General features: G+C 37.1%; 1 protein-coding gene and 1 non-coding gene across 6 annotated transcripts; both read right to left on the bottom strand.

The window, feature by feature from the left end:
• Positions 1-48,169: 48,169 nt before the first annotated feature.
• Positions 48,170-393,112, bottom strand: Slit2 (slit guidance ligand 2). Of its 5 annotated transcripts, XM_057771564.1 has the most exons (38): positions 391,050-393,112; positions 388,326-388,397; positions 387,130-387,201; positions 375,596-375,667; positions 181,354-181,425; positions 168,857-168,928; positions 164,365-164,436; positions 161,400-161,563; positions 158,794-158,932; positions 143,022-143,093; positions 142,507-142,578; positions 135,701-135,772; positions 132,120-132,263; positions 131,845-132,008; positions 130,918-130,941; positions 127,408-127,558; positions 121,613-121,687; positions 120,113-120,256; positions 116,250-116,393; positions 114,360-114,526; positions 113,275-113,407; positions 110,324-110,392; positions 108,974-109,045; positions 108,052-108,123; positions 106,513-106,584; positions 103,915-104,078; positions 95,846-95,970; positions 95,622-95,719; positions 93,991-94,130; positions 89,846-89,872; positions 78,919-79,012; positions 72,515-72,652; positions 72,183-72,423; positions 70,804-70,934; positions 57,967-58,121; positions 51,562-51,850; positions 51,134-51,345; positions 48,170-50,064 (listed from the first exon to the last, which is right to left on the bottom strand). In XM_057771564.1, the coding sequence occupies exons 1-38, from the start codon at positions 391,226-391,228 to the stop codon at positions 49,823-49,825; spliced, it is 4,617 nt and encodes a 1,538-aa protein (XP_057627547.1). In that variant the 5' UTR covers positions 391,229-393,112; the 3' UTR covers positions 48,170-49,822. The 5 variants fall into 5 exon arrangements, with proteins under 5 accessions (XP_057627547.1, XP_057627551.1, XP_057627549.1 ...); XM_057771568.1 differs by lacking the exon at positions 387,130-387,201; XM_057771566.1 differs by lacking the exon at positions 89,846-89,872 and having other exon boundaries at positions 391,050-393,111.
• Positions 357,358-357,461, bottom strand: LOC130876676 (U6 spliceosomal RNA). Its single transcript, XR_009057328.1, has one exon. It is a non-coding gene; the product is annotated as a U6 spliceosomal RNA (small nuclear RNA).
• Positions 393,113-535,509: the final 142,397 nt, after the last annotated feature.

Below are 535,509 nucleotides of genomic sequence, written 5' to 3'. Positions count from 1 at the left end.
AATTCAATTGCTAACAAAATGATTGTCTTTATTGTTATATATTTGTACAGTTAAAAGCACGAAATAGGATCAGCACAGAAACACATAGAAAAATGCGGTAAGGCTAAATGCAGTAGGCACTAGCTGGGAATGTTTATCTTGACCAAAGAGCGAGTGCAGGCAAATAAGTAGAATATAAAATGTCTGCTGAGATGCTTTGAGAGATCCTTTTAACTCCGTATAATAGACTGCTTTTTGTTATATCATACCTGGGCTCATGAATAGCAGTGGGGCTTAGATTCCAGGGAAAATGCTTTATGCCTTAGAATTTTAGCTGAAGGTAAAGAGAGTCGGTTCCACTAAGAGCATTTGCTTGAAGGAACAGGACTTAAATTTGATCACAAGTTGGCACTTTGGGCAACATTAAATATTAGACTTTCCTTGTACACTCAGTTTCTGCTTATGTTCTTTCAGTGGTGGTCAGATTGCGAGCTAGAGTTACCCTAGCGATCACCCGGGCCGTGTTTTTAAAAAGCAGTCTATTGTTTTGAAAAGTTTAGAAGCGGGATTCCAAATCTTGGGTAAATGGAGAAGAATATTTCTTTTTTTTAAAAAAAAATCCAATGAACAGTGTAGGCCTTGTCTTCTAAAAACCTAGAGAGAAGAATATGAAAGCCCACAAATGTAGACTGAGATACACATAGGCATTACAAACTTGTTCAAACCAAAGAGAGAGATACTAGTGTTCAATCAAGTACTTCTCCAAAGGGAAAATGCTAAATAGCTATCCAGATTTAAAACATCTAAACATAGAATTTATCTATGCTTTTGCAGATAGGCTACAAAAAGCCATTAGCCAACAAAGTCAGCAAAACGACCCTGGCTCAAGCAGCCTCAATTCCTTCATTTGAAGCCTCACTGAGCATTGACAGTACAGGAGTCCGCACTCAGGCTTTCGAAGAAGCCAATGTTTAGAAGTGGATTTTTTATTACTGATTTTTATTGAGATCTACATTTTTCTCTGCTCTAGAATTGTTTTGAGCAATATCATCCTCAGTTAGCACAGTCCTCCCTCTTTTTGGAAATTAAACCCAGATCCTCACACAGATCAGTATGGGCTGCAGGAGCTACCGTCTCCAGGACCTGTTTTTATTTTTACATAAATACCCTCCAGACTGATGTGAGAGTCTCTTCTGTATGCTGTGATTACCATTAATGAATAAAGAAACTGCCTTGGCACAGCTTAGGTGTGCAGGGAGGATGGACTGAATGCTGGGAGAAGAAAGGGTGAAGTTAGGAGACGCTATGGAGCCACTGCCAGAGTCAGACATACTGGGACGTTGCTGGTAGGCCATGACCTCATGGTGATACACAGATTAATAGAAATGGGTTAAGTTAAGATGTAAGAGTTAGCCAATTAGAAGATAGAGCTAATGGGTCAAGCAGTGATTTAATTAATACAGTTTCTGTGTGATTATTTCAGTTCTGGGTGGCTGGGATGAACAAACAGCTCTCTCCCCCAACATCAGACTCCTTTCCCTTCGGAGTGATGGCCTGCTGTATCCTCTGTGAGGTGACTATGGAGGGAAAGTTCACGTGGTGGCTGCTACTCTCCAGAACCATTCTCCCCCAGGGAGTAATTAGGAAGGAGACTTATAGGACATTTAGCAGTGGCTCCCAGGGAGTCTGAAAGGGTTAATTTCCCTCTTTAGACAATTACTCTCAGAGCCACTGAGGAAATCTACTTTATTCTGATCATGAAGCGATGAAGCTGGGGACTGTCGCCAAGAGGTGAAGGGAGATGTGCACTGCTAATGCCTTTAAAAGCAGAAAAGAATAAGATTCCAAGGGCCCCAATAAATCAAAGAAAAGACCTTTTAAAAATAGTGATACGTGCCAGATGGCATGGAGAGGAATCGATATTCTGAGTCCGTTAGGGAAACTCCTTTTGAAGCTTGTGGAGCAACTGATACAAAGATCTGTGCATAGTTGGCATCTCTTTATTGTTTATTGAACTGCCGTGAGTTGGTCACACACACACACACACATTCATAGTCAGATACACACATCCTGAGACCATTTCTCCTTCTCCAGTCTTATCAGATGTCAGTTATTGTTGCTCCATTTCTAGGCCAGTTTTGTTCACCTCTGACCTCAAGGGTTTAAACTTGAGTATGGATTCGATAAGACAATAAATACGTTTATTGATGATGATTCTATAAGGAACATAACAAGCTATCTCTGCCTCAAAGGAGATTACTGCATGATGGACAGTTTTTCTAAAAGTATAGTCACTCTCACCAAATTGACCAAGACATTCCCTGAAGTTGGGCAGACTCATGAAGAACAGCAGGTTTTCTGTGCTTGTTTTAAAACTCCTCTTCTAAGTTCGAACTCACCGTTCACCAATGTATTTTGTGACACCCCATCGCAGGCGATGCTTTTCCTAACAAACTGACTTTAGGGGGCACAAGAAGGGGATCAAAAAGCTGTTGGCATGATGCAAGGAGTTATATCTCATGCTTACTTTTCAATTTCTAGTGATGTAAAGCCAGTTAAGCATCTGCTTAACAGTGAAATGGCTTTCTTCATTCTTTTGGAAGAAGCAGTATTTCATCCCCCAAATACATGTCCTGTCAGCCACCCACTACAGATTCCTGAGCTCATTCAGTCCAGTAGGGGCTAACAATACTCAGCAGTCCCATGGCTTCGGAGGTTTAGCTCCCAGCTTGCATAACACGTAACATAGGTTTCTAGATTCTAATGATCCACTCTGCTTTCTTTGTTCCCATGGCCAGAGGAAGCAGCAGCTTCCTGCACTTTCGATTTTAGCTTTCCTTTCATTTCAGTAATCTGTATAGTTCTCACATATCTTGCTAATCCATTTCTGTCCTAAACTCCTGTTTATGAGATGGACTAGTCTCTTTTCTTGCTTTTGGTTTTGTCCAGCAGACACTTATACCTTCCTCATTCCTGTCCCTGTTCCTTACAACACTGCATCACCACACATTTCGAGAGCAGATACACTAAAACCCTATTTTTCTGTTGGCCCCCATTCACCATTTGAGCTGCAATTCCATGGGAGAGACATTTGTGTTTGCTTCCTTTCTTTCAAATCTTCAGCCCTTGGAGCATCCCATTATGTCCCCGCTACCTGTTGGATGCTGAAAACAGAGAACAAATAGATGAATGAAAGGGTTGGTGGCTGTTTAAAACAGGCAGTTTCAGTAAGCAATATGGGATATTACTGGGATTTCTCTCCAGTTCTCTACTACCCTGAACCTTTCCCTGCAGCTCTTTACCCTCAACAACCTAAATTCAGCATTAGCAGTTTAGGTTAGTGGATTGTAATTATCTTCCCCAAGGGGCATCTGGCAACTCCTGAAACTCTATGGTTATCTGGACTGAAAGATCAAGTTACTTCTTTTGTCCATGGAATAGAGGCCAGGGATGCCATTGAGCATCCAACAACTTGGGCAGTCATCTCACTTCCCCAATGAAGAATTGTGTGTTCTAACCCTATCCCTGTGACTAATGTTACTGCTCTTGAGAAATCCTGGTTTAGAAACTAACTGAGTTAGAATGAAGTCCTTGCTTAGGTAGTATATTAAAACACCCTTTGGTGCTGTTATTTATATCTTTGCCTACACAAGGTCAAATATTCACAATGGGAAAAGGGACACATTGCTTGATCCCAGCCAGAGACTCAGCTGTTTCTTTAAAAAAAAAAAATACACTTGGATTTGTGCAGACAGAATATCGGATGGCTAACTATTAATTTGACTCCATGGCTAGATTCTTTTGAGAGTTATTATTAATGGAGCCAATGATTAAAAGTGGCGTAGTACTTAAGTATCCAAAGGGGCACAAAGGGTGGGTGGGAGGGTGGGCAGTGGGCTGCACATGAAGCTACAGAGGAAATCTTTCAAAGAACAGAGTCTTCTATTTTATTGATCCAAATCCCATAATAATAATTATAAGGCCCAGCTGTTCTCCCTCCCAAATAACCCAGAGAATAGTCATTAACTGGAGATACAGAGTTTTAAAATGACATAAATCACTTGGCTATTTGAAATTTGAAGGGCCTTTTGGATGAACCAGGTGGTTTCCTCCTGGACTTTTATTATCAAAATTCATTTCCTTGAAAAAAAAAAAAGGAAAGAAGAAGAATTGAGCCACTTGGGTAACTGCTATTCTGATGAACCCCAACCCCTAGCTTCCTTTTCTACTCCTACATTTCCTTGAACAAGTTCACTCCATTGTCTTCCCTACCAAAATATCCACAAGGCATATTTTTCTTCTTGTATGGCAGTAATCCCATCTAACATATCAAATAGAATACAAAGTACTGTGTGTCTGTTGTAAATTTTCCCGGCACAATTCCCAGAATCATTACTTAGTGTCATCCTCTTTCCCAGCGCTACTCACTAACTTTTTAGCAAAGACATTCGAGCCTTGGTTCTTACTCATCATCCTTTAAGTTATGACTTCTCTAATCAAATCCTTAAAGACAATCATTAGAAGGACATTTAGTCGGTTTCACATACTTGCTGATGAAATTGCAGTTGTTTAGAGCCATTAAATATTGTACGTCCCAGAGGGTTCCTATGAAATTGGCCAGATAAAACAAGGATGTCAAGCTAAATGTAAATATCAGAGTTACATAAGCACTTCCTCCTCCTCCTCGATGTAAGTATTTCTCCTGCAATAAGTGAGACAAACTTGTAAGATAAAAACTTGCTGCTTCTCTGAAATTCAAGTTTAATCAGGTGACCTGTATTTGTATTTGCAAAATTCCACAGTCCTACACGTCTGTTTACTAAGTTTTGTGACTTTATTAGCTCCTTTAGTAACAAAGTCTTTTAAAATGACTCTTCTAATGAAGCGATGCTTGTGGAAAAATTCAGATCCACTGGGATGCTTGCCTCGATGAACATCATGCAGATGTTGAACTCTGGCTTGAATATGTGGACGCCAGCTTTTCTGTGTGAATCATTTGCCAGACACAGACTTGCTTTTCCCTTTACACACTGACCGTGGCTACCCCTCGGCTCTCTTCTTCAGAATTGCAGCTCCCCAAGGGAAGCCTACCCATTCCCCCTCTGCCTGATGGTCGATGGAAATGGCTTGTGAAGAAACAACTTCTTAACCATGTCACAAGTGCTCAATGAACCAGAATGCGACTCAGCTGATCTGATCACCTGAGTTCTCTCTTGATTAATTCGGAATGACAGAGAGAAATCAATCACAAGGGCAGCCAAAATAATCAGCAAGTCAGTTGATATAGTTACATAAACTTGACCTTTCTCTCCTCTCTCAGTCTTTGCTTTTTGTTAGGAGATTTCAACAAATAGGAGGGAAAAACCATTATGACCGTAAGTTCCTACTTAGAACTGGCTTCCTTAAAACTGAGTGTACTAAATTCTACCCTTAGGAACACTTTACATTGCTACCTTCATCCTTACTTAGTTTTTCCACTAAAATAGACAGCAGGTTATAAAAATTAATCAAATGAAATATCTACTCTGCGCTGAGCGTCAACCGCCAAAAACACTCCACACATGGTAGTTATATCTCAAAACCCTTCAGAAATATTCTAACACATACCAGTGATTTGTTTAGTAAATGTGTTTTTCAATATACTATTGAAAATAAAATTACTTACTTTGACTCTTCGTAACTTAGGGCAGAAAGTGGTAGAAATTTCTCTTCTAGGTAAAAAGCCAAAGTTGTACCAATGTAAACATCTTTCTGAAAATGTGAAGAGTTCTTAATTAGTACCGATTTGTTAATTCATAGGCAAGTGAATGGAAACTCTGTAGGTTATGGATATTGTTACTGGATGGGTTGCAAACACTGAACTGGAGAGCAGTACACGCAGGAGGAGAAGATGTACAAAGCAATAAAAGGCATAATGGCCTACTACGGATGCTAAAAGAAGGACTCAGATTGATTCGATCAGTTTTATCTAAAAGATCTGTTGGGGTTACCATATGAGTCTGTCACTGGAGTCAACACAGAAATGGCATTCTCAGCACAGAAAATCACAAATGGAGAGCACTGGATGTGTTCTAGAGGCACTGGATGTGTTCTAGAGGCACTAGATGTGTTCTAGAGGCATGGATGTGTTCTAGAGGCACTGGTTGTGTTCTAGAGGCACTGGATGTGGTCTAGAGGCACTGGATGTGTTCTAGAGGCACTGGATGTGTTATAGAGGCATGGATGCGTTCTAGAGGCACTGGATATGTTCTAGAGGCATGGTTGTGTTATAGAGGCATGGATGTGTTATAGAGGCATGGATGTGTTCTAGAGGCATGGATGCGTTCTAGAGGCACTGGATGTGTTCTAGAGGCATGGTTGTGTTATAGAGGCATGGATGTGTTATAGAGGCATGGTTGTGTTATAGAAGCATGGATGTGTTATAGAGGCATGAAGTCTAGGCACTGGAGGAGGCTTGAGCACCAGGGGTGAAGCGAGAAGAAAAATGAGGACAGAGAAGTAAGGTAGACATTGATAGTTCGCCATGAAGTACTGACAAATCATTTACGATCATCTAGGGGCAGATCCTGAAGTGCTATGTAGGCTGCTCAAGTAATGCTCTCCAATTCTTTCCAAATAGGGAGATACTGGGCATTGTTTACAGAAAAACAATGAAAAAGTTCCTCCGGGGGTGTCAGGAATAGCAAAGGAAAAAACAGGTTTGCTTTGGAATGTGGGAAACGCATAACATTCACTCAAACATGTATTATGTCTGGTGCTGGGTCCTCTGAAGGTGCTCCAGGAGGAAGATACTACAATATTTCAACTTCTATAATAAGCTTCCTTATGCTATTTAACAAATTGCAATAAAAGTAAAGACTGAAAACAAAACACAGTTACTGGATCATAATTTTCTAACAGGCCTCAGAAAACAAGCAACTGAGGAAGACAGCTCAGCATTGATCTGCAGGCATATACTCTACATTCATACCAATGTAATACCTGTTTTCACACACACGTGAACACGTACCACACTCACACACACTCCCTAGCACCTATTGAAGGATTAAATTCCTTGCCAGAGATGTAGGAAATCATTGCGTTCCCATTTATTTCCACCTTACAGAGGGGCACCTGCTTTCCCTGGCTTCTACATCTGAGCAAACTTTGGAGGTACACGCGGCCAGTTAGGTCTTCCTCAGACCACAAGTGTTATAGCATATTTGCAGGTGGCAGGAATGAAAACGTCATTGAAGGCATTTCTGAAAGAGCAAAATAGTTTTGATTGTTTTTGTTTGTTTGTCTGTCATTTTTTGCCATGCCTGGATTGATGACTAAAGGCCTAAGATGGAAAGTGGACAGAGGACCTCATCTCTAACCAAGAAGTTATCTCTAATTGACATCCATTTGCAATGGAAAAGAATTATTTTTTTTCCAATGGAGTCTCATAGAGTATGCTACCCAGACTTAAGGGCAGGTATCATGTTCAGCAGTAGATGGCCAAAACAGAAGGAACTCAATGACATGTCTGTAGACTTTTTGGTCTCATGTGACTTTCCTTGGTCAGTTTTTTTCTTACTAGCTTTTTGCTTATATTTTGTTTCCCAATTTCATGTTTTTATTTTGTTTGGTGTGTGTATGTGTTTTCTGTGCTTTTTCTTTGTTTTTACAAAATTTCTGCTTTTTTTGTTTATTTCTTTGTGTTTGTTTTCTAGGGTTAGAGTTGGGGAAGTGGGTGGAGAGATGGGAAGGGTGTGGGAAGAGTGTGCCGAGAGAAAACCATGATCATAATATATTGCATGAAAAATTATTTTCAGTAAAATATATATAAATGTGTGTGATATATAAACATCACACGGCATTTTCTAGTACCTAACCCCTAAAAGAACACACTGCCTTGAGGACCCACAGAATCTTTGAAACATAGGCTTAAGAAGAAGATAATTGTCTATCAAGTGCTCTGTGCACAGGGATGAATGTGAAGCATGTAAACATCAAGACAGAATGGCTTAAATCTGAGCACCAATATTAATAGATTTTTTTGGAACAGAGAAGAGGGCCTTCCATTATGTGTTGCTTATGCCTACTGGATACAAAACAGTCTAGACAAAGTACAGGAGGAAAGGCATTGTGAACAGTCAGAATAGAAGACCAAGAAAGTTTAAGATCTTTTCTAAGTGGAGTAAGCAGTCCGCTCTCAGTGGACCAGGCTTTCCTGTTGTCAGGCTGAGGAGCTGTGGTGGAAGGCTGTTTATCTTTAAGAAAACGTATCTATATCTTTTTACTTGACAACTACAATATAATCTGTCTGGGAGTTGTTTATCATTTAAGAAAGGGTGAAAAAAAAAGTCCTCTCCCATAAAGCGTTCAAATCCGTGAGCAGAAATGATGATAACATCACGAGAGGCATCATAATTTATCTGGAGCATGTAAATCACCAAAGGCCTCCTCTGAGGATGCCTGCTAAGATGATGAATAGCTCTGCAGGTTGGAAGAGCAACCCCGAGGAATTCACCAGCCAGACTTTGACAGCAGAACTGCCTCCCAGTCTCTTCAAGCTGGGGAGAGGGGAAGACTTAACAGATTTGAAAATCCAGTTTTGAAACCATGTGGTAAAACATTCCTCTCAAGACTTCATCTGCATGATACGATAAAGGTTGGAACAGACCAAGACAGTTGCTGGTATGGGTTGTGCTGGCTTACCAAACTGTATTTTCACCTGATTTTTTCTGCTATTTCTCAGCTTTCTCTCTTTGCCATAGTCATATGTTTAGGGTCAAACAACCCAGCATTTTCCAAGACAAAAGATTTCTAACGTGTCCTTTGCTAGCTCTTGTGTACTGTAAAAGTCAACTGTTGGAAAATAGGAAGTCTTCTATTACCTACTTCATTCTAGAAAACTCAACATTTGTAGAAAAAGATAGATAGGCATCAGTTTACTGTGGTTTTCATGTATCATTCAGTACAAGTTTGCATCAGAAAATTCTATTTAGTTGAAGCAACTGTTGTGTATCAAATATTTGTGCCTTTTAAAATGTGTCTGCTGACTCAACCCTTGAATAAATGTGAAGGGACTCAACCCTTCAACATGATGGGGCATACCTTTGTGGGTAGTTATGATGAGATTCTGAGGGTAAGTTTTGGTGGTGGGATTAGTATGTATATGAGAACACAGCATCTATGAAGTCCTTCTTGGGCACACATAGAGACAGGCTAGACAGACTTCAGTGAGAGAAAGGCCATGTACAACCAAAAGCAAAGTTGTTACCAGTAACTATACAAACCATGGCCTCGGTCTTGCCCAACTCTGCTCTAAGAATTAAAGGTCTGTTGTTTAGACTACCCAGTATATGGTATTTGGCCATAAGTACAATGTAAAAAAAGTGATTATTGGGTAGGAAATATTATATTGTGCACACCCACATTACAAAACTCTAAGGATTAAGAGAAATTAGCATATTATAATTAAAAATGAGCAACTGAAAGAGAAATGAATTGAATGTTTTGTTTTGGGTCAGATGTTACGCTAGACAAACACATTGTGTATTTTATATCACTTGATTCTCACAGAAGTTGTTTATGGTAACAAATCTCATTACCTATCCATATTTGAAAAGGAATTAAAATTTTGTTGTTTTTCTGATTCACTCTGTAGCCAAAGCTAGCCTGGAACACTACATAGCCCAGGGGAGCTTCCAACTCACAGTGGTCGTCATGTCCCAAATCTGAGTGCTGGGATTACAGGAATATAGCATCTCAGCCAGCTGGAATGAATAAAAAAATTATCTGGATGTACATTGATCATGACATTGATATGATCTAAGCTGTGTCTGAGTAAAGAGAAATTTGTTCTTTGCCAGTCTGTTTCTTGTGGTTATTCTACCAAGTTACCACAAACCAAACATATTAACATAAAAGAACTCTGCTCTGTCAGATTTTTAGATGCTAAGATCCTGGTGCTGGTGTGCAGTGAGGGCCATGTACATTCTGAGCACTCCTTTGGGGCAAATATTGGTTGATATTTAATGGTTCCAAGCAATTTTTGGTACTTCGAGTTGTAGAATATAATTCCAATCTCTATGCCATCTTCACATGGCCTTCTTCCCTGAATCCTGTCTTTTCTGGTAAGGAGTCCATCCGTTTGTGCTGGTACCTCGTTGAGGCCCAGATGAACTTAACCATTTGAGTGTGTAAAGACGCTAGCCTCAAGTAAGACTACCATCCGAGTCTCATAGCTTTGTATTTGAGGAGACACTAAGGGCACTCATCTTTCCTGCTCATCTTGATTCACTCCTAAATGACCAGAATGAGTTATTCTCACAAAACTGATATGTTAAAGGAGATGAAGTCATTTTTTATTTTATTTATTTATTTATTTATTTATTTTGTTTTTTCGAGACAGGGTTTCTCTGTGGTTTTGGAGCCTGTCCTGGAACTAGCTCTGTAGACCAGGCTGGTCTCGAACTCACAGAGATCCGCCTGCCTCTGCCTCCCAAGTGCTGGAATTAAAGGCGTGCACCACCACCGCCCGGCCAAGGAGATGAAATTATGAAGGAGAGCCTTTGAGGTTTAATTATGATAGTGAGGGACCTAGACTCTCAAAATAGAAGCTGTGAGAAAGAACTCATTATTCCACCACGGGAGAACACATCAAGTTGAAATCTATGAACCAGAAGGTTATATTCTACATGATACCACATTGGTCTTGCCTCTTGCATTTCCTAACACCTAAAACCACTCATATATAAATATGTTATATTTGAGGCTCTACATTCTTCAAATTTGCTAAAGTCACTCAAACACCCTAAGACTCCTGTCCATGTAAGGATTTTCTTCTATGGGAAGGTCTGTCCCTTATTCTTTCTTACCCACTACACCTATTTCTCCCACTAGTCCTCACATTCCCTATTATCTCTGATACTAGCTCCTGATTGTCCTTACAGATACATCGTTAATCAGCTGTAGTAAACTTTGTTATGGAATGCTTTATTTTTTGTCCACATCAGTAACTTGATACAAAACCAAAAGGTATGTCTAGGAATTCATGCTTATGATAGTTCACTACTATTTACAGTTTCAAGTCCCAACCATAGACTTATCTGCTATTTAGAATCTGAATCTCTTTCTGTCCACCCTGTCTGCATTAGTTAGGATTTCTATTGCTGTAATGACCAAAAGCAAGTTGGGAAGGAAAGGGTTTATTTAGCTTACACTTCCACATTGCTGTTCATCATTTAAGGAAGTCAAGACAGGAACTCAAAGAGGGCAAGATCCTGGAGGAAGGAGCTGATGCAGAAGCCATAGATGGGTGCTGCTTACTGGTTTGCTTCCCATGGGTTGCTCAGTCGGCTTTCTTATAGAACTCAGGACCATTAGCCCAGGGATGGTGCCACCCACCGTGGACTGGGCCTTCTCATATCAATCACTAATTAAGAAAATGCATTACAGCTGGATCTTTCAGAGGCATTATTTTTTCAATTAAGGTTTCTTCCTCTCAGATAATTCTAGTTTGTGTGTCAAGACTAGACGGCACACTAAACAAAGTGTTCCAGAGCCCAGAAGAGAATACATGCAATGTATTAAGTAGAAGAAAGTGGAAAGGTTAGAAATGATCTCATTGCCTGTGGTGTCTCATCTTTACCATTATGAGGCAGAATCCATGAAACTATATGTAGACTATGTTGTACTCAAGCCAGTGTCTAGCAACTAGCCGCCACATCATAAAACTCTCACACAATTGCTCCCCTTCACTGTCTACAGAGGTAATTTATGAAGCCTTTCTGGACAGCAGATCCTCTCTTACCATCATTTCTTCCTTCTCTACTTTTTGGTAACCTGGAACCTTTGAGAGAACTGCTTGTCTGGCAGATTCTTGTCTCCCTTATCAGATTGGCGTGATGAGACAATGAGTTTCCCAGGCTCCCTTTTGTCTTAGTTCCAAAGTCTGGCCCTCCACTTTGTGACCTTCTCTTGATGCTTACTGGAAGTAAGAAGGAAAAAAAAAGCAGAGAGAAAGCTGTGGTCTTTGCCTTCCAGTAACATAATGGAGTCTGTTTCCTTGGGGTTTGGCAGAAAGAGGAGCTGGTGGCAGCCTGACACGGTCATGCCTGCCTGCTCATGGTTGCTCTTCCATTCGATGCTCCCTCTAAGCACAGACAGAGGCCATGGGGAGCCCACAATACAACCTGTCACCAGGCAGCCCTGGGAAACACAAATCTTGTTTTAGAATAAAACAAACAAACACCAGTCTTTGAATGCTCTCACGCCCAAGGTCACTTGTGTCACCCACGTGTCCCCGTGAGACTCCAGAGAAACATAAAACCAGCGAGAGGCCCTTTGATCTTGCACCTTCTTGGGAACATTTTAATCAATTAACCATGAAGTCCCTCCACTTTGCTTATGCAGGCCTATATATAAAATGACTTTGGTCTGGCTGACACTTCACTGCATCCAAGATCAAAGATGGAAACAAATGCCAAGCTAGGATGATTCTGAGGCTTTTGCTCTGCTTCCCCCCCCCCCCCCCCCCCGTTTTTTAGGAACGCTTCTCTTGCAAGGCCAAAGTGGACAGATCTTAGGGATTGATAGGAATTCACACACCAAAGCAATTACAGAGACACACACCACACACATTTACTCACGCATGCACACACTTCTGAGCATAGAAGGAGTCCTTCAATTAGAGAGGCAACGAGAAACTAGCCAAGGAGACAGGAGTGTGCAATGTAAAAAAAAAAGTTTGCTTTAAAAGTTAATCATGTGTTTTCTAGAAAAATAACTAAGACATTTTCTTTGTGGAGTAATTATTAAGAATGTCTGTTCGGGAAATTGGCAAAGGATGTGGCATTAACAAGACTGTGGAAGCAGGCACTGGATGCTCTTGACTCTGGACTGCTGTCTAAACTAAACATCACACATAGGGCTCCAATAGCCTCTTTAATAAGACTCCCTCCCTTGTCTGTTTGGTCTCATTGAAGGGCATAAAGGAGTTAGGAAGACTAAAGATGTATTTCTATCATTTTCCTGTAAAGAGAATCAGTGTTCACTTGTGAAGACCCTACAGTCCTTTGGACCAGTGCTAACATTTTAGAAATTAGTTCACATTTTTCATCATAATTATAAAGAGACGGAATTTGCTATGCCCATCCCCCAGGTGGCAAGCCCAGATCTCAGCAGTTCAAAGGCTCACTCCAAGTGGGCAGTGACTTATAAACTCCTGCTTTCTAATGGTGCCCACTTGTCCTCACTCTATTGTGTCATCTTTCACCTATGAGCTTCACTGGGTGAAAGATTTGCTTTGCTGCAAACCTTGAAGACTTTATTTCTTGATTTTTAAAGCACTGACAGCTCTAATGGCTGATCACAGCTCTTGGTCAGCATGAGCTAACCGATGTCAGGACCCTACGCTCATAAATTCCTAGTCAAAAGGAAAGGCAGTGCAGACCTACTGCAGGAAAACACAACCCATCTTCTTGAAAGATAAAAAAGAATCATAGTTCATTATTTACCAAGCTGTCCATGCCAGACACGGCTCTGCTCACCTTGCTCGTGTTCCTATTAATCTTTCATACAGTCTTGTGGTATAGGTGCTATTTCTTTTTCAGACAGGAACTCACATTGTAGCCCACATTAGACTTGAATTTTAAATCTTCCTGCATTAGCTTTTCAAAGGCAACATTATAATTGTAGCACCGTACTTACCAGGATACAAACATTTTAATCCCCAGTTTATAAATCTGGAACTCAGGATGGGTACAGCGGGTGGGGGGAATCTCCACAGGTGATAATCTCCACTCAGATAGGATCTGGGACTTGGGTGTTGGGTCCTTCTCAAGCAGCTCTTCATTATGCTAATTAATCATGTTGTTACAATAATGGGGTTTCAGAATCCAAACTAGGATTGCTTTGGTGTCTATGTTCCACACTCAATGGTGACAAAGAAATTGTGTTCTTAACCAATTCTAGCATTTCTAACAGTTTGGGAGTTTTCACAAGTCACTGTGGTTCAACTCTTGACCTGCTCTTGAATACCCAATATGTCCAAAATGCCTGCACCAAAAGAGTTGATGAGTCATTGAATTTAATTCTTACTGCATATTGAAATGATTTCCTGATGCTAGCTTCAATGGAAAAAGACAAGGGCTTGTTCAGAAGATCATTAAAACAACTAGCTTTAGATGATATCAAATTGAGCAAAAGAAAAATTCAAAAATAAGAAACTGAAATAAGTTCTCAGTTCAATCCCTGGAAGAGGTGAGAACCTGGAAATAGATCCAGACTTTCACAGGGATGTCACTCCCTGAAGCAAGTGGGGAGCAGGGGAGTGAGGTTTAGAAGGGAAGACAGCATGGCTCTGTGGCTTCCAGACCTTGGCATGTAGATGACCTCTTTGTGATGCCATTCTTCTGATTGAAGCGGTTGAGACTAGAATTAGAGGCACTGGGGAAACTAGAGGCAGCAGATGTCTCTGTGGTCACAGAGCAGCCCAGCTGGCCAGGAATTCGGGAATGTAGGGTGCAGTTTAGGTTAATGACTCAGTAGAAACCCAGCAAAGGGAGATGTTTCCAATAAAGGAAGGAATAGGAGAGTCTCATCAAGGACATTCAGCTGCTCTTACATGTTCCTGTTGGGTTTGGGATTTCATTTCAGCAGAGGCAGCAGCCTCAAAAATAATTCAATATAAACACTACACATAGGAATGGGAGGTCACTGGTAATATTAACTAATACTTAGTGATGGCTTATTATGCTTTTATTCTAAATGGTAAACACCACATGTGGATAAGAAAATGGAGCACTAAGGGTCAACTGACCTAACCAGGATGGCAAAGTGATGTGTGCTAAAAATGCAGTTTCACAATTCGCCATTTGTCAAGAGAGGGAGCTTACTGCATTGCCGCATTGCTGGAGCTCCCGTGATGTGTAAGAAGAGCAGAGCATTTGCAGAGTTTGAATTTCTTACACGTTTCTTCCAGTAGGTTAGAGAATTTCACACCATGTGAGGGAGGGTTCTAGCTATCCCTTTATCATAATGCTTACTTTTTCCCCGAGAGGAATTCTTTCATCTAAAATATACAAATTAAGTATCTGAACCCAGTTTCAGTAGAATGATGGTTCCATCATTTGAAGGAACTCACTCCAGTCCAATTTCAGCCTTCCAAAGCTCTTAGGAAAGAAGCAATTTTTTTCTTTCCAAATGAATAAGCTGAAACCTTGTCTGCGCGAAAGATGGTAAAGCCTTAGACTGATGTATGCTCTTAAGCAGCTGCTATATAAAGGGAAGCAGACAAGGGTGACATCATCATTTTACATATCAGGAAGCAGGACTATGACTCTATTCATCATTGATGATACTGTAACATAAGTCACTGAATATGGGTGATTTGTCCATTTAAATGCTTTCAAAATATATATATATTTAACTAGAGGGTTGGATTTTGTGTTTGCATACTTATATCCCCATATCTTCCTAGCCTGAAACAAAAGGATCAGAAGGGCAAAACCAGGTATGCTACCCAGTGAGATATTGTTATAGAACAAGAAATGGGAAAGAAAAGCTTGCAAGCTTGACCAAAGCACATTGTCTAAATAATATGGCTCTCTGTGGTTCTATCAGAAACTCAACCATGAGAAAAGATAAATTCAGTCTTCATAGGTTTCTTCGTGTATTGGTTCACCCAGTCAGAAATGTCTAAATTGTGGTGAACTACACACAAATTCACCATGGTAACCAACTTTAACTGTGTAGTTCAGTAGCATTAAGTGTTCACACTGGAGGGCAAACATCAGTTTTATCTGTTTCCAGAACCGAAGTCATGTCCCCACTAAAACTAGGGTCGAAATCCATTAAACAGTTTCCTAATGCCTTCTCCTCCCAGACCTTGGTAATATCAATCCTGATTTATTTATTGATTCTTGATTTATCTATCATCTATTTATTTATTTTGACTGTATCAGTTTGACTATTCTAGTTATTTCATATAAAACTTGGTCTTGCTTTGCCTGACTTATTTACTTTCCATTATTTCTTCAAGGTTCAACCACATGGAAATATGGATCAAAAATCCCATTCCTTTTGAAGAGTAATAATGTTCCACTATTCACATAAACAAAATGTTGTCCATTTACCTGTTGATGAATTGTAAGGTTGTAGCTTGCTTTGTCATCTATTGCTCTCCTGCTATGACAGAATGTCATGATCGAAAGCAGCTTAGGGAGGAAAGGGGTTTATCTTATCTTATGGTTTCTGTGAAGGAAAGTCAGGACAGGAGCACAAGGCAGGAACCTGGGGACAGAACTAATGCAGAGGCCATGCACCCCTCTTGTATTGTTCAGTTTGCTTTCTTATATTCCAAGATCACCTGGCCAGGGTCGGCCTTGCCTAAAATGGGATGGCCCCTCCTCCACATCAATCATCAAACACAAAAATGCCAGGCAAGTCTAATGTAGAAATTTTCTTAACTGAGGTTCCACATCCCACACGATTTTAGCTTGTTGACAACCACTACCACAACAAAATAAAAACACTTACTAGGAAAACTGGTCCTTTGCCAACTTGACATACTAACATATTAACCATAAACTGTAATCTTCCTCTTGTTGTTATCTCCAAGATCTCGTGTTACTATCATAATAGAAAACATAAATAACTTTAAAAGTTCCAAAGTCTTAAAAATTTAAACTCTTTAAAAAACTCTGGGCATTTCAGAATACCCACTATCTATTTAAATACCCAAAGCCTCTTTAAAAGTTCAGTCTCTCTAAAATATCCAAGGTCTGAGGGTTCCTGTAATAATAATAAAAAAAAATTCAAGTTTAATCTGAGCTCCATGCCTTGTGGCTGAAGTGGGCAAGACTCAATCAAGTGCCACCTGGGGTTTCTAGTCCTGGGTCTCAGAGAGGACAACAGCAACAGAGCAACAGCAAGAGCTCCATGCCAACCAGGAGCCTGCCTGAGTGGTTGGGCCCCATCCTGGTGAATAAGTTGAGAGGTGGGAAAGTAAAACAGAAAGAGGTGGAGTGCTTCATGGGCTAGGGTGAGAGGGAGACCTAAAGAGATGAGGATGGTGAGGAACAGGCTGACATGAGTTTCATGCTTGTCATCACAGTCCAAGGTGATAGCCAGGCCTAGGTTATTGCCAAGGGCCAAGTCTTGATCCAAGGCCCTGAAGCAGCCAAGGGGAACCGAGTGGATGTCTGTGTCTCTTGTCTCTGCTGAGGGCCATGCAAAAGTCTGTAGTCTGGGCCACCAACTGGGACCATGATGGTGTCCGAGGGTCATGTTGTTGTGGGGTCTGTGACAATCTGAGGCAGTCTGAGTAGCCTGCCCTGCCACCTGGGGCCATGGTAATATTTGGACCAAAGAACCATGTCTGTTCCATGGACCAATCACACTCAGAATCTGTGTTAGTTTCCACAGCTCCTGATACCACTGAAGGCCATGCTGATGCCATGGGTCTGAGCCACCATCTGGTGCCATGTTGGTATCTGAGGGCCATGCTCTCTTGAGGGTCATGCCAACCTGGGTGGCCTGCACTGCTATCTTGGTGCTATACTGTTACCTGGGTCCATGGTGTCACCTGGACCGAAGCTACTATGGAGCCATGTCTGTGGCCCTGCAGCGGTCAGGGTCTGGGGTGATATCCATGGCTTCTGTTACTACTGAGGGCTCTTGGGATGCCTAGGGTCTGGTCAGTGACCTGACCATGTTGGTGTCCACAGCCATACATCTACCAGGGCCAAGCTGATCTGAGTAGCCTATGATGTTACTCAGGCCATGGTGATATCTAGGCCTGAGCTGCTGCCAAGAGCCACGTCTAGGCCCATGTTCCTGTTGCAGCTGGGGGCTGTGACCCTGTTACAGAAACTGTCATAGAAACTGTGAGTATTGAAATCCAAGGGCTCAGCTGAGCTGGCCACATCCCTCATTGGCCCTAGGATAGCAGGCCCTGCCCCTGCTGGGTACTGCAGTAGGAGAACTGACCCCTGCACTTGGGTAGATAAGCCAGCCCTTGCCATAGGCATGCATTTCTCCTGGACAGTACACTAGAGCTGACCTTGCAGTGCATGGAGGAGTAGGCCCTGCACGTAGAGCTGACCCTGTTGACAGTGGAATAGGTGTACTAGTCCAGAAGGCATGAAGGAAGGAGATCCGACCCTGCCTCTCCCCCTCAACTGCAAGGGGCATGGGTGAGGAAACGATGTCTCCCACGCCTCTTGCTACCTCTGGCAGGTGAGAGAGCTGGCCCTGGGGTCATGAGAGTGGGATAATTAGCCCTGTACCTCACCAACTTTTCAGCACACAGGAAAGCGAGCCTGACACCCTGCCTGGGCAGCACACTAGGGCTAACCCTGTGGTTAGGAGTACAGGTAAGCCAGCCCTAATGGGTGTTAGAGCAGAAGAGACCCCACGACCCTGGTGTTCTTCCTACAGCAGTCGGGAAAGAGGGCCCTAAACCTCATCTACGCAAGACAGTGGACCTGGACTTGGTAGTGTGAGTGTGGGTAAGCCAGCCCCCAAGGACCTGAGAGGAGGAGAACTGGCTCTGCCTTTTACTGCAGGCTGCAAGGGGTGGACTCGCTGAGGCAATGTCGAAGAGCTTGCCTAGATGGTAATGATGGCAGAAAACTGGCAGACTGTCCAGGCCAGCTACCACCTAGGCCCAGATCAGGGCTATGGTCATGTTGTCCCATCCCGACATCCACCTCTTCTATGAAACTGTTGGAGGATGAGAAGGAGACAAACCTACAGATCCAAACTGCATGATCTTCATAATACAGGGAAGCAATAGGATATCCAAGAGGAGCCCCAGTGAGAGCCCATTACATGTGGTGTATCTGAGACCAAAGACCAGAGGTCTTGAATTACACCAATGACTAATGGCAATGAACACTTGCAAGTGAAGCTGAAATGCCAAAAGAATGAGCTGTGTGACTCACTAGGCCACGGCACAGCTCCCACGAGATTCTTTTCCTTTTCTCTTCCTCTGTTTTATCTTGTTTGTTAGTTTTGCTTAGCTTTGGAATTTTCTTTTAAATTTTGTTTCATTTTGAGGGAGGTTGCAAGGGTTGAGAACAAATGCACAGTGCTGGGGAGATTGGTAGGATTGACATTCCTGTTGTGAAATCTGCAAAGAATCAATACAAGCTAAAAAAAAAAAAAAAAAGTTAAATACTTTCTACTTAAAGAGGAAATAATCGGGGTATAGTTACAATCAAATCAGAAACCAAATTCAACAGTGTTAAAATGTTCAGTACTGAACACCTGGGGCCCACCCATGATTCTCTGGGCTCCAGCCTAGATAGCTCCACTTTTCTGGCCCTGACATCTGCAGCATGTCCTGGAGGTTCAAGATGGCTACTTCATACAACTGCCACTGTCCTTGGTGGTTGTCTCACAATCTTGGCATCTCCAAAATGCTGATTTCACATTTACCAATAGCCACTTAGTCTTTCTTCAGGAACTCTGACCATGTCTAACTGTACCAAACTTCCGTCTCCTTTCACAGCCTTTTCAATCCTGCGTTTCCATTGTACCCGAGGCTGCATCTCACAGTGCCAAGCTGCTCTCAGCATTATCTCCCATGTTCCCACCATAGCTTATTAACCTCTAAACACACAATATCTTTTCATGCCTCAAATTCTAAACTCCTTTCACAATATCTCTAGAAACAAAATGGGCAGGTCTATCACAGTCATCTCCCATGAACCTGGTACTGATGGTTTTTCTGTCTTAGTTTGTCTTCTGTGGCTGTGGCAGAACACTGTGATCTAAAGCACCTAGTGGAGGAAAGACTTTGTCTTCCCTTACAGCTTCAGTCCGATATGGAGAGACATCCAGACTGGAATCTGAAAGCAGAAACTGAGGTGTAATCCATGGAGCCACACTGCATACTGGCTTCTGCTCCTGGCTTGCTCAATTTGCATTCTTATACACTTAAAGCACCTGCCCATTGGTGGCACCACCCTCATCGGGTTGGGCCTTTCCACATCAATCATTAATCAAGAAAATGCCTTTCAAAATTGTCTACAGGAAAAGCAATGGAAGCAGTTTTCAATTGAGATTCCTCTTCCCAGAGAGCTTTGAACTTGTGTAAGATGACGAAAAAAAAAAAAAAACCTCACTATGAAAGGTTGCTTTTATTATTTGGCTATTATTCCAAGGTGTTTTGATCTCCCACATCAGATAAAAAATTCATAGCATCTGCTCTCTTTCTGTCCCTCTTATGAAGAGTAACTGTTGCCTCTCTCTCCCCCTCCCTCCCCATCTCTCTCTCTGTCTGCCTCTCTCTCTTCTCTCCCCCTCTTCCTTTCCTTTCCCCTCCATAACCCACTAAATCAACTTCATACCCCCCAAAATTTATAGCATCTTGCCCAATATGAATATATTTAATTATTCCTATTTTTAGACAAAGCTTTCCTAAATGTTCTATATAGTCCTAACTGAAATATTTAGTTGGAATTGTCAGTTTGACAGGACTTACTTAGGAGATGGTATGCATAAAAAGGATTTTTTTATGTTAATTCAGGTGGGAGGACTTCCCACTGTGAGCCCTGCCACTCCTCTCCCGAGGTCCTGGGCTATATTAAGGAGAAAGGAGGTAGAGCAGGAATGTGCTTTCATTGTTTTCTGCTCTCTGATTGTGGATCCGCTCTTTCTGGCTCCTGCTTTAGTAAATAACTTACTTTGGAAGTCTGCACCCTTGAACTCAGAATCACACTTTTCTCCCTTAGGATACCTTTGTAAATATACTTTACAACAGCAAGGAGTATGGAAAAAAAATTTCAAAAATGACCTCGGATTTACAGTCTCCCAAATTCTAAATTTACAGGCATATGTAAATTTATGCTATTTTATTATTTTGTCAGCTTAATACAAACCCATCTTGGAAGAGACGAATTGAGAATTCAGACAATGCTTTTACATATTGACCTGTAAGCAAATCTACAGTGATATTGTCTTGATAAATGGTTGATATGAGACAGCCTTGCTCACTTTGGGCAGTGCCACCCCTGGACAGGTAGTTGCAGATTGTATAAGAAAATAGGCAGAGTAAACCATAAAGAGCAATCTAATAAGTAACACTCCTCTCTGGCTTCTGCTTCAGTTTCTGGCTCCAGGTTCCTTCCTGTGTTCCTGCCCTGCCTTCCTCAGTGATTAGAGAATTGTCAAATAAAAATCAGCCCTTTCTTCCCCAAGTTGCTTTTGGACATGGATTTTATTTTAGCAATAGAAACCCTAAGAAAACCACTATGTTTGACTTTTATTTTTTTTTAACTGGATAATATACATATAAAATGCATACACTATAAAATAAACATAGATTCAAATGTATGGGATGAAAATAAATACAGTTGAAAGTTGAAATCTTTTCTTTCCTTTCTTCCTGTATTATCTTGCACATACCCGGCCCCTGAGCATCTGCACCCTCATTCCTGTGGATCCTTGAATGTTGTCCCTGGGTCAAGTTAAAAGCCAGAAAGATGCTTGTTTCTACTTTGTTTTGTTGTAGGTTTTTTTTTTTTTTCTGAGTTTGGTTTTGGTAGTAGGTCTTTTTGGGAAATTATGACAGATGCTTCTAGAAAATGTGCTAATGATTTGAGGGTTGGCTTTTATATGTGACCTACTTCTTAAACCATTCTCCCTCTTGAAAATTTCTCCCAAGCTTCCATGTCAGTCGATTCTGGTTTCTCTGCACGACTGATCCATTTCCTTATTCATTGTTTTGTTTTATTAATTAATTTTTTATTTATTAAAGATTTCTGCCTCCTCCCCATCACCACCTACCGTTTCCCTTCCCCTCCCCCAATCAAGTCCCCCTCCTTCGTCAGCCCAAAGAGCAATCAGGGTTCCCTGCCCTGTGGGAAGTCCAAGGACCACCCACCTCCATCCAGGTCTAGTAAGGTGGGTATCCAAACTGCCTAGGCTCCCACAAAGCCAGTACGTGCAGTAGGATCAATAACCCATTGCCATTGTTCTTGAGTTCTCAGTAGTCCTCATTGTCCGCTATGTTCAGCGAGTCCGGTTTTATCCCATGCTTTTTCAGACCCAGGCCAGCTGGCCTTGGTGAGTTCCCGATAGAACATCCCCATTGTCTCAGTGTGTGGGTGCACCCCTCGCGGTCCTGAGTTTCTTGCTCGTGCTCTCTCTCCTTCGGCTTCTGATTTGGACCTTGAGATTTCAGTCCGGTGCTCCAATGTGGGTCTCTGTCTCTGTCTCCTTTCATCGCCTAATGAAGTTTAATATTCAGGAGGATGCCTATATGTTTTTCTTTGGGTTCACCTTCTTATTTAGCTTCTCTAGGATCACGAATTATAAGCTCAATGTCCTTTATTTATGGCTAGAAACCAAATATGAGTGAGTACATCCCCTGTTCCTCTTTTTGGGTCTGGCTTACCTCACTCAGGATAGTGTTTTCTATTTCTGTCCACTTGCATGCAAAATTCAAGAAGTCATTGTTTTTTACTGCTGAGTAGTACTCTAATATGTATATATTCCATACTTTCTTCATCCATTCTTCCATTGAAGGGCATCTAGGTTGTTTCAATGCAATCCCCATCAAAATCCCCTCAAAATTCTTCACAGATCTTGAGAAGACAATAATCAACTTTATATGGAAAAACAAAAAACCCAGGATAGCCAAAACAATCTTATAAAATAAAGGATCGTCTGGAGGCATTACCATCCCTGACTTCAAACTCTATTACAGAGCTACAGTATTAAAAACAGCTTGGTATTGGCATAAAAACAGAGAAGTCGACCAATGGAATCCAATAGAAGACCCGGACTTTAACCCACAAACCTATGAACTCCTTATTCATTGTTGTTGGATGGGCTCTGTGAACATTTTTCCACTTCTGTGGTCACTAGACTGTTTAGAACATTGTATCAGTCTCTTTGGCATTCATAAGATATTCAAACACCAAGTTATTAAATACTCTAAGATATTAAATATTAGCTTTGACTAAACTCTATTTTTCTCTTTATCTTGCTATGGAAATCATATCAAATAGCAACATTTTATTGAGGTTACAGCTCGGGGCTTGCAGATCTCAGGGAACTTTACACATCTTACTTCTTTCTAGCAACAGCATAGCAGATTATAGTAATTCCTCTCTATATGTCCCCCATCCATCAGACCATGCAACTATCTCAAGTCAAAATTCATCTCACACAGCTTCCCTATTGGGCATCCTAGCTTAACAGCACATCCCATTTTTGAACAGTCATTGTTCCATTTTACAGTCCTGTGGCTTATTGTGATCTGCTAGTATTTTTCTGCCAAGCATCCTTAAAGAGTACCACATAAGTAACATAGTCAGAGAAAATGACAGAAGCCCAAAATTCAAAGTGTGGCCTCTATTTGCTATATATTGAACGTGAATCAAAGGCCACTGGTACTATCTTCTATCTGTAGACGGCATGAAAATTTGTATTGTCTTTCTGTTTGTACTTGTAGATCTCATTTGATAACTTGCTTCCATTCTACAGTCATTTTAGAAATCAAAGCTTAAATATTTCTAAATTATTTTCAATTTTAAGAGTATGTGTGTATACAAGTGTGCATGTGCACGTGCATGCATATATGTATGTTAATGTTGTTGTGTGTGGAGCCTAGAAACACAGAATAGTCCTGTGATTGTAATTATAGGCAGTTGTGGGATATAACTTGGATTCTTTCCAAGAGCAGTATAGATGCACTTAACCCTGAGTCACCAGGACAATTGTCTGATATAGATGAAACAAGCTCCCAATTTCCCCAACTAATTTCTTCCTAATCCTATAAAATAGCTACTCTTCCTTTTAAAATCTCCCTTCCAGGTATTGTGGCTATTTCACGAGTCCTTGATAATAGACTGCCTCTCCCCTTTCCTGGACCATTTCTTTTGCTCGTACTCCTGGCACTAGTGAGATGCAGTCTACTACTAAAGTCTTATTGAGGAGAAGAGGTCAGAGTGTGAGAGAAGAGCAGTTTTCAGTGCCCTAGTGGAGAAGTCTAGTGGGAAACACCCCTTTCTATATTTATTTTTTACATAAAAGAGATATTAACTTCTATTTTGAAAACTCCATGGGATGTGGATATAGTTATCAGTGTAGATTGTTTTCTTTTCTACAATCCTGTGGGTGGAGACTACTCATTCCTTTCCCCTGCCAATCAGAAGTGAATAATTACACAAAACTATATTAATTACCCACACTGTTTGGCCAGAAGCTTATGAATATTTCTAGCTAACTCTTACATCTTGTATTAACCAGTTTCTTCTAATCTGTGAATTGCCACAAGGCTGTGGCATACCGGTAAGGTTCTGGCTGGTGGCTGGCATCTTCCTCCTTTGGCAGCTACATGGTATTTTATTGACTCCACTTACTTTCTCTTTGTATCTCTGTATGGATTTCCTACCTGGCTCTGCTCTGCTAAACCACTGGCCAAAACAACTTCTTTAATAACTAACCAATGATAATAAAACATATTCATAGCATACAAAAGGGAATCCCACATTACAATTCCACTAAGTTATTATGAAGACTAAATGTAACAACACATAGAAATGCATATAAATATTGATCCTAGATTAATATTGCCAGTATAATATATTTAAGTCACCACAGCACTGGAGATTTGATGCTAATCTCAATGATTGCATCATTTCAGTCTGTATTGAATAGACAGAAGTGATAATAATCATTCTTCTGGCTTTTTTTTAGACAGATTACTCATATTCATATATAAGGCTTCTAGAAAGGAGAATAAATTATAAAAAGGGTTGCCTTCACTATATATGGCATGTTGGGATGAGATACTCTTTGGATCAATCTGCTCAATGTTTTTGATAAAATAAATACAAACCAGATGCAAAATTTGCCTCTGACACTTATCTTCTGGAAAGTGTGATGCTGCTGCCTACAAACAATACTGGGAGTACAGTAAGACTGAGGCTTCTGAGAAGTTTCAGATTATTTTTATACTTCCCTTACAGGAATTTGGATACCTAAGAATGGAAAATGGAAGCTGAGTATATCTAAGTCTGTCTCTAGGTCTCTGGGTTTCTGTGCATTTTTATCCAGGTAAGTATGGCCTCTTAAATGTAATCATAATAAATAGAGTATACTTAAGAGGATTTTCTCAGTTGCCAGGAACTATTCTAAGCACTTAAGGTGTCTCAATCAATAATCTCACATTGATTTTGGAGGTAACTGACATACCTCTTTTTGGTTTGCAAACGTGAAAATGAGCTTGAGAAAGTTAGTTCATTTTGTCGTCTTATAAAAGGAGATTGGGATCCAAACCCTGGCTCATCTATGGTCCTTTTTCTTTTCAAAGTACTGATACTCTGACTAAATTTCCATTTTAAAGAAAGTATTTAGGGAAGTTTGCAAACCTTTTGTGGTAGGTAGAACAATCCCTTCAACTGGGTCTTTCACTGAGGAAGAGAGTTTGAATTCATCATGGCAAAGAAGAAAACTCACAGTAGAGAATCAGGATGTGGGTGATGGGTGGACATTTACTCTGAGCTATCATCAAGAGAAGGAGGATTCAAGTAAATTAACCTAAGCAAATCTTTGCTGAAGACATGATGTGGGTTTGGCATTGGTTAAAGAATGTGATGGAATACAGATGCAGGTCAGATATGGAGGGTCCAGGGTTCTTAGTTGGAGTCTGTACTATTAAGAAATTTCCAAGGAAATACTCAAAAAAGAACTAGGAGTATCCGTAGCCTGCCCTATGTTTAATAAAGCAAAGACAATATTGAAAAATGTGTTATGAACATCTACATTGTGACAGGCATTAAGCACATCATTTAAGAAGATACTTGACCCTCTCAGAGCTTGGGTTAAGGGTCAGGAAAAGGACAAATCAACATTCAGTTATCAACTGAATACAGTATGACAGGTACTTAAAATTGATAACTGGAAAGCTTGAGCAATTATTAATTTTACTGCTCTAGTGATTTGCATGATGCATTCACATGCAATATTCCTTTTATCGATCACACATAAAACGGCAATAAGGCAGGGATTAAATGCATTAATGTCCCTGTATGATATGTAGAAAGGTTTTGAAAGATTCAGGTTTAAAAAGAAAGAAAACTACTTAGAAAATGAGTCAAAGAAAGGTACCAGGTATAGAAGAAAATGTCATTTACCAGACAGAAGGAAAATGGCTTTGTCTTCAGGGGAAGCTACAAAAGAGGGACAAAAGCAAATAGGGTGAGGGAAGAGAGATAGAATGGAAGATGTTTTAGGAAGAAATGCAGAGAGACCATTTAAAGACCACTATATAATGTAACCAGGTCCTTTAGTAGCAAAAACACATGAATATTTTGAACCCTATTGCTAGGGCTGGAAAAAAATTTGCACTGAGTATATCTCAACAACAGTTAGAAGGAATCCATTCAAAAATTACAATGACGGCCAAGACTTTGTAATTAAGGAGAGGGCTTGAGCTTGATTCTAGATACAACCAGGAATAATAAAAAAATTAATTTTTTTAAAAAAAGCAGAAACTTATAGCCATTGGGCACGGTTAGGAAGTGGAATGCAATAAACTAAAGAACTGTTGTCTGGTATTAAAATAGAGGCAAGAGGCTTCTTGGCTAGAGATCAATGGTAAGGAAAAAGTTTGATAGTCTACGGAAGATGAGAATGTTCTCCATGCACTACCTTAGCATAGTAGGCATGAAAATTGGTCACAGTACATGTATAATCAGATATAGTGGAGAAGACATCTGAAAGGAGACAGACTAAAATTCAATCAAGTAAGGAAGGAATTCTTTTCATGGCCACTATGGGGAAATTGTTTATGACAGGGTCTTATGTGTTCCTGGGACACTCCTTTGTATTTTCCAAATGAAACTTCAACTTTTCCCTTTGTTTTTCGAAGCTAAGAAATTTCTAGCCTGGAAGGGTTGCTGCCTTTGATTGCCATTCCATTTCTTCTGGACCCAGTCTAAGAAAGGGAGAAGAGCATTGGAGGACAGGTTGAGGAATATGGATGGTTGGTGGTGACATGCTCAGAGTGAAAATGACCTCCCCATGGGGCCTAAAATTATTGTTTTACTTTGGGAAAACACAGGCTATTTTTACATGTCAGGGAATTTATTACACGGAGTTGGAAGCTGGCTTTCTATCTCTTTAGTTATTATTTAACAAAAAAGAGAGTCTGGAAAATGATCTTGCAGAAGCTTTCTCTGAATAAAGTGTTTATCAAGTTTGCATGCATACTTATGTAAAGCCATCAGCATGGAGAGAAAGTTACTATTGTCTAGGAGACCTAAAAATGCTGTCTGTGTGGGTGATGGTAAAATCTGTATCCTGGTCTCACATGGGGATCATTAGAGGAGCCTTAGCATTCAAGATATATCACTTTCCCAGAAAAGACAGCCTAAGCACAGACACGAAGTCTCTGGGTGATTAATGATTGGAATCCCTTAAGAGTGAGCTGTGGAGGAGCCAGACAGAGTGGAATTAAAATGTTGCATGTTACTTAACATTTCTTCAGAGGACTCCCTGCACCTTTTTCATTCATTGTGTCCTGTTAAAAGTTGCCTACATTTCCAAGTGTCTGGGAGTTTAATGCGAAAGATGATGGGGGTTTCTTTGCTTTCATTCATTCTAAATGATGATTGCCTTTAAGATTGATGCTTCAGCTTTTCATGAATACGTTTCAAAAGTAAAACATAGGTTCAAATACTAATGTCATAATAACTCTGTAAGACTGCATCAAATAGTGTAGATGAATCCTTTAGTATAGAGGCTCATATAAAGTGTCCCAAGCCAAGGTCAACACTATTGTTACATTAAATAGATGCTTAGTTTTCTGTATCTTCAGGATTAAGTTCTTGTCATTTTATAGAAATATATCTAATTATATTTGGGATTCTAAGATAATCCTTAGAACATTAGAACTAATGAAGCACCAATAGCAACAATGGTGAATTACTGTCAAATTTTTATCAGATAACAAACACTTTTTAGTGCTTCATGCAGGTAGTCATTCTCACCATCTAACAGCCACTCATGGAGTATACTGGGAGTGAAAGCAAAGACCAGAAAGAATGAAAATTACAATGTGTAGGACCAGAACATGCAGATCTCTCCTGTGACAGCCCTGATGCTAGGATCGAGGATTGCTAGGTCATCACGGCTCCATGTGGACAATAGGAGGAGACCCAGGTTGTGCTATGTGGGTTTTCCAGTGAACCTGATTTATGAGACTGTACTGTGTTTGTGTTTTAGCCATCCAGATTGGAATACCAAGTGTCAGAAAGAGAGAGAGAGAGAGAGAGAGAGAGAGAGAGAGAGAGAGAGAGAGAAAGAAAGAAAGAACAAACATTTTATTTCCAAGTTCTAGACGCCCATAGCACTTGCAGTGTATCCCATTGGCAAGACCATGATGATATGACAGGTCAGACCTCAGGAGAGTTTAAAAATAAAGCAGTAAATCAAGGTACTAGTTCTCTTTTATGAATAGGAAAAGATATTAGTTTTACTAGGCATCACAAGTTGCATGGGGAGAGGGAAAATAAATAATACAAGTCGGTAATCTTTCACTAAAGTTTATAGGATGCAAAAATAGACTTGAAGAGCTTGTCTCACTATGAGGAATATATCAGGGCTGCATCTACAGACTTAATCTTACCATTTACTGGATCTGTCTGTTCCTCAATGTTTTTTACTGAGAGGAGGTCCAGTCATGGAAAATAAATAGTATTAATGGTGCTAGGGCTTATAATATTAATGACACCATAGTCAGAATTAAACTTCATTAAACTTCACTAAGAATTGGTAAGTAAATATTATTAACCCACCTTGATACAGTTCTGAGAAAAGTTCTGCAGTGTCAGATGGACCCAGATGGGAATAAGCCCTGATTTCCCACAGTCGGAGACTTATTGTTAATATAACTTTGTTTCGGTTAGTTTTTCTCTACTTAACTTAAACTAACATAACTTGCAAACAGAATACACCCACACATACATCTATTAGATTGGCCTGTGTTCATGCCTGTGGGATATTTTCTTAATTGACAGATGATATAGGAAGGCCTAGTCCATTGTGGTTGATGTCATCCCTTTGCAGGTGAGCCTGGGCTATATAAGAAAAGTAGTTCAGCAAGTCATAGGAGACAAACCATTAAACAACATTCTTTGGTGTCTGCTTCAGATACTCCTTCTAGGTTCCTTCTTGAGCTCTTGCATTTACTTTCATTGATGATGGACTGTAAAAGTTAAGCCAAATAAACTTTTTTCTCTCAAGTTATTTCAGCGAGCATTTATGCCAACAAAAGAAAAGCAAACTAACAGAATCTTTCATTTTATTTTTTCAATCCTCTATCTCTTTTCCCTGATCCATCTCGTGCCTTTGGGGATTAGTCCTTAAATAAAGTGCATACATCTGGACCTCTGTCACAAGTTTAGCAAGTGGGCATTGACACTAGCAAAGCTATACCATCAGTAAACGAGATGGTACAGCCTGCCCTTGGATGGCTGCATCCTAATCAGTGTTCTTCACCATCCCCAAAAATGTCCTTCAGTCACTAAGAGTAAATTTAATGTCACCTGCCTGATCTATTGATGCACAGAAGAAGAGAATCAGGGACAGACTGTCAGCTCTGCATGCAGACTTTCTATGGAACAGGTACTGTGTACTAACTAGTGTACATGTCTTTGTCAATTTGATCCTTCCTGATTGATCTCTGGATATGGCTTATTTCATTTTAGTGTCTCCAGAATTCATCACGATAATGAGCAGAGTTCATGCTCAGCAAATAAGCATGAATAACTAAATTCAATGTGTTAATAATTCCTCTGAAGCAAACACAATTATTTTATCCTTTTATTTGATTGAGGGATTTAACTTTAGACTAATCAATAGCATTTGATAATAACAGTTAAAAAGATCATGTGGCTCCACAGGGGAGGGGCAGAAGCATGAGTGGCAGCAGTGACTTCCAGAAACAAGAGTGAGAAGTTCCTCTAGGAAAGAGTACCTGTGTGCCAGCCAGACCCCAGCGCCATTCTCTGTTTGTGATATGTAGTGGCATTTCAATTGTATTGTAATAAATAAAGCTTGTTTGAAGATCTGAGAGTAAAATAGCCTTACTGGTCAGCCTTACAGACCAAGTAATGGTAACACATCTTTAATTCCAGTAGCCACAATAGTTGCTATAGAAACAGGGTGGTACATGACTTTAATCCCAGTGATACATGATGCTAATCCCAGTCCCAGAGAAGATTATAAAACAAGAGGAACAGTTCTCGGATACAGTCTCATCCTTAGATTCCTGGAGGCAGGCTCACCATTTCATTCTGAGGTAGAAGTAAGAGTCAATGGCTTGATGGAGGAAGGTCATTGGCTAATAAAAAACTGCCTTGGCCCATTTGATTGGCCAGCCTTTAGGTGGGTGGAGTAAACAGAATAGAATGCTGGGAGGAAGAGGAAGTGAGCTGAGATGCCATGCTTCTGCTCTCCAGGGCAGACACGATGAAGATCCCACCCAGGATGGACATAGGCTAGAATCTTCCCGGTAAGCATACCTTGGTGCTACACACATTAATAGAAATGTGCCAGACAGTGTTTAAATGAATACAGTTTGTGTGTTGTTATTTTGGGGCATAAGCTAGCCAGGCGGCCAGGAGCTGGGTGGCAGGAATACAGCCCGCAGCTCCTACAACAATGGCTGGCCTCTTTCCTTTTCAGACATTCAGGTTGAACCCCAATTTCTGTCTCTGAGTTTTATTAATTGTGCTTCAGTGATAATCAGCTGCATCAGTAACCTATGGAGCCTCAGAAATGTCTGTACTTGCAGGAGTGACCATTTGAGCCTTAGGCCCCCTGCAGCTAGAAGAGTGATTCCCGGAGGCTATTCTAAGTCTGCACTTAGAAGAGTGATCAATAGAGCCATACTTGCCAACTACACCAATTGGAGAAAGAGAGAAGATACCTCTGAAGAGCAGTATCTGTACCAATTGGAAGAAGAAATGAATAAACAACAGTGTGAGAATATATGCAACATCAATAGCAATACAGTACCTTCAGAAACTCCCAGAATAGATAATCCCACAGCAACAAATCTCAAGGAAGGGAAACACATACACAATACACATAGTACCACCACCACCAACAAAAACAAAAATAACAATAACTTGCAATTGCCAATCATTAATATCGCTTAATGTCATTGGACTCAATTCACTTATAAAAAGGCAAAGACTAACACAATAGATAAAAAAACAGAATCCATCCTTCTGCTGTATACAAGAAACACACCTCAACTTCAAAGACAGATATTACTTTAGAGTAAAGGGTTGGAAAAATATTTTCCAGTCAAATGGATCTAAAAAACAAGTTGGTATAGCTATCTTAATATCTAACAAAATAGTTTTTATGCTAAACTGAAACAAAAGAGATAAAGAAAGGACATTTCACATTTGTCACAGGAAAAATTCAACAAAATGAAATTTCAATTCTGAACAACTATGCCCCAAATACGAGGGCACCACATTTGTAAGAAGAAACATTACAAAAGTTTAAATCACACACTAATAGTGGGAGACTTCAACACCCTACTCTCACCAATGGACAGGTCTACCAAATAAATCTTAACAGAAAAATAAAGGAACTAACAAATGCCATGACCCATAGAGACTTAACCGACATCTATAGAACATTTCACCAAAAACCAAAAGAATATACCTTCTTCTTAGCACCTCATGGAACCATCTCTAAAACTGAACACTTCCTCAGTAACAAAACAAACCTCAATATATACAAAAAGGTTGGGATAACCCCCGTGTATCTTATCAGATCATCATGGCTTAAAGTTAGAATTCAACAACAACATTAATTGTAGAAAACCCACAAACTCATGGAAATTGAACAATGCTCACCTGACTCACCAATGGGTCAAGACAGAAATAAAGAAATTGAAGCTTCCTAAAATTCAATGAAAATAATAGCACAAGATATCCAAATTTATGGGATACAATGAAAATAGTACTAAGAGGAAATTTATAGCACTAAGTGCCTACATAAAGAAGTTGGAGAAATTCCAAACTAACATAGCAAATGAAAGCCCTAGAACAAAAAGAAGAAAACTCACTCAGGAGGAGTAGATGGCTGGAAATAATCAAATTGAGGACTGAAATCAATAAAATAGAAACAAAGAAAAAAATCTAAAGAATCAATGAGACAAAGAGTTGGTTCTTCAGAAAAAAAATCAAGATAGACAAAACTTTATGCAAACTAATTAAAAGGCATAGAGAGAATATCCAAATTAAGAAAATCAGAAATGAGAAGGGAGACAGAACAACAGACACTGAGGAAATCCAGAGAATCATCAGGTCTTACTATAGGTGTAGTTCACTAAACTGAAAGATTTAAAGGAAATGGACAATTTCATTGATAAGTATCATATACCAAAATTAAATCAAGGCCAGATAGATAAATTGCACAGACCTATATCCCCTAAGGAAATAGAAAAGACAGACACCTAACAAAAACAACAACAAAAACTAAAGAAACCAAAAAAACAGGACCAGAGACCAGAGACCAGATGGTTTCAGTTAAGAATTCTGATGTTGTATTTCCTTCTGTGTGTGTTGCTTTTATTGGTTGATGAATAAAGCATTTTTGGCCCATGACTTCACAGAGTAAAGTCAGGTGGGAAATTCAAACAGAGATATGAAGAGAGAGTAGACAGAGTCAAGCCACCTAAGAAGCAAGAGGTAACAAACTACGAGCCTTGTGATAAAATATAAAATAATAGAAATGGGTTAATTTAAGATGTAAAAGCTAGCTAGGAATACACCTGAGAACCTGTCAATATAGGTAAAACTGTCTTTGAAATTTACTGCTTCATGGAAAAGTCTGTCGCATACTATGGGCCTGTCAGCTGAAGATAGATGCCCCAATTTTACAGAGGAACTTTGGGTGGCTGCTCAGGCAGCGAGATGTCTCTGTCAATTCTAGAGTTTTAGAAGTTGCCTACAATGTATTTCCTGTTTACTTAGTTAATATATCCTTCTGGAGTCTTTAATGGAGTTGAAGACTAGATAGATAGTTACAGTCATAGTTTTCCTTAGTTACGATAAAAGATAAATTAGATATAAATATTGTAACTGTAGTTCTTGCTTGATACCTGTTTTGTTATATGTAGTTTTGCTATGTTAAAATTAAAGCCTTCCTTTTTGTTTCAACAGAAATGGTTTAGGGGGTCCTTCTGTCTATGTGTTGCTTTTATGGGTTAATGAATAAAGAAAACTGCTTTGGTCTGATAAGGTAGAACTTAGGTAGGTGGAAAAGACTAAACTGAATTCTGGGATAAAGAAGGGCAGAATCAGAGAGATGTCATGGAGCCGCTAGAGACAGACATGCTGACTCTTTGCCAGTAAGCCACTGCCACATGATGATATATAGATTAATAGAAATGGGTTAAATTAATATGTAAGAGTTAGCCAATAAGAAGCTAGAGCTAATGGGCCAATTGGTGATTTAATTAATACAGTTTCTGTGTGATTATTGCAGGTGTAAGCTAATCAGGTAGTCAGAAAGAACAAGCAGCCCCCTTGATGTGGGAGTCTTTTGTTTTGTGTTGATTTCATTGGTTAAATAAAGAAACTGCCTTGGCCCTTTAATAGGACAGAAAATTAGGTAGGTGGAGTAAACAGAACAGAATGCTGGGAGTAAGAAAGCCGAGTCAGGCAGTCGCCATGATTCTCCCACCCAACACAGACACAGGTTAAGATATTCCTGGTAAGCCACACCTTGTGGGGCTACACAGATTTTTAAAAATGGGTTAATTGAGATGTTAGAGTTAGCCAATAAGAGGCTGGAACTAATGGGCCAGGCAGTGTTCAAAAGAATACAGTTTCCATGTAATTATTTTGGGACATAAGCTAGCCGGTGGCCGGGAGCTGGAAGGCGGGAAGAAGCCTACCGCCCCTCATACTACATCCCCCTCTCTCCCTGAAACAGTAGCCCTCCTATAAACAAATGAAAATGTGATGAGAAAGAATTTAGAGAAACATCATCCTTCACAATAGCCACAAACAACATAAAATACCTAGGGTAACTCTAATCGAACAAGTGGAAGACCTGCATGACAATAACTTTAAGTCTTCGATGAAAGAAATTGAATGTCAGAAAATAGAAAGATCTCCCAAACTCTTGAAAGGTAGGATTAACACCTACCTTTGGCAAGTTTACCAAATGTAATCTACAGATTTAAAACAATCCCCATCAAAATCCCAACACCATTCTTCATAGACATCAAAATAACAATACTCAACTTCCTATGTAAACCAAAAAACCCCAGGAGAGCCAAAGCAATTCTATACATCACCATCCCAGACTTTAAGCTCTATTGTAGAGCTACAGTAATGAAAACAGTCTGGTATTTTCGTAAAATTGACATGTGGATCAATGGAATCGAATCGAAGACTCTGATATTAATTCTCATACCTATTAGCACCTAATTTTTGACAAAGAAGGTAAAAATATAAAATGGAGAAATGAAAGCAACTTCAACAAATGGTGCTGGTATAACAGTAGGCTGACAAATAAAAGAATGCAAATAGACCCCTATCTATCACCATGCACAAAACTCAAGTCCAAATGGATCAAAGACCTCAATATAGAGCCAGCCACACTGAACCTTATAGAAGAGAAAGTGGGAAGTAGCCTTGAACATATCAGCATAGAGGATCACTTCCTAAATATAACACCAATAGCATAGACACTGAGAGCAAAAATTAATAAGTGGGACCTCCTGAAACTGAGAGGCTTCTCTAATGCAAAGGATATATTCAACAAGACAAAAAGTCAGCCTACAGAATGGAAAAAGATCTTCACCAACCCCACATATTCCAAAATATACAAAGAACACCAGAAACTAGACACCAAAATACCAAATAATCCAATTAAAAACTGGTATACTGATCTAAACAGAGAAATCTCAAGAAAAGAAACTCAATTGGCTGACATACAGTTAAAGAATTGCTCAATATCATTAGCCATCAGGGAAATTCAAATCAAAATAACTTTGAGATACCATCGTGCACTTGTCAGAATGGCTAGGATCAAAAACACTGATGATAGCTTATGCTGGGGAGAATATGGAGAAAGAGACCATTCCTCCATCACTGGTGAGAGTGAAAACTTGTACAGTTGCTTTGGAAATCAGTATAATGATTTCTCAAAAAATAGGGAATCAATCCACCTCAAGACCTAAAAATAATACTTTTAGGCATATACCCAAAGGAAACACACTTATACCACAAGGACATTTGCTCAGTTGTGCTCATATATTCATAATAGCCAGAATCTGGAAACAATCTAGATGCCCGCCAACCAAGGAATGGATAAAGAAAATGTGTTACATTTACACAAGGGAATACTACTCAGTGGTTAAATTTTTTTTTTTTAAATTTTCAGGCAAATGGACGGAAGTGGAAAACCATCCTGAGTGAGGTAACTCAGACTCAGAAAGACAAATATTGTATGTAATCACTCATAAGTGGATATTAGACATAAAATAAAGGGTGATCAGCCTATAGTCTACAATGGCAGTGAAGCTAGGTAACACAGAGGACCCTAAGAGAAACATGGATCCGCCTAGGAAGGGGAAATATACATGATCTCTTGAAACCTTCATCCAGTAACAAATGGAAGCAGATGCAGAGATGCAGATGCAGAGTGATTAGTTGTGGAACTAATCACTATGCACAGTTCCCAGAGTCTTGTCAAAGACAGGGAGGAGCAATAATATGAGCAAAGTGGTCAATACCATGAAGGGGAAACCCACAGAAACAGCTGGCTCAAACCAATGGGAGCACATTGACTCTGGACAGACAACCACGGAATCTGCATAGGGCTGATCTAGGCCCCCTGAAAGGAAGTGACAGTGGGTGGTTTTGGAAGTTTATGGGCTACAGGTAATGGGACCAGGAATTATCCATAAATAATTACCTGGCTTTTTGGAGCCCATTTCCTAGGAAGAGAAACCTTGCTCAGTTAGATACGAGGGTGAGGGTCTTGGTCCTGTCTCAATGTGAAGATGAGACAGAATTCGTTGACTACCCAAGGTCTTAACCTCTCTGAGGATCAGAGAGGGTTGGGGTGAGGCAAAGGTGGGGGTAGTGAGAAGAGGGGAAGGAGGGAGAACTGGAATTAGTACATCTAAAAAACAACACGTGGAGATATTAAATGTGCTGATTATTAAAGACAGATATATTTATCTTTAATTTCTATATGTTTTCTATTATAATCTAATAGCTAATAATAGCAGACATTAAAGACTCCTAATTACTTGGCACACACTGTGTTAAGTATATAATATATAATATATATAATACACTCTACTCTTGTTACAACCCCATTACATAGATACTATAATTATGCTCATGTTTCTGCTCCGCTAAGACTCTGTTTTCCATTATTGGCAAAATATGTGAGAAGATCAACAACTTACAGGGGAAAGAGTTAGTTATTTTAGGCCCATTCTTTCAGGACTTGGCTCATGGTTGCTTGACTCCTGTTATGGTTACATGTAACATGGCCCCCAAGGGCTCATGTATTTGAACACTTGGTCCCCAGCTGGTGATACTGTTATAGAGACTGTGGAATCTGTAGGAGGTGGGGCCTATCTAAAGGAAGTCGTCCACTATGGGCAGATCCTTGGGTGTATATAATTCTTGGGTCCCTGCTGTCATCTCTTTGCTTCCCACACTCTGGAGATAGGAACAAAAAGCTTAATACTCTGGTCACCATACATCTTTGAGCTTTTCCCACAATCGGGCTTTCTACTGTGATGAATTTGCACCATTAGTCAAAATAAACCATTAGTCAAAATAAATCCTTTCTCTTGTAGGTTCTTGCTTATCATTTATTTTATCACAGAAATGAGTAAAGAGACGAACATAGATGGCCAGTAGCAGTAGCTATGTTATCCATGGGATTGGATTGTTTAGAATTGGGTTGTGGGAGGAAAGTGCAAAGATTTGCAGCTTTATGACAGAGAAGTTCTAGAATCCTGTAAACAGAGTTTAATAAGACATTCTGGTGAGAGTTCAAAACATAAGTATGCTGATAGAAATGTAGACAATAAAGACCACAGTCACGAGGTTTCAGATGTGGAATAAAACTCAATCAGGAAATGGGCTAGAGGCCATCTAGTTTACATCTGCACATCATCTGGCTACATTTTGCTGCTATCCTGAAAATGGGAGTTAGGCTCAATTAAAGAGTAATGGGCATGGTTATTTGGTGGAGGAAATTACAAGTAAGCATATCATGTAGGCTGTCAGGAGGACCCTCTCACAATTCTTAGCCAGGATTACAGGGAGAGGGAAGAGAATGTAGCAGAGAGATGTGGAAAACACACAGCGTGGTGAGGAAAGTAAAGGGAACCCAGACAGCTAACATGCAAACAAAGGAGATACATTTTTTTGCAATAAAAATTTTGGTTATAAAATATGTCATTCCTCCATTCCCTTTCCTCACTCTAAACTCTCTCATATATCTCTCTCTGCTCACCTTATAATTGATGGTCTTGTATTTTACTAATTGTTGTGGCATGCATATTTGTATGTACATATACAGACACATTCTTAAATATAACCTGCTCCATCTAGATAATGCTACTTGTATGCAAGTTTTTGGAGCTGAACATTTGCCTCTGGAAAACTAATTGATGTACTCTTCCTTGGGAAGAACACTTCTGTTCCCAGCTATGCTCAATTACTTGTAGTTCATTGTGAATATTGAGGCCTCTTGGGCATTTCCTGTCTAGTTTGGCATGTTCATTGGGATCATTTTTGTTCAACATATGTTTGGAAGTTTCAGCACTCATATCATTGGGACTTTATGGGTGTTGATTTTGATATTACTAGAAGAGAATATCTCACAGCAAACTCCTTTATCCTCCAGCTCTCACAGTCTCTACTTCTCTTCTTCAATATCTTCAGTGTTTTAGGTGCAGGAGTGTTTGGTAAGTATGTCCAACGGGACTAGTTTCTACAACTCTGCATTTTGATTTGTTTTGACTTTCTGTGGTGGTTGTCCTGAGACAGTAAGAAAGATTCCCAGAGAGCAAGACTTTAGCCATCAATGAGTTCACCTATTAAGACAGAAAAAATCATTTGAAAAATTTATGTCTGAATGGAGAAAGCCTAAAAGGACACTATCAACCATCACAAATCAGCACCTGCTATTACTAGTGTCCCACATGTCCATTTGTATTTACTGAGTCCTTAGCGAGGGTCCTTGAGATATTGTTTTATTAACACTAACCAGATTTTGTAATATTCCAGTATGATATACAATGTAGTAACTGTAAGGTGACATTCATTTAGACAGGATTCTTTTTCTAATGTTCCTGACTCCTTGACAATGTTGCCCTTATGGTACTTCCACCATTTGGTCCTATTTCTAGGTCTCTGACATGATTGTTAGTTAATTCTGAATAAAGGACAACAGCTGTTTTTTTTATTCTCTATATCAATTGTCTTCCCCTGTGCCAGCAAACAAAGGCTAGAGCAGAGTTGCCTTTTCTGTACTGTATTAGATAAAAATGATTTTTTTTACATTTTTAAATATTTGAAACAAATCAAATGAAGATTTTATCATAGAAAAAGGAAATTACTTGAAATATGAATGTCAATGTCCACAATTGAAAGTTTATTGAATTGTAACTCTTCACTCACTAATGTGCTGTCTCTGGCTACTGAGGCATAATTGAGCAGCTCCAAAAGAAACCAAATGTTCACAAGTCTGAGAATATTTATTATCTTATCATTTAATAATAATTCAGACTCCTGTTTTAGCACAGGAAACTTTTGAAAAAATTATGTGGGGTAGCAGCTCCAGAATCAGATAAAGTTTGGGTTAGAAGAAAGGGAGAAGATGTCACTGTGGGGACCTATGAACCATGTGTGGGTTCATATATATGGGTCTCTACAGGTGACCAGGAAACACTGTGCTACAGGGTCTAGCTCATTTTTAATTACTAAAAATAAAGAACGGTTTCATTCTGTCATCATTTTGAAATCATTCCAGAAATAAAGTCAGACTACAATGTGATCACAGAATAATCATTGCCAGTAGGTAGAGATAGGGGTTTACTGGATTGAGGGGGGTATCTGTGGGATTATTGGTAGGAAGGAAGTATAAAGAGCATGGTAGGAACTTCCCAGAGGGAGAAGTTAAGGAAGAGCAAGTTCCTTTGAAAATATGAATACTAGTAGGGCAAAGTATGTTTTTAGTTAATATTCAGGAGCATTCAATAAATTCTTTTTTTCCCAATTGCAATTGTTTGGCCAATGGCTCAGGCATATTACCGACTAGCTCTCACAATTAAATTAATCCATTACTAATAAACTGTATTGCCACAAGGCTGAGGCTTATCGGTGTTGCTCTGTCATGTTATTTCTTCAGTGGCTCCATGGCATCTCCAAAAACATTCTTAGATTTTGAAAATAATTCAAATCTTTTCCCTAATTGAATTTTTCTGATGTGATCTCTGCTTCCCTCTGTTTTCCTAACTAAGCTGCAATGTCACCATGGACTTTCTGTTGATCACAGAGATTTTTCTCAACACTGGGATCTTTAGGGTGATTCTCCTACCTGGGGTGTTTTTTGTTTGTTTTTTTGTTTGTTTTTTTGTTTGTTTGTTTGTTTGACCTAACTGTCCTCTATCTCATTTCACTAGCTCAGACCTCACCTCTGCACTGAGTCCTTTTCCCTAAGTAGTTTCTTCCATGTTATTATTGTGACTTCTACTACAGTAGTCCTCAAAGACCTTATCATAGGTTACCTATTTATTTCTGGTTTTATTTGACTTTTTGTCAAATCCTGTGATGTGATAAGCTTCACAAAGATTTAAATCAGCATTTTTGTTCAGTATTTTCTGTTCTGTATTGAAATCATTAATGTCAAGATTTACTAAATGACTATATATTTTGGAGTGTTTCTAATATTGAAGATGAAAGTATTAGATATTATGTGGTAATAGTATGTTGTGAAAAAAAATACTTGAATAGTTAAAAACAGCTCAAGGATTCAGTATAAGTAGTAATGGCAAGGAGCTTTGTCAAATAGAGAGATACCAGGCACATTCTACTTTGATTTGGTCTTGGATAAGTTCTGTTCTTCCTTTGTCATTTCTTATGCAATTGTTGGTACTATTCTTAGCGTTTATGGGGTTCAAGCTTTAAGTTGGCTCCAGTAACTCTCACCTTCAAAGGAGGTCCAGTCTCCTTTGAAGATGAATCAAAATTGAATCTGCACCTTATGGAATATCTCAAGTGTAATGGCAATGGCTTTCAAGGATAAGCCGTGACAGTTATATTCCCATGGAATGGCTTGCATTGCTTTATTTGGAAGAGGACAGAAGCCATGTCCTGGGATGCTCAAATAGCTTTGAAAGAGGTCCACATGGAGAAGCAGTGAAGCTCAAACCCTGTTCAGACCAGAAAAAACTCAGAAATGAGACTTGCCCAAAATTACCACCAAAAGAAACTGAAATATCAAAAAGTCCCTTGATTCTTTAAGTGGTTATATTCTGGAATACACCAGTCACTAATGCACCCATCTTTTCTGTGATCATCTGACTCATTGATGTAAATATCAGAGAGCTACTTCTCTGTTTCCTTATTTCTTGCTTTTCTTAACACAAACTATTGTAGTTATGCCAGATAGAACTTGACTTTAGTTTTGGTTCTGATGAGAGCTGTTAGGTTGTAGATTGCATGTTTAAGCTTTCCTCAAATTCATGTGATGAAACCCCAACCCTTGTGTGAAGAAACAATGGCAGTAGTCATATATATAGTGAAGGGTTTAGAATATTTATTAGAATATATTAGGTTACCAAGAAGGGCCCTATGTGAGTGTTTAGCAGCCCCACAGGAAAGAAAAACTGGTGTGTCATTCTCTAAGTGCAAGTACTGAGTGGGTTAGTTAGTTTGATTCACACTAGCAAAGTGTAGTAAACAGAAGTTCATTTATCAGTTTTAAAGATGAAAGTCTTTCTGTTTCTGTCTGTTTGTCTCTTTCTCTCTCTCTCTCTCTCTCTCTCTCTCTCTCTCTCTCTCTCTGTGTGTGTGTTTGAGAGACAGATACAGACACACGTGCACATGAGCAAACAAGAGAGAGAGAGAGACAGAGACACACACAGAGAGAATCAGAATGTGGGAGAGCACCTCCAGGTCTGATTCTAAGGGACTGGCTGAGTCTTTTGCTTATTTGTACACTGAACCTCTATCTATTGTTCTGAGTTGTGAGGGGTGTGGAGATAGAAATACCTCGCCTAAAACCTTGTGTTCTCAGACTGTCTAGTCTATGAAGTAAGCCTGTATTTATAATCTAAAATATGAACACATTTAAAATAAGACATAAAAGGAAAACAAGGCTAAATGAAAAAAACACAGAAGGGTTTTCACTTCATTTTCTGAGTGTTTAAATCACCATGACTTTTTCTTTGCCAAATGATAAGAGATTTATTTCCTAATCAAACACTAATGTGCCTGCCATTCAGGAACATGTTCTTATTGATTTCAAAGCTCCAAAAAGGGGTTTACAAGCAGAAATAAAAAACTGTAGCTAACCTCAAATAACAGGAAGGAAAAAAAAATCATGTGAAGATGTAAGTTAAAGCAAGAACTTTAACTTAGATGTGGAAGAGATCCAGTGATAGTACACCCATTGAGTACCTGCAAGGCTGGACACTCAGATGTAATCTGTCTCTTTCCTGTGATAAAACAGGCCTCTAAGATTCATGAGATGTCTGTGCTCATATAAACTGAGTGTTGTCTGTGTGTTTTGTTTTATATTATTTTTCTTTACAAAGATCAGCTTGTAGCCATGAATGAATTCTAGGATGTGAGAATACATGTGTTGTTTTTAGAAGGAGCAGCGGGCTGCATTCCCACCCAGTTCCTGCATGGCTAGCTTTATGCCTGAAATAACAACACACAAATTGTATTCTTTTAAACACTGCTTGGGCCATTAGCTCTAGCCTCTTACGGGCTAACTCTCACATCTTGATTAACCCATTTCTATTAGTCTGTGTAGCACCACGAGGTGGTGGATTACCAAGAAGATTCTTAACATGCTTCCGATTCAGAGAGGAGACGCATGGCATCTGCTTGACTCAGCTTTCTTTCTCCCAGAATTCTGTTCTCTCTTCCTGGCCTACCTATGCTCTGACCTATCAGGGCAAACAGTTTTCTTTATTAGTTAACCAATGAAAGAAACAGATAGATAGAAGACCCACCTACATCAGTTGTTTGATCTGTGACTATCTTAGGCAACAGCACAGCCTGTGGAGGTATAAAGCTAATGACACAATTAGATAAAAAAAATCCCCCTACTTCAGTTTCTGATATAGGGAGGAAATTTCATAAAATAATTATCTTTTCTTCCCAAATGATCAGTAATAAGAATGTTTTAATGTATCTCTACTGAGTTTATTCATTGGCATTATAAAAAAGTCTTTTGGGAAATATTTAGCCATCTCCCAACATCTCACTAGACAATTATACAATTATACTATCTATCAGTTCTAGCAAAATCAATAATGTATTATGGTTAGAGTCAGAAGATCTGGACTGTGTAACCTTGGGCAAATCATTTAATATCTCTGCCATCATCCATGCAGACAAAAAAGGATATTTAAGCTATTTCTCCAAGGCAGAATAGGATTAATGACAGCAAGTCTCATAGACAAATTGTCTCTGTGGCTCTTTCGCCAGTCTCCATTTTTATGTGTGTGAGTGTTAATGCTTATTTTCTTTGAATCCAAATTTAACCATTTACACACTGATGCAAAGACAAAGCGAGTGTGGAACTATTAAATGTATAATTTGTAGACATAAAGACTTGATTGCTTTCCAGTTTAATGAAAGCTTAGATGTCCCTGCGAACCCACAATCTCCACCAGCAGAGCTGGTGTTGTTCTGAAGAGTGCAGACTGATTCAAACACAAGGCATCTATGAGGGGAGTCCTCCCTCTTCAGAGCACCTGTGAGGGGAGTCCTCCCTCTTCAAGGCATCTGTGTGAGGGGGGTCCTCCCCCTTACAAGAAGGCTGTCTGTTGGGGGTTACAAGCAAGGTGGTAAAGTTAAGCTAAGTATTATAGTCATTTAAATCTGGATAAGTTGTAACCATTTTCCCCATCACTTTGACACACTGTCTTATTCTGCTGCCACAATGCAAGCATAGTTTGTTATTTTTGTTACTGCCTTTTTTGAGAGATTATGTATCTATAGCTACCTGTCTAGATCTGCATCTGTGTGCCTATGTATATATTATACACACACACACAGGCACTCACCACTGGCACTCCTTTCCTTGTGGAGTGGGGTGTGGGGGGGTAATAATGTTTTCTCCAGTTCAACAGGAGTGCTTGACCCAAGTCAGTCATATTTATAATATGGCTTTGTTTAAAATTAAATTTGGGCACGGAAAGCACACAGGGACATTAGGTTGTTTCAAAGGTCAGAATTCAGAGTACCATTTCGATCTGGAGGCTTTTAGCTATGAGTCCAGGTATAAATTAGCCATAAACCGTCAGCAACCCACAGTAGAATTTAGTAAACTGTTAAGAAATCTGGGTAAAAGGCTGCCTTCAATTCGAAGCTTTGTTTTCTATGTTTCGTTTGTTTCTTGTTTCCTTTATTATTATTATTATTATTATTATAATTATTATTGCTGTTGTTACTCTTTAATCATAAGTACTTTTAAATAAAGCCCAGGTCCTTGGTTCACAAAAAAAAAAAAATGTAGTTGGGCATGGTTTCTACTCAGATTTGATCTTCCTGGACAGTGGTCTTTTCTCCCTTGGTTGTAGAAAGAGAAAGTCTCCAGAGAAGTCCTTCTAGGTAAGAGTTACTATGCCTAAGTAATTCCACACTTTTCCTGGAATTTCTTGATTTCTTGTTCTCTGGCATCTTGTTTCATCATTCCAGATTTAACCTGTCTGGTCAAACCTAGCCAGTGTGATGGATAATCAAGTTCCATTGTGCATTTTCATTATAGTCTGAAGGTGTAAATCACAAACAATCCCATACCAGTTTGGAATTATGATAAATAGGATGGTTATTTATTTAAGGGGGGAAAACTTACAGATCACCATCCCAGACAACAGCCCTCTGTGCAATCAGGAAGGGAGCCTAGTCGCAGGAAGCAGAGCCAGAGAGAGAAAGCGTGGAGGAAAGTGGCTGCTTTTTTAAAGAGAGAGAGACCACGCCCCAATGGGCTGTCATTTCAGCAGCTATTGGCTGAAGGAGCAGAAGGAGCTCCTGCAACAGTAGTCTGTAACATGAGGGCCTGCTTTTGGGGTATATATAAATTGAAAGGGAGAGTGAGTTGTGAGTTTCACAGCACAGATTGGTCAGCAGTTGTTTCAATTTAGCTTCATCAGCCTTTCAGCCTGTGAACACTCCTGTGAGATTTGGGAAACAATATTATTGTAAGATTTTGATGCTATTATCCGATATCATTTTTTTCAGAGGCATTTCTTTTGGAAGTTGCAAGGAACTGAATTAAGTGTAGCTCAGAAGCCATTATTTTGAAATGCAAATCTCTTTGGTTTGTTATTTGGAAAAACCCATTGCAAATAGGCATACAATAGAAGAAAGCACACAATAAATAGACACTATTGCATTGCACACATAGAACTGATGCTTGTCACATGTAAGACCCACTAGATTCTTTAGTTCCCATTATAGCGCAAAGTTTTCTTCCTCTGTAGTTTTATGGACTAGCTACTTTCCCGGGACAAGCTAACCCATTATGTCTGCACACAATCTTCCTTCCTACGTTCTACTGTATCCTTTCTGACACAGCTGAAAGCCATTTTCTCACGGAACCATTCCACCTCCTGTTATATACTTATGTGATCTAAAGTTTCTGCTGTATTTTTTAATGTAGGCAGAGATGACCTTGAACTTCTGATCATCCTGCCTCGCACAATGGAGAGCTGCTATAGCACCAACACAGCACCACCAACACTGGTTTTATCACATGACAAAAATGCTCATTTGAAAATTGTCAACTTGATACAAGTGAGAGTCATCTGGCAAGAGAAAATTCAACTGTGAAAATACTTCCACCAGACTGGCCTGTAAGAAAGTCTGTAAGTCATTTTGCTTAGTGATTGATTTGTGAAGGTCCAACCCAGTGTGGGCTGCAGGACTCCCGAGCAAGTGGTCCTTGTATAACAATATGCAAGCAGCTGAGGGGGTCATGCAGTGTTTTGTGGTTCTGCTTCATTTCCTGCTTGACCCACCGAATGGCAAATGTATGATCCCATCATATTTTTGTTGCCCCCCGATCATCTTCTATTGTCCCTAAAATATGACTAACTAGTCATGCCTGCTTGCGCTAGAATTACCCCTTTTTATCTACATTCTGGAATCAGATTATTCGTTTGAAAATGTAAGCAATATTCAAAGTCAGATGTTACTCCTCTGGTTCATTCTGACGTGTTTCTGAACTGGTTCACCCATTTCCTTGGCTTCAACTACCATCTGAACTGGGAACAACTGTTGCTCCTCCATCGCCCATATTTCAGAGCTCATGAATTGCTTTTAAATATTCCCTATTGTCATTTGTCAACATAAGAATAACTACAGAGGGATGACAATAATACCTTCTTGTTAAGAATCTAGCATACCAGAATAAAAGTTTGGGTGTTGCTTTCTATATAGTGGGAATTAAATATATATTATATAATTGTTCTGGTTTTACATTCCTGCTTCATCCCTCCATTGATAGACTGGAAGCTGTAAGAAGGAATAAATTCTTTCCACGTATTGCTTTTATTGTGGTGCTTATCACAGTAATCAAAAAACAAGCTAGATCAAGGGGCTCAAACCCATGGTATTGTATATGCTAAGCAAGTACTATATCAACTGAGCAACATCCATATTCTGGCTGTACTTTTTCTAGCATACCACTATATCTTTAAAGGTACATCACATTCTGATGTTATGTGTCTTCAGTTAGCTTTCTATTGCTGTGATCAAACACCAGAACCAAATGTAACTGGGGAAAAGAAGATTTATGTAGCTCAAACTTCCAAATCTTTCAGTTCATCATCAGAGGAAGACAGGGCAGGAATTCGAGGCAGGTACCCGGAGGCAGGGACTGAAGTGGAAGCTCCAGAGGAGTGCTGCTTTCTTCTTTGTTCCCTAAGGATTATTCATCCTCCTTTCTTACAGCACTCAGGGCTACCTTCCCATAGGTGGTACTGTCCATTGTGATCTGGGCCCTCCCGTCAATCAAAAATCGAGAACATGTACTACAAGTTTGTCCACAGGTCAATATTGTGTTTTTTTTTCTCAACTGAGATTCTTTTTTCTTAAATGACTTCAACTTGTGTTAAGTTGACATAAAACTAGCCAGAACAGTTTCCTAGTCTAGCTTCAGCCCATATGCGTGAAGCATAAGCTCTAGTATGGCAGACCTTGTCTGCTTTATCTGAAACTACATGAAATGTCAGCCATCTTTTCTAGGAATTGATAGGAGACAGAAAACAGAAATCATCTGTTAAATGACTGTGAGTACCCAAAGAGGGTTAAGAAAGAAAATAGCTTCTACACTTTTATAGCTTCCTCTCCTTTATGTAATATCTCACATAAAACTTCATATATATTTTTATAGCTTATATGCTTTTACAGACATCACTTCAGAAATAGTGGTCAGTACATGAGGCAGATGATGCCATAAAGTTCAAGATCCTTATGTCCTGAATTCATTTCAAGTCTTTTAATCATTTCTCCAGATGAAAATGTTCCTGACAAAGAATATCATCCATTAAAAAAAAAATGCCCAGAGTAACTTTAAAGCAAGAGATGTTCTTTTACTGTTTAGAAGCAATTTTAGTCTATGGTCAGAAAAAATTTTCAAGATTGAGGGGGTTATTATTCCTGATCACATTTTTAAATTGGTTGCATTCCAGTTCCTTGATGGTGTTTCACTCATGCTAGGAATATTTAAGAACTTTATGTATTAAATTACAAATGAGCATTATTGTATCTGACCATTTTAATTTTGTATTTTTAAAAACTGAATTCTATCACAGAAGTTGGAGGATAGTATTTTTTATTAAAAATGAGTGTTGTGGTTATCGGCTTATAAATCAGGAGCACTTTTTAATATGAATAATTGTCCTTGATTTGTGTGATTTGCAAATAATTTTCCGGCTGCGGGATTTTCTCCCTTTCATGCTCATGATTGGAAGGCAATTAAAATATGACCCCTGTGAAGCTAACACTGCTCAACTCACACAGAAATGGAACTTTATTTTGTGACCTTATAATCAGGAAGGATAAAAATGTCACGTGAAAACCATTATGATGTCTCTTTTTTCTTTTAAAAAGGAGCAAAATGTCAAAACCCTAGTTAATATTTTTAAACATATATGATGAATAGTCCTGAAAATAAGGCTTCAAGACTTTGCAGTCCTCAGGTAGAGGCAATCTGTGACTGAACGGTGTCTGTATCATCAGTAAATACCTCAGTATTAACTGTCCAGCATTGGGTCCTGTTTCTTTGTTTTTCAGCCTTATATACAGCTATAAACTAGGGAACACAGGGATTCAAATCACTTGTATAGATGAGGGAGATTTTACATATAAAACTCTTAGCATAGGTTCTGCTTTACAATAAGCAATCTGCAAACACTAGTCATTAGGATGCTGTTTATCTAGTGTATCAAGTGGAAATCTTGTTATATTTGTAGATGACTCCTTGCATAAAGAATGATTCAATACATCTGAAGAAGGAAACAACTCATAGGAACCCATGAATATTTTACAATGGTTATTTAATATTCATATAATACAACTAAAGTAATTATAAATATGTGCAGAAATACGATTGGATGGTCACACCCGGAATAGTGTATGTGTGTGTGTGTGTGTGTGTGTGTGCGCGCGCGCGCGTTCACACACACACACGAGTGTTTTAAAAAGAGACGAATCCCTCATACAGTAGAGATCAAGTATTAATATTCTGCCCAGACAATGACATTTCCTTGATCTGAATTGTTGCTAGTTCTGGATAGCTGGCTCTAGTAAAGGCAGTGAGACCCAAAGAAGACCCATTGTATGAGCTCTGTTGCATCTCATAATTCCTTTTGGTAGGGGGATTTAATTGAATATTCATTTTCCCTAGCAAAGAGTATGTTATTTTATTTATCTCTTTTCTGCAGCCTCCCGATGTGACAGTATGTTAATTTCAAAGCAATTTTTTTTTTTTGTTAACATAAAGGTATAAGTTGCCTTTCTGGTTCATTTCATGCCATTGTATCAAGTTCATAATGAAACACCTGCAAAGTGAGGTAGTTTCTAAGAAAACAGCCAAGCTGTTAATGAAGTAGATATCTTTTAATTTACAAACATCAGTAGTGCAACCGATATTAGTCTGGAGAAGGACAAAGCATAATTCTCATTGTTAAAAAGGGTTTTTCTTTTAAAGAAACATCTGCATCTTCACAGGGCACCCTGGAATGTTCATGAAGGAAGAGCACAGTCTACTATAAAACATTATCAACTCTACATTGTAATTTAGAAGCAAACTTGTTAACATGGGAGCAGTAAGGTAATCAAGGAGCTTTATTATTGGAGAAAAATTACAGTTTTTGACATAACAGTCTTTCTTCTTCCCCCTCCCCCAAAGCATGGCAGGGAAATATCTATTAATTGATTTGTAAACCATCTACTTCCTATTGTCTGTTGCTACAGATAATTTCCTTCTTCCTGTGAGGACACGTGGTAGATGGGTGCACTTGCTGTCTCTACTCACAGCCTTTGCAAACCCTCTGTAAGTGTCTAGAAAGAGACCACAGGTCAGTGACATCAGTCTTTAGATGTCAAGGTCAGCCAAAAGAACAACATATACCTATCCCAAGATAACAAAATAACCTCCTATGTTAGTTCTATTGCCAAAAAATCCTGATTTTCTTTAAGTTTGAAAATGTACAAAAATATCAGGATAATTATAAATTAATATATATTAAAGCATCGAGAAACAGTCCAAAGTGATGACCTAAATCATTAAGTACAATGTACTTTAATACAATAAATATTCCTCGTTGAAAACGAATACTGTATAGGGCTATTTAGAACTCATAGAAACAAAAATTCATATTATTACTAATTTTTTATTTATCAATAATCTATTGGTTCTTTATCATCTGCTTTATCATTTATATTACAAAAATTTAATACTGGAAAGTGGTAGATAAACACCTTCATGTGCTGTTTCTGCTGATATGCTATCATTGCCAAAGACAATAAAATACATCTCAACACTCCACACCCATTTCTTTCCTGAATGAAACCCAGATGTCAGGACACTCTCTATCTTGCACAAAATATTTCTCATCCCTTGGCTCTATCTACAGATTCTGGATTTCCATTCCCCTGCCTCAGAGTCTCATTGAGATGCTTGTGCTTGAAGTGTTCTTGTGAACTGCACTGATGGGAAGGGGGAGCATGGGGTTTATGCCCTGGGCAATCACCTGTGAGTGTACAGTCCCGTTTTAGGCCCTTGTATATGTGCTTCTGCTAGTATTAGCATGTTCCAGGGATGGCTCCGTGTTGCAGTGGTCCCCACCGCTGCACTAATGCCTCCAAGTGTGGCTTTTCTTCACACTTCTCCAGTGTAGGGGAAGCTTTAGTACGAGCGTGTCTTTTATTATTATTTTTCCAAATGCAGACAAGTCTTTATTATCATAATAAAAATAAGTCTGTTCTGTATTTTACAATATATTTCAAATATTTCCATTATGAAGCATGAATTAGTCCAACATGGTCAAGAAGTGTACAACCTTCGCCCAAGATGGAGGCTGCCAGAAAGGCAATTAGGAGGCACACCGTGCGCAGCCGCACTTCACCACCTTCTCTACCTCGTCCACAAATGAGGATCCATCTGTGCATTCAAAGGAGTATTTCCGCCTCTTGCTCCTCAGAGGTCCACAGCACTGCCCACCAGTACACCCGCCTTTACATTCCAAGCGAGATACTTTCTTTGTTGTCTGACAGGCAGCGTAACCCTGCTGCTTCTGGTAATAATCTCTTACCCGTTCCCCTCGACAAGAAATTTCTAGAAAACAAAGAGATAAGAGCACTTTTAAAGACAGACACTGTAGGTTTGGTAGAGTGATGGAAAGAAAGTCAAGATCTCCATTTTGTCACTGGCCTTCCTTCCACTTAGTGACTGCCATTTTTAGTGTGATGCTTGAGGTCCATTTATGGACTGATGGCATGATCTAGTCTAACTTGAAAATGTATCTTTTAGGCCTCTATTTCCAGCAAAGCATATACTATATATGTAGACAATAAATATAACATGTTTGTTCTGACAAGAAAATTGGATTCCTAAATCCTTTCCTTTATTGCAAAAAAAAAAAAAAAAAAAAAAAGGAAAAAAAATACACATCTTCTGTTTCTATAGGGCTAACAGCTGGTTTTGTTTACCACAGGGAGCAGTTTCATAGAGAATGCAATTTAATTTATTAGGCCCAGAATTTAATATTATCCAATATGTTACTTAATACAAGTAACATTCCACTAACTTCATAAATTACGCTAGTATGAAGTAGTTCAAAAAAGAGCCATCTGCTAAAGGCTCCCGCAGGCACGTTCATCGTATTGTCTGATGCACCGAAATCGGTGCCAGCTGGAGGCCAGGCAAGTTCGGATCTTGGGAACAAAGCAGGGAGAGGTGGCCTGAAAACTCAGCCGGCTTCCATCCCTCTCACCTGCATAATTTACTGTGATAAATCAGTCGAATCTAAGGTCAAAGTTGATTCTGTACTGAAACCAGAGCAGAGTCACCACCTCAGTGTTCTCTGTGTCTGAGGCTGCATTAGTAATACGTGTGGGTAAGGGGGTCGGGTGGTGGCTGAAGGTGAGTTGGGCAGCTGTGCTCTGAAGAAGGGAAAAGGAGACTTTCCCTAGCGATAAGATGTCTGATGGCCATGGAAGGACATTACGGTGGGTGTTTAACGCTTTTCACAGTCAGTAACTGCATCATACCACGTGAGAACCAATCAACAACAGTAGGCACAAGTCACGCCCAGCCCAAGTGTTTCCTGGCTGCACTCTGTCCCCTTCACCAGGGATGAAGTTGACATCACTCGTCACTCCTCGCGCGCGCGCGCGTAGCTCACCTCTGTCACAGCTGTCCCCGGTGTATCCGCTGTTGCACTCACAGTAGGGCTGCCCGAGGCCAGAGAGCCTGCACTTTCCATGGGTGCACTTGATCATCTGGCAGGGGTTAAACAGGTCTTCTTCTTCGTCACAAAGGACACCGCCATGGCCCTCCAGGCACTTACAGCTGTAGGAGAAGGCATTGATGGGCAAGCAGGTGCCATGTACGCATCTACAGTGAAGGAGAAACAGAGCAACGAAAATCAGGTTGATAAACGCTTTCAGAAGGTATGGTGGTTAGGAAAAAAATGTCTGAATACAGAGGACAGAATTCTGATGTACTGATTTCTCTAAGACCCCTGCCCATGCCCTACCAACCTCCTGCCTTCTCTTAGATTTGTTTTGAGAATTTAACATATGCACTGAGTACCAAGCCTCTGGAACTTACTTGTTTCCCAGGCAGGGGTCATTGGTTCGCTGGTCACAGAGAGGCCCCATCCACCCTTCCTCACATTCACAGGTGAAGCCTGATTGGCTGCTGGGCTGGCACGTGCCGTGGGCACACACTTTCTTGTGGCATGGCTCACAGCCAGGCAGAATTCCGGTTTGCATGGGCACTTTCCGGAAGTCCTGCAGCTCACTGTTGATGTAAAGGTTCCGAATACAGCCATGGAAGCTGGTGCCGTTCTGCCCCGGGGCCTGGCGCAGTGATGCCACGTTGTTCTTCCCAGGCATGCCTAGGAAGAAACAGCATGCCAGTTTAGAATCTTTACAGGCTCCTTGGTCATTCGCTAGGGAGAAATATTGAAGTTCATCAGTCCATTTCTATTAAATTGGAATATGTGTGCTCCCATGAGGAGGGAGAGAAAAGCTGGACATCTTGTTTTGCATTTTGGTAATCTGTAGGAAGTTATTCTAACTTTTAACTAAAATAAACCTATTTTATAGTGTTAAATTTTTAACTGGTAAATTTGTTTCAAACAAATTAGTAATATAAATGAAATTATATATATATATATATATATATATATATATATATATATATGGCTGATTGCCTAATCTTCTTAATCCTGGATCCCAGGTTCAGTCTACAAAGACACTGGGAGTGAAAACAGGGGCTCAAGAACCCACCTCAAACTTGTGAAATTCTAACTTAGCAACTAACTCAGCACCTCAGGAACAGTGTCCCTGCTAACTTGAGCATGTCTCTGCCTGAAGAGTTCATTGTTGCTTTAATCAGAGTAACACCTCATTCATACCATGAAATTTTTATGTCAATTAATAATAATAATAGAGAATACATTGCATCACAAACAGCATTTGTAATCTTGGAGCATATACCCCAGAAGTGACAGTCATCTGGTAACTGCCATTTTGGCAAAGTTGAAGAATCTTTCCATGGCCCGATCCAGACCCTGAAATAGTTCCTCGACAGTACTTTCCACAGACGAGCTTCTAGGACAATAGATGAGGTGAGGGGTGGAATTTGGAAGCCTCTGCGCTAATGACTTTCCTCTCAGTGCTCATGATTCAACTGTGCAGGGAGTTTGATCTGAACTACTGATTGGGATTATAAACTGGGTTCCACTCTCCAGGGGACTATTACACTCTGGGGTTCTCGTTCTGTGCTATCATTACCTTTCCTAGACAAAAGGTCTCGTTTGAGTCCTAACAGGCACCAAAATCAGTCTTCTAGGTATACAAAGCCACTAGTCTAGAGGTCGAGTCTCTATCCTGGTTAAGTGGTTAATCTTCATTAACAAGTTATCATGATTTGTAATCACTGTGTATCTGAGTTTCTTTTCTTGATACTGTTGTAAAATTCCCCGACAAAAGCAACCCAAGGAAGAAGGACTTATTTCAACTTTCAGTTCAAGAGTACAGTCCATCACGGCAACAAAGTCTATACATCACAGCAGAGATGGAGGCAAGCCAGAACTCAGCTCACTTTATACATGTTAAGAGTCCTGAATCCCCACCCAGGGAATGGTGACGCTCTTACTAAGATGGGTCGTTACACTTCAATTTTCTTAATCCTCACATCTGTGCTCAAAGGCTAAATAATCCTTCACTGGGAAATACAACTCAGGATATATGCAGAAAGGTTTAACACAACAAGGAGACAGATGGTGAACGTGGCTGTTAAAGAATCAGGGGCTTACATCTAAGGCTCAATACAAAGAAGAAACACCATTGAATGTTCGCATTCACCTCACTGCTACCTGACTGTGTCAATGTGACCAGCTGCTTCATACTTCATGACTTCCCTACTAAGATGCACTGTACTCTCAGATTCTAAAACAGAATAAATCCTCTCTTCTTGAAATTTACTTATTTACTGACACTACAAGGAGAAAAATTACTTAGGGAGTATACCCTGGCTAGTTATTTTCCTGTTCTGGGACTCAGTTGCCTCACTGAAGAAGCTAGCCAAGAGCAGTCATTCGTTAGCTTCACACAAGTGTTTGTTCAAAGAGCATCTTTCTGTCCCCCCCATCCTGAGATGCTGATCTTAGGTGGAAGAGGACAAGCACAAAATTCTAAATGCCAATATGCAACACAGGTGATTCTGATGCGGGGGCACACGGCCACACTAGACCAGGTCCTGGGTTCTTTGTCTTTAATTTAAAGATCTATGTCTGGCCATGGGGAGTGTACTACCACACCAAGCTGGAGGCAGGCAGTTGACCATTTCCAGAAGTGTACCACTGCCAGGAAATACTTTCCTGTGGGGAAAGTCTTTCTAAATTGTGTTTACCCATCACAAACATGACCCTCGTGTTGGGTCATTTCTTAAAACAGTTAAAAATGAACCTCTTCCACGGCTATTTTTAATGCCCATTTTGATGGAGATACAACGTTTATTTGTGCACGTATCCAGATTAAACTGAGATTGGCAAAGTTCCTCAGCAGGGAGAAGCAATGAATGAACTTGTTTCATTTTGTCCCAAAACTTACAACCGCAGATGGTGTAGTTTTGATGGTAAAAAAAGAAAATCTATAAAACAACACAGCTACACACCATATACAGACTCAGCTTTCAATAGCATATAAAATCAAGACCTTTTCTCAATTATTTTTGGACCTGAGGATTGGAGCCATACACCTTCCACTAACATACTAACCACATGTTCTACCTTGAATTACCCCTGTAACCAAGAACTATTCTAGGCAGAACTTTCAAATGCAGAGTTAGAGCACTGGTTTTTAGCTGATAAACAGAAGCAGATCTTTATTTATTGAAGCTGTAATTTACAACACAGCAGAAGATGGCTTGGAACCATAAATACCATTGCTTCAGTCAAACCTGGTAATTCAAGATTTTGCTTCTTAAGACATTTTTGCATTTTGTGGACTTATAGTTGGAAATAAATCAGTCCATCAATCAATCAGTAAATAACTTAGTAAATGGATTTTTTTAAAGCACCTTTGCAACCTTTTTCTGTTTTAAAATGACTCTAAGGGGAAGAGTATCATTATTGAAAACTTCTGTCCAAAGGTAACACTATTTTGGTAATATATGTCTAGACACCTATATCTTCGTCTTACCCACTCTCCTGACAGTTATAATAAGTGTTCTAGTTCAATTATTAGATGGAAAACATTAACATTCTTCTGGTTTATGTTACATAAAGACAATATCACAGATAATCAGTAATGTAGGAGCATGCTTAGCTGCATTACCAGTTTGCATTTTTCCCAGAGAATGCTTCTGTAAAGGACCAATGTTTAGGATATATGAGGGTACTCTCCTCAGGCACAGCTCTGGCTTTAACTAGACTTAACCTTGTTTTCATTTTGTTGACTCAGTTCTTCTGCCTCTGCCATGTGACAGACAGACTGTGGTATTCTGGGTTCCTTGCATTTTACAGTCAGAACCACCACTGAGACCACAATCTGGGGAAGAAGTAGATGGGCTGAGTGTGTTCTTGGGCAGTAAGGCTAACACCAAGGTGTTGTCCCTTAGGCCTGAATACTCAGAGGTGCTTCTGGATTCTTCTGAGACCTCCAGTCTGGGAGAATTAGCACTTTTCAATTGGGAGTTTAATTTTCCCCCATTTAAAAAAATGTTCTGTCTCAAACAATTTTATCTGTTTTTTTTTTTTTTTAAAAAAAAAAAAAACTAAAGACCATATTCTAGAAGCATTAGAGCATCAGCTCTTAAAACATTCATTGAAATATTTTTGAATAAAAAAACCATAAATTCAAGTCAAGGACAAATTCAGAAGGAAAGGCAAAACCGTATTACTTAAGCCATTTTGTTTGCTGATTTTTGTGAAAAAGTAAGTGGCAACGCAGGCTGCATTGGGGTCAGAAAGGCCTGGATGTAAATAATTGTCTACCATAATTTAGCTTTGTAAATTTGGAAAAGCTTTATAAAATTCTTGAAGCTGTCCCCCTGGGACTGTGCAAAAGAGAAAATAGTGTTTACCTTCTGGTTTTACTTCAATTTCCTCTGAAAATGAAAGGTTGCACCACTAAAACCAGTGGCACATAAATAAAAAACATTATTTAAAAGAGAAGCAAACACTATGTTGGTTACAGCAAATGCTTAAAATACATAACTCATCCCTTTTACATCGTGGTTGACCCTCAAGGCTGACTTTTCACACTGCAAGGCAACTCTGTTCCCTGCAGGATAGGTGAAAATAGAAATTTAAGCCAGAGGCAATCTCAGAATGGAGAGGGGAGGTGACACAAAGTCCCACCCATATCCTAGGAGCTGTTGACGATAATTTGTACTGGAAGAGGGAAGTCTTATTGAAGTGATACTCCAGGTTAGTTGAGCAAACTCCAGTAGATGTTGTCACACACTGAACAACTGTGGGCAGCTCAAACTGTACTGTGTTTTGCTTTTGTTGCTTAAAGAAAAAAAAAGACACAGATGTGTGTGGCTAGCAAAAGCATGATAGATTTATAAGGAAAAGAGGGAGGGAGGGATACAACCAAAACTCATCATTTCAAATAACTAATTTTTAAAAAAGTATCTCATAATACTCATAGTTCTGTGTCCTATATACTGGTGAGGTCAGTTAGTTTGCCGAGTATAGTCAGTCTTCAAGATGTCAATTGTAATGTCACATCAGTGACTCAGAAATGTGTCTGTATGCTTCATGATGCTGGGACCAGAAGTGACATTTATTTTTCAATTTTGTGACACATCATCCATTAACGTGGTTCTCAGGATATAGTAGATACCCTATCAGCATTGATAGAATTGAATGAAAGGTGCAGAATTTTTCCTAACCTTTTATAGCAGCATCAATATTCTATGATTTTTTAATTATTGAAATTATTGAAAATGGAAATATTCTGAATTTAAGTCACAATTACAAAAAATAGTTTCATAGAAGATTTGGAAGGATTAAAACATAAAACAAAGAAAATCAGCCTACAAACCACAATCTCAGAGAACGTAGACTACAATGAGGACCCTAAAAGAGACTTACATAGATCTAATTTACATGGGAAGTAGAAAAACACAGGATCTCCGGAGTAAATTGGGACCATGGGGACTTTGGGAGAGGGTTGAAGGGAGGGGAGCAGAGAAAGATGTAGAGCTCAATAAAAATCAATAAAAACAAGATAATTGAAGAGCACCTTGAAGTTAGTCTTTTGTAGAGACTGAGAACATCATAAAAACACTTATCCTGAGGTATGTTGATTTGTTTAGAGGCTTTAGTTACCTGTTAAATAAGTTAATTTTATGACATTATGATTTAATTTATTGTATTTCAATTCAATATCACATGCCTTATTGTTTTTTTTTCGTGAATTTTGCAATTCTGCCTCTAATTCATACTTTTTCTTCCAGACACAGACAATGGTAGGTTTATTCTTTATAGGTTTTTCTCCCCTGGACTTCTTTATCTCTCCTTCTTTCTTTGCCTCTGTCTCTCTTCCCTAACTGTATTCTTATTGCTTAGTGTAACACTGTCCCCCATTCCTAGCATCGGTCCACCTTGCCAAGGTCTTCTCTTTTTCCTTCACTGTGAAAGCCTATCTAAGCAAATATACTTCCTACTAGTCTGATAAACTCTTTCAATGTGAGCTGCTGATTATTTCATTGACTTTCAATGACAATTGATCTACCAGTTGAACTTTGATGAACTTCCAGAAATATCAGTATGGCAACATTGGGTTGAGCTGATATTATCTGCATCATTAAGGGAGCTGGACTGGAGATTCCTCCTTCCTACTTTGTACTGAACTTGTTTAATCATGTGTGTGTGTGTGTTCAGGTACATGAACACATGTGTATGTACATGTGTGTGTGTGGAGGCTAGAAAACAACTTCTGGTATCCTTTCTCGGGATCTCTCTTTCTTTTGAAATAGGTTCTTCCATTCCCCTGGATCTCACGGAGTTGGATAGGTAGGCAAACAGATCTACTATGCCCTAAGGATCTGCTTGTCAAACTCTTCAGCACTGAAATTGTAAACAAACCACAATGCCTGGCATTTTACATGGGTTCTGGGTATTTAACTCAGGTTCTTGAGAACTTCATACACTGAGGTGGCTCCCCAGTCTTATTTTATAATTTTCTAACTTAATCACTAACCAATTTTCTGTTTCTGTCTGCAGACAGTAATAAAATTAAATGACAGTATATATAAATTACCTAGCTAGCATGACATAGATGAAGAACTAATGTCCTTCTCTGACCGATGACATACTGAGTTAGACCCAGAACCAGGATGACTGAATGGTCCCTTAAGAGACACTTCCATCTCATCCAATTACAATGACTGATCAGTGTCAATGATCATGGCACCAGGCACCAGTAACTTCAGATTTGATCTATAATGAGAAGCACAGATTTGGAAGACCACTGGATTTGGAAGGAAGTTCACCTCCTACGTAAAGTGGGGAGTCAAAATTCAGAGTAGATTGTTTTGACAAGTTGGTGATGACTTTGGGGCTTCCTCCATCCACGGAGAGGGACAGACTCGAATCCAGGGTCAGTAGCTCCACAATGTGGAAGTTTCCATCATTGATTGTCTCCACACTGCAATGGAAAAAAATAAATATAACTTGAAACATAGTTCAAATGCAAACTTCAATAAACCCAGCTTCAGAAGAGGCATGCAGAGTAGACATTAAAGATATTGCCTTTTAAAGGCTATTCTGAAGGAGATAAAATTAATTTTGATTTCTTAGGATCTGGACACAATAAATCTGTCCTCTCACAGAGAGAACTGGAAAAAGAGTATGTTCTTTACGCAACCACATCACTACATTTGTTTGTCTTACTTTCAAAGGACATAAAAGTTCCATTTACCAAGAGACAGTCTGTGACTCCAAACGGTATTAAAAAGAAGCCTAAACTTCCTCTACAGGATCTACAGGATTGCTGGCTTTTGCAGTGTGACACCGTACATTAGCACCTATCAGAGTTAAGATGCTGAAGAATACAAGAACCAACATGATAGGATCTCTGCACTTTTTTCACATTTGATAAATTGAAAATATACTTTCCTTTCTTAGAGGGATGCTCCCTGAGCTGTATTACTGTGAAGAAATCATTGTTCAATTGAGAGCTGGGATTAATACGTTAAATAAGCTTAACATAGTCAATATGACAGTTTTATTTATTTATTTTTTGCTGTGGGGTAATACCATTGTGCTGTGGGAAGCTGTATAGCTAGCAACTACCCACCTACTGGAGCGTGACCTCATAGTCTATTTACCTGGATGCAGAAGCGCGTCTGGCCCCCCTTTTCCTCTCTGCTTCCCCTTGGGTCCTGTTTGCTGTTTGGTTTGCTTTAGATCTGATCTACATCCATCGTTCAAGCAGAGAATCCTGACTTTGTAAGTTTTACCTTTTAATAAACATTGGTCTATTTTTCTTAGCTAGTGTGGGATTTTTATATATATGTATGTATATATATATATATATACACACACACATATATATAAGTGTCCAATCTCTCTGCATTCACTATTCTACACTGTAAAGATTTGTCACTTATATTGGTTTAATAAAATGCTGACTGGCCAGTAACCAGGCAGGAAGAATAGGCAGGACAGCCAGACTAGGAGAATTCTGGGAAGAGGAAAGGCAGAGAGAGTCACCAGCCAGATGCAGAGAAAGCAAGATGAGAATGCCTCACTGAGAAAAGGTAGCAAGCCACATGGCTAAACATAGACAAGAATTATAGGTTAATTTAAGTTTTAAGAGCTAGTTAAAAATAAGCCTGAGCTAATAAACAAAAAAGTTTGTAATTAATATAAGCCTCTCTTTGTTTCTTTGGCACTGAATGGTTGTGGGACCAGGCAGGACAGAAATTTCCATTTACACGTTTTCTTTTTAAAATGATTTTGAAAATGTAACATAATTGTATCATTTTCCCCCTACCTTTCTGTCCTCCAACCTTTATTATGTACACTGATTTGCTGTTTTAATTTGACTCTCTTTTCTTTATTTGTTGTCACACCTACACCCACACAACAGACCCACACTCACACCCACACAACAGACCCACACTCACACCCACACAACAGACCCACACTCACACCCACACAACAGACCCACACTCACACCCACAACCACTATCACTTTTTCCTTCTAAAAACCTTTGAGATAATTTATACAAATTCATGACATGCATAGAAGTAGAAATACTAAGGAATGGATGCTAACAGACAATGAAGATTAAGACATAAGATTAAGTTTGATTCAAATTTTTAATAGATACTATATGGGTTTTTAACTGTGTTAAACTATACATAACTTTGGTTTTAAACTGGCCTAAAATCTTAGCAGGGTAAATGCTCACTGCCATGTTAGGAACACTTCCACAATTCAACACATAGGCAAAAGATGTCATAAAAGAAGCTGGGTTAAACCAATAAATACTGAACATTAAAGACCTAATATACTGTAATACTGTCTAAAATGGCTGAGGAAAGGTTCAAACATGTGTGGGGTGTGATAGAGACACAATTTGTGAATGTGAATGCATAACACTGGCTGCAAAAATGATTGCTTCATTTTTTGGCACTAATATTTAAATTTTCAAAAGTTCAAGCATAGAAACTAACAGAAAAATGCACCAATATTTCTGCATGTTTTCACCAACAGAATCTAATCATACCCCACTGTTTGTTGACCAAAACTAAAATGGTTTTATCTGAGGGAAGTTTAAAATACTGTTCAGAAATGTGAGGATGTTTGAAATATTTGGTAGAGCAGTGACAACTTCCCTTAACTGTGGCTTTGGAGGTGGTTCAATGAGCAAACCCATTGTATAAGTGTAAAGACACAAATTCACATCCACCGTGTCCACTTAAGAGCTAGGGGGTACAATGTATGTCTGTAACCCCAATACTGAAGGAGTGGACACAGCTGGATCCTTAAGTCACTTTGGCTAAAATGCTTAGATAAATCCATGAGCTACGTACATACATACAGTTCAGTGAAAGAGGCAGAGTGTCATGGAGGAATTAATCTTTTGCGTCCATAAGCAAAGATGCACACACATGAGCATACACTTGCAAATAGCACACCTCTCCCCCCTCTCTCTCACACACACAAATCATTCAAAAAGAGTTCACATTGGCAGGGGGTTTTGATACATTGTCTCACATATCACTTAAAAAATAAAGCATGTCTAACCTACATGGGAAGTAGACAAGATCTCCTAAACAAACTGGGACCATGGGGACCATGGGAGAGGGTTAACGGGGAGGGGAGAGGAAGGGAGGAGAGCAGAGAAAAATGTATAGCTCAAAAAAAAAATCAATAGAAAATAAATAAATATGTGGGTTAAGGGATGGAATAATACATCATCAAAAGTATTTGTTGCCAAAGCCTGATGACCTGAATTTTATTCCCAGAAACTGGGAACTGACTCCTGAATGTTTCCCTCTGACTTCCTGCTATGACATACATGTGCATGCACGCATGCCTGAGTGGGGACCCACATAGACACACAGAGTAAATAAAGTAAAAATAAGGGCATGACGATATTTTTACTTCGACACCTTTAATTATCTCATCGTTCAACAATATTAAAATCAGCAAAGGAGGTAATTTATTGCCTAAATAAAGTTTGCAGTATAAAATATGAGCTTCTTCCTTCATGCGTTTTGGACACAGGACCTAGAAAATCTAATGTCTATGAACTGTAGCAACAGCCAGCATGATTGAAACAGTGGCACATGTGTATCTTCGTGGTATCTTCAACAGCTCTCTAATTGAACTTGAGGTCCCCCAAACGAGAGGGAAATGATGCCCGGTATTGGAAATCTAGCAAACTACCCAGGTCCTGTGACATCTTAGACCCAACAGGAGAATTTACAACTACCACTTTCCTGTACCAGCACAATCCCTAACTACATTCTAAATACTTATTCTTACACACACAGATAAATGTAACTTCCACCTCTTACCACATACTTTTCTCTCGGCAACCGATAGGCTATTATAAAAACTACAACTCGTCCAAATGCAAAGAAGTGTTGCCGCAGTACCCAGAAAACCGATCCATCTACAACACTATACCTAAGACTTGGGAGCATTGCAGAGGAGGAACAGAAAGATTATAAACCAGAGGAACAGCACTGTGTCTCCTACAAATGATAGGACTATACAAATAGACATGCTAATTAGAAGAAGAAAACCTTACAGGGCCATAGCCTTGTATAAAGAACTGTAGGCAACTAAAGAATGCTGAGAGCAGGAGCAATAACCTTCCCTAGCAAAGACCTTTGCAATTGGTTATTCCATACCACTTTGTTATTCTGAAATCATGTACATACAAGAAATGTACCTACATTTTACACACTGTGCATGTTGTACTTACATATTTAGGAGTGAAAAATGTATCAACTATAAAGAAATAGAGAAAACAGGAGTTTGAAAGAGAGAAAGAAATACTACATGGGAGGGGTTGGAGACAGGAAAAGAAAGGAAGCAAATGATGTCATTTTATTCTTCTACACCCCGTTAAAGATTTATTATTTTATGTATATGCTTGTTTTTCCTATGTGTAAATCTGTGCACACATCTTCTTAATATATGCAAAGGTCAGAAGAAGGCATTGAATTCCCTAGAACTGGAGCTTTTGATAATTATATTTTAATTTCAAATGATAAAAAGTAATTAAGAAAATGACCCTCTTCCAAAGAGATTTATTGAGTTTTACTGTAAACACTTGGTTAAACTGAGATACATTTGGATTGGAGTTCTGCTTTTGTTTTATTAAATGTTTGAGTAGTTATTTTATTAAATCTTTCATAAATTATTTTATGGCAACACACTTCAGTTCTCTCTGGCTAATGCTATAAATATTTCCCCATTTCACAGTTAGTTTTGCTTCAAGAAGAAGTCATTTTAAAAGCAGGCACCGCATAACAAGTTAAATGTCAGTTATTAGTTTCAATACGTTCATCAGCAACATCATACAATATATTCTCAACTTCTAAGCAAAAGTTTGATTTAGTTCATTTTCATATATCACTTGCAAGAAAATGCCAAAAATCAACAAAAACGTAACCTCTTTGAGGTATATCTCATCCAGGGTTCCAAAAGTTACAAATTGAAGTACTAAAGTATAGATAAACATAACAAAGTTCGTAGATACACAGAGTGAAGGTCATATCCATCCAATGGATGCTCCCCCTGAGAGCATATGCAACTTGAAGTGGTTTTATATGGATCTTCTATAAACATTGGCCTTAATTAGATTATAAATATTAATACAGAGTCACCTTTTTTCCCTCTTTAAAATTAAGAAGAAAAGGCTTACATCTACTGAGGAATGAGCTCTTGCTCACATATTGATTTTAGACAATCAATCCAGACATGTCATTGTTAATGAAGGTGTTTGGTGCAGTAAAATTGAGTGGCTCAAGACCTTTAACATTTTCTGCTCCTTAATGCAGCGTTCCAGCTGGGAAGCAAGAGGTAGGTCATTTCATCAGGAACTCAATTTACTTACCAATCATTTTATTGTTTGTTCTATGTTTCATTTGTTTTCAAGTTATACATCTTTAATGCAAGCTAAATTGTAAGGTACTTTAAAGTAAGGGTCATATGTTATTTGTTTCTATATATTTTCAAGTATTCACGTGAATATATGATAAATTTTAGACACTCAATAAACAAGCTATATAAATAAAAGGGAGACATATTAAAGGTATCAGGAATTGCTATTAGTTACATTATTAGGCAATAGTTATAACCAATAGGCTTCTGACATATTTAGAGATGGCTTTTCATAGATGTATTTTAATAAGAAGCGTTAGTATTACTAAGGATAATGCTGAGAGTTATAGGTTGCTTAGCTTGTCCTACTTCTAATGGAACGAGTGTCCTTGGGAAGTTGGGATCATTTCTCCTTCAGTGGAGAAATGTAAATAATAAGGGTAAAAATTATTTGGCACTATGAGTGAAGTACCATTTACAAACATTACACACACTTACAATAGTTCTCTGAAGCCTCATAAGAGCTGAACACCATGTCACCAAAGATGACACAACTAGCTGGTGGCTGAACAGATCTGAAACCAGGATGCCTGCTTTGTGTGTCTGTGCTTTTAATTATCATGCGACGTCTTTTTAAGTGAAAATTACTTTACCCATAACAAGCTTGTAATATTTGTTAACCTGCTATTCCAAGACCTTCCAAATAACTCAGGATTGTTACATTTTAAGTAAATTTATATGAGGATTGTGCAACTTGGTACATCTAATAAAAATCACTGAACTGGAAAAAGATTAAGATTGAGCAATCTCACGATGAGGGCCTGAAGATTATACAAATGCATATCAAGCATACTTGCACAGTGAGTCTGGATCCTATTTTGCAAATATGAGTAAGATTCACGGTAAGATTTTCCTCTCACACACCAGTATAACTGTCTAAACTGATGAAAGCCTGATAACAATAACTATTGAAGAGAATTCTATTTTTACAATTCTAAAAAGAAGTGAGGGCTGATCTTGACCTTTTAAAAGGTTTATAAAACTAATGACTTCAGTGTCTTTGTTTGTTGAAAGAATATGGTACCACAGGACCTCAAACGATTATGTCTGACTGAAAAATATTCCAAACTTAAATTGGTGCTTCATGCTATCTTGTCTAGTAAGGGTGGCACTGGGCTATTTAAGAACGCTTTCCTTGTATGTTCTTTTAAAGAAAAAGCATTATAGGCACTCCAACACTTCCACGATAAGACTGACTGAGATGCCATTGATTTTACAGTCCATCACAGTCACCTCCCTCCAGGTCCCACTAAGGCGCATGGTGCCCTCTGGGGTTATGATAATATTGATAAACTTCCTTTCTCCACTCCCTGAGGGTATGATACATATTCGAGGACCCACAAAAAGTAGCCACTGAACCACTTAACCATGCCCCATCCAACTGGGTGCATAAATTTTATTTAGTACCATTAATATGTAATTCAGGTCACATCTATTACCCTAGATTTTGTTTATTTGAACTTTTGCACTGAAAATGGTTATAAGAAAACCATGCAATTTTCCAACCGTGTGGTTTACTATGTAAAAGTAGCTTAAAAATTTGGAACTTAAAAGAAAACTGAAACTCTAAAATGCTCACCCTTCTCTTTCATTTTTTTACACAGAAGAACTTATTAACAATGGGGTTTTATATCTGTGCAAACTACTAGTTTGTAAGTATTTCAATAATTTAATAAGGATGAAAATTCTAAAATCCTTTTCCTTCCTTTCCTTCCTTCCTTCCTCTTTTCTCTCCTTTTTTTGTTCTTCTTCTTCTTTCTTTCTTTCTTTCTTTCTTTCTTTCTTTCTTTCTTTCTTTCTTTCTTTCTTTCTTTCTTATTTTTGTGACAGTGGACTCTAGTTGATTTGCCTTAAAAGCTTTAAATATCTGTTAACAAAATCCACACAATGAAACAGGACTCTAGGAGCAGGAAAGAAGAGTTGTCATCTCATGTTAATATCCTTATGCTGGACATGACTCATCCATATAGAGTATATGATAATCATATCTATTAGGAAAACATTTCTGCCTATGTTTTTAAATTAAAGGAAGTGGGAAGCCAAGTGAGTGTAAAGATATTTATATCTACTCCATGCATTAGAGTTTTTCAGAAGAAAATTTTCTAGTTTTTGAAATAATGTATTTTTTTAATCAGTATTTATATATAAGTGGATTCGATAAATACAATCTACTGAAATGGACAGAAGGGAATTACAGTCTGTGAAACGGGGGGGGGGGGCTCTCAGTAGCATTTCTATCCACCATTGTCCAGAGACGAGGACAATCCACAGACCACCAACAGTATGAGGTACTGGGGGCCTCCCAGATGTCCCATCCAGCATTGTGGCATATGTATGCACCCTTTCAACATTTCCCAACAGCATATGGTTCTAACCCTTGAGATGAAATGGAAGATGTCCAGAGAGATGGCATAAGTTGTTTAACATTACATTGCTCATGGTGATTCCGTCCCAGAGAACATGTGAGAATGGCTGAATCTTAAAAAGACTGATGTAAAGATCCTGTCTGTCTACTTGTAAATCAGACCACCTTTGCTGTTCTACCTGTGCTGAAGTTCTTCTCTGCCTTCTTCTCTCACCTCTATTTGTCCACCTTCTCTCTCTTCCCCTTTCCCTCTTCCACAGTAGTCATAATAGTCTCCTACATGAGTACTTCTGTATACCGGCATAGTAGACATTTCTCATTTCCTAATTTACTCAGTGTTTCCAATGATGCTCTCTCATTTGGTATATAATATTAATTTTAATTTTAATAAAGGAGTATATATTCTTTAAGTATTTTGAAAGAGAAATTTAAAAATTTATGTTAATCTCAGTTACACAAAGTTGCTTTGATTAGCAGCAAGTTATCACTATGTTTGAGAATTATAATACATTTTTAGTCTCTGTGTAGTGCTGAAGATAGCGCTATGCTGATGCATCCATCCAGTCAGTCACTCATTTGGTCATGGCATTAATATCGAGTCCCTCTGAGTGCCACTATCCAAACTCACAAAGCAGACATGTCGCCAGAACCTGATTCCATCATTTGTTACACCGCTCACTTCGGGTTTGTTTGCTGTAGATCAGATCCCTGTAGTTTGTAAGACAAAGCAACCAGCCTCTGGGGGAGAGAAAGTCTGTATGCATAGCGTTTGATGACTCCTGCAATAGAAATGTCATGGACATGGCTGATATCAAGACAGCACCAACCTGAGATCACACATTTTAGATGTGGGAAGGGAGGTATGTCAGGAGCTCTCAAAAACACAGCTTAAGTTATTCTACTCACACAAGTTGTTATTAAAGTCTACTCAGTAGAAGACAGCATTGCCTGGGAGTTCATAAGACATAAAACAGTTCACACCCTGGAGACCCCAGAATCAGAAAGGCATGGGGGGACCCCAGCATTTTCCCCTTTCCCCTTACTGCCTGTATTTCTGGTGCTGGAAATCTATACATTTCTTAAAAAGGCCACAGTCTTCTGTGATGATATAAGAAGTAAGTTCATAAGACAAGCTACTTTATTAGTACCGAAAAAGCAAAATAAATAAATAAATAAAATATTACATCTTCTGTTTCATCAACATCCATAGGTATGTTAGCTACTCTCTCAATTTTCTAAAACTTTATATTTTACTTTTTACAAATTATGAGTATATGTCTGCGTGTGGGTGTTTGCTAGTGAGAGTAGGTATCTGCAAAGGTCAGAGGCACTAAAGGCCTGGAGCTGGAGGCTCAGTGACTCTGTTTCCCTACTGTGGATGCTGGCAATCCTCTGGAGAGGCAGCCAGTGCGCCTATCTGCTGAACTATTTGAAGCCCTTCTAATTTATAAATAGCAGCTGATGGCGTTTACAATGCTGTTATTTTCTTAGAAAAAAATGACCTTTGTTTAATCAAAGAAAAAGTCATGTTTTATTAAAAACAATGTTCTCTCTATCTAGATGAGAAAAAATTCCTTCGAAGTAAAATATATCAATGTATATCTGACCCTATGAAACCATTATCGTTCTGCTAATTTATTTGAAACAATAACTGACATCACTAAGAATAATCCTATAGGAAAAATAACCAGATATGTAATTTTCTCTAATATCCCAAAATAAACTTCACTTTAATCAAAGTTGAGAAGGGATCAATCAAATGATAAAGTGTACTTAATGTAAAAAAGTTAATTTCCATATGCAATTTCCTCAAGAGCACTAAGCAATGCATAATGTAGAAAAAATATGTTGCTCAGCAAAGGGAAATTTACATACCCTAAATCACAAGCAAGGAAACCAAACACAAACAAAACAGTTATCCAAAATAAGAACACTTAATTACGTCCTTTAATGCAATATAAATTTATATACTTTTAATAATGTTCTAGAGAGTTGACAAGGAATATGATTTGAACATTTAATTTAACTGAATACTAAGTAACCCACACGAGCTGGCTGGCTGCGCTGGTGCTATTGATGGGTTTTTACTAAAGCAAAATGGAAGTGGAGCCTTTCTCTCACGACTTCTAGAAAAGGGGGAACAAGCACAAAGGCTGTACCATTTTGTGACTCTTGGAGAGAAGCCAGAAAATCAGAGCAGTATTTAACTGCACAGTGTACACAGAATGAAAGAGAGGATTAGACACAAACAATCCCACCCCAGATGCCACAGAGCTAGCCTGTGAATAAAGAATGTGATGGACACTTGACTTTGTACTGAAGAAACTTAAAACAAACTTAAAACAAAATGTAATTTTGAAGAATTTTAAATTACTGATGTCATTATTATTTATTAATTTATATTGTCTGGCTAGTTTGCTTAATTTTCTTTCCCACATAATCCCACAGGAAAGCACTATTATTTATTATCTGCATACTTAGGTGAAGACTAGATGGTGATGGTATGTTTAATCCACAGTCCCTGGGCATAGTTCTTTCTCTATTATTTCATGATTTTGTTTGAGTGCTGATGACATTCAATTGGTCCAAAACTCAAAATAATGTGTGGCGGCATCGATGCAGAAATCACGCTTCTACACCCTCTCTTTTTATGTCCATCTTTACTTGATGTAAACACGTGGAATATGAGTGCTTGCACTCCTTTAATCTCCTCTGGCACCGTTCGCACTTCTTATTTTAAATTTTTTCATACAAGGTGTCTCTATTATTATATAGTTCTGGCCATCCTGGAAATCCCTAGGTAGACCAGGCTGGCCTTGAACTCACAGGGATTCACCTGTCTCTGCTTCCCAAGTTCTGGGATTTAAAGGTGCATGCCACTACAGACTACTTCCAGTTTTTATTTTAAATTGAGTATTATACATTGATAATCTCAATTTCTTGCCACTATTTCTCCATACTTTTCTTTCCTCCCTGACTTTTTACCTTTTCATCCTAAGAATATTATTAATTTTCTTAACTTTTAAATTAATATAAACCTGAACTGTAGGCAATTGTTGCTTGCCTTTTTAAACTATAAAATGAAGTAACTGCCTTCTCAAATTGTGTGTTTTAATTTGCGAAACAGAAATTAAATATAACTGGTGTGGCAATACTTGATAATACATGTTCTTATTATATAATTTTAAAAACAGAAACCTGAGCTTTTAGTTTTAAATGAAGAGTGGAGAGCAGCATAGTATTCTTTTCATAACTGCCACAGGACACAAGTTATCTTTAATTGAGGCAAAAATGGCAATGAACATAGAATCAAACAAACACAAAATGCCCTTTCCAGTAAGTTTTGATCTTGGTAAAATCACTTGGGTTCCTCCAACTTATCTAGAAATATTTTGGTATATTTTATGTGGAAACTAGCTTTAGTATGCCAACACAAAAATCTTTACTATGGTTTGGAAGAGCTCTATACTGCTTCATTGTCATGAAAGAGCAAATAAATAAAATAAAATGAACCACATTATGAAATCTTTTTATGGACTGAAACACCATATAATTTAAAGTTTCAAGATATATAAAATGTTGGCAGTAATTCATCAACATTTGGGGGCAAAATAGCCATTGTATTCCACTTGAAAACCAATAATTATGTATCTATTTCCATGCTCTAAATAAAATAGTCCCAAGTGGGCTAGCTCACCACCAACAGAACTGATCAAATTCCACTCATGGCTTCAATTAGTATCTACTCTCCCAGGATTGTTTATAAAGGAGCCAATAAGCTTATGGAGGCTTTTGAAGCACATTTGTATATGCACAGATAACACCAATAAGATTGAAACAACTTACTACATGTTATGCCAGAAGAAACAGCCAATCACTTGCAGTCAAGTGTTTTTGACCTACAGATGTGTTTTGCTCATAAATATGGTGCCATAAATATGAATCAATTTAGGCATGGTGACACAGGCTTTTAATCCCAGCACTCAGGAGGTAGAGACAGGTAGATCTCTTAGTTAGAGTCCAGTCTTATCCACAGAGAGAACTCCAGGACAAACAGGACTAAATAGAGAAACCCTGTCTTGAAACAACAACGACAACAACATGAATCAACATTTAAAGGAAAGAAAAAAACCATAGTGAGAAAATAAATGAACAACAGACTTGGAACCATATTTTACATGACAGCATCCAAAGAGAACTAAGTAGAAGAGATATTTGATTTTATTTCCTTATCATCACAATCACTTATATTACACTGCCTACCTCAGAGCTCTTTGTCTGATATACTCACAAAGCCAGACTTTTAAAAAATGTAAGCATGAGAGCTTAGTCTTTTCCTACGATTGACTTGCTTAATTCATTTCAGTTACCTTCCTGGAAAAACTATGCTTTAGATTATGAAGCCTGATCTAAAGGTGATTTCTATTGTTATTTTTACATGTGAAGTAATGTCTGATGCATGGTCAAGGATTATTAGATACTTTTTTTATGATCTAACAAATAAAGCTTTCCTGAAGATCAGAGCACAAAGTTAGCCACGCTAGTCAGCCACTTAGGCAAGGCAGTGGTGGCACACACCTTTAATACCAGCAGCCACACTAGTTAGCCATAGGGTCTGGGCAGCGGTAGTGCACATCTTTATTACCAGCACAAGAGAGGAATATAAGGCCAGATGAGACAGGAACACACTCTCTTTTCAGTCTGAAGATTTAGTAGAATTAAGCACTCTCTTGTGGTTGTTTGCTTTGCTTCTCTGATCTTTCAGCTTGAACCTCAATATCTATCTCTGAGTTTTTATTATTTATGCTACACAATAGCTTGAGTATATCATTACACCCATGCATAAAATATCTAAACTTCAATGCAACAGTGTTGAAGGGTAGGGAAACTATGAAGTAACTACTACGAGGTAATTAGGTCATAAGGGCTCTACCCTCCCTTGGGTAAAGCCTGAAGCTTCAGGGAGAGGGTTAGTTAGCTTGAGTGGGTCCCTGAGGAAGGCAAAGATCAGCCCTCTTCCCTCCCCCATTTTTGGCATTTTTTTTTTTTGTTGCCATTTTGCATTCTACGAGAAGACGATGCTGCCTAAAGGCTCTTCTTTACAAGATGTGGTTATCCTTATCCTGGATTTTCTAGTTTGTAAATTATAAAAAAAAAAATCCCAATATTTTTGTTATTCAATCTCCAGTATCTTGCTATAGAAGTTCATAAAGAACTAAGCCACCTGCTATCACCAAAATATTCCCATCCCTTCTCATTATAGGATTGTAGAAGAGAAGCAATTCTTTATTGAATAAGCTTTTTCACCTTTACCAGTAATTGAGAGATCTTCACCTGTAAATGGCCGAAGCCGGGTGAGAGCCGGTGTCATAGCTGGCTCGAACTCGCCCTCGATAGAGTTCCACAGCAATGTGGTCTTTGTCACCTTTATACAGGAGGATGCCGCTGTCTTCATCTGTGGCAATCTAGTAGGAGGTAGCCCTGATGTTAGGATGCACAGTCAACCAAATGTACTCATCCAAAGAAACAGGCAAATAAGCAAGTGAGGGCTTTTCACTATGGTTTGTCTGGTGGCTATGAGAAAAGAGTGCTTGTTGAAATTACTGCTTAAAGGTAACTTGTCTGTGAATTGTTCTGTTGTAAATAAATCCCCCCCCCCAAAAATAAGAAAAACAGTAACAACTATTTAAGGAAACTTGTTAGATGTCATGTGAAAATTGTCTTTATTGGGCATTTTTATGTATCTGTAGTTTTATTTTGTTTTGTTTTGCACCTACTCCAAGCTTTATGATTGGCATATACTAAATGTGACTATATTAAGCAAAATGGATTCTCGAAAACCATACCAAGTTATTTATACTCATGTCATCTAGAGAGGAATAGGCTACATCTACTATTACACTATCTTTTTTAATTCTTTTGGGGGCTTTTGAATTATTAAGTGTAAGTTAGAAATTAAAAATACCAACTCCAGTGAACTTGACATAATTATTCAACGTGGCAAGCACTAGAAGTTGGGGTGTGAAGAATCCTGCCTCCCACCCAGGGTTCTTGCCTCATAATTTCAGAAGCTCTGCCCCTATTATCAGTGTCATGTCAAATAAATAAATAAATAAATAAATAAATAAATAAATAAATAAATGGAGGGGAAAGTGTGCTGGAAGTTGGTTAAAGTCATTTAAATTTAAAATATACTAAATAATTTCATATTGTTTATATGAAATAATTTCATAATAATTCTAAAGCGAGAAAGTAGCCCAATTTGTCCAAAACACTGTACATATATTATCCCTAATCTAGTACAATTCACACATTAGGGTTATGAGAGATTTGCTTAATGATAATTGTCTTGGTAGCAAGACATAAAAATGTTTGTTAATTTCATGCCTTTTCCTCAAGGCTCTGGGTGGAGAGTTACAGGTGATGTTCAAGTCAAGATGCTGTGTCTCAGCTGTGTGCTTCTCAACGACAAGTTTCCCATGTGCAGAGATTAAGGGCAGATAAAAATTAATGGGCACAACTTCACTTAAAGTATAAAATACAGTGGCAATTTTGATGACCCCCTCCCCACTCCTCACCTTTTAGTGAATTAACATACTGCCTCCTGAAAGGAAAAATTCTGAAGCTTTTCACAGGGGGAAGGTTTTCTCCCCTGCATCAGTCGAGTAAATGTGACCCCCAATCAGTTGAGCTCCTTGGAGGGGACCACTCACCTGAAGTGTAATGTTCGTCTGAGGCCGGACCTTGGCGGAAGGAATCTGGAGATAGGACTCTTTGTTTACAAAATTCACACTGACCAATTTTTCACACTTCTCCCCCAGGTAGCCAGGCAAGCACTGGCATATTGGCTCATTGAGCCTGATGATGCACTGAGCTCCGTTCTGACAATCAAAATTATCACAGGGGCTGGTGCGAGGGAGGACCATGGGTGGAGAAAACTCACAGAACAAGCCACTGGGAAACAGAAAGGCAAATTCGATTAGGTTAGATCTGTTAGAGCCCTAGCAATGTCCCTCTAAATATAAACGTGCCATCACGTCCTCACCTGTAGCCTTCAGGACAGACGCACGTGTAACCATTTACTGCGTCCGTGCAGTGAGCACCGTTTTTACACTTGTTATCTTGGCAGTCATCAAAGTCAATGTCGCAGTGCTCCCCAATGTACCCTGGAGTGCAGTCACACCTATTTCGGCAAGGAGATAAAGTTTCAAACTTTTGATTTATTCAAAAGATCACAGAAAACAGTGGCATTTCATCTGGATAAAATGGTGCCAACTTAACATAAAAATGTAATTAATAGATATCTACAAAACAGTACAGGCCAGACTGTGAAGCTTGGGTTTCTTACTATCTGTCAGAGGAACAGCCATTAATTCCTTGATGATTGGGGCAATGTAAATCAAAACACAAAGAAGCTCATTGTACCAGGGTATTTATTTCTTCCCTTTCTCTTTCTCGCCCCATATTGCCTGACGTGCCCTTCATTTCTTTTCTTCTTAATTTCATTATCCATTTTGATAGTGAAAGTTTCATAGGTTGATTTATAAAGGAGATTTATAAACTTGCTGCAATTGTCCTGCCTCTGACTCCTGAGTTCTGCAGTTACAGTCAAATGGGACCATGACTGGCCCATTTACAAAGGATATGAACTATGTTTTAAAAGCAGTAACAGTTTTGTCACAGACTAGACAACTAGAACAAAACATGATTTAAGAAAATGAAACTAATGATATTGGACAACCTAATTTAAATTTATTAATTATGAAAAAATTGGGTTGAAATGATAGGTTGGGATACTGGATGAAATACAAAATTTCTGAGGTCAATTCAATTCAAAATTGATCCTAGAAATTTTGTATTTGATCCAAGATATATTACTTTCAGGCTACAGTTTCCCCTTCCTCCTCTCTTCCCAGTCACTCCCCTCTACCCCCCTGTTCCCATCCCAATATACGCCTTCTCTCTTTCTGTTTAGGAAAGGACAGGTCTCCTATGAGCATCAACAAAGCATGGCATATGAAGCTATAGTAAGACTAAGCACCTCCCCATGTATGAAGGCTGGCCCAGGCGACTCAGTATGGGGAGTAGCGTCCCAAAAGTTCTGGGGTCTATTCTATGTGTGTTTCATTAGATTCTTCACTCAGATTGTGTCGAGGCAGAAAAGGTGTCAATTGTATTGATGATAAAAGACTGGAAGAATGCAGATTATACCACTGGGCATCTCCTCAGTCCAGTACACATTTGAAGACTATGGGTTCGGTGAACCCATTCTAGCATTCTACAGCTCTGTGACATTAGATGCCATTATGCACTCTGTACAGGTATACAGAGAAAAAGCTCAAGCCCATATCCACTGATAAGTACTTGTAAGTGCTTCATGTGGGATCTAGAGAATTTGACCAGAGCCTGGACCCTGAGCTAGTGTACCTCACTGATGGATAACCAGTTCCTCAAGGTTTCCTTTCAAAACTGTCCTCTGGTGCTGATCATTGCAAATTCCAGCTCTGGCATTAAGAAGCCAGGACTTCATGATCCTCTAGGGAATCATATAGACTGCAAATACAATGGTTTACTGAGTGTAGCCCTCACTTTATCATGGTTACAGCTATCCATGGTGTAAATTAGTCAGAGAGTTCAGATACAAACAACAATAAACACATCTTTTAGAGTAGCATCAGATCCTGTACTGTCTGCTGTGTCCACTCCTCAAGATTTATCATCCACGTATGCATGCGCATATCTCCTACCTTCTTAATAAAAATGAAATAAAGCCTTTGTAATCACATCCACTTCTACTGTACTGAAATATGATGTGTTAAGAAGACCCTTAGGTAGTAATCACACTCAATGTCACTATGCCTGTTGCTCAAATCTTGTAGGCACTGCATCATCTCACATATCATAAGAAAGATGAGCAGAGTTTAGTGCAATGCTTAAGAGCAAGGGAATACCTTTACTTAATTTTTATTATGGTATCTTGTTAAAAGTTTTGTTATTTCTTACTATTCATCTCTTATTGTACCTACTTTGCCAGCTGAATTTATCTTTCAAAAGTATAGGAAAATGATTCTATATAGGGATCTGTAGTGTCTAGGATTTTAGGCATTTTATGGATAAGGGTCATACTCCCATAAGTGTTGTGAAGCTACAGGGACATTGGAACTTAAACAGGTCTGGTCATAGATGGGGATAACTCTTGTGATAGTCCTCTTCATCCTCCACTCTTTCCTCATAACATTTCCTCTTGTGATTTGATCAATTTAAATAATGGGGTTTCCATGAGTGTGTTTCCTTTCAGTTTAAAGGAGGATTCATTTCTATGCTATGTACACACACACACACACACACACACACACACACACACGACAGAAAACCATGTTTTCCCCCACAGAATTTGGGCTTTGTAGTTATACACAACTCACATTCCATTCTGGCTTCACGGTTAAGTGTGTAACATTTTATCTAACAAATCAACATTTATATTTTCTTGCTTAATGAAACTGTGTCTTTCAACATTCACCACAGGATATTTTAATATATGTACACATTGGGCAGTGATACCCATAATCAAAGTAATTAAATATCCATCACTTTACTGTGGTGGTTAGCACTGTCTGCTTGACAGGGGTCACGTCGGAGACAGACCTCTGGGCATGCTTATGAGAATGATCCAGAGCACAGAGGTGAAACAAGAAGACCAGTCCTGGTGGGTGGTGCCATTTCCTGCCTGGGATCCCGGACTTTACAGGCAGAGAGAGAGAGTTGAACAGATGTCTATATTTACCTTTCTGTCTGCTTTCTCATTGCTGATGGGATCTGTCCAGCTGTGTCCTGCTCCCGTCACCCTAACCACCTGGCCATGAAGGACCGTACATTGAGTTGGGAGCCAGGGAGCAAATGCCTTCTCCTCCAAGTTGTTTTTGCCAGGCTGTTTTGTGACATCAACAGAATAAACTAACACTCCCCCTCCCGTTACCTTTAACTTTTTATTTTACTTTAATCTTATCTCTTTGGAAATGTAGGATGCAGCTTACTCTAGTCTCTATTTCTACATTAGTTAGGTCTCAGAACCCACTCATCTCCTCCCTATATAATCTTAATATTGGGAACTAACATCTGTCCATTTCCATTACACTGAAATCATGGCAATTACCACTACACCCTGATTCTAAGAGTTTAACTGTTAAAATTCCAAATAGAAGCAACATCTTGCATCATATCTGTCTTCCTATATCAGACTTATTTTACATGCTGCAAAACAGCATTTTTGTAAAACTAAGGCATGTAGTCTAAATATCCCTTTCTTATTTATATCATGGCATTATAATTCCTACTCTACAAGCATGTTAAATATTAAGTAATATTTAATGCCATGTATAAAGTCATTAGCATATTGTTAAGATATCCTCATGTTCAAAAAGCAATTATCGTATTTTTAACTATGAGTCTTGATAATTCTAGAAAAGTCTTTATATGTATTCTATACAAATAGCACAGTATTCTATAAAAAAAACTCAGTGTTTAAGTGAATAAAGATAGTTTAAAAATATTCCTGATTGAATGTGGCATTACAAAGTGCCAAGGATATTGCCTAAAGATGCAAACTCAGGTGCTTGACTGGAGAGTGGATGCATTAAAACAAATGAGAGAACAGTTCTTCTTAGAGAGCCATTCAGATGGCATGTGTGCCTTTGGAACAAAATGAGCTCACTGCATAAGCGTGCTTGCACCTAAACTGGTTGGCTTTAACACTACATCACCATAAAGTGAAGCAAAGAGCAAGTCTGACACTAAATGGACCCTAAGTGGTCATACACATTTTCAAATAGATGGACGGGGCCCTGGAAGGGAACTTCCATCAATGTTAATGTGGGCAGCACCACTGAAGTGCTGAGCATTAAAAAAAAAAGAAGACACACTTTGAAATGCTCTGAATTATTTATCTGAGAAAAGAAATCAAAGTAAAAGATAAGAGAACCATACATTTAACACAGTAGCTGTCTAGGAGATATTTTATACCCTCTTTTCCCCCAAACACTATCTTTTAAGCCCTTCGGAACTAGCAGCTATATCATGACTGATTATTCTGTCTTTCCCTTGTTTTAAAGAGGGAAGAAACATTTAAATAAGAATTCCCTAAATCTTCTATTACGAACAAAGTCCCTCACATCTCTTCAATTCTATTATATGAGGAGGAGTGAGGGAGGATATATAGAATATAAACTATACTGTTTATGACTATAAATGCTAACTAAGAAAGACGTATTCTTCAAAATATTGCTCATGGCATATCATGCTCTAAAAATATCTCCAAGCAATTCAGGAGATTTATGAAATGTATAATAAAGGATGAAAAGTAAAACCAGCTCCGTTAGCTTAGTAATAAGAAAATGAAATTGAAGTAACATTACAACTTGTGCAAACAATTCTCAGTAAACATTTTCTCTACTGGTTTCCCCTTGTTCAGTTTGCACGACCATTTTCTTTCTGCAACGATACTTCCCACAGTGTGCAATTATTTATAAGGTGGGAGTAATAGCACACACTCCACCTTAACCTGTTTTCAGCTCAACTACATACAGCTATAAAATGAGCTCGTGAATTACTGACCGCTGAAAGCCGTGGGCTTTCAAATCCGTCCTTCCAGACTCCAGCAAGGCAAACTCTTGAGAGTATGCAACCTAATTGCTAGTAATCGAAAATGCTTAATTAAGACCCAGTCCTTTGCTTAAGACAAGCTCTCCTCGTTTAAGATTGTTTCCATTAAGTCTCACTAATAACTACGTAGAACTACACAAAGTCCCGTGAAATCTGTTTATCAGATGCACTGTCCCAGGAAACCATCCTTGTTAACTCTCTGCAAAGTGGTGGGCCTTGATCCACATAAGAGATGTAGTTTTGACCTGCTGACCTTAATTGTGGGCAGATCAAAGCCATTGGGAATTAAAGCAGTTTACCTCCAGAGTTTTGTAGAATAAAATGCAATATAGCATTGTGCAAAAAATAAAAAAAAAATTAGCAAGACTTTTAGTTTTGGTCTAAAGTTGTAAATTGAAACAATGAAACATGTACTGAGATCTACAGCCTTTTCTTTTTAGTAGTGAATATAATCTGTATATGCCTAAACTATATGTATTCTAAAAATTTTGATTTTAAATCAAACTGACTGATAATATTGTCAAGAGGAAACTCTAAAATTAGTTAATTCAGTTTAACCTTTGACAATAGATACTGCATCAACACTGGCTGATGGAGTAGAAGCCATCTTTGCCACTTGTCTTATGCAAGCATGGCATAACTCCTGAATATAGGTGTGTCATACCCCAAATCCAGTCTATCCTGATTCCAAGACAACTGCTGCATTAATAAACCAGAAAACCTGTTAGTAGGAATATGGTTTCCACAAGTCACATATCTGCAAATTATCAAGTCTCAGTTTTACCAGTAAGCTAGCATGTGGTCTTTGCACAGCTACCTGACTTCTCTGGTCTAATATCTCCGTATGTTTAAAACAAAGAATTTATATTTTTGGTTGTGAGCCATCTCCTCAGTCTTACCGCAACTTGATATGCCATGGCTGGCTGATATACATGTGAGGCCTGCCCTTTTCTTGAAGAGAAAGGAGGGGGATTGGGTGGGATGTTGTTGGGCAGGACTGGGAGGAGAGAAGGGGGGTATGTGATCAGGCTGGGTAAAATTAATTAATTAACTAATTAAAAATACTTCAAAAATGAAGAATTTAGTCTGGATGATGTTTAAGTTACTGCCAACTCTAAAATTCCTGATAGCTCCTTAATATATTTTAAGGTTGCAGCAAAAGTATCATCTGATTTGGTACCATGCATATTTCAGAAATATTGCTAGTGGGGGAAATAATTTTGATAAATTTTTTAGCTCACTTGAGAGAGCTCTCTATGAAGTGGGAATGGGAAGCCTTAGATCTCAAAAACAAGGTTAATAATTTCAGAACGAGAACAGAGACAGGCTAGGAATGTCCGGAGTAACCTGGCCACCGTGTCACAGTGTTTTTCTCAGCCTAGATAGTCAGTTGACTGTTTTAGACCATAGACTTCTCAGGTACTTCAGAATCAGTCTCTCAATTTTAAAATAAGTTCACCTGGTGGATGTTAGAAACTTAATTAGACTGGCCTTTACATAAGTGTAATGAAACTGATTTAATGATTGTTTCACTTCATAAAGGGCTTCCTAGACATTGTGCGGAACCAAAAATTTCCCTGTTTTTTTTTTTTTTTTCCCACAGAGTGCTAATAAAGGTCCATGATGCACAGGAATATTTGCGGGCCTGTCACAAGCATCACCCATTTTTAATCTTCAGCAAAAGTATGCAGCTGAGGATGGTGGAGGAGACAGGTTCCTCAATGACCCCCCCCCCCCCGCCCCATGCAACCTCCACCTCACCGTGAGCCCCTAGTGTGGCCTCAGACTTACTTGAATCCCTTTGGTGTCAGGATGCACTTGGAGTCATGCTGGCAGGGGTTCAGGTCCTGGGCACAGAAGTCCAGTTTTTCCTCACACAGTTCGCCTGCAATAGGGGAGTAGTGTTAGTTCTCCAAGGAAGGTGGGCAGACTTCAAGGCAGCAGGCTGCATCACAGCTCAAGGTTGAAAACAAAAGAAAAGAGTGGACCCCCACAAGATATGGGGCCAGAAGATCACATGTCTAAGTTAAACACTGGCTCTGCTGCTGAACGGCTCCAGGCAATGCAGATAAAGTGTGTGAAACCCTTTAGATATTACTGGATTAAGGTAAGGTAATTTGAGTGCTTTTCATTCGTCGTTCCTTAATTTTTACATTTACTCATACATTGTTTTTTAATTTATGACTTAATTATACATTGAAGTATAAAATATACACACAAAACAAATGAACATTAAAACACTATTCATAACTAACCCATTCAAAGTGACCAGGTTCTATAACCTGAAACATATTCACCCTGTCCCTGTAGTCGCTCTCCCTCAGCACCCTTCTGCTTAGTACCAGAAGTATACCCAATGTGACTACTATTTTGATAAGATAATAGAATAGTTGTTTAAATTTTTAACTTAATGTAAACAGGGTATTTTTAAATGGAAAAAAATTGGTTTAGGCTTCTTTTAGTTTGGTTTATTCTGTAGTTTTATGTTTGAAAATGTAATTTTCATATTATCTAAGGTCTTCTCAATTTAGAAAAGAAAACATTTTGGTTATCAATGAAGTACATATTAACCAACCACTCTATGTGATATAAAGAAAAAGAAAGTAAAAGCAAATATGACAGAGAGAGAGAGATCTCTTTCTCCAGGACTATCAAAAGGGTTAAGAAGTGTAGCTTTTATCAATGAATGAAGAGTGAGAATATAATAATTGAATAAACTATGAGCATAATCATGTAGATAGTAGGAATTCTATATATGACTGTACTTTGCATAGTCTATGAACATAATCATGTAGATAGTAGGAATTCTATATATGACTGTACTTTCGATAGTCTATGAGCATAATCATGTAGATAGTAGGAATTCTATATATGACTGTACTTTCCATAGTCTATGAACATAATCATGTAGATAGTAGGTATTCTATATATGACTGTACTTTCGATAGTCTATGAGCATAATCATGTAGATAGTAGGTATTCTGTATATGACTGTACTTTCCATAGTCTATGAGCATAATCATGTAGATAGTAGGTATTCTATAGATGACTGTACTTTCCATAGTCTATGAAGAAACTTCTTCCAATGATTTATGCAGTTACTATTTCAAATACATTGACTTCAGTCTAATTTTCATCAAAAAGATCCTATAATCGTGGTGTGGAATTCAAAAGTCAATAGTCTGAAAGTTCTTTTTATCAGCTTTTATTTTAATTATAAATTAGCTTTTCAATTATATTAGTTCAGTAAATGAACAAATTACTTGACATACAGAAACAAGTGCTTACTTCCCCCAAGAATGTAATTGTGTTCATATATGACTTTAGGACACGCAAGGCACTCTTCCTGTTGCAAGCCTGTCCTGTGACACAGCATACTACTTGTTGACATAAATGTGTGTCAATTAAATGAGGGCCATTTATTTAGACACCAAAGAACATTTTTTAGGATGCAAGTATATAAATGCACTCATCTATTGTTATCTCAGTCTAAGAATGGATACGGAAAATGTGGCACATTTACACAATGGAGTACTACACAGCAGAAAAAAACATATTGAATTTTGCAGGAAAATGGATGGAACTAAAAAACATCATATTGAATGAGGTAACCCAGACCCAGAAAGACAAGTATCACCTGTACTTACTCATAAATGATTTTCAAATGCAAAGCAAAGAAAACCAGCCCACAAATCACAATCCCATTAGATTAAATCTATGTAAGTCTCTCTTGGTGTTCTCTGAAGAACAGGTTTTGCTTTATTTCCACAGGAAGTGAGAAGCTGTGGATTAATCCTGGATTAAGAAAAATAAGATTTGATCAAGGAAGACTCCCTGAGAAATCTCCAATAAGAGCAGATGGCCCAGATGTCTGAGTTCTACATCTAGAACAGCCTTAAAACTGCTGGCTGAGATGATGAAGCCTCACAGAATTTTCCAGTCAGAATTTTACCATAACCTTAAATTTTATTTAGGTTCCCATAAGATTATCAGAACTCACCAATCAGCAGGAAGTAGCCTAGAAAACTACACCCACATTCCCAAAAAATGGATTATGGATGTTTTTCTTTGTTTAGAGTGTTGGTTACAAGTTGTTATGAATAATGGTCAGAAAGAAAGCTAAACAAGGGAGATTAGAGTCAGAGTTCTTGCTTTGAAAAAAAGGGGGGGGGGAATGGGACAATGGCCTTATACTTTGTAAAGTTTTGTCACTTGTATTTTAATAAAACACTGATTGGCCAGTAGCCAGGAAAAAAGTATAGGTGGGGTGACAAGAACAGGAGAATTCTGAGAAGAGGAAAGACTCTTTCTGCAGTTGACACAGAGGAAGCCAGGCACAGAAGAAGCAAGATGAGAATGCCTTGCTGATAAAAGGTACCAAGCCACGTGGCTAACATAGTCAAGAATAATGGGCTAATTTAAAATGCTAGAATTAGTTAATAAGAAGCCTGACCTAATAGGTCACCCAGTTTATAATTAATGTAGACCTCTGTGTATTTCTTTGGGACTGAATGGCTGCAGGATCAGGCAGGCTAGAAACCTCTGGCATCACCATTTAGAACAGGGACTAATGAATATATATATTGTATGTAGTCATCAGATAGTTTACAAATAACATCTCTCCATGCCAGAACATCGCAAAGGCAACACACCACATATTACATGCTCTAAATATAGGTATTATTAATTTTTGTGACAAATTCATGCCTAGTTCTTAGGTTGATCAACTTCTTTGAGTATGTCTGACTGTTAAAAATTTAAGTTAGAAATGAACACAGTCTATACCATACGGCATGAGCTATGAATGAGCATGGGAAAAATGGTACCCATGTACCTGAGAAAGTACAATTCTACCAAGTACCACCCTTGAGAAACAGCTGTAAATCATTGGTTACTCAGCATCCATGAAAATATTTTCCTGTATATTTTGATACAGTGATAATGTGACCATTTATCCTGACTTGCTCACAACACTCCTCCTTTACACCTGTTATTTCAGGATACTTGCTGACTGCTATTCCAGTACACCTTCATTTGGATAAAAAATGTGATGGTCACTTCCTAGGTGGAACAGTAAAAACTGGATCATCATAACTTATATTGCTTGATTTGGAGTGAAGTATGATCCAGCAGAAGGAGATCCTGAAAAAAAACTATTCTCCATTTTTTTTGGTTACTTTTTGACATAGTCTTCTGCAACTATATACAACGTAAAAGAATTGTCTGTTTGAAATGAATTAGTTTAATTATACTGGGCCTCTGCTTTTCATTGAAAAAAGAGGTTTTAGAATTCAAAATGTAAAGTTTAACTCTGTCTAGAAAATTGCCTTTTTATGAATTCATCTAAAGAGATGAATAATGCAGATAGGAAAGTAACAGAGAGCATTACACTCAGCAAGATAATATAATATTATTTTGTTCTGCGAGAAAAAGAAATGTCAGCATGAGCCCAGAGCCCCTGCAGTACAAATAAAGCAAAGAGACAGAAGCCCCAATACACACTGAAGGCTCTTCTGGGAAACAGTACCTGGAGCGGGCCTTAATTCCTGCTTTATTTCAGATACATGTGATAAACTGATAGTACTATTCCTTTTAAAAAACACGATGGGCCTCTTCTGTTTATCATCTCTCTTAATTCCCTTCTCATATCAAATCTATTTTTTCAAATTTCTTACTACAATTTATTGGAGTGGTCCTTAATATTTTTTGTGCCTGTTTTCATTGTGATAATTCCTAACAAATGTGAAATTTAACACAACCCCATTTATTAAAGGAGGTTTAATTTAATTAAAGTAATATTTGACTTAATGACTTTAATCTTTATAGGATTTATAATATTACTATCAAGTCAGCAAGGATTTCTTACCAGATTTGCCCTTTGCACAGTAAGTTAGTCTATATAGTTGTTATCTGTATGTTTGTTTTCAAAATTTAACATTGGTACTGGATAACCAAGTGGTATGCTTTTTCTTGGGGAAGATCATTTCACCTACTCTCAGCATTCCTTTGTTTATTTCCTCTAGTATGCTGAAGTTGAGGTCTTCTACGTTTTTCCTCATTCACTTTGGCATGTATATAGTGCCCTTGTCTTTGCTCTTCTCATGTTTAGGCAGTCACGTTGGTGAGACTTAATGAGTTTAACTTTTGTCATTAGTAGCAGACACGGTCTCACCTCAAATTCCTTGATACTTGGCTCTTATAATCTTTCTACCCTCTCTTCTACAATGTTCCCCGAGCCTTAAGTATGGGTGTGTCTTGTAAATGTACACACTGGGATTGGATTCCACAACTTTGCATTATGATTGGTTGTGGTTTCCTGTAATTGTCTCCATCTGTTCAAAAGAGAAGTTTGCTTGATGAAGGGTAAGGACTACACTCATCTGTGTCACTCCATATTTTTTTATGTCAACTATGTATCAGACCCTACGAACATTTTGGGGGTATAATGGTGATGACAATGGAAAGCTCCTCCTATTTTTTGTGGAAGTTGTCCATGAGGCAGAGGAGAAAGAGAAATATTAATCCCTAATAACACAACCACGTTGAACAATGCTTCTGACTTGAATCTAAGCAAGAAAATTTCCTGGTGCTCTCAAATTAGGATGCTGTGGGGAAGAACAGATTGGGTTTTCTGGATGAGAGAGACTTAGAGATGTGATAGAGAGGATATAGGAGCCTACTTGAAGAAAGGTAGAGAGTAAAGCTATGAGAGGCCAGGAATGAGCTAGGAACAGCAATGGTTCCAGTGGAGGCCATAGAGTCAGCAGTGACCACAGTCTTTTCTAATTTAGTTACCTTACAGAAGTAAAACAAACAGAAGAAACATTAACAAAGGTATGGGGAAGACAATGGACTGCTTTCTATCCAGAAAATAATGTGGTCATTTTTGTACCAGGATCAGTATTTCTGGAATTTTCTAACTCCAATTCACTGTTTAAACCATTGATGTAATTTTTCACAAAATGGAGCAATAGGAAGGGTACTTGATTAGTAAATGAGTGAGACCCTATCCAATTTTTCCAGTACTCCAAACTTTGAATTCCAGCTAGAAATGTCTACAACAAAAGGGAATGAAGAGACTATTACACCATGTTGATGGATACTAAACTGAAAGTTTCTACTGTTGTTAACTTCTGCAAATAAAACTAGATCCAATTCTCCCTCTGCTTAAAGACATACAGTCTGAGAATCCATTCTGAGGGCTGTGGATGCATGAATGCTTGGGAGCAGATGAGAGGATGACAATGCAGGCTATTCTGAAATCCGATCAAAGTAGATTTTTTTTTGACTGTATGAGGGAGTATCATTAATATTGATTGAGGGAGAGGGGACCCAGGGCAGCGATATGAATAACTGAATCAGAATTCTAGTGTTGAACTTAATCGGTTATGACATTTTTAAATACAATTGTAACAAGAGAGGAAGTCTGGTTGAATTCCTGACAGAATTCCCAGGACACATACTTCTACAAAGTAAAACACATCACTCTTCAAAAGTTTATGCTTTCAGTTTGGGGTAAGAAAAGCCTGGAGAGATGGTACTAATTTTTATCATATCTGCATTTGATCTGCAAGTGAAGGTGTTGAAATAAGCAGCCCACCAGATACAGCACAAGGAATTTTATTCTTTAAAATAAGCTATGTGTGGGCAAGGGACTCCTTTATGTACAGTTTTGGAAATATCCAGTCCCATCAATCATGTACTCAGCAGAAAAAAACACAATGTGAAAGGTTAGGACTGGCTTACATGCTTCGTATGGGAAAACATTTTTTAAATGTTACAAAAGGCATAGAAGGCACAGGTGACCTAAAGAACAACAGTGTAAAACAGCTGGAGACTGTTCTGAGGCACACATGCCTTGACCATTATCCTAGGTCCGCCATCTGCTGCCTCTTAAAGAATTTTACAATTTCCTTTGCAGAACAGTGATTATGACTGTAGAAAATCACGGAGATGAATCCAGGAACAGAGAGACTGTGCTTATTACCCCACAAATGGTGTTTCTGAGAATGGTAAAGATGAGCAGATCTCAGTGTTTCTCTTTGCTGAATAATAAAACTAAAAACACAATCTCATAGAAGCTGTAGGTGTCCAAATTGTTCTTGCTTGGGGAAAGTACAGTCAGCCTTGAGATCTCTGGGGAATTGTTTGAACAGTCATTGCTTATACTCAACCCCTTATGCATAATGGACTAGGATTTGATTAAACTTAGGCATAATCTATATAGGTTTATTTTATTATTTTTAAATTGTGTGTGTGTGTGTGTGCGTGTGCATGTACTTCAGCTCATCTGTATGGTTTGTGGATGTGCCCAGTAGTTCAGAAGAGGGCACTGGAGAGTGGGATGTAGATCAGTCTTAGAGCAGTTGCCTACTAAGCATAAGGCCCTCTTGGTTTGGTCTTAATCCAAAAAAGAAAAAAAAAAGAAATAGGAGGGAGGGCACTGGATACTTTATTTCTTGGAGCTCCAGCTGGAATTCAGCTGGTTGATAGCCATATGATGTGAGAGATGGAAACTAAACCCAGGTCTCTGGAAGTGCAGCCAATGCTTTTAATCACTGGGTCATATCTCTAGCTCCTTGTCTCATACACTTTTAAACCAGCTCTGGATTATGCAATATGCCTAACACAATATAAAAGCAAATGGTTGTTATGCTATAGGGGATATGAACAAGAACAGAGTATATCCGTATTTAGTTCAGAGATCATTTCCCTGATAAATTCCTGATTGGTGGTGTGTTGAATGTACAGATGAGCAATCTGTAGACATGAAGGAGGGACTACATTTATATTTTAGTCTTACTCATTGATCTAAGTCAGCTCTATGTTACATACTGTATTGAAAATTTCAGGTTTAGGCACCAGAGCATTTTAGCAAAGTCAAATCAATGTCAAATGTCCTGTGTAAATATTTAGCATGCTTATTAGTGATGACAACAATGACGGCCCTAACTTGTGTCAGTAAGTGAGGGTAGATTCCTGAGTATTCTCTTCAACAGTCTACTGCTTTTTGTAGCGTGTCATTCTGAAACTTGTTTTCTCAATTAGAAATAAATAGTTGACCTTCAACATATGACTATGAACTATCAAGACGGTCCTCATTTTCTAAGAACAAGGAAGTTCAATCATTAGTATATTAGGGGGAGTAGTATAGAGGGCTGTGACATCTTGAAGATGCATGAGCTAATGGCAGCTGTTCTCTGTCTTAAATGCACACCAAAATGTGGTTTGCTCATGATGGGGGTTGTGTTACAGGTAACCTGCAGAAGTTAAAGTGAATCACAATTCAGCATAAAATAGCTCAAGAGAATGTGCTACACAGGCAGGCTCCTCGATGCTTCATAGGATGCGAGACACATTTTTATCGTGTGGGTGAATTTATGTTTTCCAAATGAAAGTATCAATAGTTGTTCAATCATGCTTGATTCCCACAGAGTGTAATCAGTGTCGACAGTGGCAAAGTCTGTCTCTAGCAACATCCCTACATTTAGTTGTGAATGTACCTGAGATATGAGAAGCGATGGCTTTGCAGCAGCAATGCCCATGACCTAATTTGAACCTGTAGCAGAGAACCACAGCTAGGATTGGCTGGTGACCATCGAAGTGCTTGGTGGGTTTTGTATCACTTTCGATATTTAGCACAGTGTCCTACTTTAGATATTTTCTCAGCAAACATTTTATGCACTTTTAAATGGAAAGCCTTACTTCTCCAAATAAACAAATATGAAAAGGGTGTGTTTTTTAATACTTCTCCCCATAGAGCTCTAGGACTGAAGAACTGAGCCAATTTCAACAACTACTAGCAGTCCAAAAAATATTAGACTCTCTTTTCAAAGTAAATAAATCCAAATTAGAAGGACTAAGACGGGTTAAGTTAAACTGTTGCTCCAGATTTACTGGGCACTGCCCGTGAACTAATGAGAGCAAACATTTCTCCTAAAAATGTTTTCTGCGATTCAAATGCATTTAAGAGCTCTGAAAGGTTGGAAGATGAATAAAAACCACATGACCTTGCAAGACTGCCAAAGTACTTTCTCAGTTAAAGTGGATAAAGGAGACTACATCACTAACTTTCTTAACTGGAAGACCTCAGCTATGTCCATAGAAATAGTGACCTTGAAATGCAGACTGCATGTTTTGATGCAGAAGAAACAAAGGTAGTTCCCTCTTATGAAGAGATTACAAATACTGAAATGATTCATAAAGCCTAAAAACACTGTCAAGAGCTCTTCAGCTTTCAAAATGTCCTTGTCCAACACATTTCGTAGATATGTTCTTGTATAAGTGCCAGTATGCCAAGGGCTAAGATAAATGACTACCTAGCCCTAAATACAGTGTTTGTATTTACAATGAACAGAAAAGTAAAAACTTAAAAACAAAGTAAATGTAATGAAAAAATAGGGAAAGATCTATTTTATGTGCACATCTCTCAGGTAGAGCTATCTATCAAATTCCCATTCTTCCACGTGAAAGAACAATACCAGACAGTCTAAATAATGCAAAACCTGTCAAAGCAGGTGGATCCCCAACATTCCAGAAGTAGAAAAATTTCCCATCTCTATGCTTTCCTGTAGATGGTTTACTTGGTTTTCATTCTCAAACATCTACATGGAGGAGGACAGAAGCTATCATTCCTGTGTGACAGAAGAAAATAACTAAACAAGAGAGGCCCTAGATTTTATAGATATTGGTTCCATGATAGAAGTCTAAAGACTAAATCTTTCCAGTCCCCTATACCAACTATCAATTATCTTGGGGTCAAAGTGTAATTTCATTCTCAGAATTATTGTTAAGACACTGATTAAGTCCTTTCTCTAAATGGCATCTAATAAAATAAATTGCCTTCATGCATTTGAGTTTTGGGAACATAATTAATTGTTTCAAAGGTCCACAAGGATGACTGTGTCTAGCAATCAGAGGAAACAGCAAGAAAAACTCATTTTGCATAAATAATTAGCAATGTTGTATGATGTGAAAAGTAGCTTCAAGTGGGATAGGTTCTAGCAAAAGATGTCTCAGTTACAGTGGATGCTGTAGGTTCAGGTAGACACTATACTTACATGGTGTCTATTCTCAAGTAAGTACACACTGTATCGTAAAGTGTCATTTATTTATAATGCTGTTCTTCATCATTTTATTGTTTTTCTTTATAGACATAAAAATTACTGCCATTAGAAGCAACCATAAAGGTTTTCCTTTAAAAGAGAATTAAATCAACTACAAAATCTTTGCAAAAACAGATTTTTACGAATATAAGTGGAAAATACAGTCAATACATGAAACCACATAGTGATTTAAAGCAATCGTGCACTGACAAACTTGTTTTTGAGAATGTGATCACATTACTAATCGAGTATATATATTCCTGGGACCGAATGGTTTATGGTGTGATTTGGAGATAGAGTTGGCCTCGGGCAGATAGATCATCAATAGTTTTTGTACTTATAAAATGGAAAGATGATATTAAACCAAGGAAGTACTGGATACATTAGCAGATGTATAGCAGTCCTATATTTAGTCTAACAGATGAAATCGGTTTTTATGTTTTCCAACTTCACTGTGCACACAATATGACTAAGTGAGCAAACACAGTAATCACCTGAACACAGTAACAGAAAAGGAAGTCCTCAACAACAAATGAAGAGATAATCTGTATTTCTTCATCGTTCTATAATCCTGCAAGTGCTTCCTTTATATCAGGACCCATTAATTCTAGCATACACTGTTGTTTCCTGCACTTGAGACCTGGAGTCATTTAGAAACATGAACAACTAAGAAACAGTGCCATTAGTAAGAACGCTTAGTCTAAAATCTTCATATGTCCATGAAGATTCTGCTTTCAGCGTGGCTAGTGATCTACCAACTGTATGTCCCCTTCTTTGTTCTGGGTATGTTTGGGAGCCCAGTAACTACACTGAGGTTAGTGACTATGCACCAACTCTTCTAATGCCTTAAGAAAACTGCTTAGAACTCACTGAATTCAGCAATATCAACCTGACAGTTTCATCATATAAATCAATCACTTGGGCTTTGTCATATTTATTTTGTAGGACGCTTCATATATAATACATTTTTTATGTATTCACATGTATAGGAAGCACATATTATCACTACATTACTCACATGTATATTAACTTATATATATATAATATATATACATATTTTATTTTTACATTTACTTTTTTTGTAGTTCTGGGGTTGGAACCAGGGTCCTCAACATGCTAGGCAAACCCCTTATCATTGAGACACAATCCCATTCATATTATAGAAAATGTTTCAATCCACATTTTCAGATATTTTTCACAGTACATAATAGTAAAGCTATGAAATTAAACTTATAAATCTTCACTACCTTAAATGTTTTACTAAGTATAGTAAATACACTGCACTAAAGGATCTATTTTCTCATTATATAAATAACATATTCTTATGATTATCTTTAAAAGTTAGGAAATAAAAAATAAGACTTAACTTTTAGATAATTTTTCCCACTCAGGGTGAGAAAACTAGAAATCACGTGCATTTCAATGAAGCATTTTATAGTGTTTCATGCAGCTATACATATACCAAGGATCTATAGGAATGATTGGACATAACACTTTCTGACTTGATCTCTTGTCAAAATCTTTACCCAGAACATCCAGTAAAATCTAGTAGCTTTAAAACACAGAGGAGAACTAAAGTGAAAACCATAATAGACTTAAAAAGAGCAACTAACCTTTTTCCACCTCATTCAGATTAGCAGCTGGCAGCGACAAAGACAGAAGAGACAAAAGACATTTTACATTGCAATGCAACAGTAGCACACACAAAGCCACGCGCAGCATTAACAACAGAGAAGCGAGGGTGGGAGAGCAAACTGCAGCCAGGCTTAGACGTCTTACCTACACCTGGCCGAACACACAAACATGGAGAAGAATAGGACCAAAGTAAAAGCCACTATAACGAGCTAGAGATTGGCATCTAAATTGTGTGATTGACACCTGCAGCTTTATTGGAATAGATGGAAAGTAAACATTTGTAGGGACCCAGAGACAAAATGGGAAAGTTAAAGAGTTATATTTTCCATAAGACAGACTCTGAGAATAAACACGTCCAGTTAATATGGACACAGACATTGTGCTTAGGAATTCTATTTAATAGAAAATCTTGAAATATTATCTAGTAGTACATATGGCCCTGTGAGAGTAGACACATATTCCTGACAAAACAGATCCCGAATTAAGACAGCTGGAAAACACCGTCAGTCCAATATTTACTATTGAAAACTTATTTTTTGGTCCCATATCATCTCCAGATCTAATTCCATCTAAGAAACCTTTTCCAGCGTTTCAATACTGTAGTCATACCACATTCCTAATCTTCAGTTTACATATTATGAGTTAATTTAACTTCGGGAATTCCTTGAAAACTTTCCCATAAGAAATGTGTTGTTTACTGAAAGTATACAATAATAATTAAGGAAAAAACTAAACAAATTAAGTCCCCAAATCTCCAAAGCTAAATGAAAAAATACAGAATTATTTTTAAGCAATTTAATATCTTCAAATTTTTCCCCATACCGATTTTAATATAAATCACAGGGACTAAACTTTTAAAAATTAAACTTTCCTGAATAACACTAGCAATGAGGTTTCTTCCAGCTAGGAGAGTAGAGGGGGCCCTAGTGTGTAGAGAATGATGCATGATCAGTAATGTGGGGAGAATCCAGTAAAATGTAGATAACAGAAAAACACCATTGACCCAGACATTTTATGTTCTCAATCTTTTCAGCAGAGGCGGGAGGGAATAATTCATAAACTACATGCTGTGATGTTTGCTTACTCTGGGTTTATCTGTGCCTTTATACACGGATGAATGTTGGGAGATCTTATTCAACTAATTGAAGCTCAGATTTATAGGCTACTTGTCGTTTCCTCATTTGATTGTCAGATTCTTTTCAGGTCTCTGCCTTTTCTCCATGGACAAGTGGTTCATTTTGACATAGATGTTAAATGCAAACATTGTCACCATGATGATTTACAAGCTTTCATGGTGAAGCTTTATTTGCTGCTATTACATGGAATTCATGTTTTCATTGTATGCCTTTGAGATACAGGGTAAAAAAAAATCAAAAGGCAAAAGAAACTTTCAGCTTAGATGATTTTTGAAAACAATGGCAGTATTATTATATTCTGTGAGTAAAGAAGAGTTTTTGTTCTCAGAACTCATATTCATTAACCAAATTCCATCCTAAATGTAAAACAATAAAAACATATTATGAGGAAATCCCTCTGTAATGCAGTGGATTAGACAGGATACAAAATTCTAGATTCGGACATAAGCGTCACTATCATTGAAGGTCACCTGTATGCCACCAATCTCAAAATCTGAAGATGGGTGTTTGACATTTTATAAATGCTCTCATTTCAGATGTGCACAAAACTCTACCGTTATGAGATGAATTATATGTTCATCTCATTTAGATATCTTCTCAATTGCCAAGCTGTCAAACCCTTCATGACCCAGGGACTCAGGCCAACATAATAAAGGTAGGATCTCTGCTCTATGTCCTGCACAGTCTCTAGTTCAATATTTGTCTTGATCTTTTGCCCAAATGAAGGCAAAACATTATTTGTAATAACTGCAAGTGAAACGAGTAAGGCTGTCTAGGTTCCTTTTCAGAGTCAAACGCTTTTGAAAGATCGACACAGTGGGGGTCATTCCTGGCTTCTTTTATGAATGTCACATTTTGGCAAACAATTGGTTGGGCTAAGCTTTGAATTATTGTTATATAGTGCAAAGATGAAATCTGACATGGTTGGAGAAGGAAGACAGCATCTTTGTCTCAGAGGAGGGCACACAGAAATGAATTGTTAGGAAGGCACAGCAGTGTTTGGGAACTGGACCAGAGCAGGTAAGAGAAACACTGAAGAATTGCTGTGACTCATCAGAGTTAGAATTAGGAAACGGCACAGCAGTGCAGCGGGGCCTACTCCAAACTAACTTGGATGTATTCATACCTTATGCAAATCATCATAGAAAGGTATACAAGGACCTTTGCACACATGTTATCTCAAGATATAAATTCCTGGTTTCTGTGTTTAGAACAGCATACAGAGCTTTAATCATTTTATAAAGTTTGATTTTCTGGTGGAATCAAATATAATGGGTTCATAGAAGTCAAAAATATGTGGGTTTATAAGCCTTTTCTATGAGCTCAACAGTGATGGAGAAAGAAAGCAGTTTTATCCATGGTATGACTAATAAACAGATTCTTGTTTAACAATGAACTTCCTAAACACATATAAATAGCTAATCCAATAGATCTCATAAGCTCAGCCTATGTACAAGGGAGTTAAATCTATGGTCACAAGCTAAAGGAAGATATCTGACAAGTGATATAGTGGTAGAGAAGGGTGAGAAAGACTGTATAATACCAAAAATCTGTCTGCCATACACTTGCTATACTTTGTTAATGCAAAACAGTAAAGAATGATCAAATTCAGACTTCTAGCATGATAGCTATATATGTGTGTATCTATATAATTATCTAATTTTAATCTCTATCATCTGTCTATCTATCTATCTATCTATCTATCTATCTATCTATCTATCTATCTATCTACCATCTATCTATTATCTATCTATCTATCTATCTATCTATCTTCTATCTTTCTATCTATCTATCTATCTATCTATCTATCTATCTATCTATCTATCATCTATCTATCTATCATCTATCTATCCGTCTGCCTACATCCAGTGTTTTACTGGTGTGACAACATGGAAAGGGCAATATTAGATCTAAGAACATCTAGTTTGTTAAAAATGAGCCTCATTATTATATTTTCCAATTTCCTATTATGAAAATTACTTTCCTGTCAAGAAAGACATTTAGAACAACACAAATTTTTGTATTTTCCATAACAAGAAATTTCAAAGATTATTCCTTCTGAACTTTGGAAAAGTTAATTGCATAGCTATGGTGGTATTTGATGCTTAGAATTATTAATCTTAGCTACCTAGATAATTATTTTACTATTTGAAATTAACTATGACCATTATATGAAAATAAATACGACCAATGAAAACACTGAGTAAAATGAAAATAGCAGCTCCTGAAACAGTGATAGAATCTACTTCTGTGTTTATCTTTAGAAATAACACTGGTACCGTCATCCTTCTCCATCACCTCTGGATGCTTTGTTAAAGGAAATACTGACTATGGCATTTCTTATACACAGTCTCACAAACAAAGAAAAGCTATTCTTTCAAAATAAACAAGGCAGAAATTTGGTGCTGACTTTATAGAAATCTGTTCTAAATTGAAAAGAAAGTGTAGCAATTTGAATAGTCTGATCAGGTTTATCAACCAGAAACAAAGTGTTGGTAAAAAAAAAAGTAATAGTTTTCTAAGACATTCAAAAAGCTCATTTTCCTGAAGGAGCACAAATTGAAGGGCAGAGCTTACTGGAGGTAAGCCTTCTCTACTGAAGATGTAGTATGGACATTATTAATGTCAAATGCTGCATCATGTTTTAGCTACGTAAAGAAATGCACAAACATATATATGAACAAAATAGTACAATGAAAATAGTTTGAAAGAAAATGTCATTGAATTATGGGGACCAAAAGTTTCAGCATGACAGCATCCTTTTTTGTTCTTCTAGAGATCATGACCTTAAAGAAAGTGTGCATGGGTTGAACTGAGCTTGCTGCATCTTTAAATTGGTAGGGTGAAACGCTCCTTATGTATTTCTGTTATTACAATTAAATTTCCCAGTTATTTAATAAAATGGCTTTGTAAATAAATATAACAGTGTGATGATGCTTTTAAATTGTTTCACTGATTGATGACATGACATTTTCTATTCTTCATACCTGTGTACTCTGGCGGGCAAAGGCATGTGTAGTTGTTAACTCCATCAACACATGTAGAATTATTTTCACAGTCATTATCTTCACAATCATCAATATTGACTTCACAGTTTTCTCCTTCAAAGCCATCAGCACAAGCACACCTAGACATCAGGGGGTAAAGCCAAGACATTTTTTGGGTGCATTTTAAAACTATGTGGTCAAAATATTTTTTAAAAGCATAAATATACATGCCAGTTACAAAGCTTTTAACTACACAAAATTGATTTTTCAAATGCTTTGAAATTATAAGGGACTAGCTAACAACCCAGAAATGATTTAAAAAGGAAAATTTATGGAGCTTAATGATGGCAAATGGATCCGTCATCTTCAAAGTCAATAAATCACAATACAGTTTCAAGTACAAAGGACAAACGCCATTTCCTACACAGTCCTAGATCCTGCTTATTCTCAAGCTGGGAACAACTCACGGTCTTTGCTTATAAATAAAGAAGTACTGGTTCTGATATTTTAACTACTTTTTATTATTTGTGAATTTTATACATGAATATAACATTCTTTGATTGTGTTCGCCCATTTTTGTCCCTCACTTAGTTAATCCCTTAGCACCTCATCACATTTCCTGCCCAATGTCATGTGTTTTCTCTTACATTGTAACCCATTGAATTCACTTGGTGCCAGCTATATGTGCATTGGTGCAGACACTTCTACTGAAACATGGGTAGCCTTTCAAGGGCTACACCCTTGAAGGAAACTGACTCTCATTCGACCAGCAGCGCTCAGTCGCCAATTGTGCCTCAGCTATGGGTGGACTTTGTTGGGAACTGTGAACCCCCAGATCCCGAATTTCTGGTAAACAACTTGTAATGCTTGCAGCTGCTCTGAGCATGAGACCCTCAGGAGTTCCTGATGGCAGGGGAGTGGTTTCTGGTGGGTTTGGCTGGCGCGTGGCTATCCCTATATAAGCTGCCCCTGGACACAATAAAGAGGGCATTCTTGGAGCATTCTGGCATCAAGGATGACCCGTGTCTCTGTCTGTGTGTCTTTGTGTATTTCAATCTCCAGCCCCTTGCCCGGTTCAAGAATTGTATGGCAGCACATAGAACACAGACAGGCGTGATGGGCCGCGGGACTTTATGAGCTACTTCCCGTTTGTTCTGGGATTTTGTTTGTTCTCACAGATGTTGTGTTCAGTGGCTCAGAGCACATATTGCTCACCTTCATCGGGTAGTTATAGGTAATCACCTATAACTCCGACTGTGAGAAAACAGACACTTCTGCCTCTTTGAGGCAACTGCACTTAGATGCGCACGCTGGCGCACACACACACACACACACAAACACACACACACAGATATACATATTCACCTGATTAAAATTAAGTGTGAATCTGATTTTTAAAATAGCATTATCTGCAATTCTTTGTGTAATGTCCTTGATGGTTTCCAACAATAAATAAATGTTACATTTCCTTTTTGTAACTATAAAGTATGAAAATTTACCAAATTAATATATGTGATCTGTACACAAACATTCTTTTTGAAACAATGGCTTCTTATTTGAGAAGAATCGTGCACATTTGTTTAGTTAGTTACTGTATGTCAGACAAAGAAGGTAACAGCCAGGCTACTTACCAGAATCCATCATTCTCTCCTTCTTTTAAATGGCAAGTTCCTCCATGTTTACATGGGTTACTGATACAGGCGTGGATTGGAATATCACAGTCCTGCCCCTGGAGAAGAAATGCATGTGTTAAGTACAAATAAAACAAGCCAGCTCTTAGAACACAAGAAAAAAAAAACATTAGAAAGAAAACATACAATAGAAGTGTTATCTCCCAGTTGGGGTTTGGACTTACCTTGAAACCGTATGGGCAGGTGCATCGATAAAAATCGACTGGGTCATTGTTACAGGTGCCATCGTTTTTACATGGATTGGATAAACAGGGGTTACATTTGGCTTGAATAGTAACATCCACGGGACCTACAAATGAATATACAAACGTGAGAAAGGGATGCGTTCTCTTTTGTCATCACCTAAGTTCATTTATATGCCTTAGTAGAACGGTGAGATTTGGGTAAAGTTATTTGTCACTCAGTTTTACACGATTCTCTTCTAGGATGGTACCAGAAATCAGTATCATTGCATCATGTCCAGGAATGCCGAAGGAGGCCTTCGAACTGTGGGCAATATGAGACTTCTGAGTAACAACGGGACTCTGGCTTCCCAGCTTAGATCATTAGAAGCTGAAATTAATGACACCACTGTCATGATATGAATTCCTTTTAAGTTTCTGAAAACTATACATGGCCGTGACCTATATCTCAACCTCAGTCGGCTTAATAAAAGTTCCAGTGCTATTTTATGTATATGACAGTATCTAGGAAATGTCGTGTCTTTTATGTACTCCTTTGTATTCTTTTGAGTCATTTTGTTCATTAGTACACGATGTGGCAGGTGATATTTCCAGTTTATCTTCTCTAGCAACAAGATTCCGCTGAAATGAACCTATCAGTCTCACATTTTGTAACACACTTTATAGAAACCTGGTAATCTGTGAAAAGTCTGATTAACACAGATCAGCCCCAGAAAGTTTCTGCTCTTCGCACTATATGATCTGTGACCCAAAATGTGAAAATTGAACTGTTCTCTGTAAAGTCATGTTCCTTTAATGCTAATATCTATATGGTTTGTGAAAGACCCTTAGTTTCCCTTTTTGCAACTTCACTAGACTGGCAGAACGGCAAATGCACATCTTTACATAGAAGGTAAAAATACTTTGAAAAATGAATGTCCATCATATTTTGCCAGTAGCAATCTCTACAGGGGTCCATATGTCACTGAAACAAGTAGTAGTCAATTCGATCCCACATTTCATTGCACACAATTCCTAGCACAATAGCAAGGATATTTGCTTTGGGGACACTTGTATAGCACCCCCAAATCATTATTAACCTATCAGTTTGGTAACTCCTTAGGTTAACTTCATTCAACATATCTCCCATCTTTTCCTTTTTCATGTCTCCCCTCCTCCATAGAAGTGTCTCACAGCAAATGTTCTGGTCCTCCAGCTCTCATGAGACTTAAATGTGTGCAGTGTGCTTATTTTGACTAGTTGTGACTTCCGGTCATGCTCTCCAATCTCCTGTAGAGGGAAGCTTCTGTGATGAGTGGTGAGAGCTACCCTCATATATGGATATGAGAATAAGTACTTAGAATGCAATTAGAAATTATACTTGTTTAGGTAAGTGGCAATAGTAAGTTCTCCTCTAGATCTCATGACATCACCAAAACCGAGACAGCTGAATTTACAGTGCAAGGCAAGAACTTTCCCATTTTGAGTGGCCTTAAATTCAGTAAGGTAGCTATTGGTAATCTCCAGAATATAGGTACCACTGTTGCATCCTTTGGAACATCTTTTATTGCTAGGCATTGTTTGGTTCCTTGGCATGCTTTTCTTCACTGACAGCTTTCATAGTCCTTCTTACATCTCCCTGATTGCACCAACTTTGCTTCTCTCTATATTCCAATCCTTTAGAATCATTTCCTTGGCACCTTGATGGATTCTGTTCATTTTCCTACTTTTTTTTTTTTTTTAATTTTCCGCTTCCTCCCTGCCTCCCATTTCCCTCCCCTTCCTCCTGCACCTCTCCCCCTCCCCCCACTCCTCTTCTCCTCCCTCTCCAGTCCCCAAAGCAGTCAGGGTTCCCTGCCCTGTGGAAAGTCCAAGGTCCTCCCCCCTCCATCCAGGTCTAGGAAGGTGAACATCCAAACTGTCTAGGCTCCCACAAAGCCAGAACATGAAGTAGGATCAAAACCCGGTGCCATTGTCCTTGGCCTCTCATCAGCTCTCATTGTCCGCCATGTTCAGAGAGTCCGGTTTTATCCCATGCTTTTTCAGTCACAGTCCAGCTGGCCTTGGTGAGCACCCAATAGATTGGCCCCACTGTCTCAGTGGGTGGGTGCACCCCTCGTGGTCCTGACTTCCTTGTTCATGTTCTCCCTCCTTCTGCTCCTCAAGAAGGAGAAGAAGCGCAGCATTTTCCTACTTATATTTCAGTATTTTAAGTCATATCATCGGTCTTTTACTTGACTCCAATCTGCAATTCATTTTCTGTGCAGCATATTCTCTCCGTGTCTTCTCCTGATGCCCTCTAATGGTCTAATAATAGTCAGCTAATGACTTCATGTTGTAGAAACACAAGTTTGATTTGTGAATCTGTTGTGAACCATGAATAATAGAAATAATACAGCAATGGCAAGAAGCTGTGAGCTCTCTCTCTCTCTCTCTCTCTCTCTCTCTCTCTCTCTCTCTCCCTTAATTTGAAGCTAATTGTTTCCAAGGGATATTTCCTGCCAACAAAGTAGCCAGATGTGCACCACCAAGAAAGTCATCTCCCCTTACGGAGACGGCTATTTGAAAGTGTCAGTGAAATGAAGGAGGTGAGTGTATGCTAACCTGTTTGATTTAGATCAAGCTTAGCTTAAGAAACCACTGCAGTATTGGCTATATGAGTGTGTTTAGCTTACTTAATATTTCACAGTGAAAATGAGAAGACAGTTTTGTTAGCACTCTGTCTCCGTAACCTGCTTTAATAGAGAGACTGCTGAATTTCAATCCACTGAAGTCTGAGGGTAGACCTGCTTACAAGACTCCCACCGTGAGCTATGCACCTTACCCTAGTGTAGCCACTGCTGAGAATTCTATCTCACTTTGATTTATTACCAAAAGCTCCAGACAAAAAAATTCTAACTATAATCCAAGAACCTGCCTTTATTCTCTGAACCTTTGGAAACACTAGTCCAATAACAAACTCCTGTCCAAAGGACATGAAAGAAAACTCCACATAGGGGACTTTTGATACCAGGCAATTGGACTGAAAGGAGACCTTGTTTAAAAGTACGGCTGCATGTTATACTTGCTATTACAGAATTTCTTAAGCAATATTATCAAAGGCAGATTTAGCATTCAGCAAATATTAATGGGCATCTACTTTGTGTAAGATGCCAGGCTTCAGAGGATCAAATCCAAATGAAATGCCTGAGTTTCCTCAAAACCTTACAGTTCAGCAGTAGAGATCTGCATGTGCCAATTAGTGTGAAAAAATCAGGGCAATGATAGTACATGTGATGAAATGCACATTTTAAATTTGTGTACGCTGTTATGTCAGAAGATTTATGAAAGAAATTGAAATAGGATCGTGGATTCCAGGAGGAACTTCATGGCCCGTTATTTGCTGCCATCAATGCAAATGTATTCAGCATTTAATACGACTAAGAATTGAACTGCATGAACAGCTGAGAAAAAAATCCATTACCAGAAAAATACATTCGGAAAGACGCAAAGAAAATGTAAAAGAAGAAACAGTGGCTACCTCTAATGTAGACGAGAAGAGCTAATGAGGGTAATTAAAATTATGTTGCTGGATTCAACAGGACAGATGTCATTGCTCTTTTCATACGCCCAGCATAGAAAGGAAAAAGGCAACTGATGATGGGTGATTAAATAGTCCTCTGAGCCCACTGGATTTGTTTTCTGGCTGTATATATGTGCCTTTGGTCAGGAAAGAACTTCCTGAGCCAGGATGGATTAGGATAAACAGTAAATGTTCTGGGTAATTAGTGTTATCATGGAGAATATGGTTACAAAATATTCAAGGATGGACTATTAACAAAAATTTATAAACTCCCTCTTATTTTTATGAGTGATGCCTTTTGCAGATAACTATTTATATATCCACATTTTCTTCTTCTGATGAACATATTTAAAAAATCCTCCAAACTAAAGTTATTTCAAAGATAAAGTTATAAGCTAGTGGCATGAGATATGAAAATGTAAAATGTTTAGACTGGGTTTGAATAATGCTTCCAAGCTGGTCTAACCAGTAAATTTTTCATCACCTGTAGTTTAAGCTAAATTATTTAACTTTCCTTACCTTGGTTCATAACTAAGGCTAATTTTATGTAACAATTTTGTGGCTCAAAGCCAGAGGCTTCAACTCAAGCTGTTCAAAATTTCTCTCCCAAAGGAAAATGTGAATCTCTTTAAGGAAACCACTACTATTTCAATGCCATTATAGAGAGATATGTATATTCCCTTACAATTCTAGAATGGACAGGATTACCTATATGTAAAATTAGGTGAAGAAATGCAGTAAAGCAGAATATGGTGTAATGCTAATATTTTAGGATTTAAGAAGTTCCTAGGATTACTTGTTGTTTGAGCTTTTCTACAAAAATAATAAAGAAGTGATGAAGATGATCCTCCTCCTACTCCTCTTCCACTTTGCCTTCTGCTTCCTTTCCCTTCTCTTCTTCCTCTCTCTCCCCGTGCTCCTCATACTCCTGTTTACTGGGCATTGAAACTAGGACTTCAAGCATCCTAGGCAATCCACACACCCATCCTCAGTTCTGTTTTTACAGTTTTTTTTTTTCTTGTGGAAGGGAATCACTATTTGTCTAAGTGCTCTATAGCTCAGGCAGGGTTGAGCTCTCCTTGCCCCAGCATTCTGAGTAAATGGGATTATACATATGTACCACTAAGTCCCAATGAAGTTTTGTAGTCCCCCTGTCTGGTTTGGACTTCCAGCTGTGAAAAACATCTATCTCAGTCCTTGTCCTTTCCACTATGCCCTACTCTCACGTTCCCTGGCCACATGTATAAACTTCCTGATGTCATTAAAATTCTGGCTATCATTAAAATCCATAATTGTTCGATCTAATTAGATATATTTAAATATTTCCATCTTATGTATATTTCTGTCACTTAGATTTTCTATTATTTTACAATTAACCGTGTAAAAACATAAGCCTCATGCAAATATGAGTGTAATTATCATTTACTGGATTCTTAACATGTTGGAATATTGCTTTATAATTGGTAGGAGCTCCAACAATATTTGTTAAATGGATAAAAAAAGATATCTTATATTTCCAGTAGAATTCTCACTGTTTCTTTCATTTGAGCTGCTAATGAATGTCTGTTAAATGAAAGAAGTGGATAATTTAGCTGAGTGCATAGTTAAATCTTACTAAACCAGGAGCTTTAAGGGGTATTTGAAATCAACAATGACAATAAACCACAGTGGCTTTCTCAGTGAAAAACTAGAAATAGAAAAGGCAAAAACTCTTTTTATGATTGAAGACTACTTGATCATGCCAGTGCTAATGAGAAGAGGGCAAACATGCGGCTACAAAGACAGCTTATGATCATTACCATCTTTGTTCTCGCTTGCTAACTAAATATGTTGTGACCTTTTATTTCATCTAATTCCTTTATTTTTTTTATATCATAAAATGTGATTTGCCATATAGGAAACATAATAGAAATAAAGAATACATACTTTAATGAAAATCATTAACACAAAATAATAGCACAGATACTTACTTGTAGAAAAATTACATCTACATTTGACAATGCAATTGTGTCTTTAAATAAAAAGTATTTTGTTTTCCTGTTGTAATTTGATTGCATATTGATAAGTCTTAAAAAAAGAGGTTGTATTTAGCCGACTCTCATGAATAAAGAAAAAACATTTTACACTGCCATAAATAATGGGGGAGTTAATTTAAATATGAAAATATAAAATTATAAAATATTTAAGGCCACATCATTTTACTGCTTTCAAGATCATAAAGCACAAATGCTCACAAGACAGGACTCATGAGATTTTCCTGAGTGGATTGTTCCAATAGTAGATTAGAATGCATTCCCTTCAGCCAAACAAATCATCACTGGCAGAGAGTTCTCAATTTTGATTTCCTTGGTATACCAGTACAGCAATGCTGTATGCCTATTACTATCAGTGGTTTATGTACAAAACCTTTCTATTGAAACTCCTAAGTAAAGCAGTAGTGAGTTCTGATGGCAGATTTTCATTCTTCAAATTGTAGCCCCTTTACTTGGAATCATTATAACTACATTAATTATTATAACTACAGTTTTGGTATGTCAAGTGGGAAGTGCACAGTTGTTACATAGGAATCATGGGAAGATAAAGCACTCCAGATAGAGAAAAATAACCCCAATCCAGAGGAAAGTCATTGTTATTGTTACTATTAAAGAATAAGCAGCATACTAAGTGGAATCATGCTTTTATTTCTCATAAAATTAGCTCATCTCTCTAGATTCTTCTTCAATATTACCCCAATTTGGGGTGTTGTCTGATGGTATGTTGTTGGTGTCTTGGAATGTTAGAGCAATGCCCTTAACTGCATAGCTATATTGGGTGTTTTCTCTGTTTAAGGCAGTGTGATTTGTACATTCCCAATCATTTCATTTTTGTACAATGTGTGTGTGTGTGCGCATATAATTGAGAACTGTAGAAACGTGTTGTGTGAGTATGCAAGTAGATAAAGGCCAGAATATAACTGCAGTTGTTGTTCCTCAAGCACTGTCCACCTTCTTTTGTGTGTGTATGACTGTGCGTTTACTCAAATACTATGAATCCAAACACTGGTTCTTATGTTTATACAGCAATCATTTATCAAGGAGATGCTATAGAATTTAGTGACTGGGATATTTCTCCAGTCCTTCCCCTCTTTTCTTATCTCAGTAGCCTGAAATTAGTCAAGATATTAGGCTAGATGACTACTGAACATTAGAGCTCCATCTCAACCATCCTAGGGATTTAAATCAAGTACTGCTCTGTCTGTTTGGTTTTTTGTTTGTTTGCTTGTTTTATTTTGTCACATGTGTTCTAGAGAGTGAACAAGTCTTTATTCTTGCAAGGCAAACACTTGACAAACTAAGCTACTTCTTCAGCCTTGTCCACTTGTTTAATCTTAAAATTAGTTCATGCTAGTACTAGCATGTCTATTCACACATGTGGAAACAGAGACACAGTTTCGTTATGTCATGAAATTAGGTTTTCCTAAGGTACTGGATTTAACCAGGTAGACTGGGGTTCACAGTGCATGTAGTGAGCCGTTACACTGTGTTGTTCCCTTAAATAAGTTTTTCTTTATGGGTATGTAAGGCAGTTTTTAAAAACACAAGTTTTAGAAGCTTAGTTTTTTAGAAACGAATGAAAATGTAGGATGGATTAATCACACCACAAACTGCTCCGTATTCCATAATATCAAGGCTTTATGTTTTCTTACTTTACATCTAGAACTTTCAATATTCTTTTCTTCTCTAGTAATGCTGAGTAGGTTTTTAGAAGTATTAACAAGTTAAGAAGAATGACAAAAATTATCAACTAAATCCACATATTTGATTTCTGTGAATAGAATGATGTATGAAATAATTCTAACAGTGATTATGTATACATACTGTGACCAATACTTAGTTTTATTTCTTTTTGCAAAAAATATTTACTAATGTTTTTATTTCTCCACTTAGATTCTCCCTTTATACTATGAATGTTTACATTTACTATTCTCCAAATGAGAGAAGATAGTATTTAGAATTTGCACAAGTGCATCAGCAAAGGGGCAAGGAAGGGAAGAGGGAGGAGTAGAAGCAAGCAAGAGGGAGTATTCACACAGGAATCTCAGCACAGGGGCAGAGGTGAGTAGGGAGGCCTGGGTGGAACACTGGGAGGCTTGGCTTGGATCTGCTTACCTGGGATGAGAAAGCCACAAGGCCCTGGCAAAGCTAAAAGCAGGGGAGCGGGGGCATATTCAGATAAAGCAAAAGCAAAACATTTTATTGATTAGAAACAAAGAAAGCCATTTTCAATTTGTGCATTTCTACCTGCATTTTCAAGAACATCTATCCATTCCAGTGGATCTAAGATGGATTTGAAGAGCACTGTGCTTTAATTAGGAGTCACAGGAAATGGCCTCCCTTGTTCAAGTAGATGGGCAGAGATCATAAACTCTTTTCAACTAGACCTTTGAAGTTTACTCAGGAGAGACTGCCATTTCTGTGGTAATTAATGCAGAGAGCTTTTCAAAAGAATTGCAAATCCTTAAAAGCCATACCTTGACATGTAAATTTTTTGGAGGGAGTTGTGAGTAACAATTTATCTGCCATTTCTCCAGGACCAGCACAGCGAGCAATTCCAGGTTCCTTATATTCCGACTTCACCCAGTCGGATAACCACTGCATGTTACAATCACAGTAAAGAGGGTTGGCTCCAATCGCTCTGGAAAAAGAACACCACAAAAGCACACATACACACACACACAAGTATGGAAGTATTGTTATTTCCTAACGGAATAGGTTCACAGTGATGCTCAGTAGAAAAATTCCTATGGTTTTGTTGATGCCAACAATTTAGAAGAAAATGGCGAAACTGCAGATTAGCACTTTCCTTATTTTGGTGAAGCTGGGATAAATTATGATAACAGTTTCTTGGGCTTTACAAGGTATCTTCATATGTGAAGAGACACATTTACCTTGGATGTAAGTACATTCCAAGCGCACGTTAGCATTCCTTGCATTCTCCAATTATTTACTGAGAACACGGTTACCATGCAAGATTCTGAGGACTCTAGTATAAACAGGAACTCATTCTTGACTGCCCCACCCAAAGAACTCTCATTTCTAGGGAGACCGAAATATGGACAAACACAAGTTATCCTCAGTAGTAGCTACACAGCAGCAAAATTTAGAAGGCGTCTGTAATGTGCAGGTTGACCTCTCTGGGAGGGGACAGTGGATATGAAATGTCTACACTATATGGGAATATTGATTAGATGGAAAAGGCTAGGGATGTTGCTTCAGTTAAAGGACCATCATCAAGACAAATGAAGCCCATTCTCCAGAGCTTATTTACACTTTCTCTGGTCTGCCATTTTCTGGTCTTTCTTTAGAACCCTGCATTTAGTTATACAAATAATAATAGTAATGGAGGAGACAAGAGATAGCAGCTAGCATGTGTGACATCATTACAGCCTGCAGGAGCTGGGATAACCCGCTTATGTAAACAATTACCTAATTTTATTTAAAATAGCTATATGTGAGGGCAATATTAATAACAAGTTATTATCATTAATGAGTGGATTAATTAGCGGGTTCAGAAACTCACCATGCTTGGACACAGAAGTTATGGTATGTAAGGCAGTTTTTAAAAACACAATTAATACCTACTGATTAGTAACAGAGGTTTATAGTTTAATCATAATCTATCTCATTCATCTTTAGGAAGCCCTCTAAAATATATTTGTAAAATCATAACACCTTATATTGCAAGAATAAATGACCAATTTGAATCAAGCGTCACAATGAAGTAATTGTTTCTTTTGCCCGACACAGTTCAAATCAAAACATGAGCAGAATGGTGTTTGACTAATTTGTTCTCATGTCTATTGACATTTCCAAATGCTCTCCTGAATCAGAGGAGAGAGAAGTGGGTGAGAAGAGTTATTAATGGCCTCAGCGTGAAAGAAAAATGTATAACTGAGAAGCAAGGCTGATCAGGGACAAGACAAATACATTTGAACTGGATCACTGTTGTGGTGAGAGTCATCTAAGGAACTCTTTTCTCAGGTCAAGTGGGATACCCATCTTTCATGCTGTGTGACCTTTTCTGCTCCAGGACCCTAAATTCATTTCCTCCTTTCTTTAGCATTCTCTTAGACAGTGGCAACCACAACCCCAAAATAACTATTTACTCATAATGAATCTCAGGAACAAAACATCTGAGGAGTGTGCAAATTCAGGCAAAACATGATTAACTACAGGATATCATTCTTTCACTGTCTGTCTGAATTTTCTAAATATCTAATATTTTTTTTAAAATTTGTGAATTTTACTGAGGTCATAGTCTCTTTGACACTCAGGAAGAACCAGATAAATATGACTGCTGGATTCAAGTGTAGCATCGCATGGGGAAGCTTCATAGTCTTGGACAGACCTCTTCCCTTCTAGGATTGATATCTTAATATTACATTTAGTAACAGGACATTCAACAGCGCTAACTTTTGGTGCCTGAATTTTACATATATATTTTTCTTTATATACATACACACATTCATGTATACATATATATGGCCATATATATGAACCATTTCTACCTCTATATTTATTTCAAGTATAATATTCATTGCAAGTATAAATATGGAGATTAGAAGTGGATTGCGGAGAGAACACAAACAAAGAAACATGTCATAAAGCACTATCTGACTATAAAATACTGAGTAGTGCCAATGTCAGTATTGTACAGCATTATTGTCAATGTGAAGTAATATTTGTGGTCTATGAATCTAGGTTGACTGAACCGGTGTATGATTCATAGAGGAAGTGGTATGTAGGACACAGCTTTGGGAAGTGGAGTTGGGTAAGAATCAGAGAACAACGAGGGAAAAACGGACAGTGCCGCTGGGAATCTATGTTCATAGAAAAGGCACCTTTAGCTTAGCAGAAACCACCCAATTAATGGAGACTTCCAGTCAAAAGGAGAAATTTAAATTTCCTTGTAGGTGATAAGATATCCAATTTGTAACTCTCTGCATTTTCTTTAAAGATGAAATCAAGTATGGCTTATATTCCAGCAAAGGGGAGATAGAGAACACTGCCGAACGTGCTCAGCAGAGAGCATCTGATTCCAGCACTGCAACCATGAGCCAGGTACTCACAAGTGTGATAAGGCTGAAAGGTCACTGAAGGCACCTTCCGGCACAACGGAAACATCATTTCCATGTAGAGACCTGAAGGTGAGAAAGAAAGTTCAGAAGAATATCCCTACATGTTCCAGGACTCCATTTTTAGTAAACACTTAAGTCGATGGAAGAAGGTGATCTATTCTGGAAGCTAGGTTTGAACAGCAGATATCTATTAAGAAAAAAAAATTCTCAGCCCATACATCATAAGTTCTGATTATAAATTCCAGATTGAAGAATTAAATATAAAGTTAACATTAGCAATTCTTTAAAGTAAAATACACTATTTGTATAGTCATAGGGTGGGGAAAACTTCCAAAAGGACAATATAAATCTCAGAAACTGTAAAGAAGTGTACTAAATATTTTTATCAAATAAAATCTGTTAAAGGGCTGGCTATGTGCAAGAAAGTGGAGGAAATGTATCAGAACCCTGAAAGAGAAAACATTTGATTCTTTAATTAACAGATGTAAAACCAATAGTAACGGAACAGATGTCTGTGTTCATAATGAAGATTATCTAACAGGTCATGGGTAATGAAGCCATCAGGCTCCCCTAGAACACGTACCACAAATGTTCATTAAATATACAAGTAAAATGCCATAGTCATTAGAAATGCTAACTGAACAGCGAGGAAACATAATTTCCAGTGTGCCAGAGAAAAGGAAAAGGATTCTTGAAACAATAGTATGGAAAGTTTACAAATATGCTTTGAAAAGAGCACTCTATGAAACTGTGGGTGGAAAAGAGAATCTGTTAATTAATTGACAAAGTATTGTCTGGGGACAAGTTGACAGTTCTGGAATTATCCTAACGTCATGAACAGAACTGCCCTTCTAAACCATGTTTTCACGTTAGAGCATTTGTAGCAAAATGAAAGTATAGATGGCTTGTTTGAGTGTTATGAGAAATAATAATAACTTGCCATTCATCTGAATGATAGTGAGGATAGAGACAGCTAATAAAGCTGTTTTCTACAATCTATGGAATACCCTGTACCTGTTAAACAGTTGAGAAACAACTACACACATTAGAAGAGGAACACACTAAAGTGTTCAATAAAAGTAGCTAATGAAAGACCAAAAAAGGATCCTACTCATGTCTATTAAGAGTTCCATAGCTGTGGGGTTCCAGATATTAGGATATAAGGATATAATCAAAGAACAAAGCCTGAAAGAATACATCAAACACATACATTTCAGGGAAAAAGTGATCAAGTACAACGTGATATCTAAAGAAAGGCTGTTCTGTTATTTTTATAATAGTTAACTGGAGATAAATGAAATGTATGCTTTAGTCTTACAGATTATCAGTAAATAACTACCACAGCAACGAGTTTTACCAAAGAGGAATTATCCTGTATTAATCAAAAGACAACTGTCCCAATATCAAATTTACAGCAAAACGTAGCACATACATGACGAAATAACCGAGAAAAACAAAGTGATGACATCACTCAAAAGATAGCTCATAACTCAGATTACCCATAAAGGTGATTATACACCAGATACTTACAGTAACCGAAGAGACTTCAATCCATCAAAGGTTCGTGGAGGAACACATCTCAGACGGTTGTAACTGAGAATTCTGCAATCGGAAACATGTCAATTCATTTAACTTGGGAATCTAATAACGTACAAACGTTATTTTAAAACAAAGCCATTCAGAGACTGGCTATTTAAGCAATTTAGAAAATGAATATATTTATACATCATTTACATTGCTCACCTATGTGTTCTAATCTTAATATTATACATTTCCTAAATGTAACTTGGAAACTTTCCTCACTGTGTACACATGCCTCACTTATTCTCTGGCTCAGATATCAGGCCCTGTCGGGTGGTTTGAATGATAATGGATCCATAGGCCTAGAGATCTGAATAGTTGGTCACTGGGAATGACAGTATTTGAAAGGGTTAGGAGGTGACCTTGTTGGGAGAAGTGTCACAGGCTTCGAGGCTGCAAAAAGCCCTTTCCCAGCCCAAATCCTCTCTCTTCCCCCTGCCTGAAGATGCAGACGTGGAACTCTCCGATACTTCTCCAGAACCATGTCTGCCTGCATGCTACCATGCTTCCTGCCATGAGGCCAACGGACTAAACTTCTGAAACTCTAAGCAAGCCCCACTTAAAGGCTTTCATTTATGAGTTGCCGTAATCATGGTGTCTCTTCACACCAATAGGACAATGACCAAGATGCCTGGAAAGCTTAATGAAAGGACTTATAATAACAGTCATGAACTTAAATATTTTGTGTTTTATACCAAACCAACATTCTGAGTAACTTTTCTCTTTGTGGTTTATGGAAGCTTTGTCTGTTTCTCTAGATGGTCTTTACACTCCATAAGATCAGACTCTCTCTTCTTCAGCAGGACCCATCTAGTAAACCCTTCCTGCCTCACGAAGAAGTGAATATTCCGTTCCACACTTTCACACTCACAAGGTCAGAAGCTGGGTCATGTTGCTGAAGCTTTGATTGGAAAGGGTGCTTATTCGGTTGTTACTTAAGTCTCTAAAAGAGAAAAGAGACGACATGGTGTTTGCTATTAACTAGAATAACAAAGCATTCATTCTTAGGGTGAGGATAAACCACCAGTTGTTACAGTCCATTAACTCTTCATTCTTTACCACAACTGACATAAATGTTCACTAATACACACAATCAAACAGTCTGCAAGTTCATTACTATTAAATTGTCATCATAAAAACACCCTGCTTTGGCCTTTGTCTAAACCACTGACTGAGAAGGTCCTCAATAAATATTTATTTAGTGAATATGTAAAGACATTGAATATTGCTAACTGGATTTTTCAGAATGCATTGTGTAATTTCTACTTGTAAAATATATTACATGGCTATTATTATATTCTCTGTATGATCACATCATTCATTCATATACCTATTTGCTAGCATACATATATGTGTGTATATATAAACATTATAGGTAGCTATTATTTTTCATGGATCAAAATCCAACACATGAATAAATGGAAGATCAGTAATAGGTAAGGGTCATCTATTCTTGTATTTACTTTCCAAAATACAAGCAAAAAGTACAAACATAATTGTGAAAATGATAGGAGCTTTATAATCCATATTTTGGATGTTGAAATTCTATTCCAAATTAAAAAATAGTTATATGTTGTTATAAAAGATATTTTTATAATGGGTCAAACTGTCACCATAAAATCATTTAATTCACAGAAAAAGAAACAAGTTATTTTTTCAAAAATAGAAATCTCAAATGAATACATAATTAGTATTTTCAAATTTATACTCAGAATATCAGGATCATTGTTTCACTGTATTAGATAGAGTTTAAATCCACATGCCTGTATAAATTGAAATTTCATATTTATAGTCACTAAATTATTTTAACATGTCTCATATTAGAAAGTCAAGCAAAACATGTATTTTCCGTAAAGTTTTGACCGTATTTTATTTACTATATAAAATGAAATATTCCCCACTCTTTTCTTGACTTCTAACAAGTATCTATATCTTATCAATAAATCATCCAGTTTTACTGTTTGGAAGCATTTTCTTTTCCTCTGAAACGTTATTGGATTGCTGCTTCTTTGAGTAGAGATGTTTTCCCTAAGACACCGCATCACAAGATCATTATTCCACAGAGATGGAGCTAGCGATCCTGACCCACAGTGATCCAGGATCCGGTCGAGTCACTGCCAGTGATTTATATTACACAAAAGGCTCTCTAAATCTTCTGCCACTTGACATTCCCCTTTTAATGAAATAAGATAAGTTAAAGGTGGGAAAATATTCTACTCACATAAGTGTTAAATGTTTGTAGTTGGAGAGCTCCTTGGGGACCAGGGTAAACTGATTCCCATCCAGATACCTAAAAACAAGGACATAACAAGGTCGCCTTACAAAGTGGCAGTGGGAAATCACAAAGCAAATGAACAATATTTACTTTGAACAGAGATGAGGCACAACTTGGCAGAATTCTCCTTGAGAGATCATATTCCAAGCTGAGATCATTATTCAAGACAAGTAGAGGGCACATCACACGGGGGTTCAATCTAGAACTCTTTGTGGCTCACTTAGGCTGATGCAGAAACCTAAGGGCAGAATGGTGAGTCCAGTTCTTTGTGGTTTAGCCAGGAAAGTAAGCCAAACATCTAGCCATTTTTTTGTACCAGTAAAAAGGTCCATCCAGTGACTTACGTTTTTTTTTTTTTTTCTTTTTCTTTTTTTTCAGTGACTTACGTTTTTATGTGGTCTCCAGTTTATTTGTGTTTATGTAGAGACAGCACCATGAAGTTGAGCAATTATTAGCTAAACCTAGTTATTGAGTCTGAGTACTCTCTTCATTGTATATACACAGATCTTGACATAATCATTAAATAACAATGGACAGTTTTAAGGAGATATTTGAGAGCAATTAGACGTAATCTCAAAGTAGATTTAGTGTCACTGTCTCCTTGGTGAGAGAGGTCTAAAGAGCTTTCACAGAATAACATAAAACTTTTTCAGTACAAAAAAGAAACATGAGAAAGCAAAAGTATTTTTCAATTAAAAGTACACCTTTGTCCTTGTATTGGGGTCATAACACAGCCTAGTCACAAAGAAATCAGCTAACTGACAGGACACAAAATAAAATGGAGGTTGGGAGTTATATCCATGATGTCACAAGAAGAAGAAAAAAATCTTTTTTCAAAGCTTTCCTTTCCCAGACAACAGACTCTAGCTTAAGAGCCTGCAGCACTCGGGTTATCTGCCAGCGAGGGAACTGGTAACAACTCTGGCCCTTTAGAGATGCGGCTTATCCTGCTCCAGTGCAGTGACCAATCTTGAAGTTAAAGTTAGAATTGTCATGTTGATAGGAAAATCCAAGAAGTTAACTGAGGTATAATATTTCAAAATATAGGTAGGTCTATAAAATGCACAGGCTATACACACGTGTGGTCAATGTGAGATTACAAGTCGTATTATGACTTCTGATTGAATCCTCAAATTTCTGGTACATATTTATGCATTGCTTTGCCTTCTTTCCTTAAGTTTTCTAGCTGTTTTGTTTTGTTTCGTTTTGGTTTTGCTACCACTAGAGGGAAGCAGCGTTCCATGAATTTCAACCTTTGCCTTTTATCCCAGAAATGTAGCAGCAAGACAAAAAAGACCCGGAACAATCGCATGTCTAAATGGGGGGAGATACATGGCAATGATTAAAACTAATGGATACCACTTGCTTATACTTGTACACCAATACATTGTAATTTTGCGACATTCTTAATAATTTAGTGCAATACACGCAGGCACATTTTCTAATATAAGAATATATGTGACTGGCAAGAAGGATCTTGCTGACTTGGTAAGATTCTAAGAATAATCTTTCTAGGAGGTAAAACTTGGATCTCAAGAGATGAATTAGTATTCTCCTGATCTATATAGAACAAATTTTATTTATAGAAAAGAAACTTAAACTATTTAAAAATGAGCTTTAGTGTGATGTAGACTGAAGACTCAACTTCAGCGAAGAAATACATATATAGCACAGATATGGTGAAACAAGAAATGGAGCTCAATGCACCCATGAAAGAATATTTAATGTTTTTTGAATAAGACGAAGACAAAAGGTGAGCTAAAATGAAAGAAAAAATATTTAATATCAACGAGGGTGTGAATGTCATAATCCTCACTGGGTTATTTATAGAGTTTCACTTTGCATATAGAATGCAGGCTTATAGCAATGGGGAGTGGGGAAGTGTTACGGGCCCATATCATCTTCTGAAAAATATTGAAACAACAGTTGTGTAATTAAACACACAAAACACAGTGGTTACAGCCAATTAACTCTAGTGTTTGTTAGAAAGAGAAAGAAACTGAACATTTAACAGCATTTTGAATCTAAGGAACACATTTTCCCCATATGTTACGACTGTGTCTTCTTCTCCGAGTGTTCTACTTAGGACCAAAATAGGATCCATGAACTGAACATGACTTGAAAAATGAGACCCTGGCAAACTGAAGAGACATGCTTTTCACTTGATCTTAGCCAAAAGCCTTGAAGGCAATAAGCAAAAACATTCTTGAATTTCACTAGCCATGTTGCACACTGCACAGATGTTGATGATAGCTGATTATGTGGTGTCTTTGCATGTATTTCCGTGAATGATAGGCACATATCAGCAGAAGCCACATGTGGATTTAAGACATTGATCTATAATTCTATATAAACAAAAATTAACAAGTATTATGTGACTCTCTTTGATTTAGATAAAACATTTTTCCATCAAATTCTAGTTTAGTTGTAGAGGAATGGAATGAGTCGGGTACAGTTGACTTTATTCTTGCATGATTTTCTGCTGTATTACATTCTGAATACATGGTATGAATTCAGCCATAGGTCTTTGAGCTGAAGGACTGGTGTCTGCAGGTCTACTTAGATGGATATTGGCCATGCACTTTATATTTAGATAGCAGTTATGCAAGCACGAAAAATAGTTGGCCACATGCCTTTTGTATCTAAAGGACACTGACAAGTCCAAAGAGACAATGTCGCCTTTAAAAGACAAAGGTTATGTCAATTTCTTTTATCCCCAAATAATTATTGTCCCATATGGTTAAGTATTGTGCTAGGAGTCAAGTATAGCGCACACTTGACATTGCAAATAAATTAACTATTAACACTTCCCAAACTGCAATTTATGGAGCAGTGGTTGTGTCACAGACTTCAATCCCAGGAACAGAGAGAAAAGAAGGCCAACAAACTCTACTTACAGTTCTGTGACATCTCTTGGGATACCTTTAGGCAAGAACTTCAAGCCCTTGTTGCTACATCGGACTACTGTATCCAAGCAAGTACATTCCGAAGGACAGCGAGAGAGTGGCGAGCAACTATTGTCATCGTTTCCTAGATCACCACATAAAATACAGAAAATCACAAATTTTTGAAGGTGCTACAGTGGACTTTATACATTCATATGAATTTGACAAACACAAGGGTCTTGAGCTATATAACAACTTATAAAGAAATCACTTACAGATTAACACTATTATGCACTCCTTTCTAGTTCCCTAAAGTAGAATTTCAAAAAACAGCTTAAAATTTTGAACAACTAACACAATTTTAACAGTTACTTATTTTTTTCAGTTACTTATATACTTTTAAGTAAGGATATTCCAACATAAACTGGGTTAAGGAGAAATCGCAAAGAAATGTACATAAAAGGACATATTTTCTTCACATGTTTAGGAGAATTGCATGAACACCTCTTGTTAAAAATATAGAATTTGAGCTAGTTCCCTGCTCACTGGCAATAAAAAAACTTGCTCCACCCACCTCATAGAACTATAATGAGAATGAAAAGCAATGGCAGAGAACATTAGAAATGGGAGCCTGACTTTTGTTGATTTGTTAGCACTTCTATGTTACAATGGGTTTTGTTTGTTTGTTTGTTTTGTTTTATTTTTCTCCTTTGGACATGGTAGCTCCTAAAAGACACGCTGAGAAAAAGCTAAAAATAAGCTCTCTGAGTATCATTTACAAGTTGGGAGCTCGGAAGTCTCCTTGAACATTTATAAACAGGCAGAAAGTAGGCTTGAATGTGAAAGGGCAACCCTAGAGCAAGTGCTTTGCTGCTAAGAACAAACAACAGAACAAAGCAGAACATGGCACAGTCCTTAGGGAGGCACTGGACCATGTCTTAAGAGCTGCTTTTGAAAACATTCTTGCCAGCCCATAAGCCCTGCTTGCTACCCTGTCCTACTGTACTAAAGGAAGTATACTCCCTCAGACAACAGAGCATCTCACTGGTCCTCTGAATGAAGGGCTAATGACCCATGATTTGCCATGCATTTCTTACCATCATCACAGGTGAAGTCCTGAATGGCTACATCTTGGATTGGGATTTCTTTGAGGAAGTAGGGCTTTTGGCATCGTGGATTTCCTGTTACAATCCTTTTCTTTCTCAGCCATTCTCCAAGCCATGCCAGATGACAGTTACAGTTGAAAGGATTGGCCAAGAGGTTTCTAAGCACCATATACAAACAATGCACAGTTTAGAGTTCATTTTCTTATTTTTCTAAATCCTAGGTGACCGTTTCTTCACACTATTTTGACTACAGTAGTACATTTACTTAGTCTTTGTATGTCCATTCCCCTAGATGCACTCACACACACAAAATATGTCATGCACATTTTTTTCCTAAAGGTGTATGTCATGAACCAAAGGACAACGCTATCTCGTAAGAGAATTCTTTGAATAACTTCATGCAAAAAATAGTGAAGGCAGCCAATTTAGGGTTTATGCAGTGAATTCTGATAGATGCCATACTTAGGAATAATTTAAATATGTCAGAGATCTAACTTACTGTCAAACTCTTCCATGCTGATAAAGTAGTAATTTAATATAAAGATGAAGGTTGATTACCTTATATTATTGAGTTTAACCTGACAGCAGCTATTCCCTTAATTTGTCACTTCACGATTTCCATCTCTTGTTTGCTCCAGAGAATAGCTTTCTTATCTAAACTGACAACTGAGTTGATTAAATGCCAGTTATAAAAACGAATTTACTTCTAGAAATTTCAATATTTTTGGCATCTCATACTTAAGCACAAAACTATCGACAATCCCATTATTTATAAACATGCCATCTTTAATATGCACAGATTAGTCACTCCATGTGAAATGTCACATTTCATGTGGAAAAGGGAATAAGTACTTTACTGATGGATGGATGGATGCTTACTTCACTTTTTTTTTTCAGTGACTAGAGCAGAGTCAAACATGCTTTTGCAATTGTTCTAACTATCTTTATTCCCCATTATGTTGAGTTAGGTTAGGATATTAAGAAACTGCTGTGGCCAGGATATCATCCATTATTAGAGCTATAATAGCAAACATCGTGTTTAGAAATTGATTTACAAAAGGCCTGAAATACATTGATCAAGGGTTATTTTTAAATGTTTTCAGAGTTCTGTTTGTAGACCTAGAAGTATTCTCAAGTTTCAAGTTGTTTACATAAAATATTATCTCAGACAGGCTCAACCCATTCCTTCTATACTTTGCAGCCAGAGTAAGTAACCCCTATTGAATAGCTTTTACTATTGGTCTGTAAATTTTTATATACCTCTTATCATTATAAATGATCTTTGTAGAGTGTTCTTGGTTGGTAATAATTCTATCAATTCAGTGTTTATGGTACTTATGGATGAAAATATTTATTGTTTAGGATATAAGAGGAAACCTGTGACATTTACTTAGAGTATTATCATGTTAGAATAATTTACAATTCTAAATCTAAGCCCCATTATGGATCCCATTATTATAAAAACAAATAACTGCAGAATAAATATATATATCAAATTCTGTCTAATAAAAATGGTAATAATTTTAGAACAACTAAAGCAAATTTAACATAAGTTTGTCCTTTTTAAAATTCCCAAATACTTCGTTGTGTTCTCATGGGATATTTATTAATTCATTAAAAGAATACTAAAAACCAAGAAGAATTATAATACACCATCCCAAGTCATAGATAAAGGCAGGGGTTATCAACCTCTGGGTTGCAACCCTTTGGCGGTCTAAAGACCCTTTCACAGGGTTGCCGAAGACCACCAGAAAGCATATATATTTACATTATGAATCATAATAGTAGCAAAATTACAAATAGGAAGTAGAAACAAAAATAATTTTATGGTTGGGGTTCACCACAACCTAAGGAACTGTATTAAAGAGAATTTCTACTTACAGTGTAGATAAGGAATGGAGAGTATCAAATGCCCCAGGTGCAATTGTAGTAATTTGATTGTCATATAAAGAAAGCAGACGCACAGAGCCGAGTCCTATGAAACTCTCGTTCCCAACACAGCTTATTCGATTACTTCTCAGCATCCTGGGGGAAGGGAAAGAACACTATTATGGAGATAAAACATCAGACATTCAATTTTGCCCTTTAGAGATGAACATCATTTCCTTTAGCAAACATGTAGCATTCATCACTATTTTGAATGTTTGTTTCCTGAGGAATAGGTATATTCTGGATACCATCCTGCAATAAGAGAATGCATAGAATAATCATTGCCTATATTAAGTCACAGAAAGCATGCTGAGCCTGTGTGGATTTACAGTCCCATGATGAGGGTAACATGCTTCCTTTTGATGATATAATTATATCTGCCTGATCACATAATGTCCTCAGTCACCTGCTTGTGTCCTTGGAGCCCAGTGATTTATGTATCCAGAATAGTGTGACATTTGAGAGAGAAGAAAAAGAGGGCGGAGAGAATCAATAGACCCTGCAGACAGAGAGGGCATCTTGGGGACTTAGTGACTCACTGTCTGACAGGAGTAGAGGGAGTCAAGTGTGACTGAGCATCCACAAAGCCTGCATCAGATTGTTTTATTTATGAAAAATCTGTTCCTAGGTTCAAGTTCAGAACTCCCAAAAGGCATAAGTGTAATACACAACAAAGGTTAAATAGGTTTGTTTTGAATAAACTCTATTTTTTGACACTGTCGTTAACAGGATTAACACTGTTATTATTTCCCCACCACTGCTAAAGCTCTGGCTTAGTTCCCAATTCCTCCCTTCCTGAGCTGTTTATTTGGAGGTTTTCAAAGGAAGAAAACCTCATACACAAATTTGGAGTTGCATTACGTATTATTCAGAAGTCATGAAAAATTAATTTAGCCATCTTTCTATACTCAGAGTAATTGCTCTGCCAATAGAATGGCAAATATAAAAGGAGAAAGATAATGTGCTGGCTAGATTTATGTCAACTTGACACAAGGTAGAATCATTTTTAAAGACAAAACCTCAATTGACAAAAGCCCCTGCAATATTGGTGCATGGAAAAGCCTATGGTGCATGGTCTTGATTGGCGATTGATATGGGAAAGCCCACCAGCGTGGGCAGTGCTCCCCCTGGGTTGGAGATCCTTGGTGCTAGAAGAAAGGAGACTTAACAAGCTATGAAGAGAAAGCCAAGCAATGAGAACTCACTCCTGGCTTCTGCATCAGTTCCTGCCTCCAAATGCCTGCCTTGAGATTCAGCTGACATCTCCCTTCGATGATGAACCATGATGTTGAAGTGTAAGAAGAAATTAAACTTTTCTTCCTTGAGTTGCGTTGGTCATTGCATTTTGTCACAACACTACAAACCCTAACTAAGACAGATGTTGAAAACGTTGTTGCTGTAAAGTTCTACGTTTGGTAATAAAAGAGAAATAAGAATGTTTTCTTTCTGCTAAACTGTAGAAAAGAAGAAAGATGTCTTCTTATCCAGGCATCACTGAATAGTCAGAAACAAATGCACAACAGCACAGTATCCTTTGACAATAATGGAGATCTGTGGTCTTAATCTTACTGGAGTTAAGAGACCCTGGGAGGAACTGAAGTAAACACCTCTCTTGATAAAAAGTGAAAAACAAAAACAACAACAACAACAAAATCAACTCATGTGTTGGGAGCAGTGAGATCCCAGATCCTGAATTTCTTGTAAACAATTTGTTTTCCCCTGATCTGAGTGCCTACAGCTGCTCTGAGCACGAGACCTTCAGGAGTTCCTGATGGCAGGAGAGTGGTTTCTGGTGGGTTTGGCTGGGGCGTGGCTATCTCTATTTAATCTGCCCCTGAACACACAATAAAGGGAGCATTCTTGGGGGCTTTGATATCAGTGTTAAATGTCTGCGTGTCGGTCTGTCTCTGCGTCTTTATTCTCAACCTCCAGTCCCTTGCCCGAAGCTCGCGAACTGGGTTCTAGCGCACAGAGCGCAGACACGGGGGCGCAGTGCGCGGCACTCATGCATACAGCAAGCTTTGTCTGAAGTCTCGGGATGTTTTATAAGTTGGCTGAAATACACACACAGATTACTAGTTAGCTGACTAGAGCAGAAGCGTTAGGAGGTTTAGGGTGGGGCGTAATTTCAAATGTTTAGAACCCCAAACCTCAGAGACAGTGTAGAAGAATAGATAGAACCAGACACATCACTCTAGTAGTTGTTTGGCTCTTGGCTGCTCCATTCTCCCCAGCACAACTGTATGGAGACTGCTTGCAGGTGCTTTATTCACGCCTTACAGCATAAACAGCAGAAGCCCAACAATGGAAATAACATGGAGAAAGCTGATTTCAGAGATCTCCCAGGCCTTGTCATCTGACTGTATCTCATAGAAGCAAATGCTTGACATGTTGTCAGGGTAATACTATTGACTGAACTGTGACTCCGCTAATTCATACCTTAAAGCTTTTATCACCAGTGGGACTGACTTTAGAGAAGGTCTTCACCATTTTACAAGCCTATACATAAAAAGAAGACAGCGGAGATCTCACCCATCTCACTCACTCTCCCTTTCTCTACCTGAGGATGCAGATGAAGGTCATGTGTGTTTACAGCAAGAAACTGGCCAAGAAGGAAGCCTAGGGCCTAGACAGAGGGTTGAAACACAAATTCAACTTCACGGTGAATGTCGACGTGCAGAAGCATGAAAAATATGTGTGGAGTATTCAGACTATGGTATCCCACTGTGGCAGAGATGGGCTGAAATGGGTGAAGTTCTAATCTATGCCCCCTACAATTGCCATAGTACTGGTGTGTGAAGGAAGGATGACATTAACAATAAATGAGCATGCAACTTCTGTGGAAGAAGGGAGGTATTGCCATTTGTTTAGTAACCTGAAACAGCCTAGGGAAGTACAGATGCAGGCCCGATGGTACATTTTCTTGGCTATCCTTTAACACACTCTCAGTATATGTCCCACAAACACACTTAGCAACTGTTTGCATACCATTTTAGATTGATTCAAAACTGGTCCCTGAGAGAGGTCTGTGGCTGACATGCTGGCCATGCTGGATTATTAGATTCCAGGATAGCTGTGCAAAGTTACAGTATGTATCTATATATCCATGTGTGGGGGATACACACACACACACACACACACACACACACACACGCACACACACATTATACCTAAATTTAGGGTTATATTAACACATCCCAGTGATTAGAGAAAGACACCCTTTTTCCTCCTCCTGTCTTAAGGAACAGGGAACTTCCTACTTTCATTATACATGGATTTCAGGGTCAGGTGAGATGCCATTGCTTGAGCTTTTGTTTACTCTACTGTCAAAGGCTGCTTCTTGCTTGCAAAGAGATTCTTTTATGTGCTCTGACAATGGCTGTTGAATTTGGTTTTGCTCTCTTCTGGTTTATGAGTTATTACTTTTGGCAAACACTATTTGCAAAGAGGCACCGAAATAATTCAATAAGACAAACTGTTGCATTAAGTCTCATCTTCTCTACATAAACAAATTTTGTTAGACACAAAGAATTTATCCCTTCCCAACTCCCTATCATTAACCACGTAGACAAAACCCTTAGCATGTTTTCTTAGCAATAGATAGTGAAATATTTATCACACCATTGTCTCTTTTCTACTGACGCATTACAGGGACAGATAAATGTATCCTCTGGATAAACACAGTTATTCTGTTTAAATGTTATGTCTGAAATTTTGAGCCACTGGGTTAGGAGGAAAGTAGATTTCACCTGTCTCTGCAGATGACAATGAGCAATGAAGTCTAAGCCATTTTAATGTGAATCAGAAATACTTACAATGTTTTGAGGCTTTCCAATCCTTTGAACATCTTATGCTGAACATTTTCCAAACGGTTACTGGTGAGAAGAATTTCATTCACACCAGATGCGCCTTCAAATGCTCCCTCCTCGATATCGGTGATCTTATTGTTGCTAAAGTTGCTAGATAAACAGTGTGAGACACGGATTTAAATGCCTGCTCACTAACACAAGATGCTCCAAAAATATATCTGGTCATTTTCAATCTACTGAATAAACATCCAAGTCTTCCACAGTTTTTAAGATTTTCACTGCAAGGGTTATAGTAACTTGTAGGTGTTTCTCTAATCCATGAAGCCAGAAAAACAGTAACACTAAGAGAGAATAACCATTAAAGCAAATTATAGCCTAATTTTACTCAAAATGAACTGAGATGATTCCCAGAAGTCTAAAATTATTAAAGCCAATTATTTGGTTATGTAAAGATCTTATGTGGCCCAGTGGGCTGGCCTTACTGGCCACCAGGTTCCAGGAACCCAGTTGTTACTATCTCCCCAGCACTGGGAGAATAGGCCACTATATTTGGATTTCCTTACCTGAGGATCAAACCCATCTCTTTGTGTTTATAAGACCAACACTTTACCAATGGAGTAATCCTGTTACTTTGTTTTGTGATTTATTTTCTATGCCTATAAAGCACTGCTCAGTAAAGACTCCTTATTGCTGAACCCCTTATTGCTAAAAAGACAGTAGGGTTAGTGGCATGAAGGAAAATAATTAAGAAATCAGAAGATGTTCTCAAGGAAGCCTAACATAGAGAAGGACATAGGCATAGGTTTGGTCCTCTTTGCTCAAAACTGTGTCAGTGCCTGGGGGAGCTCTTTATGTGAGACTGAGCGCGATAAGTGCCGTGGGATGATGCATCTGCTTCCTCCTCATGCATTCCTGGGTCCTTGCCCACTTGACTTTTGTCCTGCTTCTCCCTTTACTCAAGGACATGGGATAGTGATGGAATGTTGATGAAAATGCTGAGCTTAAGAATTTACACTGAAATATGAGCTGTGGACATGAAATAACACAGATGAGCAGTCGCGCCAGTTTACTAATCATTAATTTTGACTATCTCGTAATGAAAGCTTAATGAAGCAAAAGTCAAACAGTTGTTGTGAATGTGCTGAAAGAGAACTAGCACCATGGTTTGGGGAATACTAGATGAAGTTACAGGACATCGCCGAATCCATCTTAATGTGCTTAGATTGCTGGATTCCTGCTGCAGACGCATTATAGACCAACTGTTTGCTTTACAGGAAGTTGCTAAGGGTTGACTTGGCATCATGTGAACACACGGAAAAGTACCTTTTAAACAGTACCCTAAGTTCATGCCCCATGCAGTCATCACATGGAAATTTCCCTGGACTTCTCTTTTTAAAAAATATATTTTCCTGTTTCAAAAGACACTGGGATAAAATGGAAAGATATATAAAATTTACAAGAGAAACACACTGCAGACAGTCTATATATAGCTAACAAATGACTTACATTTTACGTAACTGAGGAAGTTTCTTAAATATCCCTGTAGCTTCTAACACTGTAAATTCATTATTATTGAGTCGCCTGCGGAAAGAACAAAAAAGAAGATGAAAGCTTTCTCATAGGTAAAAAGGGTTTAGCTTGTAACTGTTACACTAAGTTATAACATCTTTTAATGATAACTTTGGAATAGAGCACAAATATAACATGGAATTCATAAAATTTAGTTATGTTTCTATCACTTCATCAAAAACTTCAAAAACAAAAAATTGTTAAATATATTGAAATATCAAACAAGAATCCAAACCAGCTCATATGCAGGAGTCTCCATACCAAAGTCTCCAGGCCTTGGTTTTTCACAAGTACTTGCTTCCTAGCCTTATCATTCACTGATCAATTGACACACAATTCAGATACTATGAAGTACCTAAAGTATAGAATTTCAGTGTATTTTTAATATTGCAAGCCAGGTGAAAGGATTCATGCATGTAGTCTCAGTATTCAGGAGGCAAAGATGGAGGATCAGAGCAAGTCCAAGGCCAGTGTAGTCTACCTGGTGAACTCCAATTACAGGCAATCAAGGAAATATAAGAAACTCCATCTCAAACAAAAACATAAACAACTGTCTCAAATAAAAACAAACAAAACCCAGTACAACAATTTTTACTAGTTCAGTATACCTTGCATTATCCAAAAAGTACTCCAAAATCAATACCAGTCATTGGCAATACACTTATTATGACACAGCCATATTCCTATCACCCTCCCTCATTTGTGCCACATAACCCGTGTTTTCTTATTCTGGACATTTCACAGATTATACCTTTTACTTCATCTTGTAGGATGTTCTGAAGATTTTGTTCTATTTTCAATGAGATAATTACATCTAGGCATGTGTATCTACTGATTGGTAAATATATAAGTGCAGACCCCTTGAAGCTGAGTTGCAGGTGATTGTGAGCCAAATGGCATGGATGTTGGAACTTGACCTTGAGTTTTGTAGAAGCCTTTGTTCTCTTAAAGGCTGAGCCAACTCTCTGGCCTTTTTAGGAAATTTAATTTTGATTTATGTTATGGTGTTATTGGTATTTTATTGTTTTTCATAACTGAGTAAAAGAATGGGCACCCTACATTCATTTACCCATTTATCAGTTAGTAGACACTTGTTCTACTCTGTATTTATCTGCTATGCTATTCTGAACTTGGTATGTGGATTTTTGTGAGGATGTACCTTTTAAATTGTTTTACTATATACATAGAAGTAGCTTTTGTTGGATCATATGGTGGACCAATGCATGCCACATTGAAGAACAATGGTGCAGGACAATTCTGTATTATATCAATTATCTTTTAAATAAATGCTTATTGACCAGTAACCAGGAAGGAAGTATAGGCGGGACAACCAGACAGGAAGTAGAGGAAGCACAATGAGAACAGGAGTATTCTGGGAAGAAGGAAGGTCTTTCTCCAGTCCTGTCCAGACACGGAAGAAGCAAGATGTGACCTGCGCCACCGAAAAAGCTACTGAGCCATGTGGCTAAAATATAGTTGAATAATGGGCTAATGTAAGTTATAAGAGTTAAAAAGAAGTCTAAGCTAATGGGCCAATCAGTTTTTAACTAATGTAACTTCTGTGTGATTTCTTTGGGACTTACCAACTGTGGGAACTGGGCAGGACAGAAACCCCAACAAGCAGGCCCTCATGTTACAGTTTTCCCAAGGCTATATATACTATTTTATACTTAAAATACTAATGTACATTTTTCATCCATTTATCATTGACTTTCCCCTCCATATCCAGATTTTGTACGTGAGGGTAATGAGAAATTTCTCCCATAGGCTCACATATTTGAACATTTGGTCTCAAGTTGATGGTGCTATTTGAGGAAGTTCAGTTATGCTGGGGAAAGTGTATCACTGGGGGCAGGTTTTAAGTATGTATAGCCTCACTTCATCTTCTGTGTGTTTATGATAGATGTCCCATCAACCACTTTCCTGCTTCTGTTACCTGGTACCATTATTTCAGTTTCATGATGAACTCTCATTCAAGAACACTAAATAAAATTATTCTCTTCTATAGACTGCTTTTGGTCATGGTGTTTATATGCTGTGCAAGTGGTGTACATAGAAATATAAACCTTGAACCAGAGAGGCAAACAACACAGCATCAGAAAAGTAACTAGTATAGAAGTTTGTACTGAGAATTTGCGTTGTTGCTATGAAGACCATGGCAGTGTAGATGTTTTGGAGACATTTTGGAAGAATTTGGACCTCTGGATTAGAAAAGTAGTTGACTGTTATAGGCAGAGCTTAACCAACCATTCTATAAGAATCTGGAAGTGTGCAATCCTGAGAGTAACGCAGATATTTTAGATCCAAATCATTAGCAAAAGTGGAAGCAAAACCTCTATGAGTAACAACCTAAAGATCATTTGTATGATATTTTGGAATTTGTATGATATTTGGCTTCATTCTGTACATGTCCTAAGAACTTACCTAAGACTAAATTAAAAAGCAACGAATTAATTTCTTTGATAGCATGATTTCAAGACAGCTTAACAGTCTCTAGAATGTCTACTACTGATTACTTTTATGCATATCTATCATCATAAAGAGCCAAGTGGCACACAAAGAAATCTGAGACATGCCGCATGGAGGAAAAAGCAGCACAAGAAGTCTTCAAGTTGTCCCCAAAGTACAGGCTGCAAAGGAAACTGTAATTGTTAAGGAGCTTAATGGCATAAAAGCGAAGCCTCCTCCTTTCCAGCGGGTCTGAGAGTCCTTCTGGGGGCGGGGGGGGGGGGGGGGACCACACTCAGCTAAAGCTTTAATATGTAAAGTGAGAGAGCTTAAGGAATTCTTTGCTCTTAGAATTCCTTGCTCTTAATAAGCAACAACACATAAAAACAGCTAATACCGAGGACAACAATGTCTATGCGAAGCTGTCAACTGAATTTTGCAATATCATCCAGATGGTAGCAGTTTTGAAGACACAAATAATATAAGATCGAAAGACTTGTGAGATCTTCTTGTATGATTACAAAGAAGTGATTAATGAGGTCTGGCAATCACAACAGAGGTGGAGTCCCTGTACAGAGGCCCTGATCAGACACTGAATAAAGCCTATGTTGCCCTGAAGATTTCCAGTGTTGCAGACACCAGAATCATGAGACATTTGCCAAGGAGAGCTGCACACAGGAAGTGGAACCAGTCCCACAGAGAAATGTATGAAATAGGCAGTAAATCTGCAAGGAGGAAGCCATCCAAATCCTTTGAAAAGGAAACATCAGATTCTAGACATGGAACTTCAGGCTTTTATGTTTGCCGTGTTGGGTTTTCGTCTTGCTTTGGTCCAATATTTACTCAGTATACCCCATATCTCCTTTCTGAGTGGCAATATATATAATATGTATGTGCCATGGTATGTGAGATGCATTTTTTAAAGGTTTACTGGGAACAACTATTACTTTGAGTCTCAAAAGGAACTTTATACTTTTGAACAATGTTGAGACTGTTAAAGATCAGGGGTACTTTTGATGTTGGATTAAGTGTATTTTGAATCATGAGATGGCAGTGAGCCTATTCAGACCAGGATGAGTAATTTGACACTTTGAATGAGAAATACTTCCTATGGTTTTATTCTTGTATTAGAAAACTCAGTCCCCAGTTGATAGAACTGCCTGGGAAAGCTATAGAGTTTTTAGGAGTCATCTCTAAAGGAAGGAGGTCATGAGCTTTAAGAGTATAAAACCTTTCACTTTTTCTTCAATCTTTACTTCCTGTTTGCTTATGAAATGTGTTCAGACAGCTCCATTCCTTTCTTGCTCTTGTGGTTTCTTCTGAAACCACACACACACAGTAAACTCTTTATTCTAAAAGTTGCTTTTTTATGCTATTTTATCACAGCAAGCAAAATATAATAGTTTTGCATTTTTAATGCTTTATTTTTTAAATATGAATGCTCTGTTGTCATGGTCACCTCTATGGCAGAAAAGAGCATCAGATCCCATTACAGATGGCTGCAAGGCACATGTGGTTCCTGGGAACTGAATTTAGGATCTTTGGAAGAGCAGCCAGTGCTGTTACCCACTGAGCCATCTCACTAGCCCCAGTTTTGCATTTTATAATGATCAATTATTTCGTATGGATATTGGCCAATCATGTATCTTCATTGGAAAAATGTTTAACTTGACCATTTGATAGGCAACAAAGGCTTTATCTTGTTGATTTTGAAATATTTTTAATATATTCTGGATATAAATTTACTGTGGGTTTATGACTAGTAAAAATTCTGAATCTTAATCCCCTATTGAGTGCATGTTTTGCAAACATTTTTCTCTTAAATATTCATTTTTTTAAAATATTTATTTATTTATTTATTATACAATATTCTGTCTGTGTGTATGCCTGAAGGCCAGAAGAGGGCGCCAGACCTCTTTACAGATGGTTGTGAGCCACCATGTGGTTGCTGGGAATTGAACTCAGGACCTTTGGAAGAGCAGGCAATGCTCTTAACCACTGAGCCATCTCTCCAGCCCCTTAAATATTCATTTTATGTGCATTAAAAAGTTATTAAATTTTTAAAACAGAATTTTTGCTGAATCTTACCTTACAAATTAGGTTGTAATAAAATTATAGATTAAAGAATAACTTATTTAATTTATTATCATGCTTAACCTATTATCATTTGCATGCAGTATTATGAGAAATAAATACAAGTCTACACATAGCCACACAAAGTGTAATTCCTGGATCTTTCTACATGTTCTCTGACATTCTTAAAATTGTTGAGCTAGTAACTATACCATGAAATAGTGGGAGTTAAAAAAAAATCACTAGAACCACAAGGAAATTAGATTGTGTCAACCATTTGAAAGACATTGTTTCTAATTATTCAAATTGACTTTAATTCATTAAGTAACAGGCATGCGTATAGACACAGTGTGGCAGAAATGATAACACAGTCCCAGCAATCAAGAGGCTGCAATTGAGCTGAAGACAGAAGGCTTATGCATACACACAGACAAGCAACTTTGCAAAGCAATACATGACAAATACCAGATGGTGCCATAAATAAACAGAGCTAAGGTGTTCAGAAAGCAGATTTCCCTATTGTCTTCATGGGTCTTGGAAAACTTACATTGTACATCTTCCTTTTATAACCAGGAAAGGTGAGCTACACATGGGCAGAGATTCTGTAAATAATTCCAAAATTACACTTTTTCATACTCTGGATCCTATGCTAAATTTGAAAATATAAATTTGATCATGTCTGAGATTTTAGCTTTTCCTGATCTGTTAGTCACTGTTTATAAACAAATAAACAACTATTACTTGCCTTCAATTGGCAATCTCTGAGTCCTTTCACCTGTGCCAGAGAAGGAGTCAAACAAGGAAGACAGATTTGCTGAGTCCCAAATTATTTTGTTTGGCTCTTTTAAGAATTAATTTTCTTACAAATTTATGAAACATTTATAAATGTTTTGCCATAATCATCATCCAATGACAATCAGATATTCCTGTTATTATTAACCTTAGTAAATAATGACTGAATTTTGAGTGTATGTTTTGATTTGGTTGATTTGTTTGATTTGATTGTTCACTTGTAGCTCTAAAAATGAACTAAGGTAGTTTTGAACATATTCTTAAACAAAGAAGAGGGCCTCTCAATTGAACGTGTATTATTTAGGTGAACTCAATTACTGAGAATTAAAATGTCATGACAAAAATTCCTATGTTTTCACACAGTGTCACTCTGTCCCCTGCTCCCTCCCAGCCAGGATGTTGTAGTCAGGTGAACTTACAGCTCTGCTGTGTACTGGGGAATATGGTCTGGGATTTTGTTGAGTTTTTGATTGGAGCAATCTACTGTGGTCCCCTCACAGCGACACTTCTCAGGGCAAGCCAAGTCTGCAAAGCAGTCTCCACTTAATTTTGATCGATAATCTTCTGTGCCTATTGAGGATTCAAGCCAAAGATAAGATTCTGAGTTGAATGTTAGAATAGTCATTAATATATATAGGAAGAAAAGTAGGAGGATAACTATAGATTATGCAGCAGGGAGACAACTTAGGGAATTTTTGGTCAATGGATGTCAGGAGAGGATTAAAAGAAAGGCTTGGAATTTTCTGGAAAAAAAAGAGTGACCAGATTCACATGACAAGAAAACATTAATAAAGTTGAGCTTTCACAGCTGTACTTTCTGCTGATCCAGTTCTGAGCCATGCTAGTCTATTTCACAGCTAATCACACACTGGCTATGAATTGTTAACCAAGTTTATTTTTTTCTGAGTCAAAAATTGAAAACATATCTAGTAATAAGCATACTCCTGTATATTACTGTAAAGTAGGGCTTTTAAGGAAAATTGGTATACTTAGGTTTTAAGTTTTTCCATGGACTTTTATTATTCTCTCCCTCTCACATAATCTTCAGAAACACTCCCAAAGCCCTCTTTTTTTTTTTTTTTTTCATTTTGACTCTATAAAAAAGCCACGTAAGTCCTGCCTTGAGCCTCAGCAGCTTGCCATGCTGTAGAAAGCTGCGTGACGTTCCATGGTGCTTGACGGAACCATGTTTTACTCATACCTCGCAACCACATGGTTAGATCAAGCACAACAGAAAATCTCGCTACATTATCACTACACCAACCACTAGGCCAGAGGGAAGATCGAGAGGAAAGACGAAGGGAGGAGGAAAGCTACGGACGGTCTGGAAGCATCATACTGTTTACATGACATGCATTCTTCCCGCGGAATCAGAGAGAGAGCATGACTACCGAAGGGTGCCTGGAAACACAAAGGGGCTATATGGAAAGGTGCCTCCTGAGTTCCTCAGAACTGCAGAGTGGAAACCACAGCTTTCGGGAAGAACATCCAGGAAGAAGTTGAAGGTAAGCTACAGGGACAACACAGAAGCTCAAGAGATTTGTGGTTTCTTCACGGAAAATAGTCGCAAAACATCAAGACTAGAAGAAGGTACATCGGGGATTGAAAAGAGGCTGTGTTATATTTCAGATTGGACGTGTTTACTTACAAGCCAAATGGTGAATTCCTGCAAAAGAAAAGATCACCAAGGAGGAAAGAAAGAATCATCCCAGTTAAGGTTAATAGACACATATACACAAAACTATGTTCTCGTCCTTGTTTCTATGCAACTTCAGGCATGGGATTGCTTTTGTCATGCTTTGCAAAACTGATAGCACTTTTGAAGTATAACCTCTTACAGAAAATGCAATGACATAAAAGATATACAGTAAAAATTAAATGCTTGTGGGTTCCCTTAATGGCTGAACTGTCTATGAGACAGATATTTTTTTTATTGTTTTATCATCAGAATGTCTAGAACACCATACAAAGGAACAATCTATAAATGCACCTATAAAATGAATGAAAAGCCAGTGATGGAAAGTAGAAGGGCTATAGATAGAGTATATGCATTAATAGTTAGGTCACATGCTTCTAAATGACCTCCAAGCTTTAAAGTTTCTCACTTGATTGGAACATAATCAGAATTCCAACAAAATGTTGAAATACAAATATAACAACATTTACATGTCACATTCCATTACAACAATAAGTGCCCTTCTATTTGTTGAAGAACCTTTTTTTTTTTTCTTTCTTCGGAGATCAAGCCACGAGAAAGCTAAAAGTATTCTGTTAAAAGTATCGATATTGCAAGTTTCACTGAGTGCATTTCAAAAACATATAGTCAATGCAATGGTAATTAACAATGCTTACTTAAAAACTATTTATTAGATAGATACAAATCTTAATTAGTATTTAAGGTGGAAAAAAGAGCAAAATGAGAACCAAGAAGTCTATGTGCCACAACGTCCAGATGTAATTTTAAAATGCAACTCAATTATCAAGGCATGAGAATCAAGATATTATCTTTAATATAGAAGTTATTTCCTAAAAAATATCTAGACTCTTATTTTCTAGCAGAAGCAGGAAACATAACTTTCACAACATGATTTTTTTATTGCATTGAGTTGTACTGGTGTTTTTATACTTAAATTCTCAAGAAACTGAATTAAATGATTTGGATAATTATTAGATGAACTGCCATAATCTTGGGATTCAAATCATATTGGTGTGCTATCCTATGCACAGTCTGGTTTTCAAAGTATTCCTTTTTCCAGTTGAGTCTCAACTGTTCGGTGACTTTGCACTTAGTTGGCTAAAAATAACAAAATTTATACACTGATGATGAAGTCCAATCAATTGCTGTTTTCAGCACATTTTTTGGTTATATATACAGATACAATATGTAGACTATTAATTGAACATTGAAATTCAAATTAAGAAATTTACTTAAATCTAGGAAATATATACAACTAATTAAATGCTAAGAGTAAGGAATAAATACATCCTCAAAATCAATTATTACTTTATAAATATTTTACTATACAGTGTTTTAAAGCAAACAAGTCAAGATGAATTTATACATTTGGCAGGCAAGAACAAGGTAAGTAAGGGACACATTTTAAAGAGCTAGCTCTAGACTCATCAGTTTGGAGGTGTTCGTTGGAAGCAAAGGGATGAAACATTGCAATTGAATCTGTAGAAACATGTTCTCCTTCTGCTTAGATTATTCAAGGCATTTAGCTCCTATTAGCTGCTAATGGCTTCAAGATGGATGTGAATATCCCCTTTTGTAGAGTAATAATCTGACTCCAGACAGGCAAGGACGTATAATTACAAGTAATTAATAATAAAAAACAAGTGCAGCTAGATCAGCACAGAACAGCTGTTTTATATTTAAAAAAACAAATGTAAGCATAAAAGTATTCTTTTCAAACCAAGAAGCTTTTAAAAAGTGAGCTTTTTTTTTGTCGAAAATGCATTTCTGCATGTTTATACCTGATTTTATATAGAACTAGCTCTTTGACAATAGAGAAGCTGCTGTCTTTAAAACTAGCCTAGAAAGCTACATTTTAAAAACAGACTGAAAGATTAAATATTCAGTGGAGAGAGAGAGAGAGGGAGAGAGAGAGAGAGAGGAAAAAAAACATGATTTAAGTAGTAAGTCATAGGTTGAAATATTTTGGCTAATGTGAGAAACTGCAGATAATGTGAAAAGGGGTAAGGGAAAGGAGAGAATGTGGGTTTTTATTTTAATAGAGTTTCAACATCAGAAGCTGCATGCAGAGGTGGGACTTTCAGGATACAGCAACAAGTGAGCTATGCGTTAAGTCACTCTATCTATGGAGTGTTCACTGTGCTCCCAAAAGCATGCACATCAATGTTTAGAAGCTATAGAAGTCGAGGACAGGGTGTCTGCAGTTAGTTCTACCACCGAGCAAAAAACCTACCTGGAATGAAATACTGTTCTTTAGCTAAATAAAAAAAAGAGAGAGAGAGAAAAAAAAAATAGAAGATGTACCTGAATGTCAGCAAGCAGAGATATGAGTTATATTAGATTAAGAATGGGCTAAAGTTATTACAGATAACTAAGTGACAAACCATATTCACAGAACTAAAACAATACACAGTGAGTGACAAACTTATAATGAAGGACAATTACAAATCTAGTTTTCATATTAGACGTTTAGCAAGAGTTAACTACATAGTGGGAAATGTGCCCGGAAGAGTTAGGTAGCACACTCCTCAAATGATAGTCAAGGCTTCCTATCATCAGAACACATATAACACTAGACCAACATGAATGGTGGAGTAAGCTTCTCAGTTAACAGTTACACAAGGATTTTTTTGGGGGGGTAAATGCAGTGTTTCCCAAATGTGAAAAGATAGTCTCAAAAAAAAAATGTGGCTTCACAGTGTGTCATAGAAAGAAACGAGGCATCAGGAGACTCCTACCCTCTACTTCTGAGTTTGAAAAAAACATGTAATCCCGTCTTATTTTGCTCTGTGAATAAATGAGAGAATGTCTGGCTATTTGATGCTGGTCAGCGGAGACCAGCACTACAAACAGGAGGAGTTTCACTGCATTTTTTAAAAACTGTATTTCAAGTTATCTGAAAGGTCCTGGTTACATCCAAACCCTAAGACATACGATGAGGGATCCAGACATCTTTTTCATTTGATTGATAATCATTTTGCTGGCTATATTATTAGGGTTGCATCTATATTTCTCCTGCTTTCCCCCTCCCCAGACAGAAGGAAAAAAAAAAGGAGATTGCACAATGCTTGATAATCAAGCGAAGACAGCTGCTGTTGCTAATTCTCAAGTAACTACAGCCTTTGGTCCTAAAGAAATGTCTCACGAAGTGAGAAATTACCTGAACAACGAAATTTCTTGCTTTTGATCTGTCCAATTCTTTTGTTAGCCAGGCGGCGGGGGCTGGTGCAACGGGCACCGCTGGTCTCAATTGGGTTGGTGTGGAGATAATCCGCTAGCCACTTGAGATGGCAGTCACAAATGAAAGGGTTCTGGGCCAAATGCCTTTCAGAAACACAGCAGAAGAGTTTTATACATGACTTGCTTATGACTTGGCTCTCACAATCACAGTGAAAGTAATCATCATTATACTTGGTTCAAATTGTGCATACATACATAGTTTGGATGGCTCTGAGAGATGAGAAGGTGCCCTTGGCAACAGTCTGAAGTTTGTTGTCATATAATGAGAGAAGGTTCAAGTTGTGCAGGTCCTGAAAAGCATCTACCCGAAGGCAGTTTATCTTGTTGGCATTCAATAATCTGTTTGATCAAACAGTCATAAAATTAAAGTGCAGCATCTCATTAATTCACCTGTAATATAGCCCTTCTGGAGGAAACCCAATCAAGAGAAAGACATTTAATCTTAACACTAATGTTGTAAATTTAATAATAATGTAGGCACTATGAATGGGAGGTTGGGGGTTTACATTAAAAAATGAGAGTCAAATGGTAAAATGAACTGAAATCAAATGGTTCTCATAAATGCATTCAGTAAAAATGATCAAAAGATTACAAAGGATTACCTAGAGGTAAAACCATAGACAAAAGTAGAAGAGTTTTGGCTTCTGTTATCAAGATCAAATGAAAAACAATTTAAAACATTATTATTGTCTCCAGCCACTTTGGAGAAGTTCAGGGTCCTTCTAAAACAGCAACCAGAGTGGTCCTTTTTGACATACCTACTCTGACCATGCAACACCTATGGTCTGAGTAAGACTCTAGACAGAGAACAGCCTTAAGAATTAATATCAAAAATGGTCTATAGCTCACTCTGGGACTCTACAGCTTTACTCAGTACCCTGCCCTTCCCCCTGTGGCTACTCCAGTTGATACCTTGCTCTTTTCCATTAAGATCAGATTCTTTTGTCTTCTATACAGAAATTTCTCCCAGATCTGTGGCTTGCTAGTCACATTGCTTTTCTGGATTCTTTGAGACATAAATATGTTGCTCTTCAACCCTAACTACTTCATATATTTTTTAGGTTTCTGCCCCTTTCCAATCCCTAGTTCTTTCAATTGGCTATATTTGGTCTATTTTCCTATTTTCTGGTATATATATAGTTATCACATATGCATCATATATACATATACACATATATATATCATATATCTATGTATATAATACATAAAGGTAATGTCTTTTGTAGCTATTGATGCTACACATGACTGTCATTTGTACCCAGGTTGTCATGGGTACTTTTCTATTTTGTTCCCTCATATTTCACATACCCCTACTACATACTACAAGCTCAAATATATCTGCTGTGACATGACTCTATGATATTACTCTTAGATAGAAACTTGCATTGCCACATTCAAAGCTCTAGTTGCAGTATAAACACCCACCTAACAAAATAACCTACAATCCACCCTTCCCCTAGATTACATCAATAAACTGTGGAAGGATGCTTTAGTGATGGCAGGCATCATTCATGTAGGATAAATACGATGGTTATATGTGACCGTGTCTTACCATTGGTGCCATGTGTGCTTTCCAGAATACAATTGCTACCTATGCATGGGTTGCCCTCTCCATGACTCTTCTTAAGCACAGTAGGTAATGCTACACGGTCTCATTACCTGTTTCTATTGAGTGATACATTCCTCCGAATACAGCTCAGCCATTTCTGCAGTACTTGTTCAATGTTCTCTGTCTCTACCTTTTTATTTTATTTAGGGCCTTAAAACATTTAATAGCTCAAAATTGCCTGCTATGTGGTTTGGGTAATTCTCATTATGTAACATAATGAGTATGTTTTCTCATTAGACAATGGCAAACTGTGTACAACTAACAAAGATTTAGATTTTGCTTTTTACATTCTTTATAAATATTCGAGGCTGTATTCTTCTCCTGATAAAATTGTTTTCTGTGCTTTGTGTTCTCCCATAAGGAGCTGAAGTATTAGGTTTCTCTATGGTGCATCTAAAACTTATTTAAAGTCCTGGATTTTTTTTTTTTTTAAATTTGGGATTGGTGGGTTCATGGTCTACCTACCATCCTAATCTTGGCAGTAAGTAATACAAGCAATGCTAGGAATGTTCCTTAATTAATATGCTGACTGAATAAAAGAGTTTGGCAACAAATATTTAAGATGAGGAAACAGAGGTAGTTCTGAAGAAGCTGAAAGCAGTTGTTTCTGTGAGAGGTTGGTGCTCATTTTAAAACAGTATGATGTTAAGAATAAAGAACCTCATAGAAGAGAAAGTGAAAGCACACTTGAACGCACTGGTACAGGAGATCACTTCCTAGATATAACCCCAGAAGCATAGACAATGAGAGAAACAATTAGTAAATGGGACCCCTTGAAATTGAAAAGCTTCTGTAAAGCAAAGGACATGGTCAACAAGACAAAATGGCAGCCTACAGAATGGGAAAAGATCTTCACCAACCCCACATCAGACAGAGGTTTGATCTCCAAAATATACAAAGAACTCGAGAAATTGGTCATCAAAAGAACAAATTTTTCAATACAAAAATGGAGTACAGACCTAAGCAGAGAACTCTCAACAGAGGAATCTAAAATGGCTGAAAGACACTTAGGAAATGCTGGTGAAAAGAGTTTAACACAAGGATACTAGGGTGTAATTAAACAATAAGATTCTCAAGTAAGGAATAATAGTTACACTAAGGAAGCTTGTGGGGTTACTAGTAAGTTTTTAATCATATAATTGCCAACGAATAAATACTATTGGAAGAGAAAAACTATTCTAAAATGAAGAATTGTGAGAAATAATGGTTGTGAGAAAGGCGAGGAAAAGCATCAAATCATGATTATCTTTATATTCAAAGCTTCCAGAGCAGGTTCTGCCACAAAGGAGGTTGCTGGGTAATGGAGGCTACAAACTAAATTCAACCCTTACACTGCCTTTCTTCTTTCTTTGTTTAATGAACTTACATGCAAATGATCAGGTACTAAAACATATGGCATCTAGGGGCCAGAGAAATGGCTCAGAGGTTGAAAGCATTGACTGTCTAGAGGTTTTGAGTTCAATTCCCAGTAACCACACTGTGGCTCACAACCTGCTGTAATAAGATCTGGTGCTCTCTTCTGTCTTGCAAGGACACATGCAGGCAGAATGCTGCATACATCATAAAATAAATAAATAAATAAATAAATATAAATAAATGAATAAATAAATAATACATAGTAACAAATCTGGTTTATATAAATAAAGTGAATTTTTTTTTCAATACAAAAGAGGGGCCGCTATAATCTAAGCAGTGTGGGCTTTAATGCAATGGAGGGAGTTGGAGAAATTTCAATAAAAATCAATTGGGAGATTGCCATCATTGCACTGTATTCCATGCCTGTGTTTCTAGAAGTTAGTCAGGATTTTTACTGTTGGATCTACAGTGGTGAGTGGATTGTAAGTATATCCCATGTCTCTGGCTCCATCCTACTTGCTGGTCACATCAGAACTGAGTAGTTTTATGGGATGCGTATCACTACATAACCTCTCCACAGTGGGGCGGCCAGAACACAATCATTCATTTTATTGTGGAATGAAACATTCTTGGATCGTTCTGAAGGGTTTTTTCTTTACATAAATAGCTATGATCAACTTTAGCATTGCTTCATTAATCATTTTTGTCACATTGAGTTGGGCCATTTTGGGTTAAAGCCTCCAGATAATTAAAAGATGGCATATTAAAAAAAACATTAAGTTCTATAAATTCATAGCGATGAAATACTTACAGTAGTTGTAAGGAAAATAGTCCTTCGAATAAACTTTTTGGGAGTTCTGTGATTTTATTTCCATACAGGACACTGAAACAATGATAAAACAATTAGAATGATACAAACCTAGCTAGTTCACATACACACACGCGCGCACACACACACACATACTTAGGGAGATTAGTAAGCACTTAATATATTATAACATCCAAATGAAAATTGAATAACATAAAAATTGTCTGATTATCAATAATACACAAGCCTACTGTACATAATTTGGACTCATGGAACACAAAACAATTTACAATTTATTTGACCTTTTCTGAAAACAATCCTTGTCAAACTGTAATGTTTTCTACAAATAACACCCTACTTATATGCATGCACATAACTTGTAGGCAATCAGAACACAACGTATGCAGAAAATAATCAGTATAGAAACTATTGCGTATTAAATGAGTGATTTCATGCTCAAAACACTTCTGTAGAAGTAGAAGCAGATATAAGGACAGGGACTTAGAAAATAAAAGGTACAAGACTTATGTATGAGGAACATTAGATCTTAGAGAATAATGATTACGAATAAGATTAAAAACATTTCCAGTGTGTATTTCCCCTCCATCAAGTGTGAAGCAGAACAAACCGCGAGGATACTGACATCTGATTACACATCAAGTGAAGATATTGAGGAGAAAGGACCTTGATTTAATCAAATCAGGACATCTGCCACCTAGCACATCTGTTAGTACACAGTGACTTTCTGGTACTGGATTGACAAGTGAAACGATGATAAATTAGCTGAGAATAATGAAGGAATATATTTCCAAGCAGGGTGAAACAGTGGTGTAAAAAGCAAATGAGCCGAATGGAAGTGATTGAAAGATCGTGTAAGCGTTAAAAATAGGTTCCCAATAATTTCTATTACAGCAATTGGAGTGAAAGAAAAATGTGTAGAAGTTAAAAATTATACTATTAGGGGCCATTTGACTGATTATATAAAAATCATAGACATATTTACATAAGTTTTAAGGATATAGCATAAGACACTCTAAGGATTTTTGGTTAAGAAAATAACCCAGATAACACACACACAATATATATGTTAAAGTTTATGTGTATATATAAACTTTATTTATTATATATATAAACTTTATTTATTATATATAAATATAAACTTTAACCATGCATAATTTGAAACACAGGAAAATTAAACTCAAATAACTGTCCCAAGTAACCTGAATGATAACTTGTGAATATACACTTTATAGGATTAAAAATTATTATTTAAAAGATATTTAGTAATATGGAAACTTTTATAATATGATAGGTACTGTAAATGCAGAACATTTTTATTAATAATATCATATAAATTTTCTTTAGAAATACAGGCATATAAATTCCCGACCAAAGTAGGAAGGGCTATGCCTCTTAGAGGCTGTTTAAATGCACCTTCTTTTTCATGTTTACACACTGCCTACAATAAATATAATTTCAGAACTGGATAAGGATAGATGAGTGTCTTGGTTTACAAAGGAAAAGCTGAATAGATGATTTGTAATAAGCAATTTTCTTGACACCAGTGAATGATTCTAGTGTGTGAAAGATGAAGGTGCAGTGGGAAAAAAATTGCTGGAGTGAGAGGAATACTGTTTACCTTCTGAGATGCCAGAGAGAGGTGGGATGTATTACCGAGTAGGAAGAAAACACTCCAAAGAATAAATAAATCAAGGTGCTAAACAGTGCAGGGAGACAGTCCATTTGTTCAGATGCCAGTGCCACAACTTTAAAACACACTTAAAAAGGCACTTATATCGAATATATAGACTTTTCTTTAGAGAATCAAACAAATCAATTAGAGAAGAAGCAATTTATTTTAAAAGTCAAAGAAGCAAAGAAAAAATGCTGTATTGTCAGAGAGACGGTGAAATGAGGAACAAGAAACAAAAAAAAGGGGAAATGTATGCTTTTGAGACCAAGAATAAAAGAAATCAGGGGGAGATACAACTGGACAGATTAATACGACATCAGCTCACAATATTTAATTGAATTGAAACATCCAACAGTAGCCAAGTGCCCTTGCACATGTCAACAAGTGTGCTAGATTGCAAGCATGGTACCCATTTCAATTAAATTCAACACATAAGTCATAAATGTCTGCCATTTGTAAACATACAACTGATCTGGCCTAGATGAATGGGTTTTATATCAATGGAACATTCCAAAGTGTAATTTCAAAAACTAAATTTCATATTTTTACTCCACTGATATTTAAAAATTAACAAAGGCATTCATAAATCATGAGAGTCCCACTTTAAAAAAGATGAAAGTGTGAATCTTTTCATGTGTTATTCACTGGGGAGAAGCGTCTAAGGTGGTTTGGTTAGGAGAAAGGTCGTTAGTTTATCACGGAATTATTTTTTTTTTCAAAGTACCATGTGGGTTGTCAAAAGATCATGTCACAAAATTACTAAATTAATATTGTTAGTATCAGACCAAAAGGGAAAATAGAAAATAGCAGTGAAAGGAGGAACTTACGCAGGGACACAGGAAACACACTGGAGAGATGTTCTTTGTATGTGGTCTATCAACCACAAACAAAGTCAGTCAACAAATACTACATACCTGTGAATGAGATTTCTTTATCAAATGTATAGCCATGTGAGGCCAGGGTACATAGTGTTGTTGTTGTTGTTGTTGTGTGTATGTACGCATGTACACGTGGGTATGTGAGTTTTAGCACAGAGCCCAACCTAAGTGTGCTCAATCACTTCCACCCTTTAGTTTTTGAGATCCAGTGACTCACTGATCCAGGACCTCACTCATAGAGTGGACTGTCTTTTCTGTCAACGCAAGGGATCCTACTGTAGCTACCATACAGAGCTGGGATTACAGATAGAATCACTGTTCTTAAATGAGAATGCTGTAAAGATGGCAGTAGCAGAAACCAAGTCAAAATTATCCAAAGCCAAAGTAATTTCAAGAAAATAAGATATATAAAGATGAGGGAAAGACATGACATAACAATATAAAATGCAAGGAGGTCAAAGAATTTGTGTTTTTGTTTTGTTTTGGCAAGGTTTTATTATTCCTTGAAAATTTTGTTTAATGTATTTTGGTCACATTTGCTCTCCCGCACTCAACAACTCCTCTCAGACCCGCTCTCCCCTTCCTACCCACACAACTCTGTGTCCTCTCTTTTGTTTTAAAAACTTTAGACTGTTCAAGTTCAGTTTATGTTGTCTGTACACTTTTAGATGTGTGATGTCCCCTGGAGCCTGGTGAAATCACCAGGGGGCCACAAACTAAAAGACAATGGACTCCTTTTCTCCCAACACCTGTGTTTTTTTAAAATAAATTAAATAATTAAAACTAGAAAACAAATGATCTCCTCTGAACAGGAAGTTGAATCAAATCCAAATATCACTAATAACACATTGAATAGTGTCTCCAGAGAAGCATGATTATTTAGATAGGGAGGGAGATTTTTTAGGTCCTTTATAACAACACAGGCACATTAAAGAAGTTCTTGTTTGCGCAACTAGCAGCAAAGCTAAGAACACAAATCTACCTAAAACGTACGGTATTTGACTGAGGGAAAATGGGCAATAGGAGCTATGTTGATCAGTTTGAATTTTGCCTTGCTCAAAGCTGGCAAAAGATAAAGTTCCTACAGCAGAAAAAAAATATGCAATGCAGGAAAATGTACTGTCTATTGCAAAAGATTTACTATGGGCCAACTTTATCATTAAAGGACAGGCCCAAAGACCTAATCCTATAAATTCAAAAAAATGATGTACACTGAGAATATAATAGTGAACAATTTTAAGAAATCAGAGCAAGGAGGAAGCAAGGGATAAATGGAGAGGATAGGTTTTCATTGTCATGGAAATTCCAGTAGTGAAATATACAATACTAGGCAGGAGAACCAAGTGCAGTCCAAGAAAAGTCTACAGGAGACTCAGTTGAGCATTATACTGTGGCCTCTACAGAAATTGGGAATAAACTGATGAAGACACAGAAGTACAGAAAGTTAAATTTTAGAAATATATTTTATTTTAATATATACATGTATGGGGGGATGTGCATGAGCGTGCTGGAATCTACATCTGACATGAGCACTGAGAGATAATCTAGGGTCTTGTACAAGTGTAGTATAAGCTGTTGAACACCTAGGCATTCTCCAGTCCTGTTAGTGAGTTTTGATAGATATCAATATATTGATTTAAAATGATGAAAATAAGGTGCTCATAGGCTAAGGATTTGGGGCATGGATATTCTCTGGAATATTTAAAATACAGAACCATCCAAACTGATCTTCAGTCATGAAGATTTGGCTATGACCATACCTAATACCTCCAGAAGTTTGCACTCTACTTCTGTAAAGTCAGCAAGGGAAGTGCTGCTCCCCATTTTAGAGACAGGATAACTGAGGCACATGTCAATTAGTAACTTGATCAGCCATGAGCTAGGAAGGGGGTGGAACCAGGACTGAATACAAAACATCACAACACTTAAAGTGTAACCTTAGCACTGTGTTAGTCTGCTGAGCAGTTACTTTATCACCAGGAAAGGGTGTTTCTGAATCAGAATAAAATGATAAGTTGATAGAAATAAAACAATGAAGTTGTAATGAGGTGGAGAGATAGCGCTTTGGGACAAAGCCCCTGCCACGCTGCATGGGTAACCCACTACTTCCACGACATGAGAAGCAAGAGACAGGGATGTGTAGCTCCCAGGCTAGCCAGCCCGAAGTGTCCCATGGCAAAGAAGAGATCTTATTGTAAACAAATTTTAAGTGGAAATCTACGCCCATAGCTCTTTTCTCTTCTTCACTCACAAGCACTCAAACAGGAACGGATATGTGTTTCCTCCCACAAGATGTGAAACAGAGAGGAGAGAGCAGTTGGATTCTAATACGCTAACCCTGAGAGAAACTTCTAAATGTCACAGTAATGTTGTTGTTGTTACAGTAAGGAATGCAAAAGACCATGAAGTAGTGAGATGGCCTGAGGTAGCAAAGGGGCCTGCACAAACTGTGGACACGAGTGCAGTCCCAGGGGTCCACAGGTAAAAGGAAAGGAGGAACTCCTGTAAGCTGTGCTCTGTTCTCCACCCACACACACAACACAAAAGCACACCTATGCACATAAATAAATATAAAATGCAATCGTCTTCTGCCCCTAAGGATAAAATCATTCCATTAGTGTATGATTTTTAAAAGATATTTTTTTGACAATGCATATTCTAACAAATTATTAAGTTGGTGTATAATATACAATATTATACTAAAAATTAGTAAGTGTTAATGGTAATAATATCAAAGGATTTTGTACATACTAAGAATGGCCTTTTAAATTGCTGTACAAATCATGTCTTATCTAAGACATGAGAATATTTTAGTAATTAAATACCAATTTCAAATTGTTTATGTTTAGTTCTTTAATAAAAATATCTGTACAGGTATTTCATATTGTATCATTTAAAATATTTTCACAGTTTCAGTAGATGTATGATGTGTGATTCCTCTCTGTATGCTGTGAATATCATTGCTTAATAGAGAAACTGTCTTGCGCAGTGGGGGGTGGGGGAATCTGAACTGAATGCTGGGAGAAAGGAGATAGAGTCCAGGAGAAGCCATGTAGCCCCACCAGAGATAGATGCCAGAACTTTTGCCAGTAAGCCACAGTCACGTGGTGACACACAGATTAACAGAGATGGGTTAAATTAACATGTAAGAGTTAGCCAATTAGGAGCTAGAACTAATGGGCCAAGCAGTGTTTTAAATAAAATAGTTGCTGTGTGATTATTTTGGGAGTCTGAGCTGCTGGGTGGTCAGGAAACAAGCGGCCTCCCTACAACAGATGCATTGATCAAATTAATATAAATAGACACTTGAAGATGTTTCTAGAAAGAACTTAAAGGGTGAGGTATGAAAGAAACTTGTATAAAGAGATTTTGTTCTACTTATTAAGAGATACTGCAGTACTGGAGGAGGGAGGAAATGACTCTAGAAACCGAGAGGATGGCCACAGTGTATACACAAGGAAACCAATAATAAATAAGTTTACATCCAAATTACAAAATAGCTAAAGGTTATTTTATTTGATATACTCTGAAAAGTTTTTATAAGATAAAAGAAGGGTAACCTTTAGTAACTTTTTAAAGACTGTCTCCTGGATAGCTATCTTCCTGAAATTCCACTTGACTTTATAACTAATGCTTATTATGAGGCTACTCAGGGGTTGGGGGCGGGGAGATGCTCCTGTGAAGAAGGAAGGATTCAATGACAGGTCCCATGCCTATTTGTCCTCAACAACACTTGGCCTTCCTCATCCTAAAAGGACCAGCACTGTGCTCAGGCACAAGCTGCTAGGGACAAAGAGACCACAAATCTAGAGTTGCCAGAGTGCTTACTTCCCACAGGGCAGGGAACCCTGACTGCTCTTTGGACTGGAGAGGGAGGGAGAGGGGAGAGGGCGGAAAATGGGAGGCAGAGAAGAAGCAGAAATTTTTAATAAAAAAAAATAAATAATAATAATAATAAATGAACTGTTCACTCATGACAGCTGGGAAAACATTCCTCAAATGGAAATCTTCTCTTTTAATAACAAAGTTAAAAAAAAATCTACCTAAGAACTGGCTGGTGTTAGAGCTAGACAGCAGGCCTCTGTGAGTTGATGAAGTCCACAGACAACTATAGTTAAGAATTCATAGCTCATCAAAGAATGAAAGGATATTTTTTTCTTGTCTTAATCTGAAAATTTATAAACTCTTGACTGTGGAGAAAGTTTTGGTTTCCCTCGGAAAAATCTGTGGCTACTTACAGTGAATTCAGAGAGCGTAGTCCCTGGAAGGCATCTGGGGCAAGCTCCGAGATCTGATTATTGCTCAAGTCTCTACACACAGAGAAAAGGTTAGGTTAAATGACATGGGAGATGCCAGGCACATTGACTTCACGAGAAGAGGATTTACTCGTACACATTGTCTATGAAGACATGTACAACATTCAACAAAAATATTAGATAATCCTAAAACTTAAAGGTGAATCACACACTAGTATCCATGTGCTTAAGTTATTAGTAAGGATGGCAGGTCTTAATTAGACAGTAGCATACCAAAAATGCCACGACCATTTTTGTGGCGATCAGTACACTAAATTACAGAGAACATTAAAAATTATAAGGTTTCACTACTACAATTAAAGTGCCATTATACAACTGGGCCTCAGACTGTCATCAAGCAGTCAATCTCTTCAATATTCATGCTTAGTTCTTCCTACACAGTCCCGACCTGACACAATTTACAAAATGACATATCTTACACAACACTATTAACTCACATTCTTCTGAGCTTTTTATATGGCGAGAAAGCTCCAGGAGGGATGGCCCTGATGGAGTTCTGTTCCAAACGTCTGCAAAGAAAATAATAAAAATCAATATTTAGGAGGAAATGTAAAAATCTAGACACGTTTAATTCAGACATAAGTTTCACATCAAGAAGAGACGTTACTGCTTTTCATGAAAGGTCTTTTCTTCTTTTCTTCTAAAAATCAGACTGAAGTTGAATGTGCTGCCCTTAAAACGTAAAGCAAGATTGGAATAATAATGAGAAGAAAGCCCAACCCAGGTACTGCCTAGTCATGGGTTGGGCAGGAAACTCACACCGAGTAGGAAGCATTTGTAGATATAAGTTTAAGTGTATTTTAATAAACTATGAGCAAATTAAATATACAAAAGTCTTGTATTTAGATGTATAATACATTCTAATGACAATTTTAAGTTCAAAAATGAAATTACTGCTCTATATCAAATTTTATAGATACTTTAACCCTTTAAAGAAAGCATACTGTCAGTTGAAGAAACTGATCCACTCCCGAAATTAATTTTGGAGCCATGTATGAGGCATAGTGTTAAATTATAAATCTATAAATGATGGAGAAATCGTCAGTAAACAATGTAAATCAGCTAACGTGATATGTGACCACTACGGTAAAAATCATCTCAGAAAAGTGCAGTCAAACACAGGTGGAATATTTTTATGATATGATAAAAATCAGAGTAAAGTTCAATTCTCACATACCATCTACTCTAAGATTCTGTTATTGGAGAAAAATAAAAAATATATACCCAGCCATTGAACACACAAAGGGGGAGGTTTCACCAAGTCACTTAGTAAATATTTTTGTTCAACAAAATAAACAATGTCACTCAACCTTTTTCTTTCCCATATCAGCACCTGAGAGTCATTTCACAGCCTTTCTTTTTCAGTTCTGCTCTGGATCCTGGATATCTGACTCTAGTGAACCACTGTGGGAGGATTTTGACATTGAGAGTTGCTGGTGAAAGACTGAAGAGTCCAGAGGGAAAAATCCAGAGTGCATTTTTCCTTTGTTTAGGGAATAACCCCAAAAGCCACTTCACGGTCATCATAATTTCAGCTTCTTCTAGATGTGCCTCATACGTTATCATTTTAAATTGGCTTTTTATCATTTAATTTTAGCTTTCGTAGACTTGAACCTATGTAGAAATTTTTTTCTTCTGTATTACCTTCCTACAAGTTTCAGGAAATTCATCTATATTAAAGTCTTATATTAAACTAAATGGAATAAATAATATTTTGCTATCTAGATTTAAATATATATATACATATGTGTACTCAACACATATATGTGTAATAAGTGTATATGTGTTCTTATATATAATAAGCATATACTCATTTATAAACATATATATGCATACATGTTTCTCTATAGGTACACATATGTATGCAGGTATATGGAAAATGCATATAAATGAATTTTGTTTTGTGTTTGAATATTGCATATTTTCTCCTTATCAGGTTGTTGGCTTTTGGGAGCAGATTTATCTCAGAAGACAGGAAACCATCACATTAATATATATGGATTTGAGACCAGGGGAGAAGGCTTATTGCTCACTGAGTGTACACACACATACACACACAGTTTAGCATTTGAATTATTTGTCTAGGTCTTAGGAAACATATTTTTTACAGGCTCTAAATATAGCCAAGACAAAGTTATTTTGCTCTAATAGACATTTGGCAGTGATGCTTTAAAGATCATGTTCGTTCCAATTTCGATTCATTCTTAAACTATTATTTACATATACAGTTAATGGCTGGATCATCGTAACATAATGATTATAAAATGTAGGAATGTTTTTAAGTTTTTTTAACACAATGAAAAATTTGTTCATTTAACTTTTTATAATACTATGTGAGACTGTTGAAAATAATATAAAGGAATCAAGAACATCATTCAATGATTAACTCTTTCTAGATATTTACAAATGGTGCTGCTTGGGGTTGCACAGCGATGAAAAGTATTCTGAACCCATAAATTTAACCAGACTAATTCTATTCTTTAAGGGGACGTAAGGTATTCCAAAGAAAGCTTAATATTTATTTGTGAACTTAAAGTTTCAGTACCTAGCAAATTATAATTTATAATTATTCCAGTGGCAACTAAGTATATTTTAATATTTGTGTTAAAAATATTATTTCTCTTAAAAATGTGCACTTGTCTGCATAAATATATGCATATGGGTATACTCAGACATTCATGCTTGTGCACATGGGGCCGTAAGAGAGTGCTGGATAACATGTGATGTAATTATGGGCATTTGCAGGACACGCCACCTGCTAAATGCATTCTATGATTTGATCTCACATATTCATTATTATACAGTAAGTATTCTTAACTGCTCTGCCATCTCTATTGCCCACCAATGCCTGTTGTTATGGTAAGTTATATTTAATCTATATTCAATTCCGTTGAAAGTATTCATATTTAAATTAATCACAAGTATGAATAATAAATCTTTTTCGAAATGGACTAATCAATACTATCAAAGTTATAAAAGAGTGAATATAGGGCGAAAGTATATTAGATAATTATAAAATTACATTAGATAATTAGATAAATTGCAATGCCTCACATGTAACTAATGATAGTGTCTGTTTTGTTCATTATTGTGATGTACCATGATTTAAATTTCACATTGAAAACTGCTTCATTTAAAATGTAGACGACAGAACACTGAAGAATGGCATGCTAGGTGGACCTGCTGGCTTTTCTTATTTTCTTATTTTTAACATAGCTAAAATATGTCTTTGACAAAGCTTGCACTGTTTTTTACACGTAGCAGCTAATTGTTTTGTCGTTGTTGTTTTATTACACTTTCTCGCAGTCCATTTAGGATCAACATGATTGCATTCCTCCATCAAAAGAAAAAGAATCATTCTCACTGGAGAAGACATACTACCAGAACAGACACCAAATAAACTTTATAATGTCTCGTTTTTCACTTAATCCATACTTAATGAACAAGGAACAATTATGGAATTCCGTTAAACTTTTAGCTTTGTTGAAGAAAATGATTTATTTTACTTGACAGGAACCTTAGAATGAATTTGACAAACAAAACAACGTTCACCTCTAATGGTGATCCCATGAGAAGGAGAAGAAAGCATTTGACCAGACGATATGAATAAGAAAGAAAACATCAGCATTTTCAGGTTAAGGAACCAGCAGGCTATATTTACATTTCGTAACTCTGTTAGCTTCCGATCTCTGCTTATTAGCATAGAATCTGCTGCGTTTCAAAGAGTGCACATTTGAGTTCATTGTTCCATGAAGAATCTAATTAGAAACATTTCAAGATTATGGAAACAGATAGGGTAATGGGTACGACATATTTGCATGATTAGGACAATACATATCATAATTAAAAGCTTTCCGAATGTCAGTTCTTCAGAGATTATGCAGTGTCTCTTTTAGAAAATAAAAACAAATTAAACAAAGTGAACAGGGTAGAAATTCTATGGCCTGCATACCACTAGGATGACGCATTTCATGTAAAGCTGCCAGGATCAATTTATTCCATAGGATCTATGTGGCCAAATCTACAGGATTTTATAATTATATTATATACAAATAGACAGATATCCAGGTGTAAATGTTTATTTCATATATTTATACACTACACTGTATTATTCTACGTAATATATATAATGAAAAACATGACTATTACCACTTCCTTAAAATTAGAAGGATATTTTAGTTTTCTGCTTGGTGAAATGAAATATTTAATTGTATTGAGTGAGGATGAATCCCAAATCCTCACAAGAAGATTTAGCCAATAACGATCTTTCTTGCATTTTTCTTTCTTTTTATGCCTTGACTCTCTGCAGGTTTGTGCTTCCTAACAGCAACTGATCACAGGAACTTCAGGGTCTGTTTCAAAAATTAGACAAACAGGAAGACTGTGCTGGGAAACTGGAGACCACCGACCATGGGAACTGTGTGTAGGTTTAGCTGCCAGCACAGGAAAGTACCACAGTGTCACTGCAGATCTGCATCTCTGCCACACAAAATACACGGCAGTGGTTACGATGTGGTAGATGGTAGACGCACAAATATTTAAAAAAAAAACCCATGATACAATGTTTAAGAAATTACCAAATGAGTTATTCATATATTTATGAGATATGAGGCAAATTAGTCTAGTTTAACGTTCACGTCTTATCCCTCTCTCTCAATGTTTTCCAAGTAGAAGTATTTATAAAACAACACAAAATAACATTCATATGAGAAATATTAAAATGTCCTATATAATCAATTATTATATCATTTAGAATATATATATTCAAGACTGAAAATAATCATTCTTTGTTGAGAAAGTGTGAACTTTGTACTGACACAGAGCTGGCCAAAATTGAGTCTACCAGCATCAGCTTTATGGGCTCTTCATTCTTTGTGTTTTAGCTTCTTTTTGCAAAATGATGAAAAACAGTAACTTGGTAAGAAGTGCAGTTTAAATAAAATATATTGTATTTTCTTGCACTAAGGTAGATGAATAAAGATATGACATTTACACATATATATTATACAATAAGTTATCTGAAAATCATGGTCACCAACACACATTATTTAAAACAATATATCTGCCACCTGATATGATCTCTAGCGTGAAATTAATATATGGTGAAATAATATCTAAGAGTCAATTCATAATACATTTTCAGCTAATTCCGATACTATAATAAACACATGTATATAATTCACATCAAAACTGAAAAATGTTGATGATAAGATCTATAATCACACTTATTAATGTTTAGCTTTTTCTTTATTGCCTTAGGAACTACAAAAGATTTTTTACAATACTAAGTAAGATAAGAATTTCGATTGACTGTGCCTGTAACATACAGCCCAGATGCTGATTATACATGGCCATAAAACTGACATGTTTTTGCATTTTCTCCATCTGCTGTTAACATAAATGGCAAAAACAGCTGTCAGAGAATGGAACATGGGTTTAATGGGTGAAGGGAGGGAAGGCGCAATGACTCTATCTTTTGAAAGTTAAATTGAGCTGTGCAGCCTAGGTAGTCTGGACACAGTAAACACCAGTATCTGCAGACAGAAAAAAGGTTCTATTTAGACTGGGGAGTCTGTCACCCAGTACATGGTAATTTGGAAATGAGTATTTCATATTTATGGAAAGTTACTTTCAAATTTTAGCAATGGTTTTATGCTACTGACTTCCTTGATATGTACCTATTAAAATCAACAGCATGTTTTAGGCTAAAATATTATTTCTTTCTCCTAAGCATTATCACGGACACTTCCTCAGTTTAATAACTGTCTCCACAGCTGAGTTAATATTGGCCTCTAGATGTTTGAATTTTGCATACAGCTAACACGTTTGCCTTTGGGCTGTGTCCATACTAATTGATTATCAGCTGTTTTTGTCCTGAGTTGTTCCTGAGAATTACCCATTTTCTTAACCCATTTGATGCCATTTTAATACACACCCCCAGACATACACTCATCTCCAGTTTCATCATAGCTAATAATCCTCCATTAGATCTCTTAGTCTAAATCAATACAGAAATATTTGTGAACATGAAAATGTGTATCTGTTTATATGAGCACATCTCTTGAATAAATGCTAGAGTTGTTTGAATTTATTCACAAAGATACACTTCCAAGTCCAAAAATTCACTCAGTATATAGCTAAACGAATTAAAAGGAAAATGAACTCAGTCACACTTAACCTTAATAATGTATTTATGCAGACAGAGTGAGATTCACAAAGTGAATAAAATTAAGTTTTCATCTATATCTATTTATCATCTATGTATGCATGTAAATATGAATGTATGTATGTATGTATGTATGTATGTATGTATCTATCTATCTATCTATCTATCTATCTATCTATCTATCTATCTATCTATCTATCTATCTATCTATCATCTCTGCCTGTCTGCCTGTTTGTCTATCTATCTACTAATTAGCTATAATCTATCTACCTATCATCTATATCCTTATCAATACAAAAACAAAAAAGAAAGGAGCCTGCTGTTTTGTTTTAGAATAAAAACTGAAGCCCTTTGGGTAATTACCATATATCAAGCCTTGTGTTATATCTCAAATTGGCTAATTATTGGAAATATCTGTCTTAATTCTTAATCTGCGTAACTGCAACTGATTATCCACAAATCCATGATATAATTTCTTTTTAAAGTAGCAGCTTTGATCCTTCTACGAATGAATGATATTTTGGTTCCAGCTACTCTCATTTTTATGTCAGATTCAGCATATTTTACATGTTTGAGTTCTCTATTTTGTCTTTGCAGTATTATCTGGTTAAGGGAACCAGTCACATCAGTGCTTAGAGTGGCACATTGGGATAACATCCCATCAGGACCTGCTTCCGGGCTTGCCTTTATCATTTTTGGTAGCGTCTGCTACAAAGGTGTATTTCAGCTTCTTTCTTTCTTCCTGAACACCAGGGTGATGTTTACAATGAACTCTATTCGTACCACCCCCTTGCCTAAACCATTCTCCCATGTGCTACTATTACAATCCAGCTGTTCCTCAAGCTTTAGCTACTGTTATACCTATTGAGAATTGCAAACTTAAAGTTTCCTTCAAAACACAGAGCTCTCTCACCTTCCTGGGGTCATCACGTGATGTTTCCTTTGTATAAGGATTTCCAATTTTCTCTACACAAAAGCACATCCTCATACCAGAGAAGGACGTGATTCTCCCAGGCATATCAGGTGCTCTGCTGGCCTTGTTCAGAGAAAGTAATTTATGATTCACACAAGACTCTCAACTACTCTGCATAAAGCTTCAACTTTCTGCACTGTAAGCTGTCTGAAGGCAGTCAGTGTGCTTTTTTAACCTTAATGCCGACTCAGAATGGGGGGCATTCATACTGACCAAGTACAGAGTATAAGGACAGAAACCATTTCATACTTTTTCTTCTTTTATAGCTTAACTCACAGACTTTTGCAGATTTTTAAGGGAATCTCTTGGAGTACTGTTTTTTTGTTGCTATTGTTGTTATGACCATCTATGTTCTCATTTCTCTATTTTTTTCCTATTTTTTATAATTTTATTGTACTCCTTTTCATTTATAAAGAAATGTGACCAAAACACCTTCATGTTTAAAGTTTCATGCCTCACAATCTTTTGTGAATATCATTATCATTGTGTTAACTATTACACAAGACGACTTTTAAAAGTGTTATAAATACATACATACAACAGGCATAAATACTGTTTTTATATTAGCTGATTAGTGAACACAAAGTTACAATAATAGAGAACGCAGAATCAAGTCATGCTTTAGGCTACTTGATCCTGAGTGTAATAAGAAATATATTGAAAATCTTACCTAGTCTTTAGATAATAAGAGGTAGTTTCTTAACATTGTGAACTGAAGCAAAATCATCCCAATCTTTAATTCTACATTTTCTTCAAGCACAAGAAAGTAACTTTCTATAGAAAAATAAGTTCTCTTTGAAGTTGTTACCTTATTTAAAATGAAGGGAAACTGGATCTGGAGAGATGGCTTGGCAGTTCAGAGCAGGTCATGCTCTGGATGAGGACCAGAGGTTGGTTTCTGAAAATCACTTCAGGTAGCTCAGAACCACCTGTATCTCCATATGACCTCTCTGGCCTCCATGGTTGTCTACCCACATGTGGTACAAATCACACACACACACTCACCCCTAAATAAAAGTAAATCTTCTCAAAATTAAGAAATAGTGAAATTGTATGCTATATATTTGCTACATAAAAAATTTCATTAGAAATTGTAACATTTGCTTTCATTAGCTGTTTCCTCAACACTGTCTAAGGTGAAAAAACAAATTATTTTATATATTCTGTGAGGAATTTAACATTTTTGTTTGTTTGTTTGTTTTTCATTTTCAAGACAGGGTTTCTCTGTGTAGCTTTGGAGCCTGTCCTGTAACTTGCTCTGTAGATCAGGCTGGCCTCGAACACACAGATATCTGGCTGCCTGCCTCCTGAGTGCTGGGATTAAAGGCATGTGCCACCACTGTCCAGCCTAATATTGCATGTTTTATTTATCTTTAAAACTTATTATTAAACAAAATAATTAGAATAAAATTAATTACACAGGTGATAGCTAAGTAACTGAGATATTATGAATTGTATACTAAATAAAGTTTATCCAGGATTTATTAAATATTTCTATTTGTTGTTTATTTTTTATTTGAGATAGGGTCTCATTCTAGCCTAGTCTGGTCTTTAACTCATTATAACTCAAGCTGGACTCAGGCTCAAGGCACTCCTGCCTCAGTCTGCCAAGTGTTTGTATTATAAAACATAGTATAAAACAGAATACTTAGCAAGTCATTTTAAAATTATTTAATTCAGAACAGACTAAACACAAGCTGATCAAATCTTAATTATTTAATATTTCATGTAAATATTAAAAGGATTTTTAAATAACTTGGGGAAATACTGAATAAATACTATTATAAACAATTAAAAATTCAAAATTTTGGAAGATGAAATTAGAGAAAAGGCTTGCAAAAAGGACAAACTGCACAAAAGTAAGAGGGAAAGTGTTTGAACAGAAATGGAAAAAGAAGAAATTTTTAAGTAGTCTCAAAATATAAATTCAGTTTGTAAACAGGTATTCATATTTCAAGATTACTGTTACTTTCATTCCTTCATACTTTTGTGCCCCTCAACAGAAGAATGGATAAAGAAAGTGTGGAACATCTACATATTAGAGTAATACTCAGTGATAAAAAAAACAGTGACATTGAATTTTGTATGCAAATGGATAGAATTAGAAAACACTATCCTGAGTGAGATAACCCAGACCCAAAAATATGAATATGTTAAGTATTCACTCATTAGTGGATACTAGCCATAAACAAAGGACATTGAGCCTGTAGTTCATGATCCTAGAGAAGCTAAGTAATAAAGTGAAACCTACCCCGCCCCAAAAAACATATATAGATCCACCTGGAAATTGAAAGACAAAATTGGGGAGCATGAGGGTGGGGGTGGGTAAAAGGAAGGAGAGCAGGGGAAGAGGAGGGGAGAAGGAGAGGGTTGGGGAGAACTTGAGGAAATGTTATAGTCGAGATGGAGGAAGGACAGATACGATAGCAAGGATAGAGATATATTGATTGAGGGAGCCATTTTGGGGTTAGCAAGAAACCTGGCTCTAGAAAAATTCCCAGGAATCCACAGGATGACCCCAGCTAAGACCCTAAACAATAGAGGAGAGAGTGCCTGAACTGGCCTTGCCCTGTAGTCAGACTGTTGCTTATCTTAAATATCACCATAGAACCTTCATCCAACAACAGATGGAAACAGAGGCAGAGACCCACATCGGGGCACTGGACTGAGCTCCTAAGGTCCAGCTGAAGAGCTGAAGAAGGGAGAGTATGAGCAAGGAGGTCAAGACCATGATCGATTCACCCACTGAGACAATGCGCCTGAGCTAATAGGAGCTCACCAACTCCAACTGGCCTAGGAGTGAACGAGTATGGCATCAACATAGTCCCTTTGAATGTGGTTGACAGTTGGGGCAGACTGAGGGGCCAACGACAGCGGCACTGGGATTTGTCTCTACTACATGTACTGGCTTTGGGGGATCCTATTCTCTTTGGATGTATACCTTGCTCAACCTGAACCTAGAGGGAAGGGCCTTGGACTTTCCACAGGACAGGGTGCCTTGCCCTCTTTTAAGATTAGAGGGGGGTGGGGGAGGGTGTGTGGAGGGAGTGGGAGGAGAGAGGAAGGAAGGAAGTGGGAATTTGGGTTGGTATTTTTGAAAGTAATAAATTAAAAAAAGCTCAGTGAGCTGTTTCAAGATTGATTTCTTTTTATTTTAGTAAGATTCTTTAACTCATCTCAGTTTTTTTCTTTCCTCTCTTCTGCCACAAAATGAAACTATTAGTCTTTCTAAGGATTACATATCTATGCCCTGGCATTACAAAAGAAATATGACTTCAGAGAAAGGTATCTATGCATCATCTTTAAGGTGATAAATGCATCCATCTCTCAAGAAAGAGAGTAATTACAACATGTTGGTTTGGTCATCAGAGAATGCAGCCAAGGTAGATATAACACTTACCGTGGACTTCAAACTAGTATATGTAAGAAGAAAATTTTACTGATGAATTCTTTCAGCTTTCTAGTCCACTTTAGCCTAGACTAGTAGACATTTTTAAAATTAAATTTATTTATTCAAATTTTTGGAAATTCTGCTTCTAAGCAATCATTATGTCAACAAGGAAAGCCTGACTCGACTTTGTGGTTACACTTATTAATCTTGGTACAACAGCTCTCTCATAGATAAGTCAACATTAAGTGCTTGATTGATTCTGAATTGTGTATACTCTCACTTCCAATACTATTCATCAACTGCATATCAAAGTGCTTTGGTGTGCCACGGTATTAGTTTTGTTACAGGTTAGGTTACTCTCTGGTGGCTTGAATAGAACTTGTTCTTGCCTTCTTAGAACTCAAACTTTGGTATTGAAAGATGTTTAAAAACACAAATACACATATCTGCTAAAGAATTTTCCCTTCCTGTTATGATTTTTTTAAAAAAAAAATATTTATTTATTATGTATACAATATTCTGCCTGCAAGCCAGAAGAGGGCACCAGACCTCATTACAGATGGTTGTGACCCACCATGTGGTTGCTGGGATTTGAACTCAGGACCTTTGGAAGAGCAGGCAATGCTCTTAATCACTGAGCCATCTCTCCAGCCCCCCTGTTATGATTTTTTTTTTTACACGAGGGATGGTTCCCTTTACTGTACAAAACATTTTAGTTCTATGTGGTCCCAATAGTTAAGTCATAACAGTTATAATGTCAGAATGGATGGAGACAGCTGCTGAGAGAGGGAAAGACCATGTTCTCTAAGAGTGAAGCTCCTGAGAAGTTGACTGTGGCTCAGTAAAAGACTATATACCCTAGAATATTGGTACTGTACAAATTGGTCTTTAAGGGTTTAAAAATAAAAATCACAAAGTTAGGTGGATGGAAAAGGGGGAGTGGATCTGCAAAGAAATGGTGGAAGGGAGGTAGATATGATCAAAACATGTTACTTGAAATTCCCAATGAATTAAAAAAATAAAATAAGCTTACAAATTAAAATGTGATCAGTAGATACAGTCAAAACTTATTCCCAGCCCATGAATGCAAATGCAAACCATTGGCCATGATAAAATCATTGTGTAGTCAGGCTTCCTGAGGAGAGTTCCCCCAGGGTTTTCTGAACATGCCTCTGAAGTGGTTTTCCTCCTCTGTAAAACTCATCACACGAGTCAATGAAAATTCAAATTATATGCTATGTGTGCAAGCATTCAGCACTGAAGAGTTTAAATAGATGTTAACCTATTTCTAGTTTATGATGTTTTATATCTTCAAGAAAAAATGTTTTGTAAAACACCAAAATATGATTTGTGCTTCCTAAAAACAGAATGGAGATAATATTTGCATACTATTTAGTAACCTAGATCACAGACAGGTGTTCACTCTTATGTAGAGCTTATATCCTTTTTCTTTATTACAATTATGAATCTTATAATAAAGATGTATCACAGCCTAAGAAAACAAACATGTCAAAACTATTAAAATATCTCAATCTGAAATAAAGATGTTACACAGATAACTCACTTATACCTTGTTGTGAAATATTTGAATAAGATGAATAAATACTTTAATAATAAAATGATAATAGTGTAAACAATAATATTTGAATAAAGTTATCTCTAAAAATTGAAAATAATGTTTTCTTGAGTACCATTTGCATGATTTTTCAATACTACCAATATTCTTTATTTTCAACAGACAAAAATGTGAGTCACTGAGCTAGTATGTTACATTTCTGAAGGTGTTTCATTCCCACTGAATAATGAATAATGAATAAAATTCATCTGTAGCCTGACGAACGTTTTTATACCAACTTATAAATTGAAGTTATGGTACCACAATATGACACATTACCTCTTTAATATAGGTAAACCCAATGGGATGCATTATTTAGTAGAACTTCCATGCTGCTAAACTCCACCATTATGTGAAGTCTATAGAGCATGCAAGGTAGAGGCAAAGTGCTAAAGTGAAAAATAAAAATGATTAATAGAACAAGCCATTTAAAATGTCCCACATCACTGTATTGCTTTTGATAAATTTTTGCCCCTAGCTTGCTCTTCTAGAACATCTGTTAGTCCCCCTTTGTTAGGAGCAGATCTGACCGCTTTCTTCCTGTGTGCACATACAACTTCTTTAACTCTTGATTTTCCTCACTTGTTTTATTTGACATTATTTTTTTCTCAAAGATATTCTTTCATTCTAATTTTTTAACGATTGCAGGTTTCTGAATTTTTAAGTCAGTTGTTTTTGAATAACAAATTGAGCTGTTCATTTTCACCCTTTGGGATTCCCAGTCTTAACATTGATAAGTGGCTTTTGTAATCACTGTTGACAAAATTGGATCCTTTCATATGAATGGTTAAAAGTCTGAACTGCTTTGGACTTCAGTGGGCTCACAGGCAGCAACACTTGCTTGAGCAGACCACATTGGCTGGAGGCTCTTTCTTGCTTTCACTGCCCTAGCCTTCTGCCTCTTTTCTCTTTCCCTTGGTTGCTTGATGAAATTACTTTTCAACATAGATTTTTTTTGGGGGGGGGGTCAGTTACTTCCTAATTTTTGACTCAGGCAAGTTCTTTCCTTGTTTAAAATTATTATAACCTGCATGATGTTATTTGAACCGCTTTACAATTTTTACTTCTTATTTACAGTCTTCCCATTGCTTAGGTTTGAAATTGGCATCGGTTTTGCTGCATTTTCCCATAAATCCTCACCAGTAGTATTAATTCCTACTAAGCAAACCTCTGTATTAACTCTCATCTGTTTCCATGTCCCCTTCTTATTATTGTCTAACATTTCCTCCTCTCCCAACATCCACAAAGGTAAGGCAATAGATTCCTAGGTATCTTCTGCTTTGAAAGTCTATTGAGATACAGCCCTAAGACTAATTCTTTTGGAAGATTCAATTAAAAATACCTGTTTCCAGATGCATTCCAAATAAATTCTAAGATTTTTATAGTATCGAAACCCTCTATGAAGTTGCACTGACCCATTTTTAAATGTCCTTTCCTCTGTTCTCTGCATTATCACATATCACCCAAGCAGCATTCCTATATAATCTGTCCATTAATGTTTTATTAACTCAGAGTTTCTTTCCATTCATCACCTCTCTATGGGGTTTAGTTCAGGTGCTACTTTTGTAAGTGTTCCAGGTTTGAGTTATCATTTATGGGTTTCTAGATTATGTTGTGTATATAGTTCTACAAATATTTTATTTCCCAACAACAAAATGTTTTAGTTTCCAAAAATGATGAAATCATAGAAGAGAAGTAACATAATCATGAACTCAGAGTCAGTAAATGATAGATAAAACTGGGATTCTAAACAAAATATATCAACTCTTCTTACTCACTATATCTTGGCCTCCCCTCTGCTTTCTGTAATGCCTTCTGCCTTTGCATGCATTCCACTCATCTAACAATGAATACCTGATGCCTCATTCCATAGTTATTAAATGCTATTAGCAAAGAACCACTCATTAATTAAAAGAAAAATCTCTAAAAAAATGATGATGACTTTATATACTAAATATATTTTTTGTATCTGGATAGGTCATTATACTGTTTTACTGTTTAAGAAAAAAAAAACCCATGAACTGAAGTCAATACATCACAGAGATACTTGTACATGTAGATCTATTATGGTAACACTACCCAATATCTAAGTTATGGAATCAGCCTAAGCAACTGTCAGCAAATGACGGATAAGGAAAATGTGGTCTACATGTAAACACAGTGGAATTTTATTTGTCTCTAAAGGAGAAAGACATATGTAGTTTTCTGGAAAGTGAATGTGACTGGAAATCAACATACCAAATCGATAAACTAGATAGAAAAAGAAAAAAATATTTCCCATTTTATGATTTTTTTTTCTTATTTGTGGGTTCTAAAAATTTCTTATAGGAACAGAAAGCCACATATGTATACACACATAAATACACAAAAATATACATATGAAGCATAAAAGCAAAATAGAGACTGGGGTAAGGAAAGAGAGGCCAGCAGAGGGAAATGCAAGTTGGGAAGAAGAGGAAATTGAACTAGGGTGAATATGATCACAGACATAAGATATTTGAAAGAAATTGCCTTTATGAAGTCCAATGTTATATGTGAGTATACATCAATAAAATTATAGTATACAGATGCAGTCTTTTAAACAATAAGGATTATTGAATGTATGCCACTGCCTCTGCTTTGTCTCTATCATATATTCTTCATGTGTCCGTAAAAACAAATCTTGCGGAGATTAATGGTTATTGTGGATTTCTTTTCATAATATACTTCAGGCTTAGTTATATGTTCTAACTAAGCTCAAAAACTTCAGTAATAATGCCTTCAGTGATAGACAGAGACTTATTACAACTGTGTTTTCTTTTTGCAATGCCTCTTCCCACTCACCTCTATAATCTCTATTGCCTACCACTCAATTCCACCTCTGTTATTTGTTCCTAATGTTTCTTTCTTACAGAATTGGACCTGGTACTTCCCAAACCATATCTTATTCTTGATACCCAGCCAAAACCAAATACATAGAAATCGTAAGATACTATTCCACCAACTAAACCTTGGATGAAGTCTATTATGCTTTGGTGATTATATAAAAATCTCAATGGATTTTGGAGGCTCTATAGAAAATTATGTTTCTTACACCAATTATCTAAACACATTATTAAGTACATATTATACTTGAAGATAACATATATCTTGGACTAAGATTATTCTCCCATAAAGAAAATTGAAGCAGTTCACTTATTATAGAAATTAAACAAATGGATTGAAAGGGGTAGTTCTTGAAAACTTCTTTTTGCTTTTTATGAGAAATTGTTCCTCTTTTATTAATTTAAGCAAACAATCAAAAACTGATTACAGTGTTACAATTTAGAGTTGCCCTATAAAACAGTAACATGATAATCTAGGCAGTTAGAGATACCTTCTTCATTAATAGAAACTGGGATCAGAATTTTCCTTGATACTTCCTATGATGCTGATGTTCTAAATTGCATCTTATATGCATTTGTTTCATGAACATGACTTACATTTCACAAGGACACTAACCATCAATCCTCAGTGTCACAAAAAGAAGGTCTATAATAGTCAAGAGAACTGAGCTTTTGATGGAAGTAGTAACTATGTTACAAACTTTAAAAAGTTTTCTAGCTAAGTAATAGATTACACTCGCTACAATCTAGCACATTCTATATTTTATATACTCTATGCATTTAAAAAGGATCATGAGACTTCAATCTAAATCTGAGTTTTTAAGTAAGCAGTAACCCTCTCGTTGTGCTTTATTTACTTCTGTTGGCCTCCTTTTTGTACTCCATTGCTTTAGCCAGAACCCAACATCACTAAACCTGCTGACCTTAACGTCAGGATGTCTTTAAAAGAGCCTAAATGCTTATTCAAATATAATTTTCTGAAATATATTCCTCTTAATTATACCTATGATAAAATCAAATCATAATCCTTTCATCAACGTATATAACTGAACATAGGAAAGGTTGATACATTTCTTAAAAGATGATTTGCCTAAAGCAACTAATCAGAGGGGCCTGAGAAGCCAAAACTTCCTGAAAGCAAACCATGCATTGGATTAATTAAGGAGGTAGAAAGAGAAAGAGAAAATCTGGGGCACATACATTTCCGTGATGGTCTCAGGAAGATTTGTGGGGATCTCAGTAAGGCCTTTTCCTCGGCAATCTACAATATTGTTGCTACAGGTACAGGCAGCAGGGCAGTGCAGAACACTGCAGGAGGGAGCCATGAATGACTGATGACCTGAAAGAGAAAAAAAAAAATCAACAGAAGTTAGATTTTTCTCTGGAATTTCACAATAGGAAGATATATGGACTGTGTTCATCTTAGAAAGCAGGAGACAAAGATCAAATTCTCGCATGCTTATTTATTAAATAAGCATCCTTAATATTTCTAGAATATATTTGGGAAAGCATGCTGTTATATCTTAATAAGATAAGAAATCATAGCAATTGTAACATTTTCAAAACTTAGAAAAGGTTAGTAAAACTAAATTTAGATTCAAGACCAGAATTCTATTCAAAAGTAACATGAGTTCTCAAAAAGCAGATATTTCAGAATGCGCTATATAATTTCTAATAAGCTTAACTGGAGTTTGGTTTTAATCAAACTGATGTAGCATAATTTACTTTGCTTATGAAAAAAAAAGAAAAAAATACAGAGGACTTCCATCTTGATTGACATAACTGTTGGTCAAATTAAGTTAGCCCACGCCAACAAATGGAGGAGAAAACTAGATAATAGAAGTTTGATGTCTGGATAGATTCAAAATTGCTGCTTTCTTTGAAGTTATTATGGTAATTTGTGGGATATTATTCTATAATTGTTCATCCAAATGATTCTTTTCAGGGCTTCATCTGGTAGAAACTTTTGCTATGAGCAGTCACCTGCAGATGTGTAATTTCACTGCTCAGTGTTTGAACACAAAAGTCTCCTGAAATCAGATTTCCCAGTCTGAGTAACGAAAACCAGAACATCACCAGCCAGGTTGCACCAAACAGGCGCCTGCTTAGCCATGGTTTCTGGAGAAAATCAGGACAATCTTCTGGGATCTACTGGGAAGGGGCCCTCCTGGTGTGAGAGAAGTGCCAGGAAAAGACTGTTGGCTAGCTGCTAAACCCATCCCTCCACACTGGTTCTCAAAGTACAACAATATTCTAAGTCTAAAAAAAAAATGCAAGGAGGGAGAAAACACAAACACAAAATATAAACTTGCCTTCTTCCTCATCTAGAAGGCAGCGCGGAGAAAACAAAGAAGAGAAAAACGATGGTTAGAGAAATGTTAGTCATTTGTTTGGATTTTTTAAAAGCAACCAAACACATCAAAAATATTCCAGGGTAATATAAGAAAATTGCAGGTAGATCACAAAGTGTGGAAATACATTTAAACATCTGAAAGACTTCTTTAAATGTTCAAAAATGAGCTAGTAATTTTCTTCCAGTCATTTAAAAATGGGAACTGCTTTCAATGCCTGGTAATCGTGGGTGAAGAGATGAGGACCTCCACACATACCAGAACAAGTGGCTGTAAAAATCCCTTATAAAGTAAGATCATATTTGGATAAGGCCTATGGAAATCAACACTATAATATCAGTCATCTTTTGATTACTTACAACAATGAAAAGAATATAAATGATATACAAATATTTGTTATAATAGTGCATTGCTTACAGACTAAAGACAAGAAAATGATGATAAAGTTTCAGTACTGATCACTTGTTTTAGTAATGTTTTGATGCTGGTTGCTTGAATCCATATCTGTGCAGATAAATAAGAAAAGCCAATTATATAGTGATTTCAAACTTTGTGTTAGGCTTGGAAGTGTTCTTGTCAAAATATACCCCAGGCTCTATCCCCAGGATAATCATAAATTTATGTGTTTCATTATATTTTAAACAAATTGTTTTGAAGCATACTTAGCTATATATTCATATAATACACACAGTCATAGGCATGTATATAATTTATTTGTGTGCATATGTACATATATGTATGCAAATATAGACTATTTAGGTTGAGATCCTTGAATTTGAACATATAAAATTGGAAAAGCTTATGATTTTATACTATATTTTAGTCTCCAATATAGAGAATAATTTATATTGTTCATATAGTTGTTTCAAAGAGGTAAAGTGAGGCAGCTATGTGTGATATATTTACATTACTGTTTAGACATGCAGAATATAGCAAATGTTAGCTATTGACAAACATGGTTTGCAGATGTTTTAGTGCATAAGGCAGTTATATACTTATTTTTAGTAGAACTGAATCATTAGATGTATATATTTATAAAGAGATACTCTATCTTTTTATAATTACAGTTGAGTTATACTGAATTTTAGGATAAGTATCCAGGATTACTAGTCATTTTTCACTAGTGAGCATAAAAGTAGACAGTAATCTTCAATAAAAGATAAAGCAGTATTTCACAAATATTGTTACAGTTGGGAGTTTCCTATATTCCCTTGGGATGCAACTGGAAAGATGGTTCTCTCTGAGTTATCAACAATCAACAATTGCCCTAGGTACAAATGTCCTAGAATCGAGTGTTCTTCTCGCTGTACAACAGAGTCTCCATGGTGATGAATGCATGATGACTCCCTGGGGAGCAAATCTGAACCTTTGAAATTTGAATTCCTCACACCTGTTACACCAGTGTTGTCTTTGTTGTTGTTGTTGTTTAAAATACTACAACCCCACTGATCTTACCACTGCAGACAAATTCTCGTTTTTGAACCTCTGCTACATTGTGTCCCCTCAGGTGAGATGGGCCCATACACTGAGTGTACAAGCCCACCCGAGGCCTTTGGCGAAGCCAATCCGAGAGCCAGGCCAGGTGGCAGTCGCAGTACAGGTTGTTTGAATGGAGTCGACTAAATAAGAGGGAGGAGTTCAAAGCAAGAAAACAGGAGTCAGTTAATTCAAACTTTATCTGTAAAAAGATATACTTCTTTAAAAAAAATAAAACAACACCAATACAGGCACACCTTAGGGAATTCCTAATACAATTATTTCTCAGATAATTAAACTACTTCATAAACATGAGTCAGTTCTAGTTTTAGCTAGGCAAAAAGGCAGAAGAAGAAGGATCACGAAATTATTTTTGCTTATATTCCTTCAAAAGGGTAATGAGAAAAAAAATATCAGCTTGGGGCAAATTATTCTCCATCCCCACCATAACAAAGCCAAGGAGGTGGTCCAAGGCTGTGGGCATGAAGAGGGGTGGATGGCAAGTGTTTAGAACTAAAGGTGTGGCTTATAGTTCAAATATCAGCAAAGACCATTATTAGTTTCTATAGCAACGGCTTACAAAGTCATTTTAGCATAGCACTATTTTGCTGAGTAAGACAAATAATAATTCAATATAAGGCAGTCGGCTTTTAACATACCTCTTGTAATTTCTCCCTTCCCTCCCTTCTTTTTCTCCCACCCCACTGGGCCCAGTCTCTCAGAAAAGGGATTAGCTGAATTTGGCTCTTAGAATCTAGCTTCAAAGAGCAAAGAGTAAAATTAAAAGGCAAAATGGCTGGAAGGGGAGAAATTAAATAAGACCCCTTTATGCTGCCAGAATCTATGCAAGATCATGGGTTCCTTCCAAATTGCAAATAGTACTTCTCCATTAATAAAATATCAGGCAAATGTATCCAGTAAATTAGGTAAATGACTTCAAACTGTGTTTTACCTTCGCTCAAACTAAAGACAGGGCACCTAATGCTATAAATCAAAACATCATTCCTAAAATTGTCTATGACACAGTGGGACAATTTTAGCCCCTTTTAGCTGATGTGTTCAATCCTAACTCAATAATGATAATGGATTGTAAAATACAGAACTCAGCCTAGAAAGATAATCCAAGTATAAAAATGGAATTTTTAAGTACCAACGATGCTAAAGAAAAATGAGCCAACCAAAAGGGAGGGAATTTAAAATTAAATGATGGCCATATTCTCCTTGAGTGTTTGTTTAAGAACCAGGATGACCTGCATCAAAACTAAAATGGATATCCTGAAGTCAAATATTGGATTTTTGGAATGGTGAGTGACCAGCTCCTTAGTTTGCTGAGAATTTGAACACTGCCTTTGGTAGCCACTGGTACCTCTTTTACCATTCTTACCAAATAGGTTCAACTAAACAGAGCCTGTTTCCATGTTCATGTCAAACAGGGAGTGATAAAAAGATACAAAAAATATTTTAAAAATGTACAGCTCAATACAATTAATAAGAAAAAGTTTAAAAAAATGAAAAACAATTTACAGCTTGTTTGGAAGACAAGCTAGTATATGGCTACCAGCAGATAAAGGCACTAAAATGCAATGATAGGTTCTTTTACAGTTTAACTATATTTCTTTTTATGGGTATTAAAATCATAGTTCTTTCTTTGCACATATATTACATAAAGTTAATATTAAACTCATTTTGTCAAAAACAGTTTAGGTAAATGAGGTTATTAATCAATCTCATTTTGATAGGGATATAAATTTAGTTATTAAATTAACAATGTCAAGGAATTAAAAGACTTATAAATTGAAGCACATTTTAATTTTATTTTTTAGATAAGATTGCAGCCTGCATCCTTGGCTAGAACTCACTGCATAGACGAGACTGGCCTTGGACTCATTAGCTCTACCTGTCTCGGCTACCTGAATACTGAGATTATTGAGATTAAAGGCCTTGCCACCAAACACAACTGAGTGGGTGTTTATTTAAGAAATAAAAGGAATGTTTCCAAGTATCAGATAGTTGATTGCTTATTGATTTACTTTGTTTATTTTTATAAGGGAGAATCTCATGTAACTCATGCTGCTTTGACCTCCCTATGTAGCAAAGGTCAGCTTTGAATGCCCGAACTTCCTGTTTTGCCTCTTAAATGATTGGATTGCCAATTGTGCATTGCCACGCCCGGCTTGGTTATTTGCTGTTTTAAAAAGAGAAATATTTTGAAAAATTAATCAAAATAGACATAACTGATTTAAAAATAAGTTTCCCAACCACAAGGCCAAATCTTTGATTTTTGGTCCCATGTTTCTAGTAATTCACTTTTTAGGTCTGGGTGATTTTGAACCCCAGTTCACAAGAGATCTGTTGTCTTAAAATACTAAAATTAAAAAGCTGCACGTTGGCGTTTAACGGTTCATTTTTCTTGGAGAGAGAAAAATAAGCTGTAGTTCATACTTTATTTCATAAAAATATCTTAATGACTGTGTGTGACCCTGGAAAGATAGTTTTAAATGTAAATGCTGACACAGCTTTAATTATGCAAGCACCAGTGGGTGATGCCCTGACTTTACATTACAGAGAACGCTGGAGCACACGTTAGCTGTATTAGGTCTGCTTCTAATACAGTAATAAAATCATAAAGATTTCCCATTTATCATTTCTGACAGCCAATCAAGGAGTCTTTCACTTTTTAATGAAATGTGACCTCTCCAATAGCTCAAAGTAAATGTTTTATTTTTCTCCAAACTTTCTGCAATGTATATCATTTGTAAGGAAACCAAGTTTTCAGAGTAATAGTTCATTTTCGAAAGCAGTACTTCTAGCATTCTTCCCAAGTTGCATTTTCTTTGCCTATGCTATAATGAGCTAATGGTCCCATACACTGATTATTAAAAATTGTACTGAAGTAACAGTCTTAATAATTAAATCCATCTTTTTGTACATTTTGGCTACTTACAATGTCCTAAGTTTAGGCATATGGTTGAAACTTGCCACTGAAAGTCTAGTAATATTGTTATTGTTGAGAGTGCTGTAGAATAAAAAAAAGTTAAAATCTTTAGTTAGATTTGGAAAACCATTGATCTTTTTATATTAACATCAAAATTTCTTATGACTTCATTTAAGTAAAAAACTTCTTTGTAGAGAACACATAGAGAATTCACTATTTTAGAGAAAATATGATACCTAATTTTCATATTTAAATATATTACTATGCATTCCATCTTATTAAACACTTGAAAAATATATATGTAGGGCTTAGGTCAGACATTTTTGTTACATTATACTATTGCATGCAAGCCTGTTTGATTATCATAGAAAAATGAATTAGAAAATTGGACTTTACATCTTTGTTTAATTAGTGTCCATGGTGATGTTCACATTCTTGGACTCTTCAGCTGACATCCCATACCAACAACACATAATCGTTATTATAAAGGACTATTTAATTACCCTTTGCTGTGGGTAATGGCTACTCCTTAAGCTTGGGTGAAATATCATGTATATATATTTGGCATTTTTATCTTTTGGAGATGAGGCGTCTTGCTCTGGCAGAATATTAAAGCCTTAGTGTATTCTTTTAGTTGTCGCATGGCATACTGTCCTTTGTGTAATTCTGTTGGGTCACAATCTTAGTCATCATGTCGTGAGGTAGAGTCAGAAAGACAGGTGGTCAAAGGAGCTCTGGTGAAAGGTATAATTGTTGCTTAATTCAGATTGCTCCTTCTCTCCCTTCATAGTTATTATTATGTTGAAAATGGGAAAGAGAATCAATTGAAAGAAAATTCCTATGTGAAGTAAACTTTTTACTTCAAACATCAGATATACTGTAACAGTATTTCACAAGTAGTCCATGATGGCAGAGCATAAGTAAATACCAGATTTTAGACAACATGAGGCAGTGGATTCAATGTTTTATAGATGCTCGTGAATTACGTATTCTCTCTATGTGACTTTAAGTCACTAGGTTAGTTATTTTATCTGTGAATACATTTCAAAACTGGGTAGGAAAGAGGGTCATTCAATGTTTTAAGTACATAGCTGATGTAACCAGCTTTCCAGAGAAGTCAATTCCTGGTCTCTTGATAATACCATGGACAGTAATCCAGCACACCTGATGGTATAACTGAAGAGGTATCACTGAAAAGGTACTCTTTCTAGTTCTCACACGGGTAATTAACAAAAAGAAATAGATGAATTAATTACTAGTATTTTTAACAATAAGAAGGAGATTGAGCTAAACATTTCTATTTCAAAGTTCCTGGGTGAGTCATATTGCTTGACCACCTTCCGTAGCACCGGGGGAACAAACAACTGAACACTAGGTATGACAACGGCGAATATCATGTCTGGCTTACTAAGGAGCACATCATGCTCCGCTGTCAGTCCATTTTTGGTTTCTGTTTGTTTGCTTGCTTGTCTGTGTTTTGTTTCTTTGTCTTTCTTTCAAGAGTAGTTTGAGGGTTTATTGAAGATATTTTCACGCCTGCCTTCACCATGTTGATATAGGAAACAAGAGGCTCAGCAGAACAAGAAAGACATAGTCAAGTGTGCCTGCAGACTCCACAAGGGAGAGGCCTGTCCCTTCTTGTCTATTTTCTTGCCCATTCCATCTCTTCGTTGACTCATTTCATTGATGTCCCTTGTCTGACCTCCACAGACTGCTCAGTTAAAAAGTCCAGTGCAAACTCCTGACGAGGCTCAAATGCCATCCCCCTGCTCATCAGTGTACCTCTTTTGCATGGGCAGAACCCCCGGTGTCCTGTCAATTTCCCCCTCGAAGAATCACTCTGTTTTTACAGATCACTTAGTCTTCGATAAACTGTAGTCCCTCACTTTCACTTCATCCCCAGAATATTTCACAAAATGAGCAATCAACCCCCAAAAAGTTCATTACTCTTACCAACTCTAAGTATCTTCTGCTTGTCTTATTCATCTCTGCAGGTGTGTCTCTTTTCAAAGGGATTTGATTTCAACTGACATCTTTTCCCACTCTCAAAATTTAGGCATGCTCAACATAACTAAAATCTTTGAAGGTACAGGGTACACTGCGATACAATTTGAGATCACTTGTGAATACTTTCTTTTGCCTGGGAACTAACTCAATTTTTACGTTTGCTCTTTTTTTTTTAACCAGCATATGTTTTTATAAAAAAAGTTTTATTAGTGCAAAAATACAAAAGATTACCCTTAAAATGATGATGTACACGTTACAATTTGATGATGATTTAGTTGCTATTATCTCATACTGCCAACCAAGAACAGGACTTGGCAGAAAGTCTAGTATTTAATGGACATGACTCACTATGTTCCCATTTAATTAAGTTATAACTATTCTATAGGAAAAAATATAAATCTAGCATTTTTATTTCATTTCTCTGTCCAATGTCCTAATAAGAAAAAAGCCATACAGACAAATTTAGTTTTCAATGTTATTGAGATTATTTCTTCATAGTAAAAATACATAGTTAATTGTATATTCTATCAACCAGAATTAAACAGGAAGAATAAGAAACTAACTCTTGTCTCACCAATCCTGACTTCTCTTGGAATTTCAGACTTCATTAACTCTCTTTCTAAAAAAAGAAATCCTTATCTAGACATTTTATCAGTGATCAGAACGATCACACCATATTCTCTTGTTTGACCTCAATAGTGTCAGATAGTCAAATATGCTCATGGAATAAAAATAAAACTTAAATTAAAACCCTGGGTATCTGGAATTACATATGAACATTAAGTTGCTATTCTTGCATGAGATCATAAGAAGAGAATCTACAGAGTCAGATGCCACCCTTCTTTCAGGAACATCGTTTAGTAATGGTCTATTTAGTAATTCCATCTTTTCAAAGTTTTATCCCATTCTCCTTTATCAATCCAATTATGGAAATACTGTTTAAAATGCACTAAATGTATTATCTTTAAAATTTACATAAATTACATTTGTGACATCACAAAATTTTACCAAAAACATTAAAACATTTTAAAAATACACAAACATTTTCTTGTAGTGGATAATTTTAACTATTTGCATCTGTAAACAGGCTGTAATCATCATGGAACTCTATGATATGAAATTATGAGCCTTATTCCAATGTTTTAGATTTTTATTTAACCTCATGAATTACCATTCTTTATCATGTTGCATAGAATTGGTTCCCGCAGAGGTCAAACTTTAGACATTTTATTAAGATAAAAATAACAATATTCCAATGTTTAAATTTCTGTTTCACTTGCATAGTAACAGTTATCAAAAAGGTCAATCTTTAGAAATTTGCTAAGCTGAAAATAACAATAAACAAGGTGACTATTTCTGATTCAAGTAAATCTGTAGTTATATATGTTATATAGTTCTCTATATATGTTAAACACTTCAGTTTGTGGGACTGACACTTGCTTTCTCTCTGTTACACTCACTCATCGCCCCCACCTCCACCCTCACACACAAGCAGCACAGTTACTTGCACACTGATTAAAAAGTGGCTTTAAACTAAAGTGTATGTAAGCACTTTGACCATCTTTGAAGCAGAAAAAGATTTTTTTTCAACAGCAACCAACATGACCTCCATGTACTGAATAATTCAAACGAGTAACATTTGTGATTTTTTTTATCAACTCTTTAAAATGTTAACTCAGATCAGGGACAGGTAGAAACTCTTCTCTAATGTGTAATTAAAATAAAAATCACATAGCAATCTTACTAAAATAAACTATCTTGGTTGAAATATTATTCATCTTCAGATTATATTTCTTTCAGTGGCTCAAATACTCCTCAATTAACCCACCCCCTTTTATGGAGGTGGACTTGTTAATTCTTGTACAACTTTTAACAAATTGATAAGAAATTCAAAACCACTTCATACTGAACACATCAAATTTCTGAGTGTTTTGTGGATGGAACTAAAGCATAGAAAAATTTTTTCGCTTAAGGAGAATCGCAGTGAAGTCTCTGAAATGGATCTCATACATGGCTCATGGTTTGAATTAGGAACCCAAATTCAAAATAAACATACAAAAATGAAGTTGACTTATGTCATCATGGAAAATTGCATGATTAAATAAAAACGCCTTTCCATTTCACACTAACCACCAAATATATTAGTAAATAGTGGTTTATTTTGGATTTTTATCTTAATATTTAGGGATTTGGGAACTTTGGAAACATCTATCAATGCTATGAGGTTATTTTATTAAAAGTAGGCGTTCAAGTGCTCTTCTTAAATACAGAATGTCTACATAGAAACATTTCCTTGGTTTCTACCACATACATCTTGACTCTTCTGTGTATTCACAAGTTTTTTTAAAAGGAATATTTGCTGTTGTTGTTGCTGCTGCTGTTAGGAAAACATTTTGACACAGGGCTATTGACTAGCTAAGTCATCACAATATTACTCTCTAGAAACAATGAAACAACTTTCTAGAAAAGAATCAGAGAAATAAGCGATACTCACAGTACTTCTAGGTCTCTCAGCGCTCTAAAGGCCCCATCTTCGATGCAGCTGATCTGGTTGTAATCCAGTTGCCTGTTAAATGGATTAAAAGACTATGTAACGGAAAGGCACAGGAGCTGGGTGTAGGAGACCTGAAGATTTCTGAAGGAGGACTGACGCTTCGGTCGCACTTCCTGAAAGGCTTCCTCACACACACTCATCCACTTAAGACTGTCACAAGCCATCCTGCCCTCCCTGTGAAGCTACTGAAGTCTCTTTTTGTTCCGAACTGTCTGTGCAAATAGGAGCCCTTGGAAAGCTCCAGTAAATAATAACTGCACCTTATATTAAATGCCATAGGAATGCAATTTCATTACATCAAGAAAAGCTATCCATTAAGAGCTTTCAGCGTCATCTTGCTGAAACAATTTCATTAAGGTAAAGGGCTGTAAATCACTTAATGTCACATGCACCCCCTCAGTGACCTAACAGAATCCATCTATCAGAGAAGCCCAGCTGCATGTTAATTTCCCTATCCTTGGCAAGAAGGAGGAAGGCTACTTTCCGTTTCCATCTTTTAAAGGCAGTTTCTTTCCAGACTCCAAACTGAAAACAAGAGAGGATGCCCTGCATCTCCCCACCCATCGAACCAAGAACACACATTGGAAAGCTTACAGTCATTGTACACAGGGCTTCACTAGCGTTCAGATTTGCATTTATTGTTACATACAAATTCTGTCCAATGGCTAGAATTTTTTGAGTTAAGAAACTTTCAGAATGTGATTCCAAAAAAAGAAAAAAAACCAAACTATTTGTTCAATATTAGCGCATGATGGAAATGAATTCATTAAAACTTAAATGAAACTTTGGTTATTTTCTTTAAGATGCTAATTTTTAGCCCCAGACAATAAAAAAAAGAAAAACATCAACTGTAAGGATTTTGTCGCAATAGCATATACATTATGAAACATTTTACCTTTATTTCAGCCCACTCAATCATATATCATTCAAACAAATGACTCTTCTTTAGTGTTTTAAAGACTGAACATCAATATTCAGTTGTAGACGGAATAAAATGGATGGCTCAGACTTGTTTATGATTTTTTTTCTTTTTCTGATGTTTTTGTTTGAATTAAAAATCTTGCTGTCCATGTTAAGAAATTTACTTCCAATCTGGGAAGAAAGGATGCGGGGAGTGGGAGGAGGGGAAACTGTGGTAGGGATGTCTTGTATGTTGTATCTTTTGTCTTGTAGAGAAGAAAGCACTTTCAACAATACATAGAAAAGGAATTGACTTTCTTGAAAGAAAGAACTGATACTTCCTGTCCTGTTTCCAATGAGTGGTTCTCACAATGGTACCTTGATGTTTAGAGACATTATTGTTCCAGTAGAGAAAACGTATTTTAATGCTTCATTTGATAGAGAAATTAAATGTTTGCCCTCCATGAGTGCTCTAGTAACATGGACATATAAGAGTGAGATTACTATCAAAATATCAACGCATCTTGTCCGTGTTTCAAGTCCAGAATTTACCAAGAGGCCCAATTCACACTTGAGGACTACTCTGAAGGAACTGTTTGAACATTTCATAAAACAGCTGGTCTTCTCGCAGGGCTACTGAATAGAGGTGTGGTGATCGCATCTGCTAGCTTTCAGAGAGGTCTCTATAGATCCCTTACTTAGAAAGTATGTATGTAGGGAATATCTCATGAATGCTACATCTCAGTTTTAAATAAGTCTCCAGGATACACAATCATAGACAATACTACCTGATGTCTTGTAAATAGTACAATGTAGGACAATATAAAAGCAAGTGCATTCTGGGAAATCTAGAGTTCCACCACTATAAACCTTAGCTTTTCCCTAATACGCCCAGGACTCCTGCTACTGCAATAGATGAAAGCTTTTCCCGCTTATTAGGAAGCAATGCAGAAGTATAATTTCATTTTCCAGGAAGACATTTAAAGCCTCGTGATATAATATGGTTGCTATGGTTCCAAGAAAACACTTAGATCCTTGAGCACTTTTGATTTTTAAAGATTAAATTCATTTAACAATTAAGTTAATAGCCTTTTTATTTCGAAGTGCCAAATATATATCTACACTACCATTCTCTAACCTCTTGAACAATTTATCAAAGCCATTTAAATTAGTACAGTGGCAAGAAGTGTTACCCTTGACATGCTACAAAAGAGAAATTGTTTCCAGACAAATTGGCAAAATCTTTTAAGGCTATCAAATTTGCCTAATGCAGTCTCCAGGTTAATCTGTAAAAGGGTGAGCTGTATGTTTGCCCATATCTTATTATCCTTAGCTGTCAATGTATAAATCAGTGCTGACACAGCTGCTTCTAAATCATGCATACAATGCACAAAGGGGAATCTGGAGCATGCCAGAAAGCACCCAGGCGAATCCTGTTCTACAAGACTAAAAGACTTATCGCTTTCCTTATGGCAGAACTTGTACTATTGCTGGAAACTTAGGCACTTGAACTCCCTTTTGGTATTTGGTGTGGTTACATGTTGTTCTCGACAGTTTAACAGATATATGTAAAGATATTTGGAATGCTTGAGTTTCATAAAAGTAAAACATGAGTATATTTTTAAAGTTTTCTGAATGCTACCAAATCTCAGGACACACATTTCCTCAGGATGTAAATAATTCATGGAGTTGTGAGTAAGTTAAAGATAAGAAAACGCAAATTGTTGAATAATTTCTTCATCAATTGTAAATTTTGACAGTTAAGTGAGTGGCTACAGAAAACTTTGTGCTTTCGTGATTGCTGTGCGGCAATCTCTGTGTGCAGAATTCCATCTGTCTACAGGGTTCAAAACACACTGTCAAAATAGCCCAACAGCATAATTTATTTGGGGGTTTCTGGACCCTTCCTGCCCCCTGGTTCTTTCACTCTGCATACATCCCTCTCAATGGCCTTAAGCCCTGGATGCTTGTGCCTTCTGGAAACAAGAAAAGTGTCTGGTCTTGCATTTAGTTAAGTCTGAGTTTTCTTAGGTGGGAATTCTAATTGCAACATGGAATTGTTATGAATTAAGGATGCAGACACTTCTTATTAATTCTCTAAAATTCCAATTAATTATTCAGCCATAATTTTATTCTCTAAAGAATTCAAATGAGGACATTAGGGAGAGCAGAATTTTTTCTGATGCTTCTGTTGTACATGAAAATCACCATGAGGAGATTTTATTATTATGAAGAAAGAAACCTATTATAGTTAGATTTCTGAACTCTTCACTCAACATGGATTAGCATGGGTGTCTGTGTCTTGTCTTAGTAATTTCCGTTTTGTAATCTACACTTTGCTTCTTTTCCGGTGGGAAATCTCTCTAGTCACTCCACCACTGTCCTTATTTGTGGATTGGTTTTCCAAGCACTGCATGATTTCATGCAAATAGAGAGGTCAAACGGAATCATCACCTTCATCCTCATCCTGTTCGGTATTAAGTCCTATGCTCAGTAGTGGGTGGACAAGAATCCACTGATACCTAGGAAGCCCCAGACTCCCCGTACTGATGGCGCCTAGCTTGTGTGGCTACAGTCTCAGGCCAACAGACTCGGACACTGAGCAGCGCACTCTGTGACTCACACACTGAATATATGAAGCTTCCCTGGTTTTCTTTCACAGTGAACAGCCTCTGAGTGTAATTAATGGAAACAATATATAACCTTCTAACATTAAGTCTAAAACCAGTATAATAAAGACAAAAGGATAAATATAATAGAGCTGGAGATACTGTATGTTTTGTTAAAGTTTTCTTAAAATATTTCCTATATCCTTGCTTTAAAATTTAGTTGTCCCCAGCTGGTACCTTGGGCAACTGAGGAGAGGGAACCTGAAATGACCCTATCCTATACTGATGAATATCTTGCATATCACCTTAGAAACTTCATATGGCGATGGATCAAGATAGAGACAGAGACCCAATTTGGAGCAATGGACTGAGCTCTTAAGGTCCAAATGAGGAGCAGAAGGAGGGAGAACATGAGCAAGGAAGTCAGGACCACGACGGGTGCACCCACCTACTGTGACAGTGGAACTGATCTATTGGGAGCCCACCAAGGCCAGCTGGACTGGGACTGAATAAGCATGGGTTGAAACTGGACTCTCTGAACATGGCGGACAATGAAGGCTGATGAGAAGTCAAGGACAATGGCACTAGGTTTCGATCCTAATACATGAACTGGCTTTGTGCCTAGCCTGTTTGGATGCTCACTTTCCTGGACCTAGATAGAATTGGGAGGACCTTGGTCTTCCGCAGGGCAGGGAATTTGGACTGCTCTTCAGTATTGAGAGGAAGGGGGAATGGAGTGGGGGAGGAGAAGAGGAGTGGGGATAGGGAGAGGGGAGTGGGGGAAGGGGGCAATATGTGGGAGGAGGGGGAGGGAAATGGGAAACCGGGAGGAGGCGGAAATTTTAATTAAAAAAGAATAAAATAAAATAAAAAAATTTAGTTGCCATACTGTATTTTAATCTTATATGCAAAGCTTATTTCACAGTGTTAAATTTAGATGATTGCATCTCTAAACATAGCAAACATATATTTTTCTTCAACATCCAAGAAATAATATCCAGTTGCTAATTGGCTTTCTTTCATAAAAATTAGAATGTTTAAAATAGACTTAATTGTGAAATATCACAGAGCATTAAAATCCATAATACTGTGTGATCCAAGCAAGAGGTTACCAATTTCTCAATGAAGTTCATATGACAATGACCCACTTTTGCTCTATTTAATTTCAAAAGCTAGAAATGGTGTGTTATTTATATTGCTGCTGTAAAATAAAGGACTCTAAATCTTTAGATAATTTAAAACAAATAAAAATGGTCAGAGCCAATAAAAGTATTTTGCAATCTAAAGAAACCTGATTTATTTTTTCAAAAAAAAAAAACCCAGTAAATTTTGGGAAGATAAGTTAGGAAAGTCTTTTAATTTGGTTATAGTATCTTTCCCTAAGGGCAAAATTCAAGTCTATATTAAACTGTAAATAGCCAAATCTCATTCCAACTGTTATTCAAACAACATTTTGTAATTAAAACAATAACATATAAAAAAAGAAAAATAGCACAAGTTGGGCTAAATCATTAAATATCATAAATATTAATTTAAACAACTGCATATCTCTCAGAACATGCTTACCAGCAAGAGCCAGGTTTTGGGGTACTTCATGCTAAACTGAGAAACTATCCAAAGAATTTCAACAATTTGCATTATCTTAGTTTTAATTATTTTACAGTCTTTCAGGCAATGCTTTATATATCTCAGTAACAAGAAACTTCAAATTTCACTAGAATACTCTATGTTACAAATGTATATGCCCTTGCTGTTTGAGGGAATGAAAAGAGCCTGCAGAAGTAAAAGAAGTACTTTTAATAGAAAATAGAGAAAAAACAACTAGAATGATATTTGTGTCCTGGAATTTCTAGAAAAATTAACCAAACCTTTTTGACACTAAGACTGATTATAATAAATACTTACACTGAATGTTACATATTCATTGATATACAATCTAATTATCCTTCACAGTAAATTGGGAAGGTAAATATTGCCAACACCTCTACTGCACAGATGAAATAATAAGACTCAAAAGTCTGAAAACTTGTCTACAATAAATAGCAAATATTATGTTTATCTTTGATTGTAATTGAGAATGATATATTTCCAAAGTTTCCACACAGTATCCAAGACCTCAGGAAGCAAATTCACAATGCTTCTTTGCTTCAGGTGAATTTTTAGATAAATGTACGGGCACAATTCAAAGAAGTAATGTAAAATTCTATAAAGGCTGTGATTCCTTTAAGTAGAGGTATTTAAATTAGTGTAGTGTAGAAAAAACTTATATCTCTTTAAATGTCTATGATGTGGCCCAGCAGTCGAAAGGTTTCCTAGCATGCATTAAGACCTAGATTCATTTTCCAGCCCTATATAATATCCAAGTTGTCATGTTACATACATATACACACACACAAACACATAGGTAGGTAGGTAGATAGATAGATAGATAGATAGATACATACATACATACATACATACATACATACATACATACAGAGATAGATACATAGACAGACAGACAGAAAGGTAGGTAGATAGATATTCATAGATGATAGACACTGATAGAGTACACCTAGTTAGAGAGAAATGAAAATTTTACCTACAGAAGAAAGAACAGCTCCATGAAAAAAAACAGTCTGATTAGAGGCACTGTTGGCTTTCAGGCATCTGTGCTGGCCTGACCTTGGGGTAAACGCTCGCTCTCAGCTTGGCCACTAAGAGCACCACCTGTGCACATTCACTATATTCTCTTTTAAGAGTCCTGCCCACCTCCCATCTCTCCTTCTTTCTCTTTCTTTCTCTCTCTCTCCCACTTCTCTTTTCTCTTCTGTCCCCAGAGGCCAGTTTCCCCTCTCCCCTCCCAGTTTTCCCATTCACATTTACCCAATAAAAATTCCCCTCCACCTGAACTTTGTTGCATGGCTTCTCTCTCTCCCATGCCACTTTTTCCTAAATTACAATAGGCACTATAGTGTCAAGGGATTGTTTTCAGGACCCAGGTTATTTGGGTCTGAGCATAGAGCTTCTGTGCTGAAGTAATAGTTCAAATCAGGAAATCTTTGTCACAGGCAGAAAATCATAATTAATCAGAATGTATACAAATACCAGATATTATAAGAGAGCAAATACTCTGCATCATGAAAAAATATCTAGTAATCTAGTATCTGTTAGAATTATCCAATAAGACTATAACCTGGATGTGAAAATCAATTAGGATGCTGTTATACTAGTTCATAGGTATCAAAGTGTGCTGACCCACACCGGAGACATAGAAATCTGAAAGTCAGTTCTGTTTCATTGATAAGAAAGGCAACAACACTATTCATATTAGCTTTTGTTTTGTTGGTGTTCAAAATCAGTCATCTTTTCTTGTGCTTTGTTTGCTTTAGTTTGTTCTGTTTTGGACGCACTTTTGATAATTCATTACATATATTACATAGCCATGGAACAAAATCCAGTATAGAAGAAAAGTTCTTCAGGCACTGTGCCAAAATATGCAAAATTGGAAAGAGTTTATGATTGGTTACCTCATCACATTGTTGGGAAGGTCACAATTCTGACGCTTTGGGAGTTAGAGAAAAAGACCGATAGCGCAGGACCATGGACAGTACCCAAGTTCTAAGAGTGGCATCAGCCCATACTGCCCCCTGGTCACAACACTTTCTTTTTCATCAAAATAATTTGTATTTTGTATGTGTCATTCAGTGCCACAGACTTGTGAAGAATGACTCTTATGGGATTCATTGCTTAGAATCATTTCCTTGAACTATAACTATAGGTAGTTCAGAAGTTTCTACGATCTATTGAAATTCCTTGAGTTTTAATTTAAGAATGAGGGACCATGCCCATAAACAAAGAAACTGTTTCAAAGTATTTCTAGCCTCGGACCTAATTAAATCCACTACTGGAGATAATTGGATATGAACAGATAACTTTAATTTGATGGCTAAAGGATTTTATTTTTAAGAAAAATTATAAATAAAGAAAACTTGGTAACTGACTAGAGAGGATATATGGAATCTCTTGCATTTAAGGTGATCACAATTCTTCCCTTTTGGGTTATATATTCGCTCTATACTATATGACAAACTCTTGAGCATGTATCAGCATGATTATGTGAATAATGCTGAAAAGACACCAGGAAAGAAGTTTGAACTAGATGAAGGCACAATCCATGAAATGTGTTAGGCTCTCTATGTGCCTCATGTAAAGTTGACTACAACTGCATTTGATGTGTTGAAGTGGATTTATTGGAAAAATAAAATAAAGGAAAACAAAATGGCACATAAAAAAGAAACGTGATAGTAATACAGTAAACAGCACAATTCATAAATAATGCATGTGGATTTGTAACAACAGACTAATTCTCTTTTCTGTTTGTCAAATTCTCTTATTGTCAATAAACCATGCATCACAAATTGGACTATTTTTCCTCAAAATGTCATGATCATGCATATTTATTTTCTAAATAATACCATGAATTGCTTTAAGAAAATCATGCTGCATCATTCTGTAAATTATATACCTGTCTATAGATTAATGCACATGAAATTATATTAACATTTTCTTCAGTGCCCATAAAAATCATGGTTTATTTTCATGCAAGGAAAGCTGTTATTTTGTCAACAAGGATTATTTTTTTTTCTTAGAAAAAGAGAGTAAAATTCATACCTGTAGGATAATTGGGACTGGAAAGACACAAGCTAACAAGAAGAGGATACAGACAGGGAAGTGTGTAGGATGAAAATCATAGACTACATCTTGAAGATAAATAGCAGAAGCAAAGAGGGAAGAAGCAGGTGTGTAGTCCCCTTTACACAGACCTAAAATAGTTCTTACAGGCAGTTATGTTCAGTATTTATTCCCATAGCTGTAAAGAGAGTGATCTAATATGTATAATAGTAAACTAATATGAGCTTTGTGATGTGACTGACTGCAACTTGTTTCGATCCAAAGCTTTTCTTTTGATACTTCTTTTTACTTAAGTTCCAGAGCAAATAGAATTGGGGATAGCTTTTTCCATATAAAATAAAAGATGCTTAAGATATACCTGAAGACAAAGCACATGAAGTAAAAGGAAACAAGTCGCAAAAATAAGGCCAGATTATAAATTATAAATAAATTATATATAAATTTATTATAAATAGATTCCAGATTAGATTGGAATATTTTCTAAGAGGATAAGTGTTAGTGGAAATATATAACCAAGTGCTTGAAAAAAATATAATGTATGCTGTATGATTAAGGGGAAGCAAAGTTTCATCATTTCAGTATTATTCTACTAATTATGCATACAAAGACTCTAATAAAAACTTCTGTAAGCATTGGTTAGTTTTTTGAAGAATCATCCTTTGGTAAAAGCAGGTTATTAATAGTTCACAGTTTGAGACTTTAATACCACAAATGGAGATTCCATAAACACTGCTGCTGGAAGCTGTTGGAAATGCAATTATTTTGTTGATATTGTATTACAATTTTGTTTTCATAATATTTGAGTGTCTAAAATGTCAAGAAAAAAGAAATTGATAGAAGCTGTGGGTGGCATGGGGGCACGTGTAGTATAGAAAGAGGTTACATAACAAAATACGAAAAGTATTTTAATCCAGCTATGAAATAAAGCGAGATAGCAAAAAAGTTATTGCTAGTTCTCCCCTGAGATGCTTAAGACCAAGAAGAATGTTCATCTGTCTGAAATAGTTTAAGTGGGGCTTGCCTGGAGGAAGGGAAATAAAATGTAGTAATTTGCAACATTTCCACAGCATCAATTTTATATTGTCAGGATGCCGCCTAGAGCATGTTTAGCCAGACCTCAAGAGTAAACCAAGTGCTGTCACCAGAAATCCTGGAGGAATGGAAACTGCTTCACATTAGGCTCAGAAGTGGAAGATCTGGAAAATTTGCTAGACTAGGGCAGGGTAGGATGGCAGATAGCTCTCCAGGATGGCTCTGCTCCTCACAGATGCCTGCTGCTCTACCTCTTTCCCCTCTTTTAACCTGTGAATAATTATGCAGCTATGATTGGGACACCATGAAAGACAACCAACTTAGGAGTGAACACACAGGCACATAGGATCTCACCGGTAATTGTCCCATTTTTACCTAGAGAGAACGGGGAGCCCATAGGACAGTGGTGGCTTGAGTGGTGGTGTGATGAAGCCCCATTAACAAATCTCACTTAGCCTTACTGGAGCACAGCAAAGGCGACAAAACACTGTTCTCTGTCCCAAGGAGTACTAAAGTCGCCATCAATGGTCTGATGCTGATTCATGGATGGCTGGGACTAGCAGTTTAATAATACTGCAAGTTAAATTTTATTCTTACAAATTAGGAGATTTGCTGCCTTTGGTTGAAAGGGGAAAAAAAATCCCTAAACTTTATACTCTGCCCCATGAAATGAGAATGATTTTTGAAAATACGGTTTGAAATATTTTTGAACCCTGAAGTCTCTTCTAGCTATTTGAGCTGATTAAGCATCCTTTCCTTTTGCATTAGTTCACGGAAGATGGTGAGAATAGGAGTAATTTTCTTCTTATTATTTTAGGGTTACTATTGAGGTCTACCCCATTCCTTATGCTTCCTTTCTTCCACAGAAAGATGCATGTCCAAAGCTGTCAGCCAGCACCTCCCACGTCTCATCACTGCTTCACTTAAAAAAAGTCACATTCCATTTTGTATGCACAGAAAACAAACCAAAACTCCATTGCATTTTAATTTTGATAGCATGTTCTTCCTCAATTTGCTCCTATCTACTGTTCACCCACACATAAGATAATAGCTTAAATTTCCCCCTATATTCTTTTATTCTAACAATTTTTCATAATACTATGAAGTTGTTCCTCCCTGAATTCCTATAGCATGTGATCTCTAATTTATAAATCTTGTTTTTGTTGTATGTTCATTTAATGTTTGCATATACTTTTTTATTTTGAAGTTCTGCATCTAACTGACTCACAGGAATCATATGCATGTTTAAATAATCTTTTAATTAAATTCTAATACTGAAATATATCTCATATTCTACTAGTCTGTCCCCTCTGTGAGCAATTTATTCATGGATAACTTTATGAGTCACTCAATGGATAATTGTATAATGAAACATAACACTACAGTTTCCTAGCATTTTAGTGGTTTAAAGTTCTTTTGCACCTCATTTGCCTAATAACCACAACAAAGCCAAGTAACTAGAAGTCAGTTTGTGAAATTAAGTACTAAAGGACAAGAGGAGTTGGATGACTGTTCATGTGCATGAATCCAAATTACAGGAAAAGTGTCTCAGTCTGTAATCCTAACTTCACGGTACAGTCTATGTAAGTCTTTGAACTTGAGAAAATTCAGTAATGTATGTGGGGGATCTTTAAAATGCCCATTTCACATGGCAGCCAGATTACTCTCTCACTTTCCGCTTAATCTCTGAACTTGCTTTTCAGTTAAATGAAGAAAACATGTTAAAAAAAATCCCCTGAGATGGGTCAGTAGTCCTAAATGTAGACTTCCACATAGGAACATAAAGTTGGTGACTTGAAATTCTTTGAATACCTGAAGAATAGTTAAATGCACTTGTACTAAGTGCTTAATGGCAGCCCCACTGTGAGGTTACAAGTAACATACTGCAGGGTGGCCAGTTGTAGCCACTGCAACTTGAGCGTACATCTATGAATTCTTAAGTAATATCATAGCCACACATAATGCACTGAGACAGATTGGATCCCCCTGTGTTGGCGAGCCTACTTAAACATTCTCAAAGTCCCAGCTAGTAAAGAGAGAAAGAAAGCAGGAAAAAAATCTTTTTTGTCTAAGTGCACATAAAAAAATCACCACCGTCACGATGTTAATGGCTTTGTCTATTTATAACCATAAAGCTGTACTTTTCTGTTATTACTTGGGCACTCAGAAAGCACAGATACACGATAAAGAAAAACACATTTCTACTGGGGAAATGTAAAGGCCCAAATCTGTGGCTTTATCAACACTTGTCTTCTTTGACAAAGGACAACATCTGTCTCACTTTCACTACTAAAGAAAAATGGAACTGAATTCTCCCATGGAGAATTCTGAATATAAGTTAATTCTTGAAAAATTGCCTGCCCTGTTTATGACTAGCTAAGAAATATTGGCTTGTAAGAGTTAATCTTGGTACCCAAGGGCTCTTCACCCCCACATTCCAAGGTATTGCAATAGCTATGGAAAACATTTGAACCCTCAACATGTGAAGTAAACTGAAAAGTCATTTTAAAAGACTAACGTGGTATTTTGAAATTGATAAAGATATATATTGACAATATTAGGTTTGCCACAGAGAGCTTATATTTCACAGGTAGCTTGAGAGCTGTAGGCACTTAAACACCAAGAAACACACTAGATTAAAGATTTATCAAGGAAAATAAAGAAATATGTTTTTTCTTTTCTTTTTTCTTCTTATTAAGGGTGGCTATTCACACAGTCGTTCAAAGATAGGAGGGAAAAGATGTGAGAAAAATTCACACAAAGAAAAAGATGAATTTATCATTTTTACACCTCTAACATCTAAAAACTCCAGAAAGAGCTGTGGTTCTGAGCCATCTTTATCTTTAGCTGAAAAATGTTATCTATTTCCAAAAGAAAATAAAACTGTTTATATGTTGAATTTTAGCATACCCTGACAGAAACTGCAAAGGGAACAAGGGAGGACTCCAGGAAAAAGTGATAAAAACAACACATCATAATACCATTTCATTCTTTGAAAATTATAAAACACTAATCAGAGTATTTTAAAATAATTTTATAATGACTTGAGTTGCCAAACATCAGTACAAACAGAAAAAAATTATGTTGGTTTTGGAAGATTTTACAAATAACAAGAAAATTACACCACTATTTAATTTTTCTGATAATTAAAAATGTAAACCTGATCCAAAACAGATTACAATTTATAAAGCACTGTAAATTAAGATGTGCATATATACTCACAGATTTTTAATGTCAACTGCCCCACGGAAAGCCTTTCTTGGAATTGCTTGAATTTGATTTTCACTGAGATCACTAAAAATAACAAAAGAAAGGGTGATAAGATTATGAAATCATACTTTATGCTTAATATAACCAACGTGATAAATAATAGAAAAACAAAATTATTCCACAAAAAAATATACCACCTCTTAAAAGGAAAACAACAGTCAAAAGCAAAGCAAGTACCTAAACACATAATTTGTAATTCTAATGTATGTTAAAGTTTGAATTAAGTATCTTTAATCTACATTCTATCATAAAATATGGTATTTTGATTTAAAGGTTAGCACAATTTTATACAAAATATATAAACTATTTCATTAAGAAAAGTAATAGATTTTTCATAACTGAATTTTAGGAGACTCTGAAGCTTTAGAACTTAACTTCTGTTCGAAACCACTGTTGTACTTAGCGTCCTGGAGAAGGATGTCAGTACTCAGACCACATAACTAAAGATAACGGTACTCAGAGCACATAAGTAAGGATGGCTGTACTCAGAGCACATAATTAAGCTTACATAGCAATTTTAATTATATTAAAAATGTAATATGGCAGCTCTCATTAAACAATAAAGTGAAGTTTCTGAATGAAATATTAATAGTAGCTTGATTTGAAGTCTCCCCCAAATTTGTTATAATCATAAATTTAGTGTGTATTTTTACATCTTAATTTAATTAAGGAATACATTTCAATCTAGGAAAAAAGCTCTCTCTGTCTTAAAATAAAAGGTTTGGGAGTAAAAGAAAACACTCATCATAAAAAAGATCATTATGTTCCCTTCCAAGAGTTCAGAGTCAATTCTAAGACAAATCTCACAGCTTAGATGGTATTAACAGCATTATCACATAAAGTACAAATACATACAATTAAAAGATACGCCACTAGAAACGGAAAACTGCCTTCTGGGTTCTATTCACATGAGTATACAGCAAGAAGTTGAAATATCAAGCAAACTATTAAAATACCAATGATGCGACTCAAATTCGGAGGTATACCATTCTCACAAAGAAAGCTGAAGCTACTGACCAAAGATGCACAGCAGATGACGAAGCCAGCCGTTTTCCACCATGTGGATGCACATTGAGCAGGTTGGTCCACACTCTCTCCCTCCAAGCTGCCTGTGAGCAGAGCTCATCACTCACATGCCTCTAGCCACACGAGAGAGAAGAGGACACGACTGGCTGATACAGAGATTTAGTGTGTGGTCCTGACCTCATTAGCGCCGACTTTTAAACAAATGAGATTTGAGTTCATATCTCAATATGCTTAATGTTCAAGTGAAAAATGTTTGCTAAGCAATTTGTAAAGAGGTAAATGTTAGTTACTTGATGACAGAAGGCCTTCAGCAAAGGGGAAAAAAATGAAGACGAAGAAGAAAGACGGAGAAGAAGAAAAACAACCAAAAGCTCATATTTTACTTCCAAGAGTAAATTTACTCATTTGTGCTTATGTAGGAAGCACATCTAGGGCAATGTAGCTCATTACTGCTTTCAATAATTCCAGTACCTCCTTAAGAGCAATAAAACTGCATTTCCTTAAAACATGCTGACTTCTCCTGCTGGCCATTGATTAGGGGTGACTTCTTTCCTTCCTTTCAAAATTACCTCAAGTTTAGAATGTTTAGCAATATATATTTTTAAAGTATTGATGGCAGAAGATTTGTTCAGAGGAGGCCACAGAACAAAGAGATTTCCGAGGAAGAAAACCCTGAAAGTAGCATGGAATGAAGAGGAACAAAGAAGGAATTCAAGCAAAAGTGAACCTATCCTCTTGCTGAAAATGATTGTCCTTACACTGCTGTCCCCGACTGCTGTGCTTCTTCAAATCAGACCCCTTTCCACTTCTCAAAGAGAAATACTTCTGAGACCATATATATAATGATGACAAAAATAATTATTCCAGTTCTTGAGTTTTCTCTAGCCTCTGCGCCCTTCTAATCTCTTTAACTAGGGTCCCTTCCTCCCATTAGTCTTGTTTCGGCTGGCATTCCATCCTCTCAGCTACCTCCAGAGGGACGACAATGGTAAAGCTGCTTTAGATGGTTCAAATAAACATAACGGTGGCAGGCGGCACTTTAGGAGGGATATCACTCCTGAATTTTATTGATTACCCATGACAGATCCCTAGATCATAGAAAAGCTTCCTTTGGCTAATAGTCACCAATCTTCCCTTTCCCTAAGCCTAAGAAAGACCAAGAGGCTCATGATGGCTGAGTGTAGCTGTTCCCCTAGATAGATAGCTCCTGAGCATGGAATGGATTCTAAGCATGAGTGCCCAGTCCAATCAGTCAGGCAGCTTTAATTATAGATCCCAGGTCCCTTTTGAAGGATTGGGCCTGTTCACCTGTAAAGAAGGAACCTGACATAAGCAATAGTTGGTGCTTCAAAAAGAATGTATCATTCCATGCTCTTATCGCCATGATCATCATATAAAACAGTCATTATTATTTCAATTTTATAGGAGAGGAGCCTTTTGTAGGAGAGAAATTATGAAAATATTATCAGTGCGACATGGTAAGACCAACTTTTAAACAGATAAGAAATGCAGATAAACATTAAGCCCAGAATTCTAACAATGATTACTAAATTCACTTCGTTACACCCTTCCCGAATTTATGAATTTAAGAAGGCTTCCTTAACCCATGCTGGGCTTTGTCTTATGTAATTTGTACAATGAAGAAAATTAGGCTATATATTAATGACAGTTCCTAGTTCTTCCATATGGTTTTCATTCATGTTTATTCTTACTCTCCACTAAATGTGAAGTTTCAGACAGTATGTTAGACGAGGTTAAAGAATTGAACGAAGTTATTGTCCTGTTTCTACAAAATTTAAAATCAAGTAAAGAAGATGAGATAAATAGCTAAATATAAAAGTACCATAGAGATGTTGATTGCATGTATACTGACATTAGAAACCAGCTATTTGACCTCACTGGATCTGCTCTACTCCTTGAAGATCAATGAAGGCACAAGGAGGCATCCCTAATTGCAGTCTATTGCTCTATGAGCTGTGTAGAATAAGCACAATGAGTCAGAACTACTGAGTGAATGGGATGGAGCTACCCTGGGAGGAAATTCGTAATTATATCACCAGGCAATAGAGTGTAAAAATCTGGTTGAGAGCAGAGAAATGACTTGATTGGACTTGATTTTTAGGAAGATTAATCAGGAAATTGAATTTCAAAGCAGGCAGAGATAATGGGAAGAGAAGTGCCAGGCACTGCCGGCAAGAGTCGGCTAGAGTCCAGCGCTGGAGCTATCTTTTAAAGGAGAACATTAGGCAGTACAATTTGAAGTTGGTTCCAGTTGGAAGGTATTTGATGTAAGGTAAGGTGACTATCATCTCAGCAGAATTTTGAGTCACTTGAAGATTTTTGAGCAGAAGGGACACAAAATGGTAAACAAAGAAAAGCAAGTGTGCTACTGCTATGCCAGGTCCTGGGATACTGAGACCAGACGATGAACCAGTTTGGAGATTACTGAAATCTCAGTCATGATGTAACATTTCTTGGGAAATTTTAAAATACTGAAATGCTTTTCTTTTAAATTGTATGCATATGAATGTTTTGCCTTCACCTATGCATGTGCACCATATGCATGTTTGTTATTCATAGAGCAAAGAAGAGGGAGAAGGGTCCACAAACAGGACTCACAGGTGGTTGTGAGCTGCTGTGTGGTGCTGGGAACCAAACTTGGGTCTTCTTTGTGCAAGACCAACCAGTGTTCCTAATCTGGGTCATCTCTTCAGGTTTGAAAATATTGAAATTCTTGTAAAAAGAAAAGCTTGCTCATTTTCTTTTTTTAATTTTAAAAGCTTTATTTATTTTTTATTTATTTATTAAAGATTTCTGCCTCCTCCCTGCCACCACCTCCCATTTCCCTCCCCCTCCCCCAATCAACTTCCCCTCCCTCAGCAGCCCTAAGAGCAGTCAGGGTTCCTTGCCCTGTGGGAAGTCCAAGGACCTTCCACCTCCTTACAGGTCTAGTAAGGTGAGCATCTAGACAGTCTAGGCTCCCACAAAGCCAGTACGTGCAGTAGGATCAAAACCCAGTGCCTTTGTTTTTGACTTCTCAGCAACCCTCATTGTCTGCTATGTTCAGCGAGTCCAGTTTTATCCCATGCTTTTTCAGACCCAGGCCAGCTGGCCTTGGTGAGTTCCCGATAGAACATCCCCATTGACTCAGTGTGTGGGTGCACCCCTCGCGGTCCTGAGTTCCTTGCTCGTGCTCTCTCTCCTTCTGCTCCTGATTTGGACCTTGGGATTTCAGTCTGGTGCTCCAATGTGGGTCTCTGTCTCCTTTCATCGCCTGATGAAGGTTAATATCCGGGAGGATAACTATATGTTTTTCTTTGGGTTCACCTTCTTATTTAGCGTCTCTAGGATCACGAATTATAGTCTCAATGTCCTTTATTTATGGCTAGAAACCAAATATGAGTGAGTACATCCCATGTTCCTCTTTTTGGATCTGGCTTACCTCGCTCAGGATAGTGTTTTCTATTTCCGTCCATTTGCATGCAAAATTCAAGCAGTCATTGTTTTTTACTGCTTAGTAGAACTCTAATATGTATATATTCCATACTTTCTTCATCCATTTTCTTAAAAGTGTCAGGGAGGTTTAAAGGACTGCAAAGTCTGTTTCTAATAGAATCTAGTCTCCATAGGGAGGGGAGAGTCACATGATTGCAACAGAAAGCACCGTACATGGTTTAAACGTGCATACCAAAAAAAAAAAAAAAATTAAATTAAATTAAAAAAAAAACCTGCAGGAGGTACACCTGAGAAAGGATGCACAAAACCACATCAGAAAACTGGCTTTCACACTGAAACCTCATTCTTCAGCTATGCGCACCTTTTCCCCAGACAACTGCAGTGCCTGCAGTCCAGCCTTCCCTCCTTCTCCTCTACTCCCCTGACCACTGTTAGGTTATCTGTGGATGGCCAGCCATCCTCATTTCTTAAATGACTCAATTTCTTCTCCTTGTCTTGATTTAAGAACACTTTTAAAGTACCCCAACGCTATATAAACATTATATCAAAAAATGAATTTATGTCCAACTACATTGTTCTGAAGTTTTACTCATCCCAGTTTAGGGGCACTATCCTTACACAGGCTCAGGCCTTTGGGGACCTTATATATCCCATGCCAAACTATTGCCAAACCTTCATCCAGCTCATAGTATTCACGGAATTTGTTGTCTGCCTTTCTGTTATCTTGACCTCCACTGGAATAGCCTGGCTTAATAGCCTGCAAGTAAACCTCAGCGGCTACTGCTGCATTCCTATGATTTCTGCTTCTTAGACACAAACTCTCAAGTATCTTGATCCAATACAAAGAGAAGCTCAAAACATCACAAAGATACACAACTCTCCCCAAAGAGATTATTTAACACATGCTTTTGACATCTATCTTCCCTCTCACCTACTCCACTTCAGATATACTGGCCTCTTTGGGGTTTCCTGGCAATCCACGTCATGATTTAGTTCAAAGCATTCCGGCTATGGCTCTCTGTGTGTCTCAATGCATGACACACAAATCTTGTGCTTTTAATTCATCCTTTATCCTTTATTTGGGCTTTGCCTCTGTAGCAACTTGGAATACCCAGCGAACAAGACTCTAGAGAGCACACTAGTCATAGAGATCTCTCTTCTAATTTCTAACACATATTTTGCTGGTAATTCTTGCTAAATCAAGTGTCATGGAAGGATTTTATGCTTTCCCAGTGACATTTGTGAGTCTACTCATATCTAAGTGTGAAAAAGTATGTATCCTAGGATGTATTAAAAAAGTAATAGTCAATACTAACATAAATATAATGTTAATGTTGTTTATGGTTGTTTATGGTTTATGGCTGTTCTCAGCTAGTCAAAACACTCTTTTGGTTCCCTTAATTCTACTTTTAAACACATCAGGATGTAATCTCAGGTAAACTGAGGTTAACAAAGGTTACATAACTAACCTGAAGTCTTTCTGCTAGCATGAAGTAGAAAGAAGATTTGTACTTGACTGAGTTGTTCCCCACAGCTCATACTCTTGACTACTCCCACATGCCTTATGTAAGAGGCTCCAGTAGTCAGAGAGCTAGCTGGCATTGTTCTTCAGTCCCTTGGATAATGGTTCCATTGTGTGGACCAAGGGCCATTCAAAAGTGCTTCTTGCAAAACAAACAAACAAGCCAGCAGCAACTGCAATAAAAACAAATATCCTCCATTTCAAGCCAGTTATATTAAGTAGAATCTGTAGCACAGAAATCAAAAAATCTATGCCTTCGTGTGCCAGCTAACTATTATGACCAATGCTCTTGGAACCCATGTTAGCATTCTATTGAAACATCTCTAGCAAATGCTGTCTCTAAGGGTCTCGTTAATTTGGGATTACATGTATGGTGTTTGTATATATGCATAAAATCAGAGACATAAATATCAATAGAAAAACAATAGTGAGTAAAACTATTAAGTCAAGTCAAATATGCATACCATATAAAGGAAGATGAGAAAAGAAAGGCCACTTTGTGGATATATATATATATATATATATATATATATATATATATATACTGAAATCTACCATATTTTAGAGTACAGTAAACCTGAGATTTAGTAGCCTATCACTATTGTGTGATATCACTACCATTTACATGCAGTATTACTACATCCATTCTTTTTTAAGATTTATTTTTGTTAGTCGTAATTATTGGTATGTGTTGGAGTATATGCATTTGAGTAAAAATTTCTTCAGAGGTTAGAGGTCCCATATCCTTCCTAGAACTGAAGTTACAAGCAGCTGTGACCTACTTGTTGTGAGCACTAGGAACCAAACTGTGGCTCTCTAGAAGAGTTCTATGCACTCTTAAACATGAAATCATCTCCTACCTTCAACAGACCACTTTAAAAGCACATTTACCATTATGAAATTCTTACAGCCATGATAACAACTTTAATGAAATTTTCAAAGTATAAAAACTTTGTAAACTTTCTCTACAAAATGAGATACCAAACAACGTTTCCCCATTGACATCAATCTTTCCAAGAATATTTCAGAAGGCAACACTTAATCGGACAAAGGCATCAGGTAAGGGAGATTAAAATTAGTGCCTAAGACAAAGACAAAATACACCTCTTGTGTGTTTTTCAGAGATGAGCAAGTGACACGGTGACCCATGTTTATAGAATAAGCTGGGTTTCTTGTCACATCTGAGCACTTAGAGATCTGCAGTGGTCTGAAAATATCTCTGACTCAGGAAGTGTGGCTATAAACTGTGGTGTTCTTTGGCAGGTTTCTCAAAGAAATCATAGCTCTACTGTTTAGAAATTGCATGACTACATGATCTTGGTCAATGTACTAAAGTTCTTTGATTCCTGACTTATAGCATCTAGAAAATCCATTGAACTCTGTTGTATCAAGGTTCCCATGAAGAAAGGTTAGTACTAGCCAGGTGGCGATGACACATGCCTTTCTTTAATCCCAGCAGAGGCAGGCGGATCGCTATGAGTTCAAGGCCAGCCTGGTCTACAAGAGCTAATTCTAAATATTCCATATAAACATGTGAACTTACTCACCCATTCTCCACATCTGAAGACACTACAAGTCTTAAGCTTTGCCTCCCCATTGGTCACTTAAATTGTTAGTCTTCCAGCATTTGGACTATTGGGTATTAGACATTAAAGGATAAGATTTGTGCAGACTGCCCTCAGAAAGCTTAGATTAATGTAAATCATAGAGGTAGAGCGACCATCGAGTGATCAGATTACTGATCAATAAAAACACCTAGCTGGGCGGTGGCGGCGCACCCCTTTAATCCCAGCACTCGGGAGGCAGAGGCAGGTGGATCTCTGGGAGTTCGAAGCCGGCCTGGTTTACAAGAGCTAGTTCTGGGACGGGCACCAAAGCTACAGAGAAACCCTGTCTCGAAAAACCAAAAAATAAATAAATAAATAAACAAATAAATAAATAAAAAATATAAATAAATAATAAAAACACCTAAAATGTTTCAAACTATTAATGAAAACACATTCACGCCTCTTAGCATGTTTGTGGATGGTTGACTTTCGTCAACAACATTTGCTGAGGATTTTAACTTTATATATACATATATCCCTGCGATATCTGGGTAATCAGTTTTTCATTCATTTTTCTCTTCTAGTCCAATGTAAAGGTTTCCCAGGTTTCATTCATTTCTGCTGCTAGTCCTATGTAAATATTTCCCTCTGCTAGAAGGCTCACATGCTATGTTTCATTCGTTATTCTTATTCTCTAAACTTTTTCTTTGAAATGCCTGAATGCTGGAGTAGGCCTCTTTATTTGCAGTCTGGTTCCTTATAATACATAACTAAAATCTATCATGTCACAATTGCTAGCTCATGTGTTCATACTTTATGTCAAAAGTGAGAAAAAAACTAGTGTTACACTCCCTGGCATTTATGTTCTCAAGTAGATTCCCTATTTAAAAGGTATTTGATATCTTCCATACAAGACACTGAATAAATATTTCATTTTCTACTTCTTCAAAATAAAAGTAAAAAGTACTTACTCTTTTGTTACTTCACATATGGGGACAATATTCTTATCATTATCCAAATGTCTTTAATAAGATCAGCAACAAAATGTTATATAACTAAAATGATTGTGTCAGCCTAAGTACTTTGTATTACAAATGGAAAATTGACTTCAATGCTTTTACGCAGTCTAAAATATAAAATTTTGAATCTCATACAAAGACCATTAAAATACTTTATTTCTTTCAGAACAAGGGAACTCATTTTACACACACACGCACACCAAGAATGAAGAGATTTTTATGATGACATACACACATAAAGAAATATATGTGTACATACATGTGTATGTATGCATTTTCCTCAATACAACCTGATCAGTTTATAAAATGTTACTTGTATGTATGTTTTCATAAATTGCTGTTGGATAACAAATTGGTATGCTTCATCCAGGAAAAAATATTTCACCCACTGTTTTAAAAGTTTTCAACAGAAGATTTCTGTTCACTCATAATATACCTTGAAATTAATGTTTCATAAATAAAATAGGAAAACATGGCATGAAAATGGACCTCAAAGGGGAAAAATTAGTAGACTTTTACTATATTATTTAGATACTATTTACACATCAAAATTTTTACTTATTTAAACTACATATATGTATACACACACACACACACACACACATATATACATGTACATGTGTATGTTTTTGTAGAGTGGGATATCATAAGAAAATTTCACCATTTTCTATATTTATTTATTTTTCAAGACAGGGTTTCTCTGTAGCTTTGGAGCCTGTCCTGGAACTAGCTCTGTAGACCAGTCTGGCCTCAAACTCACAAAGATCTGCATGCCTCTTCCTCCTGAGTGCTGGGATTAAAGGCATGTGCCACCACCGTCCGGCTCCATTATTTTATTTCATAGTAATTTTAGTATTTGAGTGTGCACACATGTATGGGCATGTTTCCAGTCCTATGACAAGAGTAGAAACAACTGCTCTTAACAACTGAGTCTGCCCTCCTTCCCTAGATTTTCATCTTTTATGCTCAGAAGAAAAAAAAAATAGTGTTTGGCTGATCATTTATATCCTGAATGACATTCTTTTCTATTTTTTTGTTTTTAAATTTATTTGTTTGATGTGGTTTACATGTGCCACTGTGTGTGGGAGTGGGTACTTGTTTTCTCATCTCAGTCTTAAGAGTCCTACTCCAATCAATAGGCTTCCATGGCAAGCTCTTTTCTCCGAGTCATCTTGGTAGTCTGAATTGGGGGGTGGGGTGGGGACAGAATACCACTCCAAAGCTCAAATACTGGTGGAATTACCATATAATAAAGACTATCCTTAATTCATGAAAATGAGCTTCCCCAACAACCCAAGGGCTGGGATTGGGGGCATGACACTTTTAGAATCCTCACTTGAACGTCACTTGAATGTAGTATACTCTGGAAAAAAGAAACAGTGGGGTAAGAAAAAAAAGAATTTTCCAATTTATTCATTCTAAGCACTCTTTATCGATCTCTTTATAGAGGGTTTTTATTTTTATAAATTAAGGATGACTTTTGATTCCATTTCTTCCTTACATTCAGTATGTCTGAGGATTTTTAAAGGGACAGTGTGATCTACTGCTGCTGAATTACTGCATCAGCTCTTCAGGAAATAGCCAACACGGCAATGCTGCACTATTTTATTGCCCACAACGTATGGTTCTCAGTGGAGTATCCCATTAACCTCAGAGTCCAATGATATCATTTTAATTATATAAATTGAAAAGGCAATGTATAATACCTATATCATGTAAAAATGGATCCACTTTATGTGAAAGTGTTCTAACTATATTTCACTATGAAGTAATAAATTTGCTTTAGATGGCAAAGCTGCCTGTAAATTTAATTACTGGTAATTTTATTTTCCTCCACTGTTTAACCTCTCTCAGAGACTGATGAGGAATATCATAAATCTGTAATTGCACAAACTACTCTAGAAACAACTGAGAAAAGATAGGTGAATATTTATCCACATTTTAAAACTTTGGGTAGGCAAAAAATATAATTCTTGGTGGAAAATAAATATGCCAACCTGTAAATATCATGATGGTATAAATTCCTGATTTCTATATGTATTGTTTACTCAAGGAAGATCTTTTTGTTAACATATCTAATAAAATCATATGTCATAGAGAGAAAATATTTTCATATATATGGAGTTCCAAATAACTCACTATGTGCCAAAGAAGTACAAGCTTCAGATAATGTGTGGATGTTTGCATTAATCCAACAGAGATCAGTCTCATGCTCAGAACAACTGGGTAAGCATAAATTATCCCAAAGGTTACAGGGAAATGGATTTTCATAAGAGAAGTTTGAAATTTCAAGAGAAGTTTGGAATTTTAATGATTCACAATCATTATTTTCTTTTTTGGTTGAGAATTTTCTACAGAGGAACTGTTTGCAAAGGAAGTAGAGGAAATTCCATTTATGAAGGGCAAAATGATTGCATTTTTATGTTAAGTCCTATTGCACAGAGCAGGTATACAGGACACATTTCCTCCAGGAATATACAGCAGAGAACGCATCATGTATCACGAGTCATGTCTCTCAAACCATAACTTTGAAATCCACATATGGAGTCTTGTCATAAAAATTCATATCTCTTTTCCTACTCACATTGGCAAAGAATACAGCCTCTTTAAACTTCCACTCCCAGTGAGGCAGGAGGAAGATGGGAGGGCAGGGCCTGGAAATGGGGAGGTATGACATAGACAGGAATACAGAGATGAACAACTAACACTAAAGGCCTTTCGAAAATCTATATGGGAACATACACCTGTAGAAGCTTCCTAATATACATACATATGTGAAATGTCTTTAAATGGAGCCAACTCATAATGGAGGAGACAATGACTAATCAGACATTTTATACTAAAAAGTAAAACCTAAGTTATATCAGTTAAATCTTGAGTTGTTGGCCAAAGGGCTCTCTTTATTAACCAATGGTAATAAAAGAGATTCACAGCATACAGAGGGGAATCCCACATCAGGTTTCCCTGTTATAATCATGGCCCCTATCCCTTACTCATAATATCCTTCTTCCCTCTCTTTGACTGGACTTGGGTAGCTCGACTTGGTGATTGGATGTGGATCTGTGGATCTGCTTCCATCAGTTACTGGATGAAGATTCCATGATAACAGTTAGGGTAACCACCAATCTGATTACAGAAGAAGGCCAGTTTATGCACCTTCTCCAATGTTACTGAGAGTCTTAACTGGGGTCATCCTGGTAGATTCCTGGGAATTTCCCTGCATCATGTTTCTCCCTAGCCCTATATGGCTCCCTCTATTGAGATATCTCATTCCTTACTCTCCCACCCTGTGCATCCCCCAACTCTACCATACTGTTCCCTCATGGAACATCCCCAATACCCTTCCCCTTTAACAATGTCCTCAGTTTATGCAGTAGATCTTATCTATTTCTCCTTCCCAGGGAAATCCATGTATCCATTTTAGGGTCCTCCTTGTTATGTAACTTCTCTGGAGCTGTGGATTGTAGTCCAGTATCCTTTGCTTTACATCTAAGATCCACTTATGAGTGAGTTCATACCATGTTTGTCTTTCTGGGTCTGGGTTACCTCACTCAGAATTATTTTTTTCTAGTTTCATACATTTGCCTTTAAATTTCATGATGTCATTTACAGCTGAGTAAGACTCCGTTGTGTAAATGTACCACATTATTCATTCTTTGGTTGAGAGGCATCTTGGTTGTTTCTAGATTCTGGCTATTATGAATAATGCTGTTATAAACATAGTTGAGTAAGTGTCCTTGTGATGTAATTGAACATCCTTTGGTTATATGCCCAAGATAGGTATCACTGGGTCTTGAAGTAGACTGATTTCCAATTTTCTAAGAAACCACCATACTGATTTGTGGAGGCATCACCATCCCCAACTTCAAACTGTACTATAGAGCCATAGTCACAAAAGCAGCTTGATATTAGCATAAAAAAAGACACATGGACCAATGGAATCGATTGATGACCTTGACATTAACCCACACCTAATTTTTGATAAAGAAGCCAAAGCTGTACAATGGAAAAAAGAAAGCATCTTCAGCAAATTGTGCTGGCATAACTAGATGTCACATGTAGAAGATTGCAAATAAAACTTTATCTATCACCATGAACAAAACTCAAGTTCAAGTAGATCTAAAAACCTCAACATAAATCTATGAACACTAAACCTAATAGAAAAGAAAGTTGGAAATAGCCTAGAATGCATGGGCACAGGAAACTTCTTCTGAAATATAACACCAGCAGTACAGTCACTGAGAGCAAACAGTCAATAAAAGGGACCTGCTGAAACTAAAATGTTTCTGTAAGGCAAAGGACATGATAAATAAGACAAACGACAGCCTACAGAATGGGAAAAGATCTTCACCAGTCCCATATCTAACAGAGGGATCATCTCCAAAATATATAAAAAATTCAAGAAACTAGACATCAAAATACCAAATAATCCAATTTGTAAATGTAGTACATATCTAAACAGAGAATTCTCAACAGAAGAATCTCAAATGACCAAAAGAAATTTAAGGAGTTGGTCAACATTCTTAGTCATCAAGGAAATGCAAATTAAAATGACTCTGAGACACCATCTTACACTTGTCAGAATGGCTAAAATCAAAACCACCAATGACAGCTTATGTTGGAAAGGATGTGGAGTAAGGGGAACACTCCACTGCTGGTGGGGGTGCAAACTTATAAGGCCACTTTGGAAATCAGTATAACATGTTTCATAGAACTGTTGTCAGATTGCATGAGATATTCAGCAAAGATCCCTCTATACATTGATAACATTTAGTAGATGTTGCATATTATCATTTTAAAGTGGAAAAGTATATCCATGATCAGGATTTGAGGTATATATACTAAATTCAGGTAAAATTTAGCACAGCAATACTATCCTCCACAGTACAATTTAGAACTAATAAGAAAACACATTTCTTCATTGTTAAGTGTTATATTTGTGAATTATATCACTGCCTTTATCAATAAATATTTAAAAAATCCAGAAAGTTCTGAGTTATATTGATACCGTTTAAATTCAGGAACTTTAAATCCATCATATACTTTCTCTGAACTACAAAGAAGCATTAAGAGTTCAGAAGCTATATCTAGTGTGTTAGGTTGTTCCTCATGTAAAAAGCTTTTTTATAATTTTTGAAATGTAATCATAAATGAATGTTTTCATTAGATGTACAAAGCCAGCAAACATGTTTAGGGATACAAAGTCATATTTTCCTGATACTGTGGTTTAGGAATTACATACAAGAGCTAGTTGTCCACAAAAGTAAAATCTGGATGATAACTTCTTCCTCTAAATTTGGATGAATGCTATAGTGGCTTCTTGGACAGAGGTTATGAAGGTGATCAGCTGGCAACTCTACTGCCTGATCTACTCTGATCTGATGAAGGTCCTGATGTCCGGGATGAAGGGAATTTCTCAGTACAGATACATCACACTTATGAGGAAGGTTGAAAGCCACATTAAATTACACATGGAAAAGCAAAGATGTGACAGGGATTATATAGGAATTTAGAGGGAAAGAGAAAAGATGGCAGAGAGAGAGAGAGATAAAATAAAAAGGAAAAGGGGCTCAAAGTGAAGAAAGATAGATGTTTGTGTGAGAAAAAAGGGCCAGAGCTGGAGCTGTGAAACTGCACCCTATATTGCTTTTAATATAATCCTTCTTTCCTCTCTTTGCAATAAGTATGGGTTGTTTTATCTTTGAGATATTGCTCTAGTCGCAGAAAACATTAAATACATAATAGGTGCAACCTTCAGAAGTAGGCAAAGTGTGTCTAATACAGAGAAGCTTTATATAGAGGTCTATAAGGAAGGCTTTTGGAGAAAGCAGCAAAATCTCCAAATCCCCCAAACCTTTTCATATGCGTTAAAACTTCAAGTGATACAGGGTGCATCTAGTATTGGTGTATAAAGAGGCAAGAGATTTCAGGAGAAGTCTGACCAATGTCTCACATATGTATATTTAAAACCCAGTTCCCTGTGTGTGGTGTCATTAACTGTGAAGGCTTCCCCAGATCTACCAAGACTATGTGAAGTCATTTCTGTGAGATAAAATTTACTTCGAATTTAGAATGCCACTGAAACATTTTGTTCTTGTGCCAGTTCTCAGTAGGTATCCTAACCCATCACACTTTACTGAAGCCCTTTTAATAAAAGACATCATAGCATTTCCCAGCTTATGTTGATGGAAAACTGCACTGCGCCGACCCTTCTGTTTGGTTAAAACCCTATCTGGATGCCAGAAGAAACTCTAGCACAGTTCTGCAGTGTAAGCCAATCTACTGCCCACTGAATCAATTCAGCCTAACAACTATTCCAAAAAGGCACTTAAATCAATTTGCTACAAAGGTAGCATGCGCAAAATGATCTATGCACAGCTATACTTAGCCATTCTGTACAGATAATCAACCCCAGCAGATTAAAGACTCACATTTGAGTGTAGCTCCTGTGTCAGTACACCTCTGTCAGATGTATCTATTGATAAAACACTTTTAAGGCACACATTCATTTACGTTCATAAAAAATAGAGAATTGAATTCCAAGGTTTGAGAGTTTTCATTCCCTACGACTTCAGTAAACTATATACAGCTTAGCACAATTACATATGTCCTTTTCTGTCCCATAGGGTTTCTTTTAGTAGCGTGAACAGTACAAGGAAGTTATCTGTAAAAGAAAGAGGGTCAGGATTGCCTGGATTGTCTTGTAAATGTCAGTGGGTTAATTCAAAGAAATGGCAAAGAAATGGTTTGGGAGAAATGTGTTCTGTTTCTACCCCACAGAGAAAAGACACGTTCATCCCATCAGTAATTGGGACTGAATTTGACAGCAACTGACAGAAGAACAAACTCCAAGAGATTTGCAGAGATGCTAGAAGGCAGCAGAGCAGAACTGGGAGGTCAGAACTATTTTTTTTGCCCCTGGGCTTCTGGGTGGCTTAAATATGGGAGACATATGAAATACTTTAGGGCAGTATGAAACACTGTTTAAACATATACATACCCACAAACTCATATGTTTTAAGGTTCCTATTCTTAAATTTTGGATGAAAGTGGATATTGTTACCTTTATTTAAAGACAGATGGTTTGATATAAACATGGTATTTTCTTGTTTAATTCCATAACTTAGGATAACCTCCAACCGCTAAAAATGAGTTCCAAAGTGAGAACTGACTAGTTCATAACTGAAAAATACTACAGCATTGCTTTCATTATATATAGGGAAAATTGTAATTCCAAAGAAATTGTTAGATTTACACAATGCTTTTAGAAATTACTGTGAATGCACAAGTGTCATGATTCTAATTTGGAAAAATCAGCCCAAGTCAGAATAAAGATAAATCCTACTGGTATATGTTATCTATTTCAAATTAGATACATTACTAGATCAAAGTTTTCCTTTGCCAGGAATACACGGCTGTGATGGAACAAACACGTGGTTTTCTTTTTCTTTTTTGTTTTTTTTTGGTTTTTTTTGTTTGTTTGTTTGTTTGTTTGTTTTCGAGACAGGGTTTCTCTGCGGCTTTGGAGCCTGTCTTGGAACTAGCTCTGTAGACCAGGCTGGTCTCGAACTCACAGAGATCCGCCTGCCTCTGCCTCCCGAGTGCTGGGATTAAAGGCGTGCGCCACCATCGGCCGGCCAAACACGTGGTTTTCATAAATAGTACACAGCCTTGTACATGCGCAAAGATCCATGTCTGTTCTCTGGGGTAGGTAGGGAAGGAATGAGGGACCTTTTTACATTCCTTTTGTTTTAATACTTAGTACAGGCTTTTCTGACATTAACATGATATACCATGTAACTTATAATACCAAACTCACACATCCGAAACATTTAATATATTCTGTGTTTTTCTATTCACAAGATATTGGTATAAACATCATGTGTTTTCCCTAAGTTTCAGGTTCTAAAAACAACTATTTTTAAATTCCAAGTAATTTTTTAATTTTATTCAGTACTTTAATCCATTGATATTTTCTCCTTTTAAAGAGATTTAAAGTATAAAAACATTTCCTCTATATAATATAAAATACATTTTCTCTAATATTTAAACAATCCTATTAAAAGAAAATATTCAATAATTTCCTATTGACAAAGCTTCCCATTAATAAAAATAGTAACCATAAATCTTAATAAGTTTCCAAGTAGGTCCACCTGTCTCTCCGTTAAACCATGGACTATTAGTACTTCAAAACATAAACAGTTACTTTATTGAAAGGCAGTCACTTTAGCTGCTTTTGGAAAAAGGATTACCCTAATTTTCTTTGAAGCAACAAATCTTTACAGTTCAGCACAAAACTCAATAAACAATTAAATACTGAAAAGCTTCAAGACACGGAGTAATCTCTATTTTTTAAACCATCCCTAAGATGAAAATTATTCCTAATATTAATGTTTTGGGGAAGTTTAAAGAGTTATCAGTACTATAAAACTAGTGACTTAAAGAAAATATAGAATATTTAGTGCTAATAAACTTGACTGAAGCCTTTTGAAAGATAATTAATGACAAGGTAAGAAAGAAAGATGGAAACTGAGCACATACTTTCCACAATCTTAAATATGATTGTGTGGGAAGATATGGTAAAATGCTAGCCCAGGAAATATCTAAATATGATTGTATGGGTAGATATGGTAAAATGCTAGCCCAGGAAACAGTCATTACCTTTGACTAATTCTTTTCCCTGCTTCAGATTCAATTATATTGTTTCATTGAAGAAAACCTATGTATTTCTCTACATTTATCTTTACATCTTCATTAATATTCTCTCTCTCTCATTAATTCTTTCTCTCCCCCCCCTTTCTCTCTCTCCACACACACAGTTGTGAGTGCAGATGAACACATTACTGTAAGTGAAAGGAGATTTTCTCCAGTTTTACTTCTAATGAAGAGTTGTTTCTCACCTAACTACTGGTGAAGAAAGAAGACAGGCCTGTTTCTTTAGCCCTTCTCTTTCAGAAAGAGGAACATTCCATTTGGCTTTTGCCAAACAGAATTTGCGAATTTGCGTCTTCCAGGAAACATGGAGCCCTGCACTATGTTAGGAGGCTTTCACACCTGTTAACTTTATGTTTTTGTTTCTTCAAATCAATAAAGTGTGTTTTGATTCAAATGGGATCATGGATTCGAAAATCCTGGCACAGGCTTCTGTAGGTGGAATTTATTGTGATCATGATTCACCAATCAACTGGACCCTGTACATCTGTGTAGGAATGACCATGACCAGTTCATCTGATACCCAGGCATGTGGTTTGGGAATCATCTTTCTTCCTCATTAGATGTCTGAATGCCTCTTGTATGCATTGGGTCTTCATAGACAGGTTATCTACCTCCACGTGACAAGGAAGATTGCTTGATGTCAAAGTTTCTCCCAATGACATCTGGGTGTTAATAAATCTAGGGAAGTCAGAATTGAAGGATAATATGTGACTAACAGGGAAAGTTAATTGATATTGTTCATAAATGTGTCCTTCCAAATAATATTAGACTTTTTTTGCAAGGCACCCTTTAGATGAGCATTCATGAAGGCTGCCGCTCTGTGAAGTTTTACTCTCTTCACCCTCTCCCTATATCTAGGTTGCGTAGCTTATTTTTTGTGCTTCCTTTGTTTAGGTAAAACATTAACAATAAATTTTCTCTAAAATTACAATTTATAATTTCTACATGATTTCATTTGCTATAACAAGAGAAGTTAGCTATAGACTGGACTTTCTAAAAATCATCTATTTCAGTAACAATGTCAATTTGTTCTCTGTGCATATGGTGTATAATATGAATTGAGATTATGTTTAGAATATTATGCATCAGAAATTTATTCAGCTATTTGAACAGATAAACAAGCAGAGAGACCATATTGATGCAATCATCTATTTCACACCATACTTATTTCCTTTCATTTACGTTTACATTTCAATTTTTGATATTGTAAAGTTTTGTGCTTTTTAAAGCTTCCAGACTTATTTTTCAATGGCAGGGAAAGAGATAACTTGATGCCTGGTTCTAAATAATAGTTTTTGGCTTTGCTTGGCTTCCAGTCATTTTGAAAAATTCAGAGACAATTTCAAAGACTCCTTCCAAACTCCTCCTCTATTTGCAGCTTCCTTCTCTCCCTGTGTTTATTTATCACTTAACAGACAAATACAGCACAATTCCTCAGAACTCCTTGACATGTCTGAGTAGAAATGAATTGAGGGCAGATGAGCATCATTGAAGAAGTGCTATCTAATTCCCGGACATATAATCCTTTCCCAAATTTACGGTAGGACCAGGAAGGACTATCATGGAATAATGAAGAAACAGGCTCCTCACTGCACCCTGTATTCAGCAAGGCCTTGCTGCCACTCGCACTGCTCTCATGGGGAGAAAGGCTGCCTTAAGTGAGCAAAACCACTGTGAAAATTCCCATCTGACAACTGTCTCGGAAGAAGGGTCAAAGGAATTAACCCGCCGCTAAGCAGGCAAGGGTGTGCTTAAGTACTTTAAGTGCAGGGACCGATTTGCACAGAGATTTGAGCAGCTGGTTCCCATCTCCGATGGAAAATGAATGAGAGAGTGGAATGATGTTGCTGTAAAAATGGGGACTTCTGGACAGATTAAAAAAGACTCCATGACATTTCTCAAGTGTCCACTGGACCCAGGGTTTGCAGTTCCTGTGTCGTTTAGCCTATTCAGCATTCTCAGGGACCTTTTGAGAAACTGAGAATAGCAAGTGTCTTCACTTGTCTGAAGTTGCAGAACTAGTAAATGGCAGACCTTGTCTTTGACTTAACTTTCTCATAGGACTGAACAGTCCTTTACACCACAGAAGAGACTCTAAGAGACAACTGGCAACTTAGAACCTTAGGAACGGTTTGGAAATCTGTCGACTTGTTTTTCTTTTTACTTTTTCATTTTTTTTTCTGGAAAATTATACAGACATACCCCTAAGATGAGACATTCATGGCGTGGAGCACAAGACCCTCACAGACCCCCTAAATGAAAGCATTCTGTGGCTCAAAGAATACCAGCATGGGCAGAGATTGACTACACTGTGAAAGCAAGACCCTGGAGGAGAGACAGTGGTGTCTAAAAGAGTGGTGGTGTATATTGTACCCTAGTCTTTCATTTCCCATATATTCTTCTAAAGTTAATCTCTAATGCACATCTCTATAGTTCTTCCTCATAGAAAGGACATTTAATTTTAAAATCTCAATTATATCTTTTAGAATGAGTCCAAATTTTAATAACAATGATGGTTTCTTGAAAATATGCCATTCAGGTAATAAATTTTTCTGCGTAAAGTAACACATTAATAGAAAGGCAACATTCTAGAGAGAGTAGACTTCGAGCACATTGGATTACTGAAGCAGAAACCAATTTATCATTTTAATAGCTGATAATTTTAATAACAGAGCTGGGTATAGGGCACTTTGCATTAATGACCAGGAGGGGAGTGAAGGGAATGGCCTAGACTGACATGGTCATTAGCAGGACTGCAGTGACCTGTGCAGTCAGTGTTCGTCAGAATCACAGCACAGTGAAGTTCCAGTCCATGCAGGCTATGCACAGAGGACATGTGTCCAAAGAGTCTGATGAAATAGAAATTTGAAGAAAGAATAGGTTAGCCTACCAAGACAGAAAGCTGCCAAGATGTGTAACTTAGACATAGATGCTGGGAAGCACAATGAAGCTCATGACTCTCCACTATTCCAGAAAGCTAAGTGGAGTACATGTGGCTGGAAAGCAGTGGAAGGCTCAGGCAATGTGAGGAGCTTAATGAACTTTTCTCTAAAAATTAAATATAAACCATGCATTATGAAAAGTAGGAAATAAAATGATGGCAGCATGAGCAAACATTAATAATACTGGCAAATCATGGGTTCTATCCACTACTACAGTACTGCTAGGTTTCTTTTTTAAATGAATGCTATAGTAGTGTCAAAATGCCCCTTCTGCCAAGGCTCTGTAATGGGTGTGTTCATTTCAGAACCTGGAGTGAGGAATCTACTCAGTATAAGAGGAACCATCAAACCACAAACATTCCATAGGACTGCTCAACTTCAATAATAATTCAAAGGATTTAATTTTTATGTAACAAAAAATAAAGAAACAAGAGAATAAAATTAATGTGCATAGCATTCCCATACGGAATTTCTCCGAGCAGCTCTTTTAGGAGAGCCTATTCTGAATGCCAGGTGTCATGACGGCTTACAGCATTGCCCTTTTCAAACTTCTCTCTTAACAGCTGATCTGCTGAATGTAGAAAAAAATATTTTTCAATTTTACAATAAAAATCCTCTTAAAGAAACTTCCATCTGCTCCCCAAATGAATCACTAGTTTACTATCATCATTGTTTCTACATATCTCTTCTAGTTTGGTAGCCCATCTCATCTTGATAGTGAAATAACAACAGATAACACAGTCCAACTCTTATTCCAGCTCACGTTTTGATTTCTTTGTTTTCCCAGAAGCTCCACTTCTGGTTCCTATTTATCTTACCACACTGAGAGCTCATGTTTATACTATATTTCTTCTTGTCTAGTTGATGATGAGACCCTCTGGGGTAGCTACTTTCTACATTTCAATTACTTTTCAAATATTCCAAAATATTGTTTACAGTAAATACATCTAGCAGCTAAAATCATCTGGTGCAAAGTATTCGACACATACTAATTACAACTATAAAGGCATACACAATCTAGATGCAAACAACAATTTTACATTTTTAAATTATATCATTTGTGGTTTTATGATTGTTACGTTGTCACTCTGGCCAATCGGTAATGCGGCTGGGCACGTCCCCTATGACTCAATGAGCCTGTGATGAATGAGTGAATGACTGGTACATTGCTGTCTGTGCCTTGGGCTAAAAGTTAACTCCTTGGGCCAAAATACACTTCAAGTTTATGAGAAAGTGTATTATTTCCACACCTTGTCCCCTAAAGCAACCATCTTTTGAAGCTGCCATCCTTAGTTTTCTGCCTTGTAAAAATATTTTGCGCCAGCTTTGAACAGAAAGCAAACTCTTGCATGGAAAGAAATTGCATGCAATCTGATTGTGTCTTCACACAATGTAAATGGAAACCAGAATATCCTTTTTTTTCAAGAGGCTGAGGTGGATCTTTTGTGCGCTGCCCTATCCTTTCAAGAAAAGACTTTCTAATCAGGAAAGCTATGCGTGCAGATGAAATCAATGTGGACAGCATCCATTGACAATATCACTGTATTCTTTCATATGTAACTGCAAAGAACCTAAAGCTTCCCCAGGCATGGTGTGACCTGGAAGCAACAGAATCTTGTTCAGTTCATATGAGTTGCTCTAGTTATAATCAAGCTATGAGAGTGAGGTCAAGGAGCTGCTTGCCATCTCTATAGCACATTTTACATTTATTTCTTTTCTTTAGTCCTCTCTCTCATGTGAAAATGTTTTAATCTGTAATCTATGAAAATATTCCCTATAAAAATACTATGTAGATATGGAATATCAGCTGTCATACCATTGAAAGGAAAATCCCATGAGACTCTCTGGTAATACAGCAGCTTTCTAATCTTCTATATGCTTAGGAGAAAACACAGAAAGGAGCCATGCTGGCTCCTTTTCACATTCTTTCTGGCTCATGTCTCTATCACTAGAGCGCAATTGTGGCCACATCATTCCTAACGGCACAGATCTTCCAAAGTCTGTAAAGAGTTGTATTTTTCCTTCCCAACCCCATTCCAGCACAACACATTAACAGATACCTTGGTCCTCACTGCCTTATCTAAGTTCTCCTCTTTTGCTTGTATCCTGGAATGAAGGAAACTCAACAGTCCATAGAAACTCCATTTAACCCATGTGGCCTTTCATCCACTTTCTCTTTCCAGCTTCAGTGATAAGATTGTATTTTCCTTCCCCTAATGAATATTGCAGTTACATGAAATTATAGCCTTATTTAGTAAAATGTTTTTCAAATATGTACTAAGCTCTTTAATGAAAAATTTAAGGCAGAAAAGTGCTATTTAGAGTCTATTTTCTGTATAAAATTCCTCCTGGTTGGTTTCTATTTAATGGGCATAAAATGGTTAATATGTAGAGTTTTGAGATATTGACTGGTTGATGAAAATCTTGTTAACCTACAAAGGAATTACACTGGGTAAATTAAAGGCATCTGATACCATACATTGTATCAGCCTATGTATTTATTTCTGAATAACATAAGGGAGTTGGAGGGAGCATAGGAAAAGGAGATAGGAATTGAGAAGGGACAGGAACAGGGTCTGGAGAAAACAGTGTGAGCATTCGGTGAGGACACAATTACAATACAACTATTATTTTCCCCGGCACTGGAAGCATTCAAGTCAAGGTAGTAAAAGTTGACTAAATTAAGATTGTATATACCTTTCCGTAGTACTGGGATATCTGGTCCTGCCCCTTGCTGGACAATGTAACAAAAGAGCTGGCCTGACCCCAATGGGAGAGTTACCCCACCCCCAAGCACTAGGGTGAGATGGGCCCACCCCTTACCAGGAACTGGTAAGAGCTTACCCTGAAGGTATGTATGTAGGAGAGCTGGTCCCACCCCTCACCTTAGGGGGGCAACCCCCATGACTTGTATGGACCAGCTCAACTCCCATGAGGCCCACAGCCAGGCCTGGGGTTGGCTCACTCTCTCATCTTCCCGATCTAGGACCTGCTGGAGCTTGTGAATAGACGAGTCCTTTGGACCCATGCCCACAGGATTTCCGTGACAAAGGGCAACATGTGATATTGAAGAGGAGTTTAGTGAAGATCCAGTAATGACAGCATACAAAAAGTGAGAGGCCTTCAAGAGGACCAGTGAGTCCTTGCAATGAACCTTTGCAAGTCACGCTGATTGGACAAAATGGTTTACTGCGTGACACATGTAGGCTTTCAAAGACACCAAGATGAATGAAGAGGTTTTGGAGAGGAGTAGTAAGAGGAGTGGCGGGCTGAGTCCCGCCACCCGGCTAGCTTTACACCCAAAATAATTACACGGAAACTGTATTCTTTTAAACACTGCTTAGCCCATTACCTCTAACCTCTTACTGGCTAGCTCTCACATCTAGATTAACCCATTTCTAATAATCTGTGTACCACCACAAGGTGGTAGCTTACCAGTAAGATCCTAACCTGCGTCTGCCTCGGAGAGGAAAATCATGACGACTGACTGACTCGGCTTCTTTCTCCCAGCATTCTGTTCTGTCTACTCCGCCTACCTAATTTTCTGTCCTATTAAAGGGCCAAGGCAGTCTCTTTATTTAACCAATGAAATTAACACAAAACAGAAGACTCTCCCCCATCAGAGAGGTAGCAGAGATGGAGGAACATAAAGGAGGTTTTGATTATTGTAATTTTGTTTTGTGTTGTTTTGGTTCTTTTGTTTCTCCTTGTTTTAATTTTTTTTTAAATTTTATTCAGGGGGGCACTGTATGGACGAGAGAGGAATATGGAGGGACTGGGGGGTGATCTGAATTGGGGTACATGATGTGAAATTCTCAGAGATTCAATAAAGAAATTACGTTAAAAAACAAGATTGTATTTTACCGAGGTTTCACCAGATGATGGAAACTTATTTAGCTGTGGAATAAAGACCTGAAGTAAGAACACTATTTTGGGTGCACAACATGTAAAACGATGAATAAGAAACAAAATTATCAACCACACTGCCCTGTCAGAGGCAAAAACAAAAAAGCAAAACTCATAAGCAAATCACACAAAGTTTAAGCCCTGGGAAGGCTAACTTGAACCAGAACATGACAGTAACCCTTGGCTTTACCGAGCAGATTATCACATGCCTCTGGTTGGGGGGACTCTAATGTCAATGTTAATTTTGCATTGACTATTAGTTAGTAGTTTGCTGGTGTTGAAGACTTCCCAGTCCCCACCCCAATATGATGCTTACTTCATAGAAAAATTTTTGGTTCCTTTAACTTTATTTTGGCATAAATTATTTGTCTAGACAACGCAAATATATTTTATTGGGGAGGGGTAAAACTATAATTTTACTTTACTGACAATCTTCTGCTCAGAATACAGAGAAGCTAAATACTTCGTCAAGGGCTTGTTTTGTCATGCCACAGAAGTGTCATCACTAAGGAATCTGCTGAGATGTGTACACTCACACTCCCATAAACATAACAGAATTAAGTATATTATAGTAAGATATTTATGAAGAAATGAAAGAAAGCAATCACTATATTGGTACACCATCTTTTACAATCAAATTTAATCCATTTCAAATAATAATGGCTATGAAAGACATTTTTAAAATTGTACAGTTACCTAAGAATGTTCAATGGTCTGGGAAAATGGCAAATTCAAATTTCGAGGTAATTTTATTCTAAGCATGCCATTAAACAAAGGAAGTCACTTCAGCAAATTTGGCGTTGTCATCCTTTGTCTTCGTGCAACCCCCATATATCAGTGTTCTTTAGGCTGTATGCATCAGCTGAAGCACACAATATACTATGCTATTTACAGACCTGCAGCAGTCAACATCTGTGGAAAGGTTTCAGAAATTGATTTAAAGTCTGCAACATAAGCATATCCAATCCTAAGAGTACACAAGGCCATCTATCTTCCTGGGGAGACTGACACATGGTCCCTTCTCTGACTGGTGATAATGCATCCCTGCCAAACCCAGATGTAGTTTCAAATCCAGGGAGATGCAGCCCAGTGATGGATAGGTCTAACCCAGTTGTGCACGCATTGATGTTTGTAAAAGCTACAGGGTAGTACTGACAATACCTTCTTTTTTACTTTCTTTACCATATTTCGTCAAGTCTCATCAAGATGTCATGATGTTCTGCCAGGTTGACAAGCATATGATCAGATTTAATGGCATATAAAGATGTCAGACTGCTTCCAGAAGTAAAACCTCAGCACTAGGAATTTTAACAATTAATTATACTTCCCTGGCAATCCCACTAAAAGTGAAATTAAGTGGTGGGACTCTTTCATTAGAAGGATCTGGCAAAATACCCATAATAGAGAGAAAGGCTTTCTAAATAAAAATGTCAAATGATTTGCTTTGTGAGTGCTTTTACTTCATGGCCCTTAGCTTTTATGATGTTTTTTTCTGCTGATAGGTGGTGAGTTCAAAGGCAGGTCTATATCTTCTTTATCTATAGGTCCTACTTACTCCCCAGCATGAAATAAGGCATTTGATATACATTACTGAACCTCGGCGGATGTTCAGATACGAGTATACTGTGTGCTTTGGAGTCAAATATGAATCACATTCATGTCATCAATTAAAAGATATACTCTAATGAAGTGAATTGCTTTCCCACAGACCCAATTCATATGTCGAAATGTTGACTTCCAGTAACTCTAAATATGATCTTTCTTGGAAATAATGGTTTTACAAGTTAAAACCATCAAGTAAAATGATAAGCTCAAATGTACCCAATAAATACTCCTTAATTCGTGATCAACAGTGGCCATATAAAAGGGGAAACTTGAACACAGAGAACACTGTCACAAAGACAAAAGTAGATATCAGAAGGATCCTGCAAGGAAATGAATATTGAAGACTCTCAGGAAACTGCCCACAGCTATCAGGAGCCTAGAAAAGACATGCTCCAGGCTCTCAGAGGGAACCAAGAGCACAGCTCCTTATGCCCAGACTTCCACCTTCAAGAACCATGAGCAGATCGATTTCTGTAGCTTAAGCTACCTCATTTGTCATACTTGGGCTGTAACAGTCACGGAAAAATAATATAGTAACTTAGACAAAGTCATTTCACTGTTCTGAGGCTGTCGTTAAGATAGAAATAATATGTCAACCTTGTGTCTGCAACACATGAGTGCTCAACAAATGGGAGAGTTGAAAATGGCAAGAGAAAAAAAAAATGATGTGAGAAGCACGGATTTATTTAGCACCCTGTATGTACGGAGTCCTGCTCTAGATTCTAGAGAAATAGGTGTTCAAACTGGAGCTCATGAAGCTGATTCTGATGGGAGCAACAGAGCAAAAAAAATCAATAAACACTACAGCATGCTAGATTATAGGAAACAGGAGACAACAATAGGCAGAGAAGCAGAATATGAAGGAGGAGTTGAAAGAAAGCTTTTTATATAGGATTCCTAGCATAGATAGCATCTAGGAAAAAAAAGATGAAGAGAGAAGTCTCAGGTTTGGGGTTCTAAGATGAAACTGAGATTGATTGCCCTTTGCAGTAAGAGATTTATTAGAAAAGCTGTGAGGCCCGTAGATTAATAATAGACAGGCTACTTTGTGGTGGAGGCTCTGTGGGGCTGTTCAGAACTGTAGAGTGGTGTGAGGAAGATTTCAGAGGAAGGAAGTTGCAAGCTTCATGACTGGAATGAGTAGCCCATAATACATGTTTGTAGTCAGGCTGTCTCTGCAGCAGCCGTGAGGTTGGGAAGGAAGAATTTAGAAAAACAAGTTGCTTTTGTTCCAGAAGTGAAATTACTGCAGGTTCTGGGAGAGTCACAGTCAAATCAAAATGGAGGAGCTTCCCAAATCAGCATGATGCTGGAGAACACGGACTACCACAAAAAGGTACCAGCCACAGAGGTAACAGCAATTTCCAAGACCCCTCTTCCCAAAGTGGACTCTTCCTAGCATGTTATGGTGATAGAGAGGAGGTGATGGAGGTGGGTCTTTATCTATCTGTTGCTTTCATTGGTTAACTAATAAAAAAACTGCCTAGGCCCATTTATAGGCCAACCCTTAGGTGGGTGGAGTAAACAAAACAAAATGCTGAAAAAAAAAGCCGAGTCAGGAGTCGCCATGATTCTCCCACTCCAGACAGACACAGGTTAAGATTCTCCCTGGTAAGCCAGCTCATGGTACTACACATAATATTAAAAATGGGTTAGATCAATATATAAGAGCTAGCCAATAAGAGGCCAAAACTAATGGGCCAGACAGTGTTTAAAAGAATACAGTTTCCGTGTAATTATTTCGGGGCATAAACTAGCCATGCGGGCGGCCGGGTGCCGGGGACACAGCCCTGCCGCTCATATTACAACAAGGAGGCAAGTATTGACAGGCAAAGCTATGACGAGGAGCAAGACATGATGTCAGAGAGGGAGGCAGAGAGACTTCAGGAGTCAATGTAGGGGTCAGTGGTCTTAGAGCCACTGGGGACAGGGGCTGCAGGTAGACAACAGCACAGTGAGGGGTAGAGGGCTGACCCAGTCTCACTTTGAATGGGACCCTACTGACTGGCATTCAATCAGCCATAGGAAGGAAAGGCAGAAGCCTGAAAACCAGAGCCTAGCTTATCCCAGCAGTCAATGTCTATGATAGGGAACTTGGAGCAGGATGTGCAGATGATGAGAAATGGGCAGATTCCAGCTGTCTTTGAAAGTAAAGCTAAAGGTGTTTACTGCAGGGATGAATGTGGAACAGGAAATAAAGAAGGGTCAGGATGATTTCTACCAGGGAAAGTGCATTGAATTAATAAGAACTAAGGGAAGAAGGCAGCTTGGGAGGCAGAATAGAAACCCTTGAGTTTTGAATCTTCTTATGCAGATTATGCTGGCTCAAGAACCAAGGGCTATGCAGGGTGGGCAGTGGGATGTGAGTGAGGAGTTTAGAAACTGTGTCTTGGCAAGGACCTGTACATTTAGGGATTGCTTGAGATCTTAAGGTTGAAAGAATGTGAGAGATTGCTATGGGAATGAGGCAAAATGCTGACATTTCCTACGTGCTTGCGACATTCCCAGCCACTGTTTAAATGCTTTATATACGTGACCGCATTAATCCTCTTAACTAACTCTATGGGGAATCAATTGTTCACATTTTCCATTCCCCCTGAAGTTTAGACTTTGCCCATTGCACAAAGGAGGCTGTTTCCCATCAGTGTAAATGTTAGTGGCCATGACTAACAGTCACTGTTTTCAGAATTCACTCTGCAGCGCCCTTGAGATTCCTGGTTCCACAATGTAGAAAATTCTGGTTAAATAAATAAATAAGTGTGTAACATGATAGGCCTTGCCTGGGAAGACACTAGGCTTTACACACACATACACAGAGAGAGACGGAGAGCTTGGAATGGAATGCGTCTGGGAAGGTGGGCATGTTACACGAAAAGAGCAGGATTCGCTACACATTTTTACAAAGAACATGCTTAAACAGGGCATGAAACTTGGAGAAGCCAATGCACATTTTGAGGAATAAGGGGGTCATTTTATGAATCAAAGTCTTTACCCATAATTTTCCTAATATTATGCTAATTCTTACGGGGATCAACAAGGTCCTTAAGTAACACAGAAGAACAAGACCAACTCTGCAAGCTAAAGTGCGTGAGAAGCATCGCATGGCAGGGACAAAGCAGGTACTGAATAAAGCTAGGGGTTTCAGACAAGGACTTGAAACACACTGACATGGAGTCAGTTCTTCAGTTCATCCTGTAGCCCAGACTCTCCTGGTATCCATGTGTGACTTCGTTCCTCTGTGGTCTACTACTTTAACTCTACTCTTAGCCAGCCTGCAGATGTCCATCAAGTTGAGTTACTCTGTAGAAAAATCTTCACTGTCTAATCTTCAATGACTAAAAAATAATAACATATAATTGACCAAGTAAAATTAAAATGTACTCCGATCTTATAAGCATGATAAAAGCAAAGTGTACCTGTGTTTAAATTTTATTTAGAATAAGTTTACCTGGTTTTTAAATACCTTATATCTTAGAGTGAAAACTCCTATGCTAATTTATACAATTTTATTCATGGTATATCCCATGGCACCGCTTTCCCTATGTTCTGTACAAAATGAAATGATCTTCTTTTTCAAAATAAATTCCATTGTACTCTCTCTATTTTTCTAATTAATGATGGCTAGTTTCTTCTCTAAAATCTTACAGTACTAATTGTTGAAGCACTGCAATACTCAGCTGTAGATCCTCATGTCACTAAAGCATAACATCTAAATAAACTGCAGATCCCTTTAAGTACAGGACCACATGGTGATCATACATTCTTACTGGGACATCTCGGATGGAGCCTTCAGCACAGGGGTCAATGGCTAGCAATTTCATGCATGTATTACTGATCGCCTTACCAATTAGAAAGTGCAAGCTTCCATCTTTCAGGAAGCATATGTGGTCTATACTTTAGCAATAACTTGCATGCAGAATATTTTCTCCTAAGCCATGAGTGAAATGGTGAGCACATGATCTAAGGTATGCAACACAAGGCACTTACGAGCAACGCTGCCAATATTTCTGGTGTAGATATTCTCTTCAAAAAGCTTCTGATTTTAAAAAATTTATATATTAATATTTGATAGAGCGCACTGACTACCATTAAATTCCCAGTAACAGATAAGTCCAGAAGAATTAATGCTGTCAAAAACGTGCTCATTACAAAGCAATGAGTGGGGTTGCTGTGAACCAACCTTGTAGATTTCATAAGTTAATGAGTTTTCACTAGTAATCTTTTTCCCATGTCTGTCTTCTTGCTCTGCTTTATTCCTCCAGAACTTTGCTGTTTAATCCTTTCTAGGTAAAGCATTTACTGTCTTTTTCCCCTTAGACTCTACTGTTTTCCATACTACTTTCAACATTCCCCTAATACACCTCCCTTCTCACCACCAGCTGTCAACCACTGTCTAGGGTCCTTACTGTTGACCTCTATCTATAGGTCTCTTGCTAGTCCTATGGTGGGGGAACCTACTTAGCCTGATAAAGCACGTTCTAAAACAGTCACTCCCCCTCCCATGTCCCTGTTTCTCTTCCTCCCATGGTGCAGGTCACCCATGCTTTTATTATTCTTTTAAAAGTCAATATGTGTCTTAATCAAATGAAGTAGAAACTGGAGGCCCAAAACTGTGTGTCACAATGAGATTTCTCCACGTGAAAAACATTAAAACATGTAAACAAAACAGTCTAGGAGTCTTTTAATTCCATTTCATTTTAGATAAATATTGTGGCCCTGGTCTTTTGCTAAAGTGAATTTTAAGAAAATGTTAATTAGAAACCATCTTTTTTATGTATGGGGCGGATAAGTGGTCTGCAGAGAATATAATAGAGAAGTTTAGGTTGGTTTCGTTGTTTTGTCATAGGAGGTTGATTGAAACAAGGTTAATTAAAAGGCTGTAAGTTGTTACATTGATTCATACTTTTTTGCTACTTGAAAGTCATGTTAAGGGGAGTAATATGAACGATGGGAAAATGATTTTTAGCATTGTAGTAGGTTTAGGTTTTGTACAAAATCAGAACCATAGGTGTTTGAGATTTTTGCTAATAGGGCTAGCCCTACAGCTGCCTTGCAGGCAGCAAATACTAGAATAACAATGGGGATCGGGAGTATAATTATTGAGTGCGTGTTTAGAGGAGTAATTGTGGCCAGGATAAATAAGGAGAGTATTATCCCTTCTAAGCAGAGGAGAGTGGATATAAGATGCGATCGGAATATAAGGGTCCCTACAAAAGAGAAAGTAAAGGCGAGGGTAATGTTGAGTACGGCAGGTGTCATTCTTGGTAATTATGATATTATCATAATCTAATGAGTCGAAATCATTAATTTTAACAAACTAATTACCAATTATTCGGTTCATTCTAAGCCTTTTTGTGTTCATTCATATGCTAGGCCTAGGGCTAGGATTGTGATAAGGATAAATGCAATGGTGGTTGGCATGTTTATGTTGGGAAATTGTATGGCTCATTGTAAGGGTAAGAGTAATGCGATTTCAAGGTCGAAGAGAAGGAAAGTAATTGCTACTAGAAAAAATTTTTTTGAGAAGGGTAATCGGGCCGAGCTTATAGGGTCGAATTCACATTCATATGGGTTGGCTTTTTCTGTGTACATATTTAGGTGAGGGAGCCAGAAGGCTATGGAAATTAGGATTATGGCCAAGGTGATGTTTACTAATAAGTATTATGTTAATTACTTTCTTCTAGGTTAGACTAGAGCTAACTGATTGGAAGTCAGATGTACTAATTATACTAAGAAAGTATGATCCTCATCAATAAATGGATACGTACAGGAATAATCATACTACGTCCATAAAGTGTCAATATCATGCTGCTGCTTCGAAGCCAAAGTGATGTTTAGATGTGAAGTGAAATTTTAATTGTTGAAGGAGGCAAATAATGAGGAAGGTAGATCCAGTAATTATGTGGAGGCCATGGAACCCGGTTGCTATAAAGAATGTGGACCCATAAATTCCGTCTGAAATAGAAAATGATGTTTCAAAGTATTCTGAGGCTTGTAGGAATGTGAAGTATACCCCCAATAGGATTGTAATAAATAGGGCTTGGTTTATGTTATTTCGTTTCCCTTCTTTTAGGCTATGGTGGGCTCATGTGATGGATACTCCTGATGCCAGCAGGACTGATGTGTTTAGGAGTGGGACTTCTAGTGGCTTTCGTGGTGTAATTCCTGTTGGTGGTCAGCAGCCCCCAAGGTCATGTGTTGGGACTAGGCTTGAGTGATAAATGCTCAGAAGAAACCTGCAAAGAAGAATACTTCGGAGACGATGAAAAGGATTATTCTGTAACGTAGGCCTTTCTGTACAACAGGGGTGTGATGGCCTTGATAAGTTCCTTCTCGCATCACATCGCGTCATCATTGATATATAGTAAGTGTGTTGCCTAGAAGTCCTAGAGAAAAGAGGGTTGTTGAGTTGTAGTGGAATCACATTACTAGACCTGAGGTTAGTAGGAGGGCGGAGAAGGCGCCTGTCAGAGGTCATGGGCTTGGGTTTACTATGTGGAAAGCATGTGTTTGGTGGGTCATTAGGTGTTGTCATGTAGGTAGAGGCTTATTAGTAGAGTGAATACGTAGGCTTGGATTAAGGCCATGACAAATTCTAGGATAGTAAGGAGGGCTAGAATGATAAATGTGATTGTAGCTGTTGGTGGGCTAATGCTTGTGAGAACTAGTGTGGCGCCTCCAATCAGGTGAATTAGTAAGTGGCCCGCTGTGATGTTGGCTGTTAATCGGACTGCTAGGGCCATAGGTTGGATAAATAGACTGATAGTCTCGATAATGATTAGCATAGGGATGAGGGAGATAGGGGTGCCTTGGGGTAGGAAGTGGGCTAATGAGGCTTTTAGTTTGTGTCAGAAGCCTAGTATTACGGCTCCGGCTCATAGCGGGATCGCCATTCCTAAGTTTGTAGATAGTTGGGTTGTTGGGGTGAATGTGTGTGGCAAGAGGCCTAGTAGGTTGGTTGACATAATAAATATAATCAAGGATAATAGTATAAGTGATCATGTACATCCTTTTGGTGAGTGAATTAGTATTATTTGTTTTTTTTTTTTTTTTTTTTTTTTTGGTTTTTGGAGACAGGGTTTCTCTGTGGTTTTGGAGCCTGTCCTGGAACTAGCTCTGTAGACCAGGCTGGTTTCGAACTCACAGAAATCCGCCTGCCTCTGCCTCCCGAGTGCTGGGATTAAAGGCGTGCGCCACCATCGCCCGGCGTATTATTTGTTTAATAATAAGTTTGACTAATTGTTGGAATGAGTGGAGGCGATTTGAGATTAGTCATTTGGAAGAAGTTATAGGTATTGATAGGCGCATGATGGTTAGTACAATGATAGAGAGGCCTATTATTGTAGGGGTAATGAAAGAGGCGAATAAGTTTTCATTTATTTTGATTCTCAAGGGTTGTTTGTTTTTGTAATTTTAATTGACTTGACTGACAGAGTTTGTGGGAAATTGTGTAGTGAAATTTTTACTTGTATAAGAATGAATAGTGTGACTGTGGTCGATAGGACAGTAATAAATCATGTAGATGTGTCCATTTGTGGCATTCACTACGGAGACTTAACATCTCTAACTTTAACTTAAAAGGTTAACGCTCTAAGCTTCGTAATGTGATTAGATTATTGATAAAGATCAGTCATCAAAATTTTTTAGAGGGACTATTTCAAGTACGATAGGTATAAAGCTGTGATTAGATCCGCAGATTTCTGAGCATTGTCCATAGAATAATCCAGGGTGGTTGGATGAAATGGTTGCTTGATTGAGTCGTCCTGGGATAGCGATAGCATCTGTTTTAAGTCCTAGGGAAGGGACAGCTCATGAGTGTAGTACGTCTTCTGATGAAATTAGCATTCAGATTGGTAGTTCTATAGGGAGGACTACTCGGTTATCTACTTCTAGAAGGCGCAGCTCTCCTGGTTTTAAGTCAGAGGTTGGAATTATATATGAGTCGAAGCAGAGGTCTTCGTAGTCTGTATACTCGTAGCTTCAGTATCATTGGTGACCTATTGTTTTTACTGTGAGAGCCGGGTTGTTGATTTCATCTATTATATATAGAATTCGTAAGGAAGGCAGAGCAATTAGAATTAGGATTACGGCTGGTAAAATGGTTCAGATAGTCTCTACTTCTTGAGCGTCTATAGTACTAGTATGGGTTAATTTTGTTGTTAGTATAAGTGTAATAATATATAGTACTAGAGAGCTAATGAGGAAAACAATTGTAAGTGTATGGTCGTGGAAATTTATTAGTTCTTCTATAATAGGTGAGGAAGCATATTGTAAGCCTAGTTGGAAAGGATAAGCCATATAAGATATATAGAGTTTAGTCTATAATTTAACTTTGACAAAGTTATGTCATTTATTTACTAATATCTCATTGAGAAAATTATGATTAGGACTGCTGTAAGTGAAATAAAAGATCCTATAGATGAGACTGTATTTCATGTTGTGTAAGCATCTGAGTAGTCGGAATAACATCGTGGTATACCTGATAGGCCAAGGAAGTGTTGTGGGAAGAATGTTATGTTTACTCCTACGAACATAATGGCGAAGTGTATTTTAGCTCATATGTCGTCTGTGTGATCTTTTTTTAAATTAATTTATTTATTAAAAATTTCCACCTCCTCCCATTTCCCTCCTACTTCACCCTCCCCCTCCCCATCCCTCTCCAGTCCTAAGAGAAGTCAGGGTGCCTGTCCTGTGGGAAGTCCAAGGTCATCCCCACTCCATCCAGGTCTAGGAAGGTAAGCATCCAAACAGACTAGGCTCCCAAAAAGCTAGTACATGGAGTAGAATCAAAACCCAATGTCATTATCATTGGCTTCTCAGCCCGCCCTCATTGTCAGCCACATTCAGAGAGTCCGGTTTGATCACATGTTCTTTCAGTCCCAGTCCAGCTGGCCTTGGTGAGCTCCCATTAGATCAGTCCCACTGTCTCCGTGGGTGGACGCACCCCTTGTGGTCCTGACTTCCTTGCTCATGTTCTCCTTTCTTCTGCTCTTAATCTGGGCCTTGGGAGCTCAGTCCAGTTCTCCAATGTGGGTCTCTGTCTCTATCTCCATCAATCGCCAGATGAAGGCTCAGTCTGGATTGATCTCCTCAGCCGAAATCATATCTTAATATATTGATTTGACCCAAATCTACTCAAAGAACCTTTTTCTCTAAGCATTGCTTACGGTACTTAAATATGAGCATCAATCATTAACAACCCACAACCGGATTCAGAGCATCTTTCAGTAAATTAGAAAGGTGAGACTACTTCTCCTAGCACAGTGAAGCTGGTGTCAAATGCATACTGGCTCCTAGGTGCTCTTGCTTGCAGAACCTTTGCACAGTAATAGAAAACATGCTGTCCTTTAAACTCTTGCCCGGCCATCGCAAAGCAATGCATTCTGATTCTTCCCTGCATTCCCACACTCCTCCTTTTGAGAAGTTTGCTTCACACTTTGCTCTAGAGCATGATATTTTATTATTACATAGAAAATATGCCGAAAGTAACACTACTTATCTGTGTGGTCCTGGATTCAAAGTGGGGGACGGGACCATAACAAGCCAAATTCTGGGACTATGACAACATATACATTAACTTTATGTTATTATTCTGTGTTTTACAGAACATTATTAAAGTCTATAATAACATTCTGTATCTGGTACCTTGTGTCACATTTCGGGTGTATGTTCTTCTCTGGAGTCAGAGATACCTCACTGGCCAAAACACCTGCTGTATCCTCCAGGAGGATACATCCACACACGCAGCATAAAACGTTTTCAGAAGCCTCTGGTGGTGCTGACCGGGCTAGTGGCTACTGGGATCCATTAATGTCCACATATGCAGAAACACTATGGGAAGGTTTCCCACCAAGTACTCTTTTGACCTTAAATGTATGGTAAGTCTCAGATATTAATATTACAGATGATAAATAAAAAATATATCACTTTCATTTAGCAAGAGAAGGAGGAAGGAGGTGGAAGAACAAAATAGTACTAAGAATGGAGAAGATCACTCTTTGAGAATTTTTTTTTATTAATTAATTTATTTAATTATTAAAGATTTCTGCCTCTTCCCCGCCACCACCTCCCATTCCCTCCCCCTCCCCCAATCAAGTCTTCCTTCCTCCTCAGCCCAAAGAGCAAGCAGGTTTCTCTGCCCTGTGGGAGGTCCAAGGACCACCCACCTCCATCCAGCTCTATTAAGGTGAGCATCCAAACTACCTGGGCTCCCACAAAGCCATTACGTGCAATAGGATCAAGAACCCATTGCCATTGTTCTTCAGTTCTCAGTAGTCCTCATTGTCCATTATGTTCAGCGAGACCGGTTTTGTCCCATGCTTTTTCAGTCCCCGGCTAGCTGGCCTTGGTGAGTTCCCGATGGAATATATACATATTAGAGTACTACTCAGCAGTAAAAAACAATGACTTCTTGAATTTTGCATACAAATGGACGGAAATTGAAAACACTATCCTGAGTGAGGTAAGCCAGACCCAAAAAGAGGAACATGGGATGTACTCACTCATATTTGGTTTCTAGCCATAAATAAAGGACATTGAGACTATAATTCGTGATTCTAGAGAAGCTAAATAAGAAGGTGAACCCAAAGAAAAACATATAAGCATCCCCCTGAATATTAACCTTCATCAGGCGATGAAAGAAGACAGAGACAGAGACCAACATTGGAGCACTGAACTGAAGTCTCACGATCCAAAGGAGGAGCAGAAGGAGAGTGAGCACGAGCAAGGAACTCTTTGAGAATTTTAAACATCAAATAATTCTCCAGCATAGGCCTCCAAGTAAAACTGCTCAAATCAGAGGACAAAGACTTCACCGCTTAAATTAAGCAGAAGATGCAGCTCACATTTTGACTGGTGAGATTCCCCCCCACCCCCGCAATTAAAGTAACAAATCTATTCAACGAAATTGGATTTTAAAAACAAGTTTTCTTAGTTGCATATTTTTCCAGTTGTGAAATGCCTGATAAAGTGCTTTTCAGATTCCCAGAACCCCCTCCTCCCCACCACCTCCTTTATATCACATTGTGAGAGATACTTTGAAGGCAGCGTTTATACACTCAGAGTTGAATGTTCCAGCCTAGGACCAACACCCATTAACTCTAAAATTAAGTAAGTCATTTTCCTCACACCTCTGGTGGCCAAGTTAAAAGAAAAAAAGGCAAACAGCAATGAATGAAGACTCTGGAGTCCTTTCATTACATTCAAGTAGCTCAGGGTCCTCATGGAGAGCCTTACTTCATTCCCACACATTTTCTGACCTATTTTGTCTGCCTTTTTCTCAGAAGGATTTTACTTGCTCCACTGTGGACCAGGCAGTAAACTAATTATCTTGTTCAAATCCCTTTGTAACGCCTCTAATCCTATTAGTTAAAAGAATGGCTGACTGCTGATTGCAAACTTTTTTTTTCCGTTTTGAAGAAAAAGAAAGGCCAGTGGTTTGGTCCTGGGGAGACTGGTCTGGGGAGACTGAAGCCAGTTCACTGGATTGAAAGCTAAAAAGCCAATCTCGCTGTCCAGCCTCCTAGGCCACTTAATAGAAAACAACCTTTGCACTCATTTTGCCGTTCACTTATTTCATTGCATTCTGTGGAGTGGAATCGCGTGTGCGCGTGCGCGCGCGCGCACACACACACACACACATTTAGCTCCCATTCATATCAGTCAGAACATCATGTGAAAGCAAAAGCAAGGTTCTAAAGGCTTCCCTTCACAGCAGATGTCGGAGAACCTTGGCCGCCATGAGGAACTCCACTTCACTTTTCTCTTTTTATCGGGAGCATTTTAATAGGGAGGGTGATGACATCCCAGGAATGTTATGGCAGACCTCTTCCAACCCTTGGAGCCTTAACTTTTTTATTTCAAAGACCTCTCACAAGTCTTGTGAAAGAGTCCTCTCTCTCTCTCTCTCTCTCTCTCTCTCTCTCTCTCTCTCCACTCTCTATGATAAAAGCCAATACCATTGTTCCCTGCTGTCTATTACTGAGAAAATTTTAATCAAAATTTTCCTCTTTTGTTCCCATTGGGGAGGCAGTCAGACTGCTCTTACAGGTCTGCAGTCAGAGCTGGTGCTAAAGAGCATGGAATTTATCAGACTTCCATAAAAGATGTGCCCTGACTTCTATTCCTGCCTTTTCTGAAGGGACTGCTCTTGGGTTAGCTGCTTCGTATAGCAGGAACACTTATTTGTTTTAACCATAGACTCAGGATGTTACTGCCCAAGATCTGCCCATCTCTCCTCCCAAAAACGGTACAGATAACAATTAAATACAATTATTTTATATGGAATTAAAACTTCTATCATAACTACATTCAAATGCTGAGTGTTTATTCTCTGGCCAACTCTGCTTTAGTAACCAATAATCTACTTTAGACAGACTCTTGTCTCTCTCTTGGACAGCTGATATACAAGGAAGTCAGTAGATGTATGGGTATGCCTATGGTATGAGTATACATGTAGACAGCTTTGGGGAATGAAAGGAATGTCTCCCTTCCCAGATACAGCTCTTAGGGAAGTATGGGTTCAAATGATGTGTGTCATATATCCTACCGATAATAAAGGTATTATGAGTACATACACAATTGGCAATGATGGTCTTGAGTAAGTACTGAGAAATGTTATGGTATTTGCATAGTATAACATTTGTGGAGAAAGGATTCTAGGGAATTAAATAAATGAGTATACAGAGCAAAATAACAAGTAAAATGGTAAACTGCTTTTGATGAACGTTGACAGTTATAAATATACAGAGACCCCAGATGAGAGATGAGCTATAGACAGTTCTGCTTTATTGTCACAGAAGAAAGATACTCTGTGGTTGCTATTAAAAGCATACTATCTATGCAGGGGCAAAACTTTATCTTTGACTCTGCAACAAAAAAAAAATTCTGCCTGGGAGGTCACAGGTAAAAAGGGTAGCATGAACCCCAGATTGAAGACAGCCACAGCAGTGTCTTGGATCATCCCTGTGGAGAGCCAAGGGCATAAGAGCAAGAAATTCCCCTAAAATAGAAATTTTACAATTGAACATGTGACTCTCCTGTGAGCTAGGTGTGCAAATATAAATTTCAACAACCAGGTAAATGCAAACAGGAAATATCCACACAAAATAGAAAGCACTATGGGAAAATGTACTGATACTAATGTAATAACAGCAGTAATTCTTACTTTGTCTGTCCTTATCTTCATAGTCTGCATGTGTCAACACGACACTGCACATCACAGGCACAGAGTAAAGTTAGAAGCTAGTGTTATACCTGAGATTCCATGCTGACATGCTAAGAAAAGATTTTTGAAACAAGGAAAATATTCCCACTGAGAGAATGACTTCAAAGTGATATTTAATTGCTTTCTTTCCTGTCCTAGCAACAAACATCCCCCTGTGCCATGAACCTTCCTACAAATAGCATGTGCTAGAAAATAACCCAAGCTCACAAAGGAACTTCAGAAGACAGTAAAAGCTGAGTCAAACATCCATCCACGTCAGCAAGAACCTGACAGCTCATAGCAAAATCACAGCAAATGACTGTGTTTCCTTGAGACACAAAGTCCACGAAACATGGACGAAAAGTGACTCTCATTCACTAAATCGCACCTCCCAGGGCCTGGCCCTATCAATTCAACAGCGGATGCAGAGTACACCCACAGCGCTGAAGTGGAATCTGAGTGGGGTACAGGATGGATACCACTTTAGCATGTCAGCAATTTCCCACTTAAAGTTAATACTTCACAAAAGCATTTCTGTAAGTAGAGCTGAATCTAAGTACTAAGAGCCCCTATTTGGTGGTGGGATGCAGGGAGACTAGAAACCTTATTTAGGATATCAAAGCAGAAAAAGCCCCATGCTACATAATACTGTATTTTCTGCTTGGGCCGCTTAGGGGCGCCCAAAGGCCAGAAATGGTCATCTGAGTCTTAAATTCAAGAGCTTTTCAGTGTGAGAACTACACACGTAAAGTAAGCAAACTCCTGCATTACCTAATGAGTATCGTCTTTCTCGTGTGAGCACGGTTAACTCTTCTTAGGTAACAATAACAACGACAAAATCCAAAACACATTTTAAGGAGAAGAAAAGCAATGGAATGATTACCACAAAACCTGGCTAGTACTTTCCTTTAGATGGGCTAAAAAACAGCTATCAACCACAGAAGGAATCAAGGAAGGGATCATGTTGGTGTAATGTTTTAAAATGACTTAAAACCAAGTGTTTCCAATTACAGAGATTAAATGTACAACCTTAAGAACCAAATGAGCTTAAATCTGCTTTTTGTCTTGATTTTTGGTTGGTAGAAGAGACAGAAAACACTGGCTTTGCAGGGCTGTTGTGTGGAGTAGATGGGTGAAGCTATTGTTAAGGCACGGATCATTGAGTCGAAGAGGGAGGTGACTTTTCTTTACCTCACTAGTCCTCACCATTAATTTCTTCAAGTTAGCGATATCAGCAGGAAGATTTAGAGATGAACAGAAATAGGGCTAAAAGTATTAAAGAACATATAATGAGAAATGTGACTATACCTATATTTAAATATTGTCTAAAAAGTAAACCTTTGGGAATTGTTGTGACTATTATTCCTAGAACGCTTTACTTAAAAATGAGGACAGGAAGATCGGGGGTTAAGATACTTGCCATCAAGCCTGAGTACTTTAATTCAATCCCTAGAACATACTTAGTAGAAGAAAGGAACTGAGTCATATAAGATGTCTTCTGACCTTCCCATACATTTGTCACACACACACACACACACACACACACAGTGAGTCAATAAATGTAGTTTTAACAATTTTTAACAATTTTTCAAGAGTGCAAACCCATACCTATCCTCATGCAGCTTCACTTTACCTGTTCAAAGGTGCTGGAAATGTGAAATCAGGGCTTCTATAAGACTACTCTGCAATGTTCTAATGATTCTTAGACATAAAATGTCATAATTCTCATGAAAAGAGGGTTTTAAATCACAGTTCTGTGCTTCATCTGAGGAATCTATAGTGATATCTTTCCAACAGAACAAATAACACTCATAAAAATCGACCCACCAACCAAACAAAGTGTTTTCCATCTCTGGAGGTGCAGATGTGTTGTGTAAGATTGCACTGTGTCCTGCAGGTTTTAAGAATGGTGGGATAAACATATTTCATGTTGCAATGAACCCACAATACTCATTGAGTTTTTAATGGTATGGGGGAAATGTGACAGGAAAGACCTAAGTGAAGACGGTGGGGATGACACATCCCCAGGCTCTGAGAAACATGCCATCAGACAAATAAACTGGAAGGGACACAGGTTTTGCAGTAGAATTGGCACTCTTTGTGGAAAAGGTATGGCTCAGTGGACTCTGGGAGGCGATTAGGTGAGGAGACCTGCGGTGCAGTCTGTGCCACTCTGTTTATAACCTGGAGGTTCTCACTGAATCTTTTTCCTGTGAGTATGCGTTTCTTTCAGATGAGGATAGTATCACCTTCTCGGCTTACCTCTCAGCTTTTCTGAGGATCCAATGAGATCAAAGAAATAGACTTTCATGTCTAGAAGACCTCTCACACAATGTTGATAAATGTCTGCTAAAATCACAGACTGGAAGGCACTCATGAAGGTTCTTGACACAATGCCAAAAGTCATAATTCATGGGGCCATCAACAAGTTACCTACATGTTGACTTTCTTAAGAAAAATGGTGAAATCTTGCCTTGGTTCTGAGCTTTAAATAATAATATAAACTAGGACTTATTATATATAATAATATGTATTATAAGTAATAATATAGACATATAAAATATATATTATAAACAATAATATAAACCAGGACTGTATTATAAACTCTTTATAATCCAATTTTCCTCATTATTAGAAAACATGTCATCTTGCAACAAAATATCCATGGCTTTTTAGTTTCATTTCCTGTCCTTTGGGCCCCACTCCCTTTTCTTAGGTTATGATGCAAGGTCTTCCCTCTTGTCTTTACATCTTCAATAAATGTCTAAACCGAAAGCAGTTCATTTACCTATCCCTTATAATTTAAGTTTATTGTCCATATACAAACGATATCTCTTGTAAAATTCCAGATTCTTCTTATTACCACTGTATACACAGGAAAATTCTCCAGATCATTGTTTATCAGATAATGATCTACCATATCAAATGAAACATGATTATTTTCAAACCTAGTTTTCTCCTACTTGCTTCCTTGCATTAATCTCTCTGTTTCTTAAAGAATTTGATTTCCTAGATTCAACACTTTTTCTCTACTATCTCTGCTTTTGTAGATTCTTCAAGCCTCCATTCTAGCCTGTCTTCACATAGTGAAGATTTATTGATGTTCTATTCATCTGCTAACAGTCCCAATGGGATCTTCTCCTTACTTTTTCCTCTGCATTGCAAGCTTGGGCTCTAATACCTGTCTCAGGTCAGGCCACAGTGTGCTACAAAAATTGGGAACCACCCTGTACCTGCAACACAGAATGCAGCAGTATTATTGTCCTGGAAAATAGAACAGGTACCAAAAATACTCACTGACACATTAGTGGGATAGAGAGAGTTATCAAAGATGATAACAAAAACCTAACAGAGAGACAAGGATGGAACAAGACCCTGAGAAATACATGGTCAGGCAAAGGAATGGGTAGGAAGCAGAGGGTACAAATGTTGGGTACAAACAGAGAATGGAAGCAGTTCTACAAAGCTAATAACAAAGTCAACCTCCAGTTTTCTCCAACTGCTACATTAACAATGCAATTTAATATTGTTATTATCCTTGATAACCTCCCCAAAGACACCATTCACTTCAGACACATGGCCCAGAGACCCCCTAAGCTGAAACTGACCTGAATTCCTCTTCCCTGAGTACTAGCTTTCATGGTGCCAAAAATCACTGCATAAGCTTCCAAAGTCCTACTCAGTAATGATATCAATGAACTATAATAATAGCCAGCATATAATGATAGCCCTATAGGTGCATTAGTGGCATGCATAGCTTGATGGTAACTAACACCTCTCTAAGAAGACTTTCAGCTTTCTCAACTAAATGGAAACCATGCCTGGTACTGACAAGGCAGCCAAATATTCAGGACTAGTGAAGTTATGAAACTTAGAGGAGAACTAACCTACAACTGGTATGGGAGGTTCTTCTGTCTATGTGTTGCTTTTATTGGTTAATGAATAAAGAAACTGACTTGGCCTATTGCATGGGTGGAGGAAGGCAGAGTTAGGGAGAAGCCATGGAGCTGCCGGAGACAGATGCAGGGAACTTTACCTAGCAAGCCACAGCCACGTGGCAATACCCAGATTAATAGAAATGGGTTAAATTAATATGTAAGGGTCAGCCAATAAGAAGCTAGAGCTAATGGGCCAAGCAGTGATTTAATTAATACAGTTTCTGTGTGATTATTTTGTTTCTGGATGGCTAGGATGACCAAGTAGAGAGCAGTTGGGAACCAACCAGTGGCCCTCTTTCAAAATACAACCACCACCTTACTAAACCAGCATGTCCATAACAACATTCTAAAATTTGTCCTTATAATCATAGATTAGTGTAGCCCTCAACCCTTATCAAAGAAATTACTCTTTGCACCAGAGCAGATCATTACAGAAAACCACAGGCAAAGAAAGGGCAGAGTTGTAGAGCCCAATCCAGATGGTTACATCTACAAAACAACCATCATACATAAGTTTCCAGGAACATTGCAGAAGAGAGGGCAGAAAGACTATACCAAAGTTTGCTGTGAGACTATTTCCTAGCAATGTCTGGTACTGTTCCTATAAATTCTCACCAACCTGACTGCCTAAACAGATCTGAACAGGAAGAACCCCAAAGCTATGCTAATGTTGAAAGGGTGGGTCCTCAACTCTACACAATGAACTAAAGGCAGGTAAGGAATGCCGAGAATGGGTGATGCAATCTTCCTCAGGGAACAGCACACCAATTGGTTATCCACTACAAATGGTTAGTCCTAAAAACCTATCTACAAGCAACATTATACAGACTGGGCAGATTATATTTTGGAATATATTTGTATATGCATATTTATATATACATATAGCAACAATCAATGAAAAAGGGTAGTGAGGAATTTGAAAGGGAGCAGGGAGCATATATGGGATGGTTTGGAAGGAAAAAAGGGAAGAAGAAATATTCTAATTACAAACTCAATAATAAAATGAAAAATGCAAAACAAGAGAAGAATCCAGTAGATATGGAAACACCACTTTTGAGAAACAAGAGAAGGGCTTCAGTAAGCATGTTAGCAGGAGAAACAAGTAGACATCACTAGGAGTTTGAAACTTTACACTGGTCAATTCATTCACTGCACTTTAAAATCTGGGACAATGTAAAAATGAGGTACTGAGAGACAGATTTCCAGAGCCAGAAAACAAAGGGTAAGAGAGATTTATTCTCTGAATACAGAAGGACAGTCTACATACTATGATCAAATGCTGTTGATTATATGTGAAAATATAAAATGGTCCAAAATGGAAATGTGCATGGGATACACACTTCACTAGTAAATATTAAACTAGGATGCAGAGTTCTTCAGAGTCCTGCTGGGTTTTCATTCTTTGACTCTAAGTTGTATGTGTGTCAGATAATTAAGTAAACAAATATGAAAGCATGTATGAAATAAGGTACTTCTGTAAAATACTTAATTTTACTAAATAAATTTCATGATGTTTTTAATATTATAACATGTTAATATTGAAACGTACCATTAATGATTTTAAGATCATCTCAAAACACAATTCATATGTAAGTAACTATTTATTATTATAAATAATAAACATACATACAATATACATATAAATAATATAGTAATGTGTTGTTATAAAATATTATAAAACATTTATCATATATTATTTATTATAGAATATATTATATATGACAATTATATATGATATATTATAATAATTATAAAACATGTTTAAAAATTGTTGATAAATTTGAATCTATAGAAAGATCTATGACATTTTAGATCTTTTTAATATCCAATTTAATTTTCTCAGTTTGTTTTCATAACTTTTCTAGGATTGGATTCCAAAATTTCACAGGTATTGTGACAAGTGAGTATTTAAATTCAGCAGAATGTTTGTCAGAGAACAGTGAGACAGTCATATCCATGAAATTAAGGATGCATGAGATTGATAAACAGGCAAAAGTGTTTCATGGCATTTTGGAACTCAGTTTATTCAATTCAGCATCCCTTAAAAGTGGCAGTAGTCAGTGGAAAATATTCCAATAAAAATATTAGATTCATGCATCTTGAGTCTATGCCAGCTCAAACTAACTTTATAATAAACAAATGGCCTCCCTTGCTCATTTAATTTAGTAATTCTAGGAAGGAATTCAAAATATTACCTTTACTTGAACAACCATCTTTAAAAAGTAAACAGATATAAAGATTGATATTGCCAATAGACTTCTGACATTGCAAGCAGTATATTGTCAGCCACATGACTTGCCATTGCATTTTGTTAAGAAAGGATAAGCAATGCAAAGCAAGAACTGAAAACTCAAAAACTTGGAAGAACCTATATCCATAACTCTTACTAGTATATACAAATACTGCACTTAGGATGTTCCTTAATTGATAATTTAACATGCAGAATTTATACTTATATTTTAACTTATAACTTCACTCTTTTATTTGTGCATTGAATAAACTTTATTTTCCATAAAAATAAAAACCTAAAAAAATCCCAGAGTCAGTTTGTAAGTGGTAGGAATCTCCTGCAGGTCACTTAAGGCAAGTCATATTTCTGCCTGTTACCCCTCTATAATTCTAAGAGCACTTTCATTTTCCACCTTGAAATATAAATTCAATTCTACATGACCAATATACATATACATGTTAAACACTGTATTTCTGAAATTCTGACTTAGCCACAATTATATAATAAATAATAGCGAACTTTCCATGCAGGTTCACTAACGTTGTTATCTAGGCAGAATGCTGTTGAAAAATACACAATGGACACTTGTATTTTTTTATTTAATATTTCCTTTGCTCTGAATCTGCTTTTTCTGGTCTTTAAATACCTTCATCACATTCCAAATAAGTTTTTTTCTAAGATATTAAGAAAATAAGGACTTGTCTTAAAACGGTGCCCACATGTCCCCTTGTGTCCGTGGTTTGTTCACTGTGTTATCTAATATCTAGCTATATGATCTTGTCAGTCAGGTATATGGGATGAACCACAAGAGGTGCATGTTGCAAACCAGAGGGAGGCCAGAAAGCTTAAAGTTAGGAAAAAGGAGTCAAAAGAAATGGAGAGCAGGTTAAATACAATAATCCAAAGTCCTGCTAAGCCAGGTAGTTCCAAAGAGAAGGTGGAATTAGCAGCTCTGAAATGGAAAGGAATACAAGCCTAGCCTTCCGCAGTCATATACTACTATATGCTCCCTTCCTGCCACTATAACTGCTTAACACTGAGAACATGTTATTTACGTATTGGCATGTTTCTATTAGACTGTGAGCTTCTTAGAGACAGTAATCCAAACTTGTCTGTCCATATCAATGATCTTGAGGCTAGAACAGTGTAGGGCATGCAAGAAGAATAAGAGATGTGGAGAAGTAAAGAGAAAAATGTTACCCCTTATACATATTTTTGCAGTCTAACAAAATAAACACTTTCATATCTGTAGGGAAGACTAGAGATTCTTGTATGGTCATATGAACACAGACCACACACAGGAATGGATGGTTAGGACTCATTATTTCTAATTTGAGATATAAAAATGTCATCAGTGTTGGCATTGCTCAACATTTTTTTCCACTGCATACGGCTTTCATTGCTTGCTATAAACAGTCATCTTCCCTACCAAATTCTTCCCATATGGTCTCTGAATCTGCAATTATGCATTCTCCTATAATTGGACTTAGGATAGACAAAAAGCCCAATGCAGAGAAAAGCACTGTGTATCAAAATCTAAATAACCCCATGATAGCATAAACCAGCTATATCTGAGATAGTATCATGAAATGAAAACTAAAAAGACGTGAAGTTGCTATAATTTTTGGTTCATTGAAATAATCAAATATTGACAAATTTTATCACCAAAAGTAGTATTTTATACCCGAAACAAAGAAAAATTATACAACTAATAACAGTATGTGTCATACCCGAACACTTAAGCATGCCTTGATTATTTGCACTATGTTAAAAATGCAAGCCATTCTAATTCATAAATTTAGCTCCTGATCTTATTTTTGAAACACTTTGAAGAGTTTTTAATATAGTGTATAATCTATAATTTATGCACAAAACTTCCAAGTTATAATTTGCATGTTAGATATATATTAATTTCAGTCATCTCATTGAATTATCAAATCAAAACGTACCATGAAGCAAAACTAGAACCAAAAAAAAAGAATATATGGGAAAAGCCTCTGAAATACAATTAGATTCTTCTGCCAAAGTACCTGGGAAGTAACAATTTCTGATGGTGTCCTAGCCAGGCATCTATGGGCACAACTATAAACCAACTTCACATTATTATGTGTTCTGATAAAAATTAACAAGAAACTAAAACACAGATGTGCTAAATGATCTTGAATGAACTCAAAAAAGTACTGTCAAGAGGAAAAGAAGGAAATGCTAAATTTGGGAAACATTTCTCAGGAAGCATAAAATGCTTCGTATTGGAACACTGACAATGGTTGTAGTAGGTTTCAGTGTCAAATAACAAGACTTACACTACCGATAGGATCCCCATTACAACACAGAAATGTTGCAATACCAGATGTAAAAAGAATTCTCTAGTTGAAAGAGGAAATAAGGATCTAGTAAAAAGAAGGAAATAAGGATGATGCCCACAGAAATTGTACATACTTGGAAAGAAATGATTGCAACTTATTTTAAATGACTTTGTGAGAAAATCTGACACACACTTTTAAGGAAGCGGCCTTCCTTCATATGTGTTGCTCCTTTTAATGCCAACAGGAAATCAACAGCCGAGGAGAGACATATGGTGCAGGGAGGGGCAGCGAGCACATCGTGAATCAGCTCTCTTCACTGTAGGCGGAGAATAGAATGTTTATATTTTTAAATGTTACTACAAAATGTTCCACTGGCAAAAGGAGTAATTCTAAACGTGGTGTCCGGACCTTATTATTGTCACGTCTTAACATACTTTGGATCAACTAGTTTAGCCGATGCCTTGGAAGAAGGCAAAACGTGATGAACATTTCCTAGTGATGGAATTTTCCAGATTCTTCATCAAGTTTGGAGAACTAACAGTTATTTCGGTTTTAATATCTGGGTTAAAAGGTTGGTGTCATTGACTAACTTTTTTTCTTACTCCATCTGCTTTTGTTCCAGGTACAAACTGCAGGAAAGCAAGAAAGCTGTTTAAGAAGTCTCGGGATGACACAGCAAAAGCATATACAGTGTGAGGCTAAACCATAAACATTCTGCTCCCTAGTATCTGGAAGTTTGAAATTCAGGGGTCTGAAGCTACTGTACTCTATTTCCTATGAAGGCTCTGTACCCTGTGTCCTCATGCAATTAGGAGAGTGTGGGTATAGAAAAGTTCTCTGGTGTCTGTGCTTAAGATAAAGAGATCAAATACCTTCCAAATTCCAGATCTCAGTATGGAACCCATAAGCTGGTGTTAGAATCTGACTACTGCTTGTGATAGTAAATGATTATCTTGAACACTGGCCTAACACCAAAATAACTCTACTGACTGACTTTATCTCCAACTTTAAATAAAATTGTTCTGTTCCACTTGTCTCTCTGTTCAGTGTACTCATCTATGATTATCTCTCATGCTCTCTATATACATACATATAATAGATAACTTATATATTATATATTAAATATAATAGTTTTAAATATATCTTATATCAAATATATGTACATAATACATTTGTGCTGATGTTTACTTTGGACTCTAATCTTATATACCTTCATGTCAAGTGTATCTTTCATTTTCCAGTTTTAGTGGGAGAGATAGCTCCATGGTTACAAGCTCATACTTCTCTTGGAAAGGACCTAAATTTGGTTCCCAGCATCTACGTAAGGTAACTCAGATCCACCTGTAACTCTTTTGGACTCCATAGGCACCTCCACTCACATGCAGACACAAAGGTGTGTATATGGATAATATAAAATTTAAAACTATAATAATAAAATGAAAAAATTAAATATTTTGTTTGTGAATAAATTTTTAAAAACTATAAGCAGAAACAATAAAGTGTATAGTTAAAATATCTAAAAGATAATTACAATTTTAACATCCTTTTCTAATAAGGACTTTAAATAACAATACTGATCATATATGTTTAAAAATATATTTTATTTTTATGCCGGGCGGTGGTGGCACACGCCTTTAATCCCAGCACTCGGGAGGCAGAGGCAGGCGGATCTCTGTGAGTTTGAGGCCAGCCTGGTCTACAAGAGCTAGTTCCAGGACAGGCTCCAAAGCCACAGAGAAACCCTGTCTTGAAAAACCAAAAAAATAAAAAAATAAAAAAAAATAAAAAAAATAAAATAAAAATATATTTTATTTTTAATCATTTTTCATAGACATTTGCTAAAATTTTCTTATCTTACAGACAAGATATTTAAAATATGTATTCAATATATCTTCTCTAAACTTCTGAGTTTAATTTTTTTGTGAAAGAAAAGAAGAAAATAGAGGTTTTAAAATCAGTTCATAATGATGAGAAAGTATTTTCTTAACTTGTGATTTTCTGTATCAATGAGATGTAATCATTATTTACCAAAATTCTGCAAATTTATTTCAGATTATAGAGAGAGCTAATCATAATGGGGGACTCCAAGAACACAGAAATACAAAAAAGCTCAGAGCACAAAAATAATATGGTTAGGGACTGTCAGTACATGAGTAACACAACATTGTGGTTAAGAACTATAAGTAGGACTTGTTTCTGAGCACTTAAGGGTCCGATGTCTATGCTAAACGCTTATCAGAAATATTTCATTTAAGCTTCATAAGTATTCTGTGGAGTTAACCTCTTACTACATTCAACAGATGGCAAACTTATGGTCCAGAGGTTTCACATGTGTTCAAATAAACTCAAATATGCAAACAGGCACATCAGCTAAATAAGGGGTTGAAAAGTAAACCTGCCGAAATCGCCTCCGTGTTTTTATAAAGTTATAGTTTGCTAGTGAAGAGTGTTGACTTCCTTTATCTTAAGATTTTCCATCACCTGTAAGGTCTTATGGGGAAAGTATTCTATGTTAAGGTTGGTAAAAGGCGTTGTTTGAAATATGGAAGGCAAAAAGTCAAAGGCAGGTGAAAACACATCTTTGGGAGGAAGCCCTGTGGTAGAGATACAAGTTCCGGGGTCTTGATAACCTGGAGTAAATGCCAGACCCAGTGAGGTTAGAGGTGTGAATGAGAACTATGGATTAAGGCATGCTATAATATCCTAAGGGTCAAATGCCAATAGTGTGTGTATGTGTGTGTGTGTGTGTGTGTGTGTGTGTGTGCATTTCTTTTTAAAACTTTTCTTATTTTAATGTTTTGCTCTATTAAGTGTGCATTTATCTTCTAGTGATATTTATTTATTTATTTTTATTTTTTTATTGACACATTCAATACAATCATTTCTCTTGTCATTTTATACATATCATTAGATGAAATCAAATAACATTTTTCTAACTCCTCCCATCCCTGTCATGCCCTCTTAAATTCCCGGCCTTTAAAAAAATATTGCTATTGTTAAGCATATCAAGTATTTTTGTGACAATTTTTTTGATCGATTTTACATAACAATTGCTTTGATAAAGCAATGAACTGGAAAACTATCTGAAGTCGTGTTTCTTTTCATTCTTAAGCCAAATCTCTTTCTTATCCCCCTGCTCAGGTGTAATTGGGCACACATATCCCCTGATGCATATGGACACTTTCTGCTTTGATGATTCACTTGTCACAATTAACCCAGTTACAACAAATAAATAAAAATACTAATAAATGCTTAAAAGTTAAAAGTAAATAATTAACTTGGCAGTCATGAAATTCACTGATCCTTACCAAACATCCACCCTTTTGTCGTAAACCATTATGCTCCAATGTACCAGAGGAATTATTAGATCTCAGCTTAAAACAACCCTGTGAAATCTACAAGCCATAATAACATATCAGTCCTTAAAATAAACATGTCTGATTCTACCTACATACTTGCTAAGAAATCGTTAAGATAAAAAAGTTTGAGTTCTTTTTATGTTGCTATCAGAGTCTACATGGCTATCTAACACTTAGAGAGCAAGCTACAAACTCTTGTAATTTTTACTAAGAGGTGTGGGCCTCAAGTCATGTTTGCTCTATTTAAATTACGTGCATTTAGGTAGCACGAATCTCTATCAATCACAGAAGAGAAAGAATCCTTTGTTTCTGCACACACACACACACACACACACAAAAATGCTACATTTACCGATCCCCTATAGCTAGTCACCTCTTGTTTGTGACTAAAACAGTAAAACTTCTCAACATGCTTTGAAAGATTTCTGAAATTACAAGAGGAAAATTTGTCTATTTATCCATGTATGCATTTATATACTGTTTTTATTACACTAATTCAAATGAATAATTATCAAATTATGCATCATAAAATACACTACACACATTCTAACTAAAAGGTCTGTGTGACAATCTTTGTCTTTCACCAGTTTTCTAAGACAAGTTTTCAAGCGTTGCTATATCTCAGCGCTTACAAATGTTTGAAATTTAAACTGTCCATGATTGTCCCTTCGCTAAGGACAGCACCGATATGAGTCACAATGGCGCCATCTACTGGGAAGCTGGTGGACTATGACTTAATCACCCTGAAATTCTTTAAAATATTCCATTAACTGGAATGGTGGTAAGGTGCTGAGCTGAAAGGGTTAATGGGTATCTTTAGTTTACTGAAAAGCAAATAGCTCTCCATCACACCTCTCACATGGTTTTTTACCTTTTAAGTAAACACGTTTCCATATGTGTCTATATCTATGTGCTGTTTTCCCTCTATTTGTTGAGTTATATATAAGACAAAATGTATGTTCAGGAAGAAAAAACAATTTCAAGATGCCATTACATAGGGCAGTTGTGACAGATACTGTAGCATGGGCTTCCAGAGCTGAGTTAGGAAGAACATTGTCAAATTTCACGGTTGCCAGATTATCATACGCCAACTTTCTACCCAAAAGAAAATTAAATGTTCACTTTAGCAGAGGGCATTCAGTGGTTGTCCCCAATCTAAACTCATCTTTTGGTTGAGAATAAAGGTGATGCTTCATGGGAAAAGTGAGTAAATGCAGAGAGAATAGCAGGAGCCAAATACAGCAACTAAAATAAAGCTTTCTTTAACTTCTACAGTCACCATGTGAACTCTACGTTACAGACTGTAGTTTACAGACAAAGCAATGAATTGCTAAGGTAAAGTACATTCATCAATGGCTCACAGAAGGCTCACGTTGAACTCAGTTCTTCTATATGCTCATAAAGTTATATTTAAGCTTGTCACACGTGGGTGAAAAGAACAAACTAGAGACATTTAAAAAGTTGTCATGAAGGCTATGGTTGCAAGAACCTTAAAAGTTTGTTTGATTCAGTAAATAATTCAGGCATGGTTCATTTAACTAGGCAGAGACAAATTTTCAAATAGCTCTCATTCAAATGGAGAGAGGAGTGAATGAGATGAGGGTGGTATGTAATTCTATGGAATTCTACCATTTTAGTACAATTTTGTCCAGTATTAAATTTCTTAAATGTTTAAAAGCTCTTTAGAGCCTCTATAACAGTGTTTCTCAACCTGTGGGTCATGACTAACACAGTGGTCATATATTAGGTATCCTTCATATCAGATATTCACATTATAATTCATAACAGTAAAAAATTACAGTAATGAGTCAACAACATGAATAATATTATGGTTGGGCCACACCACATCCTGAGGAACTGTATTAAAGAGTCACAGCATTAAAAAGGTTGAGAACCACTCCTCTAGAAAATGTGTCCTAATAAATATTGTTAAGCAACACTTTGATAACAATTGCAACTTCAAAAGATAAAGAGAAAAGATAAAGAGAGAGAGTTGATTCCAGAATATTTTGATCTGTAAGCAGGTTTCTCAGACTTTAAAATAATTCTGTACTTGTGATACTTGTCTTTCTGTATCTGGATTACCTCACTGAAAATGATGTTTTCTATCTCTATCCGTTTTCCTAAAAAATTCAAGATTTTTTTTTCTGCTGTGTAGTACTCCAAGATGGTTTTTAAACTAAAACAAAGAAAACCAGTTCACAAATCACAATTCCAGAGAACTTAGACAATAATGAGGACACTGAGAGAGACACAAATAGATCTAAGCTACATGGGAAGTAGAAAAAGACAAGATCTCCTGAGTAAATTGGGAGCATGGGAACCTTGGGAGAGGGTTGAAGGGGAAGGGAGAGGCAGGGAGAGGAGCAGAGAAAAATGTAGAGCTCAGTAAAAATCAATAAAAAAGAAAGATAATAGAACAATAAACAGAGAAATGATTGAAAAAAATTATTCTGCACTGTAGGAGGAGAGAGCCGCTTGTTGGTTCCCAGCTGCTTATCCGTGAAATAATCGCACAAAACAACATTAATTAAATCACTGTTTAATTAAGCCCATTAGCTCTAGCTTCTTACTGGCTAACTCTTACATATTAACTTAACCCATTTCTATTAATCTTTGTATGGCCATATGGCTGTGGCTTACTGGCTCAAGTTCCGGCGTCTGTCTCCAGTGGGGCTACATGGCGTCAACTCTGACTCTATCCTTATTTCTCCAGGCATATTTCTCAGTTTAGGTTTTCCCGCCTACCTCTATTCTACCCTATCAGCCCAAGTCAGTTTCTTTATTCATTAACCAATAAAAGCAACACATAGACAAACCATGTAACAGTTTAGGTTTCCCCGCCTACCTCTATTCTACCCTATCAGCCCAAGTCAGTTTCTTTATTCATTAACCAATAAAAGCAACACATAGACAAACCATGTAACAAAGTCTTATGGACTATGCTGTGTCTGTTCATAGTGAGTCCTACCTTTCAATGTAATTGACTTGACGATACCACCCTAAGGAAGGTCAATTAGGCTAACTGAGCTAATGAGTCTAGGCTCCATATTCCCATAGGAATAGTGTTCTTAATAGATGAGAAACAGTCACTAGTGGATGGTTCCTAGAGAAATGACCATCTTTGTACACAATAGTAAGGTGGCCATCTGTAAGTCAAAACTAGCCAGGCTTCATGTCACATGTACTACCTGAACTTTGGTCTTAAATTCTTAGGTTGCAAAGCTGAGTTCTAGTAATTTCTATTCAAGACACCCAGTGTGGGGCATTCTGCTCTAATAGTACTGACACATGAGGGAAGAGGAATGGCAACAACATATCCGTGAGTTACATTGTCAACACAAGGACTGTTTCTTCTGTCCCCAAAGACAAAAATACCTGAGCTTAAAAACATGCCTCCAGAATGAGATCAGAACAGAATATATAAATGATTGATTTTAATATTGTGCTTTTCCTGTTTAATATGTGCCTGCAATTTAGGGTAAACATTTGGTAAGTAAAAACCTTATCCATAAGGTAATGATAACACATCTTTCTAAATTTAATTTTATGTAACTGCAATACCTATGAATTATAACAAAAATCATGTTGGCAGATAGGTAATATCTCTGAGCCTTACATTTTTTTTCTCTCCTCTATGATGAGAATGAAGAATCACTTTATATATGAACTGCTACGTCTCAAGTTTTCTCAATAGGGACAAGTTATTCTGTTGGTCATCAAGAACCACGAACACAGTAGCTAATACAGGAACTCACTACTCCTAGATGGGGTAGCTTACTCATGAGAAAGCCTATAAACCTGAACCTATTCTTAGGGTGTCTATGACCTACTCATAAGATTCTGTCTACCTAAGGAAAATATGTGGTGGCCTTGACCTCTCTGGCTCCTAGAATTTGTGTCTCCTTCTTTGGCAGGATTCCCTGAATCCCACCTAATGTTTGGCTCTGGGCCTGCATCTGTTTCCATCAGTTGGTGGATGAAGCATTTCTGATGAGTAGTTGGACTAGGCATGAATATGATCATAGGAGATGGCTAGTTCAGGCTACGTACCAGCCATTGCTAGGAGCCTTACCTTGAGTCATCCTTGTAGATTCCTGGGAGAGTCCCTAATAACATGTCTTCACCTCACCCTAAAATGCCTCCTCCCTCTTCTAGTAGTCTTTTTCAATACTTTTCCCTTTATCCTGAAACCTGATGACTCACAGAATCAACTAACCTGGGCCCATAGGGGCTCACAGAGACTGAACTGACCACCAGGGAGCCTGCATGGGACTTACCTAGACATTCTGCATATACATTACAGTTGTTTAGCTTGGTCCTCTTGTGGAACTCCTAAGAGTGGGAATATGCGCTATTGCCCATACTTTTTCTGAGTTTTGGGACACTACTCCCCATACTGGGAAGCCTTGCTCAGCCTTAATACATGGGGAGGTGCTTAGTCTTACTGTAACTTTTTTTTTTTTACCATGTTTTGTTGATTAATGGGAGACCTGTCCTTTCCTAAATAGAAATGGAGAAAACAGAGGGGGTGGGAACAAAAGAGGGTGTGGGGAGGACAGGGAGGTGAGGTTATAGTATGATAAATAAATAAACTTTAAGAAAAGAAATTATGTAGTGTTGTTTGAAAAAGGTGAAAACTGAATGATCAAGGAGTTCAATTGCTAACATTATTATAAGCGAAGCATGTTGCATATTAAAGGTTTTCTTTTCTTCCTTAAAACTTTGCATGCATGTATATATGTACACATGTATGTATGCATGTATATGTTTATGGGTGGGTATATGTGTGTATGGTGTATATGCATGTATCTGCTTGTAATTGTATTCAAAGAGGCCAGATGGAATGTGTAGGTGGCTTGCTTTATCACTCTCCGTCTTCCTTTGTAGAGGTAGAGGTTGGAAGCCAACAATTCCTAGACATCCTCCTAGTTCTGTCTCCTACAGTATTGGATTTAAAAATGCTCATGTTTACCCCAAGCTTTTTATGTTGGTTCTGGAAACTCAGTCTAAGTCTTCATGTTTGCTCAATAAGCACTCTTACATACTAAGCCATGTGTCCAGCCCTCTATTTCCAAGAATTCAAATATTTATGAATGTATTTATAAGTATTTCTTCCCCCTAGTACATACTAGTAGATATTAAATATCTGCCAATATGGTTAATTCTGTATTACCATAATTAGCAAAAATGTAATATAAATCATTCAACAAGTAAAAAGAAGCTACCACTACTCTAAGTAATTAAAGAGTTCCTTCAAATGTTAAAATATGATAGCATATGATATTCAATCAAAATCTGTTAGTCTTTGAAATCCATAGAACATCATGTTAAAATCAACTCAATAAGTAAAAGAGAGAAAAAAGCAAAAGTAACAGTAAGATTAGAAAAGACCATATGAAGATCTATACAAATGTAAGAAGTCCCCAAGTGGAACTAGAAACTAGCCATATTGCCTCCTACTACAAACTGAAGTAATTCATTACACTGAGATTTTAGAAGCTTTACAGAGTACTAGATATAAACAAAGATCAATGTTCCACTCCAGATCTACTGATTACAACTTGGAAGACCTCTTATGAATTAGTAACCACTCTAGCTAATATCTTCAATTTTGTGAAGATAGTATCTCACAAGTTGACTTATCTCATAAGTTGCTGATCATTAATAATTATGATAAAACAACATACTAGGTGCCTAAGAATTACCCATTAATATTGTTTAAAAAAGGCATTACAAATTTTAGTGTAGAACCTGAAAAGATTGTTTTTAAGAACATAAATACAAGAAAGCCAGTACCCTAGACCCACTCCTTTGGAAATGCCTCTACAGCTCAATGGTCCTTTGAAAGTATACACAAGCAAATATGACAGCAACTTCATTTAGGAGGCTGTAGAAGAACCCAAAGGAAAGTATACTCAACTGGACTGTTTGTCCTGTCTCTGTTTATAAATAGCTCAGCACAAAAAGTGTATTCAAGAACATTGCCACCTTAAATAACTATACAGCAATACTAAATGCCATTACTTCACACATTTTCTTTCCTGTCTTAGCACCTGAATCATCTTGATCTTCAGGCCTTCTATATTGAGGCTCATTCACCATTAACGTAGCTGCTAGTAGATAGCAAAAGAGGATTCTATGCTGAATTTGAAAGGAATAATCTTGGCCCAATCATAATTTAGCAGGGCTTGATCAAGTCATACACCAGTGTAGAGACATAAAAAGAAGACCAGTTAGTTTAGTTTACTAGTGGTGAGGAAGATGAAAATGTGCGGTTTGGATGGAGGAGGATAAAGGACAATAAAGAAATATTTATGTTACAGAGCCAGGATATCACAAGTTCTCATCATAGAATTAAAACCCTGCGAGAGATCCTTCTGTATATGTTTTGTTTTTATTCATTAATGATTAAAGAATCTGTTTCAGTCAGTGGCTTAGCAGGGTAGAGCTAGGTGGGAAAACCTAAACTGAATGCTGGGAGAAAGGTGGAGTCAGTGAGAAGCCATGGAGTCACCACCAGGGACAGATGCCGATAAACTATGAGTTTCATGGAAAAGTATAAAATAATGGAAATGGGTTTATTCTAGATGTAAGAGCTTGGTATTAATATGCTTAAGTCATTGGATAAGCAGTGATTTAAATAATATACTTTCTGAGTGGTTATTTTGAGTCTAAGCAGCCGGGAACAAACAATCTGCCTTCCCCAGCAAAACCCTACCAACATACAAATCCTAAGTTTCAACTGGAGAATGTAAAGTTCAAATCTGGAATGGAATTGTGCATAAAATTATAGCTGGGATTCCATTTTACAAGCTGAAAAAATTGGTTTGATATAACTGTTAAACACACACACACACATTTTAGAGCAATATATCTACTTTGTCCTAGCATTTGGTTGTACATTTGGAACTAGATGCTGTATCCTATGAAGAATGTATCTCAAGATAATTAGTAAAAAATTAATAAGATAGGAAAAATTCTTTATTAATTCTGTTTTTAAAATGATTCAAAGCAAAAACTCACAGCACCAGTCATAAACCTAACCAGGTGTCACGCAGAACATCAATCATAATTTATTTGCACTAATTACACACTGTGATTGACACAGGTAGAGATAATGCATTGTTGACCACCACTGCTCTATTTCCTCCGTTTTCTTTCCTCTGAAGCCCCAGTTCAGATTCCGGCTGAAAAGACTTAGCTATCATAAGCACTGTCAATCAGTGTGTTTTGCTGCATTTCTTTTCTTTTGATCACAGAAAGGGTCTTTCAAAAGTGCCTCAGATAAAATCTCCAGTCTTTGGCTTTTCTCCACTACGGATTTCTTTGTAAAGAAACTTTTTGTTTTCCCCAAATATTTCCAAGCCCAGAACTCCGTCAAGGGCTGCAGAGTACAGAACATTCATACTTTTCTCAAGTTGCCATTCCTTAGTTTTACTCCAACACAAAAGATGGGCGACTCACATCCCAGCATTTAGCCATCTAAAGGTACTTTCATGTTTCTGCCAGTTGCATGTTCTGATGTTCCGCTGGGTTGTTTGGAACTAAGCCGTTGTGATTACAAAGCCAAGTCCTCACCAGTGCCTGCCAAGCAGTGATGCTGAATAGAGTGAGTAAAAGCGAAGCCATTGAGAGAGATGGCAAATTTGATTAAGACAAAGGAGAACAAAAAAGAAAAGAGAAAATTCTAGGTTTCCACTACAGTTTTCCTTTCCACAACCTGAAAACAATAAGAAATTTTGCTCTATTAAAATGACTGTTGGTGATATTTCTGGTATTGTTAATGTAAGGCCCATTAATGTTGCTTACGTTTAATATTGAATTGTAATTTTTAAATCTCCTGAGTCCAACTCTTTGTGAAGGTGAGCAAAATTAACCCACCTGGATCTCTATAACAAGACAACAAAACATTACCACAACCCTATCCCCCCAAACACCTCAACCATTTAGGTCTTTACAATAAAACACGAACTTTTATTCTTATTAAAGACTCTTGGACTGAAAGAAACAAAGTTTATATAATAGAAGTTATGTGTGCTTTTAAGTTGGCAAGTTTTCAACCTAAGACTTCACTTTGTGTTTTTAAATATTGGCTTTTGTGCCTGATGCAATGTTTTCATTTGGGATAATTTAACCTTGGCACTAGAGGCCCAAACAGAAAGTACCTATTAATAATAAACAGTTGTTTAGAAAGTTAATCTCCTAAAGTAAAGAGTAAAATAATGGTTGCTAGAGAAGACAATGATTGAGAGAAAAAGAATGTGATAAGGGTTCTGGATTTTCTAGGCAGCCTTTCCTCTGTTTTATCCATTATTCTATGAACCATGTATCTGAACATCCATCTTGCATCAAGTGTTATGGAAGACCATCAAGAAAGACTTTATGAGTACTAATAGCTCCTGTAAAGTCTGGAACGTACAGCACTCTTTCTTAGCAGTGCTTCATTTGTATGAACACTCACCATGTTTAACCTCCTGGCATTCATAAAGTAAACTATTGTCCAAAGCCACAAAGTTACCGATAGTTTGATCCCCAGACTAGGACCCTGACGTCCTGAACTTTAAATCATATATTATTCCACTTCTCTGCCTATTATTCTCAAGACAAGTATGTACTCATAAAGATATGTGAGACTTTCATTTAGACTGAATATAAACCAGGCTGTTTCACATAGTTAGGAATTCATTAAGGCCTAGGCACAGGATACAGAATAAGTTACCAAACTTTACTCAATATTATATTTATATCTATTTATATCTTTTAATCCCCATGGCTGCCTAAGATAAAAAGTAATGTCATTAAAAAATTCTGAGGGTATTAAAAGTTGAGGGTAAGCTGTTCATATGTACATTTGGTCATTATTATAAAGAAAAATTTCATCGTTACTGAGGCAAAAGTACTTCAAATTTTTATGAGACCCAAATGTTAATTCTTCTAAACTTCTAATTTGTTATAAACATGGTTAACAGCCACTAACTATCTTAAATATCTACTTGGAATGTCTAACACTTAGGAAGACAAAAAGTTTCTTACCACTGCAAATTAAAATGTCATGTAAGTTTTGTGCTTGGAAGGGACCCTCACTTGGATAGGTCATTATAATTTTACTAACAGATTCATGTGAACCAAAAGCACAGCACATTTCTGCCTAATAAAGCTATTCCTTTTTTGCTAATTAAAGCAATATCAAATGAACGAGTAAAGAAATGAATAAGGTCTCTTATTCCATCATGTTCTCTGAATGCTCCCAGTAGGTACTATCTTCACAATTCAATTTCCCCGACGGGATGGGAAGAGGAAATGAAACAACAAATTGTCCTTGTGATGAACCAAGCAGAAACTGCTCTTCTCCTGGGAGTCCTGTTAGGTCAATTAGTTCATCATATTAACAAAATAGCTATCCACAAAACAGGGTCCCAACAACAGAGGCTCATTCAATAGTCTCTTGTTCCTCTGGCTCAGTGAAGATTGCTGGATATTGGTCCATGGCTTGTTAATAGTTGAAGACCATTCTTCTTGGAGACAATGATCCAATACTGCAGTTATATCCTTTCCTAGAACCCAAATCCAACTATCATTTGGGGGCTTTTGTTGTATAGGTCCTTAAATTCCCAACAGTATAGGAATCTTTAGGGGCACACTTCTCTGTATATGCATTTTGGCCACCCAGCACATATGGTAAATCTGGGAGTCAATTGCTAACTGCATGAAATTAATGGTGAGCATTTCCAAGAAGGCAACCCGAATGTTTATATGAAATTCTCAACGCTTTATTTTTCTAATCCCCATTATTTCAGCCCTCTTTATACTGGACATCTTATTCACCATAGGGATATGTAGGTACTCAACAGGACTTCCATTCACGTGCAACATCAGAATCTATATTCTAACCTGGTCTTGCAGAGGTCTCTTTCCTTTGTCACAGTGTTCCTGTTCTGACACTCTTTTCTATTTCTTGTAACCTGTTGGTTCATTTCAGGAAGGAAACCTAGCTGCCTATGTCAAATAAATAAAAACACCTACAAAATAGTAAGTTGCTAATTTTAATTGCTTTAAATCACAGATGATGTTCTGTTAGAAACTGTCTTCAGATTTACTCTAAGGAACTGGAAAGGAGGCTCAGCAGTTAAGAGCACTGCCTCCTCTTCCAGAGAATGAGAGGTCAGTTCCCAGTACCCATTTCAGGCAGCTCACAACCACTTAAAATCCCGACTCCAGTGAAGCAATGCTCTTTCCGACCTCCTTGGGCACCCCAACACACATGGCACATATATACATAAAAATAAATTTTTTTCTTATTTTTTTACTTTGAGATAGCTTTCCTTTCCTGGTCAGTAATACTGCTGAATCTTTAGCTGTGTTATAACAGATCTTTTATAACACTGCCCTTCGTATTTGACTATTTTTTTAGATACCTTTAAATTTTCATTAGTTATCATTATGTAAATACATATACTGTAACTGAAACGATAAAATTGAAATTAAAACATTTACTTTTTACATTTACATTTTACTAACAAATCACTCCTTAACTTCCTTTGCTCATTGAGACAGTCTTTTTATTTATTTCATGTGTGTGTGTGTGTGTGTGTGTGTGTGTGTGTGTATTTCAAAGCTCAATCTCATCCAAGGGTCTTACTTGCTTTATGTTTTTACTCCTTGCCACTGCTTCTTCTGAGTCCATGCATGGCATGGTTTCAATAACTAATATGGCGCCCCTATAACCATTGCAAAACATTGACTCCTTGGTCTTTGTGTTACTTGGTTTAGTAATAATATTTCACCTAGAGGATTCATCGCCTATTTCTTCACAGTTTTCTTGTCTAGATGTCTAAGGCATGATATATTATTGTTTTCCTCATAGCTCCCAGATTTCTATCGTTGTCATTCTATATTCCTTTCTCCTTTGTAAACTTATTCAGTTCTATGACTTCATTTTTCAAGTCTATGTTAATATCTCCATATTTTGATTGATAGCTCATGGCTTTCTTCTGCCCTCCAGAAATACATACTCATTTTGGTGATTTCTTGATGTTAGATCCATACTAGTCTAGAGTTAATTTAAAAAGAAAAATATTACATGCTAAACTTGAAAATACTCTTATATCTGGTACCTTGTTATATACTTTATATCTCATTTTCCAAACTCACATAATTTGAAACCATGCTATTCCATCTCTTTTTGTGCCTATCAAAAATTTGATATTACAAATTCCATCTCCTAAATATGCTAAAATCAACTTTCTCCTTTCAACTTTAATTATGCTTTTAGATCATCTCACTACAACTTCTCTCTGACATTCCTTGATTGCCTCCTAAGTGCTTTCTGCACATCCCCAACTCAGATATAATTAAATTCCTTAGGGTACCCAGAGTAAGCATAAAAATAAAATATGTGATTTGTAGTTATGTTCACAAAAACAAATTCATACAGTTCAGAAATAAAGAGCACACATCTATAAATGACATTCTGTATTTTGATTATAAAGCAATTTCACTTTTGACTGTAAAAAAAAATACTTAATCAACTAAAATACTTAAGATAAAACCAGTCTTCTTTCTTAAAAGTTACTCAGTTTAGATTAGGCTCTGCAATTTATTCAAGTCTCATTTCAAACTTGCTTTTCTCATGCATATGGCTTTTGGAAATGAGATATGAAACGAACAAGAAGACATAGAATATGATTCATATAAACATCCTTCAGTTACTCTGTACTCTGTTCCTGAATCATTTCCTCAAACTTCTCTTTCTCTGGTATCTAAAATCTTCAATCTTTTATTTGGTTTATATTAAAATGTAGGTAAATATACTCATGTGGCCCAGTATCTCTGTAACTTCTTTCCCCCTTAAGTGCTAACTGGATTCACAGAATTCTCTCTCCACAGACTGTAACCTGTCTCTAGGCAATGACTGAAAGTATACTAAGCATTAAGACCCTACTGTGCTGCCTTATATGTCATAAGTATTCATGGCACATTGATGATCAAGCCTCTGAAAGGAACAAAAAAGAGATCAGACCACACAATTCGTAACAGTCAGAACACTTGGAGGAGATTACATGGCACATTTAACCTAGAGTCTCCCCATCCTGGCCTGGTCTGGAGCTGCAATGTTCAGGGAATAGTTTCACTTCAGCCTCCTGAGCAGCTGAAAATACAGGCAAACACTACTGTGCCTGAATCCAACCTGATTCTTAGCATTAACTCTATTATGTTGATTAGTAAAACAATCCAGTTATCTAACTCTATACTGAAATGACTATCATGAGGATAACTCTTTGTATGGAAAATATGCCATGCCCAATGGTGTTCGTTAAATCAAAGAAAACAGAATCTGCCTAGGAATTCTAGTGCTTGCAAACAACAGCTACACATCCTTCAATATACTCAGCGATTGCACTGACCGTTTATCTGAAAGTTTATTTCTTTTCAATTATTTTCATGAGTATGAGAAAGTATCTAAGGAGGTTCTGGATATCCCTGGAGCTGGAGTTACAGGTGGGCGTGAGCTTCCCCATGCAGGTGCTGAGAACTGCACTGAGAGCCTCTGAATGTACTATTAACTACAGACTGATCTCTCTAGTACCTCACTCATCTATATTAAAAGCATTAAAACTTATAACTGTCTGTGATGGAGGTACCATTGTCAGCTTCACTGTATAAATGCAGAATAGTGTGGGAAGTCTTTCTGTCTATGTGTTGCTTTTATTGGTTAATGAATAAAGAAACTAGCTTGGACTATAGTAAAGTAGAAGGAAGGTGGAGTCAGAGAGAAGCCATGTAGCCCCACCAGAATCAGACACAGAAACTTTGCTGGTAAGCCACTGCCACGTGGCTATACACAGATTAATGGAAATGAGTTAAATTAATATGTAATATATAAGAGTTAGTCAATAAGAAGTTAATGTTAATGATTTAACCAAGCAGTGATTTAATTAATACAGTTTATGTCTGAGTATTTTGGGGCTGAGCGGTCTGGAACCAACCAGAGGCATCCTTTCAACAAATTGTGTTGAGGGTCAGAGACATTTTATTTTCCCTGTATCTTAGGGGTGAAAAATGGAAGGTCTCAACTCTATGGCTTCATACTTGGATCTGTACTGTGGGCACAACTATCACAATATTCACCCAGTTCACATTCTTCAATAATCTGCCTAGAATACTGTAATTGACAAGGATGTTTGTGTTCTTTCTGGCCGATGGTTTTCCACAGAAGCAGTAGAGGTATAAAAGGGTTTAGCTGGGGTAAAATAAAGGTTGCTGTTCTTCTACCTGAAAGGAAGCCTCCATGTCTCAATCCTGGCACCACTTGCCAGTCTCAGCATCCAGGCCTGGCTGGGTGGCAAGTTGGAAACTTCCAACGATTAGCTCTTTACCAAGTCATACATTTTTGGTGTTGACAGCTCATGTCTTTAATCTCAGTACCTGGGAGGCAGAGGCAGGGTGTCTCTGTGAGTTCCAGGTTAGCCTTGTCTACATGTTGAGCTCCAGAACAGTCATGGTTACACTGAGAAAACATCTCAAAAAATGAACAAAATGAACAAAAAATCATAAATTCAGGGTAAGACTTTTTGTAAGGGGCATATTTTCAACCTTTAATATTTATATGAGAGCAGGTTAAGGCTAAAATGTTGAAATTTCCATTATATGTGCCCAGTTATCATTTATATAGGTGCAAAGTAATATCAATATTTTATTTGGAATATGGTCCCAAATGTTATGATTATTTATATACATCAAGAAAAAAATAAAAATTACTCCAATAGCTCACCTTTCTATCCCTTCTGTAATACTCCTAATAAATAAATTGAATCACATAACACACCTGATGAAAACAAATCTTGCAGTGGTCCCTAATGTCTATATTACAGACCTCGTGTTAAGTTCCTACTTATTCTTCTATGTTCCTCTGCCTTTGGGAACTCCACAGCAGGAAGTCGACAACACAAACAGGAGAAGCATCCTTTCCTATCTAAATCTGTGTTTATTTCCTCCTACTTGGGCCATGCAGCTTTGTTCTTCCTCAAAAGCTCAGACCAGGTATTACCTCCAACTTACGTCATCTACCAAAACACCCATTGTGAATGCTTCGTGTGTACAAAATGCAAAGCAATCATACCTGTGTAATTAATATGGTAGTACATGGATGGCCATTATCTTGAGAAAAGTAGATTTCTACGTTACTTACCTTAGAAAAGAAGTCATTTGGGGCAAGTAAGAGGTGTATATGCAAACAGAGAACAATATTTCCATCCGAGAGTCTCTGAGCCATTAAAGTTTATTGACCAAATCAGACATCTGCAATCACCATGAACAAAGCCTCGAGATTATGTTTTTCATGTCTGGCTCTGTACTATCAATATGTATACAGAAAGAAATTACTCTGTCTGAAATGACTGCCATCAGCTACTGGAGCACATGACCTCGGTGTTTTATTTACAGAACTCCCTATGTATATAAGAAAGAGTTGCATAATGAGTATACAAATGCCTTCTAAAGAATAGATCTTGAAAGCTGTTTTTATCAAAATGCCTTCTGGCTGCATTATCTCTAGGCACAGTGTGCTGACACAGAAGAGCTCTGTTGGCTTCTAATGGATTCAGACCTGGGAAGCATGAAAACCGTAGTAGCACTGATACTTTAGGAAGGGTTGAGTCTCTCTCCACGCGTGGTCCTCCAGTTTGAAGGTGAGAAGGATGTTTATGCAGACATCTATTTACAATAGAACATAGTGCTTTAAAAAGATTCCTTTTTAAAAAGAAAAGATTAGTAGATTACTTAGAGAAGTGCAGCATTACAGAGTACACCCGTGGGCATGAAAGAGTAATCCAGCAAAGCCTTTAAATAGGGGTTTTATTCAATTTGACACCTCTTAAGGGAAACTTTAAGTACATTGTATGTACATTATTAGGAAAGAGTGAGAAACACAGGTTTTTAATAATAAATTCTATCTTGAAATGGGGCTTATGTAGTAATTTTTTTCCAAACAATTTTAATGGTTATAAACCCATATACTGTTTTTCTCCCCACCTGAAAACCCTGTCAGCCTGCTTGCTATTAATCCACAGATTGAATTCACCACCCACTGTCTCCCAGTGATGACAGTTCTCATCCTTCCATCCTTCACACTGCAGGCCCTAAGAATTTGCTGATTGGGTAGTTGAGCCCAATGTTACTGTGTTGGAGAAGTCCATTATAATCAAATAATACCCAGAGACACTGTTCATGACATCATGTGGTGAAAAGATCTTCTGCACACAGAGCCAAGGAGAAAGATAAGACTGAGTGGCACACAGTGAAGAGCAGCCTGAGTTTCTGTACAGCAGTGTGGCATCACTGCCTGTACCTATGAGATGGCATTGTAAACCCAGTCCAATGTGACAAGACACGAATCATCAGCAGTGAGTCTAATTGAAAAAATAATAATGGTTTAATGTTCGTAGGGAGAAAGGTCTTGCAGAAACAAGTACTATAGGAGGGCAACATGCTGAGAGCATACCAACTCTGCATGACAGAGTCTGCGAGACCCTCATCTCACAGCTAAGTCTGATACTTTCGATTCCTAAGAACACAGTGTCTAGCTAAATGCTGTTTCGTCATATGGCCTTCAAGGAAAGACTGCATCTTTTCTAGATTAATTAAGAGAATGTCATCAAAATAGTTAAAATATGAAATGTTTCCAATTGTAATAGCAAAAGTAATCTATGAAAGCATGCTCATAAATGGCATAAAATATGTCAATACTTGTTAGAAGCACTTATTACATACCTTTGCTCAGTACCTCTCACTGGGTCCAATATTCCTTTCTAAGGATTAGGGTGCAGAGAAACATATTAAGATATCACAGGAATGAAACCTAACCAACCTTTTGTTTTTGACTTAATGAATCTTAAAATAGAAAAAAAAATCAAACACCAATGAGGCTGATATACATCATTTAAGTATTCCATACAAAGGTACACCATCAATTGCACCTGAGCACATAATCAGCCTTCTGCAAATTGAATTAATAACCTATTGCTCAAATTCTGTGCAATCCCATGCTAATGTCTATCTTAGTTCCTTATTCCTCTCTTCAGGGGTCAACACGTTAAGGTAGTCAATGTTAGTCTTTTTTTTTTTTTTTAACACATTTATCCTAGGCTACCAAGATGTCTTTACCACTCATAAACTAAAGATGTACGTGTATGCCAAACATTCTGTCCTGAACCAACTTTCTTAAATGATCCAATTCAAAGACTTCTCTTGACAACCTGAGTCAGTTTAGAGAAGAACATAACCTATAATTTAGAAAGAAAAGCAAGTCACCAATTATTTACACTAATATTCTATCATCGGTACTGTGTACATGATGAATCACAAATCATGCTAAAACATGTTTTCAAATATACCCTTAAAGTACTTGGATTTTCAACAATAGGGTTTCAGCAAATGAATTGTATCATAAAGCTCCAGCTTCAGTCTGATGCATCAGCCATAAAAGCAATTATCTGCTGAACAATGAAGTCAGCTTCTGCAAAGAATGTGATTCCTATTCCAAATGTGATCTTTGCACAGTTAAATAAGCACTCAGTGCAATGAAATTGCTGACAGTCCTCTAGGTATCTCTGTTCTTATGTCTTATCGTACTATTTTATATCTATTAAATTCAGTCTGCTTGTTGCTTAAAGGAATTATTTCATGCATCAGAAGTACCAGGATGTTTCTGAGGTGGGTTTATGCACATCATGGACGATGCAATTTAAAATATTCTTAGGGTTTCAACAAGAGAAATCTGCAGAACTTGATGCAGAATTTGGAAACAAGTTGTATGTACACACAAACACACACACACATGCACAATATGTATGGGATATATACATTTATATAATGGATGGTCCCCCACCAAAAAAACTGTAATTAACACTTAGTACAGAATGGGTTTGTTGTTGAGAGTCAGATAGATATGTGTGACAAAACAAGGGGACAGATGAGAGACTTGGTAACATATCCTTTTAATCTCAGGACTCAGGAGGAAGAGGCAGGTAGATATTTGTACCTTTGAGGTCAGTAGGTTATACTGAGACCCTGCCTAAAACTAAAGCAAACAAGCATAAACAAGAATATTGATTAATCCAATATACATGTGTATTCTCCAACTATTGATGTAGGAGGGTCTTCTATCTATCTGTTGCTTTCATTGGTTAATTAATAAAGAAAACTGCTTGGCCTGATAGGTCAGAACATAAGTAGGTGGGGAAGACAGAACAGAATTGTGGGAGGAAGAAAGCAGAGACAGGAAGACGCCATGAATCTCCGGCCCGATTTGGACGTAGGTTAGAATCTTCCTGGTAAGCCATGACCCTGTGGTGATACACAGATTACTAGATGTGGGTTAAAGCAAAATGTGAGAGTTAGCCAGTAAGAGGCTGGAGCTAATGGGCTAGGCAGTGTTTAAATGAGTACAATTTGTGTGTTGTTATTTCGGGTAGAAAGCTAGCCATGCAGGAGCCAGGCGAGATGGAAAGCAGGTCTGCTAGCCCCATCACTACAAACTATTAATGATTATTTATGGACACAGTAAAATTATAATTATAGAAACAAAATTATGGAAGAGTATGATTTTTAGGGGAATGGAGCTCTTATAGTTTTAGAGATGGCTCAGTGGTTAAGAGCACTGCCTGCTCTTCCAAAGAATTGAACCCAGAGTTCAATTCCCAACAACCACACGGTAGCTCACAACCATCTGGAATGAGATCTGAAGTCTTCTTCAGGAAGAGACCTGTTGAGTTCTCATCAACTTAGACCATGAAACCCAATATGGATAAGGTCAACAGAACTACCATATACGGTTTGCCCATGCCTACTTCAGCATTGCCAGGGCATAAATTTCTGGTGTAGGACAATTCAATATTCTGTTTAAATATATTATTTAAATATATTATTTAAAATATATTTTAAATGCATTATTTAAAATATATATTATTTAAAATATATTTTAAATAAACGCTGATTGGCTGGTAGCCAGGGAGAAAGTACAGGCAGGAAAACTAGACAGGCAGTAGAGGTGGGGCAATGAGAACAGGAATATTCTGGGAAGAAGAAAGCTTTTTCCCCAGTCTTGCCCAGATGTGACCTGCTCTGCTGAGAAAGGTACCGAGCCAAGTGGCTAACAGATAAGAATAATGGGTTAATATAAGTGATAAGAGCTAAAAAGAAGCCTGAGCTAATGGGCCAATCTGTTTATATCTAATGTAGATTTCTGTGTGATTTTCTTTGGGAGTTTACCAGCTGTGGGAACTAGGCAGGACAGAAACCCCAATGAGTAGGCCCCGCATGTTACAAATTTCATTTTCCATAATTTTAGGGACTTTGTGATTTTCTAAAATTCTTTTAGGAATTAAGTTGAAATTAAGTCATTATGTGCTTTTTCAAATGGTTTTGTAGAACTCATATGTCTAATGAACTTCAGTAATATATAATGAAATAACTGAATATTATAAATACATTAGAATGTTAATACATTAGGTTAATTTTAAGAGAGAGGGGACAGGGATATAAACCAATGATACAGTGTATAATTATCATGCTAAAGGTATTGGACTAAAAACTTCCTTTAAAGTAACAATATACATGTATATATATATATATATGTACATACAAAAGTATAATTTTTTCTTAGACAATGAGTATGAATTTGAAAATAATGTGATGATTTTTCATAAGTAGATTTTAATCACCCTTCATATTAATAAATGTTAATTTTAAAATAGCCAATGAATCATGTTACTTCTAGATTGATAAAAAACAGAATAAAATCTTTACTAGTCATTGTTCATTGCAGAAATGGACCCAGGGTGAAACTGTAACTCTCCAATTTTTTTCAAAATCTACTTCCAAGCAACACCTAACTGATCTTAGGAATTCAGTCCATGAATAAGAACCACTAGGTCATAGGATACTGGAGTTTATATACACAATGCACATCCTATTCCTATATCCCTGTACTTTTCCTTATTGTCACTGTATCAACCTTAAGAAGTCTGAATAGAGCTAACCTCAGCACTGTTGGTAGTTGATGTGGGAAGCTCTTTATGGTGACAGCAAGATCAAGAGTGTCAGTTACTCGATGAACTCATATTTTTTACCTAGAATACTGTGTTTTTTCATCAGAAAGCTGCATGTATTTAATTTGGTCATTGAGGCTCCAATTTAGAATAAAGCATTCTGATCAAGCAAGACTTGTCTAATCTTCAAAAGTTAGTTCCTGACAGCAAAGAATATTGAAATTATGTGTTCACATTTTTTTTTCTCAATGATGATCAAAGAAGTTTAGAAACCCGTGGAGAGTTTTGTATTCTAATTTCTTACATAGCAAAGCTTCATTTGCTGATTGTACTGAAGTAGCTGGTGTTTTCGTATGTGAAGAATAGGATTCTGAGCAATTTATGTATGGAGAGAATTTATGGAAATACTGGGCATGAAATTTACAATAAAGTAAGAACCAAAGGAAGGTGAAGGTTTTACAAAGCATTTTTATTACTTATTTATTTTTTCTAATCTAGACATCAGTAGAACTCTGGCTTGCCACCACCGAACTCTAGATATTTCTATAGGAACTTCCCTATTACATTGAATCATTTTTTTCTATGTTTATCTTAACAATTTTTCATATGCAAAAGACCAGATAGGAATAATTGACTTATAAATGGTGACTAGAAGAGAAGTGAGAACCTGGGATTTTCCTATACTGTGACAGCAAGTATGAGAGTTGAGATGGACTAGATTCTGCCATAGCAGTGAAACATTCTCAAGTGTTACGAAAGCAACCATGTTAGTTCTTACTCTTTTTAAGAAATCCAGTGTATGTCAGATGAGGGCTGTTTTGGAATATTACTTTAACTACCCAAAGATGTGTTCTATTTGTTTATGTGGCAGAATATTACTTTAACTAAGTAAGGATGTATTACATTTGTTTATGCTGCATTTGTTTAACTATGTAAAGATGTGTTTAACTATGTAAAGCATCTGATTGGTCTGATAAAGTGCTGAATGACCAATAGCTAGCAGTAAATAGATATGCAGGACTAACTGGCAGAGAGAAAAAGTAGGAGGAAGAATCTAGGCTCAAGAGGTAACGGAAGAAGAGAGAACTATGGAGAAAGAAGGAGAAGCCCAGGGGCCAGCCAGCCAGGCAACCTTGAGACAGCTAGACACAGAGGAAGCAGAAAAATTAGTACATAAAAGGTGGAAAGTCATGAGGCAAAATGTAGATGAAGAGAAACAGGTTAAATTAAGTTTTAAGAGCTAGTAGGACAAGTATACGATAAGTGTAAGTATAAGATAAGGCCAAGCATAACTAATAAGAAGGCTCCATGTAATTATTTGGGGATTGGAGGTCCTAGAAAGTCTGCTACAGAGGACTCTGCTATAGGGCTGTGGAATGCAATAGTTGAGGATCCTGTTTTCTGTTGTCTTGTTAGAGGTACAGTTTTAAAGCAGCCACCCCCAAAGTAGGGTCTAGGAATTTCTCAACACTACTAGACCAAAACTATTTTCAAAACAATGTTTATATACTATTTACCTGTTTTATTATATATTTTATGAAAACATACTAACTTATCCTCCACAATAATAATTACAATATTCTGTATTGATGATGGCGTTAGGAACTCATAATAATAATTATAATGACATTTTAAAGATAATGATACCTCTCATGATAATTTACAGTTAAAAATTACACCCACAGAAATGATCTCATTTGACGATAGTGTGTTTGAAAGATAAGAATTATAGGTATCTACTGCACAGGCAGTCACCAAACAGAGACAAAAATATAGAGCATCGAAAGTACAAGCTACACTGAATTTAGCATCATATATTTAGCCTTCATTTTGCTTATTTCGATAACATTTTTAATGCCTGTCTTCTTCCTGAGAATCATGTTTCCCTTTCAAGTTTTCTTTTTCTGTGTATACCCTGTACATTTTTAAAATTTAACTCAAAGCTCACTGCTTTTCCTTGGGTTGGTTGCTCCTATTGGAGAATTTTTATAAATTTTATAAATTTTTATAAATTTTATAAATTCTTTGTATCTATGAAGAAGATTTAAGATTTGTAAACATTTCCTACTAATCTGATTTTTGACATTTCATCTTTTAACACCCCCATTTAAAAATATTTCAGATCATAAAGTAAAAAAAGCTTCTCATTTGGTAAATTAAATATCAACATTACATATACGAAATATATGCAGTCCTAGAAAGAGGGTTCAGTAGTTGATAGCACTGACTGCTCTTCCAAAGACCCAGGTTTGATCCCGAACACTTACATGGTGTCTCATAACCATCTGTAAACCCATGTCTCAGGGAAAGCAATTACCTCTTCTGGCCTCCTCGGGCATACACTTGGTGCACAGGCATATATGCAGGCCAGCACCCATATACATAAAATAAAATGAAATAAAATAATTTTTTTAGGGAGAAATCTTTGCATTCAGTCCTTTGGTAGTAAGGATGATCTATAGCTTTCCTCCACGGATGCTACTAAAAGTTCTAGTTACATAAAGGCTTTCAGATAGAATGCTGCCCAACCTTTTTTGTTGATATATGACCACAGATCCAAAGCTTTTCCCTTTGACTTCTTAGCAGATGTATCGCTTGTCTGCAGTGGGGGAGGCATGAAGCTGCACATACTCCTTGCAATGCAGCAGTTCTTGAATCTTGGTGTCAGCAGAGCTCCACTGCTCTTAGGAGGCACTAAGCGAGAATTTGCTTTCAGGTTTCCTGACAGTGGGGAAGCCTCATGTATGGATAAAGAAGAGGGGTCTGCCATTCCTTCCTGTTAACCAGCAGCCCTCCTCCACCCATTGCTTACCAGAGCTGCACACGGGCAACGCCCTCTACTTCCAGTATTGGCTCATTGAGGCCTCCACACCATATCTCCCCAGACTCTTGTTCTGCTGTATCTAGGACCACTCTCTGGGCTCACTCTCCTGTTCATCTAAGGACTGTAGAGTTTTCCACTTACCAGAGGATGGTGATCCTTCAAGAGGTTGGCTACAGATGCTCATCTTAGAGTCTACCTGGCTTCTTTTCCTCTGCTTACTTGACAGTGTAACTATTTTTAAAGAAATACTATTTATAATGGGTAGTGAGTTTATTACGCGTTTTACATTGTCTAAATAGTTTTTAAATCTCTTAATTTCTGCTACAATTTGGATCACAAATGTGCTCTACAAGTCCAGATGTGGCTCCTTGAGGCTCAAACATTTTGATGGGGTCTTTAGGTCACTAGGGATGTGCATTCAGTGGGTGCTGTGAGACTCTGGACTCTTCTCTCTTTCATCACTTAGCGAGATGTGGAGTCCACTTATTGTTTTGTTTTAAATTGTCTGCCACAAAATCTCCTTGTTGACTAGTCTGATAGGTTCAAAGCAATGGGGCGAACCAAGCATAGAATGAGAGCTCTGAAATCATGTGCCAAAATTAGCCTTTATTCTCTGCAAGATGCTTCTCTTAGTTGCTTGATATCATAGTGCACATGTGACTGTAATAAGCAAATGGTAATAAAACTAACAGGACTTATCTTCTAAGAGTTTTCTGACATCTTCTTGGACTCATCAAGATATTTAGAAGTACATTGGGGGAGTGAAATAATATACTATTTTCCTTTACACCTGAAACAGGACGCACAAGCTCAAAAGACCCTATTTAGAGATGGTTGGGAAGGTGTTGTTCCTTCTCCTCCTTTCACCTCCTCCTATTTCTATTCTTCTCCTATTTTGAATATATAAGTGGTGCTTGTGGTTGCTAGCAAACGTGATTGCAGGTACATACACTTGCATACAGAGGATCAAAGTTGTGTTTGGGTATCTTCCTGTATCACCTTCCACTTTATAGCTTGAGTCTGGACCTCATGGTCTTTGGATGTGTATCTATCCATCTTGTCCTAGGATCACTTAATTATGCTGGGATTACAGGCCTCCCTAACTTTGACCTTCAGAACTGCATAATAATTGCTTTATTCACTGAGCTGATGTGGGATTCCCCACTATGTGCTGTGAATATAATTGGTTAATAAAGAAAGCTGGCTTGAGCCTATGGCAGGGCAGAGCAGAGATGGTGGGGAAGGCAGAATTAAATTCTGGGAGAAAGAAGGGTGGAGTCAGAGAGATGCCATGTAGCCCCACAGGAGACAGACGCTGGAACTTTAGCTGATAAGCCACAGCCACGTGGCAACACAGAGATTAATAGAAATGGATTAAATTAATATGTAAGAGCTAGTCAATAAGAAGCTAGAACTAATAGGCCAATCAGTCTTTTAAATAACATAGTTTCTGTGTGATTATTTCAGGGTTGAGCATCCAGGAACCAACAAGCAGCCTCCTCCAACACAGAGCCTTTTCTCTGATGGAGGTGGGTCATCTTTCTATCTGTTGTTTCATTGGTTAAGTAATAAAGAAACTGCCTTGGCCCCTTTAATAGGACAGAAAATTAGGTAGGCGGAGTAGACAGAACAGGATGCTGGGAGAAAGAAGCCGAGTCAGGGAGTCGCCATGATTCTCCCATTCCAGACAGACGCAGGTTAAGATCCTCCCTGGTAAGCCAGCTCGTGGGGCTACACAGAATATTAGAAATGGGTTAGATCAATATGTAAGAGCTAGCCAATAAGAGGCTGGAACTAATGGGCCAGGCAGTGTTTAAAAGAATACAGTTTCCGTGTAATTATTTCGGGGCATAAGCTAGCCAATGCGGGCGGCTGGGTGCTGGGGACGCAGCCCCACCGCAGATATTACAACATTTCTCCAGCCTCAGTTAGATAGCCCTATCTTGTGAAGTCAAACTGAGAGCTAAACAGACTAAGAAAACACAGTGTTAATGACAACCACAAAAACCACACTGGCCCCCATCAAGCTTTAAACTCTGATGATGTCTCCTAAGGGAAAGTAAACATAAGGCTAGAAAACTGAATCAGTAAATCACAAAGCTCACCATGGTATCCCTGATTTAATGGGATGAGCGTTAATATTCAGACAACAATGCCTTCTAAACAGAAAAATGCACTTAATGCTGCCTGCACAGAAGAGAGGGTTTTTTACATCATTCATACAGCAACTTTAATATTCTCAAATTACTCCCTTAAGCATTCATTCTCCATCTTCAGATTATGCATAGAATAAGGCTATCCCAATTCTGTATGCTAAGAAAAGACATAGAATATAGATAGATAGATAGATAGATAGATAGATAGATAGATAGATAGATAGATAGATAGATAGATAGATACATACATACATACATAGAGAGATAGACAATGTATATATAAATGGCAATATAATATATAGCATAATTAATAAAATATTAAAGACACATGTGGTTAAAATTCAAGAACAGAATTTTCAGATTAGTTTTTTAATCAGGAAGGTGAGATAAGAGGATCAGGGGAGTTTGAGGCCAACCTAAACTACATAGCAAACAAAGAAACAAGCCAAAGTCATGTTTGAACACATATTCTACTTGGTCCCACTGCAGGATCACAGTTATCAATATTCTGAAATATTTAATTCAGTACTTTGGGCTTCTTATGAATGCTTAGGTGCTTATTATGAATGAGGACATAAGATATATTTTTTATTTGTCATTTATATTGATGTCTGTGTAACTGTGTAACCATGGTATATACCCCTTGTGTGTGCAGTTGACTGTGGAGTTCAGAAGAGGGTGTCAAATCCCCTGGAGCAGTAGGTCCAGGAAATTGTGAGCCACCTAACATTGGTACTGGGAACTGAACTTGGGTCTTATGGAAGAGACCTTAACCAGTGAGCAAGTTCTCTAGTTCCAATGCTTGGCATGGTTTACAAAATTATAGTCATTTATTTATCACAAAGGTAGTTCTATCAATGAAACATGTTTTAGCAAAATTAAAATTTCATTGCACTCAAGAAGCTATAAACAATGCATTGCTACACTATTGAGAAGTACAATCTGTGAAAAACTTTTAATTATCACAGTTGTTAGTTTTCTCCAATCCTTTAATTTGCTTGTTCTAATCAGCTCAGTGTGGGAAAATCAGATAATTCAGCATAATAGAATTATGCTTAAAAACAGTCAACAAGCCTAAGTAAGTGAAAATTATTCTCCTACAAATCAAAAATACCCCCCCACACACACTCCATGTGCAATATGAAATTTATGCATTTACAAGTGAAATTATTTAATTTTTGCTTACATTTTCTGGTTTCCTTGTTGTTATATTTTGAGCCAGACTTTGCTCTATCCCAAGTTGTTCCAAAGCTCACTATGCCACTCAGTGTGGTCTCTGGTTTCTGGTTATCCCCTGCTCCGAAATGTTGGAATTAAGAGATGTGAGTCTGAATTTACATCCTAGATTTTGGTTCTATTTTAGTAAGCAATAATCGTTTTCTACATAACTTAGATCTAGCTTAATTTAAACAAATATTGCTCAATTATAAAGAGAAGATCTACAAGAACACCTAAAATAGGTAGAGAGATATAAGCAAAACTTCAATGAGTATGTAATTAAAAAAAAACTGCATAGTTTTCTTATAATGTGTGATCCTATAGAAGCTAAATAAGAAAGTGAACCCAAAGAAAATCATATAGTCATCCGCATGGAGAGGGGGAAGTAGACAAGATTCCAGGGCAAAAACTGGGAACTTGCGGGTGAGGTGGCATGGGGCAAAGGGGAAATGGGATGAGAAATATGAGAAGGGGAGGATGGGAGGAGCTCGGAGGATTGGGATGGTTGGGATATAGGAAGGATGGATACGGGAGCAGCGAAGTATATATCCTATCTAAGGGAGCCATCTTAGGGTTGGCAAGAGACTTGACTCTTGAGGGGTTCGCAGGTGTCCAGGAATATGTCCCCAGCTGGTACCTTGGGCAACTAAGGAGAGGGAACCTGAAATGACCCTATCCTATACTGATGAATATCTTGCATATCACCTTAGAACCTTCATCTGGCGATGGATCAAGGTAGAGACAGAGTCTCAATTTGGAGCAACGGTCTGAGCTCTTAAGGTCCAAATGAGGAGCAGAAGGAGGGAGAACATGAGCAAAAAATCAGGACCACGAGGGATGCACCCACCCACTGTGACAGTGGAACTGATTTATTGGGAGCCCACCAAGGCCAGCTGGTCTGGGACTGAATAAGCATGGGTTGATTCCGGACTCTCTGAGCATGGCGGTCAATGAAGACTGATGAGAAGCCAAGGACAATGGCACTAGGTTTCGATCCTAATACATGAACTGGCTTTGTGGGAGCTTAGCCTGTTTGGACGCTCACCTTTCTGGACGTAGATAGAAGGACCTTGGTCTTCCCGCAGGGCAGGGAATTTGGACTGCTCTTCAGTAACGAGAGGGAGGGGGAATGGAGTGGGGGGAGGAGAAGAGGAGTGGGGATAGGGGGAGGGAAGTGGGGGGAGGGCAATATTTGGGAGGAGGGGAGGGAAATGGGAAATGGGGAGCAGGTGGAAATTTTAATTAAAAAAGAATAAAAATAAATAAATAAGTAAAAAAAAAAAGAACAAAACTGTGTTCATTTTCTTCAGCCAAATGGACAGTCATTATCAGGAGGTTCCATTAATTTTACCTAAGTAGTTTATAATGGACTGGTGTATGCTCCTTGTTTGTTAAACAGTAACTCTCTTCTAAGTACCTTAAGATCATAAGGAGCAAATGTCAGGTAGGTGTGAGGGAACCAGAAATCAATACTGGAGAAAGAGGCATGGGAAAAAGCAGCCTGTTAACATTATGTAGTCTTGAAGGGAGGAGGAATAAGAGGCAAAGGAAAGGAGGCAAGAGGAAAAGAAGGGGAAAGATGAATAATATGGCTACAACGATGAGGTACTAGCTCCAGCTACTGTCTTTATTTCATAAGTGAAAAAAATCTCAAGCTTTGTAAAGAAGGTGCAGTGTGACTGCAGAGCCACAGTCAGAATAGCTGACTGCACCCTGTGTTTAATTGTCCTCCCTCATTGAGTGCCAGGCTGTGCAACCCTGATTGGCTCACAAAACGTCTCAGATTTCAGAGTTATTCCTGTCTCCATCCATCCAGTTATTAATTTTTACAGTTAATTTATTTAACTAATATTTACTGAATGCCTACTATGTCACTTACTATACAAAGAACTGAATACGCTCATCTCTGCAATAGATAGTTTAAAAATCTCTCATAAACATTTGATGGGAAAAAAAAGGTCCCAGAGAAGTTTTCCGCTCTAAAATGACAGTGAGAGTTATAAAATATACAACTCCCCAGGGAAATACCAGATAAAGGCAGGTAGCCTTGCAGAGTATTACTAAGGACTTGGGAATTCTTTTGTTTTCTGGACCACAATCCTCTATCTTATACCTATAAAAACTTTGATGTATTTTTCCCACGGCCAGATGATCTCTCTGGTACTTGGGTCCTTCATGCTATGGAAAATAAGATTTTAATGTTATTGGATCTGTAAAGGTGCATATACAATGTGCCACCACCACTTTAGTTACCAGCAAGTACTGCTGCTTGTCCCAATTTAATGAAACACCAGAAGCTTTAAGCTTCTGACTATGATATTCTGTTCCTCTTCTGTGCTTCTATTCCAGGACAATCCTTCAAGTTCCTCTCTCAAACAATATGAAGTTCTTTTCTTAGTTTGCTTTCATCTATCTCAGCAGCCTACAATTTGGAACCAATTAGTGGGAAATATCCTTAATGGTACAACTGACAGTCTACTTGTTAAGATCTGCCTGAATATAGATTCTTATAGCTTATTTTAAGTATGTTAGACTGAAGTATAATTTAAGAACAATTATTTAGCTAAATTTACGTGTACAATTCTAAGAGTTTTAACAAATTATGGCCAGTAAGGCCAAACTGTCATCATATTATATTACACCCAATTCTCTCATGACAATCTGGTGACCTATCTCCCTATCTCCTTCAACCCCAGACAACCACTGATGTGTTTCTGCTAGTAAACCTATGTCCTTGAAATGCCATATATGAAATCATGGCATGCTTTTTATTTGCTGGCTTCTCTCACAATATATGACTCGAAAGTTTGTTGTGCAGTAATAATCCATGGCACTGGAATCTAATGCACACATGCTTTCTTCTTTGAGACAGGGTTTCTCTGGGTAGCTTTGGGGGTTCTGGAACTCACTTTGTAGACCAGACTGGCCTTGAACTCAAAGAGATTGTTCTGCATCTATCTCCTGAAGTGCTGGGATTAAAGGAGTGGTCCAACACCCCTGATGTAAACACGTGCTTTTAATCAGAGGGGAATCACTTATTAAGAATTGATTCTTTACCTGAAATTTTGTCATTTGTGGAAGTTACTATAGGTATTTGTGGCATCTTTTTAAAAATCTTTCCAGATATTGTGTCTGTTGTTTTATTAGGTTTTTACCACACCATCGACATAAGAGTTTTTATAACTCAGGAACACAAATATTTAAAAGTGTTTCTTAAAAACTTTCTCTCAGTCTGCAGTTTCCATTTTTATTTTATTACATTTTTATCGAAGGGAAAATTAATGATCCGCTTGTCTGTATATTACACAAGAAATCTGCCAAGCTAAAAGTAAGATTTTTTTCCTTGCACGTTCTAGCACTTACATGATTTTAGCTGCTACTTTTAGATCTGTGATGATAAATGAGTTAATGTTTGCATGTAATATGGAGTAGAGCCAATTTGCTTTTATATATAAGAATTAATTGTCCAATAACTACCTGTCCAAAAGATTATTTCCTCTTTTAGCTCCCCTAGTAACTTTCTTCATCTGTGATTAGTCACATTTCTGTAGCTAGTTTCCTTGTTTAGCCCTCTGATCAGAATGTCTACCGTTATTCTAAATTACACGGGTCACAGGGCTACAGCTTTACATTAAGTCTTAAAGTCACTTGATACATTCTGCATTTCTGACTGTTTTCAAACTGATTGGGTTTTCTGTGTTTTTTCTTTTTCTACTTCAATGTTAGAAATACCTTGCCAATGCCCACAGAACAAACCTTTTGGATTATGCAGGGAATTACATTCACTTTGCAGATTAATTGGTAGACTATTGGTAAAACACAGCAGGTTTTCCAACTTATAACTTGTTGTGTTTGTACATTTGCTTAGATGTTTTCTCATTTGTCTTGGCAATGTTCTATGGTTTTCTGTATTCAGATTTTACACATACTATATTCTTTTAAATAGTTCGTGTTTTATGATTTCAGTGTAAACCATGGTTTAAGCATTCAATCACAAAGAGTTCCTTGTAGTTATAAATCTATTTAACTCATTAGCACTTAATATCACAATTTCAATAAATCCATTTGCTAATAATAGAATTTTTAAAATCCTCAAGATTTTTAGCAAGAACATATGGATTGGAGAATACTGCAGCTTTCTCTCCAAGCTGTATGTTTCCATTTCTCTAAAATCTCTAGGACTTGACAAGTTACCAAAAGTTGAATATGAATAGCGGGACATCTTTGCCATATTCCTGAGGTCTAGGGAATTGTACTCCCCTGTACTAGGGAATTTTGGCTAGAATTTTTACACTTATGTACTTTCCTTACTTATTTTTTTAAGAAATGAGGTTCTTTTAAGACTTCTCTTTAAAAGTATGTGTGCACACATGTGTGCGGAGGTGCCTACAGAATTCAGAAGAGGGTATCAGATTCCCCTGGAGCTGGAGTGATAGACAGTTGTGAGGCACCTGATATTGCTGTAAGGCACCAGCCAACCTTTGGTTTCTGTAAGAAATGTACCTGCATTGGATCAACTCTGATGGTCTTTGTTACATGACAATGGTTTCATGACTGTTTCTATTATTTTGAGAGATTCTATTTAAATTCATAAAGATATTATGAAATTTGTCTACTTTTTATAGCAAAAGCCTTTGCCATTTTGCTGAACTATGATGCTCCTATGAAACTGCAGCATTCTATTCCTGAGATTAGGTAGGTTTTATCTACAAGGTAGATTTTTTGTAATGATGACTTAACTTTGGGTTTAAGGCTGCAATAATTTATTACATTTCTGAAACTTATGTAATGTCTATGTGTGAAGACACTGAACTGCAGTCCTCTTTACTCTCTTCTCAGGCATTTTTGCTATGACTTGGTCTTATTCACATGTTATAAAGAGTGTTGCCAACTATTCTGTTTTCTGGAAAACTCTTAAGGGACTTAAAATCATTTCTTCTTTAAAGGCTGTATAATTTATCTTTTTATTTTTTTTTCATTTTACATACCAACCACAATTCCCCCTCACATCCCTTCTCCTGTCCACCACCTCCCCCCATCCAACCTCCATCTCATCTCCTTCTACTTCTCAGAAGGGTAAGGCCTCCCTCAGGGAGTCAGCAAAGTCTGGTATACCAAGTTGAGGCAGGACGGGGACTCTGCCGTCTGTATCAAGGCTGAGCAAGGTATTCCACCAAAGGGAATGGGCTCCAAAAATCCAGTACTTGAGATAAGTCATGGTCCCACTGCCAGGGGGCCAAACAAACAGATCAAGACACACAACTGTCATCCACATTCAGAGTGCCTATAAGAGTCCCATGTAGGCTCGCCAGTCAACCTAAGTCCATAAGCACCCACTAGCTCAGGTCAGCTGATTTTGTGCTTTTCCCCATCAGGATCTTGACCTCCCTTGCTCATATGATCTCACCTCCCTCTCTTCAACTGAACTCCAGGAGCTCAGTCTAATGCTTGACTGGGGATCTCTGTATCTGCTTCCATCAGTTATTGGATGTAGGTTCTATGATGACAGTTAGGATACTCATTAATCTGATTACAGGGACAGGCCAGTTCAGACAACCTCTCCACTACTGCTAGGAATCTTAGCTGGGGTCATCCTTGTGGATTCTTGGGAACTTTTTTTAGAATCAGGTTTCTGCCTACCCCCATAATGGATCCCTCTATCAAGATATGTCTTTCTTTTTTTTTTCTCTATCAAGATGTCTATGAAGATAGATCTTCCTCTCCCATCCTTCCCACAACTTGGCCATCTTGATCCCTCTTGTTCCCATCCCCATCCCCTCCCTTCTATCCTCCAGCCCTGCTTCTACCCAGGAAATCTTAACTATTTTCCCTTCCTGGTCCCTCCATGTGTGTCCCTCTTAGGGTCCCCCATTTTACCTAGCTTCTCTGGCATTGTGGATTATAGCCTGATTATCATTTGCTTTGTATCTCATATCCACTTAGGAGTCAATACATATCATGTTTGTGTTTCTGGGTCTGGGTTACCTCACTTAGGATGATTATTTTTCTAGTTCTATTCATTTGCCTACAATTTCATGATGTCATTGTTTTTGCTTTTTTATATCACTGAGTAATATTCCATTGTGTAAATGTGCCACATTTTAAAAAATCTATTCTTAGGTTGAGGGGCATGTAAGTTGTTTCCAGTTACTGACTATTATGAATAATGCTACTATGAACATAGTTGAACAAATGTCCTTGTGGTATGAGTAAGTACCTTTTGGGTATATGCTCAATAGTGGTATTACTAGGTTTTGAGGTAAATTGATTTCCAATTTTTGACTGCTGTACTGATTTTCAGAGTGACTGTACAAGTCTGCATTCCCACCAGAAGTGGAAGAGTGATCCCCTGACTCCACATTCTCTCCAACACAAGCTGTTGTCAGTGGTTTTAAACTTAGCCATCCATTCTGACAGTTGTAAGATGGTATCTCAATGTCATTTTGAATTGCATTCCCTGATAACTTAGAATGTTGAGAAGTTCTCTAAATGTCTTTCATCCATTAGAGATACTTCTGTTGAGAATTTTGTGTTTAGATCTGTACCCCATATTTAATTGGATTACTTGGTATTTTGATGTCTGGTTTCTTGAGTTCTGTCAGATGTGGGGTTGGTGAAGATCTTTTTTCCATTCTTTAGGCTGCCACTTTGCCTTACTGACTATGTCTTATGCCTTACAGAAGCTTCTCAGTTTCAGGAGCTCCCATTTATTAATTGTTGCTCTCAGTGTCTGTGCTGATGGTGTTATATTTAGGAAGACGTCTCCTGTACCAATGTGTTCAAGGCTACTTCCCACTTTCTCTTCTCTCAGGTTCAGTGCAACTGGATTTATGTTGAGTTTTTAGATCAATTTGTACTTGAGTTTTGTGCATGGTGATAGATATGGATCTATTTGCATTCTTCTACATGTAGACATTCAGTTATGCCAGAGCCATTTGTTGAAGATGCCTTTTCTTTTTCCTTGTACAATTTTGGCTTCTTTTTCAAAAATCAGGTGTCCATAGCTATTTGGATTAATGTCAGGGTCTTCAATTTAGTTCATCTACATGTCTGTTTTTATGCCAGTATAAGTGGTTTTATTAGTATAGCTCGATAATAGAGTTTGAAGTCAGGAATCATGTTGTTTAGTGTGTGTGTGTGTGTGTGTGTGTGTGTGTGTGTGTGTGTGTGTGTGAAAAGTGTTTAAACTATTGGACATTTTTAAATCAATACATGTTACACATGTTATTTACTATGTGAGTAATAGGATTTTCAGCAAGAGAAATAAACTCTGAAGAATATATACCAAGTAGAAAATATAAAAGGGAAATCAGACAATACTCAAATAACCTGGTTTGTAGACTTTTGACCATAGTATCAGCCTACTACAGTTTGAGGGAGATCATTACCTAGGTTTCAAGACCAGCCTAAGTAATCCAGAACTACAGAGTGAATTCTTATCCTGTCTGTGTTAGATCCTGTTGTTAAGGGGAGAGAGAGAGAGACAGAGACAGAGACAGGAAAATAAAATAAATTGAAAACTCAGTGTTTGTAAGAATGTGGCAATCAGCTTTGATTAAGTATACCTGGATGGTTTCATACATTTGGCTTCTTTCTGCTTGTGTATTTTCAGAAAAATAATATGATGTGCCTTTGTTTTGTCTACTTATTTATACACACTTGTCTTTGTGATAATTTCCAATAGTTTTATTTGAATAATATTTGATTTGTGCTTTTCCTGCCAGTGCATCTGGTTAATAAGAACTTTGTACTTTTAAGTAAGAAATTAGGGAAATCTACCACTGTTTTTTTTAGCAGCATCATTTTATCCATTGCCCTTATATTTTTGAATCCAACCACATTTATGTTATGCAGTATGAGATTGTCTCATAGTACAATGCTATTTGGCTTCATTTCGTTTCAGTGTTTTTACATTTCCTCATTGTTCAACATTCTTATATTTGTCATTGTTTTTCCTTGTGCTATTTATTTAGTGGACTTGTGCTTTAGTGGTGTACTTTTCTATCCATGTTTCCTTATCACATTTTTCAAACTTTCTTTTTGTGTTCATAATTATGTGAGATTCATTATATGTTGGCTCAATGTATTTACTGTTTTTTTACCATCCTCTTATCTGCTCTGTGTGTTACTCTATATAGGATCATCTGTGTCTATTTCTTTCCTTTCTTCTTCCTATCTGTCATGTTTTTTCTAGTTTCTTACATATTTGAACATTTTTATTGCATTTAAGATAATTTCTACAATAGTGTCTCAAGATTTGTTTGTACATTCCAATTAAATATTAAAAGACATATATTGTAAGACATTGCTGAGTTATTTGCTCCTAATTTGAGTATTTTGGCAAATACCTTTACAATTTCTGAAGGCAGGGCTAGCAGGAACTGTGAGTGAAGGCAGAGATGGCTCCTTTCTGAGGATTCAACCCAGGTTCTGTGTGATTGGTTTTACATTCTCCCTTGTGTGAATTCTTGGCTTGGCTGGTCCTTTCCAATGATTCATTGCTTAATCTGGCAGACTTTCTTCAGTAGGATACAGAGCACCATAGATTGGAACGAACTTTCTGCAGTTCCCCGGAGGGCCTTTTTACACAGATGTTTCTCTGCTACTTTACTCTTCCCTTCTAGCACTCTTGCTGTCCCCTTAAGTCAACATTTTTCTCTTCTGTTTAAAAATGTACAATTCTCTTGAGGCAGCCCCTTCCAAGCAATGCAATCTTGAATTCCCTTTAGACTGTATTCCTGAGTAATAATATAGCACCTTGATTCTCTCTTTTATATAATCTAAGAACTAACTTCTGAAGTTATTGCTTGATTTATTTTGGTCATTTTTCTAGTGTGAAAGAAAGTTCCTGGAAATAAACATTCTACGGTTGTTTAATCATTATAGAGAAGTTTTATGTTGTGGGTCCTGAGTTTGACTACAATTTATCTTGTTTGGAACCTTAAATTCTTGTCACAGATCGAGTGAAAGTGTTTGGAATGTATTAACAAACAAGTAGCTTCCACAAATCAGACTTAATAATGTCATCTCTTATTTGAGTCCATAGCAGATTTTCTTGCTTTGCTGTAACTGCCTACCTGATGATTCGACCATGTATGTGTAAAGTACTTTAACCTCCATTTTTCCTTCTTCTGTTACTATAGAAACTTCATGTAACTGCTACTGTGTTGGAGCATGGAATATGGAGCAATGTGAATCTGTGTGCCTGGGTCATGGTCACTCATATTTGGATCCAGAATAAATCATCTCATCCCCATTTGAATGGATAACTGCATCCACACTAGTAGTTTACAAACCTAAAGTAAATCTCATCTCTTTTATTCTATCACACCTAGAAGCTTAATAAATATCAACCACTTAAACTAGTCCCAGTAGGTCAGACTCCATAAAGAATACAAAGTTTATTTTTATACTGTTTACAGAAATTACAACTGCTGTATTCTACATTTCAATTTCTATCAGGGAAAATTAAGATCAGCATAATACTTGTGTGTCCTTTCAAGATGACTCAGGAAGTAACTGTGCAGAGTTTTTTGTTTGTTTGTTTGTTTGTTTGTTTCAAACAAGCTGTATGTCTTTAAAAAAATATTAAGCTCAATGAAAAACCGGATAAAAAGACTTATTGCCCAAATAATCCTCTGGCTGATAACTTTATCTCTTCTCCTTTCCAACTCCCTAAAAAGCCATTGCACTTCTTGTTTGCATGGTTGCTTTTCCAGAAGGATATTTTTAAAGTCAGACATGCTATTCTTTAGGTTCGTTGGTCCCACATAGCTGTACAATGTTAAAATTCTTTCACAGTGTTCCTGTACTCTTGTTTAATTATTTCCACTGTCTGAACACACAAAAATCTCTGTCCATTCTCTATAAAAGGATGCATTAGTTCCTTATCAGTTTTGACAGCAATGAGTGAAGCTGCTTAAAGAATCATTTTTTGGAGATTTATGTGTGTGTGTGTGTGTGTGTGTGTGTGTGTGTGTGTATGCAAGCCGAGCATGACTGTGTATGTGTGTGAGCATGTGCATGCACATGTGTGTGTATGTAATTTTTCTCATTGTAATGAACTAGAAAGGAATGTAATTGCTAGATCTTATGACCAAGGATGCCGAGCTTGATAAGACATTGCTAAACTGTTTTCCAAAGTGATCTAATTCCATTTCTGATAAAATTTCTGTTTACTAACAGTTCATGTCACAAAAGAATATGCTTGCATTGAAAGAGTTCACATAGAGATGAACACACACAAAAAAAACCATAAAACAATATAAACAACTGTGTATTTTAGGAGGCAGACATGGAGTGCATGCATTCTTTTGGTATCTCTATGTCTACATGTCTGAAAGTTTTGACTATACTTTCTTAAATGGATGAATGTTTTCTGTAACATGTCAAACATTCAGTATGCCTTCTAGTACATAAAATAAGGACTTCCAGGTATATCAAAAGGCTAACTGGTCAGTTTCCTTTTTTCTTTTTAAAACTAAGAAGAACATCTTTATTAAAGGTAAACATAGACAGATGATAGGTAGATAGATAGATAGATAGATAGATAGATAGATAGATAGATAGATAGATAGATAGATAGAAGATAGAGAGATGGGCACTCAGATATTGTCTGCGAATCAGAGTGAGGATCAGGGAGTAGAAACAAGGTCTCTCCCCAGGGATGTGTGTTTTAAGAGTCTTTGAGGGTTCCTCTTTCTCTACTCACAGTTGGTCAGTTTGAACAAAGACAGGTAGATTGGGAGGTTCTCAATTTGGAGTGAGCATGTCTAGGTCCTGCCTTGAACTTCTTGAATCAGTCTGCTGGCTGGGAGGCCCTGCTGACTGGAGAATATACTTGCCAGGTCTATATGACTTTGTTTCTGGTCAGAGGAGTCAGAGAAATGTTGAAAGCTTGTTATCTTTATGATTGATAAGTGGCACTGGCTGCCTACCATGATTCAAAACCCTTACATCTGAATCTTAACTATTGAGGGACTTTAAGTGTCGACGGCTCCAATTTTTTCCCAATCTGACAATGTTGAGAGAACTCTACACATAAACTGCAGCTATAGAGTCTGCACCAAGAAGAGCCATTGTGCAATGTGCTGAAAATTCCTACCTTCTTGATCAAGATTATATTCTCTTTTTTTCTTACGTGTAAGACTTAAAAATGAATACTCCTTTACAAAGCCCCCTTTGTCAAATGTATTTTTTGAGCTGCTTCAGGTTTTCAATGTAAGAGATTCCCTGAAAATTAGGCAGTTATAAGAAAGATAAGATTCTCAAAATAAATTTCTTTCAACCTTATCCAAAGTCAGTTAATTTAACTGTTAAGTAAAAATGGATCGCCCTATCTCAATGCAATAATTGCCATTACAAGAAAGCCACACCCACATGCTCTGGGCATTCGGGCTTAATAAAATCTCTTCATCACTTACTTGTATCAAAACAATAATTTTATACACCTACTATCAGAGTAACTCTGGCTTTCAATATATTTCTCTTCTTTTTAGTTTTCAAACTGAGATGCTTCAAATTGCAAACAAATTCTAGATATAAGTTTTGTTCATCTCTGTACCCTTCTTGGGTTCAAGAATGTCACTCCTTCAAGACATGTAGATCTGAGAGCAACAATCCAGGGACTCAAATAACTCAGTTATTGTTCCTATTGCTCCCCATTGAGTTACCACTTAATGTGTCTGCATAATCCATCCATTTGTTTGCAAATCACTTGCAGCAACTGTAAGTGTATCTGTTCAAGTTTATACCCTATACAGTCTTGCCCTCATGCTGTTCTTTGACACATAGAGTTCCATCCAAGTTTAATGAGTAAACAAACCAAGAACAAATACAAAAGCTAAAATATGGAGCTTTAACATGAGATTATATGCAAGAACTATAATTTGACTTAAGAGTTGTGTACACTGGTATGTGTGTGTGTGTTTGATAAGAATGTATGGTAATTGAAAACAGAGAAAAACATTAATAATTAAAAATAGAAAATTGTATCTAATAAAATTATAGCGTATTTTTAAACAAAGGTAATGAAGCTCATCTTATAGGAAATAAACCTTTTCTGAGTGTATGATAAAACACAGGTATTGCAGAGGAATGCATTACAATACTAGCGAACACCCTCTGACAATAAATATAAACATTCAAGGTGGCTACTTATAGTCTCTGAGAGTTCATCATCCCATTTATAAGACATGAAAAAGATTTAGTGTACATATGATTTCATCAGTCTGACATTGTTTTTATTTGCCATTGCTCTCACTACATATATTGTTCACTAATTAGTTCAATCTTGTAAAAAATATAGCCTATCTACTTGAACTTCAATTCCAATGGAAGAACTTCCTAATAGATCACAAGTTAATACAAGTTTAGTGTGTTCCCACTACAATGGGAGTACATATAAGCTCTGAAAGGCAATGGACCTCATGATGGGGCTGCTACAGACAATCAGTGTCAAACTCCTATGTCTGACTCCAAGCAGAGTATGAGTCTTCGCAACCCTTTCTCAGAGAGGAAAATAGAGCACATCTTACCTAGCTCCCACATTACTTCAAATATAATAGACAAAGAAGTAAGCATTTCCTTGACTTCAGAGAAGCAGATTTACTTGCATATATTATTATTTTAATTCTATTAATAAACATATTCATTTTTATTGGACTGCTTCAAATTGTACCAGAGAGGATATGAAGTATTTGTGTACCGATTGCAAAATTAAATTTTCATCACTTTTCTATTTGAAAAGGATTTTGATATTAAAAAACTAATTTCCCCAAGCACAGATTTGGCACTTTATTTAGGTTTGGTAATATGTTCATTTGTTTCACACCATCTTATTTTTTAACTAGTCATTTAATACCTACTTTGAGAAATTAAATAAGTAGGATATGGTTTTGAAAATTCCTCTTCTAATAAAGATTATAGTCAAGTAAAGGGCACAGATGAAAAGATAAGGTCTCTCATGCTAGTCAGCTTAACATTATGGGGAAACTAAGTAAAAACTATCAATCTATAAGTAGGTCTGTTTCAGCCCATTATTTTAGAGATTCAAATCTATGGTCACTGGTTTTGTTGCTCTGAACATATGGAAACCAAGCACATCATACCAGGAACACTTGGAAAAAGATGTTCCTTTACCTTCTGTTGACTACAAGGTGAGGAGAGATATGACAGAAATGATTACATCCTAAGACATCATTCGAAGCAATAATCCCCAAAGGGCTTTCCTCTTCCCAGTAAACTCCACCTCTGGAAGTGTCTAGTACCTCTCAGTAGCACCATTGGCTTGAAGATGTCACCAATGCACGAGGCATTAGTACACAGTCAAAATCAAAACTATAGCAACCTCAGAGGAGTTACAAGGAAAATCATTCTTAGGTGGAAGCTTTTTTGCTCATTATTACCTCCATAAAAAGTAGAAGAAAAACGCTCAGATAGATGGTTTCAACATCATTTTGAAATTATAACTCAAGTCTAATTTGCAAATAAGTAGATGAAACAACAGAATTCCAAATTTTTTGGCTAGGTAACTGAATCAGATGGTGAAGTGTTTTCCATTTAAGTGTGAGGAACTGAATTCAATCCTTAGTAACTTCTTTGGTGGGGCAACAGTCAAGGTGGTGCATGCTTGCAATTCCTGTACTAGCTGACTCAGAGAAAGACAGCTCTCTGGGGTTTTCTGGCCAGACATCCCTGCTTACTCAGAATGCCCAGGTTCCAGTAAGAGACCTTGGTCCTTCCTAGGGAAATGTAATGGAGAGTACCTGGGGAATGATAGCCAAGGTTAACAGGGTTATCCTCTCTCTCTCTCTCTCTCTCTCTCTCTCTCTCTCTCTCTCTCTCTTTCTCACACACACACACACACACACACACACATACACTCACACACAAACACCACACACACACACACACACACACACACACACACGAAATCTAGCAGCCACAGTTTCTTATATCACCATTCAGTGTAGAAGGCCATTCTCACAGTGATTTACCCAATCTCCTAGAATTCACTGTGATATTTTCCAGTGAATCTATGCTGGACAAATTGATTTTCAGGACAGTTCAAAGATATGATTTGCATGTTTTTTATTTTCAGTCTCTCATAAATGCATGCTTTAATTTCCAGACAACCAGACAACATACTGTGTGCTATCATGACAACTTGGAGATTCAAACAGAAAGATGCACCTAGGTTTTTAAAATGAGCCAAATACTAAAGAGATTTGCAAAGATAAAAGAGTGCTTTTTTAAAAAATAATTTTGTTTTTGCAGTGAGAAATACAATTTATAAGCATATGCTTTCAATATTAGCATTTAAGTTATTTTTTATAATAAATGAATATTTTAATTTTTAGTCTATAAATAGCATATAACATATGTATTATCTACATAAGTACAAACCGTATGTGGTCTTTTCTAGAAATGCAAAACTAAACTCCCTCCAAGAAACAGTGATTCTGCTCATCCTCCAAACAGTGCACAATTGGTATATGTGTGTTTCTCATCAATCCACTTCTGACTGCAATGCAAAAAGTGTGATAATCGGTATAAAAAAGTAGCAGTTCACCATATTTGAATTTTTAGAATTCACAGAAATTTTGAACGAACTGTTTAAAACACACACCCAGAAACACACAGAGAAACACACACACACTACATGGCAATTCATATATCTCCCGTTGATCCCTTATTAATTAGTTTCAATGTTACAAGACCAAAAGTAAAAGGCAAAACCAACCAACAAAACAAAAGCAAAAACTACCCCCCAAAAAATCATAAAATAACATTAAAATTCCAAACCTAACAACAGAGTGAGGTGTAGGAAGTGAACTGCTTTTACCGTAGTGTCTTAATGATGGTTTTCTAAGTGGCATAACGTGATTGTTTTTTGGGTGAAAACAACTTTTGCAGTGTTTTAGCAGAGCAAAGAAACTATCAAATGATTTCTTCCAAGTGACCACAGAACCATGTTGAATAGCAACGGAAACTGTGTCACTTACTGTTTGTGGAAGGAGCAGAAAACCAAGACATGATGAAGAGCCAAAGCTGAGGGGTCAACAAGAGAAAGAACTAAGAAGGGGAGAGGGGAAAGCAGTCAGACAGAAGAAGAGAAAAAACCACAATGGCTCGGTGGTTAAATCACTTGTCATGAAGCATAAGGACCAGGATTCTGATCTTCAGAAGTCATGGAAATGCCAGCTATGTCTGGTGGCCCTCTTTTACTTCCAGCCTCAGATGGCACAGATCCCAGAGGAAGTTGTCTGGTGAGACTACATTGTCACATTAGTAACCTGATTTTTGAGAGATCTTACCTCAATGCATAAGGTAGAAAAGCAATACGAGGATTTCTGACATCAGCCTCAGACTTCAACATGCACATGAATATAAGTTCACACACATGCAAAACAAGCACATTCAAGTATACACACAAACATATGCATACCATACATACATATGAACAGTTAAAGAAAGGGAGAAGTTGGGGCAAGGCAAGAATGAAACAACAGAAATGGGATTTCAAATATCAGAGTCCGTTTATTGGACAGATGGCCAAAAGGGAAATAGTGACCAGAAGAAGCGATTCCAATCCCACAGAATTTAGAAAAGACCAATTTAATCCAAAGGTCATACTCATAGAATTGTGACACGGGACACACATTCTGTCATCATTAAGTCATTAAGAAATGTTTCTCTTAACAAATAATTAGCAGAAAAGGAAAGACCTGAAGAAGGCACCTCCATCAGTTGCCACGGATAACCCCTGTATCCCAAGGAAGCTCACAGTCCAGAAGCACATGCACCTGCCTTTATCCCTCACCTTCAATATTTGACTCAGGTTCTTTGAATGCAATGTTATAATATCTCTAACAGTGGTTATAAATATATAAATATGATGTTTTTATGGAGCACAAAAATAATGCTCATTTGTGACTTGTGAATTGACAGCATTTTCAATGATAACTATAAAAAACATTTGCAAACACACCATTTCCCATATTTACACAGGCAGGGATCTTTCTTCCCTTGTGTGAATATTAGAGAAAATAATAGAAAAAAGTTCAGTAGGACTAATATTAAGGCCTTAAGTGTGGGGCATTATTACGTTACATATAAATCAAGCATCTATTCTTGAAAACCTTCACTAACAGTAGAGAGACTATTATATGACATCAACTTGTGTATTCATGAATTAAGGATTTCAAAACTAAGATTCATGTTATATATAACTGTAAGTTGAAGTGTGGTGAACCTGATCTACTAGAAGTCAACAATGCAGTTATAAATAGAGTGAGAATGTATTTTCCTGAGTAAGGTAATAGAGGCTGATGTTTTTATGCCAACAAGGAACATTGGGTTCTATCTTTCAGAAAGCTGGTGAATTAATTTCAATAGTAAATGCACTATAAACTTGAAAATGCCCAGGGGAAAATGAGAATCAAAGACAAATGAGGAAGTAAAAGAAGTGATGTGAGATCAGAAATGCTATGTCACCTATAAATGTAATGACATTTAGCAACTATTATTCACAAGAAACTCAGCAGGCAATAAGAAAATCATGTTTGTATATCTAAATAGACTCTCATAACTGACAGATCATTTCAAGTCACCTTCTCATTTCATTATAGCTGTGGCATATGATCTTTACCTAGTTCTAAACACACTGACAACAAAATTATACTTAATAATTGCAAGTCAACATAAATGTGATGCCTTCAGTTTGGGTGTTATAATACTTGAAGCGCATGCAGGTTTAAATAATCCTTTGTCTTGTCTTTGGTATGTTTTAGCTGATGTATGCAAGAGTCACTTGTAAAATCAAGGCAAAAAAAACCCTACATACATCAAGAAGCATCACAAAAATACAAAATAGCTGCCTTTCTTAGTATGAGTATGAGTATGAACATTGAATATGTGTGAGGATGCAGGCAAAGCCTACACATAGGAAATATCAATTATAAGCAGAAAAAATACTGTAAGTTAAATAGTAATTGCTAAAATATAACATTGAATCAGGATGTCTTTAAAGACCCAGTGGACTGTTTCATTATGCAATGCTTTATACTTCTTTTTGGGTTAGTTGTCCGCTTAAAATTTCAAAACCATTCTAAGACAAAATGAATGTGTAAGAACTGTGCTCAAGAGATCTCAGCTAAATTTGCAGCCATATGTATCCTGCCGGATGCTTCTCTAATTAGTGTTTCTTCATCTGTGGAAGGGCAGTAAAGTACATCCCCGACTCTAGAACCAGGGAGTAACTAAATGCACTCTTGATGTGACACACATGGAAAGTGCCAGGTAATGTTAGCTCTCTAGAAGTGGCCAAAGAACAAGAAAAGAATCTCTCCTTGTCTCTAGAGAACAGTGATGCAAACAGTGATGAAACATGGAAACTCTCTCTGCCAAAACTGCGAGTCTACAGAATAGTACTTGATTAATCCCTATGAATAGTTAGGCATGTTTCACAAAACCTTTTAAAAAGAAAACTGCTTGTCTAGTTCTTCTTGATACATTGCTACAACTAAAAATAAATAAATGTAGAATCATCAAATTTAAGCCGGGTGGTGGTGGCGCACGCCTTTAATCCCAGCACTTGGGAGGCAGAGGCAGGCGGATCTCTGTGAGTTCGAGACCAGCCTGGTCTACAAGAGCTAGTTCCAGGACAAGCTCCAAAACCACAGAGAAACCCTGTCTCAAAAAACCAAAAAAAAAAGAATCATCAAATTTAAAAACTGTGTTAAGAACAAGGTGTTTGCACACACTCACATACACACAGTTCCATCTAGATAAAATGCATATACAAATGACCATCCCAGCACCCATTCAGTAGATAAAAAACAATTTGTCACACCTTTGGATAGTATACAATGATGGGTACCAGTGTGATTCTATGAAGTTTTCAGAGGCAGGTGACCAGCATGATAATAATTAATTAACTATTAGGTGGATGGCTCTGAACGCAATCTACAGAAGCCAATTCAGGGATGTGAATACAGAAATTCCAAAGAAGCAATGTGTCTGCTGGATTCTGAAGCAATTGCTGAAAAAGACAGGGAGGGCAAGGCAGACCTGCCCCATGTCACCTCTGTGTGATTAACAAAGTGTGGTATTTTTCCTCCACACACTTACACAAATGTGTTAGAGAAACACTAACCTGTTCTTTTGGCACAAAAATACACAAGACTCAAATTTTACTGTAAATGTGTGTGGATATGGAAAAAATGCAAATTTGTATAAGGACATACATATGTGTTTTTGTGTGTGAATATGTGAGAATGTGTGTCTTTAAGATACTGTGTGTTATGCATTATTATGAATGTTATATATTATTATGAATATGTAGACATATCTTTACCTGGCAAAAATTGTTAATTGTTCTCCTTTGATACATTAATGATTCATAATCCTGCATAACTAGAAAAGCCAGTTTTAAAAAGATGAAAGATAAGAAGTGGTGAGAAACTATGTCAGTTCCCAAAGTAATCAAAGTTCAGTATTAATAGAGTCAATTTGTTGGAGCAATTCCATAGTCAATATGTGTTTCTGCAAGAGAATGTGCAGCAGTGTCTAGAGGTTCACTGGCTGGTCTTTAAGAGGATGTTGTATAAGCATAGGAGAGTAAATACCATTTTATCAGGCATAAGCTTTCTCTACAATTCTCTAATATCACCCAAAGGACTGAAAACATCTTCGGTTTTGCAGGAAAATGTCTACATTGACAGGTCGTTTCTGAAGATTATAAAGCTAACAAATGATATTACTGACATTTGAACTCAACCCAATCCAATTTCAACATCATTGAATATCGGCATTAATGCACAGGCATCTACTAACATCAAGAACTAAAAGCACGAGATGATTTGAATAGAAAGAGTGAATTAATCAGTCTTTCACAGCTACCAAGTATGATGCATGCAGATTTTTACCATCTTGCATTCACTATTACCTTTACAGGATAAACAGACTCAGCAAAAGTGTAACAGACTTCTGGCCTGATCCTCTATCATTAGATTATATTTGCATGGCAAATGCATTCAAGGGGGCATTTATTTAGAAATATCTGGCATTTTGAAACCTAATATGATTTCTTTATGTGTCTATTCCAGTTCAACTAAGACATCTGCAGTCACTGACCCAAAAAAGATTTGAATTGATTTTTATACCAGAGGTGTATGATGATAAATGATTGATTCTCAAACAGGAGCTTGAATGCACCTAATGAAACCTATAAGAAAAAGAGGGGGGGCTGAAACCTACGAGGAAAGGGGGGATCCTACATTTTGAAAGCTGCTGTTTGTACATCAAAAGAGCCGCAGAATGATCCTTAGAATGCATGTGCTAGGCTAGTACACCTCATTCTAATGCCGGATATGATTTAAAGCTGATGTCCTTGATGCCTGGGGGGGGGGCATCATTATTTGATAGAAAGTACACATGATAGCTACTTTGCCTGGCCCCTTCCCTAGACATTCTTGTGGTACTAGTCCAAAATTTTTATTCTAAAAAAATTCTCAGGGGCTGGAGAGATGGCTCAGAGATTAAGAGCACTGATTGTTCTTCCAGAGTTCCTGAGTTCAATTCCCAGCAACCACATGGTGGCTCACAACCATCTGTAATGAAATAAATCCAAAAAAAAAAAAAATTCTCATATGGTGTGGTGTTTCTGACGTGCAGAAAAAACTCCAAGATACATTTGTGTAAGGTAACTTCTTTCCATGTAGGAAGAAAGTATTTAATGGCTGGAAGAAGGAAAATTGTATCTAGGATGCATGCCACATAATCTCTAAAAGACACCACACTTGTCAGTCAAGGATTTTCAGAAATGATAAGTGACCAAAGAGGGCTGGGATAAAGCTATGCATCCCTTCCTTCCTTATACATCAATTGTGATTACAGAGAAAAACAGTGAACCTGATCTTCTCGGGTCTGATTTTCCATACAGAAGACTCAATTGTCCCTGTATACTTGGACCATGTCAAAAGGAAGGGCAGAGAAAGAGTAGACAATCCAAATACTCTAGCCATCAAGGGGGATGAGGAAAATATCCCTAATTGACAAAATAATTATGCAAGCTTCAAAGACACTATGGTATTACTTGAAACCACAGTATTAATACAATGTCCCTAGATCATTAGTAAGTGAATGGCTGGGGAGGGGTGGAACTGGCTACCCATTGCAGCTGTTGTTTGCATGCATGGGTGCATTTCATTGATTGTATAGAAACCATGAGAATTCAAACACCAAAGATAAAAGCACCTTCACCTTCTATAAACTGTACAAGTGTTACTATCAACAACATCTCAACATTGATAGACTAGAATATTAGAAATCAAGAAACCAGTAAAGAAAAAGCCAAAAGGACCAAAACATCTTTGTCATCATGAGGAAATGAAAACAATGTTCTACTCCCAGTACCATCAGGGGAAGAAATATAAAAGCAAGGAACACAGAGACTCACTCAGAGAAGACCCATACCTGACATAAAATATACCAGAAGTGGCTGAAATCCCTTACTTGGCAAATTCCTTTCTCTACTTATCATTGAGGATACACTGGCTATCAATAAATACAAACAACAGTTTCTGTATTCCAGAGTGTGATATGCAATGTCAGCTTTGTTACGAGAGAGAAAGTATATCATGTCAGTGATTCTGTAGTTCCATAGAGCCCCCCTAAAATACGAGTCAGGAAATAAAACTCTTCCTTAGAGTATATGCCAAAAGTAGATGTTACCTAAATTCCTCATATTTACAGTTCTCTGTCAAATTTTATTATCACTATGAGTTGTTTAAAAATTTTTCATTCGTAGGATGAAAGCATAATAACAATTTAATAAAAAAACTTTTTAAAATTCTTGTAAAGATTTAGGACATAGATAGAGTAGGTGCTGAAATTTTATGTTGAAGTTGATTTTTGTTTGACTGGAATTCAAAATTACTTTTTCTGTAAAATCCTTTCATTATTTTTTTTCTAGTGGAATCTATTTTAGGCACTACAATAAAGAAAGAAAGCCTGCTTGGTTGACTGCATAAGTACATAATTATTTTCAATTATCTTTTTTTTTTTACTAAAGGCATCAAAATTATGTTCATTAATTTCTCTTTCCAGAGGACTCTTCAGAAGTTTTATCTGAGTCAACCTGTGGAATTAACACCTCTCAGAAATTCTTTTGAGTCTCACCTTTCCATTCTTTCTGGTCATTTTCTTCTTCTTCTATCTCATCAATGTTATCTCAAAACCAACAACACGGTGCGGAATTATATACATGATTTACTTTAGCTGAGAGTTTCGATTAAAACTTCCTCAGCTTCAAGAATAATTTTTAAAAAACAATATAATGTGTATTTACAAAATACGTCTGGTAAGAACTCCTATTGTACATAGTTATTTTTTTCTGGAAAGATTTTTTTAAAAGAAGAAGGGGCAGAAAGAGAACAGTTTGTCTTTCTTTGCAAACTTATCCATAAATCAAAGGGAAAGGGACCTCTTTTCCAGAGAATCATACTGAAATTAGACACTGGTCCTGTTACCTCCATAAGAATGGATTCAACATACTCAACCTATGGGGCTATCCTTGCTAGAGCACACCTGCTTTCTGAAGAGATAACAACACAGCTCTACAGTGATAACAAGTCCCCTATGTTCTCCTTTTGCTGACACGTTAAGTCAGTTGATCTCCTAACCAGACTTCCATTCATTTAATGATTTTATTTAGAGAGTAGTGACAGGAAAATCTTCTCCAAGCACCTACTCATATCCATCTTGATGCTTTCCTCCAACATTATATCTGGTTTCAGTGAATCTATCAAGTACAGTATTTCATCTATCTCTAGTCAACCAGAAGAGTCACGTGATCTAGAAATGGATTGCCAAACTACTCACAACGATTAATGAAATAATAAAATGTGTCTAACAAATGCTAACCATATTCAAAGTAGAAACATCCAATAGATTCATTTGGGAGAAAGAGATTTGAATGTCTCTTTTATACAATGCGCTACAAACAATTTCAGAATAACAGAATAAAGCAAAATAAGACCAAAATACAGGGAGGATGTGTGAAGAGGACTAGGAGGAAGGAAAGGAAACAGCATGTGACATAGAGAGACAATGGGGATAAGAGATAATACAAAGACTGTAATGTTAATATTTCAGTCTCTGTTTCCAGGTGGTGTTAAACCAGACAACTCCTTGTTTCCCAAGTAAATGGACAAATAGATTTATGATAAAATTAGATCAAATTATTTTTTACCCTGGTGTCTTGTGGAGTCAAGGATAACATCTCTTACCCAAAGATTAAGACACAACTACTTATAGCGAAGTACAGTTATGTCACATTTTACTCTGAAGGCAATATTGACTTAGGGAAATATCACAAGTTGCCAAAATATTGCTGATGTGTAGAGAAAAATGGATGGCTTCTATACAAGATGTGAGCATAGGGGATATAAAGGAAAAACATTCAACATAGAGGGATGGGGCAGAGTAAAAGGCAGCATCATGATGGACACTGTTCATTACTGTCTTATGCTTATAAACACTCCTTTGATTAATCATTTTCAGATCAGAGCAGTCATGAAAGTGTTCCTCGGTGACATGTGAGCTAAGATTGACAGGAGCCAGCTTCTAAGAGGGCTCTGTTTTCATGGAAGGGGAATGAAGAGGGAAAGGGGACAGCACTAGCTGGCACATCTTGCCTGTTCCTTTCCTAATTTTCCTACCTAGATAAAGAGTGAGTTCATTAATGGGCAGCCGCCATATTATGAACATGAGGTGACCATCCTGAAAAGAAAGCTCAATAGAATAAAAACACTGAAAAGCAAGAAAAAAAAGAAAGGAAGGAAGGAAAGACAGAAAGAAAGAAAGAAAGAAAGAAAGGAAGGAAGGAAGGAAGGAAGGAAGGAAGGAAGGAAGGAAGGAAGGAAGAAAGAAAGAAAGAAAGAAAGAAAGAAAGAAAGAAAGAAAGAAAGAAAGAAAGAAAGAAAGAAAGAAAGAGGAAAGAAAGAGCTCATATTCCTAAGGCATCCCAGAGAAGGTATAGCATCTCTGAGCAGCAGAACTGCCTGTAGATTTCTTTCTTATATAAACACCAAGTGTACTTACATGTAAGTAAATTTTAGAACCTGTTACATGACCCACTCTAAAACCATAAAAAGGATATTAGAAATTTCAGGACATGCATGAAAAAAGCATTAGAACTGACATAAAGAAGTTGAGTGGCTGTCAATCTATGAATGTCTGACATGAAGAGGTCACTCTGTACTCAAGCTGTGGCTCTGACTTAAGAACAATCATACAAACAACAATGAGGCTAGGTAGTGGAAGAGCAAGAAGCAGTCACAGTTAAAACTCAAATGATGATAGGAGCAGACTGAGAAAAATTGAAAGTACTTGGAGAGCATGGTATCTTTTAAGAGAGAACATATAAAATACGTTTGTAGATGAAACACAGCATATTAATCAGACTGTTAATGGTGATTACATTCTGTTAGTCTGTAAACCAAGCAACATAAAGTACAGATAAGCCTTCTTGTGCCTCCAGTTTACTCTGAAAGTGCATTTCAAAATTATGGGCATGTAGGGCTATCAAATATATGATTAATTATTGGATCTCCAATGCAGCTTGGCTTTTTACGGAAAGCAGGTGCTTGCGCTGGCTAATTTACATAGGTTTGTAAGAGAAAATCAAATTTTCCCTTGAAGCCATCTCCAGAGCAGTAAAGCATCTTGCACAAAGACATTTAAATATAATTATACAAAATGGCAGTGAAGATATTAATCAGAGATGTCTGTATTAAAAGTGAAAACTAGAAAACAAACTTGCAATATGACTATTGTCTAGGTTTTAGGTTATAAAACTCACTCAGATTTCAGTATTTTACTGAACAATAATAGTTATTATTTTTTGTCAGATAAAATGTGAAAATGGGCAATTTAGATTGCTTTTCTCATTACAGTGAGAATTACTAGTGGGCAATTTCTCCAGCAACCATAAAGTGACTCCTTTTTAGGTTTCGATGATTTGAACTGCTGTTGAATATTTACACCTTTGCTTGTATGTGTGCAGGCTTGCAGAATGCTGTTTTCCTGGCTATAAAGTTCTCTTTGCAGACACTCCAAGGGGCACTGGTGCCCCATCCCAGAATTTCTTTAGGTGTAAAGTCGGCTTTTCAAAATAAATCATTTGCACACAAGCTGACAGGCATAATACCCTGATGGACGAGAGCAAAGACCAACTCTCCTTGCCTTGTTCCTTTCAAGTAGAAAAATCAATTGTAGATGGCCTTTCTGATCTGATGTTTTTTGACACATACACAAGGAAATAACTTTCCCTTTTGCTCACTTAAAATAGAAACTGGAAAACACAACTTCAAAAATACTTTTCCAATTTCCTAAGCCCAAGCAGATCTTCTCGCACTTTCCACAATTCTCCGTCCTCTTTGTGAAGATGGAGACACTTCCACTTCACTAAACTACACAATGGTAATATGCGCTTTTACAATTTGTCTGCTACGTAGACCGTATAGTTTCACTTTTACATGCAAATTTCTCCTGCAGATTCTCACAGAAATAGAATGTTTTTTTTTCTTTCCGTGAGCTAAGTTTCCAAGCTGTAACTTACACACAGGGGGCTGAGTCTGTTACTAGATTGCTTCCTTTTGGAAGACTGTGGGGAAATTCTTTCTGGGATTAATTCCATTGACTATGGGATTTTGGGGGGGACTTTTTGTTATTGTTGTGTTTGGTTTGATTTTTTAATATTATTGTTATCATTAACTTACCTCAAAATGGCAGAAAATTCTGATTAAGGGGCACATTGCTATGTCATAAAAATTAACACAAACCTATATTACAATAAAAACAGGTGGCCTGACTTCCACACAGTACCATGGGAGAGAAAGTGAAACCTAAGGCCAGAAAGAAAACTGAACAAATGTGGATGCAAATACTTTCAAACATATTCTTTGTGTCTGCAGAGACGATCACAGAGAGGCAGAAAATTTCCTGCAATTGAAATGATTTGTGCAAACTAATGGAATATACCACGACTCTACTTTGCTGACAAAATGGCACTCTGACAGAAACACATAATTTTGAAATTTTTCTGTGGTGTATGATCAAGATCAAATAAATTTCAAAGTAAGAAAGTAAAATGAATCACAAATGCCTCTCTTATGCTTCTGTGGTGGTTCTTTCCTCTGCTGACATTTTTCTTCATCTTGCTCTACATTAGGTATTTTGAAACATGTATTTTAAACGACACACTGAGTAGAATGCTGTCCTAAAAGGTTTTGTGTGTGTGTGTGTTTGCCTTTGTCCTCACATTTGATGGGGTGACAAATGCTGGCCTTATCTCATGACCGGAAGTGGAGCTTAACTGACAGACAGGATCCTAAAGAAGTTCATGAACATAAAAATTATCCAAAGTGTAAAATTTAATGTGAAGCTTCAAGCTTCTATTCCAAATGATAATGACTGGATAGAAGATGAATGAGTCCAATAGACCTCGAGTCTGGTTAATTTTGGTGTGTTTGATTTATTTACAGGTTTTTAATAATAAATTTGATAGGTTTTTAAATCACTTTTTCAAATATTCTTTAGAAAACAAATAATATAATTGAAATAGCTTTTATTTTATGAAAAAAACAGTAAATTCTCAAGTTCTGTAGTAAGGAAATTCAGTTAAAATATATTACTTCAAAGAATTAAACAAGAAATCTTTGAAGAACTAATTTTAGAAGAAAATAATTTGTGAACTTATTTTAATTATTTTATTGTTTTAATTATAAAATTTTCATTTTAAGAGAATATATATATTTAAAGTATACATTTACAAAGTTAGAATTTTAAAAATCAAAATAATGATTTAAGATTATTTAAGAATAAGATTGAAAATTCTATGGCATGAGAAACAAGCTGTCTCAATCAAAATTTCAAAATTCTGTAAAAGGACCCAGTCAGAGCCCCTCCAGATCCCCAGTGGCTAGCATCTTTATGGATTTCCTTAAGACTCAGCTCTATATTCTTACATTGTACTCTGACATAGGTCATCCCACTCATTGTCCTCAGACTGACTCCACATCCCATCAGAAATCCTCTCAGAACACACGCACACACAGAACCAATTCTGATCAGACGTCTTAAGTCCCTAAGTAAAATCACCCTATCTTTAGTTCTAGACGCCCTCATTTCTCTTAAGGGAAAGCCATCCGGTGAAGGAGAGGAAGGAAGAAAGGTTGGACAAAGAGCACATACAGTAATTCACATGTCACTAGAAAGTAATTTTCACCAGGAATATCAAGTCATTTTTGTTCCCTAATTCCTTCTTAATATATATAGCAGAGTTAAACATCACAGACACTGTAGTTTCTGTCAAGGTTGAAAGCTCTTTAACTTTAAAAAAAAAATCTCTAGATGAGTGTATCAGGAATATTGTGGTGAGAGCTAACATTTCTTGCTAAAGTATTTTTCTGATGTAGGGTCTTTACAACTATAATCATTTTACAAAATTGATATAGCATTTGATTCTATTTACATTCAGCCATGAAAGGCCTACATATTAGCATACAGATACATTACTAGCATTGTGTGTGTGTGTGTGTGTGATGCCACTGTTACGTTTCGGTGTACAGTTACAGTGGAGGTACAGAACATATTACTTCAAATATATTATTCTTCAGTTTAGGCTTTAATTCACTATCTAATTTTTAATACCAAAACCTGAGGTTATGGTGGGTTAGATCAGTTTGTTGAGTGCTAAATTCCTGGGCTTCATAACTACTTCATAACCAACATGGTGGTACATGGGAGACAGAAGCTAAAGTATCATAAGTCAAAGGTCATCCTCAGCTATGTCAGAATACTGGGGAAAACAAGATAGTGATGATGCTTCAACAAATGGAAGGTGGCTTCAGATATATTCCAGGCTAAATATTAAATTAAACTCATTGAATTAATTTGATTATTTCCTTCACTCTTCAAGAAATAATTTATTTTCCCTTTCAACAAGATTTCAACTCCCACACATCAGCTTTCATTATCTTGGACCCTAATCATTTCAATTAAACCATCAAGGCTTGGTGTCTTAAAAAAGACTCACATAACACCTTACTCTTCATAAAAACTTTAACATTTTTCAGGAGTGATCACATACACCATATGAGAAAGCACCCCAATACTGTGGCTCCCATGTCTATCACCATAGAAGGAAAGATTTGTAGCATAAAGAATTCTCTGATTCTTGTTGCAAGATTAGTTTATAACTAGCATTAATAAAATGTAATAAGATAAAACAAAACTAACAAGTAGGAATTGGACAAAGCAAACAACCAGAATGAAGAGTACCCAAAAGAAGGTACAAGACACAGCGACTCACTTGCTCACAACATTCAGAAATCCCATAAAGGACACTAAACTGGAAGTCAAATATATACACAGAGAAGCTGGTGCAGACCCCCCCCCCCACAGGAGTGTTCCTCTGTCTCAATCACTGTGTATTTATATGATCTTTGGTTTAGAACAAGTTGATTTAGATGGTTTTATTTCTCGTTGTCCTCCGTCTGTTTTTCCTTTTTCTTCCTTCTCTTCCACAGGCTTCCCTGAGCCCCGAGGGAAAAGATTTGATGGAGACATTCCATTTAGAGTTGAGTGTTCCAAGGTCTCCACTATCTTCACAATTTCTGGCTGTGGCTCTCTATATTTATTTCCAATCTGCTACAGGAGGAAGATTCCCTGTTTATTGCTCAACAAGACATTGATTTAGAGTATAGACAAATGTCATTAGGAGTCGTTTTATTGCTACATTTTGTTTGCTTGCTTGTTTTGTTTGAGACTGGGTCTCTCTACAGTGTCCTGGCTTATTCTGAAACTAAATAAGTAGACCAGGTTTGGCCTGGAACTCACAGAGATCTGCCTGTTTCTGCCTCTGCCTCCCAAGGACTGGGATTAAAGGCTTGAGCCACCATGCCTGGCCTTATCCTATGTCCCTGGGATAAGAGTCTCAGGTTCTTGGTTGTCTAAGCACTGTTAGGACTGTGTTCCTTCTTTCTGAGGAAGCCTAGATCAAATCAGATATCTGTTGGTTATCCTACCAAGCTTTGTGTTACCATTGACCTAGCATATCCTGCAGGCAGGACTCTATCACAGACCAAAGTATTTGTGGCTGGTTTGGTGTTTGTGTTTCTCCTTTGGTACCATGTTGAGTATATTCCTGTACCCAAGACTGTAAATCATAGAGGTGAAGGCCCTATGCAGCCACTCACCAGCTAGACTTCTCCATCTTCAATGAGCTGAGTAGGTATTGCCTTTAGCGAAAAGAAAACCCCCATTTTCTTCTTTAAATATAATCTAAATAAAAGAAAGCATATATTCACAGACTGGGTACTTGAAGACCTCTAGAATTTGACAGAAATAAAGCACTCCAAGAAAAAGGTGTTGCTGAGAGGTCAAATGTTGTATCTCTCACTCTCAGACACTTCAAAATTCCCCAGTCACATAGTAATGGAGATCTTGTATTCAATTTACTAGTGATGAGGACACAACTGAATAGTGGTAATAATCGTCTTTCAGTGAGCCTTTATTGAAATGTACTGAAGCAGGAGAATTGAAAGGATGAAAGACAGCAGACAGACAGTAGTAGAGTCTCCCTAGTCCTGGGTATCTGTCAGAAGAAGAGGACATAAATGAGCAGAATTGGAGTAGTCCTGTCCTCTGGTCACAGCTGGAAGAGAACATGAAGGATCCTTCATTTCTCACTTTTCTTGGCAAGTGTTACACAGTTTGTACAACATACAATATTCTTTTCCAACATAGTACCTTATTCTCACATCTCTGAGATGCATTTCCAGTTTGACGAAGAGCCATTTGTTTCATATTCCCATTCTTCTTCTTTTCCTTTTCCCCCAGGCATGGTTTCTCTGTGTATTCCTGGCTGTCCAGCAACTCAAATTTTCTCTTTAGACCAGACAACCCTTAAACTCAGAGATTCATCTGCCTCTGTCTCCCAGCGACTGATACTGAAGGGAGGAACCACTGCCACCCAGTTTCACATTCTTAATCTTCACAGCTGTATTACGCCACCATAGCTAGCCTAATAACTAATCTGTTTCCAGTTTGCACTCTGCAAGGTCTGTTAAGCTATGGCACAGCTAATATTTATGGAATTTTAGAGTCAGCTTTTCATTACTTCCTCAACCAAAGTATTCATCCATTAGAAGAAAAAAAAAAGAAAAGAGAGAGAAGAAAAGAAGGAAAAAGAAAAGTCAACTGCCCTGTGAGAGAGCCACTGGATTCCTAGCATTTTAAAACTATAGTGAATCACATTTATTGAAGATTTCTCAACTTATCTTTTCTAGTCTTATTCACCAATCTGGTTCTATCCCCGGGCTTTGTTTTCCTGTAACCCAAAGCATCTTGTGAGGAAAGTAATAGAATGTATATAATGATCCCAGCTTTTCTCTTTTTACCTGATTTCAAAGGTTCCTTCAAATAGCATTTTTTCAATGTACCAATCTGATCCCCTTAATCCATAGTTGCTATGGATGAGATGGGTACCCATTCTAAGGCAGTATAGTTTTGGACTTAGAAAGCACTTAAGCAGAATTCTCCTCAAAGACCTGATACTTACTGCTCAGAAGTATCATTTTATTTACCAAAATCTGTCTATTTCTACTAAAAACAACATTTTTTGTCAAAGTTCTCAGAATCCTTTTAGACATTTTAATTCTTCCCTAGATCTCATCACTTCTCATATAGGGAATCCATAGTATGGCTTTGGTGCGATGTTGCCGTGATGAAGACAAAGTCCTGGAACTTCAGGTCTAATTGCCCTTAAAGTGATTGCTTCATGAGTCATTAGCAATAAGATCTTTTTGCTGTAGTTATGAAGTTAAAAATCCAAGGGAAATTTCTGGAATTCAGAAACTACTTGGAGAAGTCTATAAATACTTTATCTTTGTATGTACGAATTCCTGAGCTTATATGAAAAGAACAGTGCTAAGTAAGTCACAGGTCTATACCTGAAACTAAATGAAATACAACAGCTAAGCAACCTAGTGACACTGCCTCACGAAAGTGCTTGTAGGTCTCTTTCCTTTGTCATTGCCTGGAAAACTGCATCAAAAGCACTTATAAGCCTATTCTGAAATCCATTTGCTTTACCAATTTAATTTTGAAAAAAATCTGGGTAGAGAAATCTCATAGAGAACACCAGATATGTTTATTACAAAATTCACAGCCTAAATCTAATTGCTTCATATCAATGTTAAGTGTGCAATAGTAGCTTTGGTTTTGAAATATCTTCCCATTTTTATATCAGACAAGCAAAGCAGCAAAAAAAAATTGTACCAATTAATGTGGTAATCCAATTATCTAAGGGATGCACTGGTATAGTGGGAAGTGATATTTCTCATTGTTTGAAACAAATGCAAAAAAAGTTTAGGGGCACTCGATGTACTATGCTGTGATTTAAAGGATGCACGAATATAGAAAAAAAAGAGAATTGGAAGGGATATTTCTTATTGTCTTGAACAATTCGTTTCCACTCTAGAAACAACATAATAAATACGAATCAATAAGCCAACCACATGTGTTACAGCTGTTAACAGTAAAACTATGGACAATCTTAAAGTGCATCTATGACATCAGTGGGAGGAACTTACTGCATAGCAAAGTAGGGAATCCTGTGTAGGCAAATTTGAATGTACAAGACTTTATACTTAAGCTATAGTACTAATGAACAACTTAACCTATATAACCTTCGATCAAAGAGTTGGGGGAAAATATGTCTTTAGCAATGATAATGGTGCATGTTTACATTTATGACATGCATAAATTGAAAAAATATTGAAGGAAACAAACTGCTATGGAACCAATTCCAAGTCATTTTAAGCTTAAGAAAGCCACATTAGTTGATAGTGGGACTTTCAAACATTAGAGAGCACATGTGTTTTATTTTGTTTTTATATATAAATTATATAACAAGCTAGTGATTTTTAAGTTCTTAAAATAAAAGAAAGAATTAAACTTCTGGATAAAAGAGTCTTAAAGAATCTTTTTAACACTAGTAATTACATATGAGAATAATGTAGTAGTATATAATTAACTTGTACAAAATGATATAATACTCCAATCTTACATTTCAGTATTAGAAAAGCATGCTAAGCAAAGAAAGCATATCTCAACTATTTCACTGTCCAAATTAATGTTAAAGTGAGTTATATTTTCCATAGCAAAACCAAGTACGACCATATCAGTCAGTATTATCAAACAACAAAAGTTTGTTGTCCTAAGGGCACTCACAGCCGGTGCAAACACATTTAACAAAGAAAGAAGTTAAATTATGGACTATTCTCTTATGTAATGATGGTGCTTATTTTAAAATTTAGAAAGAGCATGAAATTTTCCAGGGAAAAATAGCTAAATTCCCCACCCTCTTTGCCCAATGAATCCATAAGAATATTGTACAGACTTAACAACAGTCCCTAACCTCCAGGCTGAGAAATTGTGGGAGATGTAAATAAGATAGTTCCAAGTAAGAGCACCTATTACAATTTAACAGAATTATATAGCAGACTCTCTAAGGCATAAACATGTTCTGAATTCTAATTTTTTTTAAATGAAAGTTATCTAGAATTTGTGTCTGTGTTTGTTCCATTTTTTTTAAAGAAACACTCCTCGTAGAATGAGAAACTTTCTTTTTTTTTCTGCACTTACAAGATCATTACTTTACCAGGGAGATTTCAAAAGGAACCACAGTGGTGGGATTCCCTGAGTGTTTAAGCACCGGCCTGGGAGGGATGGAGAGTGGCTGAAGGGTTTTGCACTGAAGTAGCGTTTCCAGGCAACCTAACACAGTTGAGCAGCCACCTGCCACTGAAACAATGGTTGACACTGGCAGAGATCCATTAAAGGGGAGACTGCAGAAGTACTCAGAGTGTGTGCCTCCATTTCTGAAAGTAATAACGGATAGCTTAACATTGAGCTGAAGTAAATAGAAATAGTTCAGAAACAGCTGCAGAGAAACTACAGTTCTTCCACCATTTTCTTTCAATGGTGTCTGTGCACCAAACACAGTTTTCAAAATGAATTCTCCACCTCCCTAGTTGCCATTCCACAGTATGAACAGAGCACATTAGGCTATGGCTTACTGTGCATTGATTAATAACAAGGCAATCTGATCTGTCACTGGTAACCTCAACTTCTGTTCCTGTCTTTGTTTAAAAATGGAAACATACCAAAATTAATATTGATTAGACTGAATTGATACCACATATTGTGATATTTGGCCCCGGGGAAGGATGCTGTACTCAAAGGAATCCTGTCCAGCGTTTCAGGGGATTATCTATCCAGGACACACAAGTGACTCAACTTCAACTCTGAATACACCTTCTCATACTAGCTTTTATTTTAATACTGGGCATGCTGCATTTAATGAATTCAAGTTATGGAATGGTATTCCTAAATATAATCTGAATTCAATCAGAGAAATTGAAAGTGAGATCTGTACAATTTTTGCCACCATCTATTTGCTTTCTAATTAACAGTATTATGAACAGCTCTTTTTGATCCATGAATTTTAGTGATATTTCTTACGGTGCCTGTTTATTTCCGTCATTCCAGGAAATACAGATGATTTATAAATTAGATGATATTGGGTATTGGGTGACCAAATAATAACAATGATAGTAGTAAACTAAGCTAGTGAGATGACTAATCTGGTAGGTACATTTCACCTTGAAAGCTTGGCCAGCTGATTTTATTTCCTCATAAACCACTCAAAGGTAGACAAGAAAGAAAGAAAGAAAGAAAGAAAGAAAGAAAGAAAGAAAGAAAGAAAGAAATCTCATACCCCTAAAGTTGTCCTCTGACCCATGACTTTCAGCTACATACCCACATCACCATCACAACACCTTGCTATGCACAATAATATTTTTTGAGTAGTAGTAAACCGTTACCTCTTTCATTTTACATTTAAGGAAATCTCTGAGTTTGATACTGACTGATCAAAGGTCTGAGGACAATCTGACAGTTAGATCTATATAGTACTTATTGCCCATGAGTAGAGGGAAATCAGTGTAAAATAATACTTATCAACGGAGACATTCTTTTTTTAAGTCAATTTGATTGCAATTGTAATTTCATTGCAAACTTCTCCTTCATGGCTGATTTATGAAGGACTACCCTCATTCGTTAGGAAAAGATTTTTTCTTCTTTTCTAATTGGGAAGAAAGTTTAAACATTTTTCCCATACAATACTTTTCATTATATTCTCCCTTTCTGCAACTCTACCCAGATCTTCCTCACTTCCTACCCTATGCAACTTTATGTTCTTTCTCTCTCAAAAGCAAAAAAAAAAAAAAAAAAAAAAACGGAGAAACCCTGTCTCGAAAAATCAAAAAAACAAAACAAAACAAAAACAAAAACAAAACAAAAACAAAAAAACAAACAAAAGCAAAAAAAAAGTGAGATAAAAACTTCTAAAAGAAATCATAAGAAAAGGCATGATAACAAACCCCCCTGAAGTCTGTTTTGTGTTGGCTAGCTACTGCTGAGCTTGGGGACCTAGAGTGCAACTTTTTTGGAGCAAACCGATTTTTCTTTCCTAGCAACTATCAATGGCAAATAGCATCTTAGGAAAGAGTGGGATGTTGTACCCACCTTTTCATATTCTTTACAATGCGATGTTTTTTCTGGTTTGAAACTTGGTAGGGCCTGTGTATGCTGGAGCATCTTTAAATACTATTGCCATATAAACATAGGGCTTAAGCGTCCAGTGCTTAAACTAAGGGATCATGTACAAACTGAATCATTAGCTAAATCATAAGTCAGAGGATGAAGGAGAAGAATGGGTCAGGGACCCAGTACTCATTCTTGCTGACCACACTGTGTGGTGTACACATTCTTATTAGAGACACATGAACAAGTAATACGGAAATAAATTTTCATGAACAATAAGTATATGGGTAATATTTAAGCACATTTTCCTCATTAAATGGTGTAGAGTTGGATCTTTAGTTATACACTAATAAAATCGGAAAATACACAAACACACAAATTTTCCCATCCAATGGTGTGTATTTGAATAGTATTAGTAGAATCAGGATCAATTTACAGGTCATGGACAAAGTGTCATCTGTCAGGGGAGGAGGTGTTAAGCAGTCTGATTTACAATTAAGTCATCCATAAGTAGTTCAGTTCACAGTACAACTATGTACACTGTAAATGGTGACACATCTGTTTCTCTGTTAATTTTAGATGCTTCAGTGTTCAAACAAATAATTGGAGAAATAAAATCCTTTTACACAAACTGGGTAAGTTTAATAAAACTTTAGGTGAAACGTTTTCCTTTTTTTTTTAACTACAACAGACAAAACAAAGAAAGAAAACACATAGGGTATTCTTTCTCGCAATTTCTCTCTCATTCTCTGTCTCTTGTCTCTTCCTTCCTTTCTCTCTCTCTCTCTCTCTCTCTCTCTCTCTCTCTCTCTCTCTCTCTCTCTCTCTCTCTCTCTCTCTCCCTCCCCTCTATCTCTTTCACAAACACACACACAAGCATTCACACACACCATATAGGTCTAGTTTACTTCAAAACATTGCTTACAAATTCTGAAAGCAATAGTTTTAATTCTGCCACCACATTTCAGCAGATGGCGAAACTTTATAATTAGATTTAGTAGGCTTTCTGCATGGAGATCCGTTTCTATAGTGTCCTCCACCATTTAACCATTTAGATTGTTTGCAAGCCCAACTTAATAAAGAGTAAAGACATTTATAGCACGCTGTGCTCATTCATGCAAAAATATTGTCAGCTTTTAAAAAAGCCAAATAAGATACTTCCACAAGTATTTCCAAGATTATATCATGAGAAACAAAGTTCCTACTTTCTTTTTAAACAGTCTCGAAAACTTTGGAATATTTGTAGTGGCCTTTAGAATGTGCATAGTGACTGCACAGTTGGATGAGAATTCTGTGCCTTTGGTCATCCAATCAGTTGAGATCCCAGATTAGGACTGTCAAATTGTGTCAGGACTTTGCAGTGAGTGCTCACCAGAGTGCCTTTAATCCTCCAAGGTTTTCTCAAATGTCACAACCATCTGGAGGGGAAAGGGCTTCCCTGCTGGGCTCCACTGACCACAAATTACCTTCTAAAGAAATAGACAACAATAGAAAGCAGTTAATAAATATTTGATTTATTTTTCCAGAAAGAGAATGTTAAAAGAAACCCCTACCTTTCCATCTTGATTTAGCATTAAATATTTTATGGGGTACAGAAACATGACAAAATAATGTCTGTCTGACATTTAAAATGAAAGCGACTACAAAAATCCATTATCCATTTTCGTTGCCTGAGAGGGGTGTTTGTATCACTGAGTCTGTACCATTTACTTACTCTTGCCGTGGCTTTCCCATGAAAACCCACATTATTCTGTTTTTCTTCTTTCCCAAGTTGAATACCCAGTCTTACTGACTGAAGTTCAGAGCATTCTAAAGTTGAGCACCACAGTTTATCAGAAAATCTACCTAAAGTTTTGAAAACAAGTATGGTGCTGGTCGCCTCTTTCGAGGTTGTTACTCTAATCCTCTTCTCTACTCTGAGAAAATCACTTCCCTGTCTGGAAGAAGTCATACCCACAGACCATAGCTACTCACCAATTCCACCCCTGATACACAAATAGAAATCCAGATACACTGCCTCTTTAAAGAGCCATGATCTGTAGTCAACATCAGGATTCAAAGCAGTCTTAAGCTTTGCTTGCAATGTTCAAATGCAAGAAAAAACTCTGTAGGCTTGGGAAAGCTATGCAGCAATGTACCCAACGCATGCAGCTATAGCTAGAGCAATATCACAACAAAAGGGGATCGAGGGGATACTAATCAGAAAAGAAGGAGTCAAACTCGAACTGATGACAGAACAGTTTACATAAGTACCCCAAAAAGTCTACGAAGGAACTTCTACAACTCATAAACACCTTCAGTAATGTAGCTGGATACATGATTAACTCAAAAAAATCATTAACTCTCATTTTATACAGATGATAAATGGGCTGAGAAAGCAGAAAACCATCACCCTTCACAATAGCCACGAATAATATAAAGCATCTTGAAGTAACTCTAGACAAACTATTGGAAGACCCCCCCATGAGAAGAACTTTAAATCTTTGATAAAAGAAATTGAAGAAGATATCAAAAAATCGAAAGATATCCCATGCTCTTGGGTAGGTAGAATTAAGATAGTAAAAATGACAATCTTACCAAAAGCAACCTATAGGTCCAATGCAATGCCCAGCAAAATCCCAGCAAAATTCTTCAGAGAACTAGAAAGAGCAATACTCAACTTCATACCAAAAAGCCAAAAACCCAGGCTAGCCAAAACAGTCTTGTACAAAAAGGGAACTTCTGGAAGTGTTACAATTCTTGATTTCAAACTCTACTACAGAGCTACAGAACTGAAAACAGTCTGTTACTGGTATAAAAACAGACAGAAAGACCAATGGAACCAAATCGAAGACCCCATTATCAGTCCACATACCTATGAACACCTGATCTTTGACAAAGAAGCAAAACATATAAAGTGGAAAAAAGAGGGCATATTCAACAAATGGTGCTGGCATAACTGGATGTCAACATGCAGAAGAATGAAAATAGATCCATATCTATTTGCTATGCACAAAACTCAAGTCCAAATGGATTAAGACCTCAATATAGAATGAACTATACTGAACCACACAGAAGAGAAAGTGGGAAGTACACCTAAAAACATTGGCACAGGAAACCACTTCCTAAATATAACCCCAGTAGCACAGACACTGAGAGAAACAATTAATAAATGGAACCTCCTGAAACTGACAAGCTTCAGTAAAGCAAAGGACACAGCCAACAAGACAAAACAGCAGCCTGCAGAATGAGAAAATGCCTTCACCAACCCCACATCAGACAGAGGTCTGATCTCCAAAATATACAAAGAACTCAAGAAATTAGTTGTCAAAAGAACAAATAATCCAATAAAAAATGGGGTACAGACCTAGACAGAGGATTCTCAAAAGATGAATCTAAAATGGCTGAAGACACTTAAGGAAATGCTCAACATCTTTAACGATAAGAGAAATGCAAATCAAAACAACTCTGAGATTCCATGTTACACCTTTAATAATGGTCAAGAGCAAAATCATTGATGACAGCTAATGCTGAAGAGGATGTGGGGTAAAAGGAACACTCCTGCATTGCTGGTGGGAATGCAAACTGGTACAGTCACTTGGAAATCAGTATGGCAATTTCTCAGAATTTTAGGAAACAACCTACCTCAAGACCAGCAATACCACAAGGACATGTGCTCAACTATGTCCATAGTAGCATTATTTGTCATAGCCAGAACCTAGATATAACCTAAATGTCCCTCAACCAAAGAATGGATAAAGAAATTGTGTTACACTTACACAATAGAGTACTACACAGTGGAAAAAAATAATCACATCTTGAAATTTGCTGGCAAAGGGATTGAGCTAGAAAATACCATATTAAGTGAGGTAACGCAGATTCAGAAAGACAAATATAGTATGTACTCACTCATAGTGGCTTTTAGACATAAAGCAAAGAAAAAACAGCCTACAATTCACAATCCAAGAGAACCTAGACAACAAAGAGAACCCAAAGAGAGACACACATGAATCTAATCTACATGGGAAGTAAAAATATGACAAAATCTCTTGAGTAAATTGGGAGTGTGGGGAACATGGAAGAAGGTAGAAGGGGAGGGTAGAGGGGAACAGAGAAAAATATAGCCCAATTTAAAAATGAAAAAAAATAAAATGCTCTTTTTAAACTGAACAATTTATATTAGATCCATATTGCTCCTAATTGTGTTTGTGGTTGAGATATTCAGAAAGCTTCATCATTGGTATAGAAAAAAAAAAAAAAGCCTTCTTTCGTTACATCACAATTAACTATCATATTTTTGTCATACTTGTTAATTGTGAAGATTATCTTTTGGGAACTTAATTCTTCAGTTCAAAAAATAAATAATTGAGTCAAGCTTAAATTAAATTAAATTCTGTAATTCTTATACACTATCCAATGGGGTAATTATCCTTCAAAGCTAAAACCTTATCTTTCATATCGATTAAGTTTACCTTTAACATGAATTAAACCACTGACAGAAGAACTTAAGCCACATTTGCTGTGACTGTACCCCAAATCTGAACCAGTAAGGAGCTTTTTACTTGTAGCTCCTCTAACAGAAATCAGATTCTAAACTGCAGCGAAAGCAAGATAGGATTTACTCCCAGAACTTATTAGATGCTTTTCCCTACATCCAAATGCACCCACTGATCAAAGTACATTTCATAAAGACCTTAGAGTTAGGTGGCTTTTCTCTTATTAGAAACGCATCCTTTGAGTAAAAGTTTTCCTTACAGTATTCTAAGAAGCAGAGCTCCTTTGAGAACACCAGTCAACTTGAAAGTCCAAGTTCAAATTTTCTTCCCGACAGCCAGAAGTTTTGTGCTTTGCTGGCTCAGTTAAACTATTTGTGTTTTAGAACTCTCTAGCCTCGGTGATTTGTCTGTGTTACAAATCAACTGATTGCTCCACTTTTGAAGTTGTGTTGAAAACATATTTCAGTTCTTAAAAAGCAAGTTGAAAGAATTGCCTTTTTTTTTTTTTTTCAGTTGAGCATAGGAAATGTAGGAACTATACCTGTTACACTTCTTAAAAAAAATAGCAGGTGAGAAGAGGCTTTTGCTCTGCACAATCAACACAAGTGACATCTCCAACGGTGATGAGCGGTGCTATGTGATAAGGTACAGCGATGCCTTGAAGTTCAATAAGTGACGTGTTAAGTACAGCTAGAGCAAAGGGATCAATCAATCATTTGAATGCTAAGAGAAAAATGACTGTACAAATGGAAAATCATGTAGATAGGAGTCTGTAGACTTGACATCCCGCTAGCATCAACTGAGAGTCTACTCAACACACAGCAGATGCGGTGTCAATCTTTTCCTTAGAGGAACGGATTTAAATCTCTGTATGATTAAAAGAAATAAAATAACAGAATCCAGGCATATGACTGACATATGCCAATCATTAACAAATGCTGACCAAAAAAAGGCTAAAATAAAATCGATCGACAATCTTCTCCAGGAGCATAACCATTAATATCAAAACAAGTGATTTTTATTGTTTATGGAACTTGCTGACACTGGTGATCTTAAGCAAATCCTGCTGCTCCATCAAGAGCATTGCTTACCTCTATTATTTATAGGACATAACTGATATTCAGACACACTACTAGCCCTTCTGAAAATCATGTAATGTCAACACAGCATGTCACAGAAAGCAATGTTCATCCCAATTAAGAAACAGATCTCAAAACCAAAATGAGTATTAGGAAGTTCCATGTTCAAGATATACTGTAAAGAATTACTAATGTTCTGATAATTACTTATGAATATTTCTTTGGCACTATAAGAAGTTACTAGATTAGTATTCTGTCAGGAAAAAGTAAATATTTCATTTTATATTACACATAAGAATAAAGATGAAAATAATGTTACTATCTAAGGAGAATAATGTGCACTGTAGTACTATGGTAACTGAATAATTATCAGTAGCTTCTACTTTTGGAATTAGAAACATAAGCTATATCTACAAAGTGTTGTTTTACTTAGTATTTTCAAATCATTTTGTTTCTAGACAATTTGGAAAGACTTATGCAACTGTGTACCATCTGTAGGAATGATGCCCTATAAGAGTGTGGTTCTTAGGAGAGGGCGGCAGAGATACAATGATCATACATGAACTCATCATATCTCATACATAAACTAGAGAGACTGAAGCATTGCCTTCGAAAAAAAAGCTGGGTGGTGGTGGCGCATGCCTTTAATCGCAACACTTCGGAAGCAGAGGCAGGCAGTACTCTGTTAGTTCAAAGCCAGCCTGGTCTACAAAGTGAGTTCCAAGACAGCCAGAACTGTTGTACAGAGAAGCCCTGTCTCAACAATCAAATTTAAGCATGATATTGGCTCCTTCTTCAGAGGAAATCTAATGGTTTTAAATTTTATTTAAGGTATTTTAAAAGTTGGGTGGAAATGCATTAGCACTCCATTATTAAAACAAATAATTAAGAAAAGAGCCAAATGGATGAGAAAATAATACTATCACCTAATTAAAGAAGAAAACTACTTCAGGATGAAAAGTGAACTCTGCTTAGGTTCTATGTATTAAACTATATCACCCATATTTGAGTTTAAAGTAATAAAGTACTATACTTTGGAAACCTTATAATCAGAATGAAAATACATGCCAAGATCTTTTCTGCCAAGAAGTGAAAGGTCTTAAGCTTAAAAAGGGAAATCAAGAACAAAAATGCCAGTATATTTTGCAATTTCATTTAAATGCAAAGACAAACAAAATGAACACCACACAGAGTACTAAATAGAGACTACCAAATCCATAAATTCAAAATGAAAAGGCAAAGGCCAAACAGATTCACAAAGCTATGTAGCAGAATAACAGACAGATTTTAGGATGGAAGAAAAGGTGAGGGACTAAGCGAGACAAGTTCATGTAGGAAGCAGACACCTATGCTGAGATGCTTCGCCAGCCTTAACATCTTGCCTGACCTGAATCCAGATAGTCAATATCTCATTTTTCATCCCAGTCAGAAACCTAGTAAGAAATTCACGTATGAAATTTCTAGGATCATGGTCTACAACTTGGGAAATTAAATAGGCAGCTCAGAACACATTAAAATTTCTAGAGAAACACAGTGACATTCAACAGCTGTTTGAGGAAACACCAACATCCAACAATGGGGCACTCACATTGCATTCCTTTTGTTGACATCATTAGATGTGCTTGCGATTAGGCGAAGGGGGAATGGCTGCCCATAAATCAATGGAACAGGAAATCTGGGTGGCAGTCGCCAATCCTAATAGAAGGTCAAGAAGTAGCACAGACCCCAACAGGTGCACACATCCCTCTCAGGAAGTGCTGGTGGTGGCAAATGAAACACATCCATCATTTTATTGAAATTTGTAAGCGCCATTTTATCAAATGGTTACTTAATTGCATTGACATAAATCTGCCGCTGGATACAACTAGCCAGAAATTAACTATAATTTTTCAGGATGACGGCATTATGTAAACTTTTCAGTGAAATTAAGAATATTTGATAATGACACCTGTTCGATCGACAACCAATTGCTGCATTCTGAAGAAATCCAATCGCCTTTCTAGTTCAGCCTCCTAATGTTCACCTGGAAATCACACACTGTTCCACATGTCCAAGTACTTCCAATGAAGCTTATGTACCACTCATTGTAGCTACAGGAAGACCAAAACAAGCAGTTTTGCCTTTTGCTAGCAATATTGCTGCTACAGCGGCTTGTTTTCAATCACTTAGGTGACGCTACTAGATTGATTGTGATGCAACCAACTGTTGAAAAGGGATAATTAACTCAGTTCTGGGTTAATTGAAATGGAAATGGAAAGATCAGTTGTCGGAGGCCCACTAAACCTCCATGTGGTGCCAAAGTGAAACTCATCTAAGGTTGAGATGGAAACATTAGGTAAGAGCCCTCCTCACGATGACTGGGGTGCCTATGTCCTAGTCCCACTGGAAAATCTTCAAGCTACATTTTGTAATTTCTTCTTCCAGAAGCCAGCACTATGTCTACCATACAGAACACAGCTGCTCACAGCACATGCTATGAACTCCAGCCATTAGTATTCCTGGACGCTTGAAAGTAAACCAAACCCTTGGACTTCTTCCAGACTACTGTATAAGAACCTGCATCTTATCAGTCGATTTTAACAAACTTTAAGAAGTTTTCAGATAGATAAGATTAAAAAGAAATGATTACATAATAGTAAAATGTCACCACTGACCCAGCTGATTTTACACAGGTCCTGCTTTCTTGACTGAACTGCCCCATAGCAAATTCACACTCCTCTTTCAGCGACTTGCCCCAGCCCAAGCGCACTGTTGAAATTAGAGTTTTTAGTGTTTCTTTTCACTTTTTTTCAAAAACAATGATCTGTTCTCAAGGCAATGGGGTTGCTTAAAAATATTTCAATGGTTCCCTGGTGAATTAGAGAATAAAATCTAAGATTATTAATACAGCATAAAATAACCCAACACCAGGTCCCGGTTCTTCAGCTTTATTATTTACATTTTGTCCTTATATTGCTTGAATTTGCCACATTACCCTTGCTGTGAGTATGAGGAGACATTGTATTCTGTTTTGCCTTTACACGTCATTCTTTTTCTTCAGATGTTTATTTATTTATTTTTGAAAACACACCTTTCTCCACTGAATTCACTCACAATCAGCATTAGCTGTTGCCGATGTCCTAAACCAGAGTCTAGAAACAGAGCAAATATCCACCATAGGCTTAGAGTTCAGTCTAACAGTTCTGTAAGGTAGTTTTAAAAGGCTAGCCTGTAAGATTTCTTGATATGTTCACTATAAATATGTGAATGAATTGATGGGTATGTGGCACGAATAATAAAAACCCAGGGACAGATATTGGGGTTCAGCCTGAAGATCAGTACAGCAAAACAGTGAAATCACCACAGAGCTCTTACCTCTATGAACTCTTCAGACTGAAAGAGAGAGAGAGAGAGAGAGAGAGAGAGAGTTCCTGTCTCACCTGCCTTAAATTCCTCTCTAGTGCCAGGATTAAAGACATGCAGCACATACCACCTGGCCTGTATGGCTGACTAATGTGGCTGCTTTGCATTCTGATCTTCAGGTAAGCTTTATTTATGAAAATATCGCTATACGGGTGTTTCACATTTTATCTTTTTCTACAATTATCCCACTACTAAACTCAACATTTTAAATAAAAGTTTAAAAGGCAGTTTAAATGGTGTTAGTGTGTGTTCTAAGTGTTTCATAACCATTTTTATACTTGGGTATACTTAGCAATTATGTCTAGAGACGTCATAATTCTCAAATGCTTAGGGTATCGACTACTAGTGACCAAGGACATACCCAAATATTCAGCTATAAACAGAATAGTTCTCTACAATGAAAAATAATCTGGCTCAAAATCTCAATAGTTTCTAAGATGAGAATACTTGGTTTATATGTGTAGAAGTATGAGCAGCAGGGCTGCGTCCCCGGCACCCAGCCGCCCACATGGCTAGCTTATGCCCCGAAATAATTACACGGAAACTGTATTATTTTAATCACTGCCTGGCCCATTAGCTCCAGCCTCTTATTGGCTAGCTCTTACATATTGATCTAACCCATTTCTAATATTCTGTGTAGTACCACGAGCTGGCTTACCAGGGAGATCTTAACCTGCGTCTGTCTGGAGTGGGAGAATCATGGCGACTCCTGACTCAGCTTCTTTCTCCCAGCATTCTCTCTGTTTACTCCACCCACCTAAGGGCTGGCCTATAAATGGACCTAGGCAGTTTCTTTATTATTTAACCAATGACCTTCCTCCATATATGGACAAGTGTAGAATTTGCCTACAGGAATCTTATTTGCTTCTTCTTATTTCTTTTCAGGACATTTCCTCTAGGAGGGTAGTTTACGGCAATCACAACCATATAAGGCTGAAAGTACAGTTCCCTGGTAGAATGCTTGCCTAATGCGAGGCAGGCCCTGGGATTGGTTCAAGACTATTGTTAAATAGGAGGTGAGTTCTAGATACCTAACTTGGCAAAAATTCCTGAGCCCTGATTGAGGCACAAAGACCAAGAACCACAATTTTTTAAGGACACATAGAGACTTGGACAAAAATTAATCTTTTCTTTTTTTCTTTGTTTTTAAAAACAAATTTAGACTAATTGAAATACACACAACCAAATTTTGAATGTTCACACTGTCAATTTCAATAGGTTTCTGGAAGATTCTAGTACAATTAAGATACAAATCCCGCCTTTTCTTTCCATCTCCCAAAGAGGCATCTTCTGCCTCTCTCCACTTCTGCCCTTCCCCCTCCCCCCTCGTTTCTCTTTCCCTCTCTCTCTGCTATTCTCCATTCTCCATTTTCCCCTCCCCTTTTCCATTTTTCCTCCATAGCTCACTAAATACCCACTTTCTCTGAAAAAAAATCTAAATCCCTACACATCTTGTAGCATATCAGTTTGAGCTCAGTTTCATTTCAAAGGTAGACACTAACATGACATTTCTAATAGAAATTAGTAAAACATTTTCTATACCAATTGTACATTCTAAAATTAATAATTAACTGTTAGACCACAAATATAATCACCCTAAAGTAATGTGCATGTATTTAGACAGCTCTTATTACAGGTTTGGCAATGTAGATATTGGAGGGAATAAAACTAACCATACCTTCTAACCTTCCAAAAAGATATTACAGTGGAGGTGAATCATAGCTTTCAAATTAACAAAAAAGAAAAGAAAGGGTCTGAGAAAGTACTCTCTGAGAAGGAACAAGGTTCAAAGTTGCTATATTCATCTGCAATGTATAGCAAGCCACATTTCTCTAAGTGAAGGAAACATTTTACTCGGGTGTTTGATATGGGAATCAAGGATGTTAAGAATTTAGATAGAAAAAGAGAAAGCTGTATCTAAGTAAAGTGGCAAGAAAGGGATTGTAGAGGATACAGTGATGGCCCCTGCTTCAATTGGCACAATAGATGATGAGTATTTTGAATATAAACTCTTCAGTGTCGAATACTGTACCAGTGGCCTTTCAGTAGCTAGAAAGCGTAAGTGAGAGGTGGGGGAAATTTCATGAAAACATTTAATGGATAATGTCTGAGAAAGTTAATGTGAGAATGCCTCCCAGATTTCCCTAAGCAGAATGAGTTTTCTTTTCTAGTATACCTGTGGGAATTTGTTTCTATTTCTTTCCACAGAAACTTTATCTCCTTATGTCTGTCTTCCCTTTTAGACTGCTGGGATAGGAAAGAGATTTAATGTTTCCATCTTTGCATTTTCAACTACAATAAAAAAGATACTGTGCTTACATGAGGTCCCAAACAAACAAAATGTTACCAAAAAGATGTCAATACAAAATAGGAGATAAAGTTCTGTGTTTTTTGAAGAGTAAGGTCATTATGACTAATGTGTGCCACTGTGTCCTAACAACTGAGTGTTAACATGAGCCAATCTACCTATAGCTATGCTGTTTATTATACCTATATTACCAGCAACTGGAAAGTGTCAGAAAGATGGTAGATGAAAAATATTGCTGAATGATTTGATAGATCAATACAAATAATTGCATACCCTTGTTTAAAGATTAAAAGGGGAAATACATAAATAAAGTATTCAAAATATGCTAAATAAATATACCTATTTTTAAAGGGTATGTTTAAATTTAGATTCTGGCCTGGGAGCTTGGTACTTTATTTTATGCCTTGTAGCCTCATATAAATGTTTAGAAAACATATGAGCCAGCTGTAGGTGTAGCATTGGTCAAAACACATGCCTACTTCTTTCTACATCTACAGACACGTAGATAAACAGTTAAGGAAAATGGCTGGGTGGGACTCCTGTTTGGGTGGCATATGTGATGGGTTTTATTTATACTGATATCAAAAATTAAATAAACAACACACTCATTTGTCATTGTTATTGAATATAGTAACATGAAATATTGGAAACTTACCTTCTCATTATGTTATTATGCAGCCACTAATCAGAAACAGGACCTATGGAGTTTACTGCAACAATCATAGATTTTGGCACACAGTGCAAAGCAGATGTGAACATAATTTAATGACCTAGTGGGATGAAAACTTAAGGGACATTAACTTCCTAGGAAGATGATTAATCATTAGTGTCCATGTGTATGAAAATCATGTCCCAATCTGTCCAGTTATATAAGAAATTTAACAAAAGAATTCAGCCCTCTGAAATGAACACAAGTCGGGTGTCATAGGGACTTTCTAACCTAATACCATAACTAAGAAAATCCATTTTGGATTTAGACTTCTGGAAACAGACTCCAAGTAACCAAATAGACCAAAATGTAATTTCAAACCAAAATTACAATATTCCAGTTTTATAAATATTAATTTAAAAAGAATCTAACACCAGTGCATTTATAAATGATTAAGGATTTGGTATCAATAGTAGAAGGCAAAATTCAGATTATTTGCCTTACAACAATAAAAAACAAGGCAAATTCAATACTTGATGTAGCCAAGTATTATAGGCCACTAACAGCACTAATCTCTCAAAAACCATGTCTGTCAATAAAATTTAGTTGACCTTGTGGCAGGTGGTGTTAGTTTTCAACCACTCACAACTTTTGAATGACAGGATGTTTACCAAAAAGCTAAGCCCTCAAGACTTCTGTGATACAACTCTTCCCCTTTCAAATGCCTGCACTCAGTGGCAGTTCCAGCAGATCAACTTGCAGATACAATTCTCCGCTCTTTCCGCACTGCTCCAGGTTCCTGTGGAAATTAGCAACGACAAATGCCTCGAAGGAAAGTTTCTTTTACCCTTTTCAAAAGCAAGAATCATAGAACACTTGTGAGAATCTATTGACAAAATTCCAAAAGTTTCCATACAGAAAGCAATAATAAGTGCAGTTGTGTACAGCAGAGACTAGCGGGCTATATTAAGAAAACAGGGTGGCAAACACTGAGTCGGTGTAATGTCACATCCAGTCCTATCTTAAAGAACAAAAGACACATTACCTATGGGTACTGATGGGAAAAGCAATTTCTTTAGCTTTGGCTCAATTCCTGCTATTTATAGCAATACATTTAAACACACATCTACCAAGAGCAAGGTCTTTACCAGTGAGGATCCTATAGACTGTCCTTCCTTAATTCCCCTGTGCTGGCTGCATCTGCCATCCCTGAGTATTTGTATTCCTTTCTGCCTTAAACAGTGTGTTCATATTTCATATTCTTAGACAGGCTGTTCTCTCCACTCTGTCAAAGTTTAAATCAACTAACCAATAATCTCATTCTTCATTTTTTTCTCTCAGAAAACTATTATCTACTAATGTGTGTCAATATATAAAAATCGATATTTTAAATATCAATCAATTTCATAAAAATCAGTGAGGGTAGTGCTGCTTGATGATTTGTTCATTAATATTTTGCAAGTACCCAAAAGAGAGTTAGTACTGTAAGATTTTCAAAATACTATTTCATGAATAAACAATACGCAAATACATCCTTGGTTAAGAAAAGAGTACTATAAATACACAGCAAACTGAAATAAACATTTGAGTGCATCCAGGGATGTTTTGTTTGTGTCCTTATCATTTCTATCAAGAGACCAGAAGCGTATGAAAGATAGAGGTAGCATAAGAGGGACCTCTTAATTAAGAGAAAGGAAGAGCAACAGAGCTCCCAGATATGCAGTAAACACTAAAAGCTATTGCAATTACTCTTGTTTGCCCACCAGAACTAGAAAGTAAGTCTCTGTTGTTGAAGACATGATAGACATAAATTACTTTTTGATTGTATCTAAGTTCTGCTCCTTGGTAAGGAATGCACATATGCTTGTCTATAAACCTGAATAAGTTAGGATGTTACAGGATTTAGATAGGCATTTCCTATTGAAGATTTGTTAAACAAATATCAAACTGTATTCTACATACGTGTGTTTTTATCCACAGACCTGAGCAGCATTCAAGTCTGGATCAGAAAGTTTCCTTTGGTGGTGGGCAATGACTAATATGGAGATCCATAACTGGTCAAAGTGCTGGAAACAAAACACTGGTGAGTCCTCAACTATATAAGGGATCATTAATAATATTCCCTTCAAGACCCAGGGAAGACCACAAAATAAGGACCTAGGATCTTCGAAGACTTGAATCTTGGGGAATTTTATGAAACCTTGTCATCTGGATATTAGTTATGTGGCCATTTAAACAATAAACATATAATAGGGGGGATTAGGTTAGAAAGGAGGGATTCCAAAGAAGTAGGAAAAAGGTGAAGAAGAATAAAGGGAGTGAATATGATGGCATGGTATTGCATTCCATTTTTTTTTAAATTTCTAATAACAATGGGAAAATAGAAAAAAAAACAATGTTTTGGGACAGGCAGGTCTGTGGGCTATGTATTTATAACACAAGATCAGCAATGAATTGCAATAATTTACTAATGAAGAGAACTAGAGTAATTCTACATGAATTTGACAATGTATTATAAACCATGCTAGGTACATTGATTTTAGAAAAGTAATAATTATACCAAGACCCAGAGGAGTACCTCTGAACCTCAATTAGACATGACTTTCATTGCTTTCTAATTGTTACAACTTAGGCTGTTCATGATAGAAATCCTAATCAAGTGATTACAAGTCATTGCAGAATCAGAAGACAATCTGTATTTCCATTAGAACCTGATTATTGTTACAACCTTCAAAACAATCTATATTTCAATCACACCAGATCCTGTTGGTACCAAGAAAGGGCCTAGCATCTTATCTTCTTTCAGTTTATACTTGCTGCTATGCTTTCTTAACGTGGCCTTTGCCTGGAAGTTTTTATGTAAAGTCCACGTAAATTAATTGATGTCTCTTCTATACTTCTATAAAGAATCAGCAAGCATAACTTTTATACCTATCATGGTATTAAATTCTGAGTCTCTTGAAGTCACTGTTTATTTTCCTGCCACTGAAATTCTTTTTGCCATGCAATGGCTTTTAACAAATATTTATTGAATGCATGAGGAAGTAGACTCCTGAGACTAAAATTCCTTATTCAATTAAAAAAATTAAAATCAGGCTCTGCTCCATTGTCATGCTAAAGAGTTGTTCATTGTTTGAATATTAGAAACATTTGCAATATATTAAGAATATATACTATATGTCATTTTGTCAAAATACACAATTAACCATAATGGATAGTCTATTTGTTAGGCAAGAGAGCAATAAAATATTGGTACTGGTTCTCATAAAAAAGTCATTGTATAACTAATGGAAGGACCTCTCCCTGTTGTCTTCAAACAATGCATGCATTTTTTTTTTCCTGGAAAATGATCTGACAGTGGACTCAGGAGCCCAATTTCCTGAACATATGTAGCCATTATCCCAAAATAAGCTTCAGTGTGTGTGTCAGGTAATAAAGTGAATTTGCCTTGATGTAGGAATGCTTGCCCATTTCTATTATTTACCATGAAAATCTACAGAAGTGTGATATGCAAATCATGTTAGCACAGACCTTTCATATTCCTGCCTAAATGGGATGCTGGGCATATCCTGCCCCAAAGCTGACATCAAAGAATCCTGTTCTGAATCTTTTTAGGGACAAACTGCAGCTTAATGCACTCTGATATTATCATGGAAATACTTTTCGGCATCAAAACCAGAGTCACTGTGACCAGCAACACTCTCTGTGGAGTAAACCTGACCGTTGTGGACTGGGTAGCAATAGATATATAAAAATACTTTCGTCCTCTGTGATTCTAAGGTAATGAAGAAAAGGCCTTTATGGCAGCCACAACCCTGTCTGGATGGGAAAATCTGAATAAGCTTAATTTAAAAATGTATGAGGAGCCCAAGATGAATCATTGAAATACACCCCCAAACTCTTTTCTGGTGAGCGATAGCCATGAAAAATTACCCAATAATTTATCCAAAATGAGCAAGCCCTTTCAAATGAGTGAAATTCGGAGGTTCTCTTCCTTTTTCCCTCAGGTTTACAACTACTTTGTTAAATAGCTCTAAAGTAAGTTTTCTAAACTCAAGGTTCTGGGTACGATTAAAAAATAGTCATATTTAATAATACCGTTTTTAGTAAAGTATAAAACAGCTCTGTACCGCAAATATTTTTGTTATTATTTTAAACAAAAGAATCAGAAAAGGAAAAGTCCAAAATTGAGTAAGTTGAGGAAAGAACCTGAAAGCCACTTGTTGACTGCCCAGATCAATCTCTTCACTTCTTGTTCACTCAGGTATATGTGAGTCAGAAAATACAGAAAGGTCCAAACTTAACTTGACCTTCATTAAAAAGAAAAAAAAAAAGCAACACTAGCATCTACTTCCTATTACTGATTATTGAAAGAAATCCAGCAAAATTCTTTGAAAATACTTAGGACAGAAACAAGAGATCATTAGTAAAGCTAAAAAAAGATCTGAAGTTTATAACTGCTTCCTTAGGGGCCAACTCCAAATAAGGATGTTATCAAGATGACAATTAAGAAATACATTTACGCTGGGCGGTGGTGGCGCATGCCTTTAATCCCAGCACTCGGGAGGCAGAGGCAGGCGGATCTCTGGGAGTTCGAGGCCAGCCTGATCTACAAGAGCTAGTTCCGGGACAGGCACCAAAGCTACAGAGAAACCCTGTCTCGAAAAACCGAAAAAAAAAAAAAGAAAAAAAAGAAATACATTTACATATATGTATGTGTGCATGTGTATTTATGAGATAAAAGGTGGGGGGAAGATGAGGAAGGGAGGCCAGAACTTTAGTTCCACAGGGTATTAACTCTTTTAATCAAAGACACTGCAGATGATGGTCAAGTGGACACAGTAGTAATAGGGGAAGGAGAGCAGCTAAAGGTTAGTAGTCTACTGGCAATCCATTCACAAAGGAACATATGAGAATTTTTCATGTTGTGTTCAGGGCATATCTATAGAAATTCACAACCCTAACTTCTAAAGTAGAAACTGATTACACCTCATTGCAAGGAATATTAGTGAAGTTTCTCCTGGGCAACAGAAAAAAAAAAAAAAAAAAAAAAAAAAAAACATTAAAAACTGCATTAAGGAGGAGAAAGGGCACTTAAGGGTTAAAAGCAGTTTTTGCTCTTGCAAAGGATCTGGGTTCTGGTCCAAGCACTCACATGTATGAAAATCTTCTGTCACTGCAGTTCCAAGGGAGCTGATGCTGGCTTCCAACCTCTGCAGTGACCAAGTATTCCCATGGTGCATATAAGCATATAGAAGGAAAACAGTCTCAAAAATAAAAAAAAAAAATTAAAATAGCTGTATAATACTGACAAAAAAAAAAAAATTTGATCTGTGTACAAACTTCAAAGTGCCTAACTGCTGCCAGAGAACAGAAAGTCATATATTGTCATTTGTGTACCTGACATATAATTGACATATAATATATTCTTCAGATAAACTCAGTATTTCACTTCTTTGCATGTCTCTTTGTTGTTGTTGGACAGACCGTGTGGTAGAACAACACTGATCACTAAGGACTTTAGCAAAAAAAAAATCAGTCAAGAATCAAGTTCTACACTCAAGGTCTTTGAACTTTGCCAGAATCTTCTCGAGGATGTTATTTCGCCCATACTCACTCTTTCTTCACAGATGTCACTTCTTGGAACTAGCTTTTCCTGACTGTCCTTTCTAAAATACCATCTCCACTGACTATTTCTCTGCTTTTATCCTTTATTTTTCTTAGTGGAATTTATATGCTGACTTTGCCGTATGTTGTTTTTCATTTTCCTCTGATTCTTCTATCTCATCGCAGGAAGGTAACTGTCATGGTTTGGGCCACTATTGCTTTGATGAAACACTAGGACTAAAGCAACTTGGGAAGAAAGGGTTTATTCAGCTTACACTTCCACATCACAGTTCATCATCAAAGCAAGTCAAGATATCAGCTCAAGGATGGCAGGATCCTGAAGGCAGAAGCTGATCAGAGGTCATGGAGGAGTGTTGCTCAATGGCTTGTTTCACATGGCTTGCTCAGTCCGCTTTCTTATAGAATCTAAGACCACCAGCTCAGGATGGCACCACCCAAAATAAGTTGGGTCTTCTTTAAATAAGATACTTATGTCAGGTGGACATAGATCTATCCAGCACAGTAGCCTATGTTCTCCATATAAAAATGCCAATTATGGCTAGTCCTTAACACATAACAGACTATTAGTCTATGCTGAGATCACAAAGTCAAAAATACAATCACAAGTCTCACTATATCTCAAAGTTATCAGTGTAAGGTGGTATCCAGGTTATAGTGTAACAAAACCCACTATGGACCAGTCACTGCAGAGATTAAGATGACAGGTAAGACCTAAAACCATGAGCAAGAAGAACAACAGGGCAATGAAGGAAGTTAAAAAAGCTCACTGAACTGCAGGAAGTAGTTGACAGGGTTATAGAAAATGAGGGAGAAGCAATAACCAATAACTACGGAGTCCTGGACTCCCGCTGTCAGCCCATTGGTCACTTAACTAGTCTATGCTTCAGATGCCTGCTCTAGCAAAAACAAAGAAAATCTTGCAATTTATTTCAGAGTATGACTGTAGCTAGAACTAAAAGCCTAGGCTTAAAGTCTAGATCTAAAAGCTTTAAACATACGGTATCTCTGGTATATAATCAGTCGTTCAAAATGTTATCTTACTATTAATTCCATATCAGTGTTATTACCACGTAGCAATCCTAAAACAAATGTTTTTCCAATCTGTAAGTCAGTTATGTGTAAATTTTCAAGCTATTGCGCTTTTGGAGAGTAGAGGGTTAGAGTTTGACTGTCTCACCCTGGCGTAACTGAGCTGTCAAATAATTCTTTCCCAAGAAACAGGAAGTCCCCTGAATTGTTCAGTGCTTTACCCAAGAACAATATGGGGAACTGGCGGTCTCGTAAATCCAAACTGTGAATAACAAATCATGTTTCTTTCTTTCCTCCATTTCTTAAGAAAAGCTCTCTAACACTTAAAATACATTAATTCACATCACAATAATGGTAATAAATTACATAGTGTCAGATTTCTCACACATTCATTACATATAAAGCCATTATTTTATTTTTCTCTATCTTGACTCAATGTCTACTCTTAAAATTAAGGATTGGCATTCCGTAAGCACACTAAAGGGCCTGTTTGCCTTCTTTCCCAGTATTCAGGCTCCATTCCAACTTCTTCTTTATCCTTTTTATTTGAGTACGACAAGTTCCCTGTGATTGGCAACTTCAACTGTCAGCTTTATTAGACTGAAGGACAATTTTCTAAACAACTAGAAAATTACAGAAGCACACCTTTGGTGGTTCTCTGCAGCCATTTCTGTAGAAGATGAAACGAGTGGGTAAGAAGTACCCTTGTGCTGTGGTCGCTAACTAAAAAGAGAGGGGGTTTGGGAGAGGAAAAAAAATCCAGCTGAGCATTCATCTGTATCTGCTTTCTGACTACCAAGAAGATGTAAACAACCACCCCTTCCAATCTCCTGCCATACCCACAGCTCACTCCTGCTACGATGCCTTCCCAACAGGATGGACTATGTCCCCTGAAATCACGAGCCCAAGTAAGCTTCCCATCCTTTTAATTGCTTTTTGTCAAATAATGATCATCGAAAATATTGTAGCTAATATATTTATTATCTAAGGTTCCGTTTTCCAGTATGGTCCATCTATAGGACGCACTACCGATAAACTTTTAAACACTTCCCAAATGTATTAGCTACTTCTATGCCACTGTGACCGGTGCCCCTGGCAGGAACACCTAAAGGAAGAAAATAATGTACTTTTGCTCACAGTTTAAAGAGGCTTCAGTGAGGAAAGCAGAGTGTAGCATCTTCGTCCCTGGCATTGCGGACATACAGAAGAGGCTGTTCCCATCATCCCCAACAGGAAGCAAGACATGAGAGGTACCATCTTCAGAGTTCTATATCTAGAAATTTATTTCTACCAGGTGGACCTCACCTCTCAAAGGTTCTACATCTTCTCCATAATACTGCTGCTCACTGGGAAAGAGACTTTGAAATCATGAACCAGTGGGCAGTGTTTCACATTTGAATCAACACTGCCTTCCCAGCTTGCTTCCTTTCACTCAGGACTTCTCAGATTTGGTTTCTCTACATTTAGACAGTCCTTGCAAATGAAACATTAAATTCAAACTTATGACCCACTGCACCAGAATTTTAATTTTATTCTCCATCCGGTTTCTTTAATGATTTTTTTTTATTTTAATGGGGTGGCAAGGCACCTAATTTATAACTTAAAGTAAAATTCTTTCTATAACTAAGATTTATTGACAGGTTCCTTATTTTTTTCCTCCACGTTTCTATCCCTCCCTACCTTCCTTCCTCTCCCCTCTCTCTGCATATCCAGGAGAGCATTTTATTGATCAAAACTGCTAGATATACAAAACTGAATGACTGGCATAATTAATGGGCTAAGCTAAAAAACTGAACTGGGGCTGAGTATATTGGTCAGTGAATAAAACACTTGTTGTATACACATGAAGACCCAAGGCCAATCCCCAAACCAATATGAAGTCTATCACTACAGCATGGGTGTATAATACCAGTAGTTTTATAGCAAGATAGGAGGCCATGATTGGAGTAGTCCAAGAAACTCATGAGCCAGTTAATGTAGCATATGTAGGTATGAGAAAGTGTCTCAGACAGGTAGAAAATCCAACCTGGAAAGCTGGCTTAGGACCCCTGTAAAAACATTCATGTTTACTTATACACACATACATGCACACACATGCACACCAATACATGCACACATGTGAGTTCATGCTAGTACACATACACACACTTGCACACCCGTACATGTTCACACGTGTAGTCACACTAACACACACACGCACACTTTTAAAAAATTGAGCCCAAGACTTTAAACAACTCGTGTAATTTAAGTGCTTGAGAATTAGAGGTACTAGGATTAAGGCTTTGCAAGGTCATTCTTGTCTTCACGCTTAGTTGAAGTCAGTCTAGACTATATTAGCACTTTTTTCAAAAAGAGTCTTGGGGTGGGGAGATGGGGATGAGAGATTGCTCAGAGGCTAAAAGCAGGACTTTCTCTTCTAGAGGATCTCTTGTCAATGTCCACATCAGAAAACTCATGAGTATTATAACCCTAGTTTCAGACTGGCTGACACCTGTTCTGACCTCTGCAGATATGGTAAGTATTAATAATTAATTAGTAAAACCTAAATTCTTAGTCATGAATTATATATCTTTGTGATTCTATTGGATATTTATTCCTCTTTCTACTCTCAAGAAACATGTGTTCAGGTGCTTTGCCCATATTTCAGTTGTACTCTTCTTTTCTCACTTTTGAGTTGTAGTAACTCATTATAAATGAGTGATATTAACTCCTAATCAGCTGTGTGATCTGCATGTACAGTTTTTGCTTTACCTTGAGATTGCTAGTTATTTCCTTGGATAGGGGTAAACTTTTATGCTTGATACAAAACAATTCATCAACTTTGAAATTTGGGTGTTACCATTTTCTAACATCAGATCTAAGATAGACTTGAAACCCAATATCATCTATTCTTCCTGCTATCATGAGTTTTTTCCCTCTATAAAGTTATTTATTATGAGAATATATGAAAACTCACATTAAAAATTTTACTGAGTGGGCTGGAGAGATGGCTCAGAAGAGCACTGGTTGCTCTTTCACAGGTCTTGAGTTCAATTCCCAGCTACCATATGGTGATTCACAACCATCTATAATGAAATCTTGTGCCCTTTTCTGACATGCAGGCATATATGCAGGCAAAACACTGTATACATAAAAAATATAATTAATTATTAAAGTCTGACATTCAGTTTTTTAAAAAATTTACTGACAAATCATTCTTGGAAAATCTGAGTACGAAGCTAGCTATGGTAGCACTCTCCTTTGGTTATTTGGGAAACGATAGTAGCAGTAAGAGGATTAGTTAAAACTTGGTCCAGGAACCTAAGACTAGCCTGACCACATTGTGAGATTCTATTTAAAACATGAGCAAATAAAAGTATCTCAAGAGGACTAGAGAACAATGCAGCAAACATTGTCTCAAATCATCCAGCTGTGGAAATGCACACCCACTCTATATCACTACTTCATGTATTAACTCTCGATACAGAGCTAAGCTCCCTTCTATGGGAGTATAACAGTCTATGATAAGTAGATTATATCTTTTTTATTTATCTTTTTGCTAAATTCCTTTTATGTGCTTTAAAGACAGCTCCAGTTGGTAAACAGATTTTCCTATATGCAAGGAAATCAATCTCATCCCTCACATTAGATCTCCACATATGTTAAGACTTCTTAGCTGTACATGGTGGTACATGCCTTTAATCACACCCTTTGGGAAGCAGAAGTAAGTGGGTCTCTGAGTTTGATGCTAGCCTGGACTACATAGTGCATGTCACTACAATCAGAGTTACATTGTGAGATCTAGTTACACAAAACAAAACTAAAACAAACAAAAAACAGAACTCCTCTTTGTGGAATGCTGGATTGCATGATCTAAAATATTCTAACTCTACAAAGTCATGACTTGGTAACTTAACTTGTAAATGTTTCACATTTTAGTAAAAGTATTCTTCAGTAGGTTGTTCTCTCATCACTATATTTGAAAAAATGAAAATAAGCTTGCCAAATAGAAGAAATCCCTAAAGAATGAAAAATTATATTAATGCTAATAAAGACTAATAATTATCTAGTAAGAACATGTAATTATAGAATATATAACACTTCATGAGTACTAGGTGCTTTAAAATGAAAAACTAGAAAGCAATGTTGTCATTAAATGAGGGACCCAACATGATGGAAAATAAAATAAAAATAGAAAAAAAGGCAAATGTAGGATTATGTTGGCCTTCCTTGTCACTTGTTAGGAGGAACCCAGACAGTAGCCTGTCCCTATAAGAGACAAGCTCCACCCATTCTCAATCTTTCCCTTCCTGACAAGCCAAATTGGTCTAGGCTCTCTTCCCTCTCTCCCCTTTTAATTCTGAAGTGGCAGTTCTCTATCTCTGTGTTCCCTCTGTTCTTCCCTCTTTCTCTCTCTCTCTCCCTTCCTCCCCTCCACAGCCCCCATTAATAAAACTTCACACTCAATCTCCATCCCCATGGTACCCTGCCTGTCCAAGGTATCCCACACACAGTGGGACTTACAAGGGTCACTTGAGCTGTAAATCTTTCATAGCATACTCCCTACTCATAAAACCTGATAAAACAAAGATAGCATCAAGGAAAGCCTCTGAGGAAAGCAACTGTATTTATCAGGATGGTGAATATTTGGTAAAAAACGAAACCATCCACTAATGCAATTATAAAGTGACATCTATCAGAGGCAAATTGTTAGCTCTTGTCTGATTATCCTCAGTGCACATGTAAACATCAAACATTGCTTTGTGCTCATCTGATCATGTCAGCTCAGAGTACAAGAGGAAGCAGAAAGGCATTTGCCATGAATGAGGCTGCACCAGAGAGCTCCATACAATCTCACTTTTCATTGTTGTTTGTTTGTACGTTCGTGTTTTCTCTCTGTGTGCAAACCACAGGTTAATACTATCAGTTGTGATACTTCCTCAATCACTTTACTTTTTGAGAAAAAAGTCTTTTGTTGAACTAGGAGCTAAGAAAGGAATATAGACCAGACGGTCTCAACTTGTGGGTCACAACCCCTTGGGGGGTCAAATGATCCTTTCATGGACCTGCATGCCAGATATCCTGCATTTCAGATATTTACATTATGATTCATAACAGTAGCAAAATTACATTAATGAAGTAGCAACAAAATAATTTTATTTTGTTGGAGACCACCACAATATGAGAATAATGCATTAGAAAGGTTGAAAATCAGTGGATCTAGACAGACTAGACAAAAAGCACTGAGAATTTTGTGTTTTTCCTCCCCAGCATTTGGATGGCAGGTCCCCATCTCCTTGTCTGATATTCATATTTAATGTGTATTCTAGGGATTATATTCAAGTCCCTGAGATTGCAGGTAAGCACTTTGTAGACTGAACCCTGTAACCTCTCCTTTCAGTTATATCCAGGCTTGATTGGTATAGAACACAGACTTGACGCCCAGAGTTTCACTCAAATGCTCATACTGACTTTCAGTACTGTTCAACAGTCCTTGACAAAAGCAGGCTCTACTATGATGTGTTCTAGACAAAACAAGTTGCTGCTTCTTTTGTTCAATAAACATACTTTAAATGTGTTACCGTTAAAGCAATTATCTATTCTAAAAATGAGGTATAATTCTGTTGTTTACAACTAAAGAAAATCATAATTATTCTAACATGATTTCCACATGCCTTAATTGAATTCTTTTTTTCATAAATTGCTTATTAGAAATCTCTTAACTTTACTGTAGTGTTTTTACAAATATATCTCCTTGAGGGATTATAAATTAGGAAATCATCCCTGTCTTTTCTTCTTTATACTCCCTTTATTAATACTGTCTATGAAACTGGAGGTACAGTTAACAACCAGTACTACTTTCTGAATAAAGAAATGCATGATTGAGGATTTCCAACCTTTACTACTTGTCTAATGGCTAAGCTCCCTTTTGTCTACCAGGTCCCTGGAGATAATCAGGAATTCAACATGACTTACTCTCATCTACTTCCAGAGCTTTAATGACATCACCATGAATCAGTTAATCCAACCGTACAGAAGTCTTTATTCTGTTTTCTCATTCTCCATGCAACACACAGACAGACAGACCCACAGGAAAACACACGCGTATACACAGGAACACACACACACACACATATTCTATCTTCTTTCTGGTGCCTCTGATTTCAGTTGAAGGCTCTGTTGACTGTTATTTTTTTCATAGTAGAAGTATCACCCTGGGCCACCACAATGACTTCTTACACTGCCTTGTTAATTGAATTGTGAATACTTCTTTGTAGAGTCCTTATGCATTCTTTTTTGATCTACTTTGTCTATCAGGATGACTAGTATATAAGAAATACAAAAACAACTTCTGGGATTTTTTTCTTGAAGCTTTATATGTTGACAGGATGTATTTTCAAATATATCTTCAATCTTACTTTTTATTGTAACAAAACTTAGCAGTTACTGCTCAGTGCAGATAAAGACTAGATAGGCCACAAACATACAATTTCTGTTCTCAACAACATTTTTAAATTTTAAATCATGTTTGAGGAATCCAGTATGTTACATTGTTTAAAATCATTTCACTTGGTGATAAAATATTCAATATAATTACTCCTCTCTAATATGAGTAATTATAGAATGTTCATTGTGAAGAGAAATTATCTACAAGTTTATGGCTCTGAATTCAAATCAAAGCTTTGGCAAACATTTACAGATATTTACCCTTTTTACTTCATTTGCCTTTGCAATTTCTCACCTACAAAAGAAGCTTTTGGATATTGTTTTAGTCAACACTTGTATACAACTTGAATTAATATTTTTATTACACTCATTGAAGGAACTAAAGTAGAAATTCCCACTTGACTATTCCCTCTCCTGCCTGGACACTCCTAGAGTAGTTCCAAGAATAGTTGTCAGAAAACCTTGGATGGCCACTGCATCCTATGTAGTTTTGCATGATTCCTTAATCAATGATCTCTCTAAGCCAAAAACATTGTGTTTCATGAAATCAACAAAATACAAAGGTTCACATTTAGAAACAGCTTTCAGTTTATCACTCACTGAAAAGTTTCAATATATATTTAACAAATATCAAAGGGCTTGGAAGAAAAAGTGTCAAAATGCCAATGAGATAGGTAATGGGAATAGTATGGTAAGCAGGTATTTACTCCTATATTGATATGGGATATCTTTCTATATATGTGTTGCTTTTACTGGATAATAAATAAAGCTGTTTTGGCCAATGGCTTAGGGTAAAGCCAGGTTGAAAATCCGAACAGAGACATATAGAGAGAGTAGGCAGAGTCAAAGTGCAAGAACAAGCTAGGAATATGCCTAAGCTTTTGGCAAACAGTGTTGGAATTAATATAGTTTCTATGTGATTATTCAGGTCTGGGCAGCTGGGAAATAAACAAGCAGTCTCTGTTTACAAGATGGCGTCCAATGTTTGGCAACGTACATCCACAGAAAGCCTCATAAAGCTTAAAATAAGGGCTTCTAGACCCACAAAAACTAGAGTTAACTGGGGCTTCTTGGTAGCTTCATTTTTTTTCAGATAGGCTCTGTTTATTGGCTGCAAGCAGAGGCACAACTCCTTTAAGAAACAGCTTCCTGATTTGTACCAGGAGCAGGAACAGCTCTGTCTTTTTCGGGAGTTCCAGCCTCGGACTACTTAAATGGGGTTTGTGAGCAAAGTGTTACAAGTTGCTTAATGGTCACACAGACCCACTGTGTCTCTCAAGCTGAGGCAGTGAGGGTGGTTACAGAGACAGTGAAGGTACCTCTGCTATATTGAAAGGTCAAGAGAGGCATAGCCAGCAACCAGGGCTGCCATGAGCACACTGTGTATCGTTTTAAAATACTCCTTGCCAGAAAAGGATTTCAGATACACAATAGGACAGATTCATACATAAAAGATCTCTAAATGAGACATAGTATGTTTAAAAAAATGCATGTAGGCTTGGGAGAGAGAGGAGAAAGAAGATAGTTATAAAAAAGAAATAAATGGTTTTAAAAATAAACCAAAGTCTTTAAAGAGACAGTAAAAGTAAAAAAAAGGGTACAGATAATCATACATTAAAGTAGGAAAGAAAAATAAGTCACATAAAGATGGAATATACACAGACAATATAATTAAAAAATACAGATTAATAGATAGTCATCTATAACTGTCAAACTGTAGCCATGTTAATTAGGTTTTCTGGATACATAAAAATATATTTCAGATGAATAAATATTCTTCAATTCTTTCAAAGACCTACAGAATACGGTATTTAAAATATTTTAAAAAGTTAGACTTTTCTCAACAGTGAGACATGCCTCCTTCTGGCAGCACCAATTACTTCAGAGAGGTTAATGGGCACTGAAGAAACTTGCTATGAAATTTGCCTTGAATGTGACAAGGCTAGCTGTTTGGGCAAGAAATTGTTCTTGCCTGGACTGCTTGATGGTATGCTGTATGAACTGGACATGCAGGATCTTCAGAAAAATGACTGCTGAATTTTGCCTAAAGAAGGTGAGACAGTCCTTCAGGGGTCCTGTTTCATGAAAGAGTTTGCCAGACATTCTGCAGGACACAGAAGAAAATGACTAAAAAACTGACTATATAAGCAAAACAGTCTTTAAAATTTCCTGTTTCATTTCCATCTCTGCCAGATATTATGGATCTGTAAGCTAAAGATGGATGCCCCAACATTGCAGAAGAACTTTAGGTGATTGGCCAGAGAGCAAGATGTCTCTGTCATTTCAAAAACTTTATAAGTTATTTACAATGCACTTCCTGTTTACACAGGTGCTATTATATTGTTCTGGAGTCTCTGACTGAATTGAAGACTAGATAGTTATAGTTTTCCTTAATTATGATAAAAGATAAATTATATTTGAAGCTTTAGATTCACAAAGAAATGTTGTAACTGTAATTCTTGCTTGATAATTGTTTATCATATGTAATTTGCTACGTTAAAGTTAAAAACATTCTTTTTAAGACAGAAAGAGGAGATGATGTAGGATATCTGTCTGTATATGTGTTTCTTTTATTGGATAATGAATAAAGCTGTTTCAGCAAATGGCTTAGGAGAGTAAAGCCAGGCAGGAAATCTAAACAGAGATGTAGAGAGAGAGAGTGGATAGAGTCAAAGAGATGCCATGTAGCTGACCAAGGAGAAAGATGCCAAATCTTACCAGTAGGTCACAGCCTCATGGTGATACACAGATTAACAGAAATGGGTTAATTTAAGATGTAATAGATAGGAATATGCCTAAGCTATTGGCCAAACAGTGTTGGAATTAATACAGTTTCTGCATGAATATGTGGGTACCGAACAAGCAGTCTCTGTTTACACTACATGGTTTCAGATGTTTTCTATACTATTTTGATGCATGGAATTGGAGACATTAAAGGCTCAGAGGCTAAGAGACTCTACTACTCTTGCAATGTTCTCAAGTTCAGTTGCAATCCACACTGAGCAGCCCACAACCATTAGTGGGTAACTCCTGCTTCAGGGGATCTGATGCCTTCTTGCCTCAGGTGGCACCCACACTCAAACATGCACAAGCCCACACATACACACATGATTAAAAATAAATCCTTAGAGAACTTGATATGCACAAAGTGTAAACCTTGGAAAGTATATTATTTAAATTGTTTATAATTTTTTACTTTGTTTTTTAAACATAACACAATAAAGTGTTACTTATTCTCCAATGAAAGGAAAGAAACAAGTTTTATTTATTTTTTATTTTTTTTTTATTTATTTATTTATTTTTTTTTTGGTTTTTCGAGACAGGGTTTCTCTGTGGTTTTGGAGCCTGTCCTGGAACTAGCTCTTGTAGACCAGGCTGGTCTCGAACTCACAGAGATCCACCTGCCTCTGCCTCCCAAGTGCTGAGATTAAAGGCGTGCGCCACCACCGCCCGGCCTAAGAAACCAGTTTTAATACTAAAGCTTTTTTAGCAAGTACTTGTCTTTGAATAATTAATCCAGGAATTACAAATAATGTTTGCTGATTCATTAAAGAAGGAAGGAAAACACACAGTCAGTGTTAATTCGAGTTTCACAGGCAGCATATAACAGCAACAAAGCCACATTTAGTCATTTTGTTAAATAATTTCTCTTAGTATTTTTGTTTATTTATTTATAGGATTTCCCCTAGCCTAGCTATGAATATTATATGACCAAACTCATTTATAGTGGATTATGAGGTTTCATTTTCTAACCAAAGCAAATTAGCTTCCCAGAAAATAAACAAGCAGTTAGCGAGAGAAAGGCATCTTTCCCAATTAGCCAGACCTCTGCTGGTTCATGTTTAATGTCATAATGCAATACAATAATCTGGCACACGTTGCTCCTAGGAACGAGCTTCATTAGAAAAGTCGGGGGGAAGACTGTAGCTCTGCATGGCCCTACTTGATAATTAAAGCCATATGCCTCAATCGATCTGGAATGAATATGAATAATGGGAGGAGAAACAAAGCCTCACTGAGAAACCTGTTGCTTGGGATGGTGTGACACACAGCTCCATCCAAAGCGAGGTTTCACTTATTTTTTAAAATGAAGTTAATATGGTCCTGGGACAACTGCCATATTTTGCCCTAATAAAACGTCTGTTTAGGCAAAATAATCGATGTTCTATGCTTTAACCAAGAACCTAGGAGCCAATAATATTTAACAAGCATTCCTTCATCATACAGAACACTGAATTCTATGAACTGGGGAGAATAATAAAAGGTAAAATAGATAGAATCTCAGAAATCACTGTCAAATATTCCAACTGAAAAGCCAGAACTCATTTCAGTACTTAACGGAAAAGGAATCTTCCTTCAGTATGCATTCAACATGACACATAAATAAGAGGAAATTAATAACATAAAAATTTAGTAAAGAATTCCAAGGAGAGTTACAGTAAGAGTCACTTAGAGTTCATTATGTACCTCTGACCAAAGTAATTAGACTTCAGCCTGGTTTTGAAAGACAAGCTAGAATGAGAATCATTGAAAAGCAAAAACAAAGGAACAAATGAGCAAACCTAAATGTAGTGGAATCCTAAAGAACGGAGAATAAAAATTCAAAGTTGTAAAGGAGTGAGGTAGACAGCCTTCTGTCTGGAGTACAAGCGTCCATAACAGAATGAACACAGTGTGTCAAATGTTAGGACTTAAGACAGGGTTTAGAGGTGTTAACCATCCTTCAAAAGATCTACTTCATAAATAAACTCAGCCTAAATCAGACATATTTGGGCAGTTAGAAATATTTTCTGATTAGAAAGAAAAACAACCAAATAAGAAATGCTAGCCTGAAGGGATGTATGACAGTCAAAATTATCTAAGCATATTTAAGACATGCTGCTAATAACTTTTCTTACAAATTGAATCATCCCTAACATGGAAATATCCTTACAACTGTAAATGTCAGAATAAGCAGTTTATTTTTAAAGCTATTTATACGGCAGCTACTTCCTAAACAGACTTTTAAAGGGCACAGATAGGGGAAAACTGGAAAAAGAACAGTTAGTTGTAAGTGAGAGTAAGCTAGCATAAACCAGGAACATTTGAATGCAAGTGGAACACTGAATTTCTGGAGAACAAAGCAAAGCTAAATAAGGTAGCTTTCATTCATTCCTTTCTTGATTCTATCATGAAACAGATATTTACCTAGAAAACTCTAGGAAAATACGAGGAAGGTCACTAGTTCCAGCTTTGAACTCAAAGTGACTTTTACTGACATTTTAAATGCAAGATACTTATAACAAGAAGCAATGTTATCTTTCAAAGTAAAAAATAAATCAAGTGTTTCAGCTAGGGTTGGCTTCTAAAATGAAACCTCTGAGAAACTTAGTGATGCATGTCTGGCTGGAGTGGAGACAGACAGCTTTTAACCTGCTGTGTCAACATGTTCCATCATGGTGATCTTAAGTAGAAATGGGAAAGAATGAACAAGCTTATAATACCTTAGGAGGACATTTACTGAGACCCAAATGAGACACTTCTTTGTTTTCTTTTTTTCTCTTTGTTCTACTTTTCTATTCCTTCTCCTTTTCCTCTCCCCTCCTCTCTCTTTCTATCTCTGGTTTCTCTAGCATCCAGTGGTTAAGTTTGTGCTTCCCAGCTTACATCACTGGCTACAGACAATCATATCAGATAACAACCTGCCTACAAGTTTCCTGTTTCTCAGAGCATCATTCTGAGACACTCTTCCTAAGTTGAAGTTTTTCCCATAGAAAGAATTAAGATAAATTTGATGCCCTCTGAAGCAACCATGAACCATGAATCTCTGAAAACAAAACCCAAATGGTCTTTTTTCTCCTTCATAATTGTGTTATATTGGTATTTTATCTCAATGGCTGAGTCCCTCGAATACACAGAGTGTGAGAAAAGGGAAGAGAGTAGGAGGAAGTGGAGAGACAAATAAAGACTGCCCGGTATCAATCCCTATGGCATTTGAACTCCTGGTTCCATCTGCAGGCATCATGAGGCCTTGCAGCTTTTGCCCTTTAGTTGCACTTCTCTGCTATTTTTTTAGAATCATTGAAACTAAGAGCCCATAATCACTTCCGCTTTTTAAAAATCCATGTAAGGCATGAAGGGATGGGGATGGGAACTAAGTAAGCAATAACAAACCGAAATTCAGTTCCAGCTCAACAATACTGGCGTAATTCTCAGGATTCATGGAAGCAACCAAAGCTGGAGACATTAGCCCAAAATTATGATGCTGGAAATTCCACTCCAAATAGTCTAAGCACCTTGTGATTTGATGCACTATTTGGTCTCTTTGAGCTGTGATGAGGAACCAACCCTAGAACAAATACAGTTCCAGTTCTCTACCCGAAAACTCTTAATCTGTCTCTCCCTCTCTGTCTGTCTCTGCAGCTGCTACCAGTGTTATTATGTGTTCTCCTCATTAAGTGTTTAATGCTTTTTGCCTAGCAAGATTTTAGTTAACATTAATCATAGGTCCTCCATTAGGCCTTCAGGGTCAAATTATAAATTCCAATTTAATAATATTTAGGAAATCTATTAAATGATTCAGTAGATAAAAACTGACCATATTATATGAGACATATACAGTACAAGGCATGTGGGAAGAACTGAAGAAGAAAAATTCACAACAGACAGTCATATCACAGTTATTCAAGTGGCATAACCTAATTCAGCCTATAATCTTTCTGTTTTTTTCTGTGATGAGCTTAGGTGTCACATGAAGATGATGACATCTTTATGACAACATTAAGAAACATCTCCATCTACAGAAGGAAGTAAACTACAAGATATGGTAATGGCACTAGAGATACTTCAGCCATGTTATGAGAATGAATGATGGCAAATACCCAAAGATAGCACTGCTTGGAGGAGTGCACAGAATAAGGCAAAGAAGGAGGCTCAAAAATCATTGGATAGACAGCATAAAGGAAGACTGTGGAACTTCGGATATGACAATAACAGAAGAATCTAGGACTGCCCAGGATAGGAAAAACTGGAGAACTGCCACAAATGGGCTGCCCATGCATGCAGGGCATAAATGTTGCTGCTGTTGCTGCTGCTGCTGCTGCTGCTGCTGCTGCTGCTGCTGCTGCTGCTGCTGCTGCTGATAATGACGATGATGAATTTACTAAAGAGAAATTCAAGAAAATAGTAAAGGAGAAAATTCTGATTAGCACAAGACCACAGTTCTTCCAGCTTCTCAGTTCCTGTTAGTGCTTACACAAACTGCATTGAGGACCATCCCTGAAGTCTTCCTTACAGGCTTCAGATGGATCCTGAAGACCTGCTCCTCTAAAAATCCCTGGCAATACTCATGCTGCAAAACGTATAGGCATGTTTGAAAGTCACTGTACTGATGGAGGAGGGTCATCTGTCTATGTGTTACTTTCATTAGTTAATAAAGAAACTGCCTTGGACCTTTTATAGGACACAAAATTAGATAGGCAGAGTAAACAGAACAGGATGCTGGGTAGAAAGGCAATGAGGCAGATGCCTCAGGCAGTCGCCATGATTCTCCGACCCCAGACGGATGTAGGCTAGAATCCTTCCTGGTAAGCCACCACCTCGTGGTGCTACACACATTAATAGAAATGGGTTAATCAAGATGTGAGAGTTAGCCAGTAAGAGGCTAGAGCTAATAGGCCAAGCAGTGTTTAAAAGAATACAATTTTGTGTGTTGTTATTTCAGGTGTAAAGCTAGCCGTGCGGAAGCCGGGTGGGATGAAAATCAGGCCTGCTCGCCTCATCACTACACTGTACTTTCAAAAACATCAAGCTACTAAAAACTGAAACAAGAGAATAAAGATTAAAGTAGCTCAAAGAAAGATTGATTTGGTAGATATTTTGACTAGAGGAGAAAAAGGGAAAATAAAGCAATATGTATGTATATATGCATGTATGTGTGTGTATGTATGTGTGTATCTGTGTATGTAAATAATAAGGGCACTCACTTGACAGAGGCATATATGTGTGTGTATATATATACATATATGTGTATGTATGTATGAAATTCTAATATGAGTTGGGAGCATCTGAAATAAAGTAGTAAGATATGTGAATCAATAGGAAGTAGTCAGCTCATGATTAGTTCTCTTGGTTATAGGGACAGAATCTAGTCACTGGGGTCCATCACTCCAATTTGAGTTTACATTTTTTTTAATTTTTATTTTCTCAAAACTAAAAATGATGTGGTATTGGAGTTGCTATCTACAGAGTCAAAAAATGAAATAATGATGAAGTGTAAGTATAGAGAGAGGGAAGGAAGTGACAGAGAAGAAAAAGGACATGGTATCAACTGACTTTCAAATTCCTAACTGCTTGGTCTAAAGGCTTCTCTTCAGAGAAATTCAGACCTTTAACAGGAACAAGAAAACCAAGTGGAGATGAGTGGATGTGCCACCCACCCTTGCCATCCCTGACACAAGGGAGGACAATATCAGTCTCAGCATGGGAATTAAACGAGCTGAAGTCGGGATAAAACGTGGAGAAAGGTATGCAGATCTTTATAGTATGTAAATAATTTAAAGCTTGACCTTAAAAAGTATGAGGAGAAGCTGAAAGTAATCAAAAAGCACATAGGGATATACTTCTATTAAATTTAAAAAAAGTTGAAGAGCAGATCCCCTGAAGGCAAGACAAGAGAAATACTGGAGCTGGAGAAGGCATGCTGTTGATGGTCATTGGTTTTAGCAACAGGCATATGACCAGTGAATTTGGAAAAGCAGTCTTATCCAACAACCAAGGAAAAAGAACGTTCAGTGAGCAAAGGAGGAGAAAGGGAACAAGAGAATATTGAGCAGAGAGATGAAGAACAATAGCAGAACCTGGGAATCATAAGCATGAACAAGATAGGAAAAATTTAAATAACAAATATTAGAGTTTGGTTAGATTAAAGGGCAAGTAGAGACAAAGTGGGAATTGGAAAAGCAGGCAGAATAAGTATAAAGAATTAAGTCAGAACAAACTTAAGCCACCTCAATGAAGTCTCACAACCTGACTGCCATGACCTGAACAGCAACAGCAGATAAGCCAAATTAGTGTAGGAAAGCCCAGGAGCCCTCAAGCCTACACAAAGAACTACAAGCAATAAGGACATCTGAGAGCAGTAGAAATAGTCTTCCCTAGATGGTCAATACCAAATGGGCAGCCATGAAGCCGTACATACAAGTAACATTATACAGAATAAGCACATTAAATCTAGGAACATACATGTATGTGCACACGTAACAACAACTAATAAAAAAAGAGGCCATGATTTGAAAGAAAGCAAAGCAGGGTGCATGGGAGTGCTTATAGGGAGGAAGGTGAAAAAGGAAATGATGTAATTATATTATAATCTCAAATCAAAAAGAAAAATTATATTTAAAAAGCACCATCTTGTACTGAGGGATAGCTCCGAACTAGTTCAATTTATAGAGTTCCGCCTCTGATTCCCTATCTAGAGTGCAAACAGAACAAAAGAGGAGGTCAACATTTCTTAAGCTTTCCATGTATAATACTGGCAGATCATAAAGATAATGACTTATTAAATGGATTTGAAGTAGCAGTACTTCATGTTGTAAATCAAAACAAAACAATATTATTCAGGGGAACTTTTAATGCCCACACTTGGCTAAACCATTATAAAACAATTGTTTATAATAACAAGAAAAATATTAGTTGTCATGTTATATTCAGTGTATGTTAAATAGATCAGATAAATGTTCACTCAAATTCTACCAGTTTAGTCTAAAGATTTTTCTTATTTTATATCAAAGGAGCTTGACACTCAGAGAAGTTGAGTAAATTCACTAGGGTGCCCAGAGGACAGGAGGTTGTAAAAGACTCAAATTGAAGGCCTGGTGAGCACATTGTGACATTGGGGATCCTCCTTACTGCTTACTGAGTGAGTGGCTCCAGTCTTGCAAACACAATTGATGTGCACTGTGGAAGATCACAATGGAGCTGAAGGAGTGAGCACACTAGAGCCCTGCATACCTCAGAGAATATAGAAAATAGCCTCTGGATACAGGCAAAACACATCAATAGTATAGCTGACATATTCTCTTTCTGTAGCCACACGTTTCCCCCTAACAACACCCCATTTATAACAGAGTCGAGGGGGATTGTGTGTCTCCACAACAGACCATAAGCCGACTAGAGTACCCGGTGACCACATCCCTAGAAACCAGCCTGCAGTGTGGGAAGGCCCTTTGATCACTGGTGGGGATCGGGACAGCTCTAAGTTCTCTCGCAGCTCTCCAGGACCCTCTGTGTCGTTATGTCTGTGCCTTGCTGAGAGACAAGAAACATCTTCATTACAAAAGAAAGATGTCCCAAGCCTGACTTCTTCCAAGATATTCCCAGGAACGTTTTCTGGCTTTGGGTATTTATTGTTGCTGTGTTTTTTTCACTTTGTGTGTGTGTGTTGTTGTTGTTGTTGTTCCAAAGTCAGCAGAGCACTGCCCAGACAGAGTCTATAAAAGCTGAATCAAGTCCTGAGAAGATAAAGAAATCCTTCTATAAATTTATTACTTTGGCAACGTCAGAAATTTCGTATTGAGTGCCCATTAAGAGCAAGAGAATGTCTCAGAAACGATCCTGACCCTGAAAGAATTCTACTTAGATTAAAATCAACTTTAAAGAACACAAATAAACAACATTTAGACCTATTCACATAATATAACTATTGTTAAATGCTTTCCTACAAAGTGAAAACCAAAATACTGTATCTATCACATTCCAAATTTAAATCGCAATATTATAAGCTGAATATATAATTTTCAAGCAAAGCCCTTCAAGAACATGGGCAGTATGTAGTCTAACATTTACATCTAGTCTCTGAATGCCTTTAGAGGTCTGCTCACACGTGCAGGCCCAGCAATACTTCTGTAATGGCGCAGTGCATTATGTAACAAACTTGAAAACACAAGTACTTTTTAAGAGAAATATTTAGATTGTGTCTAATTGAGCTAGATAGTCCATTGGGCAAGGACTATGTCTAATTCTACGTTAGGTACAGCACATTGCAAAATGTTGGCACTCAATAAATGTAAAATAATAACAACACTCTTCCCCCCCTTTAAAGTATATAATTACATCTACCCCCTACTGTGAGCCGAGCTTGGTGACAGATCTTTTGTTTATTAAATCCACAGCCCTGAAGGCATATAGTACTGCAGCTTCAGTGTGAATTGCAGCAAAGATCTCTCTAGTTTAAGCAAAGCCTTCAACGTCTACAAATCCCCAAAGAACATCTTAACTTAGCTGTCGACCACGCATGTAACTTTACCAAACGCAGGAAACCTTTGCTAAGTCCCCAGTGTAGAATCTAAACGTGAAGTGGAAATGTGTTCTCAATGTTAGTTTGGAAATATGTCATAGAATAAAATTCCTTTCGGTTAATTTACCATTTCTCTCTCCTAAAGAACTACATCAAGCTGCCGTGCAAACCCCTGAAGGCTTTCTGCAGGAAGCATTCAATAGGTTCCCCCGCTTGTGTTCAAAGTGAGCTATTATCTAAGTAGCCTGAGGAGGAAAAAAAATGACTCATGTACAGCTTTATTTGAGACATTTGCACTACAATGAACCAAGAAAGCAACAGGTCAATTTAAAAAATATTGCAAGAAAACAACAGCAGCTAAAGCGCATTCATTGGGAATTTTGGAAGGGAAAGCACTTTTGATTCGTTTCATCATTATTTTCTTCTAGTTTGCCATGTTTGTGTTTCAATGCTCGCACTTGAACATTAGATTCACAATCACCTATTCTGCTTCGGGTATTGATGAGGTTCAACATATGCTCAGCAATTCACCGCTGCTAAAATAAGAAATGCAAATTCAGCTAAGTGTGCTCCAAGTCTAATGTGGAGCCAGGGCCCCAGTTCCTTTGTAGTTTTCAAGGAGTATTATCATTAGCAGAGAAGGGTTAATGGCAGAGGCCTATGATTGCTTTAAAAATTCACATTACCAAAATGGATTACATTGCATCTACTGAGGGGATCAACAATGTAAGCTTACACTAAGCCGTTATTGCAGAAACAAAGCTTTCATTTTAAGTCCTTAGAAACAAGCATAAAATGGACAAAAGGAAAACTTCTGATGTAAGAACAAGGCAAGTACTACATGCTTTTCATCCAAACTCACAGTTTTAGAACTACGATGAATACACAGAAAAATGGACCATCTTCCCAAAGAGCGCATCATTAAATGAAAATACACCAGTGTTTTGAAGAATGCTTCTCTTATATTGCTAGAAATCTGATGGAAATTCTCTACCTAAATGTCTTTTTTATCCCTGTGAAGAACCGGCCCCAATATGGGGTTGTACATTCTCTAAATTGCTTCATTATATGTTCTTTTATCTTCTAATGAGAATGAAAAAACAGTTTGGGGAAATACATTCCTGGAGCCAGAATCATAGCTTTACCCTTCGCAGTGGTGACTCATTACCAACAGTTCTGTTGTGTGACAATAGAATGCCAAGCCACCAGCTCCTGGCAGCACAGACACCAAGCCTGGGCTGGAACCAGTTGATAACTATTCATTTCCCATAACAAACTTAGAAGTAGATTATTGGTATCCTAATTTGCAGACACAGAAACGGATGCTTATTATGTTTAGATAACTCTGTTTACACCATCTGACAGGAAAGCAATGATTCAAATTCAGGTATAACAGAAACTGCAGCATCAGCACCAGTAACCACTAATTCCCACAGAGGCCGCACACATACAGACATCCCTCTTCAGTGCAAGATCTTTTTAAACAGCCACTTGCATAATTTGTTGTGTAAGAGGAGCTTACCGTAATTTTTTTGAAGTCTCACTCCTCTAATTCTTGCTTAGAAAATATCTGAAAGTGAAAGCCCTTAGGTAATTTTATTAGCAAATTGGAACTCAAAAATGAAAGGGTTTTTTTCTTTGTTAACTAGATCAAAATGTACTATGTCATGATTAATGGTGCGTGATAGATAAGTGGGGTGAGGGAGTGAGGTAGCTTCTTAACAATCTCAAGGGGTCAGAAAGCACTCTTTGTCATTTACCCACAAGGTAAGAATCTGACATCTTCATCTCCTCAGAAGCTGAAGGCACACATCTCGACACATTTTCCCTGTGTGTTTTATAAATAACATAATTCTGTGGCCCTCCTTTTGGATCTATTTGTGGTTTGTGCCAGGTTATCCTTGTACAATCTATAGAGCCTCTGCCTTCTACGTATATGGAATTGGTGATTCACTTATTTTCTGTAGATCTAAAATCTGCTTGTAAGCAAAATACCAGTGAAGAAGCCCTTGAGGTTCCTACAAAACTTAGCAGGCAATAAGCCTTGGGATAGCTGAGGGAATGAATTTATACTTGTCTTTCCACCTGGGCCATCTCACCCTTCTTAAAAATGAAAAGATACAACAGAAATGGGTGTGCTGTGGCTGTTACAGTTTCTGTTCCACTTACTTTGACTGAATAGCGCAAAATAATAGAAAGAAAATTATCATTATAGGCACCCCCACACATAATATTCCTCAAAACATTATGCGTCAATATGTAGATAATGACATTGTAGATTTTGGATGTGTTAGTGGGTGTTGAAAACCTCTAGATACAGAGTTTTTGATACATTTCAATTAAAGAGAGATTAAAATATCCACTAGACACCTCTTATAATGCAAATCACTACTCCAGACGTCTGCCCTGGCCTGCTTGTGGGTAAGAGTCATATCAGTGTATGCTAAAATAGACACCTTAATATTTTAACATCTTTGTGGTTTTTGGTTTTTTATTTCAATACTACAAGGGATAACTGCTCTAATTCTGAATCAGAAGGAAGTAAAGGGTGGAGTCTGCCCATATTTCTTTAAGGGCCTTCTCACTTAAATGACAAATATTAACAGTTTGATATAATTTCCTCGGCTTTTCTCTATGTTTATAAAACTGTGTCAAATTTGAAAAAGGCAGTGAATATAGACTTTCTGAAAGTGTATGGGGAGATTTGGGATACAGCTCAGTTGGTGGGGTGCTCAATCCCAGAATCACACAAACCAAGCATGACAGGGAACACCTGTAATTGCAGTATTAGGGGGACAGAGAAAGGATAATCAAGAGTTCAAGATCAATGTTGGCTACATAGTGAATTTGAAGCCAGGATAGGATACATGAGACTCTGTCTCATAAAAAATAAAACCTGTGGAGTCATAGGAACTTGGCGGCAGGCAACGTTGCTTTTTGACATAATAAATGAGCACAGACATTCACTCACCTTGGGATTGAACTCACTGCTATATGTACGATGTTGCATATTTGCATACACCAGAGTTTATTGAAATTCACTGGGATGAACGTTCATTTTTTTTTCATGCTTTCTTTTATTTTTCCCTCAAAGTCACAAAAGAAGCTGTTTTGCCTTGGAGACATCTTTTCATGTATGGGTTACTTTGTCTTGTAACGGCTCTTGGTGAGGAAACCTAGGTTTTTCTTTTGTAACTCTTTTCTATCTCAAACTGCAATGCTGTGCAGTGTTAAAGACAGTTTTGCATCAAACTCACAACACAAATGACTAAAGTACAAACTGCTGAATTAAACCAAAAGTCCGGGTCTCTTTTAGCTGAAGCCTTGCTAGGTGATGCAACATACAATCCAGGAAAGTTTCACTCCAGATCTCTCCCTAGAAATGTACTCATTTCCCTTGCATTTCAGTAATGCTGGGCAGTATCAACAGTTTTTCCTTTTTCCAGTTTTATGAGAGAGGAAAAAAAGCGGATATCCTCACTTTTATTTGCATTTCCTTGATTGCTAGTGAATTTGGGCAGCTTTCCATGAATTTATTAGCCAGCTGTGTTTCTTCATTTGTATTTTACCTGCTAACATCATTTACTCCACTTCCTTTACATGGTTTCCCCTTTTTTAATCATGAACATTGTTTTATACGAGAAATAAACGACACTCATCCTGCTCAACTTTTTCTTTTATAAACCAGGTCATGAGAATCTGAATATATATTATGAGTCAAGAACTTAGCTTGAAGGCTTTAAAGTAAATAGGATGGACAATGAAGGAGAGCTTACATGGCTAACTCTGATGTGTCCATGTTTAAAGAACAAGGTTATTTGCTTTGGTAAAAGACCTATACAGATATTACATAGTATCTAAAACAGAACCTGGCCAACCCAAGGTCTCAGTAAATAACAACCTACACAACAATAGATTATATAAATTTGTTGCATATCTTATAATAACTAAAAACTACATGAATTCCAGGGCACTCAGGCATTGAAGACTGATGTTGAATGATGAAACAGGAAAAGAAAGATATCAGGATGCTACATCTTGCAAGACACTAAATGCTGAGAAAAGAGACTCCAGGAGAAAGCAGTTAATCAAATCAATGTGATTTACAAACAAAATTGTATAACCAGTCTAGAAACATTATCCCAATTGCAAATGAAGAAAAAAAACCTTAATCATGACAAGCTACAAACTCTAACACAATTATACTAGGAATTGTCAGAGATATTCATAGTATATAACACAACTATGCAAACACTTGAGGTTATAAGATAATTAAGCAGTAATGAATTATGATAAATATATTAACATCATAAAGGGACATATAAAAACTTCAAAGCGCTAAATGTCATGCTTTAGCATAACCCCTGAACAAAATGGAATTATAACAGATTAGAATATTTTCCATAACTCTAAAATCTAGTACTTTGAGGTAAGTTAGTAAAACATTTCGGCTTTTAACTTTTGAATTGTATATCATAAAAACAAGTGAGTATTATCAGTAGGCTATTACACATTTAGCTGTGTGTTTAAAATTAGCAGAAATGGTAAGCTATTCTTGGTTAGTTTTTGTTGTTGCTATTGTCAACTTCTCTGATATTTAGACCCAGATTGCTCTCTTTGCATTATAGATTTTTATCAAAACAAGAATTTCTCATCTAAAAAACTGTTACAGGCAGGAAGGAACAAAATAAGTGTTGGGGACAGACCAAAGGCCATCATGCCTGAAGCTGGACCCAAAAAAGCCATTGCTGTAGTAAAATGCCACTGTGAAATCTATTGACTCACACCACGAAATGAAAAACCTGACTCCCAATGACCACATGGCTTGCCATGGCAATCCAGAACCTGTGCTAGTCATCTTTGGCACTTTCCTTTCTTGTCAATCTCCTTAATATGTGAGAAAACACTCATTGACAGACCGAAAACAAAACAAAACAACAAAAAAGAGTGTATGAAGGTCTAAGGTTGAGCACATAAACAGCTGAATAACAACAATACCATCTACTGAAAATAGGGCAGAAAAGTTAAAATGAATTTCTGATAACATAAAGCCAAGAAAATCATCATTAGCACACAGACACACACACGAATTAAATTTCCACTTTTCACTTAAAGTGATGAGGATATGTAAGGAGAACTTTACTTTCAATGTTTATTTGATCTGTAAAATCTATTTCAACCTACATGTCATTTCTCTAAATTTATAAAAAAGTTTAACACAGTGCTGATTATGTACTGAAAATGACAATGTTAACAATCCACACTCTTAAAATTATGAAAAATTATTTTCTCTAAGGAGAAAATTTACCTTAATATGAAGTTATAATATATATGAGATGTAATTTACCTTTCATTTCTTAGTCATACTAAGATTCATCTCACCCACCACCCACCCCCCTCCCCAAACACAATTTCCTGGTGGTATAAAAATCATTTCTCAATAGTCTATGCTTTTATTTTAGGATATACTTGTTATTTATGAACTGGAGTCAATTTAGTAAGCCACCAAAGTGACTGTAATTGGAACACCTATTCCAACCATTGTTTCTGGTGGTCTTAAAGTGTCCATCTTTGTCTGTGAGTCTGTGTATATGTGTTTGTGTGTGTGTGTTTTCTGCCAATGGTTTGTTTCTTTTTCTAGGCGTTTAAAAGTTCTTTATGACAAAAGTGACTTTCTTAGAGACCAAGAATTTCAGTGGAAATTGTCAGTGTTGAAATACAAATAAATAGTCTTGACAGGGAAGCGTAAATTGTCATTCCGTGGACACATATTCTATCCTAAGAAGTGGCTGAGTTGCCAACTCCTCAAAGAAGGAAAAATGTCCCAATCTTGTGTTGGAATTGAGTGTCACACCTCTGCTTAGTCCCCAACCATGCTCCCCCAGGCTCTGGCAAAGCTAAACCGAAGTAGGAAAAAGGGGATTTGAGGAAGAGGACAACAAGCTCCAAAGACAGTCTGCAGAAGACGAAATGGGGGCACACTACGTCACAATAAAGAAAAAAAGTCATAATCACTTCATTTTTGCCTAACAGTTCCAGATAATTATAACCATTAAACATTTCTTGGGTCACAATAAAACATCTACATAGGTGAATAGACCTAATTATCCACGCTGTAACTTAAAACTAGATATTTAAGGCAGTTAGTGGAAACCCAATATCAGATTCTGTAAGAAAGAGTTTCGTTTTCCCTAAAATAACACTTGGAGAGACTGTTCAGAAAACACAGGCTCTCGTGTTGCACACCTAAACTGTCATGGTCATAAAATGAGACTAAATTCCTTAGCTAATCTTATCCATGAAATAGTTTATGAGCTTTTAGAAAACACCACTATTATTTCATTATGCCTGGAAAACGGGGAAAATACCAATAGCTTATGGCAGTAACAATGTAAATTGCACTCCATGTGTTGGAAAGCCAAACTTCTCACGGAAATAAAGTTAATTGTAAAGGTTCCCAAGCACTCAATAAGAACCCATCTGAATACTAACTCAAATAACTTATTAGGTACACATTTAGAGTGGCTTAACAGAATCTATTTTAAAGAAAATTAAATTAATTCTGCAAGGAGTTAAGCTTCTATAATAGCATGCACAATTTAACAAGTCTTCTATAACTAATATTCAATTTCTTACCAAGATAGAGACACACAGAGGCACTAACTAGATGCTTTCCTGTTTCTATGAAATGTGAGTATTTATCAGAATAAAATCTCCAAGCCAAACTAATACTATTTGGAGACAATAATGACATGTAATGTAAAATTGAGGCAAAAAGTTTTAAAAATTTATAGCAAAATTTTATAAACCTTTTGAATTCCTAAACCAATTATTTCCTAACCTTTTTTTTAACTTTCCAGGTTTTTTATTAATTTTTGAGATTTTAATGAGATTGGAACTTTTCTCCTTTCATTCCCTCCCTTCAAAGCTTAACTTTTATTAGGAAAAATACCAGGATGATGAGAGATGCTGCAGCAAATTTTCTACTAAGTGTTCTAGAGAGATCACCTCATTCCTTATATAGAGTGCTAATATTCAGACTTTTTTTTTTTTTGGATTTTCGAGACAGGGTTTCTCCGTAGCTTTTTGGTTCCTGTCCTGGAACTAGCTCTTGTAGACCAGGCTGGCCTCGAACTCACAGAGATCTGCCTGCCTCTGCCTCCCGAGTGCTGGGATTAAAGGTGTGCTCCACCACCGCCCGGCTATTCAGACATTTTTTAAATCAACATTTCATAATTTAAAAAAAGGGTATAATATTTGCCTTTCGCACAAGAATATCTGTTGTTATACTTTGTTTTAACATCTTGATGATAAATGAAATGGGGTTTAAATTCCCAAACTCTTTGGTACGGTTGGGGCTGTAACTCAGTGGCAGAATGCACATAAAGCTCATCTAGGCACAAAACTCAATTCCAAAAACTGAAGTTGAAAACAGTTTGCAAATTTACCCCACTTATTCTGTAACTTTAATTTCTTCATCATAATTGCAAATATGTGTGCTACAGTTCATAAAAATAAACAAACATGGATATGTGTTTAGATACAGCCATATATAGACAAAGGAACAACTTCCAGGTTACATGGAAGAAAAGGTCACAAAAGCATAGTTTGGTCTTCTTAAACTGGGTTTCAATGCTTTTATCCAGTGTTCTTTAGACAGTATTTCAGTTCATGGATCTGACCTTTTTCACAGGTACAGCTTTAAGTATTGTATATTTGGAGTTGTAGCTAAAACTTTAAAATGATAATATTCTTCAGAAAGCATTACCTAGAAGAAAAGCGCATGAGGAAATTTTTGAAAAAGCAATGATATATCAGGAGGCAATAGTAATATATTTTGCCTAAAATAGTTGATAAAGACCAATACTCACCCATCACCGAATTTAGATGGAGATTTAAAAGTTTAATAACAATGCTAGTTGGTTCAGGATGAAGGGAAGAGGTGATCACAGTGAACTGGGCAATTGTTTTAAAAAATGGAGAGTAGATACAGACACTTGATAACAAGAAGCCCAAGCATAAGGAGGCGATAACATCTTTCCAAAGTTGAGAAACATCTAATGAACAGTTGTTTCATCCGGTTTGATGGTGATGTATTGGTGGTTTTGTAGGTGGAGGTGGCACTGGTTTAGTTTTGACTATACAGACAGGCTGAAGAAAGCAGCTACTATAAATACGCTAAAAACAGGAGAAAATGAAATAGGAGATTAGAAGACTCTGTGGAAGCAACCAGAAGGGTCTGAGAAAGAAATGCATAGATGAAGTAGGTATAAACAAGAGGCATTTCCTGTGCCTCATACAGAAATTGAACAGGAGGATGCAGGCATGTAGAGTTTTTAGCCCATGGAATGCTAAATTGGAGAAGTCCATACTTTATTTAATGTTTTTGCCTAAAATGAATCAGAAAATAGCCAATTTGTTTTTGAAGGTCACCAGAATAGCTTCGTTGTAAAAGTGCACCAACCATTTTAACTTTAAAAGTGTGTATAATGTAGCTCAGGGCAAATATCTTTTCCATAGCAGAAAAAAAGACTGTTAATCGTCCACTCCTGCAAACCAAAGAAACTGCACTCCTTGTCTAGCTTAGAATTTGAAATTCATGATGATATTATGAGTCTTATGATAAAATACTAAAATTGGGCATATTTTCAAAACATCAAAATAAGACGCCATGGCAAATGAAAATGGCAGAAAAGCATAAAGCATTTCCAAACGCTTCTACGCTTCTACTAGCTTTTTGCTAAATTACATAGAGACATGTTTAAAGATAGACAGCTCTCTAGATGCAGGTTTATGTGTATTTATCCCAGTCTGTAAGTATAACTAGAGCTGCATTCCAGTTTATACACCAATATATAGAACTTCACTATCATCAAAACATAACCTTGTCTGGGTAACACTTTTATTAACTTATATTGGAATATAGAAAACATAAGCACAGAGCAAGCCCATGTTGATTAAACCTCTATCCTGTTGGGCGTTGGATGCCTCCTCAGATTCTCACCTGTTTTTGAGGTAGTGACTGAAGCTCTGACAAGTTGACTTGTAGGTTAAGCTTGGAAGGTGTGAGATCCGGTGCCCAAAGCTTGTCTACTTGACTTCAAATCTTATGTTTTCTGTACTGGTGATACACCCTCCCAGAACTGAACTACTGACCTTATGATGTCAGTATAAAGAACCTCTTTGATAGCCTATTTGTAGACTATAAACCTCTGTGCTCACATGATTAAAGACAGCAGGTTTTCTACTGACACCTTGGAGTACTCTGGGGACTGTGAGTCTATGCTTAGGTGGTAGCCTTTCGCCCTTCATCGTACATACACAATCCCCGAGTTCCACTTGCAGCCAGGGATGGATTGATCTTCCCTGCTGTGATGCCCAGTTTCTTGACCTCAGTCTCTTTCTTCGGCTTGAGCAGCCTTTCTGCACTTGCCCTTAGTGAACTAGTAATCCTCTATGATTTTTCATTTCCAAACTCTGATTTACATTTTGGCGTGACATGCATCTCTTGGCAGATATAACTAATGGTGTCTTTCTTGGCACCCATAAGATTTTTTTTAAGTCCTTATCACTGAGAATCATAATAATTACCTTAATCTCTCCCTTGCTGAAATGTGATCCTTTCAAAGACAGGTTAATATTGTCTTCAATGTGGAATCAATAGTTTTAAAGCCATGTGTGGCCCAGAGTAGATAATAAATAACTTCCAGGTAATGAAAACATTGTGATCTCTGGATGTGCTTGGAGGAGGGGCTGATCTCATTTTCACTGCTGCCCTATGCTTTCACTTGAAGCTTGGGCAAGCTTCAGCCTGTGAGCTTCATGCCCTCTATGGCACTGGCACAACATTGCCTAGTTTGAAGAGTTTGAATGAGGGCTGCACAAGATCTGACATGAAGAGTCACGGAAACACACTTAAGCACTTGATGAATGTCGCATCCTGTCTTGTCATCCCTATCTTCCAGACTATCTCAATGTAACACTTGGAAGATTCAGTGAAAGGAATTGCAATTACGGTCCAGACAAACATCCAGCACTAATCAGAAGAGAAGTCATACTGCAGCCTGTGTGCCCAGAGGCGGATATCTACATCCCTTTAAGGACAACATACATTCTACTTAAATGATCATTTTTCTGTGAACGGGAACTCATGCATCAGAGGGTGCCATTGAACTCCTGATCCTTTAACCTCAGTCTTTCAAGCCAAGTTATTTTTCTTTTACTCTTTTAAACGTACACAACTGAGTATATGGAGTCTAGACATGAATAATTCTGTTGAGAATTTAATGAAGGATATTAGTATATTTTCCTTGGGAAAATAAAAGAAGTAGTCAAAAGCAAACTGAATCAGCAGTCAATTCTCAGTAAATGATTCCAGCGAGGACTCATGGGAACACAATAAAGAGGATTCTAGAGAAAGATGCAATCGGGAACAAAGGATGTCTGTGAGGATGGCATAAGATGGTTCTGATATTAAAACACAGAAAAGATTACATTAATGAACTCGAACACAGAGAAAGTCTGAGCACTCCATTCCTTATCACTTTTATAATCCACATTTGTCTCACTGTATCCTTCCTATTAAGACTGTCACACAAACTTACATAGGAGTAGAAAACGGGGTCCAAATATGAATAGGTATTATATTTTGTGTGAGAAAATGGATCCTGCTTCGAATTTAATTAAGAAAGGAGCAAAAGTTATTTCTCTGAATGAGTAGCTTCTGTTTAATATTGAGGTTCATTATATCTTACTATCCCCCAATGCAGGACTGTGAGAAAGGAGACACTGGCAGCAATAAAGAATAGTCTTTTGGAATAAAACAGAGAGAACATTTCCTGAGGGAAGGTCAGGTCTCTCTCCACTGACCAGCTCCAGTCCTCTGGACCAGACTCAGATGTTTTACTGCCCCCTGCTGCTTTCAGATGCTGACAGAATATTGCCTATCACCTACTCTCTGCCTCTGGACATTTTCATCCCTTTAACTGTGTAGCATCCCCTTTTCGAGGATGACCAGGGTTCGATGGTTTATTTTGTGGCAAAACTGAGCTTTTGTATTCCTGAAGATATAATAACTAGACAAAAATATGTAAGAATATGTTACAGTTTTGAACACCCGGTGTACACCTAAGAAATGCTCCATGCACCATTTACTTACAGCTGCTCAATTACACGTTTTCTCAGGAAGTGATCACTAATCCCACACACATCATTTGCCTTCACTTGACGGCAACCCAAACTTTCTTACTTAAGGACACAAGCTGTGTATATAATTACAGATTTTCCACATCTAATATTTCATAGTTTAGATTCAGCAGAATATAAAGTATGACTCTGGCTTTTCCTATGCTACAAATATATGTGAATTTTTATTTTAATTTTAGGTTATTTTAACAGGTGGCAAAGGCCTTAATTTTCTTCTAACCACGTCCAGTTTGATAAGCACGTTTTCTTCCTTCTTGGTGTGTTGTGATTGCTTGGGGGTTATTTAAGTGACAAAAATCTATGATAGCCAAAAAAAGAAAAAAAAAAGCAAATGAAGAGATAAAAACAATAGGCCCCCTCCCCAAAGCAGTCTTATGATGAAATGTAGCATATAAGTCAATCCTAAGTATGGCTTACTTCCAATTCTGCATCAGTTCAGAGTCAAGTACAGGAGCAAGCAGACCATTCTTTTACATTTTCCATCTTCAGTGCATGAAGGTGTCCACCACCCCACCCACTTTCAAGTCTATATTCAAACTTTTCATGCTTCCTTTTAAAGTTATACGTTATTTTGTAAGAAATGACCAGAATATTAATACCTTGTAAAACTACAGTCTTTTATTTCTAAAACTTCTGTGAGCCCCTTAAAGGGCTGTTTCACGCTTGGTTTTATGGAAGTGGAATAATGAGGTATCTGCAGTTTATGGAATTATGTAGATGTTGGTAGTGACTGGGGTTCCAACTGTGGTATGGCTGAATCTCCATTGTCATTGATATCATGTCTTGATGTTCCTCACACTGTAGAGCTATTGTCCTCTGAAAATCAGCATTTCATGAAGACACTTTCCAATATTTACATCCTAGTAAAGCTACTGCTTGAACCTCACTTTCTCACTTGGCGATATATCTCAGCATCAGGTTCAGGAGAGAGAAACAAATTTGGGGGATGTCTTTCATTGTTACGAACAAACTAGTCTGCTAGAATGTCCCACATCACTTTACAATAAAGTTCCTTTGGATTCTTCTTCAAGAACTCCTTTAAATGCATTCTTTTATCATTGCCAAAGTCTCATAGTTAAAGATTCATTTTTCTTTCATTTCATTTTGTCTTGTCTCTCCCTTTCCTTTTAAAATCTTTCTTCAGGGTCCTGAATTAAGTATAGGTGGGAAAGAGTCATAAATTGCATATAAAACACCAACTCACTGCACTAGACCAAAGAAACTTAGTAAATCTTTGCCTCTGCCAACTTACCTCTGCAGGGAAAGGATGTATGTTCTGTTCCTCAACACCATCTCAAATGTGAAAATCATATCCTATACACGTCAAACATGATACACCACCTCATCGTCATTTTCTGTGTTTTTTCCATAGTAATAGATGAAACCCAAAGGCTAACGCCTCCTTTTCTCCAGCCTTTCATGCTTCCTCTGCGGCCACTTCTGTTACAGTGCTACCCGCTACTTTTTGTAGGTGAGTTTGTGCATCCATGCGTTTCCGTACGGCTAAAATGTTCTTCCCTGATTTGTCTTCAGTCCCAAGGACATGTAATCTTCTTACTAGATCCACATTCTGTCCTCCTCTGCATAGGCCATTTGGGAACACACATCTGCCTGTACAGATGAGGACCATGCCTCTTTCAGATGCTACTGCATTCATTATGACTCTTCCCAAGACAGTAGGCGTCAGCTCCTTGAGGGCCTGTGCTCAGGACTAGAGAACTCGGCTCTTTCAAACACAGACATAGAGCAAAGGAGAAATAAAACAAGCAGTATGACAGAGAGTGACAATTAGAGACAGAGAGTGAGATAAGAGATTGTTCATTTCTGGGAAATGTTCTCTATCGTGCATTATCCTGTACATAAAATATTGGTATCAGATTTAAGGCCTCTGAGATGCTCCAAAGAGAAGTACGTGCTAATGATGAATTGAGGGTAATAATAATTACTGAGTTAAAAACTTAAGAAATAAAATAAAAATGGAGACACCACACTTTGATTCAGCCCTTGTATCAAAAAGCCTTCTTAAATGTAATGACTGACTTGTGGATGTAACTCTGAGTCAAACCAATGGAAATCCTAAGTCAAATTCTACATTTGTTCAAAGAGAATGCAAACAGTAAATAGGTATTAAAGTAAGACTTGCATAGTATAAAGTTAAACATATCTTATGTGATACCATTTTAAAGGACTGGTAATAAATCTTGGTGTTAGGGTATCACTAATGTTGTGAGATCTCAGTCACCAAAAAGCAGCAGAGCAGACATAAATAAATATTTAACAAACAGATGAGTGAAAAATAGTAATAAAATGAAAACAAAATGTAACAACTGTATTAAATTTAAAGTCAACATGTGGTGTCAGAATCATTTAAGTTTTCAAAAATTTAAAGATTTATTATATATAGTGTTCAGTCTGCACTTATTCCTGCAGGCCAGAAGAGGGCACCAGATCTAATTACAGATGGTTATGAGCCACCATGTAGTTGCTGGGAATTGAACTCGAGACCTCTGGAAGCTTCCAGTGCTCCAAACCACTCTCCAGCCCCTAAGTTTTCAAATTTTTGAAACGAGAATGAATAGCAAAAACCTATTTCATAGGAACTACATTTCTATTGTAATTGTAAGACTTCATTAGGCAAATAGGTTTCAAAATAATATGACAGGGAGTGATTAGATGTGAATTTATACTAAGAAAGATCCATATCACATGTAACCAGACACAAACAACTGAGCATCCTATCAGGTTGCTGAATTTATGGTAAGAGATCTTATGAGATGGAACATGTTTATTTAAAATGTCGCTTAGTCCTCTCAAAGCCTCAGGCTCTGTCTAGCATTACATAGTACCCTTAATCACTCAGTCTCTCCTTTGCCCACTGCTCATCACATCCCTCCCAATCTCCACCTTCACCTTCCTCCACTAACGCCTTTCCCTAGACCTCTTCAAGCCTCCCCTCCTCCCTGAGCTCCTGTAAATACTCTATCTTTCTTCTGACATCACCCAGCAGTTTCCATTTCAGTCCTCAAAAGGCTGACCCCTGCTCTGCATAAGCACAGGTCCAAGTCCCTCCCGTAGGACCATGCTTCATTCCACCAGAACATCCGCCATTGGCTGCCACACAGTAGATGCTTGACAAATGTGTGCAGCCTGGGATAATAAATGATGGCAAAAATGAAGTTGCCATCTCATCTTTGAATTTAAATAGCCATTTATTTAAATCAGGAAGGTTGACATCCATATGGTATATTTCAGGTTTAGTTAATTCTTCATTCATTGGTAAAGCGAATAAATATTATGAACTGAGAAAATGTATATGAAAATTATTTCCTTTAAAGTATAAAGCCTGATTACAATTTAACCCAAGTCAGTCAGTACAGTATAGATCTGTATTGGAAATGACTGGGTTGGACAAATGTCCCAATCACTGTCTGGCAAACTTGGCCATAATATTCCTTTGAGTAATGAAATATTCATCATTTCTAATTATGAGCAGTACAGTTGTCAAGACAACTTTTCTCATGAGGGATATGATTATCCTAATATGGCCTTCTACAACATTTTTAACCTCAATACTTAATTTACAAATGAAAACCCATCATCTCTTACTGATATCACATTAATCAAAATAATCAACCACTTTTTAAAAACATGTTATTTTAAGGAGGTTTCAGTGGAGTTTTATTTCTTACTTCTTCTGGGGAACACAATTAATGATATGAAAATTTAACTTTGTTCGGAGCAGAGTGTGGAATGGTTAGTGACAGGTCTAGTACCACTAGCTGGCCTCATTCGTGTCATAAGGACACAACGATCTTCTCAAGTATGAAGAGTAAAAGGTAGGTTGGGTGTAATGAGAATATAATTTTAGCCATTAATGTAGCATGATTCACTGTTACATTGCCAAAACTGGGTGCCATCACACCAAAACTGACAGACAATATCAGTTAATAATGTCTCTTTCAGTTTAAGATTATGCCCAATATCACTAGAATTATAAAACTCTAGTACTATCAGTATGGATAAGTTCATAGTTATAAAGTATTTATAATTTTAAAGTTCCTCCATACATGATGCGATCTGCCTAGCACAGCTCTGAGTAAAGCAGATACATGTATAATACATGACCATGTCAGATAAGTATTCACCTGGTCATTCATTCTTTCAGGCGTGTATCGAATTTCATGAAGTCTTTGTTTCATGTGGGGCAAAGTGTCCCTATGCTGAAGGAATAACAAGACTAGTAAGATTGGAGTGAGTGTGTATGTGCACAAGTGTGTGTGGTGTAAACGTGTCTACACATGTATGGAGATGCAGATCCACATGAATGCCTGTGCAAAGGACAGATGAGGAGATAGGATGTTTTCCTCTGTTATTGTCTATGATCCCATCAGGACAGGGTCTCACTCTAATATTATCCTTCATAGTTTTGGTTTGGTTTGTTTGTTTTGGTTTGTTTTGTTTTTGACTAGGCTAGTGACCAGAAAGCCTCAGTGGTCCTACTGTCTCCACCTCCTATCCTTGGGCTGGGGGTACAAGAGCACAAGACAGTTAACATTTGGCTTTCCATGTGGGTGATGGATATTTAACTCATATCCTGGTCCATGCAGAGCAAACACTGTTTTCATCTGAGGCACCTCGTCAGACTGAGATAAATCTTTCAATGAGAAGACTCTAAATGATAGAACCAATGCTTTAAAAATAAAAGTGCAAATTCACTCTGCTTTTGCATTTTAGTCTCCTGGTAGCATTTCCACATTTTAATGAAGCTCTTGCAGCAACTAAGTTAAAAAAAAAAAAAATACAGGAAGAAGAGCTCCCTAGGGGGGAAACTTAATAAAATTAAACAGAAAAGTATGTTTCTTGCTCTTATAATGTAAAAGAGTTAAACAATAACTAATCTGTTCTCTAATATACAATAGAAGTCCATTACTATATTAGCTACTAAATCGACAGCAAATAAGGAGCCCAGGTGGATGTGCACAATTGAACAAAGCTGTGCGTATATTTTCATGTGTGAGAGAAAATTCAAACACACCCTTTATATGTCATAAACCAGGTATAATCACATGCAGAAATCTAGAGACAAAGTTTTTATTTTTTTTTTTAAAAGATGATGGTATTTATGTGTTCTAAACTGAAAAGAAATGAGTGTCCTGTGTAATATACGTCCATATTTTTGGTCAAAATACAGTAAATATCTGATAGAAATTTTGTATATTCTCCATAAACATACCATATTAAAATACACACTTAGTTCAATAAATAAAACCATCCAGTTTCCTTATTGAAAATAAAACACAGAACTAAAGAATTAAGAAAATTCAATATCAACCCAAATGTTTCATTACGGTATATTTTGACCTGAGTTATAAAAGCCTTTATTTCTTTCTCAGTAAAAGAAATGTATGTGTTTTTAAGCAATATAACAAATAATATTATTTACATTATTTTATATATGTAATTGGCAAAGAGGGAAAAGAGATTTATTATCATGTTCATTAATTTACCATAATATACAATAGCTAAAAAACTTTGCAAGAATGAAAATGGTCTACATTTTCCGTACTGATTTTTATTCTATAATTGTTATAAGATTGTGTTTATCTCAAGCAAACATATGTCACATTTTAAAATAATAACCCTTATTTTAGAGTTCCTGGCATAATTAACAGATTAATGCATTTAGTATTACGGACTAGATGATAATTATTACAAAATACTGCATCATTTCTTTACCATGTCTGTTACAGGGCCCTGAGGACAGGTAATACAAATCAGGTAGCTTGGCTCTGACAAATGGGCAAATGTGATAGATAATTCCAGGTAACCTCAATAGAACATGGAATTAGCTCCCCCTGTTGGGCCTGAAAAGTCCACAGTTGTGACCATTACATCATAGAACTTTAAAAAAAGAAATACATAATGTAAACTAAAGATTCCCAGCTAATTGGATATCTATGTGCTGCCATATTTTCTAGATGAAGAGAAGTCGTAAAAAGTATGCATCATGGGAGAAAGAAAAGATGAGGAGTTTTCTCCTTCATGAAACACAAAGCATTCCAACAAGAAGTGAAATCTCACAAATGCTTTCCCTAATTTAAAAAATTAATCTTGTTGAGCATTGGTGGCACACACCTTAAACCCTAGCTCTTGAGATGTAGAAGCAGAAGGATCTCTTTGAGTTTGAGGCCGGCCTTGTCTACAAAGAAGGTTCCAGAACAGCCAGGATTGTTACACAGAAAAGAACATCTTGTCTTGAAAAACCAAAATAAATAAAAATAATAAATCTTATGAATAAATAATCTTATGATCCTAGTATACAAGAATGCAAAGTAGTGACATCTTTAAAACAAAGCAGAGACAGCACTCCGGTAAAAGTCCTTTTCTATCCTTGTTGATATATTCCCAATAACATATTTAGAGTGCATTCTTACTGAGAAGCAGTTTGTGTAGTTATGACAGAGCTATGGCAAGACTCTGATGGCGGGTAGATTTTCCTTGACCTATTTGCTCAGCAGGTCTGAAAAGAACTGGAGTGCAAGCGAGGTAATCAAGGAGTCAGGTAAATGATAAAAGCCCTCCTCACTCATGCACACAGAAAAGTGAATGACACTGAGAGAATCATGAATTTACAATTGTATATAATAGCAAGTTTGCAGTTATTGAGAAACAAGACAGTATGTCTCAACTCAGAGTTTGAACAAAGACCTCACTGCCAACCGCACTCATACCGCCTCGGCACAGCCAAAGCTCTGCCACCATCACAATGAGGACTACTGTGCAAAACAATTTTCTTTATAAATTGTAGGTTGATGTGGAGAAAAATAAATAAAGAAAAAATAAGAACTAAACTCCAAAACTTTAAGCTTCTAGAAACATAATAGGGTGTTCCCATCATAGCTCTGTAGGCTGTACGCTTCATTTCAAACACACACAAGAGATCAGCATGGTCTTCACAAGTCTCATTAAGGTTAAGATTGAGATTTAAAAGTAACAGATGATTAAGGTTAAGAATCTCTTATTAATTAACAAAAATCTACTGTGCAACCCGGAATCCAGTGCAGCAGTTTGCTTCTCAGTTAAAGAGCCATGAGTTTCGTACCAAATTTTTTAGTCCTGCCTTCCCCATAGCCACAAGAGGCATAAAAGGAAAAACCAAATAATGACATTTTTACTCAAAGCAAAAGGATATAGAACACACATCTTGTGCACTTTTCTATACATATTCCTTTAGGACTAAGTCAGCACTCAGGTGGACACTCGTACTTTTTCTCCCATGCATATGGGTTAAATAACTGGGCTGGGAACTGAACCAATGTTTACAACACTGTTTCTATGGAGAAACACGTTCCAAGTTTTAAATAGCTTACAAATTTTTATAATAAATTTATCTAAATTTTTTCTAATAACATATATTACCAAGACAGGATATCAGTTATAATTGATGCAGTTATTTTACCTTAAATCACTTTTTAACCTTCCACTTCTTTTTTAAATTTGTCCAGAGAATATAATTCTCATGATATATGCACAGGTATTTCATTCCTGTTCTGAAAAGGCCTATGGATATTTTATATTAGCAACATGAACACAAAATAAATCTCTAACCAACATAATCTAATTCCATCATAAAATCCCTATTTAAGTGAGCTATTTGCATGAGTAGATAAACAATTTTTCTGAGGGAATCTAGAAAAAAAGTTTTTCAAATTTTGCCAGTTGGCAAACAAATTATACTGACTAGGTTTCTCATTTTGAGGAAACACTTAACATTGACTGTCAAATAGTTTATTAAAAAATGTCCAAGTTCTTAGCATTCAATCTGAAGTAGAATAAAATAATCCTTAAGAACATTTTGCCTCCAGACTCTCAGAAATCATTGGAACATCTTAGAAACATAATTTGGTTATTTTAAAAAAAAAAAAAAAAAACCACCTTCTCAATGAACTCAAAGGCATCTTTGGGGGTTCTTTGTGTCATAATATTGTCAGGATTTTAAAAAATCTTTTCAAACTAAATTTAATAATTATTTTTTTCTCTTTCTTTTAAGCCTATAGGCCCCTTGTGTATAAATTATGATTTCTGGTTCTATGTTTTTGTGGGATTTCTAACTGTACTAATGAGTGGGTCTCGGCTTCTATAACTGTTTCTTGTGCCCTTCTTGGGCTCTTTTCCTTCTGCTTGTTTTGCCCTATGCCTATAAGCCAGTGTTTGTTCTATTTTATTATTATCTTTTAGCAACCTGTTTGTTTTCTAATGGGAGACAGAAACGAAGAGGATCCAGATGGCAGGAGAGGTGGGGAGGAGTAGAGGGATGAGAAACTGTAATCAGGCCATACTATGTGAGAAATAATAGTTTCAATAAAAAGGGGGGAAAAAAAACAAGAAAAAATCCATTATCTGTGCATATCCATATAAGTGTGTAATAACAGTTCATGTAAAAGAGGCCATCAATTTAAAAAGAACAAGTAGAGATACAAGGGAGAGAAGAAAAGGAAGGAGAAAATGATGCAATTATGATAAAACCTAAAAAAAGTAAAAGACATAATAATTTAAGAATAAATTTCTTTAAAAGGAAAAAAGCACTTTCTTCAAAGTTTTAAAATTTGAGAAAATATGACATTTCACATTAGGTATTTGTTTTAATTTTAAGTTTATTATTTAACATATTTTCAGGCCATTTATAGTAGTTCCCACCTATGGTATTAACCATTTCAACATATTTTATTAAACAAATTATTTTATTAACTATTTCAGAATATGCTGTTAAAAACGGCTACAATGCTGGGTTTTATTTTTTAAAAAGATGGAAAAGAAATACAAAAGAAATGCATATGAAATGTTTTTTGAAAAATGTCCAGTCTAGTCCACAGAGCTACTTCTAGGACAGCAGGACTACTCCAGGAAAACCTACCTTGGAAACCAAAACTCAAACAAAATGTTGGGGAAAAAAGGGAAAAGAAATAAAAACTAAAATGGTAAAAAAGAAAAGCCATGGCCTAACACTCAGAAAAATCAAGACACATTAACACAAAGTATACTGAAGGTCAACTCGGCAGGCCTCCGACTCCATACACTGTACAGATATTGAGTACTGAGCAGTGAGCTTTTATTCGCATTAGCAGGGGAAAAAGGATGATTTCACACTTGTCCCGCTCAGCCCTAATTAGAATATTGCAGTGTGGACATGGTGTCCTCCTCATTGCCCTTTAGATGATTTCAAATGATTTGCTTCAATCTGCACTTTGCTTGGCAGGGATTAAATCCTTATAAACAAGTCAAAAAAAAATTCCCCTTTCTTTATCTTATAGAGACCCCATCACAGGACATCAGGGTAGTCAGGCAGCCCAAAAGCAAGTGGCCCGTAGGTCAGTTAAGACACAATAATGTTACGAAATGCACAAAGCCAAGTAGCTAATAAATATTTGAAGGCCTTTACTTCCTGAGGCTTACATATTATCCACAGCCTAGCATCCCAGAATGGAATATCAGGGCACAGTGGGGTTGTTTACCTGTCAATCACTTGTCAGTCTAACAGGTCCTCTACAAACATCTGCTGTGGTTAAAGATTTCTTGACCAGTCTTCGTAATTAGAAATTTTAAACACAGCAATAGGCACATTTCATGTTTTCTAAAACTACTAAATTGAATCACCAGCACACACAAAAGGAAAGGTAATGCCATGGTAACTTTTGTGCCCCTGAGGGGATGAAAAACGAAAAACAAAGCAAAAACAACAAGCGTTTTTTACTAGCTTCCAGAATAGATTTTAGTCTTATTTTGTTCGCTTGTTTTTCACATAGCTTAATATAACATTCAATTATTCAGTACTTTCTTTCACAATTTTTGCTATTATTATATGTAAGTGGAATATTAAAACAAAAAATCTTAGCTACTATCACTGAATTCATACATATAAAATATGAACTATTTATTGATTTTGTTTTCTTAAGTAGACTAAATGTTAGTGTGTCTTGGAAATTTATTTATATAAAAAGGTCAATAGATGGCCATCAATAGAAAATATAAATAAACATATGCCTGTCTCTTTGATATTTCCTTGAGTTAAATATACATCCAGACTATGATTGAAATACAATGTAACGAGTCTCCACTGTAGCAATAGCAAGAAAGGACCACACAATCCAAGCACCAACTCATTAACACTTTATCTGATACTCAGTCTTTCTTTTCTCTCATTATTGTTTTTTTTCAAAAGTATTCAGAAAAGCATAGCCCATGAATTTAAAGATTTCTCTATAATCCCAACTTCTTGATTCATCATAATGTTTAAGACTTTTAGAAGGAAAATATCATTGTGTACAGTAAGACTCTTCGAAAGTGCCTTCTTGGAATTTAGGAAATCATCCTCCATAATATTTTGCATTGTATTCAGCAGACCCTTGGGTATCTAGAATAACTTTCAATAAGGGACAGCACAGTGACTGGTTAAGTTAACAGCACATGAGAATCAAGGATGGGCTACTCTTAGGATAATAGATGGTCTCTGCCTAAGTATTGAGCTCACCGTGGATTTACTTAAAGTCACTGACAGAACAATAGTCGATAGCACAGATTGACCTTGCTCAAATCAAAGTTAAAGTAGTATCTTTTCACTGAAATGAAAATTGAAAGCACATAATCCCAGAGTTTTTCAAATTAAGATTTCTGAAACACAAAGGGCTGCAGAGATGGAACCTAGAGAGATTTTAAGAGGAGGGCTACTTACCATCTTTGTTTCAAATACAGACATCCCAGGCAATAAATTTTATATGTTAATTTATATTAATAGAATTTAACAGCGGAAAACTTAAAAATTAGAAACATTTAGTACACTACTTTTGGGCACTACCCCATCAGTGAAGATGCTAGCTACAGGACCCCTCATCGTCTCTCAGGGCCTTGCAAGACAGTCACTTTCTATGCCAAATTACTGTGTTTTTACTGTGGTCTATTTTGTAAAAAATGCTATCTCAGCTGTTTGAACATTTATAATTGAATATTACACTGTTTGTCATCTGTGAGCACTCCAAGTTCCTTCGGTCTATTCTAATTGACTCTTTTATCTAGCACTTTATTACCCCAAACAGTTTTATCTGAAAACCCTTCACCTTGTCAATACTGCTAGTAAGTCATGAGTGACAGTTTCTTTATGGGTAAAGACCAGGGAATACAAGAATCACAGTCATGAGTCTATCCTTCATTAGTCATATTTCCTTTTTCTCTTTCTGGTCCAGAACCTAAGGCATATAACAGTTTCCTCTTAACACACAGAGCTCTGTAATATAAGCTCTGCCCAAAATATAAAGAAAGAAAAAGGTGAGTTTCCTCTCTCTCTCTCTCTCTCTCTCTCTCTCTCTCTCTCTCTCTCTCTCCCTCTGTCAAAACCATTGGTTAAAATTAAAAGACAAACACTTAAATGCAACTAAAAATTTCTGGGGGAAAACTGAAATGTTAGCCTCTATTGCAGTGGCATCATCATAGAAACTTCAAGGAAGGAGGAGAGACATAGCCACAGTGGAGACTCTGAACTTCTCTTGTCCTGACTTCATACAAAACATGGGGCAGCACCCTACATAGGCTGGTATTAAGGACATCATATTTCCTGGGAAATGTCCTCAGTGACAACAAATGGAAACATCCCGTGCCCTTGGAGTAGGTGGAATGCAGGCAGTCTGGAATCTCAGCAGAGCCTCCATACAAGGAGTCTGGAACCTAAGCAACAGAGAGAATGGCAATTTCCCTTCCATGGTAGGGACTGCCATGAGCAAGTCACAGCATCTCATTGGCTCCTACTGCTTCAACTGTTTCTCAGACCCTTATCACAATGGAAATCCTTTGATTCTACTACAGAAAACCAAGGTCACACCCTTTATTGCTCAAACAGCGGAATAGGGAAGCACGGTGTCGGGGTTAAAGAGAAGTGACTCAGAACTGAATCGGAAGGATTGTTTTATGAATTGTGATTTTAATTTACATGATTTTGTGATTAAAGTTTCATTTGATAATTATATCTAGTGTCTCAAGTAATCAAAATGCTGGAGGAACCGCATTATGCTTTGCTCTTTATACAGGCTTTCTTACAAATCCAAAATCATTCCCTCTATATGAAATCATCATATTATTAAGCCGGTATATAATTTCACTACAAAGCATCTCTCCATAAAGCCTTCTTCCCTCTTCCTGGATGAAGACTTTCCAGGGCATTATCATGTATGTAACTGACCTCTAGGTTTGAAGTCACATCAATTCAACCACAGTCATCCTAGATGCCAATTGTGTTCCTGATCAGACAAACACCACCAGTAGATGTCACTGAAGTCATTAACCTATTGGTCACATCCCTCAACATGGCCCGATTCACATTTCCTAGACTATCTTTCCTGAACTGACTAGAGCATCATATGAACTTTTCTGCAGACACAGACTGCAGCTTCCACCTCCATCAGCTAATATTGATCTGTCCACATGAATGCCTCTCCTCCTCTTGTACATTTAGAAACTACAGAAAATTCCTTAAAATGAAATGTATATGTTGTCATTCCAAATATACTAGTAAAATTCATCTCAGTCTCCAAGAGCTCTGGGTCTCTCGGGACTCACAACAGTAATGGCAGGAGCACTGTCTAGTTTCTTTACTCAGCCACTTGACTGTGATGCCCAGAGTACAGAGGCAAAAGTAGGATTAGGCCTGTCACCGTCTAAGGCCAAGTAACTTCATTATCCAGACATTTGTCCGAATATGTAGTCATATTTGACCAGCTTAGTAGACCAAAGGAATAGACCTTTTCTTCAATCAAGATAGATTCAAACAGCTGCAGGTTGTCAGAATTTAACACTCAACAAACTGTATGTTGGTACTATGCAAGTCATGTGAAAATGTTCCTGTTTACTTCTTATAAAAAATGTGAGTAAATTTACACAATTTCCACTTTACAGAATGAAAAACAAAGACTCACCAAGGCATAGAGTTACTTTACCTAAAGATTAGAATATGGCTGTATGATTCTAGTTAAGAAACTAGAAGTCCTGATAACTACGTCTATCTTGAAAGTACCGTCCTACCATCAACACTTCATGTCCCATGGCAGAGAATTACAATTCTGTTCTGTACTTCTGTTTTAGCATATGCTAATACATGAGAGACGAGATGATTGGTCATAAGCTGCTCCTCTGAGAGGATAATTGGCAAATGATTCTTGATTTGTTTTTCCAGAAAAGGACTGCCTTGTGATGGATTTCAACTGAACCGCAACCACAAGCCATCCGGTTTTCAGCATCCACTCAAACCAATAACAGTCCCATTGATTCTCACATGCGCACAGTGGGGCATATGGTGGCAATTGGGACTTCCCAGATGTCTTTTCACTAGCCCCATCTATCCCCTCATGAAGCCTTCTGAGAAGAACATCAAAAGAAACCTGCAAATCACTTTTGAAAACTACTATTGTAGTTATCTTACTAATGAAATTAAAATTTTCTGTAATTTATTATCAAGTGTCATAGTGCCTATATTTTTAGCAAAGCTTTCACCATTTGTAATTTCCTTACATGTTCATAAGTTAGTATTAGTTTCTCTATATGTTATGTATTTTTTAAAAATATAAACATTGATAGAAAAATATAATTAGAAATGGAAGCAGAAAATCCTAACACTTTCATTCTTCCTCTATTTGTTATAGAATCTCAGTGGAAACAAAATGAAAGGCAGCCTCTTGGGGGGCCAAAAAGATACAAAGAACAGGAGGCAGGTTTTCTGGGCCCCATTTTCTTCCTTCCTGGTTGCTTATATACACTGTTAAATTTCCCTAAATATAAGATCACTGAAAAGTAGACTTTCCTGAGCAGCCATGACGGATGCATATACTACATTGAAGACACAGAATTAAATTATAAATATTTACTGAATGCTTTTCCAGAAATACACCAGACATCTGGGGAATATCACACAATTGTAAGGCATGCATTCATTAACTCACCCACTTCAAAAGTATCTCTGGTGCCGACCATGCCAGGCTCTACGCTCAGCAATAGACAAACATCTCAGACTAGATTCTGAAACTACTTTGGAGAGACAGATGCAAAAAACAGATGAGTAATGACAATGCTAAAAGGATTCAGAGCCCTACAGATCAGTGTATAATCCAGACCTGAATGAGGAGAAGTTTTGGGAAGCAAATTCTATGCTGTCTTATGCTGTTCTCTAGTACAACAAAAATACCCAAGACTAGGTAATTTATAAAGAAAACATTTGTTTTTAGGGTACTGGTTCCAGAGACTAAGAAGTACTATGAGTTATTATGAACACATATTCAGGATCTGATGGTGATTTCCTTGGTGCACTAAAACTCCATGTAGAGCATCTTATGGTAAGACAGCATGTGCGCCCAAGCTTGGATCTTTTCCTTTTGTTAAAAGGACATTTATACTATTACAGAGCAGGGAATTGTGTGTGTTGTTCATGACCACTGGCGTCTCAAATCATAAGGTCATCTTTAATCAAAGAGTCTCACCTTATGAGGTAAGGTCTATCAGCATATACTTGTAGAATGAGTAGGGATGCTCACAAGACAAAGGCTCATGGGGTTCATGGGAATCCTACAGTTCATTCACATGATCATGAGATCTTTATAAAGTTGAACCCCAAGTTTATAAACTAGCAAATAATATAATAGAACAAGTAAATGCCTTGGAGTCACTACAAACTCCCATAAACTCATTGACTCAATGTTCTAGCTGATTTTATATTAACTTGACACCATCTGAGTCATTTTGGAAAATGGAACATCAATTGAAAAAATTCCCCAATAGACTAGCCTGTGGTACATTTTCTTGATTGAAGATTGATATAGGAGAGTCCAACTCACTGTGGATGGCGCCAACCATATAGGAGAGCCCAACTCACTGTGGATGGCGCCGACCACTGTGGTGGTCCTAAATGCTAAAAAAACAAAAACAAAACAAAACAAAACAAAACAAAAAAAAAAAAAACAGGCTGAGAAAGTCATGAGAAGCAAGTCAGGAAGCAGCACCCCTCCTTGACCACTGCATTAGTTCTTGTCTCTAGATTCCTGCTCTAACTTCCATGGAATTTGGACTACAAGCTCAAAGGTAGAATAAACCCTTTCCTCCCCAGGTTGTTCTTGGTAATGATGTTTTATTACAGCAATAGGGTTTCTAAGACACTCACCAAGTTGGACATACAAGGGACTTTTGCTTTGCCTACTATGGTCTTCTCTATCTTCATGAACAGACATTTCTTTGCATCCCCCTGGAAATACTCATATAGAATTACCTGTAGACAGAAGTTTCTGTCCCAGCCAGTTCCTCAGTTATTAAGTCCCAAATAAACACTAAGGGGCTTATAATAACTATAAACTGTTTGGCCTATAGCTCAGGCTTATTACTAACTAGCTCTTATGATATAAATTCACCTGTAATTCTTGTCTATGTTCAGCCACATAACTTGGTACGTTTATTTGGTAAGGCATTTTCATCTTGTTTTTTCTGTGTCTAGTTGATGACTGACTTCCTTTCCTCTTCCCAGAAATCTCCTACTTTGGTTTCCTTGTCTATACTTCCTGCCTGGCTACCCCAATTAGTGTTTTATTAAACCATTATGAGTGACAAATCTTTACAGTGTACAAGGGCATTATCCCACAGCAATTACCTAATCTTAACAATACCCTTAAGGGCCCATATTTAAATATTATTACCATATAAACTTAGAGGTCAAGCTTCCAATGCATGAACATTAGAGGATCATGTTCAAACCATAGCATAAGCTGAATCACAAATAAGGCAATGAAACAGGACAAGAATGAGCCAGGGATATAACATCTATCTCTAATGAGCACAGCTTTCTTTTATATAGGTTATTATTAGGGATACATGAAGAGATAATATGAAAACAAACCTTCCGCAAACAATAAGTGCAATTTAGTAAGAAGAAATATGGAAGTAGGCTGATAAGACAATGTTTGTTGGCATTCATTCAATACATAATTATTGAATGACTAACATATGCTAGACACTGGCAAATCATTAGAGGAATGAGTAAACTCTTGCTTGTTGTTAAGCTGTAGTGAAGATAGAGCATTCATACATAACCACATAAACAGAGATGTGTTGAGAGAGAGAGAGAGAATATGCCAAAGTCTGTGCAGGCAAGTAGGGAGGCAAACCTCAGGACCTACAGAAATTCCACAACTGGAGCCCAGAGGGGGACAAGAGGACTGTGGAAGCTGTCCAGAGTATGGCAGGTGTATAGGTCTCAGAGGTCCACTAAGAACAGTTTCATATCTGAAAATGCAAGAGCTCCTAAAGCCCTGTAGGTCACATTCAATCTTTCCTCTCCCTTTCTCTTCCTTCCTTCATCAAACCATGGCAGAGCATCGAATCCTGCCCACCTGCCATTTCTGAAACCAAACTTTGTTGAGGCTGCAGCAGAGTCTTCAGGATGCTCACGTTTTAAATGAAGAAGCAGCCAAAATGGATCTGAACAAATTGTGCAGATACTATCCATGACACAAAACTTCTACATAGACTAAACAAGTCCTTGGACAAATGGAAAATGCATGCCAAATAGAGAGAAAAATAATAATATTTTTGTGTGTTTTCTCTTGGGTATGTTGTCATAATGCAAAAGTTTTGAAAAGAAAGTTATTGGAGAATATTATTTTCAGGGGTGTGATTTTTGTCTACACTGCATTTGTCTAACTCTACGAAGTTCTGTTACTGTGCCTGTCTAAAACACCCGATTGTCCTAATAAAGACATGAATGACCAATAGCAAGGCAGGAGCAAGGATAGACAGGACTGGCAGGAGAGAGGGTAAATGGGAGAAACTAGGAGAGAGGAGCAAAAGAACAAGGAGAGGAGGACATTCAGGGCCAGCCAGCCAGCCAGCTACACAGAAAGTCATGGAGGAAGATGTAAAGAAAGATATAAAAAAATAGAAAAAAATAAAAGCCCAGAGGCAAAAGATAGTTGGAGAAATTTAACATAAGCAAAGCTTGCAAGAAACTAGCCAAGCTAAGGCCAGGCATTAATTACTAAGAATAAGCCTCTATGTGTAATTTATTTGGGAGCTGAGTGGTGGGCCTCTCAAGAAAGCCATTACACAACAAAAAGTTGATGTACAAATGAGGCAACCAAAAAATGAAAGAACCTCTAACTAAGAAAATGAAAAGATTCCCTTGTAGAAAATTTCTGAGGCTCACAGAGATTTTTAGTAATTAAAAAATAGTAGTCTACCCACTCCATGCAAAAAGAAGGCAAAGAAACTGTAATCTTAGGAAATGTAATTTTGTGCTCACAAATTAAAAAAAAAAAATGTTAAATAAGAAGGCTGTCTCTAGTTCTTGACACAGAGTTAATCAATGCTTTTCACTTCAGTTTGCACGTAACTGAAAGCTATCCAAACCTAGCTATCTCACAGGGCAAGCATCTCAGGGATGGAGGTCCAGGCACTGACTGTAGCATCTTTCTCATTTCTTCATCTTCAAGGTCAGCGTGTCCAACAGCTTCACTCCTGGACTCAACATGACCCCCAGTGTGACCAGGTTGCCATGCTTCCTGACTTAGAAAAAGACAGAGAGAAACAGAGAATGGGGAAGATAAGCAAAAAAGAAATGAAGGAAGAAAAAGAAGAAGAGACAATACCCCTGGAGAGGATATCTAAGTCTCTTTCTTTTGTAAGAAGAAAGCAACATGAACTATAAAACTGGTGATTGAGAATTACCAAAGAAATGCAGTGTGTTGACTGACTTATCCTAGGCAGTCGGCCACTATGAGCCATGAATTGATCGGGCACTGGATCCAGTTGGGGATCCCCTGGAAAAGTGAAAGTGGATGAGGCTGGACACAGAGAAGTTAGCTACAGTTAAGACTTGGGTATTTCAGAGACTGATGGGAACATCCTCACTGGCAAGCATATGTGTAGCACATGAACTCAAAAGACTGTCAGGGTTCCTAATACCACCACAGTGAAAGGACACCCAAAATTTGCATACTTCACTGACACCATGGCAACATGTGGGCTTTTCAATATCTTAGTAAGATAAGTGCACATTATGGACCTTTAATGGACAGGTGAGACAAGGCCCAAATTCTCATGCTGAAACCAACATTTTAGCTCCTCTCGCTAGCACACAAATGCTGGGTTCTCTCTCTTCCATAGTAAGTTAACCTAAAAACTATTATTTTTTTTCTTTTCATGTTTTAGATTTTTCAAGACAAGGTTTCTCTGTATAAGAGCCCTGGCTGTCTTGGAAATCTCTTTATAGACCAGTCTGGCCTTGAACTCATAGAGATCTTCCTGCCTCTGATTCCCAAGTGCTGGGTTTGAAAGAAGGAAGAAAGGCTTTTGCTAATTTTATTTGGTGGGAGATGAAGAAATGGTTCGGTGATTGAAATTACTTGCTGCTCTTGCAGAGGACCAGGTCTGGTTTCCTACACCCACTCCAGACATCTCACTACTACCTGTAACTCAATCTCCAAGGAATTCTGGTCCTCTACTGGCCTTTCTAGGCACTGCATGTACAATGTACCCAAGCAAGTACACACACACACACACACACACAATAAAGACTAATACATTTTTTAAACTTTTTTCTCAAGACAGGGTTTCTCTATAGCTTTGGAGTCTGTCCTGCAATTTCCTTTGCAGACCAGGCTGGCCTCCAACTCACAGAGGTTCCCCTGCCTCTGCCTCCTGAGTGCTGGGATTAAAGGTGTGCGCCACCACCACTCAACAAGGTTATTTTTTCTTTTTCTTTTTTTAAATATGGAACACTTCACGAATTTGCGTGTCACCCTTGCGCAGGGGCCGTGTTAATCTCTGTATCGTTCCAATTTTAGTATATGTGCTGCCGAAGTGAGGACTTTCCTTTCCTTTTCTTTCTTTTTCTACATTTTACAAAATCTATCTAGCTCATTCTATGTGATTGCTTCTACGACAACTTCTCGGGGAATAACAAAAGATAATAATAATCGGTAACCAACATTTTGAATACTAAGAAGATGAGAGAGAGATGAGGGCTAAGGTTACTGTGAAGAGACAACTGTTCTATTAAACTGTTAGAAGCAGAAGTGGAAATTGTAACCGTCACTGAAAATTTGGAGCCTCAGATTAAACCCCCCACCTGAGCATTGCAGAGGAAAGACACATTTAGATTTGAAATGTACTATCCTGAAGTCATTTACTCAAGAAAAAGTTCCAACAAATGGAACCAAACAAAAGATGGTAGTATAACAAATAAAACATGACGTCAATCTCAAGATGCAAGAAGTATCAAGAGAGCTATCAGTGTATGTCTCTTTCACATTTGTTTTGCATGCATGCCTCGTGTGTGTGTGTGTGTGTGTGTGTGTGTGTGTGTGTGTGTGTGTGTGTGTGTGCAATAAATGCTTTGATTTGAGGAGAGTAAAATAACTATCCTGATTGGATTTGCCTGGTGGCAAGTAAATTATGATGATGAACTGAAAGTCCTACCTGGCTATAAACCTCATCTGCCTACTAAATATATTAAACTGGCAATTGAAGAATGAATCGGGAAAAGGCTACTAATATTTGCCACAACTGATGGACTTACCATCTTTCTAGGACTTACTCACGCCTCTCTCCCACTCTCTTGTCCTTCATGATGTGGCCTATGTTTCCCAGCAGAGCTGTCATGATACACTGTTTCTGTGCGGCTAGATTTGCTAAAACAGATAATGACTTTTTATGTGCAAGCACTGTGAGTTTTCCCCACTCCCTGTACAAAGAATACAACTTAAGAGGATGGTAATAAATTGCTGGATTGAATACAGTGACCAAGCAGAAAAGACTAATAAAAATGTCACAAACACATGGTGTAGAATGGCAAAGAACGTGGGGGCACACTGAACAATAAAAGCTTCTGCCTCAGCAACTCAAGGACACAAAACAATGAAATAAGAGTATTTCTCTCAGTTCCTCCTACCGCAGGATTAACTTCCATTTTGTGGTCATTTTGGAGAAAAAAAAATTTGCAAATTAAATAAACCAAGCCACTTTACTATACACATATACATATACACATTCCAACTGATGACTGGGTGATCCAAATGGTATAGAATACCACTGTTTGGGGGCTTTCATCATTTAGATATGCCAAGGAACTAGTTGATAAAAAAAGTCTCTAGTGTAGTGTATGTCCACTGAACAATTTTCAGATTGCTATTCTCCTTAAATTGAAACACTTTGTGTTTCTTGGTAATGTAAGTTACACCCATATACTCTCACCAGCATGACTGCCTAAAGATGAGCCAAACATGGACAACAAGAATAGACATGCGTGAGACTTCAACCATACACTGAGAACTAGATAACTAGGGAGTGTTGAGAGTGAGAGACAGTGTAAGAGCACACCGATTGGTTTTCCAAGGTCAAATGGTCAGACCTGACAATATACATACAAGTAATACTATAACAAGTGAGCAGCTTGTATTTAGGAATATATGTGTCTAAACATATACATATATGCATTCAATAACAAGCTAAAAGAGAACATGGATTTGAAAGAAAGCAAAAAGGGGTACTGCATAGCATAATGGGGAAGAAAAGGGGGGAGAAGTGACCTAATTATATTATGATTTATAAAATAATAAAAGTAATAAAAGGCAAAGATATTTCAAAAGAAAGGCCCGAGTGCTGTCTGCAGTGTATGCATCATGAACAATGATTCTATGAACCTATTGCTTTTTCTCTCTCCCTTTTTTTCTCCACTTAGGAATATTTAGGTGCTTTTTCCTTGTGATTACTGTCCTTGCTAGTACAAGAGAAGAATACAGCCAAGTCTTCAAAGACTGTTCAACCTATGGAAAGCATTTACCTAGTTAATTAATATCCCTAAGACTCAAAATGATTGTATAATATGCGAGACTTAGTCAAAGGAGCACAATTCTAAGTTCCAAGGCTATACAGTTTTGTGGCCTGACCACATTAACAAGTAAATAGAAACATACGATCTCTATTGTTTGGACGTGCATGGCAGAAAAAAGAAAGAGGCCCCGAGTTGTAGTGGCACCTACTGAATAGCAGTTGTCAGGTTGAGGGGAAATGAAACAGGGCCTGGTGAATAACAAAGCCAGGAAGGATTTCCATATCGAAGGAGCATGAGTGAAAACACAAAAATTCCAGAAGAATATAAAGAATTGCCTACAGACAGTACATAGTAGGAAGGTCAGGGCAAGTAGCTAGTGGTTTGTCTCTACATTGCTAGGCTTTCCATTCTAACACCAAGGAGGGCATGGAGAAAAAAGGAGAACTTCGCCAGAAGCAAAACCAAAACAACAACAAATCATTCTAATATTATTGTAAACCTCTGGGTATTTTTCCTAAGCCAAAGCCATTTGATCTATGGATCATAGCTACCATTAATTGAACTCTGCAGCAGGTATGTCTGTGAATCTTCCTATTATTCAGCGACAGCATTACTCTGATTTAATCTAGTCTTACAGCAGAGGACACTGAGACAAAAGAATGACCAAACATGTTCCAAGTCATATGGCTACTAGCCACTGGAGTCAGGACTCAAACGCTGGCTAATGACTGAGCCCACATTGACTCAATCAACCAACATTGCTTAGATAGAAGCCGCTACTCTCTACCTTCTCCATGCTTCCATTCTAGTTCGACAGATAACAGCATATATAAACAAAACATTCAGGACAGGTAGCAGTGTTGGAACTCAAAGAGAAAACCAACACAGGGAAGAGGAAAAGAGTTTGGTGCAGTGTGTGCCTATGCTTCACTATGCAGAACACCTTAAGTACTGCAAAAGGGATCGTTTTAGCATTTAATAACATCTGAAAATATAATTTAAATATTGAAGGCAATTTGAAATGAGTTTTAAACTTACCTTTGAAGATTTACAATAATATTATTTCTATTTATTTCATTCCTGTGTTAAATCCTTCATATCTCAGTTATCTTGTCAGCTAGTGCTAGAAAATTGTCTTGGGCACAATAAGGAACACATTAGCTTTGCAGTGATTTCAATCAGAGACAAATGCACATAAAACATCATTGTCTGGCAACATGATCTATGTGGAGCGGGTGAGAATTCATAAAGGATGCACTCAGCTCAAAGAATGTATAGTCTATTATAAACTGCTTCCACAGCACACTCCAGGATTCCCAGTGACAACGGCAAGGGAAAGAAGTCAAGCTAAGTAAAGTCATGACAAGTATAGCTGACTGGTTTTACATAGCCACCCATATGCACTTACAGAGACACACACAAACACACGTCCCTAATACAAATACGATTCCTAAGTTAATAAAACTGTTACATAAATATCTAAGTTACTCTAACCTTCAGCACAATTTCAAAATGCAAAGGTCACCTTTGTAGTGGTTAAGATAGACAAAGACTGCACAAAGTCATGCACCTCACCATGCTGATATCAGAAAGGTAATTAATTATATGCCTAAACTACCATGTCTAAAATAATTTCTAATTTAAAAATGCAATCAGAACTACTGAGAAATAATTAATTGGAAGAGTTAATAGTACTCTTTCTTATTTGGGTTGACAGGAATAAATAGGGCAAATGAAGAAAGAGGAAGGCCACCCAGTCAAATAACTTTGTGAACAATTTTCTTATAAGATATATTTCATGGACATTGGAGATTGATGTATAAGTGCACCAGAGATTTGTCTTTTATCATGTTCCATCCACTGGAATTTTCTCTTGGATCTTCAAGGACACATATAAGAATCACTTCATTAACATATTGTATGACATAAAATTAGTGTACAAAAAATACAACGTGTCAGAATATTATGTGCAGGAGAGCTAAGAAGAGGAGCTAAACAGAAGAAAGCTAAAGTGAATCATTCTAATGAAAGTACAACAGAAGTTCCTATAAAAGATGTCACAAGGATGACTGTATATAATACTGATGTGTAAGCAATGACTTTTTAGCTCAAAAAATCTTGTATCTGCCTATATTTGAATACTGTTCTTCAACCCAGTTTCGTTAGAAGAGGAAGTTCTATCTGGACACCATTGTTACGACGACTTGCTCTTTTTGTTTTTTAATTACACTAAGGCTTTTAAATAAGAAGAGGTCAAACACATGTGTCCATATTAAAAAAACTCTACCAAATTTATAGTTAACTTTTATTTCTTTGTAAGATTTAGTGAGGTTGCTTCATCTAAATTTGACTAAGTATCCTTTTCCTTGGAGAGCAACAATGTTATAGGCAGCTCATGACAACAAAAATCATTACAGCGCTAAGAGTCTGAAAGCCAGCTCTGTCATCGCCAAGAACGAAGGAGACACTATTTTTTAATCTCTTTAGGTGGGGCTTATTAGCTTGAACTACAGACTTGGTGATGGTTTTTAATGTAATTACTAAAGCTACAGATGTTATTCTTGTTCATTCAGCTTCACTATGTCAAACACATCAACTAAATTACAAGGGATTATGTACTTGGTGGTAAGACGAAAAAGGTATTTCTATTTATGAAATGTAACTGTGTAACTCCCCCCCACCCCCCATGGGTCTGTAAATGAAAGAATCCAGGGTGGTAAGTTGGAGCATCTGATTAACAACTTTGCTGTAAACTATCAATTAGGTGTGTAATTCATTCCAGGAAAGGGAGGGGGTGACAATACCATCTCAGCCAGGGAGCTGCTCCCCTAGGAAGAACAGACCTCACGTGCCAATTGCCTTCAGGTATGTCAATTGCTTTTCAAAAGGTTTGGAGAATTAATTGTCCAGGTGCACAATGCATCCCAAGTAGAAAATGACTGAGAACCATGGCCCTTTCTGTCAAGCCTGATGCATTAAAGCTCATAACAAAAATGTGAATGTGCAAACCTTCATCAAGGGTATCTCTTATTTCATATTTGTTTGCCTTCTCTGAACCTTAATCCAGCTCTTCATGCTACCGTTCGTAGTGTTTAAGAGGAAGACAGCAATTGACACTGTCAGTTTTAGCCACTCACTGTATATTGAAGGATGATCAAGCATCAAGATAGACTGGTAATCACATAGAATCGACAAGCTTCCTTTATGTACCGCTCTTTATTAATCTAAGGCTTTAGATAATTCCCATTCAATAGAACAACTGTGCAAAATGTACAAAGGCTGCATGTATTTAACAAAAGAACCTTCCTTATTTTAAAAAATGCTAATAGAAGAGAAGTGTCCCAAAATCACTCATAATCCCAGATTCCAGACCTAATAATTCAATCCCTGGCTTGCTGTAGTGAATAATTCAACCAGTGTAATTCTTTCAAGTTCTATAAGGAATCCCTAACAAATTTATGAGAAAGAACCATAAAATTATCTTAGATATATTACAATCTTCTCCCTTCCCTTAATTATTCTGGACTATCCAGTAGAGTCTGGAAGCCTTTATTCAACAGTGTTCCATCTTCTAAAATCATGACATAATACAGCTAACTACAAATTCCTTTTCAGAACCATGCATATATATATTCCTGCAAAATATCTTAATGTTTGAAGTAAATTTACAAGTTTGTATTGGGCCTACTAGACCTCCTAAGCAAAGAAAGAGACATTCCAAAGGGTCAGGTGACTCTGCTCAGCATCTGCAGCTTGTGAGAAAGACTTCACGGAATGATGTTAGTAGAAGCAATTTTTGATTTCTCTTGAAACACTCTTGTCACAGAGCCTATTTATTTCCAAATTCAATGTACTCCTATGGTCTTTTTTCAATTCAATATCTGTTGCAAAGTATTTATTTATTGATCTATCTATTTTAGAATCCATATGATATATGACACCAAGAGAAAGGTAAGACAAGATTTTTTGCAAAAAATAAATAAATAAATAAATAAATAAATAAATAATTTTTAAAAGAATATTACATGGGACAGAAAGTAGCACAGGCTAGTTACATAGAATTTACTGTATTCCAAGCACCACACATACACAAATTGCAGTGTGTCCTTAGTGAAAAATCTACTTCACACAATGTAATAAGGTTCATTCTAAAAATATCCTTGCTTTACACATAAACTTGAAGCTTGGAGCAGGTAACTGAGTAACATTTCCAGAGTTATCCATTAAGCCTTCCAAAGCCAGTAATGCATAAAGAGTGGGCATTCATAACTGCTAGGTTATAATAAAAGTAGGGCGGGGAGCTCAGAGCTTTGAAAAGGCTTAATGGAGGTAAAATTCAATGGGGGAGGCTAAATGTACTTCTGTGTGAGGAGGCAAGGTAAAGGCCCAAAAATGTGTGGAATTTCTAAGCAACAACAACAACAACACACACACACACATCTGCTTGCAGCCATGATAATGGTAACAAATAATGGGAAATTAAAAGGTTTTGAGTCTTCAAAGCCTGAAAGAATAAATTGATACAGTACGGAAGTTAATTCTAACTAAAGTAATCACTGCCAGAGACAATACAGAGCATGGCTAGATGTCCAATCTCCTGATTACAAAACATTGGGCAAGTACCAAGCTCATTTGCTACACTATATGTATGTATGTGTGTATATATATATATATATATATATATATATATATATATATATATATATATATTTTTTTTTTTTTTTTAAGGTACAAACTGAGATTGCCTGAAAGGAAAATCAGAATCCTTCTTTTTAGATCTAAAAAGAGCTTCAAAATAGCTAGTATATGGAATTTTAACTGTGACTTTCTCAGTATAAAAACAAATGTCTAGCTAAATTATTTCCTATAATTCCAAAAATATTTCTTTGTCAAAGGATCTGATATTCACAAAATCTTTCTTTTACTCTCAGTATATCTACCTCTTAATATGTGTGTTATGAATCTCCACACATACCACCTGGCCATTCTGGAACTACAGGAGACAGAGAAAACTACATCGCTTCCTATACACTAGATACTCACTACATTAATAGTCAGATTTTTGTCCTTTTAACTTTACATTTTTGATATTCTGACTACCCTAACCAAAAATGTAGATTCTTGTACAAAGGAAAGGAAAGTTTCAATAGTTTCCTCGTTGTGTATATGAATAAAATCTGAGAAAATAAACTATACTGGGGAATAAAAAGATTTATGTATATTAAAGTAATACAGACTTTGGATCAAAGTAAGGAAAACATATAACCCTAACCCCAAAACACCCAGCAGTGTTTCTTAAATAAGAACATATCTCTGGCCGGGCGGTGGTGGCGCCGCCTTTAATCCCAGCACTCGGGAGGCAGAGGCAGGCGGATCTCTGTGAGTTCGAGGCCAGCCTGGACTATAAGAGCTAATTCCAGGACAGGAACCAAAAAGCTACGGAGAAACCCTGTCTCGAAAATTAAAAAATAAATAAATAAATAAATAAATAAATAAATAGAACATATCTCTGCTCAAAGTAGGGTGACTTTAAGGGATTTGAAGAGCACTCAATTGTCAAGGTCTCCTACTGTGAATAATGCACAAAGTAGGTTCGCTTTTAGGTATTTGATATAAAATTAAGTTAGATAAGGAACTGGGCATGAGACTCAGATGACAAAGTGCTTGTTCTGCATGCTGGAGGTTCTGGGTTACGTCCCCAGCACTGTATACACCAGATGTAATCCCAGCACCCTAGTGTGGAAGCTGGATATCAGAAGTTCAAGAGCATCTTCTCCTCTGCCACATGAGAGTTCCAAGCCAACCAGAGAGGTAAAAAACAAGTGCATAGACAGGGATAAACTCTTTTTGTTTTGGCAAGGAAAGAAAGGTGTGCTTAGAAAAGAAGCCCCATTGTGGCTAGTAAAATGGTTCATAAAGTAATAGTGCCTTCTACACTCTAAATTCAATCCTCAGAATGCAAAGAAAGCCTGATATAGTAGCTCACATCTATAATCCCAGTATGCTCTAGGCAGAGAAATGGGAGGTAGAGACTGGTCCAGTGGTGTAGGAAGTCCTTCTGTCTATGTTTTGCTTTTATGGGGTAATAAATAAATCTGTTTCGGTCAGTGGCATTGCAGGAGCATTGCAGGAGTTCCAAACAGATAGAAGAGGAGAGAGTAGGTAGAGTCAGTGAGAAGCCATGTATCCACCCGCAAGAGACAGACACAATGGAACCTTTCCAGTAAGCCACAGCCACGTGGTGATATACAGATAAATAGAAATTGGTTAATTTAACATATAAGAGTTGGCTAGAAATACGCTTAAGCTATTGGCCAAACAGTATTGCAAATAATATAGTTTCTGTGTGATTATTTCAGTTCTGGGCAACTGGGAACAAACAAGCAGCCTCCCACAACACAGTGGGAAGTTCAAAGGCCAGCATGCCTGGAGTACTCAGAACAGCAGCGACCAAGAGACAAGCTGTATCAAAAAGTAGAAGAAACAACCAACTCCAACATTTTCCTATAACCTTTCCACACAGGTCATAGAAGTGAGTGTGTGTACATCCATACACCCACAGTTAGACACATACCCATATAGGTAACATTAATAAATATAATAACATTTTTAACATGGAAAGTCAGAAACACTACATTATGATAGGATGGTAATTCCTAGAAAACTTTAAGAAACATTTTACTATGTCAGTATACAATCTGGTCAAAACCTTCAGTTTCACATGTTCAGATGGAAATTCATGCCCAGATTAAATGAGAGAAGTTCATGCACATTTTTAAACGCGTCTTGAAAGTGTCAGCAAGCAAGCTGCAGCTTCTCCCAGCACATTCTGTGCTTCCCATGTTACCCATCTTGCAGACGACCATTCCTTTTTAGTCACTGGCTCATAAAAGAGCAAGAGAGAATTAAGATATCTGAGAGCTCTCGCTCGATATTTTAGTGAGGTAATTTAGAACTTTCAGGATAATGGCATTATTCTGCTCTATTGTCTATATATAACTTTCATCAAAGCAGTAGCTGTCTCCAGAGTAACTGCAATAAAATAATGTACTTTTTTGCCATAAAGTTTTCTAATGTCTAATACCTACTTTGAGCCAGACTTATGAAACAGTGCATATACAGTAAATTCAAAGAAAAAATGTTTAAAAGTAACACTCCAAATTTATTAAACTAATTGAGATTTATTGATAACTTTGAATGCTTTGTAGTCAAAAGTTTAGACTCTAACTTAACCAATATTGATATATTTATACATTTACAAACTTAGAAATCTTTACCCAAAATGTTTAATTAAGATATATTTTAAATTATTAGTCTAGGAACTTTTTAAATAAGCATTCCACATTGAAAATTGAATTTCAATTATTATTACAGAAAAAGAGGGGGTCAAGGTTAAACTGTTTGTCTTCCTTAAAAAGTTTATCATGTCCATTGTGTCTCTACTTAGAAAGAGAAATTTCAATGAAACTCAGATATTAAAACCTCCCAGGAAACCAACAGTGAAAGCTGCTAAGAATTTCACAAGGTTCCCCCCCTTTGGTGTTAATTAAATGATCATTTAACACTGCAATGTACACACACCATTTTCATCTCCTGACAGCACAGCCTGTTATAAATCCAGGGTAATAAAAGTCTCGGTGTAAAGGCTCTGAACTTAGTTCCCACAACACTCTAAGATGCCTTGTAGTGTCTAAGGTTAAACATCCAGACACAAAACAAAGCTTGCGCCTACTCAACTCGCAGGCCAATTTTCCCATCGCCTAGTGACCTAGGTAACACTGTGAGCAATAAAGAATAAATTTAATTTCTCCAGCATTTTGTGAGGATTAGGAACAATTGTTGGCTTGCAATGACTTTTTATCCTTGGATTCTTTTCCTCTGGAGCATTCCTCCGGTCCTAAACGAGAATTCTGGTGGTTTAAGACATAGAACAAACAGAACTTTAAATTAGGCTTTTTTTTTCAATCAATTGGAACAGTTGGAGGGGCAGCGATCAACTTTTCTCCTTGCTGCACTCAGCTATTCACATCAAGCTTTAATCTTTCACTTCAAGAAGAAACCTATAGTGATGGAGCAAAGCTATCTTCCCTTGATTCTTTTTGCAGACTTAACTTATTTCTACTTTCTTTCAGATTATTTTAAACACTGAAATCAAGTTGCTAAACTCAACCATAAACATTCATTTGGGGTCCAATAAGCAGTGATGTTTTCCTAAAAACATTTTACACTACAAATGGTATGTCCTGGTGTGGATGATGCAAAAAGGCAACCTTTTTTATTCCTCTCTCTCTCTCTCTCTCTCTCTCTCTCTCTCCTTTTCTGTGACACCTTTTCAACTTCTGTCCAAAGATTTCCTAAATCACAATTTCTCAAAATATCTAAAGAACAGCCCCCCCTCCAAAAAAAAAGTCAAGGATGAAGAAATAGTGTGGTTATGAAACACAGATGATTAGGTACCTGTGAACAATGAGAAATACAAGCATTGGGACAAGACAAGATGAAACAAAAATATCTCCTGACTCTGATTCATTTAATTGTAAAGCAGTGCTTAAAAAGAGTTTGCAATTTTTATCGCATTTTGAAAAAAAAAATCTGGAAAATACATTTAAAACCACACATGTACTTTAAAATACAGAGGACAATGCCCCAGACTTTATTATCAAAACTTTATGAGAAAATACTGTGAGTGAAATACCATATTGTCTTAATTAAGATAGACGGTTTCACTGGTACTGAAAATGACCCAAAGCAAGAAACTGATGTGAATTGGGAAGACATTCTCAGAATCTTTTCTGATATTCTTGAAAGACTTTACTCAGAAGACTTTTCCTTCACTTTCTCATCCAGAAAGACACATCATTAAAACAGCAATTTAAATGTGCCCTAACACATTTAACTTGTTCCTACCCTGATCCATTTTATATATGAAGTTTAAAACTACTTTCGTCATCAAATGGGAGAGCGAAATAAGAAATTAAGAGTACCCTGGTTATGACACATCTTCTAAAGCCAAGAGAAATGAAATAGTATATGTGTACAGTTTATGTCAGTGCATGATGCTGGAATGATCAGGCAATTTTGTATATCTACTAGCTACCAAACCGAAGACTGAGTGCAAGGTGAAGTGATAGCTTCAGGAACATTGCTGACTGAGGGAAAATTACATGGGTGAGTCTTATCTTCATTGTACTCGCGATGAGACATTAATAACAACAGAAAGAGAATTTTCACCCTCCTTGAAAGCTGACAATGTTACTTTGAATATAGAATCTGACTGAAACTTGTGATATCTCCCAGAAAGTACATAATATGATCCTTCCAATTTCACTGGTAAGAAAACTTGATTCCAGAAGCAAGTGGCTTCCAGAGATAAAAATAAACCCCAGATTTTCAGTGTAATGTATACAATACTTCAAAACACTTTCTTCAGAGCAAATCAACTTGATTTCAATGAACTAAAATACAATGTAAACATGTACACACATTAAAACTCCTTCAGGGTTTCCATCAGTACATATATCTAAGATAAAATTTATATAGAATGTAGTTCCCAAATAACAATCTTGAGATTGCCATGACAACTTAATAATTTATAACCAAGGTTTAATATATATATATATACATACATACACACATATATATACATATATATATATATATATATATATATATGAGAGAGAGAGAGAGAGAGAGAGAGAGAGAGAGAGAGAGAGAGAGAGAGAGAGAGAGATTGATTGATTATTTTGGGGAGTTGAAAGCCAGACATGTAAATACATGCTTCAGGAAACCTTACAATACTCATGAGCTCCCTAGGTTTTAATTTACATATTAGTTAAAGCAGAGGCTTAAGTATCACTTCCCATGTAAAGGTTACATAACACGCCAAATTTTCCTCTCATATTATAGTGTTCTCCAAACCCAAAGCAGAATACCATGAGTACTTATGGGGGCAGGTAATGTAATGATTAAAAGCATATGTATGGGCAAAGCTAACATTTTTTAAGCAGATTTTCAACAACCTCCTTGCTCTAGGCTTTCTGGTGCCAGGCACTCTCTCGTAGATTTCACAGCCAGACTCCACGTGGCAGGTGTCACAGAACTCTGTTCATCACCACTAACAAAGATACTAGCTACCTCTTTGAAGAAAAGCTGTAACATCAAGTTGGGGTAATCTTAATTACAATCTATAATTTCATTAGATTTATGACATATAACTCCTACAAATATGTTGTTTTTTTAAAGAAAAAATCCAAAGTAGTACTTTTGAATAATTTGCTTAGCATTGTTTTGCTGATCTGTGGCAATGGTTGCTCTGAAGTATATACAGGTACCCTTATGTCATTTTCTTTTTCCACACACTTAAAAATTAGCCTTTGATACCTGAAATGGTGGCACACTCCGGTTAGTCACTGTACTACTTGGGAGGCTGAGGCAGGAAGAGTGTCACAGTTCTGGGCCAGTCATGTCTGCATTGTGAATTTCAGGCCAGACATGGCTAGCCTACTGAGATGTCTCAATAAGTCAGCCAGTCAGTCAGTAAATAAATAAATAAATAAGTAAATAAATATCATTTAAATTAATATTTGAATGGTAATTTTTTTTCATCTTAAATTCTTGTGTATATCTAGTAGTAAAACCAGTCTCTCAGGCCAAGTAAAAACAAGCAATGTTACTTAATAAGTAATAAAGGGCTGGCATTTTAATTACTGGAAGTTAAGCCTTCGATACTTTCTGTCTTCGAGGCTCTTTGCTTTCACACATAAGCAGTCAATCGGATCCGTCACCGAAGTTTCGATTCACAACACACACAATGCTTCCCCAATTGCACTCCAGGACAGATGGGCTCTTCCTGCAGCCCTTTCACACTCACTCAGCACCTGAGACTCTCAGGCAGGCTCAGCAGTGAAGTCAGCGGTAGCCATCACTGTGGCTCCCTCCAAGAGTAATGATCCCAGTCTGGACAATGGTAACCTTAGCAACTGTAACCTGCAATTCCTGCACAGCCAAAGTCAGATTTATTGTGGCAGGGGCAAACAGGCCAAGAGTAAAATGAAGCAGGAAACTATGGCACCTGACACCTCTAGTGGCCCACACTTTAATCAGAGCTGGCAGAAATTAATTCAAGAGGAATTTTTACACAGCTCCACTGTAGTATTCTGCCTTTATGGTTGACTACAAGAATCCTAATGAGACTCTCTTGACATCCCAAAACAAGGTTAGTCATACATAAGTATAACATTGCCTCAAACTAAGGTATATTTTGCTTAAATGAAAAAGTAAAAGGGGTATCATTTTGATTGCACTGTGTCTACTGAAACCATTCAATGTTTAGAAAACCCAAGGGAACCAAGCATTTAATTAGTCACGTTATCTCTTAAATTAAATTTGGTTTTCCATAATTCATAATGCCTTCTCAGAGTTACCACTTGCTCATTCAAGTTGCAAACTCGGAACCCAACAGAGACTTAATTCAATACATCAGTTATTGAGACCTCACAAGGGTCAAGTCTCACACTAGATCCGTGGGGATATTAAATCATTTTCGCAATATATTCACAGAGAATATTGATAAACACAATTATAAAACAAAACTTAGATTATAATTTGCAAATATAAACATGGTTTTAGTTTGTGAATTTAAAATTTTTATTTGCAACAGCATATTCTTTTCTTGAAACTACCAAAATCAATGAAAAATTGTGCTATGAAAGTAAGGAAAAATGAAATAAAGACAGCTTAGTTGCATGTCTGTTACACTAGAGAAATTGATTTGTTACCTTAGTATAACAACAACAACAAAAGTTGCCTTTCTAAAGTTTCCCTTGCCTATAGTGATCCCACAGTATTCTGACAATTTGAGGTTTCTTAAGAGAAGGGTTGCCACACGACCAATCAATTTAAGCAGTGAAAAAAAAATCTATTCATCTTCAGTAATAGTTTACTAGCCATAAAAAAAAGCATTTGGCTTTAACATTTATAATCTCAGGAAGTTTGGTAGGCCTCAAACTCCTTGCGGAATGATTCCTAGTTTGAAACCACAAATAAAACTTCTATTCAAAAATAGTGTAATAAAGTGTGCCATGAGGACAGAGGTAGATATATTTTATTTTGTTGTTTTCATTGGGATTTGGAAGATACCAGAGAAAGATGAGTTTCTGTAAAGTGCCTTGGACACGCAAACTCCGGTGAGATGTCTGGGTAAATACAGTAATACTCAAAGAAATAAACTGGAAACCACAAAACAAACATTTTCAATCAGTTGCTTATTCATGGTACCATCAGTGAAATTCCTCTCCAATGAGCCTGAATAAGCAGCTGCAAACTCAGCCGGGAAATGGAGCATCGCACACTTGCAAGCTACCTTGCAGGACAGGCTTATCTGTGTTTTACATATGCTGTTCATTGGGTTCAGTCCCTAGTGGCCACCCTCTTCAAACTTCACCACAGTCTGCTGCAGTTAACTAGCTCCAGATTGCCCTGAAACGAACTCTCCTCCACTCTTAGGTGGATCATAAAAACGCAAAACCTCAGAATGAGAGGCGCAAAGGGGAGGAAAGGGTCTCCCTGTAGAAGGCAGGGAGCCGGTGCTGTCTCTTTTAACCTCCACCCTATCATCCTGTGCTTTCCCTCTCCTTACACCTCCCATCTGTCAACAAGGGCTTGTAATTTTATTACACTGTCCTGTAGTTTACACAGAGTTGGGATTATTTTACAGAGTTCTGTTAATGGACTGGATAAATGGTAATGCTATTTAAACTAGTCTCCTGCCCCAGCCAACACAGCTGTGAGTGTACTACTCTTTCTGAGCAAACATCTTGACCTGAACATGCAGTGTTCTCTTGGCCCTTGCAAAGAGAAATTGGAGCAGACAGCAAAGGTAAAGTGTGTTTGGCCGCTAGCAGCAATCAACCGTGTCAAATCATAATTCATATACAGTGTACCCCCTTTTGCTTTTATATCACATTTACAGTCTGCAAAATGCATGTGTGACCGGCATCTCATTTTCAGCCAAAAGTCAAATGATGACTATTCATTACAAAAATCTAACAGAAATCTATATAATGTCTAATGTATCAAGATAGATTCCCTATAAGCTAACAATGCTGAAAGCAAATTCCTAGTTTATAAACTATATTTTAAACTGGTTATCTTTCTTGACTAGGAATATATAGTGAAAATATGTTAAATAAAATACACAATAAGTAAAAATAAAGAAGTAGATATTAATTAGCATAATTTATGAAGAAAAATAAATTTTACGAGAGCTGGTACTGTATATATGCATGGCTCTACTATGTCATTCAGCCAGGCAACAATGGATGTTTTTAAAGATACACATCAAGCAACTAGACAAATATTTTCTTTATGCTAATATTCCTTTCCTGTTATTTGTCAGAATTCTTATGCCCCTTCAAGTACAATGATTCATTCTGACGGAGCATCCCAGGGGCTACTTTTGAATGTGAATTTAAACTCATTTTTCCATCCACTACGATATTTATTTCAGGTGAGCAACTAGACACCTGTATCATGTGATGTGAAAAAACCATGAACCTACATCCTTGGCCTTCACAGATATATGAGCCCAGGGTCGGAGTCAGATCTTTTACTTTCTGCTTCCTAAAGACCCTTAATGTTGGCTGTTTCATCTCACTGGTAGTATCATTTAAAAAGTTTAGTTCATAACTTTTCCTCTCAAGGGAAATCCAACAATTAACAGTTCACCTACATCTATCTCATTCTTGTGATGCATAGGATCCTCAGCTCAAAGCAAAAATATTGCTGATGTGAATGTACAGGCAATACTCACACTCTTACGACTATGGCTCACCATTAGGAGACTGAAGCAAGAGAATTGGTGCGGATCAAAACTACTGAATGCTATATAATATGTTCTAGGGGTTCATGGCTTACAGGATGGGAGGAAAATCAGAGAGAAAGGGGAGTCCGGAAGGAAAGAAAGGACGGGAGGAAGGAAAGGTGGGGAAGGAGAGAGGGAGGTAAAAGAGAGGAAAGTAAACCTCTATACTTCTATTTAAAGAAAATGTCAGTCATCACATAGAGATACTCTGTCATTATTAATCATGATGCCATGCTAGGTTTATGAATAGTACAATATTTATATATGTATTATAACTATAGGTACGAATGATAAACATATTTAGCTTCTATATTCTCAAGGGAAAATGATTTGTGGCAGACAGGCACAGAAATATCCCAAGAACATTTTCTAGCTGCCCCTTCCCCTTTTTGAACATGCCTTCAATTAATCAGGAAACTCTGTCTTGTGGAATCTATTCCTCTTCGGTTCACTTCTCAGAGCTTTCATACGTCCCATCATAATGACGTTTCAGAAAAGTATAAAATCTTAAAATTTAAGGAGAAACTTCTTTGCTCCACTATGTGATATTGTCAAAGAGGTCTAACAGCCAAACAGTATAACTTGCTGCTGGGGACTTCTCCAGTGCGTTAAGTCATGAAACAGCTCCTTGGGAAATCACTCCCAGCACTTCTCAAGAAGACATGAAACACTCCTGTTTCTCGGAGAAAATGTGAGGCTACTTCTTATGTTTTTCATAGTAAACTGGTAAAAGACCACAGCCATTCCATTTAAGTTCATTTCTGCAGTATATAAGGAAAAAAATAACAACCAAAAAGTGCACTCCAAAGACACTGCGTGCTGCTTTTGTATGCACACACTGCTGACAAAGTCATAGTCCTGCAGGGTCACGGCATGTAAGTTTCAAAATCTTTACAAGTTTCTTTATTACCCGCAACAACTAAAACAGAAAGAGCGGTATTATCTAAAAAACAAACCTGGCCATTATGCCACTAACTGCAACTATTTAAATATGTTTGAATTGCTATATATTTTATGTATGCATGCATAATTTTATGGAAGGCTACATCCTACTTCCTGGAATAAGTAGCCCTTCGAGATCATTTGTTAAGAGAAGTTTCTTTGATTTTTAAAACTCCACTGACATAGTGCCAGTTAAATAGCAGAGCTCACAAACAGAATTACAGACTGTGGTTTTGACTCTCCTAAAGGAAGTGATGTCAGGAAAGAGAAGGTGTGTGTGTTTGGCAGGGGGTGGGGGGGATCAGCTGGGAAATATCTTTGTTTTGTGAAATGAGGTATCAGGAAAACTGACCTCACAGACATCCTGTTTTCAGTGGGGAAGAGTATGGATAGGGCCCCCCCCAACACACATGCACACACATGCACTGCTGGAATTGATAACAACAATTTTGAACCTGTAGGCTACAAAGCTTTGGCTACAAAATCGAATTCGGAAAACAGCACTGTATTCACTTTCTCTACAAACACTTCCATATGGGACTTCCCCAAAATCCAGGTGGGGCCAGTCCAGACAACTTACTTACTCTATACATCCCAGGCATCATGTCACAGCAAACATGAACACCGATAGTCATTGGTATTTATCTTTTCCAGCATTTGGAGTGTATCTGCCATCTGTGCAAAGCCACGCACACAGCAGAACAGTCTCATTTTCAAAGCTTTCATAAACGTGTTTTCACTATTACGCATTAGGTCAGTGATCAAGCATTCCTGGGAGGAAAAACTGATCCCACCTAATACTCACAATGTGCTTTTTTTATAAGAACAACTTCCCCAACAGCCTATGAGATAATCTGATATGAAAGCCTTGCCTTCCAGCAGTTCACATTGCGGAATTCGTAATTCTGCCTAAAGAAACTCTTATGAAAAAATTTACATCTTTAAGTGCTTTAGGATAGATAATATGCACAAACTAATAAACGCGGCTCCTCGAGTACCAAAACAATTCCCAACAAAGCTAACAAAAAGAACCCAACTTTACAGGAAACACCATCTAAATGAAAGACCAGTAGTAATATTCCTCTTAAAAATTCGGTTTCTATTGAGCACAAGGCAAACCCCTCTATCACCACATAATCAAAACCAAAAACTGCAATAACAAACAATTAAGCCACAAAATGCTACATAAATAAAGCCACTGGAACCACCAAAGATCTTCCATTTCCTTCAAAAAGCAAAAGGGCAAACTTTCAATCTAGGAATCTATTAACACATGGATTCCAGGAAAGTGCAAGAAAACACCCACAAATCTATTAATAAAACACAAGGTCAACCAAAAGCAACAGGGAACACTTGTGTCTACTTACAGCCGGTAGAGCTTCGCAGTCCCAAGAAATAGCAGCTCAGGAAACAACTGAAGATTATTTCTGTTTAAACGCCTTTGGAGAAAACAAAGAAAAACAGAGCTTATGTTACACAGAAAATACGTAACAACGAGGCTGTGCTTTGGTAGCGTCGTGCCTCCTCCTGCATTTCTAGAAATAACGGAATGACATTCCAGAGAACCCAGGCATCGCACACCAAAAGTTGGTTACACCTTTTATTACATGGCACTTTACAGTTTCCCATGTGCTTAGTCAGGTGGTTACTGGGACCTAAATTCTCAACTCACCCTCCCTTCAACATCAGGCACACATGACTAAATGGGACTTCCTAATCCAGACACAACTTCAATAGAGGATATGCATATTAACACAGTAAACTATGTTAAAAGAATTCAGATTCTCAGAAGGTCAAGATTTTCAGACAAGGCACAGTAGACAGATTTTTCAATTTTATCACTATCTATTTAACTGGGGATAGAGCCTGAAACAGTGTCTATAAGACTTTCTCTTCATAGGTGAAGTCAGAATTTAAAAAAAAAAAAAAAAAAAGCTGATTTATTTTCTGTGTGAGTGCGCTAAATGATTGTGCCACTGATGCAAAGCTAGGGACTTTGGAGAGATGGCTCAGAGGTTAAGAGCGCTGACTGTTCATTCCAGAGGTCCTGAGTTCAATTCCCAGCAACAACATTGTGGCTCACAACCATCTGTAATAAGATCTGGAGCCTTCTTCTGCAGAATACTTTATAAATAATAAATCTTTAAAGAAAAAAAAAAAAAAGCTCTAAACCTCAATCCACAGCTCTTGACCGATCACTGAGTTGATTTACTTTCTGTGTGAGTAAGTAGCATTTCAAAGCTGATTTACTTTCTGTGTGAGTGCGCTAAACGATTGCATTGCTTTTATTTTTGGTGTGTTTTAGGTGCTTTGAAGAGGAATCTAATTGCAAGATTGTTTTAGATGTTTCAGATGCCTCTAATAGTAATCTAATTACAACTCTATCAAGACCCAATCTCTGGTTAAGCTCAATGGGAGTGTGCACACCTACTAGAGAAAGTAAAGTAAGCAAAAGCTATCATTGATAAACTAACAATCCAACCCTACCAGTTGTATGTAAATACTTTAATCAACTGAGTGACAACTGCCTACTGTTCTGCTTCTCGCAAATCTAAATATGCTGATGGGTAGCTAGTGCAAGCTATCTATACAAATGACGTACAAGTTGATTGACCTCCAAGACCAATGGCACCCTGAGAAATGCGGAAACTAGTCTTTAGGACAGAGGCTAAAGATGTCCTGACTTTTTTTTAAAGGTTTATTAGGTGTAATTAAGAGGCTGCTTACTTAGTCTCCACCAGGCAGCAATGAGACCAGTGGTTGTATTTTCTAAGAAAGTAGATATAACCCTAATCAGATAATAAGGGTTTCTTTTGTCAAAGTCACCTTAAAGCAAGAAGACCTGCTTAAAGAAACTCTCCATTTGCAATTAGAAGATTCCAAGAAGAAGCTTTATGTATTTTCCTTTGCCTGAAAATGGCAGCCTAAAAGCAGGGTCTGCATTTAAGGGAGTAGCAGGACAGGTGAGCAGAAGAATGAGGGTAGTCAGTGCTGTGGTCTCTGAACATGCTTAGAAGCTGCTCACCTACAGAGCCATGCTCAGCATGTCATAAAATACATACCAATAACGATGTGATCCAAGGTGCAAAGAGGAGAATTAGTGGTGAAAGGGTGGATTGACCACCATCAGTGCACCGATTTTTATGAATGAACCACATAATAAAGTGAAACAAAAACCTTTTATTCTATCTTTTTTTCCTTGGGCATGATGGGATACTACGTTCACTATCCACCATGTTTCCACTTTAAACAAAATAGCTTCATTGTGACTTTGTGATGATAGCATCTGAGAAAGAGAGAAAACCAAAAAAATTCATTCACAAGCACCGAAAATTCATCCACATTTGGTAAGAGTGACAATAATTTTTTCAGGAGTTCTTTGGGAGATGTATGCAGAGAATGCCTACCTAACCCGATTTCTAAAATGACAGACATGGAGTTGGTTTTATTTTTTTTTTTTTTTGGTTTTTCGAGACAGGGTTTCTCTGTGGTTTTGGAGCCTGTCCTAGAACTAGCTCTTGTAGACCAGGCTGGTCTCAAACTCACAGAGATCTGCCTGCCTCTGCCTCCCGAGTGCTGGGATTAAAGGCGTGCGCCACCACCGCCCGGCATGGAGTTGTTTCTTAATCATAGTCTAAGCACTGGCTTAACAGTCCTCAGTTGATTCTTCAGCCCAAATAGGCATGCTACTTCTGTGAGAGGCAGCTTTCCATAGAGAGCTTGCCCTTCCAACCAAACAGTGCTTTCTAACATCCTGTGTGAAACCCCAGCTATCCTCTGTAAACTCCGTGCCTCCCTTGGCTGTGTCCCCAGAGCGTTTGATAAGACCCCTTTGCACTGTATAATATTGACTCATGTGCTAGTCTCTTTCCCACTGGGCTGCGAGCTCCTCAAATGTCAAGACCCGCTCTTTGTTCTCCTTCTTCTTCCTCTGGCACTTACTAGGTTAGAGCTGCATTAAAAAATACAAAGCAATCTCCTGCTCTCATTCAGCACTCCCCAATCTTCCCCGGCATGTAGTAGATTTGTATTGTGTTGAATGAAGACTGACTGCTCTCTTTGCATTTTGATACAGTTCAGGGAAGACCCAGTATATTCACTTGACATTAGGACCACTTTGCTTTGGCATGCTCCCTGAGCCACCAGCCACCACCCAGCTAACTGAATCCCTGTCATCCAACATGCTTGCATGTACCCTCAATATGCCCTTCCTTCTTCACCCACCACACTTTGTGAGAATCAGTTAAGAGCAAAAGGAGTTTAGTGCATGTAAATAAACCCCAGCGCATAAGTGACTGACAGCTTGTTCTAAACCTCTTAATACATTGGTAATACATTAGCAAAACATCATAGATTATGAGAAAGTAGATACTGAAGTCCTGCTACTGGTAGTGTCTTTCTCTTTATGGTTGTAACCATTTTCACATTCCCAGCGTTTCTTAACTGACACCACAAACCCCTATCTGATGCGTTTTAGACTATGTGGATCACTTCATACTTATTCCAGCATTCTCACAGCAAGTAACACTCCACGTGTTTTGGTAAGAAATCTCCAGCTCACAAGCAGAACTAGCATGTGGCTTCCGGTGGTGTGATCCCACACATCGGGCTTCACCAAGGTTCTTTGTTCCTCACCAATGTTTCAAAATAATGTAATGCTGAAAGTTTCCTTGAGAAAACCAGTCCATTTCTGAAACACCTTTGAGCTTATCAGATGAAAATATGACACTCAATTTAATATTTAAAAGACATTATCTATGAGAGATTGGCAAGATGGTTCAGTGGGTGAGGAGCTTGCCACCCAAAATTATAAGCCTGGCAAACTAAGTTTGATTCTTGGAACAAGTATAAAAGGAGAAAGAGGGGCTAGAGAGATGGCCCAGTGGCTATGAGTACTGGTCTTTCAAAAGATCCAGAGTCAATTCTCAAAACACATGGTAGCTCACAACTGTCTGTAACTTCAGGTCTAAGGGTTCCAACACCCTCACATGGACATACATGCAGCCAAAACACCAACCCACATAAAATAAACATAAATAAATCATTTTCAAAAGAAAAAATGTGGAAGGAAAGAAACAACACTACAAAGTTCTTCTGTGACTTCCACATACACACCTTAGCATGCAGCTCTCCTTGTGTAGTCCAGCACACATGTGAGCACACACATGTACACACATACTAATAATACTAAGGATTTTTTCTGAATTTAATTATTTCTTCATGACAGGGAATGTGTCTAAACTAATCGTGATGCATTTTGTTTTGAACATGAGGCAAGACAATATCACAAAAATAGCAGGCGTACTAAAGGAAGAGGGATATATCTGGCTCTAGTTCTTTTCCATCATGAACATGGACATGTATACATAATAAGGTTAAATGGATGGAAACTTTTTCAATAAAAAGTCACCAGAGTCCTTCAAATTCAATGAATTATTTAAAAGAAAAAATTCTTGTGAATATCAGAAATTAAATCCCTAAAGGGCATATTTTTAAATCTGCAGTTACTTTAGAGACTATTAAGATACAAAACAATCACAAAACAGAGCTGGAGAAACAGCAGTTCTGCTTCTAATACCACAAAAAAAACATCATAGTGACTTAAGGAGAGGAGTGTCACGATGTGACCTCGAATGCAAATGAGCTGACATTTAAAGTGATGGTCCCAGGACAGGACAACAGGAAGGGTTGTTGCATAGGATTATTGATGAGAGACCACACAAAGTACTCCGTAAAAAGACGCAGTCATGCCCAAGGTTAGAAGACAGAGCATAGTCACACCAGTTCTGCGTCATCACCCTGGGATACAGTCTGGTCACACCAGTTCTGTGTCATCACCCTGGGATACAGTCTGCCCACGAGATCCGACAACCATTTGAGGAGTCTCTGGATCGTGACTCATGCTTTCAGGAAGATCTGTGTGGTGTGCTTCTCTGAGATAGCTTTTCTAAAACCCAAGATAATTAAAGATGCTAGATCTGTGCCGCCTGCTGTTTCTGAGTATGACTTTCAGATGGATAAATGATCTCAGAGCTATCAAAACACTGCAGACCTCTGACTACCTGGCTCAGACGCTTTTTCTTAAATTATTATCTTCCATCTGTTCTGGTGACTTATCCTTTCATGGACACTATAGTATCTAACTTTTCTTAACTTTCATATTAGTTCAATGAATACTTTACCTCAAAATAACCTTCCATCTAATTCAAAATGCAAACTTAAAAGAGTTTACCAAAACCAATGAAAAAATCTGTGTGCTTCATATCCACAAATCAAGGCAAATATACTTCAGTATCATGCCTTATTCAGTAAAGATTGCCCTAAAAAGTCCCATTGCTTTCCTACTCTTCATATATAAATGATCCATCCTAAGGCTAATAACTCTCCTTTTTGACTCTTCAGATGAAATTTCTACTTGCCCATTTAAAGTATTGTTTCTTGACATTTGTAAAGCGAATGATTTTATCTTACATAAAACCAAAGTTTACATTTTGGGCAGTTGTATCATCTAGCTTGTTTTAAATGGTTGAAAGCTTTTTCTTTATTTTTCTTTCCAGCAGCACTCACAATGATCATCTCATCTTCTGTGCCCCCTTTGTTAATAAAAACGCTGTTTCCTGCTGACATCCTTCACTCAATGTTACTCTACATATTAAGAGAGAATAGAAAATACTCTTTAAAGATCCTGAGAAAAATATTCATTTTCTTCATATCATCTGACCCCATGAAGAAACTCAAAGTGAAAGTAGCAAATACAGATGGATAAACATAGTATATTCATACTTTAAGATATAAAATACCTTTAAATTCAACTTCAAAAATTCAAAATTCAAAAAGAAGTTGTGTTAAAATCTGTAACTGCAGTTTTTTAAGTGCCGTGTAACATGTGTTCTGAGAAACTGAGTACATTACCTCCCTGATCCCTGCACTGTTAGTGTGAGACAGATCTTCATAACTATCTCTATTTGAAACTATCCCTACTGATAACACAAGCAACAATACAATAAATGAGTGTTTTGCTTTGGTGAGCTAGCAGATGATATTACAAGGCACCACAGAGCAGGAATTGTTAAGATAGTCCACATGAATACCATTATCACCACAGTCTAACAGAATATGGCACTGCTTTTGCACTAAAGCAATCTTCCTGATTCCCAGGGAGGATGGATGCTGTAAAGAGGACAGGCAACAGCTTGTGTAGAAGGCATCTTAGAAGGATACTTAGCACCCACAACTTATAGTATGCCTTTTTGTTCCCAAGATTTCATTATTACTAATGTCCCCTGCCGTTCAACAGATATAACTTGTTTTGAAAACAGGAAAATACATGTAAAGTCCAAAAAAAAAAAAAACAAAAAAAAAAACAAAAAACAAACAAACAAAAAAAAAAAAAACCTCCCCTTCTATGCAAGCTTGTGAAATGCACCCTGGAAGGCATAATTCAAGCGGAAAGGTATCCAAAAGCATTGAAAGACAGAACTAAATGTAAAATATTTGACATTCGCTGTTTCCACAAATACACTGAAACAGTGCAAACTCAACTCCTCATTTCAGGGAAAGCATAAAGGAAACAGCATCCAGCAAACAATGTCACAAAGGATGAGCCCAAAACAGATGTGGGAAAAATAAACACCCTCTGCTGCCTTGGAATTTATAAAATAGTCGGCAGTGGCAAAGGGGTCTTCTAGGCACCCTTTGACTTCAGCGCCCATAAAAACACACTGCAGTGAATGTTCTGCTATACTTGCAGGAGCACCCTCTCATGAAAGCTTCCTAAAACCACAGTCAGTAACAGAATTTTTAAAAGTCCATATGCTGCTTGGGCATGCATCAGAATTGAGGCATTTAACAGCTATCAATAGCTTAGCAAAGTTTTACTTTATGTGATATGCATACTCTGTCTCTGATATATTTAAGAAAAAAAATGTCTACCAATTTAACAACAGGGATTCTAAACCAATGTGTACGATGCCAGAAAAGAGTCCCCTGAGATGAAGTTGGATTCTTTACCACAGAGATTAGCATTGTGAGATATTCTTTACAATAAGAAGCATGAATGTGTTCGGTTGTATATACGCTTTCAGGATTAGTGGGAAGAGGGTCCTCTACAGCCTGGACAAACAGAGGGTAAACAGTGCTATCCTTCAGACCTGTTATACAACATTTTCTCCACTTGAACTCATGTGTTACAACCTACAACCCAACCTCTGTGTGTGCCACAGCTCCCAGCGTCATATTGAGACTTCTTTTATGAATGGTATGTTCATGTCAAAAGGAAGAATTCAGTCCCATCTTACAGGAGAACATATCTTTTAAGTATTGGTTCATGAAATACAGTGTTTGCTCAAAGAGGGCCTTTATCCTAAAGAGATCTAAATGTCAATGTTAAAAAGTGATGAGTTCTACGATTATTAATTTGGTAAAATTTTCAAATATCTAAGTTATCATACTTATTTCCCAGGTACCCTCACATGGCTACTTCGCAATATTGTAGAATTATATTTTTTCAAGCAAACTACTCAGTGGCAAAGCCACTAGGACTAAAAGTGACCTTTAAATATGAAGAGAATAAAAGCAGGCTAGTTGAATGAAGTTTTGTCTGAAAGACAGACAGTAGCAGTATTGATGCGAGAGGGGTCTTATTAACTAATCTGAAGAGGAATAAGTTTTTAAAGAGTAAGTCATGTAATCAAGATTGCACAGGAGAAATGAAATTCAGGCTCTGTGGGAGTCTCTCTTGTCTAATATTTCCGAGTTTAGAATGGAGTTGAACTGAACACAACTGACTATTTTTCACTGTTGATCCAGCAGTGGATATTAAAGGGTACCTAAATCTTGTACTGGCTAGATAATTCAATCAACCCCATTCCCCTCTGTTATTCTGTCTCTCTGTCCTGCCCCCATCAGCAAAGTCTAAAACAGCATCATATAGCCAGCACTCGGAAACTATCTACCCATCCACGGTGCTTTCCTATTCCTGCAATTACTGTAATGAGTATGTGGTATTTGTGTTGTCCATACAAAGCCATGCTTTTGTATTCCTGGATGCTGCTGCTCCAGAAACGTAAGTTAGACAAACATGTATTTCCTTTTGGCAATGTTGGTATATCAAATATGCCACTCACGTTGTGAGGGAATTTTCAAAATGAGAGGAATTGATTTTACCAGCAGAATGCTGAAGACCCAACTGACAGCCATAAAAAGCAAAAGAGCAGAACAAAATGAATATAGCATGACCATAGCCGTGGATCGAGAGCCAGTGAGTGGCATAGGTTTCAGCAACCTCTGGAATTTCTGTGTTGCAAAAGGAAAGAAAGGAGGGCTAGTGAAAGAGGGAGGGGGAGAGAGAAAGAGACATACGGAGGGAAGAAGGGAGGGAGGGAGAAAGGAAGGGAAGAAGGGAGGGAAGGAGGGAGAGAGGGAGGGAGGGAGAGAGGGAGGGAGAGAAGGAAGGAAGGAAGGAAGGAAGGAAGGAAGGAAGGAAGGAAGGAAGGAAGGAAGGAAGGAAGGAAGACAAAGATATTATATACATTGAATTAATAACTTTTAAGAGAGAACTGCAGAGCTATCCAGCCTTCTGTGACGTATAAGAAAAAGCATACTTCAAGAATTCTAACTTTAAGCTGTAACTTACAAGTATGTACTTTGGTTATTCTTAGTTGATTGGAGTGAATCAGCTGGTAAAATCACTTCATTACATTCCTCTATATCTTTCTTATCAAACAACAGGAAGCTGTTGTATTGTAGTGTGCATGGTGAGTATTCTCCACGATCTCCCAACTCCTGATAAATAATACTACTGATAAAACAAAGCATGCCAGACACCCTGCCCATGCGCATGTCAGGTCTGGGTGTATGGCAGGAACTGTGCCAACAGGAAATGTCATATGCTCATGGGGCACAAGTTCCATTAAAACCTATCCCGTTCACAGTGGCCAATAGCCACACGCTGATGGAATCGCCATCATCTGATACTGTTTTCTCCACAATAGCAAAAGGAAGAAGGAGAGAACAAGGAAAGAAAAGTTTTGCAAAGAAAGGAAAAATGTAAAGGAAGGAGGGCAGGAGAAACAAAAAAGGAGGGAGGAAGGAAGAAAGAAGGACATCTTAACATGTTAACCGGCATTTTTAATCACATCTATTTCATTAAGTGAAAAATACCTTTCTTTTGTTCTAAAAGTGCTTTGATTTACACATATGGTAACTTAAGTTAAAATTACCTTGATTTTACAAATTCAAAACCAATTTCATAAAAAGGTGCAGATATTATTTACTATTTTCAGATCTGTCTTTCTCTTTAATAAGTTATAACTTCACCAACATTATGAGTATCTCTTAAGTTTTATTTCTTCATGTTGATAAATGCTATTATATTTACCATTTCAAAATGAAAACACCTCAGAACCATAGACTGTATGTCAATAAAGTCGATGTTTTTCTATTCTGTTTTGGTTTACCACAAAGAAAAAAAAATTGAAGTCATGCCTTACTAGCTGAATGACTGTTACAACATAAACTAATTCTAATGCATTAGCAATTTAAAGTTCAATTTGAAATTTTGTATCTAACTTATAAACAATCACATAGATTATACAATCCACAGTTTAACATTAATCCATTAATTAGTTTCTGTTTCTTACATTGCCCACTGAAATTTTGTAGAAAACAAGCAATTTGTGAGATATTAATAAAATAGGAGTAGATGCTATAACCATAATAATTTGAATTTGGAACTCACAAGTTAAGGCTGGGTTTTGTATTTCTGTTTCTTAAAACAATAAACTGAACAAAATTTAAAGTAGTCTTCTTCACAACAATGTTGAATGCATGTCTTAGTAAAACTGTCTTGACATTTAATATATTTAAAAATAAATATTTGAAAAGTGTATCCACAATGTTCCTAAGAAATGGCTTAGAATTCCAGAGTCCCAAGGAGATGAATTGGCTGTCAGATAACAATGCGCTTCCATCTGATGGACTTGGCAGTTGTAAACAAATGGAATTTTCTCAGCTTTTCCTCACAAATATGAAATATTTGCTCTCAGCCAACAGCTGGGGTGATTTAAAGAAGTCTTGCATATATATTAGTTTTCATTCAAAATTACAAACCCTCCTCCCACTCTGCAACATCTGACTTAGTCTTTCTAGAATAGAAAATTGTTCTGAGATGAAGTGACACTCTCAGGGGAAGTAAAGTCAAAAACTAGTATCCTCTTACAGCTCTAATCAAATTTCAGATTTTATGGCATCCGTAGGATTTTTTTTTTAGGAAGAGCTAATTTATTTAAGATGAAAGTTCAAATGACATTCTGAAGTGGCTTTAAAAAATATGAAAAAGTGGCATTGTTATGCTCCTAAAGATTTAAAATTACAATACAAGTGAATGTGAGCAGCAGAAAACATCACAGATGATCCTGTGATTGAAACAGAGCTTCAGAACCAAGCTATCAGGATCACTAAAAGACACTCTTGACCAAAGTCTAGCGTTTTGACCAACATTTAATTACCCATTCATTACATTTTATCAATGCATTTAAAATATGTGGTCTAAAATATCTTTGAGAGTTTTTCACTAGGTAGGTATATCAGCTATGTACAAACATCTATGAAGCCAATAAAGAATAAATACTTTCAGAGTATTTTACATATTTAACATGGGTTATGAACAGAAGAACTTAGGTATACATCCAAAAAATATTTATCTGTTCTCAAGTCCTCAGAAAGTACCTCAGTGTGGCTTAACCAGTTTACATATGAATCCACAGTTAAACTGAAATGGACAAACTTTTAAGCTAAAATAAAGTAGACATGACTATGCTTTGCTTGAGGTAATAAAAACATAGTCCTACATATTCTCAAATGTATTACAAAATTACAAGGCAATTTTCCACTTCTAAACAAGGACAGACTTAACCTTGGTCTTGAACTCAGTGAATCTGAACACACTCTATGTATGTTTAAAATTTTAGATACAAGCACCAAATTTATTTTTCCTAAAATAACTATTAGGACAGGCATGGAAACTTATTAAAATAATTACTAGTGCTTTTAATACAGATTTTACCTGTCTTAAAAGTGAAAACCCACTGAACTAGAATAATCATGACATAAAATCTTTAAATCATATTTCATAGTTCAAAGTCTATAATTTTTCTTATTTCAGATATAAATTTGTCTATTATATATTTGTATAATTGAATAATATATATTATTGACAATAATAGTCTTGAAATATATATACTTATGAGATGTTTATGTTTAAAACAACAGTTTTGAAAGTGTAAAATCTAAACTTAAATTTCATGGAAAAAATGTCAGTGCTTAATGGCCACCCATCCCAACCTTAATAATTTGTGACTTATTTTTCCCAGCTGTTATATTTTAGAAGCTATTATAAAACAATTAACTAGAATTGGGAGTAGTGGTTATTGTCAGTGTTCACAGTAAGTAGTAAATACCAAAAAATACAAATCATTGATAGCAACCTTTTTTAAATGTCCTAAAGTATCAACAATGTTACAAACAGCAACAACATAGATGTTTACAAGATTCTACGCCAAGCATCTCTTTCCATAAAGTACCATTAATGCAAATAAAATTTCCAAAGGTCCTTTCTGCGTAAGCCACAGATAACAGATAGGAACACATGTACCTAGTTTAGTGCCAAAACAATGACTATAGAGGAAATAAGTGTCTCAGGAAAGCCCTGAACATTCATGCCTTAATACAAGTTCGTGTTCTTTACCTAGGACTTGGTTTTTATGCCAGAAAACACTGAGTTGTGCCCTTTCTTCTTTAACATTAAAAGCTAGGCCATGAAACTGAAGACACAACCCTTGAAATCCAAGTGGTTTTAAACATGCAGACATGTTGTCATGGGTTTGGGACTGAGAATACTTACAGTCTCTCCAGCTCCTTCAGATCCTGGAAAGCTCCCCTCTCAATGGTGCTGATCTTGTTCTCCATGAGCTGACTGAAATGCAAAACAGAACTGGCTTCTAAATGTCGCCATCTGAGGAGCTTCAACTTCGCAGCCAAAACCTGCAATCCCTCTCTCATGTGTCCATTGTATTTTGCTCTGAATTCCGAGTCACCAGCAAATTTAATAAAAAAGCAGGTGAGAGAACTCAGAGGGAGAAGTAGCTTCCATACCAGACTTTTTTTTTTAATTACTAAAGAAGTTTCTCAGAGAAGTTGCTAATGAAAAGTAAAATCTAAACCTTAAACTGCAAAGTAAGTTGACAATAGAAACTATCCTTTAAAAGCTCGTTTCTTACACTGATTTCACTGGTGTTCCTAACTAAGGAATTCAGTAGCTCAGCACATTCTGAGTTTAATTCGGACCTGGCTATGCACATCATGGATTGGAAAATGCCATAAGGACTAAAGTAATTCCTTAAAACTTAACTCTGGACCCATGGTAGTCAAAAATACATGGCCACTGGGTGCAAATATTTACAAACCTGTGGGGCAACATAAATTTACAAATATAGACTCTCAGCTAATGGTTAACTCACAGCTAATTTAAACCACTAATTAGTGTATTAAGCATAATGCAATATTTTATGTCAGTTTCAAAACTACAAAATAGGGAATGTAATCCAAAGTGAGACCAGTATATTTGATACATAAATGTCCCCCAAAATCCGATGAAAAGATGATTGCATGATTTTAGTGTAAACGCTTTTCTCTACTTTTTCTCTGAAGGAAAAAAATCTGGACGCTCTTACTTCAGTAAGATGAAAGAGCAATCTGCTGAGCCTTCCCAAGTTAACTGTAAGTCCTCCAAGTATAGGACTTCTTTTGTTATTTACTTATATTGTGAAAAGAACGATTCTTCATTTCTATGTAATGCCCTTAGAGTACAGATCTGAGGTCCTTTCTACCCTACTATCCCCATCATACAGCCACTCTTAAAGGCACAATTGCAGTAAAAGTTATACAATGGAAAACAAAAAGAAATACAAGAAGACCTTAAGATATTTTTTAACTGCTCCTGTCTTCAGAAAAGTTTTAAAATCTATGAACATATAGTGATTATACTAAGTAACCTATCTTAAAAACAAAACTCAAGACTCCACGGAAGGAGACACTTACAGAACTCTGAGGTGCCTGAGACCAGCAAAGTCTGTCTTCGTAATCCTTGTGATGTTATTGCCATTCAGATCCCTAAGAGACAACCAAAAAAAAAAATTAACGTTCCTTTTTTATTTCTATCATATTTGGTCAAAGTAAAACTCAAAGCATGTTGGAGCTTTAGGGGAAAGAAAGCAAAAAAAAAAAACCCTTAATTCAATTAGTGTGGCTTAAAAGTAAGCTGGGAAGCGAAGGGAACAAGCCTTTGAAATAGTAGTTTATAAATGTCTCATGTTTACAAAATTCTTGCTGACATATGACAAGAAAACTAAGTGGTGATGTCACCACTAACCCTGGCTTTTGTTGTGTGTTTGTGGCCTGTGTGTGAGAGTGCTTTCGATTTGGGTTTCCTAAAGAATGTGGGTATTTATTTACTGAGGTATTCTACAATGTCGCTTTTATTTTTAGCACAGCCCCCAAGAATTTTTTTTTCATGAACTTTAATGAAAAAAAAAATTTCCCTCATACTATTCGAGAAGAAATTTTTTAAATTAGAACACTTTGAGGGAGCATTGTGGCCAAAATTCCAGAGGCAAAGAAAAGTGTGTGTCAGGGTCAGGGAGAGCGCTGCACCTCAAAGACCTTCACCCGGTCCCCTTCTAGGTTCCCTGGGTTAGCAGAACTCTTTATTGCAGCTCCTGCCCCCCCCCCCCCCCCCCCCCCGACGCAGTGACCGCGGTTTAAACCACTACTGGGAACAATCAAGGAAGTAGGATTTGGCCTTGACACCTTAGTTCCATTTCTGCCCCACTTTTTCTTCAGTCACAACCTTCTTTTCTGGTCAACAACTAAATTTACATGGCTTCATTCATTCACAATGTAACTAGCCTTTGGGAGGTTTCCCCGGATTCCTTCCTGGAAGTTCTATTACTTTCGACTTCCAAACTTCCTGCTGAAATCTGTATTTAAAGTGTTTACTTTGCTAACGGTAGAATTTTATAAACAAGCACCGAGTGTGTGGTTTCCTGAAAACTCCACAAATCTTTCATAAGGATTTTTTTTTTTCAACCACTAGGTACTCCGATGCCTTTTCTGGAAACCCAGGGCTTTGACAAGTTAGTGTTTACAGTGTTCTGAAGGGCGTGGAATGACGAGAGCTAAATTAGAATTTCTCATCGTTTTCCACCCTGTCTCCCCCAACCAACTGCTCAGAATTGTCTCTAAAGTTGTGGGAGTACTTCATGTGCTATGTGTTATCTCCTGCTTTCCGGACCCCAGCATCACATCCTGATGAGACACCCGCGGTAAGGCCCAATAACTGGGCACTGGGGGCTTAGAAAAATAATCAGGGGAGAGCCCCGGTGGAGCTGGAACTAGGCAAACCTTTTCGAAAAAAGAAAATCCTGGACTTGGGCGCTCAAACTGAGAGTGGGGGTGCAGACTGAATCAAGAGGAAGGCAACTGTTGGCCCTGATGACTTTGAGTGCAGAAGTGCCGTCCTAGAATCTTCCTTTCCAGACAGCTAAATGCAGCAAAGAACCGGAATCTCTCCACAATCACCCACGCCACACCAGTCCAGTTTACACCAGCCCAAGTCATGGGCGCCTGCCTGACCCAAGTGCAACTGGGAGAGTCCGGCGCATCCCGGACTCTGTGGCCGGCTCCTAGCGGAGGGCTCCGCTTCACAAAGAGCCTCTGCGCTTCGCTTCCCTAACTTGGGAAGTGCCCCACCAGGAGCGCGTGGGCCGTCATCCCCAGATCTGCGTTTATTTCTTCATTAAAGACTCGCGCAGACAGGGAGGCGGGGATGTCTGCGGGCGGCAGAGCGCGAAGAGGGGCAGACAGAGCAGCTGCCACCACGTGAAGGAGCTCACAGACTGCCAGCAAGGTACCCAAGGGCACACAGCCGCAGCGGGAAGGGTTGGAGGGAGCAGCCCAGGGCCACAGGGTCACCAAAGCGATTGGACCCGGCCCAGTAAGTTCCAGACGGAGAACTACGGCTAACTTTACTTAAGCCTTGGGACACAATCATCCAGCAAGTCTCCTACTAAGTGTGTTCGCTTAGCTACTGTTGCCGCCTCCTCCCTGTAAATGAGAGGGGCTTTTAGAAAGTCATGTCCGAGAGACGATGAGTGTTGTTACTGAGCCTATTCTTGCACTCATCCTTCATAGATTATGAAAAGATCCCCAGGGCACCCCCAAGATTCCACACCCCCTCCCCGGCATTTAGAAGAGTACACAAAGCCTGGGAGAAAAAGCTTCTCTTCTTTGAACAGCCTGCCACCTCCCTTTGCCACAGTCTGAAGCAACAAGGTCCTGAAATAACCCATGTTTACAACACCGCAAGGTGACTCGTTTTGCAGAGTCTGGGAAATCCAGTCACACCTCCCTTGCCCCGGGCATCCTTGAATTCTAGACCCAGGCGCCTTTCTCCCCAAGCCAGAAAGAACTGGTCCACAGTCCAGAAGCAGTTTCAAGTGGCGCTGGGGGGAGGAGGGGCAGGAAAAGGGCACGCAGCTGCCAGTGATCCGCCCCTCTTTGGCAAAGGCTCCTCCCAGTTTAGTGCCCGCCAGTCTTTTACCTTTTCAGAGGGCCCACCCCCCGGGGATATGCGCTGGAGAGCATCTGAGAGCTGCCCCAGGAACCGGTTTCTACCACGCGCGGACTTTCCAGGCTGAATACTTGGGATATTCTACCTTGATGGGAAGGAAGAGAGAATGGGGAGGGCGAAGCGCCCATACTCACAGTCTTTCGGTGTTGCGGGGGATATTCCTGGGCACGTTGCGTAGTGCCAGCCCATGACAGTCCACCGTGCTGCCTGAACAGGAGCACTGGGCCGGGCACGCCTGCGGCGCCACCTTGTTCAAAATCGACAACACTAACCCCAGCGACAGGGACAGTGTTTGCCAGCCAATGCTGCTCATCTTCCCCAACAGGATCCTTGCTTTGAGGGACTTCTCTTTAGCTCTCTATTGAGTGAGAACTGGGCAGTGTCCGAGGCTCGATGCCTGGCGCCTGGCACAGACAGTAATATGGAACAGTAATATAAAGCAGTAGAACTGGCAGAAGCACACGCCTTTCCCCGACTCTCCACGCTTTTTGAGTGAAGCAGAAGATCGGTGGGCAACTTCAGGTCCTGAATATCAATAGGCCCGGGTTAGGCTATGAGGGGACCCCAATGCAGCTGTGAGGACAGAGCGCGTTTTCAACTTGGCGGTAAAAGAGCTCCTACTCGAAACGACCGCAAAGACGCAGGGGCCGGTTGCCTGAAGATGAGCGAGGACTTCTGACCCCAAGGACCCTCTAGAAAATCCGATTCCAGTTGGCAGAGTGCAAGGCTGAGGAGGGGACTTCGATAGTAATAATGGCCCTGATCAAAGTGGGCTCCCCCAAGCTAAAAGGTGCAAGAGCCTGGCAGGTCCAGAGCAGAGCCCTCGAAAAGACTGGGCATGGCGCACGCGGGGGCGCACCGGTTGTTCACGCAGCCCTGGGGGCGCCGGGCGGCGCTGCGGGGCTCAGCTCACAGGGCCTCTCCACTCCTGCGGCACAGCAGCAGCCCCAACCTGTCTTCGCCGCCTCCCGACAGCCAAGGATGTCTTGCACACACACATGCACTTCACTGGAGGAGATCTGGGCAATCCCGCCTCCCTCCCGGCGTCCTTGGCGACGCTCTGCACCAGGGCCTGCCCCTAAGGTCACACAGAGAGACAAAAGGGCACTCGGACCGCTGCAGCCCTGAAGAAAAATCCACTAGTCCGCACCTCTGCAGAAAAAAATCCAGGAAGCCAAGTTTAGTTAGGAAAGCAAGAGCTCCTAGGAAGATTGAGTGGGAACTGGCTGGGGCAAGACTTGGAGCCAGGCAAGCCGGGAGGAGCAAAGCAAAGGCTAGGTGTCCGCGATGCCAGTGATGTTAGTATGCCCTGATGGGTATACTAAGTGATAGGCGGGAGAATGGGATCTGCTACCCAGGTAGATCACAGTCGACAGCCGACTGGCAGTCTGGTGTCCGCGCTCTTGTCAGCCGTTCCGGTCTCCGGGATACGCCGCAGCTCTGCCGCACACACCTGACGGCGCAGGTAGAAGAAAAACAGCGATGTCCCGAGGTGCACGGCTTCTCAGCCACCCCTCAGGAAGCTCTTGCAAGTGGGTCCTCAACCTCAAAGTGCAGGAAGTTTCCCCAGGCGTTGAATCCGGTCTCCCACTGTCACGGTAGGAGTCCAGCCGCGAACGTGGAGACGCCGTTTAGCCACGGACGCTGCACCTGACTCGGCGACGGCAGTCCATGCAGCGCTAGCTTCTAGCCCCTTCCCCTCTCGGGGAGGCTTTCGGCGCCTGCGGTTCCCGGGAGGAAGGTGGGGTGGGGGGGAGGGAGAAGGCGGAGACAGAGAGCAGGGGACTGGCGCTCCGGAGCCCCAGGCAAGTGTCTAAACAATAGGACAGACGCGGCTGCTTAAGTCTCGCCGGGCTGCTGGAAGGTGGGTTGTTGTTGTAACTGGAGTTGTCCGCTCTGGCTGCTGGGCGCTGAGCGCAGCTGAACAAAAAGACCCCAGCCCGCGCCTCTGGAGTCGCCTGTGGGCCCCCGGGACGTTCCCCTTTCTCCTCAGTACTCCCGCAGCCCCACGAAAGCTCGGCAGCTCTGGCCTGCGCCCCGAAGCCTGGGCGCTCCCATCCCTCGCCGCCGCCGCCTCCTCCTCCTTTTTTTAACCACCGTCTGCAGCAGCCACAGCCGCCGCCTCCTCCAACCCCCGCCGTCCAGGCGCTCCGCAAATAAATAAACCCAAGTCCGAAGTTAACGCGGTGGCCGGGCTTTATATAGCAGCGGGAAGCACCCACCCTTGGCTCCGCCCCCGCGAGCCCCGCCCCGCCCCCTGGAAGCGCGCTGAAAGCCCGCACCTCGCTCGCCTGAGAGAGGTGAGGCCCAGGCTGCTATCGCCCGGGGGGGGGAGGTGGCGGCGCGCGTTCCCGTGCGCCCCTGCTCCAGCGAGCCGAGACTCCTACGCCCGGGCAAAGTTTGCCACTAGAAGGAGGCTCCCGGGTCCCCGCCCCGCAACTCCTTGGCCCTTGAGGTGACCCGAGATCCGAGACCGAGGTTCCCAGAAAGAGACTGGGGAGAGGGGCGGCTTTGAACGCTGCTCATAAACAAATGGAGCCGGCAGCGCCTCTGCCGCAGCCTTTTGAGGCGCGATCCTAAAGGGAACCGCTCTGGGTTTGCAAGGCTGCTGCAAGAGGGAAACAGCGAGATTATGATTTTAAATTAAAACAAAAAAATTCTACTGAAATAGATCTGCCTTTGCGGATCTCTCTCTCTCTCTCTCTCTCTCTCTCTCTCTCTCACACACACACACACACACACACACACACACACACACGTGTATTTTGGGAAACTTAAAAGTTCAGAGTTTTAGCAAGTTTGAAATAATGTTTTCCAACCTTCTTGCAAGCCTTCCTAAGCCACCCTCTTCAATTAACCCTTTCTTTTATAGTCACTGGAAAACACCAGGCCAGGGGGTAGCTTGTTTATGCAATACTACAAACTCACACAACTCCAAGGGTTTGAATGAGTCCCTGTGGCAACAGAAAGGGGAAATAATCGTAGCAACACCCATTATGCTGGAAGGTTTCCCTTGTTTCAGTGCTTCTCTGGACACCTCCCCCACCCTTGGCACGTTTTGGAAAGTGGATTTCCTGGTTTCTTTTTGCCTCCTCAGTGTGATGTCTGGCAATAGTCACCATCTCGCGCTCTCTCAGCAGAAACGAAAGCCTCTATAGGTTTGAAATAACATCTAAATGAGTCAGCTTCTTTACTTCATCTTAAATTCCTCATCTTTCTAGTCAGGGTCCACTTTGGAAGTCTTTGAGCAGAAAATTGTGCAAGCCCCTCCCATAAAGTCAGTTTTGTAGCATAGTTTGTGTAATATGTGCTACCCCTTGACCCCCCCCCACACACACACACACACAAGTCTGTCCAGTTCACTTTAGCAGTTTTGGTATCTAACATTTACCTGTCACTTAGAAGGTTCCCTGAGAAGTGTTTCACTCAAGAATATGAAACCTGAAATCTTTCAACATCTTTACATTTTCCTTTTTAAATTGTTCAGGATATCTTTTCCGGGTCATTTTGCCTGTAACTCAGATCCAAAAACCCTTCGGAGGCTCCTTACAAAGGCAGGGTGTCCCCTCATGAACCAGACCGGAATTCTTGGGATTATTCATCTGGCTGTTGTTGGTTTGTAGAGCACCATTCTTTTAAAGGCTTCAGAACATTTGCCATCCAGGCATTCATTTGTCCTTCTAGATTTTAGCTTAAAGGTCGGTTACATAACTTACTTGAGGAGAAAAGAGATGCCATAGTCATATTTCCTTATGACTTGAGACATAGACCACATGTCAGTTGCAAAACTAATTGTCACTGAAAGAATCCCACCACCAGTGAACTTTTTATAATAATAAATTATGTGGTTGAGGCATGTTTTCAGATACACTAAATCATGTGCTGTCACAACTTTGACACTTCACTGATAGTAAGATAAATTTTGTGTGAATTTATCCACCATACGTGATTCACTTTTCTATGTGTATTTTAATTTCAAGAATGTTATCCACATTCAAAATATTATCACTGGAATTAGATTGTAATAATATGAACTCACATTTGATTCTCCCCCACCCCCGGATTGCTTTTCATTCTGCATAAAACCTAGAGTAGATTGAATAGTATTCACACTGGAATGTGCTTATAGAATCAATTCAATTAAATGAAATTTATATAAGAAGATAATGTCAATGAGTTTCATCAAGAAAATGGATTGTAAGCAATTCTTGATGTTTGGGGCTAGTGAATTTTTTTGTGTTTCAGCTGCTTTCAGCTAAGAAACAAACACGAATGACAAAGTTTCTCGTTTTTAAAAACATTACTACCTTCTTTTAACAGTACCACTTCAGGATGCTCGCTAATGGCCTTACATACATCCCTAACATTCACTTTCAAGGCTTCATTCTTCCTAGGTTTTGTTGCCCCCAAGAAAACCAGCCCACAAATCACAATCCCAGAGAACCTAGACAACAATGAGGACTCTAAAAGAGACATACATAGATCTAATCTACATGGGAAGTAGAAAAAGACAAGATCTCCTGAGTAAATTGAAAGCGTGGAGATCTTGGTAGATGGTTAAAGGGGAAAGGAGAGACAGGGAGGGGAGCTGAGAAAAATGTAGAGCTCAATAAAAATCAATAAAAAAATGAGCTCTGAGTTGCTCTTTGATTGTTGCAGCCAGCCTCAAGAAAGCCCTCTGTGGTGCCTCTTGTCACCACACGAGGTCTCCATAAATCCTGACCTGGATTAAGGAAGTGGAATCGGCCACCGTCAGCATGCAAGTCTCCTATTATTTTAAGAGGAAATCCCATTGGTGAAAGATGGTAGGAATTTAGATACTTTAAACAAAAAAAAAATACAGTTAAAAAATGCAGTGTAAGATCAAAGCTTTGTGACATTGTGGCTTATGGGAAAGGGAAGTAAGGAAAGAAAGTTGTTTTATACAGGAGGTAAGCATTGGTTAGATTTTAGCTGCCTTTTACCAAAGTGAGCAGTACTAACTAATTGCACTGATCAACTTTGTAAAACTGCATAGAAAAATTCTTTGGTTTTTAACTGTTTTCGTGCTGTTGTTTTCCATTGTTGTAAAATGTGCTTAATTTTCCAATTTTCTTATGGTATTTTTATTGGAAACGTGAATATAAAACCTGAATATTATATAGATTATAATTGGAATAAAGTTTGTCTTATGCTTGCTCACTGCGAAGCTGCATGATGGAGTATGGCTATGAGCACTGCTGCTTTCCTCCCTTACCTGGTGATGATGCTTTTCTTCTATGAGGGCAGAGTGCATTGAATGTTGAGCAGTGGCTAGGACCTGAATTCTCTGTCTCCAAACTCAATTGCTTCTCTTTTTATCCCAAATGTGTATATCCTCTGAAACTGTGAAGTTCAAGGAATGTCTAACTCTTTCAGAAAGAAAACCATCATAAATCAGATGTGTCCCTCTCTCTGTCAACACTATGGTCCTCTGAGAATGTGGTAGAGAGGTCTGGTTCAAGGAGCTACAATTGACTTGAAACCTAACCTGTTTACACCAAGAGCTTTGGGATGGTTCTAGATATCAGTGGTTCTCAAAACATGGCCCTTTAATGAGCAGTGTTAGACTCTCCAGAAGTAGGTGTGTTTGTGAATTGAAAAGGTCAGTACAAAGACTCAGAATCAGACATTTGAAGACTGTAGATCAGAAGTCTGTACAATAACAAGCCCTAAAACTGAATTGGTGCTTGCTAAAGTTCAAGAATCTTTCCTCTAGAGCTATGCTCTGTGGTGTTTGAATCATCTAAGCATGGAAAGGAAAAGAGGCAAGAGTGATAGATAGATAGATAGCTCCTGCTAAATGGTCTTCGATTTATCTGGTTCCCAGGGTTTGACAGGTGTACATCCCTGATCACCTCTAGAGGGCACCAAAATATTTTCCTCTCCAATCCCACAGAAACCACAGACTCCAATTCCACTTCATTTCCTTGGGACATGTCTTTTAGAACTGGAAAGATCTTGTTAGCAATCTTCCTTAATTTTAATGTCTTCACTAATTAATTATACCATATTTATATATGTATCTTGTTTATTGTTACTTATAATGAGAACGGTGGTCCCTAGTATTCATGATTTTTGTGAAGATTAAATTAATGCCTACCAAACAGCATGAGCTTTGTACAATTGAGTACCTATTAAATAAATGGTTATGTCCCAATCTGTTATTCTATTAATATCACCATGTGAAATATTCGTATTAGAAGAATAGGTACTTAATCCCATGAGCAAGTTTTATAATCTTTTCCTTATGGAGGGAGTTGTTTTGTTTTGTTTTTTGAGACAAGGTGTCACTTTGTAACCTTGGAAGTGTTGAACTCACAGGATATACCTACCTCTTTCTTCCAAGTGCTAGGATTAAAGGGAAGTGCCACCATGCCAGGATCTTGCAGTATTCTTTTACTAAGGCCTGGGAAGGGCTGGAGCAGAGGTTACCTTCTAAGGAGCAAACGAATAAGTCACCTTAGAATGATGAGGCCCTGCTCAGCCTTAGAATTCATGAACCAATGAGTAGAAATGGAAGTGATTAGTTTTATGAGGCTTATGTTTCACTATATTTTGAGTGGGAAATTGTTTTCCCACTGCCATAATAAAATAGCCTGCTGCTTGTGCAGTTAACAAGAGAAGGGCTAACCCTGAGTGTGCCTGCTCTGTGGGGACCCTTAAGGAACCTCAGATATGCCACTTGCATTTTCTGTTTTCAGCTAATTTGCTTGTGATGTTGAACCAGAAAGCCTTTCAAGTTACCACAATAAGGTAACTCTCCTGAGAGATGCCTGTGTTCAAACACTGGGCTGGCCACAATGTAACATACTAGCTCTCTCTAATCTCACAATAATGCTACGAGTTAAAGACATTTTTCTTAATTCTGACTGAACAGTAGAGAAAACTGACACTCAGGCATCCGTTCAATTGTTCACATTTATAGAGACAGAGAGCAGCAGGAAATCAGAATTCCAATTTGATGTCAAAACCCATTCTTCATATTTGTCCTAATGCTCTGTCTCTCAAATTCTAAGATGTGAATACATTTTAGTGATATGTTCATTTATGTTGGAGATATATATATATATATATATCTCCATCATATATATATATATATATATATATATATATATATGATGGGACTTGAGATAGATCAAGGGGCAAATGCATCCACTGAGCAAACCTGAAACCTTGTGTTTAATTTTTTTCTGATATTCTGGAAAGAGACAGTCAATATCGCAAATTATTCTCTGTCCTCCACTCTCAAGCTATAGCAAACACTCATACACATCATACACACACAACACAATAATATTGTATTAAATTAAACAACATAATAATAGAAAATTGACTAGAGAAAGACATGATGGAAATACTTGAGAAAGAACAAAACATGCTTGATAACAAAGAATGCAATGAGAAAATAATAAAAGGAAAGATACTTCGAGTGAGTCAGGTGTGGTAGGTAGTTCACCATGCCTCTAATCCCAGAATTGGGAAGCAGAAGCAGGTAGGCAACAAAGTGAATTTCAGGACAGCCACAGATATACAGAGAAAGCCTGCTAGAGAGAAAGAGAGAGAGAGAGAGAGAGAGAGAGAGAGAGAGAGAGAGAGAGAGAGAGAGAGAGAGGAAGAGAGACAGAGAGAGAGAGACTTAATATTCAAAGATTCAAGGTTAATGAGTACATTGCCATTTAAAATCCCATGGAGGAAAATACAACAAAAGTAAAGTAAATTTTCAAGATTTTTGCTATTGAGGAAAATGAGATACTATGTTGGAAATAGCATTAAATTGCTTGTTCTTTTGACTCTGCTAGGTTAATCATGTCTCCTGCATATTCAGAGAAGACATAATCTTTCTGTGTTAGCAAGGAAGGGATTGGAACCCTCTACACCACCTGTGGTGGTCTTAAGCCAGTCTGAAACATGCTCTTCTTCCTCATGTAGGGTCATAATTTTAAGCTACAATTACAAAGAAATTCATTCTTGTCAAACACAAGATCAAAATCAATAATGTTTTTAAACTCTAAATATAATATCATATGTTTTAGATACAAGTCACACAAATTAACAAAGCCAGTTTATAACCACTGTTGGAAAAATAATGGTTCAAGGTGAATGCCTGCTTGGTGGCCAAAATGGATATTTTTCTTTAAATGGTCACATTCAATACTTAGTGCAGTAATTGGCAAGCTTTTTGTGTCAAGAGACAACTAATATTTTAAGTGTTTCATGTCATCAGGCAAAATCAAGGATATCTTATAGTCATATAACATGAGAAAACACATGTCCACAAATGCCTTATTAATGAAATTTGAGTATAAGCATTTGTTATGTAGCTCATGCATATTAGATTTATGTAATTTTTCTTTGTAATGACGACAGATATACAAATGGGGTTCTAAGTAGCCATTTCCTGTCATCAAGCTGATAATAAAACAGTTGTTAACAATTCCTTTTGAGATCAGGGGCCTAACAAAATTAGGCACAAGTGTGGTTTGGCTGGCCACACAGTTTATGGCTCCTTGCCTGAATCCAAATGTATAGGGTCATGTTTTCTTATGTTAATGTAGAAAGACTGTTGTGAAAAGGGGCTTTGAGCCCCCAATTGATCTCTCCATGGCAAGAACTAAATACCTTCCTCAGTATTATCTACCAGCGCTCCATTTCTTTGGTTCTGAAATGCAATTCTGCCAAAGCATTTTTTTTTTGTTTTGTTTTGTTTTTTTGCTTTTTTCGAGTCAGGATTTCTCTGTGGTTTTGGAGCCTGTCCTGGAACTAGCTCTTGTAGACCAGGCTGGTCTCGAACTCACAGAGATCCTCCTGCCTCTGCCTCCCAAGTGCTGGGATTAAAGGCGTGCGCCACCACCGCCCGGCCAAAGCATTTTTAAATGACTAAATTTATTTCATTTTCAATACAAAATACATTAGTGTAAGATGTGTGGATTATCCATTTCCTGTGCACAGCCTCTGTTTATCTAGTAAACCTAATGGGCCTCCTGAAAAACCGAGTTTAACAAAAGAAACGTTAAGTATTTTTTATGTAGAAAGTATTACCAGAGTATGTCTTTTGCTCTTTCTATTAGCTGTGTGACCATGGAGATAAGGAAGGTGAGAGACAAGGAGAATGAAGGTAAATCAACTAACATGGGAAGGGCAGAGTAGGATCCTAACCCTGGAAACACTGACCAGAGAAGTGAAACTCACTAACTCATGAGACATTATTGGAACTTTATGATTACAAAAGAAGTTTACATACATAGTTATGTGTATGTGAAATACTAATCTCTTCTTTTTACAGAATTTATGGTTATTACTTTTAATTGAAGATTGTGCCTGTGCTCGGGCATGGTGGTGCACGCCTTTAATCCCAGCACTTGAGAAGCAGAGGCAAGTGGATCTCTGTGAGTTAGAGGCCAGCCTGGTCTACAAAAGCTAGTTCCAGGAGGGGCTCCAAAGCTACAGAGAAGCCCTATCTTCAAAAAACAAAACAAAACAAAAAACAAACAAAACAATAAAAAGATGGTAACTGTAAGAAAATTCATAATAACCCTCATTATAGACTCACTAAAATTCACTACAGTGAACACAAACCTTCTCTACCTTTCACCTTTGTTAATAGAATTACTTCTTTTCTGTCAAGACTCAGGAAATACTCACCTTGCCGACATAAAATCAAGACCAAGGAAATGTTCCTCATCAAGCATAGAAGAAATTCTTCAATTTTTGAGAGATGAGTGAGGAAGAAGTCACTGTGAGTTGAGAAAGGAAATTATAAAAAAAGAGTGTGAAAAATGTTGGGAAATTCAACTTATTAATAAAAACATTGTCCAAAGACATAGAAAAAAATCAGAATCTTGTGTAAGAATAATTGAATTGTAGCTAGAGGCTAAAGAAGTAGTCCTGAAACACTCATGCTAAACCTAACACAATGCCTGAAAGCTACAAAGAAAGAAAGGAAGGAAGGAAGGAAGAAAAAGGGCTGGGACTTAGTAGAGCTAAAATCACTAGAATCTTCTAATAAAATCTTAAAGTACCAAAGATATTAATTAAAGGACGGACCAAAGTAAACCACATTGAGAAAAGACATCCGATGGGTACCACCCATGGCCAAACAGATGTTGGAATAGAGTATCAAGATTCTTAGATGAAATAAGCAGGGAGAGCAGACCCACTCTCAATGGCCAAAGGTTTCTTTCAAAAAAAAAGGAAATGGAAGAAAGATTCTTCAAACTCCACAAAAGCAGAAAAAACACTGAAAGAGCAAAACTATTTGGTCAAGACAACAGGCCCCACTCTCTTCTGCTTTCCTAATTATCGTTTACAACTGAAGCAAAGTTAAGACTTATATGTTTATTTATTTATTTATTTTTTTTTTTTTTTGGTTTTTCGAAACAAGGTTTCTCTGTGGTTTTGGAGCCTGTCCTGGAACTAGCTCTTGTAGACCAGGCTGGTCTCGAACTCACAGAGATCCTCCTGCCTCTGCCTCCTGAGTGCTGGGATTAAAGGCATGCGCCACCACCGCCGGGCAAGATTTATATGTTTATTAATGCCTTTGGAGGAAAGATTGAGGAAAACTACTGTAAATAAAAGCTATTATAAATGCATAGGAATAAAAGATAAAAATAGAGGTAAAATGTCAACACCAGCAGATTATAACAAATTATGACTCCATAGTATGTCTTAACAATTAAAACAATCACAAAATGGTTTTAAAAAAACAAAGATACACTCAAAAGCACTAGAGGTAACTCAAAATGGAGCTCTAAAAGATGCTTAAATAATCTACAGGAAGCCAAAAAAAAACCTAAAATAGAAAAAGAAAATGAAAAACCACAGAAAAGAAAACAAATCAAATGGCAGACCTAGGCTCTAGTGGATCTATTATTCCATTATGTGAAAGGGAATTAGTCGTGCCAGTGACGAGACAAGCACAATGGACTGAAAAACAAGAAGGTCACATGAAATATAACATTGTAGATAAGTAAAAAGAAAAAGCATGGAAATGATGTGCTTTATGCAGTTCTGTGTGGTCTCCTTTAGATGTTACCATCAAGGAAACCAGTAGTGGTTCTACAAATATCAGATATAGTGGATTTTCACAACACAGACATTAACAAGACATAGACATGCCTTTGTGGTTAAAAGAAAAGGACACATGGATGAATCCATGAAGCAGACATGCTTTTATAAAATATACAAGCAAAATTATGGAGATTGAAATAGATTAATGACTGCGAAATAGACTAGGAACCAGCTTGGGAAAAGCTTTGTTTTACTTTAAAGGAAAGCATTATAAACTTCACACCTTGAATCTCAGAGAATGGAAAGTGGGGGTATTCAAAGGATCTTGGTTTTTTAGGAAATTCAGTGTGAGTCAAGAACTTGAGTTGCATGAAAATCTATCTCAGAAACAAACAAAAAGAAGGTAGTATTGGAGAGGCTTGTAGAGAAGACACTACTAAATATCTTGGTTTTTTTTTTTATTGGTAAGATGAAATCACACACACACACATACACACACACACACAAAAAATGGGTCCATAAATAGTGGAATCTGAATAAGTTCTGTGCATTGTACTAAAGTCAATATCTTAGTCTTGAGACTACGGTTATGCAAGATGCTAACATTGGGAGGGTCTCAGTAACAATTACAGGAGATTTCACTGAACATTACTTTGCAACTTCCCATGAATAATCATTTTAAAATTCAAAAATAAAATATTAAGCACCAAAATTATCCACTTTGTTATTGTATAATTATTGAAATCATTATAAGGAAAAATAAAATTATTTCTTTCTAAGCAGTATGTAGGAAAAAGTTTGCATGAGAAGATGCCGGGGTGTAGAGAGGAGAAGGTCTGTATAGTGCCCTCGGTAAGTTTTCAGCTTATGGACTGTGTGAGAAGGGAGCTGATGACCCTGAAAAGACAACTGTTTATGGAAAGTGGGAAAATTTTTTCATATAAATGACTTAGAGTAGTAAGATGAAGAAGAGGAGTAAACCTGATTCCCCCACACACACATGTGTAGGGGTGGGAGAGGGAGAGAGAATTTGTGGGGAGGAAGAGAGGATGAAAGGGGAAAGAAAAGCAAAGGAGGGTAAAGTCTTTCAAGGACAGATTTAAACAAAGCAGAAAGGACTCTGGCCTTTATGAATGAAAACAGAAGAACTGGAGTCACACAGAGGAGACCTGAGAGAGATGTGTACCCCAAAAGGATAGTACTAAAGAGAAGTAAGACTGTGTGGTGTAGTGATGTGGGGAGGATAATTTTATACATGGACCCAACACACCTGTTCTTAATGAGCAGTGGGACTTCATCAGGCCATTTCACTAGCTAGCTGAATTTTGGCTTCAGTCTGGAATGGGAACTAGATGGTTCGTGATGTCTTTCAAGCTAGTAACATCTATGATTCATTTTCACAATGTGATTTAAAAAGCTAAAGATTTTATATGCTTTCATTTTATGAATGTTGATAGTAACAACTGCTAGAAGTAATGTATATTTAATGGTTTATGAATATTTGCTTCAGAGAAAGGAAAAAAAAGTAAATGATTAGTAAAAACATTCCTGCTAATAATTAAAAAGAAAAGCAGTGTGATTCTCAATTCCTAAATATTTGAAAAGCAACAGCTTTATCTGCATAAAAACAGTGGTTTTGTGTTGCAAAAGTAATAAACACACTTTCTTATGTGTGTCATCACTTTGTTGATTCTGCATGAGGATATAAAATGATCTTTGTTATTTGTTATATAACTGTTTCATGTAAATTGAAACTTCTTTCTAAGAAGAAAAGAGACTCACAAAATTCAGGAGGCACAGGAAACCTGCCAAAGAGTTAGAAGACCCACAAGGCCTCTCGTGAAGGTTATATAAGCAGCGTAATTACTGCTTGAGAGGAGAGTCTTCGATGGAGCTTCCCTTCGATGTACAGGGAATGGCACTGACGCAGCAGTAATAAGTCATCTTTGATGCTAGGGTGACTTTTTCAGTAATGCAGCCCTTCACCAAGGCTCACTTGTGATCTTACCAGCAACCTGAACAAAGTCCTTGACTCAGCAATCTGGATCTGGATGATATCATTTCTTTGGCCAGTTCTTGGTGTCCTATCTAGTAGGCAATTGATAATGCCTTGGGGAAATTTTAGGCAGCAATAATACTATTAGGTGGAGAACACTGAGAATTTCTTTCACAAGTTGTGGGTCCGAGTTAGAGTTCAAAATCATTTATAAGCGAAGCCAGGATTACTGTGCAGGTTTCTTAATTCATAGAATCACTTGAACCACTTACAAACAAACATAAATGCATAGACACCATGGAAACCCACTCTGAGGTATTACTAGTTAGTATAACAACCAAAATAAGAATGGTAACAATAAATGTTTTGATGATTATGTGGAAACTGGATTAACTATGCCTAGTTAGAGAAACTAAAAAGGTACAATGAAATACTGTGAAAAAGTTTATTGTTTTAATAAAGCAGCATCAACAAGTATACACTGTCCATACATTTTAATAATCACATTCTTGAATATTCATCCCTGTAAAATGAGAATTTATGTTCACACCGAAAGGACATATATACTTTATTTATCATAGTCAAACTACAAACACGCATACTTCTTTACTAAAATACATCAACATTATGGATGATAATCAACAGTGAAAAAGGAAAACTAATTGATTGACATCATCACTTTGATGAATTTCAAAAATATTAAATGAGTAGCAAAGAAAAAAAGTAAACATCATAGGAAGCATACATTTTATTACTGCACTTAAATGATTTACCAAATGGCCAAACCGTAGTGACTGAACACATTGGTTGTTGCTAAAGATGTGCTGATTAGAGATGGGACACACAATTACATAGTTATAAAGGCGAATTGCACACAGTAAACGTTACAGTGCTGGGCAGTTCTGAGTTCGATTTAAATGGTGATTTTACAAGGCAACGACAACGAACTATAAACTCCCAATGTATGAAGTGTGTCATATAAACCTCCTGACTATCTTAGTAACAGCATCTGTTAGTTGAAATAATCAATGAAAGGAGAAAAAATGGCCTATCTTTTCCACCACTCTCAGAGTCTGTGGGGAGTGAGTGAAGTAGCAGGTCATGGGGAAATACAGAAATCCATACACTGTTAAATAATAAAAAGAGCGTGTTCAATAAGACTTTACTTGATCGTTATTTTCTTTCAGTTCAATATGGACTTAAATCTGGAAACACAGCTGGGAACAAATATGAAATCCTTGCTGTGAACTGGTTAAGTGAGTTCATACCACTTGCTTCCCCATACAGTGCAATCAAACTGATTATGGTTTCAGAATTTTTTTTTTAAAAAATACCTCCAAACATTATTTTGTACTCAGCATATGCACCATAGCTTTACATTTTAGATCAGTACATTTCATGGTTTCCAGTATTAACTAAGAGTCTCTGCATAGATGTCTCACTGGTAACAGGGACTACTATATCATGCATATATCATGAAATGTATTGATCTAAAAATGTAATTTTATTCTTCATCTTAGTTAATTATATTTCATAGTATCATAAAATTTTGTAGTTTAAAGGATCACAACATAACTAATACAAATTGCACTTTCCTTTTTCCCAATAATATGGACAGGAGTTTCATTCTTATCACATGGCTTGTGATAACTCAGCTCATGATGTTTCTTCTGAAATCAAGAAATTCCAGTTTTCCCCTGAAAGATGGGTTTTTCTGGTGAATATTTCACTTGCCAGCATCATTATTCCTGTGCTTTGAGGCCACTGCTGAGTAAGTTAAGGAAAGACACAGGCACCGAGATATGTCCTGGACAGTGACTAAGTGGCTCAGAGACGATTTGTGTAACCAATGCAGATGCACTGGACAAGAGGATCATTGAGTTCTGTGGAGTAGACAACAGCTTGGGAACAGTTTCCACCATGCTACTCAGACTGTGAATAACTTAAAACTTACAAATTATTTCTTTGTTTTTCTATTTTAAAAGATTGACACTGTTTTACTGAAGGTGAATGAAATTATAGAAAATGAAACTGAGCATAAAGTCTACCAAAATTTACATTTATGCTTTTTGTTTATTACTTGTACATTAACTTACAGTGGTATTATTTCAAGGAATTATCTGCCAAATATCTTTATAAACTTAATGTAGTATATTTAAGTTTTCACTAAAATGAGATATAGCTCCACCTTGTATTTTTATCTAGCAGTTGTATGAAAACATTTTTATTTATAGCTGTAAATCACAACCTATTAACCCCAGAAAATCAGATAAGGAATATAGAATAGCAGCCTAGGAGTGTTTAACATCTTTTTTAAAACTCTTAAGTACAGATGAGGTGGCTTCATAAATTGAAACCTGGTTAATTGGCAATTAAAGCTGTAGGACAATGTTGTCTCTCCGTATTTTCAGAATTAAGTTCCAGCTGTTTGGAGAAAGCAACTAGAAGATTGAGAGAAACTGCCAAGGATCCTGGGGAGAAATTGGGTGTAAAGAGCCACATTAGCTTCCATTATTCTAAAGCCTTCCCGCCACCTGCAGAACTGTGAATCCTGTAGGTAGAGTGAAAAACTGTGGCTTTAAGAGCCAGGTTCTGTTGCTCACGGCAAACAATACCATTTTTTCTTTTTCAGGTCCGAACTTCACCACGGAGTCAACAAAATCGGCTTAGAACTAAATTTGAGAAAACATTTGTGCTTTTAAAGTGGATTTGCTGCTTTTACAATAAAGCATTTCTAACATTCATTTTATTTTGAGACCTAGTGTGTTTTTCTGAACGGATCAGATGGGTAGGTTCACTGACACGGATGCAGTCAGGGAAGCCTGGGCTGCAATTTCAGTTAACAAGTCCTGTCTCAATAGAACTCCCAACCAGAAGCATTTCTCACTAAAGAGTCTGTGGGAGGTGGGCTATGATTTTGTGACTGTTATGAATTTGTGATAACGGAATGGTTGCTGCTCATCATGCAATATGAACCATCCTGAAAGTAACATCCCATTTTACGTGTGACCCCCCTTGGCCAGAGCTTGCCCCTAGATCATTCACATGAAAAGAGGAATAGACATATCATATGCCTAGAAGGCCAAAGGATAGATGCATTCAGTGAAGTGCATTAAGGTTTAATACTTTGTACTATTGATGCCATCAAATAGTTATCTCACTCTGTCTCTCCTATGTGATGTTAATTGCAATGTCCACTTTGGGTAGGAGACATGCGTTTCAACAAAAGATTTCAATGCGAGTTCCCTTGCTAAGGACAGCGATGCACTTACAAGTCTAGTTACTTTTTGTTCTCTCACAAATTCACTGTAGTAGAAATGCAGTGGAAATCCAAGAAATGGAATAACTACATTCTTAAACACTCTATCTGCAAAGAAGACAATTAGAAAATGCATAGAAGACTTGAATCTGACTCCTAGTGGCTCTGACATCTCTTCAGGAAAGCACAGGGAGAAATTTCTACCATGGCAGGAAGGAATGGTTATATGCAACCTGAGTTTTCATCACAAACTCATTCAGGGAAAGTTTCTAATCCAGTCTATCCATTCTTCTTCTTGCAATTTGATTCTGTCCTGATTTCCCCATATGCCGTGAATGAAGAATAAGAAAACATCTTCCTCTGGGGGCTGATTAGCTTTCTATATTTGCTTCATTCCTATAACATAACAGAAGGGTTTATTTAAAGTCTTTCATACTCTTATACTTCATCCTTTGGATTTATATTGTATCTGTTTATATAACGTTTGTAGAGATGTTATTTGATTTCTAACTATTGTGTCCAGTGAACAGAGTGATAACATGGATTTCTACATTTCTAGATCCACAGTTTAGACGGGCTATAACTTGCATAATTACAAACATTTCCCTTCCTTTTCAATATAACTGTGGTAACATGGGCTTTCCAGGAGTAAGATAAACTCATAATTTGCTTCTTATATGAGTTTATATAGTATAATCATAAGCTACAAATATAAACTACTACTATCCACTCAGAAATTTTAACAAAAGACATGAAAGGTTAACCTTAGATAAGAGAATATGTAAGTATATCTAGATATTTAAAATCATGAAGTTAATAAATTGTTTGATAAATATGCTGTATTCTTATATTTTTCACATTACAATAGGACAGTAAAATTGAATGGTATGTTTGAAACAATGGTTTTTGTTTTATTGAAAGATGAAACATATCAAACACAACCACAATGTTCAAGATCACTGAGATATAAAGAGAAGACCCTTCCTAAGATTCTATGGGATAAAAGAAACACATGAGATAAACACTAAAGACTTAGACAATCTATTCAATGAAATTATAACATAAATATCCAAAATTTAGAACTAGAAGTAAAAATTAAATAAGAAGAGGTATTTAAAAGAATGTCAAAAGAGAAAAGTGAGATTAGGGAGCACTGGTGTTGTAAGGAAGGCCATTTGTTGGTTCCCAGCTGCTCAGCCCCCAAATAATCACACAGAAACTGTATTATTTAAATAGTGCTTGGTCCATTAGCTCTAGCTTCTTATTGCCTAACTCTAACATATTAATTTAACCCATTTCTATTAATCTGTGTATCACCCAGTGGCTGTGGATTACAAGCTAATGTTCCAGCGTCTGTCTCCTGCGGGGCTACCTTGCTTCTCTCTGACTCACTGGGGAGGGTGCATAGAAATCTAGGCAGTGGAAACCTCCTAGAATCCGAGTGTAACCCTAGTGAGGACTCGGAGTTAGGGAAGATAAAGAGTCTGAACTAGCCATCCTTTGTGGCTGCGAAAGTCTTCCAGTAGTGGGACTGAGTTACATTCCTTGGAGCTGTAGGGCCAAGAGCTCCTGTGGAGAGCTGCAAACAGCTCATGCTACTGCTAGGACAGAAGGTTGCTCTCTGAAAACAGACATCTGGGTGCCAGTGCTGAGGATAACATCAACACAGCTTACTGAATCTACAGAGATCAAACTGGTGCCTACATGGAGCCTTCACCCCAATATTCTAGTCTCTTTGGCAGGAGGAGTTCTGCAGGTTACAGAAAGAGAAATTGTAAAACCAACCCAGCCACAAAATCCTCCACCTACAATCAATTTGTCTTGCTTAAAAGATGTGCTGGGACAATGGTGACACTGAAAGTGTGGGAGTGGCTAACCAATGTTTGCTTTGACTTTAAGCTCACTGCTGGGGAGAAAGACCATGCCCTACTCTGTATGGATGGCCATGAACTGATAACAGGATAGGCCAGAGACCTAGGATTGGTGCCCATCCATTTGTCATCAGAGAAGCTTCCTCCTGTAGCAAATGGGAGTAGATGCAAAGACTTACAGCCAGATATTGTGCAGAGAGAGTCTCAAATGGAGGTGTCTATCAGGTCCTTCCCCTCAGAGATCTGGGAACTCTACAGAAGAGGGGGAGGAAGAATAGTAGGAGTCAGAAGCGATGGAGGACACCAGAAGAACACTGCCCACCGAACGGATTTAGCAGAGCTCACGTGGACTCACAGAGATTGAAGGGGTAAGCATGGGGTCTTGATGCATTTGCACCAGGTCCTCTGTTATGGATGTTAGCTTGGTGTTTTTGTGGGAGCCCTAAAAGTGGGAGCAGAAATTTCTCTGATTCTTTTTTCCACTCTAAAGACTTTTCTCCTTGTATTGGGTTGCCTTGTCCAACATTGGTAGCAGCAGGAGAGATTTTGCCTTATTTTTCCTGTTTGGTTGTTCTCTCTTGGAGTCTTGCTCTTTTCTGAAGAGTAAACAGAAGGGGAGTGGGCCTGGGAGTGAGGGGAGGCAGTGGAGTGTATAGCTTGGAGAAGTGGAGGAAGGGGGAGCCATGGTCAGGATATATTGTATGATAACAGACTATATTTTGAATTAAAAAAAGCAATCTAAGTCCCAATTCCACAAGACCAGACAAGAACTTCTCCACTATATAGCATAGTCCAAATGTCAAAAAAATGATAAATAATGATGACAATAATAATGATGAGGGTGATGATGAAGCACTATTAGTGAAAAACAACTCTCACTTCACTAAGGCAGGACCAAAATAACATTACCAGTTCTCTCTGCAGCCTGCAAAGCAATGCAAGTGTGGAATGATCTAATAACTTCCAAGATTGCTTTATCCAGAAAAGTTATATTTTAAAATTGATGTGGACAAAAACTAGCTAAAATCTAAAACTGACTTTAGTTTTTCTTAAAATTTGAAACTGAAAAAAAACCATAAAACAACAACAACAACAAAATCAATGTAAAGTTGTAGTAATAAGCATATTTCAACACCAACACAAACTAAGACAGCTCATGAGCAATAAGTCAGCAGTACAGACATGAGAGAAATACTATACACAGAAGAAGGGCCATCTAAATCACCAGATCATGGGAAAGAACGAATCTTGAGAGGACGCAGTTGAATGAGAGACCTAGAAATTAGCAAAACCTGATACTAAGTGAAAAGCAGAGAATATACAATCATGCAACCAATAAGGGTTTTGGCCAAGAAAATGGAAGGAAGTAGTAACATCACACAGTTAATAACCTTAAATGGCATCAGCACAAGTAAAGAAATGGAGACTGTCTTGACAAAAAAAAAAAAAAAAAAAAAAAAAAAAAAAACCTTGACCCAATAATCTGTTGTCTCAAAATACAACCCCCCCAATACATAACTCAATGAAATTACTCAATGAGAAAAGGTCAAAGAAAAGAAAACAGTCAAGCAATCAGAAGCTGTGTATATATACATATACACATATATATATATATTTCAAAGCATAATTAGTCACAAGAGATAAAGAATGCCAGTTTTTGTTAAAGTAGCAATTTATTGATAATTTAGTACATATGCATCAAATTTGATGCTTCAAATTTCATAAAACAAACATTAATATACATAAAACGTCATATCTGTTCTGATAGAATAATGAGTGATTTATATTCTCTCCTCTTGGTTCTAGATAGTTTATCAAGACTGAATTAGAACAGAGATTCACATTATTCTATGGATCAAATAAAATAAAATACACACTCATGGACACGCATGGACATGGTATTCTACCCAAAAAATACAGTGTACACATTCTTCTCAGCTACACGTGGAACTTGTACTAAAACAGACTACTTTCTAGAAAACACCTTCAGTACTATGGTGGAATACAAGATTAGCTCAGAAAATATCAGTAGCCCTCTTCCTATATACAAATGATAAATGAGCTGAAAAAGAAATCAGAATAACATCATCCTTTACAATAGCCACAAATAACATAAAATATCTTGGGTAACACGAACAAAACAAAAAAGACATATATTACAAGAACTTTAAGTCTTTGAAGGAAGAAATTGAAGAAGTTATCAGAAAATGGAAAGATCTTCCATGCTTTAAGATAAGTAAGAGTAACTTAGTTAAAATGCCAATCTTACCAAAAACAATCTACAGATTCAATTCAATCTCTATTAAGATCCCAACATAATTCTTCACAGACCTCCAGTGAACAATGCCCAACTTCATATGGAAAAACAAAAATCCCAGGATAACTAAAACAATCCTGTACAATCACCATCCCTGATTTTAATCTAGAGAGCTTTCTTGGAACCCACATAGACCCTTTGTTTGTCGGTGACAGTTGTGTAGCTTGGTTTTTTTGAAAGCAGAGTTAGAGAGAAGCCATGTAGCCCTATCAGAGCCAGATGGAACTTTAGCCAGTAAGCCACAGCCACATGGTGATATACAGATTAATAGAAATGGGTTAAATTAATATGCAAGAGTTAGCCAATAAGAAGCTAGAGCTAATGGGCCAAGCAGTGATTTAATTAATTTAATTTATACTGTTTCTGTGCAATTATTTCAGGGCTAAGTGGCAGGGAACAATCTAGCAGCTCCCTCCAACATCCCTCAGTCTATCCAGGACCCTCAGTTGGTCATTTAGCCTCATAAGGCTCACATGCCATTTAGTAATGTTCTTTCATTAAGCATATTTTAGTGTTTTATGTGTATTGGTGTTTTTCATATATGTATATATTTGCGTTATTGTGACTATGGAGGCAAGAAGAGGGTGATAGATACCTGGTATTGGAGTTGGAGGTGGTTGTGAGTTGCTGTGTGATTGCTGGTAATTAATTAAGGATTCTCTCTAAAAAAAAAAAAAACAGTACCTATTGCATCAGCTATAAAAGCACTCATATAAACTTTTCTTAATTGTTTGTTTTGCTTTGGACTTTTATACTATTTCATATCCTGAATACTACCAAATGTTCTTAGTGGTGTTTAATTACCTTTATAACTACATATCCAAGTGTGCTCAGTAGATCTATATTTCAACTTTTTAAAACTATTTTTTTGGTTTTTATTGTGCTATGCATTTTTATCTGTTCCCCTTCTTTTGTCCCCTTATCAAGTTCCATTTCTAATCTTCAAGCAGATAAAAAAACAGAGCAAAAACAAATAAAACAAATAAAATCACCAATCTAAAAGGCCTGTATGAAATAATTTTTTTCTAACCAGTATTATTTGTGTTAGAAAATGTTGACATGTCTTCAAGCACCACGACCTCACTATATTCCATCCATGTTTTTGATAGGTTTTCATGTTCTGACTGTAGACTAGACATTTAAACATTATACATGATAACAACATGATCATAGCTATGGAAAATCTTTTTGTTTGTTTGTTTTCTGTTTTTTGTTTGTTTGTTTGTTTTTTGAGACAGGGTTGCCCTGGATGTCCTGGAACTCACTCTCTGGCCTCAAACTCACAGAGATCCGCCTGCTTCTGCCTCTTAAGTGCTGGGAATAAGGCATGCAATACCACTGCCAGGCAGAAAATCTTTTATGCCAGACCTGACAACTGAAAAAATTCTGTTATTAAGTCAGAAAGTACACATTTCCTAACAGATACAAAACCAATAGAAACCAGCTTATTTATTTATTGTGAGAGTTCAGCCATGCTTATCATAAATTTTCTTGCTCAATATATAGCCTTTGACAACTGGCATAATAAAATTGAAAAAAAATCATGTATAATTTCTTATTTTACATGATTATTCATTAGACTAGAAGCTTCATCTTTATCTTGTTATCCAAAAAGCAAACATTTAATTTGTAAACTTTTATCCATTTTATATAAACAACTATGCTTGCTACAAATTATTAACTGCTTTCACAAAAATTTATTTTTTGGCTTTTCTTTCTTTAACTGCCATCCTTTAACTATCATGAAAACATCTTCATGCTGTTATTGAAAATACTTTCTACATTGGCATTTAGCTTTATTGATGCTTCTTATTAGGTCATCAAATAAAAAAGTTTGGAGTATTAGCAATGCTACTTGTGCTTCATTGCAAGTGTGTGTGCATGTGTGTGGTGTCTGTACAAGTGAACATGTGTGCATTGATATCAGAAGTAAATATTATTTGTTTTCTCAATCATTTTTTACTTTATTTTTGAGCCAGCCACTCACTGAATCTACAGCTTATTATTTGACTAGACTGCCTGGCCTTGAACAACAAGCAGGGTCTATGTGCCTCTACTTCCCAGTGCTGGCACTACAGGAGCATAACACCACGGTTCCCTTTTGCATAGATGTTAGGAATCTGAACTCAGGTCCCCTTGCTCACACTGTGTAGTGGGAGCTGCGGGCCTCTTCCCACATCCCGGCTCCCGCATGGTTAGCTTTATACCCGAAATAACAACACACGCATTGTATTTTTAAACACTGCTTGGCCCATTTCTATTCATGTGTGTAGCACCCCAAGGTGTGCTTCCCGGGAAGATTCTAGCCTATGTCCATCCTGGGTCTGAGCTTTATCGCTTCTGCCGGGGAGAGGGGAGCATGGCGTCTGCTCCAGAGAGCAGAGCTGTCGAGTCTGAGCTCACTTCCTCTTCCTCCCAGCATTCTGTTCTGTTTTGTTTACTCCACCCACCTATGTTTTAACCCATGAGGGCCAAGTAGCTTCTTTATTACTCAACCAATGAAATCAACAGATTGATATGACACTCCCACATCAACACTGCATGTGCTTTGTCATTTAAGTCAACTCTCCGGCATCTATTAATACTTTATATTAGGTTTTTCCAGGCCTGGTAGTTTCATGAGTCAAAGTTAGTCTTGGATATCAGCTGGGAAACCTGCAAATATATCAGTAGCATGTTTTGCCTTCAATTGAGAATACAAATTCCAAGATCTGAAACTTTTTAAATTTAAAATAATTTTAAATAAATTTAAATATTAATTTTTCAAACATGTATATCCAATGGAAATACATTGCAATTTAGATGAGTCAGATTGTGTTTTGTTGCAAATATCTTCCTGCTATCAGAGGATAAGAAAGATATTTTCTATGACCAGAATCTAAAAACCAGTAAGAATGTGTCAAACTGCACAGACTTCGGTTTTCTGTCTCCAGCTCTCCCCTTTTGTCGCTGTTTTTCATTACTTTGCAAGGGGAAGTCAGAGAGTCATTTATTTTATCCTTGGGTGTGATTGTGATGTAAATAATTCTCTTTTGTAGTCTCATTGTTTTGGAAGGTGGCTCACATTTTCAATATTTAAAGAACAGAAAATTGATAAGATTAAGCATGCTGCTTAAATGTCTACAGAATGGGGAAAATTGTTTACCAATTATAGATTTGATAGAGGGTTAGTATCCAAAATATACAAAGAGTTAAAAAACTGAACATCAGGAAACAAATAAACCAATTTAAAAATGGGTTATAGAACTAAACAGAGATTTCTCAAACAATGGCTGTAAAACATTTAGAAAACTGTTCAATGTCCTTAACCATCTGAAAATTAAAAATTAAAATTATTATGAGATTACATCTTACTCCACCCAGTCAGAATGTCCAAAATTAGTAAAATAATAGCAATAGATTCTGGCAAGGACTATGGAGAAAAGGGAATATTTATTTGTTGCTCACAGCAATGATGAAAGTGCAAATGGGCATAGCTCCTATGGCAATCAATGTGGAGGTTCCTCAAAACTGTGAAACTAAATCTACCATAAAACCTGGCTATACCACTCTTCAACATATACCATAAGGGCTCTACATTTTACTAAAGAGATAGCTCACTCTTCATTCCTAGTAACCATAAATTAGAAACACACTACATGTCCATCAATTTATAAATGAATGGATAATGAAATTTAGTACATTTATACAGTGGAATATTATTCATCTGTTAAAAAATCAGATTTGCATGTAAATGTGTGGTATGATTATCCTGAGTAAAGTAACTGAGACTATTAAAGACCAACATTCCATGTTTTCTCTTGTGTGTAAGATACCTTTTAAGCTTTAGATATGTGTCTTTCAAGTAGAATAATCACAGAGGTTAGGTAGCCAGTAATGGGGTGGTGTGGGGTGGGGGGGTTGTCAGCATGTAGGAGGAACTATCAAGGAAGAGGAAATAGGATATTGAATTATAAATGGAAAAAGGAGAAGGTTGACGAGAATTTAATAGGGAGGAAAGAAAACTAACAATGAAGGCATTTTGGAAAGCAACAAAGAGAACTTATAATGTAAAGCTTCCTAAAATATAAACATAAATGAAAGAAATTTAAATGGAGTCAGCACAGTGCCCCAAGGAGACATTTTATGTCCTCAAATAAAGGCCTCTTTCCAGTAATGAGTTACATCTTTTCTTCAACTGCTCAAAAAAGGGATTTCACAGACCACTTCCAAAGATAGCAGATTGTCAAGGGTATTGGTTACTTTCAACCACATGATAGTATTTAGGGCCGTATTGTTGAAGGCACCACTTGTTTTTGTCACGGAGAAATTGAGCTGATGCACAACGAGAAGCTTCACTCCTATTAACTGTCATTCATTGTGCTGGATGCTGCTGCTGCTTAAGTTACTCTCCTATTGTGATGAGACAGCATGATCAAGGCAACTGATAGAAGAGAGTGTTTACTGGGTCTGACAATCTTAAAGCTAAGTCGAAGACCATTATCCTCAGTACAGTAGCAGTCAAGCAGCTGGCCAGGCATGGAACTGGGGCAGTAGCTGAGAGCTTTCATCTTATCTACAAGCACAAGGTAGAGAGAGCTAATTGGGAATTACTTGGGTTTTTGCAACCTCCAAACCTGTACCACGTGACATCTTCTCCAGTGCTACACATTCTAATCCTTCTCAAACACTTAGACCATTTATCTGAAAACCAAGCACCCAAATATATGAACCAATTAGGACCATTTTTGTTTAAGCCATCACAGTTACTATATGCACTACCAGAAGAGAAAGTAGCCTTTAATATCTCCCAGTTATTAACCATGTTCTTCCTACACAACAGCTACCTGCCTACAAGGTATACTGGTGCAATAGCGACACATACTTTATGGGAGTAATGGATCCCTTTTTGATTGGCATTTTTTTGGCTCATTCTCTAAGCTATCTTAGAGCCCATATCTGACACTGCTAAATTGACCAGGAAACTGAGACTAGATAGCTCAGGAACCTTAGGGAGAAACTATTGCAATTATAATTCCACTGAAGGAACACAACTATAAATGACTCTTATAAGAGACACTAATATAACCATGGAGAAGATCAACCCTCCACCTTCATCAGAGAAGTTTTATTTTTTTCTTGCAGTAGATGAAAATTAACACAAAGACTTACAATTGGAGAGTGTGAGACTTTGGTGCATGCAGCCTTAAATAGGATGTCTTCACCAAACCTGCCCTTAAAGTTCTATGTGGAAGAAGAGGTGGAAAGACTACAAGAACGGAAGGTGGTGGGTGACTTCAAGGAAACAGCATATTCCAAGCAAAACAAGGTTGATACATATATAAACTCAAAGAGACTTTGACAGCATGGATAACATCTCAACAAGTTCAAGTCAGACAAAATTTCAGCATGTAGAAGCACACAATATTCTATCCATATTCAAGAAGATATTTGTGACCTATACCTGCTAGAAAAGGAAAGTGAGTTTCATACAATAGAGCAACAGGTGGATTTATCAACCACACTTCAAGGCTGGCCCATGCCCAGGAGTAGTTCACCAACACAAAATTGAATACATGTTTTCTTTTTTGTATGTTTTTTGTTGTTGTTTGAAAATTTTGTCTTTTTTAAAACTCATTTGTTTTGATTTTTATGTTGGTTTTTATTTTTTGAGAAAGAGACAGAAATAGTGAGAGAGAATGTATAAAGTTGGGTAGGTATGGAGTTGAGGAAGGAGATGTAGGAGTGGAAAAAACATAATCAAAGTATCTTGTATGAAAAAATTAATAAAATCAACAATAACAATAAAAGAAAAATGGCAATTACACTATTCACTGCTCATTCAGTGGCTAATATATAAGAAAAGCACTATATTTAATGTATGTAAGTATTTCTATATGTATATTTAAAGTATATGCTTATTTCCTTTTTTATGTAATTGAGCAAATGCACACATCTAATGCTATGCATACAGACGTCAGTAAACAATTAGCAGAGGTTCATTCTTTCACCATTGGGTTTTGGGGACTGAACTCAGGTAATCAGATTGCATGGCTAGTGCCTTCATGTCACCTTACTCATCTCACTGGTCCCTAAAGATTTTTCTTTCTTTTTTTTTCTTTCTTTTTTTTTTTTTTTTTTAGTTTTTCAAGACAGGATTTCTCTGTAGTTTTGAAGCCTGTCCTAGAACTAACTCTTGTAGAACAGGCTGGCCTTGAACTCACAGAGATCCACCTGCCTCTGCCTCCCAAGTGCTGGGACTAAAGGAGTGTGCCACCATTGCCTGACAAAATAAATTTTTAAGTAATATATATTTTGATATGTCATGTTGTGTTGCCAATATATAAGGACTTTAATCACGAATAATTTTTCTTGGTTTATTTACTGTTAGTTATATCTTTCTACCAATACCTAAAATTATAAATTTGCACACGTTTATAGGTTTGTGATCATATGTGATTGGCTGAGATCTCTGAATGGCAGAATGATTCCAGTAAATTTAAAATGATAGTTCTATTTCTATGTTAGATTGATATTGATATATTTCTTCCTTTACTCATTCTCTCCTATCCTCTTTCAAAAGATACTCATTCAAGTAAGTTTATGGAAAAATTACCATCACCAACTGATGTGGAAAGGTCATCTGTTGCTTTCATTGGTTAATTAATAAAGAAACTGCTTGGCCTGATAGGTCAGAACATAGGTGGGTGGAGTAGATAGAACAGAATGCTGGGAAGGGAAGAAGGGAAGTGAAGTCAGATGCGATATGGAGCCAGCCGCCAGATCAGACATGCAGAATCTTTCCCGGTAAGCCACCACCTTGTGGTGCTACACAGATTATTAGAAATGGGTTAATCAAGATGTGAGAATTAGCAGATAAGAGGCTGCAGATAATGGGCCAGGCTGTGTTTAAATGAATACAGTTTGTGTGTTGTTATTTTGGGTGTAAAGCTAACCATGTGGGAGCGGGGCAGGACAAAAAAACAGGCCTGCTCACCTCATCTATACAACCAACTTTAGGATATCTACTAATTTCCATTTATCAACACTTTCTAGATTTTATTTAGGACTCATTCCTAGAATGACATGGCAGAATAATTGGCTTGAATGGAATGCATGCATCTTAGATGTACTTACACATTTAACCACAGCAAAGCTGACAGCCAGTTCAACATAATTCATTCCCACACTCCCTAAAATGAAGTTTACACTTTATCTTAAATTGCAAACAAGAAAGACAGACAGGAAGAAGATGATAGACATATGCTTAGGCCTGACCATCTAACTTAGGAAGCAGAACATGGCCCAAATTAAGCCAAATTTGCTTTCCATGAAACCTTAAATTTGACTAGAAAGCCACAAAGACAAAATGTTTGGTGCCCAATGACAGAGAGGCATTATCTACAGAGTCAGTCTTTGGTTATGCCTACCCTTTGGTTGCATTTGGTTTTTTATATGCATATCTTTTTAAACTTTCCCTTTTGATTATTTAAGCTATGCTCTGATAGCCAGTCCCTACTGAATGTGACAAAAGGATTGCCAGTGCTTTCCTTACTCTTCTCCCATGATAGCCAGTCATTTCATTGATGCTCTATTGATATTGCTCAGGTCAGTGAGAAGGCAGAAGTGTTAGTAGATTTGTTATGAGCAGAATGTGCTTGTATGCTAATTGTTTTTACCTCTTGTGCGCCTAAAAATTTCCAACATGAAGTTGACCAAGACGCAACTTGTAACTTTGAAGCAAACCCAGCCAAGACTAGCATAGACCATTCAATATTCAGTTTCTCTTCAGCTGTGTTGGTCAGGACATATGTTTGGTGTTCGAGAAGGACACTAGGATGTCATAGCAAAAACTATTAGTGTTGCCGGGCGGTGGTGGCGCACGCCTTTAATCCCAGCACTTGGGAGGCAGAGGCAGGCGGATCTCTGTGAGTTCGAGACCAGCCTGGTCTACAAGAGCTAGTTCCAGGACAGGCTCCAAAACCACAGAGAAACCCTGTCTCGAAAAACCAAAAACCAAAAAAAAAAAAACAAAAAACAAAAAACAAAACAAAAAAAAAAACTATTAGTGTTAAGACATGACAGTTACAACCAGTGTTGCTTGAAAATAACTTATATTGCCATTTCTTCAGAAAAGCCAATACTGCAGAGGCATATAAGTCCCTTAAAGCTATGCTTTTTATTTGAAACAAAGCTTTAAACCTCAGTGTGAAACTCTGTAATGATCTGAAAAAGGACTGACTCCCATAGGCTTAAGTATCTAAATACGTGGTCTCCAGTTAGTAGAACTATTTGAGAAGGATTAGGTGGTGTAGCTTTAAGAGATGTTCCAATGGGGTCAGGCTTTGATATTTCAAAACCCCATAAAAGTCCAGTCTTGCTCTCTAGGGCTCCAACTTGTAAATCAAGATGCAAATCCTGAGCTGTTGCTGCAGTTCTCTGCCATCCTGCCTGTGGCCATACTGTGATGGTCATAGACCCTGTGGAAGAGTGAGCTCTGAATGAAATGATTTCACTTATAAAATGTCTTGGCCATGCTGTCTTACTACAACAAAAAGAAAGTAATTAAGATGGGTTTAAATCATTCTTGTGTGTCCAAGACGACTGAATGATTTGATTATACAAAACATTTTATTGTTATATCTCCTTTTAGATCACAGTCCCACAGTAGCGTGGGGTCTGAGAGCAATGTCACCTTGAAAGAGTACTGCTCTGAGAAAGCTCACTTAGATCTACCTTCTGAAGCAAAGCATGATATTATGGTGCATTTTGGAAATGTGCAACTTGGAAAAAGAGGCGAGCAGAGACTTTAAATTATTTTAAAAATGTGTTTATAGCAACATTTAGCTAGGGTAATCCCATGCTATTTCTATTGCTACATTTTTAGAGGCCTGAGTGTTCAGAAACTTCCAAACTTCTAAAGCATTAATATTTTAAAAGAAAACAGTATTTCTTACTGAAGAAATGAAGATTAATGGCTTATTAGAGGAAAATATATTCATATATCATAGATTAGAACACAGCTAAAACTTCTATAAATAATGTAGACCCAACCTTATGATACTTATTCCAGCAATGTTTCCTTTTCAAAGGTATATCACTTATTTTCTTTTAGGAGGAAGTAATAATCTTCTGCTTTCTACGAGCATAAAATACTTGTAGTATTCCACTTGTATTTCCTGATTAAGGAGTATAAAAGAAATGTATACGGCTGATATTGACTTTTTGAAGGGACAGGGATCCATGGATAATGCTATTGTGTTTATCTTTATAATTCACAAAGTCAGATTAATATTTTCGTTATATACAAATATAGGTTTTCCAAACTACAGTTTCAATGAAGGTACATCAAAGAAATCTATGAGAGTATTATGTCACCTTGAAAAGCCAGAGTAAATTTTTATTAATTCTTAAATTTATGTTTCTCTATTTATGTATGTGTTTGACAAATAGAATGCAGTTAAGTTATACATTTCTCTCCAAAATTTTCAGATAAACCATTTACTAAGCTTCAGGGAGTTCATTTTGGTCTTTAAGTAATTTTCTGTGTCCCTAGCAAATTCCCCAAAGATACTCACTTCTGATTGCTTTTAAATAGACCTGCCATACCTGTTCTCTAAACTAGGAGCTCTTAAACTTTCAAAAACAGCAATGCTCTAAACATGACTACATCTGCTTCTTGGAATTGCATAAACATCATCGTAAGCTCAGTGGTTCAAAACATTTCAGATTATTATCTTACAGTTCTTGGGGTCTGAAATACCAAGACAAAATTATTGCTAAAATTGCATTCTCTATGGAGGCTACAGAAGAATCCATTTCATTGAAAACTTTTGGGTTGGTCACATGCGTTTGCTGACTTGTGCCCCATCCTTCATCTTCAGAGTAAACAAGATACCGTGGCATCATCTTCAAGTCTCTCTTTCTTTTTTCCTTCTCCTCTCCACCTTTGCGTGTATGTGTTTATATGTGTACATGTGTGTATACATATGTGTACCTATGAGCACAAGTGGAGGTCAGAGAATAATTTGTGAAAGTAAGCCTCTTCTGCGACCACCTGGGACCGGGGAATCCAACTTAGGTTTCTGGGACTGGCAGCCAGAGTCTTTTTTTTTTTTATTTTATTTTTATTGCTTTATAAATAATACCATTCAAAATTTCCACTTCCTCCCCTCCTCCCATTTCCCTCCTGCTCTCTGATTCACCTACTCCCCTCCCCTTCCAGTCCTAAGAGAGGGCAGGGTACCCTGCACTGTGGGAAGTCCAAGGTCTTTCCCCCTCCATCCAGCTTAGGAAGGTATGCATCCAAATAGACTGGAAACCCTAAAAGCCAGAACATGCCATAGAGAAAAATCCCAGTTCCATTATCACTGGCTTCTCAGTGGGCCCCATTTGTCAACCACATTCAGAGAGTCCTGTTTGATCACATGCTCGTTCACTTCCAGTTCAGCTGGCTTTGGTGAGCTCCCATTAGATCAGGCACACTGTCTCAGTGGGTGGACAAACCCTTCATAGTCCTGACTTTCTTGGTCATATTCTCCCTCCTTCTGCTCTTCAATTGGACCTTGGGAGCTCAGTCCAGTGCTCCGATGTGGGTCTCTGTCTCTATCTCCAGGTCTTTACCCACAGAGCCATCTCACTAGCTCTCCATATATTTTTTTAATATATATATATTTTTAATTTTTGAGAAAGGGGTTTCCACTGAAGCCAAAGCTCATTGATTGGTTAAACTTGGCTGGCCAAAAGGCCCTGGGATCTTCCTGTTTCTTCCTCACTCCTCCCAGTCTTTGGTTATGGGTGCATTGAATTATGCTGTGATCATACCTTAGGCACAGTGTTTGAGCATCTTCCTAACCCCAATCTTTCAAAGAAAATAAAGATTTTGAAAGGATGTATCAGTCACAATTTCAGAAATTTTGTTGCCAGCGATATTTATAAATAACATACTTTTAAATAAGAAAATAGTTTGAAACACACACACACATACATACATACATACATACATACATATAATGTTATATCTCCTCATAACAAGTTACAATTTCTTTACTGGTATTCATAGAAATGTAGAATATCACTGATACTGGCTGATATTATGTTTGGGGGTACTTCTATAGAGAATTCGAGTTCTTATGTTCCTGACACATGTAATTGAGCTAGCATATGCTGTTATCATTTATGTAATGGTAATAAACTACCAAGGGGAGGAATCAGGCCAGAGGCAAGAAAAGGTTTGGCAATTCACAGATGATGGAGGTTTTTAGGCAACATGGTACAGGGTTTTTGAATCATTTCATGGGTTTTAATGTGCATGTTTAATCTAGAACATGGACATACAACTGCAGAGTTCCCATGTGTTGTTAGTATCTTATCAACACACACTGGTGTGAGTTCTAGTATTACTCTGATAGCATGACCTCAATGTCCCTATATTTTCTATTTGCTACTGCACGATACCATGTCCAAGACACTCGTAGAAGGATGTGTTTAGCCTCCTTTCTCCCAGAAAGTAGAGCACAACTTACTGATGTTTAATGTTTCTTGCTGACCCCTAAGCACATCAAGCACATTCCTGCCTCTGTTCTTGTTCTTGTCCTTGTTCCATTAGTAAGAGCCTTCTTCTTCCAAAGGAGCTGCATAACCTGTTTCTTCATTTCTTTTTGTCTTTGCAAACTGTTATTGTACCTTTGATTCTTTTCCTAACCATATCCAATACAGTTAACCTTCTCTCCTCTCCTCTCCTCTCCTCTCCTCTCCTCTCCTCTCCTCTCCTCTCCTCTCCTCTCCTCTCCTCTCCTCTCCTCTCCTCTCCTCTCCTCTCCTCTCCTGTATGAATGCTTACATTCTCAAGTGCTTGGGCACACAAATACATTCACACACTTGTTTTTTTTATCAAAACTTATTTGATTTATAGTGTTTACTATGTGTAACCTTCTCAGTTTTTCTCATTTGTTCAATGTATATATTTTCCCAAGAGAATAAAAGGACTTATGGTATTCTCAGTCATATATATATATATATGATATATAGATATATATCCACAAGGGTACCTGGCACTTTGTAGCCACACAGGAAATAATAAATTGCAGAATAAGTCAATGAGTCATGGATCAGAATTAACAAAGTGACTCAAGCTCTCTGAAACACTCTCTTGGGACAGTTTGAAGGTCAAACCTAGCAAGCTGATGGTGCAAAGGACATAATGAGCATCACATTTGGAGGAGGAACCTTTTTACAGGAACTACCCATCACTATTCAAGCTTAGGTAGAAGATGAAGTTCACCAGTAGAGTACTTGCATAGCTTGCATGGTTTGCAGTATGATGGGATATCCTGGGTTTGATTCCCAGGATTTCATGGAGAAGCATTCTTTTAAAATCAGAACTCAGGAAGTGCAGAAAGGAGAATCATAAATTCAAAGTCTTTGTCAGCCACATAGTGAATTGGGGTAAATGCAATGGTAGAGGGGAAGGAGGAGGAGAAGGGAGATTAAGATGAAGGAGAAGGAGGAGAAGAAGAGAAGATAAGAGAAGAGATGAAGAAGTGAGAAATGAAAGAAGCAAGAATGGAAGGCAAGTTTGTATACATCTTAGAAAGAGATAAGCACTAAATTCACAAGATAGTACTGATTTAAATCTAGCTATTCATAAAACAGTGACCAAAGAAATGAATAATTGATTGAATCCTTCCAAGAGAGAAATAATAAACTTTCAACTTACTGAATGTGCATATTATTTTACAAAGATCTATTATTTTTCAGAAGATTTAGAAACATCCTATACTTGAGAAACAAAATCAGAAAAGACTATCTGGCAGACATATTGAAAACTGAGTGACAATCATGTATTTTTTGTTTGTTTCAGATTTCACTCTCTAGTCTATTTAGTTTAATATAAACAATGATGCAAACTATTATAGTATCCAAGACAGACTATTAATCCTTTGATTTCCAAAAAGTAGCACCAAACATTCAGAAAGGATGCAATCTCTTAACTTGTAATGGAAACAGGCTTTCAGAGAAGAACCTTACTGTCTTGTTGGCTTTCTCTCCATTCTTTATGTCACCTATTTTGGCATTTGCATCTTCAGTCAGTAAGATGATTAGGAAAATTTTGGAATCAGGTGTTTTTCTTTATTTGCACACTTATTTATTAATTTGGTGAAGAGTTAGCTCACTGGAATCACTGGAATTTTCCCTTGTGTATGTCTGAATCATTGTGAAACGTGGGATCTAATGGATATTTGTGATCAACCACAGGGAGATAGTTTTACAGTTTCTCAGAAATAGTGTGTGTGTGTGTGTGTGTGCGTGTGTGTGTGTCTGTCTGTCTCTCTGTGTGTACATACATACATCTATATGGAATTGTGATAATATTATCAAGTGTCCATGATACTTCTGTCATGAACCACACTTCTGGATTGTCCCGAGCTTCAAGTCCCTAGAACATGTAAATACATACCCTAACATACAACTGTCCTGAAGGTTTTTGTACAGCAGATCACCAGACATGTTTGCAGATTCTTCATAGTGCTGGAACCTACATCTTACATTTTGCAAATATTTCTGGCTTAGACAATTATTTCAGAGCTTTTATAGAAAAAGAAATTAATGAATAATTTTAGAGCCCTCCATCTATGTACTATACATCAAACTGATATTTGGTATTAAGAGGAAAGGTTTTTTGTTGTTGTTGTTGTTGGCAGTACTTTCTAGAAAACCATTGAATACATTTTGAAGAGCTGCTCTCTGAGTTTCCTGCTGAAATTTACTTTTGCAAAATATGTTCTCATCTCTATTTAAAGTTAAGTATTCTGAATATCTAACAGAAAAAATCTGCAGTTTTTTCTTCACATGAAGATTCTTTTTGGAAAACAGATTATAAATAAAGTTTGATATAAATACTTGCTTAAAACTGTGTTTACTAAGCAAAAATGGCTTTGATAAATTGTCCTCAATTTTAGCTTAGGGAAAAGTTACATAACATTCTTGAGATTGGGTGGCCTCTTTTGTTGAAACATATTATCCCTGATTATAAAAAAAATTAGCAAATAGCTCTACTGACTAAAATAGAGCAAATCAATTACTGTCAAAAATGGGAGAAGTAGAACTATCAAATTACCTTTGCTGTGGTGGTCCTTATTTCCTGAAAATCTCTCTTTTCTCTCTCTCTCTCTTTTTTTTTTTGTTTTTTTTTTTGTTTTTTTGTTTTTTTTGTTTTCGTTTTTGTTTTTCGAGACAGGGTTTCTCTGTGGTTTTGGAGCCTGTCCTGGAACTAGCTCTTGTAGACCAGGCTGGTGTCGAACTCACAGAGATCCTCCTGCCTCTGCCGCCCAAGTGCTGGGATTAAAGGCATGTGCCACCACTGCCCGGCTCTTTTCTCTTTTCATACAGTTCAATTTCTAATAAGCTAAACCTATTTCAATGCATTTGATAAAACTTCTCTCTCTCTCTCTCTCTCTCTCTCTCTCTCTCTCTCTCTCTCTCTCTCTCCCAACTATGTGTTTATGTAGTGTTTTGTGTGTGTGTTTCAGGTCAAAGAAAATCAAACACATTTCTCAGATTCATAAATATCCATTTCTGCTTTAAAGCATTTTATTAATGACAGAAATTTAATATGCTGACATATTCATTGGGTTGGATTCTTAAATAATTTAACTTTTTGAGATTAAGCACCAATTACTCATCCTGACATTATAACAGATGATTTCTTCTAAAATCTCCTCCTACTAAAAAATATGTAACAGAAACGTGTTTTAAAGAAACTCTTCAACTTGCAGGAATGATCTGTCCAGAAAGTAAAGGAGTTTCCATAAGGGCAGCGGGGTATTAAGAAAACACAAACAAATCACATTGTGAAGCATTATTGTGTAGCAGCTACTCCAAAAATGCCAAAGACACACTCCCACTGGAGCTAAAGGTCAGGAGCCTGGCTTGGACTCCTGGAGGATGGGCAGCTGCAGCCCAGAATACCATGAACAGCCAGCAGTTCAAGACACTGAAAGCCCAGTCAAGGAGCTTCTTGGAGAGAAAATTAGAGGTGTAATGTTGGAGATACAGAGGAAAAAAGGAGGGGATGTCTAATCTACTTGAGAGACAAAAGGTACCTCTGTCATTGACCAATTAATGAATCACATTTTTTTTTTTTACTGGTGAAAATGACAATCAAGTTTTAAATTGTTGTTTTCTAAATTTATTTTTGTATTGTGCTTAGGCAGGACCTCACCAACCTTGCTTGCAACTCGATTTTCAGATAGGTTCACTTTGAACTCAAGAGATATTTCTGTAGCTACCACCATCACTCTGGACACTTGTGCTGAGCTTGCAGGCGTGTGCCACCATGCTCTACTATGTTAGGTTTTCTTAATACAGGAATTTGCCTATTTGTTGCTCTAAAGAATCATTATATACATGCTGAGGTTCAAAAGCATGAGCACAACATACAAGAGCTTAAGACGCTCTATATGAAAATCTATGGGGTCAAATAGAGATTAGTGAGAGAGGAAGATGTCAGAAATTAATGAGTAAGCTAGCAGAGTTTGCTGGGACTTGTTATCAAGTTCAAGTTAAGACAAATATAAAAACATATCTCAGAGGAGAATTGGAGAGAAATGAGGAGAACTATTGAAAAATTATCCAAAGAAGTTCTGAATCTTCATGGTCCTACAAATATCTGAACAGATTTGTAGATGGTAAAAATAGAAATGATTATCAACTGAACTGGGAAATATTGCTACATTGTAATATTGATATTATTATTGCTGTTATCTCATTTTATAGGTGAGGAAGCTGAGGCAGTAATCAGTAAAATAATTTCTCATCAACATCAAGCTGCAGTTAGAAGGCATGGTCTCATAGTAGAAACTGGGGTTTTGTTTATCTCAAAAATTAAAAGTTGAGAATTTTAAATTTTAGATAGTTAATTAATTTATTCTTTAATAATTAATATTCTAAATGATAACTGCCAAGAATATTCAGGTTTGGGAAGCATAATATTTCAAGGGGGATAAATAAGATACTTATGACTAAACTCATTAGAAAAAAATCCTGCTAAATTCCAAAACACAGCTGTGGAAATATGACAGAACCAGGGGGAAAATAGTATTCTTTTTATTTCAATTTTTAAATTTTGTTTTAATTAATGATTTAATTAATTTTACATCCTGGCTGCAGTTTCCCCTCCCTCCTCTTGTCCCAATCCATTCCCCCCTTCCACTGTGTTATTACCCCTGATCTATTCCCCTTCCATTTCTGTTCAGGGAAGGGCAGGTCTCCCATGAGTATTAACAAAACATATCAAATTACAGTAAGAGTACTAAGCTCTTCCTCTTATATTAAGGCTGCACAAGGTGACCCATGATGAGGAGTAGGGTCCAAAAAGTTAGCAAATAGTCAGAGACAGTCACTATTCTCACTGTTAGGAGTCCCAAGAGGACCAACCTACACAGCTATAACATATTCAGAGTGCCAAATTCAGAGTCCCATGCAGGCTCCCTGATTGTTGGTTCAGTCTCTATGAGCCCCTATGAGCCCAGGATAGTTGATTCTGTGAATTTTCTTTGGTGTCTTTGACTCCTCTGTCTCCTGCAATCCTTTCTCCCTCTCTTCTGCAGAATTACCCGAGCTTGGCCTAATGTTTGCCTGGGGTCTGCATCAGTTTTCACCAGTTGCTGGATGAAGCCTGGATGACAATTGGCCTAAGCACCAACCTGGTCGAAGGTGATAGATAGTTCAGGCTATGTATTCCCAGGAAAATAGAAAAGTTTTCATAAGTGGACTAAGGGCGGGTAGGGATAGGAACACAAGAAATCAGGTAGGGGATGGAAACCAGAGGGAAAGATTACTGAAAGAGACTACTGGAGGGGGCACATTTTGGGGTCAGATAGAAACATGTCATAAGGGCATCTCACAGGAATCTACAAAGATGACCCCAGCTAAAAGTCCTAGCAATAGCAACAAAAGTAATAATAATTTTAAAAATTTAAAATAATAACTTAAAAATAATATTCTTAAAGCAGACTAGCAAGAAAGGCAGAGGATAAGAGTTCTTGCTGCCAACTGTGAAGACCAGTGTTTGGTTTTTGAAAACTACGGTGTGGAAGGAGAGAATTAAATCCTATTATAGGCTGTCTTCTGACTTCCACACACATGCCCCCACTCCTCCACATAAATAAATAAACACAAAAAAGTAACAGCTTAGTATCCCAAGGAAAAAGAGTTGACACTATATAGCTGGCAAATATTGTTTTAAGAACAAATACAGAAACAGCCATTTCAGAGGAATAAAACTTAAATTTCTAAAGGAATGGATGCATTTCAGAAAGAAATAAGAGGGTTCTAAAAGAAAGGTGAGGGTGATCTTTATTTTAAAAAGTTAGTGAGAAAGGAATTTGTGACCATGGGAAGTGGTAGGGAAAATGTGGGACTGTATGTTACTATAAATGGAGAAAGGATTGAGGAAAGGGAGAAAGAATAGAAAATTAGACTCCATTATTTAATCGTTGATGTCAGTAATGTTGTCCAGGATATTTGAGTCTGACCTTAAACTCCTATTACCCTGCTAAGACCTCCACAGAACTGAGATTACAGGCCTAAGTTGTCTTGTCTTGTCCTCTTTCTACAGTGAAGGAGGCTTCTTCATACATGTGGGACGAACAGAACAAAACCCCAAGTTCCCTGATGAAAGTTTAAATGTTTGCTCCTTTTTCTTTTTGAGGACGATAATTATCTTAATTTATGTTAGGCTAAACAGATAAATTTGCAAGTTTAAAATCCAAACAGAAGAGAATTAAGAAAGAAGCATAGTAAGCAGAACGTAAGATGCTACAAATAAGTCCAGAGATAGCAGTGATTACAAAACTTAAATTTGAGAGCTCATTCATGTAAAAGTTAGAACAACATTTTTTTTTACTTTCTTCTGTTTAACATATGCACTTCTTTAACCAAAGCTTCAAAATAGTTATGAGAGAAATAATACAAAATGATGTGCTAGACAATTGCTATATCAGATAAAGCTGGCATGGCTTGTTAATGATGCAAGGGTCAAGTTACCAGAAAGACACAAGAATCAGGAAGTGATATATCAATGTAATTGGAAGTCTGAACATTCTGTTTTCAGAACTGTACTGATCAAGGAGATAAAAACAGGAGTCAATGAGATTAATCAGGTGTATAGTCATGTTTGACTCAACACAACACACCTGGACAAAATTTACTCTTTTAGGCTCATATTTTTGATATTGCCCATACCTCTGGGGACAGACTGCAGATCAAGTCTCAAATAATTCATGTTATTAGTGTCATTTAGACCCCCCACTCTCTATTCATAACCTGACTAGTTTAAAAAAATGACAAACTGAAAATGTGAACATCAAACTCCTATGCATTTGAAAACTGACAGCTCACTCCTAAGACCAAGATCTAACAGGGCATTTTAGAGAAAACAGGAATAACCAATAGGCATATGAAAATCTGGCTTGTGTTACAATTAGGAAATACAAATGAAATTTCCCAAAAATACTCCTTTAGTCTCTATATATGGGCTTATTATAAAAGGTCTGACAATGCCAAGGTTCATGGGGGAAGGACCTACTTCACCATGCCTGTGGATAGGTGTGTTTATTGGCATAAATGCTTTGGAGACTAATTAGTGCCATGAGGTAAGGTTGAGGACACTTCTGGGTTCATTCCCTCGAAGTTTTTTACATCTGCAAAGGAGACACTATGAGTGTCCACACAACATTGTTTCAAACCATCTGTTCACAAGTAACAGAATCGACATATCTCAAAATTAATGGGAAATAGTTTGCAACTTTGAACAAATCAATAAGCAATAGAAAAATGCATTACTGGGGTGTTACTTTGTGTTGATTTATAAGCTTTCTTCATGATCATGATGCATTAAAATTGAGCCCCCACTTGATTTGTCCTTCATTTTATATTAAGATACTTTTCTACGGAATTGTCGAAATAGTTTAGACTAACATTATGTATTAAAACATTTGTATCTCAACCTTTAAAATTTATTTAGCATGTTGGCACAATGTTAGATTTTTCTCAGTCTCCAGATATTTTTAGTATTTGGCAAGATTTTTCTTCCTTTAATCTTATGATGTCTGACACTATTCTATCTTTGTTGTTGTCATTTACAAGCAAAAGTATAATAAACATGTATGTGCGTATGCATGTTTGTTTTTGTATATATGTGCACGCGTGTACAGCTCTGTGTGTATGTATGTTCACACATATGTGTATGTGCATGCTTGTGAGTGTGTGTGCATGTGTTAGTATGTGCGTATGACTTGTGTGTATGTGTGCATGTGTTGATGTACATTTGTATATAACATGAGTTTGTGTGTATATGCATGCATATGTGTGGGGGTTTTTGCCTCTATACGTGTGTGTGTTTGTGCGTGTGTGTGCATGTGTTGTTGCTGTTGCTACTTTTGTAATTTTTTGAGACAAGGTCTATGTATCTCAGGTTGGCTTTAGATTCATGATCATTATACCTCAACTTCCTGAGTGTTATATTACAGGTGTGTACCTTTATACCTGACTCTAAAATATACTCAAATAAAGAATAAAAGAGAAATCTAACTTCACTTCCTTTCCCTAAGAAAGAGTACACTCTTTCCTAACAAGTTGCCTGTCATACTATTTAGTTTTAAACATTTATTTTTATAGTTACATAAAGTTTTTCAAATATTTAAATAAAAAACATCTTAAAACAGTTTTTGTCAAAATATAGCTGTTTTCATATTTATCCTTACAGATTATTTCTTAAAATGATTTGTCAGCTTATAAACATATTTGTATGGTTTTCTTTTATATTATATTACATTTGTACGGGGGGATGTTTGTGTATTTTATTGTATTGACATTTTAGCAAAAAATAATAGTCTTGTTTATTGAAATTTTTTGTCTTTTATAAGAGATTTATAGACATTTCTCTTTAGAGAAACAAGCTACTCTTATATTTATCACCAGACATACTTTTTGTCTTTTTGCTATTATATGTAGCCTATTATTTCATTATGTTTTCTGATTGGTGTTTAAACAATCCACTTATGTTATTTTGTTTTCCATCCATCATGTTTCTAATTCCAACAAGCCTTTAATTGACTATACTGATGTCTTTAGATAATTGTATTTCTGGCAAATTATGACTCTTATTTTCAACTTCAATATGTAACAACAATAGCAAAAGGATTACATGGCAGTGTCTGAACCTGTTAGCCACTTGTTTCCTCAATGGAAACATAATGCTTTTCTGATTTCTTTTGATGAACACTGTACTGTTCCATTAGTGTGTCACTGCCTGCTAGTTTAAGTTTATAATATGTAAAAAAAATACTTGTATTCTGCTCAGAAAGTGCAATGAAATTGTGCAATGTGTACTATTTTGGCTTCTTTTATGTTGATCTACTATCATAGTTCACCTTTGGCTATTTGTAAACCAAAAGTCAATTAAAAAAGGGAAACGCAATTGAAGATTTGCTCTGATCAGACTGGTCTATAGCAATATCTAGGAAGCATTTTCTTAATTATTCACTTGTGTAGGAGGTTCTACATTGCATTTTATTCCCGTAATATTCATGACACTTCTGTACTAGACTCCAACTTTGGCCTCTTGATATTCAGGTTTTCTTGCATCTGTTACTTGTAATCATGAAATTAGTCCTGATATTTTTGCCTTCTGGAGTTTTTTCTTTCTGGTTTTGAATAAGACATCTTTCAGGAAGTCCATAATTTACTCAAAAGTTCTGCTTTGTGTTTGGGCTAAAAAGAAATAGTTAAGGAAGATAACTTCTCCTGCCTGAGTACTCCTCCTTGGTCTCGGGATGTGAACTGTCCTGTCTTGGTTTCTAAGTTCCTTCTGTAATTACTGTTGTAGGAAGCATCTGAGCCTCCTGATTTAGTTGCTCATTTCCTAGCTATTTGCACTGGTTCTTGTTGCCCACCGATGAAGGCTTTTCTGAGAACTCCTCTGGTCCGGATGTATTTCAAAGATAGACCCTACTGAAAAGTGACCCATGCTTGACAATTCTTCTATCTTTGAAACTTTACCTGAATAGAGGCAGAGATGGAATCCTTTGATTCGGTTGCATAGAGTTACCAGTCACTGTCTAGATCATCTCTTTAATGTACTGATGTACTATCACATTTTCTAGTTAATTGCTGTGATTTTCAAGACATCCTGAGAGAGTCTTGTGGATTGAATTTGCATCACATTATTTTGTCTCTCCATGAAGTAGAAATTATTACTGTTCTCAGATTCAGAAGAAGTGGAACCATAAGATAAAAAGCCTGTCTGTATTCACATATGACCCCCACATTAGTCTTCTATTGAGAAACGGGTCAAGATCCAAGAAATGAGGCCCTAGGCATTCATCCCTCAAACAGATTAAGAAGGCCAGAAAGTCACAGATGCTGTGTCTGATTATGTTTAATCCACTGCAAAGAAAAGGACCACAAGTAGCTGTCCACATTACTCATGCAGAAAACTCTTGACTATAAACCTTGTTTCTCTGGATGAGGGATGGCTATGATGTGATGCCAGAATTTTTTAATACTTCCTGCCATTCTGCATCATTTTCTTGGAAAGAGTACCATAAGTCTGTCATTCAATCTGTCTCCATCTGTAGTACACCAGTCAAAATTCCTTGACATTTGTGTCTAACGCTGTTCTTTCATTTCCCTGCTGATCAAAATGTCCTGCACCTTCCCTGTCTTTGGCTCCTTTGCTTTAGTTTTGGTTGGGGCACGGGGTGAAGCAATTTGGAAAGGTTTAAAGTTGCTGTTGAAGCTTCACACTTGTGGTGGAGGATGCAGCTCAGTGGTAGAGCACTTGCTGAACATGCTTACAAAGCTGCATTCTCTTTCTAGTCCTTTAGAAAATGACAGGAAGAAAATGTCTCTAATCTTTAGAAACCTTGATTTTTGTGAGCATTTTCTAACTCCACTATTATGAAAATAAAGTTCTTCATTAATTAGATATAGCTCCCTGATGAACAAAATGTTACTTATTTTTGTCTCTCTTTTGTTCTCTCATGTACTTGCTCTATCTGTTGTTGTATTTTACTAATGATTTTTGTAAGCTTACAGAGATGTTTATTTTGCATCTCTTCATGTCTTGTTTATCTTATATTCTTGGAAATTGAATTACTGTATCAAAAGTTATCAGTCTTTTACTTTTAAATAAATAATGTTATATTTCTTTTCAAGAAAATATTTTATTTATTCACATCATCATTATATGAAAACAAAACTGTCATTGGAATAAATGCTATGTTTTAATTTTTCTAATTAGTGTTTGATTTTTGCTATTAGCTTTGGAGACCGAATTGAGACTATGTAGATGGCCTGCAATTTGTTTCTCACTTTGTTGTGTGCCTTTGCTGTGAATATTGATTATAATCTCTCTGTATGTGGTCATTGGTTGGCTTTCACTTCTTCAGTACTATACCATTTGGACTCATGACCTCTTACAATTTTAGGGGATACTTTAGTACCTTGGAGGTAATGATTCCCAGATTTAGAACATTATTTCCAGCAACTAACTATCATTCAAAATTCCCTATAAAATTCAACATAATTTTGACAGATTATAAATTAATAAAGTTGGGATTATATTTTAATATATTTATAAGTATGTATAGTGATTCAATAAAATAGTGGATCAAAAACAGTATCCTCTCAGTTTCCATCAATAGAGGATTGCCGACTAAGTAATAAGTGCAATAGGAGTTTTATAAAGCGATGTATTAAAAGTTGTATAGTATATATGGTATAGTGGATGTTACCTTAGGAAGACATGGGTCTTCCTGGTAGGTGCTCAGGATCAGAATTGAATATGGATTTTCATGATCTTTTAGACTGTTTTGAGGTTTGTAAGAAGTCTTGAGAATTATGAAAGTCTTTGAAATGTGACTGACATGTTCAGTGTTGAGGTCATCAGCAACATGTAACATGTGTAAGAGCTAACCTTGGTTGTATATTTACTAAATGCCAAAACTTCCTCCAAATACTATACAGTCAATCAAACTCATGCAAAGACTCCATGTGGTTGCTACCACTTGGGCAGCTCAGCTTCCCAAGAAACAGTGATGCACTGAAATTAAGTCTTTGTTTTTAATGAGTGCAGAGTTGAAAAATGGCCAACAGACTGGAGAGTTTACATTCTTACCACTAGGTTAGGCCTGCAGATGCACACAGAAGTGATCCCCCTCCTTTCCCCTTATTCTCCACCACTAGCAATCTAAATAACAAATCCAAAGAAACAAAACTAGTCAAAGCAGTATGTTTCTATCAAGAATTTGGTGGAAAAGAACATAGACAGATTGCATATGAATACTTTTAAATCTCATCTGTGACATCTTCAAAGTTGCAGATTTTTACATTATTATCTGTCCACAAAGTGATAGTAACTCTATTTACATGGTCCTGAAAAAATTCAGTAACTTGACTTTCTACATTTCTCAGTGCTCAGCTTAAGCTGCTTCACAAACAGAGAGAACCATGTGGTTACTCTTGCTTCATGGAAATCTAACATATGTTTATAAATGAACAAGAAGAATGGATTTTTATAGACCTTTTCAAGTGGTTCATCTAAGCAGTTTTGTTTCCCTAGAACTAAATTGTTAAGGCTCTATTTTTTAAAGATATATAAAATATTTTATTATTATTACTCAAACAAACTGTCTGTTTGTATTAGTAAAATCTTTCAAAAACCAAATAATGTTTTAAATTTGTTAACTGAAGGAAATTTATAAACATCTACATCTATTAATTTGAAGACTAAATCTAGCCATACAGAGTTGGTTTCTGAATTTGTATTTTATAATAATAATATATCTCTAAATGATAATTAATAACGAAGTTTGATTGTGTAAAAAATAAAAAAATATAACTACTAAGATGTCATTGATCAATTAAAAACACTAAGTGGTCATACAATAGGACAAATGAAGTCTATTCATTCGAAAGTCACTGTACAATGTACCAGCCCAATGGTACATAAATGATATGTTTCAGATGAATTTTCAAGCTTGGACACAATATTCAGTCACCGAAGAGTGCAAGAGAGAAACTTTTAACATACTCATTTGGAGAATCTAATATACATAATCTGTAAAACTGAGGGTCACTGGAACATTGACTAAAGGTATTCAGCATTACCTTCCCCAGCTCCACAGGCTACAATATCAAAATTACTAACACCTTCTGGTGTGCCTTCCCCAGCTCCACAGGCTACAATATCAAAATTACTAACACCTTCTGGTGTGAGATGACCATCTCTGTATTCTATGAGCATGCTTAATTACCACTTGTTAATAAAGAAGCTGCTTTGACCCATGGCAGGACAGAATACAGGTAGGTGGGATAATTAAACTGAATGCAGGCAGAAAGAAGGCAGAGTCAGGAAGATGCCATGTAGCTGCTGAAGGAGAAAATGCCAGAACCCTACTAGTAAACCATGAGCCTTATGGTAAAATATAAAATAATAGAAATGGGTTAGTTTATGATGTAAGAGCTAGTTAGGAATATGCCTGAACCATTGGCCAAACAGTGCTATAATTAATATAGTTTCTATGCGATTATTTGGTCTGGGTGGCTGGTAAACAAAGTCAATTCTTTAGTCACTTTGCATTTACAACTTTCTCTTACAGGTTTGCTTTGACATATTGGGCACCACTCATTGTTTTTTCAGTGCCTTGTAGGTAGATGTGCTTTTCCAATGTTCTTCATTAGTATTATCAATTGTGATTAAAGCATCTAATTGCCATTGCAACCCTCTAGTCTTCGCCACTCCTTTTTTTTTTCCAAATTACTGTTTCCAAAACCAAGTACTGATACTGACCCATTAGTTTTCTGTCCACCATGAATTTGTCAGACATGCAAACTAGATGTAGTTCCAAAAACCCAGGATAGTTCTCCAAGTTGGCTCTGTGCGATATTATCCACATGAACTCAAACAATGTGTTTATGCTCTATATTCTTATATGAAATGGAAAAAATAATCAAATCACATTTGTTGAGTTGCTTTGGGCATTAAAGAAAAATGCAACAATGTTGAATATAGTGGCTGGCATTAAAATAAAACTGAAAACATATAGCTAGCTTTCATTTATTCAAATTATAATTGCATGCCTATTATGGACTGGACACTCTTTTGTGCATTTAAGATATAATAAGGAAGAAAATAAAAACGCTTTAAAATCCAATAAGTTCATAGCCTAGAGAAGGATACAGAGTTTATTCAAATAATCACAAAATAAATAAGAAATAATAACAGTGTTGAGTGTTTCGAGGTGTTATAACTGGTATAATATGATCTCAGAATGAAAATTTAATTAGGTCAGTAAATCAAATGATTGTAAATTAATGTGTATATTATCAGAAAATCTGAATAATGGGATAACATCATCACAGTTAAGAAGAGAAAAAATACAAATAAAGGTAATGTGTTTAGAGTAGTGGGGTGGAAACAGACAGACCTGGAATCTCAGTGGGCTTCATGTAAATTCTGAAATGAAGCTGGAATCTCAGGTGGGTCTTGATGGGGAAGGTCTTGACAGTAAAGTTGCAAGTAGCTTCTTTATCAGAAGTCTGTAATAATACATGGAATTGAAGAGTAGTTTGTTTGACTGAGGGTAGAGACACAGATCATTTAGCATCAAACTCATGAGAAAGACAATGGAAAGTTGTATTGGAGTTGTAGTGATAGAGATGAAAGAGATCTGGGTGAATTTTATAACTGGCATCACTTTAATAATGTGGGAGAAAAGGAGGAAAAAGTCTATGTGCATGTGAGGGACTTAACCTGAAGTACTCAAACAGAGCTGACTCTAAAGATAGAAACACATGTGCATGATAGGAAAGATTTGGACATCATTGGTACACTTTTCCCTTCCAAAAACTCCTAAGAAGTATTTATTTTCTAACTCTGAACCTCATAGATGACCAATTCCCAGTATTTCCTTTTCTGTCCCAGTCGAGGAGTTTCCCCAACTTTGCTTTTCTACAGTTAAGACGATCTAACCACTGAACAATAAACTTGTTTGCTCTCTTTCTCATGTCATCCTTATTTCCTTTCCTTTAGAAATGTGCTTAAAATTAATCTTCATTTAGGCTTGCACTCCCACAACAAAGTCTCCCACTGCCCTTCCTTTGGGCTGTTCTAGCACTTAAGCTCTTAACTTACATGTTACCTTGCACTTACTAACACCAGGCTTTAGAAAAATCATTCTTCCTTCAGTGTTTATGAACGTTTTCCTCTTACTTAATGTATGCTATGGCTCAGATGAAGGAACAAGTTCTGTATGTATTTTCTATTTGTCTTTTACTTGTTAGAACTAATAAGAGTTACTGGAACAAAAGAAAATACTTTATTGTCTCTCCAAAATTTCTAAGTTGGGTGGGAAAGGGAAAACGGCTGACTAATGTATGATTTGTTCATTGTCTTAAAGCCACAAAAATGTCTCAGCATTCTTCTTCATCCAGTGCCCACTCCAACAGCCTTTTCAATGGAGGAATTCATGCAAAAATTCCAAAATATGAAGTCAGTATGTGGCAAGAGAGTGCATATCAGCCTTGAGAACTGACAACAGATTTTATTCATCTCCTTATGGCCTTAGATGTGTTATCCAACCTCTCTGAATCGAAGTCTCCTCATCTTAAAAACAGAATGTTAAGACAATACACATACTCACTCTTAGTCAGGTTAGTCTTTTCTGTCCCTAGCGTGGTTGCATTTCCATATATAGGATGGTAAACCACATACATTCTATGTGTTGCCAAATGAACTTAAGGCTGTTTCTCTATACCGGTATTTTCAGAAAGCAAAATTCTAAACAAGTTTAACTCAAAGATGGTGGGAAATAATGCTAAAGCATGACAGCTATTTCAAAACTTTCTATAAAGGTCAGACAGGCATTTAAACTGCCAACACATTCTAGGATGAGAAAGCGACAGAGCTATCAGAACACCCACAGAGAAACCTGTTTCCACTTTGTAGTAAATATTTTTTCCATTCTTCAAATGGAAGAAAACTGCCAAAAGTTAAAGGAAGTTAAGTAACACTGGTTCTCAATTAAAAGCAAATTAGCCAGCTTGATGGTGAAGGAAGGGGATTTCCATACTGCCCTTGAGAAATCGAGGCAAATGACATGATACTGCCACCGAATAACAAACTTGCCTAGGACTTTCTAAAAAGAGCTTTAAGGTTCAGTAAATAGATGACACTCCACAGTGGCAACTGTATAAGCTATAAATCTGAACACTCTGTGTTTCTGTTACTAAGTCATCAGTGCAAGAAAGTCCAGAATATTTTGAGTTTAAATATATCGTCAATATTTGAAATGTTTTGCTGTCGAAGCAATGCAATGATTGAAACAAGATTTCTTTAACCATCTAAGGATCAATTTTTTTATACAGACATTGTATTCCAAATGTACTTTATGGTCTTAAGGAAAATTTTAAAGAGTGATAATAGTGTTTTAACTTTGAAAAAAACAGCTGAAACATATCATCTGTGTGAGGGTTGCTGAAATTCAAAAAGTTTAAGAGTTTCTTTTGTGAAATTCTCCTGATATCCAGGGGGAGTGTTCAGTACTTTTATCTAGGGCAGAAAGTAATGAACGTTGGCAAATGCCTCCATCCCTCAGTTATCAGGAACGTAGCCTGTGCTTGCCTTCCCATATAACCTCATCCGAAGTTTAGTGATTTTGTGCATGTCCTGGGAGATGGGTCATTTCACTTCTCTGCTGACCTCTGCATGTGCACTGTGGTGTGTAGGGCCCCTCAACCTCCACAATAAACAAATGTGTGTAATAGAAAGTGTGAATCTTCCGTAGGAACAATTTTCTCTTCACACAGAAGTTATATTTAAAATAAGTAGATGACTGGGCATTTGCCCTCAAAGGACATATTGCAGCTCCATCACCTGTTCTGTTGTTTTTGGTTTCCATAAAGATCAAGTGAACAGTTTCTTCTTCCTTGTGCTTCTGTCATGATATGTTACTTCACCAAAGTCCCACAGACAATATAGCCAAGTGACCAGGTATTGAAGCCACTGAATCCATGCACCCAAATAAATGTCTCCTTTTTGAAAGTCATTTTTTTCTAGTATTTATCATAATATTAGAATTTCAACTAACACATCACTGCATATGAAGGGAGAAGTTTTATAATATATAACTGCTGATTATTAGTGTACTATTTGGAGAAGACAATGGAGATGATAGATTGAGAAATAATTCTAATAGATCACTGCTTCTCTTCTTTCTCTTCCATTATCACTAAATTAACATTGAAGTTGTTTTTATGTGACAAATAATCTACCCAGAAGGAAGACAGGAAAAATATCAGAAGAGAAAAACTGAAGTCCCAAAGAAGGTAACAGAAAAGTTACTGAGATCTTGAGCAATTGAAGAAGTGCTTTTTAAAAGATGGATAGATGTTTCTTTTTATGAGATAAAAGGAAAGTCATCAATACAGTCAAGAGAAGGCAGATAATTTCTTCAAAGACTTCTTTTCTTATTATTTCTGTTTTTACTCTAAAGTTGAAGAGATTTCCAGTTGAGAAGTCATTGAACAATGGGGATGAGTAGAGATGAGAGGAGATTATGTGGAAGAGTGTAACTGAAAGGATAAGAATGAAAATTTGTGATCTCTGGGAGAAAATAAAAGAGAAAATAGAAGAGTTTGCAGAGAAGATCTGAAGAATTCATTAAGATCTGGGAACATATAATTTAAAATGATATTTACATTTCTGGCTCATAGAAAGTTGGAATCATCTGTAAAATCATTTCCCTAATGATCAACGCAAGTAAAAATGAGGAGACAGTTATTCCATAACATGTATCTGTACATATTTTTCAATATTTCAAGAACTGTGTCTGCAGGATAAACATAATAAGGTATGCTCAGAAAGTGTTCCTTGACTCTCATTGCTTACTGAATCTCCTTGCACTTTCACCATATAAGTTTTGCTACCATCTTTTTCTAGAGCACCCAGGCTCACATATCCATTTAACCTTCGTAAGAGGATTTGAGCCAGCACATGTTTCTTTCATTTATTTAATTTTATGTAAATATGGTAGGAGATTTTGTGTGCACATAAGTGCAGATACCTGAAGATATCAAAAAAAAGATCAGATCTCCTAAAGCAGGAGTTAGAGACAGTAGTGAGACACCAGATATAGGAGCTGCGAACTCAGTTTGGGTCCTCTGAGAGCACACTTTTAACCGATGATCCAACTCTCCATCCCCTGACTCTCAAATTCATGTTTTAAATTTTTATCTCAAACACATTTTTATGACAAACAGAAGAGAATTCTGAAAATTAGAAGCTACCGAGAAATCAATGCAATGATCATGATGAAAGGCAAATGGTGATTTAGAAAATAGAACCAGATACACAGACAGAAAAATACTTTGAGATCTGTCTTCTCATTCTTTCCAGCCCTTTACATGTAGACACTGAGTGCTTGGCGTACTATGCTTTAGTGGCACATGTAAGATTTATACACAAGAGACAAAAATCATTCCAATTATTTAGAAAAGTATTGTAACAGGTTGTTTAGAGTTCATATGGACTCACTCCATGAAAGTACACACACATAGGTGAAGATATTTGGTGATCAAGAGAATCCTTTGAATTATTATTCATTGTTGTGCCACTATAACAACAAGTGTAAATCAAGAATGCTCCCAACAAACTTGGATGTTCATCCATAATGTTTCTCTATGGCAGATGGCTTGCTTGAAAGAGAAAAGGGGTAGTAGTCTATAATCTTTCTACTTACCAATGAAAGAGAAAAGGGGTAGTAGTCTATAATCTTCCTACTTACCAATGATGACTCCAAGAAAATCTATGCTTGTCGTTATTCCATTAGCATACTGGTCACAATGCTATGTTGAAATAGAACCAATGGGGAACCGGCTTACATGATTATGAAAGCCAAATCACAGGGTCTACAATTAGAAAAGTGGGCACCTAGAAAACACAATGATATATTCTATAATGTGAACTAGGGACAACAATAAGGTAAATCTGAGACCAAGGTCAGGAGAAAATGTGCACATTCTAAGCAAGCATCCTGGGACAAAACGAGTATTACCTTCCTCATTAGCGTGTTAAGAATTAGAGGAAGTTTACAGAAACTGGAGAGTTATTAGCTTTACTTAGTCTCTTGATTCAGATATCATACCTTTAATAGCATCCAGAATTAACCTCACAGACACACCTAGAAACAACCTTTACTCTGTACACTTTCTGTCTGAGGTTATTATACAGTAACTGTTAATTTTTAACCGTGTATACATAATAATATAAGTTTTTTACTAAATATTTTTACTATGAAAGAACAAAATATGAACACCATTAGATCAGAAATGATTTAAAGTCTTTCTGTCTCAGCAATTTAAAGCCAGTGTAGTCTAACTTTTATGAACTGGGGAGTCAAGAAGAATTTGAGTTTTTACACCTCACACCCTGCCAGTTACTTTGTTTTCTAATATAAACTTTTTTGAGAATTTCATACATGAGGATGTATTTAAATAAGTTCTACCTCTCCCCCAATATCTCTCATGTCCAATTCCCTTTAATGAAACTATTTAATACTCACTTTCTATAACATAAAAACTAAACTAGCATATGCCTTTGCTTACAAGGTAAAAGTAAATAAAAGCAAAATGAAAGCAGCAAAATAATTTGTTGATTTTCTTCTTTAGTTATGCACTCCTTCATTCACCAAATGGTTGCTGACCTTCCACCATATGATAGGATAGATGTGTTCCTCCATGGAGGAGTTATCAACGGAAAAGGAAACACAACTTCTGCCCATGGGAAACTCACAGCTTTGACGAAGAGGCAAGGGAATTCCGCATAAGAAGCAGATATATTGACTGAAGCAATGTTGATGTCCATAGACCAGGGTACCAGCTAGGGCTATGCTGTCTCTGAAGGCTGTGTGGATGTCTGTGGTCTGTTATTGCTCTTTGAAGTGACATTGATGTTTTGGGGGCAGACTGCCACCAGGAACCATATTGATGTCTCTTCCCTATGCCCAGGATGCCATGCTGTTTGTAGCATGTGCTGTGCCTGGCCAAAAGTTGTGTTGAGGACCATGATATGCATTGCCACTGGAGACCATGTTGAGGTCTGTGCTCTGTACTGACACCAGGGTCATGTGAATGCTCATGTTACGTGCTATCGACAGAAACCATGTAGAAGTCCATGATCTGTGCTGCAGCCTACTGGAAAAGGCAAGAAAGCTTCTTTTGCAGTGGTATTGATAACTGCAGACTCAGAGTTGAGAACAGAAGACATAGGAGACTCCTGGGATAACCTCCTTCCCTGACCCCCCAGCAAAGAAAACGTCTAGACATAAAGTCATTGAAGAAAATTCTTAAAAATTGAGATAGGAATGCTGAAAAGTAGTTCTCCACAGTTGATGGCTTCTGGCAGGGGTGGGGAAGGATTCAAGTTTTCTTTAAGAAATGGACCAATATGAGCTGACCATGTTCTATAATTATATGGCCTAAACAAAATGGAGTTGGTAGTTGGCCCTGTGAAGTGAGTGTGGTTGGAATGCAATATGTGAAATTCCCAAATAATAAAAAAAATTATATTGGAAAAAGCATGCATATTATAAAATGGTGACTTTTGAATTCCCCAATGACATTTCATCAAGTGAAAGGGATAGCGTATGACAGATAATACTTCTTTCTAAGAGTGTCAATTTATATTTAAATAGAAGTCTTAAGAGAATGGAGGAAGAGTCAGATAGAAGATTCAGGAAGGGTTATTTCAAGAAGAACACAGCAAATGCTAGCACCTCAGTGAAGATTATTTTTATTTCCTCAAAGTAGGCTGTGGCTTCAGAGGAGTTAGACAGGGAGAAACAGAAATGTAGGGCAACTGGTGGGAATCAAATCTAGAAAGGAGTATCTGAAAGTTTTTGTTCAAGATAAAAATGTTCTTAAACTGTTTTACCTCCATGTCTCAACATAGTATGAATGAGTGGGTGTGCAAAATAACAGCATTCCATTGCATTGTGCAAGTCATGACTTCTGTAACATTCTACCAATATAGAGGAAAGTAAAAACTGCATATCATACCCATTTGTGCTTATTTTTACTTTAGGTTGTAATTTAGTAAGCCTGTTTTTTCCTTGTATAAATATACTTGTTATTAATTCTTTCATAATTTCATACATGCTTGCAATGTCATGTTCTCTTTTTCTCCTTTAGACATTCACATCTCTTTCTGCTTTATATCCCACCATGTCTAATGTGTGATGTTTCTATATTCATGGATATTGGTTTATCCACTGGAGCATGGTCAACCTAACAGGAACCATATCCCTAAACCAAGTCCTCTTTTAGCATCCATCAGCTATTAATAGCTTTTTATCTAAAGACAGGAGTTCATGAGCCCCTCCATCCTCCATACTCTACCTGCTACCATCCTTTCTCCATTCTCCATGCTGAAATGTTGTCTTGCTTGATCTTATGTAGAACTCATACAGACAAACCACAGTTAATGAGTGCATTGCTCCTCTGATATCCAGAGGGTACTGTTTTATGCTTGTCTTCTACAACCTTATTTCTTAAAATATTATTTTATCTTCTTTTCAGTGATTTTTCTCTGAACCTATGTTACAGAATGTGTTATACGTCCCATTTAGGCCTGAACCCTCCATAGATACTTATTTTCTGTACATTAAACAGTTGTCATCATCCACATTAAGTGCCAAGTAGTACAGAGAGAATTATCTCTGATGAGCACTGAAAGGTGTGTGTGTGTGTATGTGTTTGTGTTTGTGTTTTACTAGAGGTCAGTAGGATGCTGTGTCCCCATAGCAAATAATTTTAGTAGGTCATGTGTTGGTGTTGTTCTTTCGTTTTTTTTTTTTTTTTTTTTGAAACAGGGTTTCCCAGTAACTATGGAGTCAATACTGGGACTTGACCTGTAAACCAGGCCTGCCTTGAACTCATAGAGATCCACCTGCCTCTGTCTTCGAAGTACTGAGATTAAAGGCATGCTCACCAATGCCTGGCAGGTTAGTGTATTTTGATATATTTATTCTTATTACTCCCCCTAACCATTCCCCCTGGGAACACTTTTTCCTCTTTAGCGCCCCTCCTCAGCTTCACATCTTTGTTTCTGTGTTATACCATACTGAGTAGTCCACAGCTACGTGTTCTTTCTCCAGAAATAAATCATATCAGAAAGGTCGCCTTATTACATTTGTGCTATTATGTTACTCACATGTATGCTGTCAGGTGCTCATTAGAGTAACTCACAGGGTTAACTCCTGTGTAATATTATTGTTGCAGTTTTTGTTCCAACAGCCAACATGGCACGGATTCATACTGTGAAATTACACAGCAGGGGTGATGCTTCTCATCTCAACACACCTATCAGCAAATATTTTATATTTAGCTCTTTGAAAAATTATTATCAAATGCTTTCTTTGATGAATTCTTCATTAAATAATTTTACAAATTTTTAAGCTTCTAGAATAAAATAACTTCCCTTTATTATAAACATTGCCAGATAAGCCCAATCAGTTTGGCATCAGGGATGATTCTGGTGTTCAGATATTGCTGACTTCAGCAGTTTTTATTGTTCGTAGGGAAATCACCATACTGATTTTAATTTGAAGAGCACCTAACATAGTACAGTTGTTCCAGTAAAATAAGGGTGTTGGTTGAAAAATATTCTTATCTCAAGTCCCAAACCTGTAGCCCAGTCTTAGGATGGCAAAAACAAAGGATTCTTGAAGTTCACTGACCAGTTATCCTAGTCAAATAAGCAAGTTTCAGTGGGAAAACCTGTTTCAAAAAAAATTTAAGAATAATTGAGGAAGACACATAGTGATAATGCTTGGCCTCTATGCCCAAGTTCACACACAAATATGAACACTCACACCCATACCTGGATATGAACATACCGACATACATGAACACACAGATAATTAAGAAAGTAAAGGCATATGTGATAGAGTTAATAAAGAATAGCCAAGTCAAAAGTTCTTCTGACTTATAGGTTATTATCATCATTTAGTTAAATATAAACATTTGTCTTACAGGCCTTAAAGTATGGGCCTCAATTGCAATTGTCAGCATTAAATAATGAAGATAGACTATGAGAACAAAGCAACTCTAAAATCTGTTATGGGAAACCTAAAATGTTGGGGTTCTGCTTACCATTTCAGTTCCCCTGTTATCAAGTTGTACCAAACCTGGCTTGGAGATGATGTTAACATATTTTATGCCTTGTAATATTTGTATATAAGCAGTATTTACCAATATCTTAAAAGACACATTTTTTTTCTCAAAAAGCAATTAAAATATTTTCTTCAAGTAAGCGTGAATGCTGAGTAGTTAAACCATTTAAGCTGTAGTCTGTAGTTTAGAGAATTGGCTTTTACACAGTGGTTTGGCTCAGAAGCCATATTTCCAGATTTGGGATTCAAAACAAATCATTGTGCACATGTTTTTCCTTCTTCTCACTCCTCATTTATCAGTGCAATTATCTGAGAAGCTTAAAATAACAGTGCCTCTATCGTGGCACTGGGAATGTGAGATTTTTTTTTTTTTTGTTGTTGTTAGATATTGAAATTCTTTACAAAACACCACACTGATAAAGGCAAGGGAGAGGACAACTTACTAAGTAGGTGGACAGATTTCTTATCAAAATATAAGGGAAATACTTTTGGAGTCTGCCTTGGGGATAAAAAGAGCAGGGAAGAACTCAATATGGCAACTCATGCCTGAAATACGAGCACTTGGGAAATTTAAAGACTAGTCCAGGCTAGCCTGATCTATATGGCGAGTTCTGAGTTCTAAGCCAGTCTGAGTTTCAATGTCTCAGAAAAAAAAAAGACACAAATATGGTAATAGGTGAGTGATGATTTGGAAATGAGCACCGTATTTTCAAGATCTCTGTATTCAAGGAATGTGGCTCAGGAGTTTGTACACTTATCTTGTAAGTGACAACTATGGAACAAAAGGAAACTGTACTACTCATCATAGTAAGCGATTTTCCTAATGGTTTAGCACTATGGGATTCTTGTCTTTCAATAGGAAAACAAAATTCACAAGCAATTATTGGTCACCCAATGCACAAAAATGAGTTATAAGTGAGCCGCCTGCTCTGTCTTTGTTCATGGGAGGTATTGGAAGCAATGAAAAAGATGCAAATTTTCATATGCTCCTGCCCATGTGGATCTCCAGTCTAGCAAATCAAACTACACAAAATATATGCTTTCTTTTCCTCTCTGGCAGAAGACTAAAACCTTAAACATGATGTCTAGAAAATAAACCAAAATTATGTTGCCAGACAAGCATAGTTCTCCATTTAATAAAATCATCATGTGAATGAAGAAATTCAGGAGTCCAAAGAAGACTTGCTGGAAAGTCTCAGCAGATACAGTTCTGAGAAATGAGCTTCATAAAATAATGAAGCAGCAGAACAACCAGCAATTCGTTTGTATTTATGGTCACATCAAAAACGTCTGGATCAACAGGGAATCTTTTGAGGTTATACAATCTTGCTTCTGAAGGGGGAAAAAGAACCTTATTATTAACATTTTAAAAATAAACTTCATATAAGGGAGGAATATAGTGAAAAACTGAATTAAGTTAAAAATAGATTGATGAAATTTGTTTAGAAATATATTAGAAATGGGGAAGGATAACTTTACTTAAGATACACTTTTAAAAATGTGATGTTTCTAATATAAATAATAGGGAGTAAAGTAGAAATAATGAAAGAGAAGTAACCAAGAAATAATAGAAGAAAATCTTCTTAAAGGAAGGAAATAATCAGTTTTAGAAACTTAATATGTAGTAAAAGTGTAAAGATAGACATGAGAGGTGGCTAGGATGTACACAGAAGTTTCTGTCCCGCCTGATCCCACGGCTGTTCAGTCCCAAAGAAACACACAGAGGCTTATATTAATTTTAAACTGTTTAACCTGTTAGCCAAGGCTTATTATTAACTAGCTTTTACAACTTAAAGTAACCCATAATTCTTATCTATGTTTAGCCATGTGGCTTGCTACCTTTTCTTGGGAAGGCATTCTCAAGTTGCTTCCTCTGCATCTGGCAGGCAACTGCATATCTGCCTTTCCTTTTCCCAGAATTCTCCCAGTCTGGTTGCCCCACCTATACTTAATGCATGGCTACTGGCCAATCAGTATTTTATTAAACCAATATAGGTGACAAATCTTTTCATTATCCACAAGCATTATCCCACAGCATTTCTACTTTTTTTCTTTTCAAAACAAGAACCCTGAATCTAATTTTCTTTGTTTACCTTTTTTCCCTGACCATTTTCCATTAACAACTTGTAACCAACACTCTAAACAAAGACAAACTTCAATAATCCATTTTTGGGGGAATATGGGCATACTTCATGCTTATTGGAGGATCTGATAATCTTAAAGGGACCAAAGAAAATTTGAGATTATGGTCAAATCCTGACTGGAGTATTCTGTGATGTTGGACCATCTCACTCAGCAGTCTTGAGGCCGTTCTCTATGTAGAACTCAGAGGAAACTGCAACAGATGTGGTATAAAACCTTGGATCAACTGTTCCAATTGGAGATTTTTCAAGGGGTGTTCCTTGATTAAACCTCATTTTTCATAACCCATAATGAATCCACAGTCTCTCATTTCCTGTGGAAATAAAAGCAAAACATCTTCTCCAAATTAATATACCTTTTGACTTAAATCTTGAAGTCAAGGCATTTCCAAAATGTGTAGGTTGGATTAATTTAATAGCATTTACAATTAAATGTCTTTCAGCAGCTGTTGCCCTTTCCTTAGTAGTCAAACAATTCAAAGACAACACAATGACATTCAGTATCCAGATTCTCTTTGTATTTATAACATTGCATGACTTTTTTCTACTCTATTTCTCTTATTTTTAATTTTTAATTTTTTATTTTTTGAGACAGGGTTCTTCTGTGTATCTTTGACTGTTCTGGAACTCATCTTCCAGACTAGGCTTGCCTTGAACTCACAGTAATCCAGTTGCCTCTGACTTCCAAGTGCTGGAATTAAAGGCATGTGCCATCACATCTGACTACTCTATTTCTTTTTCTTTTTCTTTTTTTTTTTTTTTTTTGAGATAGGGTTTCTCTGTGGTTTTGGAGCCTGTCCTGGAACTAACTCTTGTAGTCGAGACCAGCCTGGTCTACAAGAGCTACTCTATTTCTTTTAATAAAGGACATTTTCAATCATTTTTTCTTTTCTTTCCCAAGCCTATGTATATTTTAAAGCACATTGTAGCAGTTTAGAGGTTTCTTCCCATCTAAATCTGTCTTTACTGTACATCTCTATGTTCTTCTGACCTCATGAGTCTTTAATCTCCTATGTGGTGTGGCTAGGATTAAAGCAGCAGTTTTGGCAGCAGACTCCAGCCATTCCTTAGCTTCCTGAGAGTCTAGCTTGACTGAAGTGTTACTGGGAGACATGTTTACTGCCACATCTCTGCGAAGTTTCTACATTCATGCCACCAACTAGAAGTGTGCCACTAGCAGCTCATAAACACCATTTAAGTATTTCATGGTACAACCTCTTAAAGGAACTGCCATGCATTTTTGACTACTAATACTGAGTCATGAAGCCCTTCTTAAAGAATCTGTGCCTCTGTTTTCCTCTAGCAAACAGAGCCATTGGAGTAAAGATGAATACCAAGAAGTTGCGTTTGACTCTGTTCTTGTTTGTCTTTAACCTTTTTTTAAAAAAGCTTTCTCAGACTTTATATGGAAATTCTTGCCAAATATTTAGGCACCATTTATAGAGAGAACTTCTTTTCTGGTCAGTCTTGCAGCCATTCAGTCTCAAAGAAACACACAGAGGCTTAAATTAATTTTAAACTGTTTGGCCTATTATCTCAGGTTTATCATTAACTAGCTCTTACAACTTAAATTAACTCATAATTCTTATCTATGTTTTGTCATGTGGCTTGGTAAATTTTTTCAGGAAGGCATTCTCATCTTGCGTCCTCTGTGTCTGGCTGGTGACTGAATCTTTCTTCTCTCAAGAATTCTCTTAGTCTACGGGAGCAGCGAAGTATATATCCTAAGGGAGCCATCTTAGGGTTGGCAAGAGACTTGACTCTAGAGGGGCTTGCAGGTGTCCAGGGAGATGTCCCCAGCTGGTACCTTGGGCAACTGAGGAGAGGGAACCTGAAATGACCCTATCCTATACTAATGAATATCTTGCATATCACCTTAGAACCTTCATCTGGCGATGGATCGAGATAGAGACAGAGACCCAATTTGGAGCAACGGTCTGAGCTCTTAAGGTCCAAATGAGGAGCAGAAGGAAGGAGGACATGAGCAAGGAAGTCAGGACCACGAGGGGTGCACCCACCCACTGTGACAGTGGAACTGATCTATTGGGAGCCCAGCAAGGCCAGCTGGACTGGGACTGAATAAGCATGGGTTGAAACTGGACTCTCTGAACATGGTGGACAATGAAGGCTGATGAGAAGCCAAGGACAATGGCACTAGGTTTCGATCCTTATACATGAACTGGCTTTGTGGGAGCTTAGCCTGTTTGGATGCTCACCTTCCCTGGACCTAGATAGAAGTGGGAGGACCTTGGTCTTCCCGCAGGGCAGGGAATTTGGACTGCTCTTCAATATGGAGAGGGAGGGGGAATGGAGTGGGGGGAGGAGAAGAGTGGGGATAGGGAGAGGGGAGTGGGGGGAGGGGGCAATATGTGGGAGGAGGGGGAGGGAAATGGGAAACGGGAGCAGGTGGAAATTTTAATTAAAAAAGAATAAAAATAAATAAAAAAAAGAATTTTCTTAGTCTTGTTGCTCTGCTTATACTTTCTGCCTGGCTACTGATCAATAGTGTTTTATTAAACTAATATGAGCGATGAATCCTTACAGTATACAAGAGCATTATTCCACAGCACAGGATTCATAACACTCTTGATGTATAAACCTATGGAATGTTGCAACTGAAAATTCAGCAGCAATAATCTAGTCTGGTACACCAGCAATACCAGATACATTAGAATTGCTGGTAAAGATTTAAAAGAGAAGTTCAAAGTTAGCATAAAGGCATCAGAACACAAAAAGTTTAATAAAAACTGTCCCATTTCCTCACATTTCTTTCATATCTTTCTGTTATTATTCCTTTCTTTTTTGTCGAAGTTTCTATTACTGTGATGAAACACTGTGACCAAAAGCAAGTTGGTGCAGAAAGGGTTAATTTCAGCTAAATAATTCCCAGGCCACATTCCACCTTTGAAGGAAATAAGGACAAGAATTAAAGGCAGAAACCTGAAGACAGGAACTGATGTAGAAGATATGGAGGAATGTTGCTCACTGACTTGTTCCACACAGGTTACTTAGCCTACATTCTTTTTTTTCCCTAAGATTTCAAGCAAGCTTTTATTTATTTATTTTTGTATTTTCCCTTTATTATATTTTACATACCAACCAGAGTTTCCCTCTCTCCACTCATACTGTTCTCTGTCCCCAGCTCCATTCCACCCTACCCCATTCTCTCCTTCACCTTCTTCATTCAGATAGGTAAGGTCTCCCTTGGAAATCAACAAAGCATGATATATCAAGTTGAGGTAGGACTATGGTCCTCCTTCCTGCATCAAGGCTGAACAAGTCATCCCACCACGGGGAATAGGTTACAAAGTGCCAGGTCATACATCAGGGATAGGTTCTGATTTCACTACTAGGGCCCCTACAAAAGATCAAACTACATAACTTTCACTAAGATGCAGAGGGCCTAGGTTGGTCCTATGCTGGCTCTTTAGCTATCTGTCTAGAGTTCATGAGCTTCCACAAGCTCAGGTCAGCTGTCTCTGTGGGTTCTCTTGTTATGGTATCAACTCCCACCTGGCTCATATAATATCTTCACCTTCTCTTCAGTTGAAGTCCTGGAACTTGGTCCAATGCTTGACTATGAATCTTTGTGTCTGCTTCCATCAGGTACTGTACGAAGGCTCTATGATGACAATTAGGTTGGTCATCAATCTGATTAAAGGGGAAGGCCAGTTCAGTTACCCTCCACTGCTGGTGGAAATGCAAACTTGTACAACCACCTTGGAAATCAATATGGCAGTTTCTCAGGAAATTAGAAATCAATCTACCTCAAGATCAAGCAATACTACTCTTGGGCATCTACTTAAAGAATGTTCAGCCATACCACAAGAACACTTGTTCAACTATGTTTTTAGCAGCATTATTCATAATATCTATAACCTTAAAACAGCCTAGATGCCCCTGAATCAATGGATGGGTAAAGAAAATGTGGTATATTTATACAATGAATCATTAATCAGCAGAGAAAAAATAAATAATATCATCAAATTTTCAGGAAAATGCATAGAACTAAAAAAAAAACATCCTGGGTGAGGTAACCCAGACACAGAATGACAAACAAAATATCTATTCACTCATAAGTGGATATTAGATGTAAAGCAAAGGATAGCCAAGCTACAATCCTCAGCTCCAGAGAAGTCAGGTGGCAAGGAGGATCCTAAGAAGGATACATGGATCTCTCTAGGAAGAGGAAATAGATGAAATGTCCTGAATAAACTGGGGTGAGGATAGTAGTTGTGGGAGATGTGGGGGTAGGAACATGAAGGATCTGTATGGTTGAGTTGGGGGCTGGATGGAGGGAGAGAGTAATGAAAGAGAAGTCTTGATAGAGGGGGCCATCCTGTGGTTAAGGAAAAACCTGGTGGCAGAGAACCTCCAAGGAACCCACAACGATGACCCCAGCCAAGATTCTCGGCATGCATTCTTATACCACCCTGGAGAACACATCCACAGTAACACAGCCTCCAAGGTGGTGCCCTTCCCACATCAATATTTAACCAATAAAGCACTACAGAGTTGCCCAAGGCTGTTTGATAAAGGCTTTTTCTTTTCTTTTCTTTTCTTTTTTTTTTTGAATCCTAAAACAAAATGTTTTATTTTTATTTATTTATTTATTAAAAATTTCCACCTCCTCCTCTCCTCCTATTTCCCTCCCACTCCCCCCACTCCCCTTCCCCTCTCCTTCTCCAGTCCTAATAGAAGTCAGGATACCCTGCTTTGGATGCACACCTTCCTTGACCTGTATGAAGGCTTTTTCTTAACTGAGATGTTTATTCCAGATCTATTTAGGTTTGTTTCAAGTTAACTAGCAAGTCAATATAAACAACCAAGCAGATTTTTTGTTGATGTTGTTTTTTGAGACAGGGTTTTTCTATAGCTTTTGAGCCTATCCCCCTCTTATAACAAGTTTGAGAAAATCCTCACAGTTTGGTTTCTCTGAGGCTTCCACTTACCTGATAATGGCATTTACTTGTTCTTTTTCTGACAAGTAAACTATTAAGAGCCAGCATGAGAAATGAGAAAGAAATATTTTTTCACTCTTGGTCATAAGCAAAGCTTGAACTCATTTTGTAAGAACACTAAAAAGCATTTGGGGCTAATAGTAAACACTTTTATAACATAGAAGCCATCGAATAGATACTAGTAAGAATTCAAAAGTTTTTTTTATATTCTCTATTCTCAGTAAAGAATGAAATAACTGAACTAAATGAGAATTGTAATACTTGTCAGAGTTTTGAGTAGAAATTCTGCACAATTTTATATTGTCCTTATAGAGTAAATATTTTTTAAAACATTCAAATGCAACAGTCATCAGTTCTGCACAAGGCTCTTCATGATGTGGTCATTACAGACTTCGCAAAATTCGTCTTTTATCAGTCTGTCATTTGACTTCACCCCCAAGTAAAATTTGAAAAGAAAAGTTTCTTTTTAAAGTCTCTGTGTTTTTGTTAATAGCAAATCCAGGAGTTTAGGTCTTTGTTTCCTTGTGTGGACATAAGGACATTCTCTTGAAGATATTGGGCAACAGCAGAGAAAGATAAACTGTGAATCAAGGCACCATTACTGAAATGCTCTTTTGAATAATTTTCTATTTGACATTTGTAAAATGTACTTCAATTTGATACCACAGAAAACAGTTAAGACACAGTTAGTTTAATCCACATAAGATGCCTTAATAAGGGAGTTCATTCAGAAGGAACACAATGAACTAAAAATGTTTGGTAGCAAAATAATAGGGCTTAAAATCAAGTTGTGATGGAAAATAACCAAGAAACCTTACCAATAATACACATATTGAATGGCACAATGAGCTGAGTAGAGGAGCCCTCATCTAGAGAAAGGAAAATTTTGATGCTTATCAATTGGTGACAAATTAGTTTATTGTGTTTAATAGTTTTGGTATCTAAAGGGACATAAAGAATTGCTGATGTAGAATTACATGCAGAATTATTTAATATTGTTCCTAAGTTAAGAGAGAGTGTTCTCAGGAAAATGCTGTCTTACCTAAAGGCATTTGTTATCTAGCAAGCTCTAAAACAACAGATAAAAAAGTATACATCTTATTTGGGAAGAACATATTGTTGGTGGAAGGGTCGTTTGTTCACCTCGGCTGCTCATCCACGAAATAACCATTCAGAAAACTATATTATTTGCAATACTGTTTGGTAAATAGCTTAAGCTTATTTCTGGCTAAACTCATATCCTAAACTAATCCATCTCTATTATTCTGTATATTGCCACGTGACAGTGGCTTCCTGCATTTCGGAACGTCTGACGCTGGCTGCGGCTCCATGGCATCTCTCCGACTCCACCCTTCTTTCTCCCAGGATACAGCTGAACTTTCCCTGCCAAGTTTTGTTCTTCCCTGCCATAGTCTCAAAGAAGTTCTTTATTCATTAACCATTAAAAGCAACACATAGACAGAAGGACCTTATACCCCAACAAGTGATTCTTTTAGGGACTGCTGGAGTAGCTCATATAAGGGCCTGTCTTGAGGTAAATGTCATCTTATTCTAGTGGCAGAATTTAGCTAGTCATGCAGATTAGAACACTTAGAATGGGCTGCTGAATGTTAGGCAAGAGCACTCTTCATAGAAGTGCAGACTTTTTAAGTCTCTTTAGCTTCCTAGATTGCGTTTTTAGCCAATGAACACATCTTGCGTATCATCCATTTCATCAAGAAAATCTCCTCCCTGATGTTCGTTGTGCTAATTAACACTACTTCTGTTCCTACTTAGAAAGAAAGATAGTTGAATCACTCAAGGCAGGCAGTTCTGGAATACAGACTTTTAAATAAGTGCCAGCAATCCATCCTTAGAGTGTCTTCCAGACTAGGGCAACTGGCTAGCCCTAGGGTGTGGATGAAAACCAACACAAACACATGGGTCCCACTGGCAATGTTGAAGTGATTTCAGTAAATTACAGACAATATAACATAGAAGAAGTGATGTGTTCAGTTTGGGTCAGAATTCACTGGAGGTGGTAAAAGGAGACAGTTTGATAAGTGTTCATATACACAGATCTGATTTTGGGGAAAAGACGTGCCTGCATGTTCAATTTTGAAATTGCTAGAGTGTGAAGTGTTTTTTTTTTTTTATTCTTGGGCAAAAAAAAAAGATGTGATTCAAATGTATTATTTAATTTTTAATTTTATTCAGCAATTATTTAGTAAATGTTTGCAGAGTATTTTATTCTGATTTTGGGATATTGGGCTTACACAACACGCATTTGGGAAGTTACATTTTAGAAGAGGTATAAAGACGTAAGCATGATTTTAATGTAAAACATTTTAGTAGAGTAAATCTACAGAAGTCCCTCCCCATGACTACTAACTCAAATTAAGAACAGATTCCTTTCTTAGAATTTGACACTTTTGGATATGGAAACCAATGCTGATAGTGTTGGAAGGACTGAAAAACACAGATGCCATTCAAAATATGTCCTAGAGCACTTCGTAGAAATGTTGCCTGAAGAGTGGATTAGGATATCCCATTAAAAATGCAATTCAAAGAGCTGTAGGTATCATCTATGGTATGCCATAAGCAATGGGATAGTCTCCTGGAATTCCATCACACAAAGGATGTTCATGGCTGGACGATTTCACTTGCTGAGGGAATGAACACTTGGAGATTAGCCTCTAGGTTTCACAATTTAAGAGTTGTTTGGGAAGCAACTACTTTTCCATATTTTAAAACTTCTCACACAAAATAATTGAAATACGATTTAAACAATGAGACCAGGTGAACAACACTGAGTTCTAAAAGGGGAGGGAAACAAAAATGAAAACTTGCTCTTTAAAATTGAGAAATTCAGAAGCAAGTGAATTCACCACTACATGCACACACACTTTCCTTCCCCATGTGTACATATTTATTTTTTTTTTATTTTGAATGGAAGAACCTAGTCTGTTTCAAGTTCTGAAAAACATCTTGAATGCCTTTCAAATGTTACAAAATTTCCAAAACTGTTTTGCCAATCACTGTTTTTTAATTTTATAACTTAAGTGGATGTCAAGGGAAATTTAATCCTTATGTTTCTGGCTCTTTTATACTTGGCCCATCCAAGTGTTTCGTAACAACCATTTGATGTTGAAAAAGTCTTACAGGCTTTTTGTTTCAAGTATGCTCAAGATAGTTTATTTAGAGCAAAGGAGCATGTATCAGGATCATGGGGGTATAAAACTCAAAAAGTCTTAAATTGTTCAAAAAATTGAAGACTAGTAAACATCATCAATATCTATTTAGCATTTGAAAGCATACTCTAGTCAAAACGTAAACACACCAATGGAGTCTTAAGCCACTTTGCTGTATTTATAAGATGATAATACTTTTCCATTCTGAGAATATTGCTGAAATTAGGACAATCATCCCCTTGAATAAACATCAAACTAAACCTTACGTTGTCATATAATTGCCTGATGATATGGTAAGTAAAAATCTGTATTGATGTCTAAGATTGTCTATGTTTTCCTTAAGCAGGAACATCCTAAGAGGTCTCCAAGAGAAGAAAGCTAAGGAGAACTGTAGATAATTAATGATCAGACTATGAGAAGATTATACTTTGTTCCTCAAATCAAACATACAATTCTGTGACTTATGATAATTTCATGAGTCCTGCTTTTTGTGTGGAAAGTCAGTTATGTATCACATGGATTCTAGGTTCACACTGTCTGTGTTGAGTCATATTGCAATTTACTAAATTAATTTCCTAGTGGTTAGATGAACTGGGAAACCTGCAAAATCTATAGTGCAACAAAGGAATGATCACAATTTATATTTGTTATGATGCTGATAAGTCTTGAGTGTAGGGGGAGCCCAGCCAATCACCTTGCTTGTAGGGCGGGGTCCCCTGAGGATATTATTTACTTATAAATACTGCAGGTGTGCTCCCCGCCTTCCCTTCCTCTGTTTTCCTGCTTCATAAAAGAATTCGTGAGACATTCTGCAGGACACAACAGATAGTGACTGAACTGTCTTTGAAATTTCCTGCTTCATGTAAAAGTCTGCTGGATACCATGGGCCTGTAGGCTGAAAATGGATGCCCCAATGGTACAAAAGAACTTTGGGTGACTGTCCAGACAGCAAGATGTCTCTGTCATTTCTAGAGCTTTGGACTTCTTGTTTGCTTAGGTAGTATTATATCTTTCTGACGTCTTTGATTGAGTTGAAGAATGGTTAGTTATAGTTATAGTTTTCCTTAGTTATGATAAAGGATTAAATAGATATAAATATTGTAACTATAATTCTTGCTTGATAACTGTTTTTTTATGTGTAATTTTACTATGTTAAAGTTAAAGCCTTTCTTTTTTGTTTAAACAGCAAAGGGGAAATGATGTGGGAGTCTTCTGTTTTGTGTTGATTTCATTGGTTATATAAAGAAACTGCCTTGGCCCTTTAATAGGACAGAAAATTAGGTAGGCGGAGTAGACAGACAGAATGTTGGGAGAAAGAAACCAAGTCAGTCAGTTGCCATGATTCTCCCACCGGACACAGACACAGGTTAAGATCCTCCCTGGTAAGCCACCAGCTCGTGGTGCTACACAGATTATTAGAAATGGGTTAATCAAAGATGTGAGAATTAGCCAATAAGAGGCTAGAACTAATGGGCCAAGCAGTGTTTAAAAGAATACAGTTTCCGTATAATTATTTCGGGGCATAAGCTAGCCAGGCGGCCGGGAGCTGGGGTGGCAGGGAAGCGGCCCGCAGCTCCTCACAACACTTGAGGGCTTTAGGGTAACTGCCATTAATATATTAAATAATGATATACTTCAGGGAGAGTGACTATTTGTAGTTTTCTGTTGCTACTGTATTACTGTAGAGAACATCAGAAATTGTTTATTTGTGAAATGTGTTATTTACTCTGTAATGTTTTTATTACTTTAAATTGTGCATACATGTGAGTATGTTCAAGTAAGGTGTCAGAAACCCCTGGAACTAGAGGTGGTGGTAAGACATGATTCGAGTGTTTGGAACTTAAAAAAATACATGTTTTTAATCACTGAGCTTAATTTCCAATTCCATATTTCATTTTTTCATATAATGAGGAACCTTGAATGTAGGCTGACAATTAATTGGGGTTCAGAAAGTGATGAGGAGGATGCCTCTGAAAGTAGAGAAGAACTATCAAATAAAGGTGTCTTCCTTCTTTCAAATGCTAGATTAGTAATATATAAACTGTCTAGGTAAACTGAGAAAAGGTTGGTAAGCCCAGATTTTATTAAATATTAATGTTTAATCTTGAACAATTTTACAAAGAGAAAAAGTATTTTTAAGGCAGATTATGTACACTATACATAAGCAGAAAACATAAGTGCATATCTGTTCCAAGCCATTTTTGTAAGCATTTATCCTTTTTGAAAGTTATTTTTTTTTTCCTGTGGCATTTCATGGAAAATAATTGTTGTAGCCAAGAAGTTATAGATGCATTTTCTGAGACTGAAAAGTTCTTTATTGCAAGTAAGCTAGTTGAAGCCATAGCAATAAACACAATTAAAGACTTTTTAGTTTACAAGACAATCATGAAGTTGGAAGAATCTTGAAAAATCATACTTTAATCCTCCCCGTTTTGCTAGAGAAGACCTTACCCTGACTCCTAAAATGTGGCTACCTGTCTGATTTCAACGCTATTTGAGAAACATCAGACAAGACCACCAGAAACATTCTTTATTCCAGTAGTTATTATTATTTTGAAGGTATTTAAAAGAACATATTGAAATATTTTTGTGGTAAATTTTTTAAAATGCACATGCAAGACCATTATTATTACTTTTTCTTTTTCTTTGTGATATGATTCTATTTGTATTAAAATACATGTATATATTTTATCTGCTGTAAGGGTGTAGTACACACGTGGTAATGTTGAGCTATATCAGTGTGGCCATGGTGAGTTATATTTCCCAAAGTGTCAAAATTTTTCTTTTCTTTCTTTTTCTTATTTTTTAAATCTTGCTTTTCCTTTCTTTTTTCTTCCTTCCTTCCTTCCTTCCTTCCTTCCTTCCTTCCTTCCTTCCCTCCCTCCCTCCCTCCCTCCCTCCCTCCCTCCTTCCTTCCTTCCTTTCTTCCTTCCTTCCTTCCTTTCTCCTTGGAGATGTTTCATCAAGGTAGGATGCAGGATCCTTGTTACTGTCTCCAGAGTCAAAAGGGAGAAGACAGAAATTGCTTTGTGGCAAAGTCTGTCAATGCTGCTCTGTTGTTTCATCTCCTTGGCATCAAGCAAATCTGGCTCTGTAGTTATTCACTTTAATTATCTGATCTTCAATTTATCCTGCCTACTATGTGCAGTATCTTGAAAAAGGGTCTGAACTGTCACACAGTATATTTTCCTTACTGTGGGATCATAAGAGTCAATATGGACTTCAGATTGTCCCTGTGGGATTCTTGGTTGGACATAGGAATCTTCTAGCCTGCTGAAGATTTCATTTTCAACTGCCTGTACTGGCCTCTAGCAAGATATTGAAACAGACACATGGAGAATTCTGAGCCAACACCCCAAATTGAATTAGTATATGCATTGTGAAAATTCCCTTAGGGTGTATCAATAAACATTGATTCTGCTTCTTTGGGTTAACTCTGACTTCTAAGTGCACAAAAATCACCAGTGACCAAGATATAATGTCCTTAGAAAACAGTCTGTCTTCATATTTTGAGGTTTGTTTCAACCTTCTTCCTTTTTTGAGGTAGTTATCTATACAGATCTTCAGAAAATGTATTGTTACATGGTGCCCCAAAATTTCCTGGAGTGAAGACTTCTCTAAAGTTCACACATCTCCTCTTTCAACTTTCAGATATATATCATGGAAACTATAATTCTCAGAAATCACTCCTTTGGACTCATGTGACTCAGATGTTATGGGTATGAACACTGCAGTATCTAGAAAGTAGGCTCTAAGCCAGAGTCTAGGCTGTTTGATACTCACCACTGTGCAAACTGCTCTATCAAAGGTAGTAGTGAGAGTTAAACCAGGTGATTTTGGGGATTCCAGTATTATTTCCTCATTGGTAGGAGCACTTGGAAACTGTGCTGATCACTATGCCAAGGCTCATGCTGATGTTTATTGTAACATAGAAACCAGGTTGTTGTGGCTATTTCTGACTGGGCTTCTGGCATGTAAGATATCAAACAATTTTAATATCACCCCTGACCACAAGATCTATTCAAAATATTAATTGTTCATATAAGGCATACTAATGAAGTTTGTATCTTTGGCACAACATTGAGTATAGTGTAAGTGCAGTCATATTAATGCAAGGAAAACTAAAACTAACCAACATATGAGATAATGATCAAAGAATAAATAATTTAACCAGAGAAACAAACAGTTCTATTTTAGGTAAAGAAAACCCTGGGCTCTGAGTAAAGTAAGCCTGTTGTATTTTTGTTCTATCGTTTACCAGGGTTGTTTTTTTTTTTTCTTGAAAATATTTCTGCCTCCTCCCCGCTTCCCATTTCCCTCCCCTTCCCCCCACTCCTCTCGCCCTCCCCCCACGCCTCTCTCCCCCCACTCTTTTCCCCCTCCCTCTCCAGTCCCAAGAGCAGTCAGGGTTCCCTGCCCTGTATGGCGGACAATGAGGGCTGATGAGAAGCCAAGGACAATGGCACTGGGTTTTGATCCTACTGCATGAACTGGCTTTGTGGGAGCCTAGCCTGTTTGGATGCTCACCTTCTTAAATCTGGATGGAGGGAGGAGGACCAGGGTTGTATCTTTTATGGTTTATTTTTTCCTGTTTAATTTTCAAAGGTAACAAAACCATACAACCTACAGTTGAATTTCATTAACTGACAATCCAAATGATTTTGGGTCCCTTTATTTATCATTCCAGTACAAATTTTCAGGTATACAGCTAATAGGATGGTTTAAAGGGGAAAAAAGTGATAGAACATGAAAGTGTGCAATAGAGGAGCATACACTTATTTTTAATCTTGTTGGAGAATTTTAAGTAAATAAATTTCTAAAATTCACACATATTGGACTTTTCTAATACATTATCAGTAGCCCATATCATTTTTATCTTTTAGTTTGGTCTTTAATATGATCAGTGTTGTGAGAAGATTTCTAAATATTTAACCATCCTTATATTTGTGGCATTAATTATACTTGATTTATTTTTTTCTCTGGGTTTTAATGTACCAGAAATGCATTTTATTTTAAATCTATATGTGGTGAGTATAAATCTTGATGCACCAGCTCAGTTGTGAAATAAATATCACCATTTTATTATTTTTAAATCAATTTAATTCCATCTTAATTATGTAAGTTTCTGAGTTGGCAGGAAACTCAATGCCAATTATTCTTGAGTCTCTTTCCTATGCCTCGGGCTAATATAAAATTTCAATAATTTTACAAAGTACCATACCATTGGTTGCAAACTCTTCTACTTAATGGTCTCTAATATTTTTGTTTGTTTGTTTTGATTTTGATTTTGTCTGTTTTACTTTTTTTTTTTTTTTTTTTTGAGACAGGGTTTCTCTGTAGCTTTGGGGGCCTGTCCTGGAACTAGTTCTTGTAGACAAGGCTGGTCTTGAACTCACAAAAATCTGCCTGCTTTTGTCTCCCAAGTGCTGGGATTATAGGCATGCACCATTACCGCCTGGAGGTCTCTGATTCTCCTAAGAAGTCATGCACAACTGTTCCAGTTTTCTATGTCCTCACCAGTATGGAGGAAATTCTGCCCTGAGTGAGAGCTGACCTTCTCCATAAAAAACACTTCATTTCATCTCTTCAATGACATTTTGTAAAAGAGAAAAGAGATTGGGTTCAACAAATGCTTGAGGCAATAAATTACACATTCTGAAAGTTTAGGCCTGAGTGTGGGAGGGCACATAGAGAACTGCAAAGCTAATCGAATACCAGAAGTATGGCAGCTTCCATTTTTCCCATGCTTCGTAAATCTTTAAAGAGTCCAAAACTATTCTTTGCTAGAATTTCTTGCTAAAACACCTCTTTTCAGAAAATTGCCCCTCTCTGGGTAATTCCTTTTTTTATACAGTTACTGCTTTATTCAAATTATCTATTTCATCTTCAGTCTTCCTCAGTAATGTCAATTTCTCTAGGAAAAAATATTTCTTTCACTGCGTTTATTGAGTGCGAGAGAGAGAACCATGTGGCTACTGTAATTCCTTTTAAAAAAATTTTTACTTGTTTGAGATACTGCATATTTTCCTTGTTTATAATTTTAATAATTTCAATTTTACTTGACTGTATTGCTTGGATGTTTAGTTATTTCCCACATGATTAGATTTTTTTTAATATTTATTTATTTATTTATTTATTTATTATGTATACAATATTCTGTCTGTGTGTATGCCTGCAGGCCAGAAGAAGGCACCAGACCCCATTACAGATGGTTGTGAGCCACCATGTGGTTGCTGGGAATTGAACTCAGAACCTTTGGAAGAGCAGGCAATGCTCTTAACCTCTGAGCCATCTCTCCAGCCCCCCACATGATTAGATTTTAACTTTATCCACTGTTCTCCTATAGGTTTTTCTAGTTGTAAGTTTATTCATTAACTCATTTTCTATTTACCTTTTTCTTTTCCAACTCTTGCCAATTGTTTATTGTCCCATAATAAATGACTGAGGGCTGTCCAGTATTTGTCACATCTTATGTCTGATGGAACTTATTATTGAAATCATGTGATCAAGAAATAGTTTTGTTTTCCTGATGTTGTGTTGAGAGATACAAATAGAGATTTGGATATTTCAGTTTAAATGGATTTGTAATATTAATATTAGCCTTAATAATAATATTAATTAATCTGGTAGTCACTTGCATCTTTCTCAAGATATATATTTTCTGCCCAGGGTCTGAAAGTCAGGCCCAAGGTGCTGAATGATCCATGTTTCAGGAAAATAAATTAACTATTTTCCATAATTTTGTTCTGTTCTATCAGATAGTGAGTTGATGTCTACTCAAATTGGGAAAAGAATATCTTACTTTGTTCATTGATTTACATGCTTACTCATTGACAGCCCTAGAAATAATATTCAACAAAATAGCCGAACTTCTCATAGATCTATCAAGTTGGATAGTCATTATAAATCCATTTCTTATGGATGCCCCTAGAAACGGAAAATAGATAAGATCTCCTGAGTAAATTGGGAGGAGAAAGAGTAGGGAAGGATAAGGGGAGAGGGAAGGAGAAAATGAGGGAATGGGATTGTTGAATTGAAGAGGGACAGTGAGAAAGAGAGCAAGGAAAGAGGTATTTTATTAGAGGGAACCATTATGGGGTTAGAGAGAAATTTGGTAGTAGGGAAACTCCATGGAATCCACATGGATGACCCCAGCTAAGATTCCTTACTATAGTGGGGAGGGTTCCTGAACTGGCCTTCCCATGTAATCAGATTGATGACCACTGTCATAGAACCTTCATCCAGTAACTGATGGAAGCAGATGCAAAGATCCACAGCTAAGCACTGGGTCTAGTTCTCAGAATCCAGTAAGAGAGGGAGGAGAGATCATTTGAGTAAAGGGGTCACTGTCATGATAGGGAAACCCACAGAGATAGCTGAGTTAAGCTAGTGATAGCTCACTGACTCTGGACTGACAGCTGGGGGACCTGCATAGGACCAAATTAGACCCCTGCATGTGGTGACAGTTCTTTGACTTGGGCAGTCTGTGCTCCTACTGACTGTGGGGCAAGGAGTCATCCCTAGTGCATGGATTGGCTTTTTGAAGCCCATTCCTTATGGTGGAACACATTGCTCAACCTTAATACAAGGGGAAGGGGCTTAGTCCCTCTTCAACTTGATATGCTAGACATTGTTGACTCCCTATGGGGGGCCTTAATATTTCTGAAGATTAAATAGGGGATTGGGTGTAGGAAATGTGGGGGAGTGGTGGAAGAGGAGGAGGAGCCATGTATGGAATGCAAAATGAGAAAGACATTTTAATAAAAAATTAAAGACATAAATCCATGCTTTGTCAACCTGTCGCTCATACATATTTTCTCAACCTATATTTGTCATCCAAAACAGGGAAATAAAAAGTTTTTAGTTTTGAATAAGTTGATATAACTACCTGAAATACAACTAAAAACATATTAACTGCTTCCCAGATTAGAAATAAGCTTTTAAGTGATGTTAAGTATTTTCTTTGAAAATCTGTAATTTAAGTAATATGATGCAAAATTGAAAACACTTAAACAACTTATTTATATCATTCTACATGGTATCAGCATAAGAGGACACAGAAATAACTGCACATCTATGCTCTCATGGCAGCAAACTTAATAGCCATGAAATTGAATCAGCTTTGATGTCCACCACAGATAAATAGGTAAAGCAAGTGTAGTATTTATACATATGACTCTTTTTTCAGTCATGAGAAGAAATAAAATTTTATCATGAAATTTGTTAGTACAAAGAAATGGATTAGAATTTCCAGATCCCATTGTTCTTCTTTCATAAAATCAGAAGTATTAGGATGAATATTGATTTCAAGAAGAAAGATACAGGGCTCTATCTAGAATAATAAGTTAGCAGCTTAGTGTAAATGAGTTTAAGAATACCCTGTATTTGTCTTTTCTTGTGAAACATATAGTCTTATTTATCTTTAGAAATTCCCTTCTGATGATCTTATCAAGAAGGGCCCAGCTAATGGATATAAGAGCTGTAAATAGTCCATAGTGAAAATGAAGGAAATGGCAGGACTTGAATCCCTGATGCATTAAGTGGACCTGCTTCTTACCTCAGTGTCTGATAGCAATAAATACCTTCTCGTTACCTTAAATTATATAGTTATGCATTTAGACTTTTATATTTATTTTTCTTTATATAAAATTCATTAAAAGCTCTAACTTACCTTTTTAATTTCTGCTACTTATGGTAGATGTATAAAGCATGGTATCAATGTCAAAGAATTCTATCAGCAAGTATAATTCTCATTTATTTGAATTTTGTTTGTTTTTGTTGTTTTACTTAGCTCACGAGCTCTAAACTAACTACAAGAAAAAAATTGAATAATTCAAAGAGGTGTTTTAATAAAATTTTATTTCTCATCTGCCTATATCATGTGGTTGTTAGTAGTGAGACAATATTCAGAGGGTTTTCTCTGCTTCTATGAGATTTCTATATAACATTTTTTTGCTAGAAATGAAGCTATTAATTACAGTTGCCTTTTCAAAGATGTCATTGCACAGACGTAAAGGAATCTACACCAGTATTCATCTTTTTTGGGTGAAAGCTAAAAGATAACACGTGTTGCAGGATCAAGAGGAAGTAGGAATCAAAGTTGTCCCCTTGGAGCCAGCTGCTTGGAAGTTTTCTGTGAATCACAGAAGCCCTGTTAATGTTCTTGCTTGGCAAAGCATCTTTTTCTGAGTTGTTAATTTGATTTATGACATTCCATCCAGTATTTTGTTTTCAATGTTCATCAAACAAGCATATGAACAATGATTTCCTTGTGTGTTTGTTTATGCACACAGATGTGCATGCATGTGTCTGTGTGCACATGTATGTGAGATCATAGGTTGACCCTGGAAATCTCTCTGAGTCACTCTCCACTTATATTTTAAATGATTTTAACTATCTTTTAAATGATCTGAATGTATGTGATCTTTCTCAGGATATGTGCTCATGATTATAGGAGTCCACAGAGGCCAAAAGTGAATGGCAGATGCCCTGAAGTTAGAATTATAGGCAACTAGGAAATGGGTACTTGGAATTTAATTGGAGTCCTATGCAAGATCACAATGTACTTTTAACTGCTCAATCATGTCTTATCTCCACAAGCCTCTTTCTTACCTCTATCAAATATTAAGAAAATATTTCTTACTAAATCTGAAGCTCATTGATTGTAAAGATTAGCCAACCTTTTATATGGATCCTCCTATGGTTCTCATTTGCTGGTACACATTTTTTACATGCATGTTGGGAATCTGAACACAGGACTTTATTTTTGAATCCCCCAAAAAATCTTTACTGAACGAACGAGTGATTTCCTCAGTCATCTCAGCTTGTATGGCCCTCAGGCCAAGCATTTAAATATCTCTTTTTTGCTGTCTAGACTTGCTGTCTGTCCTGGAATCCTTACTTTATAGATGGTAGTGATATTTGATTTCTTAGTTGTTTACATGTGCTAGGTTTTATATCCAGTTGGAGGAACAGCAGGGAAAAGCAAGAGAAAGACAAGGAGTAAGTAGACAGAGATAGATTGGTAGATAGATCAATAGATAGGTAGACAGACAGACAGATAGATAGACAGATAGATAGAGTCATTATCTATTCTCTCTAATAATCCGTGTGCTAATAAACAGGCTGTCTCCCCTTAACTAGAGTGAGTTTTTTTGGAATTAGTGGGGCTTTTGTAGTATCCTCCCTGTTGGTCTGAGGATTTAACAGTGACTTTCTATTATCGTTAGTACGTGAATGCTTTTTGGTCCCTATTGGTTTTCTTATCTCTGCCCACATATTGTAAATTACCCTTTCACTAAACTGCAGTTAATTCCTTCTAAGTAGATCATATGTTTTTCCTAAGGATACTGAAAATTGCAAATCATGACCATGAAAGCAAATTTCTTTTCTAGAAAATGAAAATAAGGAAGTATCATTGCAATACACAGCAATCTTCTGATTGCTTTAGACACATGTGATCAGTATTTCCTTCAACTCTCATGTCAATCCATGACCTTATTCTAAGAGAAGGGAAGGGAGAAATGCTTTTGTACTACTCCTTCTGCCTTCTAGACCTTAGCTGATACCAGTTCTTCACTGAATCTCTTCAGCTAAATGTTAATGAAATTCATGGTTCAGTCTAGGATGGGTATCAGAAGAAGATACCTTGGATTTCAAGAGAAAAATGTAACACAATCTTCACAATCCATAGGTATTGTGCTTCAAAACTCAGGAGTTGCTTTTCTCTACATCAAGAGTGTCCAACACCAACACACAATGTGCAAACAACATATGGCCCAAGATAATTATGCATGTTGACTAAGGCAATATCATAAACTTCCTTAACACATTTTAAGGGCTCTCCCTTCCTCCCTCCCTCTCTCTCTCTCTCTCTCTCTCTCTCTCTCTCTCTCTCTCTCTCTCTCTCTCTCTCTCTCTCCTCTGACTTGACTGCAGAGTCCTGAAGCAAGAGCTTTGAAAATGACAAGTCTTGTCACAATGTTACACAAAATAAGTACTCATGTATAATATATAATTTTTGTATTGTTTTTATTGAGCTATATATTTTCTCAGATTCCCTCCTGTCCTCTACCCTATCCTTCTACTCTCTGCCATGGACCCATGCTCCCAATTTATTCAGGACATCCTGTCTTTTTCTATTTCCCATGTAGATTAGATCCATGTATATCTCTTTTAGGGTCATTTTTGTTATCTAGATTCTCTGGGATTGTTAATTGTAGGTTGATTTTTCTTTGCTTTATGTCTAATAGCCACTTTTGAGTAAGTTACATATCATATTTGTCTTTCTGGGTCTGGTTAACTCACTCAATATAATGTTTTCTAGTTCCATCCATTTGCCTGCAAATTTCAACATGTCATTATTTTTTCTGCTGTGTAGTACTCCATTATATTCTCTTTATTTGTATATTTGAATGCATTGTGCTATAAAACGTGCTACAAAATTCACTGTGTATTAAGGGCTGTGGTATAAAGACAAAATGGCTAAAACTAGTTAACAAAACAAAATGAAGTGAATTTTCTCTCCAACAAAAATTTTCCTTTGAACTCAGACTGTTTTTGTAAAAGCTATTTTTGTGGCTGTATGCTTAACAGCAAAAAGTTAAAGCCATTTTCTGATGGTGAGGTTAGTAAACAATATCTGGGTAGTATGGTAGATATAATATGTCATTAGCAGAACAAGGATATATCTACAATTGATTTGTTTCATCAGGCCTTAACTATTACATATTTTTACCTCTCTTGAATCTTTTCTAGTTTTTTAGGTGTTACAAATAAAAATCTATTTATACATAATTTGTAAATTATATGCTAAGATCTACATATGAGAAGGAACATTTTTTTTTGGTCTTCTTGGGTTTAGATAACATCACTTAACATTATACTTTTCAGATTAATCCATCTTCCCATAAAGGTTCATAACTATTTTTTCTTTACAACTGAAAAAAAACCCTCCATTGTGTATATGGGCTAAAGTTTTATTATTCCTTCAACTGTTGGTAAGCATCTTTGCTGGTTCCATTTTCTTGCTCTCATGAATAGAGCAACAGTAAACATGAATATCCAAGTATCTTTATGGTAGGACACGGGTCCTTTGAGAAGTTACCAGAAGTACTATAATTGAATCTAATGGTAATTCTAGTTTTACTTTATTGAGAAACAAGCATACTGCTTTTCATGACGGCTGTTCTAGTTTTTATGCCTACCAGGGCTGACTAAGGATTCTTCTTCCCCACATGCTTGTTATTATTTGCCGTCATTTGATTTCTTGATTATAAACACTCTTACTGGGTGGTATCTCAAAGCAGTTTTTAGTTTCATTATCTTGATAGCAAGGAATGTTGAATACTTTAAACATTTTTCACTGGCATTTGCTTTTATTTTCTTTTATGATAACTGCTCATCAGCCCAATTCTTGCTTAGAGGGTTTGTTTTTATGATATCTAATATTTTGGAGTTGTCAATTATGGATATTACTGCAATTTCTGACAATATCTATCAAAATTTGTCCCCACACTGTGGGCTGTTTTCTCTATTAATAGCTTTCTTTGCTGTGTAAAAACTTTCAGATTTCATGTAGTCCCATTTTTTGAATCTTAGAGCAAGTTCCTGCGCTATTGGAGCTCTGTACAGAAAGTTTTTTTTTTTTTCTGAAACCTGTCTATTGAAGTATATCCCCTTTGTTTGTATGGAACACTCTCAGCATTTCAGAGAAGCATTCATTTAAGGGGGTCTTCAAGAGGAAAATCAACTCATCAATAAAATATAATATATTAAAATAATATAAAAGCTTTCCAATGAAACTAAAATCACAACAAGTTCAATTTAAAGCAAGCACAATTGTTAGCATATTGGTTAAACACAGTTCTGTGAAAAGGAAAAAACATGTAGCCTTGATTTTTGAGTTGATGCAAAAATTTGAAAGATTTCAAGATTTCTAAAGAAATAATAGTATGGGGTATTTGGTACTTTAGTACTCAATGAGAATATTGTATCTTCTAATTTTCTTGTTTTTAAAGTTTTATGTAACAAATTTTTTCATTTTACATGCAAACTACAGTTCCCCTTCCCTCCTCTTCTTGTAGTCCCCACATTCTCCCCACCCATCCCTGCATCCACTCCTCAAAAAAGGTAAGGCATCTTAAGGGGAGGCATCAAAATTTGGCATATCAAGTTGAGGTAGAACCAAGTCCTCTTCCCTTTATCAAGGTGGAACAATGTATCCCACCATAGGGAATGGGCTTCAGAAAGTCAGTTCATTTACTGGGGATAAAACCTTGTCCCACTGATAGTACCCCTACAGACTACCCAAGCCACGGAACTGTCTCCAACATTCAGAGGGCCTAGTTTAGTCCTGTGCACATTCCCCAGCTATGGATCTAGAGTCAATGAGCTTGCACTAGCTCAGGTCATTTGTATTTGTGGGTTTCCCCATCATGATCTTGGCACATTTTCTCAAATAATCTCTCCTTTTTCTCTTCGACTATACTCCAGGAGGTAGGCACAGTGCTTAGCTGTTTGCATCTGTTCCATCTGGTAAGGATGAATATTGTATGATGACAATTAGGGTGGTCATCAATCTGATTACAGTGGAAGGCCAGTTCAGGCATCCTCTCCATTACTACTCGGTTTCTTAGCTAGGGTCATCCTTGTGGTTTCCTGGGAGTTTCCCTAGCACCACATTTTGCCCATTATTGCTGTAGGACAATGGTCTTGTTCTTTATAAATATTTGCCACTTATACTTGTTTAATAAAATGATTATTGGCCAGTAGACAGGCAGGAAGTATAGGTGGGCCAAACAGAATCAAATTCTAGGAAGAGGAAAGCTCTGCTTTGCAGGCATCACCCAGACACAGAGGAAGGAAGATGAGAATGCCTCACTGATAAAAGATACCAAGCCATGTGGCTAACACAAACAAGAATTATTGGTTAATGTAAGATGTAAGAGTTAATTAATTAGAAAGTCTGAGCTAATAGGCTAACCATTTTATAATTAATATAGGCCTCTGTGTGTTTCTTTGCGATTGAATGGCTGTGGGACTGGGCAGGACAGAAACCTCTGTCAACACATGGCACCAAGATGGACAGCCATATTCAAATAAAGCCTAAAAGAACTCTGAAGTAATTCAAGACACAAAAGAACAAAGTTAAGCATGGCTTCTTGGTAGCAACATTGTCTTGGGTGGGCTCTGTTTTCCAAAGGCAAGTGTGTCTTATTTAAAAAAGGCTTCCTGACTCAGCTTTAGCTGCAAAAAATCTTGCAGCCCTTTTAAGAGGCTTTGCTACAAAGCACTTAAATGATGTTTATGAATAGCCAACAGCATGCTGCTTCATGATGGCAGGAAACTTGAAACTCCATAGAGTTGTGGCAATAAACATTGCTTCCACCAGTATCTCCACCATAAAGCTGGACCCCCAGAAAGCTAAGGAATGGGGTGGATCTAGCCGTCAAAGCCACAGCTTTAATCCTAGTCATATTGCTTACTAAATTAAAGACTCATGTGATCAAAAAAAAAAAAAGATATACAGTAAAGATAGATTCAGGCAAAAAGAAGAAACAAATCTCTAAATGGTTTGCAGTGTATTTAAATCTATATGTAGTTTGGTAGAGAAAAGAAAAAGGATAAAATCCTTTAAAAGAAAAAAAAAAGAAAGAGTAGTTGAGTGTGGTAGCACACACTTTAATCCCAGCACTTGGGAGGCAGAGGCAGGTGAATCTCTTGAGTTCAAAAGCAGACTGGCCTACAGAGTGAATTCCAGAACAATCAAAGATACACAGAGAAATCCTGTCTCAAAAAACCAAAAAATAAAAATAAAAATAAAAGAAATAGAGTTTAAAATAAAGCCATGTATAGATGGAAAATAACATAATCTGAATATTGCATGTTATTGTGTTGTCATTGAGTTGTTTGATGGCTAAGGAAAGAACAACAGCTGCTAGAAGGCATTGATTATAAATGCTGCTGGATTAATCCAACCTATGTATTTATAGAGTTCAAACAGAGTTTAAAATAAAGCCATGTAAAAATGGAAAATATAGACAGAATCTGGATAGTGTATGTTATTGTGTTGTGTTTGAGTTGTTTGGTGGCTGAGAAAGGAACAACAGCTGCTAGAAGGCATTTGATTATAAATGCTGTCAGATTAATCCAACCTATGTATTTTGGAAATGCCTTGACTTCAAAATTTAAGACAAAAGTTGTGTTACTTTGGAGAAGAGGTTTTGCTTTTGTTTTCACAAGAAATGAGAGGTTGTGGGTTAATTCTGGGTTAAGAAAATTACCTTTGATCAAGGAAGGCCTCCTGGAACATCTCCAGTAGGAGTGGATGGCCCCGATGATGCAACATTTCATAGGGCTTCTATTAGAATATTCTCTGAGTTCTACATCCAGAGCAGCCTCAAGAATGTTGGCTGATATGATCAAGCCTCACAGAATATTCCAGCCAGGACTTGGCAATAATCCTACATTCTTTAGGTCCCCAATCAGCAGGAAGTAGCTTAGAAAACTACATCCATATTTTCAAAAGCTTGGTTATGGATTTTTGTCTTTGTTTAGAGTGTTGGTTACAAGTTGTTATGGATAATGATCAGAAAAAAAAGCTAGACAAAGATTCAGAGTTCTTGCTTTGAAAAAAAGGGGGGGGAGAGGGAAGTCCTGTGGGACAATGGTCTTGTACCCAGTAAAGATTTGTCACTTGTAATGGCTTAATAAAATGCTGATTGGCAAGTAACCTGTCAAGAAGTATAGGCAGAGCAAACAGAACAGGAGAATTCTCCGAAGAGGAAATGTTCAGTCTAAAGTCATCATCCAGATGCAGAGGAAGGAAGATGAGAATGCCTCACTGATAAAAGGTACCAAGACATGTGGCTAATACAGACAAGAATTATGGGATAAAGTAAGATATAAGAGCTAATAAGAAGTCTAAACTAACAGGCCAATAAGTTTATAATTAATAAAAGCCTCTATGTGTTTCTTTGGGACTGATTAGCTGTGTGACTGGGTGGAACAGAAACCTCCATCAACACATTATGACTCCCTCTATTCAGATATTACTTTCTTGCTCTACCTCTCTGTCCCTCCTCCAACTGAACTATCTCCTTCCCCCATTTTCTACTCATTTTCCCCCTTGCTCCCAATTTACTCAGGAGACCTAACATCAAAAATACTTATGCTAGAGAAGATGTGGATTTTTCCACTTCTGTTGGAAGTGCAAACTTGTACAGCCACTCTGGATATTAGTATGTTGGTTTCTCAGAAAAATGAGAATCAATCTATCTCAAGACCTGTAGTAGGAAGCTGCGGGATGCATTCCTGTCACTCAGCTCCCAGCCGCCTGGCTAGTTTATGCCCCAAAATAACAACACACAAACTGTATTCTTTTAAACACTGCTTGGCCCATTAGCTTTAGCCCTTACTGGCTAATTCTCATATCCCGATCAACCCATCTCTAATAATCTGTGTAGCACCAGTCTTACGGGGAAAGATTCAGCATGTCTGACCTGGCGGCTTGCTTCATCGCTTCTGCCTGAGAGGAGCTGCCCTGCATCTGAGCTCACTTCCTCTTCCTCCAAGCATTCTGTTCTGTTTACTCCACCCACCTATGTTCTAACCTATGAGGGCCAAGCAGTTTCTTTTTTAATTAACAAATGACCTTTCTCCATCAAAGACCCAATAATATCACTCTTGGGCATATACCCCAAAAAGGCACTTTCATAACACAAGGACATTTCCTCAACTATGTTCACAGCAACATTATTAGTAATAGCCAGAACCTGGAAACAACCTGGATGCCCCTTCACAGAAGAATGGGAAAAGAAAATGAAGTACATTTACACTACAGAGTATTACCCAGCAGGAAAAATCAATAACATCTCAAAAATTTCAGGCAAATAGAATGGAACTAGAAAAAACTATCCAGAGTGATATAGCCCAAAACACACTTAATGTACTCACTCGTAGGTGTATATTGCACGCAAAGCATAGAATAACCAGGCTACAGTTTACAAACCCTGAGAAGCTATGCCACAAGGAAGACCCTAAGAGAGACATGCATAAATGCCTCTGGGAAGGGAAACTAGATAAGATCTCCTGTTTACCTACTTATTTTCAAATAGAGCTCATAGAGCTACAAACTGACATTAAAATTAAAAATAAGTTTGATGATGTTGCCTTGAACTTTTATCTGACCCATTCTTTCCAAGGGCAAATATATCTTTTTTCACAATCAGGTTTTAATTATGTCATATTGTCCTAAATTTGTGAGCATCTATTCTCAAGAAGCACAGTAAGAGGAAAATTAGAAGCAAGATCTAATGGGCATGTTAGAAACTCTCTTATAATCAGAGTTACTACCCTTGACACAGATACTGAAGCATGAAGTCTTCCATACAATCTCACACAGTCAACTAGTTTAACATTATCCTCTTTTATTTTTAGAATGAAAGTATAGAAATAAATCCATGTAGTTTGACTATTAATATATGTTCTTTTTCTCTACTTGCAAGTTTCTTGTGTACCATCTCCAATACTCAACCACGGTATAGCGCGCCACGGCGCTCTGTCATGTTCTCAGGGTCTGGCACTAAGCCTGTTGCCACCATTTGCTAGTTGTCCCTAGTTAGTAAACAACTTCTGCGCATGCTCGCCACTGGCCCAAGAGTGGTTTGAATTCCACCTATCAATTGCTCACACGTCTTGCTCACGCGATCGCATCAGTGTGGGCAGAGCCAATCAAGCAATGACACATCATAGGCGGACCAGGCACTGTATATATTCCCCGCGCGGTCGGGTTCAGGGTCTTTTTGCCTCCATCTTATCTTCAGTCTTCTGCACTCCAATAAAGTATGTTCCAAGAAGAATCCTGTTGTGGTTGTCTTCTCTGCTGGCGGAGTTGCACGCCGCACCACAGTCATATTGTACCCGATCTTCTGAAATGTGATAGGATAGCTAGAAAAGGAATCAGAATATTGTATTCAGCAGGAAATCTTCTCTAGAAAATTAACTGAATTCACAAGAGACACCTTTTGTAAACTCATATATAACACACATGTATCTCTATCCTCAACATCTTGTCTGTAATATCCCTATTTATTTTTAGCTACTGCTAGTGACTCACTGAATCCATTCCTGAGACCATCAGAAAGTCTTCCCAATTAAGAAATTTTCCTTAATTATTGCTTTTTGAAGACTTCTAGATGTCCTTATAATGCAGCAGCAATTTACTTCCAGCTGGTGTGGCTTATTGTACTAATCCATCCATAAAGATAGCTTGATGTTCACTTCCTCTGTTAATGGGTTATAGAGAAGTTCCCATGGGGCTACTGATTAGAAATTGGGGAAAGTACAAGGAAGGACTGAAAATTCTCTGGGGCATGTAAACATCTGACTTCATATAATTTACTTGATTTGGGGGCTTTCTTATGTCAGATGTGACATTTTCACAAGTTCCTTTACATTCTACTAAAAAATATTTTGAAAGCAGCTATATAGTGGTGTATTTGATATAAAATATATTATTGTCAAACCATATAGCACATGATTGTGTGTCTGTGTTTGTGTGTGTTTATTTGTACACATACATGCAGGTCTTTGACACTTAATGAATATTTCTTAATGACTATTTTTGATGATGTTTGGTAACAATTTACCCCCATGCTGTGAAGTATTTTCTCTATTGATAGCTTCCTTTGCTGTGCAGAGATACTTTCAAATTCCATGTAGCATTACTTGTTGAATATTAGAGCAAGTTCCTATGCTATGGGAGTTCTGTTCAGAAAATTCTTTCTTAAACCTGTCTATTGAAGTATATTCCTTTAATTTGCATTGAGCATTCTCAGCATTTGAGTTAAATATTAACTTGAATAAACTGATCATTTGGCTTAAGAGGAAAACTCATTAATACAGTGTATAAATAAATATGTAATATATTAATATATACACCACACACATATGTATCTCTGAGACAACCGCTGTAATCCAGAAAATGATTGTATCTATCACCTCAAAACTTCCTTGTTCTATATACTGCCTCTAAATTGATGATTTGATTTTGTCTGTATCTATAGATTAGTTTGAATGTTTTTACAGTTTTTTTAAAAAAAATGTGCATGATACAGCTTTCCTGTGTCATTTTTCACTATATGTAATTATTTTATAATTTATCTATGTTTTTATATGCCTCACTGGCTTGTTCTATTTTTTAAACATTGAATAATATTACATTGCAAGGAACTATAACATCCTTTACTTCATTTCTCTGTTGATGAGCTTTTAAATTTTTCTCACTTTTGTTAAAATTTATAGTGGCATTAGTACTCAAACATGAGATTTGGGTGGTGTCTTAGATGGAAAATCTTCCCAGTGATTTTCACATTATCTTCTATGATAATTTTGGTCCTTTTACAAAATCATGTTGCAGATATGACCAAGTTAAGAGTTTTGAACATGGAAAATTATCTTTGATTTTTCACCATGGCCCAGTAGATCTTATAAGAGGAAAAGAGAATGCCAAAGTGAGGTTAAAAATATATTTCTCATATATTCCTGGGTGGCCATCCGGCAAGTGCCCAATTTTAACTATGAAATGATGTGGGAGTCCCCTCTGTGTGTTGTGATTACTATTAATGAATAAAGAAACTGCTTTGGACCTATAGCAAGGCAGAGCTTATGTAGTCAGGGAAATCTATACTGTATGCTGGGAGGAAGAAGGGTGGAGTCAGAGACATGCCATGGAGCTGCTGCCCGAGACAGATGCTGGGAATTTTACCCAGTAAGCCACAGCCTTTTGGCAATACACACAATAATAGAAATGGGTTAAACCAATATGTTTAGCCAACAACTTATTAGCCAACAAGAAGCTAGAGCTAATGGGACAAGCAGTGATTCAATTAATATAGTTTCTGTGTGGTTATTTCAAGGCTAAGCTAGCTAGACTGCTGGGAAGAGCCAGCAGTTCCTCACCTACAGTGAAGTTGATTTTCAATGGAGATATATTGTTGGTAGGGAACTCTAAAGTAACATTACACAAAATGAAAGAATTTTGCAATAAAGTTCCTTTAGCTAATTCCCAGAAGTTCCTTCAGTGTAACTTCTCTGTCTTCTCAAACAACTTCTGATCATAAGACTCACGTTGGATCACAATTTGCCCTGGAACCCATACTTACTGCAGAGTCTGTTTTAACTCATGGCCCAAGACACCCTGAATGTTTTATGATAAGCTGATATGTCAACCAGACAACCATACCTAAATGTAGTAAAGTCAGCTTCAGTAAGGCCCAACAACTTTTACATCTCTTAAAAGGGGGAAGGGGTGAAATTTGATTCAACTTAAGGCCCACACAGTATGGGGAATTTTACAACTCTTGGCAGAAGCACCAGGGTGAGAATCACATATGACCTAGGACCTAGGATGCTTTAGACCAGATACTTTGTAGGCAGCAATCTGTAAAGGAATTCGTAGTTGCTCAAAACGCTGAGAATGAGAGACTGAGCATGAGCTCTAAAGAATGGCTCCACCCCCATGCCCACACGCCCAGCACATATTGAAAGTAATGTGTTATTTACAAACATCAGCAAAAAAAGAAAAAAGGATGAAGTTAGACTTGGCAAGGGACTGTGTCGGGATGATATGGAGGTGTTGCCTATTATGTCTTAGCCAGGCTTCTAGTGCTGCCCTCCTCTTATATATTTGACATAATGCCACCAGTGTCAAGATCAGAGTGATGTTTAGGAGACAAGAACAGACTTAAATTCTCAGTTTATATAGTAAAGGAGACCACTATAAATTAATTTCTAGCCTCATTTTTTTCATATTTACTTTTCCCTGATGGAACTGGGGAGGGGAAGTATTTTAGAAAATTGTGATGGAAGGCATGGAGTACATTGAATGTTTTTTGAAACAGAGAGTTGGAACTTCACATTTAGAGTTTCCGATTGTGTGTGTGTGTGTGTGTTTGTGTGTGTGTGAAGTGTTGCACAAGAATTCGTATTGCTAATATTCTTTGTATTAAAAAGTATGCCATTAGTCAAGAGCCACACTTTGAGGAATACTTTAGGTGACAATGGTGATATTTTCTCTAGCAAAAAAATAGTACATATAAAATTAACTAATATAGACAGTAATACTTAAGAAATTTTAAAAAAATGATCCAAAGTCAATTTCTTAAGACTCTTCTCATTATCCATCAGACATGGATGTGCGTTGTTTATATGTATATCTAAAATGTTGTGCAATCCTTACTTTGCATCTTTGTGGTATATGATGGTCACTCAACTCTGCATTTCTCCAGGGCTTTTTACTGTCTTGGCAGTAAATAAAGCTTCCTATAGGAAGAACTCACACACAACCCACAGAATATGGAAATGGTCAGAAATGGTCAAGATTCCAAGTACTCTAATATACACAAATGCCCACTAGGAGTAGGCCAGCCTGGTCATCAGCAGTGGTTCAGAGACTGCCACTGAAGTGCTTCTGAAGTTTCCCTTCTACCAACCCATGGCTATCCTGGTAAATGGTAAAGGGTCATTTTATGATGATCTGTGAATAAGCATTTATTAATAGATATGCCACACATAGATTCTCAAAGGAAACCGTTAACCCTTTTGGTGGAAGGACTGTGGGCTTGTGAATTGTTTTACTGAATAAGAAGCTATAATGTGAATGAGATTTGTAAGTTAAGGCTACAACTTTTGTGGTTTGATATATTAAGCGTATTCCCATAGGCTGCACACCCATTTCACTCTTATGGAGTAGGGTCCAGTAAGCTACTGACACAGGTTAATGTGGGTCAAAAATTGATGGCTGGTGTTCCACAGGACTTACTAATGTGATTTTAAGCACCTTGTGTCTTCTGCTGAATCCCTTTTATCTGACCTCTACTATTCTGGCACATCATTATTCCTCCTGAGTTATGGAGACCATTCTGTTCTACTAGCAATCATGCTTGGGTTGTAAAACAAATACCTCTGAGAAATTTAGAGATGTTTTTGTACAGGAGGTGTCTTGCAGGCCCCTGTCCTGGAAACTGGAGAGAAGCTGAGGAGAAACAAACAATAAATTTACTTTAATATTCCCATCATCTAAATCTTTATGCTTCTTTTTTTCACTCACAGTTATTTCGAGGCTTGACTGCACCATAGAACCACGTAGGGAGTTTCAAAACCCAGGACCCAAAAGTCTTTCAGGCTGATAGACTAAAATACTCCTCAGGAGTGGGTCTTATGCGGGGATGCTATTCAAGGTCTCCTTGGTGATTCTGCTAAGCCAGGGTTGAGAGCCATTCTAAGACATCCCTTTAACTTCAGGATTCCTTTGGGCTCAGGTTCCCATTATCTTCGCTTTTGCATATGAATCCCATTCCTTAGGTTCTTAAACACATCCACCACCTTTCAGATGAGACACTTGGATTTGGAGGTTCAAAATTCTTACCCTTTCCTCTGTATGGTCAAGTGTTTAAGGTCATATTCTTTTCCTATGAGTACCTTTATTTTGGCATGGAGCTATCTGGCTGACTTTTTAGATAGTTGGACTTAACAGCTGTGCAATTACCTTTAGCCTTGGACTTGATTTTTCTCATTCATATCTGCTCCGTGGCTACAGGAGATAAAGCACCCTTTTAAAGCTTCCATAGAAGCTTCCTGATTTTTCAGTCATTTCCTGAAGCGGACCTTCATTTTGTCCCCTCCTGCTCCAGTCTTTATAATAGCCATTGTTGCCATAGTGACTAAGTGGCGTAGCCACTTGATCTCCCGACGCCTTCATTGCATCTGCACTTTATCTTATGCCACCACCAGTGATTATTATACCAATCACGATGTCACAACATGCCAGAGATTATCAGTGTCCCATTTCCCAAAGCAAAAATGCTCTATGTGAGTGCCTCAAACATGGGAGCTGCCTAACCCCAGAGCCTATTTTAAGGATGTTTCCTGGGACCACTTTTGTCAATTACCAAATCACTTAAGATCCTGACAGGAAACAGAAGGTACACTCAGATGGCCCAATTAAGTAGCATTTTATAATGAAACTATTTAAAGAGGTGTGAATGGGGATAAGGGAACCCTAAAAGAGGTGGTAAATCACCATGCTGCTAGAAAATGCTAGGAGCTTTTATCCTCCCTCAGCATGAACTTTATTCTACTTTCTTTCTTCCCCTGCATCCCAAGGGATCGAACTAACCAGAACTAACCTGACTATAAGTAATAATGGGAATTCACTTTTACTACTTTTAATAAATTGTTGTGAGTTGTTTCTTACTTCTTTGGTTCTTTGTTTTTTGGATTCCTGTCTCCCATCTCCAAAATAAATCACACATACTCTTATTATTACTTATAAATGCCCAGCCTTACCTTGTCTTATTTTTAGCCAGCTTTACTTAACTTAAATTATCCCATCTGTCTTTTGCCTCCGGGCTTTTTATCTTTCTCTATTTCTTTACTTCTTACCACATGACTTGCTGTGTAGCTGGGTAGCTGGCCCCTGGAGTCCTCCTAGATCCTTTCCCAGATTTCTCCTCCTATCTATTCTCTCTGCCTGCCAGCCCTGCCTATCCTTTATTCTACCTGGTTGTTGGCCATTCAGCTCTTTATTATACCACTCATATGTTTTAGACAGGCACAGTAACACAACTTCACAAAGTTAAGCAAATGCAACCTAAAAGAATGCAACACATCTTTGCATCATTAAACAAATGTTCCACATCATAACCAAATTTAACACATTGTAAGTTAACATTTCACAACACAGAATAGTCTCATTTGAACATACAGAGTTGGAAAGAAAGATCCAAAGTGAACACATATGAAGATTGAAGCAGGATATCCCAACAGATAAAACTTGTGAGCTTCAACCTATTATTTGATAGTCTTAGCTGGAGGGCTTAAGAATTTCTTTCTTAAAGGCAATCTTTCTGGAAAACATATCATTATCACCTGCTTAAATCAAACCTGCTTAATAAAAACTACCAGTTAATAAGGCTAAACTGGGAGTAGTAGGCATGGTGGCATGTTCCTTTAAACTCAGCATGTGAGAGGCAGAGGCAGGTAGGTATTTGAATTCTAAGTCAGTCTGGTCTACAGAGCAAACTCCAAGACAGCCAAGACTAGACAGAGAAACCTAGTCTCTAAAAACCATGTGATATATATAAATATAGATAAAGATAGACATATATATATATATATATATATAGAGAGAGAGAGAGAGAGAGAGAAGCCTTTAAGAAAAATTGTTTTAAACTTATTTTACACACATACATACACACACACACAGAGGGAGACAGAGAGAGAGAGAGAAAGAGAGAGAGAGAGAGAGAGAGAGAGAGAGAGAGAGAGAATTTACAAATGTAATCTGCTGCTGAGTTCATTTAGTGTGGTTCATATCTGTGTTTATAGCTAAATGTTTGGGAATAGGAAAAGTATCTGAATTTTGTCCATACCCACAACTCTTTATCTAGGGCTGAGGCCTTCCCGGATTTCACTCATTCCCATTGCTTTGTCAGCTATTGTTTTCATAACTCTGGTCTTGGTTAAACAACTATATTGTTGAGATTTCATGGGTGTCATATATGGAAGACATGATCTTAAAACAGAAATTCCGTTATTCTGTTTTTGCAATCTTTTCACATCCTTTTCTCTAAGATATTTTCCGAGTCTGAGGATGTAGAGTTTGTATTGCAGATGTGTTAACCCAGACTTAATACCTTATGATCTGTTGCTTTCTGAATTTTGACCAGGTGTAGCACTCTGTAATGGTCTCCATCTGCTGCAAAAAGAAGGTTCTTGGAGGAAGAGTGAGAACCACACCTATCTGTAAGTATTTGAGGTAAATAGCAGTAAATTAGAAATTATACTGCTTTAGGGAAGAATCAGTGGTTAGTTCTCCTCTAGGGTCTATAGCCAACTAGAGGTGGTGGGCTAGGTTTGTAATACTAGACATAAATTCCTCCTATTGAGTAAGCCTCATGTCCAACATCACCAGCTCTATATCACTGCCAGGATATAAGTGCTGCTATCCACTTCTCAGAATATCTTGCTATTCTGGTCATTGTTGTGGTCCACAGGCAGAACAGCAGACTGCATAGCTCCTTCCTGTACTGTGAAGAGTTAGTTCTTAGGGAGAAGGCTTCCAGGTGAGTTCTAGCTCCATTTCTTTAAGTCTGCTGTCTAAAGTGTATGGACAACAATAACAAATATAGTGTTAGAGGCTGTTAGACTCTCTATCCATCAATGGGAATGTAAGTTTCCCATGTTGGAGACACTGGAATTTTTATTAGATGGTTAGACTTTTTTGCGAATATTATCACCCTACATAGTATAACTTTATCTAAAAAAAGTGTACACATGTCCTTTTTATGCCTAATTTTAAGTGAACATAAGTATAACCCTCATGGCTTTGTTAGACATTCTTGTTATTATTTATTATACTTTTCTTTTTTTTTCCTCTGTGTTGCCCTTTCTTCAATTTCCCTGGATAGGTTACCTTCATTTTTTTCATTTCCTCCTTCATGGCAAATGTGTCTTATTATCCCCCTTTTCATGAACCCCTTCTTGGATTCCAGCCTGCACCCCAAGGTCCCTTTTCATTTTTCTAGTATCCACTGATGCTAGAAGTGATATATTCACATCTCAAGATTCAGAGTTAGGGTCAATATGTACGAGAGAACTTGGTAATGATTGATCCTTGGTTGAATGAAAACTTCTAAATGTTTCAGGAGTTTCTTCGCTTAGCCCCACCCACCTGTCACTACTGTAACTAGAAACCACTGAAACTTCTAAACTCCTGTTGTTTCTTTTTGTTAAATTATTTAGGGGTTCGAGACAGCTCAGCGATTAAAAGCACTTGTTGCACTTTCGGAGGACTAGAGCTTGGTTGTCAACACCCTGTCAGGTGATGCACGGGTATCCATAATTTCAGCTACAGGGGCTTCTGGTCTCCACAGGTCCTCTCACAAAGTGTTCATACATACATACACACACACAAACATAAAATTTAAAAAGTTTTTTTACGTATTTTTTGAAGTTAAACGTAGATACAGAAAGTGCATAAATTTTAGGTATACAGCTGAATGAATTCCAAGGACACAAACAGGCATATGACATCACTAGGTCAAGAAAATCACATTGATGATACACTGATAGTTCCAGCAATCTGACCGTTATCGTCATCTGAAGCTGGCTAACAGACTTCTAGGAAGAGAAGTTCTATTTGGATTTAAAATGATTTATTTAAGAATATGCTCATTTCCGCTCAAAGACCCTCTATCCTCTAGCCACAAGTATACTTATACTGAGTCATCTCCCTAGTCCAGAGAACTTTTTAATCCTTCTATAAAATGGACACTATTCTTTAATGACATGTTTTGTCTATTCTCCTTAAGTACAGATTTGGGGTTCCAATTGACCTTGCACGATCTTAAAGAAAGCCAAATTATTTCTTTCTCCTGCTTTTTTTCTTTTGACCTGTGGGTTTGCTATGATGTTCTGTGACATTTGCCTAAAGTAACTATTGTTTAAAAGATGTTCATGGGCTCCAATTGAAGTTCAGTGGATAGAGTGCTTACCTAGCATCTAAAAAAAAATTTCAGTCTGAAGTCCTACATGAAACCAGGTGCAGTGATGTGTGTCCCATAATCCCAGAATTCCTTAGTAGAGGATTAGGAACTCAAGATTATCTTCAGTTATATAGCAAATTTGAGACCAGCCTGTACTACATAATTATCTCTCTCTCTCTCTCTCTCTCTCTCTCTCTCTCTCTCTCTCTCTCTCTCACACACACACACACACACACACACACACACTCTCTCTCTCTCCACACAAACACACACACACACACAGAGAGAGAGAGAGAGAGAGAGACAGACAGACAGACAGACAGACACAGATAAAAAAAATGTTTTTCACTCCCCATTGGACTATTTATTTCAGCAGCCATGTACAAAATCAATTAGCTATGAAGGAAACTTTTGGGTTTATTTCTACTCTGATGAATTGGATTTTTATGGATATGTCTCATCTGAAGTCAGAACCACAATGTTTTGATTACTAAAACTTTAAAACCAAACATTGTGGGGCTGGGGTGATGGCTCATTGGTTAAGAGTATTTGCTGCTCTTGCAGAGATCTCGTATTTGGATTTCAACACCCACGTAGCAGTTCACAGCTGTCTGCCATACAAATTCTGGGATATCTGATGCTCTTTCCTGGCCTCTTTGAACATCAAATGTACATGTCATACAAATATAAGTATGGAGGCAAAACCTTGCACACATAGAGTAAAAATAAGTAAATATTAAAAGAAGAACTTGAGCTCCCGTTCATTTTTATATGTGACCTTTTAAAACTCTACATTTTTCTACAAAGAATGCAAAAGAAATTATGATAATTGAATGTACAGATCAATTTTGTGAATATTGCCATTAGGACATATGATCAAACTCTCCCTCCAGTCTCTGTATATTCATAGCATAGTACAGTTCTCAGAATTCTTCGTGAAGTTCCTTTGTGTAGTGGACAGTAGTTAATGAAGACAGTCAAAGCTGGTCAAGGTGAAGAGACCAAGTTTCTGTGCAATTCTCAGCCATAAGTGGGACATCTACATTATACCCATAACCCCCAGGCACAGAAAGTTGTAGCTGTGTGTGTGTGTATAAAATGGGCTATACACTGTTTTGTATATATTGTTATATACACATACATTTGAGGACTGAGGGGGCAGGAGAAGAATTGGAGAAAAATGATTTTTATTGTAATTTCAAAAAATTTTTAAAAAATCCCAAGAGCAATTTAGAAGAGAGCATTGTGCTAATCCATGAATGTGGACAGTTTTTCAACTTTTTAGGCTTTTATTTTCTTTCTGTGATGTTTCCAGTTTTATTTTCTTATTAATGTTTTCATATAATATATTTTGATCATATACTTTCTCTTCCTCAATTTTTCCCAGGTTTATCCTACATTTCTAACCATCCCACTTCATTTTCTTTCTCTCTTCCTTAGCAAAAACAAAAGAACAAGCAACATCAAAAATCAAAACAAACAAACAAAATTCAATAAGGCAGAAACTACCAAAACAAAACATACATATACACACACACAAACACACACACACACACACACACACACACAAGTTTCTTTTGTGTTAGCCAGCTACTCTTGGGCTTGCCCCAGAGTGAGTTGGATATACCCAGTGACTCTACAATAGAGAAAATGAAAACTGACGTCCCCTTTCCTAGCAGGAAGCAATTACAGATAGTTTATGAACTAGGGATGGGACTGTGTGTCCACTTTCCTTTCTCTGTGCTGGGATTCTGTTTGGTTGAACTTGTACAGGTCTTGTGCACGCTGTCGCAGTCTCTGGGAATTCACACATGCATCAGCCCCATTGTGTCTGGATGATGCTGTTTCCTTGACAGTGTCCACAACCTCTGTCTCTTAAACTTTTCTGATTCCTCTTCCACAGAGATCTCTGAGTTTTGAGGGCAATATTTTGATAAAGACATATCACTTAGGGTCCAGTGCTCCAAATCTCTCGCTCTCTGAAAACTGTCCAAGTGTGGATCTTTGTGTTAAATTCCATCTACTGCAAGAAAAGGTTTCTCTGATAAGGGTTAATCAGTGCTTTGTTCTATAACAATATGCCATTGAGAGTCATTTCATTGTTATGATTTCTATCAGAATAATAATAGTGAGCTTTCCCCTATGGTCCATAAGTTACCTGGTTTCCGATTTTTGGTCCCTTTAGCAGTGCCAGATATGGGTTCTAACTCATGGACTGGGACTTAAATTCAGTTAAAGAGTAGTTGGTTACTTCAGTAAGATTTGTCACAATTGTATCCGTCTTCCATGAACACAGGTCACAGGATTTACAGCCACCGGGTTATATTGATGATTACTTTTTTCTTACTCTACTGTGCAAAGCACCTTCCAGTCCCACGAATGCTAGTCATCAAGGTGAATAAGTCTTTACTTAGACACAAGCTCTATTTCCCTATTATTTATTTATTTATTTATTTATTTATTTATTTATTTATTTATTTATTGGTTTTTCGAGACAGGGTTTCTCTATAGCTTTGGTGCCTGTCCTGGAACTAGCTCTTGTAGACCAGGCTGGCCTCGAACTCCCAGAGATCCGCCTGCCTCTGCCTTCCGAGTGCTGGGATTAAAGGCGTGCGCCACCACCGCCTGGCTAGTAAATTGTGCCTTCAGCACAGGACCTTACTTACATATTCTGTAAGGTAAATAGCCTGGAATATTTAGATAGTGCTATAGGAATTACTAAAGACAGTAGCCTTTAAGTTACCCGCCCACTTAGGCGTGGCCTCTTATACTGTATATGGCAAAGTAAAGCACGCAAATGTTCTCTTTTATGGTTTTGTGAATAGTTTCCTGTTTCCTCTTCATGCAGAGGATTTTGATCTGTGAGCCTATCCCTAAATAAATAACCCTTTATTATACTCAATTCTGAGCTAGTTTTGGATTTCTTTTTTGCGCGTCCTTCTTCAAAAGTTTATGGGACCTTTGGGCCAAAAACTAAACAAGATGTTTCCTAGTTTTAGTCTTAAATTTTGAAATTATTCTGTCTAAATTATTTATAAAAATGAATTAGAACTGATTCAAATGTTTTTTCCTCTTTCCTTTTTTTATTAAGAATTTTCTTTAGTACAATATTTTCTAATTTTACATAGCTGTCCCCATGCCCACTCCCTCATGGGGAGTAAACAAAGTCTGACACTTCACTTCCAAGCAAGACCAACCCCCTATATCTAGACTGAGCAAGGTGTCCCTCCAATGCTAATGTGCTCCAAGATGCCAGTTCAAGCACTAGGGATAAATTCTGGTTCCACTGCCAGTGGCACCACAGACTGCCCAAGGTTTACAACTGTCACCCACATTCAGTGGGCCTAGTTAGGTTTTATGCAGGTTCCCCAATATCAGTCCAAAGTCAGGGAGCACTCACTAGCTCAGGTCAGCTGTTTCTGTGAGTATCACCAACATGGTCTTGACCCTTTTTCTCATATTATCGCTCTTCTGTCTCTTGGAATGGTCTCTGAAAGCAAATATTGTTTTCATTCCTAAGTTATAGCAACAAATTTTTGTATTTATTTTATATACTTATTTATTAGTCATAATATATTTTTGTATAGATTTTCAAAAAATTTCAATATGCAAATAGTTGTGATTTATATGTAGATATAATTTTACTTCTTTTCATTCATTTCTTGCTTTGATAACATTAATATTTTATTGTTGTTCACATAAAAATAAATATCAAATGACTAAAGGTTTTTATTGTTGAGGTTTAAGCTTCAACTTAAGGCATTATATTATGATCAGAGAAATGTTGCTTGATATGTATGATAGTGTGATAGGCAATAAGTCACATGTTATTACTATACATTACACTATTGTGGAAATATTTATTGGATACTTTGATGTAGAACTATCACATAGCACTCTGCCCTGAATCCAGCAGTGGTCAATGGTAATACTTCACTGTATTCATAGTGATCTTTACTCTGTTTAACAACATCTGTAACCTACCACATCAACCTCCAATAGCAGAATATTTTCACTGAGATTTCTTCTCAGACCATCCATATATATTGGGTTTGCTCTTCCTTGACTGAAGGTCGGAGAGTTTAAGCCTACTTTTGCTCTTTCAATGTTATTGACTTAAGGTACGGCTATAGACAAGATATCATGACCTAGGGTATGGTTAGTTGGTATTTTGGATATTGAGATGGCCCACAGAAGTGGATCCATTCTGCCCTGACCAAACGTCAGAGAATCCAAGCCTATTCTTGCTCTTTCAAGGATATAACAGGAGGTTTGACCCAGGGAGTGATTGCCTAGAGAATGCTTGGTCTAAGATGTAGTAACTGTATGTCCTGTCTAAACAACATAATGTGTAACTCAGGATATAGTTTCTTTATATTTCAGGTATTGAAACAGGCAATTGCTCTGTGTGTTTCTTATTTCATGTTAAAGCGGTCTTTTTGCCTTCTTCCTCACCCCCCTTTTGAAATGGGGTATATAAACATATGAAAAATAAACATGGGCATATTCAGTATTCACTGGATTGTTCCCCTGGTTCTGTTGTCTTATGTCTCTGTATTTCTTTCATATCTCTGTTCCTTCTACCTAATTTTTCTAAATCATACACCCCTAACTTTGAACATGTTAACTCCATCAAAGCTGGACCCTAACATTTATTCTTTGGAAAATTAATACATTTATACGATATATTTATGTTTGTCACAATCACACAATATTACTTGCCTCCTATTCTTCTGGTTTCCTACACTCCATCTCTTTTCTAACTTTGTATCATAAGATATTCTTTGCTATTAATATCTCTGAGACCAGTTAATGCTACCCATGAATGAATGATCATCTACCATGGCACGAGAACCTTGTCTCCAAAGGACAGTGGATTTTCCTCTCTTGGAAGTCATGAATTATCAACAGTGTCTCTGATATGGTTGGTCTTGAGGACTGTTTTTCTATCTTGAAGTTTGTCAATTTTGGCTTAATCTAATGCAAATCCTTTGTAGGTTTCTATGAGTTGTGATGTGCAACAGGTATATTGTATCTTGAAGTTAGTATTTCATAGGTTCCCTCTTCATCTGATGGCTCTTTTACTGTTTTCTGAACTATGTTCTGTGAAGTTCTCTGACACTTGGATGATAGGAAACTGATAGACAGAACACCTATGAGGCTGAGTCCTCAGGCTATTTATACCTGGCACTTTGACCAGTTATTAGTTTCTGGACTTACCTCTACCCACAGCCAAAAGCTTTTTTGACAAGAGCTGAGAGCAGTATGGATACAAAATCTAAAGATAATTATTTAGAATGTATTTTGACAACATGATCATTTAGCAAAACAGCAGAAGTTTCTACTCAGGACCTGCAGTTCCCCTTTATCATGTGCTTCAGATCAGGGTTCCAATACTAGTTATGAAATTCCTTCTGTGAATTAGGCTTTATATCCAGGTGTTTATTTCCCATAGGTGAATTCAAAATATGTATTTTAAATACTACTAATATTTTCTATGAATTTGTTAAGGTTACTAAGTGTGTAAAGATAATCTTTACTTTTAATTTATTAGTATTTTTACAATTGAAGTGAGTTTTTAAAGTAATAATATACATTGTAGTTTGGGCTTGCTTTTATATTTCATCAGAAACACTATGCCTGTCAATTGAAATGTTCAGTCAATTTATATTTCATATGATTTATGAGCTGAGCTACCAGTTTTGCTCTTGCCATTTGTTTCCTTTTGCCACATGTATTATGATCCTTTTATTTTGTCTTATGTTTATTGCATATTTTCTATAATTCAATTGTATTTGTTCTTTTATTGGCTATAAATTTTGGGTTTTTCTCTTGGTGATTGTTTGTGATTTGTAGTATGCATATTTAGCTAATAGTTGTTAAATAGTAAACTTTAGTGAGCTGCTAACTTCCAAGTAAGGTTTTGCTATCTCATATGAAGGTGAAAACCCAATAGCAGTGGTTTTCAGTAGCTTAGCTGCTGCTCCTTCTATCATCATACACATTACAATTGCTGGTATAAAGTTCAGTACACCCTCATGTTCAATATGCTTTAAATAGTCATTTCTTTTTAAAAGCTCCTTAATTATTAAAATGATTTTTTCCTGAGTGCAACTGTACTTGTCTATCTCTAGTTCTTAATGCAAACCTGTGTTTCTAACTGAAGAAGTGTCAGATTTAGCAAGGCGTGTTCTCCCAAATGTGAGTGTATTCAGTTGTGTGTCTGAGAAAGTCTTTTTTCTTTTTCTTGACAGCGACTCTCTAGATGTGACCTTCAGGCTGTATTATGTTTCATTTCAGTGTTTTAAGAGTTCTATTTCTTGAGCTGGCTATTGTGCTTTCTAATGAGAAGACACTTGTCACTTGTGTCTTTGTTCTTCTGGAAGCAACATGCCTTTCTCCACAGGCTGCTGGTGAAGTTTTCATTATCATTGCTGCTATAATATAACTTGTAGATTACATCATATTTCTTATGCTCAAGTTTCTCCGAGTTTCACAAAACAAAAATGTTCATACTTTTCTTTAAATTTTGAGAATGAGAAATTGTTTTTTCTTTACTTCATATTGTTTTAATGTCTTTACTTAAATATGAAATAAGATTCTTTAATTTGTAATGTATTTGTTATTACTGATATTCTGTTCATGCATTTTATTTTGGACTCCATCAGATTGCCCCCCCTCCCCCCCCCCCCCCCCCCCCCCCCCCCCCCCGCAGACAGGGTTTCTCCGTAGTTTTTGGTTCCTGCCCTGGAACTAGCTCTTGTAGATCAGGCTGGCCTTGAACTCACAGAGATCTGCCTGCCTCTGCCTCCCGGAGTGCTGGGATTAAAGGCGTGCACCAACACCGCCCGGCTTTTTTTTTTTTTAAGATTTATTTATTATTTATACAACTTTCTGCCTCCATTTATACACACACACCAGAGGAGGGCGCCAGATCTCTTAACAGATGGTTTGGAGCCACCATGTGGTTGCTGGAAATTGAACTCAGGACCTCTGGAAGAGCAGACAGTGCTCTTAACCACTGAGCCATCTCTCCAGCCCCCCCCAGATAGGTCTTAAATTCAATTAAACTATTTCTTTTCTTTAAAAGACTTACCTACAACATAATACCAATAGACATGTATAAATAAAATTTAAAACATCATAGATATCAATCTTTAGATCATTCTTATTTCTTCTTAATGTGAACATTGTCTTCTGGCTTTGTGAACTTGAAGTGCAAACTTATAATTTTTAATATTCCATTCACAATTTTATCACCTCTATGATTTGTTAGTTGATGTTGAGCAATTTTTCTAAATTATGGGTACATTTTCCTGCTTCTTAACACATTTATTGATACTTTAATTAAATTGCATCAACTTGATGATTTTCCTTTGGGTTTCAACATTTTGTACTTCTATAATATTCTTATTCAGTTTCCCTTTTGAAATTCATTTAAATTAGCCAGAAACATTCTAGTCTTTCTAGATTGTTGCTTTTAAGATCCAGTCCATAAACAGTATGTTGGTGTTCTCTGTATTTAGTGTCTCAAGAATTGTGGAGTGTTTTATCTGTTTTTTTTTTTTTTTTTTCTTTTTCTGTCTTTGCCCTGTCTCTTTCTCTGGTACTATTAGGACTGATTACTTGGTACTCTTCATTCCCTGGTCTCAAAAGCATGTGGCAATCAACATTTATTGGAGACTGAAGGGTGATCAACTGTAGCATGCAGGTATTTTCCCTTTATTCTGTGTTCTGAAGAATCTCTCTCAGAACCCACATAATTTAGCATTGTCTCTTCAGGAAAGTCTCAAGGTAGGCTAGGGGCAACGATGGTTGCCTTCATTTTCTGGCTTCTTTTAGGTATCATTGCTAGATGGCTCATGAGCTTAAACTGATGATAGATTTGATGGAACATAGCTGTTTTCATTGCTTAGGGTAGCCGTGTCAGTCTGGATTCTGTTACTGCATATTTGCTGAAAGCAGAACAGTGCTTCCTTGGTTTAATTGAATTTGTCTTTTAACCAGTGCCTTCTCTTTCAAGGAATTTAATACAATACATGGAAAAAAGTCACTATATTGTTTTTAGTTATTTTGAAAACCTTGCATAATCATGTGTCATAGTTAATTTTTGTCAACTGCACATAAACTTACATATACATCTGAGATGAAGAACCCTTAGTTGGGGAATTGCCTCCAAGAGTTTGACATCTGGGTGTGTCTGTGGGCCATTTTCCTGACTGCAAATCCTTGAGGAAAGGCATAGCCTTTTATAGTTAGACTCTTTCCTGGGCATTTGAAGCTGAATTGTACAAGAAAGCAAAGTGAACAAGCTGGAGAAGCAAGCAAGAATGCACGGTTCCTCCTTGGTCTCTGCTTCAGTCCCTGACTTGAGATCCTTGTCTTGACTTCCCTTTAAGATAGATTACAAACTGTGAGATGACACCCCCCCCCCCCCATTTGAAGTGAACCCTTCCAAGTTGCTTTTGGTTGTGGTGTTTATCACAGCAATAGAAAGCAAACTAGGACACTGGTCCATTTACAGATGTTCTTTGAATTGGGATTCATCTGATGTTAGTCTCTTTTTAGACATTTGAGGAGGAAGACCTGAACAGTCACTACCATTTTCATCATCTTCTTTTGAGGGAGCATTTATTACAATGAGTCTTCAACTCAAATACCTAGTTGATGAAGCGATTTTGAGTCTCTTTACTATAAAGTTGTTCTTTATTCCTATTTAACAGGTTATATTTATAAAGAAATCACTTTGTGCAGAGCACAGTTAAGGAAGGAGGAATTATTGTCTGCTTCCTTAATAATGCTACTTAAATTATTTGAAATTCTTCTACATATGATATTTGTTATCCCTCCCCTCATTTATTAATTTACTTACTGATATATTTCTGTAATTTTGTACTTATGGCCTTTGATTTTGTAACTTGGTTAATACCCCAGTACTGTTTGATATGCTATCAAAATGTTCCCAATTTTGGCCACTGGTGGCTCTTTCAGTAGACTCCTTAGTTCCTTTTTTAGATCCCTAATTTTTGATATTTGTATATTTTATTTCTTTATATTTGTTTTACATGAGGAAGGCAAGGACTCAATTTATACCACTACATATTGTGACTCGTACTAGAGATTCCCTTATCTAGTATTAGAACCAACTAATACCAAGGGTCCTGGTTCTTGATTTATCACTCATTGACATAAAAACCCCAATATAGTTCATAGGTATGCTCAATTATCTTGAAGTAGGATAGTTTTAGGCATTCACAAGTAGGTGTATGTATGTTTATTAATAAATATATATGCATATTCTTATGAAGGATGATTTACATTTATACTAAGTCAAATACAAGTTCCCTTGATTTCTCTCTGTCTTTAGTACAGTATTATGTGGATAGTCTAGTTTTCTCCTCTTCTAGCAATATTTGCCCACTGTAATGTTTTATATTGATTCTTAGCTTGAAAAAATCTGGAGTCACCTGGCAGACAAGCTCATGATAATGACTGTGAGGGATTACAGATAAGAAGTTAGTTGTGGTGAGAAAGCTCACCTTAACTGTGAGTATCACAATTTCACAGGCTGGATTTAGGAGTTGAATAAAATGGAGAATCTGAGCTGACTAGAATTCATTGCCTGCTGCTTGGTCACTAAGCTGACAGTGTGACCAGGTTCTTCAGATTCCCTGCCGTTGTGGTGTGCGATCTCACCATATGAACCAAACGCACCCTTCCTTAACATTGCTTTTTTCAGATACTTTTGTCTCAACAACTAGATCAGTAACTTAGACAATCACCCCCAAACAAAAAAAACATGGCTTCCATCTATTTATATCTTTTCCTTGTTCAGTTCCAACGTAAACATGAAACAATATCAGAATTCATAATTTGCATACGTATTTCACTGACAACTTTCTCCTCTATAGTAAGTTGGATTTATTCATTTGCAATGCAGTTAGACCTTTTCTCTCACATAGGTTATATCTTATCCTTGAGTTCATCAACTACCTAAGTGTGTTTTTCTTAAATGTAAATGTTATCGTGTTTCAATGTTTTCCAGAATTAAAAAATACAAAGGTGTCCCATTATCCTTGTTGGTTTTTTTTTTTTAGTCTTCTGTTTTATTTCCTCTTTTAGGCCTTTAATCATATTATTGTAATGCTTTTTCTCAAAGAAAATTTATATTTACAAAAAGCTTAAACATTTTTTATCTTATGTATCAAACATCCATGGCAATCATAATGTAAACCATTAGCATACCACTATGAATTTCACCTTAATGTAATAAAAGATCACATATTAGAGAATGATACATTATGATTAAAATTAGTATTTGCATTTTCCTACATATCAGCCATTATTCCCTGCTTTAGAGCCTAAGTTATATTTGCTATCATTTATTTGAGCTGAAACAGTTTTTATTTTTTCAAAAATTCATTCCATCATTAATTATATGTATGTGTTTGTGTATATGAATCCATTGAATCCAGAAACGAACAATAGATCCTCAGAAATTGGAACTATGCATGTGATCCACCCAGTGTGGGTTCTAGGAATTGAACTTGGATCTTCTGAAAAAACAATAAATGCTCTTAATTCCTGAGTGATCTCTTCAGGCCCTTGAAACAAGTTTTTTTTTTTTAATTTAATTTTATTTATTTTTATTATTAGTCCTCTCTGTGCTGGTTTGATGGCCATTGTTTTGCTCGACCCATTTTTAATCTGTCTTTTTTGTGTTTTCATTTTCTTCTCCGTGTTTCATTTCATTTCATTTCATTTCAATTCATTTCATGGCTATTGTCTTTCTCAACTAATTTTAACCTATGTCTTTTTTGCATTTGCTCTAGGAATAGAATCCTAAGTTTCTATTTTTCTTTCAGTGCTTTAAGAGATAATCATTATGATCTGATTCTATCATTTCCATAGTCATTGTATTAAAGTTCTCTAAAGAAAAAGAATATATATGGGTGTTTTATATATACTTGTGACCGATTTATTAGAGTGAGTTAGTGACTTACAGGGTACGACTCAACAATAGGTATCTCCTGACAGAAAGGTGAAAGATCCAGTAGTTGTTTAGACGAAAAGACTGAATGTCTCAACAGTACCACTATAGGGCTGGAGTCCTAGAGTAGATGAACTTGTCACCAAGAGTGAGGGCAGGAAGACAAAAAATAAAACTTTCCTTTTATGGAAGCTGCTACCTTAAAGTAGGGCCCAGATTTAGGGTGTGTTTTCTCAAATGGCCTAATCAGGAAAATTCTCCAGAGGCTTGTCCAGGTGCTTGGGTTTTAGGTGACTCCATTTGTAGCAAGATGAGAACCAAGACTAGTCATCACAAGAACACCTCCTGTTACCTTGGCACACAATCTTATCTCCTTAAACTGTGTTTAATTTCTAAAGGAAATCAATAACCAGTTCATAATTCCACTTAACATTACTATCTGGCATAAAGCCACGAACACATTATGCACTTTAGAATAGGGAGAAATACCCCTTAATGGGCATTCCTTTAACATTTCATAACTTAAATATGTTAACTACTGACATTCTCTCAATTGATGTTACACTAAATGACAAACAGATAATGAAATACAAACATTATTTGATATGTGTGTATATATGCAGAAACAGGTTCACAAAATAGAACAAAAACACTTAAGTCAGTTACAAGTCATATTTCTGCAATTAGTCACATGACTTCAGATAAATATAGCTACCTTCCTTTGCTATTCTGTATTTTCTCCACCCTCAGCGGAAACGTCAGCTAGTCTTGGTTATTTTCCCAGAGGACTAACCCATACCTTCATTTCTGAAGGTTCTTGGGCCTTTGCATGTGCCTGGATTGACTTGTTGTAGTTTTCCATTGAATTTAATAATAGACACGGTCATACCAAAAGAAGCCCTAAAAGATCCACTGCACTCAAGACATAATCTTCTATACATCCACAGTAGGTAAGTAATCTAATTTTCCCCTGGTAGTCCAGAGCAGTAAGCAGCCTATTGGCTTAAGGACATCAGAAGCCCAAAGTGGTCAAGGGGAAACCCAAGCTTCCAGTACAATGTGGACTGTTTATTGTAGCTCCTGGAAGGAATGTTCTGTAAATGGAGACTGCTCTTTAATTTCCCAGCTGCCCAGACTCAAATAATCACACAGAAACTATATTAATTATAACACTGACCAATAGCTTAGGCGTATTCATAGCTAAATCTTACATCTTAAATTAACTCATTTCTATTAATCTGTGTATCACCACGAGGCTGTGGCCTACTGGTAAGATTCCAGAATCTTTCTCCTTTGGGAACTACATTACATCTCCCTGACTGTTTGGATTTCCTGTCTGGCTTTACTCTGCCAACCTATTGACCAAAACAGATTTATTCATTACCAATACAAGCAACACACATACAGAAAGACATCCCAGATTAGTGTTCCCTTTTTGGAACCAAAACATCTAGACCAGCAGAACTTAAGGTTTCTGGAACAGAAAGTAAAATTTTCTCTATTAGGTCATTAGGGGTGATGGTGAGTGGAACCATTCCCATTTCTTGCACTTGGTTCCTAGACTAATGACTCCTGGCTTTTGGAGAAACCATACCATATATTGGATGCTGATACAAAGCATATACTCCTATCCGAAGAACTCTGTCTTATCCCTCCAGGCTTCTGTCACCAAATTGGTGCTGTAAATGTGTCTTTAAAAAGCCTTTCTATCATACTAGCTGGTTCAAGCAGTGAATTCCATGGCAAAATCAGTGGCTTCCAAGAGCATAGGTCCATTGTCCCACTCTCTGGCTATGTAGTGAATTTCTTGGTCAGAAATAATCCTGTGGGGAATACAGTTATGGTGGACAAGATATTTATTTAAGTTTAGAGATGGTAGTTTGATCTGAAGGAAAAGCAAACCTATAACAAGAATAAATACTTGTTCCCCTTAAGGACAAAGCATTGCCATTTTCCAGGAAGGAAGTGTTTAAATGTAGTCAACATAACACCAAATTGTTGGCTAGTCACCGTGAGAAATGGTACCATATCTGTTGTTCAGTGTTGGTTTCTGCTGTTGACAGATCCGGCACTCAGTAGCAGTGGTAGCCAGGTCAGCTTTGGTGAGTTTCAGAAGTTCATATTGTCTAAGCCATGCATAACTTCCATGTTTGCCACCATGGCCTCTGTATTCACGAGCACACTGGACGTAGTGTGGCAGGCTGGGGAAAGAAGGTGACTGTCCACAGAATGAGTCCTACTATGTACTTTATTTTTGTATTTTTCCTTTGCTGAAGTCACCTTCATGTGGAACGCAAGTGTCTTAATTTCTTTGTTCACTGTCTGAATGTCTCTAATACAATTCTACCTTGGTTTTTATCTTATCTGTTCTTTCCATTCCTTCCAGAGGACTCATTTCTGGCAACATAACGGAGGCTGTATTTAGAAAAGAACATAAAACACATTTCTGTTTCCCTTGTGAGCGATAGCTTTGTTTTCTTATAGGAACCATAAGACAATTCCTCTCTGGGACTGTTTTAGCAAATGACACTTTTTAATGAGATGTTCTTAAATCATCAGTTTATCTCTCAAAATAGCTGCATTGTATGGCCATTGTATTTGGAGCTTGTGAAAGAATTTTTTCATTCTTCAATTGTTTGAAGGCTAGTACAGTTGGTACACTGGGACTTCCTTAACAAAACACCACACAGCGAAGCACTTAAACAACAGAGATTTATTTATTTATTTGCAATTCTAAAAATTGAAAATCCATGGGAAATATACATGCTTGATTTTTGGAAAGGACTCTCTCTTTCATTTATTTTGTATGGTCATATTTTTTGTATGTCTTCACATGGAGTGGAGTTTCATTCTCTTTCTCATGGCCAGAAAAGAAGACAGTGAAATGAAGGAGAGGCTAGAAAGAACCAGGTTTTATTCTTCTAATAAGGACTCTACATGTAGATGATTAAAGTCCTAACCCAAGATTTCATTTAGCTTTAATTGCTTCTATAAACTCCTTTTCTATATATATTGCCAGTCATACTGGAGCCTGGAGTGTCAACATAAAAATTCTGGGAAGAAAAAAAAATCAGTTCATATCTTGTATTCATGTTATGTCTGAAATACAGCTATACATTGCATTGGTATCCATGCATTTCAGAAGGAAATCCAGCATCACTTGTGTCTGGTCAGTTGGGTACCTAAAGACTTGGGCATGGTTACTCTGCTGATCTAGTCAATGTTCTATAATGTCACAAGAAGAAATGCTTTTGCTCAAAGGTTGAGCACTCTTCGTACTCAACTCAGATTCATTGTGATTCACCTGCAATTAAATGAGGCAAGGCAGATCTCTGTATGACTTCTGTGTACTGTGGTGAGGAAAAATATCTCAGCATCTTCTGTAATTTGCCATATCTAGAAGCCTGCCTAGGAAGAGGATACATGAACCCTTTTTAAGTCTGACTGTGCCTCTCCATTTGCTTCCCACTGCATCTTCAGTTGATGGAAATTTGTCATTAATCTTATGTGTTCCTTACCTATACCACAACCATTATGATGAACTTCCGACATCTACCCTAGAAATCATATGCCATTTTCTGGTCTCCTTAGGCATGAGGCACATAGATAGTACGCACACACATACTCACACACAGAGAGAAACAGAGAGATACTCAGACAAAGCACTTGCAAGAAGTCTGACATATTATTCTTTAACCAAAATCTCTCTTTTAAGTGTTTCTTGTCCCCTTGAGATGCTCTTTATATGTCTAAAAGTTGGGTAGGAGGTCATACACTGTAATCCCAGCACTTTTAAGGAGGAGGTAGCCTGATCATAAATTCCTATTTCAAAACCAAACAAAGCACACACACACACACAAAGAAACAATAACCTAAAACAAGAAAAGGCAAGATGTTTACAAAGTCTAATGCAGTTCTTACTCAGAATACCTGCTTTTCATACTCTCTCAGGACAGGCAAACCCTCTAGCTACCTTTGCACAAATTCTTCATTTCCTCCCATGGGCCCAAGGCACCTTGTCTGTCGCTTGCAGTCTCTCTTTAATTTTCACGCACCATATTGTTTTCTCAATGACAATTTATGTATCTCCTCAAAGGAGATCAAGTTCTTTTTCTGTGTATCTTCAGAGATTCCCAGGATAGGAGGCGGCTGCATTTAATTTGTGTCTCATTATTTGTATATTACATTTTCTTGAAGAAGTTATTTAACAGTTGAAGTTCCTGTACTGTTGTTCAACAATATATTCTCAGTAACTAATATTATTGATTATGGAAGTTAAAATGGCTACTTATAAGTGAATAAATACATTGATGGACTTCCCCTGATTCAATTTAAAGACCATTACCAGCTGGGTGTGGTGTCTCATGTCCTAGTCCCAGCACCAGAGAGGCTGAAGTAGGAACACTGAGGGTTCAAGACTATCCTGGGATCCATTACAACTACAGCAGCCAGAGCAACAAGAAAACAATGGCCACCAAAGAAACAAAGATGAACCCAATCCTGCTTTATTTTGTTACTAGGGAATTAGAAATTGGTTACTTTGTCTCATTAGATTGGTGGAAAGAAAGGCAAGGAGAATTGTGTAGTTGGAAGTGAGGATGGTAGCTTTTGCTCAGGGTACAGAAGAGATGCTGAGGAGGATTTGAGGGATGTTGATTTGTGTTTTATGTTTGTGTAAATCACCTACTGCAGATGGGTGGGGGAGTATGTGGATTAAGTCAGAGACCACTGACATAATCCAGGCAAAAGATCATCATGACAAATAACACCTTTGCCTCGAGTGTTTTGGCAGAGGTGTGGAAATGTGGTCTGATATGGGACATATTTTGAAAGCAAAGTTCAGAAGGACTTGATGACAGATACAACGCATATGTAGACCCATAGGTTTCAGGATGTTTTTCTCCACTTAATAAACTGAGGCAATGGTGTTGATAATTACTGAGGGGGAAAATATTATTGTAGTAAAAGTAATTAAGCTTTCAAGAGTAGACAACAACCTTGGTTTTAGATGTGTGGATTTTGGGATATTAGCAATTCTACTGTGGATACAACTTCAGGTTGAAAATTTATCAGTTTGGGCAATGAGAACGCTAGTTGAAGAAAGTAAGACATGAGACCGGATGAGGTCTACTAGGAAGTGACTGTACATGTTAAACCAAGGGTGAATAAGAGCCAAGGAGAGCAAATTCTAGTGGCAAGTGATCAGTTTAAAGAAAAGGCGTGGGGAGAGCAGCAGTGAGTGGATGGTAGTATGTAAGAACAAACATTAAAGTATGGTATCTCAGACTCTAAGTTAAGAAAAGTATTTGAGAGGGTGTAGTGGTGATTTGATCCACATATTTCTGACAGGTCCAAAAAGATAAGGGCAAATAATTTACTGTTGGACTTAGTAACACATAGATAATTTTGGCGATGAATAAACAATCTCACTGGGACTATGAGAACTACAGTAATTGTTCTGGAATCTCAGCAAACAAAGGGAAACATCTAATTACTAAATATCATTTTTAAGTCGTGTTATAGTTTATTTTAACCCCAAAGTATGGTAAAAGATTGTCATTGTGGCTAATGTTTGTAATCTTAGCACTCAGTAGATAGAAGCAAGAGGATAACTGGGAGTTTGATCCAAATTTCTACTCTTTAAGAAATTCGAGGGCATCCAGGACTATACGGAGAAACACTGTCTCAAAAAACAAACAAATAAACAAGTGAACAAAAAAGCAAAGGCAGCTGGGGTGTGTGGAGCTGAGGATTTCAGTCTCTCACAAGCAAGACAAAACTGTTGATGGCAGTTTTGAGGTATGAGGTAACAGAGTCCATAGAGAAAGAAATCTGGCTACCCAGATTCCCAGAAAGAAGGGTAATTAATGGAATATAGCCATCAAGAGGGCAAGAGACACAGTCAAGGCAGGTGGTACAGCCTAGATGAAAGTAGATATGTCATTATGCAGTAGGATCTGGGAAGTTTGTTCAGGTGGCTTTTGTACTTTAAATTCTACAAGAAATATTTTAGGTAATAATGAAGGTGAGACCACAGGTTGCAGTTTGGAAGAAGAAGAATATGATGTGAGTTTAACTTCGAGTGTGAGAGAACAGTTGCCCACAACAAATACGGCAGACTTTGTTGAGTGTCTATGAGGGCCAGAAATCACAAATACATCAATGAACGAGGTGGCCATGTCTCCTATGCACATTAGTTAGGAGAATGAAGGAAGAAAGTGGGAAGAAGGTTGTTTCTCTAGACACGAGAATACAGGGATTGGTAAAATAGATTTATTCTGATAAATAGTTATAATCGTCATCCGTGGAATTCAAACTGAATAAAGAGGAAAGCAAAAAATAAATCTTGTTGAAATGATGAGACATTTATTCCTGAAATAGATTACAAGCACACAATTGACTCCTCTCAGACATTTTATCAACATGATAATATTTTTCATTGTAGTTAAACACAAGCATATATGATCTGCTTGAAATATTTTCACATTATCTAAAAGTACCACTCATAAGTGTGAAACCTCCAACAACAATCCAAGATTTACTTGTTTATTCACTTATACAAATCCACAAAACCAGCACAGAATTGTCAAAGCATGTCTGCACATATGTAAGACCTCCTTCCTGTGAATAAGCACGCTTTGTGAGAACACTTACCTTGAGTTTTAGAGATACATGATAAGGCAGGCTTGCAGAGATTTCAGAATTGTTTTCTGGATTAATAAGACAGAGGATTTACACTCACAGAATGGAGAGTGTTCCCAGTTAGTGAAGAATTCCAGATTAATTGATTTGATAACTCAGAAGGATAACAAATTGCTTCAAGAGCAAAAATCATTAATTTAAAAGATTAAAAAATGCACCATGTGAAATGCCATACCTTAATTTAACAATAAATAAACTTTGTTGTTATAACAGTTATAATATTTTGATCAATTCATTATTTTCCTTTAACTTCCTTCTATTTTCCCTTTATAAACTGACAAAACAAGAAAACTAAATTTTTCTCAAACTAATTTTCACCATTATTCTGGAATTGATTAAAGCTTTACTAATACAAAAAGTTGCACAATATTTGACAGCAGAGATGAGCTGACATGAGAGAGAAATGAGTCACAGAGCGCCCAGCTTGCTATGTGGTGTGCATGGCCACGGGCCAGAGATGGTCATGCTGTCTTGTATCTTCACCTCTGATGTTTGAAGGGGCAGGCACTTCCATTAGATTCTAGATTTGATGAGTGCCTTTGAGAATCTTTCTAGATTGTTACCCTATTATCTGTTTATGATGATTCTAAATAATTCAGAATGTCATTCAATACCTATCAATAAATCATTTCTTGTTCAAAGTAATTGGAATGAAATCTTTTCTCTGGCAGTACGCAATGTCATGTGGAGTCAGGAATTTAATCAAATAAGTGACCTACGCATCAAAATCAATCCAAGTCCATGCTAAAAATACTCATTCCCTGGGTCTATGCTCTAATTGATGCAATAGGTAGCTACTTAATTTTATGCTGGGTTCTGCCATAGTGGTCTCTAGGGTAGGGCCATTGTTTTGCTTCTGATGCAGAGAAATGACTCAGAGATCCAAATAAAACCTGGTATGTAAAATGTGCCTAAGAGTCTACTAGGGAATTGGTAGGTGGAAACAAGTCACATTAGGAAGTTCCATGTGTAAGTGTGGTTGATTTGCACACACACACACACACACACACACATACACGGAGCATTCTAACAATTTTTTTTAAAAGAAAGTTAGTTTTCTGGTCTCACAAGGCACATTACTATATATGGTTACCTGCGAATTTAAAGGTACATAAGAAGAAAGAGTTTTAAGTTTGCGTATACTGAACATCTTATATAAGTTGGTAAGAATTGTTTTCTTTCTTTTTTCTTTTCACAGAGGAGATGCTGAAAAAAGTGAGTCCAGTGGCTTTTGTCTTCTTTAGACAGTCACCATCATCTTTCCTAAAATTTGTGCTTTAAAGTTAGTTTTCTGATACTTATTGTTGTAATTACATTAAATCTTTATTGAAAATCACTAGGGTCAAAGAAAATATACCCAGGTATTTGACATAAAATTACCAAATGCCTCAAGTTTTTAATTTGTCTACTTGCTTATATACATAAGTGTGTGAGTGTGTGCATACATGTGCATACATTCCTACAATTCCTATAGTTACAGCACTTATTACATCTCATTCATAAGTCTACATAAGAAGGTATTCTCACATCCTCTAGACTATGATGAACATTTTTTAAAACGGTTTTGCGGAGTATTCTACCATCTTAAATCATGGTTCTTCACATGCGTCTTGTAGGACTGATTTCCTGTGTATTGCTTCTGAATATTGCAGAGCATCTCCACAGCCAAATGCGCTCTTCCATGAAGAACACCACATCCTTAGGATCCTCTCACAGTAGGTCATCCCTGATTTGATATATTTTTTGAGTTGTATTTTAAATATGTATAGGAACATTTAAAAATAAGCATTGTGCTATGTGTTTTAAACGTCTTACTAAAGTTGGCTTTCCTTACCCCTTCCAGTTTCCTTGACGTAGTCTTCGGTAGCAAAGAAAGGGCACCAGTTGGGTTCTTCAACAGTGAATATTAGTTTATTCAAATCAATGCATATTATGGAGAATGGATCTAAAGCTTTGAAACTTTTAAGAATTTTTGACTAGTATGTCCCAAACACAAATATAAAACCAGATTTGAAATGTATGATTTTGGTTATTTCTTTAATTTTTGACAAGAGTAATTAATAATTTAATATTTTAGCTGATGCATAGAAACTGTTACTTCAAGGTGGGTTCCTTTCTCACTGTCACCATCAATGCATTTAGTCTTTCTCACATTTATGATCGATATTTTATAGGAGGCAACATCATATAGCAGAGAGTATATGGTCCCATAACAGACCTATTAACCCCACTGAACTTATTTGCAGTTATTTAACTTCATGCAAAAACTAAAACATTATTAGGATGTGAGTTAATATTTAAAAATCTTTATGCATAGGCTATATTAAACATAATGTAAAGTGATACTTGCCCTTCCTTTTCTAATTATTTTGTATGTGTGTGTGTGTACATTTTTTTGCAACCTATTTTCACTAGAGTTTTACAACCTGCCTAATTTCCTAATATTAGCAGTGAGTTATAGCTATTGTAGATGGAGGAATAGAGATGCCTTACTTGACATATGTTTTGAATTGGTGATAGGAAAAAGGTATTCATTAAAATGTGCTCAAATTACTTTTGATTAGGGAGTAAATTAAAAGCAAATCAAACAACTTCTTTACATGTTTATGGCAATTAAACTTTAGTGGATCATATGGAAGTTCTAATTTTAATTATTTGAATAATTATATACTAGTTTACAAAATGACTACTAATTTACATTCCTATGAAAAGTGTGCAGTGCTCCCCTGTTCTTTACATGGTAACCAGAACTTACTATCTTTAGTATTTTTGGTATTAACTATTATTTCTGGAGTGTAGTGATTAGTCATAATGCTTTGATTCATATTTTATTGTGATGAATGCTCGACACCTTTGGCATTATTTTCAAAAATATTTCTTAATCATTTCTAATAAGATTTTTTATTTACTTTTGAGATTTCAGGCTTTATTTTAGACTCTGTATATTAACTTTTTGTCAGATGTATGATGTACATTTTTTTCATATGGCTAGCAATTACAACACTGCACATATATCCTCCAGAAATAAAATCAGTATGTCAAAGAAACAGCTCAGCTCATGACTTAATTGCGGGTCTATTCACAATAGCCATAAAGTGATAGGTGGTTTTACAAAAACGTGGTACAAATTTGCAGGGAAATGCCAGTTAGTCATGAAAGGAAAGTGAATGGGAATCCTGCCATTTGTAATAACACATGTGGAACTGGAAATTATCAAGTTAGTTAAAATAAGACAGAGAAGTAGAAACGTACTGTATGATTTACTCATGTGTGGAATTTAAAATGATGGTGTGCTTTCAGAGATGCTGAGAGTACCATGTGACTATCAGAGTCCAGTAGACGTTGTTGATCAAGAAGCACTACTTTGCAGAGAGATAACAATGACGGTCCCTTTGCCTGAAAGAGTCAGAGTTCATGCCAGCAGCCCAGAAAGCATTTTGAAACCACTGCTTTTTTTCTGCTATGGCTGAGTCAGGAAAATCTTTCTTAAAGGAACAGCAGCAAGCTGCCAACAAACAGCAAGAAGCTGTGTTAAACTCTGTATTTTTTTTTTTTTTTTTGGTCTAGAATTCCTTTTCAAGCCCTCTCAGGTTTTATGTGGATTTAGCTAGCACATGTTGGAACACCAATCTGTAGAAGGGAGGGTGGCTTGTTGGTTTCATCTCTGGCAGCAGATCCATGGCATCTCCCTGACTCTGCCTTCTTCCTCCCAGCATTCAGTTCTGTCTTCCCTTCCTACCTAAGTCCTGCACTATCAACAGGCCAAGGCAGTTTCTTTATTCATTAATGGTAATCACAGCATACAGAGGGAACTCCCACATCAGAGGATCTTGTTTTCTTGATGTTCTCCACCTTCTATGGAGAGGAGCTACTCTTTCTAGCTCCTTTTCAGGGTTCCCTGAGATCTGAGGGTAGAAATTTGGGGAAGAGATCCTATTTAAGGCTGAGTACTCCAAGATCTCCCATTCTTTATAATGTCTGGGTATGGATCTTTATATTTTTTTCCCATTTATGCAGGAAGAAGCTTCTCTGATGATGGTTGAACAAGTCACTAATCTATAAGTATAGCAAAATATCATTATGATTTATTTTATCTTTACATTTTTCTATTATTTTATTATATTAGTATTATTGGGTTTAGTCTAGGACCATGTAGTATCAGGTCCTCGGACACCTAAGCAGGTGTTCTTCTCATGGAACTCCTGCTCTTAAAAAATCAAAGAAAAAAGTGAATGTTTTTCACCATGGAGAAATAATAAATGCTTGTGGACACATTTTTATATTTTAAATATTACAAAATATTCATGTTTATCAAAATTGCTGTGGTGCTCTTGAGTTTACATACTGTTTTACATTTTAATGCATATATTAAAAAGCATTATAAAATTTGATTTACTGTTTCATAGCAAAAAGTCTTTTAATAAGTTTTAAATTGTAAACTCAACTTAAAATAAGATAAATTTTGCATAATTAAACAAAATAAAATCATACCAATAATTTTTAAAATGGAAGGAGTGAAATGTGTCTTTTGAACAAGTTTTGAATAAATTAAAGGATCAAAATTAATTATCAGGGAGACTTATAGGCGAAACAGAAAGCATAAAACACTCAAACTCAATTATTTTTTCATGTCATAATCACAGTTTTGTCCATCAAGGGAGGATAAAACCTCTAGGGCTATAAAATTTATAATTATTTTATTTTCATCACATTATTTCGATGGACAGATTTTCTTTAATTTTACCCATCTAAATGTATGAAAACTGTATGCATATAAACACACTGATTCTATCCTTAGCAGTTTACAATATTCATGATTCTCAAATAACTCCTCTTCAAGTTTAGTCCAACAATGCCTCTACTCTCAAAGACAGCGCCATACCCCCAGATGTAAACACTGCTTTAAGAGCCAGCCATATGCTGACAGATGGCATCCCATCTGTGGCTCAGTTATTAAAAATAAATTTCTTGGCTATGTTCAACAAATGTAAGATATTCTTATCCATTTTTCCCCAAGAAATGTTTAGTTTTCAACCCCAAGTTTAGCAAACTGAACCACAAAATTCAATTCTATATAATGCCTTGAGTAACAAAATAAGCTTCATGCCAGATTAAAACTATATATTTATGCTAAGAGTCTCAGAAGAGAAAAACTAGAAAATGAAAGTGTAAATTAATTTCTCTAAGTTAATATACTGTGGATCTGACTTGGCTCTATTAGATAGAAAAGACAAGACATTTTAGAGTCAGTGTTAAAACTTAAGCAATGGTAGATGGGAACATACAGTCCAAAATACTTGCAATGTTTTGCACACTGCTCAGACTCCAAAATCCTTGTCAGTAGTTCTTTTTCCGCTATGTCTTTAAACCTTTAAATCACTATATATTCATTGCTTTTAATGTTAAACAACACTTTGAGAAAAATATGAGAAATGCCAATAATAAATCTCTGCTCACCATAAAGAAACAGAGTTTTGAAAAGAATGAAGAAAAGTTAGGGACATCACTGACATTTAATAAGGTTGATTTCACCCACTGAACTGGAGATTCTATCATCTTAAAAACAGTGGTTTCTAGACAAAGTGAAGAACACCATTTATTTAAGGCTGATAAAATAAACCAAAATGAGAATGACAACACACACAGACACAAATACACAGAGCTGGGAAGAGAGTGGAGAGTGTTGTTAAATAATCTTTGTGTACACTGTGAAGATGTGTCACTCTGATTGGTTTAATAAAGAGCTGAATGGCCAATTGCTACACAGAATTTCCAGGCATGGAGGATGCTGGAAAGAAGGATGGAGATATAAGAAGATGGAAAGGAAGCAGGAAAACAAAATGGAAAGTATAAACATGAGATAAACAAGTCTCAGGGCAGCACTTACACGGATAGAAATGGGTCAATTTGTTAAAAGCAAGTTAAAAGCAAGCCTAAGCTATCTGTTGAGCTTTCATAATTAATAAGTTTCCTTGTCATGATTTGGGAGATGACTGGTGGGACAGACAGAAAGCCTTGATACAGATACAGGGAAGGGAAAGAAAGAGGAGGAGAGAGATAAGAGGAGAGAGGAGGGGAGGGACAGAGAGGGGAAGGAAGGGAGGGAGAGAGGGAGGAAGAGAGAGAAGGGAAGGAAGGGAGGGATGGGGTGGGGGGGATCTTATTTGTGAAAGTCTTTAGTGACCATATCTTGATTCTTATTTCTGTAGCATCCTGGTCCTGGAAATTGAAAGTAGAGATACTTTTATCTTTCTCTTTTTCAATTTTTAAAAACTGCTGACTTCCTTCTCTTTTGCATGTTATTATAGGTGATCAGTGAAGGGTCTTAATAGTAACTGATTGACAAAGAACATTAAAAAGGAAAAAAAAAAGACGCTAAAAAGCTAGGCATGGTGGTTTATGCCCACAGTCCCAGCGCTTGTGGGTCAGAGGGAGTAAGAGAATTTTGAGGGTAAGTTGTGGAGTAAGAATCTTTCAGAAAAAAAATTTCAAGGGATCCATACATTCAACCTCATTTGTATTCTTAATTCTTTCATGCATTGCAAATTACACATGTGTTCCATTACTCTGTGTAATTCTTAGGCGTTTAAATTAAAAGGAGAGATTCGTCTCTCCTAACTTTATAAAATGTATAGTCTGTTGGTGAAAATAGGGCCTGTGAATACACAAGAACAATGGATCACATTTCACAAATGAGCCTCAAACGAATGGAGATCCTTTTGCTTCTGCCTCCTGAGTGCTGGAATTAGAGGTGTGTGCCACCATCGCCCAGCTCCTGTACCACTTTTCTACCACTGTATGTTGGTTTGGCTACTTTTTGTTGTTGTTGTTGTTGTTGTCAACTTGATAAAAGCTATAGTCATATGAAACAAGAAAACTTTGGTTGAGAAAATGCCTATAAGATTTTCTTCATCAGTGATTGATGGGGAAGAGGCCAGAACATTGTGGGTGGTACCACCCCTGGGCAGCTGGTCCTGAGTTCTACCAATATGCAAGCTGAGCAAGCCATGAGTTGAGAGCCAGTAAGCAACACTTCTTCACTGCCTCTGCCTTAGCTGTTGTCTCCAGGTTCCTGTCACATTTGAGTCCCTGTCCTGACTTCATTTGATAATGAACAGTGATACTGAACTGTAGCCAAAGAAACCTTTTTCTTACCAATTTTCTTTGGTCATGAATTCATTGTGCAATAGTAACCCTAACTAGGACACATGTCTATACTTTCTAAAAATCTTTTTATCTGTCTTACAAGGAAAACTCCATATGATAACTGACTATGAAGTCCTCTTTTGGAGTGGAAGTAAAGCTCTCTACATTGGGATAAAAACTAAGGACTACCTGGCAGAGTATTTATCTGTCTGTCTGGAGCAATGCACTACTTTGGGCAACAAAGTGTACTTGTCCTTCAGTATGTTTTAGAAATATTGCCAGATTATTTCTTCTGTAGAAAGCACAAAGAAATATAGAAAGTCCAATGAAAGCAATCTCCCACCATAAAATAGAAAGTGATTTATTTATCAACAATATAATAGTCCAAAGCAGCAAATTTGAAACTAAATCTTAGTTCCTCAAGTATATATTCCATGAACTCTGGACTGCGTAACACATGTATCATATTTCTTTGCAAGAAGAAAAGATTTGGTGATTGATGAAAATGCAAGTTTTTGAATAGTATTTATGCCATCTGAACAGTGTAAATCTGATGGTCAGAGTACTCGACAATAGATCAACAACAACAAATAAACTATGTAAATGACCTATTTGTAGATGGAACAACCTTCAAAACAACGTAAGTGCAGACATTCAAGTACCAGTCCAAAGCACAAAGCAAGCAACAATATTCTAAATATACAATGACTAAGTTAGTGTTTATGATCTAAACAAACAAGGTCAGTGTAAAGCCTGATTCATCAGATTTCACCCAGGGTACCTCCACCATTCACAAAGAACTATAGGCATGTAAGCAATATTGAGGATGGGAGAAATAGTCTTCCCCAAGAAGAGCACATCAATTGGTTAACCAATACCAAATGATCAGCAGTGAAAGCATACAGGAGTCATATTATGCAGATAAAGTAGGTTATAGTTAGAAATATAACATATATGCAATTGTTGTATGTATGTGTGTGCATGTATGCATGCATAGAACAGCAATTGAAGAAAAAGCACATTAGACAGTGTTGTAACTAATTAAGATCTTATTTGTACTAGTTAAAAATAAATATATAAAGTTGTAAGAATTTTCATACATATGAGTATAAGTGAATATAAACAGTATTAGTGATGACAACCTATAAATAATTCAAAGCTAAATGACTGACATAAAATTGTACCAGATTCTATGTATCTCTAGATACAAACACATTTATTTCCTCTATATTAAGGTTCATGTGAAAGAATAAATGATTTTAAAAAATCTAGAAGTCAATATTAAGGCTATATTTATATGTTAGCATATACATTATTTTAAATAAAAAATGACAATTCATAAAGTATATCACAGTGATAATATTGATAGTCTACCATAAACCTACCTATCATGAAGTTCACAACCAAGTCACAAACTAGAAAGTAGAGTTGTCATACGCATAGGTAAAATTAGTACTTATAATGCACAAGGAATTCTATCAATCAATAAAACAAACCCCCATTGCAATAAAAACAAACCAGGGATATATAAAGACAGGAAAGAGATCACATCTCACAAACAATTTGAAAAATCAATTTCTTAGCCAGTACATACTAAAACCGAAAAGAATCTGAAAAATATCAGTGTTCTCAAGGATGTGGACAACAAAACAACTTTATATGCTGTGGTGAAAGTTATAGTACAATCAGTTTCAATTCTCTCAATGTTAAATCTATCCACTAGACATGAGGTAGACGATTGCAGCTGCCAGACATCTGAAGTAGTGAAATTCTCACTGCATATCTGTAGAAAAGATAGGAATTATAATAGTAATAGTGATTGTGAAGCTGCCTAACAGTCTGTCATGGGATGGAAGATTCACATAAAAAAATAGATAACGATATAACCTGCTCAGTCTGTATAATGTTGCCCTTATGTATGCATTTGGAAATGATCGTATGGGGCTGACAAACAATTGATATTCGGTTCTAGCTTTCCTCAGTTTCCCATAGATTTCTCTTCTTTCTTCCTTTCTTCCTTCCTTCCTTCCTCCCTCCCTCCCTCCCTCCCTCTCTCTCTCTTTCTTTCTTTCTCCCTTCTTTCCTTCCTTCTTATCTATCTATCTATCTATCTATCTATCTATCTATCTATCTATCTATCTATCATCTATCTATCTATCATCTATCTATCTGTCATCTATCTATCTATCATCTATCTATCTATCTATCTATCTATCTATCTATCTATCTATCTATATCTATCTATCTCTCTATCTATCAATCTAACTTAGTTGGGAACTTCTGGGCTTGTCCTGCTCTACTTTGACATGCCCATTGGTATCATACTTGTTTTATATATTTATACATATACATAATGTGTGCAATATTAACTGATTTAAAAATACCCAAAACAAAACAAAAAGATACCATGGATTTGAATGAGAGTGGGGAGGGGTACACAGGATGGTTTGGAAGGAGGAACGGGAAGGGAAGAATGTTGTGATTATATAATAATGTTAGATTTTTCTGAAACTGAAAAAACTAAAGTAAAAGTCACCCAAATTACAAACATTTGAAACAACGCATCATTGAATTACAGAGAGATAAATCGATAGTACAATTATAGCATTCCATGTGAGACTCCCAATTTCAAACACTGTTGCAATTTTAAAAATTGTTACTTTTGTCGAAAAGAATGCAATCCCAAGCAGATCATTTGAGGCTTCTGTAACAAATTTCCCCTTGAAGTCTGCAAGCTGGGAAGGAAGTGATGAGGCAAGATGAGGCCTTGAGGGAGCACGGAGAACACAACCAATAAGTCTAGGTATAGGTCACCTCTATTATTGTTTGTTATTGTTTTTAATGCAGAACATCTTATGGCCATTAAAAAACAAGTTTAACCCCAGTTCAAGCAAAGAGACAATCTAGTAATCTAGGTTAAAAGAGGTTATTTTCTTCTTGAAAACGTTAAAGAGCAATTAGTGAAAACAAACGACCTATTGTAGTTGCTTTCTAACATTTTCTGCTAAGACCTAAAGCAATACAAATATTTTTCCTCATTGACCTAATGTATATAGAAGTTTTACAGAACATCCCTTAAGCCTTTTTATGTTTGATATAGTACCTTTTCATTTTTTTTTTTTTTTTTTGGATTTTTCAAGACAGGGTTTCTCTGTAGCTTTTGGTTCCTGTCCTGGAACTAGCTCTTGTAGACCAGGCTGGCCTCGAACTCACAGAGATCTGCCTGCCTCTACCTCCTGAGTGCTGGGATTAAAGGCGTGTGCCACCACCGCCCGGCAGCACCTTTTCTTTTACTTGCTTTGACTTATTTTCTAGCCTATATTGTATTATTCTGGGCTGTTGTCTGTGTTACATATGCTCTACCATTCTTCAATTTCAATACCACTGGGAAAAAAAGTCATTTCTGACCAATTAAACTAATTTTGGGTCTCCAGAGCAGATCATGACTCAAACTTAGGAACATCAGTCTCATGCCAAGAAAAAAAAATGTTTACATTTCTTCTGGAATTTGATTCTGACTTTGGTACTATTTGTGCAATATTTTATAACCTTTTAATGTTGCCTCAGTTGAAATTGTAGAACTGAAAATGACAAGGTTATCAGGTCTATTTACTTATTATTTATTGACTGGGGACCTACCCTGTGCCAAAGCCACACTAATTAGTGAAAAGCTTATGAAAGGTCTTCCATTAATGTAAGAGTTTATAATGTTTGCATTATTTTCTACAAAATAACATAGTAGAGAATCAGAAAGCCATAGACAGCAGCATATAAAATCAATTTCAATTAGACCAAAGCACTTTTAAATTCAGACCTGAGACCTCCAATGTAATTCTCTAGAGACTGTGGAACACGCAGACATTGGAAATAAAATGTTTAAAAGAAAAACATAAAATACTATATATTAAACATATACTCTTTTATTATCTGGTGGATGAAAATGTGCCCTTAGTTTTAAAAAAAATCATCTTAGGTCTCTCTCCCTGCTTTCATTTGGAGAAGGGAGTGAAATTATCTAGGGAATTTCTCCACCTCTCTCTGACCTTGTTCACATCACACTGAAGATGAGTTTCATTTTGTGTTTAGGATACAAAGAAGGGCTTCAGTATTCTAGGCACAGTGCTTGTCAGATAACTGGTTGATTCTACTCTTTCTTCCTTGTGCCAAAGCAAGGCAAGGAGATTCTTAAAGTTCCTACTCCAAAGTTATTTAAATGATATAAACCTTTGTGCCTACATCATATCTTATTAGGAACTTTAATTTGAATCACATTGCATAGTCTGTTCTGTACAGTTACCCCATGACAATTATGGTGTTTTGAATGAGAATGGACTCTCAAGTTTATATGCTTGAATACTTGTTCCCCCATTGGTAGAACTGTTTGAAAAGAATTAGGAGGCGTGGTCTTCCTTACTGGGCAAGGTGTGTCACTGGGTGTGTGTAGAAGTAGTTGGGGTTGAGGATTCAAAGCTCCCTATCATCCCTAGTGTGCTATTTTCCTGTTTGTGGATTGGATATGGGCTCATCGCTTCTGTTCAAGCACCATGCCTTTCTGCGTGTCTGCTGCCAAGCTGCCTGCCTTAAAGAAAATAAATTCCTAAACCTCTCAAACTATAAGTTCTAATTAAACACTTTCATTAAAAAGTTGCTGGTGTTTTATCACAGCAATAGGAATATAACTAAGATAACAAACCTAAAGCAAACAGCATCTGCTCATCTCCATGCTTCCCTGGAATTTTCAGCATGAGTATTTATCCTTGCCATTCCTAACAGTTATTGTTTTCATAAATAAAGGAATTTATATAATTCTGCTCTTATCATAACCATTTCCTCAGCTACATCACATTTTGGTGCTTAGTCTTGACTTTTTCTAAAAGTTATCTAGATTTGGATTTTCACCTTGTTCTTTTTTTTTGATTTTAGAGTTATGTGCTAGCTTTTGTTCAAGAAGTTAGGAGGACGTTTTTATTCCTTTACATTCTTAAAGTTATACTTCCCTCATAATATTTTCTGCTGACTCTTTATGGTGCTTTATTTTTAATTATTTATTTTTCCCAGTACCCAGAACTACCACAGACCTGAGAAGAACTTAATTATTGACTTAACTGGGAACAATTTTTGGAACTCTAATCAAATAGAACAACAGTTCAATATTCTGTCTCAGGAATTCCTAGAGATGTTTCCTCCTATCTGAGCCTGGCCCAGGCTCAGAAAATCACAAATCTTCATGATCCAGCCTTGAGGTGTTCCAATTTTTTTTCTAGTTCCCCATGTCATAAACAGCAAGGTATACAGTATTCTTTGCTTTATATGGAGGTTTAGGAATCTCACTACAACCTTCAACTTGTCTTATTCTAATACCTACTCCCTTGTCTCTGCAGACCTGAAAAATCTAGGAATACGATTGAAAAGTACCCACCTCAACACCTGTTTTCTAAACTTCTTTTCTAAATTGAAGGCTTCTAAAGTTCCTATGTTTTAGCTTGAACTCATAGTTACAAAGGAAAAGCATGTGTCTTTGCTTGATGTCTTTAAATCTATGGCCAGAATTAATTGTGTTTTAGGATTCATGCTCAGAAATGGAAACCATAGGTAATCATTCCCAGGGTTTGACTATGTACTGGTAGAAGATAAGATATATACAAATGTGATTTTTAAACCAAGAAAAAGGGATGGGATACGGTTCATTGGCACAGTGTTCATTTAGAATGCATGAATTTCTTGATTTGAACACAAGCACTGTATATCATAATGCCTATAAGCTTGTCATCCTAGTATTTGGGAGGAAGAAGCTGGAGGATCAGAATTTCAAGAATATTATCAGTCACACAAAGAGTTTGAGAGCAATCTTGGATACATTGGATTCTGTCTTAAAAAAACAAACAAACATGCGAAACAAATCAATAAACAAAATCAAGAGGAAATATGTAATTCATTAAAGACAAACAAATATCCACTGAGCAAGGAGAAACAATAAGGAGAGCTAGGACAGCAAGAAAACAATTGAGTATTTATGAAATGAGACTGGAAGAGTTGGGCATAGACTCTGTAGAAATGAAACAAAATAAATAAATGTAGCAGCAAACAAATAATAAAAATAGAAAATTAGTCAATATTCCTGATGCTGTACAAAGAAGAAGAAATTTATCATTGTGTTAAACGGGGATGTTTTTAAAAAATCTCAGCCAAAAATGCTCAGGAGAAAAATAACCACTGAGTTGGTTTGTTTGGGTATAAACAACACTCATTCAGTTAATAAGAGATTTTATTCAAGATGAAGATACATTAGAATTGAATAAAGTCCTGAATGGATGCTTATTATTGACCTGACCATAGCCATGTTAATGACACCAATGGCTCAGATCCATGAGAATGGCAACACTTTATCTTGGTTTAAGTACCAATGTTTGCAAATGATTTTGAATGCTAGCTAAAATCAATGCATACTGAAACTATGAACCTCAGCATCCTCCTCTCAGAAGACTGCAACCTAAGACTGCTCCCCTACAGAGAACTCCTAATAAGATTAGCCAACACGCCTCCTCCTTGCGCACACTTTATTTAATAAACACACTGAATTTCTGAGCTGCAGTTAGTGTATCTTCATCAAAACCCAGTTTCCACTTTATCTCAGCTTTTCTGTATATGTGTTTGCCATTTCTTCATTCTCCTATCACCCTAGTCAGGTCAATATTTAAGCTGTGCAAGTCACAGCAGGTACAAGATGATTTTGTTGGCAATAAGAATGATAGTGTGTGTGTGTAAGGAAAAGTAACATTTTATAGAGACTGAAACCATAAATTTCTCAACAAAATTAAGTAGCAATTTTTAGAAAACAGAGGTAAATGGGATATGGAACCTGTAAATCAAAAGAAATGGCTTATGGATTATTTCTCAGAAATCACTCAACAACAAAACACACTATCATTTTAAAGGGTAATTTTGATAAGAAAAATTAGTGAGAGAGAAAACAAAACATTGTTTAATCATTGTGAGGAGTCTTGCTCTGGAGAAAGCAATAGAAACCATGGCAAACCAAGTTGAGGTTCATCCTGGGAGCTCCACCAGCCTGGCAGTTTCGTAACTTCCCCACACGACTTTGGGACTATATGCACATCATGAGACATGATTTAGCTGGAGATTCCTAATCTTTGGAAAACTGTAGTATGAATAAATAATGAAAAAACACTACAAAATATGAGACAATGTATGTGGCAAATATATTTTAGTCTCTGAAGATGTTTATAAAGTGCTAGGCCTTGTTAGTTATCATATGGTGGTATTGCTGTGCAATTCTTTTAAGTTTTACATTGCAACAAGATTTGAATATGCTGAAAAATAATTTTGTAACAAAGGACAACAATCAGAGTATTAATGAAGAGTTATTTGGAGAGGATAAATGTTGATAGAAGTGAGTTCTGCTTTTGTGTCATTCCAGAAAATGCTATTTCTGGTGGACTGATGCCTTGGTCACTAGCGAGAAGTTCTGAATCTTAGGTAGTTATTCTGTCTGGTTGATTTGGGGAGAAACAAAGTGGAGTTCTGTCTGATCTTTTGTTGTTGCTGTTGTTGTATTGTTTTATTTTGTTTTTTTCAAAACAGGTTTTCTCTGTAGCTTTGGAGCCTGTCCTGGAACTAGCTCTTGTAGACCAGGCTGACATGGAACTCATAGATCCATTTGCCTCTGCCTCCCAAGTAAAGTGCTGGAATAAAAGACATGTGCCATCACTGTCTGGCAATCCTGACTGATCTTTAAGATTTGAAAATATTTAAGTGTTTGCTAGCCAATTTATTATTTTTCCCACATCTATTCTTGATGAGATGACATGTAGATTATTTTTATACTTTTACCAAAAAGACATGAGATTTCCCTTCTCTTCCATTGCTTGGAAATTTACATCAGGCTTCTATTTGCTAATCCCATGGAAGCCTTGGTCTAAGAATGTCCAAATTTTACAAATTTCCTTCTCCAGCATACCTTCTATTCCTCATATTGCTATATACTGTGGCATGGTCAGTTCTTTCCACATCAAAGTGTTTTTCTTCAAGAAAATGAGCACTATAACCCCCAGAGGTTGAATGCTATTCTTTATTTTATACTTAATAAATATTTTATCACTATAAATGAATAAGATACCATTAAGTTGCTGGAACCAGTTTTGAGTCTACAGCAAGTTTTGTGCTTGAAAATGGAGGTATATGCTAAAAAATATTTCTTTTTCCCTCTCTAACTTATAGGTACATAGTCATTACTTTAAAAAACAAAGAGCTTTCGACTGATATCTAAAAAATATAAATGTTTATTGGTATTCTTCAATGGCTTGGGGGATGATGAAAATATAGCAATATCAAATAACTTCTCATACTGAAAACAATGGAAACATATTCTGATTTTTCTGTGATTTAAAGGCAATTTGGGTGCTGGTGGTAGTTCTAATTATCTCAATTTCCAATTTTGGGCAAAGAAAATATATCTAGTCATTTAATGATTTTGAGTCAATGTTAAATTTTAGCATATTATATTTTACCATGGTAAAACCTATATGTCACTTTTATAATTATCAGTATTCAGGAAACTGTTGAATCTTACTGTAAATTGAAATTTATGGAGTATATTTTAGAAACAAATGATTAAATCCTTAAGGAATATATTCAGAGTTTTACATATCATATATCCTTACTTAAAAATGGATCCTCTACTCTTCATCTGTGAGGATGAATAATAAGGTTTCATTCAAACTTTCACCCTCACTGCTACAGATAACTACTCTGTACTCATTAAATTCTTATAAAAATCATCAATAAATGAGTCAACAGATATTTGTTGATCTGTATATTGTTTTAATTATCACAAAAGAATAGATCTCCTCAATCCTAAATTTGTGGGAATTCAATAAGTTCCCTAAATATGTTGTCATAGTAGAAAATTATACAGAGATAATTTTACCTGATTTTATCTATCTTAAAAATCATATTGCTAAAATTAATGATTTAAAATGAGATATAATATACTGAGTAAAATTTTGTTAACCAGCTCTCAGAAGTGACATTTCCCATTGTATGTGATGGTTAATGTATTAAGATACAGAAAAGGCATTTTAAAAAAATGCATGGTCTGACAACACACATTTCCAATGTGATTATTTGAAGGAGATTCAGCCAAAGAATATACTGTGTAACCAATTAAGAGCTCTTCTGACAGGATGTATTTCTTGTATAAGCATTTATATAAATCTGTTTCCATAGCATCCAGGCTCTCTGGAACCTTGTCTTAGCTGAAGACAAATGAAACATCCAAGAAAAACCCAATGATTACCATCTTGATACAGTCACAGAGCCGACCTGGCTAGCATCATGATGGTTTGAGGAGATCGAGCACAATAACAACACAGGCCAGGGTAGAGCGTTTATGTGGAAATTGGAAGTGGATAAAATCAGGAAGATAATGATTCCACTGTGGTGCTGTATCAGAGGCCTGCCCACCCCTTCTGACAGAGAACTCTGTCTAAAGGGGAAGAGTTGAAAGAAAACAATCCATCAATTTCTGTAGATGTCCTTTGTAAGGTGACAGCCCTGCTCTCTGTTGAAGATTGTTGAAATGGTGGGAGTAGAAGCGAGGGGTTTGGGAGCAGGGAACTGTAGATAGTCACTAATAGGCTCAGGGAAGATTTGCATCCGAATGTGCAGAAATGGTAACGAAAATGGACTGAGGGAAACAACTGAGTTAGGAGACACAATCCCTCTGCAATATAAAGAAATTATGAAAACAACTTAACCTTTTAAGACATGTTAATGTGTACTGCCCTCATATTTCTCCATCCTCAGAGTGCAAACTTCCACGGAGCTGACCAAAGAATGCCTCTACCCTGTTACTATAGAATCTCAGCTCTAGAGATGAGCAGATGCGCTTCTGAAATTTAGAAGACCTTGAACACCAAACTTCTAAAATGACTATTTTTTTTAATTAACATTTTACAATTTATCCTCTGAGAAATGTATAAATGCATACATTTTGATGGTATATATCTCCCAATTGCCCTTCCAACTATGCCCCAGTCCCTCTCAACATGTTTCTCTTCCAATTTCACCTCTTATAATTTTCTTTCTTTAAGCCTACTGCCAACATGCAAAGGAGCAATGGTTATCTCCCAGGAAACACGTTGAGCCTACCAGTGGCCGTATTCCTATAGAAAATGAGTCCTCGGTGAGTTCCCGATAGAACATCCCCATTGCCTCAGTGTGTGGGTGCACCCCTCGCAGTCCTGAGTTCCTTGCTCGTGCTCACTCTCCTTCTGCTCCTCCGTTGGATCGTGAGACTTCAGTCCAGTGCTCCAATGTTGGTCTCTGTCTCTGTCTTCTTTCATCGCCTGATGAAGGTTAATATTCAGGGGGATGGGACTGAAAAAGCATGGGACAAAACCGGTCTCGCTGAACATAATGGACAATGAGGACTACTGAGAACTGAAGAACAATGGCAATGGGTTCTTGATCCTATTGCACGTAATGGCTTTGTGGGAGCCCAGGTAGTTTGGATGCTCACCTTAATAGACCTGGATGGAGGTGGGTGGTCCTTGGACCTCCCACAGGGCAGAGAAACCTGCTTGCTCTTTGGGCTGAGGAGGAAGGAAGACTTGATTGGGGGAGGGGGAGGGAATGGGAGGTGGTGGCGGGGAAGAGGCAGAAGTCTTTAATAATTAAATAAATTAATTAATAAAAAAATAAGATCAAAAAAAAAAAAAAAGAAAATGAGTCCTCTTTCAAAAGTCAGAAACTACCAGTAGCAACGCTGATAGGAATGAAACCTCAGGTATCCTCCCCGATCCATGCTGAAACTGATCTTGCATGAATTTTCTGAAGCTAACTGTAGATTCTCTAGGTTCATGATTGCAATACCCATGCCAGATCTGAAAGAGAACATTTAATAATATTCCTCCCCATCCTCTGATTCTGGGGGTTGACAGCCCACCCTTTAGAGACTGAACCCTCTCTCCAGCCCATGACTTTTACATTCTCTTCTCTCCATGTTCTGAAATTCTCCCTTCATCTTAGGTGAGAAAATTGATACAGATGCATTATTTAAGATAGAATACTTATAGTCATATATTCTTAGCTTTTTGACTAGTTATGAATATGCATTAACTATTGCCCCTTGCAAAAATAAAATTCTTGTCCAAGGATTATAGTAACACAGATCTATGAGAATAAACACAAATTCTTAGAAGAAGGCTACTTGTTTGTTAGGAATATTTTCTAACACGAGCTCCCTGCCGACGCAAAATTCCAAATCAAGCTGAATCAAAACAAGCCAAATTAAGAAATAGCCAAGTTTAACGGAAGTTCCGCGCTCTCGGGTGGCCCTGAAGCCATGTAAACGCAACCACCGGGAGGAAGAAAGGGAGACCAAGTGTTACTCTTTTGGGGGATCACTTAAATACCCTGGGGAGTGGTCCTGACCCCACACCTAGGGTGAGGTCAGGATCTGATCTGCTGGAATTTGGAGTCCAGACCAAGCCTGGGATAGGTGCGAGGGGCTGGGGCCTATGCTCCCAACTTGACATTGACAACATGTCCATTTAGCAGAACAATAAATGTCCCCTCAGGACCTCTTCAGTTAGAAGGTTTCTTGTTTTTGTTTATATTTTATTTGTTTTTTTTTTCTTAATCAGATTTACAGTACAAAGAATGATTTTAATTCTTTCTGTTAAGAATTTTTCCTAACAAGAGCTCTCTGCTGATGCAAAACTCCCAATCAAGCCAAATCACAACAAGCCAATTTAAGAAATATTCAGGTTTAATGGGATTCCTGCATTCTTGGGTGGCCCCGAGAGGCCGCAAATGCGACCACCAGGGGTAGAGGAAAGAGACCACATGTTTCTCCTTTGGGAGTTCACTTAAATACTCTGTGAGAGGGTCAGGACCTGGCATGCTGGGATTTGGAGTCCAGAGTGATACAACTCCCAGGCCTGGGGACTATGCTCCCAACTTAACACCATCCACAGACCATCTTTATCTCCATTGTGAAGCACTTTTTAACCTTCATAATAACAATGCCGCTATTGCTCAAATGGGCACATATCAGGGCCCATGCCACGTTGGGCTGCTGATGGAGGAAGGTCATTGGTTAAAAAATAAAGAAACTGCTTGGCCGTCATAGGTTAGAACATAGGTGGGTGGAGTAAACAGAACAGAATGCTGGGAGGAAGAGGAAGTGAGCTCAGACGCGATGCCACTCTTCCCCAGGGTAGACGCGATGAAGCTCCAACCCAGGATGGACATAGGCTAGAATCTTCCCGATAAGCGCACCTTGGGGTGCTACACAGATTATTAGAAATGGGCTAGTCCAGGTGCGAGAGTTAGCCGAGAAGAGGCTAGATACAATGGGCCAAGCAGTGTTTAAAAGAATACAGTTTGTGTGTTGTTATTTCGGGGCATAAGCTAGTCAGGCAACCAGGAGTTGGGGCGGCAGGAACACAGCTCTCAGCTCCTACTACAGGCTGCCGTTTGTAAGCCGCAACAAAAATATCTATTGTCAGGGTAGGGGCCTGGGGATCAGAAAAATAGTAATGAAAACAAAGATGTGGATAAAAATAATAAAACAGAAAGCATAGAACTGTATTGGGAGGGAGTTCCAATGAATACTGAAATGCTTGCGTTTAGTTTTCCACACACTTTTATACCGCAATACAATAGGGGGAGAAGGCACCAAAAAGCTTCTTTAACATGATGCAAAGAACAACTCAAACAGTTAATTGTTTCAACAATTTGAGGCATCAAATCATTAACATTCTGTTATTTAGGCAGTAAAGCCACATCTTCAAGTATCCTGAAGGCATCCATTCCCTAGTCAAGCCTCCTGTTACAAAAGAAGAAGCAGAAGTGTGCTTGCATATCCTGACCATCTGTCAGGATGGAGTGGATCTACCATCTTGTGCTATCTTAATGTCAAAAGAACCAAGAAACCACAACTTGAGTAAGGATGTGTAGCCCTGGTTGTTGTCAACAATTTTTAGTCACCTCCAAACTCTCTTACCATCAGACAAGGTGGAAATAGGCTCACATTTTTTCTGCCTCCACAGGCACATCTTGCCTGGCAGGTTGGTATTGTAGCATATACTAATCAAGTTTTGTAAAGACCATTGACATTTTTTTTCTTTAGTCATCCACATAGATACTTCCATTAATATGAAAGCTAACCTGTGTAGTTGTAGAATATACATATGGAACACTATATGCACTGCCTTCAGCAATAGATTCTTATGGTTTAGTTATGGTAGGCAACCAAGAATTGTAATTGGTTACATTGTTTTGGGGGACTTTGAAGTCTCCTTGACTGATGGTTTATAGGAAAGTATTTCAAGCCTGGCATTGAGATTTTTATTAATAACCCCTGTTTTCTGGGAGAAGCAATATCCTCCAAACTGTTTTTCTTAAAATTTTATACTTTTTAATAAGCTTGCAAAATATTGACCTCCCATAAGGGTTTTCCATACATCAATAGTTTTTGGAAACCCATACATTGAATCGTCATCTCCAAGATCCCCATTCCCATTTCAGTTAAATATCATGTATGTTGTACTGTCCTTTCCAATTATATTTTTAAATTGAATTGCATAATAACAGATGTGATTATTGCTTTGTCATGCACACTTTATTTGGTTAACCTACTCCATAACTCTCCACAACCCTACTATTCTCACTGATTAAAACTTTCTACACCTAGTATTTCTCCCTCTGCTTCAAGTTTTGTATATGCTGTCATCTTGATGATACAGTCTTTTAATGCTCACTCTTACTTCCTGATCATATACTCAAAATTAAATACACCAAACAAAATATATGAAGCAGGATCAACATATAAAAGAGAACATATACCCTTTTCCCCTTTGGGTCTGGGTTACGTCGCCCCACACAATTTTTTTTCTAGTCACGCCTATTTACCTATGTCTCAAGATTTAGTAATAAAATTTCATTGTTTGAAACTACAATATTTTCTTTACCTAGTTATCAGCTGATGGACATTTATGTTGACTCCATTTCCTAGTTATTGTGATTAAAGTAACAATAAACATGGATGAAAAAGAATCATTGAAATAGGACTAACGCCATTGGGCATGTGACTAGGAGTGATATAAGTGAGTCATCAGCTAGTTTTGTTTATAATCTGAAAAACCTTCGGACTGATTACACAGTATCTTCAATGGTTATATATCCTTACTAGCAATGTATAAGGACTGATTTTATCCAAACATCCATGCCAGCATTTGTTTTCATTTGTGTCCCTGATGATGGCCTTTCTGATGGAGTTTTTAGTAGTTTTAGTCTGTATTTTCCTGTTGAATAAGGGTGGACAACAATGCATTTCTCATTATACTTGTTTGTTTGTTTCTATGCATATTACCTGATATTCTGTTACTCAAAGCTTGATATTATCTGACTATCTTTCTTACCATTTCTGTGATGCTTTGTCTGCTGTTCACTGCTTGCTTTTAAGATCTGTCTAAGGAAGGTTGTTAACCCTTGGCAGAGATGTAAAGGAAGAACCAATCTTATTGATCAGTCCAATCAGTGTGCTGACATATAGGAAAAGAGGAAGGTACAGACATTTAGTATTTTACGGCATCCACATGATTTGATATAATACAGGACACATTTCCTCCACTTATAAAATGTGGTACTGTGGAGAAAGCACATACTTTTACATAAACACAGAGATGGGTACAGTGAAATTAGCATTAAATTAAAACTTCCTTGCTCATAACCCTCTGCAAGCTCTATATTGTGCTTTTTCACAGTACTTTAGCACTTGTATGTTCTTTGAAGTTTCATCGCCATCTGTAACTTAATCCTTGCCATATCACAGTCTGTATGACACCCGTCCTCAAAATGAGTCGCTGAATTTTTGATTGCTACATACCAAGTTGGCTCACAGCCATCTTCTTCATTATTTTAAATTATGCCAAGCTGCTTCATCTGGGATTTCAGGACCCCAGGGATAAGCTCTTGCCGCAGAATGCTGAGTCTTTTAGCTTTGTCATGGTATTTGCAAAATTCCAAAGCTTCTGGAAAAAAAAAAAAACCTGGTTAAATTTGCTTTCACAGGTATGCTGAACAACTTTTACCTCTTTCTTTTCTTCACTTTATAAATCACAGAGTCTTCAGTGGGCATTTAAGCATTCCTTTGTTATGGCTAAAAGCTGACTTTTGTATTAATCATTATTTCTCAACATTAATCTCATTACCAATCTGACCATGCACCCATGGCCATCCTGCACAGTATTCATGAGGTCCTCTACCTCTATGCATTTGAAAAATGCACATGGACTCTGTCTCATTCCCACTGAACACATTTCTTCTTTTTGTACCAACTATTCTTATTTCTTAATTTTCTTAGGGGAAACACTCTAGAATCAACCCTGAGTTGTCTTGTATATCCCATATCAAACAGATTAGTATAGCCTGTTGGTTTTAAACTCTCCAAAATATTTCTAGGAAGTAGTGTTTTTTAACAATTTGTGCTGATGGTAGCCTAATCTGTTTGGCTACTTATCTTCAATCTGAATTTCAATCATAATAAAATGATTTACCTTTTATCTATCTATCATAAAAGCAGTCAGAATAATTGCATAAATATGGATGATATGATACATCTTAGCATTCATCCACTCTCTGTAATCTCTGTAATTCATATTATGTAAGATGACTGTACAAGGTTTTGGAATCTTTTATTGATATATTCATCAATATTATCCTCCAAAAATGTTTCTATTGTTATCCTTGCGTGTGTGTGTGTGTCACAGTGCATGTATCAGAATAGAATCTTAAGTGTTGGTTTGATCACCTTCAATCATGTTTGAGACAAGGTATTGTTTTGTTCACTAGAGTATATGCCATGTTGTCTTGTCCCACTAGCTCCCGGAGATTCCCCTGTCTTTGCTTTCTATTTTGTTATAGGATTACAGATGTGTGCAACAAAGCCTAGCTTTTGTAATAGTTCTGGACATCTGATTGTCATGATTGTATGGCTAATGCTTTAATGTTGAGACCCTTCCCATCTCCTGAAGCATTTTCTTCCAGTTAACCTACTCCACTCACACTGATATTTGTACCAGTCAAGACATTAAGGAAATGTCTTAGTCTGCTTTTTACTGCTGTGTTACAATTCTATAGACTAAATATCTTATAAAGAGCAGATATTTACTGAATATAGTTCTGGAGGCAAGGGTCCCAAAATTGAGGTTTATTAACTTGTACTGGTTAATCTTGATCATCAGCTTGAAATAATTTGGAATTACACCGGATACAAACATGTGATTATGTCTGTGAGGAAGTTTCTAGAATAGTTAGATGACATGGTATGACCCACAAATAGGACTGCATCACATTCTGGTGGGTCTTGGATTGATTAAAGAAGAGAAAGTAAGCTGAGCACCAATGCCTAGAGTTGCCCCCAAGGGTGGGAAGGTCCCACCCAGCAGAGGATGTAAGGAGTTGGTGAGGAAGGAAGTGAGCCAGGCCATGGTAGTCGTGAGAATATTGCAACCTGACTCACTAGCAGCCTGGATGCTTCTTTTTTTAAAATACAGAATTCAGTAAGTAGGGATAGATTTATGTAGTTCCAAAACATAGATGACATCATTTTTGTTGTTGGACATGTGCTTAACTTCCCTTTGCTTATCTTTTAGTCATCATGGATAAACCATGACAAAAATAGAATTATCATTTCCAATCATTTTCCCTCAAGTTTTGACATCAGTGATAATAAGAGTTATCATTGTTACTCATTAACCCCATAACTTATGTTTTTAAGGCTCTAGAGGCATATGACAGACAGCCTGTTCTCAGACTGGTAGCTCTGGTTGCTTCAAGGACACTAGACCAAAACTAATTCTTCAAGCCTGCCTGGGCAAAGTGCCATGTCCGAAGCAGTGTATTATTAATTCTTAACGGTTATAGTGCACACAAAAAATCCGCAGGCCAAAGCTGCTGCAGATGTTAATACAATGTTTATATTTTATATCTTTATAAAGTTTGTGTACATGTCTAATCCTGATGCAATCTGTTGTTCCTTGGTCATATGACACCACAGTGACTCTGCATTTGCTAACTTTTCTAAGAAACAAAGGTCCTGACATCTCATTCTTTTATCATCTTTCTATACCATTCTTTGCCCATCAATCTGAGTCTCTGTGTAGGGCAGAGGTAACTTTAGCTAATCTAACTTTGTTGCTGTATATGCCACGTAATTGCCTGAGTTTATAGTGGGAGGAGGCTTGCAGTCTGATCTGTGGCCAACTCCTCTAGCCCACTGAATCTTCCTGACATTTTAAAATTTTCTTTGTTTTGATTATTTTGTTCCTGTACAGCGACAGTTGTTTCAAGAATGTCTCATATCTTATGAGGAGACCTCTGTCTTCTTTATGTGTATCACAACCTCTAAAGTATAGAGAAGACCTGCACGTAGATTAGGAGATCTCCCTAAAGCAGGGGAATAGTATGTTCAGGACAGTCCTGGAAAAGCTTAGAAATAGTATTCCTTGGAAAAGGCAGAAATGATTCATAAGAAATTTTCCAACAATCCAATATCCCCAAATTGTACAAACATTGAAAGTTTCCCTAGTATGCTACAGGTAGAGATGAAAACCAAAGGAGGCATGGTGGCCATCATGTGACTCAGCTTCTAAAATTTCCCTAAGTTTTTCTTCTAAATGCTTTGTTCCAGATCCTATATCTCATTAGTACCATTTTTTTTTAACATTTCTTGTCCTTGCTCCTTGAGAATATTTAATAATAATTTTGAAAGAACTAAGCATTGTATATTATGGGTAATATCTTTCCCAACAAATTTCCAAACAAATTAATGATTGGCTATTTTCTCAACAAAAGGATGTCAAAACTCCTTCCTTTCACTGAACATAGTATATATGGTATAAGAAAATCTATGAACATATAGAGTCATTGAGAAAAGCCACAAATCCTTCATGTCAAAAAGAGATGGCCATTGGATATTACCACATCATTAGCAAGGCAAAGATATCTTGTATTTTATTATTATTATTATCATTATTATTTTTATTTTTTAATTAATTAATTTATTTATTAAAGATTTCTGCCTCCTCCCCATCCTTCTGAATATTAACCTACATCAGGCGATGAAAGGAGACAGAGACAGAGACCCACACTGGAACACCGGACTGAAATCTCAAGATCCAAATCAGGAGCAGAAGGAGAGAGAGCACGAGCAAGGAACTCAGGACCGCGAGGGGTGCACCCACACACTGAGACATGGGATAAAACCGGACTCGCTGAATATAGCGGACAATGAGGACTACTGAGAACTCAAAAACAATGGCAATGGGTTTCTGATCCTACTGTACATACTGGCTTTGTGGGAGCCTAGGCAGTTTGGATGCTCATTAGTACCATTTAAGTAATAATTTCTCTAGAAGACTCAATTCTTATACAGCTAGTTCTCCCAGGGAATCACCATAAGTTTATTCTTAACATCAGCTTTCATAAGGACATTGTCCCAGTTCTTGCCTTTGGTGATGGATCCTTAACAGCAAGGAGTTTACACGTTAAACATGTCAAAGACATAGGCAAGAATTGTGCAGTAACTTTCAGCAAGAGCAGAGAGGATCAGTCCAAGTCAGCTGAACACTGTGATCTTTGTCAAGCAGCAGCTCTGGAATGCTTGGCATTGCCATACCAACATCCATTATACTTTCTGATTACAGGTACAGTGTGACAAGTTGTCTCACATTTATGCTGCTATTCTTTTTTGCCCTTGAAAACACATAAATCTTAATAAATCTTCCTTAAGTTGGTTTTGTCAAATATTTCATTAGAGCAATAAGAGAGGTGACAATACAGTCTCATATATAGCAAAGTCCTTACAACATCGTGTGGCAAAGAGTCAGAAGACACAGATAGAGGGAGAGAAGGAGCGAGGGGAAGATGGAGACAGAGACAGAAAGACAAAAAGGCAGAGAGAGACAGAGAGATAGAAACCTGTGGATGTCTTCTGTGCCTGTGTGCATTAATTGGACTTAATGAGTTTAATTAAATAAGGAATGGGAGATTGGAGGGAGCTGTATAGGGATCCTAAAGAGGAAGGGTCTGAAGGATATAGCGAGAGATGGGTACAGTCAAGATTCATTGTATACATGATATTTTCAAAGAATAAATGGAAGTAAAAACAAAAGCAAAAAACAAACAACAACAAAAAGGAGACTGGAGAGATGGCTCCGCAGTTGGGAGCATTGACTGCTCTTCCAGAAGACCTAGGTTCAATTTCCAGCACCCATGTTGTTGCTCACAACTGTCTGTAGCTCCAGTTCCAGGGTACCCAACACCTTTGGAAAAACATCAAAGCAGATAAAGTAAAAAAATTCAAAAAAGGAAAAAAGTTTAAAAAAATACCCTTCACTTCTTTTTTTTTTTTTTTTTTTTTTTTTTTTTTTTTTTTTTTTTTTGGTTTTTCGAGACAGGGTTTCTCTGTGGTTTTGGAGCCTGTCCTGGAACTAGCTCTTGTAGACCAGGCTGGTCTCGAACTCACAGAGATCCACCTGCCTCTGCCTCCCGAGTGCTGGGATTAAAGGCGTGCGCCACCACCGCCCGGCTACCCTTCACTTCTAATTTATGACAAGGGCTTAAAAAAATTGACTTACTGCCGATTTGCCAGATACTTTATGCAGAGTTCTATGTAACTTTTTGTGGCAACCTAAAGTTCTTGAGAGGAAACTTTATGGCTACACATCATTTTCCTCTCAAAGTTCACAAGACAAACAAACAAACAACACTGGCTGAACCAAACAAGATTGAGTTGAGTAGTTGCATGCCAAGTGTAGCCTTGAGGTTCAAATATCAATCTCAAGTATAGGAGAAACCTATTGGTGATACAGACAAACAAGAGATGATGAAGCCAGATTCTGGCCTGATATTTAAAATAGAGTCATATATAAGTGTGAACTCAGAATGCTATTTTGCTCTCCTTAAAGAGATTTTCTATAAAAATATCCGGGAAGGAATTCAAAACATGAAGATTATATTTCGCATATATATATATGTGTCACATATGATGAAAGTAAGCTGATATCAAATAGGGATTCTTATTTAGATATTGCTATCATCTTTCATTTAACATGAAATCTGTACTATTAGTTTGTTCGGTAAATGGGTGATCCATTAGATGGTAGTATTTTTGAAAATCAATTATATAAACTTTTATTTGAGAAAAAAGTGGGTGGTAGGTCCTGAGCATGGGATGAACTGGTAAGAAATCTAGTACAAATTTAATTTTGAGAAAATACTAGAGCCATGGAAAGAATTGGTGAAGTATCACTAATTATTCAATAGTGCAAACCTAATGTTATATCTTTACTCCACTCCTTTAGCGCATCAATATTTATTTTTAAATGAATACACTGAAATGATTGTAATAATTATAGCAGACAAACACATACCCCAAAATGGAAGTAAAGGAAATTTAGCTAGATAAACTTCTATTGTCTTCATGACTAGATTGACGCAGTGAAAACAGCTAAAAAGATATTAATGGCCCGACACCTGAGTCTATCGAGCTGTCTTAACAGATGCATGGGAAATGAGTTAGCATGGAAAAAAAGATACAAGAGAGAATAAAAAGGAACTACATATGCAGCTGAGTTGGCAGCAGAAATAGGAAGTTTGAAAAAAGATCAACTTAATACTAATGAAGGATGGTGAATCCCTTAGTTCACATAGATTGTTCATTGTTTATTCTAAAATTCTGGTCTTAATTCTCAACTCCCAGCCTACCCATAAATGAAACCAATGCTATAGGAGTTGGAAAAAATAGTGTTTTAATAAAGATAATTTAAATGATAAAGGGGGGGGTAAATACATCCTGAAAATGAAAAACAAGGTATAGAAAGGGAAATCTGATTTTACAGAACTGTGCTGCCATATAAAGCCAGATTTGTATACTTATAAATATAAGTTGTGTGCAGTACGCCTCTGCCAGGGAACTACATTAGACACATCTGTATAAAATACATTTCCAATTTAACCAGTCTGGAATGACCACATTCATTTTCTAGTTCACTGCAAGGGTAAGTAACATAATAAGCACAATGTATTCTCCAAATTTAATAATTTAACATGCTTGCTTAGTTAACTTATTATTACCAATGAAATATCTTCATTGTTGTTTCTTTCTGCCTAAGATGTGAACCCCAAAGAAGATACTGCAAAATTAGAACAAAATTTTTATATTCTTTGAATCACATTTGTGGAATTAGATATTTGTTGTGTGTGTGTTTCCTTCTTGATAATGGTTTTTCTTTCTTATAAAACATTTAAAATTTTTTGAAATAATATCCAATATTTAATGTGCAATTGTAAATATATAAACGTCTTTAAAAATTAAAGTGCTGTTTGAAATAAAATAAGTCAAATTAGCTAAGACCTAAAAATAAGATCTTGATATTACTTTACAATTACTTTAAAGGTACGTGCAGGTATTGTAGTTAGAAAAGATGTTTGATGGACACCAGACACTGAGGGTTTTTTTTTTTTTATTGTGCATCTTTAAGTACAGGAAATAATTGCCGTAGAGAAGTCATATATCATTGTCAGAGGATCTCTTCCAGTATACAGCTGAAAGACTAAAGACTAATATTTAAGTGCTCAAAATATGCAATACATCATGAAATCACAAAGTAGCTAAAAATAGGTGGAATTTTCCCCTGCAATTTCTCTTCTCAATTCTTATATTCAAACTTAACATAAAGGAGAAGAGCCTGCAAACACACACACACACACAAATGAAAATCAGTATTAAAAAAGCTTCATCTAAATTTATATAAACCCTGTATTTCTAGACCTCTCTTTTCTGAATTCACTTGTGAGACAAAAAAATTGTTCATCTACATTTGCATGTACTTTATGCATTTCTAGACTCTTTCTTTCTGATAGAAATTAAGATCCCCGATTCTTCTCTTTCACCGTATTCAGATCTTTGCTCAGTTCTTCACTTGTTCCTGAGACTATCCAGGGATTTCTCTGTACAGAACACAACTCCTGAGACCAACTGGGGAACACAATGCCTTTCCTTCATGCTGTTTTCTTCCTTATTTCTGCACCGTTCTTCTTGATGGTAACAATTTCCTTTACAAAATATTCCTGAAACCTTATTGTCTTAAAATTTTAAACATTTGTTTCTTTGACTTCTTTACTATTTTCTCAGAATTTTTCTACTGTTTTCTTTTTGTCATCTATTTTATCTAAAGTTTCCAGAACTAATGTTGGATGAATTTGTCTCTTTTTGTATGTGTAACGCAAAGGAACTACTTACTATTTGTTGTTGAGCATAGATCATGACTCTCTGAAATAGAAACAATTTGTATAAGCCCTGAAGAGCAAGTACACCGTGGCATGTTTTACTGGAGGAATGCCGATCTGTTTTTAAGTTCATGGCCATATTCCCACCAAAAGAGATTTTATAATTATAGCACTACATAAACCTTTTATTTTAGTGCTACAAAATTTACTAGTAAATTCTTCTAGAATAATCCATACGATTTTAACTGTATATGATACAGAAATGTTGCTGACAGCATTTTGTCTTGGGGGATGATTGATGTTGTTGAGGATTACTCACAACCTTCTTAGGTGATTTCTTAATCAAAAAATATCATGACATTATTTTCCTAGATAAAAGATTTTTGGAAAAATGACTCTCCAATGGAAAGATATTGAAAGTATGCCACACATCCCATACATATTTGTAAAGCCAAATTATGGAATGTAGACAGAGCGAGCACATTGCCCAGCGCTAAGATGCATGGATGGTTTTGAAAAAAAAAATCAATTAAATTTGGTGTAATGATCCATAGCCATTCTAAGATTTTCTTAGTAACAGACAACACAATATTGGAACATCAGAGTTCTTTTCAGTAGCCTTGATAGTAGCATTCATTTAGTGATCAGAAGTTGACAGTTGAAATGAGCACCTACAAGTGAATTTGAGGGTCACCAGCCACAAGGTACACTCACTCATACCATGACATTTTGACAATTATCTTTATGTAATGCTGCTTGACATCTTCACAGTGTTGTGAAAGGGAGTTTCTAGAAACTTTAAAAGACTTATAGTGATTATATATATATATATATATATATATATGTATATGTTATTGATGACATTTTCTGTCTTGTACAGGCCAAGTGTAAGCAACTACACCTGACGTGGGATCAGGACTGCAATAGCAGTGCCATCCCTAGAAGACAGCATTTCAGAGAACTGTTCCTATCTTCAGACATTCACTGTCTCTTTTCCTGCAATATTTCCTGAGTTTTAGAAAGGCATCAATGTCTATCTGTGGATGTGTCCTCTATCTGTACTTATTCTCAGCACCTTGACCTTGACCATGACCTTGTGTATTCACTGGTGCTCATTGCAATACAATTTTTTTCTGAAGAAGGACAAGAGTAGCAATCTGTGAAAACAGTAACTTACAAAGCATTTCTAAGCTATATCTGAAAACCTCATAAAGCTATTTATTTACCATTTCCAAATAAATGCCAAGAATTGGTTAAATGTGGGAATAATTTATTCATTTCTACCATTTATTCACAGGGTAAGTTGTATGAAAATATTATATGTAGTATTGTTCTCTGCAAAATGATAATATCTAAGTAACTTGAATAAATCCTAACATACGGTGTGCTATTCAGAATGTTAAAGGGAGCCAGGTTCATTACACATAACTGTAATCCTAGCACTTGGTATATTGAGGCAGGAGAAAAAATGAATTCTAGGCTAGTCTAATTTATATAGTGAATTCTGGATTTAAGTCTTGGCCATCCTGAACTTCATAGTGATATCGTGTCTCAAAACAAACAAATAAAAACATTAAAAGTGACGCTGTTACATTTCAATACTCTATGAAGTATGATTTAGGTTCTAGCATCCTAATAGGCTCTGTGGGATTATGAAGAATGCTCAGCTGTTGAGTCTTGATGCCTTTGTGAAGATCAAATGGTACTGTATCCATGATGTGCCCAACAATAGCGGTAACTTTGTTTATCCTTTGCTGCCGTTAGACAGTGGTTTTTGGCCTTCTTCACACTACACAAGTGCTTACCAGAGAGCTATACCTAAGACACCCTGAAGTGATGATGAATAGTCATTAAATGTGGAAGCTTGAGGAAGTTATAGTGGTAGTAATATAAAATGGTTCATGGGGCAGATGAGATGGCTCAATGGGTAAAAGAGCTGCCCACCAACAATTCTAATCTGAGTTAGATTCCAGAACTCACATGAGGAAAGGAGAAAACAGTCCCAGAAGTTATTGTGTGACTTCCACATTTGTTCCATGTCATGTGCATGTCCACATACATATACACACGCACAGAAAAGAAAGAATTAAAATGTAAAAACAAAATAGGAAATGTGTCTTGACCCTCTGGAAGATAAGTAGTTGAGGCATTTTTCTGTGTCTGACTTAGCCTAGAGACTTAGTACTTCACTGTTTCTTCATGTATTAACTTTATCATGTGAATAAAAAAATTATAGATTATATGTAAACGGAAACTGTGCTTTTGCTTCCCATCTTCATGAACCCAAATAATCACACAAAATGTATTAATTACAACACTGTTTGACCAAAGGCTCAGGCATATACCTACATAGCTCTTATATTTTAAGTTAACCCATGTCTATTAATCTGTGAATCGCCATGAGGTTATGACTTACCAGTAAGGTTCTGGTGCCTTTCTCCTGCAGCAGCTACATGATGTCTCTCTGACTTTGCCTTCTTTCTTCCTCTATCTTTGCATGGATTTCCTGCCTTGCTATATGCTGCCTGCCATAGGCCAAAACTGTTTTTTTTTTATTAGCAATGGTAATGAAGCATTAATAATGTACAGAGGGGAATACTACATCAATTATAAAACAGAAAAAATATATTATTAGAATACTAAGAAAGTATGGACATTAAAATTAGAGAATTGTTTTACTGAAAGACATTTAATTTGCTTTAATGTAGGGATTAAGTTAACGATTATGAGAAAGTACAAATATGGCAAACCTCATGGATAATTTAGAAACACATATATGTTTTTTTTCTATATTAATGTTTTATTCTGAATTTCCCAATGGAAAATCTATAATTTTTTGAGTCTGAAGCCATCTTACTCTTGGTCATGGAATGGCAGTCAAAGCAAATGAAGTCATGGTTTTAACCAGTTTATTCTAGTGGGTTACTGGGAAACATGCCTCACTTGCATTAATGTCAAAACTATTTCTTGTCATAAGAACTCCACAGGGGGACTCTCTGGGGCCACATCTTGGAAATGGAAAGGCTGGCCACAATAATTTATTAAGGAATGTGTTAAATATTTATTCAACATCTATTGTATCAACTAAACCCTAGAATGGGCACAAAGTCACACTAAAGGAGGATTCTTTGAGGAATTAGAGATGGGCTTTGAAGGACTCAGATTGACAAGGAAGCAACAACATAGTAGGTACTATTTTATTCTAGGACATGGAAAAAAAGAGGCACCAACTGCTAAAAATCAGAAACTCTTGATTGTGATCAATGGAGACAAGTTTAGTACATTTTAAAATATATTTTATTAGTATATATTAATTATGCAAAAATATACTTCATTATAACCTTTTCACAGATGTATAAAAGCATCTTTTGATAATGTTCATTACCCATTGCCCTCTCTTGTCCATATGTCATTCTCTCTACTCCTTTTTCTCTAACAAACAAGACACTTGACTACTTTCATGAGACCAACTCTCCTGAGGAGAGGATGTTATGTTACTATATAGAGGGATTAAGTGTCTGAAGAGCAGGTCCTAACAAGGAGGAACTCTGATATTTATCCAGACAAATTTGGTTGAATGCTGTTAATCTCGCTGACAAGTTTCTATGCGTATTTTTCCAAGTTGAAGAACAAACAAACAAACAAAAACAAAACCGACAAAAACTAGAAAGCCAAAATCATTTACTGCTGCCAGACCAGCAGGGAAAGCACAAAAAACAAGCCCATTCTTTTGCTGCGTGGCATTCTACCTTCCAGTATCAGAGTTCCTGGCTTTTAAAATGTAATAGATACCCAACTGGCAATAGGAGTGCAAATTGCTCACGAATGGGTCATTGGGGAAACATACAGAAAGATAGTCCTAGATCCATGCAAAGATTTTGCATGCCTATAATCCCATCACTTGGGAGGCAAAGGCAGGTGGATGTCTGTGAGTTCAAGGTCAGCCTGGTCTATAAAGCAAGTTCCACGACAGACAGGGCTGTTACACAGAGAAACTCTGTGTCAAAAACAAACCAAAAAACTGAAACCAAAAGAAAAAAAAAGATACACTTAGACCAGAGACAAAAAGTTGATACCTAGTTAAACTGCCAGCTACCCCACCAATTTTAAACAGGGTCTTTTGCAAGATCAAATGCCTCTGCTTTTGTCCTTATATTATAGAAACAATAAAGTGAAAGAGCAGAAAAAGGCAATAAAACAAAATTGAAGAGAAAGGCAGGAAACTATAGTGAGAGGAAAGGTATGCTAGAAATGTGCCCTGAAGAAAGAATGATTGAATAACATTCACAAAAGAGAATTTCTATGAAGATTACTATAACTCCTAGACAAAGGGAAAGATAGATGTTAAGATGTTAGTTAGAAAATATCTTGGCATAAGAAGAGAAGTTTGGAAACATGGGCATGAACGAGATCATATAACTCGTGAAATTCTGTTTGATTTTCTACCAGGGAAATGGATATTGGAAAATTGAAACCTGATTTGTGCATTTAGAAAGCCCCTCTCTCTGTTGTGTTGGGAATGGACTGTAGGTCGAGAGAAAGATCATATATGGTCATAAGTGTGTTTGCCTTGGTTTGCATTGCATTAAAAAAGGAAAAACCGAAACACTGGTCTAATAAAATCCTATTATTTTGGAAATATAAGAGCAGTATAACATCTCTAGTCTTACAACATCCAAGTATCTATTGGTACTAAATGAGTATTATATTTCTTAAATGAACATGCAATTGTTAATGAACCATAGGTACTCAACTTTAATTTGTCACTGAAAACTGTGTCTCATTGATGTGACTTACCTGAATCTCATAGGTACTGATTCACGAACTTTTTGGTGTTTAGGATGGAGTAAAATGCAGCTTTTGAGTCTTGACAATTTTTTCTCTATTGGTTCAGATAGCGATGACACTCAGACATTAGAAGAATGAATTTCAATTTCACAGCAAGCTTAGTGCCTCTTGCCTTAGACCAAGAGTATCCTCATGCCGTAAGGTTTCTAAAAAACCACACAGATCTGAGGGTATCTTCTTAGTCCCAGAACATATGTCTCTCTGTGAGTCTTTCTTTATTCTGCTATATAGGTCTAGCAAAAAGTAGATGCAGAACTAGATACCAAAACTTATAGAAACACTTCCTGCTTACTAAATAAAGTTTTACCCTACATTCCTCTAGAGCATCTTTAAAATACTGTCCACCAACTCCAGCTGGACTGGGAAGGAACAAGGATAGGACCAAACTAGTCCCTCTGAATGTGGCTGACAGTTGTATGGCTGGGGCAGACTAGAGGCCACTGGCAGTGGCACTGAGATTTATCTCTACTGCATGTACTGGCCTTTTTGGATCCTATTCTCTTTGGATATATACCTTGCTCAGTCTAAATGTAGTAGGGAGGGCCTTGGACTTTCCACAAAGCAAAGGGCCTTACCCTCTCTTAGGATTAGAGCAGCTTGGGGTGGGAGGGTGTGTGTGGAGGGAATGGGTGGAGGGGAGGGAGTGGGAATTTAGATTGGTATTATTTTAAAAATTTAATAAAAAAACTTAGCCGCCATAATGAAGTATGAGGCGCCAGAAGACAGAACTTACATGATAGTTAAGAAAGTCAAGAAATGCCATGAGCTAAGCTAATCGAAGTACCATATACCTATCCCACCACTAAGGAGGCTGAGGCAAAAAAGCATGGTCATGGCTTCTAGAAGCCACAGCTTCATAATGAGATCATGTCTTGAAAAACTAAGGACTGTGGATATAGCTGAATCATAAAATAAATCAGGTACAAGCAGTTTGTTAAGGCTTTGACAATGCATAGAAGTCCCATGATCTGGTTTCTGTAATTGAAGAGAAAGGGGAAAAAAAGCTGAAGAAAAGGAAAGGAAATTCATATAATTCAGTTTGTTCAAGGCCTGAGGTAGCGTTTGCATGAGGGCATGAATCC

The sequence above is a fragment of the Chionomys nivalis genome, chromosome 6 (assembly GCF_950005125.1).
Source record: "Chionomys nivalis chromosome 6, mChiNiv1.1, whole genome shotgun sequence".
Taxonomy (NCBI): domain Eukaryota; kingdom Metazoa; phylum Chordata; class Mammalia; order Rodentia; family Cricetidae; genus Chionomys; species Chionomys nivalis.
This window is presented reverse-complemented; position numbering and strand designations above follow the sequence as displayed.

Bases quoted from the DNA above. Each gene is read 5' to 3' on its own strand.
- Slit2 (XM_057771564.1), bottom strand. From the start codon at position 391,228: ATGAGCAGCATTGGCTGGCAAACACTGTCCCTGTCGCTGGGGTTAGTG. The intron at 58,122-70,803 runs GTGAAGATCTCT...TTTCCATTGCAG, and splicing joins CCGGCTTCGGCCATTTACAG to TGTGGAGACAATCAATGATG. The intron at 51,851-57,966 runs GTGAACTTCCTT...GTTTCTTCCTAG, and splicing joins CTCCCCACTTTACGTAGGAG to GCATGCCTGGGAAGAACAAC.